This window comes from Lacerta agilis, chromosome 5 (assembly GCF_009819535.1).
Source record: "Lacerta agilis isolate rLacAgi1 chromosome 5, rLacAgi1.pri, whole genome shotgun sequence".
Lineage (NCBI taxonomy): Eukaryota > Metazoa > Chordata > Lepidosauria > Squamata > Lacertidae > Lacerta > Lacerta agilis.
In genome coordinates, this window is record NC_046316.1 from 39,572,193 (window position 1) to 40,106,946 (window position 534,754).

General features: G+C 40.9%; 4 protein-coding genes and 1 long non-coding RNA gene across 9 annotated transcripts; 3 read left to right on the top strand and 2 right to left on the bottom strand.

Moving 5' to 3' along the window:
* Window positions 1-54,910: 54,910 nt before the first annotated feature.
* NPS (neuropeptide S) lies at window positions 54,911-61,796 on the bottom strand. Its single transcript, XM_033148096.1, has 3 exons — window positions 61,694-61,796; window positions 61,487-61,568; window positions 54,911-55,159 (listed from the first exon to the last, which is right to left on the bottom strand). Exons 1-3 carry the CDS (start codon window positions 61,699-61,701, stop codon window positions 54,980-54,982), a joined length of 270 nt encoding a protein of 89 aa, XP_033003987.1. The 5' UTR covers window positions 61,702-61,796; the 3' UTR covers window positions 54,911-54,979.
* A 59,859-nt stretch (window positions 61,797-121,655) lies between these two features.
* Window positions 121,656-476,763, bottom strand: DOCK1 (dedicator of cytokinesis 1). Of its 2 annotated transcripts, XM_033149416.1 has the most exons (52): window positions 476,594-476,763; window positions 434,135-434,218; window positions 428,238-428,278; window positions 426,476-426,531; window positions 423,859-423,955; window positions 422,377-422,525; window positions 421,341-421,476; window positions 419,931-420,088; window positions 419,015-419,096; window positions 417,100-417,235; window positions 414,424-414,496; window positions 411,831-411,910; window positions 409,830-409,955; window positions 407,592-407,716; window positions 400,655-400,753; window positions 396,124-396,196; window positions 393,326-393,429; window positions 392,619-392,802; window positions 388,738-388,835; window positions 387,903-387,992; window positions 385,125-385,225; window positions 384,281-384,406; window positions 383,596-383,704; window positions 375,777-375,847; window positions 373,716-373,822; window positions 368,516-368,643; window positions 365,560-365,655; window positions 265,157-265,258; window positions 255,953-256,047; window positions 214,324-214,402; window positions 211,221-211,321; window positions 207,839-207,897; window positions 197,381-197,535; window positions 182,646-182,731; window positions 182,301-182,457; window positions 180,124-180,164; window positions 178,205-178,295; window positions 172,161-172,280; window positions 163,714-163,803; window positions 160,817-160,921; window positions 158,589-158,730; window positions 158,332-158,410; window positions 156,696-156,780; window positions 155,055-155,141; window positions 150,882-151,058; window positions 149,596-149,679; window positions 144,207-144,344; window positions 140,060-140,205; window positions 137,576-137,774; window positions 134,163-134,313; window positions 131,096-131,241; window positions 121,656-122,824 (listed from the first exon to the last, which is right to left on the bottom strand). In XM_033149416.1, the coding sequence occupies exons 1-52, from the start codon at window positions 476,637-476,639 to the stop codon at window positions 122,729-122,731; spliced, it is 5,586 nt and encodes a 1,861-aa protein (XP_033005307.1). In that variant the 5' UTR covers window positions 476,640-476,763; the 3' UTR covers window positions 121,656-122,728. The 2 variants fall into 2 exon arrangements, with proteins under 2 accessions (XP_033005307.1, XP_033005308.1); XM_033149417.1 differs by lacking the exons at window positions 121,656-122,824; window positions 131,096-131,241; window positions 134,163-134,313; ... (18 more) ...; window positions 211,221-211,321; window positions 214,324-214,402 and adding an exon at window positions 229,283-229,397.
* Window positions 297,415-353,246, top strand: INSYN2A (inhibitory synaptic factor 2A). 4 transcript variants are annotated; one of them, XM_033149419.1, is made up of 7 exons: window positions 297,415-297,692; window positions 298,068-298,185; window positions 312,883-312,964; window positions 319,620-320,820; window positions 329,103-329,195; window positions 342,415-342,486; window positions 352,081-353,246. In XM_033149419.1, exons 3-7 carry the CDS (start codon window positions 312,895-312,897, stop codon window positions 352,262-352,264), a joined length of 1,620 nt encoding a protein of 539 aa, XP_033005310.1. In that variant the 5' UTR covers window positions 297,415-297,692; window positions 298,068-298,185; window positions 312,883-312,894; the 3' UTR covers window positions 352,265-353,246. The 4 variants fall into 4 exon arrangements, with proteins under 4 accessions (XP_033005310.1, XP_033005309.1, XP_033005311.1 ...); XM_033149418.1 differs by lacking the exon at window positions 297,415-297,692 and having other exon boundaries at window positions 298,015-298,185; XM_033149420.1 differs by lacking the exons at window positions 297,415-297,692; window positions 329,103-329,195 and having other exon boundaries at window positions 298,015-298,185.
* LOC117046894 (60S ribosomal protein L27-like) lies at window positions 467,911-468,401 on the top strand. Its single transcript, XM_033149422.1, has one exon. It carries the CDS (start codon window positions 467,955-467,957, stop codon window positions 468,363-468,365), a length of 411 nt encoding a protein of 136 aa, XP_033005313.1. The 5' UTR covers window positions 467,911-467,954; the 3' UTR covers window positions 468,366-468,401.
* A 141-nt stretch (window positions 476,764-476,904) lies between the features above and the next one.
* LOC117046896 lies at window positions 476,905-483,061 on the top strand. The gene is made up of 2 exons (XR_004426637.1): window positions 476,905-477,030; window positions 482,502-483,061. It is a non-coding gene; the product is annotated as an uncharacterized LOC117046896 (long non-coding RNA).
* Window positions 483,062-534,754: the final 51,693 nt, after the last annotated feature.

Consider the following 534,754-nt stretch of genomic DNA (forward strand, 5'->3'; position numbering starts at 1 on the left):
AATCTTGCTGGGCAGGTGCAGACCTCAGCAGACCCCAGAGGCAGCCCCTGCCATTTCCTTCCTAGGAGTGGGGGTGGGGGTGGGGCAGCACCTCCTCTTTACCAAAAGGCCACATGGCAAGGGGCTGCTGAGGAGGCGGCAGATCTGGCCTCTAAGGAATGTGCCACAGCCATTGCCGCCACTATAGCAGCAGCAGGAGGAGGAGGAGGAGGCGGCAATGCATTCCTTGAAGGTTGGATCTGCTGCCCCTGTGGATTCTGCTACCTGAGGCAGTCGCTTCACCTTCACCAGTGGGCTGCCCCTGTTCAGTTGGGGAGAAATTGCCTTCCAATGTTGTATTTGGTTTACATTTTTGAGATGTCTTGGTTCCTAGATGTGGCCTTCCACCTAATGAAGTTTGGAAATGTTTAAAGCCAGTCACATAAGGACAATATGTAAGAGTTGGCTTTATGATGCAGCTACCAGAAGTTTCAGTTCACCTCATGGGGTTTTCCTTCCTTCTTTTCTAAATAACCAACCATTTATTAATTATGCTTTGCAATGAGGCCGGTGCACTACTCACATGTGACGATGTTCCCGTGGCAATGAACATGAGTGACATGTGCAAAAGTCCTCAAAATGCACAAACTTCTTACGTGAAGAAGAGAATTTAGGGTGTGATTCTATACCCACTAACCTGCTAGCAAGCCCGCTTAACTCAACGTGCCTTAATTCTGAGCTGACATCTATAGAATTGCAGTATTAGTCCCCCATAAGTACTTTTTTCTTTGAACACCACAGAACTGTGGAAAGAAAGTTATATTCTTTGTTCATCTTTGATACTGGATATTTCCAACCAGATGTAAAATGAATCTTCACATTCCTTTCTGTGTTTATTCTGGCTGTGCAGTCATTTGTCTTTACTTTTAAAAAACAGAATGGTGGGTGAAAAGCCCTGCCCACATGAACCTGGAACATCTGAGAATATCGTTCTTGATCACTGTCCTTTGTTAGATAATTTATGCATGTCAAAGGATGCCTTGGAGGAACCAAATATATGTGTCAACGAAAGAAAGATCAGGATCTGGGTATAGAATACTTTTGTATATACATTTCTCTAGAGTGCCATCTGCTGGCACAAAAATATGTAACATGAATAGCGATCAAATCTTAACATTTGTGGAGTTAAATGAGACTGTTTAATGCTCAAAATGCATGTGTAGAGGCTGCTTTCTTGCCCAGCTCTTACACTCCCATTTCTGAAAAGAGGAAGATCATTAAAAGAAGGAAAGGCTAACACAGATGACAGCTATTTATTTTATTCATTAAGTTGATATACTGCCCTTCATCTGAAGATCACAAGGAGGTTCACAGCATAAAAATACAAAGCACCTCTAATGCTTGAGGAAATGTGTCTCTGTATGGCAGTTTCTAGGAATCACAAATGGGGAGAGTGCTGCTACTGCTGCCTATTTGTGGGCTTCCCAAGGGCACCTGGTTGACTGCTGTGAGGACTAGATGGTGGAAGAGATGGGCCACTGACCCGGTCCAGCAGGACTCTTCTACATGGGCAGCAGCAGGCACCGCTCCTGTGGCCCAACAATGGGATCAGAGCAGTGGCAGACTTTGGGCTTTCAAATTTCAGCAAAATCCTGTGCGATGCCAACATTTGGCACCCCACCCCTCCCCTTGCCTTCCATTCTACATTACTGTTGTGATGCCCCCAGCAGCGCCTGCTTGGCTTGATGCCCAGTGTGGGCAAACCAGCTATTTCCCCCTAAATCTGCCTCTGGTCAGAGTCTTCCACCTTCTGCTTCTAAATCTATTTGGCTGGATATGTTTCCTAAGCACTATGGGTCACTCCTTTGAAAAACATCAATAATGAGTCAAAAAGCACCACGCTATGCACAAAATGTGCTATTATTTCTTTATTGTGAGTCTGTAGAATGATCCCCAACTCTGTAGTTTAGTTTGCTGGTGGACACCCACCCCCTGTTTTGTTATGGTTAATGCAATATGATTGCTGCTGTTTGTTTGTTTTTTTGCATTTTATTTGTCAGGATACTTTACAGTAATATCTATCATCTATATCTATCTATCTATCTATCATCTATCTATCATCTATCTATCTATCGTCTGTCATCTATCTTCTATCAGACTTTGTGCTTTAAAAGAGTACTGGGCACCTATGTGGGAGGACACCAGCCATATTTTCTTTAATTGTTTGATTAGGCTGCCACCTAGTGGACTTTGCATTAGTCAAGATTAATTTAACACAGTAGCTGGAATCCCAGAGAAATTTTTTTTAGTCCTGCCCACCCAGAAGGCTTCAGACTAGTGTGTCTCAAACAGCAGCCCCTATGCAACCTGGAAAGGCACCTTTCAAAAGGAGCTTGGACACTGCATGGCTCTGTCATTCAAAGCAGAGGGAGAGGAGCTATTGCAGGGTATTCCAGTGCTCTTAAGGTTTCTAAGGGGGGGGGAGGGGGAGAGAGGGGGGGGGGAGAGAATGCACAAACTTTTCTAACCTAAAAAAAAAAATCTTTATTATTTTATTTTGTTTTGTTTAAGGGTTTTACTATTTGTGGAACCTGAGCTGTACAGGTACTATTCTTCCCATTTTGTTTGTGAGAACTTAGCCTGTTTTCATATTTCAGTGTTCTGTTCTGTTCAGCCCCACGTGGAGGCCTATGGATGGGAGTTGTAGTCCAACAACTTCAGGATGCCAAACGTTCCCCTCACCTGAGGCTAGCTTGTTGGGAGACTGTTCTTTAGGCGGCGTTTCCGTGCGCTGCTCTGGTTCGCCAGAAGCGGCTTAGTCATGCTGGCCACATGACCTGGAAGCTGTACACCGGCTCCCTTGGCCAGTAAAGTGAGATGAGTGCCGCAACCCCAGAGTCGTCCGCGACTGGACCTAATGGCCAGGGGTCCCTTTATCTTTACCTTTATGCATACATGTATTCTTCTTATTATTCTTATTAGTTACAAATTTGTCTCCTTCACAGACCAAAACTGTTGAAGTGGTATACAACACAGGGATTTTAAGGAGTGCTGAACAGAAATCTAAGTGACCAAGAGGGTAGTATGGAAAGGAGAGTGATCTGAGAGAGCGCGGAAGCAAAGGGGAGCAGCTGAGTTGGGTTGGGCCATTGGGAAGGTGGGGTGTCGTAGGAGTCAGGAGATTGAGAGCTTGGGAAAGAGAGAGAGAGAATGGAGTGACAGAATAAAGAGCAACAGAAGGTGAATAAAGTACAAATTGCAAGAGAAGGTACACACACAAGTAAAATGGATCCTCTTGAAACTACTGTACATAGATTTTCAGCAGGTCCAAAACACCATCAAATTGCAGACTACATCTGTCTCTATTGACTGAAAAATCAAAACCATGGATCTGGTGCCCAGCTGTTGCCAGGCCACAGATTTATATCCTTATAAATTTTAAAGGGATCCCTGCAAACCCACCAACACAGAACAAATCTGCCCTGTGTTCACAGAGGTACTTTTGTTGTTGGAGAGCAATGTTTATTTTTGTGGTGCTGGCAAGCCCTGGGTCTGTGGTTTTTAACTGTACAATATGCCACTGTAAGCTGTAGTTTTGGGAGGGGGGAACCCCATGCAAAATCATGCAAATTCAAGAGGATCTTCAGGTGAAGGGTGGCATAGAAATTTAAATAATTATAATGATAATTTTAATTCTCTTGGATGTGACCTTTTGGAAAAGCAAAATGTACATTAGTGCTTTCTAGCTTTCTGTCTGTCTGGGAGTGGGAGAGTGACCCATTCCACGGGACTCTCTCAAAATTACAAATGGGTCCAAACAGGTTAGTGGCCCCCATTTAATTTAGCTTTCAAATGGTAGCTCCTTAATTTACTTCAGTTAATTGTCTTTTTAAATCTGTTTCTCTAATAATTATTTTTGAGGCTTCTTTTTTTAAAAAAAAGTACAACACTTAAATATACTTCTTTTTCCAAACTGTGAGGAATTTGAACAACAATCCATGTTTAATTTGAATATTTTAGTCAATCGATGTGTCTATTGCCCACAGATAAGCAGAAGGGACTGGAACAGGGAGCTGAAGTAAGCAATTAGCTAATTTTTTCACCGTCTTAGACAATTTCCCTCCCTAACCTAAGTTAATTACAGAAAGTTTGAGTAGGAGCTGGTAACAAATGATAAACCGTGGTCCAATTATTTGAACACATGTAAGCAATTAAAGATATTTTATGGAGCAATAATTGCAACCAGGAAAGCCTTTCCTAGGGATGGCTCCTTGTAGTTCATCAGGAGTGAGCTTTAAATCAAGGCGTCCAGCACCTGCAGTCTTGAGGATTGTTTTACAAGATTAAATAACAAGGCAATCATTTGTGTAAAAGCAAAATATGTGTTCAGCCAAGTATCTGTGACAGACTGCTAGAAGGTGCTGTAATTCTCAGGCACTGGAGTGTCATCAGAGGTGGAAATGCGAAGAAAAATAATCTCCCTGGTGTGGTGGAGAGCTTTTGCAAAACCTTCCCAAGGTAATGCTGCTGGAGGGCAAAGAAAGAGAAAAAAATGAACTGACGCCTTCTCTGCCTTGAGGGATCAGGTGGGACAACTTACTGAGCTCTTGGCGAAACTAAGCAGCTGAACAATAATGCAAGCGGTAAAGGACATCTTGCATAAAGGGACAGAAGTCTTGTGGCATGCGGCTCTCTCCATCAAGGTGTAACTCTATCTTCCATCCCCTGTAATTGATCAAACGTTTGCTCTGAGCCAGGAAAGGGTGTCAACACTTTGCAAAGTTCAAACACATGGATGCTCCTAACAACCACAGTTGGCTGACAGGATTTCTGTCAGTTCCGAGACTGTGGGGTATCACATTGTTCTGATTAATCACCTAGGCCGCTTAAGAAGGAAACAAGAAGCTCAACTAAGCTAAAGACGAGGGAAATGACATCGCTATTCGCAACAATTATGTCAGTAAGCATGCCACAAATAAGTTCCAGTTCGAAGCTTGTGAAACTGTGCTACAACAGAAGAATCCAGGGCTAGCTACAAGAACAAAACATTACTCTTGAAACATTACTCTAAGCTAAGCATGTGTTTGACCGATATTCAAACGCACCACCAAACTCCCATTTTGATCCAGAAATTCAAGTGTGTGTGTGGTGCTGGTGGTATAAAGGGGAAACCAAGTTCTGTGGTGCAGCAAGGTTTAGAACAGATATTTCCAAGTGAACACAGGTTAAGTAAGGCCTACTTGGAGATAAATTCCATTGAAGTAGTAGTAGTAATAATAATAATAATAATAATAATAACCGGTCTTGAAAGACCTACACTGGCTCCCAGTACGTTTCCCAGCACAATTCAAAGTGTTGGTGCTGACCGCTAAAGTCCTAAACAGCCTCGGTCCAGTATACCTGAAGGAACGTCTCCACCCCCATCACTCTGCCCGGACACTGAGGTCCAGTGCCGAGGGACTTCTGGCAGTTCCCTTGCTGCAAGAAGCCAAGTTACAGGGAACCAGGCAGAGGGCCTTCTTGGTAGTGGCACCTGCCCTGTGGAATGCCCTCCCACCAGATGTCAAAGAGAAAAACAACTACCAGACTTTTACAAGACATCTGAAGGCAGCCCTGTTTAGGGAAGCTTTTAATGTTTGATGGATTATTGCATTTTAATATTCTGTTGGAAGCTGCCCAGAGTGGCTGGGGAAACCCGGTCAGATGGGCGGGGTATAAATAAATTATTATTATTATTATTATTTTATTGTTTATATCCTGCCCATCTGGCTGAGTTTCCCCAGCCACTCTGGGCGGCTCCCAACCGAATGTTAAAAACACAATACAGCATTAAACATTAAAAACTTCCCTAAACAGGGCTGCCTTCAGATGTCTTTTGAAAGTAAGATAGTTGCTTATTTCCATGACATCTGCTGGGAGGGCATTCCACAGGGTGGGTGCCACTACCGAGAAGGCCCTCTGCCTGGTTCCCTGTGACTTCACTTCTTGCAGTGAGGGAATCACCAGAAGGCCCTCTGCACTGGACCTCAGTGTAATAACAGCATCAGGGAAGATTGGGGCAGTCCATTATTTGCATCAAGTAATCACAGGATGAACTGCAGCAAGAGCTGTCACTTTTGTGGTCCTCTGTCTTGGATGCTTTAGTTGAGATTCCTACATTCCAAAGGATTGGACTAGATGACCCTTGGGGTCACTTCTGACTCTTTGTTTCTATGATTTTATGCGCACACATCCCATAGCCCTGATCTAAAGTGGTCACCCCCGTGACTGCTTCCACCCACCCACCAGAAGTAAAGACATTGGGAACTGCAGTTACCTGGCTAGTCATGTGTGGTTTGGCCCTTGTTACATTTTAAATTGTAGAATAACTTTCTCCTCCTAGAGATTCCTCAACAGTTTCTTGAGTGGTAACACAAGCGCACCAGGCTATTACCAGCACACCCTAGTCGGCTGGGTCAGAAAGAGCTGTCTCCATCTCCCAAAACAAGCACTGCACATACAAATCCCACGGCTTCTCTCCACTTCTGATGCATAACCATAAAAAGCACACAATTTCCTGCAGCAACAAGTATGTTAAGCCCTTCACATAAATTACCATTTCTTTCAGATTAGCTGCTACTGATTCAAAAAGTAATGCCCTCATAGCAAAATCGATACGGTGTGATCCCTGCTCAAGAAATCATTGACTTATTTTTTTATTTTTATTTTTTTTAAAAAAAACATTTCCAGATATTACTGCTACTATTTTAGGCCTATGAATAAATAAACCTAGGTGGGTTTGTTTTGCAAAATGAGAGTAAAAGTCAAATTGTAGGAAAGAGATCTGTTTCACAAGACTCATAAAAATGAAAGAAAATGACTTTTATCAGTGTAATCTTTTATTGAGGCAGCCGTGACTTGTGATATGCTAGAATTTGAAAGAAACAATACAGTGCAAAAATATATGGGGTACCTTATGAATTCTGCATACCATATCCACAGCTGAAAGCTTCAGCCTCATCCCTGAATTTAATGTAGAACTCCCTCTCTCTTGAACATTGTGGAATTATCTCTCCAGGGAGACTCTCCTGTTGCTGTCTTTTCCATCTTTCCTGTGTGAGACAAAATGGTTTTTATTTTTCCAGGCATTTGGGCAGTACTAATAGTCTGGTTTTTGGCCGGGGTGGGTATATGTTTTATTTCAATGGATTTCTATTATATGTTTCCCTTGTAAATCACTTTGAGACTCCTTTTGTGTGAAGTGATTCATCAATGGAATAAATCTGAATCTGTCAGATGTAGATGAGTTACAGGTAGGTAGCCGTGTTGGCCTGCTGTAGTCGAAACAAAATTAAAAAATTAAAAAATTCCTTCCAGTAGCACCTTAGAAACCAACTAAGTTTGTTATTGGTATATGAGCTTTCATGTGCATGCACACTTCTTCAGATTCAGGTTCAGGTATCTGAAGAAGTGTGCATGCACACGAAAGCTCATACCAATAACAAACTACAGCAGACGGACACGGCTACCTACCTGTAACTCATCTACACCTGACAGATTCAGATTTTTTTTTTGAAATGTAGATGAGACCTTACTGCAGAGCCAGCCCAAGATATTTTGCTGCCAAAGGCAAAGGACAAGGTGGTACTCCCCTCTCCCGATTAGAAAGGCAGCTGAATATTCCTTTGGTGCTGGTGATGGGGTAGCATCCCTCCTCACACATGAGGGCAGCAGGCCAGTTTAGGGCTGCAGGACTGGTGATGTGGCATACAAAGCTCTGTCCTCTAAAGAGGAGATTAGTCAGGGGACTAGTGTCTGCTACATGAGGCAGTCGCCCCACTTTGCCTAATGGTAGAGCCAGCCTTGTGTCCCTGCAAACATCGTCTCAAAATTGGTATATCAGCCTGTGTTCAGTAATGTTTTGTGGGTGTATCAGTTACAAAACACCCATTTTAAGCATGTAAGAGTCAGCTTTTATTTTATTCCAGCAGCGTGAAAGCCATTGAATGCCACATGTTCCTGTACCACCAATATAACACAGGAAGCCTGGGACCACATAGAAGGAATACTGCTTCTCCACCCCACACCAGCATCAGATGTCTAGAAACCGGGGTAATGTTGGGGGTGCTTCCATACTGAGTATTTACTCCGCAATAGCCACACTTCGATCACTCACTTTTATGTCATCTACATGACAGTGTCGTAAATAAGTTGTCATCCTGTGATTTTCCCATGTTTCTTCTGCCTCTTTTTAAATCGCAGATAATTCAACTTCTTTGGAAAAAATGCAACGAACTATTAGTCTGAACACTAGAAATGTGATGGAACATAGCCTGCCCCCAAAAAGTGCAGGGATAATTTTATATTTTTCCAGGTATAAAGTAGCTTTGAATCCTCAGGTCAGCTTCCACAGAATAAAAATATTAGCATACAGTATCTGTTTGGATTTTTGTATTCTCTTTCTCATTACATGCCTTCTAAGAACAATCTCTTCAAAATATATATGTATGCAACACACAAAAGACACTTTCGTTATCTCTTTCCAGGCACAATGTTCAGTAATGCCATCGCAAAGTCCACAGTATCCCTGCAGGTCCTCAAAATGCTGATTTCTTGGAGCAGGTTTCTGAAAATGACATATTCCTGAAGGCTACACCATGAAATCCTGCCAGCTATCTCCATTGTGCATGTTCTTTGACTGAGCCATCCTGTTTAAATACAGCATTCTCTTTTATAAAATTGCTTTCAAACAGAAATTCTGATTTTCCTGTTGGAGTCAGATGGATTTGGGCAGCTGTTAAGTCCGCTCTGGCTTCCATTACAAGCAGTTCTGCAACCATACTGGTATCACCATGGCACAAAGCCACTGTCACCTCAATTCTGATGTCCTTCATTGACCACTATCACCTCCAACATTCCCAAAGAGGAGAGATGCTGGGAACACCCCTATTTTTATACACAAGGTCACTCTGTGACCCTTACTCCTTTTGCAACTGTAAATTGCTGGAGGCTGCGTCTTGCATGCTGTGTTCATTTAGTCTACAATAGTCTGCTCCACTAAAATAAAAATGAAGATGGTGTTCGTTCTTTTGGTTAAAGAGAGAAAAAAACCCTGATAATTGTTCTACTTATTTGTTTGTTTGTTTGTTTGTTTGAATACATGTGATCTACACTTTCACAACATATAATGAGGTGGCTTACAACATAAATTCAATAAAATCAATCAATATCTGTATAACATAATGAGAAACACCAACAGAAAAGAAAATAGATACTGGTTGGCTGGGGGGGGAATGCATACAGTGTAAAGGCCTGTCTAAAAAGTGCAACTTGTAACAGATGTCTGAAAGAAGGCAGGGATGGTTCCTGCCAAACCTCCACAAGCAGGGAGTTCCACAGAACATATGTTAGCAACAGTTCAAAGTATTCCTTGGCAGGCATCTGCAGTGTTGAATGTGGCAGATTGTGCACTGCTTGCTGTGGAGAAGGCGGGGGTGTTTAGGAAAGCCTCTCATGACCCTTTTTCTTGTTCAACTGCTGCACAACCACCATGCAGTGCTGCCAGCTGGGCCACCACCTTCCCACTCACGCTTGCAGCCCAAATGGAAGGAGCCCTGGTATGCACCGAAGCAATTACTTAGAAAAAGAAAAGGTCCTTAGGCAGTGCACCTTGCATTCCTAATCACAACTTGCTGGGGAAAGCAGGGCTAGCTCCCAGCTGCCTTATCCCACCCTGGACATCAAAGCAGCATGCTCGTTTCCCTGGCAGACCCACCCTCACCTTACTAAAGACCAGGAACTCTTAGACCAACACACCCAGGTTTCCTAGACAGTTCCCTATGGCTTGCTTGGAGTGTGAAGGCAGCCCACACTCCCCAAATCTTTCCCAGAGCTCAGAAGAATGTGCTGCTCTCTTACAACTCTGATCTTAAATTTTCAGTATGAATTCCCAGCATACGGATATTCTAGAATCCTGAGGATGGCAATTGCAGACATGAAGCTTCATGAGGAAGAGGATAGGGGAAAAGCAGGCAGAATACAAAATAAACCAGAACACTGTGCCTCCATTATTGGTTCCATCTCTTAGGAAACCTCCCTATTTTCCTAACCTGTCTTAAGATATACCGGTACCTGTTTTGAGAAGCGAATTGAATGTTTTTTTTAGTGGGGGGATAGTCACCTCTTGGTTTTCCTGCACCCAGGTATGAGAGTTCCTTGGCACAAAGCTTTCTTAAGCACCCTCTCCTTCATAGGACAGCTTATCTGGCAATGGGAGTGGTGGTTGAATGAGTGCCAGGATGCCTTGGAGCTGTCATTTAAATGTCTGACATGGCCATGAGTGCCCCCCTCCCCAACATAGCATGGCCCCACAGCATTGTGGGAAATCAAACTGCTGGTCCCACACTGGAATGCCAGCATTTTGAATTTCCCACAATACCTGGAGTGATGCTACACCAAGGCCATTGTGGAGCATTGTAGAAAATGTAAATGGTGGCTCTATGATGCTCATAGACTATTAAAAAATGGGTGGGTGGGTGCATCAGGGAAGGCATGAGCAGTGGGTCCTGCTAAGACGTGGGAGCCTGGGGATGCCAGGGGCTGACTTCAGCCCTGCCTTTTCCTCGCAGATTTCCTCACACACTTCTTTGTGCTTTTTTGTTTTTGTTTTTTTTGGTTATTTGAGATTACACCACGGTTGACTTTACAGACTACATTTTGCAATGAGTGTGGTTATCAAACTAATTTCTTGTCTTTTTATTGTTCATTACACTAAGTATTTTGTAACTTCCCATTTCCCTATAAAATCAATAAAATAAATCTAAAACTTGTTCCAACATTAAGTCTCAAGGCTTCTCATTAGATACTTCACTGTGAAACATATATAACCCAGTTTGAGATAGCACTTTAATTTGATGCATCTTGCAATTTGCAATTCTCACCATGAACACTGCAATACAGAATGAACTTGAAAACTTATCTCACACATTCACCGAGTACATGAATTGATGTTGAAGCATATGCTGCTTAGCTCATATATTACAGAATACTGTAGTCAGTAGCAAGCTTTTAGACTGGTGAGATACTATGCAGGGGGAGAAAAAGAATCAAATGCATTGCTTCCCAGAAAGAAAGAAAAACATACAGCAAAATATATTTTGGATGAGACTTCAATCCTGGTGTTTCAAGGTACAAAACAATTCTTTAGGGAACTAAAAGATTAACCTAGCTCTCTAAAGAATCATTTCGCTCCTTTAAAACAACACAAATCATGTACCACATTTCCCTCCCTAAAACCACATTCTTTCTAACAGAATTTATGCTCTTATTATTCGTACAAATGTGTTAGGTCATATCATGCTTGAATAATTTGTTCCTTGAGGGGGAAACCTGTCACTGGAGTGACTTTCAGCACAGAGTACAAGTAGATTCAGACTTGGGAAGAGGAAGTCCCAGTTCGATCCCTAGATTTGTGTGAAAAGAAGAAAATAATCTTTTAAGACTGTTGAATCATGAGCCATCGCGAAAAGAACCACAGTTACCACCCTTTGTTCTTTCTACTGTTGTAAAAGAATGTGGTAATATTTATTTTTTATCTGTTGCATTTGTATCCCAACTTCCCTCCAATGAACTCAGGGAAAGCTGATCCTGAGGTGAAGGATAGAATGGGCCCACCTCTCATTCCATGTCAGGAATCTGCCCCAAAGGGCAGTTATGTGGTATATGATGTTCAAAAGGAGATTGACTGCAGCCATTGCTCTTTCCATGACTCAGTGGGTGGGATTTCTGTTGAATGTGTGTTTCAGCCTCAAAACCCATTTATCATTTTTCCCTCTGCCATACTTGAAGCATCATCCATCAGTTGTTTCAGACTTCTTGTAAAGACATATCTTCTTTGCTCAGGCTTTCCTTGACTAGAGATGACCAAATCTGTCAGTTTGGTTTCTTTCAGTTTCTCTCTCCCCCCCCCAGTCAAGTTCAGACCACCACATTTCTGGAGCAGCTTGTGATTTCTTGGTTGTTTTTTTTTAAAGTCTTCATGAAAACCATTCAGCATTTTAGTGCAAATGTATATATATATTTATATGCAGTTTCACCTGATACATACTTTTTCACAATGGATATAGATATGTATGTGTCCAGTGCTTTTTATGGGGGTAGGCAGGGGTATGCATACCCCTAAACATTTTGTGAATCTAACAGGAGAAGAAACTAAATATAGATAGATAGATAGCTAGATAGATAGATGATAGATAGATAGATAAATAGTTTCTTCTCTAGCATGGTGAATCGTTAGTTCTGTTGCTACCACTGATGGCGGCCTCATTTCCTGTCACAGTGTTTCCTGAGTCTCAGATGGAAGCAAGTGTTTAATGTGTGAAGCAGTGTGGAATGTGGATGTGTGGTGTTTTACTGATGAAAGTTTGGCCTCATTGGGGGCAGTATTTCAATATGAGTAATGTATGTTCAGGGACACGGGTGACGCTGTGGTGTAAACCACTGAGCCTTGGGCTTGCCGATCAGAAGGTCAATGGTTCGAATCCCCGCGACGGGGTGAGCTCCCATTGCTCAGTCCCAGCTCCTGCCAACCTAGCAGTTCAAAAGCACATCAAAGTGCAAGTAGATAAATAGGTACCACTCCGGCGGGAAGGTAAACAGTGTTTCCGTGTGCTGCTCTGGTTTCGGTGTTCCATTGTGCCAGAAACGGCTTAGTCATGCTGGCCACATGACCCGGAAAAACTGTCTGCGGACAAACGTCGGCTTCCTCAGCCAATAAAGCGAGATGAGCACCGCAACCCCAGAATCGTTCACAACTGGACTTTACTGTCAGGGGTCCTTTACCCTTTTTAAATGTATGTTCTTTGTACTTTTGTCCATTTACTGTATTTATTTCCCCCAATTTGAACTATAAAATGGTGGTTTTCTTGAGTCAAAATGAGAGTACCCCTAAACATTTTTTTAATTGAAAAAAGCACTGTATGTATCTTTGTATGTATACTTTTTCCCCTAAAGAAAAAGGTGCCAGAACACACCTCCCTCAGAAGAGCTACCCCAGAGGCCAAAGAGGATCTCTTCAGGCTGCGGGGGAGTGTCTCCTCACCAGCCAGAGGCTTCCAGAGACTGCTCAGCTGAGGCTTGGGGAAGCTTAATGAGCCCCACCCCCTCCTGTGAACCAGGACGGTGTGGGGCTTGCTCAGCTGAGGTGTGGCTTTCCTGCATGTCAGCTGTCAGCTGGGAGGCTGAAAAGCCCCACTCTGCCTCTGGCTGGGGAGGAGACCCTCTCCAGAGCCCATAGCAGATGTTCCCTTCAGGTCCTGAGGAGGGTCTCCTCATGAGCTGAAGGCACAGCAGGACTTTGCTGAAGCTGGTCAAGTTTCTCCTCACACTTCTGGGGCCAGCTGAGAGGTGTCAGAAAACAGTTCCGGAGTGTTCTGGCTGAAAAAAAGCTCAGTTTATATTTGCAAGGAATTTCTCCTTATACAACACACTTCATATTCACGAGTATAGGCGTTTTTATGCAGACTCATTCTTGATAAGTCCTTTTTTGTACATGCTGTCTGGCTGGAGAACTGCGACTTTTGAAGGATAGCTGCGTTTCAGTTCAGATTTTGTTCCAGAAAACGCAAATCAGGTAGCTTCACCTTGTTATTTGGCAGCCAACCGTGTGAGGTTCTAAAGCAAAAATCCGTTTTGTTAAAGTGGAAAACTGATAGCCACGCCTTTCTATCAAAATAATAGCTGAAATAGTTTATAAAGTAAATAAAGATACAATAGCCAAGAACTATTGGAAGAAGAAGAAATGAATAGGAAATTGCTGTAAGCGAGTTGCATCAGACCTCTGAGTAATGTGCACTCAGGGCTGTCCTCTGTTCCTTTGGTGTGTTACCTCATACTTACCTGGCAATGGCAGCAGCACCCTAAAAGGTAGCCGAGAGCTTCCAGTTTAATTTCCCACAATGCCCCAGAGGGTCTGACATAGTGTCACTGCAGAGCATTGTGAGAAATTACTACGATGGCTCACATACCCAGCTGCCCGATATGGAAAGCTTAGGGAAGGTGTTAGTGGTAGGCCCCATCAAGGTACTGGGGCCCAACAACCGCTCCAGGATACCAGCTGCTGAGGCCAGACCTGAGCATCACTGATTTACTAACTACCAGAGTTCAGTTGCTTTCTGTGCAAGCACTTAGGTCTCCAATTTTCCCCTTCACTACAGCACCTGATGAAATGTCTCTTGCCTATTGATATGATTTTGATTTCTACCTCCTTCTTCAGCTAATCATTTTAGGCCTCCTGAAATATCTTTTTGCCTTAGTGTTTTGTTTTATTGTTTTTTAAACTCACATTTTAAATTTTACTTGATGATCGGTCGAATATACTTCTGCACTCTACACCTGAAGGAGGGTGGGAGGGGAAAGACAGGAATGTTTTTCTGCACTGATACCCCCCCCCCCCCCCGCTTTTTTAGTGTTCAGGCAAAAGAAATGAAGGCAATCTTAGAAACTGTCAATAGGAATTGAATGCTACTGTATGATTCCTGATGGTTTGCAGTACATTTCATCCATGGAGGAAGTACAACATATTCTCCCTCAAATTCAGCTGCAAATATGCAGTTATTCAACACTTGCCCTTTTCCAAATATTATCTTATGTTCTTAAGCAGCTATGCAAAGCTCAGGATTGAATTTTAATAATGGGCATACAGCCATTGGTTCCTATGTAATCCATAAAAAAAACAAAAACATGCCTGAATTGTGAATGCTGGATAGGACAGGCTTCCTCAACCTCAGCCCTCCAGCTGTTTTGAGACTACAATTCCCATCATCCATGACCACTAGTCCTGCTAGCTAGGGATCATGGGAGTTGTAGGCCAAAAACATTTGGAGGGCCGAGGTTGAGGAAGCCTGGGATAGGAGGTTTCTTAGAATGTACTTGGCTAACACCTGCAGATCCTCTGTGATCCCTGAATGAGGGGCTGTCTCTGGAGTAAATAGGAATTTTACCTTGGTTCATGTTCCTTAATACAGACCTACTTCTACGCCTTTGAGTGACTTGAGAATGTCCATAGTGCTGGCATTAGCACAAGTGCTGAAAGTCTACTGGCTGTACAACCTCCAGTTCAACATTTAGCAAGGCTTGCTGTATCAGTGCTGCACACCAGACAATGCAAGGTCAGTGTGGTGTTACATTTTCATTACCACTGATTAATCTCATTCTGCCAATGCACTTGTAGTTTAGACCAGATCTCAGTGCAACTGGGTTAAGCATAAAGGGGCTACTGCTGGTCCCTCACATAAGAGAAGCATAGGAAGAGGTTGTAGCTCAATCCCTGGGATCTCCAGAATGGGCTGGAAGAGGCTGCTGCCCTGGACACTGAAGAGTTGCTGCTAGTCAGTGTTGTTAATACTGAGCTAGGTGGACCCAATTGTCTGACTCATTATAAGGAACTGCACAAGTTCATAATCTGGTGGTGGGAAAAAAGCTGTGGTGCAACATTCATTCATGTGGGTTCCACTTTGCAGGCAATTGCTTTGGACAAGTCACCATGTTATCTATGCAATGACTTCATATGCTTTCCCTGCCCTGAAGCATGAGATAATAAGGGCTTAATACTAGGCGGGTGGTGCTGTGGGTTAAACCACAGAGCCTAGGGCTTGCTGATCAGAAGGTCGGCGGTTCGAATCCCCGCAACGGGATGAGCTCCCATTGCTCAGTCCCAGCTCCTGCCCACCTAGCAGTTCGAAAGCACGTCAAAGTGCAAGTAGATAAATAGGTACCGCTCTGGCGGGAAGGTAAACGGCGTTTCTGTGCATTGCACTAGTTCGCCAGAAGAGGCTTAGTCATGCTGGCCACATGACCCAGAAGCTGTACGCCAGCTCCCTCGGCCAGTAACGCGAGATGAGCGCCACAACCCCAGAGTCGGATACGACTGGACCTAATGGTCAGGGGTCCCTTTACCTTTACTAGGCAACATATTTCTTAGCATTAACCACTTCTGAGATGGGCATAACAGAGAGAAATGATAAAGGAGATAAAAGAGAATTGTTTGTGTGATAGTCACAGCTAGAAGCTGCTCTTATCTAGTTTGTCTCTTGACCAATGACCCAGTTTGTTTCTGTAGAAGAATAACAGCGTAGCCTCTTGCAACCAAAGTTAAACAGTATTGAAAATTTGTCATCCTATTGTCACAAAAAACCATTTTAGGAAAGCAGCTGCCATTATGCTGTGTGTATTGGCTGACTTTAGTTCCAGTAAAAGTCAGCCAACGGCTTGTAATTATGCTGAATAGTTTCCTGGAACCTTACTTCCATAAATGGTGTCATATTTTGAGCAATATATCATCAGTGTGCCTTGCTCAGATTATTACACTAATATATCATTAGAGCAACAGCTAACTGTAGTGATGGATTAGTCTAATACAACTTTAGAGCAACAGCTCCCTCCGATAAATCTAGGATGCCCACCCCAATCTCGTGTATAATAAGTACTGTGCAACATTGTATTGCAAAGGAAGTCTTCTGGGGAGATAGCTCTCAGTCAGTCTGAGGGTTTCCCAGCCTTGTGAAGGCAATGACAGAATATAATTCTGACATTGCTTGCAAAGGACCACTGGCTAACATTGACTGAAAATGTATTTGTAGTCCATAATCTATGAATGCAAACAATCAAACCTGAAATAAACAATAATGGGTGGTGTAGGCTATGTACAAAGAATCCTGGGAACTGTAGTTTACCCCTTACAGAGCTACTATTTCCGGCATCCTTAACAAACCACAGTTCCCAGGATTCTTTGGGAAGGGGTGGGCTTTAAATGTATGGGGTGTGTGTAGCTCTAGAATGCGCCACCTAGGAACAATTCCATACAATGGAGAGATGTGTCTCTATTTCATTATTATCACAAGACCTAATAACATCCGGGACTCATTCACCTGCTCATCTTCTAAGGTAATCAATGCCAGCATTGCTTCTCTGCTTTCTATAAAGGCTAAACTTTATGCATGGAATGAATAGAAACAGATCTGATATCAGAAAGGGCAATATTAAAAAAAACCTGAAGGCGAACATTTCAGTCTCTCACGATAACATTTTCTGTAGCTATCCTGAAAGTTACCAATCTGTAACTGAGGAATTTAAAAGGCAGACTTCAGTGTGGAATGCCAGAATCAGAAATGACGAAGTTTGACTCTGGTTATTTGGGCTTGAAAAAAACCAGTGATTTGTTGTCCCACTATAGGCATTAATTTCCTTATAGCGATCCTAAAACGATTCTGTTATTATCACCAATTACTGCAGTTATAAATAGTCACCATGCTTCTTTTGCAAACATGTAAGCTCTGCTTCATGAAATAACAGCTTAGTTGGTCTTCAATAATTTGTTCTGCTGCATGTCACTGCAGGCTAAGTGTGTGTGTGAACTGTGGCAGCCTGGTTTCAAAGGGCATGTTGCATCCAGCTAAAACACTGACAACATAAAAATCTAAAAAATAAAAAAAATCCTTCCAGTAGCACCTTAGAGACCAACTAAGTTTGTTCTTGGTCTCTAAGGTGCTACTGGAAGGAATTTTTTTTATTTTTTATTTTGTTTTGACTATGGTATGGCAGACCAACACGGCTACCTACCTGTAACTGGAACACAAAAATCTGTTTAAAAAAGAGGGGGGGGGGAGTTTGAGAGCAAAGTTTCTGCAGATTATGGGCTAGTCATCTGATACCAAATCTAGCTGCTGCTATTTGTGGGCTGATGCACAGCGGTGATTTGAGATATAGATGCAGCAAAAATGGCACGATGTGTCTGTGCAAATTACTATACCTGTGGACTAAATTGTCACCACTGTTCTGGGTTTCATAATGCTTCATTAATACTTTTCCAGCACCACATGTTGACATCCACTCCCTCCAACGCAAGTTTTGGCAAGTTTAAATTACATCTTGTTAGAAGGCACAGGCAAATTTTGTGGCTAAAAAGCCTTTTACAATGCAACATTGCTCCCTGTGTCCACTGGAGTGAATTAAAACTTCAGAATCCCACCACACAACATCATGAAGATCACATCTGCAAAGTTGACCCCTGCTTTCTTAAATTGCATTCTAATACACAGAATGCTTCCCCCCCCCCAAAAAAAATCAGGCTGTAGTTATTTTTTAGAGACCAGGACCATTTCATATGTTACATAATGAAAAGCAGATGCATGAATACAGATGGTCATGCCTACAATGGCTGCTTACCCACTCTCTCAGGTGGGCAGCTGTTGCAGACCCTCGCAGGTTGGTCCCTGTCCCTGGCAGCTAGGTCACGCAGTTTCAGCCGGCCGTTGAAAATCTCTCTCGCTGGACACACTGAGCACCAAAATCCTGAATTAAAACAGGCCAACCAAAATCTTGCTGGCAGACCGTGAATTGGGTTCTCCCTTTCCAGTCTGCCAGAGACACATAAAAGTCAACTGCACCTGACTGAAGCGCAGTGGGCAGAAGATCAAATTTAAAGAAATAAACAAACTTTGAATAAATAAACAAATCCCAAACTAATGCCAAAATGTGGAGCTCTAAACTTCATATTGGAAAGATGAGAAACTGAAACGAACAGACTCAAACATCTCTAGAACCCCTACAAATGAAAGTGGTGCCCAGAGAGCCCAAACTTCTGTTCCAGTAGATAATGTCCTTTTATTTTTCTCCCTCTGTGTTGCGTGTTGCTCTACAGTTACGCTGGTGCTACCTGCTAGTCCTAAGCGGATAGCTGTGATTCCATCAACCCGGCTTGCCTTCTGCTTGGTTCGATGTTGTGCCCGAGGCTGCCACTTAAATCAAATTCTCCTTTCTTGCTGAAACTGATGCTAACACACCCCTCCTATTCCTGTGGTTAGGTTTAAAATAACCTTAATCCCATATCGTGTTCCAGAAATTTCCTTCTACAGGCAAGGACACAATGAGCTGCTGCTGTTTGATGCCTTCTCAGGAGGGAAAGAGAGGCAATGTCACTCTGACCTAAAATGACCTCCTTCTCCTCTCCAACCTCTTAGCTTGGGGGGGGGGGGAGAGAAAAAGTGCTACACTGTTCTGCTAAGAATTGGGGCAGGGCTGGCAGCTTTGAATTCTCTTAACAATGAATTTGATTTTACAATTTTTCATGCCACGTTCTTCTAAGGAGCCTCTGGCCCTAACTTTGTCCTCACTGTCACCTTGCAAAATAGGCTGGGTCAGTAGGTTGTGATTGGCCCAAGGCCACCCAATGAGCTTCATGGCTGAGTGGGGATTTGAACTCAGTCAAAGTCCCAGTTCCCAACCTCTACACTACATTGCCTCACACAGGAAATAGCGAGTACAGCTTTGTGTATGGTACAGCTGCTAACATACTGACACAGAACATCTTGGTGCACATTGTTTTTAGGTGTGCATGTACAATTTTACCAACGGTGAATCTAAAAGTGTAATGTGTGCAAGAGAAACACGCACACACACTCGTTTTAAAATTATTGTTGGGGTACACACACCTGAGAGTTGAAATGGACTGCAGGTTTCCACTCAACTCTCAACCCAGGTCTGTAACCCAGTAATGTGTGAAATGGAATGTGAAAAGGAGAGTAAATTGAAATAAGCTGGATTCCAGCAGAACGGGCTTCAGTAGAAAGGAATTAGAGGTCAATTAAAGAACAACCAATAGTATTGAACTGCTCTACAATATAATTAGAAAGGGAAATAAGATACAAATATCCGTGAGATACACATCTCAGCAGCTAGTTTAACCCCTCTGCAGATTGTAAGGCAGGATTAGTATTGATTCTCACAACAGGCTCTTTTTGAACACTTATGCAACTGATATCGACCCCACAAAGACAAAGCATTGAATAGCTAAGTAAAAGTCAAGGGGTTGGATTCAAACTTAGTCATGCTTAGAGTAGACCCATTGGAATCAATGGGATTGACATTAGTTATGATCAAATCTGAATCCAATCCAAGAGGAACAATCAATCATCCAATATGAAGTTGATATTTCAAAATGCTGTTTGCTCATTGTGTGCCCTTGTGAATGACCAAGGGAATATAATGCAAGGCTTTGGGTTTCAGTTACTTGTTGAGAATCAGCATTTTCTCAGTGATGTGACTGTAATTTTCAAGGGACAGCATTTATCCTTTAGTAGCAATGTCCCATGTGTGTTCATTCACAAGTAAGTCACCAATGTGTTTTGTAGGGCATACACCCAGGCAACAATGTATATGATCGCATGCAATCCTAATCACAATTAGTTGGGAGTCAGCCCTCTTGAACATAGAAGTAGTAAAATTTACTTCTGAGTAACCATGCATACCATTGTGATAATGGTAATTTTGGGGTCTTTCAAATAGCTTCCCATTTCTCCCCCACTCTTAACAATGTGACATCTCTTTGCTGGATGGCATATGCTACTTATTTAATTTATCTGTGTGCTATGGTGATGTGCTAAGGCAATTCAATTTCATTTTATACCAGTATGAAGCTGAGCTAGGTAATCTCACTGTGAGATTTCATGAGGATCCCCTCCCCTTTCCTTCTTCCATGCTCATAAATTATTTCTTAACAGTGATTAGAAGTTTGTTTATATAGTGCTATCATTTTTGCATAACAATTCTTCACGTATGATACCTAATAGAAAAGAAATTGATTGCATATTTGGGGATAAAAAGGTAGGGAGTTTATTAACATTATGAATTATGAATCCAGCTAATATAGGATAATATGTGTGTGATGCATTGTAGAAGTGTTTGAGCAACCACTATCCTGCTTTCCCCCTAATATTCTGTAGTTATTAGGAAATATTGGGCTACATAAATCTTCTTTGGCCTCCTTCCACAACTTCACATTGTTTTAAAATAACTTGCCGAGAATCTTAATGCAATGACCAAAATCCACCAGCAATTACAAATTACAATAAATAAAACAAACATCATGCTGAGACAATAATCCTTCTCTTCTCACTATGAAAGGACCTTCAGGCTAGAGGGAAGGAAATTCATCTAGAGCAATATAAATATCTACAAAGTCAATCTATTCCCGTTGAAAATTCTAAATGTCACTGCTTAGTCCTGTGCAAGGGATTTCACATCCAAATGATTATTAATAACAATAAACTTACCTTTTTTACAGCACTTTTTATGGGAAGGCTTGGGAGTACATTCAAGCGATTGCTCCATCATGTCAGAGAAAATGGATGTAAAGTAATATTCTCCAACTTGCACCAGGGATGCTAGTGTGCCACAAGACATTGGCTTATGTGCCACAATAAATAAAGAGTGCATGGCTATCAGTGGAAGTTAATGGGCCTGTTATCCTGTGATGTGTGCTAGTGAGGACAATGTCGTGCCTTTGTGGCTTTCTAGTTGTGCTTTGTATGTGGGCTAAGGTAAGGTGATGTCACTGAGGTTGCTATGTGTGGACTGGATCCTTCTGCACATAGCTAATATAGTATTATTGCCGGCATTCAACACTGTGATTGGTGGGCTCTGCAGTTGTATAGATGCTATGAGTCTGTCTGTTAGTGTTGCTATGTTATCTCCTGCTTCTAGTGGCATTGTTTTGCCACCAACATTTCTGCCAGGAGTACATTAGTCGCTTGGCATAGCAGAACCACTAGATTAGACTGCCTAAGTCATTGTCAGTAGCGTAACTACTGGTTTTTAAAGGAAGTGTGTTGAAGCTTCTGTGTTGAAATCCAGCTTTCAAATCACAGTGCAGCAATCTAAGTCATGTTTTATTAGGCATAATCTGTAAACATAATTCTAAAGAAGGTTTGCTATATGTTAATTTGAAAATACATAGTTTTATTTACAAAGGAAGGATGGAAGTTTGCATATATACTGAGCTACTCTGAAATGTTCAGTTTATTCTGCTCTTCTTAAGGAATGCAAAATAAAACATTCCAGCTCCCTAAAAACCTATGCAAGCTAGGTCCATATGGTATTTAAATAACTAAACAGCTAACACTCTTAATTTTTAAAAAGGACAACTGTGCATGCAAAGCAACTTCCTGAAATGCTCCCCGCCCCCATGAACAGATTGTCTGGTGTCATAGAGCAATGTTTTAATAATATCAAACTATGTAATTACTAGTCACAAATGTTATTTGTAAATCCATATCAGACAATATCAACTGACATCCTCTTTCTGTCCTGGTGGCATACGACATACAGGCAATTCATCCAGGCTTTTAACCATTCCAGCTAAGTTGTCCCATATTTGCTGACTTGATAACTTATAAATATGTGCTAGTGGCATCTTGGGATAGAATTCATAGCAGGCCATAGTTACTCCTGGAATGGTGGACTCAGAACTGTCTCAATGCCTCTTTTTATTTCAGTATTCAACTTTTCAGACCAAGGTAATCTCAGTAACCTAGAAGTACTTGATGGTGGATAGTAGTCCATGAAAGCTTATGCCACAACCACAAGATGTTTATTAGTCTTTAAGGTGTCACAAAACTCTTCATTGATTTTCCTGCAACACTGTCCTGTCCTGTCTCAAATCCCACTTCCCTTACAGTGAGCATTTTATTTCTTCCATTCAACCATTTATCAAATTGTATGGTGAATGGATACATGATGGGTCATTGATCAAATGAGTGTTAAAGTGGACGAACAGTAATTTTGAGTCAGGGAATCCAGTAGTTTGCCAAGTGCGGGCTGAAGTGAACAAACATTATTAGACAGAGAATCAAAAGAGTGAAAGTAAAGTCAGAAAGATTTCATTGTCTACATTGTGTATAGGCCTACTCCCAACCCTTTTGGTTGCAGGGGTCACTCAACAAAGAGTGGCAAGAATCCATTCAATTTCTTCTGAAATATTTTTTACTTATTAAACCGCATCCCCTCCCTCCATGGGCTGCTATTTGCAAAAGGTCTTGGGTCCAGCCGTGATCCACAACCGCGATCAGAACAAACATCAGTATGCTTTGTTGGATCTATATATCTTCCTAGAGTGATCTCAAACAGCCTGCAACAAGATTACACTTAGTCACAATCACTAATTTTTGAAAACAGCATTACTTATGCTAAGGACAATTATTAACACCATCTGGTAAGCATTTTGTTTTATTTATAATTTATTTGTTTTACTTAGGAATTCCTGATTCCCATCCTCCTCCTCCTCCTCCTCCTCCTCCTCCTCCTCCTTCCCACATTGATTTCTGAGGACTCAATAATACACAGTCCGAGATCCTATGAATTAATCTGTTCAGAGTTGAAGATATTTGATAGTAGAGGTGAAGAATGACTGTCATACGATGGGAAGCCCACCCCCAGCTTTCAATTATCAGAAATAAATAGAAAATGAAGAATGAATCCTTTTGTGGTTGTGGGTGGAACAACATGAGCATTGTTAAATGATCTAAATACCACAATGAATTAGACATTCTGATTCAGGGCCTTTTGAAGTATAATAAACAGATTGTTAAAATTCACTCTGAAATTGATGTATTCAGAAGATTTTCTTGTCAGCAGGCAGCTAACGGACAGTTCCAGACATGTGGAACAAAAGCTTTTAAGCACTAGTGTAATTATTTTTCTTCTAGGTAGGAAAACATCCTGGCTTTCTTCTTCTTCACATGCTTTATTTTGATGCCAAGAGAAATATAAGACAAAAAAGAAGGGGTGGCTCATGGCGAGTTTTAAAAAACCAGCTGTTGAATAGACACCAAGTAATTTTCTCTCCACGGCATGTACTTCTGTTGAGGAACAATAGACCTCTGCTGTTTAGCATGGAGTCTTTTTATTTTAATTATTTTTCTTATTTTGTGATGGGGGGGGGGGAAACACCCAAACTATACTATGCTGAAAAAGAATATTTGGGATGTGTTTTTTCCGCAAAACAGAAGTTTCTAGTCACTTCAGTTTCTAAAACCCACCAGAAAATGAAGTGATCTACATTACAAAATGACACCTCAATCCTTGGATTGTAATCTCACAGAATAGTGTAGAATAAGTGAGCTTGAAAAATCATTTGAGAAGTAATCTAATTAATTAATTAATTATTAATGTCATAAAATTAAGGTACTGCTTGAATGTTAAAACAACAACAACACCCCACCTCAAAGTGGTTGGAGGGACACATCTGAGGAGGCAGGTGAGAAGGAAAGTTCAAAGGGGATGTTTTCTTGGACTGAGCAATCAAAACCATAAGAAGCCATAATAATTTACATCTGGGTAAATTAATGCCGGGGGTAACTTATCCCTATTCCAAACCCCATTCAGTAGCCACTGGGAGGGGCTAATATCAGCTGAGTCAGCCCTCAACCTGGCAGTGGGAAATAAGCAGTTAAAACAGTGAGACAGCTAAAGGACCCTTTCAATAATGAGAGAAGCAGGAAGTAGCCCAACAGGTTATGTGCCTTCCTGCTGTAGTGTACTTTCAGTTTTCTTATTGTTTTATAACCACCCAAATTTAGCACCAGCTCTGCGCTAGGTGTTTCCTTTCAGCATCTACCTGGGCTCTACTGTTCAATCACTTAATTATTTTGCTTAATGTACACATTTTTGCAAAGCAATGCCCCCTTAACATTTGAATGCATTTTTATAAGTTGTTTTCATTAACATACACATTTCATACACACTTTACTCTGCCTAGATGCCTTTTATACACCTTACTTGACTGGAAAACTTCATTGCAGAATTCAGAGACTTTCAAAGGATGGTTGCGTTTCTGTTCATGTATTATTCTGGGAAAGTGCAGCGGATTTGTAGAGTCACCTTTAAACGCAAACCCAAATCAAATTTCTCCCTAATTCCTTGTTTACAGCAGCTTTACTTCTTTGGGGAAAGATATATAATGCCTTTCATTGTGCAACCTTGTGCAAGCTAGGTTTTCTGTTCACTCCCCTTCTCTCTCGTTCTTCCTTCCTCCTTCCACCAAAAGAAACTGAACTTTTGCAGCTTCTTTTTTTCGTACAAAATCTTCACATAAAATGTGTAAAGAGCAAGGCATACAGGGAATCACACCACTTTATTGTCCACACTAATGCATCTTCTTCCATTGTCAGAATAATGATGGCAAGAGAAAGATTTGGAGAAGTAATGACTCACTTATTTTTTCTCTCTCATTTCTATATCTAAGATATCAACGGAAAGTGCTCACTCTCAAAGAGCGCTAGAGAAAAGATGAATTGTAAAACCAACACAAAAGGGAACAGTATGTTTGAAGGTGCCTTCGATAGCAGATTCACAAGTGAGTCATGTTTTGTCTTTTTGTACTTCTCTAGGTAATATGGGGTGCTTTCAGACAGGGGGCTGGCAGATCATGAAATATCACAAATGGATCTTGGCATTTTTTTTAAATTATGGATTTCCCCTGGAAATCCAGGCTGAATGGTGGTGGGGGTGGGGGTGGGGAAATACAGCCTAGCATTGGCTAACAGTGACCTTGTATAGATGTGGCAAAAACACTTGCATGGATGAGGAGCACCAATCCCACAGCAAGTTCCTATCTGGAAGCAGCCATGGAAATGCTAAAAATGAACTCCAGATACGTATATGGACTTCATACAGCTTGGAACAGGGAATTTGCAAATTCAGCTTGCACAATAGAATCATAGAGTGGAAGGGACCACAAGGGCCATCCAGTCAACCCACTGCAAACAGAAACACCATCAAAGCATTCCTGACAGATGGCTGTCAAGCCTCTGCTTAAAGACCTCCAAAGAAGGAGACTCCACCACACTCCTTGGTAGCAAATTCCACTGCCGAACAGCTCTCACTGTCAGGAAGTTCTTCCTAATGTTTAGGTGGAATCTTCTTTCTTGTAGTTTGAATCCATTGCCCCTAATACACTTGCACAAATACAGTTGCCTTTTGTAACAAAACCACTTTTCCCAAAACACTTGACTTTTTGCCATAAGTAAAGTGCTGTACAGTCACAAACCAGATACAGAGGGTGGATACTGTTGTTGCAAGTCTGTTAAAACTTAGAATGGCAGTACAGCTCTGATGCGCATTTGAATTCCTTAGACAAGCTTCATTGTCTGTTGGAATCTTCAGACAACAGAAATAGAATCAGATCAATTCTATGAGTCCCATTGGCTACATCAACACTTTCAGTGCTTTCACTGGTGTTGCACCATTGCAGTCCAATGCATGCCCTGCAGCAAATTCATGTCAAATCTGGTCCATAAGGGTCCCAAACTTGACATGTGCTGGAGCGTTCAAGAGGACCAGTCATGACTCCATAATCTTATGATGCTATTCTATTTTTACATGGCTGGGTTCTATGCATTTCTTTTCAAATGGCTGTTTCTTCTATAAAAACCCCCACCACCTCCCGAGAACAAACCTCTCCTTAGTGCAGTCATAAATATATCTCAGTACATTTGTGCTGCAGTTCCTTGTTACAGCTTGGCCCTTTTCTTATGCTAATGCAGGCCTACCATTACTTCAAAATGAGTAATGCTAATTTGGCATATTGTGTCCTCCCCTGGAAGTTAAAAAAACAAAAAACCCACAAACTAATGGAAACTAATGTTATGCTGATCTCAGCAGCTGAATACATTCATGCTAGTTCTTATACAGAATTGTCCGAATAGCATGGTTTCCCCTGCCCCAGCAAAGGCATTTAAATACAGCATGAGCAAGTTTGCATCTTGGATATATGCCAGGAACAGGGGAGGTGGAATGAATCCAAAATGCTAACGCAGATCACAAGCAACAGGATCCTATGGTGATGTATCAGCTCCTTTGGCAACCTGTGACAAGCAAGGAGGTCAGAGCAGTGTGAATCATACTGCCTCAAAGCTCTCTCTCGCTTTCTCGTGGCTCCAGATTGCCAGGAAGGTTGGTAACTGACAAGAAAGGAAGAAACGCAAATAGCTTGGCTGCTGAGCTCCTGGACTGGTAGAATCATAGTTGGGAGGGACTGTGAAGACCATCTCTCCAACCCCCTGCAATGCAGGAATATGCAACTGTCCCTTATGGGGATCAAACCTGCAGCCAGTGGCAGAGCAAGTGGAAATCTGGCGGATTTTTTTTTGGCACCCTGTACAGACTGCGCATGTGCGGCTGCCGTGTGTGTGCACTCTGTATGGAATGCCGCACATGCACACTCTGTACGGGGTGCTGCTTGCGCACGGCAACCTTATGAGCTACCGCTCATGAGCGGCAACTTGTAAGGCTGCCGCGTGCGAGCAGCACCCCGTACGGAGTGCATATGTGTGGCATTCCATACAGAGTGTGCACGCGTGGAATGCTGCACATGCACAGTCTTACATGATGCTGCTCATGTGCAGCAACGCCTACCCCTCGCCTCCGCCCGGGAAGAAGCAAAAAGCACGCACCAGCTGAGCAGGTAAGCGAGCAAGCCAGCCGCCACCGACTCAAGCAAGGCTTTTTGCTGGACGGCGGGGCTCGGCTTGGGAGTCACGGGGGGCACGTGCCGAGTGTCACCCCCTCCAGGGCGGCACACGGGGCGGACTGCCACCACGCTCCCCCCTTGCTCCGCCCCTGCCTGCAGCCTTGGTGTTATCAGCACCATGCTCTTACCAACTGAGCTATCCACCCCAGTGAGCTTTCCTAGCCTCATTTATTAATGTATGTATTAACTGTTCAAAAAACTAAACACACACCACTTTACTCAGCACCTATACAGGTCACTCCCAGGTCAACCTGGAAATTCTAGGGACCTTCTGCATGCACATGACTGGTCTAGATGATTTTCATTATTATATATATTTATTGAAGTTCTAACTGTAATTCTGTAGAAAATCTTACTTTCATTATGCATATTCAGGACAGAAACATACTGAATGCATGACACAAAAGGCCAGGTAAATTCTAGTTATTTTGCAGAGTTTATTTAGAAGTCTGCTTTGTTTATGCGGCAACAAAGAGTGGTGATTGAGTCAATAGTCAGGGTTTTTTTTATTCTCTTTAAGAAATGGCTTGTGCAATCCAGTGAAAATCAATCAGCTGTCAGAGTATTTATTCTAGAATTCCCAGATATCTATTGTAAAATTAATGCAGGCGCCTTGTTTGCAGAAGGCTTTGTACTGCAGTAGTTGCTGAACACTAGTGCCGCCTTCATCTAACAGAAATATTATTGCCAAAATTGATACTTGCTAAATTTTATGAAATTAGCTGGGTTTTTTTAAAAACATTCTACTAGTATTTCAGCAAGTGGAGTGTGTGTGTGTGCTGTGTCCTGTTATCCAGCTCTATAATGACTGACTTTCTCTTCAATCCTTCGTGGAATCTGCTAACAAAGCTATAAACATGCCCAACTTTTATATATTTTGCCATCGCTAACCTTGACAAGGGCTTCATAACGCTGTGATGATGTATGTAAAATATTTTTTAAAGAGACGGCTTCATCTTTTATTCCATTAATTCGCTTATCAAAGGGGATGAGAAATGTAGGCTTATTTACACCAGCTCATAAAAGGATCCCTGTTCTTTACAGCCCTCCTTAGCAGAAAACTGCCAGATAGATTACAGTTAGCAACAGCCACTCTGAAATGTGTGCAGAATAAATAAATAAAAAAACAAGATCAGAATGAGGGAGAGAAAATATGAGAAAGAGAGGAGTCATACTGTGTGAGGAAGAGATCTCTTTTTGTACTTCTGGTATTATATGTGATAGGGCACCTATGAAATATTTCTCAAGCAGGAACTACTGACCACTGTAGTGGGGTATTTGAAGAGGGATGGATTTCTTATAATTACTACAAGTCGACTCAAGGCTCATAGAAACATAAAAAGCTTGCACCAACAGGGGGCAGCACCTTAATACTATAACACAGCCTCTCTGTCTGTAATGAAGAGTTCAATCAGGTATTCATGTAGCTACCTAGCTTGGCCATGTAGTTAACTGGATGTACAATACTAGGGCTACTAATGTACATATTAGTGCTCTCCCCCGCCCCTCCCAGGCACGCACCTTATTGCTCAATCAGTGTTTCGAAAAGACTCGTGTTGGAGAGGATAATGCATACGTTTCTCTGCCAACCACACTTGTGAATAACACACTTTGAGACGGGCTCAGCAGTTCACAGGCTTAGTTTGAACTACATGTCCATATTACTCATTCTGAAAAAAACATTTGCCTAGGCTGGTTCAGACCCTTCAACTGTGGTGCTGGAAACAAACCCTTAAACTTGTGTGCATCTGAAGTTTCATTAGGGATGGAAATTGATTATTTCTGGTGAATGTATTTGGAAAGATAATCCCTCTGATTCTGAGATGTACTGCTGGGATTTCTGGACCACAGACGGTCATAGTAGGTCAAAATGCATGTAGTACAAGAGATCTGGAACCCCCTCTCCCAATGCCTTTCTTAAGGCACAAAAGCAGCTGTAGGGCAGTGAAAAAAGAAGGTGTTTAACCCTTTACTTCTGCACCATTTCCCAGTTCAGAGTAGGCACTGTCCAAGACTTCAGTGGGGTGAGGCAAGGGGAGACAAGTACCAGCATGGCACATTTAAATTCCACCCTGCAGGGATAATAGCAGCCTTTAGATTTAGCCTTAGGAAATGGTTTAATTTGGGAAAGGATTGCAGACCCCCTCAGGATAAAAACTAGGGGGGGGGCAAGCCATGGTCATTCAGGTTCAACAACAAAAACAGCTTCAAAAAACAAAAACAGCTTCAAAAAACAAAAACAGCTTAAAAAACAGAAAAAACTCCCCCCCCCCAACAGTAAGCCCCAAATGGCTGAAAAACTCAGTTTCCCAGGATCCTCAGTCCTTGCAAAGGAACTACTCACCATGCAAGGGAACTCAAGCTCCCTTGCAACGATGAATCCCGGCAAATTCAGAAACTGTTCCTCTCTTGCCAGCCGATGTAGCGTGGATACAAAAAGCAGGCAGACACGGAAGGATGAGAACCCAGGCTAAGACCATGGTCAGCCCTCGGATTCGCCCCCTGACACTGCCCAAGTCTCAGCCTGCTCCCCATTTGACCAAGCAGGGTGCAGGCTAGGATCCGGTCTCTGATAGGCACGCCAGCTCTTTGTCAGCATGAGGGAGGGGGAAACAGCTGGCGCAACACACACACACACAGTGGCCAACTGTGCCTCGGTAAGAGGGCAAGAGCTCAATTGTTATTGAGATTTTGGGAGGGGGAGAAAGGCCAGTCGTTGAGCTTTTTTTCAGGAGGAGAGCTTTTCTCCTTTAGGCTGCCGATAACATTTATTTTTTTTTAATTTTTTGCTTCTGGGGGGAGCAGCTGCCCCCTGCCCCCTGGGTACGCCCATGGACCCCCTTTCTCTAGCACTGCTGCCTTAGTCAGATTAGGAGCCCCCTCCCAATGTCCGTAGTAATATGAATCAAAGGAAATCTGGGAGATTTGGTTTCTGTTCTTCTGGTTCACATGTAGATGGAAAATGAGTAAATCAGGAGTGAAGTACTTCTGAGCAAACAAACAAAAATCTTGACTCATTGCATACCCAAAGTTTCAGCCTGGAGCAGCAATTATATCACAGAGTTATAAGTATGGATTTTACTGCCAACACTGAACAACAAAACCCTACCACGGTAGATAAGAACAAAAACATGTTAAGTGTTTGTAAGGTCAATGAAAGAAATGGTTTTAATTTTCACATGTTGTAAGCTCCAGTGTCCAATGTTGTTTCATGAAAAATTAGTTTCCAAAAAGGCTCCATGCTCAGCAAAGTGATCTTTGGGGGGGAAACAGTATTTTAGTGTTTCTTAATGAGCTGAGAGGCTATTAGAGGATTGCTAGCATTCCAGGTAGAACAAGAGCAATTAATTTAATGTTGAACGATATACAGATTTCTATAGTGCTACAGGAGCCGCTTCCTCTGGAGTGCTTCTGAGGCACAAAGCCCAATACAGTACAGTATTTGTGGTTTAATGAAGGTGATACTATCAGTGGAGGGGGGGAGGGGAACACTTGCAGCTACTTCCCCAGATCCCATGCCAGTAGCTGAGGTGCTGAAATTGACTAGGTCACAATGGGTGCTGTGGAATTGTAGTCTTTTTAAAATTTTAACTTTTAAACTTTTTTTTGCCTGCAATCTTTCACATTTCCCTACTTATTCTGATGAGAAATTGCTCACTGGATGACATGCTACAATTTTTAACCTTTTATTTCCATGGGGTCTATTCAAGAGTATCAGTGAGCAGACATGTCTGTGTCTCTAGCTTCCAAGATTTGCCAAAATCCAATCACACACAGTCTCTTGGCATAATGTTTTCCAGCCTAGTATGAAGTGGTGTCCATCCAGGTGTGGTGGGAAAAGGCCCCCCATTTGTCTCTATGGCTGCCTTTCTGGACTTAACTGGCCAAACAAGGCCCTTATTACCTCAACGAAAAACCTGATTGGACTGGTTTCCTCTTACAGATTCTAGCCTCACATATACAGGATCACAGCTCTAGAAACAACCCATGGCCATCATCCAGGCTGACCTCCGCAAATTCACAACACTATTTTATAATTTTACTGTAAGCCACCTTAAGAAGAACTCTGCCTTGTTGGATCAGGCCAAAGGTCCAGCTAAACGAGCATGGAAGCAGATGCCTTTGGGAAGTCCAAAAGTAGGACCTTTATGGGGTCAGCAACAGCACTTGGGACACTCAGGGGCAGACTGCCTCTAACTGTGGAAATAGTACGTAGCTATCATGACTAGTAGCCAGTTGTGCTTTTATCTTGTATTTTGATCTTGTGAACAGTTCTGAGATCTTTGGATGAAGGGAGGTATATTAATTTATTAATTTAATTAATATTAATAATCATCATCATCATAATTGATATCCTTATCCTCCATGAATTTGTCTGAATCCCATATAAAGCCAATCAGCACAACACACCAACTAAAGCCAGGTGTTTTTTTTACTTAGTGCATTATTCAAATCTAGGGCCAGGCTTAAGTTTTCCACACTACTACAGGCAACAGGTGAACAATCACACTTTTCTCTCCTATGTATAAAACCCTCTTCAAGCATATAACTGGCTGGTCTACAACCTTTCTTCCTTACATGCTAATTTTGATGTGCAGGGTTTTTCTTTTTTTTACAGGGCAAAGTATGCAATTGTGGCATGTCCTTCCTGCATCCTGAAGTGGTACAGTCCACTCTTCCAGCTCCTCATTCTATTGCAAGTGTAGAACACGTATTGGAGTTCTGCAACTGGCAGAGGCAGGGAGGCTCAGATTCTTTCATTAGGAGAGCAACAAAGTTGCTAAGTCGACCTCTTAGAACTTAGCATTGTGTCCTTGATCAGATGTATGTGAAAGAAGAGAGAGCTTCATAGCCCTAGTCTCCACTGACTTCTGGCCTTATTATAGAATTATAGAACCATAGAGTTGGAAGAGACCACAAGGGCCATCCAGTCCAACCCCCTGCCAAGCAGGAAACACCATCAAAGCATTCCTGACAGATGGCTGTCAAGTCTCCGCTTAAAGACCTCCAAAGAAGGAGACTCCACCACACTCCTTGGCAGCAAATTCCACTGCCAAACAGCTCTCACTGTCAGGAAGTTCTTCCTAATGTTTAGGTGGAATCTTCTTTCTTGTAGTTTGAATCCATTGCTCCGTGTCCGCTTCTCTGGAGCAGCAGAAAACAACCTTTCACCCTCCTCTACATGACATCCTTTTATATATTTGAACATGGTTATCATATCACCCCTTAACCTTCTCTTCTCCAGGCTAAACATACCCAGCTCCCTAAGCCGTTCCTCATAAGGCATCGTTTCCAGGCATTTGACCATTTTGGTTGCCCTCCTCTGAACACGTTCCAGCTTGTCAGTATCCTTCTTGAACTGTGGTGCCCAGAACTGGACACTGTATTCCAGGTGAGGTCTGACCAGAGCGGAATATAGTGGTACTATTACTTCCCTTGATCTAGATGCTATACTCCTATTGATACAGCCCAGAAATATGAATCAGCCACACAGCACTTTTGTTGTGAAAAGCAGCACTTCATCATTAATATAGTATTAATTATTGGGGGGGCCCTTCCTTCTATGTTGATGGGTTGCTTTAGCAGATTTCAAGCAGTTGCAGCCTCTTGTCTGGGCCATGTTAGAACCAATTTCATTTCTAGTGTCCTTGTTAAAGCCTCTGTAATCTACAGAAGAATGACAAGAATGACTTGAGTGAAGCCTCTGAGACAGACAAATAACTGTTAAGTGGGGAATGTTTATCTACTTTGCCTTTTCTCCCCTACTTGTAGAATTGTGGAAGATCTCACTGCATAGAAAAGCTGACTAGAAAAGACACAGGGGATAGGAAAGTTCATCTGAATTTATCAGTGACCGGGTTTCACACCTGCCTGATGTAATCTTTCCTCAGGGATGCCTTGCCAAGGCTGATCTCACGCATTTCAGCTAGAGCTGCTCAGAATGGTGTGCTAACATTCGTTCTGTGTGTGCTACCAGTCCTCCTTCTCTGAAGCAAGTAAACGCCGATTATCCTTTTTGAGGTGGTGGTGGGGGGTGTATATTATATAAGTTTAATGCAGCATCTCTTTCCCAGAATACATCTTGGTATAGAAGAAAGCATTTTCCTTTAACATTTAGAACTGCACCCCCCCCCCCCCCGTAAATCTGCTCAGTGGACTATATTGAAACTGTTATAGGCAGGAAAATAAACTAAAAGCTAGAGGCAGCACTGAGTGGCCATTTAAGCAATATGAAAGATTAAAGGTACCTATGAGAAAAGAAAACTTCAGCATAACTAAAGTAAATGGAGTCAGTGCCAGTTTGCTTCACTGCAGCCTGTCTCTTGAGCTTTGTCTACCACCAGAATTTCCTAGCTAAGGAAACTGACTATACAGTTCCACCCTACAAATAAAGAGGAGCTGGAGGGGGAATGGGTGCTGAAAGCTCAGAGGGAAGCACATCTGGAGGACCACAATTTGAATAAAAGTAGAATGCATAATTTAAAAGAGTCTCCCACACTTTCATCTGCCGCCTATGCATTCTCCACTTTTTCTCAAAATTGGCAGTCTCAATCTGAATCAGGTTTGGGGGAAGCTTGCCCATCTCTATTTCAAATCGCTCCGGATAATTTATGAATGATTTCAATAGCACAAGTCCCAAAGCAGATCCTTGCAGGGCACTGCTTCCTCCCTCCCTCCAATGGGAAAACTCTTCTTTTATTTCTACTTCAATTTCCTATTTTTAACCAGCTACTGATCCATAAAAGGCCTATCCTTTTTCTACCATGACTGATAGCTAAGACCATGACTCAGGACTCTTTAGCGAGGAACACTGTTGAAAGCTTTTTGGAAGCCGAAGCCATCAAGTGTACCAGATCAGCCCAATCTTCTAAAAGCCAAGCTGCTTCTTTCTTAGCAAGGCTTGTTCTTCCACCCTTCAGTTGTTGGCATCTATCTGCCTCAGGAAACAATGGAGGAGTGGACCTTTGGGGGTGAAGGTAAACTGTTGGAAGGTTGCAGTGCCTGCTGTTGCTGCATCTGTAATAATTTCAGATTTAATCATGTTTCTACTACTTTAATGGAACAGATGCTAGATAGTCTGTTATTTCTTTTATTCCTCCCTCATCTCTCTCTTAATTATCTTATACTTAGTACCTACCGGTTCTCTAGTAGAGAGTCTGATTTTAGTGACAAGCTCCATATTTTTGTTAGACGATCAACAATATCACATTTTTTAGGCACTCTTAGACATCAAATACTGCAGTCTTTTTAAAACATGAAGCTGCTAAGTTCTTGTCACATTGCTCTGTGTCAGTTGTCTTTCTGATTAATTAGCTTAATTATCCACACTAAGTGGCTTTGCTTCCGCAGGATCAGATAGGAACAGTGTACATGATCAGTTACATATGGCCTCTGGAGTGGGATCAGCAACCTTAGCGGACACTTCTCTGAAATGTGTTGATATTTCAGAACTAATCTGTTAGGGTTTTAAAGATGATTAATTAAACCATACATATAATGCTGTTATTTTGATAATTTCTGTCATTGTTTTAAATCCAATCACTTAAATTGCCAATATCACAAACATGAAATACAATAATTTCTTAAGGTCCAAAGCTTTTCTTTAGGTTTCCAGAATACTTAGGCTGTATCCCTAAACTCACTTACCTGGGAAAAAGAAAAACTGAATTTAAACAGGGCTTCTGAGTAGACATGGTTAGGATTGCACTGTAACGCACTGCAACAGACTGCCCATATGTGATGGAGCCTGCAATATTATGCTCATTTTGTTGTATGTAAGTCCACTGAACGCAGTGGGACTTACTGCTGAGTAAATACGCATTGGGTAAGGCTGCAGCAATATCTATGAAGGAAGTTTCTTCCTGTGAATTCTTTCCTACAACAGATCAACTGGTCTTATATAACTGGTCTTATATAACTGGTCTGTGTATCTGAAGAAGTGTGCATGCACACAAAAGCTCATACCAAGAACAAACTCAGTTGGTCTCTAAGGTGCTACTGGAAAGAATTTCCTATTTTGTTTCCTATTTTGTTTGGTCTTATATAGGCAGTGTCACTCATATGTGAGAAGGACCCTGCATGTTGAAGTATGCAGATTCTTTCTGTCACATTTTTTCTGTCTGTCTCATTTACCCCATGACCCCTTGGCTGAGGAATTCCAGTAGATGATGTGATTCCTGAGATCTAGATGAATTTCACATCCCAGTCCTAACGAGACCTAAGTTTAGAAGCTGTCGGTTCACCCAGCCCTTTACTCTCCCTTTCACATCCTAGAGCTGTCCCAGAACATTTCAGCACAAAGTAAGTTGGTCCCAAACCAAGAACATTATGTTTCATCCCCTCTAAACTCAAGCTAGGGGTGGGGAACTTGGCCCACCAGGGATTTTAATTTGGCCCATGAGGCTGTTTTCCTCAACCAGGCACACCTGCTTATATGTGATGTCAGGTGTGGGACAGGTAAACTGTTCACTGGCAAGGGAAAGCCTACTTTGGTTCTACCACCCTTCAGCTGCAGAAGCATCTAAATGTAGTGGATTCTCCCGAAAATCATTGTGAACAGAACCCATTTACCTTTCAGGAATTTGCCAGTAAGTTAGACTCATCACTAGTTTATACTAAACCTAGAGCCAGGCAAATATGTCCTGCACTGGCTTTACTTTTGGCTGCTTTGGAAACTGTTATGAACACAGAGCATAGGATGGTGCTTCATACTCAAGTCAGATCACTGGTTCAACCAGCTCAGTATTGTCTACACTGACTAGTGACAGATTTTAACAGGGATCTATTCCCAGCCCTACCTGAAGACACCGGGGATTGAACCTGGGACCTTCTGCTTGCAAGGCAGATGCTTTGCCACTGAGCTACAGCCCTTCTCCAGCTATGGCCCTTTTGAACATACTTCCAGCAAGGAGTGGGAAGCACTTCCAGGCAGGGGACTTTAGGTTCCATTGCCCTCATCACAAGACAGTTTTAAAAAATGGATTTAACATACAAAAGCACAATCTTAAGTGGCTGTGCTACATTTCTGATTCACTCTCCCGGTTAATTATTTACATCTTTTGAAGCTGCTCTGCTATTCCAGGGGCCAGAATTTGTGGCACAGAGGAGGAGGTGGGAACCATTAGCTGCATGGAGTATGCAGCCTTGTATTGCAAAGGGACTGGCCAAAATGTTTACTTGATTTCCCCTCTGCATGCTTGTTTATTGCAGTGTGCCAGGTATTCACAAAATAAATTCATACCCCCTAAAGAAGGAAAAAAATATTTCTCACAGCCAAGTAGCCATTCATAAAATGTAACTTTGCTGAAACAAGGAAGACTCTTGTAGCACTTCAAAGCCTAACACAATTATTATAGGTTCAGCTTTCATGTATCTGATGAAATGGGTTCTAATCCACGCAGGTTTGTGCCGTAATAAGTGTGTCAGCCTTTAAGGTGCCACAAGACGCTTTGTTGTTTTTGTTGCAAGGGACCAACACAGCAGCTTCTCTCGAATTTTGTTTTGCTCATTTCCATGTGAATTTCCAGTCAAAGCTATTTATTAACCAGCTGGTGGCAGTGTTTTCTTTAGGAAAATATTTTTTTAAATTATTATTTAAAAAGAATATTGCCTTCATTCCTCTCATAACCGCTTCTGAACATTTTAAAGTGAAAGGATCTCTCCGTTCTTTTATTCCTCCTGCCTGAAATTCCAGGCGAATTCTTACAAGGAGCAAAAGCTTCTCTCCCTCCTGCCCCCATTTGTAAGACTGCCACTGTTTTGAACAGTTATATAATACCGGGAAAGAGAACGGAGAAAAGAGGCTATTTCTTCCAAGCTGGGGTGTCCTTGTTTTCCGTTGTTTGTTCTGACAGGATCCTGCCTGATTGGAAGGATCCTTGGTCTGCCTGTGTAAGCTAGTTTAGATTTGGAAGAGAGACGTTAAAAGCAATATAAAAGCATGACAGATTTAATACTGTTTTCCAGCCGCTACTGTGCACTGAGTTTTAAGGGGGGGCAATTTGCTGTTTGGGGGGGGGTGAGAAGCACTGGAACACTTACTTCTCATTCCCACACATTCACAATGGTGTGTTTCCATTAACTATCTAACGCACATAATGAGAATAAAATGAAAGGCAATGGCACAGAGAGAGAGAGAAAGGGGGAGGGGGAGGGGTGTTTTATTTATGGTATTGAATAAAGAAGAATGGCAGTTCTAGGCATTCATCACTAGTTATTAAAAGAGCCAATTCAAAATACATTAATAAAACTGTCCCACATTTCTCACTCATTTCTCCCTCTTCTTGAACAATTTCACATGAACCTCCTGCTAGGTTGCAGAAGAAAGAACCCTGAAAAACATTTTGATCTCTTTATTGGAGACAGTCCTGCACTTGCTATGAAGCAACAAACACTTTCACCTATGTGCCATATCCATACCATCTGCATCCTCTTCATCTGGGAACAGAATCCTTTGCTTAGATGTAGGATTCTGCTTTGATGCCCATTATTGCCAACTATACTTGCCCTGGCTCATCATCACAGAAATGTCACCACAGCTGAAGAGGACAATGAAGTGCTTGGACTACATTAGCCTAGTCCTGCTTGAAAGCCTCATATGCCAAGGTGGGTTCCTCTAACAAAAATGCTCTATAGCAGCCTTATCCAACCAGACAACAACTCCAACCATCCCTGACCACTGGGGTTGATAGGGTCACAATCAAAAATATATGGAGAACACGAGGTTGGGAAACACTGATTTATCGGTTCCTTTCCTTCCCCAGCAAGGACTAATAATTTGTTCTAGGTCTTGGCTTCGGCTCTTTTCAACCAGTGTCAGATACCATGCCACAAAAGCACCTGTGAATTTGGGCACAATTTATGGGAATTAATTGCTCGCTTGCAACCCCTTCCTTTCCACCTTCCCTTCTGTCTTGTTGCTGCTTTGATTGTAAGCCTCCAGGAAAGGTCTTTTTATTCTCTCTCACGCATGAAGTAAATTAGTAGTACCTTTTGTACAGTCACTGATATTATACAGACATCAGTGCTACTCATACACCTTCATCTCCACTGTTTGAAAATGAACCATAAATTAGATAAAAAATCTTCCCCACCTAAGAGCAGAAAACTCAGGTCCATCTCCTTCAGATGTGGGGTGTGGACAGGGTCAGCCCAATACATTTTGCTGCCTGAAGCAAAGGGCAAAGGGTACCTTTCCATTTCATGCACAGAAACCAATCAGGTTGACAGTTAAATGTTACTTCAACACTGATGAAGGGACAGCGGAGAGGGAAACACAGCTGAGTCCTAGCACCTTATCTCTGCTCCCTGCCTCACAGCAACCACCTAATGGCAGGGCTGGCCTTCAGCCAGGACACTATTAACAACTATGTCACCTGGTTCACATGCCGCATCTTGTTTGTGCAAAACTACTCCCCCTGAGGTACGTTGAGGACAAATAGTCTTTTTTGTCCATAGATGTGTGAACCGGTCGCCTCCACTTCAATGCTATATTAATAACATCTCTCCAAAACCATTTGATTCTTCAGTCCACTGATGAGAAACCGATCTGATTTTCTGTCTTTCTGTGCAGAAGATGCACCACAAGATTTGGTGATAGCCATTAACTTTGATGCCTTCAACAAGAAGAAGAGACACATTTATGGAGCATAACTCTGTCAACAGCTATTAGCCACCAGTGCAGTTTCCTTGTTCAGGGAACATAAGACCAGGTCAAGCTACGTACTCATGTAGCCCAGCACTGCCTGTCCTGACTGGCAGCAGCTCTCCGGTGTCCCCAGCAAAAGTTTGTCCCATGCTTTGTTGATTGATACTTTTAAAACTATAAAGGCCGAGGATTGAACCTGGGACCTTCTACATGCAAAGCATGTGCCCTATGACTGTCTTTGTCCCCTCCCTTATGTGGCAGTGTTCCAGTTCTTGGGGCCAAACACAGAAAGGTTCTTGCCTTCATGCCCTGCTTGTAAGCTTACCAGAAGGATCTGACTGGTCACCACTGAAAACAATACTAGACTAGATGCTAGGGCCGGCCCACCCATGAGACAAGATGAAGAGACAGCTTCAGGCAACAGGATCCACAGGGACAGCAGATCCCAATGCCAATCTTTTTCCTCCCTCGTTTGTGACATAGATCTTCACTCACCCCTTCTTCTATGGTAGGGAGTGTGAATGCCGTTGTTTGGATTGCCTCAGGTGCCAAAATATCTTGGGCCAGCCCTGCTAGATGGACATTAGGTTTGATCTAGATTGGCAAGGATATTTACATGCTCTTTAAAAAGTCAATCTCAGTATCTGTTTTCTTATTTCATTAATTTACATTTAGATTCCAGCTTATTCTCTAGGGAGTTCAAGGAGCTCTACATGGGTCTCCCCCCCCCACACTTAATTCTCAAAACAACCCAGTGAGGTAGTTTAAGCTAAGAGACAGTGACTGGCCTGTGGTCAGCCAGTGAGATTCACGAACGAGCAAGGATTTGAACCCTAGTCTCCCAGGTCCAAGCTATGGTTTTCCCAGTAGTAATGTACGGAAGTGAGAGCTGGACCATCAAGAAGGCTGATCGCCGAAGAATTGATGCTTTTGAATTATGGTGCTGGAGGAGACTCTTGAGAGTCCCATGGACTGCAAGAAGATCAAACCTATCCATTCTCAAGGAAATCGGCCCTGAGTGCTCACTAGAAGGACAGATCCTGAAGTTGAGGCTCCAGTACTTTGGCCACCTCATGAGAAGAGAAGACTCCCTAGAAAAGACCTTGATGTTGGGAAAGATGGAGGGCACAAGGAGAAGGGGACGACAGAGGATGAGATGGTTGGACAGTGTTATCGAAGCTACTAACATGAGTTTGGCCAAACTGCGGGAGGCAGTGAAGGATAGGCGTGCCTGGCGTGCTCTGGTCCATGGGGTCACGAAGAGTCGGACACGACTGAACGGATTGAACGATCTGAGATACATAATGTCAAATCTGCCACTGATAACTGAACAACAACAACAACAACTCCCAGGTCCTAATCCAACACTCTAACCACAACACTACACTGGTTCAAGTTACTGATCTCTTCAGAGCATCCTATTTTCCTCATGGTATTCTTGTACACTGCCCTGTCACTCTCTTTTTAGAGTGTGATGGACAGTCCTCTTGTTCACCTCTATTCACATGCTTTGTTTACTCTGCACATGTAAATTGGAAGCTTTGTCTTTCATGGTGGTGCAACTCCCACTACAATTTATTGTTGTCCTCTGTCAGATTATTAGACACCGTGAAGAAAATTAATGCTCGGTACAAAATCAGTGCATTTTCTGGGCATGTTTTGCAACAGTTTCTGAACATGATAATTATGCATTCAGAACCCCCCCTATCACTCGCTTCACTCGGTCGGCGTGTTCAGTGTCTGCTGCTTGGAAAGATCTGGATACAATCCTGCCAATTTGTTCCTGCTGGACTTTTCTCTGACTCAGCCCAGGGAAAACCTAGTTACTGAGTAGACACCATAATTACAAAGAGATTCTTTCCTTCCCTTCAAGTTCCACTTATTGGAGAATACTTACTTGGAGGTCAGAAACAGGTTAATAATTCTGGCTTGCTGCTGACCTCCTTCTTCCTGTGGAAATACATCCACTGGATTCAAGAGTATTTCATCCAGCAATGACCTTGAAACAGCAGCACATGCAATTATCATGCCATGAAGCTTGATTACTGTAATTCCCCTTTAGCACTGCCTTTTCGTCTAATGCAGTTTGTTCAAACTGCTGCAGTATTCTCAGCTGCTGCCACCGCCACAAAATTTTGTGTTCAGGCTTGAGCTGACACTATCATCTTGATCCTGCTCAGCAGGATGCCCATATAATAAAACCCCAGGTCTTGTTGTGTTCCTACAGGACACTTTATTATCACTTTCCCTGCCACCAGTTGCCTCAAATCCCCCTGGAGAAAAATCATTCCCCAATATACCCCTTGTGAACCAGGAGCAATTATATCTGGGAATTCTAAGCTGGTGCTGAATTTAATTAGGAACAATTTGGAGGACTGAAATCAGGAAAACTGGAGCAGGGAGGTGTGGGTGGGTGTAGCACATTATAGAATCATAAAGTTGGGAGGGACCTCTAAGGTCCTGACCTAAGTTCAACCCCCACCTAGGCAAGAAATCTGACGCTACAGGAACCCTGTTAGGTAGCTATTTCTATTGATTAGAACAGAGTTGATGAAAACTTTGCAAGATTCAATATCACCATTTACAATTTTGAAATTGCTGTGCAAGCTATGGTACAAAAATGTTATGTGAACTGTGGTACCACCAGTTACCTTTATTCTAGAATAAATTGTGATAACTTCAGTCTCTTTGTTAATTTGCTAGATCAGTCTCTGATAATCTGAATGGTGTTCTTTCTTTCTAAAACACTCTTTTAGAGTTTCTCAGCATATTGAAGATTTTGAGGCTGCTTTTGCACAGCTGGGGTAATGTTCGGGAAAGCGATTTTCGGGGGGAAACGTGTACAGGCCTCCTGAAGCCATTTGGTAACAAGAGCAATTCTTCCATGCTTGCTTGACATAAGAAAGAAATCAAGCTGGCTTACAAATGCTGGGACGGGAAAGAATCAATAAAAGATGCGTGCAACCTAAAGAATAGCAAGAAAAAGCAATAGGAATTAAGAAAATTAAATCAGTTCGCAATTTTCAAATCTTAATAGATAGCTTGTCCTGTTTGAAGGCAAGAAGAATGAAACTATATTATTGCTTTGTTTTTATTTTAGTCTGTGTTGCTACAGTGGTCATTCTTCAGGGTTCAACACCCTCCCCAGGGTGGGGCTCCATCTTCCATCAGCTCCAGCCAGCATGGCTGCTGGTTAGCAAATGTTGGGAGTTGCAATCCTCTGGCTCTACCATTACACAGAGTGAGACAGTTGTGTCAAGCAGTAGGTGCCAGGGAAAGCATGCCATTCTTTCTAAGCTCCAGCTATTCCCCTTCAGTGGAGATCTAGACGTGACTAGTCTGGCACCTTCAGATATGTTAGGGGATGCTATCCCATTGCCAGTCTTCAAGCAAAATGTCTTGGGCTGGCCCTAAGTCCGACAACATAATGTTTTCCCCTGGTCTATATTATTGTAGTCATGATGGCTATGTTCTGCCTACAGTATCGGGGGTGGTATGTCCCCATGCAAAAGTTGCTGGAGATCATGAGTGAGTACTGTTGCTCTCGTCTTGCTTGTGAGCTTCCTGTGCGAACAACACGCTGGGCTAGATGAGCCTTTGGTCTGAACATGCAGAGCTTTTCCTTATGTTCTTATGCATGTATACACATGTCTTTCTGAGCTCACAATGGAAGGTGAGGAAGCCATGAATAGTGAGGGGAGGGATATGAGAAAAAAAAATTGACTGGGCGAAGTGGGAAAGTTCTGAATGAGCAAAGCCCCACATTATCAGTCTGTTGAATGGCTATTGGTGCTGTTTATTCCGCTCCATGTTGTATCCTCCTCCACTAGTTTCCGAAGTCTCATTTGACTGTGTTGATATGATTACAATTAGGACCAGCGATAAAATGTCACAGTGTGGATTGCTTCAGCCAAAGTGCCATTTCCAGGAAAGTGCCATTTCCATTTCCTGCAAATGGAAAACTCTATTCCAGAGGTAGGCAACCTAAGGCCCGTGGGCTGGATGTGGCCCAATCGCCTTCTCAATCTGGCACATGGACGGTCCAGGAATCAATGTGTTTTACATGAGTAGAATGTGTCCTTTTATTTAAAATGCATCTCTGGGTTATTTGCGAGGCATAGGAATTCGTTCATTTATTTTTCCAAAATACAGTCCGGCCCACCACATGGTCAGAGGGATGGTGGACCGGCCCAACGGCTGAAAAAGGTTGCTGACCCCTGCTCTATTCCATTCGCCCTCTTGAATTCTGCTATTTCTACCTAGTTCTCAGTAGGCTGTTTAGGGGTCCCTCGTTTCTTAGTGTCCCCCTTCCTAAATATTTTTTTCACTTCTGCAAATCTAGGAGTTCATACCAGCTTGGATGGGTGTATGGATGCTTAAAAATCAACATTTGGAGAACACATATAGGATTTTAGAATGCAGTCTTATTTTTGATTACTTCCAAATAGAAATGAATAATCCAAGGGCTAAGACAGGTGGGACACACAGTTCGAGTAAATCAATGTAATGTTATTTGAAAGATGTTATGCAGGTATATATCCTACAAATGTTTCCTAGACCATTTTTTCCTCAAGAACACAAAGGGTTATTTAAAGATTCCGACAGAAAATGTGGTGAATTAATGCAATGTGGATCTTTTGTTCCATTGCAGAATATTAAACTAGACATGTCTCTAAAGGTGAACAGCCTGTGTTTAGCTGTGTGATGATTTTCCAAAAACCTAAACTTAAAAAAAAAAATCTAGGGAGAGAGAGGGGGAAAAATGAATTCCAAAACTGAAAGCTGCCCTCAAATATCTGCAGGTAAAAAAAAAAAAGTGTTCCTGAGTCAGAGACTGTCTCATAGCTATAAAAGACATAAACCATCTATAATCCCATTCCAACATTCAAAGGAGTAATATTCATATATCAAGGTGCTGAGGTGCTCTTAGCATTCTACTTTTTTTTTTAAAGGAAGGCATTCATCTTTATGACAAAAATAATTGTGGAATACTAAACCGCAGTGACTTCAGCCTTCCTCAGAAAAAAAATGCACCAAAATTTAAAGAACTATGGCCTTGTTCCGGAAAATTAAGGAAGTGCAAAAAAATTATATACCTTTAGGTCAGCATGTTAGGAACAAAAACCATGCACTACTGACCACCTTCTCTTATGCCTGAAGCTTTCACACATCCTCTGTATTCCCCCCCCCTCCGGGTATGAACATCTTCATAAATAGTGGCACAGCCTAAACTATTTCCCTACACTGAGCAAGGGCATTGTACAAAACCTTGGTGATCAGAAGCTCAGTTGTGTCTAGATTGGCATAACAAAGATTGTCTAGGCTGTGGCTAGGCCGGCATAACAAAGGCCATAAATTGGTTTAGCGGCCCATGAAGCCACATGAAGACTCACAGTGAGATTCTGGTCTTCTATGCCAGACTCTTATGCTATAAAGAGTGATGGGTGGGGGACAATTTGAAACAGATTAACAAACTGAAGTTGAGTCCCAACGTAGATGCCAATAAACACCTGCAGAGACAGATAGTTCGAAATAAACAAGTGAAAATACATGCTAAGTACTGAACAGTTGGGTCAGAAACTGCCACACTTGGCCAGGCTGAATAGTACCTTTAAAATATTCTCACTGATGTCTTTGGGACAGCTTAATAGTGTTGCAGCAAACGCAGAGGAACTATAATTCTGCAGTCCAAGAGGTGTGGTTTATTTGAACATCTCTCCACATACTAAAGTTCATTCACTTCCTAGGTCAGTATATCAGTGAAATTAATAGTTCCTCTGCAGTATCTTATCATGTCAAGTGAGGCATCTCAGCCCATCATAAAAGTCAACAAATGCAGCAGACTTTCCATATCTTTGAATGCAGAAGTGTGCTCTTTTCTGAAATTGTTCTTGCAATGGAGGCAAGGATGAAAAACCAAGGGATATTGTAGGCAATAATGTTTAAGTAAAGTGGGGGTGGGGGTGGGGGGAAGAACCTTCTGAATTCCTCCTCCCATATGGAGTTTAATCCCATAAGACCATTGTCCATTGATCGGTACTGTGCGCCGGAAAGCAATACAGTATTTGAAGGCTGCTCTCTGAGGAAAAGAGATAGCAACCTGCACTGTGTTATACACTTGATTTCATTCTGACATCCTAGTGAAGATAAATGTAGTTCATTTCCCAAGTAAAGTATATAAATAACACCTTAATTACTGATCATAGGGAGTGATTTGCAGGGGCTGGAATGCCCAAACATCTCAACTGCTACAATACATTGTAAGGGAAGAGAAGGGAGCAATCTATTCTTAAGTGAAGCTGAGCCATCCTCAACCTGCAGTAAGCCTCAGCTTTCCATGCCCCTCTCTGCTTGGCTTTGAATAATGCATTGTACGATGATCTGACAATAGTGCATCACTCAGCATCCTAATGCAATAGCAGCTATTCTGCAGCACTTGTGGTTGGTGTTTGGGCTTTTTAAAAGGAAACTTGAAAGAAAATACAAACACATACGAGATACATGAGAAAACACACACACACACACACACACACACGAGTAATAAATCATTGAAAGGATGAGTTCAGTTCATGTTTGTATTTAAGGAAGTAGCTGAATCATGTATTACAAGGCATAGGCAATGACGTTCTGGCATCAGAGTGGGTATGAATAAACCATACAGTCAAAAGTAAAGCTTCTCTAATTATTATTTTTTAAACCCACAACCTCCATCCTATACTGTACCAAGTAAAGGAAGTCACAAACCACCTTCCTAATTCCTTCAAACTCAATACCTTCCAGGTACACACACACACACACACACACACACACACACTCCTTTCATGTTTCAGACCACATCTTTTGTTTTCCAGGAACACCTGTATTTATCATTAAATTAACCACAACAAAAACCCTTTCAGTTTAACATGTTATATTAACAGCTTTCCATGTTCATTCAAGCTCCAAAATGACAGGAAATTACAGTACTTAAAGACCATGCGCTTAAAAGACAAGTTCTTTAGGCTATGTGGATATAGTATGGTACCCTATCCTGTGATCAATTTCAGCTTCACCACTACTTTAGAGCAGGAAAGTTGTTAGTGGCAAAAGTGGTGGACCGAAGTCCCTGATTTCTCTGTTTGCTGGAAGAGACTTGTAGAGTACAAGCAACTGTCTGAAACTATCTTACAACTACAGAACCTCATTCCATTACAAGTACCCAACTGGCAACCAATACCACCCACTAAGTCACAGCATTTTATTCTAGAATCAATGCAGGCTGAGTACTTGTATTTCTACATAGTCTGCCCCAAAACTAGATTTATTGTATATTCCTTGCCCCTGAAAAGTGCTTATTGACAAACTGGTTGCATTTCAAAAACCAAAGCGCATTCCACAGAGTGATTCCACTTTAACCCTCAGTGTGTCCATTGGAAATTGGAAAACAGATGTGGGAGGTTCAAACAATGCAGGGAGCAATCCATACATGCCCAATAACATTGTGGGTGAATGGTTACAGGTAGGTAGCCGTGTTGGTCTGCCATAGTCAAAACAAAATAAAAAATAAAAAAATTCTTTCCAGTAGCACCTTAGAGACCAACTAAGTTTGTTCTTGGTATGAGCTTTCGTGTGCATGCACACTTCTTCAGATATTGTGGGTGAATCTATACCAAGATTACAATTGCCATTTCCTTCCTCGTTCACCCGCAGGGAGGAGAAAGCATGGATCAAGTGACCATAGCCACCCTTGTGGATGGCAGTATATAGGACTCAATCTAGATTGAAAGCAGCATGTTGAGGGGAAGCATGAATGATTCTGGTCTGCACTTTTGTACAAATTATTTGGTAGGTACACAACCATATAATGGTAGTGTTGGGCCAATAATGGCAGGAGGCAATTCAGCCAACTCACCCTTAGCACGGGATCACAAATTACTGTGGGCTATAAAAGTTAAGCACAATAAATGCTCGCCAAATCCGCTGCTGCTTTGTTTGGGGGTGGGGAGGGAAATTAATATTGAGTATACAGTAGTTTAGAACTGACTTTCTAACCTTCCTGTTAATTTTACCTCAATTATTTTAATGGGGAGCAGGGGTAGGTGCTGGTCTCCAATACTAATGCCTGAACTTGTTACTATCCCCTTACTGTTAGCCTCCACCTGTTCCATATCCCTCGTAACTACACACTGGGCACCATGCTGCAGGTGGCGCCACAAAAATACTGTAGAATGGAGCATGAGAGGTGCCGAGTGCAAATTTTAGTGTCGCTCAGGGCGCTGATGAAATTTGAGAGCCCAAAGCCCTCCTCTGACGGTTTTGCACCAAAGCAGGTTTTTGTTGTTGTTGCTTTACCATAGCTAAACATTTATACGCTTTGCATGCAAAAGGTCCCAGTTTCGGTTTCCGGCATTTCTAGTAATAGTTGGGAAATTCTTTCAATAAAAAAGCAAAATATGTGAAAGCAAAAAAAGAACAGAACAGAACAGAAAGAAAGAAAGAAAGAAAGAAAGAAAGAAAGAAAAAGAAAAAGAAAGAAAAAGAAAGAAAGAAAGAGGCACAGGGGAAAGGCCATGTAGCCAGCAAAGAAAGAAATCAAACACTGTCTTCCCAGTCCGTCCGTCCCCCCTTTCTGACTGTTCTTTTGTTTCATTGCGTAGTCGACTCTCTGCCAATTCCTGTCTAATTATGTGACTGACTTAACGCTCTTATTGACATGCTGTGTCTAGCACAACACAAATGTTGCCATTTTTTGAGCATGAAAATGAACGTAAAACTGTGAAACATAAAGTGGCAGGTCACAGGATACACTTTTTGGGCATTGTTAAACAATAGTTAAAATATGCTTGTGAATGCACTGCTTTCATCGCCCAAGAAGCTAACAAGATTCATTTTGCCAGGAGAGTGGAATAGCTTGTACAGCCAGCTAAACAAACCAAAGGAGGGCCAAAAGGAAAAGCCTGTTAAAACACTTCCATGTCATAACACTGGAGAGCTGCTTATTAAGGCAGATAGAACAGAGGAGGAACCTCTCAGTCCAATTGGCTGTATGGTGGCACGGGAATACTTCTTGTGGTCAAACAGGTATAAAAGGACCAGCAATATTGTTAAATCTAAAAATATTGCACAACACTTTCTTGAATGTATAGTCTGCGTTGGGGATTCTGAGTTTGCTTGACAAGTTCTACTACCATTTTATAAAAGGCACAATTGGCCAATGCCTTTATGGGAGAGGACCAACCAACATTTTACAAGAGCCAGTGTGGGTAGTGTTAAGAGCGGTAGTCTCGTAATCTGGGAGCCGGGTTCGCGTCTCCGCTCCTCCAACATGCAGTTGCTGGGTGACCTTGGGCTAGTCACACTTCTTTGAAGTCTCTCAGCCCACTCACCTCACAGAGTGTTTGTTGTGGGGGAGGAAGGGAAAGGAGAATGTTAGCCGCTTTGAGACTCCTTCGGGTAGTGAAAAGCGGGATATCAAATCCAAACTCTTCTTCTTCTTCTTCTTCTTCTTCTTCTTCTTCTTCTTCTTCTTCTTCTTCTACAAAATCATGGCATGCTTTCAGGTTCTCCAGAAGTCTTCGTGGGCAAGATGTTACACAGAGCCGGGTGAATGAGGAAACACACGCTTTCTCCTCCTCTGTTTCTTTCTTACTGTAGCAAAGCACAAAAGTATATAAGCATAAAACAAAGGACTGTGGATGTCGTATCCATAGGGTCAGCTTGTAGACTCTATTCCCAGATGGACTTTGCAGGTAGAAGTCTGTACTAGGTGTTAAAGGTTACATACCTTGTGTTGTAAGCAAGACCTGTACATGTCTTATACTGTATAAAACTCACCAATTCCAGGTTAGACAGAGAGTAAAAAAAGAAACATAGCAGGCCTGGATTACAAACCGGTTTATGCCCGCCAAAATACAGCGGCTATTGTTTCTTTACATCAGACATCTGTAACACCTAAAAGACTAAAGACTTATCCACACTCGCCTTTCCAGGTTCAGTCCACACTTTTAAGCTCCAAGTCTGAGTGCCTCCCTCCCCCCCCTTTTTTTTTGCTTTGCAGCGTTCCCAGGAAAGTCCACTCTTAAAACTCAATCTGCAGCAAACCTGAATTGGTGCTTGCTCTGACAGAGAGCTGAATAGCGTGGGGTTGTTTTTTTAAGGGATAAAGTTCTGATGCCCCCCAAAACGCACAAACACTTGGACATGGAGCTTTTGAGAATGACCTGTGTCTAGAAAGAGCAGGCAAAAGGTTATTTAGTCTGCACTCTCCATTGCAAAACATCACATTTCTGCTTGTCCCGTGCTTTCTAGGCCACAGGTCTGAGTTGCTTTTTGTTTGCCTCACTTTCCTGGGGAAAACCCACTGTCTACCACTGAATCAATGCTCACAAAACCCAAATGACATGTGTTCTGATTCAGCAATAATCATCAGGTTTCCCTGGAGGAAAGCTGTGGAATAAGCAGAAGTGTGGACAAGTCCCGAGTCTGCAAGGTGACTTTCTGGCTATAACATCCAGCCTAATTTTGCTAATTTCCCCTACTCGTCCACTTGCCTGGTGCCTGTTATAGAGTTCTGGAGAACTCAATCCGTTTGTGACATTTTGGCCAGTCCTAATAAACATATTGCCTGACTGTATATTGGAGCCCCCCCCCACCCCCGCTTTATGGACCAACATTACCTTTGCTTTCTATGTGCCATTTTGCATGGTCCAGACTGCCTTCTGGACAGCATCCAATATTAGCCATCCTCAAAGCAGACCCACTGAGACCAGTGCACTTGTCAAACAAATCCATTGTTTCAGTGGGGTCCTATGCTGACAGAGCAGGACCCCACAGCCAGAGAACAGAGGTGGCCACCAGGGCTAGAGCCACACATTGCTGCTGTCGGGTTTTTTGTGTGTGTCATTTTGTAGTGCAGGCTTCAATCTTCTGGGTTCCACATTCCACTAGCGAGTGGGGTCAGGGGCAAAAGTAGGTGGAGCAATTGATGTTAATATTATCATTGTACAATAGGCCTAGTTCAAGGGGTGCCCAAACTAAGGCCCGGGGGTCGGATGTGGCCCAATCGCCTTCTATATCCGGGCCGCAGAGGGTCCGGGAATCAGAGTGTTTTTACATGAGTACAATGTGTCCTTTGTATTAAATGCATCTCTGGATTATTTGTGGGACCTGCCTGGTGTTTTTACATGAGTAGAATGTGCGCTTTTATTTAAAATGCATCTCTGGGTTATTTGTGCAGCATAGGAATTCATTCATATTTTTTTTCAAAATATAGACCAGCCCCCCACAAGGTCTGAGGGACAGTGGACCGGCCCCCCTGCTAAAAAGTTTGCTGACCCCTGGGCTAGTTTCTACAAAGCAGGGCTGGTGAGGGTGCTCCACTGGGTTTTCCACATCTGAACATCTTGTGGCAAAGCCAGGGGAAGAACCTTCGCTGCTGTGACACCCCAGCTTTTGGAACCACCGCCACCCTGAAGTACAACAGACGCCAATATAAGTAGTGTTCTAGGTTGAAAGCCTATTTATTTCTGCCAAGCCCCTGCTGATTTTTTAATACTAGCTTTAAGTGTTTATTTTAATTGATCTGTTTTCTGCTGTGGATTGTTGTATTTATTATTTTAGTTTATTGTTGTGTTAATGCTTCTTGTAGGCTACCCTGGATTATATAATGATGGGTGGTGTATAATTTTTAAAAATAAATGTATGTTTTCTGACACAGATCTTGATGTTTTGCAGCTGTGATTCCTGCCGTACATCGCATTTACAGTGAGAAGATAGGCATTAAATCTAGTGAGTGGAAAAAGTTAACCTAAGTAGAGATTAGGGCATGTACAGAGAGGTACTCGTGTGTGTGTGTGTGTTGTGTGTGTGTGTGCTCAACCTTTTTTGCATAACTATTTCTTTTCCAAGGATGAGCAAGAAAAAAGATTACCTTCGACCTGCAGTCTAAACTAGTACAAGCCCACTCTTATCACCTCATTCTGTTGCATGCGTAGACAAGGCTTCATGCACAGATAAGGCATTGATGCCTACAAGTCAGCCCCACTGACTTCTGCAACAGACTTACCGGTAATTCCCAGATCATATCCAGAGATCAGGTTGCATGTGACTTGGAAACCATTCTGGGGATTAAATGGGATTTATTTCTAGTACTAACTGTCCTTAGAACTGAGGTTCCTCCTGCAGTTTATATCCATCATCTAATTCCCACATGACACTTCATGTAAACATTTCTCTTTAAAAAGCTCATGAGTCTAAGTCCCTGGAATACACAGGGGGTTAGCAGTAGGGTGGGGTGTGTTGATTTGCTTTGTAATATATGTGCCAGTTTCCCTTCCACGCAGTGATTTTTATTTGTATTGTATTGTGCTAATAATAACTAATATACCCTTTTCACATCTGTCTTGTTCTTTCCTGCAATCAAAATGACGTTTAGATCTAAAAGTGGCAGGAGCCTCTTTCCTATTATGCTACAGTGGTTGTGATACTAAATTACCCATATATAATGCAAATAAAAGCAATTACCATATCGAAACAGAAAGAACCTCCTTTTCAAAATGTGCATGGTAATAATCAAATTGCTGCATGCCATTACAATAACTAAATTTCAATCTTGTAAGTTAAATAATGTGGCTTTTATATCTAGTTATCTAACCGCCCATTTTGCCTGTAAGCTGCAAACAGTAAAAAAAATGTTCCCTTTCCCCATTTCTCATGTTGTTGTTTCAGAGGATTTATATTCGGGCTTGGTGTTCTCTCACACATGCACACAAAAACCACATAAGTTGCAATTTGAAACACTACTGTGAACGAGAGGCTATTTGGATTGAGGCATTGATGCAGGTTATGACAGGGCAAGGTCATTCAATATTGGGCAACGCTGTAATTTGTATCATTACTTGCAGGGAAATTGTTAAGAGGAGTGGCTGACAAGAACCCAGCCTCTAAAGTCTGACCCAGAGGGAACTGCTAAGAGAAGCAGATCAATCGCTTGCAGCAGCAATCTCATGCCCAGAAGAGACCGGTATGATTAATCCCCTCTTGGAGTCTGATTCACCGACCTTGGCTGCATACTAGACTTCTCTGCTCATAACCATCCTGTCATGCTTCGAGTCAAAGTGGTAAAGCAGTAATAAAAAGAAACAAAAAGCTGGACATTTCCTAGCCACATCACTGCATGATTATGGGTTGACTAGAGTTTTTCTAAACCACATTAGGGCCAGTTCTTAAGATACAGGAGGGCTGCTGCTCCCATATGCTGCTTCAAAACATTAGAACTACAAAACACCTGGGAATATTCAGCAAAGTAGTGTCCCCTCCCAACTCTGCAACAGAGAAGGGCAACACTGGCTTATAAAGCCATCATGGTCCTTGGTGTCTCCCATGTGATCTCACTATTTAAATATTATAGGAATGAATGTAGGAAAATAGGAAGGGCACTCCTTCTGGGTGGCAAAAATTAATGATTGTGAGTACAGAACCATGGATTGTAATTATTCAATATGTACCTAAATACTAACCTGATCTCAATATAGATAGATAGGATGGTGGCTCACAGCCTTTTCTGAAATAGTGGAATTTGGCCCGACCACAGGTATAAGTGTTAAACCAGCCATCTGAGCAGTTTACTATAAGTAAAGATTGCAATTCAGCTGATAGTGTGTGGTGAATGTGAAAAGATTATTACAGGCTGGATGGCACTCAGGAATATACTATGATCTCAAGTCTGCTCAAGCTGACATGAAGAAAGAAAGGTAACCAAGTGATATTCTAGGCTTCCATTTGAACCACCCCAACAAATTTCTGTGCCTGTCTATTGTTGTGTGTGAAAGCCACTCTGAAGACAGACTTATAAATCGATGGTTGCAATTGGTTTCAGGAGTGCCTGGTTTCTAGTGTAATCCAATGGGTAAAAGCTCACATTCTTCCCTTTCTCTGTGTTGTAAGTGCCCCCACCCCTGTCTGGTCCCCCAAGTTGCTTTGTGTTCACATCACAATATTGGCCCCAGGGACCCCCATGCACAGTTGGCAACATTGGGTGCATGTGGAGGCCCATTTGCAATCCGCGCATCCAACTCCTGGCCCTGCTGCTCTTCCTTCTCACTGATGTTCGCTGTTCACTTGCCCTCTCCAAGCAAGCAGTGAGAGAAGCGAGGAGAAGGCTCTGCACAGTAATCTCAGCACACCTTGCCCCCTGTCTTGAATGGTACTGTTAAATGACACCGGAGGGAGAAGCAAAGGTATGTGCAAAGCAGCAGCAGTAAGGAAGAAGAGAATGTGTGCCCACTGAGGGAAGGAGGCCCACTGGTAGCATCTTGCCTACCCCCCCCCCCGGTTTGAATTGGCACTGTTCGCCTGCTGACATGGGGATTCTCCATACATAAAAAGGCTCTTAGTAGTGTACTTCTAAGCTACCAGTATATTGTACTTGTGTCCAAAGAGCTGGGAGCAAAAGAACAACATTATGTGCGTTTTTTGTTGGTAGTATTGTTTGATGCAGTGTACATAATTCTGGCTAACAATGTTAGAGTTGGAGTGCCCACACTTCCCCCCCCCCCCCCAATGGACCACTTGAATTTGTTGAGGATCTTGGTGGACCACAATGCCTGATGTAGCTATTTTAATGCGCTGTGCTACATGCTGGATGATTTTTTAAATTATATTTTTATGGATACACCACGGACCACGTGAATGAAGCTCACAGATCTTTGGTGGTCCATGGACCAGTTTGGGAACCCCTGCATTGGAAGGAAGTCTGCATTCTAAAATATACCAAAGATGCTCCCCCCAAGTGGCTTCAGATAAATCAGAACTCTCCAACTCTTGTTGACAACTTGTGCCACAAAAAAAATGTCCACCCTTCAGCTTTACATAGTTTTATTCATATGAAAACAATGATAGATGATGCTGTTTCTTTTTATGCACTTAAGACAACTCAAATTTATTATTCAGATTTTACATCTGCTTTTACAAATGTAATTATTACTGTTGAAAAGCTTAAATGGAAGTTTTGAATTTACCCCATACAATGATTAATATGTTTGCTTTGCTTTCAGAATGCAGCTAATCGAATGCCTTCATAACATCTTTATGCCAGCGTGCAGAAATTCTTACATCACTTCTCTGAGGAAATGGCCACAAGGTAAAAGTCACACAAATAATGTAACTCAGCAGATGACCTTTTCTTGTTGACAAAATCTACAATGTTTTGAGACTGCACAGCTAACCAGGTCTATTTTTGTACAGCAAAGGAATAAGCACAGAGACATAAAGAGGAAAATAGACTTGTTTCTGTTGTAGCACACCCATTAGTTGATAGTTGGCTCATCTCAATATACAATTCTGTAAATAGAGGATAATCTATATAATGATTAGGGAAGGGATATGTCATGCACATTAATCTACTTTCACTGGCGTCCATACTGGGACTAAAAACTTAACTTGTCCTAAATATAGTTCAAAACACTTTCTTGTAGAACCTGTTTTGAGGAACACCTGGTTTCCTGACACCCCTGCAAATTGGATTTGTTTTTCTGTTCCATGCAACTTCCATTTATCCAAACACCCAGTGCTTTCTATGAATGAGGTTGTACTAAAATGTTTTCATGTAAAATGAGCATTGTGTCAGCAAAACTACAAAATAGCGCTTCTGTGTACTAGAGATGAGCACATTCAGATATTAAATTGATTTCTTCACAACAGGTTCCAAATGGTTCGTAACAAAACACAAGGCCCATATTTGTGTTAAGACATCTGTTAACAGGTGGAATGAAACCAAAAACACTTTTTATATCAATGCAAAAATGTATGCTGTTATTTTTTTTATTTTTTAAAGAAATGCCTTTGAACAATCACATTTGCTTCACTTGGCTTGTACCATTTCAAATAAACACCCGTTTACATTATTAACACGCTGATACATTTGTCTCTATTGGCTCCATTCCTCATCTAAAATGCAGTACAGTACAAACAATTTTAAAGCACATCCAGTTTAACGTCATACATTCTGATTTGTAGGTATTTCCTCCAGCACTTGCTTATGACTTGGCTCTTTGATAGGAATTTTTTTTAATTCCTGAGCCTACTCCATTCCGAAAGGACCTCTTAATATAAGACTTCTCCAGAAAAGGCTTTAACAATGCTAGTTCTTCGGACCCATCCACCTTGGCTAGGCAACTATTGAGCAGGAGGAGACAGTAATCAGAGTTCCCAGACAGCTGGCAATTCAAAGAAAAAGAATTATTGCGCTGAAGATTTTGGTTTGGTTTGGTTTAAAAAAAAAAACAGATTAGGAAAAGCCATGTTATGGATTTATATGCTTGTGACAGGTGCACGTATGTATGTATACACACAAACTCATTTAGGCTTAAAAAGACATGGATGAATTTGTATTAGCTGTAGATTAAGGGTATAGAATGTCAGGTTTTCATAAGGTCCACGGATATGAAAGCACAGCTTACCTGGAAGATTTGTTAGTATTGTAGACATTGTGCTCAGAAGCAAGCCATTTTACTGTATCATTAATGATGTTCTATTGTTCTGGCTTCCTTTTAAGATAGGGCTACTTTTCCTGTCGCTGATTTTTGTGTGCGTGACTAATCATCTAACCGTACGTGCTGACAGGAAAAAAAAAGCACCTTTATATAGTCAAAGCTTCAGAGTGCACGGCTGATGCTTTTTAATGAGGCTTTGCGGTATTATCTTTCCTCAACCTTGTCTTAAGGGCTCAGGGAGACACACAATAAACACCCTTTTGTCATGTAATCCTTACTTGCAGCCTTTGAACTCAGGTAGGCCGACAAATTGCAACTTCTTGTGCTCTGTGAAATAGCTGACCAGGGCTTGGAACCTGGGTTTTCTCCCTTTAATGGCAGCCATATGCTTTCTGCACCACGGCTTTGAGGGTTAAGATGCGTGGCAGCACTTGTGAATGGCAGCTAAGCTTCCATTCAAAAGTGGCACTTCTCTCCACTGCTGAACTCGCCATAGCCAGTGAATGGTGTCATGGTCAGGTGAGGCTGGTAAGTGGCCCTTCCAAGCCATGGGACCATTGGATAGGGCCAGACCTGGTAGACTGCCGGCCCTAGGCCTGAGTCCTTGCCCTATCACATAGTTCCCGCAACCTGGCCCCTCCTCAAAACCAGCATGTGGAAAAAGGAAACAGTGGCTTTCAAGGCAAGGTAGGACATGGAAGATTTGTGGCAGTGCAGCTGCCAGAGACAGGTACTGATGGGAGACTCAGTGAGCCCCAAAGCAGCACAGCTCGGCAAAGTGCCAAGCAGTTTGTGGGGAGGAAATTTAAATACTCTGACCAGCAGACCCTGCCATTTTCTGTCTCGCCACCATTTAAAACTGCTACGATGTCCCAGAGCAACACTGTGTTGCAGGCAATGTTGGAAATTTAAGTGGATTCTAGGTTCAGTCACCCAGTGCTACCCAAAGGACAGGACTAGAAAAATCATCTATAGGAGGTAGGCTGGCATCATTAGTGGGCTGAGGCAGTGGGGTCCTGCAGCTGGCCAAGGATGCTGAGTGCCTAAGCCCGGCCTGATGACTTCATTTTAGCTGAGAAGCATTAGCCGCCTGCACCTCCAGGCTGGGGCTGGACTAGGTAGATCTAGTTTTGGACTCATGGGTTAAAAATTAAGTTGTACCCCCAATGGGGTCCTGGGGTCACCCCAATCCTGGAGGTTTCTAATCATAGAGCTAAAAATCTCAAGGGATTCTGGCCAAACCACCTGTGGGCTTTCCTCGCTTTCCAGAAATACCCAACACTTACAACACGCTTAATGCAAAAGCTCTTGAATTTCCAGATGTGTAATAATAACCACACAGGTTTTGGAATATTTTATAATACATTTTAAAGGCAAATAGACAATGAACATGGTGTATGTGTGTGCGTAATGAAACTATGAATGCATTTAATGATTCATATTTTCGCAATGAAATCCATTAAGAATGCTATTAAAAATGGATGACCACTAATCAATATCCTGGCCAAACCCCCCCCCCCACAACAAACCTCATAATTATTGCACAGAAACAGAAGCTTATTGATATTTAATTGAAATTCAATACAAAGGGGCAGACTAATGGGTCCCACTTATACAGGCAATGCATTTTATTAATTAAAAGGTGATTGCATAATTGTAATATGAAACTACTTTTAATTTACAGCTTTATAAATATAAGCACAGAGCAATCCTAACTCCCACCTGTTGAAGGTTAGGATGTGCCAGATGTTTTGTACAACATTTTTTTGCCAGGCTACATGATATAGCCCCCCTGCTCTCCCGCCTGGCAGAATTGGCTGTTAACAGACTACCTCTGGCTTCTGCTGTACTGATTAGAGTTGGCACAGCAGAAAAATTGGGGGGAGGGAGGGAGGGAGGAAACTGTTCATCATCTGCCCTGGGCAGTTTGAGCAGCAGGACTTTGGATGTAGCAGGGTCCCACCACTTCATTGAGGCCCACTGACCCCCAGTTGGGAGTTAAGTTTGGTAGCTAAGTCCCTTTGAATTCATTGGGTTTTACTTTTGAATGTATAGGATTGCACTATTACATCCATTTTGATTCTCAGGTTGTCTATAAATCCAGAAATGGCCCTGGTAATTCCATAAAAAGTGTGTGTGTAATGGAGAACACCCATATTGAAAGATGCTATCTGTCCCAAGTTGGATCCAATTTTACCTTGCAATTAATGTTTTAGTGCTTGCTCTGTAAAAACCACCATCAGTGCAAAGACGGATTATATCATTTAGAAGCATTTTTACTCATTTCACTTCCTCAAAAGCTTGTCTTCATTTGTTTTAACGATAAAGGTAACTTTTCTAGTTAAATGCTCTAGACTCAAACTCTGCGATACCCACCTATATATTACTTGTCTGAAAAGGAATAAGTTCACTGGGCACTGAAATGAACACTCCCAAGTTAGTTGGAGTTACGAACCTGGACCATTTGTCCATCCTGCCCAGTGTTCACTGCTATACTGACTGGCGATGACACTGCACAGTTTCAAGGCCAAACTAGTTGAGATTAAATGTGTATTTGCATTGGGGCATCAATGGGGCATTTCCTCCTTATGCAAATAGCAACTTCAGAGGATGAAGTTTCCTCAGGATTGGAGCTGGGGAGGAAATGGTTACATACCTGCTGAGATGCTGATAATGATCAGATCCCTGCTCCACTGATGCTATTTGCGCATATATATATATATATATATATATATATATATATATATATCCATTTTAAATGCACATTTAACATCACGTCTTCCTGGATATGCTAGGACTTGAACCTGGGATCTTTTGCAGGCAAATGTGTGCTGGACCACTAAGGTATGGTGGGTCTTTCTTCCTCCTAAGCCATCTTTCAGAGGCATGCCACAACTTGGGAGGAGAAGGTACTGGAAGCAGCACTGTAACTCTATGGTAAAGTCTAGTGGAGGAAGCTTCAGTCAGATTACATAGGACCCAGTGTAAAAGGAGTGACCAAATTCCCTCAGGTGGTGGTTTCCTGACAATATTACACATAGCTAGAAGAAGAAAAGTGGAGAACGAAGAATTCTACAATATATTTTACAGCTGTGAGATATACAGAAACACAGGACTTAATTACTGTAATAAAACTACAGTCTAATTGAGTATTACAAAGCATCGATGATCATCCTGGACAATACATCTGCTTTTTCAGTGGTACTGTAATTTCTTTTGATTCACAGAAAATTAATTTATCTCACTTGTCATTTGGCTTTGGTCCAAAGAAACTTAGGAGCAGCAGGATCTTTCAGCGCACGGTGTGTTTGGAGATAAACTGCATCTCGTATGTGAGGATTGGGCACAAGGGGACCCTCTGGTGCTAATGAATGCAGTTGCTCATGGTCTTACTCTACAGCTGGCTGTGATGCTTTCCCCTCCTACCCGGTAGGTACTGCAAATCCACACAATCTGTTTCATTCCATGAATTCACTTACGGATCTTGAGGATGCCAGTGACTACAACAAAAGGAGGCCCTTTTGGTTGTGCCACATGCTCCAGATGTTCCTCATGACTCCTGTGGTGACACCTACCTTGTGGGTCTCCTGGAAACCCTTCGGGGAAGAGAGCACTGTCAGATTATGGGAAGGGAAATGAGTCGCTACCTGGGGTAGCCAAGCATTTTTCGGAGGGGAAAGTGGGTCTGGTGCCTCCTAGGAAGGGAGGAGTCCCATGCACCTAGATGTAGTGCCCGCTTGCAGGCTAGACATTCCCACTGGAATAGAGATTCACACCCCACCTTGGTTTAAAAGTTTGTCACTGATCCGGGACCCATGAATCATAGCTGTTTCTTCTAGATTGGGCTGTTCCCCATTGCCTTGTGGGCTGGATTTGCTCTTTTCCTGTTGCCAAGTCTGTACCTTTCTCCTGCTTTCATAAAAAATCTCTCCCTTACATACAAGTCAGAGCATCTGCTGTCATGTTTTGGGATGGGAGCAAAGAGAGCGTATCCCACCCCACCCCACCTCTAGTCATGCTTTAAAAAATACATGGCAAGTTGAAATCACTTTTGTACCACTTTAACAGCCATGAGTTTCCCCAAAGAATCCTGGGAACTGTAGTTTGTTAAGGATGCTGAGAGTTGATAGGAAAGCCCTCACAGAGCTACAGTTGCCAGCTCTGTTAACAAACTACAGTTCCCAAGACTCTTTGCTGGAAGTTGTCATACGTATTAAATTAGTGTAGGAAAGGTTTTAGCAGTATGGTGTGGATATGACCATAGTATGGAAGGAGATCCTCACGTACATCCCTTTCAAAAGCAATGTGACTAGAAGGTATCAACATCTTTACTTGAAATTGAGTCTCATTGGAGCCCTGGCAAAACTACATATGGTGTGGTGCAATGTGTGTGCCTGGATCTACTAATGTCTTCGCCCTTTTTCCAAAAGCAGATGCTGATGGGGCAGTTTTGATTAGAGTAAAGACCCAAATTGCTTTGCCAGCCTAATTCCCCAATGCAACTCATTTCCCAGAGCTGCTGTTCACCATAGGTCCAATCCGACTGCATTTATGTTTTCTTCTGTTCAGCTAATAGCAGCTGAGTGGTGGTGATTTATACTAGAAAATCGGCACCAGGAAAAAGGATCTCAGTTGCAGGGAGATGGATACAATGGCTTGTATCCAACCATTCCCTTCATCTGACAGATAGACTGATAGAAGAACTCCTTCAGAAAAGGCTCGTAAGGCTTTCCTTCCAGGGTAGGGAACCTTTTAATGCAGTCCATTTAGTATGGGAACCCCGATTCAGATCCCTTCACAACCCCAGGAAAGTCTCTCGCTGTTCCTTCAGAGAGTTGTGGAATATAAATTGCATGACACAGCGTGCAATATTAAATACACCGTTTCCCCAAAGTCATAAATAATCCCAGTGAAGCTTTTGAGCATGAATTCCCAGAATTAAGCAAGTGCTGAAATATCATCTTTAGTTTCCTATAGGAATGTTGTGGTGTTTTAATGAGATATTTTTAAAGGCCCAGGTGTGGAATAAGAAAAATAAAATAAAATGTTTTTATTATTGCAAATAATGGAGCAGGCTGCCCACGTGTATGGAAGTGATTTCTCCACCCTCCAAAAATATTTTGTCTAACACTGAGATTGTACTGTTAGTTTTGAATGTACAAACAACACATTCAAAGCAACCCCCCCCCCCAAAGAATCCTTAGATGTTAAGGGTGTAGTGTGTTAAAGGTGCTGGGCATTGTAGGTCCGTGTGAGGTAAACTAGTTCCCAGGAATCATGAGTGGGGTGCTTTGTATTATTATTCAAATATCTGCTAAATGAGTTTTACACCTGTGCGTCTTAAGCTTTGAGAAATAATTGGTTTAGCACTCTCTCTTCTTAACCAAGTAGAGTCTTTCCGCTGTTAGATTTAGCCTTAACTTTCAGAAAATATTAGTACTGTGCTCATTTGTTAAAATGTGATTCCCTACCCCACCCCCATCCCACCTAAACATTAAAACCATTCTGCTCTCTTCAAATCTATAACAGGTCTCCATCATAGAATCACTGTTTTAAGTTATTAAAGATATAAGTAGTGCAATCCTATACAGGTCCTACACACACTGATCTGGGGAAAAGTCCCATGGAATCCAAGGAGACTTACTACTTAATAAATAAATATAAGTCAGATTGCACTACCAGATAGATATATTGGAGAAAAGTGATGGGGGGGGGGAAGAGAAGAAGCCATACTAAATCAAGTTTATAGCATCGAACACATTAATTCTCAGTTTCACGCTTCAATCACTGGAACAGCATCCCTCACATAAAGTGACTAAAGTCTGGATTCATGGAAATCAATAAGTGGAAGGTTGTTACAGCTTTTGTAGATGCACAAAAATGCTTAATAGAACAAGTCCTATGTAATGCCATAGCTAGACTTCCATAAAGGGCATTTGACAGAATTAAGTTGAGTATGTTTAATAATGTTGGTGCTTAAAGGAGTTTAATATGATATTTTAAAAATTAATTACATAGTATATCTCTAGCTAAGTAAGGTTTATTGCTTACCGTAGAAGGGGCAAGAGGGTAGCACCTCCACATCTGCATTGCCGAGATCCAGAGAATTAATAGAACATTTAGCCTGAGGAGACTGGATAAAAAAACACCCAAAATGGAAAAACCACCACATATTAGTTTAACACCCGTTCAGAAGACAAATGGTACTTTATGCACAATGCTGCAATTCCCCCCCCAACATATATCTGATATATTTACCTGATCATTTCTTCTATTCTATTTTATGAAACTTTCAGCTGCAAGTAGAAATCCACAGCTGTATAAGCGCTCCCCTTATCTTACTCCTAAACAACCATTTTATACCAAAGGTTCAGGAGCAAAAATGTCACCAAATCGCATTTAAGTCTGACTAATTGGTCACCGGTTGGCCTTTATTCTTGCTAAATGGGAGTGGGGAGATGCAAGGAGGCATCTTCATTCCCAGCATGGAGACACCAAGTGACTAAACTGACAACGTTGCCATTAAAAGCATGGCATTTTAACGAGGCCTTTAAAATCATTCACACCTGGCCTTTGTCTCTGTGGGACAAATTGTCCAATGTCTACACTGTTTTATATAGGTGTACACTGTATGCTAAATTAGCTCTACCTGTTGTATATAAGGCTTGGGAAGAAAAAAAAAGGGGGGGGAGAATCCCCATACCAATTTATTTTGCCTGAAGCAAGAATATTTTAAAGAATTTTTATTCCAGGGTTGATTTGTATTTTTAAAATTTGTATAAGATATTTGCACAGCACTTTGCCTGCTTCTCTAGCGCACAATTTTTAATAGGAATGGGACTAAATCTGGTCAGATCTTAGATGGTCAGCTTAGCAGGTGTGTCATGGACCAATCTAAGGTAATCCTACAGTAATGGCACTCTCACAGATGTAGATGGAAGCATGTAGCTCAGTGACAGAGCACCTTACATGCAAAAGATTCCAGGTTCATCCCAGGGGCCTCTCCCAGCCTTGCCATGTGTGTGCATACACACGCCAACCCTATTTCTTTCTTCACCCTGGCCTGGCCACAGAAGATGTGCACATGTTGCAGCGTCAAACGGGTCAAGGGAGGGAGAGGCATTTTGATGCTTGGCTTCATTGGCACAGAATTTGCTGTTACGCACAGTCACACAAAGGACACAGATCCCTTGGAAAGAAGGGATTGGTTCACCAAAGGTTAAACAATCAGCCATGTTCCTACGATAAAGCTCTGCACTCACTTCTGCTAATCACGAGCATTTGGCCAGCTCTTGGTTAGAACGAAGCTTCTCCCTCTGTTTCTCAAATTGTCTTTCTCTGTTGTTTCTGTATCTTGCTGGGATTTCCATTATCACAGAGTGAGAATCAGAACTGCAACTTGCCAGTGGTGGCTCATTTTCCATTTTGCACCTTGTGATGGCCCGAAGCCAAACAAATCGATCGACAAATTCCAGAAAACTAGTAATCAAGCTTGTGTTTATGCCAGCTTGGCACAGTGAAAGCCAATGCGATATTTATACTGAGATACCCAGCAATTCCAACGGTACTGTTCCAGGAGGCCCAGATACATGATGGAGACAAATGTCACTGTGTGGTGAGATGACCCACATCAGTTTTTTGTGGGTTTTTTTTTTTAGTAGAGCAAAGGTTATATGTGCTCTGGCTGTTGAGAAATTCAGAAGAAAGCCAGACAAGCTGTTGCTCAGGACTAGAAACTCCACATACTTGGGATAGCTTATTATGTGGGTGACCCAATTGCAGGGAACCCCTCCATGCAAGCAGGAGCTCATGGGGCTTCTTCTCACACAGCTGTATCACTTCACTGATAAATAAAGAAACTCTGTGGAGTGCAGCCCACCTGTTCACTCTATACTAGAAGTGGATAACCTCCAGCCCATGGTACCCAGCAGTTCTCAGTTGGACCACAGGGCCATTTCCCCCAAATTATGCCCACCTGCCCCACCCCGACATCACAGGTGTTGCGAGGTGTGAGGCACATGACTAGAAAGGAAAAATCAGGATTGTCCTGATTGTTCCTTGGCAAGTGAGCCTTGCATTTGGTGCCAAATTCAACCCCTGCAGGGATCAGCGGCATTATGGTGTTCCCAGCAAGTGCAGCCAATCTCTATTGCAAGCAATGGTTGCACCCAGCACTAGTCAGCAGATTGGGACTGATCGTAGTGCCCACACCTGCCCTACTCACTCCTGCCCAGCATATGCCATATTTAAAGGGCTATTTACAAACCAGACTCCAAGTGATCCTTCAATGACTAAGTTGCAGATAGACATTTCAATAAATACTGAAGTTGCTGGAAAGCAAATGTCAAGAACACTGTTCTTTAATATCAAAATAAATCTAGTGGGGTTTTTTCCTGTTATACAAGTGGGGCTGCACTTTGATGTGCTCCTGTTTTGGTTTCCTGCCAGCCACGCACTCCTCAAGGAGTACAGCGCTCTCCCTAGTTTTCTTCCTTTGCAATATTTAGGAATTTGAGCTCACTGGGCATGCTTAGTCCTCATCACGTCTCCCCCCCCCCCACCTACACGACTGTGTTTTCCACTAGCAAATATATTTTGTACCTTTGAAAAAGTTAACCCAGTCCTGCTGATAAAGATAGGTAATTGGGGAGCGAGTTTGCTATTATTAGTATATATCAGGAATGGGGAACTTGCGACCAATCAGATGTTGCTGTATTCCAACTCACCCCACCCCTCACCATTAGCCATGTTGACTGCAACTGATGGGACTCAGGGTCGCAGAACATCTGGACTCTTCACCCCCTAGAATACTGAGCAGCCTTTCTCCCAAACAGGTGCTTTTCAGCCAGCTTGGACTGCAACTCCCATCAGCTACAACTGGATGCTGATACAGAATACAGTGCTGGAGCAATGGAGGATTTCACAACATGTAGTTAAGGTCGCTTTCTATTACCTCTTTCCTTTGCTTTTAAACTGGCTGTTAGATTCAGAGTGCTAGCTAGGTGTTAATTTTGTGACCAGCAATTAAAAACAGATATCTTTAGGAGACAATTAGCTTAAACCACTTCAGTGGAACGTCTTCTAGCTTTTACTAGCTGATGGGTTAAGAATGTCTCCTCGATAATGTTTCAAGCACCATCTGTTTATTTGTCCATGAATAAGGTCTAATAAAATAAGTAAAGCTTAAATGGATGCACGGAATGGGTAGGGAGGAAGCAACAACATGTATTTTAAAAGATGAGAGTAAATTGCTTTAGAGGAAATGTAAGCTATAAAAGAATAGGGACGCGGGTGGCGCTGTGGTCTAAACCACAGAGCCTAGGGCTTGCCGATCAGAAGGTCGGCGGTTTGAATCTCCGCGACGGGGTGAGCTCCCATTGCTCGGTCCCAGCTCCTGCCCACCTAGCAGTTCGAAAGCACATCAAAGTGCAAGTTGATAAATAGGGACCGCTCCGGCAGGAAGGTAAACGGCGTTTCCGTGCGCTGCTCTGGTTCGCCAGAAGCGGCTTTGTCATGCTGGCCACATGACCCGGAAGCTGTACACTGGCTCCCTTGGCCATTAATGCGAGATGAGCGCCGCAACTCCAGAGTCGGACACGACTGGACCTAATGGTCAGGGGTCCCTTTACCTTTTAAGGAATAAAAGAAACATTGACAAAGCCTTTTTTTTAGTGTGACTATTAGAACTTTAGAAAATACAGGTGTCACAGTAATAGATTGTCCTTGAGACTTCACTGCTGATAATGTTAAAACAACAACAAAAATCCCCCTCCATCCATAGTTCTAAGGTTTGTACTTGAGTGTCTTGGATCATTACGTTTTAAAAGCTCTACACATAGTTGATAGCCATGGAAGCTTTTTGTTCCTATGTTTTGATATTTTTTTCATTGCAGGAATGAAAATAACTAGGATATATAGCAGAGGTCTCCAAACTAAGGCCCGTGGGCCAGATACAGCCCAAGGGACTCATTTATCCGTCCTACAGCAACCCCCACTGCCCGCTGCCGCCGCCCGCTCTTGCCGGCGTGGCTGCCCACTTCTGGGTTGGAGGAGCACCAAAAATAGCTTGTGCACATGTGCAAGCGTTATTTCCGGTGCACATCTGGGTCGGAGGAGGCCCGTGCACATTGTTGTTGTTGTTGTTGTTGTTGTTGTTGTTCAGTCATTCAGTCGTGTCCGACTCTTCGTGACCCCATGGACCAGAGCATGCCAGGCACGCCTATCCTTCACTGCCTCTCGCAGTTTGGCCAAACTCATGTTAGTAGCTTCGAGAACACTGTCCAACCATCTCATCCTCTGTCGTCCCCTTCTCCTTGTGCCCCCCATCTTTCCCAACATCAGGGTCTTTTCCAGGGAGTCTTCTCTTCTCATGAGGTGGCCAAAGTACTGGAGCCTCAACTTCAGGATCTGTCCTTCTAGTGAGCACTCAGGGCCGATTTCCTTGAGAATGGATAGGTTTGATCTTCTTGCAGTCCATGGGACTCTCAAGAGTCTCCTCCAGCACCATAATTCAAAAGCATCAATTCTTTGGCGATCAGCCTTCTTGATGGTCCAGCTCTCACTTCCGTACATTACTACTGGGAAAACCATAGCTTTAACAATACGGACCTTTGTCGGCAAGGTGATGTCTTTGCTTTTTAAGATGCTGTCTAGGTTTGTCATTGCCTTTCTCCCAAGAAGCAAGCGTGTTCTAATTTCGTGACTGCTGTCACCATCTGCAGTGATCATGGAACCCAAGAAAGTGAAATCTCTCACTGCCTCCATTTCTTCCCCTTCTATTTCCCAGGAGGTGATGGGACCAGTGGCCATGATCTTAGTTTTTCCGGTGCTCCTCCGACCTGGAAGTGCACCAGAAATAACGTGTGCACACACGTATGGGCACATTCTTCCCCGCCGTCCGGCCTGCTGCGCAATCGGCAGTGGAGACACCGGTAAGTTTGCTGACCCCTGATTTAGAGTGACTTTGCATTGGGAATGCAAATGAAAAGCATAAGTCAACAACAGGTTCTGCCCCTGTGAGAGAATAACAATAAGAGATGAAACAGAGTCAAATACAGAAAAGGGGTGGGGTGGGGACAGATAATGTGATGGACTATTTAATAACATAAATATGGATCAGGCCATTGGCCCATCTAGTCCAGTATACTGTTCTCACAGTGGCCAAACACTAAGGGAAACCTGCAAGTGGAACGTAAGTGCAACAACACTTCCCTTCCTCCAACTTTCTTCTGTTTAAAAACATCAAACCACAATAAACAAAACAGAAAAAGGTGGTCTTGCTGATGCATCAAACTTAAGTCAAGGCACGACCTACTTGTGGAAGATCAGTGTGGTAGCAGGTACACACAGAAAGCATTGTTGGCTGAAGTGTGCACGGCTCTGAAATTTGGCATGGGGAAGGGTGATGCCTAGGTGCTTAAAATACATAAAGAAGTGGCTGGGAGCCATTACAAAGAAGGCTTGAAATGGCAAATTGTGCTGCAGGGTGGGGAACCCTTTTGAGACCGAAGGCCACATGGCCATATTTCTTTCTTGACAACTTCAAGAGAGCCAAACGTCAGTGGTGGGTGGCACCAGAGGCTAAAGTGGGTGGAATAATGAATACTTGTGCACAGTAGGCAAGTTTACACACACACACACACACACACACACACACACACACACACAAACCTCTTTATTGTCTATCGACAAGTCAGAGACATTATTAGAGCCCAAGGACACTTCTCAGTCATGCAAAAACATTCATAGCACATAGCAGGGTGTGGAATGGGAAGAGTTCTGCGGGCCACAGACAGGACCCCGGAAGGCCGCATTCAGACCCTGGGACTGAGGATCCCCACCCCTGTGTTCATCTATTAACACAGAATAGGATGGCAAGGGAAGAAAAGGAGGAACGTGTCATGTGGTCACCTGCTTGTTCAGACCAAGGTACTGACTTAGTGTTGCAAGCTGGAGCCAAATGGATAAGTGTTTGTGCATGACCTATCAAGAACAGTTTCTGAATAGCTGCAGTGCCAGCAGATTTTTGACAGCTGGCCAGCACTGAGCTGTGTCAGGAGGATTGCACTATCTGTTTCATAAATCTACAGGCCCTTGCTCAGGACTTTTGGAGGACATGGATCATGGGATGTAAGGGATTCACAGATGCCTTTGGAAGTGGGGAACGGAACCCACGATGAAGTGCACACAAGGAATCTGTGATGTTTTCCTGCTGTTTGATCCCTCAAGTCCTTACTAGAGCTGAGTTCATGAAGAGAATATCAACCTTAATTTGCATGAAAATGGAGCTCAGTAAATGCAGATACAATTAAAACCAAGGCTAAACTTTATTAAAGAAGGCTCAAACCTATACAACTTTTCACTGTACCAGAACCATCCAGTTAATCCGCTTATCTCTTAGGGCTGAACGTAGTGTACCTGCCGAGGCTTCAAATGACAGGATTTTCTCTCTGAATAAGGCTTGATTTGCTGAATATGTAAATAGTCAAATATTCTCCTGACAGTTTGCATGACTGAAGTTACTTGTCAATGCTCGTAAGAAGCATAGTATTAAAAACACATATATTCAATTGCATATATTATTATTTTTGTCTTGGGACTGTTCAAGTTGATAAGACTCTTGCAGTTCAATCCTGTGCATACTTACTCAGAAGTGAGCCTAACTAAATTGGGTGGGCTGTACTTCCAGGTAAAAGAGCACAGGATTAAAACTGCTGCTGTAATGTATAACCACTTTACTTAGGTTGTGTGAAAATTAGACATTTAAACTACACTTCCCACGATTCTCTGGGGGGTGCTTTACATGTATGGTGTATATGCACTAGGCAGCCCAAGAGAAAGAAGTCAGCTACATATTTCATGGTGTAAAATTCAAAAAGTAAAATAAAATCTGGTAATACCCAAGGACAAGAGAAAATTCATTTGTGCCCTAGCACTGCAGTTGTTAGTACAATATCCATTACAACAGTAATAGCCTATTTATTATGAATCATTCCCAGTGAGTACAGTTTATCCAATTTTAGTCTGTCAATGATTTAAAAAAATCAATTGGTTTAAAGCAACGCCACCAGCAGGATAAGCTTCCTAAACATCAGAAAAGGCCTGCCTAAACAAATAGGTTTTCAACAGATGTTTGAAGCACCCAATGCACAGAGCTTCCCAAACCTATTCTAGTAAGGCATTACAAAGAGTTGGTGCTATAGCTGGAAAGGCCCATTCTTGTGTGGTTTCTAATCAGCAATCCACTGGCTATGGTATGGCCAGCAGTCCCTCATCTGAGGAACGTGAAGATCAGCAGTTCCACTTAGCTGATTGCAGTCTCTGGGAGCTTGTGACCAAGAGCTTGTGACCAGGGCTTGTAAACAGGGGTGTGAGATTGGTGGAAGAGGCTAAGAAGTGATCTTGCATCTTTTGGATGAAGGCTGGTTGCTTGTCTGAGCTGTTTGGAGGCTTGATTGTGCATTTGTTTGTGGGTGCGGCCATGTGCTCTGCTAGCACCAGGTTGGGGGGGGGGATGATCTCAACATGTATCGGTGGCGTTCAGTCTCCCCATGGTGTCTTTTAAAACTAGCTATTTGGGAGTTTTATCATATCTAAGGTATAAATATATCCTCTTGCACAGGAGGTGGCAAGACAGTGGTGTTGCCTATAGTCAGACATTTCAACAATTTGCAGCAAAATAATAATAATGTTGCATTGTCAACAATTGACAGCAAAGGCAGAACATCTTGCTCCTAAATTATAACCAGGCAAGTAGTACACCCCATGACATGACTGTTTTTACCAAAGTATCTGCTCTGAGAATGACAGAAATATAAATATCTTGTCCAGGTACATTTTGTGGCTCCAGCCTTAAGAAGATGCAAAAATACTGTTTAATGTGTCTCAGTCATAGTTCTCTATTTATAAAACATAATTCCTAATATGTAAGTATATTTTTCCTCCCATCTCCTTCCCCATCCCATTATACTTTAAATATTCAGGAAGAGCGTAGGAAGAAGACATGTATGTTCCTTTGCATAATTCTCACAATACGAGTCAAGTCTGCCATTGCTCTGTCTCTGGGCAGAAACTGCTAATTATGTCCATTGCACTGAGTTTGGGACCCAATCCATGACTGACAAAAACATTAAGTGATGCATCTTCTGATTCTTTTGCAAAAAGAGACAATTTCCTCAGGGACTTTGGTGGAAGCAACCAAACCTGTATTCATAACATCTGGCACACAGCAAGAATAATCTATTAATAAAAATCTTAACCACAACCAAGCATTTCAACCCCCAAATGTTATCAATATTTTCAGCATTCCGACTGACAAGGAAAGTTTCTACCTGATTTGAACACCACAGAAGCAAAATATGATCTGGGGTTTGGGTGCATTTTTATTATTTGTTTATTTTTATGGAATTCCAAAAATGCAGGTACACTTTTGTCTGATATAGTAAAGTGTCATTTTAATATGGAAGACAACACAGGCAGCAAGAGGCACACAACAAATCTGAGAGCCACAGAGAAAAGCGATTAGCATATCTGCTTGGTTCTCCTCCCCTCCCCCCTCCCCCCCCGCGTGTCAATATAAATTAGACTTGCTGAAGCTTCTCATATGGATTGCTAAGGGAACTGCCACCTTGGAAGGAGATATCAGCCTCCAGTTGAAGACACCTGTCAATGCTGAAACTTAATTTAGGGTCAGGCGGGAATAGATGTCCCATCGGTCATCTGTGAAATGATGGCAAACAGTTTTGAATGGAACAGCAAAGATGAGTACCCATACAATGACAAGAAAATTCGGCATAGCACAACCATGAAAATCAATATTTCAAGCAGTGGCAGAAAAAAAAACTGCTGTCATACTGGCAGAAGGAAGCAAAATGAGATCCCAGTACAGCCGAATCTACAGACTAGTTAAGCCAAAATGCCGGGGTTGAAGCCAATCCTGTTCCTACTGAAGGCACGGGTGCTAAATCAACTTAAATCCAAGTACTTCAGCTAAACCGGATTGAACTACAACAAAAAAAGCAATAAAAAGCATCTATTAAAAATGTGCTGGGGAAGGCCTAAATAACAACTTGGGTAAATATGTTCAAAGTAAAGCTTATTACGAAAGCAACCATTGCTACATGCTGGATTACATCCTGTCCCCATCTGTTCCAAGGCAAATGTTGAGTAACTCCTTGGCTCCAGACAGACTTATACTGAAAATGAAAGTCTCAACCCAGTGGGAATTAGTCTAGCATAAGTAACACTGCCTCCTGGAGGGGGGTGGGGTTACCTAGGTGGGTGTTAAGAGGCAAGCAGGTAAAGGGGGGTACTGGAGGTGTAAATGAATATCAGACTTTGAAAAACATTGGTTCATCAACTTTGTTGAATCCATTAAACTATATAGTTTTAACTGGATTTTGAATAAATGTGCAATTAATGGTTACTGTTTTGAATTTTATTGTGTTATTATCTTCCTTGGTGGCTTGTGCAAACCACTATTCTGGAGGATGTTTTGCTACAGAGTAAGGAAGGAGGAGTGAGGATGAGTTTATGGAAGCGGGGGGGGGGGGGCGTAGTCCAAAAAAGTTTGAGAACCACTGCTCTATTTTATTGCATTCCCTCACCCCAAACCTTTGAGCCGTGAAAGATTCCAGAGGTTCCAGGCACTTACCCAGGGTTTTGGAAATAAGGCAAAGCGGAGACTATGATGTCTAATGATATATGGTTTATTTGCACATATATATCATATATGTTTGATTTCTGATTGAATCCAAGGCTGTGGATATGGGACAAGCAAGGCCCTCTTGGGTGTTAATGCTGTGAACCCCTCCATTGTAGGCTCAGATTGCATATATGTGTAAATAAACCATATATCATAAAGACACCACAGTCTCTGCTGACCCTCATTCCAAAGTAAACACAAACCCTGGATAAACACCTGATACCCATGGAATCTCACACTGCTTGGGGTTTGGGGGTGGTGTGCAACAATATGTTTCTCAAGCTATTGTATGGGTAGGCAAACTAAAGCCCAGGGGCCGGATCCAGCCGAATCGCCTTCTAAATCCGGCCCGCAGATGGTCCGGGAATCAGCGTGTTTTTACATGAGTAGAATGTGTGCTTTTATTTAAAATGCATCTCTGGGTTATTTGTGCAGCATAGGAATTCGTTCATTTCCCCCCCCCTTCCAAATATAGTCCGCCCCCCCCCCAAGGTCTGAGGGACAGTGGACTGGCCCTCTGCTGGAAAAGTTTGTTGACCCCTGGGCTATTGCTTTCAGCACAACTACATCCTGCTTTTTCACTCAGTAAAATGACCTGTGTGGTTGTGGATTTGGCTGCCTGTCTGAGCTGCAAATGCCACTTCTGCCCATTTTCTTAGCTTCGGGTCTTCTGTAGCTAGGCTCAGATACTGCTGAAACACTTCGTTAATGTGTCCCTTTGTCTCTTCGGAGGCAAAATGAAATAGTTCGGCAGATTCTCCGATTTGCGAAGGAGGGTGATGAAGAAATGGAAAAGCTCCCTCGAATCTTGAGAATGTCAACAGCAGCATCCCTTTCAGTCTGCATGGATCCTTTCAGCCTCTCACTTAACACAGCAGGCCAACTTCTAGCCAACGCTGCAGCTTAGAGACCCCCTACCCAAGTCAGCGCAAAAGCACCTGGAGCTATTTCCCCCCAAAGAGATGGAAAGGGTGCAGCAAGCATGAAAGGTTCAGAATGCCTCTGAGGAGTTTCAAGTGGCCACTTAATATCAAGGAAAGTTTCCTGGCGAGCAGAGGGAAGGCATTAAAATATATATTTCTGCTGAAAATGTGGAAATCAAATCCTTCATCAGCCTTGGCACATGGATTTCAAGCGGGAGAGGGAACACCAAAAAAGTGGTGTGTGAGGAAGGAGAGAGTGAAAGCAGGTAACACAAAGCCTACACATTTCCAGTCATCACTTATCAGATGCTACCCTTTGTTAAATTGATGAGTGACAGCCAAGAGCTTTACTACATCTAGAAATGTCAGCACCAGATCATTATTTGATGACTATCATTGCTAGCATAAAGGTCCTCGTGTAGAATAAAGCTAATGTTGCTGTCGTACAATTCAGTGCCCAGCCTGACATGCCTTTTGTCTGAATATAAGCCACAGAGCTTCATCCAATGAAAAGGCTCAGCCAAGAATATCATATACCAAGGGATGTTAAGATTTTTCCTTTCTCATTTACACTTGTCAAAGGTGATGGAATGCTATCTTGTTGTATGATGTGTACATCTTTCAGCAAATAATGACTAAGAGAGAGAGAGCTGCAGCTCAGTGGAATTTCCCAGGTTCAGCAGTTGGCAGAATTAACCCCTTAAGATGCAAATTGAAGGATCCTTGCTGCTAACACTTCTAACACTTCCCCCGCCTAAATTAGACTGCTGAAAATGAAGTGAGTTAACCAGGACTTGGCTTCAGTCTGAAAGGATTGTCAGCTCAGCTCCAGTACTGAAAGCTCAGAAATAATAATAATAATAATAATAATAATAATAATAATAATAATAATAATAATTTCCCTAAACAGGGCTGCTTTCAGATGTCTTCTAAAAGTCAGATAGTTGTTTATTTCCTTGACATCTGGTGGGAGTGCATTCCACAGGGCGGGTGCCACTACCGAGAAGGCCCTCTGCCTGATCTGTAATTTTTTTGGAGCCCCTCCCTCCCTCTTTCTTTCTTTCTTTCTTTCTTTCTTTCTTTCTTTCTTTCTTTCTTCTTACCTCTGACTAGTAAATTTGAGGTTCAAGTAAAAACAAAGTAGATCTGAAAAGCCAACCTCTGAAAGGTCTGCCTACTACTGATGTAGACATTACTGAGCTTAGATGCACCAATGATCTAACTCTGTGTAAGGCCACTTCCTATGCTCCTTACTCTGCTGTTTTCACATACTAGTGCCACTAATTTAATAAGGGCCTCTTCACCCACTATCTGTTATATAACTTTGTTCTTATTCTATGTCTATTCCCCTTAATGCTGATGTAAAGCTTGAGAGTATTTAGATGATGTCAAAATGTAACATTACTACAATGCTGGTATATTACATTTTGTGATGTTGCACCGGTGCAGTGATTGAAATGCCACATGCTTGGCACTTCTGCACTGATGTAGCACATCTTTAGACCAGGCTGCTAGTCAGAAGAGTGAAACATTATTACACGGCTTCTGTATGCAAGATAATGTAATATAAATAGGATAGAGCCAATATAAAATGTCACAGTCATTTCAGAAACAAACATAGATAAGAACTTCATAATCCGCTCAGAAGCATTTTGTCGACAAAGATAAAGGTGTTATTGGACAAATCATTTGTTTGTTCTTAATTATCCATCCCATGCTCTACACTCATTTTTCCCACAACTCTCTAGGATGAAATCACTTGTAAATCTTATATTTCATGTTGAACATACCAGATTAAAGTCTAAGGATGGAAACAAGGATGGAAACAAATGTCCCAGAAAATCTACTCATTCTGTTACTTGAAGGGTCCCAGCAGAACTAAGGTGCCTATAAAACTATACCTGAACCTGAAATCGTTATAATGGGGAGCATATTATGGCTGATGGAAGTGCTCTGCTTATTTTTGTTTTCTTGTTTTTTACAGTCAAACATCGTTAGTACTACTTGCTCACCTCTTCTTTATGTCAAGGGGCGATGGCAACTTTAATACAGGTGTGTAGGTTTGAAAAGAATCGTACCTGCAAGACACAACCATATTTCTCTATTAAACCAAGTAATTATAAGTGGTGCTTGGCTGAATACCCACCTACACCCACACCCACACCCACCCACAAAATGTGGGGGATATTAAGTCACTTCAAGGGGGGGAATGTGAATTTATTTAAAGGGGGGAGCTTATATCTGTGATTCCCAGTTTTTGGGAGAGAGTTGCTGCGTTCAGGTATTGCTTTTGGGCTTCCCATTGACATGTGCCTGACCACTGCAAGGGTGGCAAACCTGCTGTTTCTAACATTACATATTTTAGCGACTATACTAATTTTAGAAGGCCTTGTACATGCTGGCCCGAGCCATCACACTAAATAAATTCACATGACACTTGAGAAATGATGGTGTGCTGTGGCTGTTGTCCTGCACAGGGAAGATCTTCACGAAGGGGGGAAAAAAACCTCCACGTGTGAAATGGAGTGTTCAGTCAGTCCTACACATTATTACTTAGAAATGAGTTCGGTAGAACTTATTCCCCAATAACAGTTCACATTTTAGCCACATTTTGGAAAGCAGAGTCTGGGCAAGAGCTACATATCTGCTGCTTAGGTCCGTCTGACCACATCACTGTGGAGTTACATCTATCATCTATCTATCTATCTAATGGAATTTGTACACCACAGTCAGAAAAAGTGGTGCAGTGCTGTTTTTCCTAATTGCTTTGCTCTTTTAAGCCCCATTGCAATAAGCCAAGATTTCCTTTAGGTTAGAGCAGAGCAAAGTCTAAGTGATAGGATCAGGCAAGTTCCTCTACCACCAACAAAAGTAAGACATTCATTTCCATGTTATGCCAGCAAGAAGGTAGCAGCTCCCTAAATATGAAGATGTTTCTGTTGCCTAGGAAACTTCCCCCTTTTGTCTGCAGTATTACAAATGACATATTGTGTATATTTGTCTTCCGTTACAAGATTATCATGTTGCCTATATACTGTATGCAGCAACTGAAAGAGGAACCCCCCCCCAGAGTGAAACCCACTCAAAAATGTAGTGTAATAATAAGTACATAAAAAATCAGTTATTAGACGATCAGGCATAGCAACAGATATGTAATCAAAAGGACTGGCTAATTTGAAAGGAAATGTTAATTCTTAAGGAGGTTGGATGGTCGTCCATCATGGATGCTTTGGCTGAGATTCCTGCATTGCAGGGGGTTGGACTAGTTGGCCCTTGGGGTCCCTTCCAATTCTACAGTTCTATTATTCTTGGCTGTGAAGGAAATGTTCACCAGATAGGATTCACTGGAAGCATCAATTCACCATACTGGGAAATCACCTTCTCCAAAAGCTAAGCCAACAGCAGTGCTCTCTGCTCACCCTCCAAACACCATGACCTAAGTGACTCCTCAAAGGCTGAATGCTTGTTGATTGGTTACACACTCTGCAAAACACAGGTGTGTTTTAATAGCAGTTGGGTTATTGTGAGGATTTAGAATGGTGTTGTGGAAACTCAATCAAAAGACAGTATCAGAGTGAGAGATGTCAGCTGACATTTTGGACATTCCCATTTCAGAGGAACAAATACAGCAGCTGTCATTGTCCAAGGAGCAGCTGATACTTCTTTCTCCAAATAAAGGATGCAAAATGTTGCACTTTCTATGATTCTATGCTTTGATAGTGTTTCCTGCTTGGCAGGGGGTTGGACTGGATGGCCCTTGTGGATTCTTCCAACTCTATGATTCTATGCTTTGATGGTGTTTCCTGCTTGGCAGGGGGTTGGACTGGATGGCCCTTGTGGTCTCTTCCAACTCTATGATTCTATGCTTTGATGGTGTTTCCTGCTTGGCAGGGGGTTGGACTGGATGGCCCTTGTGGTCTCTTCCAACTCTATGATTCTATGCTTTGATAGTGTTTCCTGCTTGGCAGGGGGTTGGACTGGATGGCCCTTGTGGACTCTTCCAACTCTATGATTCTATGCTTTGATGGTGTTTCCTGCTTGGCAGGGGGTTGGACTGGATGGCCCTTGTGGTCTCTTCCAACTCTATGATTCTAAGATTCATAAAAATAGGCTAATATGTATTCTCCTGTGCATTGGAAGTTAAGGGTTGCATCTCTAGAAACTATCTTTCTGCAAAATACCAGGTACGTTGATGATGTGGTGATTGTGTACCTCCACCCTTTGAAAATTCCTCCTGTTATATATCAGACAAGCACCATCTCTATGGTCTTTTAGGTGCTAGCTTCCACTTCCACCAAGACTGCTAAGTAGGGACTGTTATCCCAGTTGGTATCTGCATTGGATTTGAAATAGATCACATACTCTCTCTCTCTCTCTCTCTCTCTCTATATATATATATATATATATATATATATATATATATATATATATATTCCTTTTAAAATAGTTTTATATGTAATGTTTAACTCTTTTTTATATATGCAATTATTTTAACTGTTTTTATTCTCTTGTAAATTGTTTTGAGATGCCTCATAGGAAGCAATTCATAAATGAAGTAAGTAATAAAAATAGACAATAAAGAACATTGCACTTTTGAGCTGCTACATATTATACCCAAGACCAACATTAAATGGAGGAGCCATTCCTTAAAGCCTATATCTCCAGGATGGTTCCTGCTTGGGGTTTCTTAAGGGAATGGCGGGGAAAGGCTCTTCCATTGACTATTTACTACAATAGCTGTGGGCAGGGTACTGTGGTAGTATACTATCTCCTTGAGCATTTGAAATTTTAAAGGATGGCTTCATCCTCTGATTGGCCCCAAATGGCACAATCCTGGGATGGATCAAGCAAAAAGTAGCTGTAATGGTTCCCTCTCGTGACTCTCTTCCTATTCATGGGGAATGATATCATTTAGCATTGCCACACTTCATGGCATAATGCACATTCACACACTGGACTGGAGTAAGGAAGGGTTTTGATTTGAGTAATTTTAAGGTAGCCTGCTTCACCCTTTCAGAACCATGCCACAAGAAGGGTCAAGCATTGTTATTAAAAGAAAAATAAATGGAGAGGTTCTGTGAAATCACTTTTCACCCTGCCTGCTTTTGACTCCGCACAACCACCCCTACGGCTTCTGCATACTGATAAATGTGTTTTGCAGGGTGACCAGCAAGCTTGTATTTTCTGAGCTACAATGAGCACCTTCTAAAAAGAATGTGGACATTGTGAATGCAGGCATGGAACAGCTTAGCTGCAGACACACATATTTTGATGACAAGGAATGAAAGGAAATGCAATAAAAGGTAGACAGAATTTTATTCAGCAACTGACACCAGTTTCTGCCTTTGGCATTCATTGGTAGCTTTAGCTGGCTGCAGTGGGAATTGCATACGCTCATCCTGTGAACAAAAATCAGCTGTGTGTCTTATGCCCTACATATAATGAGCATACAGTAGGGAATTTTCAAAGCACTGGGAAAGGCTATGGAAGCAGAAGCAGCTTGTGAAGAAATATATATACATTGCAAGTAAGGAAGAGAGATCATCTTGCTTCCACCAAAAGCACAACACAAGATTTCAAAATGTTTCCAGAGTGTATCATTGGGCTCCTTACAATTCAGATATATGTCTCCATTTTCTCTCAAGCATAGAATTTAGGAAGAGAGAGAAAGAATACAGTCATACCTCATGTTGCATACGCTCCGTGTTGCGTACGTTCGGGATATGCACTCACGCCCCCCAGAAGTGCTTTCCGGAGCGCGCGGGAGTGTGCATGACTGCTGGATGCACAGAATGCTTCTGCGCACTTCACGCATGCGCAGAAGAGCTCAAATCGTGCAACTTCTGGGTTTTCGGGTTTTTTTTTACCTGCGTTCGAGTTATGCACGCCCTCGTTAAACACGGCGACCCGGAAAGGATCGTGTGCGTAACCCGGGGTTCCACTGTAAAGCCAAATATGTCACAGCTTATGGCTTTGTGTCAGCCTCATGGCCCACCTTGGAACCCTGCATTGGTGCAGAGGTGGGCAATTGGATGAGGAGGAGGCATGAAATGGCATTATAGAAAACTAAAATAGTGGGGAAAGGGTTTGACAGGTGGCAGGGTGGCAGAATTGACCCACCTGGGATGTCAGCCACTCTGCAGCTGGCGAAATTGGTGCATTCCAGCATGCCTGCTGTACTGTACTAAGATGCCTTAAGAGGGGGTGCAACGAACAGGCAGTTTTGGCTTGCATTCCACAAACAGGAGGCCACATTAAATGTCATAAAAGACTCTCTGTCACATTGGATTTATTTCCTTGGCTCGGTATATGAAGCTAGGTAATTCAAATGCTCACCTTCAATATGAGACAATCAACAGCATTACAACCCTGGAGCTGTTTCTCCAGTTCAGATTTTAATCCAAGCCAGAGAAGAACAACCCTTTCCCTCCCACCATCTGCTTTGGGGAGAGGAGTAAGAAGGCAGATTTTTCTCTCCTGCCAACAGTCTGCTGGTGCTTAGAGAGCCTCTATATCAGTCTCTTAGGCTCCAGTATAGAAAATATGGTTTCTCCGGGGCTACTGATGTTGATAGGAATGTTCTGCAAACTCCTGCCCTGGGGACATTACATTTCCTGGATCATCAGGTGCCCAAAGGGAAAGGGAATGACCATAGCAGAGATTCTCTGCCTCCCTCTCTCTTCTGTCCTGCTAGGGCAGACGCCAGAGAAGCAAGTGAGAGACTAGGAAGTGATTTTGGAGGTTGAGAAATGAGTGACCAAAAACAAATATGGAGGCTCTTAGTTGAGTTGAGAAGGGGATCAGAGATGTGCATACTCCCAGTTATGTCAGCTGGTGTTTCCAATAGCTGCAGGTCTCCCCAGGTATTTACCCCCAGCAACTGGTATTCAGAGATAAGCTGGGTGTTATTAAACTAACTTTTTGTGCTAGCTCAAGAATTAGTACTAGCACATCAGGATTCCACCGTGCATGCCCATGCCATCTCCAAATCTTCTAAGGTGGGTTGGCAGGAAACCCAAAACAGATTCAGGAGGAATTTGTGGAGAAGAGAGGGGATGAAGAACCAGGCGCGGAGGAAGCCACCCAGCTACCCGGGGCGGCAAATCCAGAAGCACCCGGGGGGCGTGGTTTCGCTCCCAGCACGCATGCACAGTGTGTGTCCGGCGCATGTGTCAGACGCACACTGCACATGCATGCTGGGAGCGGTGCGCCGCTGGTGGGGGAGCTCCGAGTGGGGCAGCTTCGCTCCGCAGGTTGCTCGGGGCCTGCCGGTGGCGCACAGCGCTCCGTAGTGGTGCACTGCCAGTGGGCGAGCTCCGAGCAAGCCCACCCGGGGCTCGCCCGCCGGCAGTGCGCTGCTCCCAGTGCGCAGGCACAGCGTATGGCGCATTATTCTCCATATTTAAGCGGTGCTAACAGCATGATCCCAATAATTCCTGTAGCAGTTCTGTTGAGACAGCTTTGCAATAGGAAGTGAGGAGGGGGAAAGAGAGATATAGGCTAGAGGAGCACTCGTGACTCCTGCCAATCAACTGCAAAGGAATATGCACTCTTTTATCCTGTAGTTAAGCTGCCTACAGGGTGTGAAGTTTTCTGTGCTAAGCCTAATAGATTCTTAAGTGACCTGTGCTAGCAGAGAAACCCTTCAAATTAATGGCAGAGTTATTGCACAGGAAGTCCCAATTTTATAGTCTTATTCCTATCATCTCTCTCTCTCTCTCTCTCTCTCTCTCTCTCTCTCTCTCTCTCTCTCTCTCTCTCTCTCTCTCTCTCTCCCCCACCCCCCCTACATTTGTAATTATAACTGGTTGTGGCAGGTGGAGGTTCCAGATGCAAAGAACATCGGTAGCAGCAGACAAGACAAGCTGCTGGGCTAAGCATATGTAGCTAGGTTGGGAATCTTATGTAAGATGTGAAATTCAATGCGTTCCAACATGGTAACTATTACAGAGACAAGCTTAGCTTACAGAATGCAGAGTGCCAAGCAGAAGCCTGCATCTTGGCCCTAGGAATCAACATTGCTATAAATCAGGCAGGGAGAACCCTAAGCATGGGGGGCGGGCACAAATGTGCCTCTCCAGCCCCAGCCCCCTCTGGACCTAGGGACTGTCTCCAGAGCACACCCTCTGCCCCCATGTCACATCCCTCACCACATCTGCTTCACACCCTGCTTGAGTGTATTTGCCTGGCTGGAATGTGCCCTTGAACTCTAAGAATGCCTCTTGCTTCCCTGTATGGAGGATGGATGGGTGTGTGTTCCCCACTGTACAATGGGGAAATTTACATTTGTTGATTTACAGTACCTATTTTTCCCTTTGGCCTCAATAACCACAGCTATCCCCATCCCCATCCCCACCGCTTAAAGGCTTGTGGAAGAAAATGTGTCTCCCTGGCTGAAAAGGGCTGCCCACCCCTGCTATAAAGGAAAAGGTAAAAGGTAAAGGGACGTGGGTGGCGCTGTGGTCTAAACCACTGAGCCTCTTGGGCTTGCTGATCGGAAGGTTGGCGGTTTGAATCCCCGCAACGGGGTGAGCTCCCACTGCTCAGTCCCAGCTCCTGCCAACCTAGCAGTTTGAAAGCATGCCAGTACAAGTAGATAAATAGGTACTGCTGCGGCGGGAAGGGGTCCTTTACCTTTTACCTCTCCATGCAGAGAGATAGTGCATTATATTCAACATAGCGCTAAGGTGAATGACAGAATGTTCTTCCCAGTGGCGTAGGGAGGGGGGCGAAGGGGGTGGGAAGCCCCAGGTACCACCCTGGAGAGGGTGACACTCTGAGTGCCCCTCCCTGGCTCGCTTCTGCCTGGACGGGCTTGCTTGGGGCTTGCCCGCTGGCAGCGCACCACTCCCAGTGCGCAGGTGCAGTGTGTGTACGACGCATTTGTCATACGCTGCGCCTACACACTGGGAGTGGCGCGCTGCCGGCGGGCCAGCCTCGGATGGGCTTGCTCGGGCTCTGCTGCTGGCAGCGTGCCACTACGGAGTGTTGCATGCCGTCGGCAGGCCCCGAACAAGCCCATCAGGGGCTCACCCGCCGGCAGCGCGCCACTCCCAGTGCGCAGGCACAGCGTATGGCGCATATACCGGACGCACGCTGTGCCTGCGCACTGGGAGTGGCGCGCTGCCGGCGGGTGAGCCCCTGATGGGCTTGTTCGGGGCCTGCCGACGGCATGCAACACTCCGTAGTGGCACGCTGCCAGCAGCAGAGCCCCGAGCAAGCCCATCCGAGGCTGGCCCGCCGGCAGCGCGCCACTCCCAGTGTGTAGGCGCAGCGTATGACAAATGCGTCGTACACACACTGCACCTGCGCACTGGGAGTGGTGCGCTGCCAGCGGGCAAGCCCCAAGCAAGCCCGTCCAGGCAGAAGCGAGCCAGGGAGGGGCACTCAGAGTGTCACCCTCTCCAGGGTGGTACCTGGGGCTTCCCACCCCCTTCGCCCCCCTCCCTACGCCACTGGGAAGAACATTCTGTCATTCACCTTAGCGCTATGTTGAATATAATGCACTATCTCTCTGCATGGAGAGGTAAAAGGTAAAGGACCCCTTCCCGCCGCAGCAGTACCTATTTATCTACTTGTACTGGCATGCTTTCAAACTGCTAGGTTGGCAGGAGCTGGGACTGAGCAGTGGGAGCTCACCCCGTTGCGGGGATTCAAACCGCCAACCTTCCGATCAGCAAGCCCAAGAGGCTCAGTGGTTTAGACCACAGCGCCACCCACGTCCCTTTACCTTTTACCTTTTCCTTTATAGCAGGGGTGGGCAGCCCTTTTCAGCCAGGGAGACACATTTTCTTCCACAAGCCTTTAAGCGGTGGGGATGGGGATGGGGATAGCTGTGGTTATTGAGGCCAAAGGGAAAAATAGGTACTGTAAATCAACAAATGTAAATTTCCCCATTGTACAGTGGGGAACACACACCCATCCATCCTCCATACAGGGAAGCAAGAGGCATTCTTAGAGTTCAAGGGCACATTCCAGCCAGGCAAATACACTCAAGCAGGGTGTGAAGCAGATGTGGTGAGGGATGTGACATGGGGGCAGAGGGTGTGCTCTGGAGACAGTCCCTAGGTCCAGAGGGGGCTGGGGCTGGAGAGGCACATTTGTGCCCGCCCCCCATGCTTAGGGTTCTCCCTGCCTGATTTATAGCAATGTTGATTCCTAGGGCCAAGATGCAGGCTTCTGCTTGGCACTCTGCATTCTGTAAGCTAAGCTTGTCTCTGTAATAGTTACCATGTTGGAACGCATTGAATTTCACATCTTACATAAGATTCCCAACCTAGCTACATATGCTTAGCCCAGCAGCTTGTCTTGTCTGCTGCTACCGATGTTCTTTGCATCTGGAACCTCCACCTGCCACAACCAGTTATAATTACAAATGTAGGGGGGGTGGGGGAGAGAGAGAGAGAGAGAGAGAGAGAGAGAGAGAGAGAGAGAGAGAGAGAGAGAGAGAGAGAGAGAGAGAGATGATAGGAATAAGACTATAAAATTGGGACTTCCTGTGCAATAACTCTGCCATTAATTTGAAGGGTTTCTCTGCTAGCACAGGTCACTTAAGAATCTATTAGGCTTAGCACAGAAAACTTCACACCCTGTAGGCAGCTTAACTACAGGATAAAAGAGTGCATATTCCTTTGCAGTTGATTGGCAGGAGTCACGAGTGCTCCTCTAGCCTATATCTCTCTTTCCCCCTCCTCACTTCCTATTGCAAAGCTGTCTCAACAGAACTGCTACAGGAATTATTGGGATCATGCTGTTAGCACCGCTTAAATATGGAGAATAAGATGCTTAAAGGTGTAATATTGATAGGTAATTTGTTTGCCTGTTTGAGGTGCTTTTAGTCCATTTTGCAGGATTAGCATAAGCCGTTTGATGATCTGGCACTCTATAAACCACAAAATATACTTGTGGCATGGGATATATACATCGGTAAATATTACCTACCTACATGCTTCATAAGATAACAGTCATCTCCATTTCAGATTCATCCATTTCTCTTGCATATCTCGATATAATTGCAGTTGGCTAAGAAGGAGCTGAGAAAGGAGAAGCAAGCATAACCTAAGGAAGGGGCACGTACAGGTTTAACCCCCTCCATCACCGCTACTGTTCATGGCTATGCGGAGGACAATGTCCTTTCTCCAACAGCACGTTGTTTGCACCTTTTGGGTGGTTTACCCTCTGTGGCCCTTTCAGTTCTGTGTACTATACACAAGTCTTCCATGCTGGGCAGGCCACAGGCCTGGTGTAAAGGTGGTGTCTCCCCTTCGCATTAACACCCCAGCTCAGTCAGCTTGATATTTACAGTCTTTATTACATATGTACAAGAAACAGCTACAGCTCAGGATTACGTGTCTGAACCCGTTGAGTCAGATTCGGGGAGTGTCTTCCTTTGTCTGCATAGCAAGACTCTGTGGAGCAGAGGTATAGAACCTGAAGCCCCAAGGTCACAAGGCCTCTCTATCAAGCACTCACTGGCTTTGCTCCATGCCCTCCTGGGCTTCTTATGCCTGGCTGGAATACAGCCTTGCACTGCCTCTGGCTCACTTGGATAGAGAATGAGGAGATGTGTGTGCGCATTCATGGGCTGCATTCAACTAAGACCCACAAGCATAAGTTCACACAACGGAGCTCCCCCACTCCTCCCCCATGTGTCCCAGACTCCCCAAAATGGCTCTGGGAAATTCCCAGACCAGTACAAGGCAGGGAGTAGATGGGGGATTGTTCCATCTGGCAAGTTGAAATGCTTGTGGTGAGGGAACAAGTCTCACAGCGCTGTGATGAATTCCTCCCTCTGACTTTTATGTGGCTGGAACACAGTATTCTGCCAGGTGAGAGTTCTATCTGTTGCTCTGCCCACTTCTGACCCACCCCTGGCATGCAGGCCCTGGAAAGTTGCCTGAAAGGCAGGATGTGGCCTTCCAGCTGAGAAAGGTTCTCTTCCCCTATTGGAGAAATTGAGGACCAGCTTGCCAAATTCAGGGTCTGTCCCATTCTGGTTGATTCACGATTGGACATTTTGAACAAATCATGCTCTCATTTTTATTAATTTCTTGAAGAGTTATAATTACAGAACTCTCAATAAGACTATCTCTTCTCATCTATCTGAGGGAATGCTAAGTGGAAATTAAGGTAAGCTGTGTGGACAGTTGGAAAACGCATACGTCCAACACCATAAAAGGACAAATTAGACAATTTGGTCTGTGGGCTTTGCTATATTAAATTTAGTCCCAGGTTAGTAATCATGCAAACTTTATTCTCAATTAAATGAGATCTTTTAAGTGGGGCACTAAGACTTCTTTTTTCTTAAGCATTTACCATGGTACATTGATTCCGGGTTTTAAATATTTTATCTATGGCTCTTTTTTACCCTGGCTTGATTTAATTGGAATCCTAATACTGGACTGAGCGAAGTGCTCAGAATATAAAAGAGGCCTGAAAATATAAAAAAGATGATTATTTCAAATGACAAGCTAATGCTATAACAAGAGAGAGGATTTTGGAAAGAACAAGCATTACTTTTATCTAAAGATAGTTCTTGTTTCAAAAGCTGAAATTAAAGGGAAACAACAAACACAGAACAAGGATGTGAGACTCAGTTCCAAATATTGGCACTTCTGGGCAGGGCTAGGATATGAAGAGATCCCTGCCAGAGACCTAGGGAGAGGTATTGCTAGGCAGAGCAGTGGTCTGAATTGGTCCAAGGCAGATCCCTATGCTCATAAGCCGATGACTGTTATGTTGTTGCCCACAAAATACCAGCCCAAGTCATTTTGCTACCCCAGGCAAAGGACAAGATAGCAATGGGACATGGCAGGTTGCATTCACACACACAATACTGCCCACTCCTCACTTTTCAGTATCTGCTACTGGAGGTGGCTGCCTCACTTTGCCTAAAGGTAGCACCACAAAAATCTACAATTCTGTGAAGAAATTTCCCAGTGAATATGTGGCCAATGTTGCCAATGTTGCAGTTCTGCCTCTGCACCAGAATCCCCCCCCTCCTCTTACCTGCAACCCCCCGCCAGCTCTCAAAATCTGCTCCATTTTTGGGGGGGAGCAGATAGAGGAGAGGTTTGGCTAATTCTTTCATATGAGTGGAGTATCTGTTGTTCAGCAGTGGAAACAGCTCATAGTAAATGGTTGAAATGGTTAAGCTAAGCCAACTGCTTCTTTTTGATGAACACAGCAAGCAGACTTTTTGAACAAATTGTGTTCTCTTATTAACTGTGGAAGAGTAATAAATATAGACCTTACAGTCTCCATTGCTTCACATTGTGTTCACACTACATCAAAAGTTTGAATATTCAAATTAATTAAAGCAATATCTTAGACATATACACAGCAGTTGGATTCATGGGATCTATCATGGCTACTAGCCCTTGTTAAATATTGAGGTTAGGTTGGCTTGTCTGTTGCAGTTTGTACTCAAAGCAGTGTGGTATATGAACAGCGTGAAATCACCAGTTCTGTGCATGCTTTAAATATTTAAATATGTATATTAAGCAAAAAAAAACAAAACCTCAGCTATCCCATTGTATGACACCACACAACCAAATCTGGGCATTTTGTTTGTACTTTGAAGCTAGCCTTCTAGCCCTATCTGTTGCTATAGTCTGCCATAAATGATACTTCATTTGGGTGTTTTCTACTTAGGAATTACCCACATGAAAGACACCTGTGGCCTAACAGAATTCTGAACTGGATAGAATATTGTTCTGAACTAGCAAAGGCTTCAACTCCTTTTGTAAATATGTTAATGATTAAACAGTAAGCCCTAATTAAACATGAATACGAGTCAGCAGAGAATACTGGAGCTGCCCCCCACAACCCTTTCCGTATGGCTCATTTGCGACTGAGAAAGGTGGCCCCTATGGGTTGGATAGTAAGTCAGTCTCGAAATCTTTCTACTCAGAGAGATAGACGTTGAATGTCTAATTAGCGCTGTCTGTTGTGTCATGTTGTGACACGGGTGCCACTCTGCAAGGCCAGCAAATGACCTTGGATCACGAAGCTCCTCCGTTTCATGCAGACAGGATTCAGACTAGCAATCAGGAAGCATCTGAATCAATATCCAATTACTAATTGCACAATGTATCCAGCTTCTCTCAGCTGGCTTCGCTTTTAATAGGGGCCAGGCATCATATGACACCCACGAGACAAGGATATATGCATCTCCTCAAAGGGGTTTTGCATTTTGTTAATAAGCTGCCCAAGATCAGGATGGTTTTTTTCATTTAAAAAATTAAACAAAGGGCTGCTGTTTTATTACAGGTGAACAGTTGTTTTTATAGCTACAGATTTTCTGTGACAGTGAGCAATAGCGACTAAACGCTAAAGATCAGGTGTGGTCTTGTGTCAATAAGTGAGACAGTGTCCTCATATTCTTCAACTGTCCTTGAGTATTTTCTATCCCATAACCTGGTTACACAGGGAAACTATTTCACCATTTCTCAGTGTACAGTTCCTAGGAACCACTTGAAGGCAATGGCGGGTGGGGGGGGGGAATCCTTTGTGTAAACTATAATTATGAGGATGAATTTGGAATAGGGAGAACCGAGAAACTTAACTTTTCTAGCCCAGAAATCCTGTCCTCATTGTGAACTGAGCCCAACCTCCCCCTAAAGTTCAGCTCTAATTCACCAGCCATCTCATCCTGGCTCTTTGTGAGAGCATTACCTTTGCAAAGGTGGAGAAAACAGTGACAGAGAAGGCCTGTTGAGGCAGGTGAAGCCTTCTAGACTTGGATGGGGAAGTTTAGGAGGACCATTTCTGCTCATGGAGCCTTACTGTCATGAACTGGCAGGACACTGAAGAAAGGAAAGAGGATCCTGGTGAGGTGTATGATTGGTACACACCGGGGCAAAATAAAGATGGGAAGGGGTGGTTGGGGACTTAGGAGGTACTCAAGGGACATCAGAGGATGATGAAGGGGCAACTGACAGTTCATGGGAGCCAGGGGAAGTGGACACATTGCCAGAACCAGAAATGCCCCGTCTCTGTGAACACGGCAGGGTCTGAGGCACTGTGAACTGTGGGATGTGCACTTTAAGAGACTGAGGCAGGAGAGAGAACCCAGCCCAGCTTACTAGTTGGATCAGGTGAAGATGATGAGACACGTTAGGTCTGGGAGAAGGTTTGTGGCCTCTCAGCAGGATTTGGCTCAGGCAGGTGAGGATCACATGCTTCGTTAAGAGCAGAGACACAACTACTTGTAGGAACATTAAGGAAGATTTGGAGGGAAAACAAGAGAAGCAGACAAAGACTCTGTGTTTGCTCAACTTTTGTTGTTGATGGACCATGGCTTGGCTGCTTCAGGAACTCCACTGGACTCTGATTTTAAGACTGACTCCCTGCTACCAGTAAGTTCCCTGAAACTTGACAATTCTAAGCTTTTGGGGGGGGGGGGGAGCTCAAAAATACCAATCTGTCTTGGGGGGGGGGTACAAATTGTGCATCTTTGAATATCCTGTATGCACATCTAGAGACTGGACTGAGCCAGGTGTGTATGGGTATTTCATAATGTGTGTAGATCCAAATGTAAAATACATTGGGCCTTTTCTGTGGCAGTTTGTGGAATGCTCTCCATGCTTCTGGAATGTTCTCTCCATTCATTACATATCTTTAGGTGCCAGGCAGAAGCATTTCTCTTCTATGATGCCTTTGCCTAATTAGCCAGTCTGTCGCCATTTTAACTGTGTGTAGTAATATTTTTGTTTGTTACTATGATATGCATTTTTGTGTCTTTTTATTATAAACTGCCCTGTGATCCTTGGATGGAGGGTGGTATAGAAATTTTATAAATGCAAATACTCAAACATTATGCATTTGTTGAAAGAAAAGCCAGTGTAATGTGACTGGATTGCAGCAGCACACATAATATATGAAGCTGCCTTTATCTTAATGGATCTTTTAGCATTGAAATTTGGGTTGTCTTTTCTAATGACGGACAAGTAAAACCCTTAAACTCACATTGAACTTCACTTCAAACTTGGAAGTAGATTCAGGATGCACCACAAACTTCCTAGAAAGCTCAGGGTGAAAAGGGATAGGGCTTGGCAGGGGAGAGGGATTCTGAAAAGCTTCAGCATAAACAGTTGAGGGGTAATCAACTTCCTGCTCTTCCACCTCTTTCTTCCAGGCAAATATATTCTTGCAACAGGATGGGGGGAACTAGTGTCAGGAAAGGGTCATTGAAGACAGAATCCCTTTTGTTTGCAAGTGAGAGGAGGGAATCATGAGAAGGGGGGCTGATTGGCTGGCAGCAGCTGACTCCATTACAAGCTAGGACTGAACCTTGAGGCATCTGGTCCTGCCTTGTAGTGGTGCATGTGAAAGTCATGACTGGGAAGTTAGTAGTTTGAAACCCCTAGTTCTGAAATTGGCTCCATCATCACTAATCTTGTCAGTATTGGGGGGGGGGGGGAGATATCTGGTGCTGTTATGTATCAGCACTTAAAAAGACTAATTACATCCTTGGGCACGAGCCAACTTCATATTGGATAGTCCTGCTGTAATAAAATCATTTATCTGGGAGAGATCTACTAAAGTCAGATAACTGAATTAAAGGAGGGGAATTCAAATGGATTTCAAATTGATAGGAAAAGTCCTGAGGAACTAAGAGTTAAATCAGGAAGCTTGTGTAACAAAGTTTCATATAATGGGGCTTTTGCATTGCAATCTCTCCTTGCCCTTTCATATTTCCTTTTTGAGCTACATGTTGCATATGTAGTATTTTCTTATGCACATCAGTGAAATAAAGATAATGTTCTCACAATGTGGAAACTCCATAGTAAGATAAATTTGCTGGAATCGGTAAGTGTGAGAAATGCCAAAGTATTGGCAGCAGGTACCACAGAGACTTTCTGTAGTATTGGCAGCAACCCCCAACAACGGAATAACCTATTTTTGCTGCCTCAGAGGTTCTTCATTTTCTTACAACAGAGGAGACAGGCAAGAAATGGCAAAACAATAAAACTGAGATTATAACTTCGCATATCAACCTTTATAAAAATTAATTGGAAAAGTCTGGAGATGTGCAGCCTGATGACGGTGGAAATGACAGATGCAATTAATGATTGTGCTACAGAGGCATTATTGGAAGCAGTTAATGCTAAGATCTTGTTCCATCTAATGACCAAGACAGTGCAAGGAAATTAGAAAGAGTTGAAATCCAGGGGTCATGAAACCACACTGTGATGAATATGATGCAGCACAGTAACCATAAACAGAGTGCCAGAACTCAAAAGGCATGACTTGGAAAGAGGCAGACCAGCTAGGAATGGAACATTAACAAATTGATGAAAAGCACCAGCAGATCCCGGGGGGGGGGGTCATTTGGCGGAGATGGATGATAAGATCTGAAAACAGGCAGTATAGGTCTTGTCCAACTATGGATTTCCCCCCTTATGGATTAATCCAGCTTCTTTTGTGTGTGTTGCTTTAATTTGCCCCTGAATACAGTACACATTGACTTCTTATGCAGTTTCCCCCCCTCTTGTTAAAACCTTAAGATGTTGCAGGTAGAACATATACAGCAGATGTGTGATGCTGGATAGAATTGCCCAGGTATCCTTAGAATACATTGTCAGTGCACTTGTTTTTAAAAGTCATAGCAGATCTCATCATAAGAAAACATATCGTTTTTGTTATAGAGGAGAATGAAATAGTTAAACCTATAGAGCAACCGTGAGAAGCAGTTAAATCGGTTTGTGGTTTGTTTCTGGTTTGTCATTTGTGAATTGTACACCGTGGGGGAGAAAGCAAGAAAACCTGAAACAGAGTGACTGAATTATGGAGTACTGGGCAAAGGAGGGGTACTGAGGATTAATTTATAGTTTCCACTGTGGCTGCTTGTGTTGCTGAAGAGGCAGGGAACTTTCTGAATTTAAGAGCGACCTGAAAATAGGCTTGCCTCTGCACCAGCTCAAGTGGCTGAAGTGGGACTGCTTAGAGTCCCCAGCTGTGCTCCCAGTGCTTGCTGTGTTGCTCCTTCTGTCTTGTGCTGTGAATAATTTTAAAAGCCTATTATATTTGCCATTGGCTGTTACTGGATCTGTGTTCTTTTATTCAGAGCAATATACAAAGTGCATAGCAGTAACTAGCAGTGCATCCCACAAAACACTTAAAGCAGCATACTTGCTCTTAACAACAAGTCGATTTTGTTGGATTAACTACACATAATAAACGGTTTGTTGCTCGCATCCTGCTGCTTCGAGCCCGATTCCTTTTTAGCAGGGGCTTAACAATTAATTGGGCTGCCTGCTGCCAAACACAGTTGAAGGGCTCCAATGACATCACCTAAAAGGATCCCATTCCCAGCTGAAGCCCAATTTTTTAAATATATATATATACTGTGTTTCTCTTACCACAACTCATTCTCAGAAACATCTGTAGTAAAGCTTTTATAATACAAGTAGGAATCTGTGCTGTTGGTACGGTACAGGAATCTCTCTCTCTCTCTCTCTCTCTCTCTCTCTCTCTCTCTCTCTCCCCCTCCCTCCCTCCCTCCCTCCCTCCCCCCCTCCCCCGTGTGTGTGTTGATAAAAACATAACGTTAGAAAATCCTGAAGGTCCTTCAAGCAGAAGGAACATATGAAGAATTCTAATACTGTACTAGACATTGGTGTGCAGAGGTCTATGCCCAGTTCATCCACTAAGCGAATCACCCCAAAAGACCCTTTTTGCTGCAAAAACCGTCAATACAGACAACTTGTTTAACTCCATGTGTGGCAGGAACTGGTATGAACCAGCAATGGTTCTAGCAAGGGCTTTGCACTTTGCAAATTGTCTACTCCCATGTGGTTCCCAGCTAGACTAGGGGTTCTACTTTTTTTTTTGAAATGTGCATTAAGTCAAGTATGGATGGTGCAGAATATACAGGTTCATAAGGCTGTTCCAGCCTGCTGTAAGACCATGCAGTGATGTTAGAAAGTCCTTAAGCAGTTAATATTTTTGCTCCTGGCAAGACTGGGGGAAGGTATTTTTCTCTTTCAAATCAGTTAGCAGAACCTTGATAGATCCCAGTGCTGCCGCAGAATGATACTGCAGAAAACTATGCAGGTGGTGTTTTGTCAGTATATAAATGAGAGATTACAGATGCATATTTACTAACTGTGTTCAAAATTGTGTGCTAAATTATGCCAGAAATTTTTACAGGCCCCAACAGCTTGCTAGGCTCCAGTGTTAAAAACAATGCAAACACTATCAGGAAAGCAAAATGAGAATAGTTCGTGTATACTAAAACTCCAGAAGGGCCTGATCAGCATGGAGAAACTAGCTAATGGTCTTGAATTCCTTAAGAGGATTTAAGACAGTGATAATGACAGTGCATACATAATCATTTATTTTGATTTGCAGAAAGACATTGATAGACTGTTCCTTCTGACAGGGTCTTACATAAAATGTGAGCTTTTGGAATGAAGCTCCAGAGCATGGAAAATTGATAAAGAGCTGGGTCATATGATAAAACAGATGTTATTTATCTGTGGAAGCCCCTAAATGAAAACTTTGCCATGGAAGCACATCAGAGGAATTGCAAGCATAAAAAATGAATCAAGTGGTATTCAACAGGTTTCAGAGCTCATTAATAAATGGAACAAGTGGCACTAATAAATGTGAAGTGTGGCTCAGACAGAGTATAAAACTAATCAAATGAAACTCCAGTGGAGGGAAAGCTCAGAAAAAAACATTGAAGTATTATTTGTGTGCCTGCAGTGGGAATAGAAAGGAAAGCAACAGACCAACAAAACATAATTGGGGTGAAAACAGGCATCACTCTTTAGTAGTTTGGTAGATGAATGGCAGTGCCTTGGCCTGATGATACCCAGTATGGCCTTTGGGTATTGAAATTGGGAAATAATTGAGCAAGAAAAAGTTCAGCATCGCTCCATCCACAGACCCAGAGCCAACTTCCTGGGCATGGCTCCTTGCTTTTCCTGTTACTCATACCTGCCAATCACCCAGAGTGCTGCCTTAAGATGCCCAAAACAACATGCTGCTAAGGGGAAACTCCTAACCAGAGGAAACAAAAGATTCAGTTGAAATGTACTGTTTTTGCACACACTTGCACGCGCGCACACACACACACACACACACACACACACACAAACACACACACATTATCTTTGTATCTGTGCTTGAAACCGGTATTAAACATGAAGTTGAAATATTAAGAGTCAGCAGTTCTGTAGTTTCATATCACATTCTTCTTAAACTTTTAGATGAAAGCCACTGGGGTCTGGATATCTATTTCTGCTTAAACTATCAGTTTGCTCTCAATCCTCTTCCAAACTCAATAAGTGAAAATTGTGCAGATTTGATACTAAGGAGTAGTTCAGGCACTGACATGGTTTTATAGCACACACATGCATAAGGAAGATGAACAATTACAAGTAGAAGCACCATGGTGTTTTTAATCTAGTGACTGGGACATTATTGTGCATGGGAAAATATTGATCAAAATGGATGGTTGGATTAATAATGCTGATAAGGTTTGCATGGGGCTAAATGACTATCTTTCAAGCGTGACACATGCTCAGTTCAGACAGGAAATGTGGATAATGGAGGTATGGATAATGAGATTCTACAGTATAATCAGTGATCTGTACTACTGTAAACATATTAATTGAATTACTTATTTAGAGGCCATTACATGCATCAGGAAACACATCAGGCCTTGACATGGCAAATTTGCCTTATAATAGTTTACAATCAAAATAATTGTTTTAATATTACACAGAAGGTAGCTGTGATAGCAACATTAGATCACCTTTCATTTCTGCCTTGGCATGATAATTTGCATAGTCTTGTAAGATATTTTTTTTAACGTATAATTTTCCAATATGCATGTGATAGGTACTTGAAAATTATTGGAAAAACTCCATTAAAGCACAGGCTTCCAATAGTAATGAGAAATAGCAGAGAATGCTTCTGCAGCAACTAAAATCAAACAGACCTATTTTTTCTTTTTTCTGAAGAAATATAATGTGAAGGCATGAGAATATGTTGAGACATAATTGTCTCTCTTGGATGATAAATTCAGGAACCGTGCAGGAATAACAAGGTCAAATGATTCAGGGCGTACAGCTCATTCAAAATGATGTATCCAACACTGAGCAGCCGGAAAGCATAATGACTTGAAAAAGCATAAACATTCAGAACAGTACATTGGAAAACGTATAGGCATCATCCAGATTGAGATGAGAACATTGACACTGACATGCAAACCTTCATGCAGAAACACCTGAGAATTGCAGAAGACCTCCTGCAGCCCCATCATACCTTGCAATGGTCCTATTCCTAGCCACATTTGCTTGGAAACAAGCTCCAACTATACGAGACTGGCGTGAGTTAACACAAGTATGTCCACCATGTGATAACTGCAACATTGAGTGATTGCCATGTTTTGCAAAATTTCACAATTATCATAAATCAGTTTTCAGGTGGAGAACATTCTCATCACCCAGTGTTGCTTCAGACATAATACTTATTACTGCTACCATTAGCTGTCTTATCTACCCTTGGCAATTTTTATTTATTGTGGATGTGCAGCCATGGCTGGTTCATGCTGTCAACTAATAGAGCTGGCATCACTTATATTTATGCACAGTGTTCACCATGTGTGTACATACATTAAGTTAGAAATGACAACAATGGCCAGCTGCAGTGTTCAGCTGCAGCAACAGCAGTAGCTGGAAGGATGAAGAAGGGGAGAGCAGCCAGCCCCAAAGACCCAAGCCTTTCCCAGAGTGTTATGGAGCTTAGCAACTTTTGCCACCTCCAAGAAGTAGAAATGCAGACCTCCTAAGAATGATTCCAAAATAAGTATCAAGGGCAAATGTATGGTAAATGTACCCTGAGGCAAAATAAGGGCATGTGAAAATGTTTATCTTTTGCTACATTCCTTGTGGTTTAAAACAAAGAATCATAATTGGCAATGCCATGTGTGAACAACAAAATAATAAATCTAAACACTAAAGCAATTAATCTGAACCCAATAAAAATCTAAAGATTGTACTATGCTTCTCCCTTGGCCTCTCCTAAAATGTAGGTGAATTTGACCTCAAGCTAAATAATAGGAGCCTTGATTCATTTCACCTTTAACTGGGAAAAGCCACTTCTATGATTCAGCAGAGGGCAAAGCTGCCTCAATTACAAGCTGGTAAAAGTAAATGTCTCAGCGAACTGCAAACTGATTACTTTGTTCCCTTTGGGCATTATGACTGTCACAGAATTACAAAAGGCACAAGGATCTAGGCCAGCCAGATTATCGCCATATTGTCCTTCCAGGGTCTCTGTCATCTTTGTCTACTGATAAAACAGTTTCTAACACCCACTGCCGTCAGCTCACCCCACATTCTCTATAATGGATCACTAAACCCAGCATAAAACCTTAGTTTGGAAATAGGATGTATGAGTGTCAGGGAACATAAAACGCCAAACCTTTGAATTAAAACTGTGCAAGAGAAGTCTCCATAGCTTGTATTCAGTGTCTAAGTGATGGGAAAAAATTCCAAACACACTTATTCAATACTGGTTTAACTAGGACCTGGATATCAGATAGAGTACCTTCTCCCTTATGGACCTTTCCAAATATTAAGATGTAGCAGGGGTGTCCTCTTGATGGTGCCACACTTGCCAAGGATTTGACATGTGACAACCCAAGAAAGGGCACTCTTGTTCTAGGCATCCTGATTGTGGAACTCTGACCCTGTTGAAACCAAGTCTACCCAGTGCCAACTGAAGACCTACTGAGTCACCTCGGCTTTGGGTTGAATTTGTGTCATTGTACTCTGTAAATAGTTGTTTGAGTGTGGGTGCTCTTGCCTGTTTTGTTGTTCATTGATATGTTGATTGTACAAATTGGAATTATTTTGTAATGGAATGCAGTTGATAAATTTTACAAACAAGCAAAAATGCTGGGATAGCTGAGTCGGTAGAGCATGAGACTCTTAATCTCAGGATAATGGGTTCAAGCCCCATGTTGGGCAAAATATTCCTGCATTGTGGTTCCTTCCAACTCCACAATTCTATGTTTCTATGAAATATGTTCATTTTTAATAATTCCTTCATTGTACAAAACAGAAGCTATTTGCTGTAATCATTCAGCTAGTTTTGCTAATGAATAAGATGTCTTAACAATAAGCACAAACCTCATAACCATGTGTGACTCTGTTCATTAGATAGTGCTATACATTGCTGAATTTCCCCCCTTCTCCCCATAAATCTACTATGCACAATGAACTTACAACGTCAGCAGAAATTCAGCTAATCCTATAGCACAGAGAGGGTAATTTCAAAAGGTAATTGATGTCTTTTTAACCTAGAAATGTCAGATTGTATTGAGAATAATGGGGCCTGACAAGTCTAAAGTTAAAAGAGAAATTGCAAAATTGATCCACTTTGGGCTCTGAATTTTTAAACTAAGTTAGCATTGTGCTCCTACCCAAGTATTATTACATGAATATTTCCCTCTAGGTTTTAAGGATATTTCCGGAATAGCATGTGGCCTGCTGAATGGCAAAATGCAATAAGACTTCTTTTTCTCTCTTACCGAGCTCTGGAATATTGGCTTAAAGTCCTGCTTTATAGGGTAGACCCTCACTGCTGCTTTTCTGACACCTGGAAATGATTTTGCTGGGATGGGAAGCTTCAGGGAGAAATTGGCCTTGTTGAAATGTTTTCGGAAGCAGAGATGGCAGCTCTGATGAAACTCCATGGGACCACAGAGACCACCTCCCTTCCTCTCCCCAAAGCCTCCAAAGAGTCACCTCTGTCACCAGACTCTGATGGATGCTCTACAGGCTGCTTGAGAGATCAAGAGAACTTTGAGGAGAGACCCCACAGCTGGAAACCCCATTACTCCACAGGAGCCACCCCACCTCCAATTGAAAGCACACAACCAGCTCAATTACTGTTTGGATTTTTAGTAAAAATTCTGTCTGAATAGTTAGCCTCTAATACTTGCAATAATACCAGTGTGAATTTTTCATTCTAAATTATGATCTTCCAGTGGACATTATGAGGACTGCAGACCCTGCAGCAATAAATAAGTTATTTGAGAACTATATACATGTTAAGAGCATTTGTTCAGGTATAGACTGTGTTTGTAGCATCCTTTTCCCCCTTGGTGTCAATTATATATATAAAAGTTTTCTCTTCCGCAGACATACATTATGTAATATTGACAGAAAGCAGTATTTACAAGTCTACAGTCCTATACAATGTCATCAGCTCATATGCATGGTAAATATACTAAACCCCTAAAGGAACAATGTTTCTGCATATGTAGGGAGGACACAATTGAATATACACTACACATTATACTGTCCCCTGCAGAATGAATGCTTTTGTTTGAGTTCTTAAACAATATATGGATTTTGAAAGTGCTTCATAACTACTGTGCAGTCGAGACAACTTTCCTACTTATAGGCCATCTTTGCCTGCAGTGGCTGTCCATAAAATTATAGACAATCAATTGCAGTGTTGTGCTACCAAGATAATTTCCTATAATATTTAATGATTTTTGCACAGGTGTTTAGACTGAATAATCAGAAGTAGCTGAGGGGGGCTGTTGCTTGCTTTTGCCCTGTAAAACCCACTTTGTACCCACATTGCAAAGCTTCAAAATGCCTCTTTCAAATACAGTATTTTTAAAAAGTGTATGACCACCAGATAAAATATGGAGTCTTTTTGTAACCGCTACATTTACACGTATGATTCTGCTCCTCCCTTATCTGTATGAAAAGGGCTTATCGTTTGCTCATTTCAGATTTCAAGTTACTAATGCTGAACAAGGGAAAGAACAACGGATTGGTTTTGTTGGCAGTAGGGTGTGTGCGTGTGTGTTTGGTTTTGTCGGCAGGAGCTGCAGTAAATTATCAAAATTTCTGCTGCTTTTACTTCATTGGGAACACCAGGGAATTCCAGCAGGGCCAAAAAGTTAGCCGTGAGGGATCAGGAAACTAATCTGCACTGGAGAGCCGTTATCATAAGAGCTGGGCGATACGCTGCAAAACAAGTGAGCTTTGCAGTGATGCTGATAAACCACCATTTCTGTCATGTGGGAAAATTTGCAGTAGAAGTAATTAAAGCCCACTACCTCACAGTGGAAATTCGGCTCCACATCAAATATTTGCATAAACCTTCCTAGATGGAGATGTTCTCTAAAATAATTACTTGTCTGGCTGAAGACACGCCCACATCAGGCTACCTTCAGCAGTTCTGTATTAGCTAGATACCATCTGCTGGTGAAAGTATATGGGGAAAAAACCACAGGAAGAAAGAAACCATAGGAAGATCTTGCCCTCAAGGCATCAGCTGCATGTGAATACATTTTATTTGAGTCAGGGCCTTCTCCCTTTCATACAATCTGACAAGAAAAATAAAGCTGAATTTACACGTCTCTGTATGGAAGGCCACCAGCCAGAACACAGTGGTAGCTTCCAGTGGATGTGCTGGGGACGTGGAACTCAAGCCACAGGTTAAATGTGACGCAGGTGAATACAATATGTAGCATGGCAGCCAAATGTTCAGAAAATCCAAAGAAGGAATGGCAACTAAAGCTATTTGACTATATTGAGCTGGCTAAAATGACAGAAACAATTAGGAATAGAACAAGCCAAAAGTTCTCTAAGGAAAGGGAGTGCTATAAAAACTATCTAGAAAAACATTGCTCTCAGATAAAACCTTTATTGTGCTTTGATTAATTTTTGCAAAAGACAAAACAGTTATTATAACCAAACAAGCTAATACCAAGAAATGGAAAATATCTAAAGAAGTGCAGTTAAGGAAAATGAAAAAATTGACTCAAATTGAGGTGGCGGATGGAAGCCAACCCAAAAGATTAGAATGTTTAAGGTTTGATAATTAAATATAATAAGTATGGGGAACGGCTGGTGGGAAAGATATTTAGTGGCTATGTGATTTTTTTTCTTTATTTCTTTTCTTATGTAACTGTTTATTCCTAGGTGTAGTTCGAATTATGGATGGAAAATGTATATGGATATATGCAAAACACAACTTAATAATAATAATAAAAGAAAATCCAAATGAGAGGAGATGCTGAAACAGGAAATAAGGAATGTTATTGGTTCTTAAAATCTCAATCTTTCACCCCAAGATCCATAAAACAGCTACAGTTTACATGAAGACCAGATATTTGTATAGCTTTATACTCATCTGTCTTCTATTCTAATGATTTGCTTTTGTTCCTCAGTTTCTTACTCTGAACCTCAGCTTGCTGCATATCACAATCCTGGCTGTTATTAGTAGATTTCTCCGAAATGGTTTTCTCACTTACAAGCATTGACAGGGGGTCAGAATCATTTACCAGAAGTCTAGTATCGAGTAGTTCTTTTGCTTTCACTGTACTATTCTTTAATTTTGCTTGTGTTTGAGTGCAAACCCAATTATTTGTACTGATAGAAAAAAATATCTTTTTTGGATGGTGAAATGTATTCAGCTGTAGCAATAGATAGGAAAATAGATGGATAAAGATAGACGGACAGGCAGATCAATAGACGTGACAACTTAGCATCTAAATCTTTACTCTCTAAACATTCTTCTTGCAGTGTAGCAGCTGGATGGTCCAGTTATATGCTGCTTCATAAAGATTTCTAAAGAAGTGCCATAGATATGATGGCATGGCCATGTCTGCAGTTATGTGCTGCCCTACTGACATTATGAGTAATCCCTTCAGCTCTCTTACTGACCTAACATGGCACTTCTTTACAGATGTTAGCAGGCCCTAGAAGTCTTCCCATGAGAAACATGGCAATCATGCTAACAAAGATTTTCTATTCCTGAATTGGCTTTCTATTCTAAAACAAAACTTAGAGAGCGCTTGCCCAATAAGTAGTAGTGAAACTCCTTTAAAGGTGTGCAGTGTGGTAGCCTGACCCTTTAAATCCTAACCTTCTTTACAGTCTTCCTTCCAACTAGCATATACCAAGTAAAACCATTAGACCATCTAGCTCAGTATTGTCTACACAGACTAGTAGTGGCTCCCTAGCATTTGAGGCAGGGATTTAAAGATGCTAGGGATTGAACCTGGGATCCTCAGCATGCAAAGCAAATGTTCCACTATGGAACTCTAGGGCCTTTTCTCAATCTAGTTGACACAATGTTGACAAAATCTCTAAAATACTCTACTTACTTGAGTCTAATGCACCATCAAATCTAATGCGCACCTCAATTTTCGCAATGTAATTTGGTCAAAAAAATTGAGCATTAGATTTGAGCGCTATGCTCTAAACCACTGAGCCTAGGGCTTGCCGATCAGAAGGTCGGCGGTTTGAATCCCTGCGACATGGTGAGCTCCCATTGCTCAGTCCCAGCTCCTGCCAACCTAGCAGTTTGAAAGCATGTCATAATGCAAGTAGATAAATAGGTACTGCACCGGCAGGAAGGTAAATGGTGTTTCCGTGCGCTGCTCTGGTTTCGCCAGAAGCGGTTTAGTCATGCTGGCCACATGACCTGGAAAAACTGTCTGCTCCCTTGGCCAGTAAAGTGAGATGAGTGCCGCAACTCCAGAGTCGTTCGCAATTGGACTTAACTGTCAGGGGTCCTTTAAAAGGAAAGAAGGAAGTATAAAGACCCAAAGCTGATACTATCGTATTTAAAAGGCAGGGATCCTTTACTACCTTTTAAATACGGTAGTATCAGCTTTGGGTCTTTATACAGTGGTACCTCTGGTTATGTACTTAATTCGTTCCGGAGGTCCGTTCTTAACCTGAAACTGTTCTTAACCTGAAGCACCACTTTAGCTAATGGGGCCTCCCGCTGCCGCTGTGCCACCAGAGTACAATTTCTGTTCTTATCCTGAAACAAAGTTCTTAACCTGAAGCGTTATTTCTGGGTTAGCGGAGTATGTAACCTGAAGCGTATGTAACCCGAGGTACCACTGTAATTCCTTCTTTCCTCCACAGGCTTCAGGCACACAGGCTTCATTGGCAAGAGCCATCACAACCATAACTTTTTATCTACCTCTGTTTAGCAATTATCTGAAACAATTGTTCCAGAGAGACTTTAATTTTGAAGGGGGCAGGAATTCCTTTTCTAGTACTTCTTTCTTCCTTTTCTTCCCTTCTCTAGTTCTGGCCACCAATAGCAATCTTGTGGAGAATAGCAATGCAAGCAGCACTACTAAAACCTCCTCATGTGCCTTTTTGGTGCAGGAAAAATCTTGCATTTGTACCATGATACTGAGATTGCCAGAGCTGCCATTGAACCATGTGAAGTGCCTGGAATTTTTTGAATGCAACTTTTAGTTCAGTACAAACTTAAGGAATTTAGAAGCTTAATTTGTGCACACATATACACAGCCTTGGTGAAAGGGATCAGATTAAATTTACTGAGCCTTTATGGCTTACTTTTCAATTGGCATCCCAGAAGGAATTTGTTCAAAAATGCTCCAAGATAAAAAGCCCCATAAACGTGAGAGAGTTAATAGAGCTCTGCCTTCTCAACCTGAAAATAATTGAGGTGGTCATCAAGGATGGCTGCATGAGTGCATACTCTGGGGCAGTTTGCTAGTTATGTACCTTTTTATGTTGCTCTTTTCGAAACATGGCTGTCAAAGCAGTTTAACACAAGAGACAATCTGCGTACACATAATTTTCCCCAAACTACAGTGCGAGCATGTGTTTTATTTTGTCCTCAGTGAGCTTCACTCTTGGCCGGAGGTGCCTTCTTCTGCTCCATCATTTTCTTGTAGAATGAAAGGAAGACAGAACAGGAGGGTATTCTACTAATAGGTAAATTGCCATATATTATAGGTAGGTGCTTGTCCCCCGCCTTTCCCCAGTTGTCCTTACTGTACAAGTGAAGCACACAATGGGCATATTGATTTATTATTTTAACAATGCAGATGCTGGCTGAAGCCACGACTTCAGCTATTTAAAACATGTTCTCTTGATGTACTCACCTGGTGAACTATTTAAGGAGTTTGAGACAAAAGGTCCATTCTGGATGAGGACTGTCTTCCTATATAATATGTAACAACAGCATTGTGAGCTCTTTCAAATAGTTGCTAACAACTTTTTTTCAATCAGCATAGATATTTTTATCTGGGTAATAATGAATGCACCAAATTTACCAGGGTTGATGAACCTTGATCCTTCAAATGTTGTTGGACTGCAACTGCCATTAACCCCAGGCAAACACAGTCAACCATTAGAGGTTATGGACCCTCCAACATCTGAAGGGCTGCAGGTTCTCCATCCCTGAAGTACATAAAGGATTTGGGTGGGTGGCTATGCTCATAATGTTTTTCTATTTGACTGCGACTGTGGAACAGATCTGAACCAAATATAAATAAATGTAAAGAGATGCCATCTTACATGAGTTTTTACCAGGGGGCGGGGTGTTTGTTATGTATGCTATTTTAGAGGCAGAGAAGATAAGAGAGGATGGATTTCATTCAGTTCCAGCTCCAATCCAGGAGCCTGAAGGGGCTCCTCATTCAGAATCTAGAATCAATGAAATGTGTTGTGCTATTGAAAACCCCTTTTAAAGAAATATTCCGCTCTCATTGTCACAGTTTGTCTCTGTAGGCTCCCCACTGAGTTGCATTAAGCACAGCACAACACCCCAGCAGTAATTTGAAATGCTTGTGGAAAAGCACTGACAAACCCACACTTAGGTTCACTTAAAGGCACAATAAAGAGCTCATTTATTCCTCATGGATGACTGCATACAGCAGTTTTCCCCAACTGGATACCCTCCAGAGCAAACATGGCTCTGCAGGCTGGGCAGTGCTATTTTTCTAGAAAAAGAGGTGCCAGAATTCACCATGAACACCTCCCTTGTTCTCTTACAATGGCAATGGCGCCCACCTCAGAGGTGCCGGAACGGCGTTCTTGCGAATTCCAGCTGAAAAAAGGCTGCAGATGATGAGAGTTGAGGTTCAAAACAGCTGGAAGACACCAGGTTGGAGAAGACTTAAAAAATAAAGTTTAATATCTTTTTGGTCACTGTTTTGTTATATTGTATTTTATTGTTGTTGCCCGCTGTCACAAGTGCAAGATTGCAAGACAAACAAACAAACAAACCAGGATAAAACATATAAGCTTTCTTGGAACATCTGATTCCACCCCCACCCCTCGTAATTTTGAAATTGGGTGGCTTTGAAATACTTACTTCAGAATAAGCTCCATGGAACACAATGAAATTTACTTTATAGTAACCATGCTTATGATTGTACTGTGTGTTGAATCTGAGATGAACAGATTCCACCCCAATGCAGCCTGGAATCAGTTCAAGACACTTGGAATCATAGCCAAAAAAAATCCAACATTTTAATCTGGGCTCCAAATGTAGTCAAGATGAGGCATGTGCTGGGCCTGTCCAGAAGTCTCATGGCCTTATTGCTTGACCATGACATTTGGGCTGCATGCCCTGGATGCCTCACACCCTTCAGCAACCTTTACTCCATCAGTTAGCATCTTCCAAACACACACACTTTGCAGAATCTACCAAAGGCCTAGTATGACTCGATTAATGGCATGATAGCCACAGTTGGTTCTGAGGCCTCCGGCTCTTGGCAGAACAAGATCACTCAGCATAGGAAAAGTTTTTCATGCTATGGAGAAGATGGTAAGACCTAGTTGCTCTCATCCCATTCTCTGTCACCACTGCCAATGTATGTGTACATTGCCAGAAACTTTACACTGGCCCCTTTTACAGAAGAGGCAAAGTAGTAGCAGCCATCCCAAAGCAGCGTGCAAAATAGTTCCATGCTGTATTTGTATGATGACCCACTTCTGCATGCCATAATCCTTTGATTTTTGATCTTGAACATGCACCCTTAAATGACAATATCATGCTCCCTTGCTGTAGTTAAAGCTAGCTGAGTTGGGAATGACAGAGACAGATGGAGAAGCATCGTTCTTGCAAACATGATCTTAAAAAGAAACTCCCTCCCACACAGATATTTTTTTTGTGTGGTCACTGCTCACTTCCAATTATGTTGTACCATTGGCTAATGTCTGTTGTCAGCTAGAAACAAAGAGCACCAGAGGAAAAAAACCCACAACTTCTAAGCAATGAAATTGTTTCTTTCTGGTACTACAATGGCCTACAGAAAAAGAAAACATTCCTGCTGAAGTTACATAATTATGTGTTAGATAACCCTGTCAGAATCCCAGGGGAGGCCCAGCATTGCAGCTTTATTCCCATTATAGATCAGTGCCCTCCTGTCAATTACCTGCCAACTTGAGGTCACACTGCTCTGGGGACATACCTTTCCTGAACTAAAAGCAAGCCAATATTTGTACTGAAGCTCCTTCTAAATAACAGCCTACAGTCAGTGGGGGTGCAGAAGTGGTAAAATCCCTTTTGCAAAATGCAACTCAATAGCCAGGCAGACATGCAGGTGACAGAATTGGCTGTTCACAACCTTACAAAGGCATATTCCACTCTATTGGATGAAACAACAATCCCTTTTTGCCTGTAATTCCAAACACTATGTAAAAGAGGAGGGTCAGAAATTGATTTTTAAACCATTTCCCCGCCAGGATTCTAATTTGTGGGAAGTCTGAAGAGTTCAAAGCATATTATAAAGCAGATTGTGTGGTTTTTTTCCCCTGGACAACCTCGGTTCTGATTTGAAGCCGATTGGAGCAGAAAATAGTTTGGGGCTAAGAGTCAGAATGTAGGTCTAGATGAAACTGTTAGTTTTATTGATTTGGTTGTTGTAGTTTATGTTGGGCCCCATCCTGGTATTGATGAAGTTATAAGTTAATTAAACATTATAAGCTATAAGTTATAAATAAATAAAAAATGATGACCATAGAGTCAGATTCAACTCATCCTACAATTGTAACATTTTACCTTGGCTGATTACGGACAGTCCAGTCATTTTGTGTAACAGTGGGACAAAACAAGCAGAACTTCCATGTGCTCTATTACTGAGACCTCTGTGTCATAATAATGGGTAGCTAGAGACATCGTTCTGATGTTTAAAAAGATTGTTGGAAAAAAAGCAGGTCAGCAAAAGCCAGTCATTATTGGCAGCTTCATAGGCTTGAATGCCCAGTGGAATGAAAGAAGTAAGATATACAGTAGCAAACGTATCCAGTAAATGTGAGCATATCCTGCATGTCTACAAGCTCACATTGTCTATGCCATGTGTGCAAAGAACCCACATGTATAGTTTATATGTTCACACCTTTAAGGAGGAAGCAACAATGCCTGTGTAAGTCTTTGCAGGATGTCTAATCAGCAATGAATCAGATCAGCCTGTAAGCCACGCCTCTCATTTCAGGGTGATAAAGCAGAACTGCTGAGGGAGAGGTGCAGGCTTCATGAAGAATCAGAAAGAGAAATACTGAGAGAAGTAGGAAAGTGGAGAGAAGGAGAGGGAGCTGTTGGAGTATGTTTCATTCTGCTCACAGAGATAAAGAGGGCGGAACTCTCTAAAGCAGCATCTAAAGAAAGGTGAGAGGAGGCGGGGAGCCCTCACACTTTGAGTAAATAATGGTAAACAAAAAACAGATACTGGATTCAGGGTGTGAGACAAAAAGTTCTGGTGGTGAGTCTATAACAAGATTGGTGGGACATTAAAACCAAAAATTAAAATGAGAAGCAGGTTAAAAGATAAAGGACAAGCCCAGAGTTCAGTGATGAAAATGGAGTCTGAGTTCTTGTAGCTATGGTCGCACCAGTATACTTTGAAGGAAGAGTATTTCATGCTCTGAGGATCCTCTGGCTGGGAGGTGATGGATAAACCTAGAGTGAATCTAATGATACCCAGTGCGGAATTCACATAGATCAGGGTCTTCTACCATGATCCCCCTCCTCCTATATTTATTCACTCTACGTGCTTTGAACATGTGAGTACAACTATAATTTTACTATTGTGGTCATATACTCCGCCACACAATAATTCTGCTGCCAGAAAGTAATAGCATTATGTTGCTTCTTTCCTTAAGCAGTGAGGGCACAAGGCTTCCCAAAAAGACAGGCTCAAAGTGGTAGATATAATTCATATGAAATATATTGGTTATGTGTTGGTGGAATTTATGAACAACCAAAGTAGGAACAGACCTCATCCACAGTATGTTTTCAGTTAACATGTTGTTGTTGTTGTTGTTCAGTCGTTCAGTCGTGTCCAACTCTTCGTGACCCCATGGACCAGAGCACGCCAGGCACCCCTATCCTCCACTGCCTCCCGCAGTTTGGCCAAACTTATGCCAGTCACTTCGAGAACACTGTCCAACCATCTCATCCTCTGTCGTCCCCTTCTCCTTGTGCCCTCCATCTTTCCCAACATCAGGGTCTTTTCCAGGGAGTCTTCTCTTCTCATGACATATTATAGATTGCCTAAGCTGGATTCATGCGGAAGTGAAATCAGGACCCTGGACAGGAGCAAGAGGTTCTGTACCATGGACAGTGATCCTGCCATTAAAAGCAGGGAAAACAAATTACCTTAGCTTTGGCTTGCAGCAATTGCCAGAGGTTTATTGTATGGCTTAGGATAAAAACTGAAGGCGTGCCTTCTAATTGCTACACCTTTCTCCTCCTCCTCCTCCTCCTCCTCCTCCTCCTTTATATGGCTCAAGGCAGCTTACTGTTAAAGGGCTAGAACCCTTTAGCTGGTAGTCAATTGCTCAGAATCCATAGACAAAGATGTGTCCTCAGGAATCTGGTGCCAGCAGATCCCTGGGTCTGTCTCCTCTTTGGAGTTACTATTGTTTGGGAACTATGGGGCCATGAGAGTATCGCTTTGTTGTACACTTTAAAAAGGTAAAGGACCCCTGACAGTTAAGTCCAGTCGTGAACGATTCTGGGGTTGCGGTGCTCATCTCGCTTTACTGGCCGAGGGAGCCAACATTTGTCCGCAGACAGTTTTTCCAGGTCATGTGGCCAGCATGACTAAGCTGCTTCTGGCAAACCAGAGCAGCGCACGGAAACATAACAAGTAATTTTACACTTACTTGTTAATTATTGGCGCAATGACAGCCACAAGAATTTGTGAAGTGATCAGAATAAAGCTACACAATTTCACACACTCAGATATTCAGGCCAATCTTACAAAATTGTGTCTCTTTTTCCAAAAGGAAAATCAGCAGCCTCAAAACATAACTTGAGTAATTTTCATGACAGCCAAGGGCAAAACAACCACAAGAGTAAAAAAAAAGACACAGCCATTTCATCTGCATAGTGCAATGCAGTTGTGCTTTCAGAGATACACCACCTTTATTATTTCAAACATTTCAAAAAGTATCTTCATGTTTCAGAGCAGAGATGTGTTTATATTCTGCTATTCTTTGAAATGTTAATTTGCAGGGCCTTGTTTTAAAAAGGAGTTTTAAAATGCCCTTCCTTTAGGAAGAAGTGGAGATGATGGATGCTTCCTATATTATACTGTGGCAAAAGTTTTTGCAGCTGTGTGTACATATGCAGCTGGGGACCACAGCCAGCCCTGGCCCACTGATTCATGCTTAGTAAGTACAATTGCGTGCATTCGTTGAGTGCAAATTGCATGCATGTAATTTTACATGTGTAAAAATGTAACATGTGAAACAGCAATGACTTGAAAATAAAACCAGTGAGACATCCTTTGGATTAAGTCTTGCAAAAACTTCCAGTTGCTGAACCTTAGAAAGAATTAGTAAGTGTTCCCATTCAAGGTTCCAGCAAGCCATGCCCACTTCCAGGGCACTCCAGTTCTCATCCCGTTTGGGTTCTCCCTGTCTTTCAGTGGCCACTAAGCCATAGCCATGGACTCCAATGGGGGAGCCCTCCCAAATTACTTTGTACTTCTGCAAACCTTAAGATTCCTCCAAAGCTGCTGCTATCTCTCTGTCTTGTGCATGGATGGTGCCATGTTAGCTATATAAGGAGTGGCACTGGGAGAACTGAGTTCACTGTTAAACAAACTGGAACAAAGAAAGTGATTATGTGAAGAATGGTAGTTGTTTTTTGTTTTTTCAAAGCTCAACATACACATTGGTCAGAAAGCTTTTACAATCTCCTGCAGCAAGTGTATTGCCTGAATAGAAATGTGGTGTGCAATGGGTATTATTATGCTTTTCTAATGGACTTGCAATTGCACTGAAGCGGTAGTCAGTCTGTTTAAAGGATCCATTTACGTTGAATGAATTCTAGCAACCGGAATAACATGCTACTCTTGGCTATAGCTGTGAATGCTGGCTTCCATCAATTAGCATAGTTGTGCTTCAGGTGATGAGAGCCTAGCTAGAAAAATAATAGCCTTACTACAAAACTGGCAGGAGAGAAAGGCACTTAAATGTTTACATGCAGTAGAATGACTATGGGTCATTCCACTTAATAATTATAGGTTCTCCATAGGCAAAGTTACAAAGCTGGGAACTGACACTGCAGGTTTGGTTGCAGATGTTGAGACCCAGCAGTCAAGACCTTAGGGTCAGACTCACCCTCTGCAGGGGATGAGCCTGGGGATTCAGAGCAGGACAGGGAACTGCAGTTAGGGGCAGCCCCAGATGTACCTAACCAAACAGAAGTACTTGCACAAGAATAACCCTTTGTGCCAGTACCTTTCTAGCCTGAGGATCTCGTGTTACATGCCTCTGACTTGGCAGAATCCACCCCTAGTGAGACCACAGCCTTACCAGTCGGTGATTGCTGAAGTAGGTTGTACCCTTTTAAAGGAAGAGGTAGCAATGCTGACTTCAGGCTCAGCCTGATGACTATTGCTAAAGCAATAAATGAGCTCTGCTCTTATAGAGTCTTCGGCCTGGGCCTTGCACAGAGCTGCCCAGGGTATCATTGAAACCTTCCCCCTCCCCTTTTTTCCTTTCCTTTTTTTTTAAGTAACAAATAGTTCAGAAACCACCTGTATATAATTATGAAAAATAAGATCTAATAATCAGATGTGAAAATATGTCTATGTGAAAATCCAATAAAAATCATTGCAAAAAAGAAAAAAGAAGCCTTGCCTCACCCCTGTATTGCTGAGGCATTGCTCAAAACAGAACAATAGTTGGAAGTCAAAATGGAGCTCAAACCACACAGTTACAGGTGAAGATTGAGGTAGTCTGGATCCAGATAGGCAAGTGGGCAGAGGGAAATTTCTTTGGAAACATCCACTCCTCCAACCTACTGTGGGATGTTAAAGTGCTAGCCTTCCTAGAAGCACAGGAAGCTGCCTTATTCCAAATTAGGCCATTGGTCCATTCAGCTCAGAACTGTCTGCATTGACTGGCAGCACCTCTCCAGGGTTTCAGATGGGGGAATTCTCAGCCATGCCTGGAGATGCTGGGGATTGAACATGAAACCTTCTGCATGCAAAGCATATGCTCCAACACTGAACTATGAATGATTCAGTGTCCCTGACAGTTAAGTGCCAGGCTCTATATTCTTATAGATATGTGGCTTGTTGAGGAAGTGTTAGGGTGATATGAAAGTCCGGGGAATTTGTGTGTGGTGAATGGACTGAAAAAATTCTGTCAATAAACCAGATTTTCTGCTAATACAGCCTTTGATTATCTCTAAGCATCTTATTGGTTACATTCTTTTTTGTGTGAAGGTTTTTTACCAGTAAGCTATAAAAAAGCAGTAAGCTATAAAAATATAATTATATTGAGAGAGAAAAAATACATAGGCTTGGTATGTATTCTTTTGCTTCCACTCTAGTGGATGATTGGAAAGAGTTCTTTTGACTTCTGTTGTTGCATTCAGAAAAAAGGAATATGTTGGCTTTTCCCCATTAATTAAGTGCAGAGGTTTTGATTGTTCCAAGCTGTGCACCTGCCTTCAAGCAGCTGTGGATGTTGCTCATCCACACATTCGTTTTGTAATGTCCACAGCCACTCTTGCATGAATGGCCCCTAGAATGCATAGCAACCCAGGAAAATGCCATATGCTGCTACATCTAATCAGAATTATCTGCAGTGAGTGGCAGCAATTCTCCAGGGTTTCAGGCTCTAGCAGGAGATGCCAGGAATTGAATCAGGGACCTTTTGCATGCAAACCAGGTGGTTTGCTGCTAAGCTGTGACCCTTTGCCTAATTATGGGTTGTTTCTCTTCATTATGGTTTAATCGTTTGTGGGAGACATAAGTTGGGTCCATAAATAGAAGCATTTACAAATAACAAGTACCTTGTAAATTTACAACAAATATTTCAGTTTGCTAACTCGCACCTCCTACAGCCAACTAATAAAATATAATCTCACTTTTCAAGTGAGAACTTGGATCGGGATTTATATTATTCACTCCCACTCTTCTTTCATAACTAATAGCACAAATATTTAAGCTAGGAAGTTTCCCTTTCATTTCCCCCTACAATCTATTTTCTTCTTCTTCTATGGGCCTCCCTCTGGAGTAGCTATTGCTAAGTGTGAATAATGTGTCTCCCTCTTGGGTTATATTTGTTGCTATCTAAGGTTCAAAAGTGGTTTCTCTCTGACGCCTATTTAAAGTTTTTCCAACATAATGGCCTCAAGTGATCCAGGACATACGTTCGAGAGACACCAAATGTTAAAAGGCCTTTAAAAACCCACCGCAAAAACCCTCATTTATCTCTGGAAGGTCAGTGAAGTTATTTATGAGAAATATGACCTTTGGAGCTCGTATTTACATTTTGCTAACATTCCCCTCTGGACACATATATCAACGGCAGAGAAATGACAGCACACAAACCACTCCTTAGTAATAAACTACATGGCAAATTTAATAAATAACTGCTGTAAAACTTCAGTGGAAGGAGGCAATCTCTGCAGGGTCCATGTTGGCTTCATAGTAACATCGCTGTGTGCTGTTTTTGAATGCTTGTTCTATTGGCAAAATACTTGCTGCTTGTTTTTTTTTTTTTTAAGTACTCCATTAATTCCACATAGCTATTCACTTCCAAGCAAGCTGTGTGCATCACCCTTCTGAACCTGTACATGCAAAAAGGGTCCAGGAATAAAGCCTTGCATCCAGCTCCTGGGTGTTCACGGTATTCTACAACGGGGTGGGCAGAGAAAACAAAGCAGATACCACAATCTTGAAACATGTCCATGCCAGTTAGAGAACTGCGAGTAGTACCAGCCAAATTAGGATTAGCATTGTAATCTCAAACAACATCATTATTTAGGGGTGGGGACAGAATCCAAGCGCTCCTCCCCCTCAATGATCAGAGATGTCAAGTGATGACAGTGCTGATCATAGCAGTTGTTGTTTAAATTTATTATTCGGGTGGGGAGATCCTCATGTGCAATGCACAGAATGATCTGTGGGTAAGCACCAAAACGATGCATTTGGTGCTTTTGCGACATTCCTCAGCTTGTATCCACCCAATGTTATAAAATGTGACGTCATTACCAGCGCTGAGGGGAGATGTGAGGGTATAAGGGAACTTGAATGTTCAAGCATGATCCTGAGCCCAATTGCCCCAGCACATTGTGAAGAATGTCACAGCAAATTTATTGTCAAAGCCATATGTCATACCAAAAGAATTGCAGTGCCGTAGAACAATATGCAGTGTAGGTGTCATCAGTCTTGTTTTTCTTACTTTAGAATGCAGGTATACTGCCAAGATGTTTAGGATTGTGGATGCCAGGCTGTGTTTTTAAAAAAGATTTTACAACTGAAAACTGTTAAAATTTAGCACTCTTAAAAAATTAATATACTGTTAACATTAATAGAAAAATAAATACTTGGCATTAGCTGATCATAAACAATCTGCAGTGACTTTTTCCTAATACTTTCATTTGAGATGCTCGTAATGTCAAACTACTGAAAATTATGAATTAAGCTAGTTTAGAAATGCATTTTGACGCTTTCAAACAGAACCCAGAAACATTACAAAATGGCTACACTTCTATATTTGCAAGGTTTGATTAAATGCAGCAATGCATGCAAAAGTGCCTGAGAATGGTTTTGGTTGCCCATTAATTTCCACTCATTGTTTTTCAGTCCCGTGGTTTTGTCTAAGTGTTTTTAAGTCAGAACAGATTTGGTTGCTCAGTTTTGCTAAGTTCTACACCACTGCTAGCATGATCTGTCATTGTTTGCCAAAATGACGGGAATGGAAAACTTAAATTAAATTGTGATTACAGCGCTCAGTACATAACTGAGAATAGTCATCAAGAAGAAGAATTGCTTTGAAACCAGAGTAATACCCAGGGTGGGAGCCCTGCTGACAGAACAAATATATTCATTAACCAAAAGATGGTGAACCAAGGGAGCCAGATAAACTTATTTAGCTGTAAAAGGCATGTGTCAAATTCCCTCCAGCTAACTTTAGTGCTTCAACAAGACCCTTTCTCCCCTGTAATAACCAGGCTTTGATATCCACTCTATAGACCCAGTAGAGGTTGGGGCTAGTTCCAGTGTGGCACAGCTGTATGCTACAGAACAGACTGGCTAACTCTTTATATTAGCCAGCACCTGGATTAGCAAAGGCAAATCATGAACCCAGAAGGCTGGGGTGGGGAGAGATTTGGCCAAATGCCTCACCATGCTGTCCAAAATGTGCTTGGCAACCAGCCAGCCATTGCTGAAGCAGCAGTATCAATTTCTGCTCTGTCCTGTTTCTCAGGCAATGCAGCTGTAAGCTTAATCCAGTTCTGGCCAGGTTGGCCAGCAATTCCTAGTCCAGTAATTCTCTTAGATTGGGTTGCTTTATTCTCATTCTTTAGTTTCACCCAAATTTGGACACACCACCACCTGTTCTTGGTCTAAGTTGGTGTCTAGACACAACAGCTGAAGAGGGAAGACCTTCTCCCATGTGTGACTGGCAGCATGTCACCAAGCCACACCACAGATCAAGAAGAAGAAGAGTTTGGATTTGATATCCCACTTTTCACTACCCAAAGGAGTCTCAAAGCGGCTAACATTCTCCTTCCCCTTCCTCCCCCACAACAAACACTCTGTGAGGTGAGTGGGGCTGAGAGACTTCAGAGAAGTGTGACTAGCCCAAGGTCACCCAGCAGCTGCATGTGGAGGAGCGGAGACACGAACCCGGTTCCCCCGATTACGAGACTACCACTCTTAACCACTGCACCACACCACACTGGCTCTCCACTACACCACACTGGCTCTCAAGCCCTAGTACAGCCACAGTTAGGTGAGTCAGCTGCTTATGAGGGACAGCAGATTTGAAGGAGAACCTGGTCTGCTCCCAGGGCATCAATTAGAAGACCATGTGTGGCTTCACTCATCAACACCTGGGCCTATTAAGGTGAAGACCATTCACTTGGACCAGAAGCATCACAAAACACATAGTGTTTGTCATGCTGATCAAAATGGTGTACAGGGCCAACTCACTGCCCTTCTTTGGCAATTTCCCCCAATGGTTGCTATACATTGCATACTGCTTGCCAATTAACATTCACACTCAATGGGTACAAGATGACCACTAGCAGTACTTTCCCCAAAACATTAAACTAATTAAATATAACATCATGTATAAACAAAATAAAAAATTCTTTCCAGTAGCACCTTAGAAACCAACTAAGTTTGTTCTTGGTATGAGCTTTCGTGTGCATGCACACTTCTTCAGATACGTATCTGAAAGGCCTGTTTTCAAGTTGTCCAATCTTAATAAAATATACATAGCTCAATTAAAAGAACTAGGTGCCAACATGTTGAGTCCTGTGATTGAAATAGCTAGGATTTTTGATATCTGTGAACATCTTGGTCCAACCTTTGTGGATTATGCCAGTCACCACAAGCAGAATGGACTCATGGCACAAAATTGTCTCACTGGTGTGAAGAGGGTAATGCCTTTGTTTGAAGAGTTGCACAAACCTTTTCTAGAAGACACTGAAGAAGACATTCAACAATGTGCAGGATGTTGAATGAGCACAATTCAGGAAGCTTTGCCAATGCAAGACTTATACACTGAGTGAAATTACGGATACATTCTCAAATAACTATTTGCTGCAGTTTGGAAAGAGTGCTGTGTCCAAAGAGAAGAGAGTACTGCTGTGACAAGTGATCCAAAGTGAAAACTGTCCATCACTTGCTGGTCATACTCAGCTGCCATCTATTTCAGCTGTTGGAGAAATCAGGTATGGAACAAAGCAGCAGTTTTTGCAGAAACATCTAATAATCATCCCGGTGTCAATGCATTGGTAATTGGTGATGTGACCTCATGAATATGCTCAGCCAGGTCTGACTTGGTGGCTGTTGTTTTTTAATCACATATATCAAATCAGGCTTTGACTTTCAAACAAACCAGGTGCTGTGCAGTGCATGGACCACAAAGACAGCCTGCAAATAACTGTGTGAAAGAGGGAGCACGGGGTGACACATAGATCAACGGCTGCCAATCTATTGGCATCACCTCTACAAATTGACAAAACCAAGAGTGATCTATTCATGTTTGTTGCAGAGGTTATATCAAAAGATAGATGCAACAAACTTGACCAGCACATGTGGAGAGCATATTATTAACTAGTTATTTCAAATGTCAAGTCTTTCTGACACTAGTAATGTTGCTCCTCTCAACCAGAAAGAGGTAGATTCAAAAATTATACTCAGCATTTGAGATTACACTCAGTTTCCTTCAGAATACTGATCAGGACTGTTGATTCCAATACTCTAGTCCTTGCCATTTCATTTTTCTGCTTATTCCCTTGGAAGCGGGAAGAACTTCAAATACACGATACAGGGAAGACAGATATCTTGCAAACCTTTTATACATTTACTGGTGAAATACTCTCCTGTTATCACCAGAAAAGGAAAATCAAAGAATGGGCAATCTGGTGAGATTTCGGCTGTAGCAGGGAGTTCTATTGTTTAGGCAACTTCAAACAGTATACTGTACTGTGCATATGTATGCCTGCAGCAGTGAATGGATATCAGTTACCGGTAATTAAGAGACAGGAGTGTCCTTTTCAAGTGGACACATTCCACTTACTTGAGATAGCATATAATGCATGTCATTTATTATTATCAATAAAGGATTGTATTTGGCTAAGTTTTACTCAGAGTAAGCTTACTGAAAGTAGTGAATATAACTAAATTGCATGCTTTAATTTCAGTGGGTCTCCATTGTACCTACCTGAAAGTTAGATTTGCTTGTCCAGTGCAGCATCACTGAGTTGAGCTTACTTGCACGTCTAGTGGACAGAAGCAGGAATAGGTATTTCAGGAAATGGGCTGCCCCCTCCTCAGTTTTGCATATTTGCCAAGCTTGAACAGTCTGGAACTGCAACTCAGAATAGTGTTAACCTATTTCCTACAACCAAACCATAGAGCCAATGGAGCAAACAGAAGTGGAATCAGTGTTGCAGACCAAGAAAGGTGTGGTCCCAGTGATGTTTCAGTGATGTTGGGAGGTGAAGCAGACAGGGGTGGTGGGATGAACTGAGGTTTGGGATGACTTATGATCCCTATGCAATATCTGTGGGAGTTGCTATTCAGAAGCCATTGGTCTGTTGTCCAGACCAACAGAGTATCACAAAATCTCTATAAATGCTTGTAGGGTGGGGCAGGTTAGAGGAATTGAATTTGTTTCCCTTTGAGGGAGAAACATTGTTTATTCCACCTTGTTAGGTTTGCAGTTTCTTGGTCCACTTTCCTATCTGTAGGGACTAAAGGACTGGTTCATCTGGTATGGGATGTAGCACTTGAAGTAGCAGTGTTGGGTGACAAGCACTTTCAGTTTGTCTTTAAATTCTAGAAGGCTATATTTGAGCACCTCTTCCCAAAAGAGATTTGAGCCTTGGAATGACACCATGGAAGGGTTTATTTTGTCAGCTTCACACTTTTTAATTCATAGAGTTGTGTGTGTTACTACTTGTGCTGCCATGGAACATGCTGCAAATTGAGAAGCATACATGGTGGCATCAGCTATAAGGATGCTGCTTAAGTATAAGGTCTGGCTAGTACATGGAGGATTCTGTTCTGGCTTTGTAAGGAGATATTTCACCCAGGCATGGAATGCTCTAGCAAACATTGACACCAGATGATGAGAGAGGGCTGCTGCTTTGTGAACACACCTGAGGGTGAAATCTAGGCTCCTATCAGTGTGGTATCTTTAACTGTGCTTCTCCATCCTTTGTTAAAAGATCTTTTGAGGAAAGAGAGTAACTGATTTGTCCACTAATGGGAACTTCAGGAGGTCCATGAATTCTGTATCTATCATGTAATGTTTATTGGCAAGCTGTACAGACTTTCTAAACAGCATAGCAGCGTTCCACTCTGTTTTAGTAACTTTCTTGATAACTGTTGGAGTGGGAACAAATCTAGGAATTGGCTGGGGGGTCTGCTGCAAAAATAGTGTCAGCCGTTTGCTCTGTTGACTTGGGAGCCAATCCCAGAGTATCTAGGGTGCAGTATCTTGGAACATCCTGTCCAGTGGGGGTTCTTTGATTACAACTGATCCCTCACTCCATTCATCATCATCTTGCTCTGCCAAAGCAAACAAGTCAACCCCGAGGATTGGGAGGTTTGAGCGTGAATGGAGTCATTCCCATAGTGATGGATGGGAAAGGTGCTAGGTGAAGAGGGAGCTGGAGATTCTCCAGATAATGCTTGTTGCTGGCTTTGATTCTGAAGTTTTGCTAATTTAGCAGCTCTGCTTTGGAAGCAGGTTGGGGCTGTGAGGGCTGCTACTGCTTTGGAGTAATGATGCTCACCTGTCTTGATAAGGATCCTATTAATTTACCATAAAATATCCTTAGATAATTGGAAGAACTGAGCTGGGGGAGGGGGGAGGGAGATCCCTGTTCCTTGGGTGAGTTGTAGAAGGACAAGAGGGATGATCCTCAAAACACAGGAACTCTTCTTCCCCAGAGGATGGAGGGGATATAAAGGCCTGTGCTACAACATGAGCTGGGCTAGCCTCCTTTAGAGGGCTGAGCAGGCAGCGGCTGGGAAGCAGCAGGGGAAGCAAGCTCAGATGGTCTTACCTTGTCTCTACAGTGATGGGCCTGTTTGTCCTCTTCCAACCGAGACTGCAGCTATACTGCATTAGCAGTAGGCCTCTGGAGATGCTTGCTTTTATGTAAGTCTGTAAGGGGTTTCTGAGTCTCAACATTGCTCATGTGGGCCTGATGTGTGCCCGAGAAGGGCATCTCACCCTATAAGGGAGGGCAGAGACTAAGGAGGGATAAGGGGATGCCACATGCAACCACTGTGAGGAAGCAGTGAGTCCAAAGATCTGGTCTGGCCTGTTTATGAGCATTGGGCCTTACTAGGCTTTGGTGGGAATTCCAAAATATTGCAGTTGGATGAACGGGGGGAGATCAGCCCATACTTCTTAGAAGTCCAGAATCAGAGACAGAAGCAGGAGAGGAGGGAGGCAGAGATTGGTCAGGCTTGTGAAGAGGCATGGGTGTTTCCCCCTCCTGTTGCTGCAAGATTTCCTTCTGCTGGTCTCCCAGAACCAGGAGAGGCATAAAGTGGGAGGAGCAAAGACACATGCAGGTACAGTCTCTGATTGCTTGGGGGGAAACCCTGGAGAGGAGGGTACAGCCAGCTGTGGGGAGGTAGGGACCTTTAGTCTTGGCAACTGCTTCATGGGGGCCAAGACCTGAGTTGCTATACTCATTAGACCTGGCACTCCTGTCCGGATCCTGTTTTGCAACTCCAGTTTTCTATGTGTGATTTACTGCTGTCTTGCTTCTGTCATTAGGATTGTTGTAGACTCGTTTCAGCACTTCTGCCAGACTCTCCTTGTTCACTAAGCCCTGTTACCTCTTCAGCTTCCGACACCTCCTCCCCCAGTCTTCTCCCTCATCTCTCTCTGACCACTCATCATTATCCCATCTCCAGTCCCTGGGCTCTGGGACCTCTTCCCTTTGGTGCTCCAGTTCCCTTTGGTGCTCCAGTTACTTCCTTCTACCATTCCCATGTCCAACCAGTTCCTGACACCTAAAGCCCAAACTGAGCCTCCACAAAAGTAAATGTAGGATTACAAAACGGTAGAGCTGCCAAGGTCCAAGTTCCAGGGTGGAGGGTGATCACCACCACTGCTTCAATTGGTCTGTGAGGAGCTTTTGGTGTCCCAGCCTGCTGTGGATCACCGACAAAAATATCCACTGCTGCAGTCCGCTGCAGCGATTAAGAGGTTAAATTGGAAAAATGGTAGCCGCTCATGTCTCCCTCTCCGAAGCCAGACAGTAGGGAAGGGAAAGAAGACAGATCTAAAAACTATTTTTTGTTTTGTTTTTTAGAGACAGAAGATAAGAATTAACAAGAGAATGAAAAAAAGAGAGAGAGAAAAGAATAGAAACTAAGCCAGTTAGGAGCAAAAAACTGAGGGGCCAGCCTATTTCCTGAAAATCCTACTCCCGCCTTCATCCATTAGTGGCACAAGTAAGCCCAACCCTGCTACACTGGTAAGTGAAATCTTGGTTGAATGCCACCTATTCTTAATAATGGTAATAATATTAACAGATATACTGTTTAATGCCAAAATAAGCTTCCAGATGGTTTACAAAGCATAAAAACTGATTACACATACATTTAAATATAAATATCCATAATTAAAATACACAATAAAGCAATCCCATTAACGTAACACAGGAGACACAAGTCAAGGGAATGCAAGAGTGCTTTACATAACATCGGTGCTACTAGTAAAAATAAAACTCTGGGTTTGCACAAAGTGATAAATCCGCCCCACTTACCTGTGGGGAGGAGTTGCGGTGGACCACGTGGCCGCCCACTCACTTCCGGGTGGGCAGGGGACTTTGTCCCTTGCTGCCCGGAGGATTCCCGGCCGTGTCAGCAAGCAACTGGCCAATTGGTCGGCTGGGGGTGGGGCGTGGCCGGGGCCCACTTTAAAAGCAGAAGCGTGAGCCGGAGGGCTTCCTTTTGGCTCGCTTCCTCAATCTCCCACCCTCCCTCCCTACTTGCAGCTTTTCTTTCAATGGCCTTGCTCTGGACTTTGGTTGGTTGCCTGCCCTTGTCAGGGGCCTGGTAGGAATTTTTCCACTTGGCAGATTGGCTTGGCCATGTGGTTTTCGCCTACCGCTTAGCAACTGTCACAACTTTGTAAGGTGTTGCGGTTAGGCATTGGGTGACCTTATGATGGGGGAGGGGAGGCCAGGCCATTGCCTGCCCCTCCAAGCTTAAGGGTATTCCGTTAAAAGAATCCGGGGGTGTGGATCTTGTCCGGAGCCTGGGGCGGGGCTAGGGCCATGTCACGACCCCGTGGGAACCCAAGGGGAGCTCGAGTTGCTCTGAATTGATGGAGCTCCCCCTACCAGTGGTTTACCCTTACTTGACTTCCTGCTCTGCGGGCAGGAGTCAGATATAGTCAGGTCCACTCAATGCCTAAGCCAATACCGCTCACATTCTGTAACCAATAAAGTTGTGGCCAAATTTTGCCCAATAACATTAACCTTATATCCTGTGTCCTTGTGTTTTATTTCATCCTCGAGGGGGCGGCCGCGGGGTCTTGACACGCAAATCATTGGGCCATCACAACACTAACTAGGTTCCATTTCTAGGTTGCTCATATTTGGGGGAAATCACTGAAGGAACCAAAACATAAGAGCAGTTCTTTAGGATGAGACCAGAGGCATATCTAGCTCAGCATCCTGTTACTTGGCGTGGTTGATTTGATGCCTGTAGGAAGTCCAAAAGCAGGACATGAGCAATAGCCAGTTCCCAGCAACTGGTATTCAGGGACACACTGATCTTGTTCCTGAAGTTGCCATTAAGTCATAATGACAAGTAGCCACTGATAGCCCTATCCTTCAAGAAAAGCAGCCTTATCATGGGTTTGGAATTTGAGTAACATAGGATAGAAACCATTGCAGGTTACTCTTCCACAGTTTCAGGATTCTTGCTGTGAACTAATTTACATTGAAACAAGAAAGACAAATCTGGAAAATCTGTTTGTTAGAAAAATGAATGGCAACTCCAGCATCTTTGCTCATGGACCTTGTTGCTATCAGATTTTTATTCCACCCGTCCTTCCAAAAGAGCCCAGTAACGTCATTGACGAGAATGAAATTATACTATGTGATGCTGTTATGCATCTTGTTACTTAGTTGTTAATGCTGATAGTACCTTAGGATAGCTCACTTCTATTTGCCAATTTCCATGACAAATTATTTGAAATTCACTTATCACCCGAGCAGGCTAGAAAATGGTTATCACTACCTAAGAAAGCCAAATTTATGTTGGACCTGGATCCGGTATTAATCCACTTAAAAATTATGAACTTGAGCCAAATGCAATCATTCATAGTGTGAGCAATTCTTTTCAAAGGTGACTTGAACAGCAATACTGGTGTGTGTGTGTGTGTGTGTGTGTGTGTGTGTGTGTCCAGGGTCACATTGAGCCTAGTGAAAGCCATGGCTTATGTCTAGTCATTCTAAAATTACATTATCCATCCATTACATATGCTGGATGCTGTAAGACCTGTGTGTTAGGGGAGGAGAGTTTGAATTAATACAAAAAGTGATTCAGTTATTTCTCATGGGCAAAACTCATTAACCATAATTATTTGAGTCTATGTACTGAGGTTTTCATTCCACCAAGCTTTTTTGAAAAACTGGAGGAAAGTTAATACTTGCTATCAATGGTATCTCAAGTAGAATAGCTCCCCTATTATTGTAGCTACCATTTATGAAAAGGCTATTTATCCCTAAAGCCACACTCTCAGGTGTCACCTGAGAAATGGCGATTGTAAGTCCAAAACTTAGTTTAAATCCATACACAAAATACAAAATTGGAAAAAAAGGAAATTGAAATGTCAGGGCGACTGGACCTTGCAGATAAAATGCAGCGTATTAGCACTGAAAGTTGAAGATTAGAGTGTGGGGGGGGGGGGAAACACCTTTAGTATTCTGTCTCCTTTTTATACTTCTGAGGCAAGTTCTCTCCTTTGTGTATGTGGCATAATTTATAGTGTGGCAGAATCCAGTTGGGAAGTGAAGAATGCTTTGCTTGTAAAATTCCATATCCATGGGGTTGGACTGTATGTCACTGCCGCCAGTGAAAAAAGCAAAAGCAAAAGTGATCTAGTATTAATTTCCCCCCCATAGAATACTTGGGATCAGGAAAGAACTGTTGGTTTTTGCTCTGGCCACAACAAAATAAGAACCACAAGATTGCCTTGCTGGAGCAGATCTACTGCACAACTACACTTAAAAATAATGTTGGAAAACATTCAGAAAAAAATTCTTCCTATCAAGAGTACAGTCATACCTCGAGTTGCATACGCTCCATGTTGCGTATGTTCGACTTACGGGCCTCCACGACCCGGAAGTCCTCCCAGGAGCGTGTGGGACGCGCGGGTGCGCAGAAGGGTTCTGCGCACTTCGCGCATGCGAAGAAGTGCAAAACACGCAAATTTCTGGGTTTTTCACCCCCGGGGCATTCGTGTTAAGCATGCCTGTGTTACATAGCGCGATCTGGAACGGATCATGTGCGTAACATGGGGTACCACTGTACTAACTTTGCTTGTGACTTTTCTGTCAGTGGTGGATATAGCAACAGGGAAGTAATACTTCCTCTTTCCCCCTGATCCTTGGAGCGCTCCTGGAATTAAGAGATCAGGAGAACTATAGTTCTTGCCTCACACTGAAGGCAAGTATTACAAGTTGCTGAGGTTGCACTTTGGAAAGTTTGCATTCTGTCTCCAGCAGGTACCTGTGTTGAAGTTGACAAATAGGACATAAAGGTGATGCTCAACCTTTGTGTGTTCTAGCATTGACTACTCAGAAGTGTAGTCTCTTAACATGGTGGTTCTGTTTACTTATCATGGCTAATAACTAGGTACAGATAATTCGCCGTGAATTTGCCCAGTTCTTTTTGAAAAGAGAAGAAAACTCCCTGTTGATTCTATGCTGTCCCCTCTCAGAGAACGAGAAAGAAAATGTGTCTTTTCAGTGATGCTGATCCTGCTGTAAATTTAACAGCTTATCCTGTTTTTAGTGGTTGGTTTTATCTGCTGCAATTGTCTTTTGCTGTTGTTTGTTTTGTGTTGTGATACACTGTTGTTGAGTTTTTAAGTTATGTAAGCAGCCCCTGGCATTGTGTGCATGTGGGATACAAATTTACAAAAAAAGCCCCAAAACTTTAAACCTGCAACTTTTCTTAAAAAAGAATGTAAACATAGGGAAACTCGAATAACTTTCGAAAGTAGCTTAGGATATGGCACGGGACTTTGATGTTCAAAGGTTAGAAAAATTCAAAAATCCCATTGGCCATGCAGAAGCACATCAGATCTTTGGATTCCAGTCTTAGCCTTTATGATAACAGGGATCTAACTGAAGAAAGCATTGTAATACATTAACTGACTTTTGTATGCTTCTTCCATTAGCTTGCTGTGAGTTTTGACACTTGCCTAGTTTCCCGCTATTTCCTTTATTTATACAGCCACCGCGTAACAAGAGTTCTCTGGGTGGCATTCCCTTCTCTCCCTCTGAAGCATCTGACATCCCTTCTGGTGGTCTGGGGATGCTCATAAATAGGGTGGGCTGTGGCATGGGGTTTTAGAAAGAAGGGGTCACCTTCCATGAGCAGAGCCAACCCCCTTCTAAGCCATTACACTAGTGGGATTCTAAGCCATTACACTAGTGGTTTTACAATTACAAAAATCAGTATTCTTTGGTTGATGAGAGCCCAAAATACTCTACAGCTGATTACCATAATGAATTACTGTAAATAACTGTTAATTCAAACTAACAAGAAGACTTCTTATTTTCTTAGAGAAAATATTTTAAAATAATTCTTTATTTCTGAAGAGAGTGAAATATTAAAACTATTGTTAAGGTTATAAAGGTTGTTGATGATAAAAAAAAGAAGTACATTGACAAGTTTTAAAAAGTTAGTTTTTTCTGGTTTTCCTCATAATTGCCCAATATTTTCTGAGTTCAGTTACTGGGAATAACACACATGTTAGCAACTTATACATTTTCAGTGGTTACCAACATTTAAAATGCTGCAACAGATTTGAAAGTACATAATACCATCATTACTTTAAAAGCAGGCACAGTGAAATGAAACAATTTGAAAGACCAATAATATATACAAAATGGCTGTACATAATGGCACAAATCAAGTACAACTGTTAGGTTTGAATTTTTGTTCCCAAAAGCTCTCCCCTTTCCTATTTTTTATTTTTTTTTAGGAAGCTCAAGATTTCTTCATTTGCATACATGATATTTTCCATAAATTAACAACTTCCCAGGAGCTTAAAACACATTCTACACTAAAATCCACACAAAATATGGCTCAGCCAATGGTTGGTCCTTATTCTGTTAGAATGGAATTTCAAAAAGCAATCGGCCTATGAGAAACCAACATTAATGGTAGCCCAGAGCAATTATAAATACTCTTCACAAATACTTCTGTTTTCCTATTTCCTTGACAAAGAGTACAAACCTAAGATACTAAGGTACACGGCTTACATTAGGCCAATATTTTTTAAAGGCTTGTGAATGCCAGTGCAATGACAGAGTGGGCTGTTCCTCTTATTAGTCCCAATGCAACTTCTTAACTGTAGTTTTAAGATTAAGATTTCAGAAGCCAGCAGGAATGATTTTTTTTACATTTTTTAAAAAAACGGCTGCAATAATATGTTGTCACTTAGCAATACACCTGTGCTTTGGAATACAGTTTGGGTTCATAAGCTGTGACCTTACGTAGAGCTATCAATCTTGCTCTGAAAATGAGAACTATTGCACTATGTTAGATGCTCTGATGTTGAGTGGTGTTAAAACACTGTGTACATCTTTAGGGAAAATAAATTTTACAAGCTCAGTCTTTGGAGGTATCCTTTCTCTTGTTCACTGGACAATTCCAGAATCCACAGAGGTTTGCTTCCGAGTAGTCTTTGGAGGAGGCGGAGGAGGAGTTTTACTTGGTAATGGAGGTGGCAATTGCTGGAAGACAAATTTGGAACAAAACAGCTTATTGAGGAACCAATTCTATAGCAACTGGTCAATTCAGATGTAATTTCTGTGCAAGATTTCTGTGATGTGCAAGATAAAGAGGTGTACTCATTAAATTCCGTTCCAACTTTGCTCTTATGAACAGTGTTTTGCTGCTTGATGTTAAGTCTAGTGTTTAATACTGACACTAACTGGCTTCACAGGATTTATTAACTAACTTTGTTTCAGAATGGACGGCTAACTTCTGACTTTATTGGTCTTTATTAACCATCTTAGCCCTAAGCATTATCGAGTTGAGAGACCGATGCTGGAATACTTTCTCTTCCCTTCTTTTATGACCAGTTTCAGGCCTGCTCTTTGAGAAATGTCTTTTTTTTTTTTGCTGTACGAAAAGGGTGGACTAGCCATCTACTTGCCACCATATATTAATTAAAGCTTACTAAATGTTAAAATATTTAGCTTCTGTGAATGGCATTATGCTTTGAGCTCTAGGAAATGACAGGAGCCGCCAGTTGGCTTGATCAAATTAAAGACAGGAGCATAGATTAGACCTGTGATAAATTACTTACTCCCATAAGGATCAAGCTATGTGGCCGATGACAAAAATCTATACTGCCAGGATAATGTCAAGCTATTGCAGAATTGCGCACGTGCTGCTTTCAGGTTGATTTTTCAACAGCTTCATTAAGAATGCAGCCCATGTTGCTTCTTTGCTGGAAGGCTGTAGTGATACTGCAGCATCATATCTAGGAGTTATCTTTCATGCAATCTTAGCCCATCAACTGAACATAAACTCTCCCTTTACATTTTACTGCCTGACATCTTAATACCACTTTTACTACTTCACCCCCTTCCTTTTTTATGTTTTCTCCCCCTCTTTTGCATTTCACTTTTCATATGGTAAATCCATTCAACGCTTTTCTCATATTGCTAGCAGGCCTGCTTCTAAACAGAAAGTTATAAAAAATGTTATCCATGCTACACAATCTCAGTGACTATCTCAGGGATGAATCCAGACACATAAGAGTAGACACACTGAAGTCTACTCTTCAATCTCACTGATTTCAGTAGGTCTGCTCTAAGCATGACTAAGTCTGCCTTCAACCCACAATGTTTGCAAAGTTTCTTCATAGGCTTGGTACAAAATGTTTGCAGTGGCTGGAAAAATCTTACTGTACCTACTTTTGTCTTGATCTTCATTTTGTCTTTTAAATTCTGAATTCAATATACAAACATTTATAGATCTTTTAATAACAATTCACTAATTATCAGTGCCTTCACTCCCATTTAGTGGATTAAAAGAGTACCTGGAAAGGGAAAATATTAGAGGAGGGGATGTCGTCAGTACTGGGGAATGTTCTTTCTATACAATGTATTTCAGACCATTTCCCAGGACTGAGGAGGGTCTGGCAGACCACTGTGTATGTATTGGAGCCCTGCTGAACTGCAGACCATGAACTTATTAATGCTTCAGCAAAACCTTTGTGAAATGTATCCTGGTCATAGGAACCCAATCATTCTGATAAAGAAATTCTATTTATCAAAAATGTGAATTTTGTAAAAAAATAAATAAATCAATTTTTAATGAAAGAATCACTATGATACTATCATAGTAAACCAGGTCCCTTGTGGACCCCATCATGTCATCACACAATTCTATCTACTTATCTCGGTCAGAGAAACCTTAAGATTATGAGTTCAATAAATGTACTCACAAATGAAGTGGGGGGGGGGGAGAGACAAGGCATAAAATGGCTATTACCTTTCAGGCCAATAGCAAATTACATGCAGAGCCTAGAGAATAGATACATCTGCTAGAGGAGGGCCAGGATGATGATGATGATGATGATTATTATTATTATTTAAAAAAGGTATCTCCCTAGATGCATCTGATAATTTACTAGTATTTACCTGCATTCTCTGCAAGTCCAGTTTTATTTTCTGTGCTCTAAGTCTAAATCTGAACTGGGTCTGGTTATTGCTCATGGTATTTTATTGGCGTGATAAAAGACCGCATCAAAAAAGCATTACGTACACCTCAAGCATCTGTACAAATGGTCACAACGTTGTTTTACCATGAAATTCTAGTGCATAGTGCAATACAGAAACCCAGAGGTGAATGTCTTCTTTAGTCTAATAGTTTCCTGGGACAAGGTATGTGTGGAGTGTGGAGTGTGGAGTGGGAATAAACAGCACAAGGGTTCAGGACACAAAGGGATCCTAGACACAATTTTGACAGAAAGCTACATGTGCTTCATTCCATGCTAACCAATGGGTACAAATGTAGCAAGCTTGTTGTTTTAAGCCAGAAAGGGTCAAAAACACATCGTTAAAAAGAGACCCTAATAAGTAGCTCCACACTTATTGCCTTTGTTTGTTGGCATCCCTGAAACTGAGAGTAAAAAACAACATACATTTGAAGACTAAAGTAATGGATGGTAGGCTATTTTGCTATATATTTGTTTTCATTTCTAAAAGCCTATTGTATACTATGAATGATACTCTGGTTTTGCTCAGTTCATTTAAAATTAAATTGACAAAAGGGCTGTTTAGAATCTCAAGAACAGTATCACAGGTGCCAAAACCAAATTTTGCTTAACTTTGCATTAATTAAATGTTTGCGTTTATGTTTCAGTAGTTTCTAGGGTGCTTTTCAGGTTTTAAGAGATTGCTTTCTCTCTAAAATAATAAGAGCGTGCCAATTCAAATTAAACCCTGTTCTAGGCAGACTTCCCTCAGTCACGTGTACCTCAGGGGAAATGGGAACCTCATGTAAAATGCACATCTGCAACATATAAGCAATCTGTCCCTTCCATTTCAAGTACCAAATTGTTCTCATTTGTTTGGTTTCCTTCTGTATTAAAAGAATCAATTGTGCTTTAAAATGTCTTGTTTCTCTTCATAGTCTTGGCGGAACACAGCACAATAGTTAAGGGGGAAATGTAAAATATAAAAGCAATAATGATTTCTCTCCTTCAGAATAACCCATGGATTAAAATAGAATTTGAATTGTGCATTGAAACACTGTGGATGTTTCCTTCCACGCTATTAGCCCACCAAAATTCTCTCTAAGTGATCAAAAGTTTATTCAAGAGTTACATAATTAATACAGATCATAAAATTATTGTAGAATTGTAGAGTTGGAAGGGACTTTGAAGGTTGATAGTGGTGACCGCCCTGTGGAACACCCTCCCATCAGATGTCAAAGATATAAACAACTACCTGACGTTCAGAAGACATCTGAAGGCAGCCCTGTTTAGGGAAGTTTTTAATGTCTGATGTTTTAATGTGTTTTTAATCTTTTGTTGGAAGTTGCTCAGAGTGGCTGGGGAAACCCAGTCAGATGGGCGAGGAATAAATAAATAAATAATTTATTATCTTCTAGTGCAGCCTCTGCATTTGCCAGGGAACCAAGGGCAACTCAGAGACCGTCCTTCCTGTCCCCCAGGACTCCTACATAGGAAGGGGAAGACCAAACTGGCCTCATATATCTGCCAAAACAGCAGTAGCTGCAGGGAGCTTGCATCCTTCCCCCTGCTGTGAGAAAGAACTAATGCCTTTTCCCTTTCCTCCCGCCAAATACTTTTTCCTTTTGTGCCATGTCTTTTAGATTATAAAATGGAGGGCAGGGATCGACTTAGTACTGATTGTTGCAAACCTCTCTTGGGTCCTTTCTCGGCTGAACAGCAGGGTAAAATTACTTATAAGTATCTAAAATGAAACTGCATGCAGGCAAATCGGTCCAATGTAATTTCTTCACAATAGTAACACAGTATCTGCAAATAATGGAAAAGCAATAGCAGGCACATTTTCATGATCTAGATCATAAAAATCTTTGAATTATATCTTTGAATTAAAGGAAGAGCTTCCAAAGCTTTGTTATATGAAATCTGCCTGTTAGAAAGTCTCATGAAAGCAACTTACTGCTGCTTCAATGAAATAATTATGCCACAGTGTTCATTAACCTGCTTTTAAAGAGGGCTGTTCCAGGAAAGTTCACCCTTCTGTGGACATCAGGTTTGCTCCCTGAACATTATCCCCATCTCCTTACCTGGAGACATATCAGCCTAAAGTCTAGAAATTTGCAAAGCTTTTAATGTTTTTTTTTTTTTTTTGTAAAAGAGGGAATGGTATCTCTCTGCAGGATCAAAATCATATTGTGCAGACATCTTAGAATCAACAGGCAGGCCCTATTCATACAGCTCTAGAATACAATTATTTAATTAACTTACCCTCCAATTGATCAGTTGGTGTGTGAAATAGGTTAAATCCAGACTTGAACTCAGCGGACTTTCACTTGTGTTGGAGGAACGAGCCAAGGAGTTTATTTTTCCCAATTCCTCCTTCCTCCTTTAGCCCGCTTGTGTCCCCTGAAAAACTGCTCTGTAGGGTTTGGAGTGGCATGAGAGGCTGCACGGGAATCAGCAGAGAGAAAAAGAAACCCACCTTGTCCCACCACTTCTAACAGGGAGTCTCTACTGCCATCCAGATGGAGCCCTTCCATTCATGAATAGAACACATTGGGTTGAGGACCATGGTTGTTGTGCCCATCAGAGTTATGGTGCAATGTTGGACAGGATTAGTAAGACTATTTTTCTCAATTCCTTATTCCCCATGCAGCTCCCCATGCCACCTGAAAAGTAGCTCTGGGGGGTTGGGAAACTTTCTGGAGCACCATGAAAGAAAGTGTGGAGGCTTCAGGGGGGAAAAGGATTCAGCAATGATAGCTTCCTTCAATGAGGAGCCTCCACTGGATCTTAGTACCTTCCATGGATGGAAGGAGTCTTTTCATTTGCAGACATGTAGCACCGCAATGAAATTGAATATTCTGGGTAATGTACTGGATAGTTAAGATCTGCCTTGAATTTGGAGAAGTAACAGTATTCACAGAATACCAAAAGGATGGGTACACGTGACTATAACTTTTCCAGCTTGCAGTACACAGATGCATATATCCGTTCTCCCATAATGTTTGCTATGAGCAGATTTCTCTTGATACGGCATAAAGCATTAGAATCGGAGGAAAGCTCTTTTTCTTGCCTGTATTAGTTCTCTTATCACGCATTGGGCATTGCTTCCGCTCTATGGCACATTCATCATCAAGCTTTGTATCTACTTTTGGATTGATGGGAATCAAGCCATTATTTGTGTGCTTAGTAAGCGTTAGAGCCAATGTTACAAATTTAAGTGCTCCATTGTCTATTTTCTTTCTCTTCTTGATTTTGAATGCTAACTATGCAGCTGATTTTATATGCAACGATGTGTGTGAGGCTATGAAAGAACAGGGGGCGGGGGGGAAGCCTTTATGTAGCAGATCTTCACCAGAAACGAAAGGTCCTATTTTATGCTCAGATTTCCTAATAAATATATTAGGAAAACCTTTCAAAAAAGAGATTTTATAATACTATGTTAGATAAGATTGTGTGTGTGCATGCATATGTGCATATCTAGCAGTAGATGTTTTGAAATGAAAATGGGTAGGGCAATAATAATAAAAAAATTGTGTGAATAAATCATCATAATAAAACAATTTTTCCTCAATGCATTCAAAATTGGCTAAAATGAAATTCTAATATAATGGGCTACAATTGCAATTCAAATACTTTGTGATATAGGCCCATTTTTTGCATAAGTATTTTTTGCGCCATCTTTAACTTCAATGACACTGCGTTTCCTACTTCATTTTAATACAGAGAGCTCTCTACTTTGCATTCCATATCAGTGTTTAAGGTGAATAAAATGAGGTTAGCTAATAATTTCAGTGGGTTATCCCCATAGATACTCAGGGTGGGTAATTCGAAAGCAGCCAAGACTTCATTTGCCAAATCTAGCACTGATAGTTATGTGAGATGTGTCTATGTGTATGTATTTGTGGGAAGAAGAAGAAGAAGAGTTTGGATTTGATATCCCGCTTTTCACTACCCGAAGGAGTCTCAAAGCGGCTAACATTCTCCTTTCCCTTCCTCCCCCACAACAAACACTCTGTGAGGTGAGTGGGGCTGAGAGACTTCAGAGAAGTGTGACTAGCCCAAGGTCACCCAGCAGCTGCATGTGGAGGAGTGCAGAAACGAACCCGGTTCACCAGATTACGAGTCTGCCGCTCCTAACCACTACACCAAACTGGCTCAGCCCTAAACTCATTGGGCAAGTTACTGCCTCATAATCTTACTTTACATATTAATAGAAGAAGCTAACAATGAGTCCCACCCTCCTATAGGAGTACAATCCATGGGGGCGAAGGAGTACTGAAAGCAAAGAAAAATGGCTAAACATTGTCAAGCCACATGATTCCATTAGCATGCTGGTCTAATGCAAGGTGATCAATGCATGAATAAAGTTGCTCACTTGTAACTGGGGTTCTGAAGATGTCAGAGGAATATAGTTGTATGTGATATTTGACATACTTATGATAATTGCAGCCTCCTTGTACAATTGGCTGACTAACTAGAATTGTACACTATGATATGCTAGAAGATGAATAGAGGAAACACTGTTGAGAGTCAATTTAATTACATTAGGGACTCCAGTCAGCTTCCTATGCAGAAGGCAAACTAGCTCCTGCATACTAAAGCATAAGCTGGATAAAATGAAGGGGAGAAATCCACAACTAAAGGAAGTGGAACAGCTCAGAGCTGGAAACTGAGAGTTTCTCCTCAGGAGCTGTGCTATCACATCTTTCCTAATACCACTTTTGGCTCTCAAGAACATTAGTGTATCAATATTTTAAATATCTGATATGGGTTAAAAGTACGATTTAAACAGAAACCTACTAATTATATATATAGTATATATATATACTATTTTGAGACTTACTATTTAGATTGTGTTACAACTTGTTTGCTTAGGTCAAAGGTTGAAGAAATTTTGACCAATGTTTGCGAATGACTTTGATAGGATGTTAGAAACAGAAATCTAAGATTGTTAAACAATCATTTCTTTTCACCAGCAGCAACAATTTTTGCTCAAATGTTTCAGCAATCCATTACATAGAATGGCAAAATTGCTTGCCTTTAGGAAACTGGTGAATGAATGCCTGCAAAACAAACCTCATATATTAAACTTTTCTGAAATATACTTTATTTTCTCTCCTGAAATGAGATAGGAAAAACATAAAATCTAAGTTTCTGCTGGGACTCTCCTCTGTCTTTTTAACAGCCTCTATCAGGCTGTTTTACAATACTTTGTTTTTATGTATAGGTTTCACTACCCAATTAATCTGCGTTCACATACAAGTCACCTAGCATTCTCTCCTGCCAATGACAACATTTTCTGTGGCAGTTCACCGGGGATCAGAAAAAGGAAGGCCATGGTCCTGAAAACACCAGCTGCTTTCCTAATCTACAAGCCAGAAGCAGATGAAGGGACAAGTGGCTGTGGACTTTGGAGAGTGCAGATTAGCTGTTGATCTGACTCCATCCACCAGCTGTGGCCATTCTTGGTCAGGGACAGCCCGGCCCCAATGGTTCATGCATTGTTAACCTCATAACTTGACTATTGCAATACAATACACACTGTGTGGGATTGCTACTGGGTCTGGCCAAGAAGCTCCAGTTAGTGCAAAATACTGTGGGTGAGGACAGCCTGTAACCAGCACATAGCTGTAGCACTTAAAAGATTGCACTGGCTGCCTATATGCAGGCATATAGTCATTCACAACTTGGGGGCAGGACACCTTAAAGACCACCTGGTTCCTTATATCCTGGCCCATTCACTAAAGTCTCTTAGGGAGTCACAGTTTATGTCTCAGACAATGTATCACGTGCACCAGGAGACATGTGTTTAGTATTGTGAACGTGATTTTGTGGAACTCCCTCCCAGCTGAAATCGGACAGATGCCTTCCCTGTTGAACTTAAGACACCCTGTAAAGACCTTATTTAAAATGCCTGCTGAAATCAAATATGTTTTTATGGTTAATTTTAACTGATTTTTTAAATCCTATTTTTTGCAGTACACAGCTCAGAGACTATGGTGTTCAGTGGTGCATAAACTGTGGAGTTAAAATCCTCTCCTTTATGTGGACCTCCTAGTGGTGCAGCAATAAGACGGCTAGCACATTTGCAAAGCTAAATAGGATCCAGTATGGTTTCAAACTGGATAGGGGACTCTGCATTGCAAGGGTTTGGATTAGATGACCCTCAGGATCCCTTCCAATGCTACAATTCTATGATTCTGTTATCCTCCATGAAAATAATTACTGACCACAGAAGTACACATTATGTAGACTTGCTTTGAAGAAAGTCACTTCCAGTTATAAAACTTACTCTTTGAGGTACAGGTGGGGATGTGGCAGGGCTAAGAGATTCATGACTTTCCATGAGATTTCCATAATCTGCCATGCTGCCTTTCAGAGGCAATGGAGGAGGAATGTCTGCCATTTCCAAGCTATTCATGCCATTTAGTTCCAGATCTGAAAATAAACACACATCTCACAGTCATTGAAGTCAACCTTCAAATTCCCAGAAAATGTTGCATGCACATCTAATTGTTTTAAAAGCATAAAATTGTCAGCGGACTTTTTTTTTGCAGAAAGGTAAAGGACCTCTGACAGTTAAGTCCAGTCACAGATTACTCTGGGGTTGCAGTGCTCATATTGCTTTACAGGCCGAGGGAGCCATCGTTTGTCCACAGACAATTTTTTCGAGTCATGTGGCCAGCATGACTAAGCCGCTTCTGGCGCAATGGAACACTGAAACCAGAGCAGCACATGGAAACGCCGTAAACCTTCCCAGCAGAGTGGTACTTATTTATCTACTTGTACTTTTTGGGGGGGCATGGTTTCGAACTGCTAGGTTGACAGGAGCTGGGACGGAGCAACGGGCGCTCACCCCGTCGCTGGGATTTGAACCGCCGACCTTCTGATCGGCAAGCAGAAAGGCAACTCATTTTAAAATAATATGAAATAATGATTAATACAACAAAATTGAGTGCACAGGTGCACCCACTGACCTGATTTTTGGATTCACAAACCAGAAATAATGTGTTGTTTGAGAAATAAAAGGGCCATAAAGGTAAAGATAAAGGAACCCCTGGCCGCTAGGTCCAGTCACGAACAACTCTGGGGTTACGGCACTCATCTCGCTTTACTGGCCGAGGGAGCCGGCATACAGCTTCCGGGTCATGTGGCCAGCATGACTAAGCCACTTCTGGTGAACCAGAGCAGTGCACAGAAACACTATTTACCTTCCCACCAGAGGAAACACTATTTACCTTCCCACCTATTTATCTACTTGCACTGCATGCTTTGGAACTGCTAGGTTAGCAGGAGAAGGGACCAAGCAACGGGAGCTCACACCGTCGCGGGGATTCGAACCACTGACCTTCTGATTGGCAAGCCCTAGGCTCTGTAGTTTAACCCACAGCGCCACCCGCATCCTTAAAAAGGGCCATATAATCAAAAGAAGGGAGAGTCATTGTCACAGGACAATGCTAATCAGGGTTTCCAGTTGTCAACTGTTTCAGAACACCAGCATTTCAGAAAGTGACTTTTCTTGTGACTTGCCCATGCATATTATTAGCAGAAGCATCATTTCTGTTGTAGCTTATTGGGCATTTTCCTGTAACTATTGTTGAAAATTAAACAATGTTAAACATTTATTTTCCAAAGGTATACTACAATCTAATCAAACAAACCTTTATTTAACTCTTTCACACAATCTTTCAGGAATTAAATGCACACATCAGGCACATATATTTATTAAAATGTTAGGAAATTACTGTAATTAAAATGAGTAGTCATTCATTGTTTAAATAGCTTGAAATACTTACAAAGAGAACACAAAACAATATTTTCTGAAATTAACTACAAAATAAGCTGACACCTCAGTATCCTTAAAAAATTGATTGCATCACAGTACCCTTGTTATAAATCTGTGTGCCCACATTGAACACTTAATAAATTGGATTTTCCTATTACTTCTTGAAATAGTTCTGTAACTTTGAATCACCTCCAAAGTGCAAAATTCTGTCAGAGCAAGAGCAAAATTAGTAACAAATGATATTGTAAATAAAGTGGTACCTCGGGTTACATACTCCGCTAACCCAGAAATAACGTTTCAGGTTAAGAACTTTGCTTCAGGATAAGAACAGAAATTGTGCTCTGGTGGCACAGTGGCAGCGGGAGGTCCCATTAGCTAAACTGGTGCTTCAGGTTAAGAACAGTTTCAGGTTAAGAACGGAGCTCCGGAACGAATTAAGTACGTAACCAGAGGTACCACTGTATTGAGGAAGGTCCTTTACCATCACAAAACAGTTTGGAAGGATGTTTGCTGCTGTAGTGAATATGAACAGGCGGTTGTTCCATATTCTTTGTTACAGGGGACTTCTTGGAAGGCAGTAGTCAGTAAAAGATAATGGTTTAAGATACAGCATATACTAATTACTTTCTTTAATACTTGTAAAAGGACTTCATTCATTGTTCTGCACTATAGATTTTTACAGTAGCTGGAGGATTTTCCTATAGCCTTTGTACTATAAAAATATCATATAGCTAATGCAATAAGATGAATCATTAAACACTTATACAAAAAAATTCATACCCTTTTTGAAAATTATGTATAAAATAATCAGCCCGAGTGTGAAGCAATTGTAGCTGTTCATTTGTTCCGTAAAAACACACAGGCCCTGATCCTGATGTGGAACAGTAAGCTGAATAAATGCTGGTACGTGAGTTAATACCCTGGTTCCCTAAACAAGGAAAGGATCCTGCTAGCAACGGAGGGAGTATATAAGTTATAGCACATGGCTGAGCCTCCAAACCATTAACAAGAGGGTTGGGTCTGAAGACCTATACTCCATTGGCAGACTGCTGTGGCAAAATTAACTATGGTAAATAATATTCTAAGTAAATATTTGTATAGGATGTTTACCGGTATATAAAACTATATGCACTACATGGTGAAATTACTGGATCCTATAATAAATTTTCTCCTTGAACAGGCCACATAATTATTCTTCACTTAAGCCAAGTGTGGGGAATGTTGTAGCTCTCTAGATGATGGTGGGTTCCAGCTCCTATCACTGCTGACCATTGGCTATGGTGGCTAGAACTGATGTGAGCAGGACCATAACAATATATCCTACTCAGCCCTGATTAAAGCAACAGTAGAAAGGTGAAAGGAATCCTGATGGACAGTCTGATTTACTCTCTGGTTAACCTAATTAGCCAATTGATCATAAAACATTTCAGAGATAACAAGTTCCTGATATGACCTGGCTGGTTCAAGTACATCAGAAAAAAACAAAACAGTTTTGTAAATTACAGTCCTGGGGAGGGGTTATAGCAGTGTAAAAAAATAAGTTAATGTGATTAATCAGTTAAAGCAGACTTACTGGACTGTAAACTGAATGAAAGCTTGGTCCTTGGAGTGACTGGTGGAGGGATGGTTTGAGAAGGCGGTGATGGGGAAACAGAAAAACGTTTTTCACTCCCCATGATGTTAATAACTTGGCTCTTTGGTCTTTGTGGTCTCAATGGACTGATCTGCATTTGGTTAAAAAAAAAAAAAGCAAGCCAGACTCAATTTGAAGTATACCTTCCACACATACATCACACAGTCCAAGGATATATAATTTGTTCTTACAGCACAGCTGCTGGAAACAAAGGAGGAAACATTTCTTAGTGAGCCATTGACCTTGTGATAAATATGTGCTTAATGTAACAACACAGCAATAAGGAAAAAAACGGTTTTTGTCTCAATGCAGTATTCTTCTAAAATATATCCTTGGCTTGTTCTTTCTTAAACACAGATTTTTGTGGCCTTGAATGTACAGTCAATTTTTAAAAATGTACTTTTTAGGTGTTTCCAGGTTTTATCTAACAAAATGGCAGCTGGCTATTCCTATCATAGTTCCACCTTGTTATAACCTAAAAGAAAACTAAAAGATATACCACTTACACCACTAGGTTTTTGTTTTATATACACTAGATCAGTGTTTCCCAACCTTGGGCCTCCAGCTGTTTTTGGACTACAGCTCCCATCATCCCTATCTAGCAAGGCCAGTGGTCAGGGATGATGGGAGTTGTAGGCCAAAAACAGCTGGAGGCCCAAGGTTGGGAAACACTGCACTAGATTGTTTTCATGAGAATTCTGTGCTAGAAACATATTATTATATTTCTCAAAGCACAGCCAACTAAAGTGCAAAATACATTTGGTGGAAACATATATTACCATCATAAAACACACACATTTCTTTTTCTTCTTAAAATACTAATATTTCTAGTTGTTGAAGGGATTTCTTTAGTCTTACAGATACTGAACTAACTTCCTGTGCCCAGTGAACCATAAAACTCCTCAAAAGTAACTGCAGAGGGGTAATGATCCATACACAATAGAAATGTACTTAGAAGACTCTCGTGGCTTTCAAACCGCTGAATATTGTTGCAGATGATTTTGTGTTCTGTCACTTAAAGCCAAGTCACTTTGAGCAGGGAGAACTGTAAGAATGGACTTTTATGGTCTACAGCAGGGATTCTCAAACCTTCTACCCCAAGGGCACACTTTAAAGAGCTGAAAATTATTGAGGCCCACCAGTCACAAAATGGTAGCAAATGAAGACAGAGTTTAGTACAATCAGCTGGCAATTACTAACATCCTTTTCTACTGATCTCTAAACCATCTTTGGAAATTGCTAAATTCTTTGCTGCAGTTTTTTCCTTATGGCAATGAGTGCCATACCTTAGCTTTCCTCAAGCAATTTGTTCTACAGCTATTGACACCCAGGTTCCCCATTTTAGGCAGAATTTATGGATTCTGAGGATGTACCTCAAGAATAATTCTTCATTGATATTTTTTTCCTTCCGAGGCGCACATTTCTCAAAGAAATTTTACCGACTTGCTATTGCCTTCTCACATTCAACACGTGCCCTTTTCCTCACCTCTCAAACTGCTAGTTTATTTCATCCCTGCTCCCTGGCACCTTTACACTTCCTCCTGTAACACCTTTTCTTGCTTATCCCCTTCCTTTTAATTCCCAATGTTAACCTTCTCTCTCACTTTCTAGAGGAAGGAGACTTTCCTTCCCTCCTACTCACCTGAAATTCACTGTCTCTTGGCCACCTTTACTCAGGATACAAGGAACTGGTGGTGCTGGTATTGGCCCAACTAAAAGGTAAGGCTTGGGGTTGGGGCAGTAAAGTGAGAAGGCCATGGGCAGGCTGTAGCACTGTTCGAGAAACACTGCCTTAGAGGAAGTAATCTATTCTATTCCCTTGCCTACACAATTCAGCACATTTTCATGTGCTTAAGTCTCCATGCTTGCCTAGGTAGGTCTGCCTTGGTAAAGAAAAAATACAGGAAACTGCTGTTAGCAAAGGAATGTTGGAAAGTACCTTTCACTGCTCTAGGCATTTTCTAGCTCTATAAACAATCAAAATTGCTTTCTATTTCAGGACACAGGTTTTAAACCGTTTGTATAATTTTCATGGTTACTTATGTTAATTAATGTTGTTCTGCAAAGAGCACTTCCCCAGTTATATAGGAATCTCAGTGAATCCAGAATAAAAATACGATTTTTATTATTTTAGCCTAATTAAAAAAAATACAAGGGGCTAATAATACTACTTGTCCTTGAATCAATGAAATGTTCAGCCAATTACGCTGATGTTTGACACACACTTTCTCACAGTCTTGTTTTAATACTTTGAACTAGTCTGAGCATCAGCCTCTGGAATGAAGAATGAGAGGTCATGTCAAAGAAGTTGGTCTGCTATGTAGAAAGGATCTACACAACAAACCTAAAGAACTATTGTTGATAATTGTAAATACTGAAGCATTTAAATAGTCTTTGTAGAACAGATCAGAAGCATGCAAGAATGCTTTAATTACGAACAATTTTCTCTTCATAAAGTTTATATCTTTGTTTTTGATCCCCCAGTTAAATTACCATGGTGATTTACCAAGTGCATAGCTGAGAAAGCTTCCTTATTATGTATTTTAAGAACTGAGGACTTCTCTAAGATTAAATAAATTGATGACAATTCATTAAAAATACTGATGAAAAACTGGAAGGGTAGATTGTAACCACTGGCAGACTGTGTCTATAAATTTACTGTACGGCTGAGAGCTGCTGAGATGCAGAATGTTAGCATGTCAACGGGGCAGCCCAAGACATTTTGCTGCCTGATCCAAGGAAAAGATAACAGCTCTCTCATTCTATATGCAGAAGCTGACCAGACTGACAACTGCAGCCTGCAGCTTATTTCAACTCTAGTTATGGGATAGTGCCCTCCTAGTAATCTAGTTAAGAGATTGTAGGGCAGGGTGTGTGACCCACACACCACTATCTTTCGCCATCTCACTTCCATTTTCTGCCCCCCCCCACCTAAAATGGATGCTTCACCTTTTAACGTATCATTTATAGAAAGTAGTTTTCTTCCAAGTAAAACAATTTAATGAAAGCTGTGTTTTATCCCTATACTACTTGGCATTATATTATTGATGCCCCTAAAGACAGTGAGCATCTGTAAAAGTAGTTTGATTAATTAACCTTTTCCAGAGCATTTTCTTTCAGCTACATGTCAGAATAAATCTGCTACCTTTTAACTCCAAAGCATTTAAAGTTCGCCTGAACGTTATGTCACTTGCCAAACAGACTGCAAGTATTTGAAATGTGGAATTTACTCTCTTAAACTGGATACTGCTCCAGCAATAGTGTCAAGCACAATCATCATTTCCCTGCAATGTTTGTTGTGTTTAGGTGTGTTGAAGCTATTATAATTTTACACGTAGGCCAGTTATCATTACCGTTTCTGAAAGTATCACTGCTTCAGACTGTTGTAAAGAGATATCCGTCGATTTGAATTCCTTTTCAAATATTTCTTGGTGCTTGCTGTTTCTCTTTTCTTTCTTCTTCTCCTTCTTTTCTTTATCCGGATCATCCTTGTCCAACTTGTCTTGTGACCGAGAATGCATCTTCTTTGGTAAAAGAGGCTCAAGCACAAACCTGAAGGGTATAAACATTTACTGTACTAAGGCCATCACTATATCAGTACCAATCACCACATCTTTAGGTGCAGCAACAGTACCACCCCTTCATCAACCAATCAAACTTAATGATACTATAATGGGGGTGACAGAACAACTAATTCATTTGGGCTATTGATCAAAATTTACCGCAAACTATTATGGAACAGCCCTAACAATTCATGTAGTAGACTAACAGTGCAATTCTATAAACATCTACACAATAGGTAAGTGTCATTGTGTTAAATGAGACTTACTTCCAGTTAAGTATGTATAGGAAAGCAGCTTCGGCGCTCAATTCAAATTCACAATTCAATACACTTTATGAAGTGTAAAACACCTGTATGGATTTTTTTTAAAAATACACCTGTAGTTTATAACCTCTCGGGGCCAAAGTATATGTATATTATTTACACTGTTTGCTTTTCTTTTGGAGAAGCTAGAAGTTGTGGCATCTCTATCTGGAAAGTGATCCTGATTCATAGCAGGGGTGCATGGTAGAACCTCCCACCTACTGCTGTTTGCCACCAGAGTTGCTGTTACCTTCAGGAGCAAACAGCAGCTGGGTTTGGGGGAGTGCTTTCCAGCGGGAAACTGGCAAGGGCCCTTACACATTAGAAGAATGATCAGGGTCAGCTTTAAGCTCCCCCCACCCACCCCTCCCAAAGCTGGTAGTTTGGTTGGTAGAAACCTAAGTCTATGAAACTGTGCTTGTGTGAATGTTGAAGTAAAGAACAACTGAAAATATTTGTACAGCCACCGTATGTCTTTGTAAATGTATATCACATGTCAAAGGTAGCAGACATGTATACGATTGACCGATGCAGGGCATGATTGTCTCTCAAACATGCAGGCATATATGCAAAGACAACTGTCCCTTCTCCCTGCAAATGGCTATTGGTTGTTGTGTGACCAAAGGGAAAAGGGAGGGGCATGTGGAACGTAAAGGAGATATGCTGCTACGCAACCACTTTGGGTTCTGCACCACTTTTAAGTGCCCTCTCCAGTCACAAGGTATCTCAGCTTTTTGGAATGCCCTCTCACTGAGCTTCAAAGTGCAGCTACAAAGAATGATAGAACGCCTGACTTCATGTGTCAGAAACATTGACGCATTCCAAAGCTTTTTTTTTTTTTTTAAATTAACATTGCAATTAGCATTGTAAGTGTCAAGAACTGCAGGGATTCTTAATAAGTTTGAGACCAGTGTTCAGTCTCATAAACTTGCCTTGATGAAATCTTAACTTCAATACTTTAAGTAAATAGAAGAGAGTGGTAAATTCTCAGGCTAAGGAATTTTATTGCTAATATCGCAACACAAGATTAAAAAAAACACCCTACCTGAAAATTTTAATACAGTGGTACCCCGCAAGACGAATGCCTCGCACAACGAAAAACTCGCAAAACGAAAGGGTTTTGCGAGTTTTTAGTTGACTCGCGAGACGAATTCGTCTATGGCCGTGCTTCGCCAGACGAATTCATCTGGCGAGGTACCACTGTAAGCCGGCCCGGAGCCGCGCGACGCCGCGTTTTAAGGCTGCAGCAAGCGCTGCAGCTTTAAAACGCGGCGCCGCGCCGTAGCTAAAAAGGCTTACCTTTTGGCTCCGGTGGGGAGGGGTGTTTTCCGTGTCGTTTCCGTGTCATTTTGGATTGACTGCGCATGTCTGAGTCGATCCAAAATGGCAGACGTGACGCGGAAAACACCCCTCCCCACCGGAGCCAAAAGGTAAGCCTTTTTCGCTACGGCATAGCGCCGCGTTTTAAAGCTGCAGCGCTTGCTGCAGCTTTAAAACGCAGCGCCGTGCCGGTCAGGAGGGGCGCGGGCTTACCAGACATGCGCAGTGGACCCCAAGATGGTGACGCGTTCCGACTGCACCCCTCCCCACCGGAGCCAAGAGGTAAGCCCACGCCCCTCCCGACCGGCACGGCGCCGCGTTTTAAAGCTGCAGCGGGCGAACAGTTCGCTTGCTGCAGCCTTAAAACGCGGTGCCGCGCGGCTCCGGTGCCGGCCGGCGCCCCTTCCGACCGGCGCCCCCGAAGTTTTTCCCCATAGGAACGCATTAATTAAATTTTAATGCGTTCCTATGGGAAACGGTGCCTCGCAAGACGAAAAGTCTTGCGGAACGAATTAATTTCGTCTTGCGAGGCACCACTGTATATGGATCAAAAAGCCCAAAGAAAATGTGAAGCAGGCATATTTATGAATGTTAGGAGTATGAGCTAGTAGAGAAAATGCTACAGAGTATGCATGCAGTAGACCACACATACCCATCAGAGCCTGGTCTCGAAGGTGCGCTGTCAGATGAAATGGAGGAAACTGAAGCAACAGACAGTGGCCTTGAAGATGAAGGCATTGTGAATGATCTAACCATGGACCTTGGCCGACTACCTCGTCTGTCATCCACGCTTGAGGGCTACAGAAAGAGCAAATATCGTTCTTTTGTTGCCAGAACACTTCCAAATACATGAATGTAATAAAAGATGCACTTTTATTTAGGTGTCATTCATTTCAATCAGAATAATGAATACGTTTTTCTTGAGGAAAGGTATTTTGAAACAAAATTGTATTAATCAAGGCCACAGCAATTATAATGCTCTCATTCCTTCATATGTATATGTAGCCTTTTAATCAGAGTGGCTAGCCTGGTTCAGATGTTGCTGAACTACAACTCTCATCAACTACAGCCGGTGAGGCCAATGATCAGGGATGATGGGAATTGTAGTTCAGCAACATGTGAAGGGCCAAAAAGTTAGTCACGTCTGCTTTAAACAACTGAAATAGATATTTATTTATTTTATCTAGTTAATTTATATACCACTTTCTATTTCAACAAAACTCTCTAAGTGGTTTATATATTTCAACAAAAAGGAATCAATATAAGAAATACAATATGAATTCTACATTCAAAACAAAAAACCCTCCTCCTCCTACTAAATCCACAACTTTGCCCCCCATTCCCCTTACAATATGAAGATTTATCTCTTCCTCACCATCAGGCTCTCACCCTGTAGGGAGTCTGGTACACCACCAACACGCCCAATTCTTACTACCTCACAGGGAGAACCCCAGTCAATCCGGGAAAATAAATGAAAGCCATCGCCTTTACAGAAGCACACGTATTAGTACTGAGGCACACAAATCTAGTTTCACAGATGGAAGAAACAAGAAAGGCAGAATTTACAGTTCTGAATATTTATTCAAGGTTTGTTACCCATTAATAACTAATATATGCACAAAATAATTGAATTCTGCCAACAAAAATAGGAACCCCATGCTGTTTGATCACAGGTAGATTTTCCACCCTGTCAACTAGTAGGAGGCTGGTGCTGCACGAAGACAGACAGAAGTGATAAAACACTATACGTTCTGACAGAGCTGAGCTGCAGATCTGTGCGAGGCTGAGAAGATAATATCTGGATATAAGCATACCAGTCAAATACCAGAATATGTTAAAATGTTCTACCGAAACAAGTGACATATACACAGGGCTTATATCAACACCTCTCTTCTCACAGGGAGCACATTATCATCTAGGGCAGTAATTTTATCTGCTGTCTCGTGGCTTTTCCAATGTTTTCAAGTTGTAAGAGAGAGAGAGATTCCAACATAATGTAGGGCTGGCCCAGGACATTTTGCCACTTGAGGCAGCCTCCCGCCTCTTCCTTCCCTTCTCTCCACAGCTACCTGGAGATGGCCCGGGGGGAGGGGGTGAGAGAGAGAAAGGGAGCCCAGAGAGGAGCAGTCACTTCAGATGGCAGCTCGAGGCCTCACTGCTGGCTTTGCTCCCCCCCCCCCACACCTGTGGCAGCAAGCACTGCATTGCTCAGACCTGGATCTGCCACCTGAGGCAGCACTCCAAAGGTTTTTGTTGTTGTTCAGTCGTGCCCGACTCTTCGTGACCCCATGGACCAGAGCACGGCAGGCACGCCTATCTTTCATTGCCTCTCGCAGTTTGGCCAAACTCATGTTAGTAGCTTCAAGAACACTGTCCAACCATCTCATCCTCTGTCGTCCCCTTCTCCTTGTGCCCTCCATCTTTCCCAACATCAGGGTCTCCAAAGGTTATATAGGTTTTAATAAGATTAAACATTGTTGACTGCTCTACTCACTATGAATTATGCACAGTAATGAATTAAGCTCTATATTTAAAGAATACGTAATAGAAATGGGTTTCCAATTTTGATAAGCAGCCCACCCAGCATGGCTGATATCGCTATAAGGGAAGCTGTTTTTTGATTGTATAGTTTTGTTTTTGAAAATCAAGATGTGTGTAGCGAGACTTAAGCAATTTCTAATTGCATACTTGGACACAAATTATACCAATTGTGACGATAACGTATCTCTTAAATGACAGAAGGGTCTCATTATTTTGCCTAGCTTCAGTGTTCATACATGATTTGTGTGGTTAATAAAGCTTGAAAAATCTACTCCTCTGTGTGGGACCAAATACACAACATATGTCACAATGACAAAAGCAGAGAGAGCAATATTGAGCTTGTACACTCAAGATTTACAGTTATACATTTTCTGAGAAATTTTGGAGTGCATATATATTTGTTTCATCATAAAGTGTGGAAGGGGGAATAAATTACATGAGCACTTCTATGTTGTTGTTTTTTAGTGCATTATTATTCCACTTCAAATATGCAGCTATTCCAAATAAAACATCTAAGACCAATATAACGAGTTTTACTTTGTTAACACCCAAAGCATAAAACCAATAAAGCCATCCAAATAGGCCCGATGCAGATATAATGCTAACTCCCTGGAAATGATATTTCACAAATTTTATTCCTTGATACCTGCCTTTGACTTCAAAGGGCGGATGCTTCAAAAAGGTGTCAGATACCACCTGAGGATTTAATCTCATGTCAAAACTGTAAAAAAAAAAATGCATACTGTCTCGATTTTAAACCAAGCAGGTCTCTCACAGTGAACCTGGAAAGTATACTGGAAAATCTAATGTTTCTGGTTACCTCTTAGGGTTTATATTTGGTCACTCTTAAATACTTGAAAATGTTGTTATGTATACTAATCTTTTCACAGAATACTGAAATGTCTCCTGCAAGCACTCCTGACTTCAAACTATACTTCAACGAAGAAACTTCAAAGGAACATTCCAGCATGAAATTGCTTAACCATTATTTATTTATTTGGACCCAGCTGAAATTGGGGTTACCTATCTCACTACAGAATGTAATTGTCCATTTCTTAATGTTATGCTAGCTTCCCAGCAGACAAGTCTCCAAAGGGGACATGGATAAGGCAGTTGGAAGGTTGACATGCTCTTGCCCTGACCTCCCTGCAGGCTTCCTGTCTCCCTCCGATTAAGCAACAGTGATCCACCTGTTGGGAGACTAGCATAACAGCTTCACCCCACACTGTGAGCTGTTTCTGCTCTGAACTTACCCAGGGGAACCTGGGGTTCATCAGATGTCACTGGACAACAACTCCCAGCATTCCTGATGACTGTTCTTGCTGCCTGGGGCTGATAGGAGTTGGAGCCCAACAACATCAGCACAGAAATATGACAAATCTATTGCTTACTATTGGTCTTTTGGTCCCACTATGTATATATTTCTCTTTTGACCCCTTTAAATGTAAATATATAATATGTAAACATATAAAGATATACATACGCCTGACAATTAAAGACTTTATCAGACTAAAGACTGTCCTAACCCAGGAACATTTATGCCACAATAAATTGAAAAGATGTTAAGATTTTACGAGACTCTGTTGTTTTTGCTACAAAGGATTATCATGACATGGCTATCGCCAAATCTTTAATTGAGTTGTTTTAATACTCTCAAGATACTAGAATTTATATCCAATAAAGCTGAATGTTGGAAGATTCAGGAGAAACAAAATAAGTACTTCTTCACACAGTGCAGGAGTTAAACTATGGAATTTGTGGTTGTAGTAATAAGTTTTGACCAATCCACGGAGGGTAAAACTATCAACGGCTTCTTGTCATAAGGGCTGTGTATTGCCTACCTCAGAGGCAGTATGTACAAGTGGAAGGAAAGCAGTTGTCTTCATGCCCTACTTTCAGGTCTCCCATAATCATCTGTTTGGCCACTGGGTGAACAGGATGCTGGACTAAGTCTTTGATCTGATCCATTATGGCTCTTCTTATGTTAAGTACACCTGTGTGAGAGCCTGTTCACAACTTCTGTCTTACTTTTATGGATATTTTAATAAAACACTGAATTTCACTTGACTGTACCATTGATTTTGTCGTATTAAATAGAAATGGAACTGGGTTTAAAACAGAGCATCCTCTGAGAGGATCAAGACCTATTCTGCCTCAGAGCCCCTATGATAGTGCAGAATCTACAGGGAAACAAAAGTTTTAACATTATTTATATTTCCCATACATTCTAAAACCGATACTTTAAGAAAACTACTTACAAGACTCCTGACACCATACTGCTTTTCAACTTTTTCTTTCAGTTGCTTAAAACAGGCTTCCATCCTCTCATGAAATGGCCTAAGTGCTTCTGTGACTTTATCTCCATGAATTCGGATACCTTCTGTCAGGAATGGAATCTGAAGCAGAAAATTATATTTCCATTAATTTTCTGGTCTTGTGTGAAAAGAACAAAAAAGGAGCAAAACAGAAATTTCATCTTAACATATAAGGTGCTCTGGAATTGTAACACCTTTGACAACTATACAGGAACATGCACAATCTCAATTTTGCCTCCAGTGACTCTTGGGGAGAAAATGAGTTTGTGCAAGTCTGTGCAGTTGCTAATACGGTTAGTCAAAAACAAACAAACAAAAAAACAAAAAAACACCCCACAAACACCCTGATATTTACAGTTTGGGCATGTTCTTGTTCAGTTCTTTGTCTTTGAAAATAAATGGAGTCATCACATTTTGAGATGCACAGCTAAATTAATCAGGACGAATAAATATTCCATTTACATTATGCTCAAAAGAATACTAAGGCATACCACGCCTTAAATTAGCATGCTGATGAATGCCGACTCTCAAGCTACACTATTAATGTCAACTCCAACAGATTTCCAGAAAATAAATAGTAAAGAAACAAAGCCTGCTTCTGGTTAACAAATGCTATTTATAATTGAAAATAATCATTTATGTGCAGGGCTGCTGTCAAAAAATACCCATGCCAAGGTAAGATCGCATAAGTAGTTCATAGTGTGGAGATGTAACTGACCTTTAAAATGTTTTAAGAGTTATATTTCATTCCCAAAGCTATAGACCTCCTATTAGTCTCCTTTCCCTCAAACTTAAAAGTGGGTGGGGGTTGAAATATTTTACCAAGATACACAATTTTGGAATTTGGTATTCTCCACAGCAATCAAGCTAAGAGGCTGCTGCTTAATAATTCATAATTAAACCACAATACTGATTAAAAACAGATCCCCCCCAACATCGCTGAACATCCATCTAAATTAGAAGATTTTCAAGTATGGAAGACAATATAACTGAACTGCATTTAAAACAAATTCAAGGAATCTTGTCAGGATGAAATCCTGAATAAAATTTGTTTTCTTGACATTTAGCAGCACACAGCTGCTGCTTCTCTTGGCGCTTTTGAAGGAAAAGACCAAAGAAGCACAATATTTCAACTGTAGCCACGGGTATTTATAGCCCATATGGATTTGTCCTTGGCAGCGGGAAAAAATAAACATTAAAATTGCCACTTTGATTAGAACTAATGAAGCATATTTTTTGTTAATCACCAAAGAGCAACTTCCAGCTATCTTCCATATGGCAATTAAATACAGGGAACCACAGTTGTGTTATTTTTTGACCAGGGAAGGATAAACCACAAGAGAAGCTAGCTTTCCTAACGTATTTGCTACAGGGTCATTCCTGACTTTTACAGGTTAAAAATATATAAATGATGGAATGTGACATAAGTGATGCCGCCCACTTCAGAAAATTATCACGGAATATATCTGCTAAAGCAATATCAACATGTTGGAGGACTGGACAATCAGGAAAAGCGTTGCACTATTATCATTTACATTGAAAACCGCAAGATTTAGGACTTTGGGGCTGTTGTTTTGCTTATGTTACAGTGGAAAGATCCAGGTGCACTGGTCAGAAAAGGGCAACTGGTGGCCTCAGGGTCTAATTCAGCCCTGGAATAGATCCTGGTTCAAATAAACCAACTGAATGTAAACCTCAGCCAGGGTGTAGGCAAAGGATTGCTAACTCCCTAACTATCAGAAAACCCTTCCCATACTGTGGACGCTCTCTCTCAGTCACAGGCAAAAATACGAAGCTTATAATAAGGAGAGAACTCTGGCAACACCTCACATTGAGGAGGAGTAGAGGTTTGAAGAAAGCTTTCACCTTTTCTTCCTTGGTGACCACGAGATTGAATCAGTGGGGAGAGCCAGTGCTGTCAGTCCTTGACAGGCCCGGTCCATCCATGAGGCAGAGAGAAGCAGCTGCCTCAGGTGGAGGAAGCCATTGAGGTAGTGATGCCAAGGCAGCGCCACCATAAGCACTGCACTGCACTGGGCTTTTGCCATACCAGATAACAACATCTTTACTTGAAGTTCCTCCTGCTCAAATAGTTCGCCACGTGGAGAACGCTCCATGCAGTTGGTGCTGGAAATGGCCATTACTGCACTGCTTGGTTGATTAACTTCCCCTTGCTTTTGGGCAAAGCATGTGGATGGGAATCATGCGAAGGAATGTATTCATATCTTCAGGGTGGGGTGGGGTGGGGTGCCATGGCATTTCTTCACGTTTTTGTGAAGCCACCAATTAATTTAATTAGCAAATTAAACTAATTAAATGGCACTTTTTGCCTTCTGGAACAAATGAAATAATTTACAGAAAGGTTTAATTCTGGACACTCTGATGTGGCATTTAAAATTCATTGCTGTGTCTTCCTAGCTGCAGCAATATGAAGGGGGGGGGGAAGTTTGCTTCTATTAATCTGGTTGGTTTTTGTTTCTTGGTTTTAAGCAAGAAAACATGGAAATGCACAAGAGAGGTGGAAATGATGTGCATCTGTATTAAAATAAATGTGTATTGTTAAATATGCAACCTTGCAATAATAAATAAATTTTGCTAGCACGCTAATTCTCTTTTGGGTAAATAGTGTGTCCATGAGCACCATTAAACTTCATTTTTAACATAGTTATTAGGGGCAATGACACAGTGCTGACATTAAGTTAGTCTCCCGGGAACAAATTATTTTTCTCTGTAGGACTGAAAACTCCTAAAATCCAATCTGTTGTAAAAGCTTACCAGGGTGGAGGAATCAATAGAATTTCAGAGGACCACACGAGTTTTTGTTCAGCAATACTTTCATGGTCCATAGAGAATTTATGAATATTATATCTTAGCTTTCTTCAAAATCTAAAATATAGGCCTCTGGAAATTTAAATTATTCCTCTTATAATAAGGACACAACTGAATATAAAACAACATGAATGTAGCAGCATTTTTTTTTAAAAAAAAGCAGTCAGTCACATCTGTGAAATGCATCATAAAATTATCCTGAGGCCAAAAACACAATATTTGCATATAACTATACAACAGATGCTGGAATGAGCTTTCTAGTTTTCCTCCCTAATACATTCAGCATTTGACAGTAATAACAGCAATCCTTAACAAAAAAAAAAACCTACTGTACTTGAGCTTCACAATTAAAAAGAGAGAGAGATCCAAAAAGGCAGCGCTGCACAATTTTTTATAATTAATACAATTTTTCTCCATAATCTTCCAAGGTGAACAGTGAATGAGAGGAACATCTTATGGAATCCTCTCCTTTATATACACAACTGAGCAGATGAAAACAGGAGTGTCGGAACTATCCTAGTCTTAATCAAGGTAGGTAAGAGGCAGTGCTTTTTCCTTTCCTTTCTTTGTTAGGATCAGTTGTGATGGATGGGATCATTTTTAAAATGGTCCTGGTTGCGGGCAGGACCCCAAACCTGCTCCACCCCCACCCTGGCGTAGGAGGAGCAAAGCTTCTTGCCAGGGTGGCACCACAATCACCCCAGGCTTATTGGCCAATCATATTTGAGCGGGATGATTGTGTGGGGTTTATAAGCGGCAGCTTGATGCGTGCTAAGCACCTGCTTCGTGCTGCTGGACACCCGCCCACCCTCCCTGTTTTATTGTGTGTTCTCTGGCCTTGCTTTGGACTTTGGTTGGTCACCTGTCTTGGGTCAGGGGCCGGGTAGGAATTTTTCCATTTGGCAAATGGCCTGGCCACTTGGTTTTCGCCTACCTCTTAGCAATCGTCACAACTTTGTAAGGTTAGGCGGTTAGGCATTGGCTCTTTGAATTTTGGGGGAGGGGAGGCCAGCCATCGCCTGCCCCTCCATTTGATCAAGGGTATTCCGTTAAAGGAATCCAGGGCCTGGATCCTGTCTGAAGTCCGCTTGAGGGGCTAGGGCCATGCCAGGCCTCTGGGAACACCGAGGAGAGCTGCAGGCGGGGACCCCCAATGTGGCTCCCTCTTTGGGTGGTTTACCCTTATTGACTTCCTGCAAAGGGGGCAGTCTACGCCAATGCCCAAGCCAATACCGCTCACTTTTCTGTAATTACAATCAAGTTGTGGCCAAAATTTTGCCCAATATCCTTAAACTTAAAATTCTGTGTCTGTATGAATTTATTTTAATAAGGGGCTGGTTTGGGACCTTGCCATGCAATTGCCAATTCCATTTTCCATCACAGGGACTGACTCAAATAGATACAGATACATGAAAGAAATATTGGCTGACTAGGCACCCATGATTCCAGTCTCTGCTTCCCAGAGATGGTTTGGGCACAAGTCCTGGCTGAAAAAGCCTGATGTTGCGTTTACTGAAAATACTGTCATGTAGTAGGGGTTGTAAACAAAGATGCACTGGATTTGAAGTTACTTCATTCACATGGCTGCATCCTAAGGAATGCTTGGATTATTCCATGTGGAACAAACTGGCTAAAACAAAATAAAAAATTCTTTCCAGTAGCACCTTAGAGACCAACTAAGTTTGTTCTTGGTATGAGCAGTAAGCAGTAAGCTCATACCAAGCTCATGCCAAGCAGTAAGCTCATACCAAGCAGTAAGCTCATACCAAGAACAAACTTAGTTGGTCTCTAAGGTGCTACTGGAAAGAATTTTTTATTTTGTTTTGACTATGGCAGACCAACACGGCTACCCACCTGTAACTGAAACTGGCTAAAGTACAACAGAGTGTTTTTTTTTATTAATTTATTTCATAAATATACCACTTGGTTCTAGGAAAAACCTCAAAGCCATACATCTGCCCCACTCCAGCTATCAGTCCCTAATGCCTGTCTCCATCACATAACTTTGTTCTGCATCTAGCACCCCCTTGGCATAAAATAAGTATTCAGATTGAATGTGAATATTTAGCCTGGTCCAGCCTTCCTGCAGTGCTCCAAAGTGGATATTTGCAGCAGAACTTTTAAGCTACCATACCTATCACTTACCTTTTCTTCTTCTTTTGCCCCTAGAGGTAAATCAGTCCCAGCTGGGAGGAAATGCCACACTGAACTAAACTATACTATGATAGTTTCTAAGCTGAAAGTTCCAGTGCTCTCAGATCTTTAAATTGTGAACTTAACAGCAGGAGATGAAATTGTGGGTTAATAGTGCTAGTCACATTTGGGAGTATAAAATGACAAACTATGTCAGACACAGAAAGATGAACTTTAACTCCTGTTTCAAGGCATTTGAAATGCCATAGAAACATATACACCGGAGTGAATTCTTTGATGCCTGAGTTTTGTCAAAAATGACAGCGGGCTGCCTTTGAATGCCACTTGGCTCCTTGACGATGTGATTTACCTGCCATGCGATTAGGTCCTTCAATTTCTCAATTTTTTCATGATCTTCTGGATGGTCATACACATATTTTTCAGTAAAAAAAGCCTAAGGAAAACAAAAATGTCATTTTACAGAAGAAATAATACATTTGTCAATGTAGAAGAACTAATAAAAAGTGAAAATACTTATTTAGCCATTTTCATTAGAATATGAACTTTTCAAACTGGAAGTGATATGCAGAAAAGTAGCATTGTTGAAATAGGCACATAGGCACGAAAGTGTGTTTTCCGTGCTAACTGGCTTTCACTAGTACGTGGGAACCAAGGAGCTGAGAAGGGTGTGGCTAATTCAATTCTGAACCAGCACAGTGGTACATTGGTTCTTAAATCCGTTCCAGGGATTCATTTGACTCCCAAAACTGTTTGAAAACCAAACAGTTTTGGGAGTCAAATGAATCCCTGGAACGGATTTAAGAACCGTTCTGATTGGCTGCAGGAGCTTCCTGTACTCGGGCGGAAGCTGCGTCGGACGTCCAGCTTCTGAAAAATATTTGCAAAACCGGAACACTTACTTCTGGGTTTGCGGTGTTCGGGAGCCGATTTGTTTGACAACTAAGCCGTTCAAGAACCAAGGTACCACGGTACAGAATTCTATAGCATGAACAGGAGTGGGGGGAAGTGAAGTCAAGATTTGACACCTCCCCTAGCCCTCATGCTGCCTACTCAAAGCCAGGTAAGCTTTGGGGTTTTGGGAAGGAGGCGCAAGGCTGTGGCAGGATCCTAGAGCCCCTCAGTCTCCTTCCCCCAAGCTGGGAAAGTGCTAACTAGGCTTTGGGAAGGAGAAGGAGGACTCTAGGACCCTGTAAGAGCCTTCACACCTTCCCAAAGTACAGCACCTTTATTACCCAGGTTTGGGAACGAGGGCTGGGAGGGACATCAAATGCTGCTGTGGGCAGCCGAAAAAGGCCTCATGTTGGATCTCAGAAAGCTTGCAGAACAGAAATAAACCACAGATGCTGCCGCAATTGATCCTTATTCAACGTGGGTGGTTGTTGGTCCACAGCTTCAGTGATTCTGAGAGGAGTGGATTGGCATTCTGTCCCTTCCCCCAGAAAGATTGTTACAAGAGGCCTATTTCCAGAAGTATTTGCATTAGTAAAGATTTGGAATGGTTCCTAGAAAAGACAAAATATCCTGTGGAACACCCATTAATTTAATAATTAGATACACTTTTAGTAAATATAAGTTCTAGGTTTCTCATCGCTGGAGAGCCAACATGGTTGCTCAGATAACACTGAATGGACGTACCTTTTCATAGTTGGTGAAGCCACCCATAACAGCAGGATCTACAATGCCATTTAGCAGCATTGACAAAGGATTAATAGGCAGGTTTGGATCACTCAAATGTTGCTGAACCATATTGTTGATCTTGTCATTTGTTAATTGCATGGTTTCAATTGCATTTTCAAGTGGGCTGATTTCAACCTGAGACAATAGAACACACACACAAAAAAATCATTAGAAAAATAATTACATATTGGCCTAAATTCAGCTGTCAACTGATTTCAAAGTAGAATAATGTTATTATGGTTTCATTTCAGCAATGTGAACAAGAACTGATGTTCATATCATTCTTAAAACACCAGAATGAGCACACATTAAGCCTCGATCCACATATAACATTTGCATTTGCTTATGCAGGTATTCACTCAAACGCGCCCTGCAGAAGGACACTTGCCCCAGGCCACAGAGCATTAAACTACCTGGGTCCCCCCCACCAGGCACCGGCTGCTTTTTTGCTTGAGTTTATAACTTTATTCTAATAGGACTCCTGCCCCGGGCCTCAGACAAGCTCTGCACGGGCCTGCACTTGAAACAGCAACACCACCGAATTTATTAGGATATACAGCCTGGTCCACCTAAGACTCATGGCAGCTAAAAAGCAAAAGCATTACATCAATCTGTTTAATTTTAAATCACATTACAATGCTATTACTTAGCTGAGCCAAATCCCACCGTCATGTCAGCCTCCAAATGACCCTTGACTACATTCACCTGTTGGCATGTGACTCTTGTATTTAGAATGCTTGCCATGCCAATAGAGTTTTTTAAATTGTGCAGCTCCATAGACCTACCTAAGTTGAACCCATGGTGGTTCTATTTCCCCCTACCTTTTCCTATTTAGGTGCATTATGCCAGGTGATGTTTGAAACACTCAAGAATTTCTAAAGTGGTTTGCAATGCAGCTAAAAAGCGGGGGAGAAATGATATGGTCAAAACCCTAATGTAAGAATCAAAAGGGGGTTCTGCCAGTGCCACCAATCACTTTTTTTTAATCAAACAAATACTATGAGAGAATAGAAAAGATAAGATAAGGGGTTAATTGGAATGTGTAAAAAAATGCAAGTCTGTATTTGATTACAGTCATTTGCATAAACTTTACATAAGAACACTTCTGTCTGCCTATCAGTAACATAACGCATTTCTGAAAGGCACTTATAATCAAATCTTTCTAATTGTCACTCCTACACCTGCACTCTGATTACATCTAACTTGCCTTAATTATCATTTTTTAAAAGTGTGTTTTGTGCATTATTTTGGAATGCAAAGTAATATGACAAACAGTTCTGTTGCATTTGCCAATCAAATCTCTGCTCCTTACTGCTGCATCTGACACCGTTGGCTTTTAAATGTGGCCAGTATGGGGCATAAATTGAGTTGCAGAATGAGTAAAGCCTTGCACACTGTCCTTCTAAGTGAATGCCGCTTCTACGGTGCCCAGTAGTGTGATCAGAACAAAGCTACGTAGATAGACAGACAGATTTAATTTGTCTGCTGCATCTACAAAAATAACAAAGAAATACATTAACATATTTAACCGCAGCATTTTTATCTGTATAGTGACTAGACACTGTACACAAACATCAGCCATTGTGCATATTCACAAAACATCGTCTAGAAGAAAGGTCAAATGAAGAGCATGAACAGAGTATTTCACATAATCCTGGTCAACACCCATTGTTTCCAGTAATACTGGGGTGGGGCATGTGCACAATTAGAATTCTGACATGTCTCCCAATAAACACCATCCAAAGGCTGGTTCTCGCCATTGTCAGGTTCATTACAGTGCCTAGTCATGCTAATTGTACATCCATGTAATTAAATAGTCTAATCCTTTCTCTCACTTCTTCATCAGGTTTTTTAGGAAGACTTATACTCGCAAACCAGAGAGAGGGGAAGATGGAATGACTAATGAAAAAGCTGTTCGGACAAAAGGATTAATGAGTTCAATGAATGGTTGGGAGAATGACTGAGCTTGCTGGCCGCACGCCCAATGCTGCTGACATCTTGCTGGCCACACTTCACAACAGTCATGAGTTTGGCACCTTGACCGGCTTCCTGCTTAAATGGAGGAGCTGTGCATATAGCCCCTTCCCCATGTGGCCATGGCTACTGCATGTGATCCCACCCATGCCTCATGAATTCAGTGTAAAGATGAGGACTCACATCTGAACAGCCCCATAGAATTGATCCTTCTTTGGGGAAGGTCAGTATAGTGTTCCAGGGTTCAACTTGACCTTGAGCTCTCAGGGAGTTCTAGCATAAAGTTGTATCTATCAACAGAAGTGGTTTACAACCAAAGGATAACATATGAAGAAAGTAAAATGTTTCCACAGGCATGGGCAAGAATAATTTGATGGATTAGATGGGCCTTTGGTCTGACCCAGAAGGGTGATTCTTACATGCTTAAGTTTCACCAATTTGAGCCAGCACTCTTGGGATTGCTGACCATCTCCCATTAAATTTCCATGAGATCCTGGGCTTAAAAGATTTATTAAATGTCCTATACTTATACATTCTCTTGAGCTACAACTTCTTATATAGCACCAGCACCATCTCTGATTATTGACTTCTGCTGATTTCTTAGCTTGTTTGACCCAGCTCCTCTTTATTGCTCTTGGTTCCCTCTCCTGTGAGTTTTATTCAATGTTTTGGTGTTGCCATCTGCTTGGTTTTGCCATCTGTTTCTTTCATTCACTCAAAGTCTTCCAGCCCTCTAGAACTCACTGTAGTACTTGCCGTATCACCTTGCCTTATACTGCCTAATTCTGTCAGCACTTCCTGCCCTCCTTCTCATGACTAAGAGTAATGAATACCTTCTGGAACCAGACAACCTTTTCCAGGTTAGTGGAAAAATATAAAAACTGTCTAAACTCACGTGGTACCTGAATCACTGTGATGAATCACAATACTGTACTGTGAATAAAAAAATATATGTATCTGACCCACCAATGTGCTCTGGATACCTTGTTATTTTAAATCCACAGACTTTGTTTAACTGTAGTATCATAAGATTTGAGTGATCGTTTGGCACTGCAACGGAATTTCTGGGTATTAAATGATCTCATTTAATCAACACAGATATTATAAAGAGATCACACATTTTCAGCCAACTGAAACAAAGCTGTCTTCTACTTCTTTCTCAAACAGCACATTTCTGAAATGAATGTTTGATATCAAGGAGGAGTCATCTCTGAATCAAACAGTGCTGTCTATGAATGCCATGGCTACAAGTTTAAGAGTGCCTTGGTAAAGACTTCTGGTATTTAATATTTGTTTTCCTTACACTAAGCATAGCAAATGGCAAGTTTCTTCTGCTGTTTGCTTATGTCTTGATTCATTACAATGTAAATCTGTCTGTGTTCAAACTTTCAAGTCAATGTTTATCTGAATCCTTACCTCTATCTTTATTGCAAATGCAAACAAATTAACCTGAACAGCATAATGTGTGTGTAGTCATATGAAAATTATATGTTAATACTCCCCACCCCCCTTCATTGAGCCACAAAGAAATACAGAAAGGTGGCTGGTGTCAGGTTGGAATTTGCAGAGTTTTAAATTTAAACATAAAATACTTGCAATAAATTATTATAATAACCGACTGCTCAAGATTCTTCCCTATGCTCTCAACCTACCATCAAGGTTATTATAATTACTTGAACAATCATCTCTAATTAAGGAGACTAAACAAATCACACACAATGCAATAAAATGCATAAAGGGAAATGCTATATCACACCGGGGTCTCCAAAGCTGAAGCTGAGGAGGACTTTTTTGTGATCATTGTTCAAACAGTATAGGACTGTTGGTCCTCAGTTGCTAGAAAATAATAGAGATAGAAAATATTTATGACTTATTTGAAGTTCACTGTTGAACCCACTACAATGTGACTGGATTTGCCATGGCACTAAGAAATTAACCAATGGTGTCAACCATGTTATGGTGATCAAGAGGACCACAATGTACCATGCCAGAGGTTCCTGAAGCAGAAGGGCAGGAACTTAAGCCATAGCATCAACATCAGAAGCAGTATTCATATAATGTAAGATCAGCAAACTGTTCACGTTCAGTTTTTTAAATAAAAAAATAGCAGCCATGTGATTAAGCGACCTCAGTAAAAATCTTCTGAATTGATCTTACCATAAAAACTGATTTGACTTCAAACCATCTTAAAATCCCAGGTAATTTATATCCTGTCACATAAATGGTTCTCTCAATCCACATATTCTGCAAATTTAAGAGAAAAGATTTCAAGTAGAATGTTAGTAGATTGATAGGCTTTATCCTAACCCATCATTTATATCTCCATTATCACAAAAAGCCTAGCTGCAAGTATACAGATATTACAAAGTTGGTTTTTTTAATGCACAAGAATTTCATGGATTGCCTGTATGAGCTGGAGGAAATGGTACTTTTCCATCTACCATACTAGATCAACTTTATGGTTCTTTGCTGTGCATCTCTTTATGTGCACACATGTACTTGCATGCATGTGCTAAAAATGTCTCTCTCTTTTTACCCTACCTTGGGTGCATTGCAATCTGTTTTTGCAATTCTTGTTATCTTTTCACTTTTATTACTTTCGATAAATAGCTGTGTAATCTGATTTGCAGTACGTTACCGAAGATGGGACAGCAGAGCATATTCTGTTCTCCTAACATGGGAGCTGGTAACTGTTGAAAGTTTTCACAACTTCTATCTACTTCATAGAAGGTGAACTTCTTAAGACTCCTTTGGTCATAGCCAAAAATCATGGGTGCGGAACCTGTTTCCCTTAAGATGTTGTTGGACTACAACTCCTACCACCCCTGACCATTAGCCAATGCTGACTGGGAATGACAGAACCCAGCAAATCGCATCAGGTGAGGCAAGGTTGATAATGAATGGGATCAGAGCTGACATGGAGAAGAAGTTTAATCTTTTCTTCCCTTACTACAGTCCTGAGGAAAATTCCTCGTCTGAAGGCAGAAAATTTTGGAGAAACTCCAACAATAACAATGGGAATTTATCCCCAAAGCAAATATAAGCTTCTGAAGATGGATTTTCCTCAGGACCACAGAAGGGGAGGAAAGGGTGTTCCCCCTTCTCCCACCATGTAAATATGCATTCAAGGCCATCTGCAATTTAGCCCTTAGAAAGCATCAACTCTAGGGTCTACACACAATGCAGCTTAAGATCTCCCTATAATACGGACCTGGCCTTTAGAAAAACAAAAATTGAAAGTTTAGTGATCTTTTAATAACATCTATCACTATCTTGGGTTGTATTCAACATGGTGCTAAGCAGATTGTTCTATCAGCACAAGCATTTATTCTTGTGTAATGGGAAAATCTCCACTTCTCCTCCCTAAATCTGTTCAAGTAGACTGGGGGATGGAAAGGGGGGGGGTCTCCTTGCACTAGTACTAATCCTTGTGTTGGTAAATGTAGTTGAATTCCACCCACTGATATATAGGATTTGAAACATAAAGACTGGCTTTTACCAATTCAAAGATCAACCATATGGTTTTGTGAAAATATTATTGCTGCCTTGAAAGCAAAAGTTTAATCTGCATGTCTAAAATCTTCACATTCATGAAGTCAACTTTTAATAACCGAAACCTGTATTTTCTATGTGGACGTATTCTTTGTTTCTTATAGAAGGGATATAACATTTTAAGAGACAATATTCACGTCCATGAACAAAATGTTGGTCTCCTAAAATATGCATGCATATATTTCAAGATTACTAAATGGAATCCAAATAGCTATTATGGATCTCAGTCTAACATGCAAAAATTACCGCAAATTCATTGTCTGGGTTTTTCTCTCCTTTCCGAACAGGCCGTGAATACTCAAATCGCTGAACCTCATTCACCCTATAGAAACTGAAAGACACAATATCACACATATTTTCTTACAACACACATGAACATTAAAATGAGGACTGCAGCACACAATGAACTCACTGTGCGGCTTTAAATCACCAGCCGCTGCATGAAATTGCTCTCCACACAGTGACAGCTGCCGAGTGATTTAAAGTGACCTCTACGCATGTTCCAGTCCTAACTGAATAAAAGGTTATTAAAGTAACTTTTGATTAAAAGGTTGGATACAAATGATAAAAGGCTTAGAATAGACTTGCAAATAACACCAGAAGTATAGGGCCACAAAGAAAATTACCAGCCCCTCTGCTCACACTTATTGATCTTCTGGCACATTCACATATAAATGGTATTTACACATTTGGCTTAAGAAGCACCTTTATATATTTCATTCTTCCCTTATTTCACAAAGACCAGGGTAGCATGCGTAATTCTCATCTCTTATCTCCACCCCACACTAAGCAATCTGTAAAGCAGATTATATAAAGTGTGTGTGGCTGGCCCAAGGTCACTTAGGTGTGCTTCACAGCTGTGTGGGAATTTGGAGCCTAGATACTATACCACACTGACTCCTTCAAATAAGTAATAAATAACTTAGTGAAATGTTGCTTTTAAAACATTTTGGGAACGGGATGAAGTAGAGTAGTTGCTTATGTCTCCTTGGCTCCAAAGACCCTATGGTTAGAGCCACAACTATGATTATGAACTGCAACTGTTTCCTTCAGTTTGGGCCCTGGTGGCATTTAATTCATTCTATGGGAGGTTGTCCATCATAATACTTTGGAGACTTTGGGTAGTTCAGATTGCGACTCTAAAGAGAGAGGAGGCTTTGCCCTGCCAGACTTAAAGATTTATTTTGAAGCATCGGCCTTTTGCTGGTTAAAAGATTGGTTCAAACTAGAAAATACTGATGTATTGGATTTGGAAGGCTTCGACAATATGTTTGGGTGGCATGCTTATCTTTGGTATGACAAGGTGAAAGTCCACAAGACCTTCAAGAATCATATAGTGAGAAAAGCCCTGTATCAGGTTTGGATGGGGTAGTTCAGATTGCAATGTCAATCCAGAGAGCATATGAAAGGTTAAGTGAGATCCTTAGCACACATGCAGTCAGCTTGGGTCAGGCATTGCTTTTAACAGGGTAAGGGGAGAGCAGAGAAGGTGTCCAGTCCAAAATTCATTTCTGCTTGAACCACATTAAAAAATGTAATGCCTGATTTAATTATATGTCCTTTGTGCCTATTTCATCTTTCTGAACAGGATTGGCTCAAGGTGTGGGTATATAGTTTAGCAGGTCATTTATCAAGTTATCTATTTTAATCAGGTACAGCCTATTAAGCCATAAAGAGCAATTATTTCCAGAGAGGTAACCATGTTACTCATACCAAGAACAAACTTAATTGGTCTCTAAGGTGCTACTGGAAGGATTTTTTTTTTAACTATGGCAGACCAACACAGCTACCTACCTGTAACTTGAACTATAATATTTATTATGGCAGAAGCTTTCACAGGTATCTGCTACATGAGGTGCAGTGAAATTTCAGACATTTGTACCTTAAAATTTGCTCTGATACCGGCTTGTGAAATCTTGATGGTAAATCAAGCTTTGGCTTTACAGTGAAACACTGAATATCTGAATTACAGTGTTAAGAACAGTAATGATAAAACTGTTAAAATTACGTATCTGTAAAATTTCAACTTAAGTGGACATTTATACAGTAGAGTTATCAAAAATGACATTGGAAAGGAAATGGGTCTGTGGATTCTTTGAAGGGACCCCATCACACCAAAAGAGCACATTTAAAGGATACATTGCGCTGGAGAGTTTTTAATGTTTTCTCCTGGAGGAGACGTTGTCTTCATTTTCTCAGCATTAGGAAACTGAGTTAATAACCTGGCTTCAAAATCTTCACGACGCTCATATTCTTTTCCCCGGTAAATAAAAACTTTGTTCTATCAACAAATATATAATGAAATTTGGGTACATTATAGATTCTATTAGCAACACCCACATATATCTTGCTTAAGTATACCACGTATTTGTTTAAAAACCTATTTCTACAAACGTTGAAACTATACAGTATCCAGAAAATATTTGAAGATAAAATCTGATGTGAATTAAAAGCTTAATAAAATAAATTCTGCATCAAGAGCATATTAAATTAGCCAGATTATTATTATTATAGATTTTGAGTTTGGGAACATTGAGTTTTAACTCAATATATATGTTACGTTTTTGATGTGATAGTGAAAAACTGGCCCTTCTGGGAGCCATTCCTTGTGGGAAGTTATTTGTGATAAGCAGTTCCCCATACAACAGCAAACTGCTCAGTGTGTGTGTGTTTTTAACAATCAAGTAGTATATAAATTTTGTTAAATTAAGCAAATAAAATAAAATGTAACTGCAACCATTCAGCTAAGAACGAAATTCCCTGAAAAAAAATGGAATGGTCCTTATGTATTTTGGAAACTATTGTGCTAGAAATGTATCACATGAATCATGACTTCAGAATAGCTGCAGGATTGGAGATTATAGAAATAAAAAATGGCAAAGACACAGGAAATAGTTAACTATTAGGGTTGAGAAGGCAAGGAACAATTGTCATTGAAGCAAGAAAAAAAAAGGGGGTACCCATGAAGGCCCACATCTGATTACATAACCAAACCCAACTACGATCCTCTTTGGCTTAATAGGCCTTGGGATAGGATGTCTACGAATGAACTATTTTTTAAAATAGAAAAACTATACCTAAGCACTTCAAAGAACCCCCTGCGAAGAGTTCAGTTCAGTATCAGAACCAGTGATTTGAACAGAGCTTTTATTTTGCATTCTATTCCTTTGTCTACACAGATTATAAAGAAAATGGAGCATGCTAATTCAGTTCCATTTTAGTAAAATATTCAGGACAGCTTTGCCACTTCTCTTGTTTCCTAACAATTCTCCAGAGCTGTATTTAGCAACTCTAAATCACTAGCAGATAACTCTACCCATAGAGAGAAATGTGTACTGTATTGCAAATTAGTCTGCATGTGACAAAATGCTTTATAAATCACAGGCCTTGCTTTTGTAAAGACAGCAGGGAAGTTGATAGATTTCATTGTCTTGCTTTTAGTTCAAATATGCTCTCACCCCATAACCCCGAAATATGGGGTCCAGACTTCTGCATGAGGCTGTGACTGTTTTTGAACCAGTAGTGAATCGCAGGGAAGCTGTTCACAGTGCAGCACTCATTAAAGCTCACTTCTGGGACCTTCCATGTATTCTCCTTACATTAATGAATCTGTCCGAGCCTCATGTTTTGGGTACCCACAAAGAAGAGATTGGGTGCTTTTACTTTCGAACAAACCACAGTTCCCAGTGACATCCAAACTCAGAGAACTATAATGTATTAGAATAAACCAAGTGTGTAAGAGGGAAGTGTGCATGCTTTGGGCCCATGCAGGCTTATTTGCATACTTTCCCATTATGTCTAAATCAGCAAAATGAGGTGTTCAGAGTCTATAAAATTGTATAGGTATCATTCTCTCTCAACGGAAACCCATTGTTCAGGTTTTGACATAAAAAGTAGCAAATGATGAGGATATCTTTAGCTATTTGACGGATGAATTCACTTGGGGGAGGGGAAATGAGAGTAAATTAACCACTCAATTGTTAGATTTTATTTACTGTTATATCTAATATATCACAAATCAGATTTGGGAGCTTCAATCTGTATGAACAAATGTCACTATATTTTTCATTTTTTTATAATTATTATTACATCTGCAAAATCAGTAATTTACATCTAATGCACACTGGTTCCATATCATCCTTTTCAATTATTTGAAAATTATACAATTCGTAAGCACAGATCCAGAGTAAAGCAAGCTTCTTCTATATAAAATCACAGAGCCAAAAATAGATATAAAAAGTAATACATCTTGGGGAGAAAAGATCCTAAAATGTATTGGATATTTCATCAACTTAGCACACTGAAAAAGGATGACATTTTCAAGTATAGCATCTATCTGTTACCCATCAAAAGCTGAAATCGTTTACCCGTAGAAATGTTGGAAATCCTTGTCCATAGTATCCAACAGCAAAATAATCTGGTTTAGGTCTGATTACTTTCACAATATTTTCATAGAACTGTGCTTGCTTTTTCTGTGTAGAAAAAAATATGTAGTTTAAAAAACAACAGGAGATGACAGCATTTTCTTGTTAAAATTACATTTTCCATTTCTTTAGAATCCTAACACATGCAATTCCTGGTTATCTGCAAGTGAACATATTAAACATATTAAAGTATTTCAATCTGGTTTGAGAAGGCACTAGTGCATGTATGTTAAAAGAAGGTACTTGGCAAAAACACTTTGGTCTGTAACTGGAATTCTTTATCTCTGGTTCAGCAATTCTCAGAGGTCTCAATTTCCTTTTTGGAACCAATCATATAATAAAATATTTATTATTTGCATATCACTTAAAACGCCAAGTAAGACACAGATGATTATATCCAACTACGTCATACTCGGAGCAGACCCTGTGAAATAAATAGACTTCGCCTACTTAAGCAATTGATTTCAATGAGACTCTGGGTTTTGACTAATGTTGGGTATCATCCACTGAATTTAAAAATATGACTTTGCCCCAAAGCTTACAGTTCACAAGTCGACATATTAACACAGTCCAACTGGGAAAGGCGGGTAGGACAGAGATTATAAAAGTACAGTGCTTTATAAATTATTTCTACAAATTCTAAAGACAGATATTGTTAAAAGCAAGAAGAAAGAGATATAGCAGAGAAATGTTTCGGAAGGTAAAGAGTAAATCTTAAAACTTTTAGAGGAACAAAGCAAAAAGCGGGGGTGGGGTGGGGAATTGATGTGTAGGGAGAAGTGAAAGAAAGTGAAGAAAAATCAGCTAAGTATGAAAAGCAAGGCAAATGAAACAGAAACACACACCCAACACGGTTAAGCTACCTTTGTCTGATCTCAGCTTTCCGAGTGCTTTCTAAAATGGAAGAGCAACTCAGAATATCTATCTATCTATCTATCTATCTATCTATCTATCTATCATCTATCTATACCAGTGTGTGTGTGTGTGTGTGTGTGTGTGTGTGTGTGTGTATATATATGGTGGCTGGTGGAAGCCCATAATTGTTTTGTCAAGTACACGCAGGGCTCTTCAGCAAACAGATATGGATATATCCAACAGTTTCTTTCCATCAGCAAAACAAGCTGAAAAACCTGCCTTTCCTCTCCTCCCTCATGCAGCCACCCCAATGCAGTCCCACTAAATCAGTTCTTGAGATGTGGGAGATCCTCTGGACAATATTTGAGAGGTTGAAGTGGGCCTTGAGGGCTGGAGGGAAAGAGGAAGTTCACTCACTGAATTATCAGCCACACATTGTAGGTACAATAGGCTTTTGTATAACAACAAAAGCATTATTCAAACAATGCATTTTTTTGTCACCTGTCGGATTCAAAGTGTGCATGAAATTAACTCAACAACAGCGCTGATAGAACATACAAAAGGACATGTGCTGCAATTTTTTTATGACCTAGTTGTTCAACAAAAGCAATTTTTATCTATCTATGTCACAAATGCTACTCGTGAAACAGACACAAAACACCAATCCAACTGTGGAAGTCTCTAACACAAATTGTCTTCAGATTCCTATTAGCCTCTCTGGTTGGGATACATCTCTGCATGTATTACAAAATATGCTCTCAAGCTGCAGGGCAAAAATGCAACCCGGCTACAAAGAAAATGTTAAGAGAGAAGCTGAGAAGTTCAGTCAATGGGAGCAATGCTTTCTCACTCGTCAACAAAAGTAACATGTAACTATGCAGAGAGCACCAGAAGGAAGTTGTGACTAGTTTAGAAATTATCTGAAATACCATTTACACAAAGAAATACTATTTCCTCTTTTAAATGGACGCTTCTAGTTTTCATTCAACTGTTTCCTGCACCGCAAGAGTTTTCTACACTATGAAATGTGGAAATGCTGGAGTAATATGCATACCGGTAATGCTTAGGGGAGAACTGTTGTTTTGGTCCACTAATCTTACTTTAAGGCCTGGTCTTGTACGGTACCTGCTAGTGGGGCAATGCTGCATTGCTAACCTGCCTTTGCAAAGCTTGCATTGCTGTCACTTACCAAGAGCGAGAGGGGCTGTAGCTCAGCATGGCCAAGTGCAGCAGCAGAGCCAATCTGACGCTCCTAATACCAAGCAGTTGCTGCCTCGTTCTTCCCTCTCTTGGTAAGTGCCTGCCATGACAAAAGCCTGGTCTTATGCCCGTAGAGCGCCTGGTGAATAAAGCACGTCCCAAAGGTTTTTAAATCCTGTTTGGCAGGAAAGTATTAAGCCCTGTCTAGCAGTGCCTTGATGAATGGCCTTCACAGAGAGAGCATGGCATGGGGAGTGCAACCAATCTACTGCCTCTCGATTTCTTAGACTTTTGGTACTATTTACTGGAGTATCCTTCTGGATTGGCTCTTTGGAATGGCAAGTGGGAGAATGGTGTTATGCCATGTCTGAGCTATTAACCACAACAAATTGTGAATGGGAGGGGTAGAAAGAAAGCATTCCCTGAGATACTTTAGGAAAATTAACAAAATTAAGGCAGAATTTAAATATGATCTGGAAATGCTTCATTGATATATGGTTTCCAGCAGCAATTTTAAGAGCACCTGGGAACTGGTTGTTGTACTTTAAAATAAATAAAATAAAATAAAGGTTCTGGGCTACAGGTTTTTTTTTAAAATCACAATTACTTTAAACAGAAGCAACTTTCTCTTTTAATTCATTGTGAAATCTATCCAGTTATTCAATTAGCAGCCAGCAACTTTTCCAGTAGCCCCACACAGTTTGAAGTGGTAAAACTTAAAAACAGGAATTCTAGAAACAATCTTATGTTTTTATTAATTCACAATGGACTGAGAAGGAACCTACCAGCAGTTCACTGAGTTGTTCATAATCAAACATTTCGTTTTCGTACTGTTCTGCAAGTTCTTTGCCCAAGGCAATGGCTTCTTCCCACATCTGTTAAAAAAACAGCACACATCTGAACCTCAGTCACAGTTGCAATTTTTTTTTAAAAAAAATCCAAAACCCAGCAATATATGTTGCAATTCATGGTGTGTGTGTGGGTGTGGGTGGGTGGGTGTTTGTTCGTGTATAGATAGCCTACCTATAAAGCAACAAAACAAGCATTGTAATAAAAAAAACCCAGTATTAAATTTGAACAGATAACCTAGGCAACTTTTCGGATACCTATATTCATGCTGCCTTCTCTCTTGACTGATAAGCCAAGAGAAAGGGGGGGAAAAGAGATTTATTTGGTATGATTGTGGTGAGGTCGTTGCATGAGAGGGCAAATAGGGGAGAGATGTTGGATGCATGGCATGCAAACCTAAACATGAATGAGCACAATGGGCTCTATTCCTCCTCCAACATACATCACAATGCTATGCATATCATTCAAGGAAGAGGGGGCTGCAAATACTGTTAATTAATTAATTAGGTTTTTTTTAATGGCTTCTTAAGGACAGAATCGCATTCAATCTGGCCATATTACCTATTTAGCTTAGGCATTTGTAATATAATGTAATATATGGTACCGAACACCTGGCACGACCAGATGAGAGATATGATTGGTTCTCAGGTAAATAAACATGTGCATGCGCATGTACGCATGCACACAAACAATAATAGCAGTGGAGAGGGGACATTAGATTAGATTGGGTGGCATTGGTGTATGCTTTTTTTAACCCTCTTCCCCTTGTGTAATTTCTTGATTTGTACCTCTAGTAGCTGTTTCCCCCCCACAGATACTATATAGGATCTAAATGCTTTTATGGTATGGGGGTTTGGTTTTCACTCTGGGTAATAATCCACAGCATGTATGAACCTCAATTTTCCCAGTACCCTGGTACAGATTCCAGCATTCATTTTTTAATTTTCTTTTAAAATACAACCATGTGAAATTTTGTATTTATTTATGTATTTAAATATGTAGTTTTGAAATTGTTCTACCACAAAATATGGAGTTTAAGCATATTTTCTCTCAGACTCCACATCTTCCAAATATATTTTATTCTAAAATATGCACTTCGATATTTTTTGAGCTATGAACTGCATCAGAAACTTCACAGGCAAAATCTGAAGGATAACCAATCCACATATTACCCTGGCAGGTGCAGTTCATATCAGAAGACACGAAAAATAAAATCCTTTAGCATCCCTATTTGTTAACCTCATCCAAGTTACCTGCATGTTTTACTATGTTAAAAAAACAAAACCCCAGAGATTTAATTAAAGATCTTCTGCCACCCAACTGTGATCTAATATATTTGTTGTTAGAAACAGCTGAAATTTATCAATGCCAAGATTGAAAGACACTGCAGCAAAGGGAAAAAAACAACTCTGGACATTCTCTGTTCCTTTCAGAACAGTGAAGAGTATTTATAGCTTTAAAAGCACACTAGGAATACGCCAAGTTCATCAATTTGCACAGAGAGCCAAATGCTGCTACTTCTCTAAGGCACAGCACCAACTGAATAGAAAATACAGTTCTTGAAAGACAACTTTATTTTCTCATTTGCAATACTAAGGCAGGGTTAAGAGCATCTTTAAAGCAGGGGTTTGTCAGCAATATGAATCATGTTTCGTAATGTAGCAAAAAAATGCCATTATGCATCTATTCAAGAGATTAACAATCACTTTTCTGTCATAACAGTAATACAATTTATTCTGCTTCCCTGTTAAATAGCGTAACTGAGAAGTTTTAATTTCTTGACCATGCCCATATTGGAGTTTCCGCAAGAAAAAAATGTGTATATAAGGAATTGTTTGTGTGCATGAAATGTAGAAAACCTATGACCAGGAAATAAAATGATCTTCTCACTGTAAGGCAGGAGAATTGCAGAGTGCTCCTGGCACAAGAGAATGGTCCCTAGAAATGTGAAACAATAGGTTGGAATCCACATGATGCTCGAGGAGATTGCTGGGAACCACATACAGGGATATATTTAATTGTGTCTCTCAACTGAATGAACCAGGCAGAGGCTTTTCACAACCTTTCCCTTTCTCCTGTAATCTCCTGCACTGTCCAATAGGTCTAAAAACCCTCTGGAGCAGATTGGGAGTGAAGCCCTGGCAGATGCGGAAGGGGAACCGGAAAAAACATCTCTTTCTAGTCCGCTTTTCCACGCACAAAAATCTCCACTAGATCAAAGAACCTTCCATCAGTGGAAGGACACAACTGTATACAACCACAATAAACGAATGCCACGCAGCACGGCAAAAAAATTGTACAGCCAATCTTTTTTAAAAAAAGAAGTTGTCTCTAAAGTCCTGTGAAAACTCTGAATAAGTTTCCCATGTTCACTGCAGCAAATTTATTTGAGAGAGAACAGTGCAATTGTCACAAGAGCCTCTGATAACTGAAATCTATAAATATTCTTGAAGGTCAAAAATGTCCAATCTGCTGCCTCTCAGATTTCCTGCTTTGGAACTTTTCCCAGCTTTGTCTAGGACATGGCAAGTCATCTAGAGGAAAAGAGAATCAGTATATAGTGCTTTGTTTGATGTACGTTTTTAAAAAACACACCCTAACAAAGGCACAAGTGAATGACGTTGGGGATACTGCAGTGAAAAAATATGCATTCCTTTCACTGAAAAGATGAGATGTACGGTCTGTGTCTCAGGGACACAAACATTTAGCAACCCTCTTTTATGGGAATGGGTCAGCTTCCGAAAGGGAGACCTTATTTTTATATGGAGGCAACTATAACTTTAAACGTTCACACTCAACAGTCACAGCCTTAAAAATGAAATGTGGGGTCTTGTTTCACATGTTTTTTTTTTTTTAAAGAGCTCTCAGGAGTAGAAAGGAAATGTCCCTTTCAGCGCCACTGAAACGGTTTCAGTGGTACTGAAGTTCTACTCAATGTAATGCTAGGTTAAAATGTTATGTTTCAGAAAAGGATTATTAGTTTAGAAGAATGTAAACTCCTGAAAAAGTTAGGGTTCGAAAGATTACACTGCAAAAGATGGTTCACATTTTGTCCTGAGTTACAGAGGATTACCCTAGGGTTGGGCACCCTGTGAGTGTGCAGAATTTGAAATGCTTATGGGCACACATTTGTCCATATTTTGCAAATATGTATGGCTTACCCAGTAGCAGAAGGCATAGTGGTGCTGCTCTGCTCACATGACTGCACTCTGCCTGAGTCGCTGTTTCATACTTGGATGGAGAGAGCTAAGGGCAAGGTGGTGACTAGGTCCACGTGGCATCAATGTACTGGTAGGAGTGCCAGACTGGCTCCAGACCGACCTTACCACCACCTTGCCCTTTGCCCTCTTCATCCTAATATGCAGGAACGACTTAAATGCAAGGAGATCAGGTGAGCAGCACACCCCCAGCATGCTGTCTGCTACTGGCAAGGTACTGAGCATGTCAGATGAGTGGCATAGCCTCAACCATGCCATCTGCTACTAGGCCTGCGCATGCAATGTATATACCCTACTCTGTCCACGTGGCCCCCTATACATGATGTTGAGGCACATATGAATACATACGACTCCTAAGTACGAACTAGTCCTAAATGTGCACAACACACTAAATAGATCTATAGAGAATATGGCTTACATATTATTTGTTGAATTTAAAGTGGAATTTTAATGCAATTAAGGGCCAAGCTAGATGCAATGTTAACAGTGTTTTTGTGTTTTGTGGCTCACAAATAACAGGATCGCAGCAGGTAAGAGAATTTAACCCTCTCCTTGCCCTGCTGTGGTCCTGAAAGGAACCCCTCCTCTCAAGCTTGTATTTGCATTGAAGGAAATTCCTCATTGGTACCAATGACACAAGGCAATTGGATGAATCTGTTATTTCTCTTATGGTTCGTAACTTATGGCTACTTAGTCAGATCACTGGGCCCATCTAACTCAGTACTGTCAATCCTGAGTAGCAACAGCTTTCCTGGGTTTGAGCAGAGATCTCTCTCAGCCTTACCAAGAGTTGCCAAGGATTGAATTTAGGACCATCTTCTAGATGCTCTACTACTGTGCAAGGACCCACTCAATATATATGCTCAAGAATTTTTTGTTCTGTTTTATTTTTACTGCTTTTGCAATGACAAATTAAATTCTCTTATTTTGTTCTCATTGTTTATCAAGTAATTGGAAATAATGTTAATATGGATAGGCAAATTATCCTGCTACAGTATACTTGTAATTACTTGTTATCCCAGTAAAGTACAAGATGTATTTCAGTTGGTGATTAGAGAATCTCTGTAGATTTCTAATCAACACGAGCGAACGATGGAAAGAAGAGCACTCTCAGGAAGTCAGTCTTTTAAACACATCTAATTTAGCTTTCTCATATTATCTATATTTGGATGGAAGAATTGGACTTCTCAAGCAAAATGTCTATGTCTCACAAATCTAGCTGGATTTCCTGGATCACCTTTCCCAATGACAACCTCATAAAACAAAAATTGAAGTGGTCTCTCTTTTCTTACTATTTTTATGCTCTCCAACCTAGCTGTTGATAAGTGAGATTTTCTTCCTTTTTGTTAGAAAAACTTCCTAACATGCCACTCAGATCCTTATACAAGTTTCTACGCACACACAAAAATCTGCTTATGGTCAATTAACCTTATCCTGCAGGAAAAGTTTTGTTTAATATGCTCCTGACTAGCACTCTCAATCTGATGTTTCGTATGAAACCACTGTCACCATTTATATCATGATCAGTTCCTGGCAATGGGAGTCTTTATACTCAGGCTTAATATGTGCACTGTTCTACTAATCACTTCCTGTTTCCTACAGTTCAATTCTTCAGCTTCTTCCTTCCTATACATCCCATTTACAGGGTAACCAAAGCCACATCCAGCATGTTAAGCAGGGATTACAAATGGAAGGTTAATTACTTCTGAATTCTCTGGAGTAAAGGTGGTTCATTGGTGCAAGGCCTGCATATATGTAGTAGCCTTCTAGTAGAGAATTTTGAGTCTTAGTAGGAAAAGAATCACTTAAGAGGGAGCTAATATATGCTGGAACTATATATACACCATTACTCTGCTTTGCAGGGGCTAAGGAAGCATGCGTGGGGATGGGTACATGGGGCTGCAGGGCTGCTGCCTAGCAGTTTTCCAAGCCATTTCTCCCCAGCTAGATTCAAGGAAAGACAGTAATTCTGGCAGGTGGATAACAGGTTGTTTATAAAAGGGAAAAGAATTAAATATTCCTTTTTATTGTTTGAAGAATGCCCCTTACAAATAACTGTACTTGTCTTGAACGTTCATTATGTGGCTCCAACCCACGTTTAGTTTCAGAAGATGGGAAATCAGAAATAATAAACTGGACTATCTACTGTTGGGGCTGCATTTTCAGTGTTAAGAGCACCGTGTTTTTGCATAGCCACGTCAAGCCTTCCCGAATTTAACATTTAAATGATTTAAGGTGATGATATGGTGTGACAGGAGGGTGAAAGATTGGGGAAAGGAGCGGTTTGTGGACTGTGGAAGGAACAGGTGAATGTGAAGGGGAAAATAATTTCTCAATTGCCAACATGATGTAGCAGTACCTTTAGCGTTAAGTGTCACTGAGAAATACCTGACTACAGATTGCATTAGTATCTGGGATTTCAACAACAGAGGGAATTCAGTAGCCAAACACTGATTTAACCGTGATAAATTTAAGACTAAAATCCCGGGCATTCTCAAGGAGCAAATGGAAACACACAGAGAAGAACAGAGACTGAGTATATCCTGCCCTCTATAACTAGCAATGCAGCCTTAAATCACTATTCTCTATTCTACTACTCCTTTTCCTTTGTCATTAAACTTTACTTTTAATTCTACACTTGAACTCAGCTTCCCCCCACCACAAGTTCTCTCAGTCTCAAACATATATGGCGTAGCATATTAAAGTACATTTTACTAAAAATACAATGTCACACCAAGTAGCCAAATGGAGCTTCACCCACAAAGGTTTTCTCCAGCCTTGGTCTGCTCTGCTCTTGCCCACTAGCTTCCAAGATGTTGTTATAAAGCCAGCAAACAGCTTTGCTATAAGGCAGCAAACAGGATGAGGAAGAGACACCAGCCCATGTGTCTAGTGCCACAGTTTTGGAAGTAAACATGCAGTCATGCCCCAATACTGCATGACCTTGAAAGGAAGGAATTATCTTTCTTACATCATCAGGACTTTTATTTTCTGGCCATAATCCCTGCGGGGAAGGTATGGTAAATAAAAAAGAAAACTCCACAGACCAAGTAGTGGCAACCCTTTGAATTGTGCCAGCTAGTGGTTGCTTTTATTTCTGTGTGGCCAAAGGCTGATCTAGGGGAGCGCAACCAGTTCGCTCGCACCAGGCACAGAGCTTCTGGGGTGCCACAGCAGCTGTCACAACTATGAAGTTCAACAGAAGGTGAAGGGGGGGCACCAGATTTTGGCATCATCCAGGGTGCCAGTGAAATTTGAGACTCCAAGATAGACCACTGGTATGGTTCTTGTATAGGTTTTTCTATACAAGAGTCTATTTGGAGTCTATTTTCAGGGTTGTAAAGCAGCTTATACCTTTTCTTATATATTTAAACTATAAGCCCACAAAGCCAATACCTGACATTCCCTGATCAAAGGTGTCCCTGCACATTTAATTTTCTTTTTGGCCCATTTAAAATATACTTGTTTCCAGTTACTGCCAATGTTCCCCAGATATGGACTCAATCTGTACATATTTTTCCTGTGTACTAAGGAACATAGAACGCAAGTCAGATAATGTGAATTTTCAGTTGGAAAATTCGAGAACCTCTGTAAACAATAAGGAGCGCTAAAAATTGTTCCTTGAATGCTGACAACACAGATAAGAATAGTACAGATTTTGCTTATCTTTCTAAAATGGAACCGAAAAGGATACAAAGCAAACATTCAGCAGTACTTTAACAAACCGACATTTACTTTCCGTTTTCCATTAATACCCACAATTGGTGTTAAAACCAAAACCAGATTGTTCTACAAAACAGTGTTTTTGCAAACTGTGAATTTCTCATTTTGTAGAGCCATGCATGGTGAAAGCACAGTAAACAGGTATTTTGCCTGCTGCTCATGAACAGCCAATTAGTGCCATGGTAGCAGAACTGCACAAGTCTGCATTTAAAATAACATGGGATTTTAGAGCTGATTTTCCTTTAAAAAGCTGAAGAAATTAGAAGCAGAAATGCTGCAAAAATACTGTTGTGTCCTGCTGGTTTCATAACCCCCCATCCCACAAGCAATAACATTATATTTCAAATCTGTGGCCCTCCTTTTAGCCAGTTTCATATGACACACTGTATACTTCTGCTGTCTCTCAAACCATTTACTGATTATTATAACCTGTTTGTATCCTGCTTTTCATCTAAAAGTCCAAGGAACTCACAATTACATTACATCAGGAAAATCCTCAGAATGAGCACTCCATTTCATAACCAGAACCGCCCAGTATATTATCTTGAGTGTGTAAGGTAGCTTAGACTGGCTCAGGGTCATGTTGTGAGCTTACTGACCGAGAAGGGATCTGACCCTAGGTCCATCCACTTCATGTTGATCTGCTGCACACTAGCCACTAGCAATTCCCTAAGCATATTCACAGACTTGACTTGAGCCCATGTGCACTTTAATTAGTCACAAACCAATCTCTGCAAACTAAATACCTATATGTGTATGTAGAAGTGTGGGGGACTCATTCTTCTTTGCTTCCATATACAAAATTCCTGGCACTTCTCAGTGAGGCCACCTGAGCATTCTATACAAAAACTTGAAAAAGCTCCTTCCTCCTCTTCCACCATTTTCCTTGCCCCAAAACGTATCTTGGGACAAGCAGACATGGCTCTTCACAGCCCCTGAGGGAGTTTTTTCCTTTCTGAAAAATCACCTCCTGCCCCTCTGTCTGAATCCAAGAGAATTACTTCAGTGTTGGGACACCATTGGACACAACCCTTTTTAAATTGTTGTGGGAAGTCCTAAAGCTACCCGCTGGATAGAGCAACTGTAATAGGATCTGCCAATTAGATGGCTAATTGGTCATGCCATCTTACTCTGCCTCCTGCCTTAAACTCTCACTGTTTTTACCAGTATCAGTTTATCATCAGTAAATCCCTTTAGAATAAGATGTGCCTTTCCTTCCTGGTAAATTGCACACTAATCTATGCCCTTTCTGTTTATTCAACATTTTATGTATCTCCTGTCATTGTAATTAGGCTCTAGCTTCCAGTCTCTTCATGAAAAACTTTGCAAATCTCAACTTGAGAGCTCACGGAAGGTCATTTGATGAATTCTTTCTTTGTCATTTGGCACATTTGTAGCTCACAATTTTGCAGTAAAAGCAGTGGAAGCTGCTTCCTTATTACCTTGCCCTTGTCAAAATAATGGATAATTTCTTGATAGAGCTGATCTTTTAGTTGTCCTTGTGTGGCCGCCTGGTATCCATCCCTCTGTGTAAGATGTGCTGCGCAGGGTTCTTCTGACCACTAAATTAAAGGCAAACCATGGAGAAAAAGAAGGGGATAACAGGTAAATGATATACCTATAACTGAGCTCTATTTTAAACAAGCCCATGTGATGGATTTGTAAGTTGTTTTGTGGGTGGAAAATATGACATCAGTGTTGACACCTTGGAGTTATCACCCACTTTTGCAACCAACCAACCAACCAACCAACCACTCTTCATACATTCAGGTTAACTGGTCAACCACAGACCAGAAAAGACTTCACCTACCAGAGCAGGGGCTAAATAAAAAGCTCTTTCAAATAAAATGACCTTGCATCCTTGCTCAGTGCACTCAGTTTTACATTGCAAAAGAGCCTGCAGCACTGAGTGATGTCAATATGCGGAGCAAAAGGAAAAGAGGCAGATGAAATGTGGGCGTATAGGGGAAAGAAAAAAGTTACGGATGGAATTACAGAAGGGGCTCATCAACATGGAACATTCTTGTCCTCAGAGCTTTGCAAATGGCTCCGGCCACAAGTTGAAAAACTGTCAAAAGGCACAGTGGACAATATATGCCATTCAGTTAATAGAAAAAGACATCACTGACTGCAGTTAACAGAATCAAACTTCTGTAGACTTCAATAATGGTGTGTTTGTGTGATTGTGGGGGGGGGGGGAGAGAGTGGTGGTGCTTTTATCCTACTTGAAAAAGATCTTGCATTATTTTAAAATCAGCAATGGAATAACACTATACCATTTTAAACACAGCAAGCCTGTCTGATTTATAGGTTAGAGCTAATGCTCTTTTTACTTTTTAATTAAGTCTTACATTCAGCAAGGAGAAAGCTGTTATTTTTCCAGGTATCTGACTTCAAGTAATTAACAGCAGCAAATTAAGAAACTTATCTTGATTTTGAAATTTTATAAGGCGGCAGTAGAATCATTATAAAATTGAAATTCATTACGCTTCTATGCATGATAGAGGTATTGTGTTGTAGCCTCAATTAAATAAAGAGAGGAATTCAAGAAGAGAACATGATTTGGCCTAATGTTCTATGTATGAAATATACTGCTATATTTTAAAACTTGCCATGTCTTGCTTTTCAATTCCTCTGCTTGGAAAATGATGTGCTTAACATATCTGGTTTATAATTCAAATTTGTAACAGAAAGCCACTGAAACAGAATAAAGTGACTTTTATTTAATTTTCTGCTATTTGCCTAGAGGTTCATATCACTCCAATCATCAAAGCACTGACTTGCCTGCATGTGAGCTATGGGCCAGATTCAAGGGGTCAGTACTTGTGTACTAAGCTTTAAATGATCCAAGTGACTGTACCTGCTGTAATCTGGAGGAGAATGTCAACTTGTCCTCATCAGATGGAGAGGCAAAGAGGATGGTGACAGAGGACTGGGCACTTTCAGTGGTGGTACCCTGTTTATTGATCTCCCGCTGGGGAGAAATTAGCCAGTCATCCATTCTGACCATTTTGGAGTAGAAACCAAAACGTTTTTATCTGACAACCTTTGCACAACTCTTGTACTGTGGGTTTTAACTGCTGTTGTTTCGCATGTGCCTGGATTTCACAGTTTTAAAATGTTTTATTATTTTATGTTTGAATCGATCCTGGGTTCCCTCTTGGGGGGAAGGGTGGGATATACATGAGTAGACAAACAAACAAATTTTGAAATGTGTAGCCAACCAGCCACTTAAAAATAGTGAAATTTAGCTTGCACAACACTCCTCAAGATTAATATACAGAATACAATTCTCTGTAAAGGTGCATGGGGTCATAGTTGGATCCTAATCTTATGGATGCTTAGCTGGGAGTAAACTGTACTAAACTCAGAAGGGACTGAGTTAATATGCAAAGGGTTAGGCTGCCTATCTTCATGATTTCTTTCCCTGCACATTGTACCTCTCATTAGCAATTTAAAAAACTGCACACACTTTTAATAAAAGCTCTTCAGTGACAGCTTTATCCTTTAAGTGTCACCTGAATATCATTGACATTTTCTCTCTCTCTCTTTTTTTTTAAAAAAATAAAGACTTACAAATCAATTTCAGGAAATATGAGTATATAAACTTGAAAATGTCTTTGTATAGGTCCTACAAATATGCTCAACACTTTTTCTACTGCTACATTAACAGGCTTTGGCTGCTATCTATTCATTCCCCCCAAATGCATCCTGTTTATCCTGTACTAAATCTTTGTACCTTTAATTTCCCCCCTTAAATATTTTCTTTTAGAAGCATCAAAATAAATCTGTGACTACCAGTGTTCATACCAGGTATTTTTGAAATGAATTATACAAGGGCATCTTGCACATAACATTATCCCCATCAGAAAATTATTTTCACTACCATCTAGAAATACTGATGAGTTAGAAAGGGGGCTTCTGCTTCATACAGTAATTCAATATTCTACAGCACACTCCAATGTCACCAAATGTTTGGTTCTGTTCTGATAGCACGGCTTGCTAATTTCAAGATTCAAAAGACTACTGTGCTGAAGTTATGCTTGTACACCTTTAACCTTCTGTTTACAACTATTTTTTTGGCCTAGTAGTCTGAAGACCTGATATTATGTTTCTTGGGACAATGTTCCACATCTATACTTCTTTGTTACAACTGAATGGCATATGTTTCTATTCCTTTATTTTCTGTCTAGAACTATTCTTTTGGGAATCAATCAGTTGTTCCAAACAAGTAGAAATATGGAATATTGTCTAAAGATGCACAGTATCATTTACTATAGCTTTTCAATACTAGGCAATGCCACCAATGGAGCTTGTTCTGACCCAGCATAGTTTCTTCTCCAATTTTGCAAAATATTACGTTCTTCTTTATTTCTGTTTCCTGCCTTCCAAGGGTCCCGAAATTCCAAAATATGCCAAGGACAAGCATACCCCACAACTGCTTATTTCGCAACTACCTCATCATGAGATGTCTTTGTTTAACCGGAACCCAACCGAAAGGGATCCTGAGAGATTCACATTCAGAGGGCCAACTGAGTACAGGAACATAGCAAGCTGCCTTATACCTGTCAGACTAGCTCAGTACTGTTGATATTGACTGTCAGTGGCTCACAGACAACCTTATCTGGAGAGGTCTGAGACTGAACCTGGAAAAGGCAAGTGCTCTACTAACTGAGCTATAGCATTTGGGAATGTAAAGAAACATAATCTTCGATACTGCATCCCAACTATAGTGGTACCTTGGTTTAAGAGCAGCTTAGTTTATGAACAACTTGGATTAAGAACGCTGCAAACCTGGAAGTAGGTGTTTTGGTTTGTGAACTTTGCCTTGGAATAAGAACATGTTTGCTTCCTGTTGAGAGTGTTCCATTTGTAAATTGAGTCCGGCGATGCTATGGGAAAGCATGCCTTGGTTTAAGAACGCTTTGGTTTAAGAACGGACTTCTGGAACGGATCAAGTTCATAAACCAAGGTACCACTGTACCATTTGCTTAATTCTCCATGTCTACATCCTGATCCAGTATTATATGGTATCTTATCAAATACAAAAGTCTGTGCACATAGGTCATTTATAAGGCTGTGTTAGTTCTGTAAGGCTGTCTTAGTGGTGCTTAGACCACTGGGGGTTTGGAATTCTTCAGCAATCTAGATGGGACAATGCTACACAAAGGCACCTTGCTGTGGAGAAAAATGTCTGAACGAATCTAGTCAAAGTATTATTTGTGCAAGGGAATCACATATACACACTGTGAATCAATTTTCTCCCTAAGCACATGCAAACTCCTCAGAGCAAAGTAGTTAGAGATAACTATCGCTTCTTTAAAGAACTCAAAATGTATTTGCTGGGAAAATCCCCTTATGGAGAAAAAACTTTTTAAAAGCAAGTTATGCTGTTCAATGTGTTTTCCCCAATTCATTGCATTAAAAAAAAATAGAAGTGAAAATAATTTACAGAAATATACCGCTACAACTGAAGCATATTGTGCTTGTCCCATGAATGTACAATGCAAAAAAGATTGGAAAAAGTAATTATTTTGTCTTAACAGAACATATCTACCTTAACTAGAAACCTCCTCTGGTTCAATACGGCTCCGCAAAACATCAGTCAACAGAATGGAGGCAGGAGAAAATTTTTGGTGATTCTGCAGGCATCTGTGCTGCATCAAAATTTGGTTTAGATTGTTGAAAGCGTCTTTTAGGGAGGAATCTCTGGAAATTGTCTTGCTCCCCCTTCTGCTGATGAATTCAGTATCAAAAAGATATTGAGTTCTCTGAACTAAGCAGCAGATAAGAGAATGGGCTGTTTCATATTTAAGTTATTGTATCAGAAGACATGCGGAAAAGTTTTTCTACCACCAAAGATCAAATAGATAACATTTATCAACTAGGTCAGAGGTGTTTTTAGTATTATGAATCTGTTTATTGTATAGTTCTGCAAATGGAGATATGGCAAATAGTGATTTATAATGTTTATTATATTTTTGGTCAGGATCCAGCTTTGTCACTGGAGAAGCAGGTATCCTTGGTGGCTGGTAAAAAACAACAACTAGGTTGGTAGGATAACTATGACAATTCCTGGATCAAGATAGCTTGACCACAGTTGTCCATGGTTTGGTAACCTCTTGGTTGGATTACTGCAATGCACCCTGTGTGGAGCTACTCTTGGGGGTTGGTCCGGAGGCTGCAATTGGTGCTGAATTCAGCAGCTGAGTTGCATGTGGGAACAAACTACTGGAAGCATGTAACACCCTGCTTGTGAGATTTGCATTGGCTGCTAATCTGCTACCAGGCCAAGTTCAAGGTGTTCGTACTAACATATAAGGTCCTATACAGTTCAGGAGCAGGCGACTTGAGACACCAACATTTTCCTTATATACCCAGTGGATCGCTGTAATCTGTGGGAGAATTGCTGTTTCAGCTTCCAAAGATCTCAGAAGACCACTCAGCAGTAACTTGAAGCAGGGCTTTTAGTGTTACGTGGAAGAGCATTCCTGCCGAAATAACAACAGGCACCCACTACCTGTACTTCTTGGAAACAACTGAAGATACTTTTGTTCTAACAGGCTTTCCCAGCAGGATAAATGGGCATTTGCCATGAGAGTCTATTTAGTATGGTTTTAGTTTTGTTTTAAATGTATCTGGTTGTTGTTGTTTGTGGGAGGGTCTTTTTAAAAAGCCTTTTTGTCCTTTTTATTGTATATTGGCTAGAGACAACTGCATAGAAGGTGATTAATATATTAATAATGAAAATAAAAAAGGTAAAGTACCCCTGGATGGTTAAGTCCAGTCAAAAGCGACTATGTGGTATGGCGCTTGTCTCGCTTTTCAGCTTTCCGGGTCATGTGGCCAGCATGACTAAACTGCTACTGGCGCAACAGAACACTGTGACAGAAGCGTGACTGCAAGTATATTCCAAAGCTTCCTAACACAGGTGACATCTCAGCTGTTTTCTATGGAGCAGAACAGGTTCCTGCACTCAAATTCTCCTACTAGGACCATGGTTAGTCGGTTCACTAGTTTCACGGTACAATCCTAAACAGGCTTACTCAGAAGTCAGTGTCCAATAGTCCTATTTTAAGCTAAATATTCAATCTCAAAAACTGTTCCCCCCCTCTTTCTTCCCTTGAATTTCCTTGTTTCAACCCCTCAGGCAACTCCAAATTCTCCTTAGTATTTTGACTTAGAAAAACAGCACGTTCTCTAGTTCTGAACCTCATCAACATTGAGAACTGTATGGAAAGTTTCTTCACCAACCCAGACCCCTCAAATGTTATACAGTGCTGGTAGGCGGCAGATGACAAAACACACCTTGACTAACAATCCGCATTCATATTTTGTTTGTCCCACAAAAATGCTTCAATTCTAGACGTAAGCTTTCAATTTTTTCTGAATCATTTAGTGCATTTTACAAGGGAGTGTTTCAGACTCAGCTATCTTGCAGCTTGCAAAACAAATGCTTAAAGACAGTACATTCAAACTATTATACCTTAAGCAGCTTTGCATGCAGCAGTAAAGTGTAGGCAGCTTCAGTGTAGTTATCACATTCTTTGTGCAGGTCACAAAGCTTGTACAAATACCTACAAGTAAAAAAATTAAAATAAACTCTCAGTAATGTCATAAAACAAGGTCAAACGGCTTAGCAGTTAGATTCATATGCTCAAATAGAACAACATATAACTGATGTATTTTTAAACTCTTATTTTATTTCATCTGATCAGTATGTAGCACACAGCATGTCAAGAAACTCAACAACAAACAATAATGTACTCGTGCATTTTATAAGGTTGTAACTTCAGTGTCTATAAAACTGAAACTCTTTTTTGATAGCTTGGTGTCTGGAGATATGCAACAAAAAAGTTATGATGTTGGTATAAATGTGTGTCTTTCCTAAAATGGGCAGTTAATTTGTTGTTTCAAGAAAACCACTGGGGACTCCATAGCTAAATTGCTACCACAACTAAGGCTACAATCCTATATACTCTTCCCTGGAAATATGTCCCAGTGAACTCAATGAAACTTACTTCTGAGCAGACGTGCATAGGATTGTACTGTTAAAGAGGAAAGAAATCTATTTTTAAAAAATCACTAAGATTGCTCTTAACATATGCATGGTCAAAATGGAAACTACAAATGCATAAAAGGCTTTATCTCAAATATGTTCTATACCTTTCTGAAGATTTGCTCAAAGGAATGTAGTCAGATGGCATAAAAACCCTTTTGGTAATTAGTAGCCTATCCTGGGGATACAAGATTTTGCTACCCACCAGAGAATGGGAGAATGCAGTTGGGACAATAAAAAGTACAATAAAAATTAATGAGCAATTAGTCTAGCTGCAAAGAGGAAACAAGTAATTAAAACACCCCCCTCTGTACCCCTAAGCAACGAACAGAAACAAATTCAGTGAAGGGGGGTGGGAAACAAAATAAAATAAAAGGGCCAGTATGTGAGAAGCAGCAGCGCCTATGAAAGAAGAAAGGAAAGAGGAAAAATAGCTACTTAAAAGGCTGGTAGAAGGGAGAAATGTAAATTCACGTTTTATCCAGTACGGCTGTGTTTTAATTACAAAAAAAACACAAAAAACCCAAACAGGTCGGGGCAGGGAAAATGAGAAGACAAATAGAAAAGACAGGGAAGCAACCAATCACTAGCAATGCTTTGATTCTCTATTAAAAAGTAAGTTTTATTCATAACAGACTTATTGAAAGTAATGGACCTCAGTTATGTCCATCAGTTTTAATGGGTCTACTCTGATTCATGCAGCATACAACCTTAAGCGAACAAATATGATTCCATTCTGGAGAAAAGTGGTGTGGAAGCAATCCACACGACTACACATCCATATATACCTAAAATATACAATATCCTAAATATTTAAACATTTAAAAATCAACCTAATTTTAAAAAACCAGAGGAGCCACACCAACCCTAGCAATTCTCTTAACAGAACACAAACTCAGTTTTGAAGATTATAAGAACAGTCAGAAATGCAAATTGTATATTGGGCATATGAATGAAAGAAAACATTTAATTAATCTTATAGACTCATGTGTACAGAACAGATATCTGCTCCTTTTATTAGTGCAATCCCACAGCCCACTTGCTTTATAACAGGGGTCCCCAAACTATGGCCTGGGGGCCGGATGCGGTCCAATCGCCTTCTAAATGCGTCCCACGGACGTTCCGGGAATCAGCGTGTTTTTACATGAGTAGAATGTCCTTTTATTTAAAATGCATCTCTGGGTTATTTGTGGGGCATAGGAATTCGTTCATTCCCCCCCCCCAAAAAAAATATAGTCCGGCCCCCCACAAGGTTTGGGGGACAGTGGACCAGCCCCCTGCTGAAAAAGTTTGCTGACCCCTGCTTTATAAGAAACACTATGTCTAATAAAGTTAGGTTTACAAACCTTATGTACATTTCTTCTCTTTCAATCTCTTTGTAGAAATTCTGGAACAAGACAAAAGAAAAGAAAAGAAAAGAAAAGCATATGCTGACATTAGAGATTTGTCAGTGAGCCATACATATATTAGGCATATTTATTATATTAGAAATTCATAGCCACGTAACATTAGCCTCAAACTGTGACATGAAACTTGCTCCTGGTTAGAGAAGCTCATACATTCTTATAACTGTGAGATCTGCAAACAGTACTTTACATTTCACTGCAGAGATTCAGTATTTTCAGGGTAGGGCATTTTCAAGTCATACACCATTAGCTTTTCTCGGCTTTCTAATGTACAAAACATCATAATGTGCTAAAATGAAATTTCAAATTTCAAAGTAGTTTTGGTAATAAATCATACATTCTTGAATCTAACACTTTAAGTACTGGATTTTTTTTTTAAAAAAAAACTTGACAGGACTGTTGTGAGGATTAATGAGAAAGAAAATAACAGAGCACTTTGCATGCTTAATTTGGTAAGGAATAATTCACTTAATAAAAAGAGTGCATGTTTCTCCTTCTGTCACACCTTCTTCCTTTCAGTATAGCAAGAACTTGATGAACGTTTTCAACCTCGAAAGACTGAGATGGAATTCAGAGTGAAATCTGAAAGTGAAGTATACTTTATGCTACAGTAATTCCATCAACAACGGGCCACTCTTATGGAAAATAACGATCCTGAAGGTGGAAATTGCCTTGGAAGACCCCCCCCCATAGTGTGATTATGAAGTATCTCTCATTTGAACCAGAGACACAATTTGCTAACAGGCCAATTTAGTAAAGCCTCATGTCCACCTGCTCTCTGTATCCTTTGCATGCACTGATGTTTCTTCTGCACTGTACATAAGCCTATGAAGATTCCTCTTCATGCATCTAACAAAGTAGCCAGCAGCTCTAAAAAGCCCACACACTTCAAAGGTGCCACAGGACTCTTGTCATTTTTAATAATCAGGCTATTTTACTGAAGTTAGATTTTATCACTGGATCTTCTTTTCCTTGTATTTGTAGCGTACTTAGATGGATTATGACAGCAAACCCATGCTGCGAATGGATTAATACACTTCAGAAGTGAGGATCTGGGAATTGAAAATAGAGGCAAACGCAACAAATACAAGTTACAGAGAAGAGCTAGAAAAATAAACCTCTTAAACTTTTCCGGTTTGATAAATTGCTCTAATATCCTTTATAACTTTTGAAAAAGCAATGGGAGCAATCCTAGTGCCTTAAAAAAAAATCCTATAAAGTTTCCAACAGGCAGAATCTTGTCACTCTAATTCTACTCAGAAAAGCAGGCAGTCTCTTCTCAAAGCAATCCACATTTCACTCTACAGATCATGATCAATAGCTACTTCCAAGGACTCTCTCCCCTCCCCCAAATTAAGCAATAGCACTGCTACTGACAAGAAGGTTAAATAATGAGGCGGATAGCCTCTTAAACGATAGCTCAGTTTACAACAGTACACTCATGCAGTACAAATACCAATCAGAGATATAGTTTTAAACAGTAAGTTGCATATTCTTGCAAGTAGTCCTAAGCCTATTGAAGCATCAAGTATGTGTCATGCAGAAGCCCAATGATCTAAACTTTGATTATCGAACTTTTCTGAACCCCTAAGTTCATCTTGCGTCCTCATCCTTAGATAAACAGCTTTCACATTTATCTGAATTTCTGAACACTTGGGCCACGCTGATTGTAAAATTGTCCAAATCTACTTTTGATTTTTTTTTAATGAATAGCTTTGGTCAAACGTAACAGTTCTAATTTTCCTATTAGACTTTTGTTGTTCAGTTGTGTCCGACTCTTCGTGACCCCATGGACCAGAGCATGCCAGGCACCCCTATCCTCCACTGCCTCCCGCAGTTTGACCAGACTCATGCTAGTCGCTTCGAGAACACTGTCCAACCATCTCATCCTCTGTCGTCCCCTTCTCCTTGTGCCCTCCATCTTTCCCAACATCAGGGTCTTTTCCTATTAGACTATGTGCATATAATTTCAGGACGTTTCTCTTTAAAATTGGTTGTGGTTGTTGTTCTTAACTTGCTAAAATAATAAAATGTATGTTTCCTATCAAGACCCCACAGTTACATTTATAAATTCAGCAGCCACTCTAAATTTAGCCAGTTCATTTCTTCTCACTTACCAGCACGTTGACAGTACAGCTCATGCGGTTTTCCTTGTTTTCATCATGCATAATGGTTCTGTAATCCAGAAGTCTCTCCATCAAGCGAACCACAAGTTTAACAAAATTTTCACCATTTTTGGCAAGGTACTTATGTTTTCTACAGTGTTCCAGGAGACTGAAAATATAATTACAAAAACATCGTTAATCACACTTGGGAGCAGGCACTTGACTAAGGTGTAATTTTAAATATTTTGTATCATTAACATATTTTAATTATTCCTAGGCTCCAAAGTTCATTATAATCTTATTGGTATCTCTCTCGACTATGTTCCAAGACAAATCCCACTGCTAACCAACACTTACATTTTGTCAAATAATACTTTATACTGTTCATCTCCTCTGCCTCCTTCTACTTCATGATCCAGCTTCGTGATGATCTCATTTTCAAACTACAATTAAATAGAACGAGCGTAAATAATCAGCACACAGCAAATATTTCATTTTATTACTGTAGAAATCAATGGGTCATAGATTTGTTAAAGCACACAACAAGATACATGACCACTCTTTTTCAGCCTGATTGGCTTTTAACAGTTTGAGATCTCTCATATTAGACCATGTGTAATGGTCTGTTGCCCTATGAGGATCTTTCAATTCAGAAAACACTTGGTCGTGTTGTTAAATGGGGCTTAGACGATTGCTTTAAGAAAATCTAAATAAGGTGTCTGATTAGCGGAATAAGGGGTGGGGAATGACACGCGGAACAGGCACACAATGTCCTTTACAATAATTATAATAGCAACAAATGCAAGCAGTTTGAAGCATCATTACTGATGATATATAACACCTTAGGCAGGACTGCCAATTGCATCATCCAGTCGGATGAGCACCCTAACATCTATTTGAACTAGAGAAGTTGGCTCACCTCAGAACACATCTAATGGATATCTCCAAATATATTTCATTGGGGGGTGGAATTTGTAAGCTGAAGCAGAAAAGAGCTAGTCAGAAGGTTAAAGAGAAGGGTGTAACAAGACCATAGGGATGGAAATTTTATTCTGGCAGAAGCATTCTAAATTGGATGGTGGCATTGTAACAAGTAACTGAAGCAACAGATTATTATCGATATATTTTTCTCACACACGTATAGTCTTATTTTATTATAATATTTAAATCAATAGTTGTACAATTAAATGTATCAGACATGCTGCAGCCTCATTTCTAAGAGTTATAAACTAGTGAGTAAATGTGCAGAGAACTGGGCTGTTAATGTGGAAAACGAAGAGTTTTTGAGTTGCAGATCCATGTTGATGCTGAGGAGTTTTGTACGATATGATACGATAACCTTTATTGTCATTGTCCCATTCAGATCAATGAAATTGAAAAATCTACACCTGGTTAGCCCCCTAAAAACTCTGATGCCCCACATACTAAATACAGATACTCCCTTAGAGACTGCCTTACACTGCGTTTAAAACCAAAATCGCTTTTGGATAGAAACTGTTTCTCAGGCAGCTAGTCCTGGTCTTTATAATCCTGTACCTTCTTCCAGAAGGCAGAAGCTGAAAGAGATCATTTCCAGGGTGCTCACTATCCTGCACTATCTCTGCAGCTTTCTTATGGCATCTGGAGGCATAGATTTGATCCAAGGTGGGAAGAGTGCACCCAATTATTCTCTCCGCAGTCTTTACAACCCTGGACAGCATTGTTCTTTCCCTGACCGTGCAACTCCCAAACCACACACACAGACCATAAGTTAATACACTCTCAACAGTACAATGGTAAAATGTCATCAACAGGTCCTTTGAGAGATTATTTTTCCGGAGGATTCTCAGAAAATATAACCTCTGCTGTGCTCTCTTCATCAGGTCTTTGCTGTTTTCTCCCCAGGTTAGGTAATCTCTCAGCTCCATTCCCAGAAATCAAAACACTGAGACCTGTTCCACACACTTCCCCTCAATAATAAGTGGCTGAATATTCAATTTACATTTCCTAAAGTCCACAATAATCTCTTTTGTTTTCTTTAAGTTGAGGAGTAGGTTGCTCCGCACTGAAGATTCGGAGTAGAAAGACCACAAATTTTAAAAAAAATCAGTACAGTCATACCTCATGTTACGCATGCTTCAGGATGCGTATGAAACGGGTTACGAACGCGCTGAACCCAGAAATAACGGAAGGTGTTACTTCTGGGTTCGGCGGTGTGCACATGCGCAGAAGCGCTGAATCGTGTCGCGCACATGCGCAGACGCGGCGCTTCAGGTTAAGCACATCACGGGTTACAAATGGGGCTCCAGAATGGATCCCGTTCATAACCAGAGGTACCACTGTAGAACACTTAAAAGTTCAAAAATTCCTAGCAATTATTAACTTAATAATTATTTGTGTGCAAGACTGGACCTAACAGTCAGGGGTACCTTTACCTTTACCTTTTTGTGTGTGTGCGCGCATCATTGGCCAGATGTGATTAATATATGGAGTCGATTCTAATTATATTTCTCTTGCTTTAACTTTACATAAATGCAATGATGTTAGGAACAAGTTTTCCTCTCTGATTCTTCCCCTTCCCCTTTCATGAGGTAACACCCAAACTAAAGTTCTCCCTGGGTCTTTTTCCATATCATAAAGACATGGTTGGACATGCATTAAAAAAAAAAGTCTTGATCACATTCTAGCCAGTTCACATGTAATATGAAACCACGGTTAGCATCAGCAAGTAGTAGTGTCACCTTTTCTTTCTTTCTTTCTGCCCATGGCAGCCATTTTGGGCTGACAACCACGGCACTTTTATGAAGATCTGAATACCAGCACCTCATTTTTCGCTCCAAAAAGCTATGGTTAACTGTCTGTGCAAGAACTAGAATGATCCAGCATGAAGCATTGGGATTGAGTGCTCCCCCTACCCAACGTGTCATAAAAAGTATGTTGTGATACTTTCAATTTCAAAGTATCTTAGCTTGTTGTTACATAGGAACCAGAAATTGTGGTTTAAAACAAGCTCTAGTCAGTTTCCAAACAAGTCAGCTTCCAACTAGAGTTTGTTTTAAGACAAAAACTCATGTTTGTATGTAAAAACAAGTCAGGCTTATTTGGGGTGGGGTGGGGAATAGCTGCATAGGAATACAAAAGGAGGGAGGGGGCACTGTGTGAGCCTGAGCCATAGGTTTGTATGTGAACAAGCCTTATGTACAGAAATGAGATTAAAGAAGCACTGTTTAAAAAGCCCCAGATTATCCACATGTTGATAGTTACATAATGGAAAGCAGCTGGGCATGTTTCAATTTGCTGCTGTGCGCCTGGCAGGGCTCTGAATTTTGCAGTTCCTCCACCTTCTGTTCTCCCTCCCCATTTCACAATGCTTGATAAATATAACTTGGATCTTATTGGTTGCAGTTTAATATTGGGATCTGCCTAGTGTCTGCTTATTATTGCTGGCTGGCTGTGTTTTTGTTCTCTTTGTAGAAGTATTGTTTTACATTGGGGTAGCAAGCATGGTACCCTCCAGATTTTGTTGATGTCTCATCACCCTTGACAGATACTGGTTGGGGCTGATGGGACTTGGAGTCCATCATCATCTGGAGGGCACTGTGTTGGCTATCCCTATTTTATATATGTACCCTACCCTAAGATCAATTGATATAGGGCTGGTTGGAAATGTTTTAATTAATAGATAAAAAGAATTTAATTAGTAGATAAAATAAAAAATAAAGGCATAAAGACTGCAATCATACACATTTGGAGAGCATTGTTATAGTTCAGTGACTAAACTATATATTGTTCAGTGACTATATATTGACATGCAATGTTAGTGAGGGTGTCAGGGACTGGCTAGACAAAGAATGGTGGGACACACCAGCTGGGGAACCCCCAAGGGAACCCCCAGAGGAAGGCTCAGAGCCTGGGGATTGGTGGTGGGAGGGAGAAGATTGGGAGAAGGGGTTGGATGCTGAAGGGGAGACAGGGTTTAATGAGCAGGAAGAGCTGGTGACAGAAAGTAGTTCAGACTCCGAACAGAGGAAGGAGGGCAAGCGACTGCTGAAGAATCCAGGGAGGCTCCCCTCCTGGTCTCCAAGAATGCACAGGAAAATGAGGAGAGCAGAACAGAGACCAGAGGTACACAGACACAAGGAAGTATGCAATTCCTTGGGAAACATCCGAGAGAGAATGAGCCTTAGAAAGGCTGGAAGGCAAGACCTACTGGGAGGGGTTGCTGAGTTGTATGACCTGTGTCTGACTCCAGCCATAACTGAGAGTGACAGGAAGGCAGGCATGGTTATATATATAGAATCTGTCAACGTGCAAGGTAAATGCACTCAAGGCCCAGATACTACAGGAAACCTTGATGTTTATGCTCCTATAACTAGGGTGGTGATTTAAAAAATAATAATAATAATAAATTAGCCCTTGTGTCTTCTAATTCCATTTTGTGCCTTCCAAGTTTCCTCTTACATATACTGATTGCTTCTAAAATCCATTCTGCTTATCCCAACTTTTCATTTATTTCTACTACTTCTCCTAACTAAAGAGGAAAAAGCCACCTTCGAATTCTAATGAAACCTCAAGTGTTCACATCATAATAAATTATGCAAACAGTGTCTACTGTGAATAATTCAAAATGATTACAGGTTTGGGACGTACTTGTCACTAAGATAGTATATACATTAGAGGAATCAATCATTCAAACGGATGTTGCCTAAAAGTAGTCTGGCAATGTAGAACGGCCTCTACCTGGGCATACAACCAAATCTGAAAAGACTTTAAAAGTCCTTTTACAGCACCAGTGTGGTTAAAAGGATGACAACACAATCAAGGATGTAAAAATGGTATAGTACAGGGAATCCAAGCAATTGAATTCTATGACGAGCATATGCACTCCAACTATCAGGGACAATATGTTTATATTTATATATAATAATAATAACAGTAATAATAATAATAATAATACATATATATTTGAGCAACTGTATATCAGAGAACACTTACAAAAAAGATTTTAAGTCCAGTGTAAACTCTAGCTAAATTTTGTTTGTAAAGAGCAGTCAATCCACTTTGGAGGAATCCACGTTTTGGAAAAGAAAATGGAATTATAGTCGTACCTTGGAAGTCGAACAGAAACTGTTCTGGAAGTCCATTTGACTTCCAAAATGTTTGGGAACCAAGGCACTGCTTCCGATTGGCTGCAGGAAGCTCCTGCAGCCAATTGGAAGCCGCAGAAGTCGTGACAGACATTCAGGTTCCAAAGAACATTTGCAACCGGAACAATCACTTCCAGGTTTGCGGCGTTTGGGAGCCAAAACGTTCGACTTGCAAGGCATTCGACTTTCGAGGTACGACTGTACATTCCTTGATGTGAAATAAATATTTGGAGTGCAGCAACACTAACCCAACCAATCAGTGAGGGAGCAGCTCACAAGTAGAAATATGTCAGTTACAAAACCTGACTTACTTAGCTAAACCAAATGAAGTAAACATGTACCTGCCCAAAGCAACTCATGACTCTGCAGACATTTGAGATGGAGGGATTTATTCTCATTTCAGTTATGAACAACTGCATAGCTGCAGAGTATTTTTCCATGGAATTTGAGACATTCATTCTTCAGTCATTACACTGTCTCTATGATATACCTGGTATGAACTCTTCCAAAGTCCACAAATTGGCAGTTAAATGTCCATTTGGAAATTTATATGTCAGGGGTCCACAAGGCTTACCGGGCATGGGCCGGATCACTCCCGTGGAGATCCTCTGAGAGCCAGACCGGCACAGCGCAACGCCAGAAACTGTCTGCACGTGTCCACGGTGCCGGAAAACGCGCCTGCGCAGAAGCAATTTCCGGCGTCTGGACTTGCACAGAAGTGATCTCTGGTGCCGCAGAAGAGAGTCCCTGCGCTGTGCCAGTTTAGTGCAGCGTGAGAGGACTCGCTGAGTGGGCAGCTCGGGGGCCAGTTAAACGGCCTCCATAGCAAATTAAAGGATATCGGCTTTCGGTTCCCAGAGAATTCAAAATTCTCCATGGATTCTCCAATTTTTGTACCTAGGATACAAGCAGCTTGAATACACATGGACGGAAAGAAGCTTGCAGAACTCTCACCACCCAGCTCCCATAGTGGCTTCTCCTTCCCCACAACCATTGCTAGTGTCATCTGAAGGACCATTTCCCCCTGAGATGAGTAGAAAAGATGCAGCAAAAGTATCTTTCCTTTCTATTGTAACTTTAAAATGAATAAATCTATGCTTGTTTTTGTAATCATCTTATATAAGCTGCTTTGTGCAATCTGCCTGAAAGGGATATTAAAATAATAATAATACTGTAAATAAATAAATAACGTTAAATTACTTTGCGCTATTTTGTTGTGTTTCTAGGGCTTCCAAGGAATTTGCAGGAAATGGATAATGATGCATTAGAAGGGCATCCATCTAAGACATATAAGCTCCCACCTTAAGAGGTATGATTCGGAGTGATTTCTATCTATCAAGACCACACAGATTGTTTATTTTGTTTGGAAATAGTTGCCAAAGGAGAAGCAAAGGTAGAAGTACAAACCCTTGCAGTTCCACCTCTTGCCAACACATTGTCTCAAGTAGCTTTATGACTTTTCAAGTCAGGGGATCCCAGCTTCTGGTGACATTACAAAAAGGCTGGGTGCCAAACGACTGCACAGTGGACACATGACCATGGTTATGGAGTTCTATACACTACATATGTATCCTTCTGCTGTTTCAGAAAGTTAAGGCTGGAAAGATATTAAAAAACCGGCGGGGGGGACGGACCTCAGTGAAAAAGGATTAAAATGCAACTGCAAGATAAATTGTTATTTGACCTCCTGTGACCCCAGTGAGGCAATGCAATTCTTTAATGTAATAAATGTACTGGTTCAAGGAAGGAAATTAAAATGAGAGAGAGAGAGAGAAATAATCCAATCCACTCCTTGCAGTGCAGGCTCAGAGGTGCGTCCCTGTAGTGCAAGAGCATGCCAAGCAGTAGTTTAAAGCAATATAGTATAGAAGAGAAGTCACAAATCTTCGCAGATTCTCTAATAGGGTACAAAAATGGAATTGCCTTCTTTGACACTTGCTGCAGAAATTATCCACTGGCTGATTATCTATTCGTATGAGATGGCTGGTATGCGGAGAGGAAAATTATTTGTTATAAAAAAATATCTCTGACATTTTGATGACACTAAAACCACTCCATCATGGGAAACTAAATGCAAATTGCTTCAAGTTCTGCTTAAGGAAACTGCAGCCATGTTGGTTTCATTTGGGAGACAAGTATGGTGCACTGTTTTTACAGCATATTGGCTGTTCTTGAGATGTAAAGATGGGTGTAAGTGGGTATGCAACAGAAGCTCCCACCTTTCACACAGGGCTGATTTGTTCTAGGGCCACATCTAGGGCAGCATGTGAAGTGCAACTCTAGGGTTGCAAGTCCCATATTTCCAGCTATAGACCTTCATCCTTCTCCATAGATAACTAATGGGCTCACTATGGAAGGGAAGAGATTGCTGTGAGCTTAAAATTAAACAAAAATGATGGTGCTCTGAAAGTATTTTTTTCTGCTTTCTGGTGACGGTGCCACAATTTGAGGGTGGCTTTCAAATGCAAACTTTCTCAGTTGAGAAAGCAATCAACAATTATAAGCTGAACTTGAGCATCTTGTGCCCTGCTTCTAATTGGTCACTGTGATGTGAGCATTCACTGGTGTCACCAGACCTTATCATTAAGGCCTGGTTGCTCCTGGATTTTTTCTGAGTGTGCTCAGGCCTAAAGTATGCAGGAGGAACCAGCAGCAAGAGTGGGGGTAAGCTCTTCCCAGAGTGATCATATCAACAGTTCTTTGAGAAAGCAGTGAAAAATTGAGTTAGTTACAAGGCAAGCCTGGAGGAGCTCACTCATCACATCCATTATCCAACTTCTACAATGGAGAAAGGGTGGTTGTTGTTGTTGTTGTTGTTGTTGTTGTTGTTGTGCTATTTCTACTCAACTGTCTCAAGCAAAGCTTTATGCAACACATCAATGTGCAGCTTAATGACTGCATATCCAGCTAGAAACTGTGTTCATAAAGGATGACTCTCACCTGACAAAACAAAATAGAAAATTCTTTCCAGTAGCACCTTAGAGACCAACTGAGTTTGTTCTTGGTATGAGCTTTCGTGTGCATGCACACTTCTTCAGATACACTGAAACAGAAGTCACCAGATCCTTAAATATAGTGAGGGAGTGGGGAGGGGTACTACTCAGAAGGGTGGTGGGAATGGGTGATCAGCTGATCACCACCCTTCTGAGTAATACCCCTCCCCGCTCCCTCACTATATTTAAGGATCTGGTTACAGGTGGGTAGCCGTGTTGGTCTGCCATAGTCGAAACAAAATAGGAAATTCTTTCCAGTAGCACCTTAGAGACCAACTGAGTTTGTTCTTGGTATGAGCTTTCGTGTGCATCTGAAGAAGTGTGCATGCACACGAAAGCTCATACCAAGAACAAACTCAGTTGGTCTCTAAGGTGCTACTTTAAGGATCTGGTGACTTCTGTTTCAGTGTATCTGAAGAAGTGTGCATGCACACGAAAGCTCATACCAAGAACAAACTCAGTTGGTCTCTAAGGTGCTACTGGAAAGAATTTTCTATTTTGTTTCGACTATGGCAGACCAACACGGCTACCCACCTGTAACTCTCACCTGACATTAAGAGTTCTTATTAATTCTTGAAGCAGCAGGAAGAAAGGGGAATCTGCTTGTTCCCAAGGGCAAATATCATACCTGCCTCACCATGGATGAGGTAGAGATCCCACTGGTAAAGCAAATAAACTGAAGCAGCACATCCTTACGTCTTGGGTTATTTGAATACCTCAGTTGGCCAAGTAGCTATTTCATTCCATACAAACACAGTTCTATGTTTATTATGTTATTATCTCTAAAGCATCAGCTATGGACATTCCCAGGGCCTGACAGCACTTATCAGCACCAGCTTCCAAAGATGGTATGAGTCAAAGGGAGTTATTTACATAATCTCCGGGGAGGCAAATGCACACCGTTTCCCCCCCCCCTTTGTTATTTTCTTTCATCTTTCTAGTTTTTTTTCACTTCATTCCAGTTGCTTTTCTCTTCTCTCACAGTTTTGCCCTTCCCTGTAGCTATGATTACACTTTGCAGCCCTACTTGGCACCTTCTCTTGTTAGACTTGTCCTAATATGACCCAGGTGTCTATTGTTTCATTGTTGTCATCCCTTTCTGCTTGCCCTTTAACATGCTTGGAATTTTCTCCATCCTCATAATCTCTGCACTCTTTTCCATCTATTAAAAGTCACTTATCTCCTGGTCCCTGGCTTCTCTCATTTGGTGGAAATAAATTTATTTATTGGGATACGTATAAGCCACCAAACATTAAAATAAAACACACATATATACATAGGCAACCTCCATTAGTTCTGTAATAGTATAAATTAATTATAACACAGTCTGAATCCATGAGCACTCTGAACCTTTATGCATTTTTGTATTTGCACAATACTCCTATCAGACTTTACTTTAAAAAAAAATGTCAGCTGTACTGTGCCTAATGCACAGGTTATGAGGGCAGCATGAGATGTAACACGCCTTCTGTAGTCTATCAAAGTTGCCTTTCGTTTTACATCATGCTGGGTGTCTGTCACAGAAGAGGCTGAATGAATAGCCCCCAAAGAAACAGAAAATTACTTAATACTAAGTAAAAGCTTCAGCCAAATAATGGGGCATGATTGATGGGGGTTGTTAAGACAAATGTGCTGACATTTGCCACTTAAAAAGAAGACAGATGAATGTTCCCATGTTGATCTTGTACAGTAGGGGAACACATACCCATCAAAGAATGAAAGCATTTTTTAAAAAAAATATCACATCCCATTGGAAGTGCAAGTTGTGTCACTCATTGCTAATTACATCACAAAAAGGTCCAAGTAGATTCCTGTGAAACTTGTGGAACCAGCCAGAACCACATTAGTAGCACCACATTAGCACAAAGCTGGCAGTATAATTGCAGAGAGGGAAAAAACCCTTGGAGTGAAGTATTACACTGTTCAATCCCAAACTATTGTGCCTCAAATATGTATTTTCCCATCTTTTAAATATTCTATGAAGAATAAAAAAGTGACATCACGTTCCTTACCATGCAATTATTTAGGTGGCAGTTCTGAGGTGGGGTAAGAACTTTACATGCCGTGTCTGGTTACCGGTAGTTATTTCTATAACAGCCAGAAAGCATGAAGAAAAAAGCAAGAAGAAAATGCACCCACCCTCTGATAAGGTAACAGGAGACATGCTTTCTGTAAGAGTTTGAGGCCAAGGAAGGAAACTTAGAATTTAAACACACATATACTCCAACTTTTTGCTCCATACCAATAAATTAATGTAATGTATCAAACTTCACACAAGGTAGATCTTTGGTATGGCACAACAAGATTGTTCTTTAAGATATTTTTGCTTAGTTTTCAAGCTTTCATTTTTCAGATGTTTAGAAGAGAATAAAATACAATGCACAAAAGCTACCTCTAAATGTATAAAACATAACAAAAACATATGAAATTCTTCTGCAAAATAAAATGGGATGTGATTGTCATACCATTTGTTTCCCCTTTCCTACTTTGAACCCTAGTGGCAGGTCAATAATTTCCATGCTCCATCATAGTTATGACATTATTGCAGTGTAGCTTACAAAAATCATTATGCTCTATGATTTGATTTAACAGGATGCATCAAAATCTCGCTTTCCCCAGAGCTGTGTATCTAGTGGTGCTGAAAATTTTCCTTGCTAGTGATTTTCAATTTATTTTGTAAATAAAACAACTCAATCAAAAACTATTCACAAGGATACAAATGCTATTGTTTGTCTATTGGCCAATAATCACCGCTATGACTGAGGGGGGCATTTGTCCTAGTCTGCATAGTAGAGGTATACTTATCCTTCACAAACAAAGCTAGAAGTGTTATGCTGAGCTGAGTCTTATTAGAAATTCATGTTAACACCTCTTTGAACAGAGGTAAAATGTTAGCATCTATAATCCTTTTTAGCCTATCAGATTCAACGAAGTCCATTAATTATGTGGTGCATTTAATTAAGGATAGCTGGATGTTAGACAATGTTAAAAAGACTGATTTGCATGATCATGTTATTTAACAGGTCCTGCAGTTCCCATAAGAACTGCTACATCATTGCTTTATGACCCCCCACCCTTTGCATACCTATTTACATACCACCCACATTACTTGGGTTGCAATCCTATACACACTTACTAGGGAGTAAGTCCCACTGAACTAAACTGGATTTACTTCTGAGTAGATATGTATTACATTACATGTTTAAGTACTTCATTAAGGTTTCTAAATATTTTATGGTGCTTCCAGGAGCAGTGATATGTACTGCAAACAGCAATTATTAATTTTCAAGTCCTGGGGAAATAGAAGTTAAAACATCCACTGACAACTAGATAAGACAGTGCCATCTCATTGATATTACAATTTATTGTCAACTTCTAGAATTGAATAAAAAGATCCTCTGCTTCTTCTTGCTGACAGTCCCAACCCAATTACCTGCTTTTCATAACAGAACTCTAGCCAGAGGTGCTTTATTTGCATCAGTAGTTTTGTGTTAGCAATCATGTGTATTATCCATCTGTTTATTTTATATCCTTGTGTGATTTTTTAAATATTTTATTTGGAGGGCTCCGTTTGCTTTTTATGACACAAGATGGATATACAACTGCATGTTGCATATTGTTGAAATATAGATTTGCACAATAATAAATTATAAATTATAACACAAAATATAAATAAATTATAACACAAAATGGTAATTGCTACTAACTGTTGTGTTTTACACATTAGATGAATTCATTGTATTGGCTACGGTAGCTAGAGATTCCATCTTCAGATCTAAATATTGGGAAGGAATAACGCAGAAGGCTTTGTCTATTACAGCTTACCTAGGAATATCCATTGAGCACCTGGCTGGTACCTCATTGTGGGTAACAGAACACTGGACGAAATAGTCTAAAACAGCAGGACTGTTCTTATGTAGTCTCCTGTCATAAGCCATGGGAACTAAAACTGGCAGCGCTTGGTCCTGTACATGGCTCCCCATGTGGTCAGCCCCGCAGAAATGTATTTGGGGGCATCATCCTACACTTGGAAGTATTCTCAGGCTCGGTATTGGCCCTTTCCACCCAAGTTGGCTAGTAGCCCTCTGAAATAGGAAAGACCTATTAGAGACCTGCTCAAGTTCTTCTGTGTTTGTTTGCGGATTGGCTCCTGACCTGGTTCCACAGGTGTGGCTCGTGCTTTGACCTCCTAGACTCCCAGCACAATTTCTGACAGCTGCCTATGGCAGATGGATGCAGGATACATGCTTGTATGCAAAAACAGTAGGAATACCTATTTGACTTAAGGCTACATCTGGATGATCAGCATGGGGATTGTGACAAACTTTACGTGGCTTCCGGGTATACCAAATCAGTGCACTTGATCCTGTAAAGTACTGCAGCTATTTCTGCCCTTAGGCTTTGGTCTCCTTTGGGGTATGCATCCTGGATTTGGTACAGAGCATTGGAGCTGCACTAGCCTTGCAAAATGCTCCATGAAAGTAGGAAAGACATAACCTTTCATTAACATCCCAAATGTGCAAAGCTTTTAGCCTTCTCAGACACTGTGACTGTGCAGAGTTACACCCAAAGCTTCTGTGCAGAACATAGGCTGTTAATCATTTGAGAGACGGCTTTCACTGTACAACTTTTGCACAGCACAGCTTTGCAGATAACAGCACCGATTCAAGCAAACTTCTTATTTTGACTTTTTTTCCTTAAAAAAATACAGCACTGGTGGAAATATTATCATCTCATGTGCATGATTTTAAAAGTATGTGTATGATAGAAATAATTTGAACAATGAAAATAAGCCAGGCATACCCAATACTCTTATGTGTACATAATGTGCGATTATTCTCTGTGTGACTGAGGTTCAAAACCACACTCAGCTATGTAACTTGCTGGGTGATGCTGGGTCGATTTCTCAAACATACCGGTACTTCACAGGCTGTTGTGATGCTGAAATGTACATATGTATGTATGTGTGTTTGTTTTTGTGTGTGTGCACGCAATCTTGTAGGCTACCCTGAGCTCCTTGGAGAAAGATTTCCATAAAAATGGAGAAACAGAACAGGGTGTGTCAAACCAAGAGTGACGAAAGATAATTCAGAACAAAAACAATGGTACTGCCTCGCAAAATGGTTACTACTTTTCAGGCTTGCTTTCAGATGCTTCCACCACAAAGGATGTGCAAAGAAAGGAGATGAGGCGAAATAAAAGATTAAGATAAAGGACACAAATTGTGGTGCCTTGAGTTCATCTGACTAGTCTTGTCCCTTTCCTCCCTCCCCATGAGATTGCTCTCCCTTACATTAGCAGGAGCAGGACCAAACCTGCTACATCAGTTATTGCTACTTGTGGCTGTTATTCTGCCCGACGACCAAGTGGAGAGAAGCTGTAAAGACGAAGGCAACTCCCATCGTAGAAAATCTTTACTTACAAAGTAATTACCTACTCTGGTGCCAAGACTGAGTTCATGTAATCAATTCTCCAAGGAATTGCTACCCGATAGGATTCCCAAGGTTATTTGTTCACACAAACACCCCCTCTCTCCCCAGTTTGGTGAACCTGATATGCACTCTTGTAAAATTTAGCTATTGGAAAGTAATATTGCATTTCATGTGGTTCTGCCATATATCAGGTGCATTTTGCACAGGAAACTATGGGAGAATGACATGGACATGTATTTTATTTCCTGCTCGATTAACATTTCCCTAGAAAAACTGATCATGTAAACGGACTTAATTACAACAGAAAAGGTTTAGCTCTGAGGATTATTAATCTCAGGTCATTCTTACAGCACACAGTTCTAAGAAAGAAAGAAAGAAAGAAAGAAAGAAAGAAAGAAAGAAAGAAGAGTATATTTCATGCAACAGTTGTCTGAGAATGATATAGGACTTCATGTTTTCAAATTAACGTGCTGTGAAATATTCCTCCCTCACACATTGTAGGTCTGCTGTAAAAAGGGAGCTAATTTAAACTTTGTTGATATGACTAATAAGGTTAGATAATTGTCTTTCTGGCAGGTAATTTAAACAGCAGGATAGCAATCCTTGTGTGAGTGCCTTTTTGCATGGAAAGACAGTCTAGCCACATTTGTTTCCAAGGCTGAACAGCTGTAACTCGGTGGTAGTGCACATGCAAAAGGTTCTAGGTTCAAAACCCAGGCAAGGCTAGGAAAAAAATCACCCTTGGGAGCTACTGCCAGTATAGACATTACTGAGCCAGATCAACCAATAATCTGACGCAGTATAAGGAGTCTTTCAACGCCACTATTAGGGATGAGAAACTGAGTAGGGATGCCAAAGAACTGAATATTCTGGTAGCAAAATCAGGGCTAGATGTATAGCCCACTTTCAGCAGGATGACAATTGAATCTGCTTGCAACGTCCCAGCAATGACAGAAGGGAACACCAAGCTTTCTTTGGCAATGTGCTCTGTTCATGGCCCCTTTAGTTCCTTATAGGCATAAAGGTAAAGGTAAAGGGACCCCTGACCATTAGGTCCAGTCGCGGACGACTGGGGTTGCGGCGCTCATCTCGCTTTATTAGCCGAGGGAGCCGGCGTACAACTTTCAGGTTATGTGGCCAGCATGACTAAGCCGCTTCTGGTGAACCAGAGCAGTGCACAGAAACGCTGTTTACCTTCTCACTGGAGCGGTACCTATTTATCTACTTGTACTTTGATGTGCTTTCGAACTCCTAGGTGGGCAGGAGCTGGGACCGAGCAATGGAAGCTCACCCCGTCGTGGGGATTCGAACCACCGACCTTCTGATCATCAAGCCCTAGGCTCAGTGGTTTAACCCACAGCGCCACCCGTGTCCCATCCTTATAGGCATGCAGGTGGCAAAACTATAGATGTAGGTCACAGGTTGTGGGTTTACAAGTTGTGTCGGTCTGCTTCGTACAGATAAAATAAAATTTGCTTTGTGAATCTTCCTTGGACAAAAGAAAAGCATATTTTGGTACTCTGTAAACAAAATGTACTTACCATCTGAAAGCCTCTGGTACTGGTAGAATGAAACTCGCACTGCATCATATCAAAGAATATTGGGATGGTAGCTTTTCTAAGTTCAGTTTCAGGGATCAGTGTCATTTCTAACATAGGCCCCACCATCTCAGGAATGAACTTGATTTTATGTTGGCCTGCAGAGACAAAATCATATGAATTTAGGAGAAGGGGCTTGATTACAGCCAAGGCTCTTCAGTTTTCAGAATCAAAATTTGTTCTGAAAAAAGGCAGGCAATAGTAAATAGTATTCTGAAGATATACAGAGCACATTTGCCATAGCACAAAAAGCAACTTGCAAACCATCCAGGTTTTACAAAGCAGAAGCTCATAATCAGATGTCTCTTAGCCAGAGTTTAAGCCCTTTAGGGTGGACTCTTAGTGCTTTTTGTAGAAAAAAAATCAAAATAACGAGAAATGATATCTAAACAGCACTAGATAATACCTGCCAATATCTTTAAACTAAAAAAGGTACCCCCCTCCCAAGCTTAGCTCATTATTGTCTCATTACTGCCAATCTATTCACCATCAAGTTCATCACCTGCTGAGTCAGCATTCTTTTTATCTAAATTTAGTTGGAACTAGAACAAATATTAAGTATCAGCACTTAATTCAAATTTCCTAAATTAACATTAAGCAAGTCTTCACAGTAATTTGCCTTCTTCATCTGTAGTATATTTTGACGTTGCAATTACAAAGTTGCCTCCTTATAGAGAGAATCTTAGGATAATCTTAAATAACTTCCAACAAGTGGAAGACAACCCTTATTCTTCTCAATACAGATTGATAATACAAGCTGATGTGCTAGTTTAAGTTACCAGTGGTGAAAGAGAGGGAGAGAGAAATTGAATTCTTAGAAATATTAATTAATAGTTGTTCAACAGAAGTAGCATTTGAAACGGTTTTTGTAAATATATGCTTAAAGGTACATACATTGAATGATACAATATTTAAATTATACAAAAAGGAAATGTTGCTGTATTTTTAATCCTAAGTATTATTTCATTATCACTATGAACATCTCAAGGTATGAAGCTGAATATAAGCTAGGGCTACAGTAAGTAACACTTCAGGTATTTGATTATCAGAAATTTTAATTATACACCTGTTTAGCACTTACTTCATCCTGATTCACACTCCATATGTAGAAACAAAGTTAAGCTCGAACCAGAAACAAGAATTTCAAAACAGATCTATGTAAGAATGATAACCAAATATATTTTGAAGAATCATATAAGGTTGGCTAGTCATGGAGTAGTATAAATCTGATGTTCTTGTAGACCTCTGGACATGGGAAATAAATTTGAAATGAACTCAACTGCTTAAGAAACACTTGGCTTCATCTCTTATAAACTTAGTAGTGTTACTGAGTGGGTGGAGGTGGGAAGGCTCTCTTTTGATGGTAATGTAAGTTGCCATGCACTCTTCAAAATGAGATAAGCAAACCCTGCTGCATTTTGGAGTTGTTATTTTGCTGAATGAAATCTGGACTTCTGCCTCAAAGTTGTTTCCTTATGGCACCACACAGCAGTGGACAAGCTCTGAAGCTCTGCAAACACGGCACCAGACAGAAGAGCAGCAGTCAACACCAGCTGGTTAGGCACGAAGTAGAAAAAATGTTTAGGGAACAAAGTAGGAGGGTGAGGCAAGAACCCCAACAAGAACTAAATGAGGACTGAGCATGCTACAATGTCTTGGGAAGGGAGGGAATGAAAACTGAGGGGGAAGGAAATTGAAGAGTATTCTGTAAAAGAACTAGGATGAATGGAATACTGAACAGGAGCACTGTACACAGCAATGTTTTGTTGCAGGCCCCACTTGTATTTTTATATTTCTTGAGCAATAGCGATATTGAACTTAAAGCCATTCACATCGGTGACCACCACCATATCTTCTGAGCCATGAAAACTGTCACATCTACGAAACATTCCATAGCTTAATTAGGTCCTCTGTCTAATTCATTTATCTAGGGAACTATATTGAATGCACTGCCTGAACCAAGAGATGTTGTCAGGGCTCGAGTCTGGCTTAGGTCAGCACTAAAGTAATAAGTCACCAATGGCAGTGAAGTTAACTCTTTATTCAAGGTCTCAGCAAACCTTCCTGGTAGGTTTTGCCCCGATTACAAACTTGTGAGGACTGAAGACCCCCACCTTCCCACTCCTCTCTAAGTCTCCTTATCTCCAAGGTTTCCCCCCATGCAGTTTCAAACTGCATCTGCACACAACTAAACTCTGTTCTGCTCTTTTCAGTGTGTGTGTGTGTGTGTGTGTGTGTGTGTGTGTTTTCTTGGAGACTGGGGGAGGGGAGCTGGTTGCAGTAAGAGGGGGAGACTCCCTGAATTCTTCACCAGCCTCTTGACCATCCTCTACTTCAGCCTCAGAGTCTGAACTACACTCTCCATCTGGCCATTTGTCGTCATCCCACCACCGCTCTGCTGGCTCTAAGGCCTTTTTTGCATGGGGGTTTCCTAGAGCAGTGTTTCCCAACCTTGGGCCTCCAGCTGTTTTTGGACTACAGTTCCCATCATCCCTAGCTAGCAAGGCCAGTGGTCAGGGATGATGGGAGTTGTAGGCCAAAAACAGCTGGAGGCCCAAGGTTGGGGAACACTGCCCTAGAGAGTTCCCCAGTTGTTGCCTCCCACCACTCTTCTGCATCCAGCCAGTCCATGACAGATGTGCACTTTGCTTATAACAACAGTATTAGCTGTTCATAGATACCCTTGAACAGGACACAGCTCCAAAAAGAAATAAAAGTCTACATATTACAATAAAATTGTAACAGCGCTATTATAGATGAGCATACTCTTAAGCAGAATATTCAGTGGTAAGCCAGGAAAAACTTTTTTAAAAACATGAAAACAGTATAAAGATTTATTTCTATTTCATTATTACTACCATTCAGTCTTCCAGGTGACAGTTCTTTTGTACTATACCTGAAAACTGTCAGAGGAAATAGATCAGAAAATGAATTATAGTGACACAATGTTATTTGTCAGGGAGACCATCAATGCCATGAAGTTCCTGTTCTATCACAAGGCTCCAAGTTTAGGGATTGAATTTCAAGACAGAAAGAAAAATGGCTGGTTTCGGAGTAAATCCGTGAAAGAAGCATGTTGCCGTAACAACACATTTTAAACCTTTGATTACGATTTTTTAAAATATTGAGAATGCCCTTGGTCCAAAGCGACAGCACTAGCAAGGCTTCCCTATGCAATTCAATCAAAGGTACACACCCACATGTGCAGTGTTGGCCAATCCATCGAAGCAAATGGTAGAGGGAGCAGCATGCGTGGAGCTCCCATGACCACAAGGAACTGACATATCAGGGAGCAAGTGGGGAATGTCTTTCTAATGGGAAATGAAAGAGAATATCTGAGCTTGGTAATAATCATGAACACCACAAAATAAAAGAAAGCTTTACATCCCCATTTTATAAAGTGTGGTGGTGAACGAGCCCTTCCCTTGTTCTCTTTGTACATGTTCTAATGTCTAATTCATCTCAAAATTAGAATTTTGTGGGCATCAGAAGAAATCAGGAAATCAGCAGTAAAGCACTTCCCCCCCTTTTTTGTCACTTGTACGGTGCCTCCTATTAAATCCTTCCACGTAGGTCTAACTGGCAGAAATCTTAAATCAATGCAGGAAGAGGTGGCTCCCTAGGAAAGTAATGCTTGAGAAAAACGTGTACCACGTGGAGAAAAAAAGAAAGAAAAAGCAATTAGAAAATATTACAATGTGTATAATCACACTGCAAATCTTCCTTCCTCTACTGCCTGAAGGCCATTTAGCTTATCAGTTCAGCTGCAGTGTTTGATGGCAGCTTTCCCCAGAATTTACTTTATTCTGCAGTGGTGGATTGGAGGAAAAACAAGTAGAAAAGCTTATGAGAACTGCGGAGTCAGCAGCCGCACAGTTTTGGATGATAAACATATCGTTCCACAAATCAGCTATGCAGCATATCTGATATCTAAGATACCCTGCAGATTCTCAATCATGTTCAGCTGGAAACTCAGGGCCTTTCATCCCCCTTCCCATAACCAATTATCTTCAGGCTAAGTAAATCTTTCTCAACCAAGATTGGCGTGAAGGGTCACCTCCCTTTGGGGTTCTGGTTGGAGAAGGCAGAGGACACAATCCAAAGTCATCCAATGATGCTAAAGTGTTTGGTTTCAAGCTGGAGTACTACCTCTTCAAATCCCTTGCAACTTTCCTTATGAGGTAGTAGTACTTTGGCACCCACCAATCCTTGCTGGGATATAAGAACATTGGGTGGTAGGCCAATTAAGTTTTCTTCAGAGCAGTCCTATTGAAATTATCAAAGGAACTTAGGGCTCATCCAGATTTCCGCTTGCCCTGCCCTGCCACTCACCCCAAGTGAAGGAAACGCCATCTTTAATGCTGAATCGGAGCAATCAGGTTTTGCACAGATTGACGTTTGCTTCAATTTCAGTGCTAAAGAGCTGAAAAAGTGGCTGAGCAAACAGAAAACAGTTCAGACCCCTGCTTTCTAGGCACATGGCTCAGACCCATGCTTACTAGAGTGTAGTTTTGCACATTCTCAGGCTAGAAGACAAATATGGCACATGTGCTGCAGGTCACTGTGGCAGCTCCCTCACCCTCCATGTCTCTTGGTTCTATGCAGAGTGTGAGATTATCTCCATGGCCTCCCCCTCAAGCTCCCCCACAAATGCCCCTGCCAACGAGTCTTGTTCATGAGCTCCCTGAAGCTGCTAGCTGCTAAGCAGAACTGCTGCTAGCTGCTAACTCTTCCCAACTCAATTCCTCACCTTTTATCCAGCAAACTAAATTCTGCAATTAGATGAGTAATTTGGATTCCCCCTGTTGTCAGTGGGAACTAAGTGCCCATACGTGACTGCGTGTAACTTGTGTATTTCTGAAGCCAATGTGATTGAGCTCATAAACTAAGATCTGCTGTATTTTTCTTGGTGCCTGGTTTTATCAGTTTATAATTTACTCTTACTCTGCTGGAATACAGATGCTTTTAAATTCATATTATCATTAGTATGCTGCGCCTTTCCTACACGAATAAAAGCATGGTAATTTAAATTCACAGACTGCAATCCTGCAATTAATTACCTGTGCAAATCAATGGGCTTTTGTGTGTGTTAACTGCATGCAGGATACCAGATTTAATTTGTACATTCAAATGAAATCATTTTCTATTACAACTGATTATTTTCCCAGCTCCTATGAATTTTGAGTGTCTCTAACCCAAATGCCAGTACAGTGTTATTGTTGCCTCTGGGACAGTGCGGTACAGCAGTTAGAAGACTGGACTAGGACTAGGGATAAAGATTCATATCTATACTTAGGCTGACCATGGACTAGTCACTATTACTCAGGATAAACTGCTTCATAGGGTTGTCATTACAAAGCTAGACATTATGTGTGAGATACAATGTATGCTACCTTGAATTCATTGGACAAAAAGTGGGATATAACTGCAATAAAGTAAATCTGAACAGATTAGCACTGCTTTCTTGGATACTTTTCACACCCACAGCCCACTAAGGTACACTATTCCCCCTCCCCCAAATGTTAGTATTCAAGTATTCACACTATTCAGAAAAACCCACTCCCCCTTTGACTGTCATCAGTCCCTAGCAATAACTCAAAATGACGCATCTTCAGAACCTTGAGCATGTGCCACATATATCATGATGCCACAATACAGTAAGTAGGTATCACCTTTTTAATGAAATGGGCCTAAAATCCGGGGTGGGGTGGGGAATACAATCAACACTCAACTGCACTCACCTTTTCCAACTGCCTGGTACTTAAGGCACTGCTTAATAAAACAACTGATCTCACATTCACAGTGCACTGACCCACCTGCGAAAATGGGAGCAGATTTTTTTGCAGCCCAGCCGTAATATGCACTTTCTTATAGGCTGCTCTGAACTTTATGTCGTCGCCCCCCCCCCACCCCCGCAAGCATGCTTCTGTTAACCTACTATTTACAAATAGTACAACAGCACCCAGGCACAGTAGGCCTGGATAAAATGGCAGTATTTAGCTACATGGCATTTTTTTTTAATTGAATGTTTTGGGTTAAAGTACCGGTACATCTTTTCCAGGATTTGTTAAAGACTCTAACACTGTCATTGCCAGAAAAAATGACTTGGAGATGAGCCCTCTTAACGCTGTTACCCAAAATAAAAAGACAATTGCTTCTGGTCTGTTAACTGGAGTATCGGACAGCTTTGGGAGAAGGGGATGGCTAAATGACAGTTGTGACTTGAATGCAAAAGTGCAATTAGGAATAGAGATGATGATGTAATATGGTTATGAAGAATCCATGAGTGATGTTATTAAGGGGGGGAAGGGGGGGAGAATCTTATTGGTTTTCTATAGAAGCCGCTGTTGGGAAACCAGAGAAAACATTCTTGGAAAAATAGTTTTATATATTAAAAATAAAAATAAAAATCAGCAATGCATGCCAATAATACAAGCATGTCTTTCACCAGGGAATTATGATGGGAATAAACTGCATTTTAAGAGATGGCAATGGTATTAACAACAAATTACAGAGATTATGCAAGCAAAATGCTGGGCTGAAGTAGTAGAAGGAAATTTACAGAGTCCACGCTGTTCTGGCAAATGAATACTTTCTTACCATGAATGAGAAAAATGAAGTGATTAGAGAGAAAAGACGCCAACTGAGATTTGACATATCCCACCTGCAGGATCAACTGGCACTGTGTCAGCAGGAAGCAGGAGAGAGAATGACATGAAATACCCTACTGGCTCATCCCCTGAAACCTACTGAACTGTGTGACAGGGCTACCTGGTCACTAAACGCAGAAGGACAAGGCAATCAGAGTAAAGGTAAAGGTAAAGGACCCCTGACAGTTAAGTCCAGTCGCAGACGACTCTGGCGTTGTGGCGCTCATCTCGCTTTACAGGCCAAGGGAGCCGGTGTTTGTCCACAGAATTTTTTCCAGATCATGTGGCCAGCATGACTAAGCCGCTTCTGGTGCAACAGAACACAGAAACCTGAGCAGCGCACGGAAACACCATTTACCTTCCTACTTGCACTTTTTTGGCATGCTTTGGAACTGCTAGGTGGGCAGGAGCTGGGACCGAGTAACAGGACCTCACCCCGTCGCAGGTATTTGAACCACCGATCTTCTGATTGGCAAGCCCAAGAGGCTCAGTGGTTTACACCACAGCGCCACCCATGTCCCTCAATCAGAGTACTATTGTTCAAACTATTTAAGTGAAGCTATTCAACCACTTTGAAGGAATAGAATCCCATGCCAAAAAATAATTGAAACCTGTTTATCTGGGGGATGCTTTTGGCAGATATTTAAAGGATGTTGGTAGCTAGAGGTCTTTCCTCCAACATAAGATGAGTCTACCCAGCACAGGCATCAGCATGTGAGGTGATTGTGGTTACTGGGCTAAAGAAGCAAAGTGACAGTTATTAACTCCTGATCACATCTGAGGAAGTAGCAAGATAATTACTGCAGATATTAATTAAGAAAATAATTCCCTGAGACTGAGATTCTGCCAGGACTCCTAAAGATTTTTCAGGGAAACTTCTCCAATACTATCTATATACTTACTGTAGTTTTTATAAACAGAACCTATATGGATTGTTGCCCACAACAAACTGACTGAAATGGTCAACATGTCATTTTATTATTATTTTATTATTTTATTCATGTGTTATAAATTAGGTATTACCATGGTAACAATTTATTTCACATGACTAACTAATGTCTTATTTGGTATTATATTAGGAATTCTACTCTAATGTATCATTTGTAAAACATAAAACATATACTAATTCATTCTGTTATTTCAGCATTATCACTGCATCATCTCAATGAAAGGCTCTTGAGCAAGCAAGCGGACAGATAATTTATGAGTATAAAGCATCATTTTTTGTGGATTGGCAATGATCTTAGAAAGTCTTTCTCTGCTTAACAGGGACAGGTGGATTTCAAAATAGCACTTACCAGAGTATGGAAGATTCAATTACACAGCACAAAGAATAAAGCTGAAAATTTTTGTGTTGAAGAAATTATAGTTTTACTTGATCCTAAAGTTTTGCTTTTTAGCAACAACCTTGGCAATTCCTAGATTTTGTTGGTAACATTTTTAATTTTAATTTAACTTTAAATTTTTTTTACTATATTTTCCTCCTTGTTTTTCTGATAAACAGTTTACTAATGTTTGTATAATTCTTAACCATATCACTCTTTCCCAGTAACATGCAGGTCATTTGGATCAACTACCAACTTTTCAATCCCAACCTGCAACATGGAATACACTTTTGATATTTTTTTAAACCATGTATGTTTATAATTCTTCCCTTATTATCAGAAAGAACGAAAATAAAAGGCCATTTTAGTGCTGGGACGGTCCCATCTTAGGTTGGGGGCAAGAAATCCACCTACCCCAAAATTACAGAATAAAAAAAAGAGTACATGGTGTCATCAGCCTGTGCATACTGCCTCAGTGCTCTTCAGAAGCAGCATATTTTAGCATGTGCAAGGTAGCAACCATGTCATTTCCCTGCTGCAGTTGCTGCTTGATTTGTGGTGGTCAGCAGGGCCTCCCACCTGCTTGGAGACCATTTGATGGCAACTGGGAAACACCTAAAGTCAGCAGTTTGATTATTGTGGCACTCTGCACTGATTTTTTAATTATTATTTTTTGCAATCAGAATAATGATAACCGGATAGTTTGAGAATAAAGGACAAGACACCAGGATTTAAACCGTATCTATATACTAAAGCCAACTCTGTTGGCTTTTTCAGTGGCTTTGCCTGGCCATGCCTGGGTAGAAGAGAACATGAGAGTGGGAGTGGTGAGAAGAAAGATGCGGGTTCATTGTATTGAGTTGAAATACACCAGGCATTCTTGGAGAAACAAGTTACTCAGCAGCCTGAGAACCATGCCTTCCTTTGTTCACATGAAGCCAGTCCTTTTAATGGCTGAACACGTGATATCAAAAGGACTTAGGTCCAAGTACTCTACCTTGGATCAGATTGCGTGTGCAATGAAATACTCAAAAGTAGATTTTTGGTAGTGATTGACTGGAAGAGCTGAGCTTAGTTTACTCTTTTGAAACAAGACATTCCGGGTATATGTCTGTCACGTGTATATGCTTATGTATTTTGGTTTATCCTGGTCTCTACTCACTAATGCACTCAAGTCTTTAATAAAAACAGAACTGAGCTATTCCCCAAAAGCCTAATCTTCCTTCCCTACATAATGCCATAGTTCAAACAGAGTGCACTTCCAAATCATATAAAGATGAATGTGAATTCTCTCTTTCATCACAAACACATGTAATAATCAGAAGATATATCCGAGTTTGACTGCTTCATTGTTTCGTATTAAACACTCTACAATTCTGGCTGATTATACATAAGGTTGCTGCTTTCTTTCTTTTTTCTGCTTCAGAGTCATTTAAGAATGTAGCAAGAGTAAGTTAGCCAATGTTCAGGTGAAAAGTAAGTAATATTGGAAGCTTTACAATATCATCAAAAACTTGCAGCTACTTAAGTGATTCAGTTGTCATAATTTATATTATGGCAAATCCTATATAATTCACTCAGAGCAAAGACACAGCTAAACATCAAAAGAGGTATAGTGTCCATATAAATGGAAATATTAGTATAAGAAGATTTTTTCTTATTGGTGATTACAGATAATTTAGTAATTACAGAGCTTTTATGCCAAAATCTGTGAAATCATTGAGAATGCTGCCTCTCCATATTACCTATGCACTTTCTAAAATACATCTAGAACGCTCTCTTTTTTAGGGATGGGATGGTCACTCAATATTTCTAATGTCAATGGAAGAGGTTTTTAAAAGTACTTCTTCCATAGAACTTTGGTGTTAATCTGTGTGCCTGTTGATTATTGAAAACCATCAGAATGTCATTGCCTACACATCTCAAAGGACTGTGTGAAAAAATTTCACTTATGCTATGACAGCAACAAAACAACTAACATAGATATTCAATGCAACACTTATGCAACTTGCTTGCTTAACAAAGCTTTGTCCATCCTATGAACTGATTAAGAGGGCTCTTTCAGCAAAACTGATCTTAAAATAGATAGAATGCATTCAAAGGAAGTTCAAACTAGTGAAGACCAATCCTTATACTGTGGCTGTCACATGAGAAACTGCTGGGAACTGCCTTTGTGTACCAGTCATAACGGGGGGAAACTGTGTGCATGCTGGTGGCAGCCACTTCTTCATAACAGCTGCAACACAAGAAATAGCCCCGAGTAGATGCTGCAATAAATAAAATTAATTAAATGTGTAAGTTAGATACTGCCAAAATATTTGTGCAACCTGAACTTACAAACCTTATAAGCACAGCGCTATGCAGTGAATTCAGCTAATCAGGATGTGCTGATTATTCAAGGATCAGATAGTGGGGTTCCTACTCACCCAGGTTATACCACATGTCACGGATCTCAAAGCCAATTTGTCTTCTCATATCGCCATACCTAGAAAGAATGCAATTTTTTTGGTAAAAATGCTCTTTGTATTATTTCACCCTTTCAGCATTGTAATCAAATTATGTCTGTGTTGTTTTTTTAAAAAAGCAATGATTTGCTAGTTATTTAGGAGTCCAATGCACTTTATATCTTTAGGTCTATTGAATTTGTTAGGCAATACAACCATTGTTATGTATGGGGAAAAGCTTGCAGAAATTAAATTACATTCTCAAATCATAGAGATGATAAAACACACACACAAAAGCTTGCATGGTAGCTGCCAGTCTAACATCTGCATTTCTCATTCTTCCTTGAGGGAAGAAAAAAAGCTCTACTCTAGCGTCTATGCTGCATTTTCTGTAAACGTTTCACCTGTGGGAATTTCAGTTTGCCTTATCGGCATATTACATAACTGTCCCTTGAGAGCGTGGGGGTGTTTGTGTAGATTAATGAGAGTATTATCCATTTCTCAGTCTCTAATAGCTGGAGAAAACACACTGCACAGACTTAAGAATGTTTTACTTTTATGCATATTCTTAGCATACATTGCCTGGCCTAGAAAATGAACTAAGAAGAACTGTATTCAGCAAGTACCAAGGATGCCTCCTTCCCACAACTACCACGACATCTGCTGAGATACTACAATGGATCTGAACATCCAGGAAATCTGCAGAAATCAGAAGTGATACTTCATTTTGGGTTTGCAACTGGTGAATGCATAAAAAGTGGATGAGTCCATGCACTTCTTTATCTCTTTACATTTATTTATAAAAAAACATTTTGTAAATGCAAGGACTGCCAATGGTTTACAGTACATGAATGAATCAAACTAAACATACAGTCATGGGAAAAAGAAAGCGTACCTTCTTTAAATTCTGTGGTTTTACATATCAGGACATAATAACAATCATTTGTTCCTTAGCAGCTCTTAAAATTAGGTAAATACAACCACAGATGAGCAGCAACACATGACGTATTACACTGTGTCATGGTTTATTTAAAAGAAATAAAGCCAAGATGGAGAAATCATGTGTGAAAAACTAAGTACACCCTTACTGCTTCCATAGGAATTAAGAGGCTAAGTAACAGAAAGGGGCTGCTAATCAAATGCCCTTGCTTAATTGATCATCAGCAAGTGTGCCCACCCCTATAAAAGTTGAAATTTTAGGAGTTTGCTGGTCTGGAGCATTCAGGTGTGTTTTAACACAATGCAAAGGAGGAAAGATAACACAATGCTCTTAGAGAAGCAAGTACTGCTGCCCATGAAACTGCAAAGGGTTCTAAGGCCATCTCCATCCAATATCAAGTCCATCATTCTACAGTGAGAAAGATTATTCAAAAGTGGAAAACATTCAAGACAGTTGCCAACCTTCTCAGGAGCAGATATCCCAGCAAACTCACCCCAAAATCAGACCATGCAATGCTCAGAGAAATTGCAAAAAAAAAAACCCAACAACAACCAAGAGGTACATCTCAGGCTCTACAGGCCTCAGTTAGCATGTTAAATGTTAAAATTCATGACAGTACAATTAGAAAAAGACTGAACGATTGTGGTTTGTTTGGAAGCCTCATCTCTCTAGAAAGAACATGGCAGCACAGCTTTGGTTTTCAGAGTTGTATCTGAACGAACCACAAGACTTCTGGAACAATGTCCTTTGGGCAGATGAGAATTACATCCACAACCTTCCTTTTTAATGCACAGGAATAATAAAAAGCTGCAGAACTTTCTGTGGAGTTTACATATTAATGTACCATAAAAAGCTTCAGTTGCTTGATAGCTTCTGTTGCAAAGACTCCATGAGTACTCCAGAGAACAAAAATATCCAGGACAAAGTTCTACCACTCTCTACCATTAACTGTCATCCAGTTGTAAGGTAGTTTGTGAAGCTGGAACTAACCATGGGATTAAATACCATACAATAATGCCCAAATAACATGCTTCTTTAGAGTGCGGTCCTTAACAACTGTAATTTCCTATCTTGAGTGATGTTAAAATCAATGTGTTTTTTGTTAATATATCCTTTACTATACCTTAAAAAACATTTGTACAGCCTGCCATCACCCTATGGCCCACTGCTACATCTAATCCTAATTCAGGGTGTCTTAAATTCTGGGTAAACATGAGCCAAATTTAGGTTTGTGTAGATGTAAATTGCAGTTAACCATTACATGCTGGTGAAACTTTTATGCAGAACGGCAGGGCTAAGGCAGGCAGGGACTAGCATACAATTTCCTTGGCATTATCACAATCTGAGTATTTCATATTGTTGTTTCTGTGTACTCCATGTAGGAGTGATTCTTTTTCTCCGCTCTGAAATGACCTTCACATTGTTTAAAATTATGCAACATTTTGTCTCCCTCAGCACAAGGAAACACTGCATTAAATTCAAAACTCATGCAGTGCGGTTCCATTCACAGAAAGAACACTCATGCTGTTCACTAATGGAAAGGAGGGAGGTGATTTTTGCGGATTCCCCCTTCCCCATGCAGGCCTCTGGAAATCTGCTCTAGAAAAACAGAGAACACTGTGGAACACCATGGAACCTGGCATGCAGGGAGAGAAAGTACAAACTGTCTCCCCACCTTCCATAAAGGGAAACCTTTCACTGGCTTGGAGGCCTTAGTCTTGAAGGAAGGACTCTTTATATGTGATGGAATGGCATCTTTGGCTCCAATCCAATGTCTTTTAAGGCTCAGCCTTACACAAAAAAGTCCTTTAAAAATAATTAAATTAAGGAGATTTCGCATCATAGCTAAAATCACTGAAGGCAATTGAAAACAAAGGGACAAACGTTCATTCTTCCGAATACCACAGCATGTTGTTTTTTTTTAAAAAAAATTGCTATGAAATAAAGTATAAAGTGAATAAATTCCTTGTTGAAAGGTAGGCAAGTTAATCCGTTTTAACCAAGGTACAAGTCTGTGGCAACAAAACATTCTTTAGGGATATCACACTGAAATTCACAGCAGTTATGGAGATTAGCTACAAGACCTGTAGGAATTAGGGAATAAAGCATTCTCATCAAATGAGATTAGGATAAGCAAAAAGCTGAAGTGGCTTTTAAAAAAGATTTCTCTAATATGTTCATTCTTAAATTTCTTGACTCCATGAATATACTACAAGATAAACACTTGCTTTATCCAGTAATTTTGTATCTTGATGCGAGTCTAAAGAATATGATAAATACTTGATTCATGGTTTCAAGACTAACCTTTCATCATACTATGATTGCTTCTCAATGCATCTTGAATTTTCTAAGCAGTTAAAGCAATATTATGTTAATAATCCCTCGTGCTCCTGCTCATGATTTTATATGTTGAATGCAACTTACTTGTTAAGGATTTTGCATCTTTTAGTACTTGAAAAGTTCTCCAGCTGTAGTGACTCTTGGGTAAGAAAAGCAACAGCAAGGTGGAAATAGTTGTTCCAAAGCTAGAGGTCACAAAGATTACAAGAATCATCAGTATTACATGACTGAAACATCTTAACATACGGTAGTTTTTAAAGATGTAATTTATATGCATAATTATTAACAGTAATAAGACATCAAGCTTAGTTTGTTTTTGACAGAAACATTGCATTTTGCCGCACTGTGCACAGTTTTGATTAAACAAACTTGCCCATCTGCACAAATATTGAAATCAAAGGCATTCTGATGATTCAAGCAAAATGGAATGCGGATTCATGAATGTCTGTTTATGTTGTACAGAAAGTCAAAGAAAATCACTAACTTTCTCAAATGGATGCTGAAGTATGGAAATATGTGAAGTGTTCTTTATAGTTCAACTGAACTATGAAAAATGTGCACAAGCAAAATAAAAAGAAAGAAAAGGAATTGGAGTTAGAGGACTTGTGGAAAAGTAAAGCAGTGATATTTCTAAACATACTGTGTCAAGCAAAGTAATAAATTATCTTGCTTGATTAAAACAAAGATAAATTTATAATAAAATTAACTAGATCCCTTAATATCTCTGTATGATTGTGAACAACAGAGCACATTTGTACACAATCCTAAACCATGGTTTAGTGAACATTTGAAATATTGTTATGAGATTTTTGTGGTGTTTTATATGGTCAAACTTAATTTCATTTTTTGTTTGACATCTGGCTTGTAAAAAACAATGGGGGTTATTTTTTCTTGAAAAGTGGTATACAAATAAATTAGATAAATCAATGGTTTAGCACGATGTACAGGGGTAGGAAGGAGCCTGAGCAAAACCACTGGAAGTTGCTGTTTTCCATCTTCACTGTTTCTGGGTTGCTTCTAAGCAAGACTGTTTCTTAAAGCCGTGAACAGCTTCAGACTACAACAGTGGTTTCCAAAGATTTTTTTTCCATGGACCACTTGAAAATTGCTGAAGGTCTTGGTGGATCGCTTAGTGATTTTTCTGCCTGTTGTAGCAACTAATGCACTGTGCCAGATGCTGCATGTTTTTTAATTCTATTTTTTAAATATATGCCACAAGCCACCTGAATGAAGTCTGCAGACCATAGTTTGAAAACCAATATAGATTAGGATACCTAAGGGACTGCTTCCTACCATATGAGGCTATCTCTGAATTCATGAGGAGAGGCCCAGTTGCTTGTACTGCTATTGTGAGGTTGCAATCTTATACCTCAGGGAAGTGAAAATTGTGGCCTTCCAGATGTTTTGGTACTGAAACTTACATTAGCCCCAGCCAATAGTAAGGGCCACAGGTTCTCCATCATTGCTATATCTAATTTCCTAGCTATATCTAATCGCACTGAGCTGATGTGTACTTCAAGAGCCAGCAGAATGCCAGTGCAGATGAGGACTCTCCCCTATCAGCAGGGAAGGCATTCCACAACACTGGTGTCACCAGTGAAAAACCCACTACTGTCCTAACCACAAGCCAATAACTATCAGGTTGCGGCAAAACTAACCGGTTCCCATTTGCTGATCTTTATGCCCTTAATGGGCAATGGAGGGCAGTATGGTTTTTTTCTGGTAGCCAGATCCAACTATTTAGGGCTTTATATGTAAGTAGTTAAACTACAGAGCCTAGGGCTTGCTGATCAGAAGGTCGGCGGTTTGAATCCCCGCGATGGGGTGAGCTCCTGTTGCTCGGTTCCAGCTCCTGCCCACCTAGCAGTTTGAAAGCACGTCCAAGTGCAAGTAGATAAATACATAGCTGTCAACTTTCCCTTTTTTGCGGGAAATTCCCTTATTCCAGCGCCGTTTCCCATTTAAAAAAAAAGGAAAAGTTGACAGCTATGGCCGTTTCCAAATGCAAAAAAAGGAAAGTTGACAACTCTGTAAATAGGTACCACTCCGACTGGAAGGTAAACGACATTTCCGTGTGCTGCTCTGGTTTGCCAGAATCGGCTTAGTCATGCTGGCCACATGACCTGGAAGCTGTACACCGGCTCCCTTGGCCAATAAAGCGAGATGAGCGCCGCAACTCCAGAGTTGTCCGTTACTGGACCTTACGGTCAGGGGTCCCTTTACCTTTACCTACTGTATGTACCGTAAGTAGCAGGACTGTAAAACTGTCTCAGTGGCTAATAGGCAGTCAGTGCAGATCCCTTAGCTAGTCTATGTGACCAATAAGGAACACCACCCACCAGGTTAGGCTGTGGTGCTCTGTCCCAACTGCAGCTTCTGGACCAGCTGCAAGGGAAGGAAGCCTCACATAGAGAGCATTATGATAGTCCAAACATGAGGTTTGGCAAAATTATACCTGCCCAGGAAAGGGAGCAGTTGACATACCAGCTGAAGCTGGTGACAAGTGCTTTTTGCCACAGAGGCCTCCTGGGCGTCCATGGAGAAAGATGGTTGCAAGAGCTGCGTACCGGTTCCTTGAGTGTGAGTGAAACCCCCATCCCAAACAGACAAATCCCCTAATTCTCAGTCCTGGGAAGAACTTATCCAGTGTTAGTGTCTTAGCAGGATTCAGCTACAGTCCATCAAAATAACTAGTAAGTGCTTTCCAAACTTTGGAACATTCTGCCCTGGGATATCCATTTGGCTTTCTACCTGATGGTGTTTTCTGCCAAGAAGAATATCTTCCAGTTCCAGCAAGCCTTTGGCTTAGTTGATTTTTAATTATTGTTCTAGCCCTCCAAGTTTTCTCCCTCACAGCTGATGTGCATGTGTGCTTGTCACCAGCTACCAGTCGTGTGTGTGTGTGTGTGTGTGTGTGTGTGTGTGTGATTTTGACTTGTTTTTGAATTCTGATCTTGTCTGAGCTGCCCCAAGTGCCTCATATTGAGGCACAAATGCAGGGTGTAGACGATTTTTTAAAATAAAGTAAAATGCTCTCCAAGATGACACAATGAGTGAGAAGTGTGGATGCAACTCACAGGGATACTTCAAATGCCTTTTTTTTAATGACTGCAAAATGTGTGGAAAGGATGCATGCGCACACACATATATAAAAATAATAATAATGGAGACAATATTCATGTCTTACCTGCAGCTCAAAGTTGGTTTGATCAAGAAATTTCTTGTTTAGCATATCTGCATACTGATTAATTGCTCGCAGGAAGACTCTGAAAGATCAAGAGAAAATTACATAATTACACACTTAAGACTTTGGCACCTTTGTAAGTTTGGCACCCAAATTAGATATAAATCCAAGACTGTCTGGAAAGTAGAATTTGCTGCAGTTATTAGGAAAGCAGTGAAAACTTACCACTGTTAAATATGCAGAATTATATTCAGATGCTCTCAAAATTAATCAAGGAAATTAGCATATGTAGAATAAAAGAAATAGAAGCAATCCTTTGGAAAAATTATTCATTCTATTTGATTTAATATCATGATATCATAAAAAGATAATTAACAATTCAATTTACTGATAAGCAAAAATTAATTGCTTTTCAAAGTCACATGTACTAATATTATTGGTTTAGAATTAAACTCTACTTAAGTAGAATCAACAGCTGGTGAACAATGGATTGAACTTCTACTTATATAGCAGTACATTAAAAAGAGGAGAAACATAGTTTACACTGGGTACAAACAAAACATCCCTTAACAGGTATTATATACAAAACTGTACATTCTTGCAAAGAGTAAACCAATCTTCAGTGCCCAGATTTTTGCTTTCCAGGCAAATGTTTCAGCAGCAAATTGTTTAATTGGTGTTATTAGGATGTCAACTAATGACTTGGTAAACTGACATGTCCTTTGAATAGGCTGCAGACGCTGTAGGTTGGTGTCATTATCTCTGAAAGCATGGCAATAATAAAGGTCAGACTCTTTCTAAACGACCTCTCTCTTTTTGCACAATAGTTATCTGTAGAAAGAGTGACTCACATTAGGACACAGATAATAAACTTAATTACTCCTAATACATTTCAGTATCCTGCAATAAAAAGAGTCTGGAAACTGAGGACATATGGCATTTTGACAGGTCCTTTACAGAAAAGTCAAGGATCACTAGGTGAGTTAAGGACAAACGCACAATATAAACTTGAATCTGTGTTCCTTTTTGCTCTGGATTCTTCCTAAGGATGAACATCTATGTTCTCTCCTACCTCAGACACTTTACAGACAGGACCCAGCATTTGATATTTGCTCATATATATATATTTATTGCCCATGGATTACTGCTATAACAAAAAATATGTAATTTATTTTTAAAGAAAGTCTGTCTCATTTTCCAAATGCACATAATTCCACATACACAATCCTGTTTTGCAAAAACAAACGGGGGGTGGGGATACACATTTATGTTTAGAAAATTGTTTACTAAGTTGAACTATTGGCTTATCTGCCCAGTATTTGTATTCTAACCAGCAATAAGAGAAACAAAGGATGTTGCCTGCAGTTATTTTAGGCCTATCTTGTGAGGAAGCTACAGCACTGTGAATGGTACAGAGATGCAGCAAGAAGGGCGACAGCTCCAACAGTAGAAAGACCCTCAAAAGGTAAGACAGCCAGGTATGTTACGTTCCTGTGTAAATTCAACGTCAGGGAGAAAAGAAACAATATCAAATCCCCTTCCTACACCATTAAAATAATCCAGTTGCTGCCTAGGCAGCCAGTGTTTAGACACCAGGTTTCATTCTTAAGCCACTGGGCAGCAGGGTTAGTATTTGAGATTTATTTCAAGTACAGTGGTGCCTCGCAAGACGAAAAGAATTCGTTCTGCGAGTGTTGTCGTATAGCGAATTTTTCGTCTTGCGAAGCACCAACGGGAAAATAGCGGTTTGACGGGAAAATTTTTTTTTTCCGTCTTGCAAGGCAAGCCCATTGACATTTGCGTCTTGCGAGACAGCCTTCCGCTAGCGAATGCCTTTCGTCTAGCGAGTTTTTCGTCTAGCGAGGCATTCATCTAGTGGGGCACCACTGTACTGTTTCTATTGTGCTTGTATCATTATTTCTGTCTCCTGGGAATTTTACTGTCACCCATCCAGAGGTCTATGGATGTAGGGCGGGATATGAATAGACTAAACCAGGCATCCCCAAACTCGGACCTCCAGATGTTTTGGGACTACAATTCCCATCATCCCTGACCACTGGTCCTGTTAGCTAGGGATGATAGGAGTTGTAGTCCCAAAACATCTGGAGGTCCGAGTTTGGAGATGCCTGGACTAAACCGATAAATCGGCATGGTACTGCAAGAAACCTCAAGCCAAAATGGTGGAAGACAGGCAACTCACATGTGGTGAACCTATCAGAAACCTAGAGTAGCTCAGAGCTATTTTCTTGCTTTTTAAGCAGGTGACATGTCTTCTTGTGTGTTTTTGCCAAGTTCTACCCTACCCCCCACTTTATGAGTGTAAAAAGCTTACACCATTATCCCAAAGGAACAAGATGTCCTCAACTCGATTCTCTGTTTCCCCCACAGAATTCAGATAATTAGACAAGAGGGTAAAAGTACAGATACAAGTGGACAGAGAAATTGACAAGGAGCTGCAATTTACCTATGAATTTACTGTAAAAAAATGTTGGACATAACTCTTTACCAGTACTTTTTTTGGAAAAAGGCATCTGAAGAACTAGTCAAACAGAGGTGACAAAATATTAAGCTCTAGGGCTAATTGACAGATTAAACAGTCATTGGGTCCAGATGGCATACACCAGAGCATTTGTATTCAAATCTGAAATTGTTAGTACTTTAACAAGCATTTACAACTTGACACCATGATCGGCTTCTTTACCAGAAGCCAATTTAGAAAAAGGAATAAGAAATAAACAGAAAATTAAAGGCAAGTTAGCCTAACAGCTGTCCTGTCCAAGGTAAACTGAAAAGTGCCGATATTCAAATTATCAGCCATATAGAACAGGCTTCCGAACCTAGAGGGGGCTGTTGTAGACTGCAGCTCCCATCATCCCTGGCTATGGGTTTTATTAACTGAGGCCAGTTGGAGCTGAAGTTCAGCAATACCTGAAAGGCACCAATTGGGGGAGGCTAATATAGAAGGTGAAAATATTGCTGAGGAAGAATCACCATGGATTCTTAAAGAAAAAGAAATCATGCATTACTCTTTTTTTTAGTATTATTGCAGTGTTTCAAGAAACACACAGGTTAGAGTGATGCAGAAAACATAATACTTGGACTTAATTTTTTTCAAAAATGTTCTTTGCCTTAGGCTCTGATGTAAACTTAGGGGACGCGGGTGGCACTGATCTAAACTACTGAGCCTCTTGGGCTTGCCGATCCGAAAGTTGGCAGTTCGAATCTGTGCGACGGGTTGAGCTCCCGTTGCTCTGTCCCAACTTCTGCCAACCTAGCAATTCGAAAGCACGTCAGCACAAGTGAATGGGTACCACTGCAGCAGAAAGGTCAACGGCATTTCCATGTGCTCTAGCACTCATCACAGTCCTCTGTGTGCCAGTAGCGGTTTAATGTATCCTAATATCTGTTGGAAGTCACCCACAGTGGCTGGGGAAACTCAGCCAGATGGGCGGGGTACAAATAATAAATTATTCTTATTATATTATTATAGCCATGCTGGCCGCATGACCCGGAAAGCTGTCTGTGGACAAACACCGACTCCCTCGGCCTGAAAAGCGAGATGAGCACCACACCCCATAGTCACCTTTGACTGGACTTAACTGTCTAGGGGTCCTTTAACTTTTTACCTTTACCTATGTAAACTTAACAATTAAAGTTACAAGTACCGGTAGGTAGCCATGTTGGTCTGCCGTAGTCAAAACAAAATAAAAAAATTCCTTCCAGTAGCACCTTAGAGACCAACTAAGTTTGTTATTGGTATGAGCTTTCGTGTGCATGTACACTTCTTCAGATATTTTTTACTGTAAGTACCACATGATCACATACTCTTCTTTAGCTATGGTTTGTCTTACTGTTATGCAGAAAATAAAAAGTAATGGTTAGTAATTGCTTTTTCTAAATAAAGACATGGTTATGTGGGATTATACCTAAAAATAATGTTGCTATATGACGTTCTAGATTCTGCACAATGCTGGAATTTTCTATTTTATTTTTTACCATTTCGAATTGCCTTTAAAACTACTGTTTTATAACGATTTAATCACAGTGCTTACAAATAAGACTGACACATTTATGCATTGACTGGCAGACAAAACAGCAACAGAAGGAGATACATTAGGCTATAATTTATTACACTTAACTGGGTGACTCAACAATATGCAGCAGCAGCACTATTTAGATACAAAACACTAAGAATTAGAACATTAAACGCCTTCATAATATGTACTCTGTTATTTTCAAGAGAGCACATGATTGGGTGCTAGCACTACTGTAATTTATTTAAAATATTTGTATATCACTTTATATTGTTATTGGCTCCCCAGGGAGCTTAGAAGAAAATACTGAGTATTTTTTTTGTGGGGGGGATCTCAACTCCAATAAGATCCAAGGCCAGCTACACATCCTCATGTGACAATCAGCATTGGAGAGCCTGAAGAAAATGTTCATGCTCCAGTGTAGGCATTCACATTCGATTATTCTTACCTTAACAAAACAGGCTTGTAAGGGTGAGATGAGCCTGGTACAGCCAGAAAATACTGTCAGGAGTTGCTGACCACAGTATAACTGTGGTCCCTCCAGAAAGAGACTTCCAGGTCTGACCTAGTTCCACCCACCCTCTTAGGTGGGAAGGACTATATAGGAATTTCTTTTCCAGATGAGGGAGCTGCAGCCCAAGAGGAAAAGAGCTACTCCAAAGAAATTCAAATCTCCAGAGCCTGATGAGCTGCACTCAAGGGTACTACAGGAGCTTGCAGATATAATCTCAGAGCCTCTGTCTCTAATCTTTGAAAATTCTTGAAGAATAGGTGAGGTCCACATCTTTTATTTTAAAAAAGGGCAGGGGAGGGAGAAGATCCAGGTAAGTACCGACCAATCAGTTTGACATCAATACCAGGAAAGGTCCTATAACAGATAATTCAACAGTCAGTCTACGAGCACTTTGAAAAGGATGCTGTGATTAATAACATCTAGAATGGGTTTCTCAAAAACAAGTCATGCCAGATGAATTTCATTTTTGGAGGGATACAGTGGCAAGCTTGGTGGATCAGGGCAATGAAATAAATTATAATATTTATTATTTCCAATTACAGGTGGGTAGCCATGTTGGTCTGCCATAGAAAGCTCATACCAAGAACACGAAACTCATACCAAGAACAAACTTAGTTGGTCTCTATGGTGCTACTGGAAAGAAATTTTTATTGTTTTTATTATTTCCAAGTCACCTTCAAAGGTATCCCCACATAGCGTGCATTGCAGTAGTTGGGATTCCAGATTACCATAATGGATTGGAGAACTGAGTCAAAACTAACAAAACGAATTTCAGCAGAGTCAAACGTAAGGTCCTACATTTAGGCAGGAGGAACCAGCAGCACAAATACGAGATGGGGGACACCTGGCTTCCCAGCGGTACTTGTGGAAAGGATCTAGGACAGGGGTCAGCAAACATTTCTACCAGCGGGACAGCTCACTGTCGCTCAAATCTTCTGGTGGGCCAGACCACCCACCCATGCACACAGACACACACCCCAGTGGAGGGGGGCTTCTCTCTCCCCCAGCCCCTCCTCCCTGCTTTCCTACCTCCTCTGGCGGCATTTGGGAGTCAGTGGCGGTGGCAGTGCCACTGGTTTCTGGGAGAGCTTTCCCAGGCACCACGCACGGGGCCAGCAGGTGTGCCAAGCTCTGTCCAAAGCCCTGCAACACACACCCTGGCTTCTCCGCCACGGCCCCAACACTGGCCAATCCGAAGCCTTGCTGCCCACATGCTGAGGAAACCCAACGTGGCATCGAATTGGCCAGTGTTGCCACCCACCCAGAGGCGTCCGTGGCTTCGGATTGGCTGCGGGAACTTCTACAGCCAATCCGAAACTATGCCGGGTTTCCTCGGCACACTGGCGGTGAGGCTTGGATTGGCCAGAATCGCTGCCTGCCGAGAGGCGTCGACGGCTTCAGATTGGCTGCGGGAGCTTCCTGAAGCCAATCTGAAGCCGCCCACGTGCCCATCGCGGAATTCAGTCGCTGTGCGGGTACTGACCATGCGGGCGGCAGGGTCCTCGGGCCAGATTAAAGAGCCCCTTAGGCCTTATCCGGCCCACCGGCCTTAGTTTGCCGACCCCTGATCTAGGACCTTAGCAGACCACAACCTTAACATGAGTCAATAGTGTGATGCAGCTGCAAACAACAACAAAAAACCTAATGCTATTCTAGGTTGAATCAACAGTATAATGTCCAGATTAAGAGAAGGAATAGTACTTGGTCAGACTACTTGGAGTACTGTGCCCAGTTTTGGGTGCCACAATTTAAGAAGGATATTGACAAGCTGGAATGTGTGCAGAGGAGGGCGACCAGGATGGTGCAGGGTCTGGAAACCAAGCATTTGAGAGTGTTGGGTATGTTTAGCCAGGAAAAGAGAAGACAGAGAGGAGATATAATGACCATGTTCAAATATCTAAATGGCTGTCACATGGGAGATGGAGCAAGCTTGTTTTCTCCTGTTCTGGAGGTTAGGACCTGAACGAATGGATTCAAGTTCAAAGAAAGGAGGTTATGACTAAACATCAGGAATAACTTTTTGATGGTAAGTGCTGTTCAACAGTGAAATAGACTCCCCCGGGAGGCGATGGGCTCTCCATCAGAGCTTTTAAAGCAGAGGCTAGATGGCCATCTGTCATGGATGCTTTAGTTGAGATTCCTGCATTGCAGGGTGTTGGACTAGATGACCCTCAGAGTCCCTCCCAATTCTATATCAGTTTTTATTCTCTGTTCCTGTTACTTTTGTTATTCTGTGTTATGCACTAACATTCAAACCATTATCAGTGCCCAGAGGAGCAAATCTGTCATAATATATAAAAAACCAGATGGAGAAATGGATAGGAATATAAAGTATAAAACAGTGTTTTCTTGTCCTTCTCCAAGGGTGTAATAGAAAATAGCAATACAGTTGTAGAATCTGTTCTGCTTTGTTGGTCTGAGAGTACTTGTGCTGCTGACATTGCTGTAAATGGATCGCTAATGCTAGGAAAGAGAAAAACCTTTACTGAAGCTTTAGGTAATCTTCCTTTTGAGCCACACAATAGCTGTCACATTTTAAAGAGATATAAGAACTTTTTAGAGAGTGAGAGGAGGGAGTCATTGAATGGAGCCTGTACAACACAAACTGCATTGGCAGAAGGTGGGGAGGAAGAAAACCCTAAAGTCCTAATTCAATATATAAATATTGGCCTATACTTTCTTCTCAGTACCAAACATTTGTGATAAAATACAGATTTTATTTCATTTGTACACAAAAAACAAGTTGCCTGATGTGCTCATTAAGATTTGATAGCTGAAAAGACACACTCTGCTAAGATCAGCTGCAGTGCTAACCTAAGCTAAGTAGCTCCACAAAGCCCTGCTGCCCTTCAAGCTCACAAGGAGACCTTCCCTGGAGCCCAAAATCAGTTGTCTTCAGGCTCTGAGGTGGGTCTCCTTGGGAGCCACTAGGACTCTCCAGGGTGCTCCCCACTACACACAATTCTGTGTATGCGTGTGGAGCCCTGGAATGGAACCCCTGCGTAAATGGGGAGGCACCTGTATTTGTTTCAATCATCTTTGCTATGGAGCAATGGCCACACTATTTTTGCCTTTTTCCTCATTTAAGGCATGAAAGCAAATGAATTTGCTACTTCATCATTTTCTATCTCTCTTCCCTGCCTTAAATCAAAGCAATACACTGCAGCTTCCATGAATTTATGTGATGTTTCCTGCAAAGATCCCTAATAATCTATGTAGAAGGAATGAGTGTATGTGTTAAAAACAGAAATCACTCCCTAACATCCTAGATACAGTTACTAGATATGGCTGCTAGGAAAGCATGAAGATCACTTGCAGAAACCTGTCTAGCTGCAAAGCTTAACCTACATTCAGCCCTCAGGAAAACTTGTTTACTATGACAAGATTTGAAAACCAAGATGTTAACAAGACGTACACACATCAGCTTGGTATATAGTAAAATAACCTTGCCTTGCCCCTTTCTTCTTCTAGCAATAGCTATGTGTTGGTTATGTCAGACAAGATCAGAGTATCTACAACATATGGTGCTCAAGTCATGCACACAGAAGAAACTATTTTTTTAATAAACATATTTCTGAGCTGAATTTTGGTTGTACTTGCTCCCCTCCTAAAAAAAAGCAGTAATTTCATACATTTCCCAACATTAACTCATCTACCTTCCATAGAACAAATAATTTACATAATTTCCCCTTCACATTTTAAAGCAACCCTATAAATAGAAATTGCTGCTATGATAACCTCAAGACATTTGAGAGTTCTTATATTAAACAGTCATGTCAGCTTATGAAGAATGGAAAATACTAGGTATGTACATGCACTCGTTTTAACCAAGAACATAGACAGGTAAAGGTAAAGGGACCCCTGACCATTAGGTCCAGTCGTGGACGACTCTGGGGTTGCGGCGTTCATCTTGCGTTACTGGCCGAGGGAGCCGGCGTACAGCTTCCGGGTCATGTGGCCAGCATGACAAAGCTGCTTCTGGCAAACCAGAGCAGCGCATGGAAACGCTGTTTACCTTCCCGCCGGAGAGGTACCTATTTATTTACTTGCACTTTGACGACTTCCGGCGGCGACGACATCGCGGAGCGGTCGTGGGTTGCCTCGGCTGCGAGGCGACCCAGTCCGTCCCGGGGGTTGGAGCCCCGCTACCGCAAAGCGGGGCTCCGATGGGGTGCGGGAAGAGCGTCCCGCACCCTGGGCTCCCCGGCTATGCCCACTATGGCTCCGAACCCTTCCCTCGCTCCCCCTGTAAAGGGGGAGTGGGGGTGAAGGGAAAACGGAGCCGGGCTTCAGGGGACATGCCCCAACCGGGACGCGAAGCGGCGGTTGCCCCCGCGATGAGCGTTAACGTTCTACCTGTCAAAGTTGGAGTTTAAGAATCCCGGTGTCGTGAGTATTGGATTGGATCTGTTTTTGTGCTTTGTTGACGACCTGGGGGACATTTGGAAAGGGAGCCTGCCTTTTTCCCCTCGGGAGATAGAAAATAACCAGCTTAAGAGACTGCTGTTACAGCGATGGCTACAAAGTATTTAAAATTTGACAAGTGAGACTTTTGGATTTCCCTTTGGGGATTAAACAGGAGGACAGTATCTCTTTTTAAAATTTTCGATTCTTGCGCCCTGGATTCAGGGAAAATGGCCGTGAAAGACTTGGACTGAATGGAAAGTTACTGGCAAGATGGAGAAGTCTGAGAACCGAAACTGCAATTTGACACCTATGCCCGCTTCTGCCATGCTCGGCTTTGTTTTTGACTTGGTTATGAACTGTGAAAGGACCCATGAAGAAAGGATTATTTTATTGAGACTGGAACTGCTCAACCGAAAATTGGAAATATTGAACTGTCATATGTCAAAAAAGCTATATCCCACAGAGGAGACTGTACAGGAAATGGCTGTATTGGAGGAGAGCCTTGGCACAGAACTGAAGGGGCTGATTGAACAACAGGATGAAAAGGTATGGCTACTCCGGAGTAATGGATCGTCTTTTGGGGGTGGCAGACCCAGGATGGAGAAAATTGTTATATCTAACTCCCAAGGTGAGAGCTTGGGAGCGAAGGTGAGAACTTTATGTTTATGTCTACAAATAAAAGAAGAATGTGATGATGAACCGGAGAGGCTGGGAGAAAAGGTGCGCACCCTGATGTTCTATGCAAGGACTATTTTGGATTTAGTCTGGATCTGTGGTTATGTAAAGAAAAAGGATACTTCGAGGAGCAGCTCTGGAGCAAGACGACCAAAGAAAATGGACAGAAGGGGGATAGGGTGAACGATATTAAGGTATAAAGGCAAAGAATGTATTATGGTAACCTGAAACCGGTGTGTCAAGACTTTAAGCTTTTAGAGAAAGAAAAGAGGTATTTTAAATTTTTGTTATTAACAGCAGTTATAGTGAATGAAGATATTTGTTATGATGCATATTGAAAATAAGGGGATAAGAACTAGAATCTTGTGTGGAATTAATATGAAGTTATAACATGTTTTGATTTATGTTAAGTTAAGAATGGGAAAATATTGTTTATTACGAAACAGGATTTGTTAAAAAGAAGCTTTTGAATTTTAATTTTTAGATATTTGGATTTTTTAAGATTATGATGGTATAAGATGTTATTAAAGTAATATTTGGGATTGGAACCGAAGGTGAAAAGGCAGGGGAAGTCTGTACCAAGATTCGACCAAGAATTTTTTTTTTACAGCATAAGAAAAAGAATTATTGGTATTTGTGTATTTGTTTACTTCTAGTTGGGGGTGGGTTAATGTGGGTGTTATATTTGTATGTTGTTTGTTGTAAAACCAATAAATTCTTATAAAAAAAAATACTTGCACTTTGACGTTGCACTTCAAACTGCTAGGTGGGCAGGAGCTGGGACTGAGCAAAGGGAGCTCACCACGTCGCGGGGATTCGAACCGCCGACCTTCTGATCCGCAAGCCCTAGGCTCTGTGATTTAACCCACAGCGCCACCCACGTCCCGCATAGATACATAGAACATAGATATAGCTTCTCAAATTAACAACTAGGCCCAGTTCATTCACAGATACAGTTTAGAATATATCCCAGAGAAGGGCTAAGAACTAAAAGCGCAAAAATAATAATCCATTTTTTCAGGATGTGTCAATGAACTTAACTGTTTTAAACACACAAGTTCAAAGCAATTTTTAGAAAAGCTCTGTAGTGACACGTCTGCATTTCCACTGCAAAATAAAAGGTGACTGCCTGACCCTCAAGTTCAAGGTATTGTAGAAGCTCTTGTAGGGAAGGATTTGTTGTTGTTCAGTCGTGTCCGACTCTTCGTGACCCCATGGACCAGAGCACGCCAGGCACGCCTGTCTTTCACTGCCTCCCGCAGTTTGGTCAGACTCATGTTGGTAGCCTCGAGAACACTGTCCAACCATCTCGTCTTCTGTCGTCCCCTTCCCCTTGTGCCCTCAATCTTTCCCAGCATCAGGGTCTTTTCCAGGGAGTCTTCTCTTCTCATGAGGTGGCCAAAGTATTGGAGCCTCAGCTTCAGGATCAGTCCTTCCAGTGAGCACTCAGGGCTGATTTCCTTCAGAATGGATAGGTTTGATGATCTTGCAGTCCATGGGACTCTCAAGAGTCTCCTCCAGCACCATAATTCAAAAGCATCAATTCTTCGGCGATCAGCCTTCTTTATGGTCCAGCTCTCACTTCCATACATCACTACTGGGAAAACAATGGCTTTAACTATACAGACCTTTGTTGGCAAGGTGATGTCTCTGCTTTTTAAGATGCTGTCTAGGTTTGTCATTGCTTTTCTCCCAAGAAGCAGGTGTGTTCTAATTTCGTGACTGCTGTCACCATCTGCAGTGATCATGGAACCCAAGAAAGTAAAATCTCTCACTGCCTCCATTTCTTCCCCTTCTATTTGCCAGGAGGTGATGGGACCAGTGGCCATGATCTTAGTTTTTTTGATGTTGAGCTTCAGACCATATTTTACGCTCTCCTCTTTCACCCTCATTAAAATGTTCTTTAATTCCTCCTCACTTTCTGCCATCAAGGTTGTGTCATCAGCATATCTGAGGTTGTTGATATGCAACAACACAAAGGATTGAGAAAGGGCAGTATAGGATGTGCCTTAGGATTTTCAATTCAGTATTCTTCTGATAACATAAAATTGCAGTGGTGTCACTGATATACTGAAATGTACATGATTTGTTTAAATAATGTCTGGAAACACAGAAGAAAAACAAGTCAACCTGTGGCTTCAATCATCTTGGTATACAAGGTTGAGGTTGCCCCCAGTTTTTCACTGGTCATCACTAGGCTCCTTGAGAAGTTTTAAGTGTCAGCTAGAAACTAGTGGGAGTTTGAAGTGTTGTTAATGGATAACTTTGCAGCTCACCTCTCACAAACATGAATCATTTGGGTAAAACAAAAAAATCAGACAGGGTAAAAAGAAAACTTATATTAGCATTGACACTTCACACACTTTGGAAGAACCTACTACTTAATACTTATTTAAAGCAAAATAAGAGTTGTTTGATTGTTCCAGTGTATCTTTTAGAGCTACATCTATGTTTTATTGCAGTAATGGCTTAGTGATTCTAGATTTCTTAATTAACTATCCAGGGTTAACAGTTTGTGAAAATAAACTTAGACCACTGTGAATAGGGGGTTTAACACAAAAGTAATTTCATAGTACCTGAATTAAGAGTTCCAGGGTTCATGAAGTATAATTTCTGCACCTGGACCTGAGCTGACTCAAAAATGTTTCCTCAAATCCATCTTCTTAATGAAGACTTCCTCCTGCTCAAATAAACTACCAATGATCAGAATGGTAGAACAGGACCATATCACCGATTTTAGGGGGAGTGTTCTCCAGAAAGATGGCCTGAGTTCCCTTGATGGCCTGTCTTCTTCAAAAAGGAAAAGAAAGGAAACAATAGAGTTGTAAAGGACACTGGGTTTATCCCTTTCCCCTTGAATGCTGACGGGTGCACCTTCACAGGCAGTACCTCCACATGTGATGGGAGTGCCCCAAAATCCAACTATTGGACAACAACCATATGAGAAATAGGTAATATAACCAAGCAAGTGCTAGAAATAACCCCAGAATTGGTCTTACTAAACATCTTCCAAGAAAATAATGCCCACAAAGAATCTGAAACTGACACGGGGACAAACAGTAGAAGACACCTTCACCCCAATATGGTTCCCCTTCATCACACACACAGCCCAAGAAGACAATGACAAAAATCTACCGACAGCATACAAATCAATATGGCTAACCTGACCAAAAACACTCACCCACCCCACTCACACAGGAAACCAAAGACCACCACAGCCATCCACAAATGAACAATCACATCCTACACCAACCCTGACCTCTCTCACCACTAAAGGAACACAAGTGAACAACAGAGAACCTGCACAAAAAACACTGACACCAAACCCTACATATATTAAGTAAAATAGAAACATCATCACCCCATCCCACCCATCTCCCCATCCCGCCCACCTCTTTCCCCCTTTTCCTCCTAATGTCTCAACAAACAAAATTGACTTGTAAAAATGTTACATGGAAAAAAATACGAGAGACATTGCACTACCTTTGTAAATCAAGAAAATCTTTAATTAAAAAGGGTTTCCTTTTTTAAAGGGAGTATTTCATAAACAGAGAATCTGTTGATTAAGTTTAGGATGATATTTAAAACAGGTATATGGCAAATAAAAAAGAGGGTACATATTACCTTCTGGCACTAGAGCCAATCATGTCAGTAGCCTGACAAAGGTGTCATGGTACTGGGATAAGGAAAGTAACAGCTTCTATTGCAGGCAATCCTCATTTTGCACGTGGGTTATGTTCCAGACCCCCATGCGCATCACCAGAGCATGAATAAGCATCTTCCTCCTCTTCATGATGTCTTTATGTTTTGGGGACACTTTCAGGTTCAGCACTGGGCATGCGTGTGTGATTGTGCATCATTTGGATGAGCCTAAATTGGTCACTGCCTGCTCAAAGTTCCAGATTTGTGAGCCACTAAAAACCTCTTTGCTTATCTGCACCAGAGTCAAGGTGTTTGGGACTCTTAAAACTGAGAGCAACATCCCTACTGTTATGTACTTAAAGAACTGTACCTAGGAGTCCAGGAGGATTCCTCCTGATATAGCTTCTTTCTAGATTCTATTTTTGGCACAGCAGTGTAGGAACTTTAGCCAGGGGTTAGAATATTTGATTACATGATCGGGAGCCATACCCCACGTCCAATATCTAACCATAGCTGTCAACTTTCCCTTTTTTTACGGGGAATTCCCTTATTCCAGCGCCGTTTCCCATTGCAAAAAAGGGAAAGTTGACAGCTCTGTATCTAACCATTGCAGGAGCCAATATGCCATGGAAGAGCAAGGGTTCATGACCTCATGTCCCCAGAACATGTAAAAGCATTCATATATATTTTACACTTTGCTCAGCTTTCCAGGTCACTGACTTTTAAGGTGACATTGAAGTCATACAACTTCTGCTTGCAAGGTAAAGAATAAGTGAACATGAACCATAGACACTGCATTCACTAGCTTTCCCCCCAATGTCCTTAACTTGACTCTGGGGGTTTGGTATAACAAAGCTTGTATCCAGGGGATCAACTGTTCTTGATTTATTTAATTTATAGCATCATGTTTTGCAGGTCTGATTTAGATTTACTCAGATCACGTTCTTTTTGAGATGTGGCAATCTTTTTTATATGTAAAAAATCTCCCTGCTGGAGTTTAGGAAGTAGATATTCTCCTGATTTAGGGCTCCCCTACCTTTTCCATGGCCCAGTCTTCCTATAACTGTCTCTCAGTGAGTTGTAGAAGCAGTGTTAGAAGCAAATTGCGGCATTCAGTGCTTTTATTATTTCTACATTTTTATTCTACAAGCACAAAAATGAATTCTTGAATGAAAAATCTATATGCTTATGCTTAAAAGAGCACAATAACTTGTGAACTGTCCTTTGCATTAATAACTATCCCCCTTTGTACTACAATATCCTTATCAGGCAAAGAAATGGATGCAGACTGACATTTATTGTGAAAAAATGAATGATGTTTTTATGTGCTGGAGATCCTAAATGCTTACAGCAATCACATCACAGAATTCCATCTGCCTGGAACAGATAATTTTATATCATCTATGTATATCTGTCAAATTGTATAGTATATCTATCGGCAATAAATCTAATCATAAGTACAAAAAAGAAGCCGCTTATATAACCATGAAGATTGGAATTGGATAAAAATTGTGAAAAAATGACTGTATAATCTATATTTTAATTTCCTTTCATTTTCTATATCTTACAGCATTTTCCCCTTTGAAATAAAGCCTAACAGGTGATAAATCACCCACCTTGTTTGGGGCATTAGGAGATTGTAGTGTTATGTTCTGCATGCCTGTTGAAGCTTATATCATTTTGTTTCACAAGTGGGGCATTACAGAGTCTTAAATCATAAAGTTGTCTCTCTTTCTGCTCTGTGGCCACTCCTGTGGCTTTGAAAATCCAATATGAGGAATCATTCTCTATGGTAACTTCTGTAGCTGCAAGCAAAGCAATTTAGAAAACACTTTTTATGGGAGCAGTTTCTACATAGTACTTGTAACAAATTGCTTTGCAGTGACAACATTTACAAAATATGCAGTTTAAGTAATACAAATGGGTTATCAAATTACCATGATGTAAACAGATAGAAAAGTAGTTTCCCATCAACAAATCCATTATAAACTAGTACAAAACAGGATTATTTACCCAGCACCGCTGCATTCCTGCTAATCTGGCACAAAGTTATTACAGCTCAAGCTTTAAATGCAAGACGCTCAAATCTTCTAGCGTAATTTACTAATGTAAAACATGTTGCCTATTTTATAAGGGTAGGAAGATGGAAGAAGTAACTTTGCTGGGGGGGGGGAATGGGAACAGGAGCTCTGTTTATGGAAAGATTGCTCCATTTTTGGTGAACCCTTCCCCTCTTAGTCCCGGTATCACAGCTGAACCCACTGGAGTGCCACTGACCATCAGAAGTGGCTTGCCTTCTTTGACAGAAATAATCTTATCCACTATGGAATAGTCTAATACCCATTTCTTGACAGTGCAAGTACTTCTGTAACAGCTTGCAGTCAGTGGCAATGACATTCTTTAAAAAGAATCATCACAGGTACTTCGTAGATGCATTCCTCCAGACAGAAGGCATTTATCTAGTGTGATTTATGCAAACTTGTCATGGCGCATTTTAAATAAGTTAAAATGGCTTTTATAATTGTGAGAGCAAAATAATTGAAGGCACTGTATCATAATGTCAAGTAACTTTTTTATTATAATCTCCGACCAGAAATCTACAGGTTAAGTAAAGAATTGAAAGCACGACCATTTCATCAGCTCAGCTCCACCTGGTTACTTCCCTTCCTGAACTGTTTCCATTACAGTTGACTGTTCTAAGAACTGCTATTTAATTGAGGATTGGTATCTGAGTTTGTTTCCCTCACTTCCCTTCCCTTCTCTTCTAATCCCTTTTTCTTCTTGTGTTGTGTATTGGAGCTATTGGGCTGAAGAAGGGAATACAAATAATCAAAATAAATAAAATTTGTGTTTGCTGTATATTTTCTCACATTTTCAGGAAATGATGGGGTACCTTTCAAATGGCTGGAACACTTTGTGGAGAACTTCTGAAGTTGGAGAAAATATAATAGCATTGTAAGCTAAAGAACAGCATGGTCTCTGTGAGCCTCATTTTTTAAAATGTTCAGAGATCAGCTAAACACAGACATCATACAGCCTTTATTTAAAATACAGTAACACGAAATGCCTATCATGAGAGGCTCTAAAACGGAAGCAGGGATCTTCTGTTTGTCTCCTAGTGAACTGATTCTTCTACCAGGGAGACAGACACCTTGATTGCAGCTAGAATTGTTTTTAATTTACTAGCCGTTTCAAATCTCCTGAAAAATAGAAGCAATCAGCTCTACTACTCAGTGCAAACAACTCAGATTAATCCTGCAGCTACCCACCTGAAACATTCCTGCCAAGAAGTCTGTGAATGGTAGTGTGAGAAGTGAATACATGGAGCTTTCTGTACATCTCTAGGAAAACCATAAAACTTCCAAGGGTTCCGTACTAAAGATACAAATCAAAAGCGAAGGCCTTAGAGCACTCTGACTTTTTAATGTTTTCCCATTTGGTTATTCCTAATTTCTAAACACCAGATTGTGGAAATGGTTATACCTTCCCAACTGGTTCTGCACCACTGAATACAACCATGCTTTGCCAGGTATCAAACAACAAGGAAGGAGGAGTGTAAAAAAAGTCAATGAATTCCGGTGTGCCGGGCTGCACCCATCAATTGTTGGACTGGTCATGTTGTTGAGATGCCTGATTGTCTTCCAAAGCAACTACTCTATTCCAAACTTAATAATGGAAAGCGTAATGCTGCCAGTCAACAAAAGAGGTTTAAAGACTCCCAAGGCAAATCTTTTAAAATGTAGTATAGACACCGACAACTGGGAAACACTGGCCTGTGACCGCTCCAATTGGAGAACAGCCTTTACCAAAGGTGTCATGGGCTTTGAAGACGTTCCAACTCAGGATGAAAGGAAGAAATATGCTAAGAGGAAAGCACACTTGGTAAACCCTCAGTGTGATCAACTCCCACCTGGAAACCTATGTCCCCACAGTGGAAGGATGTGTGGATCCAGAATTGGCCTCCACAGTAACTTACGGACTCACTGTTAAGACCGTGTTCATGGAAGACCATCTTACTCGGCTACTAGCAATCACCAAATAATAAGATGGTCCATCAATCACACGATTCAGTCTCCCCCAATTGACAGATGCTGCTCTTAATATGCCAGTCCCCCCCCCAGCTGCATCTGCCTTAAATTAGACAGCCATTATTTTTGAAACCAAAAATAACTAAGGTTGCTATCTCCAAATTCTTATGTGACATCTGAATGAATGAATAAATAAATAAATAATATTTCAGCCTGTGGAGAAACCACTTATTGTTTAACATAGGAGTTTACATTATGTTATATTTTGAGTTATAAACACTTAAAAGTTTTGTTTAAATACCTAACCTTGAAATGTAACACGAGGCAAAACTGTCTGATTTAGACTTATGATCCCTGAGGAGATTACAGAAGCCCTGGTTACATTGTTAAGGAGGGCAACCTCTTAGAAAGGCCATGCCTTGGGTATTTACAGGGCTGGTGTAAGAAACTGAACAGCCAAGAGCACACTACCCTACTTCTTACCTTCCCCTTCTTCCTTCCTGACAGCAACCCTGCCTCCCCCTTGGCCTTATCTTCTGCAGCGTAACTTCTTTTTGTTGTTGTTTTGTCACAATGAATTTTATTATAGTTGTTACTTTCAGCCTTTCAGACAAAATGTGTGCATGCCAAATAACCTTTTAGCCTCATAAGGTGTGTGGCCAAGGGTGGAAGAGCTAATAATAATGCAGAGAAAGCTGTTCCATTTAAACGTAACATCTCAAGTGAGTTTTGTTCTCTTGCATCCTTTGAACTAGCTGTGAGTGATATTTCTGTTTCTGCACCACATGTGATCTCCTCAGGAACAACTCAGCAACTACATGCAATTCCCTCCCAGGTGCTTGACAACCCCCTTCCTTTTTCTTTTATTTTTTTTTGCAATCTTAGCTAAAATACTTTGGGGGGGGGGGCGCGGAATATAGACCCAGGCTATGAAACAACAAACAACATAGTCTCTTAACACACTGGCCTAGCTCACAGATCACATTAAACCAAAGTTAAAAGCAAATGATCCTTTAATGCGGACACGCAGAATGCCGATGCTGAAAATTCCTTGCTCTGCTCCTCCACCAATCCTCTTGCTGTCACCATCACCAGGAAATAAGACAGACATCTGAACCTGGGCTCATGGTTTTCTCCCACTAAACAAACCACAATTAGCAAGCCAAGAATAAACCTTGGTTACATGGTTTGTAAAAGAAACTACAAGCATGGGTTTGGAATAATGTCACAATAAGCCAGACTCTGGCTTGATTATCCATGACTTGGCAATAGTAGAGAGAGGAAGCAGAACTTTTCAGCAGTGGGGGCGGATAGAAGTGCATGCCATTGTCTTTGGGGAGGTTTACCCCACCCATATCTGCCTCACCCACCACTGGAATGCAGCACTTGGGTCAAAACAAACAACAGTTTGATTAAACAAATGTTCTGTTTCCTTGCACTTTAACACCTCTTATTTCAAATCAGTCAACTAGATGCTATGAATAACCTGCAAGACTGCGTTGTTTGCTCAACACATACAAATTGCTCTCACCTCCTTGCGATACCGACATATAAAGCAGTACTTAATAGTCTTTGATAAAACAAGACAAACAACACACTTCTTTTGTTCAGTCAGCATCAGTCAATGGCAGCATCTTAAGGTTTGGTTATCCCATTTCACCATTTCTTCCTTTGCTAATTACTGGCATGTGCCCATTTTACAGGCTACTGTTAAGTGCTGATAGCCTGGCCCTTTTAACTTTTTCCTGCGAAACACATTTAGTCTTAAAAATGTAAATGTTACCTTATTCATAATTCATTTTGGGACTACTTGTAGAGAATCACATGGACATTTATAGGGATGAGCACAAGCTTCATCTCATGTTTACCAGTTGCCTTGACAAGGCTCAAAAATAGTATGTGTTAACTGGAAGGAAGATGGTGAGAGCATTTGAATAGCTGCTTTAAGTACTATTTTGGTAAGCAACCATATTATGTTTGCCTCCTTGTATGAATTTGTAATCACGGAAAAACTATGTAATAATTGCTTTGAAAATGGAGTACTTCAAAACAAAGAGCACAATCCTAAGCAGGTAAACTCAGAAGAAAATCAATGGCACTTAATTCTGGAAAGTGGCATAGGATGGCACCCTGAAGGTCACAATTAAAAAAAGGAAGAGTGTAAGACTATTGATGAGGAAGTGGTAAGAGGCAAAAGTCTCAAGTGATAGAAAAAGAATGAAATGGGAGTGAAGCAGAAAACAGTAGGACTAAGCCAGGATGTGTCAGTCTATGGCATATATAATGCCAATGTATGGTGGTCATTTCATTATGCGTTGCATAAGGCATGTAATTAACACACTTCTTTCCAGTACTGTGACAAGAACTATCACCACTGTATTATAGTGCATAGCTGTCAACTTTTCCCTTTTCTTGCGAGGAATCCTATTCGGAATAAGGTAATTTCTTTTTTAAAAAGGGAAAAGTTGACAGTTATGTATAGTGTGGGTGTGGCATCAGATACAGGTTCTTTGGCGTACACTTTGATGTGGGTTCAAACACACACCTTGTAATGCCTTGAAGGTAGCAGTCACATAAGATGGAAACACCCGAGACATGGAAACAGCAACAACCCCGGAGTGTGGAGGATAGAGTAGAATGCCATGGGCTGACTGTAGGTTTACAAAACATGTGTTTGGGAGGTGGTAGGCATAAAAAGTAGAGATGGACTTCTCTAACTTTGCACATTCCATCTTAGTCACATCATTTTTATGTCATCCACATTTAATTCAAAGAAAAAGTCTGATTGGCATTCACATCACTATGTAGAATACCATCTGGTGAACTTAATTCTCAGTGTTTTGGAAAACGTGTTAATTGCAACACACAGTCATGCATGTTAATAACAGCAAACTTGTCAATAGCTTGCCCATTAGCTTGTGAATATTATAGGGCTGAGACAAAATGATGTAGCTGGGGAGACATGGTTAATGTTTTTTTTTTTACCTGCAAGAAGTTCCTCCCTTTTCAGTGATGGGAGGTTGAAGATATAAGAAGAGGAGGAGCGTCCTCTCCCCCTTTCCCTTCCCAGTGCTTGGTATTCCTCCACAATGAGCTTCCTCACAGATCCAATCAGCTGCTGTTTCAGAAGTAATTTTTCATGATAGATAAATATTATTCTGACAAGAAGAGTGCCCAAATCTGTGTGATGCTGCTCGAGGGCCAAATATTCCCAGTTGACATAGGTTATCTAGATCCATGCCAGCATAGATTTTGACAAAGTTCTGGAACTGATGCTGCTTTGGACACTCTGGTCAGTAACTCAATGATTAGCTGGGGATATGAGCTGTAGCTCAGTGGTAGAATATATAGTTTTCACGCAAAAGGTCCCAGGTTCAGTTCCTGATGTATCCAGGTAGGCTGGGAAAAACTTGTGCCTGAAATCCTTCAGAGCTGCTGCCAGCCAATGTCCACAATACTGAGGTAGATGGACCAATTGCCTGAACTGAAAGAAGGTGAATAAACTCAAACTTAATCCAGATAAGATGGAGATAGTGATGGTTGGTGGTTCAGATGTCCTTGGGATAGGTGTTCAACCTGTTGGGGGGGGGGGCTGCACTACTCCTGATGGTGGCCAGGAGTGATTCCTGCCCCCCACTCCAGTTAGGATGGAATCCCAGCTGTGTCCCCTCCTGGGTTGGAAGGATTTGGTCACTGTCACTCATGTCCTAGTAATCTCCAGATTAGACAGTGTTATGTTCTCTGCATGGGGATGCCTTTGAAAGTACTGCTATAACTTTATGAATAAGAACCATTGCAAGTTCTTGTGTTGACTCGACAGACCTAAATGGTCTAGGGCCAGGACATTTAAACAGCCCTTTTGAAAGGAAAAGAAATAATTTGCACTCCAGCCAAGACAACCAGGTATGGCATCATCTGATGTTTTACAACAGCAATTGAAATAGCAAACTAGTTACTAGTTTGCAATGAAAGCGCTATTTCCTCCCCTTTTTCTTTTCTTTACAGCTACATTTTGCTCAGACATTTAAATAAAGAACTACGGTAACATACAGATGCAGTTGACATCAGGAAATTTTCATTTCACCAACTAAAATGATTTCCTATTGTTGACAACATGTTTAAAAGAATATGAAGAAAGGGGCACACAAATGTATCTCCTATTATCATCAATCTGAACAGCTGGAAAGTATCTAACATGTGAATATAGTTGCTTTGTCCAAAACCTTCCCTAAAACTGTCTTCCTTTTCTCTCCTCTATTGAAATCTTACTCAAAGGAAAATAATTTTTTCTTCCAAACTCCTTACATAATCCAAAGAGTGGACTCTTAAAAAATAAATTTAATAATAATAATAATAATAATAATAATAATAATAATAATAATAATAATAATAATAAAGTTTTGAAGCTCTTCACACACAGACAAGGTATAGCCCATTTATGCTATTTGCTAGTCTTCTCTGGATTTGCTTCAAAACCTGAAATATGCTGCCTGTATACTTCTATTTACTGGGATCAAAAGTCTCCTAAGTTGGGCATTATGTGATGTGGAGTCTGCCACTTAGCTCATGTGACAAACAATCCGTATCACATAATGCCCATGCAACTCTTTCAGTCACAGCCCAAACCACTCACATTCCTAAATTGTTTAGCTTAACCTCCACTGATGTCAAGTGCAAAAACATCCTGTCGGTTTTCATGTTCAAAACATAGAGCTGTGGTCACTCTAATAGTGCTATCTTACAAGCTGATCCTCCTACAATATTGTTCCATTTAAGTTTTCAAAGAATAAAGGCATTTGTTTAAAAGCACTCCTGAGTTAGCACTGTGTCCCATGTTAAAATTTACTGCTGCAGAGAGGAAACTTACCTATAAAAATGTTCACTATGAACTGGTAGAAGTTAGGGAAAAAAATTCCAACACCTGAAGCACTTCTGATCAAGCAACATCTCGTGTGAAAACTGATCTCCTACACCAGGGGTCTGCAACCTTTAAGACAAAAAGAGCCACTTGGACCCGTTTCTGAAGGAAAAAAAAGAAACTGGGAGCCGCAAAACCACTGCGACATTTAAAACAAATATAACACTGCATTTTATTTTAAAAAATCCGATTTAAATTTTAAAAATCCGATCTAAATAAAAAAAATCTGATTTAAATAAAAAAATTCCATTTTTTTATTTTTTATTTTTTTAAATCATTTTTATCCACCCTGGGGACCACTACCAGGTCACAGCCTGATCCAAGGTGGGTTGCAACAGCATACAAATATTTGATTTGTTGTTTTTTTTTTTTAAAAAAATGAGTCCTCAACTGCACACTTGTGAATGTTTGTCCCATGTCTAATTGAAGACTGCTGGCTTTTACAATAATCTTAGTGTCTTTTACCCTTAATATTCCAGACCAGAGGCTATGCTCACCTCTTCCAACCTCCTCTCTTGCTAAATAAAGCACAGAATTGCACCAGAGAAGCCTGTGATGTTTGTGCTGACTTGCATACAGGTGGCTGTAGTAGTTCATAGTGTTCAAACCTTTTTAGGGGAGTTCCCTGCCCCCTTAATGACAATGGCGATAGATTTTGCACATGAACACAGATCCAAGTTAGGACTCCTCTCTTCCACGCCAACAAGTGCTTTGTCAAGGCTCCCCTAACACACACTCAGGACAGAGGAAAAACTGCAACCTTTTGGGGCGTCATTCTCCTACCCATGTCTCTGTGAGAACCAGCCCTTTATTCTGCCTCCCGTAGTACATCCTCCCCCTTCAATAAATCATTTCCTTTGGACTTTCGGCCCATCTCCACCCCTATTACTCCTTGCCCTCGCGAAGGAAGCATTTTCACAAGTTTTCTTTTTGGTGGGCTGTCTTTAGGAGACTAAAGAAGTGCTATTGTGGGTCGAGTGACCTAGAACTGGGAGAAAAGAAAGCGCGGGAGAACAAGCCCCTCTTTCAGCCGCCGAGGAGGAATCCCCCGGATCTCCTCCAGCCACAGGCTGCCCAACCAAACCGGGGCAAAGCCAAGGCGCCGCTCTTTGCGCCGTGCATTTGGAGAGGCCACAGCCGGAGAGGCCACAGCCGGAGGGCGCGGTGCAGGCGGCCAACTTGGACTCCCCCTCCCCAGTCCCAGTCCCCCACCCCAAGGGACTCGTTGGGGGGTTGCAAAGCCCCCCGCCCACGGCAGGCAGAGAGCTCGACGGTGGTTTCCTCCCAGCCAGCCCAGCTTTGCGCCCTGGAAGGCGGGGGCGACGTGACTAACCTTGCCTGGTGAGGTCCGGCGGCGGCTCCGCTTGACGCTGCTACGGAAGAACGCACAACTGCCTTTTCCTCCATGCAGCCTTTTTAAGCAGCCATGTCCCTGCTGTGCGTGCTCGGGCTCCTAGGAGCCTCCAAGCCCCCTCGCGACACATGCACCCATTGGCTCCTGAGACGCGGGTCCCAGGCAAGGGTGAGTCCCGGCCTTGCTACGGGGCGGAGAGAGACGCGCGCCCGCGAGAGCGCGGTCTGAGGCTGCGAGCGGAACCAGGAGTGAAGGAGGCAGCGGCAGGGAGACAGGCACAGCTTCCTCGACCATTTTTAAAAGGAGGGCTTCCCCCCTCACCCTCGCCCACCACCCGCCGCCCCTGGCCCAGCCCACAGCTGCCTACCTCGTCGCCTCGATGCACACCTCTGGAGGGAAACTGCTGCTGTCTGCTGCTGCGCCTGCGCTGGCAGAAACGAGGCACGACGCATGAGCAGAGCAGCACAGCAGCAGCACCCTCAGCCTCCGGAGGGCGGGCCGCTGGCCAGCTGGAGAAGTGGACAGGCGTATCCGCCCCGGAGCCGTGGCAAAGGTGTAGAAGAGCCGCATGCGGCTCCGGAGCCGCAGGTTGCAGACCCCCGTCCTACACAAACCAACTCAGCAAAATAATGTTTGAATGAGCCCAAAGCTCAAATAGACAGGGAAGGAGCATACAAAGCAAAACTGCTTTTGTTCTCCGGAGTAGGTATAAAGTACTGTAGCTGGAAGCTCTGCTCTGGAAGCCAATATGTTTGTGTGGTTCCACTAAGCCAGGTGTAGGAAAACTTTTTGGCCTGGTGTACAGCACTTCCCAAATGCCCAACAACTAAGCTGTTGGGCATTTGGGAAGCACTGCAGATATCACTTCCCAAGCGCCCAAGCTTTGACTTAGAATATCTTGTGAAGCTGACCAGCAGAAATTCCCACTGCGCAACACAAGCATGCTGTGTGCAATGAGTTATTGAACTCAAGCCATATCATGTATTGATTTTATAGTACCAATGGTTTAATCTTTCATCTGAGGATGCTGCCTGTGGTCATCTGATACTCTGGACTGTTGACAATAGAAGGAAAAAGGCACAAGGGAGGAACTTCAAGAAAATTGATTAATACATGCACCCTGCTTCTACATGCAACACTGACATATTGAGCAGAACATTTAGCATATCAGACAAAAATACTTCAAACATTAAAAACCAAAAAGGAAACCCAACTCCTTCTACTATTGGCACCCAAAACACCAACTCTTAGCAGCCTTTTCCACATACTACTTAATCAGCCAATTTCTCTGCCAGATTCACTCAATAATCACACACTTCACTGTTTTTGACAGCAAAATCACTTCAGCTGAAATGGAGAGAGATTTGTAATGAGCTGGCCAGTTCAAATGGTGTAAGCACCAATATGCGGTCAATACTTCTAGAGAAACACAGTGCAAACTCCTGGTTCCATTTGCTGCCTGGCTTGAAAATCTTCTCTGCTGGCCAAAGAAGCATAGCAGAAGCTTTTAAAAAAAGAAAAACAAAAAGCATCATGAGGTGGGAAAACCAACCCTTTTCTATTTCTGATCTATTAAGCAACAAACGATACAGAAAACTCATTACTCAAGAGAATGAGAATGCTTGTTTAGAGATTTTCAGGCTGTCTTTTGAATCGGATGGGTCCTATAATCTTTGTTGATCCTTCTTATAATGATTACCTGTCTCTCAGATTGAATTGCAACATAAACTGAATAAATAAAGGAGGGAATTAAACAAGCTATCAAGAAGGAATCTGGTATTAACAGACACATCACATTGCTTTAGCAGGCTGTACAATATTACCTGCCCACAGTGCCTACATGACCCAGAGTCCTACCTACTCTTCAAGAGAATGAAAGAGCTCCACGTTCAAAACAACTATCCAGTGGAACTACTAGAGAAGGAAAGGCTATTAATCCAGAAATATCATTGTTCCAACAGGATGAGAAAGCTAAAAGCCTACTTTTAAAGCAATGATTCCGAGGACTATATGTAGCTATATCAGTTTCATTAAGGTAACCAAATACTTTGATTCCATTGGTATGGACAAACAGTATCTCAAAACATTGTACTCCATTGGTAATATAATTGTTATAGCTATGTTTTCTGAACGCTACTTTCCAGGGTAACAAGTATTTTGCTAACATCTCATTTATCCTCAAAAAACCTCACTGATGCAGGTTAAAGAAACAATTTCCCCCCAAAACCACCAACTGAGCTTCATTTTATTGTATGTGTATATGTGTGTATGTGTATGTACATGTGTGTGTGTGTGTACACACACACAAACAAACAAACTAATTTTGTATAACCACCCATAAGGAAATGTTCTCTGGGTGGCTTACAAAAATTAAATGGTTAAAATAAAATATTTAACATACAAAAGAAAGCAATCAAAACAGCATAAAATTTGATTGAATGATGAATCATAAAATTGAGAAGTCCAGATTATTATTTTTTTAAAAAACTTTTTTTAATAGGCCTCAAGTGAATAAAAAAAGTATTCATCTGGTGATGAAAAATACAAGGAGTACTTGGGAATGGATATGAACTTGAATCATAAGTGGAGCAAGCTGGATATACCTGTATTCAGGAATTAGTAGCTACAACAGAAGGCTGTTGTGTAGCCATGCTGAACACTTGAAATTTGGGCCTACATCTACTCACCCTGATGCTCTTGCAACATAGAACTCGTCTAGTTTAGAAGAAAAAAAGAAAAGTCTGACAGTTCTGCAAGTTCTTGTTTTGTTGTTCAAAATGCTTAAGACATAGAGCAGGTTTAAAGCCTTTTTCCTTTAGCGCCATCATCAGAAAACTCATTTCCTTATGTTCTCTAGTAATATTCTTGGTGCATACAAATGTGAAACACTAGCACCTTTGCCTCTGATATTTCCCAGTCATTTTCACTCCTCATGATCAGCAAAAAAGCAGTCAATATGGCAGTTAGCCAAAGTACTATAGCTTTGGAAGATTAAAACTGATTTGCCCCAAGAGGAGGCAATCTTGCAGTTCATTTTCTTTTGGATATAATTTTCCATCTACTTTCTTAATGGCCTCATAGATGTAAGTATTAAGGAATAAATTTACTTTCACTTAAAAAAAATATGGGCACAGAAAACCTTGCTATTTTATTTCCCCACTAATTTTAACCCCCCCAGCACAATATCCTGTATTTGCAATGAAAATGCATATTATTTTTATTGAAAATCTTAAATTGAGTCTCTTTTCTGAAAGATGGAAGAATGCTTAACCTACTTCGTTGTTAAAATCACAGAGCAAGTCAAATTAGGAGCAACTTGTATTAAAATTACAGCCTCAAGTTATACAGAACTCTTCCTTAAGATCAGGGTGTTCAAATAAAGGATGGGGGGGGGGGGACAACATGAGGTTGGTCGTGATATCTAGCATAGCTTCTTTGTCTATAGAATTTTCCAGTCTTGAGAGGAAAAAATAAAGCACTGGCATACTTAATTAGGTAATTGTTAGAATAATAGAAATGGAAATAATCTCGGCAGTTGTCTAGTCCATCCTCAGGGCAAAATTTGCAATGCAGGATACAACTGCAGCATCCTGGACAGATGGCCTTCTAACCTCTGCTCAAATACCTCCAGTGGAGGAGAGCCTGCCACATCCTGAGGCAGTTTTCTCCATTTGTGAACAGCTCTTACTCTTAAGATGTCTTTTCCTAATCCTTAGCTTCCCGGAAATTTCCACCAACTGGTTCTACTCCGGCCCTCTGGAGCAATGAAGAATAAAACTGGTTCTCCTCCTGTGTGACAGCCTATCAGATATTTTAAAAGCTGCTAACATGTCTCCTCCCTTGATCTTCTCTTCTCCAGGCTAAACATACCAAACTCATTCAACATTCCCCATAGGACTTTGTTTCCAGGCTCCTCACTATCTGGTTCCATTCTTTTGCACACATTCCAGTAGGTCAATTCCCTTCTTAAAATATAGTATCCAGAAATGACCAGTGCATAACTGACTGATGTTTATACAATGTGCCTCTTAATACAGCCTAAAATAGGGCTAAGGCATATGCCAGATACAGGTAGGTAGCTGTGTTGGTCTGCCATAGTCAAAACAAAATAAAAAAATAAAAAAATTCCTTCCAGTAGCACCTTAGAGGCCAACTAATTTTGTTCTTGGTGTGAGCTTTCATGTGCATGCACACTTCAGATACGATGAAACAGAAGTCACCAGACCCTTATTTATAGTGAGAGTGTGGGGAGGGGTATTACTCAGAAGGGTGGTGGGAATGGGTGATTGGCTGATAGGTGTGGAAAACCTGTTGACTGTTAACGACTGCAATTGGTCTTACAGGAAAAAGCAAGGGGTGAGATGGCTAAAAATAGCTTTGTCATGTATAATGAGATAAGAATCCAATGTCTTTGTATCAGTTTGGCTCTGTTGATCTGTTGTTTAACTTCATCAGGCAGATATTTTAAGTTCTAAAAAGGTTTGCTTCAGATCTCTGGGGTGAGAGTCTCTGTCTGTAGAGTTGGAACAGATGTGGCTGTAACGTAGGGCCTGGCTATATACAATGGATTGTTTGGTATGTTTGGGGTGGTAGCTAGAAGCATGTAGATATGTTTCTCGGTCAGTTGGTTTACAGTGTAAGGTTGTGTCTATGTCTCCATCCTGTATTTTTATAGTCGTGTCCAAAAATGTATTTGTTGCATAGATTGGTTCATTCTTAGGTTGATGTAACTATATGCAAGAGTTACTAGCTACTGAGAATCACCATGGAGTTCACTGGAATTTTCTACTGCCCCCACTTCCCACACAGGTATAAGCAAGTAATTTATGGGTCTGGACCTCATCTACCTACACTGCTTTCTTTCTAAACATGCAATCTGACCTGCCATTCTAAGCAACCAGTAGTGTACACTTCAATCTGTGTTTGGTGAGGAGAGGGAAGGAGACAGAAGATTCCCCTATGCAAATTTCTCTTCAACTGATGCAGTTGAATCCAGACTGATGTGTATGTGTGTATATGTGGGAACTCTGCCCATGTTTTCTAATTTCCTCATTTCTATCATCAATACAAGAACCTATTACCAGATAAGAGTATGGTGTTTGGAGTGAAGGAAGATGGTGTGAATAAACTCTGATTATCTTTGTTATCCTGATTTGGAGAACAAATCCTAATATTCTGACAATCTGAATGGTAATAACAGTACTTAATTTCCTGTGCCATGATGCCAAGGATCAGCAACAGTAAATGCTACAAACATCCTTTTTTTTTGTACAATTCCTGTACCGATATAGTGAAAATTGCCCCTGGAAAAACAAGAAAAGTATTGCAGCCACTTTTCAGAAATAGCTACTACCTGATAATGACTTATGATAAACTTTCTGAAGTAGTTCTATTTTAAATTAACACATTTGCCTCTATTTAATTACTTAGTTCACACCATAGCTTTTCTAAGTAACAAACACATCAACACGTTCTTGCTCCTGACACTTGCTATGACAGAGTGGAAAATAGCAACGCTTGCTATGTGACTAACACCAGTTCAATGGCTTGCTTTATATAAAGAACAAGCTCTTGCAAAGATTTACTTAATTCAGAGGTATTCAAGCTGATTTTGCAAAAAACAACAAACAAACAAACAAAACATATTCAGAGGCTTGACATACCAGTTCGGGCTAGCTCCAGGGAGGTTGGGAGTGCATCCCCGAATAGCTCACCATTAACACTCTCTTGTGGTATCCCTATGGTGATCAAAAGCAAAGGCACTTTTCACATCCTCAGTGTTTTTCTTTATTATCTATATCAGGAATGAGGAATGGGAAACCTGTGGCTCACAATATGTTGTTCGACTACAACTCTCATTACCCTGACCGCCGGCCATATTAAAAGGTAAAAAAGGTAAAGGACCCCTGGACGGTTAAGTCCATTCAAAGGCGATTATGGGATGCGGCGCTAATCTCACTTCAGGTTGAGGGAGCTGGCATTTGTCCACAGACAGCTTTCAGGGTCATGTGGCTAGCATGACTAAACCACTTCTGGAACAATGGGACACCGTGACGGAAACCAGAGCGCACGGAAACACCGTTTATCTTCCTGCCACAGTGGTACCTATTTATCTACATGCACTTTGACATGCTTTCAAACTGCTAGGTTGGCAGGAGCTGGAACAGAACAATGGGAGCTCACTCTGCCATGGGGATTCGAACCGCCGACCTTCCGATCATCAAGCCTAAGAGGCTTAGTGGTTTCGACCACAGAGCCACCAGTGTCCCATATTAACTGAGACCGAAAGACATCCAATAACATATGGAGGGCCACAGGATTGCCACACCTAAGCTACTATTTATTTTTGAAAGTGGGTTGTCTTTCCGTTTGTTCTCTCTTAAATTCAGAATCCTCTTGAGATATTATTACCTGACTTTGCATGAGGATTTCCAAGGTGGAGGCAGCAGTTTTTGTTGACTGTCACTTTGAATCGAGATGGAAGAGCGAAACATGATTTTGGTGTGGCTTCACCCAATTTTTGGTGTGATGGGTCCAAACTCAAAAAAGTAAACTCACAAATTAAACTATCAATTTAAAAATCAGTGTTCTTTGGTTTATAAAAAATCCCAGGCCAACCAATATATATAGAACAGTATCAGATAGCTTGTTAATTCCAGTATTGTTAGATTGACTCAGTTGCATGCTGTTTTTCAAGGAGGTGAATATTAACTATGACCCATAAAAATAAGTAACAGTTTCTTATTTTAAATACAAATCCACTCAATAAGACAATATTTCAGGGAAAACATTTCATCTCAGTTCCTCTGCTGAAATTATTTCCTGTATGTTTCAATTATTTACATTAATTTTTAGTAACAAGATAACTGCATTCCTCCACTCTCTAGCATTAAATGTACAGTGAACTAGATTTGCAAGGCAATATTTTCCTGACTTAGGGCTCATCCATACTTCTGCTTGGCCTGCAGGTTTCCCTGGGGAAATCCACTCTTTACAGAACAAATGTAAATCAGGTTTTCCGAGGACAGATGTTTGCCCCAGTTCAGCCATAAAGAGCAGGTTTCCAGGGAAAGTTGTGGGGCAAATGGAAAAGCACTTGGAATCGTGCTTAAAAAGCACAGGACTGTGGAAAATCTCTTGGACCTCTGCTTTCTAGGGACAGGACAAGCAAAGTTTGGGCGACCCCTGAATCTGAATGAAGTGCTGGGCATGTTACAGATGCCCGTCTTCCCAGACAGTATGTTTCTCAAGTTATTTTAGCAAAATATTTCCTGAAATTGTCATCGACTGCCATATAATACAAGTAAGTGGGCCAGAAGAAGCCTCCCTTTGTTAAATGATGTTGAAATCTTTGCTGACTAGGACTAAACAAAAATAGAACAACAGCAATTCATCAGGAAACACTCATATCAAGAACATAGTTTGGATAAAGAGCTCAGATCCCTTAGGAATAAAAATGCTCAGAGATTCTCCTGCCCCACCAATAAAAGTCCAGTTGTCCTGAACCCCTGGCCTACCTGGCAGTAAGTCAAGTCTAAGTCCAGGGATCAAGCCACACGAGCAAAGTCCAAAGGTCAGAAAACGCAGCCCAGGGTCAGTCCAAGTAGCCAAGTCTGAAGTCCAGCAGTCAGGACATAGTCCAGAGTCAAACCTGAAGCACACTCCATGAGCATCCAAGCCAAGCTCCATCAACATGAGCAGTTGAGCAGACACAGCACCTCAGCTCTGCTTCCCTTTCATACTTTGCATGCTGATTGCAGCATCTGGGCTTGATGAGGCACATGACCCTCACCTGTTCTGAGCCAACTCCAGCTGAGGAATAGCACACCTCCTCCCAGAGAGCTAATGAGCCCCACCTGGCCAACTAGGGAGCTGGGCTGTGGGCCCTTACCTGCCTCAGCATCCTAGAGTGCCATGCCTGCTACTACCTATGCCTCAGAGCCCACCTTGTTCATCGGGACAGGGGCCCCTCTGGCTCTGGGTCGTGCTGCTATGGTTCCTGTACACTAACTTCCATCCCCTTGCTATCCTCTATCACCCTGTGAGTACTTTTTTCCCATCCCCTGCTTGCTCCGGTCCTGGCTACACCCCTTGCTGGGGTCCTCTTTTTCCTCTTCCTCCTCCCTGTCATCTTGCCAGTTCATGACACCAGTAGATTTCTCCAAAACCACCACCTTGCTGTTTATTTGTAAATATTCCACAACACAAATACTTCATAATTTAAGCTGCACCCAATTTGCTTATTACCATTTTAGCAGAACAAGCATTGACAATAATAAATAAAAAGAAGTGGAGAATGTGACTAAATAAGATCATCTAGCAGCTGACCCCTCCAGCAATACAGACACAAAAGATCGTATATAAAAAGAAGGGATGTCCATGGGAAGTTCACTGAACTAAAGAGCACTTTAATTTTATAGATCTCATTAGCTTCATAAAATACATTTAACATTCAGAAGGTCTTGAAAATATTATACCTTCCATCAATGTTTGAGAAGAAGTCACTAATGAACACAGAGGCTTCCAACTCCATTTCTGTGATCATTGATTAATTCTCTGCAGAAGCACAAAAATATCAGATTGTGTAGGATGCATTTTATTTAGAAGTCAGTTCCCCCCTTGCTTTTTCAAGTTTTAGAAATGTTCCAGCTGCTGGTTTTTCCTGCAAAGCATATTTTTACTCTCATTTACCCTTTACATTTCAAGTTCAATCTTTACTTTCATTTCTAGTTCAATTAGCAATCGATGCAATCTTGTTATGGGAAACCCTGATGTGTTTTGGAAGCTTGGAGCAGAGATGTTATGTTTTATCCAGCACGTGAGTCACTATTGCTTATTGGGGAGGATGGGAAGGAAGGTAGGCACCATGCAACCACATCAGTGGAGTCAATTTGCTGCACCTACCAGCGTGTTTGCATTGTGCCAGTCTCCCTGCTGCCTTGCCCCTCTCCTTTTCGGTAAGCAACAGCACCGGCTCTGTCCCACCTGGCAAGCTACTTCTGCCTCCATCTTAACATCAGCACTGTTGGGCAAGCTTCCCAGGACAGCTTCTCCATTACTGATTCTCTTCTGCAATATACTATAATGTTCCTAGGAATGTGCTGGGTACATTCTGGGACAAACCTTTTGGCTGCATGGGCCATATCTGTCAGGTGAGTGGGGCTGCTCACCTGGCTATCACTTGGTAGCACAATGACATCGTGTGCAATGTGCTTTGAACTCCTAAAGTCAGGGCTTCAAACACCTTGCAAGCTCCCGCTAAAACAATGAGGGAAATGTTCGTTTTACTGGGAGCTTTTAATCCATAACCCTTCCTGATTCAAGGATGGGTGAGTATCAGAACCTACTGCTGAAAAGGCAGCCTCTCCTCCCCGTGCACTGCTCCCACTCACATGTTTAACTGGGATTAAAACTGTTGGTTAGAATTTGGTGCTGATAATGGCCAGGTTGCAGGTTCAATCCCCATAAAGGACAGCTGCATATTCCTGCATTGCAGGGGGTTTGACTAGATGATCTTCATGGCCCCTTTCAACTCTATGATTCTTTATCATTGGAAGAGTGGTGGAGGGAAGAGGAATGGCAACTGTTCCCTCCTCCGCTCAAACTTAGATGGTACAGGATATTGAGGATGCCTGAGAAGCCTGACCCACTCTCTTAAGTGTACTCTAGAGCATGTGGCACAACCTTCTACAGCACACGAGGTATCTTTGGAAACCAATTCAATTTAGAAAACCTTCACTAAAGATCAAAACCATGAAAACCTCTCCAGTAAAGCGCAACAGGTTAGCATCAAAATAAAATAAATCTTAATGAGTAAATTAGCAATATAGTCAAAATTGTATTCCCCCAATAATGATTTTGGAAATTACTGAGGCTCACATTAAAGCTCACTTCTATCTTATCAGTATGCTTGAGATCCTCAAAACTGCCTTTCCACATCCCATTGAATCTCCTTTTTTCCTTTCTGCTCTGTCCTCACTTGACCCTCATCGAACCAAATGAAATGTGGGAGCCTCTAAAATGCCAGTAAGATTGAGGACACTGAGAAAGTGATAAGCTAATAGCTGTGGATTCAGCATGGCCATCCACAGACGTAACAAGAAAGGCCAGTTCCAGTACCAAGGAAACAGGTGCCCTGCTCAAGTGATACCAGACACCGCCCAAAGGGCAGAAGAACGCTAAATACTATTCTGTGGGGTGGCAGGTGTTGGAGATTCATTCCCCATGTCTGCAGTCATGGGATTGTTATCACATGACGGTGTATGTTTTCATTCCACAGAGTGGGAAGTGACGGAGACAGGATGTTTGTGTTACTGTGTTCCGTGAAGTGGGACTATTGTCCTTTGTTCTTTCTTTTTGCTGTCTGATGCTAGAGAGAGATGGAGCCATGTTGCAGTTCTCCGTGTGTGTTTATATGTAAATAAAGCAGATTAGCCACAATGCTGAGTTGCTGAGGTCTGTTACACATGCTGCGAAGACTCTGAGGATCCCTGAGTGTGCTGATGCTTCCTGGTATCAGTCGCTGTGATGTTCGGGCAGAAGAAAGCTTTTGAAGCTCCCGAACGATTGACCAGGAGGGAGAGAACATGCCAGCCGGGCATGTGTCTCTGCCAGGGTCCTACACAAGAGTAGGATGCTCCTGCCAACAGGAGATGTGTTAGAGAAGCAAAACGATCAGATGAATCACAGAAATGCTTTCTGCCTTTAAAAAGCAACCAAACAACCAAGAACTTTCCAACTGCATTGCCTACTACATACTACTCTAACAGATAACGTATGCAACATTTGTTGTATACCTATTCTATTATGCATTTAAGTAATTAATGTGGAAACTAAGGGAGCCTATAAGGATTAAGAAGGGAAAGGGATCGGCTTAGATCTGTTTCCGAATCTCATCTCTACAACAGTACCTTTGACAAGTTCAATTTCATTGATGCAGAGTTATCACTTATAGGCTTGCTACGATAAATCAAAGTTCTAGGAAATAGATGGCTTAAAAAACAGATCCATTATAGTCCACACGCTGCTAGAATACTAAGTCCCTAAGCACATATGTGATGTCATTATCAACAGGATACTAATGTCAAGCAGAAAACTGCCTCAATCTTGACTGTCAAAGATAAAATTTTGGAATAGGAGCCTTTTTTCTCTTGCTGCGTAACTCCATTCAATTGAAAGAAGCACTACGCCAAGGTTTCTTTTTCTTTCTTTCTTTCTTTCTTTCTTTCTTTCTTTCTTTCTTTCTTTCTTTCTTTCTTTCTTTTTCTTGTTAGGTGTACATAAGAAAAGCATCAGGAGAAATAAGGATCTAAACAACATAACGTGTGTGTTCACTTTTAAATATAAACATGACAGCTACAACAGAAAGGAAAGTTCTGCTAAAGGTCAAGGGATTGTGGAACTCGTTCCAAAGCTAGGATTCTTTTAAAAATAATGATAATTATTATCATCATCATCGCAACTTATTCTACATACAAACATTTAGTATATTACGGATGATTCTTGCCTGCACGCAAACAGATCCATACAGAGCTCCATAAAGCCCTGTTACTTCTCCTACTCTCTACTCCCCCAAGTATACATGGCAGAGTTGTCTCGGAAATAGAAGATCTGTATGCATCCCTTCAGCTCTGTCAAGTACATAGAAAGCTTGCCTGAATGATTGCACAGACCACACCCACCTGGAACATGTACACCAAAGGAGGAAGGGGAGGAACAGGAATGTATTGATCTGTTCAGGAGACACCGACACAGAGAAAGATCATGCTCACAGTTTTAAAGATCTATAAATATATTAAAATAGTTACGGCATGTGAAGAATAGCTAAAATGTGGGCCACATTTCTTAAGTTTCAGCGTACAACTGGTGATACCCAGAGTTCATTTCCTACTACTCTTCTAATTACTTGATTCACAGTTTTCATACAAATAAAACATCTTCCAGGGTGTTTTGGCTGCACTCCCATGTCCATTATCTTAAGTCATTCTGAGGTCACTATAAACGCTTGCAGTGAACGGAGAGTTCTGCCCAACTTCCCATATACAAGGTATTAACAACAGTATTCTTTTCACCATCTGGAATTTAAAGAGGAGTTTGGAAGAAGGTCAAGATGGGTTAGCAGAATGGGACATCTCACTACACCACAATCTTGGACAACAGCCTGAGGATGGAATAAGTATCAGCAGCAGATAGAAGGCAGAGGATCTGAGACAACCCTGGCTAGATATGCAGGATTTAATTATTTTCATCTTCTGGCTAATTAAGTGATAGAAAATTTGGTTGAGGAAAATGTATCGGAGCAGTGGATCAAGCTCAGCATAAATCATTACTCTAGGTTTAAAATATGACAACAGCAGAATTTCAAATGGTTCCTTGAGTTTATTTATTTATTTAGTAAATTTGAATACCGCCCTTCATTCTTAAATCCCATGGCAGTTGTCCCATCATTTCCTACTTGCTCTGACCTACTATTTAGGGTCAAACTAGACATGGCATTAAATGTGTTTTTGCATTTAATGTGCACACTTAAGAAAATTCAAACGGTGGGGAGGGGTTTGCTTAAAATTATAAGCCTTCCAGGATGCAGTAAACATTATATGATACTTAAGAATTTGTAACCTTCTCCCCACATAATTTGCATTGCGGTGACAGCTCTCAGTCACGATGGAACCAATCTTGGCCAACTCACCAACTTAATCGTGAGGAGAAAGAAAGGTTGGCGGGGGACTCAACTGCAACTGACAAAGCAGTAATTCTATTTCTTAAAATGGATAGGAACGGGAACCTAGCTTGAAAAGGTAAATAACTATTTCTCAAAGGGCTCTTATTTATTGACAGGAAAATTATGTTATACATACTGTACAGCAAACACAGTCTACAAATATTCCATCACATTAAAAGCCATTGTAATTTGGCTTTGACTTATTCATCAATAGAAACACACTAGGGGGCAGAAATCCAAACAGGCATTGTACAATAGACTATATACTTTTTACTTCAGCATTAGACAGATTGTGACAATGTTTCTAAATAATGCTGTTGCACATGTGCAAGGTTTGAGTGTTGGTGCCTCACGAGTAACGAATCAGGAGCCCAACCTGTCTTTTTACAGGTTTATTATGCAAAATATTTACAGTGCAGAGCTTCCAAATCTCAGTCGCTGTCTCAGTCGCTGGCAGAATCCGGGAATGGCCCCTTCTGGCTCTTTCCCCAGCATAAGAACTTCGGCACCCCAAGTCTCCTCCTACCCTCCTTGCGTTTCACTCCTTTGCACAATTGGGGCGACGGAAATGGCATGCCTCCCTCCTGACCAGCCGGGCGAGGTGAGCACAAGGGCTCTGTACCCTCCCCAAGCCCTGCTCCCACCAGACTCCCTGTTTGTCACTCCTGGCTGGATGAGGCGCTGGGGCTCTCTGTGGCATCCCCAAGCCCTCTCCTCGCTAGGCTGGCCCCTTCCCTTTCCTCCCCACTGGAGGTGTGGTGGGTTTCTGCGCTGGACGAGGTACTGCTGCTCAGTTGGCGTCGAGGCTCTCTGTATCCTAACAGAGCCTCCGGTCCCCTCAGCGGGCCAGGTGGTGGTTCCCTGACTGCATGGTTGAAGCTGCTCTTGTTTTGATGTTGATGTGAAGACAACAGATCCTACAGGTTGAATACCACTAAATCTCTGCACAAACAAAATGATATCTGATTGAGCAACAAAATCTGTCCCCTTTCTTCTCTCTAAATATCCCCAGCAGTGTCCTCAAATCTTGCCTGGATGGTTGGGGTGTGTGTGTTCTGGGGCACGTGTGGGTAGGAAAGAGAGGATCTATTTTGATTGTATCTGTAAAATCTTTTAACTGAATACTAAAATGAAGAAGATGAAGACAAATATGATGATGATGATGATGAAGATGAAGGAGAAGCATTTAACAGGCAGGATCACACCAATAGGAAATTTGGGAGTGCGTGATGACTCAAGACAAAATGTTCTGGACAATTATGTAGTGAACTTCATCCAAGAATGCATTGGCAGAGACTGTTCCTTTTAATCATGATGATAAATGTTTTGCTTTATTCGGTCAACCACCACCAAATAAACATTTCTGGAGCATATTGGTAGCAATCAACCAGGACAAAAATCTAGTGGAAATCAATTACATCCTCTAACGTAATTCCTTGATGAATAAATTTTTAAAGCTAGCTGATGTTAATTTGATTTTACAAGCACTGTGCATATGGAAGTCATGTGCAGAGAAAGCAGAGTCTTAAGGCTGAAGTCCTATGCACACTTACATGAATATGATGTGCCATCAAAACTTAAGATATAAAAGCAAAGAATCAGTGTTGTAAGGGGCACAGAAGATATACAGAAGATGCTTACTTATCGTTGTGGTGGTTGGGAATTACTTTGAGAATTTGAAAAGCATATAATGCTCAAAATCTGCTGGTCACTAACAAAGTACTGACATATTATAAGGGGAAGAGGGGCTACATTGTATGGCATGTTTGTTTTGAATTCTGTATACAAGTAACTCCCTACTTAGGGGTTATGTTTTGGGGAGAAATTGCATAAAGTGGGGAGCACCCATTAAATGCTCTCTCTCTCTCTTCAACCCATACCAAAAAGACTGTTCCAAAAATATCCACAACTAGAATTGAAGCTCTGGGGCTGGCAGGAGGTTAAAGGACATGCAGGAAAGTGGCTTCTGCTGTGCTACCCCGCACTTCAGCTGTTAGGTGAGGTGGCTGAGCAGCGTAAACAAAGCCCTAGTGTGTCTCCGGTCTTTCAGGGGCTTCTTCCATCATCACCGACATCTTCTTTGGGCTCTGGGGAGGGTCTTCTTGTGAGCCCTGAGGACTCTCCAGCTCTCTCCCACCATTTCCAGGTTTGAATTGAATTGATTAATTATTTCCCAGTGCTGCACACGTACATGGTCACGCATGAGCCCGCCACTGTAAAAAACCTATTGGCCAGATTTGACTAACATGGTACACAAGCAGGACGAACCAGCAATTATTGCTCTGGCAGAACGATCGTATTAGTGAGACAGTGAATTCCACCCTGTAGTTTTAAGTCATTTAGCAGCACTTCCTGTTTAAGTGACTTCATACATTTCAAAGATTATACTGTATTCTATAAATACTTATTGAGCACAGATATGTCAAGCACTTTGGATTTAAAACATACTGTATTCTGTTTTAAAGAGAGAAGTAGTATATGCCTGTGAAAGTCTCATAAACAAAAAGAAAATGAAATGTGACCCCCCTTAAATGGATCAGAGCCCCATTTACTTTTGACATGAAGCTCATTCAGTTTCAATGCACATTTAAAAATGAATGGAAATACTGACATTTCACAGTGGAACAAAAGGTTTAAGCTTTGACTGAATAATGTTTTTATATTTTTGCTTTGTCATTAAGCAAGTAATGGAAGGGGCAAACAACAACAGTTATTTGGTTGACATATTATTTATTGAGATGCTTCTGCTAAGAGTTAGTGACCAGTATGATTAAAAGGGACAAAGGTAGCATTTTATACCGTGTGATACAGCATATGAAGTAAGCTGCTCAATGATGCTCCCAAACATTTTAATTAAGAACTCACCCAATTGACTTTTGTCTTGGGGTTCTTCTACCTGAACAAAGCTACTATGCATTCATATACATCTTTCGATGTTATACAGTGTTGTATTCATCTATATTCAGTACCAGCAATCTACTAACTAAGCATTCTGACTTGGAGTATTCTCCCTGCCCTTGATTTCCTCATTAGCGTTGTTGAAATCCTTCATTAAATGTTATTAAATCAGAATGTCTTGCTTCAATAAAAATCCCCCCACCTAATTTCCCTCAATTAGTAAAAGTGTTGCTAACTTCCTGAAACATGGATCAACAATTAAAAATACTTAATTTTTAAATGGCAACTTCCTGGCTACACAGTTTTCCTACTAGCACCACAGAGCACACACTAATATGTACAAAGTACGTGATACCACCTTCTGAAAAAAGGAGGGAATTCGTTTTCCTTGTGGCCAAGCAGATGACAGTTACTGTGGGCAACTAAGATTTATCGTTAATGGCATTTTGGGGGAAAGAAACATGTTGTATTCCTAATCAGCTTTCTACATGAGTACAACAAGGCATTGACAAGAACTCCTGTCCAGTCTAGCCTCAGAGCTGTTTGTCACTCCCTTTGAAAGACACAAATACACTCTTGGGAGTCGCACCCTTGCCTTGTGCCAAGAAAACAATCTTCAAATGACAATTGTAACATGCACATCTGTGTCAGGTGGAACTCATCCGCCTTCCAGAGTTTTACTCAATTTCTTCCTCTTTAAACCACAGCCATCTCTTTCATAACTAATGTGACACACTGCCCAAAGTCTCCCTCAAAAGAAATAATGGACAGGTGATAGGCAACAGCTTCATAAACTGCTGTGGGATAACAAATGCAAATTCTGTCAAAACTCTTTCTTAGCCACTTACATGTATAAATGCAGTGAAATTGCCAAAGCAAACAGAACTCTGAAGAGCCTCCACATTAAAATAGCAAAAAGTATAATCCCATGCATGGCAACATGCAAATATACTTCATCAATTTTTAATGAAAATTGAGAGCCACATCACATGAAATAGCTACTCAAAAGTACACTACCATACACAAGCTTTTGGCCAAACCTCCAAATGTACATATATTTTTTAAAAGATGTCTGTCAATAACAAGTGAACATAGAATTCAAATATGCCTGCTTTCATTTTAATTAAGTTCAATAAAATTAATTTGAGAGAAGCTTTTGTATCTTCTCTGCCAAGGCATCATAGTTTAAATATTTTGGCACAGCTGCAGCTGAACTCTATGGCAGAAATAAAACACACACATAAAAAGGATTTCAAGTGCAATAATCTTATATCTGAGGAAGGCACTCCAAAAGCAAAACTTTGATACAAGTACCTATTGTGTGTTGAATACACCACTCAGGCAGTTTGGCTTGAGAACCTGCAGAAAATGTGGAAGTGAGCGGAGCAGAGGGCAAGGGGGGGAAATCTTCCCATAACATGTTTAAGCCCCCATTCACAGAACTTTTCCAGGTAGCTAGTAACAAAAGAAGCACTCAATAGGCTTTTATAAGGTTTTCATGTACTCATTTAGAATGAAGGTTAAATGGCACTTAGAAAATACAAGCATAAACAGTTCAGTAGCACTAGGGGAGATCTGATTAAATCTAGTGGTGGCCAAGGATATTAGGGGAATGCTAGTATGGCTGTCGGGATGCGGGTGGTGCTGTGGGTTAAACCACAGAGCCTAGGGCTTGCTTATCAGAAGGTTGGCGGTTTGAATCCCCATGACGGGGCGAGTTCCCGTTGCTCGGTCCCTGCTCCTGCCAACCTAGCAGTTCGAAAGCACGTCAAAGTGCAAGTAGATAAATAGGTACCACTCCGGCAGGAAGGTAAACGGTGTTTCCGTGCACTGCTCTGGTTCACCAGAAGCGGCTTAGTCATGCTGGCCACATGACCCGGAAGCTGTACGCCGGCTCCCTTGGCCAGTAACGCAAGATGAGCGCTGCAACCCCAGAGTTGGACACGACTGGACCTAATGGTCAGGGGTCCCTTTACCTTTGCCTTTAGTATGTCTGGTGGGGGACGGGACACTGTGCTCCTTCTGTAGTAATTTGTTCACCTTTGGTCCCGACCCTGCACTCACCTTTCACCGGTGGGCTCCTATAATGACTTTGACTGGCTGGCTAAAACAGGTGAGGGTTATGGAATTCTAAACAGACATCCCACACTAAATTTATTTCAACAGTACAAATACATCCATTTTACAAGAAACAGTTTTCATGGTTTAAAGAGAAAACACAGAAGACCTGTACCGAAACGTTCGTTCCCGTGACTTGTGGCACAACAGAGAATCAATGGTTTGTTGAGAAAACATTAAACAAAATGAAAAATACACATCGGAAAAGGGGAAACTAAGCTTAATAGACTGAGAGTGTGCAGATACAAACACTGCACATCAACACACATCAGTACTGAACTAGTAATTTCAGGCAATGTTCAGTGATTTTCACTTGTACTTACTTATTCTGCATCATGTTCATGATAACCCAGTCAGAGGGATAGACGTTCTTCCCAATGAGATTCTTGAACATGATAAATGTCTCCATCAAGAAGTCCTGAAAGAATAAGGAAAACATATGAAGAAGGGGTGTGTGTGTGTGTGTTTGATGGAAACTGGCTGAAGAAAAATTCACTAGGCGGAGGGAGGGGGCACACACACATTGATTTTGAATCAAATCACTAAATTCGAAGAGTGACTACTGTGCAGTCACCACTGTCTTGACTCGCATCCAAGACATTGGTGAGAAACAGTATTTTGACAAGAATAGAATGACCTTGCATCGCAGACTTAGAATTTGTGATTGACAGTGGTTAACATGTGTTGTTTGCGTTACATAAGGGAAATGTTTTATTCTAGGCACATACTTAACAAGCTCAGTAAATGTGTCCTCACTTTAAATGATCAAACTGCATACTTTACTACTCCCCCCCCCCCCCCGGTATCTTGGTAAAAGCTTAACATTTCTTTTTCCAGATCAGCCTAAATAGTTTGCTGACTGAATTATCACAGAGTCTTGCTTTCATTTAGATGCATGTTTTTCTTCTGAATAAAACGGTTTGCTTCCTTGCTACCTTGCTTCATAACTTAATAATCGAGACTTCAGTAGGATTTATGCTTATGTGAATGGGGGCAGATCTGGACCTACATAGTTAACTCTGAATATTTTATGGTTGCAGATGCATGCTCTCTTAAAGTAGATTTCATTTCATACTTTATTAGTTGTACAGAGTGCTTCTGCTGTTGGATTTTCCTATTTTTTTCTGCTGCGTGCAAGAAGTATTTCCATATACGTTGCAGATTAACTTGAATATTTTACTAATCATGAAGCTGAAGGAACAGATTTTGGTATTGATTTGCTGATTCAGCGACACATGCTTAATCTGTTTGCATTTATGCTTAAATGCTCTCAGATTATAATCAGAAAAAACAAGTTTAATATCACTTTCATTCCATCAGGATGCATCAGAGCACCTGCATTCTCCCTAACAGGTTCTGTTACAACTGGTAATTGGAAGAAATTATATACTTTAAGGAAGTGGTGCCTGAGTTTGCTGTTTTTCTCTTCCTTCCTCATTCCCTTTTCCTTTTGTGCCATGTCTTTTCGGCTGTAAGCCAATAGGCAGTCCTGTCTTGTTTTTATTTATCTTACATAAGCCACTGTGGGAGTCCTTTTGGCTCAAAAGCAGGATAAAATTGCTTATATATTTATATTATGATGTTTTACTTATTTTAAGAATAGGAATGCTGGTACCTGTTCTCCCACTGCACCTGCCCTGTGAATCTCACTGGGCACAGATGTTAATCACCTTTCTGCCTTCCCTCAATTCTTGAAATAACCAAAAGGATGGGGAAATAATAATAAAAAATAATTTTAATAATGTTATTATTTACAAACCACCCATCTGGGGTAAATAATTTAAATGAAGGCAGGATGCCCCTTTCACTGGTACCACTGCTGGTTTTTCATTTCCTGTCTTACTTTCTTCCAAGGGAAATCCAGCCAGGCTGCGTCAGGGGAAAAAAAAGGTGAACATTTAGTCTTCTATCTTTTCTCACTGTCCACAAAAGAGGGAAAATACTGACTGGAGTGTGCTAGGGTGAAAAATAGTTAAAGGAAATTAACTATTTTCCTTTTCCTGGCAAATAGAAGGGGAAGAAATGGAGGCAGTGAGAGATTTCACTTTCTTGGGTTCCATGATCACTGCAGATGGTGACAGCAGTCACGAAATCAGAAGACGCCTGCTTCTTGGGAGAAAAGCAATGACAACCCTAGACAGCATCTTAAAAAGCAAAGACATCACCTTGCCGACAAAAGTCCGTATAGTTAAAGCTATGGTTTTCCCAGTAGTAATGTACGGAAGTGAGAGCTGGACCATAAAGAAGGCTGATCGCCGTAGAATTGATGCTTTTGAATTATGGTGCTGGAGGAGACTCTTGAGAGTCCCGTGGACTGCAAGAAGATCAAACCTATCCATTCTCAAAGAAATCAGCCCTGAGTACTCACTAGAAGGACAGATCCTGAAGTTGAGGCTCCAGTACTTTAGCCACCTCATGAGAAGAGAAGAATCCCTAGAAAAGACCCTGATGTTGGGAAAGATGGAGGGCACAAGGAGAAGGGGACGACAGAGGATGAGATGGTTGGACAGTGTTCTTGAAGCTACTAACATGAGTTTGGCCAAACTGCGAGAGGCAGTGAAGGATAGGCGTGCCTGGCGTACTCTGGTCCATGGGGTCACGAAGAGTCGGACACGACTGAACGACTGAACAACAACAACAACAAGGGTGAAAAAAATAACTCTCATTTCCTTTAACTATCCTGACATATTTATTTATCATTTTCTTTTGAGAGGATTTCCAAAGAAGACCAAGTGCTCAGATTGGCAAAAAATAAGTTTTATTTTTGTTTTAAAAAAAGCTTGGATGTTCGGGAACACTGGAAGATTCAGGGCAGATAAAAGAAAGCAATTCTTTGCGCAGCGCCTAGTTAAACTATGGAACTCGTTCCTTCAGGAGGCAGTGAGGGCCACCAACTTGGATGGGTGTAAAAGAGGATTAGAGAAATTCGCAGAGGACAAGGCTATCAATGGCCACAATGACTATGTTCTGCCTCCACAATACGCCTCTGAATACCAGTTGTTGGGAATCGCAGGTGTGGGCATAGTGCTGCTGTGCTCATGTCCTGCTTGTGAGCTTCCCACAGACATGTGAGAACAGGATGCTGGGCTGGATGGGCCACTGGCCTGATCCAGCAGAATCATCTTACATTCTTAAGCTGCACACAAGCCAGGCAACTTTTAAAAAATACCACACTCACAACAAAACAGTAACACCAACGACAGATACAGCAGATTAGAAACAGCTGAATAGAAAAGGGGCAATTCCATTAAAATCCCTCCATCTGGCAGATCAAATGCCTGCCAGGCAGGAATAACAAAGACTGCACAGCATACAAGGTAGACCAGCCTTGCCTGCTCCAGCATGTACTTTATTATTATTATTTAAAAATTTACACCTTGCCTCATCCACAGCTACTCAAGATAGCTCCCAAAGAAAACAAAAGAGCATTATAATTATAACACCAGATCTAATACCCTACTTATACCTGTAATAACGTTACAGCACAGTCAGTGCAGAATGACAATATATTAGAGAGACTGTAAAAAAAGAGTGAGGTTGAGAGCATATTTGGAAAGGCACTCGGCTACTCCTCTTTTAATGGAATTTGTTGATGCTGTGACACAGAAAAGCAGCATGATTAATATTGTAAACTATTACTCCATCCTGCCTATCAATTTACAATTTTGTGCAACAGGAAAGAATATGCTCCCCCTCACCCTTCCATCAGGCTCTCAAATGTTTTACACACCATGCAACATGAGCTTTTCCAGCTTAAAGTGTTTTGTTTATTTACTTATGGTTATCTACAGGCTGGCCTATAAGAAAGGCTCTCAGGGCAGCATTACAGGATAAAAACGAATCAAGTTAAAAACCCAATTATAATAACACAAACAATATATTAAAATATGATGCCGCATAACACAAACAGTGGAAAAATAAAACAATGGCTAAAACAGATTTAAAAGGCTACAGGGATGTAAAAGGCCTGGACACAAAAAACGCATTTAAGTGGTGTAAGGTTCTCAGTTAGTTGCTCATGAGTAAGCAGCCAGAACTCCTATGTTTCCTTTAAGGTTTTTATTGTGCCAACTATGTACAGTCCAGTCCAACCCCCTGTCTGTATCAAGCAGTGTCAGAATCCGGGAATGGTCCCTTCCAGTTCTGACCCCAACAAAAGAGCTTAGGGATACGAAAACCCCACCTCCCATCTTTTTGTTTCACCCCACGGCGCATTTGGGGCGACGGAAGTTGCGCACCCCCTGTATCGCCCGCTGAACTGTGTGAGTGCTGGGTCTCTCGTGCATCCCCAGAGCCTTGGCTCCTTTCCCCCTGAGAGACCTCCCCCTCCTCGCTGGATGCCTCACCACTCCTCCCACTGCTAGAGGAGGTACTGCTGGCAAGGTGGGACTGGGGCCCTCTGTAACATCCTGAGAGCCCTTGCACCACTCTGCGCTGAGTCAGGGATAGTTCCCTGACAAGTGGGTATAGAGGTCAAGCACAGCAGGGGTTCCTCTGTGTCTCTATGGTCAAAAATGGATAAAAAAGAGCAGCCAAACCTGAACCTCGTTCTTTGGGTGAATTGCCATCCCGTTCAGGGCAGGTTGGACACATGAACAGACAAGCTATGTTTTAATAATAATTCTACCTTTTCTGGACTGAGCATGTCAGCTGGGTTTGGTGAGAAGGCCAGTTTTTGATGCAACTGCTTACAGTGGTACCTCGGTTGTCAAACGTAATCCGTTCCGGAAGACGGTTCGACTACCGAAACGTTAGACAACCGAGGCACAAAGTGCAGTCAGCAAAGTCAATGGGGAAAAAAAGAATAAAGAAATGCAGCAGAAACCGTTCGACTTCCGAGGTGCGTTCAAAAACAGAAGCAATTACTTCCAGGTTTTCGGCGTTCGGGTTCCAAAACGTTCGGCTTCCAAGACGCTCAAAAACTGAGGTACCACTGTATTACAATATTATAATACTGATGGATTGATTAAATTTTTAAGCTCAGTCATCACTGACAATTCCAGGGCAGCTTATGGGTATCTTAAAAACCAGTTAAACAATATCAATGTATCCAACATCAACATATAGCTCACTACGAATACAATACAATCATTAAAACAATGTAGAATCAGAAATTCAGTCAATGCAATTCAATCATGACTAACCCAGTATAAGCACAATGTGACACATAACTGGCATATCCAGCTGCCATAGAAGGCTGTTCAATGCTTTAGCCTGCATTGCGACCTAAGGGAGAAGCGTTGGAGAAAGAAAGAAAGAAAGAAAGAAAGAAAGAAAGAAAGAAAGAAAGAAAGAAAGAAAGTATTGTACCACTAACCCACATCTTGGCCGGGGGCAGGACCACCAAGATCTAAAGATCTTAAGGCCTGGCTGGGGAGGTTGACATAGGCAGAGGCATTCCTTCACATCAACTCACCCAGAGCTGGCCCAAGACATTTTGCCATCTGAGATGACCCAAAAAATGACACCCTTTTCCTGCCAAAGAAGAAGGGGTGAGCAAGGAGATGAATCAAATCAAGCTTACCCGATGGTTGCAGTGGAAATCAAATACTGTCATGGGGGAAGAAAGGGGCCCACTCTGAATCACACAGGGCAGGTGCAGAACCCAGGAGAGCCCAGAGGGCAGCCACCACTATTTTGTCTCTAGGAGGAGACCTGCAGCAGCCCCTATTCATCAAGAGGCGGTGCCAAGGAGGCGGTGGATCTGGCATCCAAGGAGCGTGCTGCAGCTGTTGGTGGCAGCAGCCACAGGCAATGCACTCCTCGGAGGCTGGACCTGCTGCCCCTCTGGATCTTGCCGCCTAAGGTGGTCATCTCACTTTGCATCATGGTTGCGCTGGTCCTGGTGTGGCCTCAAGTAATGTGGGGTTCTATAGAATCAGAAGCACACTGACAAATCCAATTACTTCACTTAGAAGTTTTATGTAGATGTTAACATGGCACATTGGGGGGGGGGGACCCATGGGACTTGTGGGAACATATGCTGCAGAGGGAGGTGGTCATCCCAGTATTAGTGGTACTGAAGAGCAGTACCACCTACACCCAACTTGGACATCCTCAAAGAGATATCTCATGGTTGATGATACTGAAAACTACTGAGGGATCTAGGAAAGTTAACAGGATCACACTCTGCCTGCAGCTGTCTCAGCAGAAGTTATCCCATAGTAAGACCATGGCAGTTTCTGTATCAAAAGCAGGCCCCAAACCTGATAGAAATGGATTTACAAAATCAGTTTCGGCCATGAGGATTTACAGCTGGCTGGCCATCACTCATTCACAACCTTTCCCAAAGAAGGAACACTAGCCATTGACCAACAGTTGTTGAAACTGTCAGTTACATTGTAGGTATTTCCCCCCAGGAGTGGTCATTAACTTGAGAAAGAGCAAACATATGTGCTAGGCTGCAGAAAGAATTTTGTTCCATTTATGCCACTAGTGGTAGTCTTCAAGATATAATGGAGTTTACAAAATGAAAGAAAGAGGCCAAATGAAGCCAAAAGATCAACTGCTTTATAACAGAAAGCAGCAATGAAAGTAATTTCCACATTTCCCAATAGTATTGGGGTCAGGGTAACAGACTTCCAAAGCAATACTTAAACGGACACAATGGGCAATTAAACTCTTAAAATGAAAGTAAAAGCTTGACCCTGACTGAATAGAATCTACATAGAGAATTCTTTTCAGGCTCAGAAACAACAGAATATGTTTCTATAACAATTCATGTGAGCAACTAAAGCTGAAAATCCTAAGTCTAATCAGAGGGCATACATCTCACTGAATCCAAGAGGACTTAATGCAAATATGCTTAGAACTGGGCTGTAAAAGTCTCACAATTATTGCCAAAGTCAGGAGTGCCAATCTGGGACCCCCTAATAATTGTGGACTGCAACTACCACATTCCTAACCGTTGTCCATACTAGCCCAGGCTGATGGCAGTCAAAGTCCAACAACATCTGAAATGCAGCATGTTGGCTATCCTGGCCTGATTTAAGGGAATGGCAGGAGAAAGAATATACAGTACAGGTTGCCTCATATCTCAAAGGAATTGTAGAGCTTGGAAAGATGCAAAAAAGTGGCAACCCAAATTTTCAAGAAATTGATGCACTCAGATAATCCTTAAATAAAAGGAAGCTAGCGTTGTATTGTGAAATAATCATTCATAAATAAAGAAATCACTTTATTTTTCATGTGTCCAGGAGGAACAAAGGGTTCAAGGCCATGAGCAGTGTCAAAGCAACAGTGCACCACTATAACTGGAGCACTGGTTGTAACAACTTTTTTGAAAAATATTTTTTTCCCATTCGAAAGAAGATAACTTTTTTCGTATCAGAACTCAAAGCTCTTCAATAGTTGCCATTTTGTTTCTCAGCACAATAAAGTGCTGGCTTTCATCTATAAGTCATAAACAGCCTGGACTAGCATTGTGAAGTTCTTACTGTCACACAAACCTGCTCATTTGATAGGAACTTCAGGTGAGATCCTAGTTCAGAGACCCTACCTTCAGAGGCTAGTTCAGTGGCTTCGAAGGCCTTCTCTGCAGTGGCACCTCAGGTCCTTCCTAAGTTTTTCCAGCTATCTTTTAGATGCCAGGTGCACAATGTTTTGTTCTCTCAAGCCTTTGGCAGCATATAGTTATGGTAGTGCTTTCATTGATTATTTCTACATAAGCCACATGGAGATATGACTGGTGGAAAGGCAAGGAATGAATCTTTAAAAATAAATATTTTAATTAATTTATTCATTTAACAAAAATTATATCTCTTGATTGCAGTACAACATCTAAGCTGCTTACATATAATGGCAAGGACAAATTACTTTCACTGTCATTAAAAACACACACACTAAATTTAGATAGTTGATTTATTTCCAAAGCTTAGGTAATGTTTTTTTTTTTTTTTTACCTTGGGGAAGAACAATATAAACAAATCTTTCAACCCTCAGAAATATAGTTTGAAGCCTAGTTGGATTCTAGACTTGTTTTTTACTTTTTGCATGGGTTTGATAATATATGTAAATGTGTGTGTTTTTTCTTTTTCATTCACAGGTTGAATATGAAGCTGTCTTTGTAGAATTAGCCTTATTATTGGTGTTAGCTTGCCTTCAATAGAGACAATTTATGCTACCCGAGTAAGGAAGAGAGCAGAGAGAATTGTAGCAGATCCTTTACATCCCGGTCATCATCTGCTTGATTTACTTCCATCTGGACGTCGCTACAGGACTTCATATACAAAATCGGCCAGGCACAAGAATAGTTTTTTCCCTTGTGCCATTAAATTGTTAAATTCGTAGTTGTATAGCTTAAGGGGAGGTAAAATATGGGTGGGGTTTCTTTACTTCTTTGTATTGTGAGAGGAACAGTGTCTGTATGTTTACATTGCAATGTAGCCGAAACAAATTCCAAGTATGTTGGAAAATGTACTTGGCCAATAATAAATTATTCCTATTCCTATTATTCAAAAACTCTTACTACTCACACATGGTTACAAAATATTATTAAAATGGCACTGTCTGGTTTGCTGTAGCTGAAATACCCAGCCTAAAAAGGCACCACTACAGAAATGATAGCTAACTATGGTTCATTAACACAGAAATAAACCACCATATATATGCTCAAGCTAATGGATACAATGGAGAATATCTGAATCACATCTGCAAAAAACTGAGAAATCATATGTCTGTTCTTTGCCTCCACAATGTTGTCAGAAGATTCAATTCTCTCACAAACTCTTTAAAATGCTGTACCACAGTATCCAACTCCCCTAGGTAACAGAATTTGTAATCTAACACAGTTGATCAGACTTCAGGTCATCTGCTAATTAATGGATCTCAGCCAACAAGTTTGGTTGTTACTTTGCAGCATGCATTTGCCATATGGCAATGATAGTTCCAGGTCATTAGAGAGGTATCTACTTAGCTATAAATTCCCTTCTATTATGCTCTAATTAAGTTGTACTATGCACTCAGAAAGAAAGATTACAAAGAACCTTGAAGAGTTTCACTCATTACCGTCATTAATAATAAAACATATATTTAAACCTAGCATGTGAGATTATATTGCTTAAAATGGCAGATGCACAAATAAAAATGATTTTAACTAAAGTAAATAAATCTGGCATATAACAGCAGCTTAAAACAAAGTAGGATGATTCCAGTTGAAAAACATTAGAAGAGAACATTAAAGGGAATACCCCGAGAGTAACTTCTGAAGCTTATAGGTTGGTTTAAGATTAGGTCTAGCACTCAGCTGAATAAAATATTGTTTTCCTACCCCAACACCAATAACTTAAGCCATGTTTTCAAATTCTGATTTTCCTTGAGTATCAGTTGTTTCATCATTTAGTATCAAGGCAATGAAACAATATTTGCTCTTCACTCAGGAAGTAAGCAATGCTTCATCGATTTTTATGTCAGGTCATATGGCACCCATATTTTTTTATATAAGCTTTATAACTTTCTTTGTCAAATAACAACAAAAACAAACAGCAATGCAGGAAGGAGGAGGAAACAAAGTTTCAGGTTGAACTTACAACAACATCCGATCTCATCTTCCCAAAGGTCTTGATTAAATGGGCATAATGATAGTCTTCCATTTGTCTTAAAATAGCTGTCATGCTTGCAACAAAGTTTCCCTGTAAAAGAAGAAAGACAATCAGTTAAATAAGTAATTATGCAACACAAGACACAGCTGTACTGCGGCAACTCCTGTAGGCATGTTGCAAAACGTACAAGTCAGAATATTTTAATGAAATTACTTAATATAATCCAAAACACATTCTCCCATGTTTACACAGCAGCATGTACTTTACAAATCTATCTGTTTTACGTATATGATTTTTAAACATTATTAAACTTCTGCTATCTTTTCAATCACATCACCAAAGGGTTTTTTGTTTTTTGTTTTTGGTATATTGTTCTCTTCTACAAGCTTCAGTCACAATATACAATTTACCATCCCTTTATAATTTATTTATTTTTTTAAAGGGAAACCATTGGATCCTATAAACTCAAAAGAGAATCCTGGAATTTAGAAGGCTCTCCAGAACAGCATTTGCTATGCAGGAAGGTACATATGCAAGAGAGAGTCTGAGACAGGCATCCCCAAACTTGGCCCTCCAGATGTTTGGGGACTACAACTCCCATCATCCCTAGCTAACAGGACCAGTGGTCAGGGATGATGGGAATTGTAGTCCCAAAACGTCTGGAGAGCAGAGTTTGGGGATGCCTGGTCTGAGAACATCCAAAACTTTCCTTCCTTGCACAACTGGAAGTGACTTCAGCTCATGCAAGAGCTCCATTAGATCCAGACCAATCATTCATTCATTCAATCAATCAATCCAGATGCATGCATATTTTGTTCCTAATTTGATAGAGTATAGTATAAAATTCACTACAAAGCATTACTGGAAAGTTACCAAAACAATAAGCGCTCTCATAATCTCACTGTCAAATAAGTGCAATAAAATGATTCTTACAAGAAGTATCCTTTGAGATGTCACTCATTTTTCATGATATATTTATATGCAAGGTCACATGATTTATAAAACTCGCAATAACTGTAATGTCATGCATAGCAAACATACTGATCCACACATATGAGATGAAACCAAAACACACTAGTTTCTTCCTGTGCTCGGTGCTTCATTATACTTAAAACAACCAAATGGCTAATACAACTACAGCATTTTCTAAAACCACTCTTTTAAGTTACAACCTCATGACAGTGGAATTGTTTGCTACTGACTATACAGTACTCAGATGTGATTTGCAAACTCATGGCCTCAATGACTAATTATCTACATTTATTTCTGTTTCTGGTTAACAGCTTTGATCATATGCATATGCTAGCCTAATTCTGTTTGTTTAGCAATTTAAATTATGATGAAGAAGGGCAACAACCAAGAGATTAATATGGGGCCTGGGGGAAAATATTATGGGAACTTTCTATATGAATGGAAGCTTAGACTGTATGGAGTTCTTTAACTGTATCAATACTAAAGAAGGATACTTAAACAGACTTTTATCTCATGTTCATTTGTGACTTATTTTCTCTTTAAATGGCTAATTATTTAAGATTAATGTGTGTAAACACAAACCCTCTCCTTCATCTGCCAATACCTTCAGCATTTATCAAGAGATCCTAATCCTCTCTTTTGTAATTGCACAGTATTTCTCTATGGGAATTACTACGATTATGCTGATAAGCAAATAAAGAAGATGAATCATTGCAGAGAGACAATTACATTAAAAAAATCTTATTAATTAGCATAGTTGAGCTAGAGAGATGAATAGGTTAATCCCATTAGCTAACTGTTATAGTTCTGTAGAAATGGAGAATACTTTAAAAAAAAAGATTTTTTTTTTTTACTAAAACCTGACTTCTATAAAATGGGTAAAAGGATAACATGTAAAGATGGTAATGAGTTCATTACGGCACAAAGTTGTTTTTTTATTTTAAAAAAACAGATCGCATCAAAAGAGTTCAGGAATGAGGCAAATGAAGGCACTTCCATACTTTCTCTATTTTTGGATGGGGTTCAATAACATACCGGCAAATTAAGGTTGCTCAAGTAAAGCTGATTTGCTGCAACAATACCAGATTCCCCCAAAGATCAGATTTATATATTTATATATATATATTTTACAATAAGGAAAGTGATATGAGAATGCACTGGAAAGTGTGAGATAACATTTGCTTGATGCAAGGTCATCTTACCTCCCTGAAAAGAAATTAGAATGACCGTTCAGTAAATAGGCAACATTATCTTGCAAACAAAATCAAGGTAAATTCTCACCTTAAGACTAACCATGCAATCCTATTCAAAATAAAAATGCTGAGTGCATTTCCATTAGTGAAGAAAGTAAGGTATAATAATAATAATAATTTATTACTTATACCCCACCTATCTGGCCGGGCCTCCCTAACCACTCTGGGCGGTATATGGAGGAGGGGCCAAAATTGCCATAATCCAGGCCCTCAAATCTGGTAAGCCTAATTAGCATTATGTACTTTCTACCAATATCTTTTCTGCTTTTGGCAAGTACCCCCCCCCCCGCACATCTCTCTCTCATCTGCCTCAGCTTTCTTTTTCACTAACAGCACAACAGAACATGTAGGGGGAGGAGATGTGGTGAACCACTTTGCTACAGCAGTCCATTGTTTTCTAACTGCTCCTGAATTAATGTGGAAACAGAAAGTGGGAGATGCAGACCACCCTACACCCTACACTGGATAATATTTATTTATTTCCCACATTTTAATCTTGCTTTTCAGACAATTATAATATCACAAAGCCGCTCATGTGAATAAAGAAGAGCTGCCCTACCAACCAAGCTTACAAATAAAAAAGACAAGGCACCCGATGGGAGAAGAGTGGAAGGAAAATATACCACAGGGAGATCTTCAAGGCTAGAACCAAGTGGTGAGTACAACCATTCATATGGAATTTGAGCCAGATTGATCTTCCCTTGTTAGCGTTCTTGCCTGAATAGCAGTTGGTGGCTATTGGCACACATGGTTTCTGGGCAAAAACCAGCTAATAAGTCAATATGGCAACCACAGGATAGACTTTTGCCTGTCACATGAGTTCTCTTCGCTCTCTGGAAATGTCAATAGCAAACCATTCTGTTCTGAATGTCATCATCATCATCATCAACAACAACAACTTATTACTTGAACCCTGCTTATCTGTTTCCCCCCAGAAACATATTCCAACAGAATATAAAAGCACAACTGAAACAGCAGACATTAGAAACTTCCTGATACAGGGCTGCCTTCAGATGTCTACGGAAAGATGTCTAATACTCCTTCCCACTCAGGTACTTAAGGGTTGACGGCAAGGGTGGTATTCAACTAAGGTTTACTCAGAGTAGACCCGCTTAAATTTAAACTGATTTGAATACCATCTATTGCATTAACTGGACTGCATCAAGCTCAAGAGTTGTGCTAGAGGGAGCCAGTACAAGTCCCGCTTCCACAATGGGACGACTGCCCCCCCACCCGCTCACAGAAATGCCTGCACTGTTGGAACATTCTCCTTAACACTACTTTGAATTCACCCATTACCTTTCCCTCCCTTATGCTTCTGATCTTCTATAATGTGTATTATAGGTGTTGTTATATTGCAAGAAGCATTGAAAAATACATATAAAGGAACACAGAAATAGATTTCCCTCGAGAGTGTAAGTACTAGTTTTTACAACATAAAAATATTATTTTCTTCTATTTCACTTAGGTCAGTGTAATTCAGGTCAGAGAAACTGGTGTTTGGTGCTAATTTAATTTTTATCGTAGCATTCAAGACACAATTGAACCTACTGTCAGATTTAACCTTTTGTTTATATAACACATTTATACTTCACTTTATAATTCAAGGCATATGTATTGCACAATGGAGTGTTTTTATCCCAACACTGTTGTTAATTTTGGAAATTCATTTCAAATGCTGCACAGACACATGTATCTCAATGCTAAGTGTATCTATAAAGTCCTTATATCTATAATCTAACTGGTTACAGACAAAGAGAAGTCTTTGATTTTCAGTTCTGATGAAAAGCAAAGTATGTAAAATTAAGCCACAGAAATATTGCCTGTTTGGGTTTTCAAACTGGCTATGTTCCTCCTTCAAATGACAGACAAAACCTGCTGGTTAGAAAGAATGATTTAATGGGGAACTATTGCTGAAAACAACCTTTGTGCCAAGAATACAGAAATATAATTGTTGCTCCAATTGCTATTGTAATACAATAATTACAAGAAGCACTTACAATAAGTATCCTAATCCAGGAAGACCTCCATCCCTTGCATTTTCTCTCCTATGGGACATCCTCTGAATAGAGCTATTTTAATTATTCTAGAATCACTATTTTTTCCACTTAACTTTGCTTTATTTAGTGTGTAACTTGTTCATTAACTATGCTATTTAATGATGCTAAAAGAAATGACATATCTGCAGATGTCTGGAAGTGTCTCACAGTATATAGCAGCTGATCCTAATTTGTAGATACCTTTTGCAGAGATGACCAAGTTATACAATTCCAATAACTAAAATTGCCAGGATTAATTCTCATTTGCATTTCTCTTGAAACACTTTATATATGAAAATACTCCAAAAAATACCCTTTAAGTTGTCAATTTCTCCCATCTGTTTTTTTTTTTTTTTTTTTTGTCTAAATACATTTTTTGGTCTATATACAAAGAATGCAGTTTATTTGTGAATGTGAATTTGCAAAGCAAAATATAATCTTTGTTGAACAGCAATGATCTATGAAGCTGACTTAATGTAATTGTTGCTATTTTCAATTCTTGCAAAGGAAGCGATATGAAGGGAGAGAGGTTTTGTAATTTATATATTTGAATTACATTCCACCCAAAAATCCATTTCGAATAAACTGTATAATCCAGGTTGTAATAGAATCCTTTATAGACAGAAGTCAACATTTTTTTAAATGGGTTGAGATATTGATCCTTCTCCCACCACAGAGAAGTTATTAAGACTGAATTACTCCTGCTTCTATTAAGATCTGGTTGAAGGCACAGTACATCATGGAACACAATTTAAGTAATCTTGATATTTCAACTATCTCAGTTGGGAGAGAAAGTTATTTAGCTGCTGTATCGTTGAAGTTTCAGGGTCACATTGTTAATTATACGACGAATTATATGCCCTATCCATTAACATTGCCATGCTACAATGGCTCAACTACTAATACTCTGTTCACTTATGTCCATTTACTTTATTATATTTGTACCTTTTGACTATGGAATTCCACACTTTGTAAGTACAGACATTTGTGAAGCACTTAAAGGTTTATATTGCTTCTTTTGATAAACAGGGAATAACTGCATGCGGATGCCAGAAGGCCATATGTTGACCTTTGTTGTGGCTACATAAATGCACCTTTACAATTACTCCTAGTGTAAAATTGAAATTGATTTTCAGAAAATTAGATTTTTCTTTGTTCTGCCTAGAGCAATATGCTATATTAAGGGGATGGGAGAGGCAAAACAGCACATTAGTATGCTGTGGATCCAATTAAGTATTAAAACCAACTCAAGATTTTTTTAAAAATTAAAGATATAAAACATTACTTACTATTGCTCTCCAGTGGGTAGGCTGATGAAATATAATCCACATCGTTACAGTTCTAAATTTGGTTGAACGTAATTTAGACAATAGCACCAATAGCTGGTTCGGGGCTTAATATCAGTGGTGCATTTAGATTATTGTAGACTGTGGACTTAAGGGTTCTTATTTCATTTACTTCAGATTGTGTTAAGCCAGCCCTGTTACATTTGGGGACCATCCTGCTCATTCTTCTAAGTGAGACTCTGAATTTCTGCTTAATCTCAAAACTCCCCATATCTCTTTCCCCAGACTGTCCAAAACCAGAGAAAGCTGCAAGACATGCAAATAAATAATCATGGGAGTACCCCTGAGCATGTGTAGAGTGCTTTTCCTCATCGAGAATGAAGGGAAACGTGTTTTGAAGCCAATGGCTGTGGCCTTCAAGGTTTAATGTGGCCACCTCTCCTTTTAGAAATGAAATACAGGGGTACCTAAGGTTAAGAACTTACCGGTAATTCGTTCTGGAGGTCCATTCTTAACCTGAAACTGTTCTTAACCTGAGGTACCACTTTACTTAATGGGGCCTCCTGCTGCCACCGCGCGATTTCTGTTCTTATCCTGAAGCAAAGTTCTTAACCCGAGGTACTACTTCCGGGTTAGCAGAGTCTGTAACCTGAAGCGTCTGTAACCCGAGGTACCGCTGTACCTGCTAGCTTGAGCTAAAACCCCTCTGAGAAATGCAGTGACATGATGTTGCTCCAGCTGAAGGAATTTAGAGGTCTGCTTCAGTGTGCTCTGAATATTAAATCAATGTGATAATAAAACTCTCAATAATTGGCAAGCAGAAGTGCAGGCAAAACAGGGCTGAGACTATTTACAGTTCCCAAACCCTACTTAAGAAAGCTTAGCTCTGATACTATCTGCTTGTTTCCTCAAGCATGCACAGTTTCTAGCAGATCACCACTGTACAAGTAACTCAAGCAACTGCTCGAGGCAGCAATGTTTTTAGGTGTAGTGGGGATACACCACATAAGTTGAGAGTTGTGTTCCAAGTTCCCCTTTAGAGTGCTGAAAAGGATACTGAACACAACTCTATATTGCTATATGGGATGGTGCAATATTTGCAAATAGCAGCATTTGAAAGGGGTTCTGGGACACATCAGTAGATTGGCACATCTTTTTTTAAAAAAATTGCAGGCTTTGGGTGGAGAAAACAGGTCTTGCCAGCTCACACTACAAACTTAAGATGCTATGATGTTTTAAACTGGCTGCTTATTATTTTATTATTAATGGCTATTTTACGTATGCTATGCCCTGAAAGGCAACCTAAAATAGTTGCTTAATTTATTAATTATGGACTCTCTTTCTGGCATCATCTGCTGTGAAACCAATTTATATGTGGTGCTTTTAAAATACTGCCTTTGTATATAACTTATCCTTTCCTGTTCCCGATATTCCCAGAACCCTTTCTATAAACAGCAAGCAAGTATACACATCATGCCCCACTTTCCAATTTAAGAAATGGAGGGCTGAATTTTGAACTGACAAATATGTTTGGTGCTATCAACAAAAGGGGCTTTTATTCAACTTTGTTTCTGCATTTTGTTACCAATTAAAATGGTAGCTTGAGATAACTTAGTGTTGTGCACTCTGAAGCACACCCACCTTTTTATTGCTTTAACTTGGTTGATTTCATTTGAACAAAGCTATGTATCTTTTACTGTCAAGCAGATGTCAGAACTTTAAATTGTGACACTTCAAACAACTTTGGAGAGTTCCAGGGAATTGCAGAGCTAGCTTTGTGAAAGATAAGGACATAACATTTACCTTTCAAGTCTAGTGTATACTAAAATTTGATACCTGACAGCTGAAAAATAAAAGAGTCATTGTCACTTTGAAATCTGAGTGTGTAGTGGCCAACTGACTATTGACCTGTAAGTTGTCCTCAGATTCTCTCAAGCAGCAGTCTACAAGACAAATTGGTCACTCAGACCAGTGGGAAGCAGGCTATATAACAAAATTGAATAAAAACTGCCTGTAAAAACACCATGACCCTCCATGCAGCCTCCAAATGAACTCTTCCAAGCTGTAAACAGCCACTGATCACTATTAATTCCTGAAAACTTGAAGAAGCCAAGATGAGCAAAACAAAAAAGACGTCAGACAGAAATGGGAAGTTATCCCTCCCTGCTGCCCAGCCTCTCTCTTCTAAATAAGGAGTATAGAATACTCAGATAAACCAGCCTTTTCAAATTAAAAAAAAGCAAAACACATGATGCTGAGAAAGAAACTGTGCTCAGTAGAACTCAGTGAGACAAATTACTTTCCTCCATGATCCACGTGGGCACTTGAGAAAGAGCGGTGGGTGAAGAGAGGTTGACAGTTTTCCGTATTTTCTTAGGTGCCATTCCATGAGATGGATGGTACCAAAACAATACACTGCTACAAGTGTGGTACAAACTGCACTGGATTTTAACGGTGCTATTCTATACACATCAACTATTCAGAAGCAAGTCCCACTGGGTACAGTGGTACCTCGGGTTACATACGCTTCAGGTCACAGACTCTGCTAACCCAGAAATAGTACCTCGGGTTAAGAACTTTGCTTAAGGACGAGAACAGAAACCGCGTCATGGTGGCGGCGCAGCGGCAGTGGGAGGCCCCATTAGCTAAAGTGGTACCACTGTATAGTGTTGCAGCCTCAACCAATTGCGGTTCCATAATGGCTTCCAAAACAGAACACATCAATATTATCTAGTATATTCAAAAACAGCCTCAAGTGAAGCTTTCTATCCTGTAATTCATCAACAATAGGAATGGCTGCCCTCCAGGAAGCCCAGGACTGCAGGGCCCAGTAAGCTGCCTGGCCCCTAAGTGGGCTGTATTCTGAGCTGAGTGAGAACCCCTAGAGGCTTCAAGGTTTCTAGAATGCATAACTTTTATCCAGTTTGTTGTCATTCTGACAGTAGTTACCTTGCATTACTTAACCACCAATGTAGTGTCTATCCTAAAAAATACATGAACTAAAGAGGAAAATGTTAACTGCTCTCTTAATACCTAGAATGTGTCACACTTTTCTCCTTCAGATGCTGGGGGTTAGACAATTACTGTATGATGAAATGATGAAACAGCGAAATCACCTTCAGCTTAGAGGCTGAGTTGGGTCACTCTGATGAATGATGCACAAACTGATCACAGCAGTGTATCAAACAATTTAGGGCACATAGTTGTGAAGCAAACAGAAAAAAGCAATAATAATGTTGATATTAAAATGTTTCACTGATGGCACCCATTAATTTAAAATAGATTCTCTGCTAAATGAAATTGACAGGATAACACTTTCAGAGATTAAGTGGGAGAATACCTAAAGAATGCACGAATTATTTTCAAGTTATTCTGTTCATCGAAAAAGAACTCGTTTCATAACCGCCACTTTCCTAATGGATGCTAAACAAAACATTCCTGGTAAGTGTTATTTTTGCACAGCTGTTATAGTTAATCTCTCTGGATTCAATTCTGCCTGGACAAAGTGAAAAAGTTGGATAATAAAAAGTGACCTAGTTTCTCTATATAAAATATCTGACTTTAGAACAAAAGTAGAATATCAAAAGCTGGAATTTAAATGCAACAACAACAATCAAACACACATACACCTTTCCCGTCTGCATTCCCTATTTCATACTTCACAAGTACACCCCAGGGCTCCCATGGTGTGGGCTGGTTGCCCATACTTGCATGCCAAAGACTCACACACAGTAGCTGAAAGCCTGTTTCAAATGTGTAACTGAACATGTGGAATGCCACACTAATAAGCATGTTGTGCTTGCTGAGGATCACGTTTAAGATCTCGTCTCAGCGAGTGAGTTGCAGCTGAAAGGTTCTCTACCACAGAACTTATATAAGATAGAAATCCTATTTTCAGTCTGTGAGGCTGGATGTAACATTCAAAAATAAATTGCTGCACCACCATAGTTTGGGACAATGAAGAGGATGGAAATATGCGAAGGTTCCATGGCCTTCCGCTAATCCCGCAGGACTCAATTACTACAACCAAGTCTCAAGTGAATTTTGGTGGCTGACAGGTCATTTTATTTCTCTATTTATGCATTCTGATTTATAAAGCTTGAGAAACAAGGAGAAAAGAGGTGTAGCACAGGATAAATGGGTAGCTGATGCATTGGCTTGCTATATCTTTGCCGTGGTCAAGCACCTGTTGTAGCAGTTCTGAACTACCTTGCTCTGTTTAGATCCTGCCTCTCTTCACCATACCCTGTAATCTCTGCCTTGCTCTTCTTTCTGCTTTTATTCAGTGTCTAGGCTCCCGTTTCAACACCTTGATCCCTCTTTTGCTGAGTCTTATTAAGCTATTCTCGCACCTAGCTGTATTAGCTGGAGGAGATTCTTGAGAGTCCCATGGACTGCAAGAAGATCAAACCTATCCATTCTTAAGGAAATCAGCCCTGAGTGCTCACGGGAAGGACAGATCCTGAAGCTGAGGCTCCAATACTTTGGCCACCTCATGAGAAGAGAAGACTCCCTGGAAAAGACCCTGATGTTGGGAAAGATTGAGGGCACAAGGAGAAGGGGACGACAGAGGATAAGATGGTTGGACAGTGTTCTCGTAGCTACCAACATGAGTCTGACCAAACTGCGGGAGGCAGTGGAAGACAGGAGTGCCTGGCGTGCTCTGGTCCATGGGGTCACGAAGAGTCGGACACGACTGAACGACTGAACAACAACAAAGCTCTATTAGACAAAATCACATGTGATTTTGTTTTGCCTCCTTTACTCTCATGGTAATGTTCATTTAGAGTTAACAGCCATGATATTACTGTGCAACTATCATAAGCAAAGGAGTACACATAGTAGGGCTGGGCAATATATCAATATATCGTCTAAAACTGATTTGAAGTTCATGTTGTGATAGTGGATTGATGGCTTTTGACTTGGCAATATATTGCGAATCCTGATGTGTGTGTGCTATGCAAAAATCACAATGTGTGAAAAAACATGAAGCCAGCCAATGCTTCTCTTGATTCATGCAGCCCCTGTTAACTCTGCTGGCTCAGCTCTCCCCTGCCTCATGCAGGCGGGCAGCAAATTATAAGAGTAGGCACCAGCAAAAATCACTATGCAGGAAAAACTGTGAAGCCAGCCAATACTTCTACCTAGTTCCATCCAGTGCTTTTTTTCTTAAAAAAAATGTTTAAGGGTACTCTCATTTTCCTATTCATATTGAAATAATGCCCCTCAATGAGGCCAAACTTAGATTCACAAAATGTTTAGGGGTATGTGTACCCCTGCGTACCCCCCCCCCCCCCGGGGAAAAAAGCACTGGCTCCATCCTTATCTATATATATAAAATGCAAGTGTCTCTGCGTCCAGTCCCTGTGTCTCTGGGTTTGCGCTACTGCGCATGTGCCCCAGGGACACAGGGATTGGATGGAGGGACACCGGGCCGGGAGCAGCGTCGGCAGTTCAAGCGGGGCGGTTGAAATGGAACGGCGGCGCGCCAGAAGAGAGGGGAGGCCGAGGACGGAGGCCACACTGCTGCTGTTGCCGCTGAAAGCCGAGCCTCGAAGGCTAGCAGCCCAGGAACAGCACAGGGCAGCCCGCCCCGTGGAGCGCCGACGTTCCGCTTCAACTTTGTCGTCGTCCCCACCCTGCCAGTTTCCCCATTGAATCCCAGTTGCTGAGGGTAGAGGTGGCGCGCACACAAAGAGGCTTTGCTTCGCCGATGCCGGGCAAGGGGGGACCCCCCTCCCGCCCCACAAAGCCCAGCCCCTGGGTCCAGGGATGCTGCCCCATCTCTCTCCCTCCCCACCCCACACTCTCACCCAGAAGGGCTCGGAGCCGGCCGGGCCCCTGCAAAGCCGCTGGACGTCCATGGCGGGCGTCGACGTCGGGGCTTGCCCAGCCTGGCTGGCGAAAGCTCTGCCTTGCTCGAGGGAAAGGAAGAGTCTGAGGCCCGGAGCTGGCGGGGGAGGACTCGGCCGTTCAGAGACAGTAAGGGGGGAGGGAGGATGGGAGGGGGGAAGGGGGGAGAGAGGGAGGGAGAGGGGAAGGAGGAGGAGGCTGCTGGCGTGTCGTCCGCTGGCCCAGAGCGAGAGGGAGGTGTGGGGGGCCACACCTCTTCTCCGGGGATCCCTGCTTGCAGAAGGGAATCCTCTGCAAGCAATACTAAAAGTGACCTGTCTCTTCTCCACACACTTCAGCAGCGCTCTCTCTCTCTCTCTCTCTCTCTCTCTCTCTCTCTCTCTGTGTGTGTGTGTGTGTGTTTGTATAAGGGGGGGGGAGAGAGAGAGAGAGGAAGGCTGTGAGAGAACTGGAGTGCCAGGAAGAAAGAGGGAAGGGACAGAAAGAGAAAAGGGGAAACAGGGCGAAGGATGTGTGAAGGGCATGGCAGGACTGGGAAACCAGGTTGGTGGATTTTCTAACCCCCCCCCCCCCAAAAAAAGAAGAAATGTTTTTTAAAAGTGAGTTTTTTAAAAAAATTCACCACATATGTTCTAGCGCCCGTTATTTTAACGGGCTGAAACCACTAGTTTCAAATATCATGATATATTGGCATATTGCAAAGTTTAGCTGGTGATATATTGCAATACTGAAAGCCGTGTATTGCCCAGCCCTAATGCATAGTAGCAAAATTGTGTGTGTGTGTGAATAAACACATGCAAACACACACTCATGCCTGTACAGATAGATACTTTGCCCATTAGGAAAGGTACATAGTATAAAATGGGAGGCGTAGCCACCGTCGTCGATGACTTATGGCTGGGGACTGGTTTGGTATGTCAGCTCCCCATTAGGGAGGGGCTGCTTTGTGGGCGGGGACCGGGTCTCCATAGCGACCCTGGAATGGGCGGAGGTAAGCCGCCCACGTCAGCAGGGTCCCCGGCCGCATCTCCTTCAGCCCAACCAATAGGGCTTGCATAGGGGCGTGGCTTCGCCCGCTTAACTGTTGGTGCGGCCGGGGATGCTGCCTTTTCTGCTTCCAGTTGTTGGATCTCCCAGCCCGCCCACCCTCTTTTTTGTGGTTCGACTATGACTTGCTATGATTTATGTCGGTCACCTGGTTGTTGGGGTTGGGTAGGAATTTTTCCACTCGGCATAACTGGGTCAAGCCACGTGGTTTTCACCTACCTAGTAGCAATCATCACAACTTTGTGAGGTTAGGCATTGGGTAAGCCTTTTATGGGAGGGGAGGTTGTTTCCTCCGCCTGCCCCTCCACAGTAAGGGTATCCCGTTAAAGCAGTGTTTCTCAACCTTGGGTCCCCAGCTGTTGCTGGACTACAATTCCCATTATCCCTAGCTACCAAGACCAGTAGTCAAGCGTGATGGGAGATGTAGGTCCAACAACAGCTGGGGACCCAAGGTTGAGAAACACTGTGTTAAAGGGATCCGGGGGTGTGGTTCCTGTCCGAAGCCTGGGCGTGGGCTAGGGCCAAGACACATCCCTAACAGTGACGGGGGGGCTCATTTGATGTACATCAGAGGGCTCCCCCCTTCCGGTGGTTAACCCTTCAAAGAGACTTCCTGCGGGTGTGCAGGAGTCAGGTTTTAGTCTTGCTTCACCCAATTGCCTAAGCCAATACCGCTCACATCTGTAACCAATAAAGTTGTGGCCTTAGTTATTCCATTAACCCAATATACTTGTTTTCGTGTGTTTTATTCTGAGGAAGAATGTGTTTTATTCTGGGGTCTGGGTCCTTGCCACGCAAAAGAAGGTGTCAGGAGTAGGCTCACACACAAGTAGTGTACTGCTCTTACTGTTCTTTGTGTAGCAGAAAATATAAGAGCCACTTACAAGATCTCCTACTGTAGATAATGGCATCAATGTGCTTCTAGCATCGCTTCAGGGCTTTGTTGAATCAGTGCCCTGACCATCTTATCAACAGAAGCAAAGCCTCACTGAGGCACATATTTTAAAAAAAATTCCACCAAAAACAACATAAAGAGAAGCCCAAAAATATTGATCTGAGTAAACAACATAAAGCCTAGAACTCCTACATTCTAAGCCTAAAAGAACAATTCCTCATAGAGCCTCAGGCAAGTTCTTATGTTCCCTACCTTAAGCTTCCCACTAGAAATCATTAATACCACTACTTCAACTTACAATGTTATGAGTAAAAAATATATTACTACACCTATCACAACTGCTTTGAAGGCAAAAGGCACTATATAAATCAGTGCTGACAGTCAATCCTAGAGGAATCCTACAGAAAATATGTAGAAGGGTGTGATTCAGAATGTCAGTACTGCAAAGAGTTTGCAATATACAACACATACAGTGTAAAATCATCCAAATGGGGCAAAGTATGCATAAGGCATTATCACATACACAAACCAGCACAATAAAAACATTCCCTTTTGCATTCCTTCCCATTGATGCTTGTACTGGATTTTCAAAATGCTTGCTAAAGCATTGCAGTTGTATGGATGACACATCATCTGGGACTTTTAACTAATAGACAAGTCTTTGTGAACCAAAGAGCTTTGCGGGGATTGTTTTTGAACTCTTTCGCATATGCTTCCACAGAGACATCTGTAAGCTTCATATGTACTATGAAAACAGCATATAAAATATGGCTGTAATTTGCTCTACTGCTTTACTTGCTTGCCTCTGCATATACATTGATTGCATGTATTGTTGAGACAGAAAATGCAAGAAAAACAAAGCAACATGTTTCCTTTCCGTGGAGGAACTAGTAACATTGTGATTTGAGGCTTAAATTTCTCAGTAGAAGGTATGACAGCGAGACAGATTTGCATGTCCCTTTAAGCCCACACTTGATACAGCTGTAAATTTTTCACAGATATGATGACTGAGCAGGTATATGTTTGTGCATCTAAAGAGGACCCATTTCTTAAAACACCTGTACTAGCGCACAATTCCACCATGTTCAGTGGCATGGTATTTTTTTTCCAAAATGACACTAGCAACTGGTCCACCCATGTTTACTGTCTGAGTAGTGGATGCTCTTACGCATTCTCTCCCTCCCTCTCCCTATATATGTATGTACTCATGTATGTGTGTTTGTGTGTGGGAGGGGGCTCTTAAGGATGTGCTGCTTCTTGCTTGCTTTCCCCTCAGAGTGCACAGACTTGTGAATAGTCCCTAGGAAGGTAGCAGTGGGGTTCTACCTGGGGGCTGACAACAGCTCTCTGTCCTGGACTTCTCTTTTGCTGCTCTTTGAGGCTGTTGGGTTTTCTGGGAGATAGGGGAGCTGCTACCCTGCCATATATAGAGTAGCATGCTCCCCATTTTCCCAAGTGGTGAGAAGTTCCTGGGGTTAATGGTACCTCACTCCAGTTTCCTTTGCATGGGGGAGAAATGGAGACTTTTGGTTGTTGCTTAAAAAAACAAATAGTTGAGTTATCTGTTTATTTTAGTTTAAAAAATATTTACTTACAATATGTATTTTTATGTATTTGGGTGTTTGATTTTCGTTGTTGTGTATACTGTGTATATACGGACAATGACAATAAATAAATCTTATCTTATCTTTTAACATTTACAACCCTCCAATGAGCTGAAGGCAGCGTAGATGGTATTTCCCCCTTTTTGTTTTAACATCACCACTGCGAGATGTGTGGGGTATTAGGGGAGGGGCAGTACCTCTGGTGGAGGCTACATTGTGCTCTTTCTGGGGTATTTTGTCCACCTTTGGTCCCCACTCTGCACTCACCTGTGGCTCCTAGAAGCTGTCAGCATACGACAGTGACCACACCCAGGAATGGCTTCAACTGGCCAGCTAGATCAGGTGAAGGTAGCCAATGGGACTTCACCCCCCCCCCCCGACGTGCACTCCACTGTCTCTTAAGGCAGACAGCTGCCAACTGTTAGGCATGAAAGACTGACCCAAGGTCATTCAATGAGCTTCATGGCCAAGTGGAGATTTGAACATGGGTATCCCCAATCTTAGTCCACACTGTAACCACTACATGACACTGGTAGCTCCAAGAATGCAATAAATTTGCAAGCCCACATCAGGTTCCCAGAGAAAAAGGCCATAAATTCAAGGTGCCTTCAGCCAACTCACTCTCACTCTCTCTGCCACTGTACTTTACAAACTGCAAACTGCCTGTCTACACACACACACACACACACACACACACACACACCTGTTCCTTCTCCAAACTTTGATGGGTATCTTGTTCCCATAGAGAGGGAGATTGCCAACTCTCATCCAACCATTACTGTAGTTCCCATCAGCAGATTATTCTGGACTATTAACCTGCAATCTACACAGCAAAAGAATGGTGAGGCAAGAGTCCCTAACAATATAAAAGAAGATAAAAAACACTAGCCTCAAATGAATGCTGCATCACCCCTTATAGCACTCATAGTGCTCTAAGTTATAGTAAGTTTGAATTTTACATTCAAGTAGTTTCCAGCAGTGCACCATTGCCTTGGTTTATGGAAGCGATTATCCAGTTGTTTCCTTCCCTGTTTATAGCCAACTGGAAACTGGAATTTTGGGACACAGGTGGCTAAATTCTAAGAATGCACATTTCCATAAAAGCATATTTTTATTTTTATTTTTAAAAAGTTTATTTAAACTTTCCTTCAATTGGAATAATACCTCAATTGAAATGAACAGAGTGATTAAAAAAAGGCTTCAACCTGAAAATTCTGTGGGAATTAGAGCAACTCACTGCTGAAAACCTTGGGACAAGAGAGTTTTCAATTGCGGGCTGTCCTTTGCTACTCACCAGGCCTTTTTGGGAGCTGCAGCCTTTTTCAATCTGCCTACATATTTCATTTTGCATTACCACACTATTTAACTACCCTACTATTTAACTACCCTCAACATTACCACCTTTTCAAAACCATATATATAGAGAGAGAGAGTGTGTGTGTTTCAGTGGTTGCTCATGAGAAATCAGGCAAACGCAGAACTTATAAACACTAAGTTCTTTATTGTGCAGATATTTACAGTGGAGCTAAAATAAAGATGTCCAGCTCATCCCTCTGCAGAGTCCGGGAATGTCCGTTTCTGGTTTTTTGCCCAACATAAAAGGCGCGGGATCCTGAACCCCCACCTCCCCCTCTATGTCCTTCCTCCCTGCTAAAATGGGGCGATGGAAAGGGTCCCTCTTCCCCTCTTCCCGCTTGGGACAGAGGCTCTCCGTCCCTGCCACAGCCCCTGCTCCCACTTCCTGTCCCCATCTCCCCCTCCCCACTGGAAGAGTGGTCGCTTCCTCCACTGGGGGAAAATGACGAGCTGCTCAGCGGAGACGGGGGTTCACGATACTGAAAAAGCCCCGGCACCGCTTCCAGCTCCGGCGAGGGCGGTTTCCTGACAGTATATATATATATATATATATATATATATATATATATATATATATATATATATATATATATATATATATATATATATACACACACACACACACACACACACACAATCCCCCGCCACAGTTGTACTCCCACAAAATAACTGAAAATACCCCTTCAGAACTGGACTGAACAGATTTTACCCTGCCAAGTTCTGATCCAGAACCATAACAGAAATTTTCAATATTGTCTTTTCAACAAAGACATTTTCAGATAAATAACTACAAAATATTATGTGAACAATATTCTCCAATATGTTTTAATGTTTTCATCTGCTTCACATATCACTACATTAATGCTTTTAAGAGTGACCTTTCTCTTACTTCAATATTGCTCTACAGAAAGATAAGGTGGCGTATCAAAAGGATTAAATTTTAAAGTAGAAATGGGAAATTATGCCTATAATTTAGCTTGTCTAAAAGTATAAAGCCATTTTTAAGAATGGAGCATTCAGTACACGAAAATCTTATTCAGTGGGTTATAGAGTACGTTGTTATCATATCCCAGTTATTAACTACAGAGTTCCACAAGTAGAATAAACCCAAGGATGGTTTTAGTCAACTAGCATCACTTGCTTTAATGCAGCCAACAGTTTATTAGACGACGTATGAAAAATGTTCTTGCTCTTTTTTCCATGTATCATTTTCAAGTGCAGATTTGTGGGGAGGGAGTGTCTCTAATAAATAACTTCAGCTCATTTTGAGCTGCTTCTTCTTTCCCTTTGGGGAATGCTGCTGCTTTTCAACTGGGCTTTCCCCCCTAAACTTTTCTGTCAAACATGAAACAAAGAATGCACTTTTGTTTTCATAAAGCTCAGATCAAAACCAAACTGTGCAACTGAGACTCATACAAATTGAATTGAAAAACAGACTCAGCAAATGCAATAAAAATTCATACCACATTACAGACAGTACTTTTTTCATTCAGGTTTAGCAGCGAATCTTGTTTTTAATTTTGCAGTGTTAACGCTTCACGGTAAATTAGTAAATGAATTATCAGCATCATCATCAACAACAAAAACAATAAAAGTCACAGGTGAGAATGGCTCTTTTAAGAGACAAATGAAATTGCAGAATCCTTTCCCAAGGAGAAAAGCCTTCGAAAAGTAAGAGTTGACACATAATATGACTATGGAAAGTTTAAAGTATTTAAATATGCGAAAACCTTGAGGCCTTCAGAATTCTCTTCTGCACTGAGGACTCACCAGGAAATTAGACAGCGCCATCTAGGACTGCCCCAAGGCATTTGCTACCTGAGGTGAAGGACAAGATAGCACCCATCTCCCAGCCCATGTACAAAATCTAACCATAATGGCAGCTGATTCTTACTTCAACACTGATGAGATCACTAATTGGCTTAGGTGGCACAGGGCAAGTCTACTGGCATATACAGTTCTGCCCTTCAAAGGCTCACTGGTGCACCCTTCCTAGGAGCATCTGTCACCTGAAGCAGTTGCCCCAGTCTACCTAGCAGGAGGGCCTGATCTGGCACTATCTTATATCAGAGGAAAAATTATTTTAAAACAATACTAAATAAATTCAACTTACGTTCACCCCCCGAATCACCTATTAGACACCTTCCCTCATTAACTCAACCTTGTGGGTTGGATTTTCCCGGAATCCACTTCTAGCAGTTATATGATCCTTGGCATAAGATAAGACTGTTTACATTGGTTGAGAATCACTTACATGCTTTTATTTCTAAATCCCGAAGGATCTCAAATGTACTCTAAGAGGGTGGGGAATAAGACTAAAAGATAGAGAAATTCAATATATTCCACAACTAGTCCACTAGACAGCCTTATGGAGTTTGGGAGACTAGCACTAAACAACTAAGACAATTTTCTTTTTCAGAGATAAATTTAACTTGGCTATAAAATTTAAAATGTTGCTTTACCCTGTAGCCTGTGGCAAGCTTCCTTGCCTTAATTATCTAGGAATAAATTGACTAACCCTACAGCTTTCCAAACTGTGTGTTAAGACGCGTTAGCGTGTCAGCTGCAGTAATTAATAATAATAATAATAATAATAATAATAATAATAATATATTTATACCCCGCCCATCTGGCTAGGTTTCCCCAGCCACTCTGGGCGGCTTCCAACAGATATTAAAATGCAATAATCTCTTAAATATTAAAAGCCTCCCTAAACAGGGCTGCCTTCAGATGTCTTCTAAAGGTCTGGTAGTTGTAAATGTGTGTTTGTTCAAAACATCAAATCTCCGAAAGTACTGCACCGATCGCTTTGAAATTTTGACACAACGTTGGGTTCCTTTCGTGGACTGTTTTTATGCAAAAATATTACATAGAAGTCACACCAGCGACAGGTAAAAAGGAAAAAACATACTTTTTTAGATCCTAACCAATCCCCTAGTGAGCACCATGACATCACAATACTACATAGCCACATAGCCACCACCATTGTCAATGTAGTGACATCACATCACATACAGGCTATACAAGGTCAGACAGCCCAGGAGGAGAGAGGAGAGGGAGATAGGGGGGATTGGGAGAGCGATGGTCTGAGGGGGATCTTGGAGGCGAGATCCTACCCACGTCAGAGGGAAGGCGAGCACAAACTACAGAGAGAGAGAGTCAGTGAGTGGGGTCGTGTGTGCAGGGGGGTGGAGCCAGCACTTTTACCGGGACGTCCATTCTTGGGGAGGGGATTCTGCCCCCACTCCCCTGTGTGTGCGCGCGGGGGCGGAGCCAGCTATTTTGGCGGAAAAATGAAAGAAGCCGTTTGGGAGGGAGGAAGAAAGGTGGGGCGTAAAGGAGGCAGGCGGGAGTTCAACGGAACACGTGGCCGGGAACAGCTAGTACTGTTATACATTTGCAGGAGACCCTAGAAATTGATAAATGGTAGGATTATGATTAATTGGGATTTCAATGAAAGTACAGGTTTGCAGAACTGTGCCAGGCAAGGAATCCCTGGGCTGACTTTTGCAAACCAGGCCAGCCGGTCTAGTAAATAGCAAATCTGTTAACACACCTGAGCTTGCTGGGCACACGACCCAAGGAGAAGTGGGGATGAGCCCCAAAGGTATGGTGGCTACACAGCCTATGGTTTTAAAGTCTCTAGCAGGCTTGAGCTCACATGAGGCAGTAACATAGTGAGATTTATTTGGTATTATTTGTTTACAGCATCACTGCATGTGACCCTTTACAAAGAGGTTCCTTAAACTCCTTTAATTTGACACAAGGAGGCAACAGCGAAAGGTTGAGGGTCCAGGGTGGTCCCAGAGTCCTGCTGAAAAGCATAAACCTGAATCCGACACTTTAGACTTCTGGGTTCCCTGGCATTTCCCATATGTAACCTCTGTGACAACACAGGGCTTCTGTTTATATTTTCCTTTCTGTGTCCCAGGTCCTCAGACATGCAGGACACAGCGGCTGCTATGGCGCTGTAAAAATGAGAAAGCTACACTTGAAATTGTGGTATGTTAATTCCATGGGGAATCCGTTCCTGACATGTGTGAGCCTTGATAAAAAGGTTCCTGCCCTGTGGGGGCTTACAATCTTTAATATGACACAGGGAGGGAACAGAGAAAGGTTGAGGTCCAGGGTGGATCCTGAGTCCTCCTGCAAGACATAAGCCAGGGGCTCTGAGTTTAGACTTTGGCATTTCCAGACATTTCCCACCTGTAACCTCTTCCTCTGTTTTTATTTTCCTTTCTGTCTCCTAGGGCATAAGAGAGTTTTTCACCGGCCACAGGAGACACCCCTGACCGTTTTAGTAGGTTAATTCCATGGGGAATCTGTCCCCCACATGTGCAGGGAGGTCGTGGCGCCGACCTGAGTGGTTGGGGGGTTGCAGGCCCGTCTCGCCCCAGCCCCTCGCCCCCTTCCTTCCAAGCCAGGGGTCAGGCCAGGCAGAAGCAGTGACCATTGGCAGCCGGTGGTGACGTGGGCATGGGCAGCATGGCAGGGGGGCTTGTTCTGTCCCCCTCCTTCCCTGGGTCAGCTGGCCAGGCACCCTCACGCTCAGGCTGTCCCTACAGAGGTTTGGGGGCTTCTCTCCCTGGGAGCCCTATGTCTCCACCGCAGGAGGGCCCTGCCTCCACTGGCTTGCCTGCCCATGGGCTGAAGCCTGTCTGCTCTTTGCCATGCAGGAGAAGGAGGGATGTGGCTGGGGGGAGGCAGCAGAGGGAGGAAGCTGGGAAAGCAGACAGGAGGAGCAGGGAAGAGAAAATATTGAGGGTGATGTGCCCCAGAAGAAAATAACTGAGGACGGTCCACGGGACCCCTGTCCCCTAGAGAGTACAATGTCCTTCTTCACTCACAGGACCGTAGGTGTGTAGGTGTGTAACGCAAACGATCCTCACACTCCTCCCAGGGCTGGAAAAGGGTTAGTTTAACCTCCGCTTTGATAGTAAAACTGAATTACTGTGTCATGAAATGATGCATGTCTAAAACATGTGTCACCAACATGAAAAGTTTGGAAAGCTCTGCCCTAGTCTAAGTAAGTCTTCACCACCCACTCATATTGCCGTAATATAGGAAAGAGGGAATTGTGGGAAAACAGGTTACTTGCTTTACAATGAACCCTTTGAGGGCTGTAGCTATGTGAGTGAGCCCATCAATCTGTCATCTCAGTAAACAATAATTTAGGTCCCTGTCCAAATTGCTACTCTGTTTTTCATCAAAATCTCAAGAAAACAGTAAAAGAGATTTAAAGGGGAAAGGGCACTTTTCCTCTGTAGCTACCATGCAACAGTGGTGTTACAAGATTGACCCAAAGCTATATTTGGACATTTTTATATTTACAGGTCAGACAGTCCTCTTTCAAATACACCCCAGAGAACTCACTAAAAAGCAATATTTTTTATCTTCTTATATTGGTGTAACTTCCCAAAGTTCACTGAAATTAGTCCTTATTTTACAATTTGTGGTCTGGGGTGGGGGATAAGGTACCCTTTTGATAGATATTAAGTTGCTGGAGAAGTGAGGGGGAAGAAAAATGCGATGCATTTTCACCAAGATAACCAAAATCGAAAAGAAAATTAGATGTTCTAGCAAGAGAAACAGAACTGTGAATAAAAGCACTCAGTGTTGTAAACGCTGAAATGAAAAGTTTTAAGAAATATCTCTGGGGGTTTAAACATAAGAGAACGGTTTACTTGCAGCAAGCTGAGCGCTTAAAAAACAAGACGAAGAGATACAGTCAAAGCAGGGAGCTTTGTCTGCTGTGTTGTGCATATGAAATACCATATCCACTGAGATACCTTGAGGTTCCGGGTTCATCTCAGAATGAAATCACCATGAATACCATATTAGCAAATAAGGTGTAGGCATTGGTGACTGAAAAAAAAAACCCCAAGAACAATAGAAGTATCATCTACTGTTGGGGAACTCAACAGACTGCATGGCGACAATTTCTGAAATGTACCCAGAAATTGTTTAACTTTTCCACTGGCACCTGATAAATTTGTCTGGAGGAAGTGAAAAGCACTTTCATCCCGGCTTTTTTTTTTCTCAGTAAAAAATAGGATTAGTTCATTTGGGGACTCTAAAGGAAGATTGCTGTTAACATGAAAAATAAGTGGCATGGTGTGTCACTAGATCCATCCCACATTATTCAAGCATGGGCATGTAGAGAAGGCTTGCTACACTGAAGTTCGGAAAGGAGAGTTGATATGCCTTATTTTATATTACTATCAAAATACCGAGTTGTTTATTTTATGGTGCTTGAACAAAAAATAATATTTTTTTTTAAAGGGAATAATTTTATAGTTACTTTACCCACATGCAGAAGCCACTGGATTCTAAACGTCTACCTATATTACATTTCTCTTGAAAAATACAACTTACGGCAATCAAGACTTTTCAGAATGAATGTTTTTCTGAGTATGGGTAAGAAAGATAGAAGATTTATAGCCATAGGTCCCTCAACATACAAAAGTAATAACAGATTTTGGTCAGTTCAACACCTAGAAAATATAAAAGGTATATTTGGGGAGAAAATAACCAGTTGTTTCAAAATCCAGTGTTATTGAATTTAAACTTCGCCAGACATAACTGATTTGAGCAAAATGAAATAAATTGGATATGATGTTTTAGAAAAGTGTTGTTGGTTTTGCTCTGGGAACAAAAAAAGGGGAGGGGAGTGCTGAGAAGAACAGCTAATCTAAAAGAAGACTGGCTTACATCTAAAGATAACCATTGTGATAGTGTAAAATATTTCTCTTCATGCAAAGAAGGATCCCCAGTTCCATAGATTGCTCATTCCTGCTGCCTCCCATGTTATTCCAGAGGGTTATCCAACCTTCAGGAACAGCTTTTCAGAGGTTGTAGGGAATTCATTAGGAAGGGAAAAGGTGTAAAATGGTTGCATATACTATATGTAGGACTTTCTTACAACCAACATGGACAAATATGGCATCAGGAATTGACATGTCTGGGCATCTGCTCCATCCATGTCTTAGCTGCCCACCACTGACAGAACTGAGCATATCTCCTATGGCAGATCATAGGCTCAGGGACAGCAGAGAGGAAGCACAAAGCTGGTGAGATATTCATGTTTCCCCATCACCACATGCAATCCAGTTCAGCTAGCAGCTGCACCAAGAGTCCAGTAACAGGCAGCCACAGCAATTTTATTTTAAGGGAGCCTAGAGAGCATAAAGCAGGTTTAGCCATGAGATAAAGGAGGATGGCCATTGGCAAGAAGCCTCCACGAAGAAGCAAAAGGAGGAATGACAGATACTCCTAGGGAACATGAGTAGGAAAGTGCTGGTGTGCTCCCCATAAATGTCTGACTGACAAATATGGGAAACAAGGTGCTGAACTAGACATGTCTTTGGTCTGATATACCAGGGCTGCTCTTATGTTCAATCCAAGGTATTTCCCTCTCTTACATTGAGAGAGAGCCATCTTGTGTTTGTATGGGGAGTCCAATGGAGGTGGAACAAGAACCTATTTCTGGTCTCTTGCTTGGACCCACATAAACCTGGAACTAGTCTTGGTACATGTGTAATTTATATTCTTCTATCAAGTACAACACACTGCATGAAAAGTTGTTTAATAGCAAATTCACACATCACTTGCTATCATAATCAATGTGGTAATGTTTTATCACTTGAGAACTCACAACTGAACAGCCTCCACTGAATGTGTTCTGTTTGAGAAGCACTATCCAGTGATTGGAGGGCAGCTCTTTCCTCTGTGACTGCTTAATTTGTAATAGGGGACAGGGTGTCTGAAATACAGTTTAGCCATTATCATTGCAGTATTTTCAGCATATTCTAGGGCAATCTGGTTTGCACCAATCAACAACTAAACAGACCTGACCAGCAGTCTATACAAAATGACAGTCAGTTCTCAAATGCCCTCTAAATTCCTTTGCAACATGCATGCATTCTTCAGAAAATAAATGAATGTGGAAATGATTCGAGGAGCAGGAAAAAAATTAAGTCAACTGTTATAGTATTGCTCTCCTGCAAATCACAAAACCTTCCTCAGACAAAGTCCATATGGTTTTAGTTCCTATACCAATTGCCTCAACCACTTCAAATTTTAACACATACATACTGACATATGGAAAGCTGTAAGGAAGGCAATTTGGCCTCTGGGATGTCCTTTAATTGAAACCATGATGTTGCCCCTCTAATTACACCATCTTTAAATATGGCCTCCTTTATAATCTTTCAATATACCATTACAGGACAAACATAAAAGAGGCCTTTTCCATCTATAAGATCCACGCACCCATATTTCTCATGGTGGTTAAGCAGATGCTTTCTTAGTTTAATAGATGCATAAATTCCTTTTACCTCATCATGTCTCACCACAGTGTTAAAGGCTGCCATGCTGGTCATTGAGGATGAGGAATGATTTGGATTTGGCTTTTACTTTTTTTTATTCTCAACAATAGTATGTTTTTCTTTGTGTTTTGTTGTCACTGAATCTGTTCTACAGCAGAGTATCAAGCCTTAATAAATTCCTTAGCCGTGTGTGTGTGTGTGTGTGTGTGTGTGAAGTAATTTAAAAAAAAACCAAACCACTTGTGCACATATTATTGAAAATGGAACACAAGATGTGGCATATATTATCATCATCATATAACAAATTTAGAATAATTGCTAAAAATATCTTCTATTGAGGCACCGTGACATTTTCTTTCCAGTGTTTCTTATTACAAACATGGATACTGAAACATAAAATTGTAATTTTATGGCACCCTTATGGTACTGGAAGAGGCAGTAGAGTACAATGGCCTGGGCACCACAGCATTCAAATTATGTGACATAAACCTCTGGAAAACCTACAGTGACTGAATATAACCAGATGGCCATGAATGGATGCTGGTTCTGTGCTGAGTCACTCACCAGCATTCTGAGAATCTTAAGCCTGGTAAACATGTGCAGCAAAATGAGGCAGTAGACTCCTGAACTGATAGAGGAGAGGGTGGATAACTTGTAGCCCTACATAAGTTGTTGAACTTTGACTCTCATCAGCCCTAGCCAGTACAGCCTCTAGTTAGGAGCTATGAAAGCTGTCATTCAACAACATTTGGGGGACCATATATGGATAGTTATTTTTATTTTTATTTTTTACATGGGAACGCAATTTTAAAAGTTAGCCCCACTACCACACACACACAGTCAGATGTGACACAGTCCATTTCACCACCTAATTTCTACTGCATTCTGCTCCATACAAAGAACAAGCCTTAGTCTCCTAAACAGCTCTTTCCTGTTTTTATGTATTTTATGTATGCACTCCAGCTGTAGCACACCATGCAATCTTAACACAATTTCCCACATGATAATTCAACAAAAATAATTTTGTGTTTGTTCTCATAGAGCAAATTAGGGAGAGAGAAAAAATTATTATATGGTCGAAAATATTCTGTACTGGAGAATAGGTCTGCAAAACTTACAAATCATCCGTAATGGTGACAAGCTAAATGGTTGCTCAAGAAAGAGCAAACTGTAGTCATTTAGGGTACTATATATCATGCTATTGTAGATTCTTAGATCTTCATTTATTTCCTAACTAGACAGACTGCAAAATAATTTGGATTGTGAAATATTTCACATTTGTTGAAAGTACTGTGCAAGTATTCCTTCAACCTTTAGAGCTACACTCCATTCCTTAGATCGAAAAAGCAGGTTTTGAGATCTAACACGTTTGAAATCTGACATTTAAAATGAACATAACTGAACTTGTATAGAAATAGTGTCCATCTGCCCATTATAAAGTACTGAGGATGCAGGGGAATGGAGAACAGAAGCAGTGGATACAACCCAAAAATAATAAATATTGATAGGGTATTCCTACTTACTTGCTCCTAAGTAAATCTTTCTGTTTTAGGACTTAATCTATAGTAAATCGCCCTGAGACCTCCGGGTATAGGGTGGTATATTAACAACAACAACAGTGTTAGTATATTTAGATTTTATATTAAATATATCAAAGTACCCCAACTGCACGAAATTGTTTATCATAAAGGGGTACAAACTGCTGCACACACTTTGCCAATCTACTGCAAATCATCCAGCAATCTACCAGTAGATCCAGTTCAACCTTCTGCCTACTGCTAGACTAAGCAATACAGAGCTGTGTTTGTTATGAAGATCTTTCAGCATTGATTTACTTATCATATGAATTGAATCCTGGTGAACGGTGTGGCCCTGGGACAGCAAAACTTCCACCATTGAACCTTACTCCTACTCGCCAGGTTCTATCATACCTTGTAGTATTTTGGCCAACGTGATAATGTATTGCTATGTCATCCCCAATCCAGTCACCACCACTAGCATGGTAGATGCATCCTCTGGCACAGCACCACAGCTCTGCACCAAAGAAATCACTAATAGCTGCCTAATGACAGTGCCAGGAGCCTTAAATTAGATTCACCGAGCTGTTCTGCCTACACAGAGATTGGCGGTATCAGGTAATTAGTGAAAGATCCTCATTTTGACTGCATATTTTACAAAGTAATTGACAACTAACCAACCAGTCCACCAATAACGTTAAGGGAAAGCAACATAATTAACTGTTGATGAATCCAAACCACAGTAATAACTTTGCTTTTCAGAACAAGTGTCGAAGGTAACACCTGTGCCATCCCCCATTCCAACTGTAGGCAGACTGCGAAAATTTAGAGCCGGAAACTATGCAACAACAGTAGTGCAAGCCAGCAGCTTATTTAACATCAGCAATTCAGCAATATGAAAATAATTGCTTTCAACAGAACATCTAATGATGTTGCGGGTCCCAGATGATTACAGAAATGAACAGCCAAACACAGTTCATCTCTGAAACAAAACCCTCTCTCTTTCCAATTTAAAGAAACCAAGACTCTTGACATGAAATCAGAACGGCCCTAGTGTTACTGGAGTAACCTAGATAATATTGTAATGCCTGCAATTACACCCACTCTGTCGGAATTGCTCAAACTGTATTAGACTGTAAGTATTAGGTGTTCAAAATAAGACTAAGCAGCACTAAATATCACTCATTTTGATGAATATAAAAGATACTGGCTCCATTTGATTTTGGAAGGTGGTTAATTTAAATTAGAAGATTAAATAGGAATTTCAATCACAAGCAATGATACAAACACGACAATTTTAATACATTTGACATCTACATGTACAGTGCTGATACCTCAAGCTGGCGACTGCTTCCTCTCATGCAAGGACAGAAAAGACTCTCACAACTGGGAATTGAATGGACTGGTGTGATTTCTAAAGAAATCACTAGGGTGCTCCATTTTGTTTCACATTTGACATTGTTCATAGATTTGGAAATGGGAAGAGAAATGTTTCTTCCATTCAGAACTAGCAAGTGATCTTAAATATTTACTAGTGATCTTTTAGCTAGACACTGCTAGATATTGGCCTGGTATGCATGTTGTGATAAGCCAAACTATGAGAGGAGCTGTATAATCACCAAGGCTTTTTCTTGGTGACAGTTCATGGTTAGTTACAAGCCTGAGTTTGGAAAACTTAGCTCATTGTGGCATGGGAGTAAAAAAAGCCCAGGGAGGAGCAAAACAGCTACAAGCCTGTCCATTCCCACAGTCCTGTTAAGCCATAGTTTGGCTTACAAAGTTGTGATGTGCAAACCAGGAGATACTGTCTGCACCCTTTTGCATCATCAATGTGTAAAGAGCTAGATTCTTCTGTTCTTGCTGTCGGGGGGGGGGGAATATACTATGTTTCTGTGCTATGATTTGGTCATAATGCTGCATCTCTTCTTTTGACCTGTCAAATCCAAGAGCTGGGCATCTTCATAACAATTTGAGAAAGGACATTGAAGATGAAGAAATCTGCAGAGGGATTCATTTAGAAGTCTTTATACATCAAATAATGAAGAAGAAGGGTTGCCTTGGCCTTCTAATCAGAAGTTGGTTATCCCTGCCAGTGAACCCAAGAAGGCATAGTGACTACCTAGCTCTGAGACATTTATATGAAACCCAACCTAAATACATTTCTTTGGGGAGGGGGTGTCACTGGAGAAATAGACAGCCTATCAAAGCTGCCTTAATAGACAAGAAGACTGGAGACAGTGACCAGCATTACTGAGATGCTGTAGAAACTGCACAGCAAGATAACTGTGATATTAAACCTTGGAACGATGATAAGAAACTATCATTAACAATGACCATCATTTGGGGGGGGGGCATTCTACACCCACAGGATAACTCTTAAATGATCATGCGGCTCAAGACGCATGATAAACTAGGTGTCCTGTAGATGAAGCAGCCTCCCTGTTCTTATCTTGCCTGTGGATTGAGACAACAGATAACCGACTCCTCATGTGCTTAGAGTTGCAGTGGAAAACCACTGGATGGTGGTGACTCAGAAACATGCATTTCCTGCTATTGCCCTATTTGTTGGAATGCTATTTCTTCTACCAAGGGCACCAACGCCAGGGGCCAAGCACTTTTGGAGCCCCACAATATTGGGGGGCAGCCCCCCAATGTTCCCTACTGTCAGGGGTTGGAGGAGGTCGAGCATGGAGCTGAGCACAGCTTTAGTGACCAGCTCTTCCTCCTCCTGCCATGCAAGGCTGCTGAGCATGAGAGAGCAGGAGCTGCCAGCCACTGCATTTGGCTGTGTCCCCTGGCTCCTCCTGAAATGCCACGTAACATAACAACATGATGCAGCTTCCTCAATCTTCAGGGCAACTTGGCACCTCTTTCCCCTACCATATGGAAAGCACCACCAGTTACCTACTTTATACATCTTCCCCACCCCAGCTCCCCAACATTCCTCCCCCAGGCTTTCCCTGACCAGTAAGCTGACCTTGTCTTTTTATATATTACAATACTTTGCTGCATTTTTGTGCTTTTAGTACTCTTGGTTTGTGTTTTAACTGTTCTACACCACTATAGGTTTAAATAAACGAGTAAGTCCTTCATTTTCATCCTGTGGCATGCAATAAATGTTCACCATAAATGTTCAAGACAAGGCAGCTGCTACCCGATGGATCCACTCTAGTCACTAGAGCATCCAATTCTTGGCAATGCAGCAAATCTACCTCCACACCTACGCTTTAACACTTTTACTGCTAACTCTGGCTAGTTTAGTGTTCAGATCAAGTCATTCCTGTCTGCAGAAGACACCTAACAAGTAGGAAACCATACAACAGAATGATTGGCTGCCATGTCTCTGCCCCAACATTAAAACACATCACAGCGTCATCTTATGGAGATCACCGGAACAATTATACCAGAGGCTGCATTGGGCACTGGAGCTGGCATTATTCTGTGAACTGTGTCGTGTCAATATCATTAAAGCTAATCCTAGCTTCTCTATGGAAAACAATGCAGTGAATTGGATGACCAGGCCTTAAATCTACCCCATAAATCCTAAACCCTGTTCTGCTGACCTGTTTAATGGCTGCCACTGCACAGCAGAATTGATGGCAGCTTTTGCTCCAGTGCAAAGTTTGAACAGCTCTTGGCACCAGAGCAAAGGGGAAGGATTTCCCTTTGCCTTAAAGCTAACAGCACAGCAATGGCACTATTATATGCAGTTACACAGCAAACAGATAAACAGATTTATATTTATCTGAGGATAATCTTAAAGAAGGGGTTGTGGTCTAAACCACTGAGCCTCTTGGGCTTGCCGATCGGAAGGTCGGCGGTTTGAATCCCCGCAACGGAGTGAGCTCCTGTTGCTCAGTCCCAGCTCCTGCCAACCTAGCAGTTCGAAAGCACCCAAAAAAGTGCAAGTAGATAAATAGGTACCGCTCTGGCAGGAAGGTAAACAGCGTTTCCGTGCACTGCTCTGGTTTAGCCAGAGGTGGCTTGGTCATGCTGGCCACATGACCCAGAAAAACTGTCTGCGGACAAACGTTGGCTCTCTCGGCCAGTCAAGCGAGATGAGCGCCGCAACCCCAGAGTCGTTCGCGACTGGACTTAACTGTCAGGGGTCCCTTTACCTTTACCTTTTAATCTTTAAGAGACCAGCCTGAAACACATCTCTGTGTTCTACATATCCAAACCACAACTAATGATTGAAGGCAATCACTGATAATCACCTTCCACTGATCCTACTGTTTAATCATATATGAGGAGACCACTAATTCACCCCTACCCAGCTTCCAGAGTATGAACTACAGGGAGCTTGATCCCCCTCTCTGCATGAAAGGACACTCTGCTCCAACTCCAAGTTACCTGGACCAGAAGAAAGGCCTATGCTGGCCTCTACTACCATAGGCCGTAGGCAGTAGGAAGCTATACATGTGCCTTCCAGGAAGAACATCATGACAAGGGGAAAAACCAACCTGGCACTATCAATTGCTCCAGCGCTTGCTTTTCTCTTCCCTACTATTTCCCTTTTCCTTTTGCATTGTATTATAGAATCATAGAACCGTAGTGTTGGAAGGGAACCTGAGGGTCATTCTATTCCAACCCTCTACAATGCAGGAATCTCAATGAAAGCACCCATGGCAGATGGCCATCCAACCTCTGAGTAAGAACCTTCAGGGAAGGAGAGTCCACAACTTTCAGAAGGAGTCCGTTCAACTGTCAAACAGCTCTTACTATCAGAAAATTCTTCCTGACGTTTAGTCAGAATCTCCCTTCTTGTAACTTGAACCTGAAATCCTTTTCGCATGCACTACCGGCAAGCCAAGTGTCTCCCATCTTATAATTGAGCAGCTTGTTATTCCTGCCTAAGTGTAAACCTTACATTTGTCCCTGTTGAAATTTATTGCGGGGGGGGGGGGGATTTTCCAATTTGTTAAGTTAAGGTCATCTTGAATTCTGATTCTGTCTTCTGTAGCTACCCTTCCCAGTTTTGTGTCATCTGCAAATTTGATGGGAATCCCATGTATGAAAACATAGGTTTGTGGGAAGAGACTGTGCTATATTTAAATGTAACTGCACTTGTTAATTTTTAGGCATGTTATAAATGTTACAATATAGTAACACACTTGAGAAAACCGAACAATGAGAACAAAAAATGATTTATAGTTTAAAAATACATGCACATACAAACCCCAATCAACCAGAAAATGCAAATTATGCAGAAATTTAACTGATCTTTACAATGCATTCAAAATGCCACACTGAAACCTATGCATATACATAACTCGTATTAACGGTACAGTCATAAACCCACTGACTATTAAGTCCCATTGAACTCAGCCAGATGTACGCCTTAAGAAAGCTTGCTTTAGATCTTATTGCCCATGTCAGCAACGTCCTACTGGAAAATTAGTGGAAACCTGGGGTGGTTTATTAAATTCTGAAACTTATTGACTTTAGGGGTTTTTCGTTTAAAAAAAACAAAACAATTCTTGACTACTTTTTACACTGCATGTGTATAATTGGTGGAGAAACATCCCCCCCAACTCAATGTCTCTCTTGCATCCAAAACAGGTTAAAAACCCCATCCTTGAGAACTGAGAAACTGTAGCAACTACTCTACCCCAAACACATGCATCTGGTGTTGCCAGAGGTTTCTTCTAGGTCAGAACAGGGCAGCCAGGCAGGTCCAGTTCCAGAATATTTTGAAGCAAAATTCTACACACACACACACACACACACACCCCAACAAATTAACTGCAGGGTGTTTTACATTTTATAGTCAAACACCATACACAGACTTAAGTTATAATCAAAACCGCTAACTCTGCTCTACTGTATTCCTTTTCCAATTCAGTCTCAAGATAATGTAAACAGTACTCTATGCCCTGAGTCTGGAAATGCATTTAAACTGTGATGACAAAAGGGCAACGCTGTAAAGAGAAGGGGAATCCAGATCCATTCTGGAAAGATCCCATCTCCCTTCCCCAGTTTACAAAGGGATCAAGAGGCTTGCATGTGGTGTCCGTCCTCGTCTTCCTTGTGCTATCACCGGTTCCCCGTCCAAGAGAGCCCATCACTGGAAGAACTGCATACGGAACTCAACAAGTTCCCGGTCACACCGGCTTCCTGCATCAGAGGGAACACGAGAACTCTCCCTAGCGGAGAGCCAGCGCCAGTTCTCGTCTCTTCTCCGCCGAGCTACACACGCGCGCACACTCTCACACACACACGCGCGCACGCACCGAGCGCCAGCAAAACAGCACGCGCTCCCCTTTCTCTCGTGCATTCCCAAAAGTAGGAGCGGAGGGAGCTCGCCCGAAGCCTCTGCCTGCAAGACGGGAGGACTACAGAGAATGCTTCAAAGTGAACACATCAAGAAGCCAGGTTTGACGCGGGGGCTGCTAGAAAGGATCCCCGCCACCCCCTTCATCCCCATAACAACCTCCACCCCCCACCCCCCACCCCACCGGCTTCCTTTTTATCGTATATGAGATCACATCGAAGACACTGAATTGCAGTAAATGAGGACATTTTCCAGACTGCGTGGCTTCTGCTGCTGCTACCCTGACAATCGCTTCACGTAGTCACGGCTGAATTAACGTTTCACTGCGAAATCTAACGAGGAAGAAGAGGCGGCAGTGGCGGTGCTGCCGGTTGGCTGGCAGCGGTGACCAAGTCTCCGGGAAGCAATTCCACCCCCCTTCTTCTTCTTTTTTAAAAAAAGGAAAGAAAAATCCCATTGGTGTTATCTTGCAGCAGATGCTCTTACAAGAGTGGATCGTTGCTCTGCATGCTTGCAGAAGTGAGCCGGGAGAGATGCATCATCGCAAAGGAACTGCACAGATCTTTACTTATTTGTAAGGAAGCGTAGGAAAAGGTAAGCATCAGCCCAGATTTTGTGCGGACACTACCTGCCCCCCCCGAAAAAAATAACCCCCACTTTCCCCCAAACCCCCCAAAAGCTGCTCAGAGGGATCAGAGTGTTCGGGAGCTTCGACATCTCCCTGGAACGAGGCTTCATTGCAGAGAGTGAGTTACCATGGCTGCCTAATTAAAACTTCACAAGCAGAAGTGTGAGCAAATATGCGAAGCGTGAATTTTGTTATGGGGGGGCAGGAAAGAGTCGTGTTATGCAATAGTAGTACGCGGCTGCCTGGTAACGGGATTGCATCTTATAAGTTTCACGGCAGAAGCGCGCGGGGGGGAGGGGGAGAGAGAGAGAGAGAGAGAGAGAGAGAGAGAGAGAGAGAGATGGGAGAATACCACTTCACATGTGCTAGAATTTGAGCGTTCTAGAAAAATGCCATAAACCTTAGCCGGGTCGTTCTCAGTTCACATCATACAAACTGCTGAAGTGCTCAGGTGCCGGTGTTGCTGTCCGCGAACTCCTCCTGGCTGTTGCCTCTCAAGACTCCAGCCCCAAAGCACCAGCCAACCCAGCCATTCTTTCCCCAGCGAAGGGACTAATTAGATTTTGCCACTGATCTGCATGATAATGGAGAACACTACGAGCAGATCTCCTCCTCATCGGTAACTTGCGGTGCAGTAGATTAGTCACAGCTAGCCTTCCCACCCACCCACAAAAAAATCCTTAATCATATGTTAAAGGGTTCAACGGGTTCTGGTTTGACGCTGCGCTTTCCCCACTTTTGACACGTTCAAATGGGGAGTCTCGTCCACCTGCACCAGGCGAGCAAGACGAAAGGGCAATAGCGCGCCCGCCTCAGGCTCCAAAGTCACCGGGGCCATATCGCGCCGGGAACTTGCGTCCTGCAGCCTCATACTGGCGGGGGGGGGGGAGCGGGGTCCGCCTTGCGTCTTTAGCACTCGAAATAAAAATCCTCTCCTGTGACCTCCGTCTCTCTCCACTTCATAAAACGCTAGAGCGAGCTCCGGCAATCAGGGGGCAACATAGATTGCAGCTAGCAAGCCAGGGGATTTTTTTTTTTTTACGGGGGGGGGGGTTGCTGGAGGGTCGAAAGATACTGTGTGTGTGTGTGTGTGTGTGTGTGTGTGTGTGTGTGTGTCTATATCTATCTCATGGGGTCTGTCCCAAAGGAGCAGCAACTCTCCCTCCTCGCCCTCTGTACTACAAAGCTAGGCTAGGCAGTGAAGCGGTTTAAATTCGACCTTGTCTGTCTAAACAGCTTAAATCCTACACAGGCACATAGTGAGGGAGTGTTTAACTCCTTCGGAACTAGAAAGTTTGGACAGATCCATTCTCCTTTCCAGAAATCGCATCCCCTCCCGCCACCAGTATGTTGCTATAGTGTAAAGCAAACTGACACAGAAAGCATCGGTGCACATATGTGATTCCTTTCTTAAGTTTCTGTTCCCCACTATGGGGATGCCTTTCATATTTATATTCTGCTTCTCTGATTCTGTGCACATCAAGGTTAACACCAAGATGCTGGATGAAAAACTACTGGCTAGAAATCGTCAGATGTGACCATTGCAATGCATTTTAATCACACCGATCCACAAAATGTTTAAGCAAAAATGCGAAGCGTGAAATCAAAGAAAAATCATGTGTCTGTTAATGTTTATGTCCTTTGCTATTAGAAAGAACATAAATGGGAAAGTAATGCTTGAAATCAAGATATACTTCATTTTAGCATTTCTTTTATACTCCAGCGTATAAGCAGAAATAAATTCAGAGCTATAATATGTGATGAGAGTAATGGTCTGTTGTCCAAACAGATGACATAATTCATCTAATAGGTTGTTTGTGTATTTTGGGAGAATTGCTGTTACACTCTGTGCATAGCTTTTTAAAAAATCAGCATGCTGTGGTGTTGACTTAACACATGAACTTGTGTTATAAATAAGTTTTTTATAGTGGAATAAGTATCGTTGGAACCTTAATCAAAATGCTGTGAAGTTATCCCTTCATTAAAAAAAAATGTAAGAACAAAATGGGCAGCTGCTCCTTTCAATAAATTAGTACAACTTAATTGTAAATATGCAGAAGTATAGCTATTTAAACAATAGAAATAATCAGTAAAGAATCCATTTGTTACTGATGAGGAGGGGGGCTTTTAAACTATTTGCCATTCAGTGCACAGGTTTGTTCATTAAGCTAACAAGCAACCACTCTTGCAGGACTGACATCCAAACTAGAAATCAGGAAAAAAATTAAACTGAATTCAGCCAATGATAAAAGGGTGCAAACAACAAGCAAGTAGAGAACAAGAGCAACAAAGCAGTGATGGGTGCTTAGCACTGGAGATATAAATTAGCAAGCTGAGGGAGCAAAAGGCAGAAAGGCATGCTATGCATTCTTATTAGCCCCAAATGTACCTGAACATGAAATATTCGTCACACAACACATAAAATCATAATTTTAAATTCTTCATAAATATGCATTCATTTATTAAAACAACAATTACAAATGCACTCAGCAGTATATTCTGATTTTATTATAGTTTTAACTCATTATTAGGTGTCCCATAAACCACTTAGAGATGACTCTGATTAAGCGGTATACAATTGTTGAAATAAAAATAAATATTCATTGGTATTTGCCAGTTTGGGGTTGGTGGCAGGAAGAGCTGAAAGCAGACCATCAACATGGTAGCAAACTAAATGAAGGCTTTATGTTGCCTTAGATGTAGGCCTCAGTGTTGTCTTGCACAGGCAGAAGAAACTCAATCTTTCTTACAGAAAAATGCTCTTTACAGTTTTATAATGCAATTACATTTTCAACATCATGCATGGCTGGGGCAATAAATAGAACAGGAGTACCTAATTTGGAGTACAGCAGAATTAGGACTCCCATCATCCATGAATGTTGGGCCAGGCTGGCCAAGGGTGATGGGAGTAGGAAGGTCGTTTGTTCCCTATCTTCTCTGTATATAAATATTTCCCAGTAAATAATATTTTCTTGAGAACAATAGCACTCCTCAACAGTTTTATTTCTCAGACTCTGAAGTAGTGTGTATTACTTGAAAACTTGAAAATGGGGGCTGCAGGGGTGGGAACAAAAGCTCCACCCCTTGTTATGGTCACTAGCTCTCATGAGTTATCGGATGACCTTCTGAAGGGGAAGCCTCTTATACTTGTGGAGACTCCTCATGCATTTTAGAATCTGGAAAAAAGTGAGGGAAGGGGGCTAATAAATCTCTTTCTCTGCAGCTTCTCCCCTTGCACATTTCCATAGCATACTTTATGAACAGCTGAAGAGGCCTGCCATATGTGTCCATCGCTTCTTGTTCTGAACGTTATCAATGATTTTCACATTGCCCCATTGTTTTCATGCACATATTTTTCAAACATTCACCAGCTTCTTCCAAAAGGTGTTGGACTGCAGTATCGAAGACTTTCCACCATGTTGGAGGGACAATCTGTTTGGCAGACACTCTGAATGCACTCCTGCACCAAATACCTGAAAGATGTTCTGCATGTTATAAAGCCCTTTTCCTACATCATCCTTTGAGTGCTGCTCTGCCTGTAATGTGCAGTAATGCCGTGGCTTAAATCCAGTTGCAGTCTTCTCATCAGTTACCTTCCTATTTGAATCTGGGGTGTAAGAGATTAGCAGTGGAGTGAACTGGCTGTACAATAATATTAGTATGTCACAGAATCATAGAACTGTAGAGTTGGAAGGGACCCTGATCATCTAGTCCAACCCCCTGCAATGCAGTAATATGCAGCTGTCCCATATGGGAATTGTACCTGCAACCGTGGCATTATCAGCACCACGCTCTAACCAACTTGGTCCAAAAAGGAAAATAATAATATTTTTCCTGCCCTTCTCCCCTATCTGGCACTGTCATTTCCCCCCCATTTCAGGCTATGGAGTAACTCCATGACCCCACCATAGAAACACGCGTGCAGACAGACAATATTATATTTTTGCCTGGAAATAAAAATTCAACAAACATTGTATGTAAAAAAAAACCCTCTTCCAATTATCACAGAACAGTTCTAATCATCTTTTAATTAAAAAAGGGCTAGTTAACATCAATTGTTTCTTAAAGTAGACAGAATTTGCTTATATCATAGATAATGCTCTGCATCATCACACAATAAATTAATGCAGAAATCCCATTCTAGGTATTAAGACTAGGCAGAGGACTAACAAATCTATATTCAAACAAGTATGCAACTAATTCCACGTGCTTTATGGGAGCTTGGACTTGTGTTTCTGAAATATCTGCCTCTCATACTACTACATGACAAGTTGCTTTTTGAGACCAGGGGTGAGGAATGCTGCTGAATATAACACAAATTCCAAGTAAGAATTTAGCTTGGAAGCATCTGGCCCTAGGATTCTGGCCCTCATCTGTAACCCTTGATGTGGTCCAGCCGGAACAAATGCTCACTTGCTTAAGCACTACAAAAGTAAGGATTTTAAGGACTATGGTGCAATATAACACCATGTAGGCCTTCCCCCCCACCAAACTGGAGAAGTGACATGGAGCTGCAAATAAGACACAGTGTTACATGACAACATGCAAGGTTGTACAACTAGTCTGGTATTCACATTTACATATTTTGAAGCCCTAAGATTCATTATTAATTATACAGAACATGATCAGATGTTCTTCTGTGGCACTGCGAAACCTACTTACTGCACCGTTTATCACTTTCAGAAAGAATAATAACAACTGAATGCATGTAGCACAAAGCTAATCAGCAAACATTTCACAGGCAAGTCTATTTTGTGTGCATACCTTTTTGCATAGTATCCTCACTGAGTTTTAGACATCAGAGTCCCTTTACCTTCCCCGCCATTTCTTTTACTGGTCAGCCCACTCACACCAGTGCAGCTGGTAAAGTCCACCACATGAGACTACATCGCCAACTTGTAAAGAGATTTATGTCAAGTTGCTGTCAGTGTGAACACAACATGTTTAAAGTTTGCAGATATCCTCATTCATGAGCCACCTATGAGTGATTTAAAGCCCAAATACATTGCAATATAATTCACTTATAACTAAACTGTTGACTAATGGTATGACATACATTCCCAGGACAAAATTATTCCAATGACAATTGTAGACTCATACAGGAGGTAGAGCTACCATACCAATCAGATCTCTCTAGCCAACCTTTTTAACTGCACACCTCTAAGTAGAAAAAGCAGCCACTGTTGAAGCAACTCCAAGGAATGAAAGCTATTCCCAAGATAAACAAATGATTGAATTTCCCTCCAAATTATTGCTAGCATTTCACAAGCCCTAGCATGTTTTATTTCCTTTTAATATCTGCATCCTTGCTAAGTAATTGACAAAATGAATCTACAGTGTGTGTGCTGTGCCTGTTTGTGTGTGAATACTACATAACCATGAAAGAGACTGGGTCTTCTTTGACGTTTGCAATCTAAGGAACAGATGAAGAAGACAAAGTATTAAATAAAACCAGGAGCCTCTTTACCTTGCATCTCACCGACTCATTTGATCATTTTGCTTTATTAGTTGAAATTATAGTATTGTTTTGTAAATTTAACCCCATTGAAAGTCTTGGATTTCTCTTCTTGCGCTTTTCTTAAACTGAAGGAATATATTATTAAGGGTGCAGTCCTAACTCCTGGGTGGCAGCAGAGGGTTAAGGGAATGGCACAATCTGCATTACAGCCACAGCCCTGCTGCTTGCACCAGTCAGAGTGGAAGGTGGCAAAAGGATAAATAGCCTTTCACTGCACCAGCTCTCAAACTGGCACAGCATAAAAGGCCTGATCAGGCCAGCTGCAGTCACGTGATGACAGCAGGGTCAGCATAAGATCCAGTAGCTGTGATCGTTTTCCACCTATCCCCCCCCCAACATGCCCAACTTTGGGGTTTCTGCTGGTGAATATACCAATCTTTCAGTGGGTGCATGGGGGGCTTCTCACAGGCAGGACTTCCCCACTGATGATAGAGCTGCTGTGTCAGCAGAGGCTTCCCGAGCTGGGCAGGACTTGGCAGAAGGACATATGCACTCCATCAAAAGTCCAGCCAACATTTCCAGGCTGTAAATCTGGATTGCTCTATTAATCTTTGGTTGCTTTTCGTTGTACTTTTATTAGTTTAATGAAGATAGGTTCCTTTGCAAAAAAAAAACAAAAAACAGCTACACAAAAACTGCAATGTAAACATAGCTTACTAAGTATTAGGGAAAATTGGTACATGGGAAAGGGCAATGAAAATATACCGGTAGTCAAGAAATTAAGCAAGTGTTTATTAAGTATTGGGGAAAACGGGATATGGAGAGGGAAAAACTGGAGAAAACTTGACTAAGGGATTTGTTTTATAAGAGCATGTGAAAGGTATTGTAGAAACCATTATTTCTGCTGTTCACCAGATACGGGTATGGGATACCACACGTTTTGTACTGTCGTGTAAAAATAGCTCCAACATTCCAGGGGTTTTAATCTTCCCTGACATGTTAATGTTTAAAGCTGTCTCTCCCCATCACAGCAAGATGAAAAGGACCTAGCCTTTTGCTACTTTTTTGGACTCGGGAATAAGTTGCAGACTTGCAGGCAGAAGGTCATCTTTCAAGGCTCTGACCAGAACCAGAGTAATACCTAGCCTAGGGTCCCTTGAGCCCTTGGCAAGTAGCTGAATTGGTGCTTCCCTCTTGAAAAACAACAACACTTTACTGCAGTAGCCACATTAGAAATTACAACAGTAGTTCACAATAGTATCTGTTGTCCTCTTTGACTCTATAGAAGGTATTAAAACAATAACCCTTAAACGCCCGATTACAGATGATTTTAGCATCACAGGTTTGTTAAGAAAGTCCTCTTGATTACTCCAACAACATCCTAAAGTTTGTAAAGCAGGTGTCTACTTTTTAGCCAGAAACCTGCCATAACAGGGACTCCTGGAAGCCCTATAGGAGCTCCCTAGTCTGGCCTGGTTTTCATGACATACTAAGCCAAACTACTGCTTTATGGGACCACAGGAACATGCGGGCTCCTGGGGAAGAGCTCACAGCTTCTTTACTCCTCCCTTGTCTTTTTTTTGCACATGTGCTAAGCTAAGCCTTTCACCCAAATCTGGGCTTGTTGTTAGGCTCTCTCCTCACTAACCACAAGCCCCAGGACCAAGGAGAAGCAAAGCAGCTGCAAGCTTCTCTCCAGGAGCCCAAACATTCATGCTGTCCTAGTAAGCCACAGTTTGGCTTACAGGGTTGTGCAAACCGGACCTATGTTTTGATGTCCAGGGTTAAACTATTAACAGGAAATGACTTTTAATTATTATTATCTAGCTGACTTTAATTTCTTAGGTATTGTGTGTGTGTTTTTGTAAGCTGCCATAGCCCTTCAGGCCATGAGATTTGCAGCAGGTCCCATGATGCTTCATCTTGGACGTGTAGAATTTGTCTCAGAAGCTCGAATTTGCAATTTGCAAAATAACTCTCCAAAACTAATCACTGGAATTGTGAGACTGAGAAAACATAACATTAATGCTTGCCCGACTGAATCAGCCTAAAAGTTCCTTCTAGCCCAGTCCTCTGTTTTCTGTAGTAGCTTGCCAGGTGACTTTTGAAATCACACAAGGTAGGTGTGAAGGCAAGAGCCCTGGAATAGCCAGAGGATCATAAAATGGCCAGGAGGATGAAACAGTAGTGTATTGGCTAGAGTGTTGGGTCTAGATTAAGGAGATTTAGGGTCAAATCCCAGCTCAGCCAGTTCCTACCTCTTAGTATATACCTCCCTCGCAATGTTGTGATTAAATAGGAATCCCATGTAAGCTACCATGAACTCCTTGGAGAAAGGGCAAAATACAAATGTGATAAATAATAGAATAGCAGTGTTAGGAGCAATTTCACATCCTGACCTCTGTAAATCCTTTCAGACCTTTTGGGTTTTCTAACTCTCTCCCACCCCACCCCCCACCCTGCCCCATATTTCTGTGACTCCTGAGGGCTAGAAACCTACAGTTTCGCTCTTTTTATTTGAATTTGAAAATGCTGCTGGGTTTAATTATAGAGACCTTATTTTACACCCCGCAGTCAAATTGCTAACTAGAGATTTTGGGACACCTTGAAAATAATACACCTACTATTTTGGAAACATATTTGAATACTCACTGATGTGCGAGTGCCACTTGTAACGAGCAAAGGATTAGAAAAGATCAAACAGGAAGAAAAGAACCACTACAACCTCTATTATCCAGCAACTCCTCTTAAGACGTAATTAGCTTATGGACCGATAACAGGTGTTAGAGAATCCATATATTGCTGTACCCATTAAACTTCCTCACAGGTGCCTGAAAGCCACTTATCCATAAGCTGCTCCTGTGAGGCACAGAGGACATTTAAATGACCACAAATACATGGGCTGCACACAATTTTGTAGGCTATTCCCATGGAATATGCACTGCTGCAGTAGGGAGGATGCAGAGTACATGGGGAAGATTCATAGGATTGGGGTGTGAGGCATGGTCATTTAAATGTCATTTCCACAGATAGGAGTTTCCCATACAGCTAGGGGGATGCCTAAAGGACACTCAAATAAGCAGACAATGCGCTATAAATTATTTCAAGTACCCATCAAAGAAAGAGCAGCTTTCCCCAGCATTCTTATTTAAAACATAATTAAAGATATCAGTGTCACATCTATGTATGTATGCTTTTAGTGATTCAGAATTTTCAAAATAAAGCATTTATATCCCAAGATGACAAATTATTATGCTACTCTAACAGTCCTCTGCATGTTTTCTCAATATACAAGTCCCACTGTGTCCATTGGGACTTCCACTCAGATATATTTTCACATGATTGCAGTCTAACTCTTTTAAAACAAGGAAAATATTAATTCCCATGACAGCTGAGTACATAGAATGGGCATAAGATTACAATTATGATGTTAAATATTTAGGACAATCAAAACAATGTGCATCTCAACTATGTAAAATGCCTGTACTGAAAACTTAGCATACAATTTCCTTATTTTCTATAAAGAAAATCAAGCCTCTATCAATGTGCCCACAGCACAAACATGTAGCAGCACACTTTTAACAAATTTAACCCAGAAAACGTGGCATTTCATATAAAGTTCCTGCATCTGGCACCTGGTTCAATAGATATGAAAGGAAAACCTCTTTGAAACATAATTTGGAAGTAGTTTCAAGTATCTGTTTTGGACAAAATTCTAAAGGTTACAAACAAATACTTTTCAGTGATGTAATGATTTATGAATGCCATCTATCTCATTTAACATAATGTCAAGGATAACCCATTTAAATAATTTCACACTAGTTCAAAGGTTGAAAAAACAATATGGGCTGGTAGACTTGTAAGAGAAACTCAAAATACTGGTGCCTTCAGTGTTTTCTTTTTGACACCTGCTAAAAAAGCTGATGCGAATTTCAGTACATTTTAGTAATTAAACATTTTGTTATTTGTTAGTAATTTAACTTTTGTATGTTTTAAAGTATTGTTTTTTGTAAACTGCTTTGAGGGTTCTTTTTTAAAACAACAACAATCAAGCAGTATATAAATTTTATGAAATAAATAAAAATACTTGAAATGGCCCAGAGGTCTAAAGAACAGGGGCTTAAATGCCAATAATATTTTACTCAGCATGTTTGCAGTATGGCTGTCAAGCAGTTCCACTCTGCCAATATTATCTGCGTAAAGTTGTGTCCAAAATAGCTTGATCCAAGTTATAAACTGCTAGACAATTCAGACAAGTCTATCCTGCTATATAGTGCCTTTACATTTTAGTAACACTTGTAAAAGGCTTCCATCAAACCAGACACACACTTACCATAACGTTATTTGACTTCACGGTAATCAAAACTAGTTGTTCCAAATGACACCCAACTTGATATACAGTGGTGCCCCGCTAGACGAAAATAATTCGTCCCGCGAAAATTTTCGTCTAGCGGGGTTTTCGTCTTGCGGAGCGGCAATGGGAGCTGCGCTCCGCAAAACGAAAAAAAAAAAGACGAAATTTTTTCGTCTTGCGAGGCAGCCCCATAGACTTTTTCGTCTAGCGGGGCAGCCTCCCGCTAGACGAATGCTTTCGTCTAGCGAGTTTTTCGTCTAGCGAAGCATTCGTCTAGCGGGGTACCACTGTAAATGGCGAGATCTGTGAGTTATGATATCATTTCCCCCCAGCAGTTTAGAATATTAAGTTGTCTAACTATGCCAGAGCAATGCTACAGGTGCCATAAAGCATTTGCAGTCATGCTAAATGTGGATTTGCTAGGGTGGTTGGACATAGTCATTAAGATGGAAATGTATCCAAACTTGCTTTAAAAAACAAAGAACATATATTTTATCATCTGAATGACTTGGTCCAGGCTATTTAGTAAGTCTAAAAGGTAAAGGTAAAGGACCCTTGACAGTTAAGTCCAGTCGCAGACAACTCTGGGGTTGCGGCGCTCACCTCGCTTTACAGGCCAAGGGAGCCAGCATTTGTCCAGACAGTTTTTCTGGGTCATGTGGCCAGCATGACTAAGCTGCTTCTGGCGCAATGGAACACTGAAACCAGAGCAGCGCACGGAAATGCCGTTTACCTTCCTGCCAGAGCGGTACTTATTTATCAACTTTCACTTTGACGTGCTTTCAAAATGCTAGGTTGGCAGGAGCTGGGACCAAGCAACGGCAGTTCACCCCACCACTGGGATTTGAACCACCGATCTCAGTGGTGTAGACCACAGTGCCACCCGTGTCCCTCTATTTAGTTAGTTTACTTAGCCATTAAAAGTAAAATGTATGCTTTAGTGTGCTGAGTAGCCATAGGGAACTTCAGAATTTCAGGCACTTGTTTTGTTTTCATCCTCCACCATACATTCTCATCAGATAGTGTTGGGGAGGGTTATGTGGGAGTGCTCTCTCATCAAGGTCTTTTTCATGGCCCTCATAATTTTTTATGAATGCTGTTCAAGCTCACACTTTGAAAAACTGTTTTATTAATTCATAATAATAAAAAATCACACATTGTCCAAAGTATCTCTCAAACAACACCTGCTTTTCCTCTCAGCATGATGCTGCTCATCTCCTGAAGATGTAGTTACCGGCTATTTGAATCCCTAACAAAGGGCAAAAGTAATATTCTATGTATAATGTCTGGCCTTCTGGTTTCCATGGAGACAGAGCAAGGTTGAAAAAATATGGAGAGTAGCTTTCCTCTTTGGAGGCATGCAACTGGAGGTAGTGGATATGGTGGAATAAGGTGCAAATCTGGCCATGGCTAGAGTTTAATTGGATTTAGGTGCAATTTAAGGGGGGGGGGAGGAAACATGATGTTTGATACCTTATTCAACTTGAAGGGTAGAGGCTAAATGGCCTGTGATAAATTATAAAAAGGTAAACTGAGCATGAATTCAGCTAGTCATGACATATTTTCCAAAAAAAAAAAAAGTGCAACATTGGTGAAGACTCTGGGCTGCTTCTTGATCCATTAAAATACATCTGATTTTATGAACAAGAGGCAAATGTGCACAACAGGGTGTACAGGATTGTTCTGATGTGAATGATCTTTCTAAATCCACTTGTCAGAAAGCCACCTATGTCAGCGAAATGTGTGATTAGCAGAGATAACCCTCCTGCTGCTGGATATGACATTACACCAATACTTGAATAAAACAGTACAGTGTGAAAGATTGTTAGCTCATCATTAACTCCTCTTTATTGTTCCATTCATATCTCCAGTCCGGAGATATCCTTTTACTCTTTCAGTTCATGACCAAATTTCCTGCAGCTTTGTCTTGCTATCGGTTGTCCTCATTGCTTCAAATTTAATTTGAGAACACGGTTTCACAGTCTGAATTTCCCTTCCTGCTGTTATTTACTTCTAAATCATACTTTCATAAACACTTTTTTTAAAGAGGCTTCGCAAAATAAAGTCATAATGTATTATACTCTCCAGTAGGAGCCTTGGAGAACAGTAGCAGAACTCAAACTCATATTTAATCCACCTCCCTTTTCTATTTAACATCCTTTTTTTTTTGGATAGTCTGCTCAGTATTGCAAAAGGTGGGTGGTTTGTTCTTGTTGGAGTTTTGGAGGGGAGGTAGCTCAGTGCAGAAGCAAGTCACCCTACAGCAGCTTCCTGGCAGGTGAGATGCTGTTACTTAACAAGAGAGAGGGGGCAAAGTGGCAGGGAGATCAGCAAAATGAAAACACACCAGTGGAGCCAATCTGGCACTCCTGCCAGTGTGTTTGCAGTGCATCAACCTCTATGCCCCTCTCACTCCCAGTAAGCAACCCACCTGCCAGGAAGCTATGGTAATGGCTACAACCCACTCAGTAAGCCACTTCTGTCTGAAGGGAGACAGGAATTGGCTCAGTTGAACCAAGTGCCAATTCTGCATGAAACAGCACAAACAAAGGTAATAGTTTGCAATACAGTTATGATTGTTAGGGAAAGCTTGTTCTCTAATGTAAAATGGGCAGGCTTAAAGGATCTGTTTATTTGTTATTAGAACCATGATGTCCATCACCCAGAGTCAGGTGCCACACAATGAATGGAAACAGATGTGAAATTGAAGTTCAAAGGGTCTGGGGCAATTCCCTACTACACTATAATCATACACTGAGATAACCTGCAAATACATAAACAAATCTACATATGTGTTATTACTATAGGTCAAGACTGCCTACACAAAAACTTAAAACTGGCCAGCAGAGCCACACAAAGTAAACAGTCCAAAGTAAACAGTTAATACATTTCACAAGAGTGGGAAAATGAAGACTGAGAAAGAAGAGAACAGGACAATGACTATATTTTGATAATTAGCAGCTCAAAGTAAGAGTATTAATGTGGCATGACTCGTAAGTATGAAGTCACTATAGATGAGGAAAATAGACGGTCAGGGATGCACAGTTTGCCCAAAGATCAAACAAGTTTTGCTGCGCCTTTCATCAAACAATTGGGAATCAAAAACCTTATTGATGTACTGTAAATGTGCCAGTATATTACAATCTACCATCTGGCCAGCCCTGCTCTAATGAAAAGCTATCACATTTTAGATGAGAAAGTGTGACCAAAGTCCACGGGGTGAAAAAAAAACACCTTTAAGAATGCCCAAAAGCAAGACTTTTGATTCCATATGCCTTCTTTTAAGCTAGAGCCCCTATTCCATACTGCTTTCCAATATGCTTTTGAAGCTCTTCAAAGTTTCAAAGGCCCCCTTCTATATGAAGAACATCGCCTACTAAGGTCCAAAGCCTATTGGGCATGCAGAGATCATCACACAATTCTTATGACAAAAAGTGGTGTTGTGAAGTGTCAGACTTCAAGGCTAGAACTGGTGACCCTGTGGCCCAAAGCTTAGACCTAGCCAAGGGAGCTTTCTGTCTTACCGGTATTTCAGCACGTAAGGTGATGGACATGTAACTACTTATCAAATGCTATTTGGAGCTATGATGTTGTCTCAGTGACAATTGCCCCTGTGATTGACAGGCAGTGTGAGGCCTTTGAGTTGGTAAGCTATAAATACTAAGAGTCTGGGTCTTTCAAAGTTGCCTGGTCAGTAGATGCCACCTGCCTGTTTGCACTTCAGACCCTAGGTTCAACTTCCTTGAGATTTGGCACTTCTTCCCAGATTTAGCTCAAAACACACCACCTGTTACTTTCTATGTCATATGGAACAGCCATACAGTTTGGTTGAGTGGAAGAGTCAGTAGGATAACCATGCAAAACCAAGCCAGTTTTATTAAGCACCTTGAATTGCATGTGAAACATAAGCAAGTAAATCTGTTCTTCTGAGTAAGCCAGCTGTTACACGTCAGATTCCACTTGAAAGTCTATTAGTCTTTCAATGGGGTTGTCTGTCATTTTCTTTGAATAAGAAACTGAGCAAAAAAATTCTCACAGCTCCACTGCACTTGTTGATTATAACCTACTAATTCAAGCATAAGGTTAAATATAGTTTCTAATAAAAATGAGACACAAGTTAATCAATAGTATGTTTTATGTCTGAAAATTCATTTATGTTTGGCGGGATGTTTTCTATTTCTAGGTATTTATGTAGATTACCATTAGTTTGTCTACTAATGTCTTAAAAATTAGTTTCTTAAAAAAAACTTGCCAGTTTATGACCTGCACATTATAAATTGCAAATAAATATGAGATGTCTGCAAATGTCATTCAAAGCCACGATGAGCAGTTTTATCTTGCAAATGAGCAAGGAGATCATATTCATTTTCTTAAATACCAGTTGCAACTCTAATGGCAAAATATTATGTTTCATAATGCTTTTTTTTACATCGGGATAATTCATATGCTGTTTCACTTCATATTCAACAGACCTTGAGTATAACTGCTAAAGGTGACATAGCTGCCATCTTAGGTTTGTTCCAACAACAACAATAAATACACATGGCCCATTTACCGGTAATAGTTTGTATGCGGCTGCAATAACCAGGTTGTGTTGTACATACTTTTTTCAAAAAAAATAATGTGTTTTTTACAAATGCAGGAAGAATTTCATTGAATAGACATAAATATTGCAGTGTCAGAAGGCACGACACAATAATAATGCCACCTTTTCTCTCTTGAAGGGATGAGGTCAGTGCTGTTCCTCTGTAAACTAGTGGATTTTGCCATAGGTGGATTGTAGTACAACAAATTAAGCTTCCTTGAGAGAACATGAGACCTACCAGTAATGCAATATGCCCTGTATTTTAGGTGAGTGGCAAGATGGCTAAAGGAGCTGATAATGAGATGTGGAATCTTTCGTCTCCAGCCTCACAATCCCTTAATAGTGACAGTAAGTAATTAGTCATGCCATTTTATGATACCACTGTCTCAAGTCCCACATGTCTTTCTGCAAGTTTAGCCTTACTTACAATTTCACTTCAAAGGCCCTTTGTTTCATTGCAGATGGTCAAAATGTGGACTGCTTAGCTACTTCATTAACCCCTTTTCCTTACACCAGGCATATTGTCCTTTTAATTTGAACAAAATTTAAATTTTAAAACAGTGAATCATCTTTTTTAAAAAAATAAATGTGTTGTTGATAAAGTCAGGATAACAGGATTCACCACATCCTTATCAACAGTATGTAGGAACAATGGGATTTGCTGCACAAGCCCATAATATGTACTGCAGATGTCCAAGCCATATATGGCTTGAATGTATAGGTAGACAAATAAAACAACACAGTGCATCAAAACAGCATAGAACAGGATTTCTTATACCTACACATAGATTGTTTTATGACACAAAATGTTGCCAGTCCACACTGGTTTGTCCATGTTGTCCAATACAGTTGCACCTTGGTTCTCGAATGGAATCCATTCCGGAAGTCCGTTTAATTTCTGAAAACGTTCGAAAACCAAGGCACAGCTTCTGATTGGCTGAAGGAACTTCCTGCACTCAATCGGAAGCCGCGTCAGATGTTCAGGTTCCAAAGAACGTTCGCAAACCGGAACATTCACTCCTGGGTTTGCAGCGTTCAGGAGCCAAAACATTTGAGTCGCAAGGCGTTTGACAACCAAGGCATGACTGTATTGTCTACTTTTGACTGCCAGTAGTTGCCCAGGGGCTCAGACAGAGGAGTCTTTCACATCACCTGCTATCCCTTTTAACTTTAAATGCCAGGAACTGGGACCTCCTGCATGTAAAATATGTGGTCCCTCAGTAGCACACACTTCTTTCTGAACAGCACTTTGGCCTTTTTAACAATGAACTTGCTGCCTAAAGTCACACTGTGCAGCCTCTCTCTAATACTAGATACCGGTATGTGGAGCTAATGATGATTGCTTCTGTCACATACTGAAACATGCACACACACAACATTTATCCCCCATTTATTGCTGCTTCATAATTTCAGGATTCAACTCAAGCTCTGAAATGCTCTAAAGCTAAGATCTGTGGAGCGTGATACATATCAAACTGCACCATATCCATGTTCATATCATTTGAGTCCTTTTTGTTACTGTATTGAACACCAAGATCTTTAAATGGGCCCTCTTAATAAAAATGAAGAATATTAACAGAAAAATATATACGTTCATTTTAGGATATTCTTGTCATTGCCCTATGGATTTGTCAAAATATTCAAGGTGAGAGCTTGCTGTACATTGTTTTCAAACACAGTTTAACACCATTAAACCCAAAGTAGTGGGTTCCTGGAATTCCTAACATGACATAGAACACAAAGTTTGAACCACTCACCTCCTGACATAACTGAACTGCTTAACATTTTTCATCAGCTTGTATCACTATTGTTCTTAACTTTACTGCACATGGCTTAGCAGAGCACATACTTTTTATACATTTTTAAAAAACAATTCACGCAAAAGTGTTTTTTTGTGCAGAAGTGCAAACCTCTTTGGGGCAGCTTGCATGTTCTTGCTGGCATTATAAAAACAGGAGCAGCCAATTCCCCATCAGCCCCAACTAGCATGGCCAAAAATCAAAGATGATGGGAGTTGTAGCCCAACAACCTCTGAAGCTACCACATTGGCTACCTCCGTTAAATACATCAAGTTTTATGGTGAACTGTAGCATGAGGGTGTCTTTCACACCCTGCCATCTACATCACACATTCCTTCTTAAGAAAAAACAAACCCATAACCTGCGCTATATTGCTATATATAAATACACTGGGAAAAGAGGTCCAAGCAAAAACTATTTTTTTTAAAAAAAATTGGCAACATGTGTTAAAGATTTAAACCAGAAGTATAATAGTAACTCCAAAAACATTAGTTTCCTTATCTAACTGGAACTTTCTACAAAAATCTACAACAAGGCATTGCATTATGAGTAATCCCATTAATAGAAACTAGCATGAGTACATCAACAATTGATTACTCGTGTATGAGTTTGCTACAACTAGCATATGTATGGTTGTACCCACAGTAGTACCAGCAGAGTTCTGCTGCCACAGCAGCACTTCCATTTCTTCTCCTCTTCCCACGTGACTCCAAAATCTTCTCCAGAGCATCCCCCAACCCTCTGGAGAAGATTTTGAGAGCATACAGGAGACTGCAAAGAAGAAGGGAAAGTTCTGTTCTACTAGCACATGTCCCTTATACTAGCTCATGCTCATACACCAAAGACATTAACTAGCCTAATAAATTATCACCGAAATTAAGTATCAGAATAGGACTATGGTCACTTTGTGACCCAGGTATATATTACAAATATTCAATTTATATTCCTAAATATAGTTAAAATGCACAACTGGGATAGCTCAACTGGTAGATCATGAGACTCTTAATCTCAGGGTCATTGGTTCCAGCCCCACGTTGGGCAAAATATTCCTGCATTGCAGGGGGTTGGACTAGATGACCCTCGTGGTCCCTTCCAACTCTACAAATGCTGTGATTCTGTGCTTCTTTAGATTAGTTAATTCAAGTTAATACCCAAGTAATTTATAAATTATCAGTTTATTGCCCATTGAAGCCATGCTACCAATATTACTATACTGTAATATTGCCTTTTGAAGGAGTATCATGAAGTCCAGCAGAATGCCAATAATGGGTTCTTGTAGTGTTAAACAGACTTTGTTTGTTGTACTCCAATATCTCTAGCTGGAGATACAAAACTGTGTATGAGAAGCTGCCATTCTTCACACCTTGTGTGGAGAGTTGACTTGGTTTGCCTTGACCGCTCTAGGCCTTCTGCCTTCCATAAAACAGGAGGCATATTTAGAGGTTTCCCAGGAATGTGGTGATGTTTTCATGGTAAAGTATTCTGAGATTGCAGCACTTGAAAGCCAGTACAGTTCTAATTGATTCACTGCCATTGTATTGTGCTCAAGCAAGAAGAGAGAAAGGATACAAACAGGTAAAAGCATGAATTTTTGGGTTGGAAACAGAATTCATGCATGCTGGTGAGGGAGGGAGGTAACCTTTGCTGATTCACTCCTCCAGCAGCAGCTTCCAGTGCCACATCCCAGGAGCATTGGGGACTGCAGTGGAAAGAAAGGAATCAACAAAAGCCACCTCTGCCAGCAGGTTACCTCCCCTGGATAAAAAGCCTTCTGCCAGTAGAAGAAGCTTTTCCGTTTTGATCCAAACCGCTGTCTTTTTCGGATTAGCCAAAGTCAAGTTTGTGACTCCTAAACCCTTTTAAAGTTAATTCTCTTGATCTTGGTTGATATTCAACGCATCTGTTGCATCTATTTCATCTTCAAGTTGTGGGTTCACCTTTCAGAGGCTATATGCAAGCACACAATAGTTTGCTTAGGAGGTAAAAACCTTAAGACCACTCATTTCCCTTTCCCATCCAACTAGCAATTTATCCTGTCTACCATTCTTGCTTCGTAGGTAGATTAGCTTGTTTTCTTACGTGCCTTTTTATGCTACTACTTGGCTTGAAGCAGCAGGCAAGGTAGCCAAGGGAGCTATGCCATTTGGGGGGACGTGATATAAAGGATCTTCACTCCTTCCCGCCACCCTTTTATGTGGCCACCCAGATCCTTCCACATACATTTTGAAGGGATTGCTTCCTGCTAAGATTTGGACTGTCTTGGCTAAGTTTTTTGTTTTAAGCCTAGGCCATGTTTATCTGCAATGCCTTATTCCGTAGGGAAGTGAAAGAAAAGGCAAACAAGCACCAGCAGCTGTTATTCCACCTGAATTGTGTATATATTATTTTATTTTGAAAATGTAAAGGTAAAGGGACCCCTGACCATCAGGTCCAGTCGTGTCCGACTCTGGGGTTGCGGCGCTCATCTCGCTCTATAGGCCAAGGGAGCCGGCGTTTGTCCACAGACAGCTTCCGGGTCATGTGGCCAGCATGACAAAGCTGCTTCTGGCGAACCAGAGCAGCGCACGGAAACGCCGTTTACCTTCCCGCTGGAGCGGTCCCTATTTATCTACTTGCACTATGATGTGCTTTCGAACTGCTAGGTGGGCAGGAGCTGGGACCGAGCAACGGGAGCTCACCCCGTGGCAGGGATTCGAACTGCCAACCTTCTGATCAGCAAGCCCTAGACTCTGTGGTTTAACCCACAGCGCCACCTGGGTCCCATGTAAATTTGAAAATGTACTCGGTAGTAAAACAAGCATTAGTTGTTTGTGATTTTCAGCTAGTTAGGATGGGTTTTTTTTTAATTTCCAGCTACAGTTTTTCCTCACTGTAAAACCCACAAAAACATTATAAAAATGGATAAGGAATCAAACATGGCCGAATTCTCTCCTCAATTTGGCACAGTTCCTCTGAAATCAGCTTTTATTTTCTTACTTCAGCAATCAAATAAACTTCACCATGTGTATAAAACAGCTGTGAGGCAGCATAATAAACTAAGGTGTGACCCTCTGAGTATTCCCTCAACAGAACAGAGCAGCCACCTGCATCATCTTAGCTACTCTTAATAATTGAACACAATATGAATATTAAATATGCAACTCAAGGTTCTGTATTTTGCTATTTATAAAGATTTCCTTGTTTAAATGACATTTTAAATGAAAAACATAGACTGAATAGTGCAATACAGTATTTTCACCATGGAACACTAATTGTTCGGTATTTAAAATCAAATAAATTTTGATGTTTCCATTGCCATGAAAGGAATTACAGTAACAAGATGCAAACTTTCAGAAACATTGGATTTGCTTACAGGGAAACATTTTTTTTAAGTAATCTTGATGACTGCTCAAGCATAGCAGTGTATCCCCTAAAATCATTCCTGTTAATATGATGCATCACACAACCAAACCCCGCTTAGCTCCATTCTCACTGTAAAATGACTGGTCATACATGCACATCTGTGCCCACACTATAACACCTAGACTTTATTTTTTTTTAAGTGTTTATCTTTTCAAATGTTAATGATGAAATTATCAAAAATTCATTATAGTCAACTGAATTTCAAATCTAATAAATGAAGGACCTCTAAGGACCGAAAAGCACCTTAAAGAAATACAGAAACTCACCATTGTTTGTTGACAACCACTCTGCAAAATAAAAAATACCCCCCTTTAAAAAGCTTTAGACAAAGGGACACTCTTTATCATCCGTTTTGCAGTTCATATTCCAAGAGGGGGAAATTGTTATTCCTACCTTACAGAAGAATGCAAAGTTAACTGTATACAGCTGCTTCAGTGCACTTGCCCCAGGCTCCAATACTCTCACTGACATATGTATGAGTAGGGACTGACCAATCCTTTTAATCATCATGGAAAATTAATAATCATTTATTATTTATATGCCGCCCATCTGACTAGGTTACCCCAGCCACTCTGGGTGGCTTCCAACAAATTAGAACGTGATACAGCAGACACGGATCCCCTTCTTGCACACATGGTTCTCTCCACCACCACCTGTCCCCCAATATTCACACACTTTCATCCTCCCAACCTTGTGAGAGCCAATGACTGATCCAAGATCATGTAACAAGCTGAACAGGAATTTAAATAATATTCCAAATCCAACACAGTATCTCAAGTCTTTCCTCACCTGTTTCTGTCAAGGTAGAATCACAGAAATGTAGAGTTGGAAGAGACCCTGAGGATCATCTGGTCCAGTGGTCCCCAACCTTTTTTTGCCATCTAAGCATCTCTAAAACCCTGATTCTCCCCCCCAGGTCATATAATTCTTATTATTCAGAAAGTTAACCCCTGTTCACGTGGAGGAAGCCTAAAAGGCCATTAACTTGGTCTAAACAAGGTTCCAAATTGCCCCCCTTAAAAATCAAATTGCCCCCCATGTTGGGAACCATGGGTCTAGTCCAACCACTGCAATGCAGGAATAGGAAGCTGTCCCATACGCGGCTCAAAACTGCAAAACTCCAACCACTGCAATGCAGGAATAGGAAGCTGTCCCATACGCGGCTCAAAACTGCAACCTTGCTATATTTTGGATTACAACTTCCATCGTCCTTGACTATTGGCCGCACTGGCTGGGGCTAATGGGTCATAGCCCAAAACATCTAGAGGCATCTAGGCTGGAATAACTGTTCTTTCCAATATGCCATACTGGTACTCACTATGGAGGCATTAATACTGGCATTACAGAAGAGTTGCATGGGAACCTAAGATTATGTAAAAAGCTTTGGAACCCCTGAAGTGGTCCCCCCCCCACCACATCATCATCATTAAGGCCACATTGCTCAGCCAGAGCTCACCTAAACTGATTTCCCCCCCTGACATTACCCATGAGATTACACTGGGTGGTATTCAGCTACGTTTTACTCAAGGTATACCCACTGAAATTAAAGAACCTAACATAGCTATGTTCATTAATTTAAATGGGTCTACTCTGTGTAAAGCTGAGTTGCATACTATCCATTGTTTTACCAGAAAACTAAAACAATGTAGAGAACAACAATATATGTACATGTGGAGATTCCCCACCCAACCAACAGGAGACCCTAAACTTACTCTTTTTCCTTCAAAGTTTCAGATGTTTTGATTAAACACCTACATACTTAGTGCAATAAAATTCTTCCTAAAAACTGTTTCTGAATACAGGAACCATGGAGAGTAAGGAACCCAGCAAGTGCTTGCTTACAGCCTCTGAAAGTGAAGTTGATCCAGCAACATCCCTTGCCTTAGAGATGAAATACGCACTGGATCCCAACCGGCAGATCAAGAAAAGAAACAAAGCCCTGCAGGTGAGATTCAAAGACATCTGTGACGCCCAAAATGAGCAGAGAGATAAACAGCTCTCTACATTACAGCAGAGTGACAAAAAGGAAGCAAAGCCCATCTCTTACAGAGCAGCTTACCGGAAATATATGACAGTGCCTGCTCGGAGATCAATCCCTAACGTTACTAAAAGTACAGGAGTTCAGACTTCGCCTGAACTTAAAAAGTGTTACCAGACATTCCCCTTGGACCGGAAAAAGGGGAGTATCATCAAAAGCATAGCTTCTGTTGACACTTTTCCAAGTCAAAACAATGGATTCCTAATAGATGTTAAAGATAAAGACAGCAAAATCTCAGGGGAGGCTGCTCAGTGTAGCAAGAAAGTCACTGGATTTGTGACAGCTGAGTTTATTTCACATACTAATGAACGCATGAATGCAATAGAGCAGCCTTCTAGTGACAACTGTTCCGAGACATGTAGAAGCACTGATTTGCACAGCTGTACTAAAGAACCTCCTTCTCTTCAAAATTCAGCAGCTTCTGTTTTAGAAGAGCCTGATTACCAGCTGCATGACAAAGCAAAACACCACAGTGGGCCGTTGGGGAACGAGGAGGCTAATCCATCCACCCATGGAAAAGTGTTCAAGACAGAAGTAGCTTCTGTCTACTTGCCTGCATCCAGTTCTCACGTCTCACTGACGGACCTGCAAAAATCTGCAGCAGGGAATGACTGGTCTCTGTGCCCGACCGAGGAGGACAAAAAAAGAACAGTGCATCTTAATGGTCTGCAATCACAAGCCGTAAGTGCAGCTCAGGCCTGTTCAACGCAGGCACAGTGCCAATCAACCGAATGTAATGAACAGACCCTTCAGATACATGTTTCACCTATGGAAGGAAAACAGCCTTGTCAGACAGCAGTTGCTGTGAGTGAAGGATGCCAACAAATTGTGCCTCACACAGAAGTGGTAGACTTGAAAGCACAGCTACAGATGATGGAGAACTTGATCAGCTCAAGCCAGGAAACCATAAAGGTCTTGTTGGGTGTTATTCAGGAGCTGGAAAAAGGAGAAGCTCATAGAGAAGGGTAAGCTGTTTTTGGAATCTTCCTTAATATGCATGATCGCATCATTTGTTAAAATAGTTAAAATGAATTCTACTAAGCAATTTACAGTTCCATTTATATGTTTATGTGCCCTTAATTTTTTACTTTGAATGTGTTAGAACTGCTGTAAGAGTACATTCAACTGCATTTGCATCATATTGCTGTATTAACTTGGAGTATTTTCACGAGATAATTATACCTGATTCACCATACCTGCAATACATAATTCAGTGTCTAGCTTGACACTAACATACTAATGCTGCAAATGACCTTCAGTCTATTTCATTTTGTTTCTAATGCACATATTATAAATTAGAATTTGAGAACAACTGTGCTCATAAGATAAACATACTTTTGATATCAACACAACTGATTCAAAAGAATATTGAAATTTAAATATAATCACTTTACATATTGGTCTCAAATCAAAAAGTCATTTAAAAATAGTAAAGTTAAGAAATCTTTGCTTAGTTCTTTAAAAACAGATTGCTCTAGTAGGCTAACAGGAAAGCATTCAACGGAATACTAATACAATCCAAAATATACAGCAGCGTCATTTGACAGAAAGGGAATGCAGAGAGTATTTTAAACATGAACGCATGCGGTCCTGTTTTTGTTCTACAATTTCCTATAAAAGTGTTACTCAGTGTTATTTGTACCAGCATAGCTATTTACTCGGGCTCAGCTAATTAAGTCTTTATCTGATAATTGCAACTTTTGTGCTTTTGGCATCACATATGCATCCCCCTCCTTCACCCCTTTAAAGATGCATTGTCTTCATTTGCTGGTTAATTCAGCGACTGCATTCTAACACACATATACTTTTCAAATTAATGATTGCATGCTTCAAACACCTCCATGCTTTCTAACTGTTTTATGTAGCTCTCGCTTCCCCCACTCCAGTAAACATTCCCCCTTTGACTCTTTACATGGAAAGTACCACTGTGTTCTGTGCAAAGCTCCTGGTGCTACTCTCACCCTAAGTAAGCAACTGACTAGTGTACACGCCCTTATTAAAATGGAAGCAGGTTGTTCCCTGGAATAATGTCGTTAACACCCCCCCCCCCAAAAAAGGTGCTTGGTCTATCAGCTTTACAGAGTTGATTTAAATGTATAGCCTACCATATCCCCAGTGGTTGGGTCAGTTTACACAATTCTCAATACAGCAAGACTCATTTCCTGCTTTTTAGCTGCTTAAATGTGAACTTTTTGTTGTTGCACATCCTTTGTGATTATATACAGTAATTCATTCCTCTCACTGGTGGTGTTAGGTTTCTCAGCATAATATCTTACTACCTTTCTACAATAGGAAAATTCTATCCAAGTTCTGTTGCTTGTGAACAGTCTAAATATATATTTCCCTTTGTATTAGTAAGAACAGAGAGTTTTTAAAGTACTGAGGTTGCAATTCTGTATTCACTTACTGAATTCAATGGGATTTACTTTTGAGTAGACTTGTGTAAAATAACGACGACCCTTTTGAGGTTTTGCATCTATTCCTATACAAATCCTAAACTAACTCAGAAATCTGTGCCAGTTTGTTTCATTCAAAACTTCAGCTTTCAAATAACGAATGCATTTCTCTTACATATAGTCTAAGGATCAGCATATTTTCAAGTCAGTCAGAAACCCATCTACTTGGTGATGCTTTGATCCCTTTGATTTAACTGGTTATCAGTGGATGATTTATCAGTGTGGAAGTTTTCAAGATCTTCAGATAGATTGCTATCTGACAGTTCTTATTCTGCCTGCCTGAAGTATTCTGCAAAAGCTTAAAGCTATCACCATGCAAATGGCAACATCATCTGACTTCATTAGAGAGCTTTGTTTAAATAGGTTCCATTATTATTATTATTATTATTATTATTATTATTATTATTATTATTATTATTATTATTATTATTATATTAAATATTGTACCCTGCTCTTCTGCTTATAGAGCATCCAGAGCACCTTCCACCAATCCTAATAAATGCAAAGCTAACTAACTACAAAAGCAGTAAAAATTTCAACTCTCTGTGCAACAATCAAGTGTGATGTTTCCCTCACTATCAACCCTTTTTAAAACACCGCTACCAAGAAAGCCCTATTTTACAACCAAGCTGATGGCCCAGGAAGCAGAGCCTTCAAGGCTGACGTTAAAGCTCAGGCAGATCTATATGGGAGCAGTGTTCTACAGATCACCAAGTCTAAGACCTTTTAGGGCTTTCAACTCTGAAACCAACATTTTAATTGAAACCAGAAATACATACATAACCAGAATAGAATAGCAGCCTTTTCAGATGCTCCACAGGTCTGCAGCCAATGCATTTTGGACCAAGTTACATTTCCAAGCTGTTTTTCAGGACACAAGAGTTGTTGTAGTCCAGTAGAGATAATTGCAGTAGTCTAGTCTGGATTCATTTATTTTAAAGTAAGTGTGCCTTTAGGAACTCAGCCTAAAGCATGGATAACCTCTCATGCACTTGAGATTGAAACTCCTTCTTCCCTCAGGTGCAAAATCTTACTGACTGGTTGAACAATTGTATTTATATATTGCCCTTCATCAAAATTATTCCAGGGTGGGTCACAACAATACAAGAGTTAATAATGCAGCCCCAATATAACTATAGGACACAGTTCCAGTTCCGGGTAGGTAGCCGTGTTGGTCTGCCATAATCAAAACAAAATAAAAAATGAATTCCTTCCAGTAGCACAGTGATATCAGCAGCAGATTAAAATGCCTGAGTGTTGTTTTTTTTCCAAGGCCTACAATATTAATGAAAAAGGCCTACAACCTCAGTGCCTTGTAAGCTACTGTGTAACTGGGGCAGCTCATCAACAGAAGGACATAACCAGCCAATGAATAAGCTTTGCATATTGTAATTTAATCATATATTCCAGTGGTTTGAAACAAATCTTCACAGAACCCTTCTCAACATGTGGCAGAGTTCTGGAGCTAGTGACCGTGTGAAACTGAAGCATTGTTATTTGTGAACTGAATGCATGACATAGACCATGCTGAATATGTCACATCAACAGTACATTGGAGGGGAAGATAAGTGACAGTGGTGCAAGCTCTCTTTGAAAATGAGTTATTTGCCATTACTGATGTTCTCTTTGAGGAGACTATACTAAGCTCTTCCTGCCTTCCCCCAAAACGGCTTGATCCAATCTAACTTCCTTCAGTAAAGCAAGATTCTTCACGTGCCCCGGAACATGTCACACTGTTCAGCAAAAGAGTACTTTCCTCAGTTAATATGGGTTAAAAAAATGAAAATTATATTATGAACTAAATTATACTGTACTTAAATGAGAGGGCTTTTTCTGTGGTGGCACCCCAATTTGCAATGTCCATGCTAGGGAGACAAGTCCTATTCTGTGTTTAGCTTTTAGGTTTTTTTTTTTTTAGTAGTCTTGTATTTTTATGAAATTATATTTACAAGTTATGTGCATGTTCTGGGTGAAGAATAGTTAAGAAATATTTATATTATTTATATATTTTTAAAAAATCACAGGGAAGAATATGCTAAGTTTCACTCTACAGTGCAACCCTGTCCCTTTTACTCGATCTCTCAGCAGGTTTCAACACCATTTACCATGGCACCCTCCTTGATCAAATGTTCAGGATGGGAACTGTATTATATAGTTTCCATTCCTACCTGCACCCAGAGAGCAGCATTGAGGGAGTGCTCCTTGCCCACACAGCACGTGTGGTATGAGGTTCCACAGGACACTATTTTGTTCCCAGTACTATTTAATATCTATTTAAGTAAGACGAATAGTAAAAGGTAAATGACCAAGGCTACCTTAAGGACTGCCAGAGCTCTTATATCCCTGCTTGATCACAGAGATCATCTAGAAAAGTGGTTTTTAGTTGTACCCCATGTAGAAGTCAGGCATTTAGTTTTACATGCCCCATGCTGTGGAATACTTTTCCAGCAGAGATTCAGCAAGCATTGCCACTGCTAATTTTCAGGAGCCTCTTGAAGACTTTTTAATGCTGGCAGGCCTATTCAGTTGTTTAAACATTTTCAAAACAACTCATCAATTTTTATGATTTTTTAATGGTATGCTTTATTGTACTTGCTGTACGCCACATTGACAATTTATATGAGTGGGTGGTCTATAAATATTCTTTATTAATAAATGACCCACTCCCTTTCGTGGGTCATACCAAGAACAAGTTTAGGTTGGCTACTAAGGTCAGCCCAAACGCATGGACCTCTGGTGATTAAAATACTGTAGTAGTACGCACAACTGCTTGTATATCGAGTAAATAGATCTATGTATTACAGAGAAGATCATGCTGGCCAATGTTAATGTGAGGTTTTTCATTGAAATTAACAAGTTTAATAGAAAATGTATGTTGTTTTGTTTCTTTGTTTTTTTGTTTGTTTCTTTGTTTCATTTATGGCACACCTTTCTTCCTGTGAACTCAGGGCAGTTTATCCTCACAGCAACCCTGTGAGGAAGGTTAGGTTAAGAGACAGTGACTAGCCTGAGGCCACCCAGTGAATTTCATGGCTGACTAGGAGGATCTGAACTCTGGTCTTGCATGTCCTAGTTCAACACACCACACAGCACTTGGCTTTAGTAATATTAGAAATACTAAGGTCTCCAAATCAGGGGTGGCCAATCTGTCGCCTTTCTGATTCTGCAGGACAACGAAACCTAACATCCCTTACCATTGGGAATTCAGGGGAGTTTGAGTTCAACAACATCTTGAAGGCTACAAATTATTTACCCTAAACCAAGTGGGATTTTCTCCTTTTTAAATTTAAGACTGCCTTCTTTTATTAAATTCATGACCCTTTTGCATAAAGATTATGCACATGCTACAATAAGGGTTTCTTGGAATCTTATTTCAAAGGTGATAGATACAAGACCCCTTAAGTGCAGCAGCAAGTGTGTTAGGAATTATTCTAATTACTGTATCTCACAAAGTAGATATATTTACATCTGGAGTTTATTTTATTATGTACAGGTAGTTAGTTTGGATCCTTGAAGAGAAAGTATGTTATTGTTAAGTAAGATTGGACTATTTGAAGATATTTTAACATCAATACAGTTATTTTTGCAGTTAACATCTAAGGTGGAAGCCTTTTCCTATATAGGAAAGACTAGTAATCTTTCTAGTCTAGACTAGAAAGATTACCTGTATACCATTGGATCAAGATTTTAAACAACTAGCTCTAGATTCTAACAAATGCAGCATTCCGCCAATAAACACAAATCAGAGCAGCCATTTTCAGATTTATTCTTGAAAACTTATTTTTCCAAAGGAGGAACAACTCTCCTTTACCAGCCTGCTTGGTTTCTATACTATTGCATTTATATTCTAGCTTTTTCTCCAAGGAGCTTGGGGTGGCCTACATCATTCTCCTCTCCTCATTTAATCTCCACAACAACCCTGTTAGGCAGGTTAGGCTGAGAGGCAGTGACTGCACGGTTACCTTCATGTCCTGGTGGGGATTTGAACACTGATCTCACAGGTCCTGGTCCAACACCCCAACCTCCATGCCTCACTGGCTATCAGTGACCACTCATGATTCCCATTGTCCACCTCAATGCTCATTTTGTCTGGTGCAAGTTCTACCACACTGTGCTTACACAAAGGCCCCTTCTGGCTACCAATAGCACCTTTAGCAGCCTGCACTAACCAGTGATGACGTCAGCACAGTAATAGTGATTTTTAATTGGTGTATGAACTGAATTTTATGGATAACGCATAAGCAAACTACTTATTAAGAAAAGCTGCCAAAATTTAGAACTTTCCATTTTACAAGCCTTGAACTGATACTTAGCATACAAACCAAGTATTAACAAATGTTTATGTTAGTTATTGTTAAAACAACCAAGCACAGCAGACACAGTAATTGATCCTTTCTCAGTTCCAGTTCATAAGTGCTTTAATGAGACTGGGAGATCTTAGTGCTTAGCAGACTTCTTTTCACAAATCCACTGGAGGCCTTGTATGATGCTGATTGTGTCTATACTTATAACAGCTATATCAGCATGCTAGGAATACAGGAAATCATTCTTCAGATATCCCTGCTCACCTTTTTGAAAGCCAGTTATATGCTCCCAGTTTGAGGACTGATGAAATAGTAACAACCTGCTGTACTGAAAATTATTTTGCAGAAAAAACAAGAGAGAGAGAGCAAGCAGTTGTTCACAGCAGCAAGCAGAGGGGGCTTTTCTTTCTCTTTCCAGTTTGTATTCACAGACTATGCAGCTGGAATGATTTTTTTTCCCAAGCCTTGGATTATTCAGAACACATTCATATGTCTCTTTCACTCCAAGTATATTTGAATGCCTATGTATTTTTCAAAGACAACTAAAACTCGTATTTGTGGAAATAATTCTTATCGCAGAGAGCACAATAAGTTGCTTATGAATCGTACTCAACATAGTCTGTCTTCCGGGGGGGGGGGTGAACAGTAGAAAAAGAAAGAAAATGCAAAAGGAACCAGGATCTCTTTTATTAATATATATATATTGTTACAAAAAATGTTGTCTGTATTCCTAAACAGCCTTAACATGTAGCCATAAAAATATAAAAGACTCAAATATTATAATAAATTGGTTGTCATGTAAAAAAAATCAAATAATCTGTAATCACTGTTTTCCACACAGTGAAGAAAGCAATAATTTCCTTTATACTACTCACCAATCACAGAAAAAAATGTACGGGAGGGGGAAGTCAATTTCATTATTTAATAACAGCAACTGTTTATTTAGTTCACACAAACTGCTTTCCAATGCATTAATCTAAAAATGAAGCAAACTTTCCTGACTATGCCTACTACGTGACTCATGCAGGAAGATGCCATAAAAAATTTTTATTTAGCAGACTACTCTTTATGTCATCAAGACTCTAAAATCCAATCAATCTCCAATTTATTAAATCAGAGGCTGAATGAAGTTTACAGACACATTGAATATTTAGGACATCTTAACTAATCTCCCTTTCACCTTTGGATAAATGACCAAATAAGCAATACCGTGTTTATTCTCTCAGTATGTATCAGTACAAGCATTCAGTGAGCCAAGATAGTTTAAAAGGATGCATAGATAGAACCTGCAAAAAAAAAAAAAAAGGTTGCTGTGTGGACTGCTTCCAGTCAATCAGCAGTGCCTTCTTCCAGAATCCCTCTCTCCCAGCAGAGAGTATTTCACACACCCTAAAGTTGCTCAGGCATCACTGAGTTAGAGGAGGGAGTGTCAGGGTTCCTCCAGCCCATTCATGTGTGGTGCCATGTTGGCTACAGAAGGACAAACTTTCAATTACTTGACTTTATCATATATGCATGCAACAAAATTCTCTTCCTGAATGGGAAAAAATGCATAACCACAACTAGAACCACTATGAGAGGGAGCATGGGAAGCTACCTTATACCAAGTCAGACCATTGGGACCATTAGTTCAGTACTGTCTATACTGACTGGAAGCAGTTCTCCAGGTTTCACACAAGGGTAATAAATCTTGAGGATTAAAATGCACCCTACTCTTCAGCTTCTGAAGAGCTGAGTTCTCTATTTCAAAGTGAACGTCTACCACTGTCAAGACTGAGTTTGTTGTGCCCAGACCACATCCAATGAAAAAGTAGCTTACTGGTGAGAAAACTCCTGATAAAGCCCAGATCATGTGTGCACAGCATTCACATGCATGTGAACAGTTCCATTTGAACAGTAATGATCCTAGTTCTAATGTACAGCCAACAAAGTGGTCAGTTTTTGCAACAGACAAGAATTAAAGCTAATCCTCAAAATTTGAAGCCGATTATGTGAAATTGACGTAGTAAACCCCCAAATTGGGAGCTAGCTCTAGACTTAGGCCTGATCCCTGACTTAATATTACATCTGGCTTGCCTGCAGTGCAGTGCTATGTTGAGGGCATTTCCTTCCTACTAGGAAGTGGGACATTGTGATTTTAAACTATCCTGCAGGTAGACTCAGGAAAGTGACATTCTCTCAACTGCTCTGGAAGCATGCACAGACTTTCCTTATGATTTTTCATTGCACTTTCCTCTGCAAACTCTACATTTCCTACTGGAACAGCTGATAACTATAATAATTAAGTTATCAGCTCTTAGCCATTTTTGTCCAAATTAGTGTTTCTCCACTGCAGGAAAGAAATGTTTGGCGAAATATCTGTGAAAATCTGTGGGTTTGCAAAATTACATTGCTGCTCACTCCTGTCCAATTCCCCCCCCTTGCAAAATCCACATGGATTTTGAATCCAATTCCCTACATAATTTTTTCACATGTATTCTTTCACAGATATTGTTCCATGGGGAAAAACCTTTTGTCGAAATCGGACCTTGACTATGTAATGAAAGCTTCTTCTCATTTGTTGAGACTTGATCCATTAAAGTAAGTCTTCTACTATTAGTGCGACTGGACTGTTATAAATCAATTTTAAATTATATTAACCTAGTTCAGATATAGGAACAATAAGGGGAGGGGTGGAATCTATGACTTTATCATTGATCCAGTAAATTAAGGGTGGCTTTAAACAAACAAACAGAATAGAAATATTAATACAATCCTCATAGGAAGTTCTTACACTGCCAAATTCTGCACCAAGTTCAGCAACATATTTGGGCATCATCTAGCCAGAATACACTGGGAGATTCCACACTGAGTTCCCAAATTCCACTATAGTACACTATACCTCTTTCCCCCCTCTACTGAACATGCCCCCTCCACCCCAAGTCATATCATGATGAGACCTGAACACAGCTTTTCACACTGGCATAAAATGTCGGCATTGCATGCTTGTGCAAAGCAGGTGTAGAAGCCTCTAGTTCTCTAGTTGACTAGTTCCTCTGTGTTGTTCTAGGGGAATTAGCAAGCGCGGGAGCAAATGGGACAATGAAGAATCAACAACCTGTTTATGTAAATTATCGTATGTAACATAGTCCTGGATGCCCTGTATACATGCACATAAAACCTCTTACAAAACACCCAAATGCCTTCCTGGAAATGGCAGGGAGGACTCAATTATCAACAAGCAGAAGATGCTATGTGCAGTAGGCATTCCAGGTATGATGAGAGGCAAAACAAATTCATATAAGCTAAATCCACATAAGTTATTTTTAAATCCACTCCCACAATTCCAGGGAGTGTATTATCCCACTGCATGGGGGGGGGGGGTGTATACCAAATATTGGACTAAGAAGTCCAAGAGCAAAAATAAATCACTTTAATGCATATTCATACAACTAAAACTGGAATTTTTATGACAGCTACAAAAAAATTATGTAACCATTTATGAGTATTCTACCCCAACAGTAAATAACTGAATTAATCGAGACTAAGTCATTTTTATCTTTGCGTTTAGTGTTGCTTTCATATGCCTTTATGGTTAGATCAACAAGAGTATAATCTAAAATACTGAAGTTTACATTTATTTTGTCCAAATTAGCCTGGCCATAATTCTGAGGGTGCACTTTTCATAGATACTTTCTTGACTGCAGATGTGCTAAAATGGCTCAGAGGCGGTAACAATTCACTGTTCTGCAGCAAATACTGCAAATCTATTTCGACATCTCCCCCTTGTCAAACCAAGAATAATTCTGTACAAGCTAGTATTACGCTGACTTTTGCCTGCAGTGGCCACTTCCTTGAATGTTCTTTCAATCGTGCTGCCCCTTTCGCTGTCATCACAAACTTTTGTCCTAGGGGTCTGAACATTTCTAATGTTTTCTGTGATATTGCCCATGGTAATAGCAACAGCAGTTGATCCTCTAATTTTTGCACTCATTCCAAAAAGAAAATACCTTCTCCTTAAAAAAAACACAAAAAAACTACTCAACAAAAATGCCTCTCAGCTATGGTTTTCTTAACTTCAGTTTTAAAAATAATAGTTATCTGCAAAACACACACGAAACCTTCATTATTTTAGATGCCTTATAAGCAGTTTCCTTGAACTTGAGAACTGGAGATTCTTTTTATCCTCAAATCAAAAGCTAGAATTCGGCATCCAAATGATGTAATTGCTGTCCTTTAGCTTCAAAGACTAGTTCGGTAAGGAACACTGATCCACATGACCAAAAGCAGGAACACATACACAGACCATTATCCTGCAATACATTGCCCCCAAAAGTTAACCCCATAACCCAGAATAGTGTGCCACAGGTGCTTCCACAATTTAAGAATGAGTTCAATAAACACCATTCTTGATGGTTAAAGCAACCTAAGCTACAGGGAAGCACACATAGAATCATTAGTATGTCTGCCCCGGGCAAAATTATTTCAGGAAACACAACAGGAGGCCCAGATAGTGAAGAAAGAAGCGCAAAATTTTCCACCTCCCATACTTCCAATGGTGAAGTAGCACAACATACTGATCTGCAGGATAATTGAAAGCCAGACAAATGCAGGATATCCTAGAATTATTTGGTTAAGATGTCTAATATATTCAACTGTATAATGATGGGAGTACCCACCAATCTTGCCCTGTGCATCAACTAAGGGCAAACTGGAAAACATATCCTAATATCTTTTTGTATGCAAGTCATATGGGGATGACAACATATTGCCTCAGCCAGGCTTATAAATATCACTGAATAAGAAAAAAGTGTGTCACTGCTATCACAGAAATTAGAGCTAGCCATGACTTCTCTGTTCACTCATCACATTTGCACAAGCAAGGGAGGCCCATGGCTCAGTGGTATATCACTTACTTTACATGCAGCAAGTCTCAAGTTTATTCCCTAGCATCTCCAGTCAAAGCATTCCAAACAATAGGGCTAGGATAAACTTCTAAGATGTTGGAGAGTCACTGTTGGTTGAAATAGACAAGTGTGTTAAGGCATTTTATATGTTTGACGCTAAGGGAAACTTGAGACTTTGAAGAGACATAAAATGTGATATCCAAATGAACCCTACTTTTCTGCTATCTGAATGGTACAACTTCCCCGTAATGGATATTAAATCAGGCTTGTGGCCATGCTACATAAAGTGGTTATAGTTTCTCTGTGAGTAAACCAGTCTCAAATACCTAGTCAGCTTTGTTCAGTGGGGGACCTAGGTAAAGTTTCTCTCTTCACTTCATTGTGAGACTGCAATGAAGTCCTGAACTCTTTGGTGAAAGGCAGGATATCAGTGTAGAAAATAAAATTTGTATGGGTGGCTTTCCACTGTTTAGACTTCCAACTCTCTTCTGCTTTAACAGCTTGTACCTAACAGACATCTTTAAAAATTCTGATTACAGCACAAAACAAGAACTATGTAAGTTAGAGAACAGCTGTGTGAAATTTCAGGTGATTTGAGGGGACCTATGAAGTCTGCATAGATTTTATTTCCAGAAGTCCTCATTGTTCTTTAGCATTATGGTGCTGGAGGAGACTCTTGAGAGTCCCATGGACTGCAAGAAGATCAAACCTATCCATTCTCAAGGAAATCGGCCCTGAGTGCTCACTAGAAGGACAGATCCTGAAGTTGAGGCTCCAGTACTTTGGCCACCTCATGAGAAGAGAAGACTCCCTGGAAAAGACCCTGATGTTGGGAAAGATGGAGGGCACAAGGAGAAGGGGACGACAGAGGATGAGATGGTTGGACAGTATTCTCGAAGCTACTAACATGAGTTTGGCCAAACTGCGGGTGGCAGTGAAGGATAGGCGTGCCTGGCGTGCTCTGGTCCATGGGGTCACGAAGAGTCGGACACGACTGAACGACTGAACAACAACAAGCATTATAACTTCTGAGTTATCAACTCTGATGAATTCGTATTAGTTAAGAAAGATATTACAAATGGGGTCAGTTTGACCTTCAACCATACACTAGTAAGAGGAGCTTTAATTATGAGACTTTCAAAGAGATTATCACTTAAGAAAGAATTTTTTTGCTTTTTTATTGAAAATTACCAATGCAATCATTTAATTATGGCTCACAGAAAGCAACCACAAGCTTGCGCAAACTTTTTAAAAACAGGCTTTGTGTATGCGTTTTGAAGTAATTTGCTGGAAGCCGCTCAGAATGGCGGTGCAACCCAGTCAGATGGATGGCATATAAATAATAACATTATTATTATTATTACTACTACTACTACTAGATAAATTACACAGGGTCAACAAAGGACTTCAGAGCAGAGCAGTGTTCAATTATTTAACCATCTCATGTCAATTGCCCTTAATGAATAAAATATATATATATTCTGAAGGAGAATTGTCAAAAGTATATTTATTTGTTTCTACCAACAACAACTTTTGGTATACATTGTCAGGGATTTTATACATTCGGTTGGACTTCACTTGAGTAGTATTCTACATGTTAGCTACACTTCATCCCACGAGCTTTCAGTTGGGAAGTGAACATGAGTGGGCTCCTTCCCCACTTTCATGGCTCTCACTATAGGGAGGTATGAATAACTGAATTGTTGTTGTTGTTGTTGTTGTTGTTGTTGTTGTTTAGTTGTTTAGTCGTGTCCGACTCTTCATGACTCCATGGACCAGAGCATGCCAGGCACACCTGTCTTCCACTGCCTCCCACATTTTGGTCACACTCATGTTGGTAGCTTCGAGAACACTGTCCAACCATCTCGTCCTCTGTCATCCCCTTCTCCTTGTGCCCTCAATCTGAATTAGTAGTGGGTGAATATTACAAACTCAGATGATACTCTACATTCAAAACTGCCACCCTGCCCCCAATCTGGGTATCAAGTAAGAGAAACAGGAGCCCCAGCTTCCTTTCTCCCACTGTGAATGGGGCAGCTCTGCCTATCCCCCCACCTTCATATCTAGGAATGATATGATATCCCAGCTTCAGGCTTGGAGCAGATCCATTGTGCCACTAGATTGTAAAGATGATCCCCCAAAACAAATAATTAGTATTGTAATAAGTGTGTGACTTGCTTACAGGAATTAGCCGTCATTTGGGGGGCTCCAAAGTTCTTTGATGAGATGGCCACTAACAGATGAAGTTGCTGAGCAATTTGATTCTGGAAGGGTAGAGATAGCAATTGCATTGCTATAGGGAGATAAGTTTAAAGGGGCATTTGCCGAATAGAAGAAGATGTCAGTTATGACCACCAGAATAGAACAAATATATTTTGGAATTCTACAATTCAACCACTACAAATGTAGATGTTAAATGAAAGAATGATGTTATTGTAGGTGAAGCACTTTACCAAACAAAACATCACTTCTAGGAATCCCAATCTATTCCAGGTACAGCACCCATGTGTCAGTAGCTGATGATCCTTCCATGTAGTTGTGACCTCTAACACACTGGTGATTACAAGATGCTTCCTGCACAATTGAGGGACAGTTATAATAGGAAGTAGATCACTGCTTTTTCTCTTTTCCCACCTGAATGGCTATTTTCGCCTTTTGTGACCTTTTTTTTTTTTTAAGTGAGATTGGTTTTCCTCATCATCACCACAAGAAAGAAAATGATTTGATTATTGCATTTCATGGAAAGTTTCTACATCTAGAAGTGGCAGGGAAATTCCAGGCAGATCCCCTTTGATGAATTTATTCTCTGAGCTCCATGTGCCAGATAACATGCTTCTGCACAAAATGGCAGCCACAGATAAAATAGTGAAGAAGCCAAATGGTGCAAAGACCAAATCACATGTCTAAAGGTAACTTCCCCAGCCCCTGAAAAGGAACAGCAGCCACTGATTTCATGTCAGGCAATCCATATCATTCCTAGATATGAAGGTGGGGGGATAGGCAGAGCTGCCCCATTCACAGTGGGAGAAAGGAAGCAAGGGCCCAACCCCAGAGAAGAGCACAGAAGTGCACTAAGATGCTGATAAGAAGCACCACCCACCAACCCACCCACCCACAGTTTCTCTCCACTAGTGAAAGATTCCTAGAGTGATGTGTCGGAAGACTAATGACAGAATGAAAGTTTGTTCGCTTTTTTTAAAATGGATTTTACATACCGTTATTGAGGGCTTGAAATTTCGGAATTGCCAAACTTATGCACACTGCAGGAACTAGCAGCTATATTATTTAAAAGGTTTCAGTGGTGGTAGTAGTTGTATGGCATACTGTAGGGTTTCATATTTTTTTCTCCAAAGAATTAGTGGCTGTGCAAAACCGTTGAAGTAAAAGAAGACATATGGTGACCAATTTATAAAGCAATATCCAGAACTGCTAAACCTATACATAGAAAAACTAAACTCAGCATTTGAGAATTATTTTTGGCATCTTTCCCCTAAAGGTTTCCTTGTTCTTCTTAGCACAGTATGTTTCTTACCCTTGTTTTGTATATCTTGATTCAACGATATGCAATCCTCTTGCTTTCTCTATCTGGTCCTTAGGACCATATGTAGGTCGTACACCAGGAATAGGCAAACTCGACCCTCCAGATGTTTTGGGACTACAGCTCACATGGTCCCTAGCTAACAGGACCAGTGGTCAGGGATGAAGGGAATTGTAGTCCCAGAACATCTGGAGGGCCGTGTTTGCCTACGCTTGTCATAAACCCTTCTCCAGCAATGCACCATCTCCCAAGGCTACATTCTTTAGAAGCTCATTGCATCCTCCTTGAGGGTTTTTGCCTGGCTAGAATGTCCTTGAATTCGAATCCTGTTTCTTCCTTGCCAGCACAAGATAGCAGTGGTGTGTGAGGGATGGGTAGAAAAAAAGCCTACTGTACAAGGGTGAAATTCACATTCGTTGTTTCACCTCCTTTGGTTTTAACTCTGCCCACCAATTATATTCGGTTCTTGAAGTTTAGAAGGGAACATGACATTCAGCCAGAGAGAGGTTCCCCATCCCTGTCTTACATTACTGGGGAATAATTTACATGCAACACACAGAAATAAGCATACTCCAACCTGATAAAATTGCTTTCAGCTTTGTCCCCCTCCCCACCATAATGAAGCTCTAATTAATGGAAGCTTTTGTAGCTAAATTCACTATATTCACAAAATTTGCTGTAAACAGAGAATCGTAAGAGTTCGAAGGGTCTTCAAAAGTCATCTTTTCCAGTCCCTGCAATGCAGGAATCACAGCTAAAGTGTCCATGACAGATGGCCATCCAACCTCTGATTAAAAACCTCCAAGGAAGGAGAGTCCATCACCTCTCATGGGAGTCTGTTCCACTGATAAACAGCTCTTACTGTCAGAATTCCCCCCCCCCAAAAAAAAATGTTTAGTTGGAATCTCCATTCTTGTAACTTGAAGTCATTGCCTTGAGTCCTACTGTAGAGCAGGAGAAAACAAGCTTGTTCCCTCTTCCACGTGACAGCCCTTAAGATATTTGAAGATGGCTATTCTATCTCCTCTCACTCTCTTTTCCAGGCTAAACATACCCAGCTCCCTCAACCGTTCCTCGTAAAGCTTGGTTTCCATCTTGCTTGCCCTCCTCTGCACACATTCCAGCTTGTCAACATCCTTCTTAAATTGTGGTGCCCAGAATTGGACACAGTGTTCCAGGTGTGGTCTGACCAAGGCAGAATAGAGTGGTAATACTATTATTTCCCTTGATCTGGACACCACAGTATACTTCTGTTGATGCAGCCTAGAATAGCATTTTTTTAAAACTGCTGCATCACACTGTTGACTCATGTCAAGCTTGTGGTCCACCAAGACCCCTAGATCCTTTTCACATGTACTGCTAGTAAGCGAGGTATCCCCCATTTTATATTTGTGCATCTGGTTCTTCCTGCCTAAGTGCAGAACCTTACATTTGTCCCTGTTGAAATTCATTTTGTTAGCTTGCACCCAGTTCTCCAATCTGTTAAGGCCATTTTGAATTATGATTCTGTCATCTAACAGAATTAGCTACCTCTCCCAGTTTGGTGTCATCTGCAAATTTGATGAGCATCCCCTCAATTCCTTCATCCAAGTCATTTATAAAGACATTGAACAACAACGGGCCCAGGACAGAACCCTGTGGCACCCCTGGAGATGTAAAATTTCCAGAAATTTTGAAGCTCGGAAAAAATCCGTTTTTTTCCGGGGGGAAACGAAAATTTTCAGAAAAATTGAAAAAAATGCTACATTAGCACTTCTTTTTTCTTTTCCAGATTGAAAGTCATACTGTTACTTTAGAAACATAAAATATAACTATGGACAATTTTAATGGGCATAAAATTATCACACCTAGCATATTAAAAATATAGTGTATCCAAACAATTATTACAAACATAATTTACTTTTAAAATAATATTTATCTGTATTTGTAACAAATCCAGAAGTAACAATTATTCATATTTCCTCTCCACAGTATTTAAAAAAAACATTCTCAAAAAAAGAACTGAAGAAGGAAGTGGGACTAAGTTTCAATGAATGGGCATGAAATTTAATCAGAATCATTTTCTGAGCTATAATTAAGCATATACTTTCAGGCCCTTTTTGTTGCTCTATATTTTCTTCCAGTGCTTTGAGGCCTAGTGAAGAGGAACAGAACCAATGTATACCACACACATGCAAAAACAAAACTGAAATATTTTTCTTTTCTGGTGACAACAGCACCTCCTAAAGGAAGAAATGTATCTTGTTCTTGCATTCGAGAGTTCAGTTTGTAACCTAGGACTTGCTTGTCCTCAAAGAAATTAGAATAATCTGATACCATACATCTTTTTTAGAAATGATTTATAAAATATTTGAACCCCTTATCTTAAAATATTTTATTCATCATGTTAAAACATTCCATAATCTATTGTTTATTTTTCCAATTTGGGGGGGGGATCCAGTTTTTTCCGGGCCTTCACATCTCTAGGCACCCCATGTCAGGGAACCATCAGAGACCAGCGGGGTGGTGCAGGGGCTGTCAAAGGACACAGAGCCCCAGCACCGCGAGGAGAGCGGGACAGCATCCAGCGGAATGAAAGGCAGGAGGGAAACCTGGAGGGGAGAGGGCTGGGGGATGTTCCAGAGCCTGGACACTCACCCAGCCAGACTAGCAAGGGGGGAGCAAAGAGGGAAGGAGGAGACTGAGAGTGACTAAGATGGACATGAACTTTTGAATATATTGTGTAAATACTTGCACAATAAACCTGTAAATAGACGGACCGGAGTCCAGCGTGTTTACTCGTGAGAAACCAATACAGAAACCTCACACCCCACTTGTCACTTTTTCCCAGGATGATGAGGAACCATTAATGAGTACTCTTTGGGTTCGATCAGTCTACAAATCCTTTTATCTCATTCAACCCACATTTTACCAGCTTCCTCACAAGAATATCATGGGGGAATTTGTCAAAAGCCTAACTGAAATCAAGATACACTCTGTCCACAGCATTCCCCTGAAACCTATACTTTTTTTTAAAGATCAGTCTTTTAAAAGCGCATGACAATCGTTCACTGCAGTAGCTGCTGAAATTAATCCAGTTAACCCTTTCAAGCACAGTGAATATAATGCCTACAGTACTAAGTGTGTGTAGGTACAAATACATGCAAATTGCAGCACAAATTTTAGTGGTGGGGTAGTTCTGCATATGAAAAGAAACAGAGAGAGAAATCGCTGCTCCACTTAACAGAATGGCAAAGCAGACACACTGAAGAATTTTGTTTATACAACAACAACAACAACAACAATGCATCTGGGGCTCTCAGTAAGAGTGACTTGTTCTCGTATTCCTAAAGAGCAGGCACTGTTGTCCTATTTTTGGGGGGGGGGGGTTCCCGAGTGGTGACACTTCCTTCAAGCCAGTAATTTTTTTCTCTGTGTAATTACATAGATTCTAGTTTCACTCAAAACATTTTATTGTCGAAATGCTGTGCTTTACATGCCGACTGCAAACCAGATAAGAGGTGGCAGTTGTAATTGTACTAAAACATCACTACATTCACTGTTAGCATACTGAAATGGAACTAAGCAAACCACAGCCCAAGGATATTAGAGTCACTGACCCCTAAATGTACTCAGTTGTGAAATTCAGCAGAATCCGATTGGATAAGGGAGCTTTCATTTACATAATAACTAGGATATTATTAATCCCTGCACTCAGACTGGCTAAGGGCTATTAGCCACAGTCCATGAAGTAGAATAATCACTGAACAGTTGAGAGCTAATTCAGCTAGGGATTCTAACTGATAGGTACTTGTGAGGGTATAAGCCAGTCAAAAAGAATTTGCATAACAGTTATGCCATTAAACTCATCAACCTGCCTAACCCTTGAAAGCAAAGTAATTCATGTTTAAATTAATTTGGCACAGGGCAGGGGTGAATTGGTAGGGGCCCAATGGAATGTATAAGGCAACCGTTTCTACTTGGCTAAGACCAGTTATGAAGGGATGCAATGAGACTGTTCAGTTATTGGTTAGTTAACTGATAAAATCCTGAGGGAAGTAACATGTTTGATATTTGCTCCAAAATTTAGTAGCCAAAGACTGACCCACTTTGAACTTCATTATATTAAATTCAATGTGATGCACAGCAGTGGCCCACAGATTTATATGAAAGGGAGGGGAAGGCTTGAGCCTTCTGCCCACCCCCAAGTAAACAAAAGAAGTGTTATTATTTGAGGAACTGAAATGGTGCTTTCGTGAACCATTTGAGTCACAATCTATTACAAGGCTTCACGTTGCATTCTTCAAGGTTAAATGATGAAATGCAGAAATATGGCTGACTCTATAGGAACACATTCTTTCACAGGGACAGCGTGAACGGACCTCATTTGGAGGTGACAGTATCCCAGGACACAGCAGTTAAACTTAAACTGTCTCAAAGATTTGGCAGGCAGAGCTACTTGAAACTTGCTATACATTATAATGGGCAGAAACATATTTTGGCAAATATTTACAATAACTAATTGCTGCACTAATGTGCATTAGAGGCTTCAGTTTATGGGTTATCATTGTATACAGACAAGTCACTGTTATCTATTCAAAATGTGAGTGTTACTTGATCCCATCTGACATCTTTCTAAGTGGTGAGCATGTTTGTAAATATTATTACTGAAGTACAAAGTGGAAGGTGAAATATAGTGATCTCTATTCCCATCTACTAACATGCCCTTGACTCAGACAAGATAAGTTTTTCCAAAAGCTCTTCACTTCTTTCAAGAACAAGGCAGATTAAGGGCCAAGTATATGTGGCATTAAATGATCTCTGCATTTCATGTGCTAGTTTTTAAACTGTAAGTTTTATCTATAAGCGAGGCCAGCCAAATGCTGGAGTCCCAGCATGCAAAGGGGAAATTCAATCCCTCCTTCCCTTGCTGTAGTCCTATTCTAAAGCTGCAATTTGCTTTTGGGCAAATCCCCCATTGGAGCTAATCTGCCATTGGTCCAGTTTGGACCTAAAAGAACTGACTTTTCCTCTAAGTCAAGGGTCGGCAATCTGCAGCCCATGGGCCACAAGCAGCCCATGGGAGTCGTTTAAACGGCCCACGAGCCGCCCATTTGGTGAGTCCCCGCACGCTGGGGGAAACCAGCACAGCGTGGAGTGGTGACTCGCTTCCGCGGCGCCGGAAATCTCGTCTGCACAGACGCGATCCGGGCTACGGAGCGATCTCCGCATGAGTGAACTATCCCAGGCGAGGTGAACCTTGCTGGCCCCTGCTCTAAGTGGTAACAATGAATAGAACCAATGTTCTAAGGAAGCAAACATGATATGTGACACATCTGAGACCTCTTCAGACCTAGGATGCACTTTTAGCACAAACATTTGGGGACCCATTTATTAATCTTTTACCATATATTTGCATGGTGGTATTGCTCCTGTTGAGACCCACCTTACCTTGGATCAGGCTGTGACCCACCAGTGAATCCTGACCCACCAGATGAAGAAGAGTGCTATGAGATACATAAAAATATGCACTCTAATATAAAAAATTATATATAGACTGACACTTTTGTGCTTGTTGGTAGATGAAAATTTGTGTTTATAGTTCGCAATGACATAAGAAGAGCCCTGCTAGATTAGAGAAAAGGTCTGTCTAGTCCAGCATTTTGTTTCCTACAGCAGCCAACCAAACAGGGAAGCCCAAAAGCAGGACAATGTGGCAATAACTCCCCTTATTTTGCTTTGTTTCAAACATTAGCACACAGAGAGCATTTGGGATAATTTGGGAGTCAATAATTGATAGGCTGGCAGGTATACCTTGGCTAGGATCCAAAGAGCTACTTCAGTTGAAGCAAGGCATTTATAATAACACAGTAGAGCATGTTATTATAAGCTGAGCCTTATTTCATATCACAAGCTGCTTTTGAAATTCACCTCACTTGCTGAAGCAGATGACTAACATGATGTACCCCTGCCTCCCCTCCCCTTGTTTTCTCAGAGTATAAACTTTAGATTCCAAATTCCCCCAGGACAGGGACCTATCCTCTTGTGTTCTGTAAAGTGCTATGCACACTGATAACTGTGATATAAAAAAACACATAACTGATCACGGTGCATTGGGATGGAGGCTACTATTTAAACACACACACACACACACACACACCAGCTCATGGAACCACTTTCACAGTTCACTGGTGAATGGACTGGATTTAAAGTGCACCCCAGAAATGGAAAATAAAAATGATAAGGCTGAGTGTACGCTAAATGGCCTTGACAGCCAGGAATATTGAGTATATTTCCTTCTGTTCATGCTGCTGGACCTTAAATGTGGCATGTGGTACAATCCTCTGCTGCCCGCCCCCTTTTCTGACTGTGAAGTATTTGCCACTGAGTTCAGTGGGACTTACTCCCAGGTATGTATAGACTGCGGTCTAAATAGCACTGAGATTCATATAAGTACACAAGCAATAGCAATTTCACCAGTGCTGTTTCTGGAGCACAGAAGCTTTCCACAGGATTTTATATGCAGCCAGGGCAGGGTAAATACAGAGTTCAAACTAGATCATCCTTGCACACATATTTATATCCAAACCCCAGCATTCTATGCCTCACCTCATTTTCAAGTGGCTTACTAAATTAAATCTTAAACTTGCTTACAAACTATTTAAAAAAAAATCTCTTACAGAATTTGGGATAAAGACTTGCACCTAATTTGGACGTTATCTTTTAACACTTGCTTTGCAGTATGCAAAGCTACCTGCATCCTGGCCTGTAGCATTAAGCTTTCTCAAAGCTTCACCTGCATTACAGCTATACAATAATTAGTTAACTATATTACATTAAAAATGGACAGCCCACAGGCCACGCATAGCTCGTGCAAAGCAGTCCCTTCAAATGTTCAGGTGCTATATGTCGTATTTCCAGAAATAGTGTCCAGGAGCTAGAGAGCAAATTATAAGAGTGAGAGTGATTTGTATGCCTTTCCTCATAACAAAGCCCTGCTGCTGAATAATGACTTTGAATATTTAGTTATGGTAATATTATTCATTCCTGTTGGCTACCACAGGCGACTAGAATATTCACCTGATGGGAGTGGACAATGCACATCACTCAGGGCAGAACTTGTCACCCACTATGTTTTTGCTAAGTATGATAATCTATAATGTGCAAATTATAGATGAACATCCTGTTCATTTTACATATTTTAAGTGCAGCCATCTGCTTAAATTGTCTGCCCTTGAATATCAAAGTACATAGGCATTCTTATATTCCAAAGCACAGGTGTAAAAGTATGGCCAGCAACCAACTGGGGAAAATGAGGTGTTAATTGCTGTAGAAAACGAAAGCAAACAAGAAATAAGCAAACACTTTTAATCATTTCATGTTCTTATCTTTGCAGGCTTTCATATCGGACTGGTCAAGACACATCTAACTGTGACACATGCAGGAACAGTGCATGTATAATCTATAGGTAGGTTAATAATTGCCATGTTCCTTTAAATTGGGTAAAAATGATTTTATTCTCTAGTGGAAGATCGAAAGCAAGTCAATGTTTTAAATTGCCATTTCAGCACGAATGCACAGAAGACTAGGAAATTAATGTTTATTGCACTATAAAATTCAATTTATAAAATATTTCAGATATAAAAGAGAAATGAGACATGGACACGTGTGTGCTCTGTATTTACACCAGGCACATGCAGAAAACTTCAGCATCATGAGAACTTTGAGCTTAGGGGCAATGCTGATGAACGTGAAAGCAATACTCAGTGAAATCTCAAGAGTGCTTTGCGCTTCATGTTCCAGACTTCTTGTATGTACCTACTAAAAGTATTAACATCAGAAGTAGACACACTCATTTTGCTTTATGAAAAGAAAGCCAGTCACAGACTTCCACATCTTATTTACTTGATGAACACATGATAACATGCATGTCTCTACTTCAAACACATTTTCAGTGGGTACATATCACAGGTATCAATTTAACATACATTCATTAAAAATGCTAAGTGAACTCAAACCGAGAAACTGAAGGGGTGGGGCATTGGGGGGGAGGGTCCTGCAACATAACTTTTGCTGCATCATTATTCAAAGCTATTTTTGTTAAAAGTTAATATTTGGCATTCTGTACCATTATGGGGACGCGGGTGGCGCTGTGGTCTAAACCACTGAGTCAGGCTTGCCGATCAGAAGGTTGGCAGTTCAAACCCCCGCGACGGGGTGAGCTCCAGTTGCTCGGTCCCAGCTCCTGCCAACCTAGCAGTTTGAAAGCATGCCAAAAAGTGCAAGTAGATGAATAGGTACCACTCCGGCAGGAAGGTAAACAGTGTTTCCGTGCGCTGCTCTGGTTTCGCCAGAAGCAGCTTAGTCATGCTGGCCACATGACCCGGAAAAACTATCTGCGGACAAACGCCGGCTCCCTCAGCCAGTAAAGTGAGATGAGCACCACAAACCCAGAGTCATTTGTGAGTGGACTTAACTGTCAGGGGTCCTTTACCTTTTAACCGTATTCTATATTAAGGTGGACTAAAATAGTAACTTCATAAAGAAGCATGAACATATGTAGAAACATATACATCAGATACATTAAATACTACAGTTCAGTTTGCATTTTAACACTGTAAAGAGGAGATGGGGAACTTATGGTCCTCCATATGTTGCTGAATTACAACTTCCATCATCCCTGACAACTGGCCATGATGGCTCAGGCAGAATGGGACTTGGAGTCTCACAATACCTGGAGGGTAACAGGACACCAAGACACCACACCCTGTGGTGAAGAATGTCCCAGATTTTTTTTTTAAGAAAACCTTGTTTTTTCCTTATTTTTCATTAAATCCCCTCTTCCAAACATTTCCACCCATGTAAGGGCTCCAGACCAATGTTTACCTTAAAAAAACGTCAAGCCATTTTTTTTGGGGGGGGGGGTGTCCTGGAGTAAAGTTTCTAGAATAAAGGAGAGAGTGGAGAAAGAGTTGCACATCCTATTTCCCTGCTGCAAATCACGCTTTCCAGAAGCAGCTGTTTGGTTAATGTTAGACACAATTTTGTTGTAATGTATAGCTTGGGTGGGTGGCAAACGAAACAGGAGCCATAGTAGTTGTTATATTTTCAGTCAGCACTCAGAACCGTATCTACCAGCATGGAAGTCTGAGCTCATTGGGAAACATATATAAATACCTGGTGATACATACAATCCACTACACCCAAACATTAGACTCAAACATACATAAAGTGTTAAACGGGTAAACAGTGCATCCAAGATGAGTAGACATGAAAGTCTCCCCTGCCAGCTGTCTAAAACTTTCTCCTCTTTATCCTGTCCCTGCATATTTAGACTGTATCACCTTTCACTCCATCCATATTTTTACAGTGATAAACTTCACTGTCCACATTCCCATCAGGACAATAATAAAATCCAAAGAGCTAGAAAGAGAGGGCTTTCCTCTCTGGCAACTGTAATGCAAGAAGCAGCAGAGAAAAGCACTGCACTGTTCTCCAGAAACTATTGCCTCTCATGCTCACTCTGTGCCCAACACCACACACACACACACACACACACACACACAGTCATAAACACATAATCAAAGGAAGTTCATTCATGTGGCAAAACCACCTCAATGTACAAACAGGAGAACCAGTCTGAATGTGAGATAGTAGACACGAGAGAATGCCCCTCTCTAGGCACCTCCACTTACAGACAAGAAACAATTTTCTAAATCTGCCCCGATTAAAGCATATTTTGTTGTGAACCAAGGCAGCTATTTAAGAGGTACTCATAATGTGCTTAAGAGGCTGTGTATAAACTCAGGAACATAATCGTGGGGTAGAGGTAGCATGTGCTTAGAAAACTCATATAAATGAAACCCTTTTAAACTGGCCTTAACTGAAGCATAAAAAGCAGACTTACAGCAATAAATCTATTGCCCTCCTGACTACCCAACTGCATCCTCTAATGTCAAGTACAGCAAGTGAGAAAGTGAAATGTAGAAATTATTAAATGTAATTAATTTTTCTCAATATGACATTCTTGGAATGTTAATGTACCATGGCACAATAGCTAGTGTCTAATTAAAGACCATCATGGCATGAAAGATGAAGATTTCAAACAACTTAAATCTTCTTTTTCTGTTTTTTTCTTTTATTTTACTGTTCATCAAAATACCTGATTACTTTGACCAACTTTATCAGTGCCTAATATTTTTAATATACACCTAAGCTCTTCTCCCTTCTTCCTACTTTCTGGACAGATTTCATAGTAGTATGCAGTTGGCTACTTGGGTTTTTATGTAGCTTATACATAAATCCAGCACTGTCCCCAACTAAATTACTGAAAAAGGCAGGAGGGTAGCAAGGATAGCCAGCCTGCTCTTCCACAAGGAATATTGTCTAGGGCTCAGCACTACAGAACACTCTTTGTCAACCAATGTGGGCTTCAGATTTGTTTTTTTCTTCAAAGAGCATCCATTCATAAGGAGAGGTCTGCAAAAGTATTTTGTGATGGGATATGGGAGTCAGTTGTTCAGTACTTTTTAAAAACCATGCCACCATTCTAACCCAAGCAGCCTTATGGATCCCAGTATCAGTTTATACTGCTCATTTGATTTCACTGGCAGAAACTGAGAAGAGTTACTGACATTCCCATAGCATGAACTGCGATATACAGTAATATTACTGGCTGACTATGAATTAGGAGGGTAACAAGCCTGGGGGAGAGAAGGTTGCACTTCATTTAAGGAACAGATTTGTAGTCCAGGATATTCCTGGATTCTTGTTCATCTAGGCATGGTTGAAATATACTGTTCCTGGCAACCAATGAAATCATATAGCTGTAAAGATATTTGATTTTTAAATTTGTTTAAATGTATTTGATTTTCCTCCCGTGGTTTTGCTCTTATTGTTTGCCATCCCGGGTTACTTTGGGAGTGACAGAAATTTAATAAACCAACCAAGTGTCTCCCTGATCAAAGTCTAACATCTTACACATTCAACTCTTATCTATAAAGTAGGGGGATCTAAATCCAGAAAAGTATGATAGCAGATACATAATGCAATGCATGTATATCATATGTAGACACTTCTACATAAAAAAATATTCCATTACCGGTAGTTAGTAGCAAAACCTTGCATTATCTACCGGTATCTGTAATTTGTCTTATGAGAAGATACTGTTAAATGCACTGAATCACAAGCTAGAATAGATGACCAAGCCTCAACTTTATAATTTAAGGTAGCCCCAAGCTCATTAGTGACTAAATGAATTCTTAAAAAAATACAAATTTATTACATAGCTGAGAAAAAAATGGCAACATTAAAAATTCATAATATGCTGGTGTGGCAATTCTTTTCAAAGTATTGATAAGGAAAAAACAGATAAAACCCCTAAAGCTTTCATATAATGAATAAAATAAAATTATTTCTTTGTTTCGCTCCGACAAATGTTCAAGCTGAGAAAATCTATCCCATTAGTATTAAGATCACAAAACAGAAGAACAATTATATCCTCCATTCAGAATCAGTTAATTTTATAGAACAGCAAAGCAGAAGTACCACCAAAAGAGATTAATACAGCTAAAAAGTTACACATTATCACCATTACAGTGGTACCTCTGGTTGCGAACAGGATCCATTCCAGAGGCCCGTTCGCAACATGAAAAGCCCACAACCTGAAGTGCCGTATTTGCACAGGTGCACAGCACGATTTGGCGCTTGTGCGCATGCACGAAGTGCAATTTAGCGCTACTGCACATGCGTGAGCGGCGAAACCCAGAAGTAACCCTTTCCGGTACATCCGGGTCACCGCAGGACGCAACCTGAAAAAAATGTAACATGAAGCAAACTTAACATGAGGTATGAATGTATCAAGATAGAGCCAAGAGCTCACATATTTCTGCCTTATTATGACTTACTGTTGAAAAGTAATGGTATTTGTATGCAGGAAAAGGTGTTAATCCTATTCCTAGCCTGTCCAAAGTAACTTTTTAACAAAAACTGAAAATTATATTCATTCTATGATTATTTCATAGTAGAACTGCTCTTTCTACCCCAGTTAAAAACAGCTTTTGTTTAATTTTTTTGTACACTGATCTTAGGCACTTACCATGAATTATCTTAATGGAAGAACCGTCTAAAGCATTCATAACAGAATCCACTTTTGTTGGAAAGTCAGAAGCACTTGAAGTGCTCATTCAAGGCTATTTCAGGTTCAGAAAAGATTTCATATCTAAAGCATACTGATTAATTTCTGCAGCCAAAAAGGAAAAAAAACCTGATTAAACCAGACTACAGAAGTTATTGAGAAATATTCATGAAAGCCATGCTAATGTATCATTTGGCTATTTTCTGTTCCTCTGAATTTAATATATATATATATATATATGTATTTGCTTTACGCAATAATTTAATTTTACCCTAGGTATTATGGCTCTCCTGGTGCTAAATTCTGACTCAGCTAAAAACAGATTATTACAATCTGAAATACAATCTTCAAGTCCAGAGCAGCAAATGAAAAAGTTAAGACGATCTTAGTAGATGAAAGCTAATTAGATGATACAAAATCACCACTAAGTTATGTCTCAATAGGGCATCTACATGCCTAAGAGATTTGAGGATCAGTGTTTAAAGTTCTCAAAGCATGACACAGTAATTCTTGAAGCAAAGCCTGTTTAACTTAGTTAATGCAAACTACAGAGAACAACCCTTAAAGAAAAATTAAAAAGATAAAAAGGATACTATAAAGATACATGGGTATATAGACAATAGACCAAATTCTCCCTTTGTCCCACAAAGTGTGTTGCTTATCTCATCAACTTTGACTTGGATTACAATCTACCCTAAGTAGGAGACACTTCTAAAAATGTAGCACAGATAATTCTCAAATTGTTAGGCTACATCCATATGATCAGTTTAAAGTGTGTCATTATTTCAAGTCACAATTAAAAGGCAATAGAATGATATTCAGCTCATGGACACATTACAGGTAAAACAGTATATTAGTAGGGTAAAAGTAAGGGGTTGATCTGCTGCCGCTGCTCCCATTTATTATGTGGATTATGTAAACATCAACACACAAGATAATAAGCACTTTGCCTGCACAGAGGAGGCTTACAAGGGAAATCAACATGATGATGTGTTGGATGCAAGATAGATAGATAGATAGATAGATAGACAGACAGACAGACAGACAGAATTGATAAACTAAAAGGGATCTTCCTTCACACTTTCAGGTAAGGGGTGTTTAGTTGGCAGAATTGAGGGAAAGGATTCTAATTTGGTATGCAATATTATTTAGGAGGCTAAGCAATGTCATGTGAGAAAGGGGCGTGGATGTTGGGGCTGTGGTTTGCTTAGATTTGGGCAAGCAGGAAGAGTTTGCAAATGTGAGAGTCAGTGGCACGTGAAACAATTTAGAAGGGGAAATGTGGGAGGAACTTTGGGACAGGATGATTCAGGGTAGCTTCAGGAGCCAATTACTGGCCCTATCTATAATTGCCCCAACCATACTCATTTTTTCACTGGATCTTTTGGGCTATGGCACCTGGAAAAGCTGGTGTGTGTGTAAGCCATGTCATTCTATGGGTGCACAATTCAAGTATAGCTGTGTGCTTATTTTCCTGCCATGAGATCCTAAAGAAGAGATCCATGCTGCTTAGAAATGTTAATGATTAAGTGGTACAGGCATATGCATCTACCCACAGGGGGGAAAAAACCATGTGCCCAGCTGGAAATTTGGTACATGATTTCCCACAGCTCAAGAGGCAAATCACTGTATAGGTTTTTGTTATTATTATTTATTTTATTACATATATAGCAACACTAACAAAGTAGTTCAACAGAAGAAAACCATTGAGCATGGTCAGTGGTTTTTAAAAGCAGTTTGCCTGTTCACCATGCTTCACATATGCTATCTATACCTCTCACCTATAACATATGCTGGTCTGAAATTGATTGGGAATATTGAATTGTCAGCCCCCAACACAAACCTAGCTCAGGCAAAACACAGCAAAACACTTGGCCAAACTATACTGGTTTGTAAACAAACATACAAACAAAAAAGCTCTTTAAGCCTGATGCAAGTATATTCAACTCCCTTCTAATGGCATGCATACTCTTCAATTTGGGTCCTTTCTGATCCTTGAATCTCACCATTAAGTAACTTAAGCTTAGTCCTATATTCAATCTGTTAACCAGAGACTTTATGCTGCATAGATTTAAAGTGACATATATTTTTGTACTAATATTTCAATACGTAGAAGCAAAAACACAAGCAATGTACCATTGTTCCAGCCATTGCTTTGACACAATTCTGTCCAATATATTGGACATTGGGGATCAGAGGGGAGAGAGAAATCAACAAAACCCAGTCCAAGCTCCAATCTGACACCACAGATACTATTACAACAAATTTTATTGTAAAGTCCACAGATAAGTTCCCCATTCCTTACTTTTGCCTAAAGCCATATGTACCCTGTCTCCCTCATAAAAGAGCCTCTCTGGGTGGTCAGGAAACCTTCTGAATAAGGGCCTTGGGAGCAGGGCTGCCGGAGTAGAGAAAACAATAGGAAACATACTTTCCATGAACTTCCTTGTTAAAGCATTTCAGTTCAATCCTAAATTTAGGCAATCCCCCTCTCCTCCAGCAACCGCCCAGAATACTACCCCAAATTGTGCAAGAGGGGACCTCCAACACTCCAGAGATGCTTTGCATGGGAAGGGGGCAATGAGACAAAGGGAAATTTCTTCTACGAACCTCCTTAAGTTAATGTATCTTAGAATCCAGGCAACACTTTCTCTTTAAATCTTACATATACAGTTGAAAGATTCCTGTGCTAATTAATTTATAATATCATGCAAAGTATCTCCTATATCTTAGAAGCTCTGAAATGTATCGTGTAAAATAGGATTACTGTTAGACTGAGTTTCCACACTCAGTTTGTATAGGGATCACACAATGGGGTGACAAATCAAAATGGTTACTTGTTCCTGTATCGCAGATTCTATCATCAAAGAATCCTCAGTCCTATTTTTTTCACATGGATATGCAATTATAGGAGCGAACAAATACATTAGATTTAAAGGGATTTGTCATCGTGTGTAATATTTTCCCATTTTTGTGGGGGAGGGGGAGGTTATAAACCACATTAAATTTTCCCTTAGCTATGAGCCACGCTTAAGTTTATGATTGTTTTGCCTTTCCATCATTACTTTTGCTTTCTTGGATCCACACACAGGTGAGGAAACTTGCTATATAATTAACCTAATTCATGTTACACAAGAATTGCCGTTCCAAAATTGTGTGTGTGTGTATCTCCTTGCCCAGATTGCTGTGCATTACCATTACTAATTACCCTTTTGCTATAGCGTGAAATCATGCCTCTTTGTTTTTATAAATTAAATCTGAAATGTATTTTACTAATGTATGTTGATCTCTTAGCTATAATTTCTTCTGAATCTTTTTTCCTTAACTGCAGGGTAGCCAGCAGGGCTTTCCACTCCACATACTGCTTACAACTTAGGATGCATATTTTATGAGCTTAACTTTACTTTTATGTGGCAATTTTAAACCTTCAAATGAGTAACAGATTTGAATTTGTTTCTCCCTTGCAATCTTTATGTTTCAAAGTTCTGTTTAGTAACATGATGATCTGTGCCAATTTGACAAGCTTTATCTTTATAATTGGCGGAGCTTCAAGTTTGAGCTACATTATATGCAGCCAGGATTTTGCCTTATAGAGACAAAGCATAAGCAAAGAGGTCATTATTTCAATAAGTTTGTGCAAAGCTTGGAAGACGATCTTTTTCAAATACATATAAATCAGATTGTGATGCTCATTCATTCAGATGATGCATTCAGAACCCTACAGTGCTGATCCCTTTCATGTGTGTGAAGTTGCTAGCTTAAGAACAGCTAGGCAAGGGCTTTTACCCAGTTATTTACCCCAAGCAGATGGAACTTCTTAATTTATCCCTCATTAGCTGCTAGCTTACTCTATCATGGTTTTAGAGGTAATTCCCAACAGGTAACTGTGAACCATCCAAGGGGTTGTTGCAGCATACTTTATGATCCAAATCAGACTGCAGCTACTACAGGGTTAAACTAATTTATCCTGGATCAGGGGGTTGGACTATATGACCCTCTGGGTCTCTTCCAATTCCCCAATTCCATGATTCTACAAAATGTCAGAAACACAATGTGTTTAACATAAAACCCTGTATTGTTTTGCATGTCCCTCTCCCAGGGGGAGTTTTGTACCTTTACCCCAATGTCTCATAATGTTCTGGTATTGGATGCCGTGCATTGAATAACGATATTTTCTAAAAGAGCAACACAACTTTCATTTCACACTAAATATCTTTAGGAGTAGGAGGCATAATTTTGAAATCTTAAAAATATCCCCAGACACACAGAGATACCGTACAGTTAGCAGGTGCATGAATTACCATGTTTACACAAGGGACTACAGATGCCAAACCCTCAACCCAAACCGAGACCCAGATAATGTCAGATTACAAGTGCACAAAGTACAAGAACATCTTACAACTAAATATTTTGGGGAGAGGGATAGAGGAGTCATCAGCAGAGAAGGGGCACATAACTCAAAAGATAAAATGCAAAAGATCCCAGTTTTAATCCATGGCATCTAAGGTAGTTGTGGGATAGACTTCTGCCTAAAATTCAGAAGCGCCTTTACCAGTAATTGTAGTCTGGGGTAGTCAATATGGCCTTTTTCAGATATTGTGGGCTCCAACTCCCATTAGCCCCAGCCTGCATGGCCAATGGTCAGGGATAATGGCAGGTGTAGAAAATACTGACCCAAATGGTCTGACTTTGTATCATCCTATGGGGTACCATAGGTCTCACATCATTCTTTAGTTGACACATTTAAAGTTTGTTATACATTTCAACCTTCTTCGTAACTATAATATACTTGTCAATGTGTTCTGTTGAAGGAATGTAGACATTTGATTTTCTACAGCATGTCACACTCATTTTCAATGTTGACTTACCTAAAATATTTACCTTGACAACTGATTTTGGTTTTCTTTTTTTCCTTCCACTATTTAGTGTGGAATTAGATTTTAAGCAGCAAGAAGACAAACTACAGCCAGTTCTGAGAAAACTTCATCCTATTGAGGAAACTCAGGTTGCACCTTTGCCTTATTCCCAGGAGAGTTACTCCTCAACTCCCAAGCAAAAATCCAAAACTGAATCAAAAAAGCACGGAAGATGGAAACTCTGGTTTCTTTAACTAACTCCGTAATATATGGAATTTTAAGGCCTTCTTCAAAAAACAAACAAATGCATCCACACGCAAAGTTGTGGAATTTTTTAAAAAAGGGATCTTGGTAATCTGAGCAGGTGACTGTCAGCAAGTGTTATACTGACAATATTAAAGAAGCATTCTGTTCTCACCATATGTACCAAAAAGGCCTTTGTACCTATGAACTAACTTTCAGGAGCAAGGCGTTCAATCACTCCTTGCCAACTTTGTATCCAGATTTCACCAGTGTGGGATGTAAAAGAATTTTAAAAAACCAGGATAGAAATTTAGGTTAGAAAAGTAAAACTACTCTCCCCCAAGTCCCTTAACCCACAATCATTTTTTAAAGAAACATTTTAATGTCAAACTGCCATCTTGCTTACATCTGAGTATATCAATTCAAGTAAGATTTGTTTTTATTTGTTTTTGTGAAGGCGAAGAGGAAGCCTTTTGGTTCCAAAGGCCTTTGTTGTAGTACATCTAATTTTCCAAATATGCTGGGGTTGGGTAGTGCCATTTTCAGCACATAAAATCCTGAGGAAAGCACAATATTTTCAAATGGTCTGAGACCATGAATAATCTTTAAGATGTGACTATGTGTAAACTTGCCTTTATGTGCTGTAGCATTAAGCCAAGTGATTGCATCTCAGTTAAATGCTGGCACCTTTTATTTAGTGTCATTTTCATTGCCAGACCTACTGCTCACTTTATATGGGGAGCAATGAAAAGCCACCCAAAGTCAGGACATGCCTTTAATCACTGAAAAGTTGACAGGGTCAAAGCTAGGGGCTCCAAGCTCTCTTAGATATCATTTTAAATCTGTTGGTACCCAACAGCTAAAATTATATATTCTTGGCACCATATTTTGGGAGGGGGGGGAGAAGAGATGGATAACATTAAAGTAACAGATCATTGGCAGCTGCCACAATTTAATACTCTTTTGTAATTCAGTCTTGAAAAACACTATAGACACACTGTGCCAGAAATTTTATAATGTGTTGTGCTTTTTAAAAGTTCACAAGAGCCTGGCAATTTTATTTAGTTGCGCATTCAAGAAAGACAGCCAACCATCCTGACCTCCATATTTAGTTCCGTATTAACAGATCAAAACCTTGAATGAAAATGTGTAAAACATACAACTTTATGAGTAACATTTAAAATTCACCCTCAACTGTAAACCTTGGGCATGAGCCATCCACTTTCTTTATTACCCACAAATTTCAAGAGGAGGAAGCTGAAAACTAAATCCTCACCAATATCAATACAATAAGGAAGTTCTTAAATTTGGTTGTGCTGTATCCTGAATTTTTCCCATATTTTTAAATCATGTCTCAAGAGGGAAAAAGTATGTTATAATGACGTTCCTTGTAAACTTTAGAATTAAGTCAGAATTATCAGATCCTTCATAGTTTGATTTTCAACAGGGTATATGCAAGGTATTAGGTCTACAATTTCCTGTCTTAAAATGGCATTTTTTTCAGTACTGGAAAGCAACAAAAAGGGGAAATAATTTTACTGGTAGAATTCCACAATAAAAGGAGAAACAAGTGTGTGGACATGCTATACTCCACTTACTTCAATCTCAAAGTCATTATTTAAAATTGCCAATTTTATATGGATCCCCCCAAAAAGCAATTTGGTCATTTTCAGGGGGAAGATAAATGCTTCATTTAGTGAGTTATGAAAATGCAGTATGGGATTGTTATGGTCAGCTTCAAACAGTACTTCCTATTTATGCTTTAACGAAAAACTCACACCTTTCTAGTAAAATTCCAAGAGGGCTACAAATCATTGTACATATTCCAAAATATTTTTTTGCGAAAGCTGAAGGATGAGAAAGGTATTTCCGTGCCATGAAGGAAAGTGCAATTGTTTTATGTTGGACGGGGGAGAATGAAACAATGTATTTTATAATGTTTTTAATTAAAGTTCAAAACCTGTTTACAAAAGATCCCACCATAAATATTTTAGAATTCCAAATATCTCAGAACATAAAATATATTATTTTTATGAAAACAAAATCCTCAAATATAAGCATATGTATATTAAACTAAGATGTTTATTATAATACTGCAAACATCTTCACATACAGAGCAGCTCGGTTCCTATGACCATTTATGCATGGTCTTAAAGAGGATCATGGCAATTACCCTGATCCAGAGAAGTGCAAATTGGAAGTCCACACATGTAGAGACTTCTGTTTACTTCTGCTGACACTATAACCCATAATACACCCCAAAAATTCATATTAAAATTCCCCCAAATCTTAAAATATAGTTTGCCATCCAAGGCAGGTAGTTACTGTTCAGTGACAGTAACAGAAGCCCAGCTATATTATACATTCATCCCCTCACACAACAATAAATTGGGTCAATAGCCAAGCTCTACAATCACTATCTCACAAGTTATAAATGTGCTTGCTGAAAACTGCACATGCATATGTGGGCTTTTTTCATCCCCCCCCCCCCGCAGCCTTCACTGCCCCTTCGCCTCACCCAACCCCACCAACACAAAACCAGATTAGGACTTAAATCAATGCAAAGGTTGCTGGGCTTAAAGATTGTTAGTTGCAAGAAATGCACAACGAAAAAGTGTGCACTCTTCTGGTATGTATGGTAAATATCTGCTGGTTTACAGCCCTTAACAAGTTTAAGTGTTTTCGTACCAGGGCCAAAGTAAGGATAGTATACGACTACACGTATTTTAAACAAACAGCTCTCTGATATTCTTAGCATTTGATCTGTGTGTTTCAGAAATAGCCCATATTCTCATGGGTTTCCATTTACATACAAATCTACAAAAACAGTGTTTTGCTTGTTGCCAAGTAACACAAAAGCTACATTATACAGGTATCAAGGTGGAAAAAGAGGTGCTGGGAAACCATTTTGGAGCTGAAAAAATGAAACTAAATTAAATGTTCTATATACATGAACAGAGTATTTTTCCTAAAACGCTGACAAATTTTAATTCCTACATTTCCTCTATTCAAAAGGTAAAATACATATTCTTGCTCAAAATTACATATTGTGTTATCGTACCATACTATGTAACTTGTAATAAAATGTTCTCTGCAAGTGTGTAAACCGTATCATATTGTATTACATTTAGGATCACTCAGGCACAATTTAGAATTTTATGGAGGGACAATTTAATTCTTTAAAATCTGTAGCCAAGTACAATACGTGATTGAAATGTGAGATGACAATAGTTCCACTTTATTGAGATCTCTTATAAAACCAGGTAGGACACCCAAAAGTAAGTGTATCTTCATTCTCCAATCTGGCATACTCCATAAGTTGCTGCTGTATTCATTAGCAATATCATGTGGTTACAACCACTGGTTTATTTATAAACACACTTCCATATCATGCTTTGATTCCATTTCAAACCAATAAATGCTGCAGTAATTTTATATTACTTGCTATTTTCATACTACAGGGACAATATTTTCTAAGTTTGCATAATTCCCATAAAGCAACATAGTTCTTTGTTTTGGAATTATTGGGAAACAATACATGTAAATATCACTTGTTTTCTTAAAAAAAATACACCACTGTAAGATACTTTACAGAGTCAGGATAAAATGGAAAAAATATTAAAATTATAAACACTAAATATATGAATTGTTTGCTTTTATTTTAAATATTTTTGCTTCCGAAAACTTCTGTACAACAAATTACTGGCTGTGCTGTCTCTATTTCTCCCTGCAACATTTCATTGCTATATCAAGTTTTCTAAACAGATTAATTTTTCATGAGCAATTTAAAATTGAACTAGTTGTTAAGATAGCATTAGCCCAACTGCACCTCTGCAACAGAACCAAGCTCCTTCTCTGTAAACTTAGTAATGATCATTGCCACTAACAGCATCAAAAAGGCACAGTATTGACTGCATTAGAAGGAAACAATGGGCTTTCAACATTTCTCAGCATTGTTTCCATATCAATAAAGTATGAGTGTACGCTATTTAAATTAATGTGGAATCTCTTGAAATATACTCCCCAATTCATTTAGCTGAATGCAGCCTGTTACGTTTGGTGGGTATTTAATTTTTTTATGAAAGTACAGGAACTTTTAAGCATACTTGAAATGCTCACATTCTGCAATAGATGAACAGTTTCACAGAGCAGAAACCAAATATGACTTGATTGCAATTATAGTATACCATCAGGCACTACGCCTCCTCGTGCATTAAATAAATCAGACAAGGATCGTATTGCTTGTGTAGCGCCATGATATTCAGATAGTCTACTGTAAGTGAGCTGAACCAGAAAGTCCAAACTTGCCTCTTAATATTAAATTCAGTAGACAGCCATAGCCAAGCCATTATTTTATTACCTTCAGCCCTCCACCATTACCTCTTACAATACAGAAATGAGAACAGTGACATGTCTTACAATATTTTAAAGATTACCAAAGTAATTGCTCCACTAGATAGTCTTGGAAATGTTGGCATACTGGAATCCTAACACGCAGTACTAGAATCCTAGCTTGTCATTGAGCTGTCAACTGATGGAGGTCAGCTACCCACTACAGCTCCCCTAACAATGACAGCCAGTCTTCACTGCCCTTGTAGGTTCCCTGGTTGCCTGTATCCTCAGCCTCCATGCAAAATCAATCTTCAGGGGTGAGGACCCTTGAGGCAGGTAAGTATGTAGGAAATTGCTTTCTTTTTACGTATACAGGAAGCTTGCAGCGTGGAAGAGTACTTTTCAACATCCTGTTCTGTTTCCAGCTTACCTGTTCGGCTACTCTTAGGGTCAAGCTAGATGAACCAAAATGGCTGACAAAAAATGCTAGCAGAGACCCATAGCAGACAGCAGTCAAGATTTTCCTCAGGGAGAAGGGTGGCAGCTATGGAAGGGTGGGCAATTGGCAGTGATTTGCTGGGGCAGCAAGTTTCTTAAGGGGGAGAAACAGTGGCAGTCTCACAACCCCATTTATTTCCTGCTGCTGGATTCCTCCTTTTTCTCTTCAGTTGCTCTTAACACTACAGATTTGACCACATTGTCCCACGATAGCCTACTAGGAAGGAGACTGGTCTCTTGCAGCTTCACTGAGCATTTTCTTGGTTATGGCATCCAATCCTAGAACCAAGGAGAGCCTTTGGCTGAAGGAAACCCTAAGCCCAGGTCAGGCCCAAGTTCTCTCCCCATTATCAAGACCCCCCCCAAAAAAAACCTGATAGATTGGTAGTGTGGGGACTAATATGATAATAATAAATTTAGAAGACAAACGTGAAGAAGACATGCTAAAAGTACTAGAGATTATAGCGACAGCTTCACAATAAAAATATTTTCCAAAGGATATTACTTAGATAAGAATGGTTAACCAAATATACTGATCACAGAAAGGGGGGGGGACCACACACACAAACATTATCAGGTTACATTTTAGACAAGAGCCTCTGAGCTGTAAAATCAAAAGGGTGAGTGGCTGTAAAATCCATAAAGCATTGGGAGTATAAGTAAAAACTAGATGGGAACCAACCTGCAAATGTTTTCAATGACAGGATAGAGTTTTCAGTTGGGATTTGACTAGATGACCATCCCAATTTAATTTATTGTCCTAGTAGAAGTTACACAATAACTTAAGAAAAAAATCCTGTCTTGTAACCTGCAGTAGCTGATAAGCCATGTAAATGAACCTTCAATCATTACTAACATTGCATTGATTAAAGGAAATACCTTTCCCTTCAAAATCAGTGTAAAGCATGCATAAGCAAATTGTAGTATCAAAACAAATCTTGAAAGGTTTGTTGTCTTGTACAAATCAGCTAACAATGTATTCTTACCATCATTTTGATATGCACATACAATCACAGAGCTGGAAGGAATCTGGGAAGTCACTAGACCAACACTTTTAACAGTGCAGGGTGTGCAATGCAGAATGCAACTACCCCTGACCAGCTGTATAAAATACCTCCATCCTGAGATAGTCTGTTGCACTGCTCAACAGCTCTTCCCAGTAGGAAATTCCTCCTAATGTTTAGCCAGAATCTGCTTCCCTGCAATTTCTACCCATTGGTTCTAACCCTACAATCTGGAACAACAAAGAACAAGGTTGCTTTATCTTCTGCACAATGCTTCAAATACTTCAAGACTACTTCAGATACTTCCAGGACTTTCTCTTCTCCAAGTTAAATATATCCAATTCTAACAACCCTTCCTGATAAAACTTGGCTCTGGAACACCCACCATCCTGATTGGCATGTTCTGGATATGTTCCAGTTGGTCAATGTGATGCCAGAACTCAACACACATGGACTGATCAGTACTTCTCATGATCTGGACAATATGTTTCTGTTAATGCAACCTAAAATTTTGAGAAGAGCATAGTTTAGTGGGTGCAGCATCTGTTTTGTACGTAAAAGGTCCCAGATTTAATCCCTGGCATCTCCAGGTAAAGGTAGGAATGTCTGAAACCCTGAAGAGAAACTGATGGTCAGTATAGAGAATACTAAGTTAATGGATCAATAGTCTGGCTACCTACGTATAAGGCAGCTTCCTATGTTCTGTGGTTCATGTTCTGCTTATGATCAAATGAAATACCTAAAAGCTTTTCACATCTATGGATCCATCTAGCAACAGTATCACACAGGTTACATTTTATGAGTTTGTCAACAAGGATATCATGGGAAACTGTCAAATGTTCTTCTGAAATCAAGACATACTATGTCTACAACATTCCCATGATCTACCAAACTAGTAACACTCTCTCTCTCTCTCTCTCTCTCTCTCTCTCTCTATATATATATATATATATATATGAGAGAGAGAGATAAGATTTGTTTGACATGACTAATTTTTGATAAAGCCATGCTGGTTCCTGGCTATCAGCACATTCTTTTCTGGCTGTATTCAACAGAAAAGAGGAGTACAAAAAAATGCACATATGCAGCAAACAGCTAAAGATGCTATACAGAAAAAAGGGAGGGGAGGGGGACAAATACAGCCAATACAATATTTAGCATAAGTAATTTTGCCTGTAAATTAGAAAAAGCATTTAGGACTGTAGACTGTAGACCTCATTCTTGAGGCTATAACTTCACAAGGCTCAATTAAAAACTGATTAAATGAACAGACTGAGACTACATCCCAGCTAATAGAGATCCATATTATTATATTTTCCCCCACATGAAGCAGCATGACAGATATTCATAAATTATGAAGTCTAGAATAAAAAGTACAGTGATGGCAGGAAGTATGATTTGGTTGGGAATAGATCCATTGCCATGTTTGGAATAGTGTGACTAAGACTTTGGATCAAATTTCTGCAAAGCCATGAAAGCTCACCATTTGCTTTCTCAGCCAAACCTTCCTCACAATATTTTTGTGAGGGTAAGAGGAGCAGAACCATATATAGGATAAAAGCAACCAGAGTCCTGTTTCATTCCGGAGGGAGGGAGGGAAGCAAGTTGGTGACTTTTGCTGAATGCTCTTTCCCACTATGTCACTTGACAAGATTCACTGCAGAGATAGAGACCCTAAGGAGCAGCACAAGAAGTTGCACTGGCAGGCTGGAGGGAGAAGTTAGAATTGGTGAAAAAAACTCATTAAACCCTAGTTATTTCTGTGAATGCAATGAGTCCTCCCATTCATAGAGGGGCAAAATTCATCCCAACTCATAAAATGTCTATCCAAACCTAAAGAAAAACAATAGCTTATAAATTTTATTTAATTTCAGGTTCCAAGTAAGTGTTTTTAAAGCTTGTTTCCCATAACTTTCATTTTAACATAAAATAAATATGAACAAATAGAAGGGCATATCCAGCAGTCCATCACGGCTGGTTTATACAGCATCAATACTGTGCAATTTGAATAAATTTCTATTCCACTTAATAGTTTTAACTTGTGATAAGCCAATTTGCCTTCCACTGTCAGTTCCCTCATTCATAGCACTAAGATGCAATGGTTTGAACAATTATACAAGTATAATCATCAATTTATCGCAAAATAGCTGCAATTGTCTGTGAAGGGAAAGTTATCAGAAAGCACCCTTGCAATATGTTGAACACATTTCTGTCGAGATTTTGCGACAAAATTCGCCAAAGACATTGTGTGCCCAAGTGCCTTCCTTCCTCTGCATCCTGCTTCTTCCTCCGTGGGCTATCCTTAGAACCTTACAAAACCAATTTTCTACTCCTTTTTGTAACTTTATAGCCCTTATGGTTTCCAAGGAATAATGTGATGGTAAATACTGAATTTTGTGGGTTGAATATGCTGCCTATTCTTTTGGACCTTTCCCCTCCGCCCTTTTAACATTACCTCTCAATTTGCACAACAGTAAGTTTAAAAGGCACAATGGTTAATAATTTAACATTTCTTAACAAATCATTTGAATTATGCATGTCTTTTTGAGTAAGTAAATGCTACATGCACCACTTCTATCCTAGGATCAAATTTTCTGTATCTGGAGGAGCAAATAGCACCATTCAAACTACACTGTTCTAAGTGTGTTTTAATTCTTAAGGACAACTTTGGATTTTAGAAGCAGCAGCAAACTGAGCTTCCAGTCTCTTACCTTTCTCATTTTTGTTCTCCCACTGTAATAGTGAAGATCAGTTCGTACACTAAAGTGGGGAACCCCTGCTGTACCTGGCAATGGCCCACTCCTTGTCCAACATCACATAGCATATTGTCACACAATGGAAATTTTCCCCAAGGAGGCAGTGATGGCCACCAACTTGGATGGCTTTTTTAAAAAGGACTAGACAAATTCAAGGAGGAGAGTGCTATCAATGGCTACACTTCTGCGCTACCTCCACAGCTGGAGGCAGTAAACCAGTTGCTGGAAATCTTGCGAGGCAAGGGTACTCTTGTGCTCATGTTCTGCTCCCTGGTTTCCCACAGGCATCTAACTGGCCACTGTGAGAACAGGATGCTGGACTAGATGGGTCATTGGCCTGATACAGCACATTCTTATGTTCTTATTATGGAGCAGCACAGGGTTTGGTGAGGACCAGAATTTCCTAAATGCAACTTGAAGCAGGTGTCTGGTCATAGAAAAGATTTCCCAAAGTTCTAAATGCTCTAGATGTAGATTAAGAATTCAACTATGAAAAAGCAAGCTCATAGAATGTTTTGCTTCTTAATTAAATCTTTGGGGAGGTGTTTGTTTGTTTGTTTGTTTGTTTGTTTGTTTGTTATGTTCTATATTTTGTGTTTTCATGTTGTAAGCTGTCCTGTGATGTTCAGATGAAGGACAGTGTATAAATTTAATAAATAGTAATTATCAGAATCAGCCGTCATCTCACATGTGGTGTCATGCAATTGAGCACAAGCTTTCGGGAGATTGCCTGGACCCATCTATACCTATGAGCTTGTCCACCCTAGAGACTGAATCTCATTTATGACTCATACACAATACGCCTATGATTTTTTTTTTGTCACTTTAAGCTCTCTACAAGATACCTCAAGATTCTATTGTTTTTCATTTCTAAAGATTACCTTGAAATACAGGGAATACCCAGCCTCATCTTTTGAATAGTATGCTTCTAGTTGATTAATTTATTTTTGTTATGAAGAATGTTCACAGGAGAAAGTACTAACCCTGATGTGAAGACACCATCAAGTCTGGGCTTCTATAGCATTACATTTCTAATTGTTTCCAGGTGTATAATTTGTTGCCCTAGTTGTCACAGAACTGGAATTATGAGGGTTTTCATTGGAGAAAGGGAATGCCTGACACTGGGAGTGAAAATAATAGTGTCAGCTGTGAATTTAAAATAAGGCAATGATTATCTGAAAATGCATCTCACCAGTATCACTTTGAAGTATATATCTGATGTTATCCTACAGCTTTGCATATAGTTTACTTTTCCACAGATAACGTTAACATTGTGATCCTATAAATATATACTCAAAAAAGAGAGAGACTTCACTGAGTTCAGTCTGGCTTATTCCCAGGTGAGCATATATAGAACTGCAAGGCCTATTTGTTAGTAAATAGTTGCAAGGTCAAAGTTTCATATGGCATTTTATGGGTGTGATCCAATGCAGACTTTTCTAGGAGTAAACCCTACGGAACTTGAGAGTAATCCCCAATTGGCATTGTGCTATAAACCAAGCTTCCTCCTCCTCAGCCATGTTAAGAACTGTCACAAAGCTTCTTGAGAAGAATTTAAATAAAATATCAGATGCAAAACATGACTTCTCCTTATTCATTTTTCTATATTTGAATTTTCTTGAGACTGTACAAGGTGAATCACATTTGTGTAAAGGTACTATTCTAGCTACTGTGGATTTAGACGTTCAGTTTCATAACCATTTTACCACCACATTATGCTGTACCAGTTTAGTGTCAAATCCAAATTCGGTGATGACCACCCTTCAAAATGGAAAAAAGAAAAAAAAACACTAAAAAATAAATATTAACACATAAAGTTCAATCTGCCATTGATGCATGAAAGGTAAGATGATGCAAAATAAAGTACCTTCGTAGTGCAGTTTTACTACTTTATTGGCACTATAAAAGTGAACCATCTTCGGTTGACTGGAATGAGTTCTCTCAGAAATTCGGTGAATCTTAAATAGTACGTGTCCCTTTAAAAATTCTTGGTACCGGCAGCAGTCATTAAATAATTATAATATGTTCAAATGTAATGCTTTTATAATGCCATTTTCATGTTCACAATATTCATTTTTAATACAATGTACTTGTTTGGCCAGCGTTCAAATATAAATTTACTGGATTTCAGACAATAAAAGAAAAGGACTGTGAAAACCATCCAATTTTCAGAATAGATCAGAACAGATCATTTAAGAAAGACAGTAACTACAAGGCCAGGTAATATATTGCCCCCCTATAGCTACAAATAATATTATGGGTGTGGGGAACAAGCTAAAAAGCTAATAATAATAATAATAATAATAATAATAATAATAATAATAACCACCATTTAATACTTTATCCGCTGTAACGTTTTGTCTTTGCTGTATTGATTAGTACATTGTCCCATTACTGACATCTCCAAAGAGGAAAACATCTACATAATGCATCTCATTTAAGTAAACAGGTTTTCATGACAAAATTAAAAAAAAAAAATCCTTCCAGTAGCATCTTAGAGGCCAACTAAGTTTGTTCTTGGTATGAGCTTTCGTGTGCATGCGCACTTCTTCAGATACACTGAAACAGAAGTCACCGAACCCCTTTTTATTTTGTTTTGACTATGGCAGACCAACACGGCTACCTACCTGTAACATGTTTTCATGAGTTGCCTTTCCTAGGCTTAAGGAAGTTTACTTCAAAATGAATGAAAATAATATAAAACTAAATTTATATAATAAATATAAACAAACCAACAAAAATATAGCAACTAAGAAAAAATTGAGAACATTCCCTCATCATACCAGCCTCAAAATGCCACCTATAATAATGAAGTGAGAATATATCTTTTCTTTAAACATTTATAAATCTATGGTTCTATACTTAAAACAAAACAAAACATAATGCTAATGTCAGGCCAAAATTTAGAGAAACTGGGCTCAAATTGTGACTGTAGCACCATCTCAGGATACTTCTGATTGTAAGATATACAATGTATTTTTCCTGATTATGTCAAAACAAAATTGTTTATATATTTGAAGGATACGTCCTCAGTTTGTCACGCTAAAATTAATCTGGCCATAAAAGAGCTGCTTATATGCAGGAATTAATTTTTTTTCCTATTATACATGTGCTTGCTCATCTTAGCTTTCTAACCAGGAAAACAAATGATCATCTTTGTGCACATGGATCAAGCCAGATTCAAGACATTGACAATATGCCCTATATGCAACTTTATCTAATCCTTTCATAATTTTCCTCTAATCCTTTCATAATTTTCCATGTCAATCAGATTATTTCAAAATTAGATGGTTGCTGACCAACTGTTGCAACAGGATATATAAGCCTGTAAGAAGAAAGTTACATATATTGGTCCAAAACAGTGTTAACTGCCAAGGGAATTTTTAAAATTTAAATAATTAAGGAAATTTTATGTTTGACAGCTGACATTTCTGAAAATGCATATGTTTAAGTTGTTCTTACATTGTTTATTTTTGTGAGTTACAACATAAGCACTGGCAACAAACAATAAAGGTCTGACCAACCATATACAGCAAACTCTTGTCTTTTTCTGTCCATCTGTCCTACAGACAATTCCAGGCCCTGTGGGTTGGATAGGTAAATCTTGTAGGACCCACAGAACAGAGAACCTTCTGCTCACCTCCTCTAGAGGACATCATTCCAGAGACTCAAAAGACTGCTGGAAAAGCCTTGCTCCCTGCTGTTGCTAACTTTGCCTGATACAGTGCAAAATATATATGCAGGAGAAACTTAACTGGAATATCTTAAAGGGCATAGAAGTGTGACTGCTGCAACAGTACTTGAGTATTTGTTGGGAAACAAGCCATCCTTATATTTGTCAGCTGTGGCATCTGCACTAGCTATAGATTCCAAGTCCTTTTCAAGGTCATCTCCACATAAAGTATATTACACAGATCAATCCTTGAAATTACAAAAGCATATATAAGTGGAGGCAAGGTCTCTCTCTGCTCCGAAAAGGGTCAAGCCTCCATAATAAAAGCAGCTGATATGAACATATCTTGGCCACTGCTGGTTTCAGCTTTCCAGAGACAAAGCAGACAAATACTGCTTCTCCTAGAGCAACCATAACTCCTGCTCCAAGAGTTGTACTAACCAACGCTGCCTCCATTTTATCTAGCATGGATTCAACTTGTTGTTTTAAACTCAGTCACTTCTCCCCAGCCAACAGAAACTGGTTAAGGACTAAAATAGCTGCTCTAGGTTGCTTATAAATAAGCAACCAGTTAATCATGAAAGCATTTTAGTGTATATCCAAGCATATTTAGACCACTGAAATGAGCTTAAAATTTCATCATTTAAAGAGAAATGCAGCTGAAGTGAGAAGAGACATCTTCTGTCATAAAAAGAGTAACACAACAGAATGTCTTACACAGAACAGCAGCACATCTTTGTCTATTAGATCATAGTTCTAGAAATGATCTACTTTAAAACTGCAAACTACAGTTTACAGCAACAGCACAAAGAAAATGTAAAACTCCCCCCCCCACACACACACTGTCAAATATTTCAATTCTATACCTTAAATGGGAATCTTCAATGAAAATTCAATGAAATTAACTGGGCTAGTTCACAATCAAACAAGGATCTTGCATAAACGTTGTGCAGTACTCCACAGAAGAGATGTCTAATGGATTATGCACTTTTGTGAACAGTAACTGCCATAGTATTTTTAGAAGTTTGCCAATAGGCACTTACTATGAGTTCTGAATCACGTCCCATTGATATGACTGTTCTGTTTACTGTCCTCAGTAGCTTCTCCATAATGATCTGTACATGCCGCTGTGTCGGTCCCTATAAACCAAAACAGAGCAGGAAATTAAAGGAAATCATTGAAAAACCAACCTAAGGCTACTCCAGACGTTTGTTATAAAAACTGTGCACCCTTAAAGCAGCAATTGTGAATACCGTGCGTTTTTATCCTCAGTATGAATCAGTGTCAAAAAATTTAGATTAAGAACTAATTTGAATTGTTGAGTTACTGTTCACTATGAGAAGTCCAATAAAACTTTCCAACACTGTTGTAAAGACAAACTGATTAAGGTTGCGTACAAGGCCTTGCATCTAAAGCAGGCATAGGCAAACTTGGCCCTCCAGATGTTTTGGGACTACAACTCCCATCATCCCTAGCTAACAGGACTGGTGGTCAAGGATGATGGGAGTTGTAGTGGTTTGCAGCAACTTGTATTCAGAAGCATTCCTGCTTCCAACATTTTCACCTATCTTTAAGCTTGGAGAAGTCCCCTGGTCTACACAACTACTTGAGGGGCTTTGGGTTCTTCCTTTGTTTTCAGTCCAGGAAGATCCTTGCCATATCAAATATGCCATGCCAGCTAAGTAGTGTGACTCTCAACCATTACATACCACAAAGCAATTCAGTCAGAATTACTTCACAATGTGACTTGTAAAAAAAAGAAAAGAAAAAAGCCACTGTTTGTTGCATGAATACCCAGTAACCTCTGCTTGTGGCAAATGGAACAAGAAAGACTGGCGTAATGTGCCCAGTTTTTAAGCTTATATTTGAATCAACATACATTCTCTGTCTAGTTTGATATGCTTCTCTAGTGACTGCATGAACTGACAATGAAATTTTCAGACTAAAGTTTAACCTTTCAAAAGGCCCCTCTGCCCTATATAGTCAAATAGATTATTTCTTCTGTACTGTACATCCATGTACAGCTCCTCTTTCTGAAACACACATTTTAACAGCTTGGCCACAAATGATTACATTTGCAACAAAGGAAACATAATGTAAGGGTTGCCTCTTCACATGTCTTTCGCCTCCCCCAGTTTAAGAAGGCACAGAATTAGCTTCATTCGCCATAATAACAACTTCTTTTATCCTGCCCCTTTCCTCGCTGCTCCTGATAATTAAACCTTCTGCCAATAAATACCCTCCACCATTTCCCAAAAGAATCCCTTCAAAGTGTCTCAGTTCAGCCAACTCATCTTTTACTTTCTTTGACTTCTAAACAGGTATCCCTGACAGCTTCCTAATCAGAAGGCCCTCAACTTTGCTATCTCAGCAGGTAAGGAAAACAGCAAGGTAATTGCTTGTACCCCCAAAGCATACCTCAGTTCAACTCTCCTTTTGGGGGAGGGAGCAGGGGATTAAGTCCTGCTGTTGGACTGTGTTCATCAAGGCCACATTTAGCCCAGAATGCTAGAATGTGATCAGACTTACCAGTATTACAGGGCAGCTTGAACATATTGAATGGTACGGAGTAGATTTAAGACAATTGTCCCCTACCTTTATGAGCTAGTGAGCCAATATGGTACATATAAAACTTCCAAGTTGAATAAGCACAATAGTCTTTTCAGATTTTTTTTTTTTTTTTTTTTTGCATAATGGGAATTTTGGAACATTGGAAATATAACACAATAAAAAAACGCACCGACAGTCACACCCGTGGACTTACATATATAACTATTTAAAAATCCCAACCCTGTAAACTATATGCCATATCCTACTGATTCAGTGACTCAGAACATTCCATGTTACTGTTATGCTTAATTCACAGGGAAATCATCCTCAGGTCATAGTTCTCAAAATACACTGCTGTTCCCATTGTTTTCACTTGGCTGTTTGAACAGGCATCTATGCTAAACAAATTGTTTTAAGATAGTAACATGGAGTTTTGCTGTGCATTATAAATTCCTGATAAATAATTCACACTACCCATCCAGCATTCTGAGTTTCGCCATATGTAAAATAATGCTTGTGGCTAAGAAATTTTGTTTTTATTTACCAACAGCTATCCCTTTTCGAATGTGAAGTGAAAGAGTGGATAGACATCCTATAGTGAGACTTTAAAATGAGCACACGCAGAGTTCAAACAAACCTATTTGCTGATAAAACAAAATCAAAGCCATCTTCAGAAGACTGTATACACAAAGCACTAAAGGCCTCATCCTGCAGTGCAGCATGGATCCCAATGCAGCAGTCCAAACTGCAAAGTTATTCATTCCTACACTGACAGAAACTGGGAATGAAGTCAAGAAGCAAGCTCAACTCCTGGGCATTGTTTTATTAGATGAGGTTCTTATTGAGTTTTCTTTTTATGCCTCTTAGGAATGCAAATGTGTCAGGGATGACAATGTGAAAGTAAGCAAGTGCCTATCCAGCAGTTGAGCTGAGCTGGGATGCAAGGAAGCCATGCAGTCAGACCACTGAGCAAAGAAGTAGGTACTATTTGTAAGAGCCCAGTCTGCATCTGGGCGATGAACTGGTCAAACTGAGGAGGAGACCAGAGCCAAAAACTTTATAGGACCAGGTGAAACTAGTCTCGGCATCACCTGACTCCTACCAAGACAGTAGTTTAAATATTGTTTGTTAGCAATCTTCAGGGGTAGTGTTTAAATGCAGCAGAGAAGCCCCACAGAGCCCTCCTTTTGCAAAGTGCCCAAGCAGCACAGAGAATTAAAGTGCTTGTATCCCACTTACCAGCTCCAGATCTCCTACATACTGATAAATTGTGTGATGTATAAAATAATAAAAATGAAATACTTGTCACAATGCAACTTTTAGATTTTCCCCTTCTAAAATAGAACCATAAGGCAAGAAGCAGCTCTACTTCTTTCAGTCATGCCCACTCACAGCAGTATCAAAAACTTTCAAGATTTCAGTATTAAATATACACATTTAATTACTAACCACATCTTTCCTGTAAAGAACTTCCAGGATGTTGCTGACCAATTGGCAACAGGCTTCCAGGTCTTCCTGCCGTTCCAAATGGTACTTCAGCTGATCTGTCATCATTGGCAGCAAAATCTCTCTACAGTCTGCATATTGAACAGGGGAAAAGTAATTAAGTACTTAACCTTGAAAACACAAAGCTTATGACAAATTTCCAAGCTGAAGCCAAACGTGTTTAAAGTGCACGATCCAGGCAAGGTCTGGTGAGTAGTCTCTTTCATAGTTATATATTTGTGTTTCAAGCTGCAAAGCCATTTTTACTTCATTTTGAGTAAATAAATATCTTAGTCATATTAAATTATCATTGCTAATTCCCCTAAATGCTCATGTGATATTATGGGGTGTTTTTTTTTCAATTTTTTGTTAATTTCACCCACTGATGAAAGGTTAAATTGGTCATCTTGCCCAGTGCAATTACGTCCATGGTGCAGAATGATTTCTAGTAAAAATTTCCCAAATTAATATTTGCAAAACATACGTGTAAAATATGGATTAATGTGTCTATATTTGCAGATACTAAATCATTGAACAGGACTGCAAATGTGTCACAAGTTATAACCACATAACTTCCTGCATTGTTCCACATTACAGCCCAACAGTTAATTATCTAAAGGATGTGATTATAGCGCAATTACATTTGGAATAATTTCTAAAATGCTTTTAAACTGTTGTGGATGCCATGGTTAAAAATGATTTTCTGTATTTATATTCTTTTCCGTTTGGCGTTTTTGAGGCCAAAAACTATTGTTTTGCCTGCAATACAAGTCAGCTGAATCAGAAGCAACCATTTAGAAATGCAGGATTTTTGTACTTCTCCAAACCCTCTCCCCATTTTTTCCTGCATGTCTTCTCTCTTCGCTTGGTTATCCAGACATCGTGATAAAGAAATGGTACATCCCCAAACTGTAGTCATATGCACGTCACTACAATGATTAATGAGTGACCTTGAAAAAAATCTGTTGCCTATAGGATTATGCACTTGTTCACAATACAAAGGCTGAAGACAGCTCATAAGTATGAGACAATAACCACAAGCAACAATACTTCAGCATCTGTTCCTCTTCTGCTGCACAGATCTAACCCAAGATGATTAATGTCAGGTGAACATGTGCACGAATAAAGTATTAATCTTTTTTAAACAGATGCTCAGCAGGGCACCATTAACTAAGCAAAACTGTTCAGAGCAACACAGTCACGTTAAAGCAAAATGTACGCACTCTGATGAATCTGAACTTAAAACACTTTATGAACATCATCTTCTAAGGGGGTCTAATATTTTGCTGGCCATGTTAAACGTGTGACCCACTGAACCATGTTGAATGTTCCCTCTGCCATCAAGAGCACGCTAAAATATATGAACATTTTTAATGAGGATTAAAACAGCAAGAGCTTGTTCTCCAGTCTTTTATGGACAAGTGCTTTTCAAATGCTTGGATTTTTAGTAATCTGAAAACACTGTCCATGTGCATCTGCTTAGTCGCAACCTGATGGCCAAATAAAGATTCAGACACATAATAAGCTAGGTGGAACCAAGGCCACTTCATTTCAGTTTAAACTAATGAACACCTGCAGAGAGAAAACAACTATCAGTGTTGTAACAAACTCTTAACAAGAGGTGAAACCTGCAGAGAACAAACCCTTGCCTATGGGAAATGGAGGTATGTCTGTACTGCCTACCCACTTCCTCAGGCCACACCACGATGACTAGTGGATCCAACTGGGATCCACTAGTGAGTGAGCACTCTACATAGGATGCTTACTCATAGGCTAAAAGGCAGACACAAAGATTAGAATTTAATCAGGGGGACTGAGCATGTTTAACTGGTGCAGGAGATCTTACGGGGAATTATTCTGATGAGCTCTAAGATATGCCTACCTTGACTAGAGACCATTAATCGATTGATTCAACCTAAGTGCAAATTTAGGATAAAGGTTTCTAACACAGAACAGTACAGGATAAGGCAATTTATCATTTTACCAATATAGGTCTAGATCTCCATAATATAGAATTGTCATGACTGACCAACCAAGGGACTTTGCAAAGTGTACTGAAGACTCAATGAGGACAAGGTTCGGGCTACTTCATCAGTACCTTATTCAGGGCCTTCCTACCTGAAAGACACAACTCTGTTTCCAATCTCTTACTAAAAATTTTTGGATGAGTCCCCTGCAATAACTTTTGCCTTGTAAAAGCCAAACACTACAAAATAAGGTGGGAACCATTTAACAAGCCAACCAGTGCCTCCAGGGAGATGGAACCTGCCACCCTTTTGAAGCTTTATGTAGGCTGACCAGGCCTGAGGTCTGGTTCCCTAGAGATACAGCTTCTCTTGTAGCTGACTTAGTAGAGCCCATGGGAACTATCTGAGGTCCTGCATGTTCTGTGCTCAACACAGACTGGAGACTGCCTCTTTTCCCTACAGGCCTTGTGCCCAGAACTCACCAAGAATGCAACAAATAATCTAGAAAATTCAAAATACAGGAAATATTGTCATGGTTCCAATACCATAAAACCGTACTCATAATCATCATCATCATCATAAAATCATTCCAAGCGGTCCTCCCAGTATGAACATTTTAGATTGAAGTTCCTTTTTTCTTTTCTTTTTTGGAGTGGAGGGAGGTATTTTTACTGAGGCATCTTCCTAAATATCTGAGCATAATTGAAATGCAATTTTTAAAAGAATTAAGAATTCTGTTAAAACTGGAAGACAAACATACTGCCATTTATAATTCCACAGTGTATTTCATCGAAGCAGAATACAAAGTTTTAAGCTGACATTGGTAGGAGTATTTGTGGCTTGCACATCTTTCAACATCAAGGAAGCCTATTTATCACAGTCCTAACCTGTGTTCCGGTCACCAGCTCCACTTGATTCATTTTTCAAATATGCTGACTTCACCTCTAAGTAAAGTCCACAGTGAAGAAAAGAAAAATCTTTTATGAAACTTTCAGACACTTAGTTCCATTTTGACCTTTTCCACAACCAGACACATACAAGCTACAGGGTGTGGGAATAATCTATATTTCATGTATGTAATCCATATTAAAGCCTCTGTTCATATAACCACCACGTTCATCTCTCTGAACACTCAATTACCAAAATGTGCTCATTATTACTATTATTACATTGGTAATTTTGGGGTGTCAATACAAATCCAGAAGCTTTGCTGACATGATCATAAGCTTTATAAAAAAACCATATTCACTGTGGCAGGTCACAGTGAATACTGAACTTCCGCTATCTACCTCCACATAGTTTATATGTGGTACTATAAACAAGAAATTATAGGAAGAAAGAATTGCACAAAAACAGAAAAAGAGAGGGGCTTTGTACTATTACATTGTCATAACTTATGTCAGAGAGTGGCAGTTTGTTCTTACCTATAGCTAGCTATCCATATATGTTTTTACACAAAAGGAAAATGTTGAAACTCAAAACCTAGTGTAGGATTTCATTAAACTGTAAAAATAGTTTTATGGGTCCTCAAAATCACTAACAGCCTGAAAGCATGCATGACTCAATGTACCTTAAATTCAATGAAATGTACTCAAGAACTCAGCTTGAGTCACTGACGGAAAAGAACAATATTTGTTGGACTGTGTAGTGCAATCATACTGCACAAGCAAAGTGTGGCATTACGTGCAGCACTGTACCCCCCCCCCCCAGGAACACTGAAAAGAATCACCAGGCATTGCCTCTCACAGCAAATTCAAGTGGCCATGCACCTCAGAGTTTTGAAGCAAAAAGGGCTAGCCCAAATAAAGGTAGTGGTTTCTACAGAGTCAAGGGAATATATGCTTGTAAATTTAAAAAAGGGTGGTGGTTTGGCTGATGATATTGAAACCCACAGAGAAGATTAGCAGGCTTGTGCTTCCCCTGTTTTTTCTGGCATAGGCCGTTCCTTGGGGCAACAGCTTCATACCATAAACTAAGCTTAAATCCAGATTGAATTGAAAGTAGATAATTGTCCACAAGATCTTGGAGTTGCAGAGCAACCACCTACTTTCAGCACCTTGCTCAGAAAGGGAATGTTTACAAGCAGCCAATAGTTATTACAATCTTCCAGGTCCAGAGAATTTTCAGAAGCAGCCTGACAAGTGCTGAAAACAGCTACAGCAGCAACATCAAATGTCTGGGAAGTGGACATTTTCCATCTTTTGTCCCATCCTAAATTTACATAAATCACCACTGGCTTTTATGTGTTGCTTTTTTTCACTGGCAGCCTCCTACTATCAGGCACATAGGTATGAGTATAAATATTTTTAAAACCAGTAACTTCCGAAAGGGCTGTTGAGACCACACGTCTTGCAAATAGGGCATAGCTAATCAATTCCTGCCTGCTCCATGTTGTAAGGCAAGAGGGACAAGGAGCAATCATACAAAAGAAGGCCATATTTATCCAAGAACGTCATTCATCTAACAACAGAAGACTAGGTTATGGATACATCTGCATACTGACCCGTTATCTTGGCCCGAGCAGCTTTTATCCCTGAAGTGTTTAGAAAACATGCCACTTCATTCCTCCAAGGTTTCTTTGTAGTGTGCAATTAAATGTATAATTTAATTATGGGATGCCACAAACCCAAATATGGTTTTCATGTCGGATTTGAAGGCAAACCATACTTTGCCCAGTTTGGCTATAAGACAACTGATCAAAGAAATAGGTAGGAAACGCGAAGAAGGATGGGAGCCTAAGGACAGCCAAGGTAAGCATCACTTTACATGTGGACCAACCTGATAGTTCTGTAACTTTTACTCTACAAATATATACAGTGGTACCTCGGGTTAAGAACTTAATTTATTCCGGAGGTCCGTTCTTAACCTGAAACTGTTCTTAACCTGAGGTACCACTTTAGCTAATGGGGCTTCCCACTCCTGCTGCGCCGCCACCACACGATTTCTGTTCTCATTCTGAAGCAAAGTTCTTAACCTGAGGTACTATTTCTGGGTTAGCGGAGTCTGTAACCTGAAGCGTCTGTAACCCAAGGTACCACTGTACACATTTGCACTTGCAATGAAGGTTGTGGATCCTTGGCTACAACCTCAACTGCTATCTGCAGTAAGGAATAGCTGGCCCTGACAAAGATTGGCAGATAGCAAATAATGAGACAATTTAATTATTCTTTAAAGATTCTGTGATTTTTTTTCCTTACCATGCTGAGTGAAAAGGTCACTGTGAACTATTTCAATCAAGCAATATAGCTTCTGAATTGTGAGACGGCCCATTGGAACATTCAGTATAAAATCTGTGAATAGCTTGCTGGGCGGGGGAGGGGGGGAGAAACAAAAAGAAAATTAACAGAATGAAGAAGTTAACAATTTCAGTAAAATGTTTTTCAAATGTGAATTTAAGCATCTGAGAGTTTTGATAAGCTTTTTTAAAAAACAAAAAACATTTTCCCGATATAAATATATTATTCCAGACTCCTTATTAATTTGCAAGACTCAGCTCAAAACACAAAACACATTTTGGTGCTCTTATATGGCTTCATGAGCCTGGAAACTGAATACTTCACAAATCTCAGAATTTCTGCAATCATTTATTCTGGTAAGACAGTTCCTAAGATTGCTGCAGTATCTGTCTGTTTTACATGGTTGAAAGGAAAACTTCAGACTTAACTAAAAAGGTGTGATTAATCAAATCCTGCTTATTCACTTTGAATGCAATATCAATACAAACTTAGGTAAAAATATGAAGATATGCCCAGCTTTAACCCTTCTAGCTTGCTTGGATTCTAAGGTTGTTACCATGGAATTTAAGGCAATAATACCAGCATCTCTTAAAAACAAACTGGAAGCAAGTATGCTAATATACAATAACAACCTTGAACTGCGGTCTAACATGACCCTTTAGACCCTCACTTGTGTAAAGAAGAATTCCATGGCAAATAACTTTTCTGACCTGGAGACCTCATCACTTACATGTCACACAGTCTTCCTATCCAGTTATGTAGCAAAGCAAAGTAAGAACAACAGGCTAGTTATAGCTCTTCATTTCCCTTCAAATCTGATTGGAGTCTTACGCCCAGAAGGACTGAAACACCCTTCTCGGCCAACACAACTGCCATACAGGAATTCCTCCTTTTGATCCCTTCTCCAACCCTGCCCCATAATCTCTTCAAAAGTCCAGTGCAAATAAAGGTTTCTGTAGGTCAACTGATTGATTCACATGAAGATCTTGGCTCCTACTAGTATTTATTTATGTGATAAAATGTATACACCACTTGATTGTAAATAAATAAATTCCTCGAAGTAACATCATATTCTTGTCTACTCAGAAGTAAGACTCGTCGAGTTCACTGGGCCTTACTCCCAGGCAAGTGTGTAAGTTGCAACACACACTTGTATGTGCATGCACACAGACACATTGAGGCCATAACCTTGCCTAGGAGTAAGGGCAAGTGAAGTTAGTGGGAATTACTTCTGAGTAAGCAAGCACAGGACAAAAAGTAAATATTAATCTCACCCTGGGAATTATTTGGGTTTTTTATTTTATTTTAAAAAGCAAGCTTTGATGGTTCTTATCCACCCCACCCCGGTGCACTGTTTTGGAATCATTTACATACTCCATTTGGGGCTCTCCTAGTTCTACCCATTTATGGTTATAATGCCCACACCAATAAAATAAAATAAAAGTTATTTTCATAGAAGTCATTTAGACTTGCATATTGAAACAGTAAGAATTGTTAAACTTAATAGCAATATTAGAATCTGCTCTGAGACGTTCTTGATAAAGAGAAAGTAATAATTAAAATAAACATCAGTACATTTGAACTGAAAAATATATGCATACTAGTGCAAAACCGATGCACATTTACTCAGAAGTCCTGCTGAGCTTAACAGGGTTTAGTCCCAAGTAAATGTGCATATGATTACAGTCAAAAATGTGGTACATAACCAAAAAAGATTAAAGATTCTGATGGCTCAACATTTTTTTAAATCTTTGACACTCATTGTATAATCTAACCTATGAAGGTCAACAACATTTATCTGAAAAAAATATTTATACTAAAAGTGAAATATGTTTGCTCCGTATGCCTTCAGGAACTATAATATATAACAACTGATTATAGTTAATAATTTTGGGTGCCAGATTTCTACTGCAGCAATAAAATACCAATCATATATAGTCTTTACACACATACAAAAACAATTTAAAAAATTATATATCAAGGAATAAAAGCTAAAAGCATAGCAAACATTTTGACTCTTACCTAAGTTCTTTGGGGTCAAAAACAAGTTTCACATCATTCACAATAGTTGGCAAATATTTAAGTGCAGCTCCCTAAAATTGAAAAGAATAAATGTACAATTTAATGGTAAATGTGGTGACTGTTAGCTAAGCAATAAACGATTTGATTTGAAATTTAATGCTAAACTGAAATCCTGTGCAACTCAACTTAATGTTGAATAAAATAAAAAATAAAAGCCAATATTACCACTAACATAAAAAACCTTACCTCTATAGCATTTTAATACTGCAAACTGCTTCATGATATCTCAATAACTTTTACAATAACAATTGTAACTCTTACAAGCAGTGAGGCTCACAAAGATGGGATACAATTATTTGATTAATTGAGATCATGAGTGAAACAAAATTTGAACTGGGAACTTATTGGCTCTTACTTTCTCAAAGTTAGTTCATTTCTCTTAATATATGAATCTACCAAATTTGCAGCCAAGCAACAAAAGACTAAAATTAATATGGAACTTGTTCCCAAAATGAAGAGTAACACTGTAATCAGCACACAGAGCCAGCAAATAGTGGCAACTGATCCATCCTCAAGTCCACTCTGTTTCTTTTGACTACAGTTCAAATCAAGCCCTGCCAAACTTATTATTATTATTAATAATAATAATAATAATAATAATAAGGTACCAAGGATTCAGCCTGGCACTTCTCTGAGACATGGTCACTCTAGTACCCTTCTTTTCAGCAATGCTTTCACCCGTCAGTCAATTTGCCAAGATCACTTACTCCATTACCTTCTCTTTTGATCTCTGGACTAATATAAAGCGAGTAAAGTTTATGTGTAAGATTCCCAAACTGTCTCTTCTCTTTTACTCTCCTCTTCCACTATTCTCTTTCTTCCTCTTTCCATTTAAGTCGATCTGCTAGCGTCGTACAGTGCTGCCCCGCTAGACGAATGCCTCGCTAGACGAATGCCTCGCTAGACGAAAAACTCACTAGACGAAAGCATTCGTGTAGCGGAAGGCTGCCCCGCAAGACGAAATTGTCTATGGGGCTGCCTCGCAAGACGGGAAAAAAAAAATTTCCCGTCTAGCGAAAACCACGGTTTGCATTGCCGCTTCGCTAGACGAAAAAACTGCTAGACGAAAAGATTTGTAGAACGAATTATTTTCGTCTAGCGGGGCACCACTGTATCTTCAGTTGTGCACATTCTGCCATCCTGGTTCCTATACTTCGAAAATGTCTCCTCCCATATATTTACCAGGCTACTACTTCCTTCAGGATAGGCCTTCCTGAACCTATGCCTTGACTCTATTTCCACACCTCACCATCTCTTATCCTTAAATACTCTTGTCAGTCCCCATCTTCTTCCTTCTGTATCCTTTAGCATCAGTAGACTCAGTCTAAACAATCAGGGAAAATATTATACACCATATTATACAACACCTAACACACATTTGTGACAGCAAATAAACGTTATAAAAATAGATCTTTATGGTGTTTTGTACAGTGTTCTCATACTGCAACCATGGAACAAAGTAACCTTTTCTGCACCACTAGCAGACAACCCCATATTGATCTCCTATGCAACATGTCTGTGGAAAGAAGGGACTTGATCTAATGTATGCATTGTGGATGGCAAGTCAGGCTCCCTCAGAGTCTCATATGCAGTTGAGATTCTCTAACTTCACAGTACCCAGTATTTGACATTCATAATATTGACAGCTAAGGAAGGCAGGCTCTATTTTTGCTCTATTATTACTGCAAAAGATGTGGCTCTCCTTTTATATTTACTTTTCAGCTTCCTTTGTGAGCAAACTTTCCTAGATGCCTATTTCCTGCCTTCTTGCCGAGTTGTATGTAGTTTCTTGGAGGATGAGTCCTTGATCCCTTAGCAGTACAATCTTGTACCTTTCTATATTCTGCAGTGTGTGTTGGGTGCAAGTGTAGCTTTACCAGTAAGAGACGGTGCACAGTGTGATTATCATCTTGTTACCATGATCTATATTTTGCTTGCATGTTGAGGTCCAATCTGAGTTAGGCTAACTTGTCTTTTCTTTTGTATGAGATGGAGCCTAGGTCTAATTATATTCAATATACCCATATTATACCTATATCTCCATGGCAGGAAACAGTGCCCCACCAGAGCCAAGGCAGCCATGTCTAGAGTAACTTAATCATTTTCTAAGTTTTTGTTATCCATTAACCATCAAATTTATAATTGTCTTTGTGACTAAAAATATAGCTGTGGATGGTGATTAATATGAACTACTTTAGGGTAAAGTTCAGGGTACATTATTCAGTATAATTATTTTAATTAAATCCATTAGCATATCTTTATATAAGATAAGAGCTATCAATGATACAAAATAAGCTTTTCACTGAATAATGCATGAAGTAATTATTAATTTACATATTTCTCTAGATGATGCCTGTTAAACTGATTTTAGTTAGCAAAGAATGAAAAAAATTCACACAACCTATAAATATAGCTGATCTCCCTCCACTGATGGAGAAGCATTCTGGTTTTTGTGCAGCACAACTAAACATGCCTTGATCCACCATCTCTGTGTTTCCTCTAAATAAGTCTTTTACATTATAAATAATGTATGTCGTCCGATTGCAAATATGTCTGTTAGATGTACAGTAAGTAATTACTCAACCTACTCTATGACAACCTAGGCCAATGAATGTTTATTTTAAATTCAACAATAAGTAAAAAGGCTTACTACTGAACTGCATTTTAGGTTAACATTCATAATGAAGATGTCCATTGCTCTTAGTCGCTAAATCTTCTAAGAGTCATTTCAGGCATTAGTTTAAGTCCCAAAATCTTAAGAACTATTTTCTGTGTTAAGTCACAGCGAAGTGCTGTGATTATTTTCCAAAATATTGTTACAGTGATACCTCTGGTTATGAACTTAATTCGTTCCGAAGGTCCATTCTTAACCTGAAACCGTTCTTAACCTGAGGTATCACTTTAGCTAATGGGGCCTCCTGTTGCCGCCGCCACGCAATTTCTGTTCTCACCCTGAAGCAAAGTTCTTAACCTGAGGTACTACCTCCGGGTTAGCAGAGTCTGTAACCCGAAGTACCACTCTACATGCATTACAAGGAGTAAGATGTTTCAGGATGTTCAGTACATCCCTTGGTTTCCTTGAAGTAAAGGTCACTGGAAACTTATGGCGCTTCTGTGATATAAGGTTTATTTTTATATAGTCCATGTTAGCGTAAGAAGAAAGATTTGCAGCATTAACACTGCAATAGATCCTGCTATTCACTCGATATGATGGGAGAACCACCAAAGCCATAGCTTTGAGCAAGTCATGTCTCAAGTTCTAAGATTGCTAGACTTCTAGATCATAGGTAGGCAAACTAAGGCCCAGGGGGCGGATCCGGCCCAATCACCTTCTAAATGGAATCAGCGTGTTTTTACATGAGTAGAATGTGTCCTTTTATTTAAAATGCACCTCTGGGTTATTTGTGAAGCATAGCAATTCACTAATTTCATTTTTCAAATTATAGTCCGGCCCCCCACAAGGTCTGAGGGACAGTGGACTGGCCCCCTGCTGAAAAAGGTTTGCTGACCCCTGCTCTAGATGATGCCACCTCCAACCAGGGCAAGGGAAAGGAAGACATGCCCCAGCCCTGCCACCATATTCAACTGTCTGGTGTCTATGCCAACACTTTGCATCACTGAAAGCCCATGCTATCTACTTAACAAAAGCAAATGAAGATAGATAGATGACAGATAGACTCTCCTCTTCTGCAGATTCAAGAATTACAACTATTAAATCAAACGGCTGGAAGTTAATCCCAGAAGGCATCCAGCACAAGCTCAATGCTATAACAACATGACATTTAAGTCACTAAATTTATGGAGTTTAAGCATTTAAGAACATCTGAAAGTGATCTAAATGCAAGTATAGCTTTTTTTTTTTACTATAAATGATAAAAGATGCTTAAGAGGCTATGGCTGCATTTGGATGAATAATAAAGCAATTTATCATTACAACAGGGATGGGGAACCTTTGGCCCTCCATGTGTTATTGGACTTCAAGTCCCATCAGGCACAGTCAGCAAAATGGCAAGCTGCAGTTAGTAAAAAACCGAAGTGAAAGCTTCCAGCCTCCTTGTGATTGAACCAGAGGAGGGAGGAGCACAAAGCTCATTTAAGCTTATTTCTGTAGTGAAAACCCACAGCTTATAATTACATCTGGATGAGGTATATGCATTCATTCAGGGTGGCTTGCCTGTCAATATTTTCACCAATATATTCAGTCCTGATGACTGACCAGGCCAAGGGGAGTTCAACTCTAATGCTACCTCATAATGCAAATAGGTTTCGTTTTTGGCGTAAGTAACACCAGGTGAGAGTTTCACATCAAACTGTGGTTGTTTCCAGGTTAGACTGGCTCCATTAGTGGTATGAAAGTAAGGCTTTTTAAATGGATACAAATTACCATGTCAAAGCTATACTAGCTGCTTAGAGAACATCCCACATATTTCCTTATTTATATATGCACTTTACTTGCGTATATTGGGTATTATTAGGCTCTACAATAGATCATTTGGGGGGGGAGTGGGGGCTACACTATATCAAGGAATTATAAAAAGGCATTAGAAGCAAACATTTTCAATTAAGGAATGGAATAGGTTCCAAGACAACAGCAATTTCCCAAGAGGGTATTCAGACCTTGAAAATCTGTGCTTTAGCATCAGGGGGTAAAACATCAGCAAAACATTATCTGACTCCTCAGTAAACAATTTTTAAATCAGAAAAATTTCCAATATTGTATTGGGGGGGGGGGTGTCATGGTTCAGAGGAAAAGGGGGGGAACCACTGTACATTCCACAAGCCTTTGGGCATATTTAAAGTAGGTATTTGGGTTACAGCCACGGAATTCTGCATGGAAAGGTACAATATAAAACAAACTGATATGGATTTCAGTTTAACTGATGGCCTAGGTTTAAGTCTTTTATTTTTTATATAATATATATAACCTATTTCTTTAGATATATCTGGTCATTAAAACAAAAGAATAGTACTGCTGGTTTGTGTTGTAGTTTCCTATTTAATCATTGTTTCAGTGCATCTGAAATGAAGGGAAAACTGGCAAAATAAGCTATGGCCAGAGTACAGACAGCCCTACAGTAAATATTTCTCATCTTGTTAAAATTGTAATATAGTTAGAAAAGGAAAAGGAAAGAGAGTGACTCTAAACAGGTTTAATCCGAAAGCCAGCTAATATTATGAAAGGTCAATACTAATTCTTATGAAAGCTAAGCAGAAAATGCAACACGCTGTAGCTGAAATGAAACCCCGCGTGATTAGTGGCATCATTACTATCTTGGCTATTCCCAGATGCTGATATACATGAGCACAGGGATATTAATTTCAGATGACAATCATCAGATACCAATGCAACATCAGGAACAATTACCGACAATTAAGCAGTTTGTTAACTTCTTAAATTAACGTTTTTAATTAGAATTACTAACATAAAGTATTTGCACAGCACAGAGCCAAAGTTTGTGTCCCTGTTCCCATGATAACAAAAATGGCAGAGTTTAATCAACCTAAGGATGGCATGTATTGCCATTATCACCAGGAAAATAAATGAAAGTCTGGCCCTCCATCATTCCTAGGTATCATGCTTAGTAAAGGTAAAGGGACCCCTGACCATTAGGTCCAGTCGTGTCCGACTCTGGGGTAGCGGCGCTCATCTCGTGTTAATGGCCGAGGGAGCCATGCTTAGACCCTATGAAATTCCTTTTCTGCTTTATAGGAAACTAACAGGGAGGGTCTGCCACTGCCTGGAAATTTTTAGAATCCAAAAAATATCATGATTTTTAAAAATGGATTGTGGAATTTGTGAGCTTGGACCTCTCACGCCAAAAGTCTGGTGAAATCACACCAATGTCATGTTTTAGCTGGTGTGTGTGTGTGTGTGTGTTTTGGGGGGGGGGGTAATCTACCAAGACCATAGAGGGAAGGATGATTGGGCAGGGAAGCTAACACTAGATGTAAACCATCCCTGAGGGTCTCCAGTACTCAGCTGTCCGATGTTAAGAGTGGCACCTCTCTGAATACCAGATAAGGCAGCCTCTCACAGGCAACAGACTGTTCCCGTCTGCTCATGATTATAACAGAGTATGGTCAATAGCATTGGCTGAGAAACTAACATGCCAGGTGAGAGCAGCAAAGGGCAAACACAATCCATATTCCTTTTATAACATATGGCAAATGTTTATTGAATACATAAATAGTTAAGACTGTGGCCGAAATCCACCCAGCACTTATGGGAAAATGTGGCATGATCTCTTAGAGTAATCAAATGAAACTTTAACATATGGCATAATAAAAGTCTGCAATTTTATTAGGACAAGTTATTTGTTGTTTACTGTTGTAACAATTGTTTTCTCACAAATTATTTTCTGTACCATGAAAATAAAGAAAACCAGTGTTAAAAAAAAAGAATGAAATTGTGAGAGGCTATCTAGTCATTTAAATAGTTCTCGAATCCAATTTTTCCTTCTGTTAAGTGAAGACAACATGCTCACCATGGAACATTTTCTGTATCTTTCAAGGCATCCTATATATTGTGGCAGAAGCTCAACCACCGTAAAGTTAATTATTCTTTAATGAAAATGACACAGTTCAGAAGCAGAGTTATTATAGGAAACAAATTTCTCATTTGTTTAAATGACTAACTACTCTGTAACAAAATATGGAAAGGTATTTTCTAGGCTGATCTAAATTAATAGAACTATAATTTCACAAATCGCCAATTGCTCAAAGATCACCACAGTGTGGGGACCTAGATAAGTGAGGAGAGACTGCAACATAGAAGAAGGGGTTTGTGTGTGTGAGAGAGAGATGGTTATTTTTTATTGTGGAAAGATTTAATTATTTGTGCAACTTGTTTAGAACGTCTTTTGTGGCTAAGGAGTAGGGTATGAATTTTGTAAAAAAAAAAATACAATGAAATTAGGAACTATAATAAGCAAATGTGAATAAGAGTTGGTGTTGGGATTTTTTTGCTAAGGTGTTAAAAGGGATTGGGGGTGTGTGGCCACAACTGATGCATCTACCTCTGTGCAAAACACACTGCACAGCAAAACCAAACCTGTACCACTGCAATATCAGTAAGTAGCATCAGTAGCATCCATGGTCTATTGCTGTACTCCATATTCCACTATTAATGTTCTATTGATGTATCTAATTCTAGCTTCAAGAAAGAAACTTAAACAAGGCTTCAAAAGGACACCCCACAATACAAAATTCTACTTTAGCACACAGATTCTTAACATAATTTTGCAGAAAAAGGAACTGAAACCTCTCGTAACATGCATGCTTCTAAAGCTATGCATGTGATTTTTCTATGGCTTGGGTAAAGACACAGTGGCTGCGTTTACACATTACTAAAACACAGTTGAGCACAGTATGCATGAACTAGAATAAACCTAGGCAGGAACAAGAAACTGATTGGAAGCCAATTACGTTCCTGAAGTTTTCCTCCTGTCTCATCATCAGGATGAAGCCTAAGCCTAACCCAATAGCCCAGCGACACCCTCCTGAAATCAGCTGCCTAAACTATACATTATGCTAAATCTTTAGTATGATTTTTTTCTTTTATTAACACTTACATGGCTGTGAGGCTTGAGGGATGATGATGTCCCACTGACATGACATGAAAATACATTCAATACCTTAAGCCTCTGAAAAAGATCTTAATGCTAATTATTATTTGTATATTAAAATCAAAATATTGAATCTCAAACACACTTAGTACACAATATTAAAAACCTTGTTATTCTTCGATTCCAAATCATACCTTTACTATAACAGTCTGCTCAGAGGCACTGCTCATCATTTCATTGATAGACTTGAACAGCTGAAGTAAAGATTCCCTAAAATCAGCTTCGCCTTTGTTTTCATAAAGTCTGAAAAACAATATTATTGTTGTTGTTGTTGTTGTTGTTGTTGTTGTTGTTGTTGTTGTTGTTGTTATTTAAAAGGCCAACATGGTGCCTCCAAATGTTGTTGGAGTACAACTTTAATGGAAGTTGCAGTCCAATAGCAACTGGAGGGCACCACATTACCTTATCCTAAAATAACACTGACTAAGCATTTTCCTTATAGCTAAGAGATAATCTTAACTCTATGTCAGAATCAATTTTACATAAGCATCAATATGATCAAATAGGATAGAGAGTTGTAGAATGATCTGTTACTGCATCATTAAAATTTGGAGACTTTGCCTACTTATTCAGACAAACTGCATTATTATCTTACCAGAACCAGAACCATTAAATGAATTAATTATCAGTCAGCAGGAGAGAGAAAATCTGAACACTGCGTAATAATAGTCAACATTCATTTAATCAGAAACATGGCAATATTTTCAGTATACCCAAAATAATAATATGCCTCACCTTATCATATAAAATTAATAAGTTGTTAAGAGAAGAATTAAATAATTTGAAAGCTATAATAATAAGAAAAGCTACTATACGTACTGATTGAACAAAATTCTTGACCGTACAATAAATTTGAAGATGTATTCCAAAGATTTCATAGCTTTGAATAGCTGATCAGTGACAGCAGCATTATCCACATAGGTTCTTAAAACTTTTGTCAGTTTTCTATATGAGAAGATAAAAAGAAGTAGGTTCTGAAAAATGAAAATTATTTACTGGCATGCCACAGTCACAATCAAGTATACCACGGCAGGGGTTCAAAGAACATTTCTGCACCATGACAGCACAGAGCGCACTGGATGCATAATTTGTATGGCTCAGTCCCCAGAGAAAAATGTGATCTTATGGTGGCTGGGGGACCCATGAAAAAATTATACAATTTCAGAAGGATCTCTCGCACTCCTGAGGCACCCAACTTTCTCCCCTCCTGTCTACTCCTGGTTTCTCCATTTTCTTCTTCTCACTTTGTCAGGCCTCTCACTGTTCCCCGCTTCCCTTTCAAAGACTCAATCTTTATACTCAGAAAGTAACCATTGGAGTAAGTTGGCACATCCCCTCCAATAGCCCTGGGATGCCACTTGGGCTGGGATACACCATACATTTTAAGCCCATCCCAAAAAACAAATCCTGGAGACTGTAGTTTACCACCACAGAGCTATAATTCCTAGCACCCTTAACAAACTACTGGTCCAATGATTCTTTAGAAGGGCGGGTAACATGCTTTAAATGTATGGCAAGCACCCAGCCTTGAACTTCAAGAGTTGATAAGCCTAAACACTCCACCAAGCTAACATAACCAGACATCACAATTGTAGCTTATAAACATTCTTAAGCTTACAACGCATATTACTTGGTCAAAAAATAAGAAGAATTAAAAGCTTACGTGTAGGCCAAAGTAGCGCTGAAATGTTTCTTAATGTAGGTTTCTAAAACAGGATTAAAATGCTGGAACTTCCGGTCAGCAATTAGTCCAATGATAAATACCTGTTCAGATTGAAAAGACACTCTATTATCATGAAAATATAGTATTCTGAGTGTTTACATTTTTAATGGAAACAGATAGTTAGAAGGAACCTCCAAAGTGCCAGGTATACTTGTGAGGAGGATTTAATCTTCATACATTCAATTTCGGAGAAGGAGGGCAGAGTGCAATTTTGAACAGGCACTTAAAACTGTCACTTGAGCCAAACAGAGGGCTTCAGAAGGTGAACTCAGATGCTGAAGAGGTAGCTTTAAAAAGAGGCCTCGACCTCTTCACCGCTGATGAACCGAAATTGGATATTTTGAATTTTCTATGGAATTTAAAACACATTGTTTAGGTTTGCTTGCTTTATCATCATTAGTTATTCACTTTTAATTCCTTGCCTCTTTAAATGAAGGCATTCTAGCTCAGAAAGTCTAAACCCACTTTGGGCACAGTGACATAAACTCTTCCATAATCATCGATCTGGAAATTGTACAGATTATTTCCCAGGTGCCCAGCGGGCAGTTTTTTATATTCAGAATACTATACAAAGGTGATTTAAGTTCCCTATATTGGCGTGACACACTAGAATGTGGCACCCAATATCACCTGGGGAATAAAAGAAAATAACAGAAATGCCTTTTTAAAAGAACATTTTCCATGAGATATTCAAATAGATCTCTCTTGTATGAAAACCAAAACCATTTTTCTGTGTGGAGAAGTACTGCACGTGTGTGTGGTTATGGCTGTGTTTAATAAAAATATATATTCTGGGACCCCTCTGACTGCGAGGAGGCCTTGTATCATGAAAGCCTGTTTAGCAGAGGTTGCTGGGTGACGAGTTCTCACGGAAGGGAGAGAGGCAAATTTCAGTCTCACTTCCTGGAGGTTTGAGTCACTTGGATGGTTATTGTTCTGTTGGGGGTCAAGAGTCAGGGAAAGCAGGACTCAGTTGGAGAGGGTTCAGGTGTGGAAGTAAAGTGGCTTGAGGGGAAATTGCCTTGGGGGAAAAGCCATAGAAACTGCCAACAATCATCTTTGAATCCTCTATATCTGTATCCATTTCCCCATATGCATATAAAATCCACCTAAAAAAAACTAGTTTAAGACACAGGTACTTGTGGTGGTGGCAAGTGAGGCTGAGGTTGCAGGGATTTCTGTCAGGATGAAAGACTTCCAGAACCAACCACAGCTTCTTACAATTAATGGATATATACTTTTGTTACGAACAAAATGGGGAAATGTTTTCTTGTCAGGGGTGGTATTTCAGGAGACCGACTTCCTGTACTCCAGTTCACATAGAAATATGCTTTAGGAGCATGTAACATTCCCTGCCAGGTCACTAACGTGACACACCACTGCCTGTTATTAATAATTAAATGAAATTATTTAATTTGGTGTGCATGCCAAAGGGTGTGACTTTCCTGTGTTGATAACAGTGAGAATTCTGACATATAAAAAGGATAATAATGACGACAAATATTCTTACTGTCCTTTTGTTGCTCTTGGGTTGTTGTTTTTGCAATATAACCTTAATGTATCCAAGAGCTATCTTTTGAACCTTTGCTAATCTTGCACTCCTGCTCTGAAGTGAAATCTGGAATGATCACCTCCCCCCCCCCTTCTACTTTCAAGATTCCTTTATCGGAGAAAAAAATCAGCTACCTCTATCTACAATGTTCCTGCTTTGATTTCACCTCTAGATTGAGGGGCTGCTCACACACGGGCCATTCTGTACATGGCCAATTTATCTGTCATCATGTTGGATCATACATCCTCAAAATTCATTCCCTTGTATCACCTTCTGCTCCATACTATCACAGAATCCTACAACACCTTCAGATTTAACAGCTATACTAGCAGAAGATATCAGTGTGCCTCTTATGCAACATCCGAATGTATCATAGTGGTTCTCAAAACAAGAGGTAAAAACTGAGGGCCAAAATAGCCAAGATTATGAAGACCCACTGCCAAATGATGTGTGAAATGTTAGATAAGGTTAAACTCCTTATTTATCCCAGCACCACAGCACTGATGAACCCCATCCAACAGGAATTGATATTTTGCCCTTTTAAGAGGAACTTATTTTTGTATTTAAGCTAAAATGCTGTTTTTGCAATATGGTATGTCAGAAAACATGAGTTTGGCCAAACTGCGAGAGGCAGTGAAGGATAGGCGTGCCTGGCGTGCTCTGGTCCATGGAGTCACGAAGAGTCGGACACGACTGAACGACTGAACAACAACAAATGTCAGAAAACAAATGGGAAGAGAAACAAGTTGGTCCATGGGAAGTACATGGGGCTTCATAGACTGAAATGGTCATTTTTGTTTCACAAAAATGGGAAAAACACAATACACAGCTGCATTGAAACAAAAATTGTGCTCTTTTAAGGTATATATTTTACTCAGCCATCCAAACAGATATCTCTTCCAGTTCTAGATATGAAATTACAATTATATAATTAGTCCATCAAAAGTCATTTAAACATAGATTTCCAATCACTTTGGGGAAATAGCAGTATAAATACCCAAAGACATTATTTTTACCATCCAAAAACATCATTGGTCACCCAAAGGCTAAGGAGCTGCAAAAATGAAGAGGCCCTACATGGAAACCATGTGAAGCTCTATATTGGCTGCTCTGCTATTTCCAGGGGATAATAACATGAATAAATTAAATGAAAATCTATAAATTACCAAAGCATCGAACACCAGAGTGTCAAATGTTTCACTCTCAGAATTCTCCATCATTATGTTGAAGAGCGCATCTAGTGTGTCTTGGAGAAACTGCAAAGAAATATTAAAATTGCTATTTTAACAAAATACAGGTATACAAAATACTATATAATAGTATATATACTATATAATAGTATAAAACAGGGGTAACCAACCTGGTGCCCTCCAGAAGTAGTGAGATTACACATCTGACATCCCTGACCATGCTAAGTGGGGCTTGGGTATTGTTTACAGGGGCTTGTTGGGGGATGTTTGTAGCTGTTATTGATATTAATTTCTTGTGTGTGCTTTGCCAGTATAGAAGATACTGTACATATGCATATGCATACATGTCTATCTAATCTGCCCAAACACTGCTCTCTCGTGCTATTTTACAATGGTAAGTTATCAACAGCTTGACCAAACCTTGGCAAAAACCCTATGCTCCACTGCATGCAATTAAGTTTTATCTGAGTCGGTGTGTGCATAAATCAATGCACAATTTCTGTCACCTATCAGCATTAGCCAGACTTAAAACATCCAAGAACATTCTCTGAAATGCATTTTTCCTCTTCAATATCAAGTGGAGGTAAATAATCAATTTTTATCAACAAATAATGAGCCGGTTGTTTCACTTAGTAAAAACCATAAAGCAATTTTACAGAATCATCCTTTTATAATACATGTAAAAAAAAACCTATATACATTTTAAAGTAATACTGCACGACGTTAGCTATATTAGATATAGAAACAAGAGTTAAATATGCTTTCAGGTCCATATATCAGCCCAACAGCTGCTGGAAAATGGATTTGTTACCTTAACCACTTCACCTCCATCAACCTTCATCAGTTGTCTCAGATTCTGTTGCAGTAGGTTTGTGTTTGATCGCCACTTCAGCAGACCCAGCAGGTCCACTAAGAGTAAACAACATAGAAACAACCATTAAAAGGCAAATCTGTTAGCTCTAATCCCAACAGAATATAATGCAGAGTGGAGATGGAAACAACTGCAAGAAAACAGGATTTTAGTGTGGCAGCACATAGACTTTGGAACTCCCTGCCTCTTGACACCAGGCAGGCGCCCTTACTGTATTCTTTTCAGCATCCGCTTAAAACATATTTGTTTCAGCAAGCCTAACCAGACACACAAAAGTAAAAAGCATTTTGTAGTTTGCTAGTGTAGTTCTTAATCTTTTTTATTCTTAATACCAGTTTTATAAATAATTTTAATGTTTTATTCTATATTGTAAACCACTTCGGTGTTGTTGTTCTTGTTGTGTTTACAACCAAGTGGTATATAAATTCAGTTAAATAAATAAACAACTCAGGCTGCAATCCTATACATTTTTTTATCTGGGAGTAAATATTACTGAACACAAAAGGACTTCTAAGTTAACACTGCTAATCTTTTTAAAATCAGCAAATTTGAACAGCGTAATCTGGACAGACATAAAGATAAAAATTATGTGATAAATAAGAAAGCTAACTACATGGGCAGAATATAGCATGCCATTCTGTCTCTTCCAAAGTAGAAGGGAGCATTAAATCTTGTTATTTCCTTCATATTTTCCAAAATGGAATATAGTGCAACAACACACTGGTAAAATCTGAAGGGCAAATAAGTAGACAGTGTGAGAAATTTCCTTATAAATCAGCAATGGGATGCCTTTGGCCTTCCAGATGTTGAACAGCTCCCAGGTGAGGGATTATAGGAATTTCAGCCAACTTCTGGAGGGCTATAGGTTTCTAGTCCCCAAAATAGGCACCTCAAGAGATGGTGGTAAGCATATGGACTTTTACCATGATTTACCCAACAAACATGATCCTGTCACTCAAACATCACTGATGCAGGATTAGGATTATGTCAGGGAAGGGCAGTGTATGCAATGTTATGAATCCAGCTACACAGTTCTAAACATACCGGTAATATTTGCAAGGATTGCAGGTCAACTGGTAGAACAATGGATTACGATCCACATTTGAAATATAATGCTGCCCCACGAACCTCTATTCAAAAGTTAGTACACTCCTTTATGGCATGTAAAGATAGAATTAGTCTTTGATTTTTGTTGTTCTGCCAGGATGAAGAAAGCAAGGGGCCAGAAATGAAATATTAGGGAGGCTTTCTACTAATCAGCATGTGATGCCCTGAAACTTTTGGCTTTTAAAATTAATTAGGAAGAGAAACATTAGGTTGATAAAGAAACTTTTTAGACCATTGCCATATAAAAACAAATTCAATATTTTGAGCTTCCCAAGATCCTACCACAATTAGCTGAATATATAGAAAAATGTGTCTGCAAAAATGTGCTTAGGACTCAGCACATATTATGCAGTATCCAATCCAGTGCAAACATACATCCAGATCAACTGACATATGCAATGCATAACAGCTCAATTTCAAAGATGCTAAAAGTAACCATAAAACCTTATTTAACATACTGAGTAAAACTTGACAGAAAGAGTACAGGAGAACTTCAAAAATGAGGAAATTACTCTCTAAAGTCAATTATGGTTTTGTCTACCCATAAAGGCAGCATCAACACAGACTTATTGTCAGCTTTAACACATGAATTACAAATGTAAGCATTTGTTTAAATATTGAAAATGCTTTAAGAATTACTATTGCTTCAACAATGCATGAAAACCATTGTGGAGCTAAACACTGCAAAATAACAAAATCTTTTCCTTAAATGTCACATATGTCAATCAGATCCAAAAAACATGAGGCAGTTGCCAAAAATGGCAGTCAGATGTCAGATTTCCATCTCACCAAGAATAACAATTTATCCAGTGCCCAGATATCATTACCTGTGCATTTCTTCAACCCAGCTCAACAGTAACACCACCTATATTCATTCCTTAATTTTCTAATACAATATTTATTATAATTGTTTATCTAGAAGCTGCTCATCAAAGGTTTTTATTTGCTTTCCTGAACAGCAGTTCCCTATCTACTCCAACCCTTGCATTACAAGCCGATGGGAGCACTTCTTTATTCCTTTTCCTAAATTCATAATCATATCCTGAAGCAAGAGTATTGCTTCTAACAAAGGTCCCAGTGAACATCTAAAAGGAAAAAAAGGGGGGAAGGGGATAACAAAATAATAAATGTGATTTAAAAAACTTTTATGGGAATAACTGTTCTAGAACAGGCTCATGCAGAGCAATTAACATGGGACTCAGCAAAGCTGCTTCTTAAGAGGACTGCAGAATGATGGGCCCATCAACATACCCCCATACAATCCTCATTCAGTTCTCCTTGTCTGGGTACCTATTATAACCACAGGGTGTTTGTGCAAAGTGGGGTTGGGAAAGAGGGGTATCTATTAAACGCCACTAAACCAAGTCCTCTCCTTGAGGATCCAGGTGAAATAGTACAAAGAATAAACAGATTAAATAGAGTACCACTTTATCTTTGGTGTTTGTGTGATTTCAATTTGCATTTTGTGAACCAAGTTGTGGGAATGCATGGATAAAAAGCATGCTTAAATAACACATCCATGTTGAATTCCAACAAGGCAGATGTATTGTCGATGGGTGGTTCTCATGCCAGGGAATTTCAGAAAACTACCTGTAGGGTCTCGCATTCCCCCTGAAGGACCAGTTACTCCTGAATTCAGCTTTGTCACTCAAGGCTCAAGTAGCTTCCAAGGCTAGGAATACCTACTTTTAGCTATGCATGGTTCACCAACTATGATCTTTCCTAGGCTGGCATAGCCTGACCACAGTGGCCAATACCCTGGTTAGGGTACCATAATGTGTTCTACATGGGGCTCTTCTTGCCACAGGAGTTCTGAACAGCACAGTGAAAAAATGTCATAGAACACCAACTTCCCAGGAGCTGTTCTGGGTGTCTACTTGCTACTGTGTCCAATTTAAAGTGTGATCTGCAGGGGCAGCTTCTCTTATGATCTGTCAACCAGCATGGCCTGCTGTAAATGTGACTCAGATTAGGGACTTCTCTGTAGTGGCTTTCTGTTTGTAGAACTCCCTCTCACCTATTTCCCCTCAGTGTTTATATTTCTTTTTTTATATCAGTGTATCTTTTCATACATTTGGAGGAGGATCATAAGCATGTTTTTATGCTTGCTGCTGAACTGTGTTTCAAATTTTTTCAAATCTATTTTTATATTGGTTTAACTCTTTGTCATCTGGCTGAAAGGCAGTCTAAAGGTAAAGTAAGTTAGTAAGATTAATTGCTATGAATAAAATAAATTTATAACAAGCATGCCCTCCTAAAATACAACAGATTTTGAAATATTTTGAAGTAATGGATTGCCACTGATCCCCTCTATATTCTTCTTCTTGGATAAAACAAAATCAGAAGTCTAATAATAATAATACTGTCTTAGATAGGCCCTTACCAACAGAAGTTCAAATATATCTAGGAAAGTTGAATATTAATCAAGTATCTCCTAAACATTGTATTTTCTTCTGCCATTTTCATTTATTATTTCCAAGAGTGTGCACATCATTTAGATAAATACAATGCAACTGATAAGACTTTACAGAAGGTCAGTCACCCAACTTTTGCAAGAAATCCAGATTTTTAAAATATAAGGTCCATGACCAAAAGATGTTTCCCAACCCAGGCGTATCATAAGGGAGACTCAACTTGAACAAACAGCTGCCTATATTATTATTCTTTACAAATGCAAGGTTGTTTTTATTCTAGGATGTAATAATCTTCCTCACCATTTTGGGTTAGCTTTGTTGAACAAACTAGAGTAGAAATCTGAAAGGAATCTTTACTGATGGTGCAGCTTCCAAGATTTTGCATGCCCTTGCCAGCCGTTGAGTGACCTTTTTCCTCCAATTCTATTTTAGTAGAGGGCAAGCTTAAATAAGTCGAAAAATCTTCTAGCTTCTTTGCTTCTGCCTGCAACATTATTCCCAAATAAAATGCAAATATTAAGTATAGCTGCTGAAAACATTTTTTTATTCTGCATTTAATCACAGCTTATTTCATTTTAAATGAGACTACAACTTGAAGACACTCTCCCCCTCAAGGCTTTCAAAGAGTAGATCAAAAACATGTCACACAGCAAAATTAATGGTTTTTCGACACCTGTCAAACCCACCAATATTCCAAGTTACCTACCTAGAGGGAAGGATGAACAAAAAAGGAAAATGTTTCACATTATCAATTAGAAAAGCTCCAAACTAAGCGCTAAACTAAGAAAGTGTAGTGGGCTCAGTAATTTGTTTTATTTTTTTCTTAAGCAGCTGTACAAAAGTGAAGTTTCACTATTCTTCCTGATAACCTACATTATTTTTCCATTACTAAGGGAATGACATCTGAATATAGGCATAAGCTATACTTCTACATCACACTGTACAAAATAACTATTCCTTAAATATTTGTATTCTCAAAGTACTGCAGCATATGGTTAGAATAATACCTTGTACACTATAAGATCATGCTCTCCATCCCGTAGTGTTGTTCCATCGTATCTCATCAATTTAACAAAAGCCAGGGCAAATATTTTCTCAGATTTATCTTTGGCTGTTTAAGTAAAGAAACATATTGTAAATCAATGATAATGACTACAGATGAAGACATTCAAGAATGCAGACACAGGTTGTTCTAATACCACACATGAAGTCTAGTAAATAACCTTATGTTAAATAAGGCTGTCTGTGTTCAGAATAAACTGGAAATTTAGAAATACAGGGTACATCTACTTGCATGTTTGCACTCACAGAATGCAATGTAGAAAAGTCTTCTTCTGTTAAAAATGGCTCCAAGATTAAACTCGACCCCCAGCACTATGCCCCAGATTGCAATAAGATGTATATGTAACAGTGACTCAGATGTGCCACTCCACATAAGGCTGTGATGCAGCTCATGAGAAGTTATTCACATTTCCCAGCAAGGCATCCAGATTCAAGCGCCTAGAAGACCAGCTACACAAGCTATTTACCAAATCCCTGATTAATGGAACAAAAGGAGTCAGGTAGAATAGTGAGCTCATGCTCCTTTATGCCTCCTCCTCAATCTCCAAAATTCCAAAATAAAGGCAGGGGCCTTGGGCCCTTCACACACCCATCAATTGGCGCTCTCTTGCTATGAGGTATTCTGGCCCTGGGTCCATCAAAAGACTATACACCAGCACAGTAGTAGCCAACACGTGTCATCTGTAAATCCCATCAGCATGCCTAATGATTGGAGATAATGGAAGTTGTACTCCTAAACCTCTGTAGGACACCATGTTAGCTACCGTACCCATACACTAGCACTACTTGGCACAAGACATAAGGGCTAGAGCAGTCTTTCCAAACTTGGTGCTCTTTTGAACTACAACTCCAGACAATGTAGCCAATAGTCAGGAATGATGGGAATTGTGATCCAAAACATGTGAAAAGCATCACTTTAGGAAGTTTGGGCTACAGTGTGCTATTAATCTTCAGAAGGCTTCATACGCTCATGAGAAAGATTATTCAAGAATGTACACATGAAGAAAAAGAGCTGCGAAAAATAACCAAGTTAGAAATACTTTCTAAGATACTGGTTCTTTACTCCTGAAGGAAGTTTCTGTGATAGTGTTTAACTAACTGCAAACAGTATTATTTATTCCAGACTATCTCAACTTCTTATGCAGAATGAAATTCAAGTGCTACACCCAATTTAACCAACCTGGACCCTGCAATCATAATGTGAGGCCCTTCTTTGTGTGCCTCCTCCACAAGAGGTCCTGAGGACGGCTTCCCATTTGTGGAATGCTTTTCCTGAGGAAGCTCGCCTGGTGCCTTCATTGCATATCTTTAAGCAAGATTTCTCTTCAATCAGGCCTCAGGATGATTAATATTCTATGGCCTTTTAAATGTGTTTCTGAGAGGGGAGGTTATTGGTTTGTTTCTATTTTTTGTTTATTATGTATTTTGCATTCTCATTTTTTTCATGTTGTGACCACCTTGTGATCTTCAGATGAAGGGAGGTATACAAATTTAATAAATAATAATAATGTCTGTTCTTAAAGCCCATCTTCCTCAATTTCTTAAGATAGAAATGGCTTGGGTGTGATTTCAGGACCTTTCTCCACAACCCCTCAAAAAACTCTCTCTTTATAATAATGTAAGGAAAGCCCAAAATATAATCTCCACAGCAGTAGAAAGTTCATGTTTCCTTTCGGGTCAACAGCTGAACCCAATGAGCCTATAATCAGCTACTTCCATTTTCTCTCATTAATAATAAAAGAACCTGCTGGTGTGAGTTCAAGGAAGCAAAGTGACAGGGCAAGCAGATGAGAAATAGAGACAGAAGGGCAACACTCATCAACCTTATGGCAATCCAAAAAATATATGAAAAAGCACTGTGGCAGTTCTGAGTCTTAACCCATAATGAATGCAATAATCCAAAGCTCAATAGGTCTGGCCACCCATGAACTGCTGCAACATAATGTGACTGCTTCCTACTGAATCAATTTGTAGTTCAGTCTCATAAATATGACAGTAATTTGCTGCATATTGTTTTTCATTAGTGAAACTGTTAAATATTCTATTAAAGGAAGTACTACTTTCATTCTTATGACTAATTTTAATATCAAAATAGCAGCTTTTAATTACACAAGCATTATCCATTATGGAGTAGGTGTCAAATATTACAAGTTCTTAAATACATTCAAGCGAAGGTTACACGATTAAAGCTTTGATTCTTATGCTGATGGCGTAATGAAAATTCAAACTGCAACTCTTCAGAAAATACAAGCACATTAGTTAAGAGAGCCAGTCTAACCCAAGCACACAAGCCATGCTTTTCTTTTACTTATAAATTGTGGGAAATTAAAAGTCCACACAAGCCGGATACAGGGAATGTCAAAAATATCAGTCAGACTTTTATCAGAACATTATCATAAGCCTGGTGGAGTCGGCACTTGGCTAACAAATAAGTTACTAGCAAGCATTCCTCACAATTGAACTTCATGACCAATGAGGATCACACGAATGCAAGCAAGGTAGTTTATTTTCCCCATAAAAATATCCTTACTTACCTGCCTGCACCCACTGTTGACAACTGACTCACTTGTGGAAATGCAAAGAGAAGGAAAGTATAGCAAAAGTCAGCTAAATTGAGGTCAGGGGGAAAGGGCCCAAATTCAGAAAGAAAAAGGACTCCAAATCATTAATAAAAATTAAACAGAGACTTCCTTAAAGTAAACACAGACACTACAAGTAAAATAAGCAGGGGAGAAGTACTCACAGTCCTGTGATGACCTGTGCCGAAAGGTAAACCTTAAGTGACTGCGGTTTACATCTTCAATGGGAATTGCAACCTTCACAAAAGAAAATTTACACATCCATTTATTTGTAAAAATACTTATGCGCTACCAACTCTCATAAAATATCAAGGTGGTGGGCAACAAAGCTTATAAAAACAATACAAGATGATAATTAAAGTGCCTGCCTAATCAAGAAAGAAACCTGCAGCTGAAAAGACAGAAGAGTTTTTATAACTTGGAAGAGACAAATTCTAAGTTATAAAAAAAAACTTTTCTGCATCCTTGCCTGCAGGCATTCTCCACTTGCCACAAATCTGATGCAATAAATAAAGAAGGCGTGTAAATAGCTATGCAACTATTTCAAAAGAATTTTTCAAGTATGTATTTCAAATACTTATTGCTGTTTTAGAGGCTGTATTTGTAAACAGAAAAACAGCATGTCTTATTCAATGCATTATTATTTACAGAGCAAAAAATGTGATTTTTCATAACTTTAAAGAAGCAACCTGCCCAGTATACCACCAGTACTTTTATGGAATATAGGGGGAAACTGACCAAGACCATGTATTAACTTTTTACTGAGGTATAGCTTTGACTTTGGGCTCAGCCCACTTGTGATCTCCCCATTTAGCATATAGGCAACAAGGTAAAATCATGTTTGCTCCTGCAGGCTTTCAGCTTCTATTTTAGTGGTTCAATCACTTTAGTTGATTTTTCTGAATGCTTTTACTGGATCTTGTTTTAAAGTTTCCTGTTGCTGGTTTTTAATTCTTCTGTTTGTTGTTGTTGTTGTTGTTGTTGTTTAAAATGCACATTATAAGCTGCCTTGAGCATGTTTTATTTTTAATGGAAATAGAGTGGAAATTTTCATTTAACAAAATAAACACATAACTTTGTTCCACAATGCAATGTAGAGTCTGGAAAAGTCAGTTAAAATGAATCAGCTAAACTATGTCCTAACTCAATCTGGTACATCAGTTAAAACAGGCATTGGCCATAGGCCGGATCAAGCCCAAGGAGAGCATCCGTGGGCCGGACATGCACAGCGTGATGCCAGAAATCGTGTCTGCGCATGTCCGTGACACCGGAAATTGTGTCTGCACATGACCAGATGCCGAAAATCACACCTGCGCAGATGCGATTTACGGCATATGAACATGCAGACGCGGTTTTCAGCGTCTGGACATGCGCAGATGTGATTTCCGGCATCGCGCTGCGCATGTCCAGTGCCACGGACATGCACAGATGCTATTTCTGGCGCTGCTCAGCAAGTCCTCATGCCGCGCTGCGCTGGTTTAGCATGGCACGTGGGGGGCTTGCCGAGCAGACCCCTCGGTTGGCGGGCGGCTTGTGGGCCGGTAAAACTGCCTTTGTGGACTGCATCTGGCCCACAGGCCGGAGGTTGCCGACCTATGAGTTAAAAGGTCTGGATGCAGGTTAGCCCCCTTGAGAACAGCATACTCATGGTTCAAGCACAACTGCGCTAAAAAAAAAAAAACAAGCTGTGAAATCATTTCTGAATGCCCACCTTGAAAAATATATTAAACTAAGACCACTTGTTTGAGCTATAATACCAAAACAAATATACTTCGTTCCATCTTGCCTTTCCTCCAGATAAGAGCACTGGGTGGCTTAAGGCACAGCCTGAGATGTAATTCTATATTGTTTTGATACTGTACCCAGAAGTATAACTCAGGGATATGGAGCAGGCCTTCCTTCCATGCCTTAAAGCCTGATAATACCAGAGGGGGAAATAAAATAATACCTCACACTGTCAGCTTTCAGCTCTACAGACCAATAAGGAATGAGTGCTATCATTTGCTGCAGAACTTTACAGCAGGCCAGACAGATTCTAGTGTTTTGATGCTCCTCAATTTTGGGAGCTATGTTCACCTTGTCTACCTTGACATTTACATCACACATGTTCCATCAATCCATCTACACACTCTTTGATCCAGCAGCTCAGTTTTGTTGCTGTCCATATGTATCAGAACTGGCAATTCAATTTAACTTTTGTCTCACCAACATTTGCCCTTCCTATTCACCTGTTTCTCTTCATTTATCACATCCCTATTTCATAATAATGTACTCTCCCCGGCCAAAATGTCAGAACACTTCATATAAGTATAAATAACCCTATGCAGACTTTGTTTCCATACAAGATAGCATTTGTTTAGCACACGTTATCACCCTCACTCTTTCATATTATAATTTTTTTTCTAATGTACGATTTTTGCCACCTGAGATTTTATTCACTAGAAAAATCAGATCATCCAACTTCAGATGTACTTCCAAGATGGGGAAAGAGGCTTAAATCCCCTAGTTTGTGCCTGTGTTGCCTCAAAAGCAGTATCTGTAGAGGTTAGATATTCCTTTTAAAATACAGAGAAAGTGGGTGGAGGGGAACACACTGTGCAGGAAGTGAAGTTAAGGCAGCTGCCATGTGTAACACCCAAGTGGCTTCCTGGGCATTGGCAAAGGTTAATTTGCACTATTATTTAGTATCAGTCCCTCTTCAATGCCATCAAGGACATCTTACCGCTATCATGTGCCACATCTACCTCCCCATAGGGATTGACACCTACAGCTAAAGCTTTAGAGCTGCCACACAGCAGTGGCAGAGCACATGCTTTGAATGCATAAGGTTCTTTGTCTATGATCCTGGAGATCTGCTCCCAGTCAGGGTAGATAATGCAGAGTTAGATGAACAAATTGTCTGACGTGATAAAAGGCAGTTTCCTATGACAAGCCTGTTGCCTTGACTACCTACATTCTGCTTTTCTAGTGCTACACATACATTCCTTCACTTTCATGCCAAAACTTGGCTGCTTATATTCTAACTCTGCTTCACCATTTTGATTACTTTTTCCTTCATTCCTTCCACGGCACTGAGCACAAATCTTGCTGCCATAAAAGGTTCCCACAGAAACCTACTGCTGTCAAGCCCCTGGACCTCTTGCTTTTGTTAATAGAATTCAAATATTCTCCTTTCAATTCTTTATATCCAGAATCTATGTGTTCTGCTCACATTTCCCCCCAGCCATCAAATAGTTCTCTAGATACTAAATTTCTCCCAACTCGACAACCATCTGACAGAATGCCCTATGGTTGTAACTTCATCAAATGCACATGCTGCATTCAGACAAGATGCTAAACCATAGTTTAGTGTTACAAGAAAAGCCTAACTGAGCTCTGGACTATTGTTTCCACCTCCCACCGTGCACAAAAGCAGACCAAAAGTTCCTACTTTCATTCATATTAACTGCTTTTGAACATTGCACTTGAACCCTAAAAATGGTTAATCTTATCTTTGATTAGTTGAAATAAGCCAGCTTTATAAACTGTGGTTTGACTTTACTATCCATAGTAAAGATAGTAAAGGTAAAGGATGGGTAAGTCCAGTCAAAGGTGACTGTGGGGTTGCGGCCAGGGGTTGGCAAAGTTTTTGTGGCTTGGGCCGGTTCACAGTCCCACAGACGCCGTGGTAGGCTGGAGTGTGCGCACACGCGCACACGCTATTTCCGGTGCTCCTTCCAGTGTGGAAAAAGTGTGTGCAGCTTCCTATTGGCTGCAGGAGCTTCCTGCAGTCAATGGGAAGCTGGCCAGTGTCGCAGAAGGTGGTCCCTGCTCTGCTCCGCGCCAGTTTAGCACAACGCACAGGAGCCGACCGAGCGGGAGGCAGGGGTCCATGGGCTGGTTAAACGACCCCCATGGGCTGCCTGTGTCCCATGGGCCTTAGGTTGCCGCCCCCTGGGTTGCGGCGCTCATTTTGCTTTAGGCCGAGGGAGCTGGCATTTGTCCACAGACAGCTTTCTGGGTCATGTGGCCAGCATGACTAAACCGCTTCTGGTGCAACGGAACACCGTGACGAAAGCCAGAGCGCACGGAAACAGTGTTTACCTTCCCGCCACAGCATTACCTATTTATCTACTTGCACTAGCGTGCTTTTGAACTGTTAGGTTGGCAGAAGCTAAGACAAGCGCAAGCTGTGATTAATCTAGAATTGAAGAAAAAGTTTCCTTAAGGCTGTGCTGGAGGAGGAGGAGGAGAAATATGCGATCCCGGGCCTGAATTTTGAAACTATTCTCCTTCGGGTTTATAGTACCATCAATATACATTGCTTTTACAATAATTAGCATTTGCTTTGGTAAACTGCTACTGCAATTCTAGGTTCATTACCAATGTATGAGAAATTCCAATAATTTCACAGTGCTTTTGTGCAGTTTACAGTAATACATTTTAATCCTACATTGCAATCACTTGCTTTACTGTTCAGTTTTCTAATTCAAAAGAGGTAAAAGACAGATGTTGGAATAATTCTGTCAAAGCTGTCTTGACCAGAAGACCAGGAGATAAATACATTCAGTCAATGTCTTCATCTATGTTGTTTCTTAGCAACCTTTAAACATTCTCCGGCATAGATACTTATTTTGTCAGACAGCTATATAGCAAGTCTATCAACTGGATTCTCTCTTACTCATCTTTTAAAAGGAATATTAACATTGAACATACCTTTACAGTTTCAAACCAGCGAGGTTGTTTTACTTGGTAATATATCACAGACTTATATTCTGAAAGGGCTTCATCTCCAGCACCAGGAAAAATGACATTCTTTTAAAAAGAAAAAAGGAAACAGTACATGTTATATAATTTTTAGTTGCATGTATAAACAAATGCTATTGTTACACTTAAGAAGAAAACACAAGTGTCACGGTGGAAGGGGTTAATTAGCTAACCTATATATTTACCTGAATGTATTGTTAGTCCAGTGAATGTATTAAGTATAAAAGTGCCCCTGTTAAGCTTTTCTGTATGAAACTGCTCTGTAAAGCTGTGAACTTTGATCTGCATTGTACTTCTCTCTGGCAAGCTTTGCCTTACTAAGTGTCTGGAGATAAGAACAGTAGACCTTACGCAGAGAGTACTGTAGCTGTCCTTCATTGAGAGGAACTGTTGCCTAGGTCAAGAGATAGGATGGCCTTGCTGGAGTGCACATGAACCAACTCTGGCTAAATGTCATTTGCCTTATATGTACAACAGGAAATGTTCCTTATATGGACAAGAGGAAGTTTTCCAAAGGTGGGGGGAATGAGTTGGAAAACTGTATAAGAACTGCTGGTAAACTGACTAACTTTTGTACTTGCTTGGCTATCTAAACACCGAAGTACCTCTGCATGCAGAAATTAAATCTTTCTCTCTCTCTGAAGCCAGAAGCCTCAGGTTTTTTTTTACTTCCATGTTCTCTCACCGGGCGCAACAATGGGAACCCGTAGGGGCAAATAAGGCTCCATAACGTGGTGCGTTGGCCGGGAACCCTTCACTGTTCCCCGGGATTGAGAAAACAGGGAGTCCGAGGCGTCGCTGCACAGCAGAAAAGGCTCTCCTGGTCTGGCGTTTGCTGGCCCCAAGCGCGCTTCCTGCCTGTTTGTGGGAAGGGACTGGCTTACCCCAGGGGGAGAGCCAAACTGCACCGTGGCGACGGGAGAAAGAGAAAGCGGCCGCAAGGGGGGAAGGGAAGTAAGATCTGCAGAGGACAGGTAAGCTCCACAGGGGGAGCAGCTTCCCAGGGAAGGGGAAGCGCAGGATGCGATCGATCCTGCAGCGGCAGTGTGTCGTAGAGGGCCGCCGCTAAAATCCGGTAGTGTGCAAGTGGATTTGCCACCGGAGCCTGGCCGTGAGCCATAGAGGGCCGCCAGGAGCCTGGCCGTGAGCCGTAGAGGGCCGCCAGGAAGGAGCCAGCAGAGAGCAAAAGAGTGCCGTTGGCTGTGGGGAAAAGAAGGGGGGTGCCCTCTCTGAGGAGAGAGAAGGGGGTTAAGAATTTTTCAGAGAGAGAAGGGGGTTAAGAATTTTTCTGTGATTTTACTCTGTGTATGGGAATGGTGTGTGGGGACGCTCCAGTGGATGTATTGAGTAAATGAGACGCAGGAACTCAGTGTCCCTAGCGAAGCGGAGAGTGTGTGCATGAAAAAGTCTGGTTAGGTGGAAGGAGTGTCCCACTGTCCCAGGTTGAACCTGAGCTTGCTGAGATGGGGAATTGGAATTTTTGTTGCTGTGTAAAAATTTATGACTTGTAATAATTTTATGATTTTTCCTTCACTATGTGTGTGTTGTATGAGATCTGTGTTTGCAGTGATTGTGCAGTGTGATTTTTGTGAGTTTGTCTGTATCTGTAGTGCCTGTGTGTGTGTGTGTGTGTTGGTCCCTGCTTGAGGCTTGCATTCATTCTGGAAAGGTGGGGCAGAAAGCAGCCCTAAAATGTGTGTTCCCAAACTCTGTGTTCCCAAAATTGTTTCATTTCTTGCTGCATTGCCAACGAAGTCTGGGAAGTCTGTTTTTTTCCTTGTATATGTGGCTGCACAATTTGTATTTGTTGTTTTGTTTTGTTGTCCCTTCAAGGAATCTGTTTGAACCCCAGGGTTTGGTGAGTGTGTTTTGGAAATTGTTTGTGTGCCAAGGTATGTCCCTTCAATAGAATGGGCTGTAAAAGTATTTCTCTGCAATGTTAAGGTGAATGTAAAAGTGTGTCTGAAGCATTGAAAGGAGGGCTGCTCTTGCAATCAGGAATGTTTGTTAGTTTGTTTTTAAAGTTGGTACAGTCTTATTTTGTTTCTTAATTGACCTTTGGTAAAGCAATGAGAGTGGGGACAGAAATGGAGAGAAGCCTTAGTTTAAACAGCAAGGATTTTTCTCTTTGCAGCACTGAATCTTGCAAAGGAAGGAAATTTGCCTCCCACAAAGGGGGGGAAAGGTGATTATGTCTTTAGAAAAAAGAAGATTATGTCTTCTGAGCAGTTTGATTGTTTCCAACAGAAGTTGATTAGAGGGGAAAAGTTTTATTTTATATCCCAGGTTTTAAGTTTTTCAGGGAAGGTTTTGAAACAGAAGAAATGGCTTCTTGGAAGAAAGTTATTTGGGAATGTAGATGTAGGTTTGTGGGATGTGTAATGAAGGAGAAGAGAATGTTGAAATAGAATGGGAAGGGGCTCATGGTTAGCAACTGACAGTGTAGCCCTGACAGTGTAAGTTAGGATTTGGAGTAAGTTTGAACCACAGGAGGAAAAGGGGACAGAAATTTTTGGAATGATTGGAAGGAAAATTGATGATAAAGTGAAGGTATACATATCATAGAATCATGGAGTTGGAAGGGACCCCAAGGGTCATCTAGTCCAACCCCCTGCCCAGCAGGAAACAATATTGAAGGCAATACACCACCCTTCATGCCAAGGTTGCAGAGGACATCTAGGGGGGTGAATCCATTGTCCAAACCATGGAGAGGACCGCCAGGTTGTTGCCATGGAAGCATGAGACAATGAGAGAGGCCTGAAGATGGCTCTGCTTCAGAGGTGGCAGATATATAGTAAGCCCTTCAAAGATTGCTTTAAAAAGACAGGGGCTTTTTCCCTATTGCCCTGTCCATAATTTGTTGTTACCTAAAAGAAACCTGAAAATTGTCACTATTTGAATGAGCACATCAAGGGTTCAACTCCATTGTCCTAATGAAACACCGTTGTGAGGAGTTAGCAATTTTGCTAAGCTGGCCGCCACGTGTGAGATGATGAGAGTGACCTAACGATGGCTCTGAAGCGAGATAAATAGGCCAAGTTCTATTCTGTCTGACAACCCAACTCTGTCAGAATTTGTTCCCTACTGCCCTGTTTCCACCTTAAGTCCTCCTGAGGGTCAAAAATAGGGTGGTGGTGAGTTAATTCTTGGACACAAGGTCCTGATAGGCTTGGTGAGGTGGTAAGTAGAAAATTAGGTACTGAGGATCAATGGCTGGTGCTTGTTTGCAGGAAACAGAAGAGGAGGGAAAGTTAGTCTCTGATATGGCTGTTGGAACTGGTAATATAATTGGGATGGAGAAATGGAACAATAGGAAAGAGAAGACAGTAAGGAGAAAATAGCTATACCCAAATACCCTAGATTATTTGTACAATGTTATATTGGAGAGGATTAGTTGCTAGGAGAATGTTCTGAAGGATGTCAAGATAGTGAGAATTGCAATGGCTCTAGTAGTGTGTCTGGAAGGTGATGTTGAAGAAGTGGATCTTATTTGGGGAAAAATTGTATCTTTCTGTTCCCTGACATTAGCAGAGTTTTATGTTAAATTGGTCTGAAATTGTGGTGATGCTAATGATGATATTGTGTATGATTGTATTGTGTATTTGTTTATATTTGTGTGTATTCTAAGTTTAGAGTGTTTGCATGGATTGGAAAAATGAACTAAATTATTATTCTGGGCCAAAGAAGTAGACCAAAGAGCTATGGGATAATTATTGCGGAAGAATATTGTATTTCGAGGAGATAGTGATCCGGCATGGTCAGTAATATCTTGTGAGTGTATGAGAGGCTGTCCTTATTTGATTGGGGTATTCTAGCTTACCTCCAACAGGGAGGAGGACTGAGGTGTGATCAATATCGATACCTGTGAGGTTAATCTGTGAGGCAAAAGAAAGGCAGGAGGGGCCCAAGACACCACCCTCCAAGGGCAGATATAATCTCTGTAACTATCTCCTATTCTTTTAGCAGGTGCCCTAATGCCATGTAGCTTTGCTATGCTAGTTTTATCCCTATGCAGAGACTCTGAAACCTAAGTGGCATAGATCCTACAGTCTTTATGACAACACTGCCAGTGGTGAAAGTGGCTGGTGTCCGCCTCCTTATGTAGAGACAGGACCTGCCACAGTGTGCTGAAACATCCCTTGAAGTTGAAGATCCAGGGAAGCAACAAAGGCCAAGAAGCAACAGACCTGCTGCCAATGCACAGGGGAGGGGCCATTGGCCCTGTGCACGCCTATGGAAGAAAGGGAAGGAAAAGAACACTGAATGGGAGGACTGAATGATCATATTGCCTTAATTTGTGTTGACCAGTTACCAGATAATGTGACCAGTTGAACAGTTTCTGTAATTAGTGTTAGGAATATTCGAAGTAAAAGATCCTTAGTTGTATTTGTTGTATCTGTTGGTATTGTATCCCCCATTGTTATTTTGCTACTATGCCTTTGTATTTTCTGTTTAATGCAATGCATGCATATGGTGATTTATAAAGTTGTGTCATGGATTCTTTAGTTCATTGCCCTTGCTAGAGAATATCAGTCATTTCCCAGGGACGCGCTGGAGAAAGAATTCCAGCGGTCCGAAGAAGAGGAGGGAATGGAAGGGGTTAATTAGCTAACCTATATATTTACCTGAATGTATTGTTAGTCCAGTGAATGTATTAAGTATAAAAGTGCCCCTGTTAAGCTTTTCTGTATGAAACTGCTCTGTAAAGCTGTGAACTTTGATCTGCATTGTACTTCTCTCTGGCAAGCTTTGCCTTACTAAGTGTCTGGAGATAAGAACAGTAGACCTTACGCAGAGAGTACTGTAGCTGTCCTTCATTGAGAGGAACTGTTGCCTAGGTCAAGAGATAGGATGGCCTTGCTGGAGTGCACATGAACCAACTCTGGCTAAATGTCATTTGCCTTATATGTACAACAGGAAATGTTCCTTATATGGACAAGAGGAAGTTTTCCAAAGGTGGGGGGAATGAGTTGGAAAACTGTATAAGAACTGCTGGTAAACTGACTAACTTTTGTACTTGCTTGGCTATCTAAACACCGAAGTACCTCTGCATGCAGAAATTAAATCTTTCTCTCTCTCTGAAGCCAGAAGCCTCAGGTTTTTTTTTACTTCCATGTTCTCTCACCGGGCGCAACAATAGGAACCCGTAGGGGCAAATAAGGCTCCAACGGGACAGACAGAACAAGGTTGGGAGCAAGGGGAGGGGGGGAGAGAGGAGCAACCAAGAGGCTGTGGAAAGCAGTAGGGAGGAACGAGGAGAAAGGGTTAAGCGGAAACAGTGGGGTGGAGAGAGCCCCTGATGTTGCAGAGGGTCAGCGCCGCCCGTTGTCCAGCAGCTCAGGGGCGGATGGAGAGATTGTCGTGGTTCCATCAGCAGCAGATGTGAGCAGCGTAGGCGGGTGGGTCTGCCGAAACTATTAGGTTGGGGGGCGGTCCCGCAAGCGGGCAGTGCTGGCAACTGACAGTGAGGGGTCGGATGCTTGAGAAATGAGCTCTGCTTTGTAAATATGTACTTAATAAATACTACTCTAAAGCAAGCCGGCTAGCAAGTGGATTTTCTCGTGAAACGCTCCCACACGACCCTGACAACAAGGGGGAAACGTTGAAAATTCATGTCACCAGCTTCAACAGGAGGGAAACAATAGACAGGAAATGGTTTTGTCATATCTGAAACAGAAATCTTCCATTCAAAAAAATTAAATTCAGGTGTTAATTCTGACAACTGTTCCCTACGTATTCTGACACACTCGGAAGATACAGGAATATCAGGATTGGTATATGGGTCAACTGCGAGTGGCCAAACTGCGAGAGGCAGTGAAGGATAGGCGTGCCTGGCGTGCTCTGGTCCATGGGGTCACGAAGAGTCGGACACGACTGAATGACTGAACAACAACAAATATGGGTCAACTGACCAGACAAATACTGTCAATTCACTGTCTACTATTTGACAACAGTAGGAGATTGTCAAATATTCCATTAAACCAAGAATGCCACTGTGTGGGTGGCAACTTACTGTTTTCATTTCATTATGGTGTTGATTGTTAGCAATGGCAAAGTGGAGGCTTCTTGTCCCCTAAAGCTGGAGCAGTCAGAGCAAAACACAGCAGCATAGCAAATCTTCTCCTGCTAACCACCTGCTTTAACTGCAGGCAACTCCAAACAGGAACACAGGTAATCATCAGTGACTAATCTCTGAATATGACCACCCATGATTCTATCTTGTTTTCCACAGAACCCAGCAAGTATTCCCTGCTTGTTATCTAGCTGTTTGTTCCATAAGGTTCCTGAGGGAGGTCTGTATTAAAGTCTAGAAAAAACAGCCGCTCTTGATTGAACTGGAAGTACTAGCTGAAATAAAACATATGACATGCTGTTCCAAGTTCGGACATGCTGTTCATGTTCGCACAGCACAGGAAGCCAAACTTTGGCTTAGTGAAACACTTATAAACGTGCAGTCTCCTTCCTGGAGAGGAGCATGCAACCATGGTTAGGCTCCCTCCTTACTAGCCACAAGCTGCAGCCAAGAACAAACTTTGGCAACAGTACATTGTTAGTGTGGAGAGAGCTTAACCAGTCCTGATCCAGAAAAATGTTAAGCCAAATGGGACTGGGGCGGAGCAAAGCAGCTGCAAGCTCCTATCCAGGAGTCCATATATTTGCACAGTCCTGCAATGCCACAGAACTGCCATGTACAGTGAACCAGGTCATTAAATAATGGAGTCAGGAAATGCAAAACTCTTTTCTGATGGTGTACATTAATGCTTTACAAATACCAAACTACGGTATTTGGCAATATTTGATCACATCCTATTTTGACCAGTCATAAGCCATACATTAAGGAAAAGGTTTAGAATTAGCATGGGAAATAAACCAGCACACAACATACCTCCAATTTTTTGCCATCTTCGTCATAAACGGATACCGTAACCTCTACATTCTTTGCTGTGGTTTTACTGCCTTTGTCAAAATCTCCTTGAACTAAGGTTACATAGATATCATTACGGACATCACCTGAGGCAGAGAGAGAAAGAGAAAGCAAGCAAAACTATTAGTACGGCATTTTACCGTCTATCAATAAATAGAAAACCAATTTTAAAATTCCTATGATTTATATATTCTTAATTTAACCTACTCTTTAGTGTTAGGGCTCCTGTCCTATGAAAATTTCAAGAGTTTAGTTGTGAACTAGAAGTTTTACTTACTCATAAGGTATGCATATGGGTGGGTGGGTGTGTTTTCAAATGCAATTACAACTGCACCTCAAAGCTGCAAGTGATCCTGGATGACACTTTATTTGGATCCACTTCAATCTGGGTTTAGGCCTGGTATGGGGACAGGATCAGCCTTGGCCGTCCTGATGCAGAATGCAGTGCCTAGACTGTTGAACTGGGCAGATGGACAACAGTATGTGACACCTCCGCTAAAACATCTACACTGGCTGCTCATATACTTCTAGGCCAGGTTCTTGTGCTAATACGCAAAGTTCTGAATAATTTGGGTCCGGGATATGTTAGGAACAGACTGAATCCTCCTATACCAACTTAATCACTGAGATTATATAGATGAGCGCTGCTAGTTGCTCCCTGTGCTACAAATGCCCAAGCGGTCTCAACTAGAAGTTGGGTATATCACGTCACCAGTCCTGTGCTATGGAATACTTTTCCAGTAGAGATTTGGCATGCATCCTCATTTTGACTTCCCGGCATCTCTTGAAAAATGCCTTTGCTGCTGTTTAATTTTCAAGTAGGCAGGCACCTTAATGATTATCTGTACTTTAAAAAATACTTCTATAAATAAATAGGTATGTGCGCACGCACGCTTTTTGATTTGAGGCTGCATGTATTCAAAACAATGCAAGTTTAAGTAAAAGTTTCAAAATTTATCATCCACGATAAACAGAATGTTTTTGGTTTTGACAAATCAGCTGCAATCCACATTCTACTCTGGGAATAAATTAATGCCTGCCATATATAACAAACAAAAATGCCTAATGATGCAGCACTCTCATAAACAAGAATGGAGTTATACCAGAAAGGATACATTCGTAAACAAATTCTGATTTGATCATAAGCAGAGAGGATTACCTGATAACACAGCACATAGCAAGGAATGCTAAGATTTAGCATTCCTGAGTACTAGCAGCCTTTGAATCCTGACAACTGCCCTTCCTTCTTGCCCCATTCTTGAGTCTGGAAGAAATGTTGAATGCACTATTCTCTTTTCTATATTCAAAGGGCTTCCTCAGCATCGCTTTCTACTTATTGATTCTTAATGAGCCTGAGTACCTATAAATATCTCCAGGTCACCTTCCATTTATTTTCCTGAAGAGTTTAAATCTGCATTTGTGGCTTGCTTATATTTGCGTCTTATCTCTGCTTCTACCCTTCTTATCTCTTGCAGCTAACCTTCTTGTCAACTTCCTTCCCTTCAGCTTTTCTGGCTCAGGAGGCCTAATTCTGCCATCATTTTCTGTGCTCCTCAAATGCATACAATTGCTTCGTCCAGTTGGTTAACTTTCCTACAATGCATATCCCATCTTCAGAATTTTTGGCATCATCATTAATAAAATGTAATTGAAAAGGTATAAATGCTCCTCAATTGAGTGAGTTAAATGTGTTTTTCTTATAAACCTGGACTATATGAACAAAGCAAGCATTTCTCAAAAAATACTGAGTAAATATTTTTGCAGAAATGTTCACACATCTGTATGCAATAATGGATAAGCTACACATTTGATAGCCCATTTGGACACGCAAGCAACAGAGCCGCTTTTGAAGTCTGCCTTTATTGCTTCATAGATTCATTTATAACGTACATTAAAAGCCCAAGTACTCAAAACACACCAGGAATCTCAGTTTTGGAAAAAAAATGAACTAGACATTCCACCATCTGTGCACAGTTAGTCCACAGTGTTTACAATAGTGCTACTACATTATTAATAAAGAGTCTGAAAGTAGATTGAAAATATAATTTTAAAGCCAAATCTCACACAAACACTAAAAAAAAACACCCAAGTAAATTCATACTTTCCCATGAACTGCTTCTTATTCACCTTGAAGGAAAGAACATTAACAACATCTCCAATGTTTTAAGCGCATCAGATCAAGAATTTGTTGAAGCTTACCGGGCATAATAATCTCAGGAAACCCCATTTTGCGAGCCACAGCTGTGGTTCTATCAACTAAGTGAGGGAATTCTTTTCTTATCTGATGAATATCTCCCGGAAGAAGCTTCAATGTTACCCATAAACCTGTAGCATTAAGTACAATACATTAGTTCAGAAAAAGCTGGTTATAAAACAGTATTCTTCAAGTGCAAAACAATCTCTTAACATTTCCTTAACTTTTGGTGGCAAGAAGGTGACAGAGCATCTAACTTAAGGTTACCAGACGTCCCTGTTTCCCGGGGACAGTCCCCGGATTTACAAATCAGTTCCCTGACAAAATCCATCCATTCCAACTGAAGTTGAAAAGTGTCCTTGGATTCAATGAAAAAAATATGGTAACCTTAATCTAATTACACAAGCCCTTCTGAATCAGACAAAAGGACTACCTTGTCCAGCATCCTGAATAGCACAGTGGCCACCCAGGTACCACAAGCAGGATGTCAGTGCATAGTACTCTCCCACTCATGGTCATAAGAAACTGGAACTTAAGAGGCACACCACCTGTTGGAAATATAGGAATTGCAGCCATTGGTGGCTTTAACAAGTGCATGGGGATAAAGCCATCTAAAGTGGGGGCCATCCATCACCATATTATGTGGAAGCAAATTCCATAGTGCCGTGTAACTAGTCCTTTTCTATTTCTTACTTGAATCTCTCATCGTTCAGTGATCCCAGGCGGGTTGCAATTATTATTAATAATAATTTATTTAATGCCCGCACTTCACTTCATATTATGTGAGAGATGGGAAAGATTGCACTCTTGAAAAATATCACTATCTAGTAAAGAAGAACCTTAGAAAAGGTGAGTGGAGAAGGTATGTAGTAGAGTTGGGTTACTCTTTTCACACCCCCTCATAAGCAAACCTGCAAGAAAGAGATCAAATGCCTGTGGTGACTGAGGGAAGAAACAAAGCGAAAGATGCAATTCTCACCATGAACGCCTCCCTTGTTCTCTTATAATGGCAATGGTGCCCACCTGAGAGGTGCCAGAACTGAGTTCCAGCAGATTCCAACTGGGGGGAAAAGCCCCGATTCACATCTTTAGGCTACATTCAAGCAACGGAAACGGGACCTTAGACAGCCATGTGTACATCTACCTTTTCATCCTCCACCCAGGGAAGCAAGAGGCAGGATCACATCTCATTCCAGCCATGCAAAAGCACTCAAGGATAGTGCAGAGCAGGGCCAGTGAGGGGAGAGGAAGCATATCCTCGCAGGGTACTAAAGGCTCAACAGAGATGAACATTTGGCCCCTACATTTATAGGTTTATAAACTAAATGCACACATACCTGCTATGGCAGATCTAGGAAACTACAGTGGTGCACCGCTAGACGAAAATAATTCGTTCTGCGAACATTTTCATCTAGCGGGTTTTTCGTCTAGCGAAGTGGCAATGACAGCCGTGCTTTCGCTAGACGGAAAAAAAAAAGACGAAAAATTTTTGTCTTGCGAGGCAGCCCCATAGACTTTTTCGTCTTGCGGGGCAGCCTTCCGCTAGACAAATGCCTTCGTCTAGCGAGTTTTTCGTCTTGCGAGGCATTCGTCTAGCGGGGCACCACTGTATACGGCAAACATGGACAGAGTATTGTAGCATCTCGAAAAGAATAAATAGAACTTGTTGCGTTTGGCACAACAGGCTAACACGGCTGCCCAACTGGAAATGTTCACTATAAAGAGCAAGCAGTAACTCCCTAAAATGATAGATGTGCCGCGTGATAGCAAAATGGCGGAAAGACTTGCATGCAAAAGTACTAAAGTGCATATATCAAGAGTAGTTAAGACTTTCATCAGCTGAGCAATCAAACTTCCCAATGAAGCAAGGAGGTGCCCATGAAAAAAAGGCAATGTCACCATGCTAAACACAATTCCCTTCAGAACAATGTCAAAGTTATCAGACAAAATGGGAGGAATTACATCATTTCTAATGCTAACAGTGTAAAGTAAAGCGAAGTACCTACCCTGACCCTTGTGGTTAACTTCTTTAGCAGCAATCACTTTGTTTATTACAGTCTGAAGGAAATCATTCTCCCCTGCCACCCTGGGTGAAAAACGGGATGATATGTTCAACTGCTTATGTCGAATGGCGTTATCCAAGGCTAGCCTGGAGGATGCACATGACGGCCAACACCAAAAGGTAACAATGGATGGGGGACAGAAAACCAGAAGTCACAGTAACAAGAAACAGAGGAGTGTATCACATAGTTGACAAAGAGTGTTCATTAGTCAACACAAAGACAAAGGATAGGAAAGGGAACAACACAGACATAAGAAGATAATCAGAAAGATGTAAATCTAATTAAGAGAAGTAAAGCAAACTCGTGATTCTAGAAACGTACACCAGATCCCAGCTCTGTTTGCAGATGAAAGACAAAAAGCCTGAGAAATTACATATAAAATAACAAAACACCAAAATGTAAAACATACTACTCCATGGAATGCTCGAGACTAGCTTCGGGAGTGATGTGAATTAAGCCGTAGCTTAATGAGAGTTAACAGAAGGGTGAAAAGCAAAGCTACTATGCACAGAAGTAGCTTTGAGCAAAGGAGAAAATAAGAGGAAATTCAAGAAACATTTTTACTATGGCTGAACAAGATGAAATTTAAGTTATAAATGAAATGCAGCATTTTGAAAAATCATATCTACTATGCCATAGTGCCATGTGACAGCCGTTGTGTTTGTATTCATTTCACTAGCTATGAAATAACCAGGATATGAAAAGAAAAATGCCAAGTGGCACAACAAAGGCACAATGTGAAATGAGTAAGAAAAAAAATTGCTTCGCATGTTCAGCTCTTAAGTCAACATTGGGAATGACAAAGCTATTCATCGCCAGTGCACGTTGCTCATTCCTGATGCAGAGTTTTTTCTGAAGAACATTTTAATCTACCATGGGAGAGGAGAGGGAAAAAGAAAAGAGAACCTTGGCGCATATTATTCTGCATCCTTTCAAAATTCTGATTTATGCATACTGCTATAAATCAGATTTAATGGAGCAAGAAACTTGTAAGCATTTCACTAATATCTACTTTTCTTTATCCATAAATATGCATTGTCAGTGTTCATCCTCATCTCCTAATACACTTGTCGCTGCTTAACTTATAACTGTCACAAAGCATGAATGGAAAGTACTCTTCTTCCAGGGTCCCTGAACTATACCTAACTTCATTTTAAACTACAATACTTTATTAACTTGTTATTAATCATAATTACTGTAAAAACAAAAAAAATTGAAGGACCAATAAATTATCACCCTGTTTTGATCCAGCAATTGAATATTGTTTCATCTGCCCTCCAACATCCCACTTGGTTATTTTATCCAGGTTTCCATGTAAACTTACTTCAATGTCCTTATGTCTACTGCTTTTTTCTTTAAGCAGCATGTGTTACCAAAAGTACACCTGATTACAAACCGCATAAGAAAATATTGCCAATGCCTACACAATGCATAACCACTGTCCACAATGTGTGTTATTTGGAGATTTACTTGACTGTAGAAAGAAATCTCAAAGTGGTTTTACAGAAAGACTTGGGATTCACCCTGTCCTGTCAGTGGAAGCCCCACGCAAGGTCTTCACTTGCACAGTGGGGCTTTCCCTCCTCTCCTCGCCCCATGTGCCACACACACACACACACCCCCGCAAATTGGCATGGGGGCCCCAAGAGTACCCTCAGAACAGCACATGGGGGGAGGAGAGAGGAATCATGGCAAGCTACAACGCTTGTGCAGACAGAACACTTGGAAAAGTGAAACATTGAATTCCACCTTTAGTAAAGTGCCCAAAAGCATTCACCTGTAAGCTGACTGAAAGCCCCCAAAGAAGCAAAACCATTTCTCGCACTGTGCTACCAAGATTCTGTATCACTGCCCTTAATTATTTCCAGAGAACATAATGTATTTCAGTACCTACAGCTGCTCAACGCTCTCACATCTCTACAAACTAGGAAACTCAGGCTCAATTTAAATTTCTTATTCAGGCCATGACTGCAGTCCAGACATTTCTGTGCATGCTAAGCTCTTGGGAGTTATGCAAGGGCTCCCATCTATTTCAATTGAGGTGACCAACCAACACACACAGCACCTTTCTTTCATCCAGAGAAATGGATGGGAAGCCCTTCCACATGGGGAGCTCTATAGCTAAATTGAAACTTCCTTTCCCAGAATAGTAATAAGGACAGACTTTGAATGTTTGCTAATCAAATCTTAAAATAACAATCTGGAAACGGCAGCAACAATTGCTTCCGTGTGAACTATACAGGTCAATTATACATCCAATGTGTCCTCAGCTTACGCACATCTACACAAGCAAAGAGCTACACAGAAGTTCAGAGCTATCTGATTAATTTCTTCAACAAAACAGGCTAAAAATAAGTGACTTTATTGCTAATTTGCTGTAATATTTATAGCTGCCATACACAGTACTATTTTTCCCTTTCTTGGCATTCTCATTATCGAAACCATCTGAGCTAAATTCTAATCTGGAAGGTCATAATCCACTATAATATTGCTGGAAATCTCCTCTGACATTACTACTGCATTACTTTATACTTACGACTGAAATGGAATGAAGTGTTGCTTGTCCTCGTCATCTACTTTCCCATTAATTATGTCAGTTACATCCATTACTGAAATCAAAAAGAGAGAAATGTCGTTAAAGAGATCAACATCTAAAGGGAGGGAAAGTGGCAAAGAGGCATAAAGACGTATTTGTGCTTCACAACAGAGTTTGGAACCATTTTACGACAAATATATTCTTATGTTCAAAGATAGCCCTACTATATTCACATCAGGGATAAAAGAAGAATCTTCTGAAGCTAATAATGGCTATGCATTTGTGCATCACATACTGAAACATGTTACAACTGATAACCCACTTCACTGCAGAATAAATTCACACTTTCATGGCAGAAGCTGTGAGACTAAAGATAATAATGGATCTCAGGGAGAAACTTGCTTTATTTTCTTTTTTACAACCTTTTACAAAATTTAGGTGTATTCTCCTGTGGGCATACAAATATGCATGCAGAACAGAATATACTTCAAAAACTCATTTGCAACTTGAAATATCCACTACCAAGTCTTCAAACTTATTTATTGAAAATACCTATATGCTGCACATCTTGTTATAAAATTCCACAACTGCTTACAGAAACATAATCAATGAAACTCAATATTAACATTAAAATAAAATTTATTTTTTTAAAAAAACAAGAAACCAATACAACCATTCATTAAAACCAGGCAATGTGGAATGCTAGTTCAGTAAGGCAATTTGCACCAATCCAGACATGGGTTAATGAAAGAGATATCCAAGGCCAAAGAAAGCGGAAAGGTTCTTCTCAGCTTAACCAGTTAGGGCACATTCAGAAGACAACATGCCATGGCTTGGTAATATAGCACCAGGAATAAACAATCTCTGAAGAGACACAGTTTTACTAACAGACATCACCATGATCAAGCAGTAAAGAGAAATGCATTGTATATGCCAGTCCAGCACTGCCACTTGTACCTGAATGTTTGTGGACAAATGACCTGCTTAAGTATACTGTAAGGATCTAATGCACTAAAACCAGTCATCCATTCCCTTACATCAGAGCCATGCTGTTGTAACTTTCAGTATCAATATATTCTCTTCAACAAAGTCCTTAACGTCATATTCCATCTTTTTTCAGCTCTTCCAAACAGGAAACTCAGTAATGAAAACAAATTCAGTACTGTATATATCTTCAACTTGGTGCCGGAAGAGTAGGGATCAAGGCCAGCTTTTTGGATCACTGTAGTAAAGGAGTATAGGGGTAATTTGTCCACCTTTGGTCCCCATGCTGCACTCAGCTCTCACCTACGGCTCTTAGAAGCTGTCAGCATGTAGCAGCAGCCACAGCCTGGGAATGGCTTTGACTGGCCAGCTAAACCAGGTGAGGGTAACCAGTGGGTCTCAAACCCTCAGTGAGCTAAGGACTTCCCCTGCATGTGAAGACAGATTCTGGTGGATTGAACAGACAAGACTCATTCTGAGTCCAACTGTCAAGAATTTGGTTATTGCATGTGCTATAGAGGGAAATGAGGGGCAGAGGGGGCTCATCAGCCTGGGAAGATAGCCCATATAAGAGGAGGAGAACCCTGATCCTAAATCTCTGCCGCCTTGCAGCTATACTCGTTCACAAGAAAGTCTTCGGGAGTAAACCCTGAGGAAAAATCTGTACCCACTGCCTTGTGGGACATCTTCAGGAGAAGAAAAGGCTAAGGAGTAAAGCCTACACAAATCTAGAGTGGAGTCTCTAAGACAGTTGGATGGTGTCTTGTAGGCCTCTTTCTGGCAACACCTGCAGCCAACCTGGTGCCAAATGAATTGCTCTGCTTTCCTTTGGACCACCACAGCCAGGGCTCTTGTCATCTGGGGAACCCATGCTTGCACCTCAGGGAGGTCACTACTCAGACCCTGAGATTATTCTTTGAGGCCCTTCTTCACATGCCTACTCCACGAGAGGCCGGAAGATGGCAACACGAGAATGGGCCTTCTCTGCAGTGGCTCCCCATTTGTGGAATGCTCTCCCCGGGGAGGTTCGGCTAGAACCTTCATTATATACTTTTGCGTGCCAGATGAAAACGTCCCTCTTTAACCAGACCTTTGAGTGACTGACATCCAATGCCCTTTTAAATATGCTGAGGGAGGGGGTATTATTGGGTTGTCTTTGTTTTTATTTTCATTATGTATTTTGTAGTCTTGATATTGTAATTTTATGTTGTGAACTGACTTGAGCTCTATGGGTATAGGGCAGAATAACAACAATAACAACAACATCTAGAGGGCACCAGGTTGTCTATCCTAGCCCTGGTCAGTATCACATGATGATTCCGCTCTACCATCCCTATTAAATGCTACATGCCATTTTTTGGAATCCTTATCCAGTTTCATACTGTATCATTTCTCCGCCTATCCCCAGGGAAATTAGCACTTTACATTTTATGCAGCAAATATTATGTTTGCTATAGCTACCCTACTTCTGCACTAGGACTCTTCTGAAACAAATATATAAACATGTGAAGGGCACATGCACATTCCTTGGCAAGCTGCAAATGATCTAGACATAAAATTCAGTAAATATAACCAACAGGCTGAATAATTATTCTCAAAACTTCAATATGCCAAGTCAGCAGTTGTTCAATACCAAACAGCTGCTCTTACTTGAAGAACATTTTGACAGTGCACCTAAAGAGAATGGATTACCTGCTACGCCAAAAGGTCGCCGGAGCCCAGAGGTTAGCTTTCTTGTGTTGTTGTCTCTTAGTTCCATTCTGCCTACTCGTACGATCTGACAGACGAAACTGATTTTCTCTCTTTTCAGGTCTTTGCTGCCAAGGTCCTAGAAACGTTTTCATACCTTTACTTTGCAAACTGCATTTACATTTGCACATAAGAGTACATAAGAAGTACTCGAGGTGCTCGAGAGAACAGAAAGCAACCATCTCCCATTATTAGTTACAATCTACCCCCTGTTAGAATGCCTCCCCACTTCCAAAGCCAACAAATGTGTCCAGATTATGTAAGAAGAAAGGTTATTTGCTATTTAGCCTTCTCATTATTTGCATGACAAAAAGTTTCATAATGATCAAGGAATACATTTACATGGAAATGTTTAAAATGACTAGAGTGTCCTGAACAATTCCTACTCATTTAAAAATGAATTTCCCACACAATCGTCAAAGAGTCTTCAGAAATGGTTCACATGACTTTTTTTTTCCCCAGTGCAAAAGCATCAAAAATCTTAGTACCCTTAGCAGCTCAGAGAATTTCCTGCAGCATGTGTCAGAATTGAGCTAAAGCCACATGAAAGTCCATGTGGGTTCAAAAAGAACAAAACTAGGAGCAAGTGAAATACTGCCTGTGAGACATATATGGCCAATTAAAGCCATACTCAGATGCTACAGGAGTGCTGTGCTGAAGTGTGTATACCAAGAAAGGGGAACCTTTTAAAAAAAGGAAAAAGTCCAAAAACTAAATCCCCTCAGGGCATAATTCTCAGCACCCTATGCCAACAGTGAGCAGAGGGGAAAGTGGGTAGAACAACAGATCTTGATCTTGATCTTGATCTTTGTACTAGGGCTAGGTTTTCAACACCGTGATATATCACCAGCTGAACATCATGATATACTGATATATCACAACGTGGATGGAGCTATGTAGAGCCATTGGCTGGCTTCACAGTTTTCCCCACATTGTGATTTTTACATAGTACACACATACACATCATGATTCGCGATATATTGCCTGGTCAAAAACTATTAAACAAATATCACAATATGGATGTCCAACCAGTTTTGGACAATATACCACCCAGCCCTACTTTCTACCGTAGGCTACATTCCAGTGATTCAAAAGCCAGAGGTTTCTGCACTCACACTTCTCTATCCTCCATACAGGCAAGCATCACTGATCAAGGGCATTTTATAGCTAGGTAAAAGCACTTGTTCAGAGAAGTGCTAGTGAGGGGCGTGGCCTAGTCTGAAGTTCCCTATCTACAGTGCAGAGCCATGGGGTCACGTTTCTTCCTCCCCAGCAACTATGTTCTGCATGTGGTTGTGTGAGCTCTTGCTCACCTGATTATTCCGGTATGCCAGTCACAGCATCGCTAGCTGCAAGCAGGAGCTTTCTGCTTACATAGCTGTGTGCAACATGTGGCATGTGGCTACTGAGAGAGGCCAGGGGGGCACGGTAGGGCTAGAGCACAGCTCTGCTCCTTCCTGTATATACCTATGCTCTGGAAGAAAGAAATGCATGAACGGGGCTTCTGTCTTCTCCCAACCTAGCTCCAGTCCTTGAAGGCAGAAGCTGGAAGGCAAACAATGCCCATTTCTGCACCAACCTGAGGCTGTGGTATGCAGTGGGGCTTTGGCAGGAGCATGGGAAACAGCACTATACCAGATCAGACTGTTGGCTGATCTAGCTCAGTACTGTCTTCACTAGCAGCAAAGCAGCTCTCCAGTCTTTCCCAGCCCTAGAAATGCCAGGGATTGAACCAGAGGTTGAAACAGAGCCCTTTAGCAGTGCTCTGTCATGAAGTGATGGCCCTCCCCCGCTGGAGATTTCCTGTTGCCTCACATACTATTGAAGCAATAGAATACCTCAAAAGTTGCAAACTTACCGTGAACACTGCTCGAAGATTATGTAATCTATCTATGTCTTTTGGAAGCCCAGAACTCGACCACCTCACCAGATAATTCTCACTGCGTAAATAAACATATCAGTTTATCAACTACATCACAATTTTACAAGCAAAAGCTAAATATGTCACATTGTGACACATTAAAACCTGCATTTTAACAACCATACAGAGATTCTACTCAGCCAATATTGCCTCTGTTAGGCAACAGTGTTTTGTACATGTGTAACATAAACAAACACAGACATTTAAGCAGTAACGGGAACTAGGAATACATGGATTTGTTTCATTTTAAGTTCCATTTGGGCTGCAGAATAAATGTGCTCTGGGAGAGTAAGGAGAATCCTGATGGATCACCCCCCCCCCCATGTTACAAAAAAGGGCATGTTATCTGAAAGCTGAAAGAATTTAAATAGGCTTCTGAAGTTCAAGGTTTAGATTTTCTGTATCAATTCACGGTGCCATTTTTCCAGATGCTTGTCAAAATGCGAGCACTAGACCCATTTATACTTGTAAATGTGCTGTGTGCTTTCAGCCTTCATCTTTGCTATCCTCAACAGGCATTTGTGATGTTCATCACTATAATTCCCACTTTAAAGGATGGAAGAGATAAATGCTGCACCCTTTCACTGAGAGGACTGCAATAGGAGCGTTTTGTGCGGCTCAGATGAAAGCAGGGTGTTAAATGTATATCTAGGGCACTCAAATTCTTTACTATCACCTTTTTTATATATCTTCAGTAAGATGCATTTCCCTGCCATTCACAAATAAAGCTTTTTTTTTTAACGTAAAGAATGTATATTCATATGACTAGTCCTGTGCCTTTGGGATTAGGCAGTCTCTAAACTAAAATGTAACAGTTAACAAAGCAAACAAAACATTCCCGTACAGCACTGACCTGATAAACTTGGATTCTAAAGGATCATACAAAGACATAAGGACTTCAGCATCTTCTCCGATTTTGCAGACAACGTTTTTCAGGTTTACAAACAAGGCAAACGAAGGTGTCGCAGCAAACTTGGCTTGCCTACTAATGTCAAGATTCTGCTTTTGAGACTGAAACAGGAGATAATTTTTAAAGAAGAGTTTAGATTTGATATCCCGCTTTATCACTACCCAAAGGAGTCTCAAAGCGGCTAACTTTCTCCTTTCCCTTCCTCCCCCACAACAAACACTCTGTGAGGTGAGTGGGGCTGAGAGACTTCAGAGAAGTGTGACTAGCCCAAGGTCACCCAGCAACTGCATGTGGAGGAGCGGGGACGCGAACCCGGTTCACCAGATTATGAGTCTACCGCTCTTAACCACTACACCACACTGGCTCTAAAGAACTTACTGAGTACTCTATGATGACTAAGAAACAAGCTGACCCACCGCAATACAAACACTTACATAAATCCAGCCTTGCAAATATTTGTGCATTTGGCTCCTGTTCTTAGCTCACTAATCTGCTCCCTCTCCACTCTCACTCCATGCATTTTTCATGTGTCATAGGCAGCATGCAACTAGGCTAGAAACTGACAGGGGGGTAAGAGAAGGAAGGACCATTGCAGGGGTGGCAGAGCTGCCTTTCTTGGTCATTTACAACCAAGACAGCCATGCAGGCACATGCTGTGGTTGCTGCAAACCTTCTCTCTTCTCGATAGAAACAGTAGTCTCCCAGATCTAAAAGATTAAGAGAGGTAGGTAGCATAGCACTGCAAGGCTGATACAGTGGCAAGGGAAGGTTCAATTCACCAATTTTATTCTGCCACAGGTGAGCAGAATAGTGACTAATTAAACCCTTGGAGGTTTTAAATCTATGATCTACGAATTCAAATGCTAAAAGCTACGGTGCCAACTAAAAAGCTGCTTATGTTCTTTCAGGACTGTAGCAAAGGCTATAATAATAATAACAATAACAATAACAATAACAACAACAACAACAACAACAACAACAACAATAATAATAATAATAATAATAATAATAATAATTTATTATTTATACCCCGCCCATCAGGCCGGGTCTCCCCAGCCACTCTGGGCGGCCTCCAACAAATACCAAAATACAATACAGAGTCACAAATTAAAAACTTCCCTAAACAGGGCTGCCTTTAGGTATTTTCTGAATGTCAGGTAGTTGTTTATTCCCTTGACTTCTGACGGGAGGGCATTCCACAGGGCGGGCGCCACTACCGAGAGAGGAGAAATGTGCAATGCCTTTTTCGAAAACATAATCTTGAAAGCCATTCACAATCTAAATGTCATTGCTAGTCCTTAACACCATTTACACATTTCATAATGTATACTAGTATGCATTATGTTTTATTACTTTTTCTTCCAGCAGTCTTTCCTCCACTTGCTTGGAAGCTATTTCATGAGCTCTGAAAAGGCTGATGGTGCTGGTTTGCTCAGGATCCAATATATTGCCATCTTCGTCCCTTACCACTAGGTCTAAATCAAGAATTCTGTATGAAAAGGAAAACAACAGCAAGTAAATCAACAGCATTTTCTTATTCATCTGAACTAGACACAATTAAGCAGTTTGGTGCTTTCAAATACTCTGGCTTTTTAGACAAAGCTACAGGAGGATTAATAAATTCCCCGGGTTAAACCAAGATCAGAACCCAACCATTTACAGAAGCAGAAGGTGAATTAAAGGACTTTTCCAGATCTACGACATACATCTGTGGTAAAGCCTAAATGAAGTTAGCTACATCTGATGTACTGAGAGAACAGGGTAGGGAAAAGGAACATATTAAGAAAAATAAAAGTTCTGCCTCAGAACTTCCAAGAGAAAACACAGTTAATTCATAATTAGGTTGTAGCTCTCCTTCCAATAGGAATAGAAACCTCTAACTGGACTCTGGGTAACAGGAGATCAATTTTAAAGTTTCCAACATGCAGCTACTCAATTACTTCACAAATTACCACGAAATAAGTGCAACTAATAACAAAAAAACACACATTCTAAAATGTAATGGCTCCTCAATGGAGTTCAAATAAACACAACTTCTCTGACTTTCCATATAATGGTCTTAATTATTATTATTAAATTATTACAGAAGCTGAATTTTTTTTTATAGGGGGGGAAACTAAGAAGCCAAACCCCCAAAATTATCTCATTAAGACTGCACATGATCAGTGGTCACAGAATGCCATGTCTGTCTGTCAGGGGCAGAAAGCCCAAGGCAAGGCAAAATGAAATGGATTATCCTGGGGGGGGGGGGAGCATGACTGGTAGACTAGAATACTGAACGGAAGTACTCCACAATGCAACAGTTTAGTTTATACAAGTTATATGCATATCACTTCTACGTACAAAAAGAAAAGAAAAAAGGCTGTGCATTTCAAACAACATCACAAACCTGTTTCCGTAGTCAATTTTGGCAGTGACTTTCTTTTTAAGTTCCTTGAGCTCATCCTGGGGTAGGGTTCCGGAGAGTATCTGTGACCTCCATTCAATAAGATCATATATCATGTGCCTCACACTATGGAACATTTCTCTGTTATCTTGCTGTAAAGGAGGAAAACAATACGCATTAGTTCTGTTATTGGTCTTCTTCATAATGAAGTATAACAGCCAAAGCGGTACAGCAGCAAAAGGATTCAAAAAATAATAATAAGCAGATATTGATTCAGTATTCTGCTTTTATCCTCAGGGGTGAGAATGCTATTGGACCTGCCTCTCAGCCTCCTACAGCCTTGCAATGCAGGTAAACTGTCCGCCTTGCAAGGCATTAGGAGCTTTTTCTACCTAGCCGCCAAGCCCAGAAAAGGTGCTGGGAATCCACAACTTAAGAGCTTACCCGACTGAGGAAAGACCATGAGGCTGAAGAAGAGTATCTGCACCCACACTCTGCCCCATATGCTGCCAGGTTCCTAGAGCAGCATGAAGGCAGCATAGAGGTATAGCCCTCAGATACAATTTGGGAAGGGGGTTGCCCACTTTGGGGAGGGGGTTAAAGTTTTATGCATTTCTGCTTACCACAGACTTCCCCCCCCCCAATACCCTTGAACCTCCCTTTCATTCGTGGGGGGCTCAGTTTTCAAATACAAATTTGTCAGCAATCAGCTCTTTAATTCAGCATTAGTAGGAGCAAGTATAGTCAGAGGCTGGAATTTATAACTACTGTAGGTCTGCTTGTTTCTTCAGAACAGTCAAAGCAGTTTTTAAAACACAACTAGAAGAAACCAGACCAATACAAAAGTGAATTTTCTCAGTTCCTTACATTTGGGTTTTCATTTGCAGCACCACAAGGAAATACTCAGGAACAGTATTACACACACTTACACACACACACACACACGTTAAATGCATGCAGGTGTGCACAGCCAAATGCATGCGTGAATCAGTAACAAAATGAAAATTATAAGCAAATTTGGCAACCCAAATTTCTAGAAGGAATGGAGGAAGAAAGAGAATGGCCTTTTTGTTCATATAGAGACATATGAGGTTGCCATATACCATATATCAAACCTACTGATCCATCTACCCTAGAACGGTTGACTCCAACTCGCGATCGCTCTCCACTCCACTTGAGACAGCTGCTCAACTTTCTTTTTCAACACAAGATGATGAGAATGGAACCTGGGAGCTTTAACATGCAAAGCCTGCATATAAAAGGAGTGTCAATCTGGCCAGCGAGCCCAATTTGATCCATAGGCCAGAGGTTCCCCACTGCTGGTATATACCCTTGAGCTACTGACACCATGGCAATTGGAATATTTTTAACTGGTGTATGTAGCTTGGCTGATTTTGTGAACTGAGCTACAGTATAGGCTTTTTCAAGGACCAAAGGTACAGGACCCTCAAAAATGAATTCTCTTAGGAAACCTTCTATACTTACAATATAGAGCTGCCGCCATATTGTAGACCATTCCCGTAGCGTGGTGGTAACTTCCTGAATGAGTGGTAGTTCGCTGGGTATAACTGTTTCATGTTGTCTAAGAAGCAAGCCAACATATGGAAGAAGAAGAAGAAAGGAGGGGAAATGTAATTGCATTCTAATTACATCAGTTGTTAGATACTAACGCTGAATTGTGGTGTTCTACACAACCTATCCAATTCTTTTTGGTTTAAAACTCATAATCACAACTAAAAAAAAATCATTTCCAACATTATAAAATGGGTACACGCTTGAGAGAGTAAGTATTTGGTATTCATAAGCACACACACACACACACAAAAACCCACCAACTACACATCACCTTTCATTACAAGGGATTCTGTTCAAACCCAGAGAGCCAGTGTGGTGTAGTGGTTAAGAGCAGTAGACTCGTTATCTGGGGAACCGGGTTCGCGTCTCCGCTCCTCCACATGCAGCTGCTGGGTGACCTTGGGCTAGTCACACTTCTCTGAAGTCTCTCAGCCCCACTCACCTCACAGAGTGTTTGTTGTGGGGGAGGAAGGGAAAGGAGAATGTTAGCCGCTTTGAGACTCCTTTGGGTAGTGAAAAGCGGGATATCAAATCCAAACTCTTCTTCTTCTTCTTCTGTTTCAAGGACAAGAAAGCTATTTTGCAAGTCCTCAGTGTTTGTGCCTCTAAATTACTACATTTAAATAACACATCATCTGAGCACTGTACAACTACCATACTACACAGTATGTCTAAAGTATGGTGCTTACTGAAGGAGCTATGCAATCAGTCAGGAAGGTGTCATTATGCAGTAATCAAATGATTAGCGCTTTCATAATTTACATATTTAAAAAGGCATAAAAATAAACCAGGCACAGAAGAATAGTTATTTTACATTCAGGCTTTTATCTGGCAAAGCTCTTTTTTCTTTTTTTGGTAGATCTTATACTTTTTGCTTGATGGTTTCTTTTAACCCTTGCCAGCTAATAGGATGTCTGTGGACCCCGATGGCTGTTTAAATCATCTGTAAAACTTATCTTAGGCAAACCTGAACCACTTCCTACTCTATACGGCCCTCAAGAATTATGGAGTAAGCTGTCCTGCAGTATTTTATCACTGCCCCTTCCCTTTTTATTTTAATTTATATTTAACTTACTTAGCCAGGAGTCCTCCAGATTCCTATCAGCCCCAGACAGCATGGTCAATGGTCAGTGATGACCAGGTGAGAATCCAGCCCAAGGGACATTAGCTACCTCTGTACTAAAGTATTGGGGTCTGGTGTATTCTTATTGAAACCATGGAATCAGAGCTAGAAGGGACCCCATGGAAACTACTAAACATCTAAACTAGCTGAGGTCCAGCAACTTCTCAAAATCAGATGCATAAAGTAACTTTGAATTTATCAAATAGGCAAAATGCTATTTTTGTGCTTATACTACTGCAGAAGCACTGAAGTATATTTGTGTGTGTGTGTGTGTGTGTGTGTGTGTGTGTGTGTTATTTTAATCTTGTACATTCCAGTGCAAATGCACACATATGCACACTACACAGCAACTTGGGGGTCCACTGAACCCAAGGAGTAAATCTTACCTGATAGGTTTAATTCCACTCCATGTTAACACAGGAGCTATTATTCTTATAATGCAAACTTTCAACACTGGTTGCAGCCTTTATTAGGGTGCTGGGATAGACTGATCCACCTCAATTATCTACCATGTGCCCCATTTTTCACCTATATGATTTTATATATCTGCTTTGTTGTTGTTTTTTCTCTTCTGTTATGAGCTCCCTGATTTATGTATAGAGTTTCCTGTTCTATAGTTCTGTGTTCCTTTCAGAAAAACTGGATTGGAGTATAAAGTTTTAAATCAAAGACACAGTATGTACCATATGCCATCTCAGTCAGAAGTAGATGCCAGCTGCTTTGACAGACACATGTGTCCAGAATCTTGGGATGGCAGCACAAGCAACAGCTTTTAGCCTCTCCTGCAGTCCCCCAGGATTTATCTCCAATCTACATTTTCCTGTCACAATCCCAAGTGTTCTCTCTCTCTCTTAAGCTATTACATCTCACCAACACTTCCTGTGACTATCAAGACAAGGTCCATGTGCTTGGCTGGTCTTTTCAGTCAGCCACTTAAGAGGAAGTCCACTGTGTTACAGTCTACAAGCCCATGGAACCCTGCTATTTCACACAAAACTGGCAGAAAAAGGTCACAAGCAAATAACAGCTGAAGCTAGAAAAATATTGCTTTGAAAACACTCTTCTCACATCAGCGAGACTTTCCTTGCAAACATAAAAAATGTCATAAATCCTCTCAAACACTGAAATGAACTCAATGTTTCAAGAGTTACTCGGTAAACTGGCCGTTATCATTCATGCTTTCATTCAAGTAGTTATCTCAAAACCACTGCTACTGTACTGATTCACATAAACCCTAGACCACAAAGAAGTGTGATTGTCCATCTCTACTTGTTCCTTTGCCCCCACCCTAATCTTTGAAAGAAGAAATCTTAAGACTTAATTTCCTGTGCATCGTCATTTATTTATCTAATGTGCAAAGAAGCCATTATGAAAATATTTTCATCTGTTAATTTTGTAACTTACCCTTTTCCTTCAACTATTGCTTCCTTAAGCTGTATATAGGAGGAGGGAAATATGCCCTTAAACAAGAAAAATAAATATATTATTGCTGGGGGAGGGGGTTCTGAATGACCAATAAAGTTCAGAATTACATTTCTTTAAATATTGCATAGTTATACATCCCTGAAAGATGATTTATAATTATAAGAACAAGCCTGGGCAAGCCAGGGGGAGGAGGAATTCAGAAGTATTTGCTTTCACTTTAGACTAACTAGAGGTTAGCATTGTACGTGAACCCAACTAACTGGTTTAATCATAATCATAGTTACTTGAAACAAACCTGTTTTAAATCATGGGGCATTTCAATTAACAACAGCTTGAGGTTAGGACAGAATGCTGAACTGTCCTTAACTGAAATCTAAACCAAAAGCTTCTCATATTCTCATTGGAGGACCATTAATAGAAGAGCAGAGGGGAAGTAGGATGGTACATGTATTGATCAGTGGTGGACCTTAGAGTCTCAAATTTCAGCAGAGGCCTGTGTGATGCCAAAATTCAATGCCTGCTACCCCACCGCTCATGCGCCATTCTAAATACAGTGGTACCTCAGTTTATGAACTTAATCCATTCCAGAAGTCCATTCTTAAACCAAAACTGTTCTTAAACCGAGGCGTGCTTTCCCTAATAAGGCCTCCCGTCCCCGGTGCCCTTCCACCTTTCAGATTCTGTTCTTAGACCAAGGTAAAGTTCTCAAACCATGACACTATTTCCGGTTTTGCGGAGTTTGTAAACCAAATTGTCCTTAAACCGGACTGTTCTTAAACTGAGGCACCGCTGTAATAGAAGTAAAATGAAGTAAAATGTCCCCTGCAGCGTCCCCAAGGCTCTGCACCCAGTGCAACCGAACCGGTCACACTCTCCTAAATCAGCCTCTGTACTGATAAGCCATAGTTTATTGTTATAACTGAACCCTACCAATGAGAAAAAGTAGCCAATGCACTTCACTTTAAACAGTTACATGGTTGAATTATTATTATTATTATTATTATTATTAGGGAGATCTGGAAAGGAAAGATTCACAGAACAATGCAAAACAGTTCTGCACACATTTTTTAAACAGCTCCTTGGATCAAGGTCCAAGGGACTAAGAACAGGATACAATTGTTTTCAGTACAGCCCTATAGTGAATCTAATATCCTGCTTAATTCCTTTGAGGGGCTATCTATGAGAAATAGAAGCAGACAGTTGATATTTAAGCCATTTATGATACAAGCAAATAATCGCAACCTGGCATACAGAAATTACTGCCTAGGTCAGTCAACAAGGTGAGTTCAGCTAACAGGATTCCTATAAACTGCCCACTTACATTTTAATACCTATGGAGTTTCTTGAAAAAGAAGCTATTGAAACTCAATTTTAATATTTATTAAAATTAAAATTCACAACCAGCAAGTTATAAACTATTCCTCTTACCAACCTATTTCTATAAACAAAATAAGTAAGTATGTGTGAAGGCTAACCACCACCCATTTTTGTGGTGAAAGACAGAAAATATCACAAAGCTACTTATTGTTTTTCAAAAAGCAAATTCTATTTAGGAGCAACCCATTATTTTAACAAAAGCACGGAGCTGGTGTTAACAGCATTATCCACAAACTTCTTTCTAATTTACCTTTCAGTAAAAAGTTTCGAAAGGAAATAGAGTATCTTAATTAGTTACTATGAAAAAACCTAAACCATCAGACACAAAAAATGGAATTTGCTACTATGGAAACGAAATACTTACTTTTTTGGATTTTTTCCTTAAAGTATAGCCTCTGTACCAACCTAGAAGAAAAGATTTCTTAATAAACTTTTATAAACTAATTGGTAGACAACATACACCCACAATCCGCGCACATCTTCATGTAAAGTGCAGATATATTACAGTTGATAAATGGCATCAATCCCACATAACCAGTCCCTCAAAAGTGATATAAAGAAGCAAAGCAACCAAGTAGTTTAGTGGCTCAAATGCCAATACCAGCACTCTGAACTTGGCTCAGAAGTGAATAAATAGCCAGTGCAGCTGGTGCAGAACTAGAGTAAAATGGTACAAGGGCTTTGACCCAACAAACAACCAGGCTGCTGCATTCTGCACTAGCTGACAAATCCAAAACAGCCTTCAAAGGAAGCCACACAAAAAGCACACTACTATAATAATATAATTAAAAAATTAATCTGTATCTGTATGCCGCCCTAGAACTGTAGATCTCAGGGCAGTTCACAACATAACATTACAATATTTAAAAAAACACACACACACACAAAAGTACATAATAAAAATAAGGACAAATAAACCAATAATCCTCCCTTCCACAACACAAGTAAAAGGGCACTGGATGTCCATCAGCCCAAGGCATGTTTAAAGAGGAACGCTTTTGCCTGGCGCCTAAAAGTGTATAATGAAGGTGCCAACTGAACCTCCCTGGGGAGAGCATTCCACAAATGGGAAACCACTGCAGAGAAGGCCCATTCTCATGTTGCCACTCTCTTGACCTCTCATGGAGGAGGCACACAAAGAAGGGCCTCAGAGGATGATCACAGGATCCGGGTGAGTTCCAGTCCTGCACTGTTTAAGGCTTTATATACAATCATGTATATATTGGCTCTTCTGTGAATAGGTGCGATAAAAATTTCTTTCAACCCTACAGGGCAGCCTTTCCCACCCCTGTGTCTTCAGATCTTTGTTGGACTACAACTCCCATCATCCACAACCCTTTTTATCCTGCAGTCCTTTTGACTGTGAAACAGCCTGGTGGGCAGGAAAGAAGAGATCCTATATCCTTTCTCAGGTATTTTTGGATAATTAGATGAGGCAGGCATTCCCTCTACAAAGCCTGCACAAAAGCATGGTTTTAATGGGAAGAAATTAGCAGTGTAGATACAGAGTAGCCGTTTTCATAATCTTTGTTGTAAAATTTGTCTGTGGCCTCTCCAGAGGATCAGTGGGTGGGGGAAAGGACCCATATTTACTGAGAATGACAGGCAGAACAGTTTACAATGCAGGTTTGCTTGCCAGTTTTGTGTTGAATTGGTTACAGTTTGTATGGAAGATTCCTCCCAATTTGTTTGGCACAGCACTATCACTCTTTGTGAATGACTATTATGTGTGATGGGTGTTTTTTGTTTTGTTTTTTTGATTAAACAGCCACACTAAACCAGAATGGGCTTGGTAGCAATAAAAGCACATAATGCTGATCGCTTGCAGATGTGTTGTGGATCGGGTGGGGGGGGGCAGAGTGAATGAGAAATTACCTCTTTGTTTCCTTGCAATGGCATTCTGCCTCCACAAATGTGAGAGATGTTTTGATGGGCTGAAATAATTATACTACAATGGGATTGTCAGTGGGGAAGATTTGTAAAGCTAGCTGAAGAAGGGGGAGATGTGCTTAAGGCACCTTCACTCCCAAGTGCTTTGGAGAAGGGACATTTGCACTGCTGTAGGCAATACAACAAAAAACACCCACAAAAACCAACTTGATAAAATCTACTAACTTAAATACCCATCCAGTCATCAGCAAATATATTTGTTTCAGTTGCTATCTCTGATAATAATCAGACAAACAGGTTTATCTGCTCTATCTGTGCTATAAGGCAGTGTTTTTCAACCACTGTTCCGCGGCACACTAGTGTGCCGCGAGATGTTGCCTGGTGTGCCGTGGGAAAAATTGAAAAATTCAAGAGAATTACTTTATATATAGTCAATATAGGCACAGAGTTAATTTTTTAAACATTTTCTAATGGTGGTGTGCCTCGTGATTTTTTTCATGAAACAAGTGTGCCTTTGCCCAAAAAAGGTTGAAAAAGACTGCTATAAGGCACATAAAGGTGTAGAAAGTGCTACCGGGTGCAGCTCATCAAAAGTAGTAGAAGAAGAAGAGTTTGGATTTGATATCCCGCTTTATCACTACCCAAAGGAGTCTCAAAGCAGCTAACAATCTCCTTTCCCTTCCTCCCCCACAGCAAACATTCTGTGAGGTGAGTGAGGCTGAGAGACTTCAGAGAAGTGTGACTAGCCCAAGGTCACCCAGCAGCTGAATGTGGAGGAGCGGAGACACGAACCCGGTTCACCAGATTACAAGTCTACCGCTCTTAACCACTACACCACACTGGCTCTATAAAGTAGGTTTATAAGCATCTGTCTAGCTGTTGGAACCAAGAGCTGCTCTGCACTGAGGGTAACTAAGAAGAAAAGGGAGAGATATTGAACTGCAAAAGAGCTTCTTTTTAGCGAAGGAGGTCTTGTTGTCTTTCTTCTAGCAATACTTGGCCCACCAAGGACACCTTTCCCAGACAAACAAACACAGGGTTACTCATTACATAGGGTCCCTATGTTTTCATTTAAACATCAAATCATAGTTTGAAGTTCTGGTATAAGAGCAATCTATGTTTTACCAAGCCAGTGTTTGCTGCCTTCAGGTGCAACAGCCAACTGTGGTCAGTTTAGAAAATCTCTGGCGTGGCTCTTCTCAGGTCCACTTTCACAGTTAATGAAAAGCCACAGATTGATATTAAGTCTGAACGATGACTATACGTCAATAGTTGAATTTATGCTGCTTCTCTGTTTGCATATGTCATTGTCTTGAGGCAGCATGCAACAGCTAAGCCTGACTTTTGAAAATTGCCTAAAACAAATGAGGGAGGGAGAGCATGCCTTTCACTATCAAGTGTGGTACAGACCCCTTACTGTGCATTTTATGCAAGTAGTCTTTCTAGGGTTGTAAAGTGTCACTTGGAACAGCGCAACTGCATCCTTCATTTGTATCTGAAAAGGTCAGAGGAAAAAAGCTAGAGGAAGAGGAAGCAAACATACATATTGATGAGAAAGAAAATAAGGTCTCAGTCCTGAAAGGAGCAGGCAGGGAGCGGGGGAGGGAGAGGGGGGAGTGAATCAATAAAACTTATGCACCTGCAACTGTTAAGCAGCTGCGGTGTTTACTATTTACATCCAGGGGCTTGAAAGCAGATCAAATATAAAGTCAGACAAGGAATGCTGAACGGTAGATAGAAATAAACACAGTAAATTCTTACTTTAGTTGTTCAAATGTCAGACAAGGACTGTGGAGACTTGGTTCAAAACTGAACTCTGCTATGAAGCTTACTGGGTTGCCTTGGGCCAATCACTCTCAGCCTAACTTACCTCACAGACTTCTGTGGGGATAAAACAGCAAGAATCCTGCCTTAAGCATCTTGGGGGAAAGGTGTGATATAATACAAAATAAATATTAATAAAGGATTATATAGGTCAAAGACAACCTTCAAATATTTGGGGGGGGGAGAGGAGACTATACACATATCGCTGTATATAAAACTAATACTGCTTTAAATCCACTCCTTAAGAAATGTTCCCTGGATTCAGAAAACCTAACTACTGGCCAGTTGCTAATCTCCCTTTCCTGAGCAAGCTTCTAGAGCAAATGGTCGCAGACCAAGTCCAGGCACTTTTGGAAGAAACTGATTTTCTGGATCCATTTCAATCAGGATTTAGGCCCAGTTTTGGCACAGAAACTGCTTTGGTAGCACTGTATAATGATCTCAGGAGAGAGAGAGAGAGAGAGAGAGAGAGAGAGAGAGAGAAGGGAAACATGTCCCTGTTCATTCTTCTTGACCTCTCAGCGACTTTCGATACCATCGACTATGGTATCCTTCTCAAGCGACTGTCCAAACTAGGGGTGTGTGGCACCACTTTGTGGTGGTTCCAGTCCTACTTGGATGGTCGTTCCCAGAGGATGTTACTTGGGGAATGCTTTTCAGCCCTGTGGAGCCTTCAATGTGGCGTTCCGCAGGGCTCAATCCTATCCCCTATGTTGTTTAACATCTACATCATGAGTAGACAAACTAAGGCCCAGGGGCAGGATGCGGCCCAATTGCCTTCTTAATCTGGCCCGCAGACGGTCCGGGGTTCAGCGTGTTTTTACATGAGTAGAATGTGTCCTTTTATTTAAAATGCATCTCTGGGTTATTTGTGGGGCATAGGAATTCATTCATTTTTATTTTATTTTTTTCAAAATAATAGTCCGGCCCCCAAGGTCTGAGGGACAGTGGAAGGGCCCACTGCTGAAAAAGTTTGCTGACCTCTGATCTACATGAAACCACTGGGTGGGGTTATCCGAAGGTTTGGAGTACATTGTCAGCAGTATGCTGACATCACTCAGCTCTATTTCTCCTTTACATCTGCAGGTGAGGCAGTGGAAGTGCTGGACCAGTGTCTTGCCTTGGTAATGGACTGGATGAGAGCCAACAAACTGAAGCTCAATCCAGATAAGACTGAGGCACTGTTAGTGGGTGGTTCGCTAGATCAGATGGGTGGTAGATCACCTGCTCTTGATGGGATTACACTCCCTCTGAAGGAGCAGGTTCGTAGCTTGGGGGTACTCCTGGATCCTTTGCTGTCGTTCGAGGCTTAGGTGGCCTCAGTGGCCTGGAGTGCCTTCCATCAGCTTCGATTGGTGGCCCAGCCATGCCACTATCTGGACAGTGATAGCCTAACTACTGTTGTCTATGCTCTGGTAACCTCAAGGTTAGATGATTGCAATGCATTATATGGTTCAGAAACTTCAGCTAGTGCAGAATTCAGTGGCCAGGTTGCTCACCAGAACAAGACGGCTTGAGCATATTACAGCGATCTGGTCAAACTGCAATGGCTACCAATTAGTTTCCGGGCCCAATTCAAAGTGCTGGTTTTGACCTATAAAGCCTTGAACAGCTCAGGACCGCAATACCTCAAGGACCGCCTCTTTCCATATGAACCTACCCAAATCCTGAGATCATCTTCTGAGGCCCTTCTTCATTTGCCTCCACCTCGAGAGGTCCAGAGGATGGCAACACGAGAACGGGCCTTCTCTGCAGTGGCGCCCTGTCTGTGGAATTCTCTCCCCAGGGAAGTTTGCCTGGCATCTTCATTATGCACCTTTAGGCGCCAGCCAAAAATGTTCTGTTTTAACCATGCCTTTGGTTGATATGATTGACATCCTAGGCCCTTTTTAAAATGTGTTTTTTTTTTGAGGGGAGGTGTTATTGGGTTGTTGTTTTTATTTTGATTATGGATTTTGTAGTTTTGTATTTTGATTTTATTCTGTAAACTGCCCTGAGACCAGGGGGTATAGTGCAGTGTATAAATTCAATACATAACAATAATAATTTACTGCATTATGAAAGGGATGCAAATAAAATATTGGGGTTTTTTTTTAGGACAGACCATACAGCAGAGAGTTACAATTTAGAAGATAAGTATCTTTTATATTTCAGCATTCAAGATTAACTCCTTTTAAAAGGACCTTGTATATTATCTGAGGTTTGAGAGTTTCTTACGGATATCTTTCCATTCTAACCGCTCAACAGATGCTACCAGAGATCCATACAAATTAAGCTGCACAAATATCAATCTTTGTGGGGGGGGGGTTGCGGGGGGGGAAGAGAAAAAGAAAAATTTGCATCTTAGAAAGGTTATTCTTCAGCTATCACAAGCCTGCTTGCTTGATGTGCATTAACTGTTAATTCTGTGCCCATTTAAATACTTCAGTATTTCATTAGGTTCAAAATAGAACTCATCTGCTAAAACAGGCAGGCATATGAAACCCAAATGCTGACAATCATGACGGGAAGAATAATGGTTAAGAAAGAAACATTTGTTCCACTTGCCTTCATGTGTCTCCAATATGTGGACGGTGTCTCCTATTTGTAAAGACAGCTCATCTGGGCCCCTGGCATCATAGTTGTAGAATGCTAGAGGGAGGGAAATGTCAAGTTTTTAGCATCAAAAATACTGCCAAAAGAAACCCACCAGCTAATTAGAATGTTTTTAAAAAAGTAACAGTTCAGTATTATTTTGTAGGCATAGCTGAAACCACTATCTGTGTATAAGAAGCCCCTCTGGAATTTAACCAGTGTAACTGCAGGTATCACCACTTTTCATTTAATAATAATAATAATAATAATAATAGTAATAATAATAATAATTTTATTATTATTATTATTATTATTATTATTATTATTATTATTATTATTATTATTATTATTAATACCCTGCCCATCTGGCTGGGTTTCCCCAGCCACTCTGGGCGGCTTCCAACAGAACATTAAAATGCAAAAATCTAATAAACATTAAAAGCCTCCGTAAACAGGGCTGCCTTCAGATGTCTTCTAAAGGTCTGGTAGTTGTTTTTTTCTTTGACATCTGGTGGGAGGGCGTTCCACAGGGCGGGTGCCACTACTGAGAAGGCCCTCTGCCTGGTTCCCTGTAACTTGGCTTCTCGCAGTGAGGGAACCGCCAGAAGGCCCTCGGCACTGGACCTCAGTGTCCGGGCAGAATGATGGGGGTGGAGACGCTCCTTCAGGTATACAGGACCGAAGCCATTTAGGGCTTTAAAGGTCAGCACCAACACTTTGAATTGTGCTCAGAAACGTACTGGGAGCCAATGTAGGTCTTTCAAGACCGGTGTTATGTGGTCTCGGCGGCTGCTCCCAGTCACCAGTCTAGCTGCCGCATTCTGGATTAGTTGTAGTTTCCGGGTCACCTTCAAAGGTAGCCCCACTTAAAACGCATTGCAGTAATCCAAGCGAGAGATAACCAGAGCATGCACCACTCTGGTGAGACAGTCTGCGGCCAGGTAGGGTTTAATTTTTTTTTTTTTAATGATCACAAAGCAATTATGGACTAAATAAGCAGCATCTTCTCCCACATGTTCCTCCAAGATAGGCTCATTCTATGGATTGTCCTACCCTCTGAAACTTTGCGACAGAACACAGGATCATACAGAAAGAAGTAATGCTAAATGTATAAACTGGTCCTGAATTATTTATTCATTATTTACATTTTAAAAAAAGTGTATCTTACTTCTCCAACTTGTATCATGATGCCCAAGGTGACAAAGACCAACACAAATTAAAACCACCATACAAAATGTTAAATATGAAAAACAAGTTACATAGCATCATAAGTTTAAATTGTCAACAAGCACTGAGCAAGGAGAAGAATGGAAAAGCTGGTCGTCACAAGTACTCCAAAACAAGAACATCTGCCCTGTGCCTAATGTATTTAATTAAAGGACCGATCTGAAAGGAATTTCCAGAAGCTCAAGACCATAGGAGAGAAGGTTCTCTTCCACTAACCACAGCACTGATGGCAATGAGATGCAGGCCAGAGCTTCTGACAAACGTGAGTGGATAAGCAGATCATATATGGGCTGCTGTTTTGAATGTTATAATTACTTATAGTTGTTATGTTGTGTATTCCTCAATATTATACAACTCTTAATGGCCAAGGCATTATAATTGTGATACAGTGGTATCTCTGGTTGCAGATGGGATCTTTTCCAGAGCTCCGGTTGGATCCTGAGGTTTCCGCAACCGGAGGGACCGCTTCTGAGCATGCGCGGTGGCAGACTGCTTCTGTGCATGCGCGTGCGGTGAAACACTTCCGAGTTTACTGCTTTCGCAACCTGAAGTTTACATTACGTGAGGGTAACGTAAGCTGAGATGCTACTGTATTCTTATCTGCAAGTGTGATGTTCTATTGTCACTTTTGTTACTGTTATTTATTGTTTTGTAAACCACTTTGGGATACACTTCAATGGAACGCAGCACAGAAACTCAATGAGTCAAAATGGTTGTAACATTTGATACTTGCCCTAGCAAGGGCGTGAATGAAGCTGACAGGGTGCAAAGAGGAGGAAATGGGAGTTTTTAAAAACCTAAACAGTTTTCTTTTTGTCCACACACCCTTCCTCAGGAACAGGTGCTGTTGGTGTGTCAACCTAAGCTGTTCAAGAGCATTTCTCTGTTGCTCATTTTATTGAAGAGCTCTTACTAGGCAAGTTGCAAGATTTCTAAATGTTGCTATTTTCCTTAAATAATCAACTATGTATTATTGCTTTGCCATTTCTCTTTCCACCTTGTTAAGCATTCTATAATCTGCTTCTTTTTTATTTGTCCAGTGGTACCTCAGGTTAGTAACTTAATTCGTTCTGGAGGTCCATTCTTAACCTGAAACTGTTCTTAACCTGAAGCACCACTTTAGCTAATGGGGCCTCCTGCTGCCGCCGTGCTGCCACTACCCGATTTCTGTTCTCATCCTGAAGCAAAGTTCTTAACCCGAGGTACTATTTCTGGGTTAGCAGCATCTGTAACCTGAAGCGCCTGTAAGCCAAGGTACCACTGTACTCAGTGGACCATAAGTAAAATAATATTGGAGCATGCCTAGTCAACAGCAATCACATCATGACTGCTTAAGAGTAGAGCAGAATCCAGGAGCACTCTAAGGCTATACACCTAATTAATTCAGAAGGAATGTAAATCCATCCAAAAGAGGGTGCCACCTAATCTAAGGATCAGAATCCTGTTGACCAGAAACACTTCTATTAAGTCTCAACCTGGTAGTTTACATTGAGATGTAGAATACTGACATCAAGCATCAGTTCATATTGGCTTGCTACGCGAGACAGAACCAATAATAAACAGTTGTTCCACCCAATTAAACAGATTCAACTTTATTTATTAAATAGAATATCCAAAGAGAAATTAAAGAACAAACAAGATGCATGAGTTTGCTCTTTGAAAAGGAAAGACCAAAATACCCAGTAGATTAAAAACCATATAATGGACAGCTTTTGACAGCATTCATCTTCATATCGTTAACAGTGTTTATATATATATATATATATATATATATATATATATATATATATATATATATATATATAAAAGCTACACCAGCATTTTCCTCTAGTCGTTCTCTTTCTTTCTCTTATAATCTCACAGAATTTCATGAGAAGTGTGGGCCTTGCCAACACAGCTCTAAATTAACATTTGAAATGGCACTATCTTTCTTTAAGAAAAAAGAAAATAACACCCACTCTTCTTGGGACATGTATAGGAGACACACAAATTGCTACAGATGCATTTTTCAACTGACTCACTTCCTTGTTTACACACACTTTACTGCAAATTTCAGAACACAGACATTTGCAAGAAACAGGAGGGAAATTAAGGGAGATATAAGATATATGTTTGTGCTTTGTTAATGTTTAGTTAATCTATGTACTTATGCTATGTATCTTTGTTATTTTCATGTATTTTTGTAATCTTTATTATTATTATTATTATTATTATTATTATTTTTCTTTGTAAACTTTGAACTTAAATGAAGTCTATTTTAGCTTTAAAAAAAAAGAAAAGAAAAGAAACAGCCTAAAACTTTGTGTGTTGGAGAAGAGAAGGGGGAAATAGGAGACATCAGCACTATATTAGAGGAGCTGGGAAGCTGTAGGGTGGGAGATTTAAATGCTGCAATAGAACCATCATAAAAATAAATGTGCTTACTGATCTACCATGCAATTCTATACAAACATAGTACCGGGTAAGCCCCACTGGTACTTATTACTATACTGTGTATAGAAGGGTCACAGCCCCAATTTCCCATATACTTCAGCAATTCTTATTATAAACCAAGACTCTTTAACCAATGACCCTCCAGGTGTTGTTTAACTCCCATCAGCCCCAGCTGGAATGGCCAATGCTACAGGTTGATGGGAGCTGTAGTCCCGCATCATGGGGGGGGGGGTCACAGGTTAGCCACTGCTGATATAAACCATGTAAACTTTGCACATAGTTTACATGTGCACATTGTACTTCTGCTGCAATTAAAATCATCAGAAGTAAAAAAATTTTAGTATTAAAGACAATATCTTTTTCTCCCATTTGAAATATAGAAACCTAATATTAAAATACAGCATTAAAATAAAAAAGAAACATAATGGCTCTTCAGCAAAGTTATTCTAAAAAAATAATCACAAAAAATAAAAGTAAGCATTCTGTCACTTCTGGAAGAAGTGGACAAGAGCACTGGATATAACCTAACCCAAGGTTTCCCATACTTTGGTCTCCAGCAGTTTTTGGACTACAGCTCCTATGATCCCTAGATAGCTGGACCAGTGGTCAAGGATGATGGGAATTGTAGTCCAAAAGCTGCTGGAGACCCAAGTTTGGGAAACCCTGATCTAACATTTAAGAAATTCTGTGCTTGGAGGCATAATACAGACCACCCTATGCCAAGTTTATTTGACAAAGCACTTGAAAGGGGAGATTAATATAGCCTCTCTCTGCTGACTGCTTATTTTATTTATGTTTAAAAATTATAAACTGTTTTTCACTAGTGTTTTTTTAATGAAATGACATGCCATCTGTGGGTTTTTAAAAAAAAATTCATTACCATACTTAAGACTACTGTATAAAAGTGACTTACAGGGCAATCCTAAACACGTCTACTCATCAGAAGCAAGTCTCACTTTCAGTGGGTCTTTCTCCCAACAAAGCATGCACAGGAATGTAGCTTTGGTTCTCTCTACTCTTAGCCATAGATACAACAACGAAGGAGCAATGGAAGAGGGAATTCAGATGTATTTATAGTCCATACATAAACTTTGCTCCCGAGTCCACAGGTTTGGTACCACCAATTTATCCAAAAATAAACTCATGTAATATAAATATATGGAGTTGCCCACAAGCCTTTCATTTCCAAATCACAGCCCACTACTAAGTAACATATAATAAAGGCAGCAGAGGAGAAGCAAATTGCACTGTCCTGCAGAACAGCGCTACTCAAAGTGTTGGCCCGCAAACCAGCGCTGGCCAATGAGCTGCCAGTTCACAGTGACTCCACTGCAACCCAGGTGGGGTAGGATGCTTGAGGGACCAAACACAGTACCAGTCCCTGGCACATGGGGCAGGGGGAGGAATTGCCAGCCCACAACACCAGATAGTTTGAGAAGCACAGCTGCAGAGCACAATACTAGCATTCCCAAGCCCACATATAACTGTCCCCGATTCTGATTCAACACTCAATCTACATGACTATGAGAAAGAATGCTAGTAAGTCCATGGCAGTTTGATGCAGACACTCATTACAGCACTTTGCTCTTCTGACAGACAACTCCTTAAATACAATATACCAAACAGCAATCAGATCGGAGCTGTCAGTCACTTGCCGTGCTGAACTCTTGATGAATTAGGAACATTGATCTAAGGAACTCTGCAATGGGATTTTAATTAAAAGTCTTTTTTTTAAGCCAATTTGTGAGAGATATGACTGGGAACATACAAAGCTCAGCAAAGTTGTTTTGGTTTTAGTTTTTTTTGGTTTTTACTTGAAGCAGTCCCCAAAAGAAAGAATAAAGCAGAAAATCTAATTCTCTTTGGGGAAGGAAATTGCAACCGCAACTGCAACCATTTATAAGAGCAGAGCTGGTTTATAATAAAGGTACCAACTCTATGTAATCTAAAGTACAATGTAAAGAAACACATGAAAAAGCCTATACCAAATACCATGGGGGGCCTTGCACAGAAAGCTGTTTCAGGAGGTGAGTCTGATTTGATATTTTTAATAATCATAATCATAAGGTTGTTTTAAAGCAGTAATATTTGTTGAATTTATTTTGAGTATTTTGTACCCCACTCCAGTCTCCAAAGAGGCTCCCAGATTGCGAAGTGCTCAGGGGTTTGTTTGTTTTTTTAAGAAAAACCAACAACATAGAAAACAATAAAAAACAACAATAAATAAGAACAGCACAACTTTAGCATGTTCAATATTAAAAACAAGCAGAGATCAAGAACAAAGCAGGAAATACAAAAAAGTCTAGGCAAACGAAAATGTCTTCAACAGACTCCAAAAAGATTTGGGGGCAGCATCCTAGAGCCAGGTAGCCATAGTTTAAAAGATCCTATCCACTTATTACTAGTGACCTGCCTCACCTTAAAGGCAAAGAAATCCATAGGAAGATCCTAACGTTCAGGCAGTTCCAAGTGGAATTGGCAATCCTTCAGTTAACCTCCCATTTACTCCCATTTGTAACCTATCCTACAATCTTAAATCACATTCAGGAAGCACTAGTAATACTAGCCTCTGTGCCAGAGATGGAATGCTAGCAAATAGTCCCTGGGGGACCCAACATAGGATAGCAAGCCTAAAGAGGACCCCCAACTTGGTTGGTTTTTAAAATCACAATTAAGGAACTCTTTGGAGACTCATAAGTACGGAATTATGTTGTTGCCTGCCTACCAGAGGGACTGGACACATTCCAATTTGCCTATAAAACGAAAAGATCAACAGAGGGTGCTGTGGCGATTGCCCTTTAAGCTGTTCTTGCACATTTGGAGCAGTGGGGAGGCTATGCCAGTTTGCTTTTTGTAGATTTTAGCTTGGCATTTAACACCACTTTACTGTGATGTCTGGGGTCTAAATTGGGAGGTTTGGGGCTCCCCGCCATCACTCTGTAGGTGGATATTGGACTTTCCGTCAGATCGCCCCCAGAGGGCCCGGTTGGGCCCCTATACCTCCAACATGATCAGTACTAATACAGGAGCACCACAGGGATGCGTGCTTAGCCTTTACACTCTATACACATGAGATTGTTTCTCTGCCTACCCTAGTAATAGGGTTGTTAAATTTGCAGATGATACGACTGTGATTGGGCTCATCTCTGATAAAGAGGGTGAGATGGATTACAGACATGAGGTGGAACGGTTGGTAAAGTGGTGTAGAACCAACAATTTGCTTATAAATACAAAGAAAACAAAGGAGCTTGTGGTGGACTTTAGGAAGCAGAAAAGCGATATCCAGCTGCTTTTGATTGATGGAACCTGTGTGGAGAGGATGACAACGTTCAGATTTCTGGGCATTGAGTTACAGGAGGATATGTCCTGGAGTGTCAACATAGGGGGGATTGTGAAGAAGGCGCAGCACAGGCTGTATTTTTTTAGAATTCTAAGGGAAAAAATCTTCCGCAATAGCTGCTGCTTGCCTTCTATCACTGTGCCATTGAGAGTGTGCTCACTTATGGTTTATGTTTGTGGTATGGAAGCTGCACTTCTCGGGATAGGATTGTGTTGCGAAGAATTATCAAAACAGCAGAGAGTATTATTGGCTATTCACTCTCTACCTTAGAAGGTATTTATACCATCAGGTGCCACAGAAAGTCATTAGACATATCAAGAGACCCATTGCACCCTGGTCACCGTTTCTTTGAGCTTCTGCCATTGGGATGGAGATACAGAACAATGAAGGCGAGAACAAGCCATCTCAAGAACAGTTTCTTTCCTAGAGTAATTTTGGCCTTAAATGAAAACTCTGGACTCTGAATTCATCTTATTTTATTTGTCACATTGTCCTGTATTGTACTGTGTTTATTAGTATTTTTAAATTATGTGGAGTGCCTTATTTGAGTTGATATAGCAAACAAGGAATTTAGTTGTTTCCCGCAAGTGGACAATGACAATAAAGATCTATTCTATTCTATTCTATTCTATTCTATTCTATTCTATTCTATTCTATAACCCAGTTACACAGGTGTCTTCTGGTACCTCATATTTCTTCAACTTGTTTATGAGTAAGTCATGTGAGACAGTGTGATACTGGAATCTAGCTATGTCACAGCTGCAATGTTACTCTCGCCCCACCCACCCACCCTTCACTCAAACATCTTATGTATACAGCATAGCTTTCCAAACTGTGTGTCATGACACGTTAGTTTGTCGGCTGCAGGGTGTAGGTGTGTTGCACGAACGATCCCCACACTCCTTCCGGGGCTGGAAAGGGGTTAGTTTAACCTCCGCTTTGCTAGTAAAACTGAATTACTGTGTCGCGAAATGATGCATGTCTAAAAAGTGTGTCACCAACATGAAAAGTCTGGAAAACTATGGTATACGCCTAGTTTCTTCTTCTTCTGTAGTCTATTGCAGTCATTCATGGCACAAATATTAAGATAGCAGCTCAAATGCATTTTCATTATGTGAAGTGTGAAAGCAGCCAGACATATTTGCTCCATTAATACCCTTTCTGGTATTGGTATGGATGCTAGATTGAATGACGTACAGTGGTACCTCGGGTTAAGAACTTAATTTGTTCTAGAGGTCCGTTCTTAACCTGAAACTGTTCTTAACCTGAGCTACCACTTTAGCTAATGGGGCCTCCCGCTGCTGCTGCGCCGACACGCATGACTTCTGTTCTCATCCTGAAGCAAAGTTCTTAACCCAAGGTACTATTTCTGGGTTAGTGGAGTCTGTAACCTGAAGCATCTGTAACCTGAGGTACCACTGTATAGTTCTTTGGATTAAAGAGATAATGGTTAATGGGTGAACCAAGTATGCGACTAAGATAATTGCTTACACTATGCTACACTAGCTCTCTCAGGCTTATCAAGTTAACTGAACTCATTTCCCTTGTTAACTTGTCCCTTCCCTTTTGGGAATTACATGAGTTAACGTAAACATACCATACTCTGTCCACAACTGAAGACCAAGAAGAAATATAAGGCATCAGAGTTTGTCCTAGACAAGAGACAAGATTCTCCCTGATATTCCAGCATTCGCCCCTGAAGAATCAGAGCAGTACCCAAGATCTTAATGAAACGAAAGCATTTCCAAAGTTGAGCAGTATTTCTATTGATAATAGTCATCCACATACAGGTTCTAAAACCACAGTGAACAACAGTTAACATGCCTCTAGCTTTCTGCTGAAATTATAAAACAGCATGTTGTGTTCAAATCACTCCTCACCATTTTTAGAAATCTTTTCACATGCCTGAATGTCATTCTGTGCTACAGAAGCTATGGGAATTGAGTATTTATCACATCACTCCAAGTTGTGCCTCCTCCAGCTCATTATGCTTTCTTTGTGGTCCTGCTTATTTTAACAATCTAGTAGAGATAAGCCATGGGGCTTACAAATGAAATGAAAGAACAAGAAGCTTTCACACACAAACAGGCATCTCCAAGTACATGAAAATTCAGCACAATATTGCCCCCGATTAAGAAGATATGATGTCACTGCAAACTTGTGAAGCAATTTACTGCTTGCCGTACAGTGCGATGTCTTAAAACAAGCAGAGATTAAATCGTAATTATTTCTTTAAAAGTTGAAAGGCGGATTATAAATCCATTAAATAATATGAACAAACAAAAAGCAAGCGTCATCCTCATGAATCTTTAAAAGTTGAACTGGTATGTTCACAGTCTTTGTTTAGGGAGGTCTAAACACTACACAGAATAAGCTTTCCCCCCCCAAAAGAAAAAGACCCATTTTTTTCAATAATCACATTAATCCAATACACACGTAGCACAGGACAGTAACCACAACAAGATCTTATCTCCAGTACAGCATGTAATCAAATCCTGTTCCACACAATTTCATAAGGGTAGCAAAAAGAATGGCTACAAGCCTGAATGGATTTATAAAAAGGCCACCAACTTCCTTTATTCGGAGGGTGTCCTGTTCCACATGTCCAAGACCAGTGGTGGGTGCATTGCCAAAGGAACTGTCCATAGAATGACACCCCGAACAACACAAACAGCAGCAGCAAGCAGCCCAGCTCTTTCAGGCACAAACTTTAAAAACTGAATGGTGTTGACAACACAGCAGGTGCAAGACACAGGTGACAAGATCAGAACAAGAAATCAATACACCTTGCTAAAGGCTTATCTCAGCCACTCACTGCCAAATTGACACTCTAAATGGGTTTGCACTTGTGTGACCACTAGAATTGGATTCAACAGTAGTCAATGATGCCTGAAATCAGTGAAAGTGGATAGGTCAATGTCAAGCTAGATATGCTATGAGTCACAGCCACCACAATAAAAGCATGAATGTAAAAAATAAAAAAAAATGAAACTGGGTTATTTGTAATTTTCCATTATACAGAGTATGTTAGATAATTTGTATGTTCTTGCACCAGCTGAATTCACATAATTTCTCTTCATGCCCACTGGATTCTGTTTTCTAGAAATCACCTGTACTGTGACAAATGGGTATAACAAATAATGCAAAAAATAATGGGTTTTAGGAGAATTGAAATGGGGCGCTTCCAAATTATGTTAAAAGCAGACAAGCTCAAAGGCCAGTAATAACAGATAAATAAAATAAAAATATTGATGAAAACTAAGAAGTGGGGTGGTCTTCAAATAGCTGTCTTCAAATACCTGAAGGGCCATTGCACAAAAGAAGGAGCAGGCTTATTCTCTGTTGCTTGAGAGGAAGGAGCTGGAATGAATGGATGGAAATTGTAAAGAAGCAGATTTTGGCTAAAAGCTGACAGAAACTTCCTAAAGTACAAGCTGCCTGACAGCCAAACAGACAGTATATTGCAAGATGCTGGGTTCTTCTTCCATGGAAGTAGAGCTTAGAAGATTCCTGCACTGAGCAAAAGGGTGAACTAGATGAACTCCCAAGATCCCTACAAGCTCCAAAATTCTATGGTTCTGTATGACATGCAAATTGTATACTATTGCATTTATATTCCAAGTGGGGATTTGAACCTGGGTCTCCCAGGTCTTACTCTGGCACTCTTAACCAAAATTACCACTCTTACTCTATCACGTGGTCTGAGTAATTTACAAATATCTTTTTTTCAAATTCACACCATTCAGCCTTCAAGGACCTTTGTCTAAATAAATTAAAGTGTTTGGGGAACAAATGGTGAATTTCAAATGACCTTTTGCAGAGATAGAAATTAAAACAAGAGAAAGGTCTATTCTCCCCCCCCCGCCCCTTCAAGCACACACACACACACATGCACAAACACACACACAGCAAAATGTAATTGCTAAATACTATTAAATACTTCTAGGTTCTAAACAAATAGATGCTTCCTGTCCAAGAAAGTGTGCTGCATCCCTAGAATCAGTTACCATGAGTATAGTTGTGCTAGGTCCCAACAAGTTCATCTTTAGAAAACAGAAAGTGTCCAGTACACCAAGTGTCCTACTGTACAAGCATTTCTTCACTCCAACCACTGCAAAATACAGGATTTGTCATGAGCTCATCATATCTCTAGCACTGTGGTAGTTAACTCAACGAGCTAAGCTATATTGTTGACTATTGCCCACCAATAGTTCATCACAGTCAAAGTTGTACTGTACCAAAGTACAATACCCACTTACCTAAACCTCAGTCTCAGCAAAACATTCAGTACCAAAAAGAACTTATGCAACAAAGCAAAATGGAAGTCTCTGAAAAGTAAATTTTTAAAAAATGCACTCCTCCTATGTGTGAACATCTCTTCTACACTGACAAGTTCAACCCAGGGTCTTGCTTTGTGAGGAGGAGAAGAAAGAGGGGTGTTCTAACTTTTATCTGTCCTTAAAGTTCCCCAAGTCCTGGAGGCTTGTAACAACCACTGCGGAGCAAAAGTCTGCTCCAGCAATTCCACCAGGCTCTCCCTTTCATTTAAGCCAATTGTCAGAGAGAAACTTTCTGCAAACAGCTGCAGTTTGTGCCACCAACGTTTTCTCAGCCAGCTGCAGAATAAGGAATTATATTGCTCGCTTGCGAGATAGCATTTAACCCCTAGAAATGTAAGTAGACGTTTGAACAACAGATGTTGTCAGTAAAGCATTAAAGGAGAGGAGAAAAACCAAGGTGGGATTTCCCCCCCCCCCTGCAAAAACAAAACAAAAAAGTGGAAAATTGTTCACTCAAAATCAATAAGAAGTCACATGACTCAGCCTGCTTTCTCAACAGCAAAAGAATTGGCTTGGGTTGGCAACTAGCTCTAACAAAGAGCTACTGTATGCCTTAATCAGAGCTTCAGAGCACAGTTGCTCTATAGCAACCAGCTCTTTTCACATCCAGTGTGTTATCCATTTAAAGGGACTTCTTTTGCCATAGATACAATTCCCATTTTGGAGGAAACTGACAAGGAAGACATGATTGATGGTTGACTACTCACTGAATACATCTTTCATGATCTTCCTTCTCCATAAAGCAAATACACACCCAGCCAACCCACTGCACTTTGAAGTCCTGCTGGTTTCAAATGGGGAAAGCTGAACACATAATCAAATACTGGCAGTGCTTAATTTCACAGGATCTTACTCACAGTAGCTAAAATATGCAATGCAACACAGTTAACTAAAACCATTTTAGAATAAATCTTCCCCAGCCCCATTTTCCAACATGAGACTACTCTGAAACAATGGACTTCAGTTATTGAGTCCAGAGTAAAACAACAACAGTAAATGCCTGAGTTAAAATGGATCAGGTCACATTGGCAGCATCACTCATCACAATAAAAATTCATAGTGACAAATGAAGATGCAATTCCACAAATGCACATTTGGGACACCAGGCAGCCATGGGTCTGGAAAAAAAATGAAGACTACTGATTGAGCAGGGATATGGTCTGCGCTATTTATTTTATTTTAACTTATTTTCTTACATTTATATACTTTATTCCATCATGAAACTCAAGGCAGCAGGCATGTGGCTCCCAGGCAGTTACCTGTATAGGAACTGAAATTTTCCAAGACCTGCTTCGATTTAGCAATGTGGCTGCTGGAGGTGCCTCCACACAATACCCTAGGGTGCTCTGCGTAGTATTTTTTATGTAAGCAGAGATGCTAAAGATACATTTGAGTGCTCTGTACTACTATCAAGGAGACAGGAAAGGAGATTATCATTTCATTGGCTTTTTTCCTTCTGCAGTAGTTAAAAAAAAAAAACAAATAAACAATTGGTGATAATGCATTCCCACTACAAAAAAACATGTTTCTTTGCTTTCACTTTTCCAACTTTTCCTTCCATCAAACATTTGCTATCAGCTGTGAGAAGACTGTAAAAGAGCATTTCCCTAACATCTGTACTGCAGACTGATCACCCAAAGATACCATACAGCAGTGGGGCCTGAGAACTGGTTCCCTTTCCAAAAGCGTTTCCCAAGACCATTACAAGTTGTGGTATCTGCAACTCCACTGTGTAGTATTTTGTAAGCTTTGCATACACAGCAGCCAGCTTGTGCTTTAGATGCAAGTATTCACCTAGTTAAAAACAAACAAACTGTACGATACTTCCATCTTCAAGCACAAGAAAAAATGAAAATTTCAGTATCAGAGGCTGTGTATCTCTCACCACACAGAATATCAGCTGCTAGAAATACGGAGTAGGAAAAGGCTATTGCACCCAAGCCACCCTTAAGGTTGGCATCTGGTTAGCCATTGGGAATGAAGAATGCTAGCCTAGATAAGCCTTTGGCATGATCCAGCAGGGCTCCACTAGCTTATGCTAGAAGCTCCAGTTGGCTGTGGATGAGGGAAGTGAAGCAGTTGAGGAAGATTGCCTATCCCCTCTCTGGAGAGTTGCACAGCAATGCACCTGGCCATAAACCCAAAGTATCTCAGGGGAACTTTTCCAAGGGACACTCACTAATACTGTAGCTAACCTTGGAGAAAACTACATTTCCTATGAGGGCTTCCATCCTGGTCTGGTGCACTGCTAAACAGCATGTTAGATGGGAAAGGTGAAAGAAAAGAGATTTCCCATTTCTCTCTTTTGCAGTATGACGGCACCAAGGAAGTGGATTACCGATAGAACCCAGTTAACTGGGGTGGGGAAGAAGGGCCATGGTGAGTCCAAAAGGATGCTCAGTAACATTTTTCTGAGCCAGGCTGACACACATTGGGAAGGGGTGGGGACTACTGACAATTGTGTAAAATGGTCCACACAGTGCTTTGGAGTTGTGCTCTGCCGCCAAAGAAACTAAAGAGCTGAATCTAGCTTTTCTCCTCTTCCACTCCAATAACAAACAGACCTGGAGATCTGCCTAAGTCAGCTTGAGCTCTCTGCTCAGCAAGCACTTTGCTCCTGTCGTTCCATACAGCTTATTGCAGGTTTAGATTATGTGCAATTGAGGTGATATTTAAAGAATATTTCCCTTCAGACAATATTGAGCTTGCTTATACTCTTGTCTCTTTGCGGTCCTCTCATTTCCTGGACTCCACGCTGTTCTAACACCTGCTGACTTTGCCTGCTGGCCAGAAAGTTCCAGAATGGAGCAAATATTTGGGTAGTCTCACCTGAGGACATTGCAGTCGCACCTGTGTGAAATGCCCTGTTCTCTATGCTAGTGAAGAACCAGGAAGACTTCAGCCTTGAAGGATTCACTTTTTTTTTAGTAGAACCTGAAGTCTGCCAACCAGAGCCAGGTGCAACATTGCGGTTCAGGGATAGGACCAATTACCTACTGCTTTCTGTGCCATATACCCAAATGAGCTCCATAAACAAGTACAAATCTACATTTCAGTTACCTTAGATCAGGGAAACAAAACAGAAACAATAGATTATTTCCCCTAAAAGGAGTCGGGGGTGGTTGCTGCTACTCTTAAGACAACTGGAACTGGAAGTCCCTTGTCAACTTACTGCACATCATATATTGATCTACTAGCAGATCCAAGCCTAACTTCTGCCTGCCCCTCTGCTAGTAGAACATCTCATCATTCACTTCCTTGCTTGTGGCAGTTGCCAGCAAGCAAGCTGGCAGACAGTAGCATTTGATCCTCCCTCCAACACTTGTCAACTCCAGCGTTAGAGCTGGGATGGTTGGGGGAGGGACATGCTGTAGGCACAGCACAGGTGTGCCCTAGGCATTTAACAACAAAGGATGCTGCCAGAAGAGAACTTACTAGCTTAGGGAAGCACACAGCGATGCTCTCAAAGTCCTTTCTAGTCAGAAAGGGTTGAGGAAAGCACTGTCATTTCCAACAGTGCGCTACAACAGAGCCATGGCTGTAAGCAGGGGTGGGAGAGAATCTCTTTACAAGGCCCCAATATGCTCTCAATAACTTGGTAAGGAGCAGATTAACATCCACAGAAGTACTGGGTAAAATTAGTGCACTTAAAGCATATAGATTCCACTGCCTTTTACTGCAATAAAATGACCAGGTGAGAATTCGCTTTTGGTAACGACGTCCCTTTTGTAAAATTGCTTTTGCTATTTATCTGGCTATGTGTGAATATTGTAAAACACAAATACCCTCTCCACCACTCCAAACCGCCATGCTAGCTGTATATATAAGTTAATTGTGAAATGGCACCTAAAACTTGGGTTATGGTCGCCACTACCGACTGTCTGGTCACCTTTCTTTCTTTTTTGGCAGTGCAATTTATTATCATCATTATCATCATCAATTTCATTTCTATGCTGCCTTATATGTTAAAAGAAAAAAATCTCAAAGCGATTCACAACACACTAAAACATCAAATAAAACAATCTAGAATAGCATCAATACATCTCCACAGATTGGCTGGCCAGCGGGCACGCAATAGATGGCGGGGCACTGGGGGTAGGGGGAACGTGCAGCAGCACAAAACTCTGTTGCGCACCAGACAAATGGTGGAGATGTCAGTAGCCAAACATGGCAACAAGAAATCTTCAGTTGGCCGCAACTGGACCCGCACCAGTCGAAAAATGCACCTGGCAGCTGGGGAATGTCTAACACTTCATGCTAGGGATGGGGAAGAACATCAAATACACTTGAAGAAGAAAGGCAGATACTTCCCATAGAAATTTGAAGCAGTTGCAAATGATGTCCCCCCACCACCACTACCAAGCAGTAATGATTCTACATATACCTGGGGGTGGGGGGGGAGAGTTCCCATGAGTATATAGAACCTATGTATTACACCTGCTTGATACACTTCATGCACCTAATTTGTGAAGAGCCATTGAATTCATTCTTCATCTTCCGTTCACAGTCTTCCAAGACTATTAATGAAGCCAGAGGCGAAGGCAAAACAGACGTTACGCTGTTGATAATGCAAGGCTTCTGTATTCTGAAATGCACTTTGCTTTACAGTGCATATATATCAGCATGTTTGTGTGCTAGAGTGATTAATGTTAAATCGCCATTTAACATGAAGGTCTCTCACCTTCCTTCTAGTGCTCAATTGCCTCTGGTTTCATACAAGTATTTAAGAGTTAGAAAAATAGACGAGTCTGAAGAAAGAAAATGTTGTGGCTATTCAGCAATCCTGGAGGCTAGGACCTAGTTCCTATACTATTTTAGCAGCAGTTACAGTGAAGTGGATTAAGGAATGTAATGTGTAGAACTTCGAAATATTTTTAAATGTGTTTGCAATATAGGCATAGGGGGGCAAGGCACTACCAGATGACCTAGATCTCCCCGCAAGGTGTGCACCTACACTTGGAATCCTGCAGCTTCAACCCACACAATGTGCCACGCTGTTGGTTTAGGTGTATGATTTTCACTTAGGAAACAAGCTCCAAATCCTGGAGCCCTGCTCAAGAGTTTGAGGTTGCAATTTCTTTATCTCCAGGTAAAGCAGCAGAGAACAGCAGTGGGAGAGGACCACTGCCTTTATGCCTATGGCCTTCCAGGAAGCATCTGGTTGCTGATTTGAGTGGACCTCTGGTCTGATTCAGGACAGCTTTGTTCATTTAAGTCAGGGGTCCCCAAACTAAGGCCTGGGGGCCGGATGCGGCCCAATCACCTTCTCAATCCGGCCCACGGACAGTCCAGGAATCAGCGTGTTTTTACATGAGTAGAATGTGTCCTTTTATTTAAAATGCATCTCTGGGTTATTTGTGGGGCCTGCCTGGTGTTTTTACATGAATAGAATGTGTGCTTTTATTTAAAATGCATCTCTGGGTTATTTGTGGGGCATAGGAATTCGTTCATTCCCCCCCCCAAAAAAAAAAATAGTATGGCCCCCCCCCACAAGGTCTGAGGGACAGTGGACCGGCCCCCTGCTGCAAATGTTTGCTGACCCCTGATTTAAGTGGTCACCTGTCTACTTGACTGAAAGGCTACACTAAACTGCAAATAGATACATGCACAGGAAGCCCTATACCAGGGGTCAGCAAACTTTTTCAGCAGGGGGCTGGTCCACTGTCCCTCAGACCTTGTGGGGGGCTGGATTATATTTTGGAAAAAGGAAAAAGGAAAATTCCTATGCCCCACAAATAACCCTGAGATGCATTTTAAATAAAAGCACACATCCTACTCATGTAAAAACACCAGCCAGGCCCCACAAATAACCCAGAGATGCATTTTAAATAAAAGGATACATTCTACTCGTGTAAAAACACGCTGATTCCTGGACCGTCCGCAGGCTGCATTTAGAAGGCGATTGGGCCTCATCCGGCCCCCGGGCCTTAGTTTGGGGACCCCTGCCCTATACCTAGTATTGCATATGCAGACTAGCTCATACCCCTCCACCCCACAAAGAAGCAAAGCATTCAATTAAGAAATGTGTGAAACAACTCCAGGGTGGAAATTACTACAGTACTTCTAATAGTAGAGGGGAGGGGGAAAGCTTCTCCCCTTTTGTAGTTCCTTCATCCTTGCACCACCTGTGACACAAAGCCTCTTTAAATCAAGCTTTGCCCAACTCCCTTTAAAACATCTGAAGTTTATGTAAGCTCTGGAGGAAAATTTGGTCCACATCATAAGCAAGGTGGGGCAACATCATTGGAGGTGCTTTTGACTTTCCAGGGGCCAGATAGTGAAGTTCATGGAGTCTGACCAAACCTACCAGCCTGAGGCTTCCAAGCCCAATTTATTAGCTTGCGTATCAAAATGTAGCTACAGATTGTGGGCATACAGGTAGCATAATTCAAAACCCTGTTAAACTGAAGCACTTAGATTTAAATAGCATTAAATAGGCTTAAAATCTAAGCACTTTGGCTTCACTGGGTTGTAGGACACGCTCACTTTATGCAAACATTACGCACTCAGCATTTGCATCATTGATTTCAATACCTTCAAACCGCATGAAGTCAATGGAACTAAATTGGCCTCATTCCAACTTAATTAAGCTGCAGATTGAATGTCTCAATAATTGTGGCATAATAATTTTTCATTATCTACATTACAGTTGCACTCTGAAATCTTCGTGTAAACCTTCAAGAAAAGGATAGTTCCTACCTCACGAAGAGGTGTAGTAAACAGAATGACATCAAAAGAAGCACTCCAGACATCAGTGGTGCTTTCATTAAGGCAAGTGCAATGAGTAATGGCCTGTTAGCCTAAGAGATTTTTTTACAACTTCAAATTGAAATGCTAAATCGCCATCAAAATGAAAGAAACAAGAAGTCCACAGACGTGCCAAAACGGAAAACCTTAATGCCTTTCCCCCCCCAAATCAGTTCTCCATCTTTCCCTCCCTTTGATGAGTGCTATTCAAAGAAAACAGAATCATATCTAAGAGAGTATAAACTTTTTTTTCTTTTCCCTTCACTCCTTTCAAATCTTGTAGGCATTTGGCAAAGCAAAAATTCAGTCGCTTGATCTGAAGAAATGGAAACTATCCTTAGCGACCATCTGACTCGAAGTTCTCTTTCCAGCTGTATTTTAAAGAATACTGTAATAATTAAAGTAAAATTGGGTTGGCCCTTCAGAGAATGCTTATCTCTCTTGTTAACCTGCTGGCCTGGGGGGTTACTAGGGTGGCCCCAGCTTTGCCACTGGAATGAAACCTTATCCAAAAAACATCTCCCCCAAAATAACCGCTGCAACAACATATGCAGAGCATTTGGGGGATGTGATTGGGGCACTAAGACACCATTCTGCCAGCTCCAATCTGTACCCAGAAGTGAACATGCACTTGTTCTGTAAATTGGCAGAAAAGCTCTCTACAGCAATTTGGGGGGGGGGGTAATACAGTAATGGTTATTTCTACTCTTCTACTCCCCAAGGCTTACAAACCTGTATGTGCTCTTGCTGTTATAACAGGCATTCTCTCCCTCACCCCTCTCTCTCATGCACACACAGAGCAAAATAATTACTCAAGGAAGCAATTGTTTTTTGTTGTTGTTTTTTAAAAGGTCCATCCAGGCAGAGGAGCAGCATGGACCTCAGAAAGTATGGCTGGGTAGCTAGTTCCAGCTGAAGGCTGGAAGCTGGGTATTACTCAAACAATTACTTCAGGATATTTTGCAGGGTGAAACAAATGTCAACCTGAATTGTTATCCCCTCCCAAAAAGCAAGAAGAGGAAGAACGGTGGCCGAACTTACACAAGCATTTCCTACAATTTAACCCCAACTCCCCAACACTCTATTACAGCCCTGTTCTCCTTTCTAGTTATTGGGATTTTTGCAACAGAATCAAGTACAGGGACTATGAATTCATCACAGAATTGTAGGCTTGGAAGGGATTCCAAGGGTCAGTCTGAAAACCCCTGATTCACCTTCAACTCTAAAAAGGCAGGAAGCTCCTGGGTATGAAACCATCAACTACTTTGATTTTCTTATAGAAAAGGCAGGGCACAAATGTGATTTTGAAAGGTAACATATAAATATGGCAAAGTAGGAGAACCAAGTGCAACGACCCTAGCCCTGTTTCTAATATATAGGGAATAATACTTTACTTGAGTAAGAGACAGACAGACAGCCACACTGCTTTACCTTAAAATGCATTGCGAAATAAACATGCATAGCCAAAAACACACAACTGACCCAACCACAGAGGACACCTCATACTTTTGCCACCTGCTCCAAAAAACGCCTCTATTTCTAAATTCCTATATTCCATTTTTAAAAATCCCAAAGTACCTGAATGCTTTCTAGAATGCCCCAGCACTCTGCTGATGATGCTCCCCTACAACACAAGGACACAAGCTGGTGCCTGTGAGCTGGAGCCAGGAATTAATCATCTCAGTGCTGCCGCACCGCCAGCCATCACTACTGGCACAGCTTGCCTATCCTTTGGCCACGGACAGTTGCATGACACTGGTAAAGACAAGAAGGCTGTGTGTGTGCATGCATGCGCACGGGTGACCATGTATTATCCCACTGTACTTGATACCCCAAAATCCCCTATAAACTTGGCAGGGGGAACACAGATAACTGCACATGACCTTTCTGGAAGAGGAGGTTTCAGTCTCATTGGCTGTCTATCATTGCCCGTATTAATGAGTGTGCCACGCCAAGGCTACAAAAGCCAACTTGGGTTGTGAATGAGTCTCGTGAAGAACTATACAAACAGATGAGAGGATCTCACACACATGCCTACTTTTGTAACCAGAGCTAGTTATCACCCGGTTGACGGAATGTTCGGCTGGAAACCTTAGAAATCACTGGGTGGCCTTGGGCTTTTTGTTATCTCAGTTCCCCATACGTCAAACCAGAATTTTAATGAATCCACAGTGAAATAAAGACAATGAAAAGCCTTTAGTGTAGCTGTATCAACCTTAAAGCAACTGTGTACGGGGGGGGGGTGGAGATGTGGTTGCCTACCATCGCAAAGGACAGGGTGGGGAAACAGATTGAATTTTCCCCTAAAGGTCATACAATTGATCACCTGTAATTTACAGGCACTTAAATACAGTGATACAAGCAAGCAGAAATTCTTGAAAAATGCAGGCTAAGCTCCCCTCTGAAGTAACGGCTATTTCCACAACTAAGAAGATATGAACCAAACACCATCCTAAATTACCAGCTGGCAAATAAGAGGACATGCAGTGTAATTGCTTGTGGTTTATGAAGCCAAACGGTGATGGAATGTTGACCCGGTGTGTCAAAAATTATGCAGTAAACACAAACCTATTCAAAATTTTAATCGCCAGGATACTACTGCCTCTTCATAAATCAAGTAGCAAAGCTAAGTAAGTAAACAGCCAGCTCAAACAGAGACTGCACAAGCAGACAAAAAAACTAACAACTGTTCTGTTCATTTACATTCTGTTCACATTAATGGGAAAGGCATCAATATAACCCAATGAATCACTGTAGCTCCCTTATACAGTGATACCGCTGGCTTTTGAAAAGGGAATTGCAGCTATGCCACACTGAACCACTCTCTGACTAGTACAGAAAACTGTCAAAGCATTCTATGTAAGTTAACTTGACCAAGAGATGCTGCCTAATAGAGCAGATGGGAGTACATCACAGCACTTCACAGGTGAGTTGTGAATAAAGACAAAATTATATGAATGTTTAGGTCAAAATAATGTGGTGGCCTTCATGTGCCACAAGACTTTATTAGTCTTGCTACAGCAGATTAACGGGATAGCTGTCCCTCTAAAAACTTTACTAGCTATTTCCCCCTTGCTGCTTGCCTTACTAAAACATTGAATAAATTCTATATTCAAAAGAAGTCTTTCTTTCCCCCTTCAAAGCAACTTGCAAAAAAAGTATGCTTATTCTCACAGCAAATTTACACCTCGCATGAAACAAAGCCTAGTCAAGCACACTGCAGAATAAAGGCGGTAAAGTTCTGAAATAGCAGAATTGTCTGCATCACTGTGACTAGGATGGGCACCTGTCCTAGGGGAAGCTGCGCGTGAAGCAGTTTACTGCCCATGCATCAGGGTGCAAAAGCAGATGTGGCAATATCACTTACGTGCATTCCGCAGTGCAGGACAGCAACTACATTTTGTCTTACTAAAGTGTGGTAGGGCTGTTACCTGGAACAGCTGAGTTTAACTCATTTCACAAACACTGAACATTCATTTCTATCTAGGAGACATTTGAAAGCCACAGTCTTCCGTAATGCACTATTTTAAGTTCTAAACACTTGAGCATCAGCTCCTCCCATTTGGTCCACTGTTTTAGCCACATTTCCTATTTCAAAGTCTACTGGAGGAGTAGTTTGCATATTTCTAGTCCTTCCTATTATAGCTGATTTCTGGTGTCATCTTCTCTTACCTTCTCCTTCTCAAGGTGATATAAACAAGGTTTTCAAAAATGAACCTCTAGGATACAGGTGGGATACAAGCAAATGTAACCACTAGGATACAGGAATAGAACCACTGCTACCACACATGGAAGGATTGTGACAGGTCATGGGATCATACATTAGCATGCCCAGTAACCACATCCCTTGCCATCCACATACATTTAGTGCACATGAGAAGGGATTCTACACACATGCTAACAGCTATACGCAGAGATGCTACACATGATGAAGAATCCTGGCGAAATCAGTTGAGGCACACGTCTTCATGTGGGCTTGAGAAAGGAACAATTTAATGGATTTCTGTTTGGCTGTCTGTACTTAGTTGAGAACATGGGTGATTTTGAAGTACATCACAGTATCCAGTGCAGATACAGGGCTGTGACATAGGAACGACTTGCCAAATCCGTTTCTGTGAAATGGAAAGCAAACTGGCAAAGAGCCATAGCTCAGTGATAGAGCATCTGCTTTGCATGCAGAAGGTTCCATGTCTGATGTGCTGCATCTCCCGGTACAGCTAGGAATGTCCCCACTTGATCCCCTGGAGAGCCACCGCCAGCCAGTGTAGAGAATACTGAGCTATACACACTCAGTATCAGGCTGTTTCCTATGTTCCTAAGCACACACGGCTTTTAATTCATACAACTCATAAATATTCAAAATTTGTAGACCAGTTAAGTTCAATACATGATCTATTACATCCCATATACCGGTAAATGCTTGATTTCAAGTCAAACATCCCCCTTTTTTACTATTATGTGGAGAAGCAGGAAATAATTCATTGTGTTTGATAAAAGCCACAAATTGAGTTTTAAGAGCTAAATTCTTGCGCCAATTCAAATTTCATTCAAAAGCAAGTTTAAGCAACAATAAAACAAATTTTAAAAATTAAAGATCTGATTAAAACTCATGGGGTTTTTAATCATCAATTTGTATTCACCTGCTTAGCACTATTTGAAGGAAAGAATGCTGCAATTTGTCTCAGCGAAGAATTCAAACCAATGCTAATTAACATTAAACTTTTATATCCTAGCTTATGCAAATATCAAAATATTTTTATTCTTGGCATATATCCTGTTCGAGTGAGACAAACTGCATGGAGAAAAAGATGTCCCAGCTGTAACGATCAGAGTTCAAACAAACCACAATAACTGAGTGGTCCAGAAAAATATTAGCAGTATATACTAGCTCTGGAGGATCTGAAAGAACGAATGAATTCTCCATACATCTGTAAGCACAGAACACATTATGCAGCATTCAGTATGTACACTGGCATTTCATCAGTGTTTAGTGTGGAAAGTTCTTGCTAGTCACAAAGACCCGGCCTTTAATTCAAGAAAGTCACTGCAATTAAGCTAACTATGTAATTTCTGCCTGGCATAGTTACTGACCCTCTTTAAAGGAACATCAAATTTGAAAATGTATCAATAATTTTGCATTTCAAATCAGATCAATAATGTTACTTGAACGCATTGTTTTCTCTGTCAAAAACTCATGCTCGAAATTGTTTACAATGACAAAAAAAAACAAAAGTTCCTACTGAACAACATTTTTCTCTATTGTTTCACCGTAACCTTTTGCCCATGTATTAGTGTTACCATATTCAGTTTTGATGTAAAAATTGATATATTGTGGCCTTTGTGCAAAACAATACACTTAAGGCTCTCATACAGAATCTCTGCTTGCGTGCTGAACACAACATTGCATAACTTTTTCCACAAAAATACATAGCAAATCCAGGAACTTTAACCAGAAGTAAATCCAAAAATATTCACCAGTCAGTGTGTTAATTGCCATTTACTATGTTTCCATGCTTTCCCAGAATCGCCGGAATATCAAAGAAAAGACAGAGCAAATCCATCACTTCAGTATGTTTCTAAAGCTATCAATGAAAATGGAAGGAATACTATAAAAACATACAGAATTATATGAAGAATTAAAAGCTTAGACAGAGATACATTTGAAGTTGATAGGCAAGCAAAAAAAAAACCCAACCGCTGATGCAAAAATCCCTGCACTCATTATACATGCTGTGTTATTTACATTTCATGACAAACTCGAGGAATGCACTATATCCACAAGAACAAAACAGCCCCGTTTCGATTGAAAGTAAATAGATGGTGAAATTATAGTAGAGTTGTTCTTGGCACAATTCCAATAGCAACTGGAGTCATTATCCACATGCTCGTAATTGGTGGCAATGGAAGAAACATTTCCTCCATCCAACACATAGCAATAGGGAAATCTTACAAAGGCAAAAAGAACATTGTACAGATTGCTCCTCCCTAAACAATCACCTTAAAATGTCCTATTACTCATTGTTACTCATATCCTTATCAGGAGATCAAATGTTCCTACCCACAATAATATTGACCTACACATGATTGTAGCAATCGTTTGTGGCATGCCATTAAACAAAGGGCTCATCCACACTTATTCTTGTCTCATGACTAGAAAGCATGGAGCCTAGTGGTTTTCTGCTTGTCCCATGCTGTGGGCGCAGAAGTAGGGCAGGTAATAAAAATAAATCAGGTTAATGGGCAAGTCATAACTAAAATATAAAGTCAGGACAAGCCATCTTCTGTCTACAGCAAGGATAACCATAATATCAACACTGGAGCATTAAGAGCACACTCTTACTGGAATGACAGCACAAAAGATAAAGAGTGAGCATCACAATAAATATGTGGCATCCTGCCTCTTAACTTATCTGGAGGTCCTCAAACACAACCACAATGTGGTACCTGGGGATGCAGGGGTGGAGGATTTTTCAGAACTTACTTTGGTGTGCTGGAATTATTATTATTAATTATTAATTTTGTTGGTTGCTTTACTTCGCCCAAGGCCAACCCCAAGCAATTTACAACCAACCAACAAATACATGTTTGGGCTTGGGTCTGAGCAATTCTGCCTTTGTTTCACTCCCCACCCCCGGAAAACCCATTCTTTAGTGCTGAATTGAAACAAATGGCAGTATGCGGGAAAACCGGGTTGCTGATTGTCCCAATTCAGCACTAAACTGAGTTTTTCCTCGGGGGGGGAAGGGAAGTGTGGATGAAGAAATTATTGCCACAGGTGAACAGACAAGGGCCTATTTTCAGGCCTGCAGTGGGACAAAATTGAAGGGATCTTCTCTGTCAAGTGCTACCCAGAAGTCACATATATCAGCTTCAGTGACTAGTCAAGCCTCACTGCCAGTTCCTCCCCTTCCACCCAAGCGTTGTGGCATGCACAGTGGGTTTCCAAAAGAGTCAGACTGCGTTATGAGTAAGATAACAATAATAAATAAAAAGGGCTGCTGTTTTGCATTCCACAAGCAACACAAGTCTCTCCCTCTCCCACAAGCTCTCTGACAAGCACAGAAAGCTTGGAAGAGAAGCTGAGTTTCCTATCACTTACACAGAGATGCTGATAGATAAGAAATGGTCCCAAGTGTAAAAAATAAATAAATCCACCTCTTTTTGCTAGAGAGTTCAGGGAAGAGGTGGAGCCTTGCTTCAACTGCATAGCAGCAGAATTGGCTGGTCCTACCAATAGGTATCTCTGTATTTTTCTGCTAGCAACTGCAAAAATGTTATTTACAAGTTAGTAACTGCTTATGACAAGACCTCTGGAGGATTGCAAGCACGTTAACCTGCTCTGAAATTGAAACTTCTGCAGTAGAAAGCAAGAAATCTAATACCCAAGCCATGGGAATGACACTCAGCATTAACATGATCAGTGTGATTTAATGGAAGAATGGGAGTTACCTTCAGTGCCATATGTATTGGTTGGTTGGTTGGTTGGTTGGTTGTAAATTGCTTGGGGTTGGCCTTGGACAAAATAAAGCAACTAACAAAATTAATAATTAATAATTCCAGCACACCAAAAAAAGTTCTGAAAAATCCTCCACTCTTATCCATGCCCAGATACCACATTGCGGTTGTGTTTGAAGACTTCCAGATAAGTCAGAGGCAGGCTGTCACATATTTATTGTGATGCTCACTCTATCTTTTGTGCCGTCATTCCAGTAAGAGTATGCTCTTAATGCTCCAGTGTTGATATTATGGTTATCCTTGCTGTAGCCAGAAGATTGCTTGTCCTAAGGATTTATATTTTAGTTATGACTTACCCATTAACCTGATTTATTTTTATTACCTGCCCTACTTCTCCAGAATAAGAAGCAGCTTGGAAGCAGGTGCCCCAATTCCTGCAAAGCAGATAGGTATCCCATATACCCACATTTCCTATTACTTTTAATAATTTCAAACACAACAAAAGAAGAAGAAGGTTGAGTTCTGCTCAATAAAATTTCTTCTATTCCAATCTTTGGGCTTCTATTTAGATTACTTTTTTTTTAAGAGCCCCATGAATAACCATGAGCAAAACAGAATCAATTACAAGACGCAACTAAATTCTGAGCCATGTAGGTTATTTGTCCATGCTTCAGCATGGATACTGCAGAGCTGGTAAGGGCAAGGAAATGGGAAACCAAAGTGATAAAAGGCTTGGAGCCAGGGTTACAATATCTGGGCAATTTAAAACATTTTCAAGTTGTACACAACTACAACAGTGAGGAGACTCATGAACTGCATCATACTGTGTTTTCTCTTGAAACACTAATTGTGGCAATCACTAAACATTGCTAAAACAAAAACAAAAACCAAATACCTCGCCCTCAGCTAAAATGCAGTTCTGCCATAAAGCTGGCAATAAGTGGCACCTAGCACAGTGATACCTCAGGTTAAGAACTTTTTCGTTCTGGAGGTCCGTTCTTAACCTGAAACTGTTCTTAACCTGAGGTACCACTTTAGCTAATGGGGCCTCCCGCAACTGCCACGCGATTTCTGTTCTCATCCTGAAGCAAAGTCCTTAACCCGAGGTACTACTTCCGGGTTAGCAGAGTCTGTAACCTGAAGCATCTGTAACCCAAGGTACCACTGTACATTTAAGAATATTGTATTTATTTGGATATTCAAATGAATAAATTCTATTAAGCACTTGTTTCTGTCAAATATAAAAATCAGGGCCCAAAACAAATATGTTTACTCACAGCTATGTTTTGAGCATGATCAGAGATGTACACTGATGCAATCAGAACTGGCTGTGACTATCCAGTAGAAATATTGGCATGAATTGTTTGTTGCTGGCATCCGCCTGCCTCAAGAGACAATGGAATGCGCCTCCAAGGGTGAAGTTAAACAGCTGTGTTGGCAGCATCAAAGTGACCTCCACAGGGCACAAGCCTGGGCAGCGTGTATACGGGTCCTACACTGCCCAGATGACAAGACACACACACACCCCTCAGCCTCACTGATGTGGTCCAAAGGAAAGGAAAGCAATACAATTGGCACTAGCTTGGCTACAGGAGTTGCTAGAAGGAGGCATACAAGGCACCATCCAATCGTCTTAGGGACTCCACTCTGGATTTGTATAGGATAGCTCAATTAAAAAAAATCAAATCAATGTGTAGCAGCAGTCAAAAGGGTAAAGTGCCCTCCCTAAAGGATTTGAGGGTCTTTGAGTAACAAAAAAAAGATGGCTATGGGAATGAACATGGCAGAGGCGGGCTCTCTTTCAGGCAATTGCCCCAGGTTGCACATATGGAGGGGCCCATGCTATTGTGGGCATTGCTACCTTCTTGCCAACTCCACCCCCTCCCCAAATAACACTACAATTAGAGTTCCATTAACCTAATGGGGCAAATCTCAAACTCACTCCACTTTAGGGTGGTTTTATCCTTTCGCCATTACAGCATGAGTAAATAGTGCTTAGCGCTGTAGACAGTTTTAATAGCAGCAGTCCGGCTAAACCAACCATAATCAGAACTTCCAGAATGCCCTCCAGGATATCTACTCCCCTCACAGCCATATTCCTATTGGCCAGAAGACTCAGAAAAGAGGAAAAGAAAGAACAACTAGGACTGGACACCAAGAGCAGAGAAGAGTAAAGTAGAGTAGAGTAGAGTAGAGTAAGAGACAGATTTGGACTGTGTTCTCTCTGTCTCTCTCGGTCCCTTGGTAGGTAAATAAAGGTAAAGGACCCCTGGACTGTTAAGTCCAGTCAAATGTGACTTTGGGGTGTGGTGCTCATCTTGCTTCAGGCCAAGGGAGCCAGTGTTTGCCCACAGACAGCTTTCTGGGTCATGTGGCCAGCATGACTGAGCTGGAAGCCAGAGAGCACAGAAACGCCGTTTACCTTCCTGCCGCAGCAGTACCTATCTACCTACTTGCACTGGTATGCATTCAAACTTGCTAGGGTGGCAGAAACTGGGACAGGAATGGGAGCTCACCCATAACACGGATTCAAACTCCCAACCTTCCAATCAGCAAGCCCAAGGGGCTTAGTACTAGAACTCAAGGCAGCACAGTGAAATTGATGGGCTGCTGATTAAAAAAACAGGAAAGCACAAAAAGCACCCAGTACATAATTAAATTACAAAATGTACTGTAACAAGATGCGGCCAAGATCACTGGCTTACATGCTCATTACAGTAAGTCTATCAACAGCTATTAGGCTATGAGAGTTAAACAGCAGAGGCAGCATAATAACTATGAATAATAGTTGCTGGAAGGGAAACAAGAGGGAAGTATTGCCCTTATGAAGTAAAAAGTTCACCGACCCTTCAGTTCTGTGTTCAAGTAAAGTTTACAGATAATCAAAACTGCGTTGATTTGTTTCCTCCCACAAAACAGAAACCAACACAAAATATCCTGCACAATGAAGGAATAGTTGCCATCCATGATGAAAGATCACTTTGTCGTTGTTTCACGTGAGCGTACTATAAGCAAATACCTCAGTGAGGAAAAGGATGTAGCAAGAATCCTGATCCTATCTCACTGCGGTAACAATTTTTATGCCTCCAAAGTGCACTAAATGTTTTACAAGGATTATGCTGTTTGCTTCTAGGTAACTGTCCACTAGCTGAATACCAGACATTCCTTAATGGAATGGTATCTTAAAACGTCCAAGCACATATACGCATGCACAACACAATTATGAAGAAAACATTAATTTGAAAACTAATGTAAACTGAACACAGATTTTAAAACATTGCATAACCCTGTTTTTCAAGCTGTAGGTTTAATCCTTTCCAGGACTCTTGAGTAAGTTACATAACAGGCAGAGTTTACGGCCTGAATGAAGAGGTGGGCATGCATAATTAACAACCTTGGCTATGGTGAATCATAAGCCATTGTCCTTAAGGTATATTCAAAATGTATCACTGTGTTACGACAGGAATTTCCCACTTTCATCACTAAGAGAATACAGAATGCAACTCATGAATCAGCCAATCCTCTTCATTTAAAATGTTATTTTCATTTTTTATGAAGCCAGGATGCCAGGTACATTTTAATTTTATCTTGCAGGCTAAGCAAGGAAGGTTGGGCATTTGATCATTCAAGACAGACCAATGTTTTGTAATATGGAAGTAGAAGAACTAGAATGGCCTTAAGGGGTCCAAATCAAGGCCATAATTGTAGGGGGGGGAGGGATACAGAAATCAACCTACTCCAAAAATACACAAATCACCAGAAGCAGAAATCAGAGTTTGCTACATCTATATCATGAAAGAACCCAAGAATTCCCAATAACTCATTAGCCAAGCCAAAGATTTGAGGAAACCACCAAATGAGAAATGTCAAAACACATGGATAATCACCTATGGTAAATAGATAAATACAGCACTTAGACATTATTCACAATACAAAATGACACTTAAACATCATCATCTAGAAATTAAGTAGATCAGGGTGCCTTTAGCCAGCTACAAAATGAGGTGCCCAGCACAGAAGCTGTCCTGTCCCTACTCAGAAGAAAATTCTTCTTGCCTTCCTTCAGCGGGATTCTTTTCTAACCCTGACCCAAAAAATAATGTTAAACTGCTATTTCAAATGCTGGCTAATCTTAACACACTGTTAACTTTGGTGCCGATATATTTAAAAGCAGTTAAATGACAAAGCACAGAACTGGGGGAGAAAGAGTGAATGAGCTCCCAGGGGAAAGGTGGTGAAGAGGGGAGTTGCATTTGTTTTCTCCCCAAAGGAGGATCAGATTATATCTAAATTTGATGCCACTATTTAATTAACTGGTTCCAAAAATGAAAATGTCTGTAATTCATATGCATCTTATTATATTTTTATATATTTATTACGAACCACTTTAAGCTTCTCTAAGGAGGTGTGCTATAAAAATGTAAAATAATTAAAATAATCGGAGCTGGCAACATAAACAAATCCCCAAACACTGCATGTGCAGCCTCTATCTAAAATGGCAAACTGAGCGTAAGTTATCTGGATGGATGTCAACTACCTAGTCCACTGCAAAGTATATTAGTATCATGTCCACTGAGCAAAAAGATAATACTGCTTCTCTCCTGTCATATCCTCCCTTACTCCCTCTCCCAGCTCCATGACTCTTTCAATAGTCTCTGTATCACAATACCTAAAATGATCTGTATGTAGCTTGTGCAGTTAGACGGAAGTGGCATAAAGGGCCAAATTTTAACTACAGCACTACTCACCAAAGCAGTCAATTATTATACAAATTAACTTTAAAACAAAGCAGTCATTGGTCAGAGGTTAGCTGGCAAAGAACCCAATACAGTACTGAACTGTCAACTTTTACAGATCTAAGATGGATTTGCTTCAATTTTGGTCTCCCAAATTCTTAAAGGCATTGAAGTTCTGTTATTGTTGTTAATGTGTTTAGAGACTTCTATGTTCAGGGGGGTTTGGCTTTTTAAACATGGGTGATTAAACTTGCAGGGCCCCCCCCCACCTGAGCAAATACAGGGTTTTCATCTGACAGTCTCAGTTCCACAGGATAAAGATTTATCTTATTATCCATGCACATTGGTGGTGCTGTATAAATAACAATAATCTACAGAAATCTTCCTACCGGTATTACTTACTGCTACCCTAGCCATTAAGTGTATATCACCTGATACTTCTGTCAGCAAAGTCAGGAAGCCTTACCTGATAAATTCAGGTTGACCATATACTGTGACTTAAAAGCAAGCCATGCAAGGCCCCTATCGCTCTGTACTATAAAATAACAGTTGTAACAATATTTTAAAGGTAAGTAAAAATGCATCAGTTTTAGACCCCTAAAAGCTGTAGCAGTTTGCAAGACTATACCCTGTTCACCTTTACATAATTACATCCTTATTTCAGACAATGTGATATATCTGTATCTCATGATGTTTAGCTGGTGAAATATCACAATGCTGAAAATCAGGTGTCGCTCATATGGTGGTTACATGCACTCTCAGTAAATGCCTTGTACAAAGTGCGTTCATTTTCTGCCCTAGTATCGGAGGGCAATGCTTTCTAGCCACACAGCCTTGCCTTCCTTCAATTCACAATGGGGCAACCACTCTTTTTGACAAAACGGCACTTATGTAACACTACCTGCTTGCAAAATCCCTAGATCCTTCCAGCTGTCACTTAAAACAGCTTTCTTTTATAAATTTGACGGATGTTCAAAGACACAGTCTAAAATAAATATACCATATTTGTTTAAAAAAAAATAAAACTGAAACTTTTATCTGTCCAAGGCCAGCCCAAATGCTGCTGATTTATCAGCAATCCCAAAGTGGGTTAGAGCCAACTCTAGAAAAGAAGTAGGCATATCATAAAACCCAAGTGTCACAGAGAACCGAACTCCCATATATTAAAGCAGAGAACTTCCTTCAATTTAACAGCCAGCTTGAAGAAGAAATAGGGTTGAAGCCAAGAATTAGAGGTGTCCTAGATGACTACCTGCCAAAGTTGCTATATTTCTGTAGTACTCCCATACACGGCTAAGCGAAAATGTGTTTTGCAAGAAATCAAAACGTGTCTCACAAAACAAGAGTATAAGGATACAACTACATGTTGTTTCACAGGCCTTAATAAGGATATAACCAAACATGTGTGTTTCTTATATACTCTACTGATGACATTCATCCTGTTAAGAAACAATGCATTTCCACCCCCTATCACTACCATTTCTGGCCCATCTTTATTCCTGCATGAAGTACTTCAGGATATGAAGCTGAGTCACCCTCACAACTGCATTCTGTGATAATATTTATAAACATCATTACAATGCCTTTTGTTCCAAGGCGGTAATTTCCCTCAGTATATGCAATGGATATTCTGGATGGTTTTATAAATCGCACGCCACAAGATTAGTTTAGCAGAGGGGAAACAGCTTTTCAGGGACATTTATACCCCACTACAGTATCACACTGACAGCACAACCTTTCAGTACAGATACAGGGAATAAGTTATTGAGATGTATATCACAACCAGTAAGTCTCTGGAACATGAGAGATTAGGGAAGCCAGTCACGCACAGGAGTGTATAGCTCAAAAGGAAAGACTATTCTTTGCTGCACTCCCAAGACTGCAGTGGAAATTACAAAACCAATGAATAAATTCAAAGAGTTCTGCAGTTCTGCCACAAACTGATGTCCCTGCTTAAGGGTGGCATATGCATTAAGGAGAGGGAGGTTACAGATTGGTTTACTTTAAGCCGTGGCTTTTGACTGACTTAAAATAATCACAACCTGTTATGCTGGTGCAAAATCAAAAACCAATAGTATTGTGCTGATGTGGCAAGATGATCCAGGTTATCTAGCCAGCATAAAGCATTAATTTATTCTGCTACAGCAGCAACAAGTACCTCTGGCTGGTACATATGGCATAAAGGGTGTAATATTTAGCAACAGACTTTTTTCCCTTTAAAACATTAGCTGCAAGAAGCGCTGTTGTCATCACAGAAAGGGCGGCTGAACCCATGTCTGCAAACTAGTCCACTTAACTGTTCTCTGTGCGATTGGTGGACCCACACACGATTACATGGTGTAATTTGACAATGCAAGCAGTCCCCAAAAGAAACACAGCATGCCAGGACTGACTCACTCGCCAAGCACAGAAATGTCACTGTGGTTGTGTCAGCATACTGCTGTTGCGACATGCCAAGTAACTGACCCCGTTTAAGGCAATTTGTTTGTTTGTTTATTAAAATCATATTCCACCCTTCATCCAAAGATCACATAGTATTCCAAAGGGTACCCAAGAGGTTTTGTATTATACCACATACACCATGGCAGTCATTTTGCAACCAGCATCCTTACGGCTCTCTCAAAATTCCAGGTGTGCCCACTGGCCCTAAAATTTGATGACTCCTTATACTAAATTATTGAGAGATGATCAGTGAGGCAGAAAATAAATGAAGTATTTACTCTGTACAGTTCCCAGAACCAGATTTCAGAATGTGAATTGTAGGAAAAGGATAATGCCATTTAGCATCAAATTTAGTTTCTCTCTTAGCCACAATACATCTTTTTTCAACTCCCACACCCTTGATATTCATTAGAGACATGCCATATTATAGAGCACAATCATCATTCACAGCTATTCTGTTATATTATTCTATTATGCGTGCAACTTTTTTCAAGATCAGTGGACAACGAACAAAATTTTCATCATATTGCAAATTGAAGAACAAACACACTGCAGCAGACTTAACAAGCTTTTCTATTAAAAAAAGCAAAAAAGCAAGGGAGCAGGCCATTATTTAGCTGGTTTAAACATCAAATTATTCTTGTTTGACAAAGCTGAATCTTCCAACTCTCAAAAACATGGGATTGTACCTAATTTTGTGCCAGTGGCACCCTGCTGGCAAAACAGGTCTTTTGTTTCCACTCTTTCTACTGTGCTCCCCCCCCCAAAAGTAATCTGCTCTAGAAGGCACTACCAACACCCCAAAGCTGATTCTGAGGAGCCATGGAGGAGCAGAACAGAAGGAGCAATTTCTTTTGCATGCACAGAAATCCCCTTCACCAGTGGAGCTGCAGCATTGCTACAACCCAAGTTTTTTCTTCTAAAATTTATATCCTATTCAGGGTAAGTGATGCCATTAAGATTTCAATATTACTTTGTCTGACCTCTATGACATTTACTTCAAAGAACTGTTTAGGGTCAAGACAGATGTGACGCTCTTCCGGTGTGGGTGCCATCGCTGCCGCAGCTCCAAGATGGGCAAGTTTATGAAACCAGGGAAAGTCGTCCTTGTCCTTGCTGGGCGTTACTCTGGACGCAAAGCTGTTATTGTTAAGAATATTGATGATGGCATCTCTGATTGCCCCTACAGCCACGCTCTGGTGGCTGGCATTGATCGCTACCCACGCAAAGTGACAGCAAGCATGGGCAAGAAGAAGATTGCCAAGCGTTCCAAGATCAAGTCCTTTGTGAAGGTCTACAATTACAACCACTTGATGCCTACCAGGTACTCTGTTGATATTCCCCTTGACAAGACCGTTGTCAACAAGGATGTCTTTAGGGACCCTGCGCTGAAACGTAAAGCACGGCAGGAGGCCAAAGTGAAATTTGAGGAGAGATACAAGACAGGCAAGAACAAGTGGTTTTTCCAGAAGCTCAGATTCTGAGTGGCATGCATTTGCACCAATAAATATTTTTGAAAAGCCAAAAAAAAAAAAAAAGACAGATGTGACATTTTCCAAGCGCTGAAAATTATTTGGATCCACGTTAACTACCCTGAAAAACACCTCGGAATGCAGTGAGAAAGTGTTGCATCTATTCCCGCCATATGCAAAATGTGACATATGCCTTTGTCTTAAAGTACTCCATCTGATATTGCTCTTATCAATATATGACGATCAAGAAAAGATTACTCCTGTCCTGCTTCCTCTCAAGTTAGTAACTGGTAATAATTTACATTTAAAAAAAAAAAATTAAGCACCTTAAATTTTCCAGGCCCATATGCATATTGAGGCAAGCAGAGAACAAAAACAAGCACACCAAAAAGGACTGGATTACTAAAGCACGCCTAAAATGGCTACAAAGCAAGCAAAGAATGCCACATACTGCCAACAAACTAAATTGGCCAATTATGCCAGAATCACTTTCCACCCTGGAAGACATCATTTGCCCACCCCCTGCAATGCAGGAATATGCAGCTGCCCCATAAGGGGATGAAGCTTGCAACCTTGGCGTTATCAGCACCATGCCCTAACCAACTGAGCTATCCTGCCAATTCAAAAAATATAGGCCTTTCAAACACAGATACAAAACTAAGGCTACAGCCAAAGCCACTGCCCACCGAAATCAATTACATTTGTAACAGCGGCTTGCAATTTGAAACACCAAGTTCAGCTGTGTGTGACTCGTTTTTCTGCTGCCATGACTTCCAGTTAAAGTTACTGATGGACCAATTCCAGAAATAACAGTTGACAATGGGACACAGCCATTACTGCATCAGCTCAGAACGGCATATGAACAAGTAACGGTTTGTTACACGTACGAGGGGATCTCAGATGTTCCAGACAGGAAACAACACACCTATGTAACATTCTGAAAGCACAATGGCTACCATGGAACCAGCTGTTGTTGCAGCCCTAGGGTGGGAAGCAGAAGCAGTTCTTATGCCACTCAAGTGACAGATGAATGAACTTGCGTAAGCTTCATACATATAATAATATGACACCCAACAAGGACCAAAACAGGATGCACTTGCCCACTTTCTGATATATTGTGAATAGCCACTTGCAGCTATTCACTACAAGCCATCTGTTGAATATGCTCATCAGCTATAATTGGGGTGTCAAACACTCACTGCCTGTAAAGGCAAATATATGTTGATGTATTTATTCCAATGCATCTACTGTTAAATATATTTGAATAAATGCATCAACATATATTTGCCTTTACAGACTTAGCCCTTACCTGTTTGCAGTACAGGTAGTACACCTATGTGCAGTTTCAACAGAGAACTATAGAAAAAGCAAGGTGGTTGTCACTTCTAAGGAATGAGCTTACTGAACACCAAAACCAAGAGTCGTGACTGCTGTTTTGCTGAGAACCACAATGTTCTCTTCTCTAATGCACTCAGTATTGCATTTCCAAGAACGTTGGGCACTTTCAGATACTTTAGTCTGCAGCCTACATTTTCAAGCTGTATTTTTATCAGAACATTCAAAGTTTTGGGTGCAACCCCAACCCGTGAGCAGCTCAGCCAGCAGCCCAACACAGCTCCAGCATGGCAGAAGGTGGGGAGCGGGGGAGGGGAAACCCTTCACTGCACCAGCTCCCAAGCCAACACAGCAAAGAGGCCCAGATCAGGCATACTGCAGATCCCCCAGTAGAGGAGGCTGGCAGAGGTGGTCAAGTACAGGATACTTTAACAACTCCATTCCAGGCAACCCCACCACCACCATGCTGAAGGAATCATGATTTTTTTGCCATCTGTCCACAATTTCTGATGAACATTCCAGACAGCAATACAGGCACCCCTAAAGTTAGGCTTTATTATTTCAATTTTTTAGAGCAACCCCTTAAAGTTCAACTAGTCGCTCAGGAGCCCGGCAAGACTATTTATTTATTTATTTATTCAGGCAATACTACTACCAATAATAGTTATTATTTATTTATTTATTTATTTATTTCTACCCCGCCCATCTGGCTGGGTTTCCTCAGCCACTCTGGGCAGCTTCCAACAAAATATTAAAATACAATAGTCTGTTAAACATCAAAAGCTTCCCTAAACAGGGCTGCCTTCAGATGTCTTCTAAAAGTCTGGTAGTTGTTTTTCTCTTTGACATTTACCAATAAGGCCCTCTGCCTGGTTCCCTGTAACTTGGCTTCTCGCAGCAAGGGAACCTCCAGAAGGCCCTCGGTGCTGGACCTCAGTGTCTGGGCAGAACGATGGGAATGGAGACGCTCCTTCAGGTATACTGGACTGAGGCTGTTTAGGGCTTTAAAGGACAGCACCAACACTTTGAATTATGCTCGGAAACATACTGGGAGCCAATGTAGGTCTTTCAGGACCGGTGTTATGTGGTCTCGGCGGCCACTCCCAGTCACCAGTCTAGCTGCCGCATTCTGGATTAGTTGTAGTTTCCGGGTCACCTTCAAAGGTAGCCCCACATAGAGCACATTGCAGTAGTCCAAGCGAGAGATAACTAGAGCATGCACCACTCTTGGTGAGAACAGTCCGCAGGCAGATGGAGCTGGTAAACAGCTGCCCTGGACACAGAATTCACCTACGCCTGAGTCCAAAATGACTCCCAGGCTGCACACCTGGTCCTTCAGGGGCACAGTTACCCCATTCAGGACCAGGAAGTCCTCCACACCTGCTCGCCTCCTGTCCCCCCAAAACAGTACTTCTGTCTTGTCAGGATTCAACCTCAATCTGTTAGCCGCCATGCATCCTCCAACCGCCTCCAGACACTCACAAGACCTTCACTGCCTTCACTGGTTCTGATTTGAAAAAGAGGTAGAGCTGGGTATCATCTGCATACTGATGAACACCCAGTCCAAACCCCCTGATGATCTCTCCCAGCGGCTGCATGTAGATGTTGAAAAGCATGGGGAAGAGGACAGAACCCTGAGGCACCCCACAAGTGAGAGCCCAGGGGTCTGAACACTCATCCCCCACCACCACTTTCTGAACACAGCCCAGGAGGAAGGAGCGGAACCACTGAATAACAGTGCCCCCAGCTCCCAGCCCCTCTAGACGGTCCAGAAGGATGTTATGGTCGATGGTATCAAAAGCCGCTGAGAGATCCAGCAGAACTAGGAAACAGCTCTCACCTCTGTCCCTAGCCCGCCAGAGATCATCGACCAGTGCGACCAAGGCAGTTTCAGTCCCATGATGAGGCCTGAATACTTACTGGAGGGATCCAAATGGTCTGCTTCTTCCAGGTGTGCCTGGAGTTGTTCAACAACCACCCGCTCAATCACCTTGCCCAAGAATGGAAGATTTGAGACTGGGCGATAGATGGTCATATTGGCCGCATCTAAATATGGTTTTTTAAGAAGTGGTTTGATAACTGCCTCTTTCAGCAGGTCTGGGAAGGCTCCCTCACAGAGAGAAGCATTCACCACCCCGTGAAGCCATCACCCAGCCCTTCCCAACTAGCTTTTATAAGCCAGGATGTGCAAGGATCAAGGAAACAGGAGTTGGTTTCACTCGTCCAAGCAGCCTGTCCACATCCTCGGGGGTAACAGATTGGAATTGATCCCACGCAACTTGACTAGACAGGACTCTAGCACTCTCCCACCCCAGCCCTGCTCCCACAATGGAGTCTACCTCTTCCCAAATCTGAGCAACTTTATCTGCAAAAAAAGCTTTGAAAAATCATTGCAGGAGATCATGCGGCCCATACTGGGCCCCGATGGAGCAGGTGGTTCCGCTAAATTGCACACCACCTGAAAGAGTTTCCTGCTGCTGTTTTCTGCAGATGCATAGAGGCGGTGAAAAAGATCTTCTTCACCGTTGCTATCGCCACTTGGTAGGCTCAACATTGAACTCTAACCCATCTACGGTCAGATTCAGAATGAGTTCTCCGCCACTCCCGCTTCTACTCTCCCTCTTCTACTCTCAGCAACTCTTTTGATGAACTGATCCACTTTGGACATTTGATTCTTATCTGAAAATTTCTTCTTGTTACTCCAAAAAATGTATATTCTAAACCACCTCCATACATCCCATTGGAAAGCATGCCTTCAGAAAGCACAGCAAAGCAATAGTGCAAGGTAGCCTTAAAGGGAGGATTAGCAAATTTTTGCACTGTCTTACACATATTTGCTCTAGGAGAAGAGTTGTAAAGGTTGGCGGGGCAATCTTGTCCCTTCAGTTTTCATATTTCAGTATGAACTGCACCAAACAAATTGTATTTGCAATGCACAAGTAGAAGCTAAGATGAATTTCTAGAAAACATCGCTACAGAATGCAAGACACCAAATCATCTACCAGTACCCCCCATATTCTATTCAAAGTGTAACAGGAAAGCACACAGTTTCTCTTGTGGAGCAGTTAAAACAGAAAACATGCAGTGCCATCAAATTATTGAGTATGTGCGTAAGGAATATAATTCATATCAACCATTTATTAATCTGCTGAAGTGGATTATTGCTTATAAGAGTGCAATAGACTACTCTGTCTAAAAATTATAGCTAACCCAAATACTTATTTTTAAAATGGCCATGTGAAAGGTTAATGAGCAAGGCATTTTTTCCCATATGGTAAAATGGTTGTGTGAACGCTCCCACATGTGGTAAAAAACATTTCTCGGCGGCGGGAGGGAGAGATGTCCGCGGCGGCGGGGGAAGGCGGAGCAGCATGATTTCAGGCTGCTCCTCCCTCCCACGCCGCTGGGAGCCATGGCTCCAGCGGCAGAGGCATCCCTCCACTCAAGGGATCCCGCTGCAGTTAGTGCCTTCGCTCCATAGGACGCACAGACATTTTCCCTTCCTTTTTTGGAGGGAAAAGGTGCGTCTTATGGAGCGAAAAATACAGTAAATTATATGCATAAGTAATGGTAAAGGTAAAGGTACCCCTGACCATTAGGTCCAGTCGTGGACGACTCTGGGGTTGCGACGCTCATCTCACTCTATAGGCCGAGGGAGCCGACGTTTGTCCGCAGAAAGTTGTTCTGGACCATGTGGCCAGCATGACTAAGCCGCTTCTGGCGAACCAGAGCAGCGCACGGAAACACCGTTTACCTTCCCGCCGGAGCGGTACCTATTTATCTACTTGCAGTTGACGTGCTTTCGAACTGCTAGGTGGGCAGAAGCTGGGACTGAACAACGGGAGCTCACCCAGTCGCGGGGATTCGAACCGACGACCTTCTGATCAGCGAGCCCTAGGCTCTGTGGTTTAGACCAGTGTTTTTCAACCACTGTTCCGAGGCACACTAGTGTGCCGCGAGATGTTGCCTGGTGTGCCGTGGGAAAAATTGAAAAATTACTTTATATATAGTCAATATAGGCACAGAGTTAAATTTTTTAACATTTTCTAATGGTGGTGTGCCTCGTGATTTTTTTCATGAAACAAGTGTGCCTTTGCCCAAAAAAGGTTGAAAAACACTGGTTTAGACCACAGCGCCACCCGTGTCCCATATGCATAAGTAGGCTTGCTGAAAAAAAGTTTTGAGAATTTATCTAACAAAATACAGCCGGGGTCAAGACATACCTTACTGTATCTTAATTTCTCCATAACACATGTTTAAATAGTACCATAGAAATTATACCGTAAAAGCAATCACAGGCTATGGACCCTGGAAAGGACCACGTCTAGATTACCGGTAGCTAAATCCCATTATGCAGAGGACTTGAAGATACCTGTAATTAGAGCCTATCAAGTCAAGACTCTACAATTAGGATGCACAATAGATCTGCAATCAAGATGATAATATAGGCTATGGAAGACCTGCCAGGTCAAAGGAGGCAAATCTAAAACTAGAAACATGAGCAGAACGTTTTCCAATAGCATCACTTACAGAGCTATCCATAGCACAGCAGGGTATCTACTCTCCTTGTACAAAATTGCATCCCAAGTAGCAGTATATCACTCTTCACACAACTCCTTTATTGCATTACTTATTGGAATTTGTATATCCAACCAGGAGACTGAACAAAAAAAAGATACAAGGATACTCATGTGGTTGTGCATAAACAAAAATACAGTACCCTGTACTGTATTCTGTTCACAAGCCAGCAATAGGGGCCTTTAAGTATTATCCTAAGTACACAGCAGAACCTATACACCTGGGATCTTTTCAAATGGCTCAGCTGCATGAGTGAGGCCAAATGCAAGAAACTGAGAGACCCTCTTCCTGGCAGATGGCGATTCTATAACCAGGACCCATGCACAGGAGCCACTCACAGAAAGACAGCAGGCACACAGGGAATTTTTGTGCAAGTTATTTCATTAGCTGACCTCAAAGAGATGTATTTTAAATGAAAGGAGACTTAAACCTCAGTCAATTCCAGGTGTACTGAACATCCACAATACACTGGGTATCCTCTTCAATATATTAATTCTTAGCATTTTGAGTGTTCCAGCATTTCTTGTGCATTATCTGTCACGTAACTCTCCAACAAGCATATAAGGGTGAAAAGGAACGCTACAAATCTGATTAACCGTCTCCCATGTTTGTTTCTTTAAAAAAAATAACCCAAACACCACCTTTTGAGAGTGTGATCAGGACAGAAGGGGGTGCTTAACCTTTTTATTTCCTGGCATGCATCCGCTCAAAATCCTCCCTTACTAGGTCTGCGACAGTATAATAACATTATTTCAAAATCCCCCCCCCCCTTTTCCACTAACAGGAGAAAATATACAGAGTCCATAATCTTTTTTTCGTCCAGAGACAAAAGCAACATGGGGGGGTTAAGTAAGTTCTCCCCTCCTGGCTGGCAATTTGAGTGCAAAAGCAGCAATCTAAGCATCAAGATTTAATCATGGTTTGCCTAAAGTAACTAGTGGATTAGCCTGTAGAATTTTGGCTAAGGTTCAGTTCTGAGGGCTTTTTAGTGCACACTCCAGCTGCTCACATGTATGAACATCACAAGGACCCTTGCCAGGGTAAAGTTTGTTTGTTTGTTTGTGGGGAGTGAAATGGATTTAGAGTAGAGAAAGAAGAGGCAATGTCCCCCCCCCCAAAAAAAAGTTTGTAAGAAAGTGGTGTGCTTTCACACAGGAGAGAATGCCTCTTCTGAGATAGCACCAACTGTGTCACATGTATGTATAATTTAAAAACAAATAATGCTTTTTATCACTCACAGCTACTGGTATTCTTTTAATCAAATGCAAATATATGCAGATTGAATTGATAGAATCAACTAAGATTTCATTACTCTATCGTGACAGATTTACTGTAATCCTAATCCATACATCCACTGCCAGACTATACAGGATGAAATGCTGCCTACATGTCCAACAAGGAGTTTGCTGGGGGGTCAGCCGATTCAGCTGGGTTACCTAGGAACAGCAAACAAGGATCCCCCTAGGTTTAGTGCAGTGCACAAGAGTCGGCTGAGAGAGCCAGGGCAAAAACAAGCCCACTGGGCACCAAGCTCCCACTCTCTTTTCTTAAAGATGCACAAAGAATCTTGCAAGTTAGTGGGACAGGAAGCTTCGGACAATTGGGTGCACAGACCTCAATCCGCTTCATCGGAAAGAAAAGAGACGCAAACCTAAAAACTAGGAAAAGGGCACAGAGAGGCGGGCCGCTGGATCACGATCCCCGCACAAAATAAAGACCGTGGCTTTACAAAGAACCAGGCTCAGGAGATGGAGAAAGGCATAAAGGGGCGGAATTGCCTACAACTGGACCGAGGGATCCCAACAGTTTTGCCCGGAGATCAGCTCTGCAGAAAGGGCGGGTGGGAGGGGGGGCAGTCCCCGGGAGGCAGCCAAGGGGCAGGAAAACACAAGCCGCTCCTTCAAGAGGAAACGCGCCTTGCAATGTGGATGAGAGAAAGAGAGAGGCGACCGCCCGTGCGCACCCCACCCTTCACCGCGCGGGCCTTTCTTAAAGGGAATCAGCTCTCTCCCCTCCGACGCTGCTCATGGCAAGAATGCCAGACTCTGTGGGGCAGCCCGCGGAGACAATGAACCCAAGGCGGGCGAGGAAAACCAGTGTGTGGCGGGGGGCACCCAGTTAAGGAGGAGGACCACGACAGCTTTTTTTACTGTTATTTTATTTGTTGCCACTCTTGAAGGCCAAGCGGAGCCTCAGCAGTTTCTCGCCAGCCGAACTACCAAACTTGTCCAGGAAGTTCGCAGCGCCCGGCAAGGAGAAGCGCAACAAGCGGGACGAGCCCAGGGGAAAAGCCCGAGGAAGAGGACGGAGAAAGAGAAAACGCTCACCCACGCCGTATTTCTCCTCCCGCTTGGTGGGCACCCAGCGCGTCATGGCGCACGGGAGCCCGAGCCTGCCCGCCGTCGGGGGAAGCCGGCGCACGAAGGCAGGGATGCGCCCAGCGGCGAGTTTAGCGAGCCGCCATTTTCCAGCCTTGGCCGCGGCCGCAACGGGACAAGGAGGAGGAGGAGGAGGAGGAGGAAAAAGTTTGCAGGCGAGGGAGAAGTCATGTGGTACAGGCGGAGTCAGGGGGTTGGAGGCCCTCCCCGTCCCTGGCCGGTAGGAAACCCAGGCTTGGCTTCATTCGACTTCCTCCGGCGGCCGCCTCCGAAGCGAGCCAGCGCACACGGCGCCCCGCGTAGTCCCAGCCCCGCGCCTAAGTTTAGCCGAAGTCAGTCCCACTGAGCTCAGCAAAGGAACTTGACTCATATGCAAGCGGACGTGGGTGAGTTTACATAATCGGCAGTGGCGCCGCTTCCAGTAAAACAAAAAACAAAACCCGACCAATAAAGTATTTACTGTACAAGGGAGTTTATCTGGAAAGGCAGGATTTTAGACAGTTTTGCTGTTTTTCACTCCTGATCCGGGTAATGCTGTCCAAAACGTGCTCTGGCATCATTAGCTCAACGTAGAGCTTTGCTTCTAAGTAAAAATGTTTTGACCCTTAAGAGAAGACTTGCAACTGCAGCTGTCAAGGTTCTAGCCCTTAGGGAGGAGAGACCATGGGCAGGCATATCTACAAGTTGCCTACCACCACCACCCACCACCACACGCAACTCCCCCCTCCCTGACATTTGCGGAGGGAAAGACAGATGAGCGGACACTGTTGGGCACTGCTGTCTAATGGCACTCTTGAGTCACCGCATGCAATACTGGCTCCAGCTGAGCTCGCCCCTAGGCTGTGAGGAGAATGTGCACAGTTGACACTGCTTCCGAAAAGCACCCAGTGTCTTCACAGGAAGTCAGGCCACTATGGGGACAGCATTCCATAAATAGAATGGGGGCTGTTACACAGAAGGCCTTTTCTCTAGTCACCACCCTCCAGGCCTCACTTGGATGTGGCACTATCTCAGGGTGTGTGGACAAGTTCCTATGGGGTAGCTTTAGCTATAGGGGTCCTGAGCCATATAAGGCTTTAAAGGGCAAAACCAGAACTTTTAATTGGGCCCCAAAACAAATTGGAAGCTAATACAGTAGGGCCAGAACCAGGGTTATATGTCCATAGGGCTGGGCGATACCTGGTTTTCAACATCACAATATATTACCAACTAAATATCACAATATATCATTATATATATGTGCAGCAGCAAAGGGCCTTGCTATACCTCCCCGCGGCAGCAGAAGGTGTGCCATGCTTCTTCAGAGCTGCAGGTTGTTGGTTCTTAACCGGTCCATCCCTGAGGCCAGGCAGCAATGCAGAATGATCTTGCCCAACTCTGAAGCTTCAGAATTGGAAATAAGTGGTGCCAGTTGTCATGCTTGCCAAAGGTCAGCAGCAGCAGTATACCATGGCAAGTATATTCTTCCTTTCCAACAGTTTCTGCTGTTGTCTTCCCAATGTAGATATATAACAGTCTTCAACATTTTCTGACCGAGAACCCACATTAAACTGTACTCTGTAACATAGTAGAGCTATACAGCAAATATGTGGAAGAAAGGTATACTCCTTGCAAAAACTAAAAGAGGAAAGAAAATATCCTGAGGAACACATAACATTTTCTAGGAAATAAAACTATTTTTATAGCACCAATACAAGTCCTTTCTTGTATTGGCACTGGTTTGTTGCAGCCCTAAGGCCTGGCAGATTATAAATGAGGCTGGAGTTCCATCACTACTGCAGAAGAAACAGAAGGGAAATATGGAGCCATTTGCCAAATGCCAATCTGACCTTTTCCTTAGCTAAAACAAAGACTTGAAAAGTAAAACTGCAAGAATAAATTCTAGGGGGTGGGGTGGAGAGGCATAAGCGCCTTGTTGTCAAAGCGCTTTGAAAGCTGAAGCTTGATCCACGCTACAGTTTTTTCAGCCTGTCTATTTGTAGAGTTCACAGCTATATTGTATTATTGTGTTCAGTACTGTAAATCACATTGAGACTGCTTCGAGCAGCAGGCAGTATCAAGTCAGCTGATCAGGGTGGAGTCACATTGCTTACCTGACTTCCCAGTCACTGCTGGTTAGGCGGTGGGTAAATTGGCATGGTGTAGGTGGAGCAGTGGTAGCCCTGGATTGGCTCCACTACCGCCCCCTGACCCTCTCCCTTTCAGTTACTGGGAGCAACTTGTGTGTTGAGAAGCCATGTAAACAACGCTACTCTGCCCTCGTGATCACTGCTAGTAACAGGCACCTGAAATGCCCTGCAGATCTGAAGGAGAGCTCACAGGAGTTCCGATATGCAGGAATTCCAAAGAAAGGTGCCCAAACCGCCAGAGTGGTCAGGTCTAACAATTTATTAAAGAAAGGTACAAACATACAGCAAAGGTCTAATGGCTCCCTTCTTGCCCCTGCTCACAGCCAATCGTGGGTCGGACACCACAACAAGGAACTGGCTTGTCCACACCTAAGTAAAGATACACACATTCTTTATAGGCCCAGGCAGGCTACATCACATGGGAACACAGGTGGCTGGTATTAACCATTACCTCCCACTCTAGCTATGCTTGGGGCCTGTGGATACATCAAAGCATGTGAAACACATATGAGCTCAGTGCTATTAGGCAGGGGTCATCTTGACCATCAATATGCTGCAAGCAGGGCTTCCAGAAGAGCTCACCTTTTTGGGTCAACACAGCACCTAACAAGTTAAATTATGCTGAAGCTAGAATCTTTTAATTACATCTCGGTTTTCACATACAGTTTGGGTTCAGTTAGACAATCACTTATTAGACACAGGAAAACAGGCGTGATGGAGTCTGATAACGCAATTAACGCCAAATGCAGACCTTCCATTATACCTTTTATACTACTTATTTTTCCTTGGTGTCCCGATTCATGCCTGTATGACAACGGTATCCAGGTCTATCCCAGTGCTTTATCCCATGATATTATATCTGCCAAAGAAGAGACTAAGATTCCTACTCCTGTTAATAAACGAACCTTTGAATTCAAAGACCATTGTGATGTACTGACTTGCTCTACGCATCGGCATTTTTGCCTTGGGGTTGGGAGATCAAAAGTCTTTCATCCTAAGTCTTCATGGCTCGTCATCTACTGTATTTAAATGATTTCAGTCCTTAAAAGACAACTTGTAGATGAGAACAGAAACTTTGATCTAAAGTGTTCGTCTTTCATTTTCTCTAATTTTTGAAAACTCTTGAAAATGAAACAAGTGCTCAGATCACCAGTGTGAAAGGGAAAATAGAAAGCTTTTCTATTGTGATTTCTAGGAACCTGAAGTTAAGCAGAATCTGGCATTTACCTAAGCAGTTAACTGGCAGCCACAGACTTTTTTCTTTATCTCAAAAGATTCTCAAAGCAACCACCAACTTGTAGGTTCTTACTCATCTGTACTGTACTGCCCTTTGTACTTTACAAGTGTCCTAACCTCAGATGTCTGACTTTACCTCTTTGAGGAAGAAGGCAGTGGACATGGAGGAAGAATCAAAGGGTAAGAGGGCCCAGAGCTCGTCACAATGGTCCCTGCTTGACCGGAAGCTCCAGTACTGTACAGTAGGAGGACATGTGACCAACACCTTTCCATCCTGAAATGGCTGTGTTTCACCTTCTCTTGGAGGCAGTATGCCTCTATATAGCAGCAGTGTGAAGAGAGTGCAATTGCACTCAGAGGTTCTGATTGTAGGCTTCTCAGAGGCATCTGGTTGGCTACTGGGAGAACAGGATACTAGATTAGGTGGGCCTTTGGTCTGGCCCAGCAGGGTCTTCTTATGAGGAAGTTCACTTACTGGCAGGTGTGGGTAGAGCTAACAACCTATACTCACTTGCTTAGCTCTTTCTGCATCCCAAGCTTTATATCGAACTACGTGTCCAGAACACCCTGCTCGCTTTGTCTACTAGAGCTATCACCTGAAGCAGAATACACAAGTCGTCTTGCAGTGATGATAAGAATCCAGGAAGGTAAGGAGGAATAAACACAACAGACTTCAGAACTCGTAAGTCATATGAGGGCAATGGTTTCCACTGGCTTCTGACCAATTCTTCTCATATTGTGTTTACTTCTCACTTTCCTGGATTCTTATTATCACTCCTTAGATATCATTTGTTCTTCACTCCTCATGACTTCTGAGTCCTCCTTTCATAGTGCAGCATCAAGTTTCTCTAAAGTGACAAGCAGGCCAAACACCCAACTTCTGCCACTCATCTTGCATACCCCAAAAAAACAATTTCATGCCTTTCACTCAAGAAAGAGGCATAAAGGCAATTGTGGGGTTCCCCCCCCCCTGCATTCAGTGTTTGTTCTGGCTTTGTGGATAACGTTATTCTGTCCACATCATTTTTTTAACTACCGTTACCAATCGTGACTCTAAATACACTATTGTATTATGTCCCATGTCATCAGTAACAACTGAATCAAATAAACTCTTATAAAACTCACATTGATGTGTGGTTAATTTCTGTATCAAAACCCATGATCAGAAAATTGCTAGTATTGTGGCAAAGTTCCATTTCCCTTTTTTCCCATTGCCATTGCCATTGCCTTTATTTTTATAAATAAATCTAAGTCACATGAAAATCCAAACACACTTGTTTCTGTGGCTCAGTGGTCTTAGGTATTCTTATGACACCAATCAGCCTGAGGAAATCTGAAATATACTATATACATAACTAGGAAAGGGCTGCCATATGTCTGGATTTTCCCAGACATTACTGGAATTTCAAAGGCGGAACTGACATCTGGAATTTTTGAGAGGCTGCACTTTGTCCTAGATCTTAGAGAAGTCAGCCGAAAAATCACGGTTTCAGAATCACGTCAACAATTTTGGGGTTTGTCTAAAAAAATCTCAACTTTTGGGTTTTCCTTAAAAAAAAAATATGGCAACCCTAAAGTAGGAATTCTGAAAAATGAGACTGGAGCTAAGTGGTGGACAGTGTGCCCCAGAATTAGCACAGAATTTAAATTATGATAGCAAATAATATATTCTGAGTCCACAAATTTTCATGCAGCACTTTCTACCATCCATGAGAACTGAATAAAAGGGCATCTGTAAGGGAGGGGGACTTTGCAGTTTGACATTACTTTGAAACTGAAAGAATAAAAGCTTCCTTAGACTCCAGCAGTCAAGAAAGATTAGGTAACCTTGAGAAACCAATAATATATATTTTTTCCCCTTCAGACTGTGAAATATATTAGTAGATTTTACACAGTGCATTTCTACAAGTAATGTCATTTGCATTATTCTGTTCCACTGCTGGGTAACAACTAGAACAAGATTAAAATAATTTATTCTAATCATACAAACTTCAAAAAAGAACTGAAAAGCAGGCCTGTCTATAGTATCTGCATATTGTATCTCTGCCTCATTTGTTTGGAATTACAAGCCATTTATTAATGTGCTACATGAAATTAAGGGTCATCTCTCTAGAGCTACATGACATCATTTTAAATATTAAATTAAATCCACCCCCACTACTTGCCACCATCAGTATTTGAAATGCCTGGTCATGCAATTGGAAGTATATTTGTAATGGGGTGAACTGAAACAGAGCTGTCAATCTGAGTAGAAAAATCTTTGTAATAAACATAGGAGAGATGTCATATGAATGTTGGAAAATAATCAAGGTTTTTTTGTAATAAGCAGAACTATACAAAATATACACTGTTAACACTGATGGTGTTTCCTGCTTGGCAGGGGGTTGGACTGGATGGCCCTTGTGGTCTCTTCCAACTCTATGATTCTATGATTCTAACTCTCTGATCCAACTCTCCTGTGCCTAATAATTTGCTTTTCCAATTGTTTCCAGCTTGGATTTGATACATGGATTTTTGGGAGGTCGTGTGTGCTGTAAAACCATAAATTACTTTCTCCTGGAGAACATATGAAGAGCCCTACTGGATCAGATCAAAGACCATCCTCTTCTCACTATGGCCAACTAGTTGCCTTTGGGAAGCCTGCAAGCAGGAACATGAGCACAACAGTACATTCTCCACTTCTGTTTTTCAACAAATGGTATTCAGAGGCATGCTAGAAGGAGTTCATAGCTCTCGTGGCTAGTAGCCTTTGACAGCCTTTTCCTCAATGACGTGTCCAATCCCTTTTTTAAGCCGTCTAAGTTTGTAGCCATCACTACATCTTGTGTAAGTGAATACTGTAGTTTAATTATGTACTAAGTGAAGCAATACCTCATTCTGAATCTTTCCACCTTTGGTTTCATGGCTGACCCCTGGTTCTGGAATTATGAGAAAGGAAGAAAAGCTTCTCACTCTCCACTTTCTCTGTGCCAGGCATAATCTAATACACCTTTTGTCACATATACAATCTTACATGTAATCCTTTCTTCAATAAAACTTTTTTTAAAATTTCCTTCTCATCCAGCATACATTCCACCAATCCCACTTCTTTTGGTAAGGTCAAGACTCTGGATTGGGTGCTATGAAGCCAGGGTCTCTGTGCAGTTCTTAATCTCTTTCACTGCAAACCTAATTATAATTACATGGAAATTGTCTTAAACTAATGGGACCGACTTCTGAATGTATGGAAGAGAAACTCATAAACAGACCTGGTGATCATAGTGTGAGAGTCTTTAATGCAGAATGTGTGGAACAAGGTGATGTTATGAAGAATTAAGTATCACCCTACTTTTCTGTTTATACATATAAATAGGCTCTAGGATTTTTAAAAAGGAATCTGTTCATTGAATTAAAAGAGAGTGAGTTAAGGCACATACAAATTCACTCATGCACCCAAAAGCATGGAAATTATAAGTCAATGTCATTCTCATATATATATTCTATTAAATTGTTTTTCATAAAACATGAAAACAGACTGACAGAAGGGAACGTGTTCAAAATGTAATGTCCCTCTCAAAGGTCATTACTCATTACAACCCAGATAATGACAAACTAAAGCAGTGCAGGCACAAGATGAAAATATAAATTATGTCTCTGAACCATAGTTTGCACTTTACATTCCTGAAGCACTATACCAATATTAACTATTATCTTCAAAGAACCCTTGAGAGATAATAGTACATGTATCTGTATTTGTGATTGAAATACAACAGAGTGAAAACCAACTATTCTAGAAATAGGAGCCTACATACTGAAGGACCCCTTGCTAGTCTTTGTTCAGAGTAGTTAACAAGTCCTTACAAACCACCCTTTTGAAAAATGTAGGAAGATTCTGTACCTGTTTGTGCTTATTAACCATAGGAATGTGGATACTCAAAGCATACTCACAATCCGACAATGGGGTAAGTCCTATCATTTTAAGCATGGAAGTGAATATATATAGGATAACATAGTATTTTATAGTATATAATAACAATGCATATAATAGTATATGATAACATAGTATATAATACTGTATAAATAAATATAGCACACACATACACGTTTTAATGCTTGGATCACAGTAGTTTTTATGTTTGAACATCCTTTTATGCAACCAGTGAGATTGTAATCCATGCCACCCATTATCACAATGCTGCAACAATTTCCTCTCACCTTTCAGCATTTTTGTTTGTTTGTTTGTTTTGTTTTTGGTGTATTTTGTATTTCATTAAGGCAGGCTGGGTGATTCAAATCTGAGACCAGAGGATAGTTACTGACTGTCATCAGGAGGAAGAGCTTCTGACATAACTTAGGCACTGAGATTTGGTCCTGATGTTGTGGAAGCAGAAGAAGATTAAGGCAAGGGGTAGCCAACTTCTGTATTCTCAAAAGATACTTTCTTCTCCTATAAATTGTCTAGGGTCCAGTAGTGTGATTTTCTATTCAACTTGATCTCTTTATTGCTGATCAAACTCTATAATAAAGGTAGAGCAGGTTAGCAGTAAGAATATAGTAGTTATATGTTTGCTTATGCACGGACAAGTTGTAACAAAACGAGAAAGGCGTAACAGCTGAATGAGTACTGTCTCTTCATAGGTAAATAAATTTAGGCAAGGACAATACTTAAATAGCATGGTCACGAAGCAGCACAGATCCTTACATTCCACCATGCAGATGGTGTGAACCATGAGATCCCAGTTAATATTGAGAGACTTTTTACATGGTGGAGGGGAGATGCTCACATCACTTCTCTGGCACAATATTTATGAACGTGTGCACTGGGGCTTAGTTTCACTGGTATATCCATGGTTTCGCAGACCACTTAGAGCCCTCAATCTACCAATTTTTCATTTTTGCTGTACATTTCAACATGTGCAGCTTTTATCATATCAGCTTTTTACTTGGGACAGCGGATCAGATGCCATTTTAGAACTGTGATTTGCAACCAAGAGTTTGTCGACACAAATTCCCAAATGATACTTCAAACTGTGCACAGATCATAATTTGATTGGTGCCATATGGATACTAGCACTTTTATGTGCTTTCTGAGAAGAAAATGGACCTATCAATCCCAGCCTACTTGGAAGAAACTAAGCTAAAGATGTTGCATTCAGGTGTTTTATTTTGTTTTGAAGTATTGTTGGACAAGTTTCCATGAGAGTGCATGCATTTCCAAGATGTGGGATTATGGTCAGTATTTACACAGACCTAAGAAGAGAAGACTCCCTAGAAAAGACCCTGATGTTGGGAAAGATGGAGGGCACAAGGAGAAGGGGACGACAGAGGATGAGATGGTTGGACAGTGCTCTCGAAGCGACTGGCATGAGTTTGGCCAAACTGCAGGAGGCAGTGGAGGATAGGGGTGCCTGGCATGCTCTGGTCCATGGGGTCACGAAGAGTTGGACATGACTGAACGACTGAACAACAACGAAGACTTGTACTGTTACATTTTATTGTGACCCAAATTGGTACACTGTTTACACATCTATAAAGGCAGTTTGCAACCTTAAAACATACCAGGGAATAATCCTATTGAACCTAGTAGGATTTACTTCTAAATAAACATGCATAGGACTGAGTTGCCTATCTTTTACCATAATTGCACCAGATTGGCAATGAGGCTTATCTGACAGCCTCTCAGTGTGTACCTTATGGCAAAAGCCTTTTTGTTTAGGCAAACGTTTGCCTTCCTTATCAGGCAAATAATATTTTTGTCTGATGCCTCTGTTTCATGTGCTGCACCTGCCTTTGTTTTTTATTATTATATTGTATTTTGAAATATGATTTTTATTACTGTATTTAAAATTGGTTTTAGCTGTTTTTAGCTGTCCCTGGTTTGCTGTTGTGCATAAGCAGTAGAAAAGTAAATAAAAATCATTGTATAAAACAAATGAATAAAAATAAATGCCAAAATCCCTAACCAGCACAATCCTTTGGCCACACATTCAATGTTTTCTGACTATCCTCTGAACCTTCACTTTGTTCCAGAGGTCAGCTATCATTGACATTATGATGTCCAACTTTATAAAAGCATTCATTTGAACTTATCATTCAAAATCCCATTAAGAAAAGATCCTTCTAAAAACTGTTCATGCACCCATGTGTTTATATATATCAATCTTCAGAGCAGACAAGCCAACACAAGGGCTGCCTTGTGAAATTGTAGTTTTGTCTTTAATAAGCCATTCACTGACAGGCAATTATTCACAAAGGTTGCTCAGTGCTAATTTTTTCTTCATGCTGTGCCTTCCTGTCCCTTGATTGTAGGAATGTGCTCCTGTGAATTATAATTATAAGCAAACATGATCTAGTATGTTTGAAATACTCTGCCAGAGCTTGTGCTCTTCCACTATATTGATTCTGTTCATTATAAAGATAAAGGACTTCTGAAAGTAAAAGTTTGTATCTGAAAGGAAATGTATTTGACATAAAGCTGCAGTTCTTGGTAAGACTTGCTGGTATTGACTAAGGAATCACAATAGGGACCAAGTCTATTGAAGTCAATGAGATTCTCTTGCCAACAAGGTTTTTGTATCAGGCACTTTAGCATGGAAGATTTTACAGCAAGCACAAAAGTCAGTATAGGAATGGCATCGGCAAGACTAAGAAGACCATATGCTCCTCTAATGCCCTTTTCACATGACCTGTGGCCATATATAACAAACACAGAGAGGGGGAGCAAGAGCATCAAGTTTGACCCCATGAAGTCCTCATCTCTGTAAACACAGAGTCTATACACATATAAGATGTATACATTTTGTCTTACTGACACAAGGGTCTCACAATAACAGCATACACTTTCTCTGCCAGTGCACAAACATTTAGGAGTGATCCTACCCAACCCAGCCAGTATAACTAATAGTTAGGATCATCTACTTTCTGTCTCTTACTCCTTGAACCTTGGATTGTCCCTTAGGCAAAATTCATTATGAAACAACCTGAGTTCCTTCCTATGTGAGCCACAGTTCACCATGCCCGTCAAAATTAATTCTGTTTTGAAATGTGGCTATCATTAAGCCAGTGGAGAAACACTGATATATATACAGTGGTACTTCAGGTTACAGACGCTTCAGGTTACAGACTCCGCTAACCCAGAAATAGTACCTCAGGTTAAGAACTTTGCTTCAGGATGAGAACAGAAATTGGGCGGTGGCAGCACAGTGGCAGCGGGAAGCCCCATTGGCTAAAGTGGTGCTTCAGATTAAGAACAGTTTCAGGTTAAGAACGGACCTCCGGAACGAATTAAATTCTTAACCCGAGGTACCACTGTGTATATATATAGAGAGAGAGAGAGCGCGCTCTGTATATTGTGGCACATCAACCATTGACCAAGGCTGACAGCTTTAATTTAATTTGAATATTCTGGGTTCTTAGCTCTCCCTTTGGGCATAATATTTAATATGAGGCCCATTTGACCAAGGAACATTTCACATCATACGCCCAAGGTATTGCTCATGAAACCACTAGATTATAAAAGGTTGAGATATTCAAATAGGTTATTGTTTATAGTTGCGTTATGCATTTTTAATAGTAGCACTGCACATTTTTATTTGTTTTTAAACCAGGCTTGTTAAAGCATGCTGTAGCACTGAAGAATTTATGTCATACGGGGTAGAAAAAAAATGTATTGCAGTTTTCTGAAAGAGAAATTTGTATTCACAAATTGCTGCTGTGTGCATGGGTTCCTGCTATGATTGATAGTGCCCATCATCTATTTATATTGGAGAGGAAACAGGGAGTGCGGTTCAGCCTTCTCACGCTCCCAGCTCCCAAAACAGATGATCATTGTGATTTTTGATAATCTGCATGGGGCTGTATATTTGCAGCCCTGGGGAAGCATGCACACTGCAGCCTAGTGTTATTCTTTTGTGCAAAAGGACTAGGGCCGCAGAGTGCAATGAATTGCCACTGCTGCTGCCCTATCTTCTATTTAGTACCTCCATGAAGTAAATTGTATGGCACCAGGGGAGGAGGAAGCCGCTTGGCCGCCAGGGGCGTCCAATGCAGAGGCACCTCCCAGGGGGCGGGGCATTGCTCCACAGCATGCATGCATCCTGACGCGTGTTGTGACGTCATGCCGGACCGACCAAAGTTGTTGACCTTTTTAGGATTTTACCCCAAAGTTGTTGACCTTTTTTTAGAACCACGGGAAGTAACTGCCTATGGGGACTGGATTTAACCGACTGACAAGCTGGATTAAGCCTCCAAAACAGACTCTGGACATGCCTGCCATAGTGGTATAAAACATCTACAAAACGTCCTTGCTTTTGGACTCTAGGCATCTTGAAATGCAACAAATATATTGTCGGTGTTCGCTCTCACTTTGGTTTGTTATGGTTTAATCTGTTGCGTTACCTACCAATTCATGAAGGTGCAGTCAATGAAAATGAAAATCCTTTCCTCCTCCCTGTTGCTTTCTCTCTCTGTGTCTTGTGGTGTTTTTAGATTGTAAGCCTGTGGGTAGGGACTGTCTAGTACGGGGGTCAGCAACCTGCGGCTCCGGAGCCGCATGCGGCTCTTTTACACGGCTGCCGTGGCTCTGGGGCAGATACGCCCGCCCACTTCTCCAGCTGGCCAGCGGAAGCGACCGCCCTCCAGCTGGCCGGCGGCCCGCCCTCCGGAGGCTGAGGGTGCTGCTCAGGGGCGTACCCAGGATCACCTGGCCTTGAACAGCGGGGCAGCGGGGCTCGGAGGCGGTGGGGACGCAGTAGAGGTGGCGCAGCTCAGCTGAGGGTTCTGGCGGGGAGTGCGCCTGAGGCGCGCGCGCTCCTTCGGGAAGAGATGGAGCTGGGCGAGCGGGAGGGGGAACTTTGAAGACCCCGCCTCCGCCTCCGAAGCAGGCGTCCATGGGAGAGGCCACCCCCCCCAAGCCTGCCTGGCGGGACCAACCCTGCCCAGCTCCGGGAGTCTTCCTAGTGTGGGAGGCGGCCTCAGGGCAGACAGGGGAGCTCTGGGGTCGGCAGCTATGTGGGACCCCGCGGCATCCAGAGGCACCTGGGAGGCGGGACAGGATGGGGGCAGGAAGGGGGCCTTCAGACTCGTGCCCGCACGGGCACTGGAGGCCAGGACTCCTCGGCTGGGTCGTGGGACCGCGGGGGCGGGCTGGCTGTGGTTCCTCTCGGAAGGCTGCTGGCTGCTGCGTTGAGGCGACGACAAGGTAGGCAGCAGTGGACTGGGCCAGGGGCGGCGGGTGGCAGGCGAGGGCGAGGGGGGAAGCCCTCTTTTTAAAAATGGTCGAGGAAGCGGCGCCTGTTTCCCTGCCGCTGCCTCCTTCGCTCCTGGTTCCGCTTGCAGCATCAGACCGCGCTCTCGCGGGCGCGCGTCTCTCTCCGCCCCGGAGCAAGGCAGGGACGTTTTGCAGTTTTTCCTCTGTCCTGAGTGTGTGTTAGGGGAGCCTTGACAAAGCACCTGTTGGCGTGGAAGAGAGGAGTCCTAAGTTGGATCTGTGTTCATGTGCAAAATCTATCGCCATTTTCATTAAGGGGGCAGGGAACTCCCCTAAAAAGGTTTGAACACTACGAACTACTACAGCCACCTGTATGCAAGTCAGCACAAACATCACAGGCTTCTCTGGTGCAATTCTGTGCTTTATTTAGCAAGAGAGGAGGTTGGAAGAGGTGAGCATAGCCTCTGGTCTGAAATATTAAGAGTAAAAGACACTAAGATTATTGTAAAAGCCAGCAGTCTTCAATTAGACATGGGACAAACATTTAACACAAGTGTGCAGTTCAGGACTCATTTTTTTTAAAAAAAGAAAAAAACAACAAATCAAATATTTGTATGCTGTTGCAACCCACCTTGGACCATGCTGTGACCTGGTAGTGGTCCCCAGGGTGGATAAAAATGAATGATTTTTTAAAAAAATAAATGGATTTTTTTTATTTAAATCGGATTTTTAAAAATAAAATGCAGTGTTATATTTGTTTTAAATGTCACAATTGTTTTGCGGCTCCCAGGTTTTTTTTCCCCTTCGGAAACGGGTCCAAGTGGCTCTTTTGGTCTTAAAGGTTGCAGACCCCTGGTCTAGTACATACAGCATTCTGAAAGCCCTTTCGGCTGAAGAGTAGGGTGAAAATGCTATAAGCAAACATACAGATTGAATATGTGAAAATGACGTATTACAATTTAATAGGTTAAAAAGTGACATACGAATCCTATCTGATGCAGATTAATAAATATATCTAGTACATGCTTATTTCCATATTTAAACATCCAAGTATACATTTACACTTAAAAACTGTACAAAAACCAGCCACACCACAGAAATGATAAATTAAAATTGATTCCTTTTATGACTAGTGCCAGCTTGCCTTAATAGTTTTACAAAAACAAACTGCATGGCAGAGAAACACAAAGGAAGCACAATGGTACAAATATCACATTGGCTTTCTGTAGGTATGAAATGAACTGTAGTTGCAGGAGGAAAAGTGTGCTCCAAATTCATCAAAAATGCCATGCTGTCTCTGAGTAAACATCGTTATATAAGGTCATATAAGGGACAGCAGTGGCAAATAGTGATACATTTCCAAAATTATATTTAATTTGAAAACTAATGTGTTTCTACATGGGTTTATAAAGAAGAAATCAAGCCAGACAAAATTGATTGCTTTTTTAATTGAATTACAAAATTAGCAGATGAAATAAATTGTCTGCATGTAAAATATCTAGGCTTCAATAAAGCTTTTTACACAGTGTCTCACAGAACCCTGCTTGGAAAATGAATTAAAACAAAACTGGAAAGAATGTTGCTTGAAAGTAAGGGTGGGGGGGGATCTGTGGCCCTCCAGATGTTGCTGGTATACAATTCCCACCATCCTTGACCACTGGCTATGCTAGCTGTGGCTGATGGAGTTGTAGTTCAACAATATCTGGAGTGCTGTAAGTCCTCCAGTCTTGCTCTAAAACACCCAAGGCATATTAGATTACCCTTTGCATCCCTTCCAACTTATAATTCTGTGACGATTGATTGACCCTATCCAGTGTGCCCTCCATGTGTGCTCTCTTTCTCTCTTTACAGTTGTTCTGACTCTAAAATCCAGAGTTGCCAATGAAGTGCCCATGGGTGTAATGGCACTGTTGAGGTCTTTCCCTGGTGGCCAGAGAACCCATGAGCCCTCCCCACCCCCACTGTTAAGGAAATGCTGGTGGTTGTTATCTTGGTGGTTCCCTTAAAAAGTACATAGAGGTGAAGGAGGAAGTTGCAAAAGTGACCGTTCTGCCCACTTCCTTTTTCAACTCTCTATGCTTTGGTAGGTTCAGGTTAATTCTACTGGATCTGACTTTCTAACCAGATTCCTTGGGAAAGCGAAGTAGGTATTACACACTCTTCCCATGCAGGGGGTGGGGTTGATCACCAGGGGAGGAGAAATGACCAGAAAAGGTTGCACTCATGGCACTCAAAAATCCAAACATGCCTATGGTCTAACATGGCTAGCAATAGCCAGTTAAAACCCTGTAAGACCACAACATCTTACAAAAAAGCATCTGAAACTGACATAGGATACCCTCTTGAAGGCCTGCAAAGAAGGTGAGATTTGCATTGCACCTAAGTGTGGCTTGCATTTTTGTGGAGCCACCACTGAAACAACCCTTTTCTGTCTTCCAGTCCAGTTGAGCACACTGGTAGGCTTACAAGGAGAGCCTCTGAGACAGCCTTAAACATTTTATTCTAGAATCAATGGAGACTGAATACTTGCTATTTTCTACATAGTCCACACACACAGTGTAGATCTGTTGCATTCCACCCCCACCCCACCTCACCCTGAAGAGCACTTCTTGAGAAACTGCTTTCATTCAAAAAATAAAAGTTCACTGCAGACTGATTCTGCATTATGTCACAGTGTGTCCATTTGCAAACTGATGAGCACAAATGTAGACCAGCACAATGATGTCATGGGTTGAGATTGCAAGCACTGCACGTGGGGAATCTGCAGAGAGGAAAAAACATGGCTAACCTAATGAAGAGCCACAATTATGGATCAGAATCAATCTAGATTGAAAGCAGGAAGTTGAGTGTGAGCACAAACAATTTCAGACTGAGAAAAAGCTACATTTTTTTGCTCTACAAATGAATTAGTGTGTCCACAGCCTGAGCTTAAAATATAGGCATGAAGACAGTAGCAAAGACAAGTCATCATCTCTTTTGGCTGTTAGTCCTCATGGGAATTGCCAGTCCTGTTCTGCGCTATGCATGCTTTTAACTGGGGGTACATATTTGCCCCTCTCTGCAGATTGCTGTATTCCATTCCCCTTTATGATGAGTGTATTGTTTTCATTACAACCCAACACAATACCTCAGAGATGACAACTCTGTTTCTCTTAAAGAAAATAGGTGTATTTTTTAAAGAAAATGTCTGTTTGTACAATTGGCACAATAAAAGCACCTCACTATTAATTTAAGAGCTGGTACCAAGGTTACAGGAACTGGATTACTCATAGAAATACCTTCTGATGAGAATTAATGTCAGAAGAGTATATGATCAGAAAAATGGTTTATTATGATGTTTTCTTATAGTGCAAGTTTGATCCTACACTTTTCATTGCACTTGTAGTTTTCTCATTTATTCCCACAGCTTTCCAACATGTATTTATTTAATTTCCTTTTATTTAATGGAACTGGTACACCTAATCATAAAGACCTCTAAGTAGCTTACATAAAATATAACAGTAGATATCATAGAGCATTGTTATTTCAGACAGAAACTGGGGGTCAAAATAGACATTACTTTAACTGTGTAGTTGAGCAACTATGTCAGAGGATTTTAAAAGATTAATTTTAGTTTAAGGGGTAATTTCCACTGGGACAGTAGCATATGGCATAGGGAGTTATCCCACCCCAACACAAGAGCATAATGGTCTTGTGGCACATTAAAGACCAATGCATTTATTATGGAATAAGCTTTTATAGACTATACGCACCCTGCTGGATGTATTGAAGTGTTTTCCCAAGCTGCACATGAATATATACGTGCTTGGGGCAGGAGTGACATTTCAAATACTGTAGTAAAGTTAGAAGGAAATGACATATAGAGTAGTACTGACAGCGAGAATTGCATTATTAACATTAGTTTTTCATATGCAAAAATTAGTTGAGTTGATAACACAGTTATTTTGTCATTGGCAAGCCAATTAACACATCGTGTGATTTTTAAAAACAAAACAAATCCATTGCACCACAAGTGAAAGTACTGAGCTTCTTGATCAGTTGTAACTTGGTGGTGTTAGGTTGCTGTCCTTTGTTCCAATATGACTCCTTTAGGTAAACTGCAGAATGTCTGGAGGCTGAGATGTTCCTCCATTGGTTTTTCCAATATTTCCATTTCTGATGTCAGATTTGTGCTCATTAATTCTTTTGTGCAGAGACTGGCATGTTTGTCCTATGTAGAACGCAGAAGGGCATCATTGACAGATGATGGCATATATCACACTGGAAGATGAACACGTGAATGAATCCCCGTTGTTGTGGATGACAATAAATATATTGGAGAGGATTGCAAACAGCGACACCAGAAGAATGTCCATGTCCATGTCTCTTCCGGCAACACTGTTACAGGGACCTAATAATGTCATTCACAACAACAGGAATCTATCTATCTATATCACAATAACATTTCATGTTTCTGATGGATGTGGACTTTACAATTCCACAGAATTCTATTTTTTCTGCTACGTGATATGAATATGGCTACACTTCTGGAAATTTTAGGACCTGTTGTTAGAAATTACACTAAAGGTAATAATAATGTTTCTATCATTTTTTCATTGATTTTAACATCATTATATATCTTAACATCATTATGTACCTGCTTCTGGTTAGTTTTTAAAATAAAGTACTGGAATAGGCAATCTGCTTATCAGCACCAGATTTAGGGTTGTGTAGGATGTTCCTCTGTGCAGGACAGCAAGATGAAGGGTCACAAATTAACAACAACAATATATATTTATATTTATATTTATATGGGCATCTACTCAAAGTACCAAAATGAATTATTGTGAAAATAAGAAATAGGGGCTGGGGGGCAAATTTTGTCCTTGCTCAGGGAGCCATATTACCAAAATCCGCCCCTGTGCTTATTAAGAAACCCATGTAAACAATATACTTTAGGAATTCTGCTAAATTATATTACACATTATTGTTTTCTTTATGATCAGTCTGAGAACATACTGTAATAAAATGTAACATTCCATAAATCATTGAGATGCAAGTTCCCAATTGAATATTGTATTCTTCTGGTGATGGGGGAGCCTATTATATCATTCAGCCTCAGTGAGTATCATTACTCAAAAAGACATATACAAACTTTTCAAATGAAAAAGTATTAGTAGTAGTCTTAGCTATTACTCTTCGACACATCATTCCTTTGCTCCATGGTAGCTTTTGCTTAGGACTAGTGCTATAAGGGTTATGCCTCTTGGAAATGAAGGAGGGGACAACTGAAAAAGCCTTGCAGGAAACCACTCTAGGTTTGACCCTACTCATCTCCCCTAAAGTTTATTTACACCAGGGATGGGGAAACTGTGGCCCTCCATATGTTGCTCAACTACTACCAGCCGCAGCTGGCATGTCCCATGGCACAGGCACCATCTCTGGAGGGCCATGGGTGCCAAGGCACCCACATAATTTTCACTCTGGGTGCCCATCCAGACAACCCAACGTGTTGTGCACTGCAGCAGGGCACCACTGCAGCAGTGACGTGTGATGTCACACACATGTGTGACATCACATGTGCGCACTGGTCACCCACAGTGTTAGGTGGAACCCGGCGTGCCTATCTCATGGTCAGGGATGATGGGAGTTGGAGTGTGGACATCCATCTCTACAATGCTATGATTCTCTGAAACAGAAACAGCCTATATTGTGATCTTTTCTTTCTGATACTTACTGGTAGAACCCTGCTAGTGAAGTCAATGCTGTTTTATTTCTTTGAAGCATTTTTCAGTTATGCATTTCCTCTTGATTATCATCTTGCATCTTCACTCTAGATGTCACTTGTCTTTAACCTTTCTGGTAAACTGGATGGTGTAGAGGGATGCTTGCAGATCTTGTACATTTGCTTCTCTACATTTCCAAGACTGCAACAGGGCCTATTAAAAATTCATTGCAAATGTTAGGCATGCACCATTTTGCACTAGTATAATAAGAGCGTGCAAAAATAAACCACAGAGCCCATTTAAAATGTTAACTCAGCATTTATATGCTGCCTTCTTGCCTAAAAATGGAGCTATACAGTTATTTTTTCATGTTTGCATTTATTTGGATAAGGAACTTTATGCTTATTGGCCTTCATAAGGTCATGGCAAACCAGCATGCATATTATGGTACCTGTATTTGTTTGCAGTTCTGTACTTAAGAAATCGTCCATTTTGTTCAAGTAGGCTGAGAAGAAAGCTTTCTATTCCTGCAAAAACATTTGACAGGCTAGGCTACAAGTTGTGCGGGAGATCTATAATTAGATCTTCCAATCTTTGCATCTCCCACCTTTTCAAACAAACCATGAAGTGCAGCTACAGAAGATTGTGAACTTTCTCACATTAGTGACAATGGAGGAAGTTGCCCACGTCCTTCCCCCGCAATGTTTTCCTGATCAAAATGCTCCTTTTTGTGCTGCTGTTTTCCTTGTGACCAATAAAATAAAGTAAAATACAGTTCTCTAGTTTAACACCTTTTATCTCCCCTTCATTTATATACCACTCTTTTCTTTGCTGGAGCTCAAGGGAGCACAGGTTGAGTTTCCCAGGAAACTTCCATTCAGATAACTGAGCAGAGAAATGCCTGCTGAGCTTTGGCAAGGTTGCCATTTCATGTGCCTCTAAACCAGTGCTTCCCCCTCCCCCACCTCGGCAGTACTCAATGGTACGCAGTACCAGCACCTCCCCCCACCCCAAATCTTGCGATGACCATCGTGGACCCTTCCAACTCTGATTCTACTATTCCCTCTGCAATCCTCCACTCCCAGTTCCTAAGAAAAGGCTGATTAGGTGGAAAGGCAAGCATCAAAGCTTTTACCCCCTTGCCCTTCCCAGTCCTGTAACAGGGCAAGGCTTTGGAGGCACCCATGGTGCCTGCACCTGCCTGTTGCATAGACACACTGCCTTCCCACCCTTTAGCCAGCGGCCATGGGTGGGGCATAGGAGTGTCGGGGTGGATGTGGCTTCTGCAAGCCCACACATGCACAGCCATAGTGCAGCCCTGCTGCTGTGAGGAGATGGGACAGGGCAGGTGGCTGTTTGTCGTGCTCATTGAGTGTTGGACATTGGGGGGGGGGGTCCTGCAAGGCACCCCCTGTGAAAAGGGAATCAGCGGCAGAAGGTGGGTTGCCATGAGCCTGTTGAGTGCTGGCAAGGATATGTAAGTGCAGGTAAGGATATTACAGTCAGGTCTGGAGTGCACAGAGAGAGGAATTAACTCTTTCTCTTCTGCAGCAAGCCTTACAACAACCCCTTCCCCAACTTTCATTTGCAAAGGGAGGGACGCTGTTATCGACACCAATGGCAGTTTTCTTCCTAGGGTAAATAGCAACTTGTGGGGGGGTATAGTTTTCTAAAACCCTACTGGAGGGATAAGGTTTCAAAACAAAACAAAACCTCACTCCACACCTCCAGTCCCAATCCTGATTGCTAGCCATGGTTATTGTTTAATATTTATTTTTATTTTTTATTTTTTAAAATCTAGATGTGTTAAATGCAATTACACATATAAATTATCATCTGGTTCAGCCCTTTGGAGAAAATGGGAAAAGCTGTCATCTTTCATGCTCTCTCAGCAAAAGGCCGAGGGGATTGACTCATGTGGAGCTCGTATGGGGAGGGGGGACCCTTCTTTCTTAAATATTTTTGTGGCAGTCAGTGACCACAGAGAGCATTCTACTTCGAGCATTAATTATACCCATTTCAGCAAGACTTGGGCACATTTAGCTTTCGCAAGGTTGTGCTCATTTCTGTGTATGCGTATTACAGACACATTTCCCCTCTTATTTTCTCTGTTCTCTGTAGCAGCTCTTTATGCTTTGTAAAATGACTGAAGTGTTCTTAGCAAAGCAGGATCTTAGTAGGTCATTCTCACCCCAGACTGTTATGAGAAGTAGGCACTGTTCTCACCGAGTTGACTCTTTAATTAAATGATTTTTTAAAAAAGTTATATCTCTTTGGCGTGCCTTCATGAATATGCACGAGCACAATAGCACAATAGATGTAAGCTGTTTCATGGCCCATTGTTCACCTTAAAAAGCCATAAGCTGCCTATGAGCAATATACTGTGTTTTTTGCTTTTCATGTCAGAATTAGAATAACTTGTTTTTGCCTTGATACTTGCTTCAAAATAGCACAGTAGGTTACATGTTGGGGAAACCTTCATGATAGTTTCCAAAGATTGTGCACAATTCTTTTGTTACTCCACCTCTTTCATCTTTGAAGGAGTCTCTAATTTTCTTCATGCTTCTATCACATCTCCATATTCCTTGAGAACTTCCCCCCTGGCAAATATAACAACAGAAAACGTCTAGTAAAGACACTTTTAGAAAATTAGCTGTTATATCAAAAATGCTTGAAATCCTATTTTGGAACTCAGACTTTCTACCATTAAACACAAAAGTAATCTCTGGGGAGTGAAAGTTCTCTTGCAGGCCCCCCCCCCCAATTTCTTTTTTCTTTTTTTGTTTATGGATAACTTTGAGAGAATCCACAGGCATGATTCTTAAGCCGCCTGTCACAGGAAATTAGGGGGGGGTGTCTTCATTTCATAAGTAGATTTGCAGATTTATAAATTGTGGCACTGGGAATACATGTTTAATTAAATCCAATTTTTAATTCTGACGATTATCACTAGTATTATTAGTTATTAAATCTGTATACTGTCCTTCACCTGAAGATCACAGGGAAGTTCATAACATAAAAATGCAAAATGAGAAAAACAAAATACATAATAAAACAAAAACAAACTAATACTCCTCCAAACACATTTAAAAGGCCATAGAATGTTTAATCAGCCAAAGGCCTGGTTATAGAGAAAAGTTTTCACTCGGCACCTAAAGATATGTAATAAAAGCACCAGCTGAGCCTCCCTAGGGAATTGTGGGTATATTCTCAGTTGTTTCGAGTCATGTCAATCTGCTCTCCCATCTAGTGATCTGTTATTCTAGTGCCAGGTTAAAACACAGCAAAACAACTCTTGCCCATGATTTGATCATGGATAAGGTGGATGACCTGATGCATATTAGCAAGACCTGAGCAGGTGACCTGGAGGACCCTGACCGAATATCTACCAGATATTCAGTTCAGCACCACTTCAAATCAAAGAGGTGTGTGTGCATGGCAATCACCTGTAGAAGTCCCATCATTCTCATCAGGAAACCAATCCATCAGGGACCTGGATGTAAGAGTTGCAGAGAGAAAGCAGAGATCTCATACCTGTCAACTGCCCCAGAAAAAAAACCGAGACATCCCATTTTTTTTTCTTGCAAGAGGACAGCTGCCCAAATGGCCACTGTGATTTCACACAATTTCGGGCAGCACTTTTTTTCAGGCATGGCACCCAAAAACTATCATTTTGGGGCACTGCACAAGATCGTTGTCCCCAACGAAAGTGCTTTTTCGGGGCTGTGATCTTGTGCAGTGCTCCAAAACATGCATGTTTGGGCACCGAGAAAAGCACTTAGCCCTCCCCCCCCCCCCGGCAATGTCATGTGGGCCATGTGACTTGTGCAGAAGTGTGGACCTGGAAGACAGCGTCTCAGATTTGGGCCACATCATGTTGCAAGGTATGAGCTCTTGCTGTATACGGTCCACCCCGCAGCCCCCAAAACTCCTTGAGTGTGCTGACAGAACTGATTTCTAGCATGGTGTTGGAGAAATCTCTGGGAACTTCAATGCTGAAACCAATTCGGTCTAGCTTTGGGCAACTCAGAACTTTATGCCAACCATGGGTCTGTCTCAATACATTGTTCACATTATAGCAAATCATAATCTTGATTTGGTGTTTGCTACAGAGAAAACAGAGCGATCAGGTGGTGCTGGTGAAGTTAAATTTTCTACATATTTGAATATTATCAAAATACATTTTAGGCAACAGTTTCATGTAGAAAGCTGTTTACAACCCTCAAAAGGAGCCAGATCAATTCTAATAACACTTTGAACTTCTAATTGGCTTAACATTTTAATTAATACCTTTGCCAAGATCAGTTAAGGCTTTTGATTCACTATTTTTCATTTTGTAAACCTCTTCAGAATATTAATCACTTCTGTGAAACTTCTTGGTATCTTGGTTTCCAGACAAAGTTTAAAAGTGACATAAATCATTAAAATATAAGCATATTTAGCTTTCAAAATATTTTTTTAAGTCAGCAAATTTCATCTGCTGGAGTCAGATTATAATTTAAAACTATAGAGTAAATGTATGTAAACCATAGTGAAATAAAATTAATTCTTTAATATAGGTTCTTTTAGGGACTCTAAATGTTACAGGGATTGTTTTAAAATTATGGAGAACAGACAGTTCATAGGAACTAATAAAAGCACAATCAAAACACACAGAAACAGTGTGGGAAAACAATCACAGGAAGAGGAAAATAAACCAGAGGTTAAAAGACTGGGAAACTAAATATGCCTTTGCCTGGCATTAGTGTATGCACCAGGCAAGAGTCCCTGGAAGGAGTTCCACAAGGTAAATGCCACAGCCAAAAAAGCTCTCTCTCAAACTGTCTATTGTCTCATTTCACAGACCAATCAAGCTGCTGTAATCAGAGGGCAAAAGATGATTTGCAAGCAGACAACTCCAGAGATGTAGGGCTGTGTCCTGGCTCCTCCCAAGCCTATGGAGACAGAGGCTCTTATCTGAGAGTAAGGAGGAAATCTTTATTGAGGCAGAGAAGAGATACCGCCTTAGGTAACAAGTTTCAGCGGTAGCTATGCTAAAGCTACATGACAGGAAATGTGGGGCTAGTCAGGCTGGAGGCAATGGACAAAGTTCAAGAAGTCCAAGTTGAGGGCAAAAAGGAATCAGAACTGGATGGAAGCATTGGAGTTGGTCCCAATGTGGGTGGCACACCCAGCTCCCAGGCTTTTAAGATGAAGCAAGGCACACTCATGCGGCTGCATGAAGACTACAGAGTGTGCAAACGATCTGTCAGGAAGGATGCATCTGTTCTCAGTGAAAGGAGCACCTCCTGGGTCTGGGCCTTCTGCCTTGCAGTTCTTCCACCCCCAGCAGTGGGCTGCTGCTTTCCCAGGTTCCGTTGCTGGGCTCCTTTCCCCAGGAGGGTAGAAGGTAGATGGGAGTCCTGCTGATTTTGGGGAGGGGAAGTAGCTGTCTTGTCCAACCTCTGTTCCCAAGTCTCAGCCTTGCACTGCTCTGCCATGTTATCCTCCTGTTCCCTCCCCTCATTCACCTCAGCCTGCCACTCTCCACCCCAAGTCCAGCAGGACTCATGACTTATGGCAGGCTGGGATTGTAAAACAGAGAAGATTACAGGTTTTAACTGTCAATTGATCCACTAAAATTTATCTCTTAACCGATAGCTTTACTATATTTGCAGACTACTATCCAAATTTTATTGATGTACCTAAGAAAGTATGAGATAACATATCCAACTACATTGTTCAAAGACTATCTTAAATGTGTTATTCTTCATACCTTCTGACAGCAACACTTCAGACTCCCAAAAGCTTCACAAATAAAGATGTGTGCTGATTATAATCTGCCGTGAAAATTTATTCATTGACTGGTATACCAATTAAATTGATTAAAGGTACAGTCCTATATAAACACATCACAGAATAAATCCCATTGAAGTCCACAAAAAGTCTTACAAAGTATCATCCTTTAATGGGTGCGTCCTTTGTTTTGAAGCAATGGTGGATACATCTGGCTCATATCCTTGATAGTAACTCACAGGGTTCAACCCTGCCTTTATGGAACTTCATTCTGTAAACATCCTGGATACTTTGTCATCCTTCATAAGAGTTCTTCTAAGCAACAGCGGTGGATTCATTCAATGTTGTAAATTAAATTAACAGCCATTAGCACATCGGAATTTCACAAGCATAAAGACTAGCCAGGGAGGAAAAGGAAGAATCCCATTTCATGAGAAGTTACGGTTTTCAGATAGAAAAATATGTGCTTAGCTATCAGTTTCTTTTGCATCGGTTGGTCTTGGTTTGAAAGATCTATTTAATTATCCTCTTTGTTTAACCCTGCAGGGTGTAAATTCAAGCATAATTTAGGGATGATTGCTCAGAGGAAATCAAACTCTTATTGGCAGAAAACCAGTTCCTGTCTTTCTTTTTAATATGCTATTTTGCTGTTATGGTTAAATATCTCTGTTAATGTTCCATCCAAAGCACCCTATCTCCAGATATTTATTTATTTCAACCATGTCTATGATAGGTTCATAAAAGTTACCCTTAAGCAGCATCATATGAAAGTTTATTTGGAATGCATGCTCTTCGGGGTGTGTTATAAATAGAGACAAGCATAAAGCAGGCATTCAATGAGTCAAAAAACAAATACGAAAAAATAATAATTTATAGGGTATTTATCTTTCTTATTGTAAGAGGAGCTGAGCGTAATTACCATATAGCACGTTAATTCAATTGTACTTTCCAAACACTATTGAAGAATGAGTTACGCATAAGGCACACTACATATGCATCATCTTTATTTGAAAATCTATTCACCGCAACAAACAGACTCATACAGAATAGGAAACAAACAAAATAAAACATTCAAACTGATAAATGGGCTTCAGTGTTTTTGATGACTTTGTTAAAGAAGATAAACAACACAAGCAATAACTTCATATTCATAATTTGGGCTGGATAAAATATATGGGCAATTCAATGCCTCCTTTAAGACGACCCAATGGCATCTGGGCAGCACTGGCAGACAAGGCCTCAATCACAGTTTGTTGCCCATGCAAAGGATAATTTTTCAAATTAGAAACAAGAGGATGAATGCGTTTGACCCAGTTAAGTAGAAAACTTAAAAGAAAACAAACCTCTGTGAAGTCTTTAAGCAAGAATAAAGATTATGCACAATCCGACTTGTGGATGTTCTTTCAGGTTTTGTATTACCCAGAACCTTGGGGATCTTTTCTTCCCCTGAAAAATGAGCCATCTTATTCACATGTAAGCACTCTGAGCAAAGTCTCTCTCATCATCTTGAACTACTCCTAGTCCAGCCACAGTTTCTACAAGTACTGCAATGAGCCCTGAGATCCATGAGAAATATCTCAGACATGACAAATCCACAAATGTTTTCTATATCTATACATAGAGGCTACTGGTAGCTACTTACCTTGGTAGACTCATACTTAGTCTTGTGATCTTTTATTTTCAGGTCTGTTAAGCAGGGTAATCTTTGCTAATTGGCCACCAGGCATTCAAATAGGTCTGAGATGTAGGTAGCAATTGCTGCAGCATCTGCTGAAATCAGAAAATCACTTGCAGTTTCTTTCATAAACACTAACATTACCTATGCAGTTATTAAAGGGAACAAATATTTTGCAGGTTTCCAAAACAGACCTGCCCTCCATCTCACCTGCAATTTAGAAGGGAGATTTACAGTGGAGTGAAATGAGTCTTCAGAATATTCATTTCCTCATTCTGATCCAACAAAAATGCTTAGGGTCCATTGGTTCTATGGAGGGGCTCTGTGTCAGATAACAAACGGGTGAGGCCTCTCCCTCAACTCTCAGAAGGGCAAAGCCTGAGTTTCAGGGCAGAGTTTTGTTGTGATGTAACCTAGAACTCAGCTATACAGCTGCAAATAAAATGTTTTAAGTGTGTTTTAAGTGGAATATACAATGAAACCCTAGATGGCAATGGTGAACCATATGGAAAATTCAATGTATTTTTTAAAATGCTTTTTAGAAAAGCATTTTTAGAATTGCTTTTATGTGTATGTAGATTCCACCCTAGAGTAAAAAGCTGCGGGCTGGAAAGGCAGAGAGAGAGGGAGAGTCATGGCTGATTTCTGCTTGAATCCAAGGCTGCAACTATGCTAGAAACAAGACTCTTTTGGGGTGTTAATGCTGTGAACCCTTCCACTGTAGGCTCAGGTATATGGTAAATAAACCATATATTAAAAAAGACACCACATTTTCAAAAGGAAACACATACCCTGGGTAAATGCCTGGAACCCCTGGAATGTTGCACAGCTCTGAGATTGGGGTGGCATGCAACAATATTATTTTACACATTAACTGGTTCTTTTAATGGCCAAACATGCTTAATCCATATAGCAAAAAACCTATTATTTGTTTAGCACAATTATACTGTTTACTGCTATCTTGCTGACTTTGAGGAGTGCACACCTTTTTTTAAAATGTTTGAAAAGATTTGTACTGTACAGAGTCATCAAATTATAGGGCTGAAAAGAGCCCAGGGGATGATTTAGTTTCGCAAAAGCTCCAAGCATCCTATTCCCAAAGCATTCCTAATATACGTGCTGGCCAGCCTTTGGGACAATCTACCAGGAAGATCTCTTATGTAAAACTCATTGAAATTAATAGGTGATGCAAAGATTGCAGAAGGGGAAATGAACTGCATGAAATGCTTCTCTCTAGAGATCCTATTGTCCTCTCATGGGCCACCTATTTCTTTCTACTCTACACTTTGGAGAACGCTACTCTCCTCATATTCTCACTTGCTGTTCATCCCTCAATGCCCTTGGCACTTTATATAATCAGCCTTTATAAAGGAAGACCACATTCAGAAGCTCTGACGCAAAGCAAAAAATCATCATGTCCATTTTCCTCTCCACTCATAGGGACAAGTAGCAGTTGTCGGAACAGAATTGCTGTATGTTTAGAGAACACGTGATCGTTGCTTTCCTATTAGAATGCAACTTTAACATTCTCACAGCCCCTGTATCATATTCTGTATATATAGGAGAACGTAAGAAGAGCCTGCTGGGCCAGGCCAGTGGCCCATCTAGTCCAGCATCCCATTCTCACCGATGCCTGTGGGGAACCAGCAAGCAGGATATGAGCACAAGAACACTCTGCCCTAACTCCTGTGGTTTCCAGAAACTAGTATTCAGATGCATTGCTGGTATTCAGAAGCATGGATAGTAGCCTACAACAGTCCTCTCCCTCCATGGATTTGTCTAATCTTCTTTTAAAGCCACCCAAGATGGTGGCCATTACCGATTCCTGTGGCAGTGAGTTCCACAGTTTAGCTATGTGCTGCATGAAGAAGTACCTTTTTCCTGTCCTGAATCTGTCAACATTCAGCTTTCATGGATACCCATGAGTTCTAGTGTTATGAGAGAGGAAGAAAAGTGTACTCTAGCCACATTTTCCATACAGTGCACATTTTTAAAAAACTTCTATTCGGTCTCTCTTACTTTATAGTTTAGAAAAAAAAAAACAGTGAGTGGCAAATGCTGCAACCTTTCTCCATAGGGGAGTCACTTCATTCCCCTTGATCATTCTGGTTGCCCTTTTCTGAACCTTTCCCAACTCGTATAATATAATTTCCCTGTGTCACAAAGTCATAATTTATATTAAAGTTTGATATTAGCTGTCTGACCTAAAGCCAAAAGTTTTCTAGTCTTCCTTCCTGACAGGATATGCTGGAGGGCTTCTGTCAAGCACACAAGGTCTATTGTCTATTGTAATCAAAGTTTACTTAAATTGGAGCTTGTTTCGAGCAGACAAAATCTTACCGTCTGCTAAAGACAGGTTATTCTAGGTGTTCTTTTTTAAAGCCATTATTTTGTATAGAGAGAGAGGGAAGTTGAGAAACTGCAACATTTCCTAGGAAAGCTTTAAATTAGGAGTTGTCACAGAGAAGATTAATTTGGACAGTTAGGAAAGATGCTCCTCTCAGTTTTTGAATGGAGGTCTCATTTAAAGATGGATTGGTCCCCTGTGTGCCTTCCTTGACCAAGAGTAAGTTAACCAAGAAAGTGCTCATCGTTATTGTTGGTTATTTCTTGCAACTTAGGGCTGCAGTCCTATATGCACTTAAATCAATGAGATTTAGGGCCCATCCAAACTTCCATTTGTCCCATGATTTCAAGTCACATACTGAGAGGTGTTTTAGCTTGTCCTGCATCTTCCCCAGGGAAAATCTGCTGTTTACTGCCAAATGTGAACAAATGATCAGAAAACCTGATTGATGTTTGTTTGGGACAAAAAAAACCCCATCTCTGACCTTGAAATCACTTGAAATCATAGAACAAACAGAAGTGTGGATTGGCCCTTACTTCTGAGTAGGCAAACAACATGGGTGGGCAACCTGCAGCCCAGGGGCTTGCATTCCTTTATCTCTGGCTGAAGAACCTGCAGGAGAACTTTCCACCACTGTTCACTTTGATTAACATTATAAAAATTTATTATTACTAAATAAGGAAATGCTCCTTAAAGGAAGTTCCACACTCATCCCCAGCTCTGGCCCCACCCACCATTGGCTTTGCCCCCTCCAACAGCTGGCATGTGGCCTCCAATGGATAACTTCTGTGGAAATGTGGCCCTTGACTGAAAATGGTTGTATCTTGCACTGCAAGTATGTAATTTTAACATGTAACCTGAAAACTGTTTCCCATTCTCACAAGACATTCAACCCCGTACCATGCTGTCAGTCACTGAAGAGAATTTAAGGATGCCTGTCGCAGAGTAACAGGAAAACCTCTCATCCACTTCAGTGACTGTAAGGAATAGGAATCATGGGATAATCATCCCTGAATTCATTTTGGTCCCTGACTTCTATGCATATATTCAAGGGGTGAGTCAGAGGTTGAAGGGAGCGGAAAGAGACCAAGCTTTAAATGGGCAGCTTTTTAATTGGAGAACCTCATGAATTATTTAACACAGCCAATTGTAAATCAATATTTAAATATGCTGGCCTGTAAATCAGGAGCCAGTTATTGGTCCCAGTTCTGCAATAACTGGAAGCTTGCTAGTAACCACTCAAATTACTATTGACCTAATTTGGGTCTTCCTACAGATGTAATATTGTTCTTCGAAGTTTCTAGGATTGCACTTTGGGGAATCATCATTCTGCAAGCACACATTCCTTGCATTTCTTGCTAACGCACCAAGATAGTTATTTACCCATATTATTTGTCCAAAAGGTTATATGTAACTATTTCCTGATACGCTAACAGTAAACCACAACAGTTGCCCAAGAAGTTAATCTGTACTAATTTCCTATTATACTAATAGTAAACCAGAATAAGTTAAAATCAGGCTTAATATCTTTGATCTGAAGTTAATCTCACTCAGTTAATAAGGGCTTGTCCACACTTCCACTTGTCCCAAGCAATTTTCCACTTCTCCCTTGCTTTCTAGGCATGGGTCCAAACAGTCTCGCGTTTGTACTGCATTTCCCCCCTAGAAAACACACTCTTTATTGCTGAATTGGAACAAATTGCATTCCAAGGAAAACCTTGCTGCTCCTTGGTCCGATTCATCAGAAAACTGTGGGTCTTAAATTACTGTGGATGTTTTCTCAGTGGGCAACTCAACTGTGTGTATGGGGGGCAGGGAGACTGAGAAAGTGAGAGGTGGTTCTTGCTGTTGGGATAAAGAGATATTTTCCTTAGCAGGACTTCGATTGAAACTGGGATACATCCTTCCTTGGAGGGTTCTGGTATGCAACAGTGGGCTTTGGGAATCTGCTGCATGCTGGAGCAATTCTATTTTGGAGATAATGGATTGTGTGCAGATGATGTTTTGAAATAGTTCACTCACATCCATTTTCCTCAAGTAAAGTGCTGGAATACTTGCAACTAGTTGCCACTGACTAATCATCAAGTCCTATGCTCCAACATGCAGTGGTCAAAAATACAGGCAGATGTGTTGACATAGATATATGTAGCTATATGAAGATACACAAAAAGGCACCAATGAGCAGCTTTACATCATATAATACTCAATTTATTTAGCTCAGCAATCCTATGTGTAGCTTCCTGGAAGCAACCTCCATTCAACTTCATAGTCCAAACTTGTAAAGCATGCTAACTAGGCTTTTGCAAGCAATCTTCCTCCAGTTGAAATGTAACCATTAGAAGAAGAAGAAGAAGAAGAAGAAGAAGAAGAAGAAGAAGAGGAGGAGTTTGGATTTGATATCCCGCTTTTCACTACCTGAAGGAGTCTCAAAGCGGCTAACATTCACCTTTCCCTTCCTCCCCCACAACAAACACTCTGTGAGGTGAGTGGGGCTGAGAGACTTCAAAGAAGTGTGACTAGCCCAAGGTCACCCAGCAGCTGCATGTGGAGGAGTGGAGACACGAACCCGGTTCCCCAGATTATGAGTCTACCGCTCTTAACCACTACACCACACTGGCTCTCATTAGCTTTTAATTAGCAATGCAAACAATTTTGCAAAGAAGTGCTATCATTTAAACTGGTATCTGAAGCAGGAACCCCATCAAAGGAAAGGAAAGAGGTACAGTGGTACCTCAGGTTAAGAACTTAATACGTTCCGGAGGTCCGTTCTTAACCTGAAACTGTTCTTAACCTGAGGTACCACTTTAGCTAATCGGGTCTCCCGCTACTGCCGTGCCGCAATTTCTGTTCTCATCCTGAAGCAAAGTTCTTAACCCGAGGTACTACAGGTATTTCTGGGTTAGTGGAGCCTGTAACCTGAAGTGTCTGTAGCCTGAGATACCAGTGTATCTAGGTTCTGCTTGGTTATTTCCATCCTTCTCAGACTTCCTCTGTGCTAATCTTACAAACAAAAGTTTTACATATAATCCCATATATACTAGAAAATGAGACAAAACAATGGATACACCTAGAGAGGGACACAATTGAAAATATCTGCACCACAGCATACCCACTCCTCCCAAACAAACTAAGAAAAATACCCACAACACTTAACAGGTACACACAAACCATGTTCAAAGCATGGAAAACAGAAACAGGCAAACTATCCCCAACCCCATCCCCACTAATCCCCCTGACCTACCACCCATTATTCCACCATGCAGCACAAAACCTCCAAATAAAAACCTGGCAAACCAAAGGCCAAATCGCCTAATAGACTTTTATAAAAACAACCAACTTTTGTCAACACAAGAAATACAGGACAAACTAGAAGACACCCAAATACCCTGGTTAGCACAACACCAATTACATGCCCTCTTAAACAATCCAGCAGTAAAACCAGCAGCAACTAGACCCCTGACAACCTTCAAAAACCTCATCCTAATGACAAAGGGACACGGCAAAGGGATGGTATCCGCAATATACAAAATATTACTCAAAAATCCCACAAACTCCCTAGATGCAATCAAAAACAATGGGAGGATGACATAGGATATGAAATCAACCCCACCCAATGGACCAGAATGTGGTCTAACCCCCCCTTTAAATCCATATAAATGAAAAGAAAAGAACTCACCTTGAAACTAAGCTACAGGTGGTACCTAACACCAAGAAAATTAGCGCTAATACGCCCAGGAACTTCACCAAAATGCTGGAGAGGGTGCACCTCCACAGGCACATACCTCCACGTGTGGTGGGAGTGCCTCAAAATCCAACTATTCTGGACAACAATCATATGAGAAATAGATAAGATAACCAAGCAAGTGCTAGAAATCACCCCAGAATTGGTCTTACTAAACATCTTCCAAGACAATAATGACCACTTAAAACACAAAGAACTAATAATCCATCTACTCTCAGCAGCCAGAAACATCATAACCAGACACTGGAAAGACCTGTCAGGAGTAAGCATGGATCAATGGTACCAAGTAGTATGGGAAACAGCCCTACTAGAAAAACTAACCAGTAAGCTGAAACTGACACGGGGACAAACAGAAAAAGACACCTTCACCCCAATACAGTTCCCCTTCATCACGCACACAGCCCAACAAGACAATGACAAAAATCTACCGACAGCATACAAATCAATATGGCTAACCTGACCCAAAACACTCACCCACCCCACTCACACAGGAAACCAAAGACCACCACAGCCAACCACAAATGAACAATCACAACCTACACCAACCCCGACCTCTCTCACCACCAAAGGAACACAAGTGAACAACAGAGAACCTGCACAAACAACACCGACACTGAACCCTATATATATTAAGTAAAATAGAAACATCGTCACCCCACGCCACCCATCTCCCCATCCCACCCACCTCTTTCCCCCCTTTCCTCCTAATGTCTGAACAAACAAAATTGACTTGTAAAAATGTTACATGGAAAAAACACGAGAGAGACATTGCACTACCTTTGTAAATCAAGAAAATCTGTAATAATAATAATAATAATAATAATAATAATAATAATAAGTTTTACATATAAGCACCTCTTTACTTGCCAGAGTAAGGAGGGCTGTCAAGTACTCTGGGGCTGCCAGTTTGTAGTTGACACCATCACTCCTGCTCTGAGGGAAAGTCATGGAGCTGTGCTCCCCTGTGTTCTTATGCCACAGGAATCCTTTGCATATTACAGAGTGCTGAAAAAGGAAGTGTCAATGAGCAGTAATTCCAGTCTTTTCAAGTGATGATGTACATCTCTCCCTGTGGGGAAATGTGTGTGCCATATGTAGGGCAACTCACGCTCCCTCTATGTGGGAGATCCACTATTTCATGCCTTGCTTATTGCAGCCAAAGCAGAGAAAGTGGGAGTCTTTATCCACTTGTGCTTCCAGTTTTGCTGGCAACAGCTCTCATCCCGTAGTGCAGATGTGTCACATGAAGGCCTAGCGGAAGGGAAGATGAAATACCGGTAAAAAGTATATGTGGATATACTTCACCCTCCAGTCCGCTGGGTAGACCTTGCCCCTTTAGTGCCAACGCAACTGTGCTGTTTAGCAAATAGTAATTACCCATTTCATCCACTATTCATAGCTGGTCACAGAAAGCATATTTTAGTAGGCCACCTGTATGTATGTCCAATACCAACATGAAAACATTGCTTAAGCTGGAAATGGACTAATATTTAGATAACTGGGTTGCTTACAGTACAATAGACTTAATATATTTAAAATGCAACAAAGCCTTTATAATCCCTGTACTGTGATATGCGCAAATATTTGACATTTAATATTGCACAAAACATCCCACTTCAGTTTAATTTTGTATGTGTGTATAGTTTGTATAGCTATACAAGCTATACACTGTATAGTGTATAGTGTATAGCCATTGTATAGCTTCCTATTTTGTCTGCTTTTTGGGTGCTTCAAAGATTGTCTGTTAGATTACTATTACTACTACTACTACTACTAATAATAATAATAATAATAATATGGAAAATAATAGTGGGTTCCCTTTGGGTTCAAGTATGGAGGCTCACACCAAATTTCCAACTGACCATACTTTATTTAGTAATGCATTACTGGTGAGAGTCTAAAGAGTCTGCAAGAACATTTCCATTGGGACACACACTATATAGGAAATAGGTGTCATCTTAACTGCTTGACTGGTAACCTGACTACCTTCTGCCACCCCAGCACCTCCTTAACTAGTTCTTACCAGTTTTGTGGTCAGGTCACACTTTTGTGTATGTGGCACAGGCCTCACTGATAATGCAAAACAGAAATTCCACCTCAGATACAAAACGCTTTACAATATCACTTAAAGCCTCCTTCAGAAGTTAATCTCCAAGCGTCCCAGGATCATGTAGAGGGCAGTAAGAGAACTGTCTAGAAATTGACTGGCTGGGAAAAAAATAGTGAAGTTCCAAGCATGTATTTAGTACAGCAGTGACAGAAAATCTCTGAGATGAGATAATTCTTTGTTTAATAAGTAACTACTGTTTTTGTCATTATTAGATGATAGGTTCTCTTCATGCATCCATTGCTGTGGCAAAGAATCCATTAGCTTAACATGATGATTCAATTATCTTGAAAGAGGCTTGGCAGAAATAGCAGTTATCATTAAAACATGGAAACCATCATTCAGCCACTTTAAGCCATGCAAAAGGACCTCAAAATCCATTTCTGTAACTCTGTAACAGTGTCCATCCTCCTCTCCCTAACCACAAGGTAGTGAAAAATAATTTAGATTCTCACTGTGGGAGGTGGGTGGATTTTGCACTCTTCACACTGTTATTATCATGGAAATGAGAATATTTGTCAGTAACTGATGAAATGGGGAAGAGAGGACTTTAGGCTCCCCGGTGTAAAGAGGGTTTTGATCACCGGGGAATTAGCTTTGAAAATGAATTTGTTAATATTGATGTCAGTTAACTATTTGGAACTGGTTTTTTTTTAAATAAAACAGAAATAGCTGGACAATAATTTATAGGTCAAATCTTGAATTCATTGGTGGGAAGTTTATGAAAATGGTTTGTATGGCATTGAGACAGAGATTTCTTATTTGTCTGAAAGTATTGCTTGTCCACAGACATCCTCTCCTGCCCAGTGTGATTTATCTCTGCTACTGGTGCACAAGACACAAGCCAACTGCTAGGGTGTTGGCCTCAATATAAGGGACTAAACTAGAAGCCAGTCATGCTTTTCTAGGCCTGGGATTTATTATCCAGGAAAGGGATAGCCAACACAGTCCCATCCAGATATTGGTGAGTGAATGCTCCCATCACCCCTCAACTTTGGCCATATAGGTACTGGAATCCAACAACATCTGTAGGGCATCACTTTAACTACCCCAATCTAGAATTTTGCTTGTAACCTTCTCAAGAAGCATATTAATATATTTTGACATGAAAAGCCCAATGTTATTGCTGTATCAAGAACGTAACTGTGTGGTGTTGTGGTTAGAGTGTCAGACTAGGTAGTACCTGAGTGGTGAGGGTTCTAATCCCCACTCATCCATGAAGCTCACAGGATGACCTTGGGGGCAGTCACTGTATCTCAACCTAATCTACCTCACTGGGTTGTTTTGGGGATAAAAAAGCAGCAAGGTATATGTCACCTTGGGCTCTTTGGAGGAAAGGTGGGGTATAAATGCAATAAAAAAATTAAATATATTTTCTGGGATGTTTCCCCTCTTTTTTGTGGGATCTTGATTATGAGATGTATTTTTTAAAAAAATCCACCAATGAACATTTCTGGCCTAGGGCTGATTGTAAATGGAATATCAACTCCATTGTACAAAGCTCTAATCATGTCTAACATCCAATCGTCAAAGACTTGAAAATTACATGTTGAGTAGGCACACAAAGCAGTGAGTGATGCTCAGACTGGCAGAAATTTTGACAGTTAATGGCTGACTTAGCTCTGATAAATAGTGCAGAGCTTTTAGAAATTAACTGTAAAACAATTTTGCTAAGAAGTGAGATGCCTTATCTTGAAGTTGTATATGTTACAGCTGACTGGTCTAGTCACTACAGATGCCAATTTGCATCTAGAAATTGCTTTTCAAGGGCATTCCTCATCTCTTTCTCAAGAAGCATATGGATGCCTTATGACATAGACCAATGTGCAAAATTATTTGCTTTTTATTAATGTACATTTATATCCTGCCTTTCTTTTGAGGAGTCCAAGGTAGAATATGGGTTTCTCCTCTATTTCATCCTCACAAAATCCCTATGTGATAGGCTAGGCTAATGACTGGCCCAAGGTTACCCAGTGCACTTCATGGCCAAGTGGGAATTGTAACCCTGCTCTTCCTGGTCTTAATCTGACACTCTAACCACACTGGCTTCTGCAAAACATTAATTATGATGGCATTTGGAGTTTAAACACATCAGCAGAAGTTGAACTTAATACTGAATCACTTTTGGAGGAGCACACTTTATCCTGGGTATAATCACACTGAGATGCAAGCTTGGAAAATGAGAAAGCTACATTTATTGGAGGAAATACACGCTTGATGGTAAAGAGCCTAGTTCTACCTAACTAAGGTAAAGAATGCTTGCTCTTGCATCTCAGCAGGAGAGTCACTAAAGATGTCTCCTCTCCTAAGACAAGAAGGAAGTAGGAAATGAAGACAGCAACCCTAAGAGTATCAGACTAGCCTGAAGGTAGGTCAGCACATGTTAAAGGACAATCTAGGTTCCTCTCTTTTCAGCTGTGTTCAGATCACCATTTACTGAGTTCCCACAATTGGTGTTTGAAACCAGGTTCAGATAACATTAACTACTATCTGTATCCTGGAGCTTCTTGAGAATAGTTCTCTTTGGTGTGCTTTATCTCCAACTAGCTTCCATCGGGTTAGAAAATTGAAATGGCTATGGTGTGAACATTTCAGGCAGCATTTGCATGGGTCTGATAGTGCATGTGCAGATGACAGCTTCACTGAATTGGAATTAGGCACAGGGAAACAATTCGGGTGAAGACATCCTGGCCCCTGCTCTGGAGTGAATGGCAATGGAAAGAACGACCTTGCGGTGTTCCAAGCTGCTGATGTGAACATATACTCTATTTACTTTTTCCAATGCAGACATATCAGCCTCTAACGAAAGCTGATTTGGACCACGATGCTTTCAACAGATTCTAGTGTGGTAGCTGGAGTATGTTTTGTGAGCGAGACACAGTTTTTCAATAGTTGTGTGTGGCATTTATATACTGCAAAAGCCTCAGAGATAAGCTCAGGTGCAACAGCACTTGCGGATACAGCCATAGCCTGAGACTAATCAAGCCCTTTTACAGATGCCAAAGCCCCTGCAGCTGAATAGACATGTATTCACAATGGCCCATTGACTGTAAGAATGGATTTTTTCATTGGCTAAATGTAAATTTCCGATGAAGGAAGTTAGTCTTTATTGATATTATAAATGCATTTTTTAAAGACCCATGCATGAACACATGCTTGAAAATAGTAATGCTTTTATGTGCTTCTGTATATTGCTGGGCCAAAGTTGTTATATTTTCAGGAAGCTTTAATAAGAATTTGAAGTTGCATGAGGATAAATGCTCTCCAAACCTCCTTCCTGAGGGGAAACATTCAGAGAGGTTATGTAGGGTTGCTTGGAAACAGATCTAATAAATGGAGTCTTTAAGAGGCAAGGGTCTACTCACGGAGCTCTCTTTCATTATTATTTAGGGTGATGCTCAAAATTGTCACTACCTATCACTAACTCCGTGTAATAACTGCTATAACAAATAATTAACTCAGGGTTTCCTTGGCCACACACTTCAGGGTGGAGCGCAGGCAGTTAACTGCGCGAGTCTACACAGACCCATGGAGGAACCTGCAAATTCTAAACCCCGAAGCAGATAGAACTTTATAATTTCCTTCTTTTATAAACTTTCAAAAAGCAAACAACATAAGAAGAGCCTGATGGATCAGGCCAATGGCCTATCTTGTCCAGCAACCTGTTCTCACAGTGTCCACGCAGGTGCCTATGGAAAACCTACAAGCACTGTGGGTAATCTGCTGTGATAGGAGGGTTCTGCATGGAGAGAAGGCATAGCAGAATATTGAAAATATTCAGAACATTTGCTAAAGCATCTTGGAGCCAGTCTGATGCTGTTGCTACTTACTTACTTACTTGCACGCCCAGCACCCAGCTCCCTGCACCTCATTCCATTACTCTTCTCCCTCCACCTTGCATTCAGATTCAATGCAGGCTACCAATATCGCTCCTCAGGTCTTCACAAAGCTTCCCACTTGTGAACAGCCTGACTTTTCCCATCAGCTTCTCTGCTTCCCACTCCTTGCTCCACTCACTTTTCATGCAAAGCCAGAGGATGCTTGCCTCCGTGCTCCATTCCCACCTTTCTGCCTCCGTCTTCTATATATATTTCTCTTCTCCCCACCCTCCTTTGAACTCCTGCATGAGCTTTTTTAAATGGCCTGGCCACATCTCCATTCCCAGCCGCCACTCACACTTGTGGCTCTTGCAGGTCTCCAGAGGGGCTGGTACGTTCATAGTGCCTGCATGTGATGTCAGTGCTCTCAGCTGGCCTGGCAGGGATAGCCCTGAGAACTACAACACTCACATAAATGTTGTCAAATGCACACTTTCAATATGCCTATTGTTCATTTGGTTCCTATCCAAATGAATGTCTTCAAGGGAAGAGTGCGGGAGTTCTCTTGCACAGCTTCCATTTATTTCTGTGGACTATGGCAGAAGAAAACTTTAGCAGTTTCCAGTACAGTCATACCTTGGATCTCAAACGCCTTGCCTTCCATAGAAATCAGCTCCCGAATGATCGAAACTCGGAAGTGAGTGTTCTGGTTTTCGAATGATTTTCGGAAGCCGAACGTCCGGTGCGGCTTCCGATTGGCTGCAGAACACTCCTGCAGCCAATCGGAAGCCACATCTTGGTTTTTGAACAGTTCCGGGAATCGAACGGACTCCCGGAATGCATTCTGTATGAGAACCAAGGTACGACTATTTGTATTTTGAAATGACAAATCCAAGATAGTGGGTTTAATAAATGCACAAATCCAAATCCAAATCCTAGGTAACATCTATTACATTCAGCGGGGCTTACTCCCTAGAAAGTATAAATAGGATGAAGCCCTCAATCTGCCCAGCCCAATTTAAGAGGCCATTACAGTTCTCCCCATCTGAGAGCAGAAAGAGAAACGAACATAAGGGCTCTACTCTTTTATGTTCTTGACATGATGCTGCATCACTTGCTCAGATTCCCATACCTAGAGGTTCATGCATTTTAGAGCCACTTTACGATTTTAGAGCCTTTACGATTAACCAGTCCAATCTTTGGTGGTGTATAATTTAACTGGTGCCTTTTCTTTGGTTTTTCAGTTCCCTTGTTTTTCTCTGCAGTAAAATCACACAGTTCTTCTACATACAGTATCAATGTCTAGTCAATTATTATTATTATTATTATTTTAACTCATGCAATTTCCACACACCCTAATGGAATCAGACAGGTAGCCTAAGTGCGGAACTATGTTATACCACACTTAAACTCAGGGCATGGCTGTTTGCCAGATTTTAAATGAAGATGTGTGGAGGAAATCTAGTTGGCCCAGAAACTCAGAAAAATAAAAAAAATGGCAACACTACAGTACTTCATTTTTTTTACTGGACCAAATTCTGTCACTATATGCAAAACACATGTGTGCATGCAATTAAATCTTTAAAAGCAACAACTGTGCCCCCCCCATCAGGATTGGGACCGTGGAAGGTTTTATTTTTTATTATATTTCTCCTTGTGCTGTAGTTCCAGTGAAAATGGCTGTCCCTTCTCCCTAGAAATGTCATAGGTGCCTATGTCACAGGGAGCAGGAGCTTATTGGAGTGGAATGATTTTCACCAGCACATGAGGAATGAGCTAGACCTCTTCTTCCTCATATCATGGTGCCAATTCAGATTTCCCACCTCCCCAGCTCTTATTTATGAAGTAAAAGCAAGACATGCTACATGCATACATACATTTAACATACCTTCAGGTGTTGGCCAGGAGATAATGACATTCCCTTAATTTGGAAGGATTCAGTTGAATAATTCTTTACCACCAGAGGTCACTGTAATCTTATAATGACCAGGCATGGATGGACAGTTAAGGCTGACTATGTGTTTTATTCTCTAGGAGGAAGTATTTCAGTCTTTCATAGCTATGCCCAGATTATTAAAAGCCAGCACCGAATTATCTCCAAACAGAGAAGCCAGCAGCGAAGTCTCAACTACAGAAATGGGACTAGGTGAAATGTGGAACACCCAGGACAGATGTAGCCAACATGGACTTGTGGTTCAGTAATGGATGGATGTATCAGTAGACCAATAGGGTTCATAAAGCACCTGCTCATAGAGCATCTTCCTTTTAGTTGTTGAGGAAATAAGTTTTATCTTCTGTTTGGGGTCAGAAAAAGATTTGTGAATCAGGGCGGTGGTAGGCTGCCTTACTGTCTTAAAATAGAATTATTACTTTTGCAGTAGAGGCAGTTCATATTTTCACTTGACACTAGTCAAGGAGTAGGTAATTGAATGATGAGTATTATATGTACATAGGGGGCCTGTTATAGGTTGAAAGGAGCATAGTGGGCATGCCACTCACCCTGCCCCTGGCTTCATGTGGCTTTCCTCAGCCACATCTCTCACGTCCATGAATTAGATGTGGATATCTGACCTGTGAAAGCTGGCATGGAACCTTGCACAATCAAAGGTCTAGTGCTTATGAAACTCTGAATGCATAGTGGTCAACAGCCATAAGATTCCTTGGCTCAGAAATCTGTGCCTAACATGTAAATCAGGCTTCCTCAAACTCGGCCCTCCAGATGTTTTGAGACTACAATTCCCATCATCCCTGACCACTAGTCCTACTAGCTAGGGACCATGGGAGTTGTAGGCCAAAAACAAATGGAGGACCGAGTTTGAGGAAGCCTGATGTGAAATGTGGGAATTCACGAAGGGACCAAAATATCATGGTAGGAGCACATGTAGAGGCTGAGGCAGAAATGTTGGACTATGGCGTGAGACCCAACAATTATAACATATTGGTTATAATTATGATTAAAACCACACAAACCTTAAGTTAGGCAATAATTTATGTTTTGAAGATAAATGCTCAGCTTTGGGATATTATTATTAATGTGATTGTTATTGTTATTGTTATTACCTGCTCTCTACCCTAAGGTCCCAGGGCAGGTTATAACAATTTAAAATTGTTAATATTAAATTTATGAACCACCTTTTACACATGCCTCAAAATGATTTGCAAACATACCATTAAAACAGCTGAAAATAGTTTGGAACACTGTACGAAAAGCAACTGAATAGAAAATATTGTATTATTTTTTTTAATAATACTTAAGGCAGAGACCTTTTCATCCAGCTGGAAAAGCTTGTAGCTGTCATTGTAATGTGATGCAACAATCAAAAGTGTATCTGAGCTTACGCAGAGTGTCCTTCCCTCATGACGGAGCATGCAAAGCCTACCTGAAACATCTGGGATTACAGGCAGTGCTTCCGGGTCAGAAAAATATGCTATCAGGATGTCCTGTGATTCTTTTGAAAAAACAAAAAAGCTAAGAGGAGCTGTAGGGGCCCTGCAACTACAGCACCAGGAGGCTTTAACCTTCTGCTGTGCCGTTTTCTTGATTAAATAGGCCCCTGAAGCTATTATTTGCCTGAGTGGGGGGGGGGGGAAACTATACACAGTATGGTAACATGGTGACCGGTTCATATGATAATCTATTGCATTTGTACATTTGTACAGTTTGGTCTGAAGCCAGATGCATTTCAAAGAGGTCTTCATGGGCCAGCTTCATTGGATGCAATGTACTTTGTTTATAAAAGGCCTTTTCTTGTTTTGTGTGAGAATGTATTATTCTACATAGATTTATTCCGAGGAAAATGTTAAGACCACTACGCAGTTTAGGTGCTGCTCTCATTTGTTTATAGTTTTTCGTACATTGTGCATATGAGGAATGGTGAAAGGATGGCGGTTACTGTGGGGATAAAAGGAAAGTAGGACAGCTGCAATGGATTTCACAGCTGGCATGAGAAAAGACTGTGGCACTCCAGAGGGAAAGTGAGGAGCATGAGTGACGGCACAGATCATCTGGCAATGTGGCAATTTTGTTTACCGATTCACAGAAGATCTTCCATTTGTATTTCTGAAAGCTGGGTGTATCGTCCTGATAGCTCTCCTATGTCTGAGGAAAGGAAAATTGAATTATTTTGCAAATGTGTGTCTGCAGTACATGAGCGCGAGGTTCAATGAACACGCAATTATGTGTGAGATTCAATTAGGGGCTTTTGAAGGCATCTCTGTTTCATTATGAAAGTGTTTGTATAATTCCTGCATGATACTCACATTACACCTCTCCACCTCATACTAAGAAAATAGAACCGGGAAGAAAAGGTTAAAAGGAAAAGGAAAAAAAGGTCTCTGGTGTGTTACTTTCCACAATCTTTTCAAAACACACATTCGGGAAAGATAGACGATTTAGGGTGGAAGAAAGGGGCAAAGAAAAGTGCTTTCTGGTCACACTTATCTTAAAGCCATAGGGATGAATCCTTGTGAAGAACTCATCCTCATCCAGTTCATTCCCATGGTGCATGCACTATACAGCAGATGCCTCCTCATTCAGTCATGTTATATCAAGCATGGCATGTTAAAATCACAGCCATCTGCATTTGGGTATCAAGCACACGTGCCACAATTTTTCTATAAGCATCCTGTCCATCAGACACTACAACTCTATTGTATAAACACGAAAGGCACAGATTCCATTAAATAACTCACACAACAGGTATGTTAGGCTTTCTTCTACTTTGAATGATGGATCACAGAATGTGATACAGCTTGCAGGGTTTTTAGAGGTGTGGCTGTTTTTTGAGATGCAGCAATGTACCATATTATGACTAGGGTCCCAAGTCATTTTCAGATGGGTAGGCCTACTAAGCTGGAATGGATGCAACCACAGCAATCGCTCAGTTCACTTTTTTAAAAAAACACTGCTGACATTAGTCCTCTTCACAAAATCTACCCTCATGCTTACTGAATGTGAAAGGGTGGTGGGGCGAAGGGGAACTGTTCCAACTAGCCATGCCCCAGATGTCAGCCTGCCCCTCTAGCACAGGTGAATGTACCAAATTTTATGGCCAGGTTGCTCACGGAGGCAAGATGAGCTCAGCATATAATGCTGATCCTAGGCTGACTGCACTGGCTGCCAATTAGTTTCCGGGCCCAATTCAAAGTGCTGGTGCTGAACTATAAAGCCTTACATGGCTCAGGACTTGTCATCTGAGGCTCTTCTCTATGTCTCCACTCCCCAAGATGTTTGGAAAGTGACAATATAAGAACGGACCTTTTCTATGGTAGCTTCCCCATCCGTGGAATGCTCTTCCCAGAGAGGCTTGGCAGGCAAAAACGTTCCTCTTTACCAAGGCCTGGGATGTTTGGATAAAGAAATGGGAGAAATGGTTAGTAGTAGTATTCTGGCTTAAATAATAAAGGAAGTAAAGTTGGGCAGGAAAGCCTTTCTGTGACCTTTTGGATGCTGATATCATAAGTCTTCTATAAAACCAAACTGGATAATGGGCAGTGTATAAACTGAACAAACAAACAAACATTTTCCAGTGCCACAAATGGGGATCCTTCTTAGCCTTTTAACGGAAGGGTATTTCCAAAGAAAATACTTCCCTGTTACCCAAGTATGGGACCATTGTGAATATTAGCTAGGGCTGAAATTAACCTCTTAAATTGGTCCAGAATTTAGGCAAGCATTATGAGGCTACCCACCAACCCCATTTCAGGGGTTATTTTGAGAAAATGAGGCTTCTGCCAATTCACATTGTCATAAGTTATACTCTTCGTCCTTTGGTCAGAATTTATATTTCTATCTGGTGTCAGATTCCTGCCCATGTGGGGGAGTTCTGCCCATCTAAAGATAGGAGTATGTCTGCACAGCAAAGAGTTAAAATTGTAGAACCAGCTTGCTTTGAACTAACATCTATTAAAGCCATATATAGAAGTTCACTTGATTTTATCTTTCTACAATAGTTAGTGCTCTCTGATGTTCTCCTATCTCTCTGTAATCAATAAAAATGCTTCCCTGTGTATGGATCTGCAATATCCCAAAAGACTATCCAAGTAGTTAGCTGTTTGGCAACCTGACAGGAATAAGTAAATGAGAAAACTGGAAGTTCCAAATGCCTAGAGACTATAGGGAGACCTAAATTGCTCCGAGCATCTATTCACCTCAGACATGCCTGCAAGGCACCGTCTGCTGTGAGGGTAATTAGAAACCATCTATAGAAGATTGAAAGGCATGCTGGATTGTGATGGAATGTGTGAGGAGGCCCTGGCTAAAAAGGTGCTCCAAACCCCCAGGGTGAGCATTTTCTCTGGGTCTTATGACAATGGTATATACATATATTGCTGTAAATAGGGATTTTAAATGATAGCCATATATGAACAAACACATCCCCAAAAGAGAGACATGGTTAAGTATGCTACCCCCTACCCACAGAGCCAGGGACTTCAATATAAGGCTGAAGGCCCTTAAACAAGCAGGCAGGTAGCCCCTCTGATGAGGTCCACCCGGGTGCTTCATGCATATTGCACCCTTGCAAGACCATCCATGGCTGTTTTCTAGATTTGGAATATTGTGGCAGAAGAGACTGCTTCCTTATATTTTCAGGGGAGGAAGAAATGGGTCAGTGTGACTACCAATACAACAGGGTGTAGCACAAGCTCATGGCCAGCAAGCTGATCACAACCAGAGGCCATGTCTTGTGGCTTGCTAGATGCTTGACAGTTCCCTTCTTTTGTGGAAGTCCCAGGCAGGCAGAAAACTTGTGAGATATTTTGTGCTCCAGCAGACAATTAAACATGTCTGGTGGGCTGCATTCAGCCTGGTGGATGAAAAGGTGAGCTATACTATATTGGGTGTCCTTAAATGAAACAGATTCCAGCACTTTACAAGAACAGTCTAATCTAATGGAGACACTGTGGGAGTATGAAGAATTGCAGCTTCATTCTCCTTTTCCAGGATGTTAAACCAAAGGCTCTAATGAGAATGCAGTGCATCATTTTCATGCAGCTCTCTTTATCTTCATTTCTGCCTGGTCATTGATAATATGATATGAAGGTTTTTAGTGCTCTTTAAACACTGATCTTCCTTTTAATTGCCCATTGATCCTCATGTGTAACTATCTGCCTTGCCGTAGTGAAATATACTTTACTGGGTATTGGTAAATCTATACACCATATTTTTATGATCTGTTATCCCAAAGGAATTTATGAATGTCATTATACATTAAGTTGTTTAGTCTGATTAATAGGTTTAAGCTAGCTCTTTACTCTTTTATAAATGAAAGTGGCAACCTCACATTTTACTTTATCTTATCTGTGTCTGCATTATTATAATAAAAAGCTTAATGATGTTCAGATGACATCCTTCATTTTCAATGTTGGAAGCCCAGTGAATGAGTGGAAATGAGGTAGAAAGGGCAGAAGTGGTTTGCTTTTTTAATGTTATTGAAAAATTGTGTGCTGAAGGTATGGATACACAATCATCAAATGAACAAATAAGCACTTCTTTCCTAATGTCTTTGAGATTCTATGAATACCTGAGCTCAATTGATTTGGGTAGAATCAATTTCCTATGCAGGATTAAACTTGTTTGCAACCTCCATGTTAAGTTGATGACATTTAGTGGTTGGGGGCATGAGTTATGAGCAACACCCCCTTTCCTAGCTCAGATCTCAGCTCAGATTGGATAAAAGCAAGCCATTATCTTCTCCCCATTAACGCTTGCCGAAGGACCTAATTAGCTATGAAGCAGAGCTTTTTTTCCACACTCATGTTTAGCGCAATCATGGAGATAAAGGGAAGTGGGACCATGGTCTTATCCCCAGTACAATATTACATCGCCCACTAGCCCCACCTCCTTCCTGTCCATGGATGGCAAGGAGACAGGTCAGGGGAGGATGTGATATCAAAGTTGGGGAAAGGGGTATGCTTGCATTCACGACTGCCTTAAACACAAACCATGCATCAAAATAGCTAAGGATATGTGTGATTTTCATGTTGCAATTTTCTTTTTCTAAAAGTATCCATGGCACCTAGTTTGAAACAGGTGGGATGATGTCCTCCTGCCCCATGCTTTTCCAGCGGTACTCTTGGCTGTAAAGGGAAGAACACCATATGTTGGAGAGTGGCATATGACTTTATACATTTTCACAGAGTCAATTCCTATTCCTATTTTGCACGGCAAAAGCTTTCATTGCATGTTGCTTTGCAGCATTCCTAGACCTAGTTCTGTGCCCAAGAACCAGGGTGAGGGGAAGCCATTCCAGAAGACGATTTGGCTTGTTGTTGGGGTGTGTGTGTGTGTGTGTGTGTGTGTGTGTGTGTGTGTGTTGAGTTAATTTTCCTAGTTTCGTTATTGGATCTCAGTTGTTTCAACAAACACTCAAGTCTTGTAAAGATTGGAATCATGGCCTCCTTTTCCTGAGACACCTGCCCATGTAGCGAATGTGTGCTTCTCTGACAAGGTACATTGTTGCCTGCTGTTCTACAAGCGACACAATTCCTAGCCGAGTCAGAATATCTAGTGCCCACCACCTGGGAAACATAGCTTTTGCCATATGCTCCGAAGGGCTGAAATATGTTGCTTGGCCTGCATTTCCCCCTCACATTGCTGTGTTTACAAAAGCTGATGGCCAAAACCCCCAACTGCTACTGTTACCATCTTGTGCCATCAGCATTTCTTTCTGCAGTCTCATCTTTAATCACTGATGCTTTATAATCCACAATTCCCGTTTCTAGATTCCTGTCTAATTTGCCTAACATTGCCCCTGTTTCCAGGCTTTATTTTACTATGGGGCCCACTCTGCTTCTCATGTTGTTTAATCTGATTAATGGGTCCAAGCTCCACATTTATATTGTCTTGTCTAACTCTCACTTTTGTTCTATCCATCAAGTCACTCGAAATAAGGCAGCCTGACATACAGTAGCTTATCCCTCTCCACTTTATTTCCTTCTATCATTTGTCATTTCTGCTCCTCTTTACACCTTATTTTTGTTCAACAATTATGTGGCTATCCATGTGTGTTAAGCACTGTTGAAAGAAGATGTTAGGAGAGAGAGAGAGAGAGAGAGAGAGAGAGAGAGAGAGAGAGAGAGTAGTGTGTGTATGTACCGTATATATCACACTATCTAAAACACATGGCTCAAGTTAAGCAATAGTAACAAAGAAATCAGAAATACCAGAAGGCTTCTTTGAGAATTACCCATCTTTTTCTGTACTAGATATTGGGAATTTGCGGTCCTCCAGGTGCTGTTAGACTACAACTTCCATCCTCTCTGATCATTGGCTATGTTGCCTGGGGTTGATGGGAATAGAAGTCCAACAACCAGGACTCCTCTCCAGTTCTACTCAATATAAAAGGTAGATCCTGTAACCCAGTGTTTTTCAACCTTTTTTGGGCAAAGGCACACTTGTTTCATGAAAAAAATCATGAGGCACACCACCATTAGAAAATGTTAAAAAATTTAACTCTGTGCCTATATTGACTATATATAAAGTAATTTTCCCACGGCACACCAGGCAACATCTCGCGGCACACTAGTGTGCCGCGGAACAGTGGTTGAAAAACACTGCTGTAACCCATTGGAAATGCAAAACATGCTGAAGAAGCAAAGCCTGCCTCCCCACTCACTGCCCATAGGGATCACACACCGTCAACGATGTCCGCAAGGACAAAACTCTACATTTTCAAAAGCAATTCACTCTGTGACATGAAGGGCTGCTGCTAGGAAATGCATCCATCTCTCTTGGGCATGCAAAGCTAGTTGTGTTGGGTTTTTTTTTTTTTTTTTTTTTTTTTTTACACAGGTGTTGAAATCTAATGGTTTTTTCATTAACTGTATTTTGGGAAAGTCACTAACCCGCCTCAGCAAATACAACCTTACCCAAATTATTGGTGTTGTTATTTACTTAATTCAAGTGGAACCTGAACTTGTTGAACAGATTGGAAATTATTCAACAGGAAATATATAGATCCGCCCTCCCCCCACTTACTTGGCTTTTAGGTTACTGGCTTATTTTGTTACACTATGGAAGTTCAGTGAGCTGCCAGGAAAGCGTGCTTATTTGTTTATTGGATTAACTTGTGCCCTCTTCTGGACCAGAGGCTATAGGCAGGTTAAAGCTGCAATAAATTAATTTCAGTTGTTAATTCTTAACTGGTGTCAGTCAGGAGAATCTATTTAGGGTGGTATGATGTATTAAAGATACACTTTCCTGATATATTACACTTGGAAAATCTTCTTGGGTGCGGCATCGCAAGAAGGCTCAGAGACTGTCCTCCTAGTTCATGGTTTTAAAAGAGGAGAAAGCCAGGAAAGGACAGCAGAATGAACAGCCAAGGTTATAAAAGAGGGAGGGGTATTTATAAAACCGAGTGAATGGGAGGAGGGAGTGGGCTGTGATACAAAGCGCTGTAAATTTTTCAAGGGCAGGGGCATAGTTTGACATTGTTTGTTTCATCAAGGTCAGTGCAAGCTTCTGCCATTAGAAGCAGTTAAATTAGGGAGAATAAATGAATCCTGGCAAAGAAACTTCCAAAGTCTGGGCTCTAGCCCTGCCTTCCTCAACTATCCAAATCCCCCTTTGTACAACTCTCTGGTCTCTTGGCTTCAGATAAGAAGAGAGTTAACATAGCATGGCAATTTAACTGAAAGAAGCCTCTTTTGCTACAGAATCCTATAGCCGTTAAACTCCAAATTCACGAAAGCCTCTGGTGCCTGTGACTTTATGTCCAATATGGGGGGGGGGTGTCTTTAAATCTTTTCATTTCAATATTCCAGGGACCTGTTACATACTTTCAACAAGGGGGGAGGGAGACTATTTTCCCCACAGCAACAATGGGTCAAAATATAAAACTTTTACATTCTTTCTCCAAGCAGTTCATGTCAGCATATAAAGGGCTATGTTGTTATATTGCTAACAAAACTCAGGGGTGGGTTAGACCGAGAAGTAGCTACCTGCTCAAGGGCTTTACAGGTGATCTGCGATCTGAAAATGGGATTTCCACTGCCACGTCCAACAAGGCTGCCAACATTTCCCCATGCTTTTACTTGTATCCTTCATATGTGGAAACTACAGATGTGTAGCTTTTCTCACTCACTTTATCTCCATGTCAGCAAGCACCCAACTTCTCAAATTTCTGCATGTTGGGCTGCCAATAAAGACCGAAAGCCAGGAAACATTTGCACCCCTAAAGCCTACTATTCTACCCACTGCATAGCATTGTCTTTAAACCTGACCCTCACACCAGATTCTCCTGGACCTTCAAACCACAATTCAAAGCAGCAGTAACTGCTGCAGTGGGACAGCACCATAATTCACACCTCTCCAAGGAGAGTCCCAAATAACAAACAGCTCTTTCTCTCTCTCTACATATACACACCAAAGGACAGCAGTACAGAACGTAATATCAGAGCCGACAGAAACAGAATAATGAGCTGCCAAAGGGTGATAGAGTGTTTAGCATGTTGAACTTCCGCTGGGATGACTTGGGTTCACATCCTTGATCAGTCTTAAGCTTTCAATTAGAAATGCAAACAATCTTGCAATGATGTGTTACAGTTTAAATGGTTAGCTGGCAGTAGGAATCCCATCTATGAAAAAGTATTCAGCCTCTGCTTGACTATTTCTCCTCATTCTCTGACTTCCTCTTAGTTAATACATGGCAAACAATAGAAAAACTTGCAAGTCTTATTATTCATTTGCAAGTGCAAGACAGGTCCACCACCTACCCTAGCATTCTGGAAGTTGACATACCATAATTGTTTCTGGCTTTAAAAAATTCTGGAAGCGATGCTTTGCCATATGCACCGTCTACTATACCACTGGTAGTGCACAGTTGAGGTTGATTAAACCTTTTTAGTTGGCCAATAAATTGAACCAAACTGCTGCATAGTTCAGGGACAAGCCTTCCCTTTCCAGTTCATTTACCAGTAAGACAATTGTTGTATTGCACCTATAAATCTGACATTTAACTCAGTGGACATTCCCTCTGCAATGACAACTGGTAGTTTTAAGTGAGACCTTCACAGGTGGATCTGCTCCCTGAAGCAATTTTATCTGGTCCATGGCAGCACTATCAAATTTTAATCAAAGTATAGTTTAACATTTGCCCACAGTTTTGTTCAAAAGGAAAAAGCAGAATGTTTTCCAAGCTATATGGAAAAGAGATAAGACCTACTTTAGTGTTACATATCACCTTGAATGCCTATTTATATCTGAGTATGTGTATGCTCCATATTCGTGAAATCCTTATTCTAGGTCAGGGGTAGGCAGGTTTCAGACTTGGGAAAAACTGTTTTTGTTTTTTACTACACTCCCTTTTTTGGTTATCTATTACTACTGTACATTTATACTGTATCCCATTTTTTCTACTCCAAGTGAAGGCAGTCACTTGGAGTAGAAAGCACACACACTTAGAATTAAAGAATTGTGGACCCAGGAATTTGCTCTGAGCAATAGAACTGATCAGGACTCACATTCCTTCCACACAAAAATCTACCCCTAGTTCCCCTAAGCTTTCATTTTGGCAGTATAATTTAAGGTTGGGGCCTTGCATGGGGGTGTGTGTTTTGTTGTTGCTCTTATAAAGTAACTAGGCCTCAGAAATCCTTGCTGATTTGCTGCAAATGACTCTCAAGATGTATCAGTAGATCCCAATCTACTTCTGTACTCACCCCTTTTCTAGATGGGACTACTTTTATTATTGAGTCTGACCAGGGCCGTCTTAAGCCTATCTGGTGCCCTGGTGCGAAGATCCCTCCGGCGCCCCTCGCGCTCCGCTGGGCAGGGCCAGGCACAGCGGGAAGCTGGAGGGCGCGGCGCTGCGGGTGGGAATGCCAAACTCGTGCTCTGCTGGGCAGGGCCAGGCTGCGGACGCGGGGAGGCCGTCGGCAAGCCGCCGCTGGTCCTCCCACCCCGAGCTGGGCGGGGAAGGGCTGCGGACGCAGCGGCTGCCTGCAAGTCCCGGACAAAGCCCAGCAAACAGGCGAGGCGTGGTGCTAGTGGTGGCGGCGCACCTTCAGCGCGCCGGGAGCCCTTCAGCGGTGCCTGGGCTGGGCCCAGCAGACACGACCCTGGCTCCGGCAGGGAGGAGAAGCTCTCCACGAGGTTGTGAAAGGAGGAGGAGCCATGAGAGGCAGGAGCCGCCGGGATCGGGCCTGCAACCTGCCAGCTGGGGAAAGAAGCCGGGAGCCGCACGGCATGCCCGACCAGGAGGTGCTTCATAGCGCAGCTGGCGAGGGCGCGTTGGCGGATCGAGATGGCTGGAGCGGCCGCCCTCATCTCCCGGAGCCCCAGCTGGAGTGCTGGAAGGGCGCGCAAAGCCCCGCGCCGCTCCAGCGCTCCAGCTGGGGCTCCAGGAGGCGAGGGCGGCCGGCTTGCAGCCCGCCCGCCCGCCGGCGCGCGAGTGCCACCCGCCCGCCCGTGGGGGTGGGGGCGGGTTGGGGAGGGGGAGCCTGGTATGCTTGCGGAGGCGCCCCTGGGGGGCCCGGCGCCCTGGTGCGCCGCGCCACCAGCCCCTATGGATGAGACGGCCCTGAGTCTGACTGCTCATGAAGGAAATCAATTTGTGTGACCTCCACATTTTGGAGAATAGAGAAAACCATAAGGCAGTGAGTATAAACATGTGTAAAACTGCATACTTTCTGTTGTGTATTGATTCAAGGGTTATCATATTGGTATTATTATTGTCTGTATTCACATTAGGGAAAAGTAGCTGCCTTCCTGTTCCAGAAGGAACAGCTACTATTGGTTCATTTAAGTTGCTGTATTTGGATCCTCAGTCTTATTGGTTCCCACCAAAAGGCAGCTTTGTGATTGCTTGAGATTGTTCACTCCAAAATGTATAATTTCTAGCCATTCTTTCTGTTCCTATAAATGTAGCATCTCTCTCCCGAGTCCCCCAGTCTTGTTTGTCTGAATAAAGAGTGTTACATGAAGAAGCTGTCTCCCGCCTGCTATGTCAGAGCTGAAATCACTTGCTGAATCACGATCCCCACGTTACAACACTTTCCTCAGAGGAACGTTCCTAAGTAGGAAGACTCTCTTGCTTGGTTTCTACCTGTTCCTCCCAGCAATATTGCTTTGCAACCCTGAAATAATTCCCAAACACTGGTTTTCTTCCACACCATCCCTGCACTAGTATTTTCAATTTAGGAGGAATACAATCATTTTTTAAAATTATAAAATGCTATCAGCCAATGTATGCTTTAATATCTGCTGTTGGCTTTTAAGGAAATATTTGACTATCCTCTTCCATCGGAGATGTGGAGGAAGAAAGTCTTCTCCCCCCCCTTTTTTTTTACAACCTAGATCTCTACATCTGCTAGCTATAGCCCACTCTTTCAGCCAGTGTACCGGTAATATGTTCTGCTGTTTACTGCATCAGGCTTTACTACAGACAATAAAAAGTTTTTGAACTTTCATGTCAGTACTGCTTTAGTATATATTCGACATATCCTGGGAACTAACTCAAGACACACAGTAAAAAGAGGAAAGAAATGTTTGTTTTATCCACATTCCCAGGGCTAGAGCGTGATCCATACAATGTCACTTCAGAGCTTGCCCTTCACATTGGTCTCCAAAGAGCTCTGTGCATGCCCAAAGGCACCATATCTTTGCAATTGCTTTATAGATTCCTGAGCCCTGCTGGCCTAGGTCTTATGTTTCGAGGACCTGGATGAAATTAAATTGTTAATGTTTGACCAGTTTAGACAGCTCTTTTTGTTATTGCTTCTCCCCAAGTTCTGGAGAGTAGCCCAGGCTTTGAAGTGAAAACAGGGCCCTTTTCAGTGCCTTGGTTAAAATTAAAGTCTGGACCAGCACCACCCCACCCCACTACAATGTTCATGAAGAAAGCCGGTGGGGAATTTATATATTTACACAACTGTCTCTGCCCTGTTAGCATTAAATGGCAATTTGCTAATAGCAGCTGTGGTGGTATGGCATGAATTTTGTTTGGAATGTGATAGAGAAGGGAAGGGTTAAACCCCCATAGCCCTGGTCCTGTTTTGGGGTCCTACATATGTGTCATTTCATATACATATGTACCGGTAACTTTGGCACGTTTAGTGCGTCCTGTACTTTGGCTCTTGATCTGCAGTTCTGAATTTTTTTTCTTGACACATGAACCGAAACAATAAGATGCATACAACTTGGACCAAGCATGCTGCCTCACTTGCTTAAAGTGACTGGTTTTACAGGCTTGGAAATCCTACACATCTGGCACTGATGACTGTATAGCAAAACTCCTAGTGTTGCCATCTCAAATGTCAATTGTCCCCAAAAACTGCTGACAAGGAAGCCCAGAACACCACAGTTCCCTTAATGCCTTAGTTCCTCCCAGTCGTAGCTTCTATTATGTCAGCTTTTCTGTTTCAGGAAATTTAAATGAAATTTTAAATGAAATTTAAAAACCCACAAGTTAAGAAATCAACAAAGTAAAAAAAAAAATCATTAAAGCAGTATGTGAGGAGATAGCAATAGCATTGTCTGGTCTGAGAAACATTGCTTCTGTGCATGCACAAAGTACCTACTAAACAGCTGGATTTTCAGATGGGAACAGACTTCACACTTTCCTCAACTGTCAGCACATTATTATTTTTCTTTTTATAAATGAAGCCTCTTCATCACAACCAGTAATAAACACACAGACTTTCAGGTTTTTGGTTTTTTAAAATTATTATTAAAAAAATTAAAACATGCCCCCATACACACACACCCCATGGAGGTGAACTTCACCCTCAAGTAACGCAGTGATTGAATGGAATCACACAGGCCCCAGTATAACAAGAGAGAGTGTAAAGCCACTTAAATAAACAAAAGTCCAGAGAGACAAATCCTGATAACAGGATTTCCTGAGGAAACTCAGCGAAAACAGTATATAATTTGAAGGGAAAGGCACAGAGAGATTTTGTCTTTCTTGCTTTGTACATTGCAGGACAACATTCATTTGCTACCCTGGGCTCATTCAGAAGGGAGGACTGGATATAATTTCAAGAAATAATAAATAATTCAACCAAACAGAGTGGAAAAGTTCCCTCACAACCACCCAGCCAATCAGAGCACCCTTTACCTCAGTGCGCACTAGGCCATTCCAACTGATTGCTAAGTCACACATCCTCCCACCCCCCTCTCGGCTAGTAACTAATTTTTAAGTCACACATGAAATAATCTCTGCTGTTATGCTTGCAACAGTGGGATTGTCTGTGTTCTGAAGCCCTGGCCTACCTGGCAGCAAGTGAGTATGTCAAGCATAGCTGTCAAGTTTCGGATTTGAAAATACGGGATCAGCATTCTCACCTATCCCGGTGACAGTCACATGTCAGTGGTGGGTGGAGCCAGAAGCAAAAGTGGGCGGAGCAGCAATGTAAACTCCAAGTGGGCTCGGAGCGGAGCAAAGAGGAGGGCAGCCATGTGCTCCGCGCAATGGAGCCCCATCGTCTTCTTGTCTGATCCCATCAAAACAGGACAGGAAGCAGCAGCTGCTCAAAGGCACCCAGGCTCCGCCCGCCAGCTAACCCTATTGGCCAGCTGAGGGGCTCGGTGGCAACAGATAGGGGCTGATGCAGGGGGAGGAATACACCCTCCTGTAAGCACGGGAAACGGCTCCCACTTGCTTTGAGGGCTGAGGCTTTTCTCTCCAAGTAAGCGAGGTCTTCCCACCCAGTCCCTGGCCAGCAGGGGAGGAGCTGCTTCCATTAAAAACGGGAAATTTAAGGGAAATAAAAAATAAGGGAGAGCAGCGGGAAACTGCTTAAAATAAGGGAGAATCCCCGGGAAAACGGGATACTTGACAGCACTGATGTCAAGTCCAAAGTCCCAGGATCAAGCCACACAAGCAAAGCTCAGGAAACACAATCCAGGGTCAATCCAAGTAACCAAGTCCCACAGTCAGGATACAGCCTAGAGTCAAACCTAAAGCACAGTCCCGTGGAGGTTCAGGAACATCCAAGCTCCATCAACATGAGCAGTTGAACAGACCCAGCACCTCGGCTCTGCTTCCCTTTCACACTGGGTATGCTGTTTGCAGCATCTGGACTTGATGAGGCAAGTGACCCTCACCTGTTCTGAGCCCACTCTAGCTGAGGAATCACACACCTCCTCTCAGAGCTAGTGAGCCCCACGTGGCCAGCTAAGGAGCTGGGCTGTGGGCCCCTGCCTGCCTTGGCCTCCTACAGTGCTGCTCCCTATGCCTCAGAGCCAAAGATTTCTCTTCTTCTCCTTCCATGATTCATTTTACGTATCATATATTCCTGCATATTTTAATAGCACATTGAAGGCAGGGGGGCAATTTACATCAGGTAAATGGTACAGGGAGAAAGGATTAACCCTCTCATGCAACAAAGCTGCTCCAAGCAAATTTGGACCTCTCATCCTCATGGCTGCTTTTACATTAAAAATAACAATAATGACAGGCAATCCAATAACATATGTCCTTTATCTCATTAGGTTTGGACTCCAGAAATTGATGCCTCCTGGGCATGCAAGATTTGAAGTGCCCACACAACATCACTGCATTTACTGAGGCAAAATGTGTGCCTACAGGTACATATGTGAGTGAAAGCTGCATGCAAAAATGCATTAGGATAAAAAAAATTTCAAAAATGTATACACAGGTATTAGGCAAAATTGCATACATCAGGAGAAATTTGCACTAAAATGTTGACAAATTTTCATGAGGCCTTTAAAAAAGCAAACTTTTGTGGAAATGTGGAGGACTGAACGGAAGACTGGAAAAATGAGAAATCAAGACAAACTGAAACAAACTGATTTTCCTATCCTTAGTTGTGGATTTAGTTCCCCTTCTCTGTTCGCTGCTGAACTGTTTATGGTGGTCTGTAGAACACTACTTACCATACCACAGTTGATAGGCCATCTTCTGCAAGAACAATAATCAGAACACAACACCTTACATTGTTATTGTCTGGATGGCTTTTAAAATATCCATTATGGCAGCTCTTAATCCCACTGTTTTATTTTGTCCTAGCAATAAGAAACTGCTGTGCCCAAGGGAACTCCAGCCTATAAATTCTGCTTCTGCTTGAAGAAGGCTATTTGAATCTCCCTTTTCTTTGAAGAAGGCAGCCTAAAACAGGAGCTGACTCACCTGCAATGTTGTATGTATAAAGAAAAATGTCCAGAAAATAAAGAAAATAGCTATCATCACTGCCCCAAAGGGAATCAAATTACAAATTCATGACTTCACTGTAATCTGTTTTATTGCTGCTGAATGCTTTATTGGATCTGTGCAACCCCCTGCAGATAAGCTCAGAAACACGGCATAACCTACAGTAGAACATCTTTCATGGCTGTAAATGTTAATCTCATTATAAGGAGATTAACAATTCACAGACATGAAATTCTGGAATCATGTGTCTATGGTTTTTCCCTCTTTTCTTTCTGAAGAGTTTATTCTTTAAATACCTTAATGCATATCATCTACTGCATATCTAAATGCACCACACACAAGAAAAATCAATTAATTCCTTAGGCATTAAATGAGAGTGATTGGAGCTCATTTATGTTGATTATCTACAAAACAGCTGCAATTGCTAACAATACAATTGTTTTATGATAACATTAAACAACTAGTTCCTGAGAAATTTAGGGCTTGGCCAGGCAGAAGCAGTAATGTGCTTGGTTCTTTCTTCCTCCATTTATTTTCCTGGAAGACGTGACCCACCCCAAGGTTGTTTAGACATTGAAAAGAAGCACAGACACTTTGATAACAATCCCAATGATGCTAATGTCACAAAACCCTAGAGGGTTCAAACTCTAGTTTTAGGCATACTTACTTGGAAGTGAGCTTCTTAAAATCACTGCAAGTTTTTTTCAGTGTAAATGTGTTTAAAACTTGACGTTTGGACATATTACTTTCCATATATCCTTACAATTCACATTGATCAGAGATGGCTGAAGGAAGAGAGGGTTTATATAGAACAGGATGGGGAGGGAAAATTATATACAGCAGTAGTAGGGGACTTCTGATTGCAGGCCTCTTAATTCAGCTATGACATCAGGTGCAAGATAGGTAAAAGCTATGCCTGCAATGGAACAACCAGAAGCCATTGAGTGGCCCAGACAGTCAGCTGCTTTGCTCCAGCCAGAATCTTCATAGACAGAAGAACTCTATACTATAGCTGTATTGTAAGAACCGCAATTTAAGAGCTCGCTTTCTTGAGCTCGCTTTCCCCCTCCTCCCTCCCATTCCTTCTTCCTCGTGTGTCATGTCTTTTTAGCCTGTAAGCCTGATGAGAGGGTCCCTCTTACTACTGATTCTTATAATCTACTCTAAAAGCCTTCTAAGCTAAAAGACAGGTTATAGATGCCTTATATAAATAAAAGTAATAAAGTTCCATGAGAGAGGGAAACATCTATCTCTGCACATATCACCCTAGACTGAGCTTGAAAATGTACAGGAAGTTTGTATAGCATTATGCTCCAGCCAATCAATCTCTTCCAAAGGCCTGGTGGGAAGGAACTGTATACTAGGATACTGCCCCAAATTTCATCACATGGAATGTAAAAGTCTCGCCATTTTCCAAGTTAACAGGGTTGCAAATGGATGTTTTTTTTCTGGAAACATTTAACATGGAAATGAGTGCTAAACTTCCAATAGGTTCCACTAGCCTTTCAGAAGTGGCTTCTATGCCATGTGAAGGATCACATAAAACATGGAAATTGGTAAGGACTCGCCAGGAAAACAGAATAAAGTGCTGCCTCAGTGCAGCCCAAAGATATTTGACTGTCACTGACATTACAACATTTTTGGTACAATGTTAATACATTATTATCTGCCCAAGCATCTTAAATTGGTTTCATTGCCTCTGCATGGGTTATAGGGTTTTTTTGTATCCCAGTTTTATTGAATTATGAAGAATGCATGATGTGATTTATTATTTATTTTATTTTATTAATTTAGATAAAAATAGTACACCACTGTGGAATCCACCAGGATACAGTGTGGGCTTAGAAATCTTTAAAATAAATAATAATTAATAACCTTATTTTGTTAATCACAAATGACTATCAATGGTGTCTGCAATCCTGTACTCTTATCAGTTACTTTGGATTTTTTTACAAATATTTTTTGTACATTACAGGTTCTGAGGATCATTAAAAATACTCGGATTCAAGAGCTTGGGGCTGAAACATCCATTTCTGGGGCTGAAACATCTAGTCTGGGACACCTTGTTTTAAGGACGTGTTGCTTTTATGTGAACTAAAAGAGCTACTTTGAAACCAGAGGTCGATTTTCAGTTACTTGATAGCCGCTGAACAATGGGGCCAGACGGCAAGTGAGCAGATGAAATCGAGAACGTTTCAGGATCTGAAGGGTCTTCCTGGAACAGCATAATAAGGCTGCAACCCAGGGCTTTTACATTACATATTCACTTTCAT

Coding starts and splice junctions, on each gene's coding strand:
- NPS (XM_033148096.1), bottom strand. Junction 55,160..61,486: donor ACCCTCTTGCCCCTTCTACG/GTAAGCAATAAA, acceptor TTGAATTGCCAG/CTGTCTGGGAACTCTGATTA.
- DOCK1 (XM_033149416.1), bottom strand. CDS start 476,639: ATGACGCGCTGGGTGCCCACCAAGCGGGAGGAGAAATACGGCGTGG. Junction 411,911..414,423: donor CACTTCATTCCATTTCAGTC/GTAAGTATAAAG, acceptor TTTTTCACCCAG/GGTGGCAGGGGAGAATGATT. Junction 160,922..163,713: donor AACAACTCAGTGAACTGCTG/GTAGGTTCCTTC, acceptor TTTTCTACACAG/AAAAAGCAAGCACAGTTCTA.
- LOC117046894 (XM_033149422.1), top strand. CDS start 467,955: ATGGGCAAGTTTATGAAACCAGGGAAAGTCGTCCTTGTCCTTGCTGGG.
- INSYN2A (XM_033149419.1), top strand. CDS start 312,895: ATGGCTAAAGGAGCTGATAATGAGATGTGGAATCTTTCGTCTCCAGCC. Junction 312,965..319,619: donor ACAATCCCTTAATAGTGACA/GTAAGTAATTAG, acceptor TTCTGAATACAG/GAACCATGGAGAGTAAGGAA. Junction 320,821..329,102: donor GGAGAAGCTCATAGAGAAGG/GTAAGCTGTTTT, acceptor ATTCTTTCACAG/ATATTGTTCCATGGGGAAAA.